Genomic DNA, 552657 nt, shown 5'->3' with positions numbered 1-552657 from the left:
TTTTATCCAGCGCGCGGCCAGTGTTTCGCTAAATTGATTTCGCGGCCTGCTTCTCTGGCTGCGTACAATTTTCACTGGTGGAATTTGTCGAGTTACGCGCGCTTCGATTATTCGCGCGCAATTTTGAATTTTGTGTCTATGTGGAGGAGTCTGATTCGATGGCGACGAAATATTCTTGGCCAAATCGAAAATATTTTGGAATTTTCCTGTGTTTCTCAGTTGCCTTTAGGCTGGGAGTCTCGTAAGGGGTGAAAGCGGAAGGAACTACTTTACTCGACTGTACGCCAGGTGATGGCGATCAAGATCGCTCGCGTGGTACACGCGGTACCGTCGAGTCTCGAGGAGCCGCGCCGTTTGATCGAGCTTCCATCCAATCAGCGCCTCGATTCCGCTCGAGACCACTTCGATAACCGTTCGTAAAGATAGTCAAGCATCATCCTCCCCTCTCTGGTCCCGTCTGAATTTCCGTCGCGTTAATTTGCGAGCCCAACACCGCGTTCCTCACCTTTTAATTTCGCTTGCGGCGAATTTTTCCGCCACCTCTCGCGGCAATCGAGACCAGCCACGTCTGAACGCGCACCTCGCACCCCCGCGAGGCTATCGAGTGAAAAAGAAAATCACTTTCCCTCGCTTTCCCAGCTTGCGACGAATCTAACGCTAAAAGCAGGACCCGAGGGTGTTGTAATCTGAGGCGATAGATTTGACGCTCACGACATCATGCTCGACAGCAATTGCGTTAGCTGAGGAAGGGCTCGAGCGGTGCTTCTCTCTTGTCTGATCAGTGTCTCGAACTCCCGCGTCATCTTCGTCTACGAATTACCACGAAACTTCGCTCGAAATACGAAATCTCTCCGTCTATTATTCACCAACTCCAAAAATGTACACCTATCCACTACCAGCCTATCAAAACCAAAGAGAAGATACCCTGTAAATCTACCTAGAGAAGAAAATCTCAGCAACAGTTCGCGTGATTCACTCCAGTGTACCCTGAAACAGCCATAAATCCGAAACAGTATCCACTTTCCCACAACCCTGGTTCCCCACTGACCCGTTCCGTTAAAGTCCACCCTATATCACCACCTCGAAGGTAAGAATCACGCGACCACCGTGCACGCGTACAACAAAACCGAGGGACACGAGATACCCTCGTCTACCGATAACACCGCCACGAAGACGAAACAAGAGGCCACTGAAACATCGCGACGCTTGCTAGGAGGATCCTCGTTGGCGCGAGAATTCAAATTAGCCAAGAGGAGTGCTCGCGCAAAAGATTCGTGGCTGGAGATTCGCGAGCGTCCGCACAGCGACAGCTGATCACCATTAATCACCCTGGCGAGCAGGTATCCGTATTTATTGTGCGGATCAGTCGGCCGCCGGATGCTGCCACGATTATCAGCCGTCGGAATTACCCGCCATCAGCAGTAAATTGCAGCCAGAGCGGGACGGGCACTCTGTTTGGCCCGGTTGGTTCCTGGTCGCGGTGGCACGACAGCGCGTTACAAGTTACAACAACGCGAGCCAGGGGCGAACGAACGCACGGCCAAATCCTGAGACGAGATATGACTCGATGAAGGTTTAACCTCTCGATCGGGGAATAGTAAATTTCGAGCCAGCGGACGCGTCCGCTCGTGTTGCCAGCCGGACGATCGATCAGGATCGCTGGAGAGGGATTCAGCTCGGTTCTACGTGGAGGTTTTCGGTACGTCGGGCCTTTTAAGGGCGCTTGCTCGTATCTCGTCTTCGTTTTGCAGACAGATGCATCGATTACGACGATTGAACTGGTTTCTGAAACTTTGCTGAATTTTGTGAGCGCTATAAACGATGTTGAGATTGTGTTTCTTGAATTAAGAGATGAGAAGAAGAGAGGGTGGTTGTAGACGTTGAAAAATGGAATATTTTGTTTTGGACGATCCTGTACAGCGTTGCCTTGGCGTCAGCCATTGTAAATCCCGTCGAATTAGCATAATTCGTCGCAGGATCGCTTTGACGCGTCTCGAAACAGGAAAAACACGGTATTTTTTCTTCGCACACAATGCAATTGCCGGTTAAACAAGAGTGGCGGCAATTATGAACGTTTGTCCAAAGCGGCGATTTAAACGATCGCTCGCGCAAAGGAAACAGCGTTCTGTATATAAAGCGCGTACAATCTGGACGCAAAATATTGATGTTTCGCCGGGGTTTTGCGCGATTCATCTTTAAACGCCGCTCTAATCGGTCGATGGTTATCGAACGGCACGGGACTTCGACGTGGTTTCGCGCTGGATAGCAAACAAGACCCCAGTGTATAAATTACTGTTCGCAGTCGACGCGTTTCAATGCTCCAATCCATTTTGGAACGCTTTAAGTCGCAATGTTTCTCACTCTTCTCGTCTTTAAAAAAAAAAACGTTCACTCGATCTTACAGTTTTCTTAAAAATTCCCTAACTCATTTCTTGAAACTATTCTGTTATATTTTATACCTCATCAGCGCTCGAATCCATTTGGAACGCGTTAAGTCGCAATGTTTCTCATTCTTCTCGTCTTTAAAAAAAAAAAAAAAAAGACACATACTCGATTCTACAATTTCCTTGAAAATTCTCTGACCCACTCCTTGCAACTATTCTGTTACATTTTATACCTCGTCAGCGTGAAAACTAAGTTCACTCCAATTTAAATGAACGCCAACGTTACAAGAGGATGAAAAGGTTCGTTGGTGAACAGAACTCGATAAACCGCGTGCTGGCGTTCCTTGTGTCGCGACTGAGCGAACGATTTAACGTTATTCACCGATTTCGCGTATTATAAACCAGCACGTAGCCCGCCATTAATGCGCAATTAAACGTGGTCGCGTGCACCGTGGAAAAGGCGCGAGGGTGTATAAAGCGGTGCTGCGAGACGCTCGCGTCGCGCGTTTATTTCGTCACGTAGCCGACGGGAAACGAGCCACGGATTTCCCCCGATCCGTCTGCTCGCATGCGGCGCGAGCCGCGTCTTTTGTCGCCGCGGAGAGCAGCCGCGTTTCACCGAGATTGAATCGTAATAAACCGGAACGTGACGAAATTTTATGAAAGGGACGCGCGCGCCCCCGCAACGAGCCGAGCGCGCGAACGCGTTCAAAGGAATCCCCGACGAGCAATTAAGTCTTCGACGTGGTTAACGATGCGCCCACGCCTCGCGAAAAAAGACCGCTCCTCCTCGCTCGCGACGATTCTCTTCGTTCATCGATCGCCACCGACAATTCTCTCCACATCCCGTTCACCAAAGTCGAGCACTCTTTTTCCGTTTCCTTCGCAAACACTCTTTAAAACTCGATTTTTCCAACAACGCCCGCGTCTGTCGCGACTGCTGCCGCTTATGAAAGCGCTCTTGAACCAAACCTTCTCGCGCGAGGAAAGAAAAAATGAAGAAGCTTCTTGGCAAGGTCGACGGTGTCCATTTAAACGCATATGTACTCTCGAATACGTTCATCCGGCCTCGTCAGCATTCCCTTCGAACAAACAGGTTACTGTGCCCGTCCGTGGACCGCGTCACCTCCTTCTGCCTCCCCAACGAGCGGAACGATTCCGAAAAACAAATAGCCAGCGTTGGCCCCGTTTGATTTACTCCCGTCAATTTGTCCCCGGCCTTATTAAACACGTGCACCGACGCGGCGTCCTCTGGGAACGGGGCTGAAAAACCGGCCACTGAAACGGCCTGGCGAATGGTCCACATGCAACCCAGGAAGCAACCAGCAGCAGAGGGTTCAGGGACGGGAAGGCACCAGCGTCGGACAGGATCCACGGGACGCTTTGATCGTGCCGCGAAACAGACGCTGCCATCCTCGACGTTAATCGAACGAATCAGCGTCGCTGACAGGACCACGCCGCTGATCCCACTCGGCTCGCGGACAGAACATTTAACATGCGAGTAACCAGCTGACGGTCGCCAGAAATAAACGAGCGCTCGACGCGGAGGATCTCTGTCGACGGTGGATGGCGTCCTCGCAATTAAATCGCTGCGCGTTTCTAATGCGGATTTCGAACGCATCTGAGGAAGATCGTCGACGAACCACTGCGAAATCCCTATTTGGAGGATTTTTTATTTGGTTACCAGATACCTTACTGTCTTGTTTCTACTATTTTCGCTAGTTGAGGACCCAGTAAAGTCTAATTAACGAGAAAAATGCTCTAGAGTTTTGTTAGAGCATGAAAGATCGCGACTATTACCTTCTTAATTGGTTACCAGATACGTTACTGTCTTGTTTCTACTATTTTCGCAAGTTAAGAACCCAATGGTGTGTACGCGAGAAATGCTCTAGAGTTTTGTTAGAGCATTAAAGATCGCGACTGTTACCAACTGTCGCTGGTCCGTGGTGTTTTGTTCGGTTAAGACCTGCTGGCTTAAATCGCCAGCGAATCGAAGCGAAAGCAAGCGAGGGGAAGCCACGGAGAACGGGGTAAGACGCATTAGCGGGGAAACACTGACGGCGCTCGATCGTCTGGCGCAGTTAAATAAACCCCCGAGAAAATGCATTTCTCCGCGTGTCTCGGATAGCACCGGATGCGGCTGTCATCCCTGCGAGCTCGTGCATCATCTCCCAGAGACACTGGACCAGGTCTCCTCCTCTCCACGTCGTCCGTGTCGTCCCACAGACACATTCTACACCCCTCTCGCCCTTGCACTCCTTAGATTTTCTTCCTTTTGCGCCCGCTCTTCTTCCGGTTCAACGACAGTATTATTAATCCTCTTTTTTCATGCCAGATATTTTCGTTCTCCCCACGCGACGTCAATTAATTTGTTTTAACAAACAACCACCACGTTTCACCCCCTTGCGTTTACTTATCGTCGAGTCTGCTCGCGTTTAACGCTCAATTGGCTTCGAATACGTTTCTCCACGGATATTTCGTACGATTCGCGTTTTCATTGGATTTGGATTTCTGAAGTCCTTTGAAAGACGTTCGCAGGGCGTATTTTGGGAATATTTTTAAATCGAGGAAAAAGAAGGGGTGGATGTTGCAACGCGTGTCTAGCTGGCCCGCTCGCTACACGGACGACTTTATCTACGCGCGACATTTATTAATAGCCTTTCTATCTTTAAAAGGAAAGATGACACGTCGCCGTGTCAACCTCGACGCGCGAACTAACGAGACTAAAAGCTCGTAATTGATTCTCTTCCGGTGCGCCCCGTTCGCGAGACCCGTCCACGGCCCCGCGACACGGCCACGGCAAAAAAGAAACTACCTATTAGCGACGTTCATCGGCTGCCATTAAATTACGGCCCGCCACTGTCCGGATAACGATGGCGCCGCTTCAAAGCCGACGCGTAATTTTTTTTTTTTTTCACCACCACCTGTCCGCCTATTTTCTTGCTCGCCCTTTCTCGCTTTCAGTTAACCACCCTCCTCGTCCCTATGCACGAAAAAACTTGCCAGCAACCAGAGGAAGCTCATACAATTTATACAAATTCCTATACAATTACCGCAGTCTTAACATTTACTAGAAATACAATTAAGTTCTGTCTTTGAAATCAGATATCTTCTATCAAGAAAGATCCTCGTAGCAGTTAAAGCCGTACAAAATTACCAGCGCTATAATAACGAACTCTAACCAAGAACTATACGTGGAGATCACGACTAATGAGGTTATCAACACCCCTCCAGAAAGAATTCTTCTCTCTACATGTACGATTATTCCCCTCTTCTTCCTGTCAAAGTCAAAACTCCGCATCCAACGATGACGACGATTAATTCCATCCGTCCTGAACTTCCTCGCGTCATCGATTTCGCGTTATGGGTACCCGTCGCGTTTCCCGTAGACCCGCTTCCGGGCCAGCGGGAGGAAGTTGGCGCGCGTCGCGTACGCGTCTCCGTGATTAAATCTCATTCAATGAGAGAAACTCCGCGTGGAACTTGGCGAAAGTTTCGTGTACCACCGCGAGAGATCCCCGCGGATGGTTCCGCAGGAGGCGTCGAGGGCGATCTCGCAGCGTCGACGCCGTGGCGGTGGTTCCCTGGCTCTCCTGGGACGTTGATGTCATCTCCATAATCACCGTAGAGCCGAGTGACAGGAACGTGACGCGGAAGCTCGAAAGCCGCTCGTTCGGCCCAGCCATTACTAGTCGCGCCATCAATTCCTGCGATTAGGCTAATAATTTCTCCCTGGCCCTTCCACCTGGAGGACGCGTCCCGTTTGCGGGCCAGCGGCGCTAACCACGGAAAGGACACGGTGAATTATAACGCGTCCGTGTCCCAATCGTGTTCGATCCTCCATCGAATTACCTGCGTATTAACCCTTTGCGCTTGTTGGCGACTTTTTCCATCGGGTGGCTCTGCAACTCGAGACGATTTCGCGTGTAAATTAATTTATACAAGAATTAACATACGAAAGTGTTATATTTTGATATATTATCTATGTTTGCGGGCCAGTTTGCGTCCCGTTTGCGGACCAGACCGCGATGCTAACCACGGAAAGGACACGGTGAATTATAACGCGTCCGTGTCCCATTCGTGTTCGATCCTCCATCGAATTACCTGCGTATTAACCCTTTGCGATCGATGATTCTTTCCATCGGGTGGCGCTGCAACTCGAGACAATTTTGAGTGTAAATTAATTTATACAAGAATTAACATATAAAAGTGTTATATTTTGATATATTATCTGTGTTTACATTTTGAAATAGATAATTATCGAAGTTTAAGTTCTGTAGTGGTGTTTGGTATTGTAGAAAACACTTACCAGGACATTCTGAGTTGTCAGGATCTTGTGGGCCATCGCTGCTACTTCTTCACTGATTCACTGTCTATCACATTAACTTTTCTATCTCTCACACTCGACACGTGACTACTGGTTTACTCTTGCTCTGCCACCAATTTAATCATGATTAATTCAAAATCAAACTCGCGTTGAAACTTTAAAACGAGTGGTGCAAAATTTCGCGATACGTGTGCTCGCTACGACCGTCGAAACTGTACTAAAGCTAGACACATCGTATTCAGGGTTACAGTCTGTAGAAGAATTTGACGTCACAATGTCACTTTCCAACTGAAAATATAAACAGCTTAAGAAACCTATCCACGAACCAATACTTCGCGTCTATCAACTGGAGATAACGAAACTCAACATAAATACAGCCGCTCGAGTTGCCACGTGAAACATCGTGGCGAGTGAGAGTCGTCGTTCGAGCAAAGGGTTAAGTCCACTTAACTGGCAATTCCACGAGAGAATTTGGTCTTTACGCTACCTTGAATTTTTTCAAGGAGAACTCTTACTCTTTGAGGCAAGAAATGCGTTGATTTCGCTCGAACGAACTCGTTCCTGGAAGATCTATGGATTTTTACAGGAAACGAAAGACACACGGCGTCTAATTAGAAGGAGATCGGGAGGAGCGTGGACTAATAGCGCGGTTAGTGTTCGCGAGAGTCGTTAGCCATCAGGTCGGATGGATTCCAGGATTTATCTCCAGGCTGGACGCAATTTCTCATTAAAGATAATGCCTGTTCGACCGACAATCGCGCTCGCACGAAGACGTAAGAACAGATTGCGCTACTGGCATTCCTCTTAATTAGGATCGCTGCTGATTGTCCTTGTACCGCGACGCGCGGTGAGATACAGCTCTAGCTGGACTGGTCTGTTAAACAATCGACCAGCTGGTCGCGATGTCGCTCAAGGCCATCGCGACTCGCGCGCCGTTCTCCGCCATCTTACTTTCGTTCTCGTTCACCGCGAGATCGCGAATGATCCCTGCAAAATAAAATTACTTCACGCGTCTGATACGATCGAAGAAGGAACGCAAAAAACAGGAGAAACAATGGGAATTGAAACAAAGCGAGTATAAGGTATTCTTATGGAATGAAATTGTCTTTGTGAATCCTCTCGCGATGGCGGAGCGATGGATTCGAGGGGGAATTTTCGCAAATTCCCCGCAGCGGAATCCTCGCTGCGAGGCAGGGATTTATTTATTGATTTATCGTGCCGCGCGGTGCACTCGGGCGAAAGTAGCTCGAGCCTCGCTCGAAACAGTCGAGCGGATGTTCTTCGACTCCCCCGTATCCATCTACTCTCCGCAGCTCTCGAGAGTGTCGACCGAGATTGGATGGCTATCGTTGCCATTTGCAAGCTCGACTGCACCGGTCATTTGGGAAGTCGAACGGCCCGTCCGATGGGGGCCGTCGAACGCTCGGATGGGACGTTCGATCGACGCTTTCGCGAGCTTACCGCCAACATTTCTGCATATTTCAGTATCGCCGCGCGTTCGTGTCCTTCCTTGGAGCTTTATGAATAATCGACGACAGTGTCGCTCGTGAAAATTGCGCGAATCTGCTCGACGTACCTCCAGCGCTGTACAGGCATCGTAAAATCGTTCAAAAAATAATTAAAGCCTTCTTCACACGTCCAAATACGCGTCTTCGGTTATGTATACAGCCGAAATATCGAGGCGAGCACTCTAATAGCGCCTTTTCTCTTTACGAGGCCTGGCGACAAAAGAAATCGACCGGTCAAACGAATGTAGGTCGACGAGGAGCGAAAAGGAGTCGTTTTCCAACAGCCTCGAATACCTTACCCTCGCGGCATCGATCGAGAGCGCTTCAGCTATTCACGGAAACGTTTTCCCAGCTAGGTTTCGAGGCCTGCCTCGTCTCGACTCTTCCGCGCGATTGCCTTCTGCGAAACGCTCGAGCTCGATCGCGGTCGGACACACCTGGCCCCGTGGATCGCTAGAACGAACCGGTAACGCCACTCGTTAGCGGATGCCAGCCGATCTCTGGACCAGCCACGTTTTGCCCCCGCATTTTCCACTCTTGTTCCCGCCGTCGTAGACGATCTGTCGACAAGGATGCACCGCGATGTCCTCGCGAACCTGTCCTCTGGTATTTCGCATGACATTCGCCGTTTTTTTTTGCGATTTCGCGATTAACCAGCACGATAACTCGCGACACTCTGCAATTGTTAAGAAAAACTCTTCGATCTTTCGATGTATCTAGGTTTGTTTAATGAGTAAACTGAACAGATGTGTTAGTATAAAAATTCTAACGTCAATTACTCTGGATTATTGAAAAATCGAAACTTTTCGGGGGGATTGGATCACGTTTTTTGCGAAAAAAAGAAAGACAGCAGAAAGAATGATTCGCGAACAAATCTGAACCAGAAGCAAACGACCGTAACGATTTACCATCCAGCGAGGACACCTGCGTGCAGTTAAATCCACCTGGTGTCCGTCTCCTGACGAAGTACCAACGAACCACGGCCGTTAGTATCAGCGTTGTCGACGGTGGTGTAGCGACAACAACAACAACCAACGACGACGACGACGACGATGATGACGGGAACGGGGGCACGGCGACACGTAACCAGGCGGCCGCGGAAACCCGGATGGCCACCAGCGGAATGCTAACGTCCGCATTAATACAAACTCCGCGTAATTAGCAGCAGGCTGGCTGGCTACGGGGGACATTGTTCTAATGCGGCCACCAGTCACGCTCGCGAGTGCCATCGTGACGCCTCGCGTCGTTTACTTTCGACACCCTGGCTCGCTACGTCCTGGATAATCCGTTTTCCCTTCGACGATACTCTTTGCTCGTAATCATGCGCGCGACTGATGGAAATTATTCGAGGCGAAGAATAAGAAACTCTCGTCGAGCTTTATAATCGACGGTGGTAAGATTGCGAAGGGTTGGATTAGAGGTTAATTAAAAAAAAAGAAGTCGCTGAGAGGACGAGGATCGCGGCAAGAGTCGAGGTCTCCCTCAAAGGGCTTACTTCTTCACGTTCTTCGACGACTGTGATGTAACGAGAAGAAACGGGTGGACTGGTAACAACGAGGAGAAGGTTTCGCACGAGTTCGAGGCGGAAGTTTTGATTGAAAGACAGGGGACTGGGTCACCGTGGGGACGTCTGAGGGCCTCGACTCTGTCGACGGGTATCCCGGAAAATTGCGCGCGGGTCGTAAAAAAAAATAACTTCTCCAACTGCATCTTTCGAACACGATGTCCTCGTTGCTCTCCGCCCATCTGTCTGTCATACGATCCGTGATTCCGAGGAAACAGAAAGCTCGTCTGGCGCAAGCTGAAAAGAATCGTCAAAAAACAAGAACCAGCGAATCCTCCCTCTTGATTCCACGAGTCTCGCGTTCTTGCGCTAGATGGCCGTTCTCCGTCCTCGAAGAACGCCACGGGGCTCCACCGCGCGTTCTTTCTTTGGCTGTGGAATAAATGAACGATATGCGAGACGATTACGAGCAGCGAGATACTTAAACGCTCGAGTCGCGTGGCGATTGACCGCGATTGACTCGTCTGGTACAATTTTTCTGCCAGAGCATCGCGATCTATGTTGAATATTTAAGCGATCGAACGGTTCGAAAGAGCTGAGTGATTCAAAGAGGTACGAAACGATTGTTCGAAGCGGTTGGAGCTCTCTGACGAGAGGCATGGAAACGTTGATCCCAACGGAAGCAATTTCCGGAGGCGAGAAGCATTAATACGTCGCGGATAAGATTGGCAATTCCTTGGATCTTGGTGGCGGCACATTCCGCCAGACGCGATATCATAAAACAGAAGCGATTTTCAATAACGAGCAGCGATAATATTGGCACGTAACGAGTCTCAGCCAGTTACCATTTCACCAACCCTCCTCTCGCCTCTTCCGTTTTTGTTTCTCCCATTCTACGACTAATTTTCAGCAGCCTCCTCTGGCGATCAGATATCGTCGCCTTCTCTCGTGTAAATGCAAATATTTTGCACGTTGAATCGACGCCAATAAAGAAATGCAATCGTTTTCTCTTCTAATATTTCGTCGTCCATCGATTCGTTGATGTCACTGTCTATGAAAGCCCTCTCTCTGTTGGTTGCGACCTTGGGACAAGCCTGCTGCTGCGTAATTAGGAAAGATCGATCGAGGGACCACTCGAAAATTTAATCTGGACGGGTTGATCAACGCCTGGACGGCGTTAAAAGAACTTACTAATTATGCCGCGTATAAAGCCTGGCTGGCTCCCCTACAACCAGAGATAAATGAAGATTTAGGGTAGAAAGGGCGGGCGAAAACAAACTGGCAACGACCCGACCCTACCTCGTTACAAATTGAGCGCCATTTGACGGATTTAGGGGCAGAGAGTCGCGATCCCTGGTTAAGATTTCTTTGAAGTTGCAGGTGGAGCACAAATTTTCGGTCCTTTCAAGCGTATCCGCTGAGAAAATACATTCTGCGCACGAAAAAGGTTTGGAAAATCGTCGGAAACGATAAACAAAGAACACGGAAAATAATATTAAATAAGAAGATATTGCAATAAAAAAAAAACAGACGAGAACAAGCAGGAAGAACGGAGCAAAGTGAACGGTTAACGGCGCAGAATGCTGGAGAAAAAGAAGAAACCGGTGGCGAAAATTCAACCACGATCAATGGTGAACGCATGAATTCACTGGGTAACGGCGCGAGCGATATATATTTCGCGGCAACAACGGTGCGCGGCGTGAAATCGTGAAAATAAATACCAATTTGATAATGCGCGGGAACGGGGTGGCGGAGGGAAAAAGTGCTTCTGCTTTGCAGCGTATCCGCGCGGCTGTTTCGGCTGCGCAAGCTTCGAGACACGCGTGGAGAACGGGTGAAAAGGGAGACGAGAGAAACGCTCGTCGGATGAACCAGCGGAAAAAAACCGCGTACCTTATCTGGCAGCCGTTGCGTTTCGAGCATTGTTCCAATGTTGGAGAAAGACAGAGGGGCTCTGATAGCGCGAAAGCACAGTCAGTGGCGCGTGTGTGTTTGTGTGCGCGCGCGCTTTTAACGAGCAAACTTTCGTCCAAATAAATTTCGCAAATCAGCGAGCCGCTCGACTTCCGAGGAGGAACCGATTCGTTGCCGCGCGCCCAGGGGCGGCAGCGAAACTTCGTATCTCTCAGCACCCTTTAATCTGGCCGAATAAAGCGAGCGAACCGTTGCGGAAGACTGAACGAGCCGTGTGTACATCGATACGTGCCACGATCACGAGCGTCTACTTTTAACCGAATGAACAGCACGCGCGTTTCCCTGTGGAATGTTGCTCGAATCGATCGAGGGGGTTGAAAACGGCGGGGGCTAATCCTGTTGGCTGGCGCGCGCGGCTGTTCGAGCTGTTGCTAACAATTTTTTAACCTTATCGATAGAGAAAGGCCGTTTCTTGATAGAGCGTTAACCGCGAGTCGAACAATTTTCTATACCCTTCGCGTGGAAGAACGAACTTCGTTAAACCCGCGGAACGGTCACTTGGGCGCTAGGAAATTCGACGGAAGTTCTTGGTTAACTGGAACAAATCAAAAGCTCCTGTTTGGAGATTAGCTCGATAAATGGTACTCGAGCGGGTAGTTCTCTTCTCGCCCAGGGAAAAGTTCCATCCGCGTAATTGGCGCTATCGAGTTTTAAGTGTCGCTCATTGTTTCGAGAGCGGTGAAAAGGCACGGTTCGCCGCTCGTAACCTATTTCCAAATTAGGGGTTGAACGGTGCGGGACAGGCTGTGGCGGTGGTTCAATTAACGGAACAGCACATCCGCGTGAAATAAATGCTAACGATTCGTGCCGTTCTCTACGTCTCCCTAAAATCTGTTTTCAGTTCTCTTTTCTAGGTCTAGGTTGGCGACTTTCGTACTCGAGCAACTTTCTCTCCTCGATTCTTCTTCTCTTCTCTTCTCTCAGTCTTCTCAACTCGCGGGAGAAAGTTTCCTTCGTCCAAGCTTGACATTTCGGTAACCATTTTATCGGACGCTCCTTAACGCCCTATTAATTAGAGAACTTCCGAACAATGGCTTTATTCGACCTTCGACCCTGCCCGCCTGGTCGCGGCGTTTCCATTAACTTTAAAAGCGACGGACGTCGACTAATTCGTTGCCTAAACGATAGATTCGCGTGGATCAGAGGGAACACCGTGGCCGCGCGTTAATTATCCTGTTCTCGAGGAGCGGAGGTCGCCTCGTTCGACGGAATTTCACCCCCTCCGGGATTTATTTGCTCCTCTTTATTTCCACGATGTCGCGAGCGGCTTAAAAACTAATAAGTAACTTCCACCCTCTCTTTACCCGTCTCTGTCGTTGCGTTCTACCTTCTCGCTCTGTTCGAAAGCGCGCGACGCGAGCCTGAATCGACCTTCGATGGTCGATTTTCTGCTGAGATCCCTGACAGAGAAATATCCGTGTTTTCTCAGAAAGCCATCCCATACAAAATTCTCGGTATTTCCTTACTTTTCGCCATGAAACATTGGAGGTGGTGCGCTCTTTTTTCTTCAATCTCTTAGAGAGACAGACGCGGATTTATCAAAATGAACCACACGATAGAGGAACATTAATTCGTACGACGAGAAAGTCTCGCCAGACCGGGGCCAAGATAAATAGCACGCATTTACCAAAGATTTGGCCGACGGTTTTAGAAACACCCAGTACATCACCGACGTACAGACGGACGCGGAGGCAGGGTTGGCTAATTGCTGGGAATGTGTCTTCTCCTGGTCACAAAGCTCGCTGGCGGTCGACAAAATGGCTCGACAAAGTTAATCCCTACGCGGAGCACCGACCCACCCCCTTTTCCACGCGCGCTGCCCGAAATCTCATAAATTCGGCGAAGCTCTCGATCCGCTCCAAGATTTAGCTGAAAAAGGAGCGGAGCGCTGGGACGGCAGATCTTTCTTCGCCCTCGTTACGCCGTCCTCTCTAAACCACCCCCACCCATCGAAGCTGGATTATCCAGCAGAATTAACTTTCATCTTGGAAAACTCTGTACCCGTGGACTCCACGGAAATCCTTACCCCAGAGCCGCGTTCACCCTCGACTAATTCCGAAAAATTTCCCAACGATTCATCCGTAGCTACTATATATCCGTGCTTCTTAACGTTCCACCCTCTATTTGCACTATTTCAAACAGTACAGCTTCGATTCTTCCCAGTAGATATACATCTTTACTCGAGAAGATGGATAGTTAATTCCCTTTTTATCTATTTATTTATATTTATTCTCGATGTGTCGATATCTACGTGCTCGATTCTACGTTCGATAGGGGTGGGTTCCCCATTTGGGCCGCGATGACCGCAGAATACGCGAGTGCGGAGGGTCGCGGATAAATCGAGGGACAGAATTGTCCCGCTCGGTGCACCAGGAGGAAGGGACTCGCATTAGTTTTTATTCGGTGTTTGTTATACACTGAGAAGGCGCAAAGGGTTGGACGGGGGTGCTGGTAACCGGTAGTCAGGCTCGCCCACCTACAGGCCCTGGCAATAAAACGGATTTATCGATGCCGCAAAACGGCGGCTCCTTGCCCGCTCTCCATCCTCGCTCGTACTTCATTTTGCCGATATTAAATGCTGTAAATTCACCCGGCCGCCACTTTCCCTCTCTTTCGCCCGCCACCCGTTTTCGTTTCGCCCCGCGTACATTTTTTCGCCCACGCTGGAAAACCAGAAAAATGAATGAGGGCGGACCGTGAAACGCGACAGACGGCTCGTGGGGGGGTGGAAAATTCGGAGAAACTTCGCGGCTGCCTTTAATTCGTGTCTCACCCCTTAGTCGGTGTTAATTCAATCTCGTTGGAAATATAGTACGTTCGAATGAGAAATCTGTGCTGTCTACAGCTGTTACAGAGCATAAAAATTGTTGCCTGTACAAGTAAGCTTATTTAAAATTCGATATCCATTAGAAAAGTACTTCTGCCTGCCATTTAAGGACCTTATATTTTCGCAGTTGAAGAGCGAGAAAAAAGAAGCAATTAAGGCGAAACTAAATTCCCCCTAATCTACCTAAAACATTCCACCAATCAAACTAATGAACTCATCAGCGAGGCCGACAAAAGAGGCTCGCGTCTCTCGCCCTCTGCACCGTTCGCCAACCACCGTGCAATTCCACCGTAGCCAGAGCTCTCCCTCTGGCACAATGTTGCTCCAGTTTTCCCGTTCCCCTTTCTTCCGCGTTCGTGAAAAAGACTGAGCGAAGGCGAAGAAGAAGAAGAAAAGAAAGGACTGGCGGATCTTTCATCGCCGCGCGCGGCCTATTCGCGGGGCCACCCTCTTTCGACGGTGGTTCGCACACGCGTCATAACTCATCCGGAGCAGTCCGATATTAGAAAGGCAGACGTATCGTCACGTATTGTGAGGCGACGTTGAAAGCGCCGCCTCAGAAGCCAGCCCTTTTCAACCGTGCGCCACGAGATCCTCGCGAAGAGTGGTAACGCGTACGCGATATATTATCCGCTCGTGTAACGCGACGAGACCGCCGCGTCGACCTCGTCGTAAAGATACATTAATCCCGTGACAGCCGCGTACCTCATGCAAACGCCTCGCGGAAAACCGCGATCCGCGTGAAATTTATTTCGCCCGCTGGAAACTGCTTTTTTCGCCCCGAAATTGACCCGCGCCAGGGGAAATATTAAGGTTCCCTTCCCCCTGGAAAGGACGCTCCGGGTGAAATAATATTATCGCCAGCGCATCGCGAGCTCTTCCTCGAACCGTTTCGTTGCTCCCCTCCTTCTCTCCTCTTCATCTTGTAAGCGAAACGCGAAAGTGACTTAGGATAAGGAGAAATAATGAGATTGTGTTCCTTAAGGCAAGCGGCGGGTGGAAGGTCAGAGCTTGCAAGCTTGAGAAAAGTGGAGAGTTTTAAGGGGAAGATCGTTAGGCACGGATCTCGAGCGTCGTTTCGCGTTTAAAGTACAACGATCGAGTCGATTCGTACGATTCCAGCTCGGCTACCAGGGATTTATTTCATTCGAATTTATCGTATGACGAGATGCGTATGAATGTTTAATTCTAAATGTATTCGCGCGTCGAATTAAATAACATTTTCGCGGAATAACGAGCGCCTCTCTTTGTGTACTGCTCAACTCCATATTCCGACCCATTAACACAGTGGCAACGTCTCGGTTATGCGCGTTTAAAAGTCATGAATTCTAATTTACGCGCTCTCTCATTTCAAAAGCATGGAATAATTCCCGCGAATGCCGTGCAGTATAGCTGGGAATTCCGACGTTTGTATCTTTTTATCCAGCGCCAACGTCTTCTGGCTTAAAGCGGACGCGTTCGCGCCTCCGTTCGCGCGGTTAAAACGACGGAAAATTCGGAACGAGCGGCTTGAACGTCGTTAAACGCTCGATCGTCTCCTTGGCGAAGGCGCCACGCGGTGATCAAGATCGTTAAACGAGCGGTTTACGATCGGTCGCTTAGGCAAAAACTCGATCATGGCCGCGCGAAGGCGAAAGCGACGCGCAGCCTCGACGTGAAACGCGACGAGAGTGGCGTGCGAGCATGAATTTCGCTTGTTCCCTTTCTTTCCGGCTCTCGCCACCACCCCATGGCGCTTGGTAACGGTAATAAATTTCGCGTGTACACGTTTACACCTCGACGTAACGCGCGTTGCGTACAGGCGCGGCTCTCGAATTTCTACGCCATCGATCCTCTCTCCTTCGGATGCAAATTACGCTTGGGGGGTGGGCGGGGTTGGGACGCTCGTTTGAAACGCGAGCAGCTTGCTTTTTAGAGAAACCTAAAGCTCCAGCCCCGCTAGAGGTGTCTTTATTGGTACGTAGAAACTTCCCTAGGCAATGGGTATAAGCTACGATAATTCGAGCGCGGTTACGGAAATTTATACGAAACGTTCGCCCCGTTTCGTTGGAATTCACGATACGAGCCGGTTCGCTATAACAAATGTATTAAATTAATTCCAATTATTTTTCAAAATATCGAACGGCGGGTAAATGCAGTGGTTCGCGAATGCTAGTCACGTACGTCGTCGGTGTGCATCGATTCTAGCGTGTCCAAAAATCGATTCGAATCCAGTACTAAGTTCGACTCGACGACGTCCGCGTGGTGGGAAGTTCGAATCGAGGGTAGCAGCGTTACGCGCTTTGGGGTAGATTCAGAGTGGACATGTCGCTCGTGCCGAACACGACTCTCTGATAATTCTGATACAACATGTTCTTCAATTGTTCCGCGTGATCCCGGTCCCTGGTCTCGCAGACCACCTTCACGTCCACGCTGAAGATGTCCGACATGATCCAAGCCCGCTCGTGCATGATGTCCTTTATCGAGACTCCGATGTTGGCCAGCTTACGACAGAGCTCCGCGATTCCGCCTGGTCGATCCGACACGGTCACCGTGAACTTCAACAGACGCCCTTCCGCCGCTAGGCCCCGCTCTAAACACCTTCCAAGGATCGTTGTGTCGATATTACCACCGCACAACAGCAACACCACTCTAAAACGGACAATTTTCAACCTCTGCATACCTATTTTCGAGTTTACATTTAAATATAGGCGCGTTAATTGATCGAGTGTTAAATAATATACCTTTTGCCTTTAAGCTCGTCCAGTTGGCCAGCCAAAATGGCGGCCAAACCAGTGGCTCCAGCGCCCTCGACGATACACTTCTCGTTCTCGACCAGTTTTAGAATCGCAATGGCTATCCACTCCTCCTTCACCACGACTAATTTGTCGATCAACGGGTTCGCGGTGGCGAACGCGTTGTATCCCACCATGGGAACAGCGAGACCATCGGCTAATGTCGAGTCTATATTGGAGAGGGTCGGTCGATTCGCCTTTCGCGCCAAGTGGAAGCTTGGACACCTCTCTGATTCGACACCCTGAGGAATATCAACGAAGAAAGTATGTCAGTTTGTAAGAAAACTGGAAGGAAAGACTTCGAAATGGTTGTAATGACTCACGATTATCATTACACCTGGGTGAAGAGTTTTCACGGCTAAAGCTACGCCCGCGATCAAACCACCCCCTCCTATAGGAACAACCACCGCGTCGATGTTGGATACCTGCTCCACGATCTCAAGACCCAGAGTTCCTTGACCCGCCATAATATCTGGATGATCGTATCTAATACATAAACGAACGTACACCTATTAATTTACTTTCAGTAACAAATTTTATAGAAGCTTAAAAGAAAAAAAACAATTAATATTGGATATCTTATCATTTCTTGTGTTCGAGTGGTGAAGAGAAATGGAAAATGTAATTCTGCAAAATGGAATATTGGTACGCTCACCCATTTATGTACGTCAACCCTTTCTCGTTGGCATGTCGAAGCGCGATACGTTTCGCCTCGCGCATGTCGAGGCCCTCGACGATCACGTTGGCGCCATATTGACGACAAGCTGCGATCTTCATGATCGGTGCCACCACTGGCATCACCACCGTCACCGGTATTCCAAGCTTATACCCGTGATAACAGAGAGCGAGGGCATGGTTACCCAACGACGCTGAGATCACGCCAATCTGCTTCTGTTCTTCAGGCAGCATCAACAGAGCGTACCTCGCCCCGCGCTCCTTGAAGCTTCCGGTCGCTTGGAGGAAATCCTTCTTCAGATACAGGTCGATACCCGTCAGGTCTGACAGTCGCGATTTCTTACGAGAAATTAACATTCGTTCTCAACCTTGTTCTCTCTCGAAAGGCCATGGAAATGTTTGAAAATTATTCGACAAACCATACCACGCAAGGAGTATTGATGACCCCGCATTTGATCTTGAAGGCGGCGGACGTGATGTCCTCGAAGGTGATCTTATGAGGACTGTCCTCGACGCAGAACGGATCGACCAGCTCCTCGTCCTTCTGCGAACAGAAATGCGCACGATTCGATACTGGTACTTTATTCTCTCGAGGAAAGCTCGTTCGATTTTCGAACCGTGCAAGAACTATGGAAGACACCGCGAGTATTGCGAACGAATGAGACGCGAAGAGCTTGAGAGACAAATCGAACGCCGTTTCGATTACACTAAGATGGTTCTTTCTCTGGCGTTGCTCGTCGCGATTATCGATTAACGAACGCGGTGACGTGATATAATTACGTCAAAAGTCGACGTATCGAAGTCGTTGCCCTTGCTCCTCGCGATTAAGTCGAGCTCGTGGCCGTTGACGTGCTCCTGGGGATTCGTCTTCAGATTCAGGTCCTTCATGGTCCGGTCGAAAGCGTGCCGGCACGCGCCAAAAGTCGACTGCACGTTCGCCAATCGTTCCTCTTACTTATTCGATCGTGAACGACCGCGATATCGCCCGACGACGCTCGCATTATCGTCGCGCGACCTTCGACCCTCTTTCTCTTCCGACGGGCACCACTGAAAGTCTCGTGATTGCCATACTTCCCTGGCGATTTCCTTTTTCTCTCTTTATTCGTTCCTTTTTTCAGCGTCGATAAAACCGATCACCTAATAATATTCCACTCGCAACGGAGAATGGAGTCGTACGTGTCGCGCGATCGAACATGCGAGAAACGAACGGGTCGAACCAGTGACTCTCTGCACGGATAAATTGACGAACTTTGCTCCACGTGCCAGCGAATAGACGATACGAGACGAACCATGCTTGATCTGCGTTGATACGAATTTAACAGATATCTGGTTCTGACTCTTGTTCAACGGGAATCGCACTCGTGAACTTTTCGTAACCGACTGGTCCTGGTATCTCACGATCGCAGCCACCACTCCCCAGATAACCTCGAGTAAACTGATAAAATTCGTACTTGTAAATAACCGATTGGAAATTGTTTCGTCTTGAAATTCTTGCAAGAGTCGCGATTCCGTTCGTTTCCTGATTTACTTGCGATGCACAGTGTTGCAACGCTTTATCGACTTTTCAAACCGTTTCAGGGATTTTTTTATATCGTTTCATTTTTAATATTCACTAGAAACATACGTAACGAAGAAGGAGAAAAGAATTTGTGTGTCTGTAAAATTGTTACTTAAGAGAAGTACACGCACGGTAATAATCGCTAAAAAGTAGCGATCAGAGTTGTTTTCGCGTAATAAAACGAGTACGAGTAAATGGCAATGATATAATGTTGTTTATTGTGATAAACTTTTCGCGACGATCGTTTTGCACGCTTTATCGAGGCTCGTCACGTGTCAAGACGAACTCGGCTGCACTCGTCGACACGTCACACTATCTGTTCACGCGATTTTAGTTTACTAATATTCGCAAAAGGGAGCAAAGTCTTGTTATTTTCGTCGTTTAACATAACAGAGTTTCATCGGTACCAAGACTCATGAGCTAGCAACTTGGTATCGCTAGAACGCTGCACTGTTTGTAATAATATTTCGATATTAATATTTAGCGACCTAGAAGTTCCCAGATAACGAAGTTGCCACATTCCACTGCGACTTGTCTCCGAATGCTGACTTAAATTAGCTCGAGCTGTTCTAAAATTAATAATCTTGACATCAGTTACCATTTTGGACACGCGAAAATTATCGTAAAGAAAAAATTCAACAAACTCGAGCCAAGTTTTTTCGAAATCTCTTTTTCTACGTTTTCGATTGAGCGTTAAGTTTGCAACCGCCCTCAGCTTTCGCGCGAGAAAGCGGAAGAAATACAGAAACACCAGAAAAACACATCGATGATCGATTCGAGATGACGAGGCGCGATTTCGCGCGTCGCACTTTTCTTCAATGCTGATGCAAGCTTAACTATGCTCGTTTGCGAACATACGGGGTGCGGATATTCCGCGAGAAAGGCACGGTTTCGGCTTAACTGCGCCAAGGAGCCTCGCCGCGCCGTTTCCACTGAGTCCACACTTATTTTATTCGCGTCTCGCAGCCTCGTCAGCGGAAATCGCGTTCTGCGACGATTTCTTATTAAAAGCGCAATTAATACCGCAATTCTTATCGTCGATGGTTGACGCGAAAGGACGCCAGAAATAATAAAGTTGTAACGATAAAAGATGGGCACCGGCAAATTGAGAGGAATGAAAAGCGACGATTCCACGCGGGCAATGGAAACGTGAGGATTTAAAACGAAATTAAAGGTTTAAGTTGAAAACTTTCGTTCACTGTTGCGAAGTTTCCAAATTACGTCTCACCCGTCACTTGTCGCGCGAAGTTTAATGAATCGTCCTCAATAAAAATTTGTAGAATCCGCTGCAGAGAAGAAAAGAAGAAACGCGCAGGCTTAAAGAAAATACTTTAATATTACGAATAGAGGGGCGAATTACACGAGCTTGACAGAGCACTCGAAAGATCGACAAGTTAAAGAATTACGTGGTGATGATCGTTAGAAAAGTCTCGAATCTATTATTTACAGCGAGAGACGTGTCTTGGACGTCGCGACAGAGAGAGAGAGAGAGAGACAGAGAGACAGACGCGTTACAATAGAAAAATATATTATACGAAGGGATGGAGGAGGATCTGTTCAAAAGGCACTCGCGCCACGGCTGCACTCGACGATTCGCCGCCTCTCCCGTAGAAGCTCCAGAAATCTCGCCCTGGGACTTCCGGGATATTTCAATTTGTCCCTGAGATGCACCATTTCGCTCGACGCGCCCTCGACTTCCGACCGATCCCTCGACCACGCGCACACCCTGCCACTTCCGTCCCTGATTCTTCGCGAGCAATCGTCCGTTTCTTGGAACCACCCCCGCGAGTTACCAGTCGACACTCGTGACGGAATATTTCCCTTCGAATTGCACAGCTTCCCTGATGAACCGTAATCGGCAGTCCTTGAATCTATCGCGTCGTATTTCGACAGAGAACCGTAGTTCGTCGAGCTCTCGCGTCCGATGGTCCTCGAAGGCGTCGCAGCGCGATCCGCGTTGGCTGACCATGGAGAACGATGATTGAATCTTCTTAGGGGTAGGAATTCTTCTTCCACGGCGGTGTCCAAGTCATCGTTCGAGTCTTCGATGGACGTAGACCGTCCGACAGAGAGGTTCCCTGTTATTTCGTAGGTAGTGAAGTCTTGGTGATCGTCGTTCCCATCTGAAGTCTCTTCTAAGCTGAAGCTTCCGCAGACACCTCCGCAAAACGGATCTTTCGTCGCGTAATTATGTTTCTCGCGAAATTTCGTGTAACTGCTGGGGGTCTTTGGTACAGAGTCGGATAGATTGGTCACGCGAGTTTGGTATTTGTTAGAATTTCGAAGAGAGATGGAATTGGCGACGTTCATCAGCTGATCGAAGATCTTCTTCTCCAAATCGTCCTCCTTTCTCTGTTCCCTGACAGTGGGACCATTTTCCAGGGAGATTCCCAGAGCCTCGTGCTCGTGACTCGTGATCGGCACGCGAAAATCTGTGCTGGGACTCGCTAGACTCGATCTAGCGCCAGCAGATTCGCAGTTTACGCCGTATTTCTCCCTAAGCAGCTCGTTGTGCGTGTCTACCCTTCGTATGCAGTCCTCCAGCCTTTCGATACCCTTCAGACACCTCGCGTACGACTCCATAGGAACCTCGACGTCAACGTCTTCCGTTGAATTCTGCAATTTCGAATCATCCTCGCGTTTTCGATTCGCCTTTCGACTCGTGTACTCCGAGCAATCGCGATTCCAGGTTGGAGAACAAATTCTTCGATGAGAACCTCGTTTTGCACCTGGTCCATGGCACGGGGATACGAGATACCTTTGAAAAAATTATATTTTATCAATGGATGATTAATTATTAATTTATTTATATTTAATTTTTTATCAGTGGATGGTCACATTTTATCATGATGTGGAATGATTAATTTATTTTGTATATTTTTGATCGTACGCTGTAACAAATAGTTACATCGAGTCGTGCTGTAAAAACAGTGATGCTAATCTAAAAATGAAAATCGATAGACTCGAGGGTGTATACAAAGCATCGTCGGATGCTCTCGAGTGGCCCTCGAGAGCCGGAGGCCGAGAATGTTTCCCTTAAAGATTGTTTCTCACCTATCGAGCGTGCTCGTCCCGTTCACGTACTCGTTGATGGTGTTCAGATTTCGCATGAACGTCACCGCCTCGCTCAGATACTCCTCGAGGACGTTCCTGCTCGTCGAGTCGAAAGGCGCGCCCTCCTCTTCGTCCGCGTCGACGTTCTCGCAGCTGTCCGACTCGCTGCACGCGTTCTCCAATAACTCTTCCATAGGGAATTTCACTTTTCGATCCTGCTTCGAGTCCTCCACGGGCATCGCTAAATCCTGATCTCCTCTGCTTTGCTCAGAGCTAGTGGACCGTGCATTCACCTTCCAATCGTCTTCTGATATCGAACTGACCTTCTCCTCTTGCTGAGAATCGTCTGTCTCGTCGTTTGAAGAATTCATCGGTTCGCACACAGTTTTCTTCTTTTTCTCTTTGATGATGGACTTCAAGGTTAGCTTTGCTAAATCCTGTTTTAGGTCAGTCTGGCTTTGATCAAGTCTTCTTTCAGAGATGTTAGAACTGGAGAAGGACACTTTCTTTTTTACAGAGTTATTCACGCAGTTCGATGGAGCGTCAGACTCGTCGTTAGCCTCTTCGTATTTGTAAAAAGGTGTGCCCATAATGAGAGACTTGTAATCGTGTACTTTAGTATCCATCGATATCGTGGGAGTCTTCTTAGGGAACTCCACCTGGCCATCCTCGAAATCGTTCACAGACTCGATTTTCTCTGGATCCTTTTTCGTATGAGCCACTACATCAGGTGGACACAGATTTTCACGCTCCTCTGTTGCCATCTTCGTCTTAAACAACCCCTTCGATCCACTGTCTACGTTATTTTCATTATAATCCAGGCTATCATCCGAGAAACCGTAATCGTAATCCATAATACTAGTCAACGTGGATGAATTACAGGAAGTAGACTTCATCTCAGACGTTTCATCGCTGCTAACTAAACGAGATTCCACCAGGGACTCCTTGAACACTGGCACGTTCTCCAAAACGCGACTTCTGCGCGATCTACTCTGATTGTCTACCGGAACTTCGTTGATCGTCGGTTGCCAAGAGGACGGGACTGTCTCCAGTCCCTTTCTACAATCTACCCGATGACTCGCGTTCGCCAGAGCAACAGGAACCTGCCAATTCCTCCAAGGATCCTGGTAAACGACCGAACTGGGCGCTTTCCTGAAATTAAAACCGCGTCTACGGCTGATGAACGCCTCTGTGATTAATCCGTCCCTGATAAATCCTTGGGCACGCAGCCCTTTCGGTTGGTGCTCGCCCTCCCTCGCCTGGGACACGTAAGATGTCCCCAGAGAATTCCTTAAAGTAATGGAATTCCTTATACTGGTCCCCTCGGCTCGATCCGTATCCACCCTCGGATTCTTAGCCACGTTGTTGGGGTCCTGAAAGATGTTCTCGATCCGGAACACCCTGCTATCGGTTTGGCTGGGCGTCGATCTCGCCCCCTCCCTCGAACACGGTACGTCATTACGAAGATCGTTCCATTCGTCCGTTTGGACCCCCTCGTCCTTCGCGAGGGGTTTTAAATTCTGTCCAGGGGTGTCGTTGTCCACTATTGCGATCCTGGGCTCCAACGTGCTGGCACTTTCGATGACGATGCTGATGGCGTCTGGTAACGATATAGAGATCACGCTCTTCTCAGGACTTTTCGATGACGAGTGACTCAGCGAGCTTTGGATCGATTTGCAACAGTGTCTAACACAATTTTGCGTTTTGTTCTGCGCCTCGAAACGATCTGTGCTGTCCAATCGCGGTGTCTGCACGGCGAAACTGCGACAGGAAGAGAAGATACTGGTGTTCGTCGAACTTTCAGCGTACGCTCTTCTCTTGTCGATTCCTTGGCAAAAATCGAACGCCTCTGTGCTACTCAGATTACTCTCTGCATAATTTTGAGTGTCATCTGACAGAATCCCAGAATCGTTGCGCGGAGAATGAATTTCGTAATCGTACTCTTCGAGGTCGTTTGCTAGACTAGCCACATCTTTGCATCTAACGATATTCGTTTTAGGTTTCTCTGTAAGGGTAGCAATTTCTTTTACCCTCAACACGGGTGTCCTCTGATTCGCGACGTGCTCGCAGACCTCGTAATGATCCGTCAAAACCCCGACATCCTGATAGATTATCTGTGGTGTGTCCGTCAACGTCGCAATGTCCTTCATACGAATCGTTCTCGAGGAATCCGTCTGAGTGTCCACGCAGACGCGTCTTCGTTTGCCCAACATCTTCCTCGAGATCTCCTGCAGCTTCATCCTCGCCAGTGACTTCGCATCGCCCCCTTCCGGTGGAGAACGCAACCCTGAAGTATCCTCCAGCGGTTTTCTACTCGAATATAACCTTTCCGTGACGGCAGCCACGATTTCAGCTCGTTTCACCTTCTGAATAGGCGTGTGATTCCTCGTAGAAGGTGGTTCCTGTTCGAGTGAACTCTTTCTACGCGCTAGCTTGTCGCGAGCTAGACTCGATATTAGAATCTGCTCGTCCTTCGAGCTGCTCGAGCTGCTATCCTTGCTGGTCTTCCTCTTCAGGTTCTCCAAGCTGGGCTTCCTCGCGTAATTCTTCCCCCTCGATCCTGATTGACTGTTCGACTCCTTCGAGCTCTTATCCGAGTCGTTGCTACCTTTCCGTTGCAGCTGCTCGTGGCTCGCCCTCCAATTACCCCTGCTCGACGCCCTCTGATCATCGATCTCCCGGATGTTATTCAATTTCTTCAATTTATCAGGGACAGCCGTCGTCGAGCGTCTCTCCAAGTTCGTATGCGACCTCTCCAGACAGAACGGCGGGTCCTTCTTCCTCTGGATCGTCTCCACCGACCCGAACTTCTTCGACGTGTGCAAATTCGACAGAACAGAGACCGGCAATACGTCTACCGAGTCCTGCTTGCGAAACTTCGGCTTCTCCTTAGGCTTCAAGACCGATCTCGCCTCTGGGCATTCAGCATTTTTATAAACTTCCGCCTCGTTGTCACCGGAAGCGTGGTACGAGTTCACAGAGCTGCTTCTCTCGTCGTGATCGATGCTGTCCTGTTTCTCCGGTTCGTCGAACGCCTCGTGGCCCCTTTCAATGAACTCGATCGGTTCGTCCGAGCAGATCTCCTCGATCTGAACGGACGATCCCTGCAGGTTATCGTCCGGTTTGATCAGAACCGCGACCAGCGTCGGGATGTCGACGAACACGGACTCGTGGATCTCGTTGATCTCGTCCTCGTCGTCGTTCAGCTCCGTCACCTTCGCGCGGTTGTAGTTGCCCGCGAAACGATCCCTCGCAGTCAAAAATTCCGCAGAGCCGAACTTCTTTACGGGCGAGCCGAGCTCGCACGTGGTCACGCTATCGCTGGAATTGGATCTTCGAAGCGGAACGAGACTCCTCGGCCGTTTTCCCTCTTCCACCCTCGACTCTGGCTGCTCCTCCTGGGATTTCACCGCTGGATTCTGTTCTGCGGATTGTCTAGTTGATTCTCTCTCGGTTTCCTCTTCCGACGATTGATCGCCGGCTTCGATAGGGCCCGGTTCACCCTTCTGGCAACAGCAGAGAGCCTTCGCGTCCGCTCCTGTGCTCTGTGAAACAGAATTTTCCACCATTTTTTTTATCACGCTTTTAAATACACTTTTGGTTTCAGTTTACTCGAAATACTATGTTAGCTTATGAGTCTGACATTGTTACTCGTTGAATTAGACTCCTTTTTGAAATATTTGAAATATTTCTAACGAAAGTGTTAAGATATTCGCAAGCAGAGCTCGAAACGAATTAGTTTACGAGTCTATCGTTGTTACTCGTCGAATTGGACTCTTTCTGAAATATTTGGATATCGTTTTTATGCAAAGCAGAGGTGTTCTAACGAAAGTGTTAAGATAATCGCAAGCAGAGCTCGAAATAAATTAGTTTACGAGTCTATCGTTGTTACTCGTCGAATTGGACTCTTTCTAAAATATCTACATGGTGTTTTTATGCAATTCAGAGGTGTTCTAACGAAAGTGTTAGGATAATCGCAGCAGAGCTCGAAACAAAACGGAAGAACGAATGGCGAACGGGTATAGCGACGATCATAACGGCGCAGCGGATTTCGATGAGGCTAATTAACGATCGATTGCGTAACGCGGAACACGAACGAAGGATATTGTAAAATCCACACCCAGCGGACACGAGGGGTGGAAACGTCGCATGGATCACTCGTTAAACGCGCGCACCTGCCGGCTGTATTTTATCAGCGCTCGTCCGAGCGATCTACGGGAAGGATCGCGCACGCGCGCTCAATGAGTATCAAATAAACGATTCCGTGCATTTCATTTGCGTAACGACGATCAGACGATACGAGTTTATGTCGGATTCGAGCGCTCGATAATAAACCGGCCCGATTTATCCGCGTTTCGCGGCCGTAACCAGCACCCGTTCGCCAGCCAGGGAACGCGGGACGGCCCCGTCGAATCGATCCCGATTTTAAATAAAACCGATTCAACGATTTTCTTCGATAATTGCGAATTTATTTTTCTATTCGCCGCGGCGAATCCTCGTTCGTATTAATATTCATGCTGCGAAAAATACTGTTATTGCCACTTGTTTGCGAGCACGCCTCTGTAATGCGAACGCGGCGCAATTGATTTAATAAAAACATGATTCAATTCCCGGTCCCATTTCGGGAAATTTTGTTTGTCCCGGTGATCGGTGAAAAAGGACCGCTCTTTTTTCATGCGGTTCGCCTTGCGTTGCGCACGCGGCTGGATAGAATAAATAAATTTCAATCAACCGCGAGAGCCAGAAATTTCGAAATAATGGAATATTAATCTACTCTAATCTCGCTTTACTTCCATACTTCCATTTCGTTCTCTTTATCCTTTTCTGGATCAGGTTCGGCAACGACATCGAGCTGCACGGTGTACGAGAGAGAAAAGATTCGATGGATTATGCGATTAGACGTATAAATTGAAATAAATTGTCCAGAGAGATAATTAATAACCTCACCTTTTCCTCTAACAACGATCGCAGCCTGACTACCTCTGCTCTCAGCTCGCGGATGATCCTCGCCACGGGGTCCTCGTTGACCACCGGCCGATTGACCACGCTCTGCGCCCTCTGCGCGAAGCGCAGCGTGTGCGCTGTCTCGTTGTAGCTTCCGCTCGCTGGCGAGATTGCTGGAAACAGGATACGGGCTAGCAGATCTCTCTGTAATCAACGTCTACACTGTTTCAACTGCAGTTACGCGTTCGCTAACCATCGAACATCTACTATCGCGTTACCAATTTTCCGTCCCCCTGGAATCACCCATTTTTCCCTTCTAATTAAGTCGCGGCGATTAGTTGGAAATTGAAATATCGCGTCCTGAATAACGCGCCCCCGCCCACCTCCAAACCGATACACCGTTAAGACCCGTGGCAATAACCCTTGTGCACGGCCCGTAAATTATTAACGTTTAATCATTAACGATCGCGGCAAAGCTTTTGAGTACCCGCGTTGTTGCTGGAGAACCACAGGCTCGTTTTGTACCGCGCGGTCCTAAATCTCATCTCGCCGGATATTACATTATTCAATTACACGCGCACTCGTTCGATCGATAAATTACGCTCGCGTTTTTAAAAACGGGCTGTAACGCGATAAATTTGCTCCCGATAAGGTAAAGAAAAAAGGACGAGTCGCTGCTGCGAGAAAATCAATCGGATGCCCCTGCGTTCTCCACGCGCGAGCCAAGTCTTGCGCGAAATGAAAAACGTCACGATGCGAGTTTTAACTCGATCAGACGTCACGGACGAAGAAAGGGCCACGCGTACGTCCACCGATCCGTGCTCGTCAATCATTAATCCAGACACTGAATATTAAACGTCCCACCCTCTACCGCGCGGGATCGATAATAAGCTCGAATGCCATTAGCAATTCAATTGGACGCCGATGGTCATCGGTTTGTGGAATATTTCGCCGCGCGATTAATTATACGCATCGCGGCTGGGATACGAGCGCGAGCCGTTCTTTTCGAACCGCAGTAATTAGCCGATCGTTTTTGTATCCCGACCCAGGCGATTATTATTCGCCGTTAGACGTACCGCGTGCCCGACCATTCGACCGGAAATAACGAAATAATTTCACCGAGAGGCATTCTCGCAGTCTATTTCACAGACAAATATCCACGTCCGACAAAAAGGCGCGTTACTTTTGCGAGGGACTGATTGAAAATCAGAATGGAACGAGCCGGACAAACGATGAGAGCAGTTTTTTTCCAGACTCAAACGCCGGAGCGGTAGTTATATATATATATATATATATATATATATATATATATATATATATATATATATATATATATATATATGTGTGTGTACAGCAGAGAAAAAAAAAAAGAAATTTCCACCTGTCGATAGACTGGAAATTGCGGAACAAAAACATTTTTCAATTGAACAGAATCGAATCTCGGAATTGTTTGACGAGGTAAAAAGCTGACCGGTGTCCGAAAATACTTGCGCGCTTTTCGTTCGGTCAATAGAATATTTCGTTGGAAAAAAATAAATCAAGTATTTTACGCTCCCCTCCACCAGCTCCGCTGGTAGTGACCAACGAGTGTGTTTCACATTTGAAATCCGCTCCGTCCGCGAGCGATCCGTTTCATCCCCCGAATACGCGAAACACCTTACCAGACGCGCGCTGCAAAAAGTATTTCCCCGCTCCTGTGTACACAGTATTTTCTCTACGTGCCGCGTCTAACTACCGTCAAATTCTACAAGATTTACGAGCGACCTATTTACAAGAGTTACTACCAAACTTCGTTTCTCCAATGAACGAACGGAAATACCGATTTCGTTGCTGCCAGCTTTAAAAATAAGATTTATCGCCGTGGCGGTCTCCGGGACGGAAAATGGATCGAAGCTACGGTGAAAAGCGAGCCGTGATTATATACATTTATATACAAAATATACGTATGTATGTATACGTATATACATATGAACGCAGACACATACAGCTGTACCTATCTACGACACATCTACATCGTTAGAATAGTCGCGTTCCGTTTAACGCCAAGGATGTTGAGAGGGGCAGGCGCGGAACGGCGACTTCGACAAGCTTAAAGGATTTCGTATTTACCGATTCCCGTCGCCACGGTTTTCGCGCCGGTTATCGAATTTTAATCTCCGCGCCTTAGCTCGGCCTGGAAAAGCATTTAAACCAATTACCATCCGGGCCGGTGGCCGGGCTCCGGTATCGCGGGTATAATTTCATGAATCAGAGGCTCGCGATAATAATTCTCCTCTTGCAATTAACTGGAATTTATGGAAAGCTGGAGTTAAGTGGCAACGGAGAGGGAAAGGGCATCGAGCGGACCGGTAAGAGACGAGAAGAGTTAGAGAGACCAGGGGTGGAATAGTGACGGTCAATTTTTCATTTCTTTTCCTCTTTCTTCTTCTATTTTTCTATTTTTTTCTCCCTTTTTTTACAGCGTCCTGGAAGCTGAGTCGTCGTCTCGAATTAAATATCGCGATCTCCTGGAGCGACCGGGAGGACAGAAATGAAATGGAGTAGTAAACTGCGTTTCGAACGGAACGCGGGCGAGTTCTGGAGGAGCGAATCTGGAACGGACGTATAAACGGATTAGCGACGAATCGGAGTGAAAGGGAACGCCGCTCGTTGGACGTGTAAATCATCGTTTAAGTGGATACACCGTGGATACGCGTCTACTAAAAATAAATGCGACGGACCCGGGGGCAGGGAAAAGGGTAAAGGAAGACGGGAAGACGGCGGAGGAGGATAAGAGGGCGATGGAGATCGCGAGGGTGGGAAAAGTGGGAGCAGAAGAAGGGAAGATCAAAGGGAAGACACTTACTGGCGAGCATAATGGTAGTGGCATTTCCGCCAAGTGCGTCCTTCAACAGCCAAGTAAGCGAAGAATCTCTATAAGGGATGAACCTCCTCCCTGGACCACTTCCGGTCGAGCCCCTCTCCGCAAGGGCTGATATTACGTTCCCTAGAGCTACTAGACTCTTGTTTATATTCGCGCCCTCCTGTAAATACACGTGTCACCCACAATTCTTCCTTATTTCCTGCCCTCGCCCAGCCTAACGTCTGCCAGCGTCGCAATTATGCCACCCCTTTGTAACTTCGTTTGCCGCCAAAAATTGAAAACCGGCGATCCCTACCTGCTCCAAAAGGGTTTATCGATCGGCCGGTCCGTTCGAGCCCGTTTGGTATTATTTTTAGAAACTGACTCACTTTCAGTCGATGAACACCGCTGCACGTGGCCGCGCTCTCGCTGCCGGCCAGATCGACCAGTCGCAGTTTGCTGGCACCGCGCTGCAAGATGTCGTTCCTCCTCGCGACAGAAGAACCGCCATTCGCGACGCTCTGCGCGTCCTCCGCGACGGCGATCGTCAGGAGAGCGTGGCTACGGCTGCTGCTCGGGTTCTGCGACGTCGACGCTGTCTTCCGGGCCTTCGAACCCTCCTCCACGTAGGACATCAATGACCCCAGGTTGCGGACCACGTGCTGGGTCAGGCCTGTCGTCGAACGTATCGTGGGAACAATTTAGAGCGTTTGTTAGATGACGATTTCGAATTCGACGAGTGGTAGAAATTTCGAATGTTTATCGACTAGAGAATCTCGACTATGTCCTTTTTTTTGTACTACTGGTTCGATAATCGAAGTCGCAGAGCTTTGAAAACGGGTGAACGTGCGATTGCCCGTACCTTGAACATAAGGGCCGAGTCGAGGATGCTCGCGAACTCTTAATCCGCTCGTGCTCGAGGACGGCTTCAAGAGATCCCTCACTCTTTCGTTGTATATCTCCAAGTAACTGAAACAGAATTCAACCAGCTCCCGTTATATCGATCAAGACGATACATTATCGTCGCTGCTATTATCGTTAATATCATCGTGCTCTATTTTCGCGCATCTCTGAGTACTCGTAAAAATCCATTCATTCTCCGAGACAGTTATCACCGAACGGATAATCCATTAAATTAGAGAGAGGCGAAAATAAAGTTGGCAAAATGGATTTCCGTATTTATATACATCCGACCCGATAGATATCCGTTTTGTATCGTTGACAACGACGGATTACATTAACCGTGGCCGTTCAACAAGTACCAGTAACCGATGTAATCGCTGGTGACCCCGCACGCGACACACGCCGAATATCAAAGAGATAAACGTAACAGTGGCACGATAATACCATTCATGGGGCCCCGTGGACACGTGGGCATTCATCGGTCGTTTAAACAATACGATTTCGCGGCGAATAGGAGAGCCACTGGGCGGCCAAGAGGGGGCTGCGAAATTTATCGGCTGCTAGGCGCACACTTTTCGTCCGACCTGTGCTTGCAGCCGGTCCACCGCAAGCTCCCGGATCCTCTTAACGTCATTATCTGCTCCGTTGTACTCGTGAAACGTCCGCACGTGCGACCGTAAATCCGCTTAACAGCGATCGGAGTTTCGAAAACACTTTCTACTCGAATACCACCCTTTCCTCTTTGTCTCGTCGCGCGTTCTCCGTCACGCTCGCCTGGCCAGCTCATCCGTCCACCTGCGCGGGCCTCTATGCGAGGAACCGTCAAAATTTCAAAGAACCATCGAGGAATTTCGAGAATTTCAATCGAGATGCCACGATCGATCATTCTCTCAGGGAAAAATTCAAACCACCTCGAATTTCCATCCGAAGCACCTTCAACCCCCGTCGCTGGTAGCGAGCGAGGAGATTCTGCGCTTTTTGACGTCACGTATTTCATCCGCAGACCACGAGCAGAGCACGGAATTGGACTCAAAGTAAATAGGGTCGTCGGTGGTCTGGCTTCTGGTTGTTGCGAGTATTCAGCGTTGCTCAGGAGGCTTCTGAACTACCTACGAATGAATGAGGGTGGCCACGAACGCGGCCGCGTTCCCGAACGCGGTTCCGGAAATTAGAGAATCGAACGAACCGCCCGGAATCGCCGCCAACCGTTCGCCATCGTTCTCCTTGACCTCAAAAGACCCACGTGGCTCGTTCCGCCCTGATTTTCGCGTCGCTGATGTTCGCACGCGTGCAAGAAACGCGCGAGAAGCAGCGAGAACGAAAGAGGCTCATCTAAATTTACCGAAATCTTCTCTCGCCTTCGCGGAGATCTCTTTGAACCGGCCTCTGCCTCGTTCATCGACGGCTTCCGTTTCGCCAATGCGCCAGACGTTGCGATCGCGATAACGACGCGTTTTAAATTCCTCGTTTCCGCTTCTCAATTTTAAGCAGATAAGCTAATTTCCCCGCTTGGGAACTTGCTAATTGACCGAAAGAAGTAATATCCAACTTTTCCTATTTCGTAATACCGGCAACAATAATTTGTTCGTAATTTATGATCCAGTTTCTTGACGCGAATGCTTCAGGGGCGGAGGGAGGGGAAACTTTGCAATGCGAAATTGTTGCAACGAAGAAACTAGCGGGAAATTCAATCTCGAGGAACGATCGAACCACCCGGGCTGTGAGTTATTTGCATTTACGATCGCGAAACGCGCTGCAGCCCGTCGATGAGATGAAAATTACCCTCGCCCTTAAAAGACCGACCGGAAGCTTTGTGTACCCGCCGGGTTTTTATCGCCCGCGACGACTGCGAGCCAGCTGAAAAGATTCGCGAGGAAGCTATTTAAAGTTTAACCGAGATAACTGCACCCACCATTGTCCGTTTAACGTTTGACCCGCGTTTTCTTGTACCTCGTTCTCCCGTCAAAGGCTGCTCGCTGTTGGAAAAATTCTGGTCAAACGCGTTGTCGAATAATAAAAATATTTGTCAGACTATCCGAAGTGAAAGAGCGTTCCTCGTACCTTTTTCGTCGCCAAGTTTCGCGTCACATTTTGCCTTCTTCGAAAGGTCAAACGTTTCGAACGATCACGCGCTAGATTTTCAGCCTTAGAATTACGCGGGGATGACTCAGATCTAAGCGTACTAAATTTACTCTTGACGAGAGCGATCTATTCTCCGTTGTGGCGAGAAGTTTAGGATTGGATGAACGGGGGATAGATCGAAACGATATTCGACGATGCTCGACGCCGTTTGCTTCGAAATTAACAACAGCAGATCCCGCGAATGGGAGGAACCGATTGATCGGCGTTAATTAACGTAATCCCAGGCAGAAGCCACCCCAGGGAAATCGTTCGTCAGAAGCTTTAAACTTGTCGAGTGGCTCTCGTTTTCATCGGCGTCGAGCGTAGAGAAAACGAAAGCTCTCGTGCTCGTCGGATATTACGCCTGCGAAACGGTGTCGAAAGAAGAATCGATCCGCCAGTACGGCCATCCGTGCAGCGCAAAGAAAGCTGCAAGATTTTCTGCCCCTGTTCCAAAGATCGATACGCGCGCGAACGAGCGCACACGACTGTTTAATCGTTTGAAAAAAAAAAAAACCTCGATGCCTTTACCTTGACGATTCACGCGAGAGGAAAGAACGGGGAAGGGTGTGAAAGGGTTGCGCGAAGACCAGACGGGGGGAGTTGACTGACCCAGCTTTTAATCTCGCTCGCGCTTCGACCTGTCTCGATCTCTCGACCTCCACGACCCGCTTTAACGAGCTTCTTTTCGAATTTCAGATTCAGAATAATTCTCCGAGGGATCCAAGTCCTGGCGAGGGATAAAGCTCCTCTAATTCGACCAGGCTGATTGCTTCTTCGACCGGCGTTAAAGATTCGTCGTAATCACGCGACGTTTAACGAGTCGTCGACCCACACCACCTACCGAACGAGAGAAGCCCGGTTTCGAACGGAGACACACACACGCGGGGTTCACGCGATCCCACGAAACGTTAGACGATGTTAGACACCCCACGCTGGTAAATATCGACCCTCGATATTACTGGGTCAACCGGGTAGCGCGATCGCGGATCGGCGAGCGAGCGAGGAAATCCGCGGGCTGTTGCAATTTCCCAAATCGTCGCTGCTATATCTGAATAATAATGAATAATCATCTAAATATCGTAGAAAAGGATAGAAATTGATATTCTTACGAATATTATTTTATTATCGACAAAGAGAATAAATTAGATATATTAGATCGAACTGATGTAGCTTCTTAACCCGCAGCTTGATCTATGCGAATTCATGAAAGCTTTATCGTACGAGGATACATCTATGAATATATCATAGAAAAGGATGGAAATTGATATTCTTACGAATATTATTTTATTATCTAGAAAAAGGATAATAATTCAGATAAATTAAAGCGAACAGATGTTATATTACTTTTGACCCACAGCTTGATCTCGAAATAAATTTCTCAAGAATCCTCGATCGATTCGCTCGAATGATTAATTAACCCGCAACAGTTTGTAGTCCGATCGCAAACCATTCGGAACACCTATCGAATCCGGCATAAACAGTCAGCAAAGTGAGCGTAAAACGATGTGACAACAAGCAGCGGATGAACAGGGACCGCGAAACGCGGATGGAATCGAGTTCGCGATCCAACCACCGATCGTGATGACCAAGAATCGGGAGGCGCAGTTAGAAACGGATTGTACGCTTCGATTGTAGGTGCTCGCAGAGGGTGACTGGAAAGTGAGAGAAGGTAAAGGAACGCGCCGCGTGGTAGAGACGGAGAGGAGAGCCAAGAGCGGCGAGGTGGACACAGAGGTGGGAAAGGGGCTCTATCGATCAATCAGCCATAAGTAATGCGGAGCTTTTGATCGGTTACCGTTTCATTGCGGATGGAAAGAGCGGCACGGCATGCTATCGCGTACGAATTCGGCGACTTAATCACGTTAAACGCCGACGCCTAATGACGATGGTTCCTGATCAATTGGCGGCCAACGAATCATCCAGCCACCCCCTCTCGGTTGACGCCGAAACATTTCTGCCACGGCCCTGACCGTATCGCCACGGGGTCCTGCAACGGACACTGTGCAAATTGATTGCACGCCAGCCTGATAATTGGCTGGAATGAAAATTCCCCGTAAATGATGCTGGTGACGCGTGTATTTTGATTTCTGCCCCCCTCCCTGCCACGGCTTTCGAATCGATTCTATGGACTCTGACCGTGCAGCGTGTTTAATGTTTCGTGCCGTTTTAATCTTTTATTCATTTAAATCTCTGGTACTTTGATATTCTCGAATGCGGATAACGGTCGGGATTTTTTTGGAAAAAAACATTGTTAAATATTTCCGTCGTACTTTGAGCCGCCATTAAAAGAAATGAAAGGAAATATTTATCACCTGAAAGAGAAAGGGTGGACGCGCGTCGAGGAAGAAAGAGGGTGGATACTACGGGCAGAGGCGACCGCGCGTCCTCTCATCGTACATTCACCGTGGAACGGGTAAATGGTGCATGAATTTAACGGTTCTGCGTGAAAGTGTGACAATTTTCGCGCGACATTAGCCGGTGCCGCGTTTATTACCGGGACATGTCAATTGTAACGGCGCAGGATCGTTGTTAGATCGTAAATTAAATTATGCCCGGGCTCGGATCGACGCGTTTATTGACGAGAGAGTACGATTCGCTAACACGTATAATTAATTGCACAACAAAACCTGAATATCGATCGGTCGACGGCGCGTGCACCATTGTCCGCGTGGCTGTTGTCGCCACGTTCGCCAGGCGGATCGCGTTAAACCGTCGTGGAAATATCCGCGAGAAAACGGTTAATTAGTCAGCCGTTCTTCGTTGCTCTACAGCCATCGCCAGACTGATAAATGAATGAGCGTTTCGTGCCACCCTCTTCGCGAGAACTGCCAGAAGGCTGCCGCTCCTTAAGCCCGCCATTATCGCCAACTTTCCTCTCGTTACGGGCCAGTTTTTGAACGGCCAATAAGACGAGTGGCTGTTGAGGTGTTTCTTTCGTTTGGTATCGGACGATAAATGTTCACAGCTCGTCCCGCGATTTTCTCTAATTTATGTAATCGGAATATTTCAAATTCGCATACAAAAATACCGCTATTTTCACATCGATTTCCGTTGGTAATTCTGTTACTGCTTTTCTTTGCAGCGACGCCGCACAGACGAGACTGAGAAAATTCCTGCTGCTAATTTCGTTTGCCGCCATTCATGTTTTCCTTTTCTACTATCGACGTTTGTTTTCCTTCCGTCCTGGACTTCCCGTGCTTCGTTTTAATCCCGCGGCTCTCCCGGCTGCCAACAACCTATCTCCCCTTTACCGTTCCCTTCCTTTTTTGCATATATTTTTCTCCCTCCCTGTTTGAATTATCTTTATTTTCTTTTCGTTCATTTCGAACGGTGCTCTGCACCTCCGTGTATCCACTCTTTATTCCTGTTGCCCACCCCTCGATTAATCGAACAATTATCGAGCCATTCGGTGGCCTCGAAAGTATTCGAAGCAGCGAATCGTAATATTTCCATATTACCGTTCTCTTTTGGAAAGTAATTCGTGGCCGTCGTCGCCAGTTATTCCTCGCGTCGCATTTTTACAGCGGCCATTGCGAGAATCCTGGAGGACGGTCCTCCTCGCCAGCAGCCGCAACCCTTGGGTATTCCGTTCCTTTTGTGTTACAGGAACACAAGGAGGAATTAAGAGGGCCGCAGGGAAGCCGTAAATTCGTTTATGCACCGTTCCACGGCGTCCACGATGGTGTTCGCCAACACGCACCGGCCAGCAATCGTAAAAAACACCGTTCTCCAAGCGCCGTCCGCCGTTGAAAATGATTCAACCGGCTGGGGACGTAAGAAGTCAAAGAAAGAGGGAGGAACGAGCGTCCTCCCGGGAGGTACGCCTCGGTTTTCAAGCTTAAAAGCTGCAACATTCTATTATTCGCGTAGTTAAACGCGAGATTGGCTTTAATTGCTTCAGAGGAGCACGCCGTGTAATGGACAGCCGCGACTTCGGAAACGGGGGGACACTTTGATGGAGATCCGAGGTAATTTCATTCTCTTGGGAAAAAAGTGAAGACGAAAAGCGAGGACCTTTACGAGACAAAGTACAGCGACGACCGAGTGCTTCCTATTATTTAATGGCACGTCTATGTAATTAATGAAATCGGACAACGAAGGAATAAAATGCTGAACATTACGTGGAGACGAGAGATGGTGTCTTATCCGACTGAGAGTATGAAAATGATTGCTTGTAGCTGAAATATGATAGAAAAATGACTACGTTCGCCAGGTAGCCAAGTCGCGAAGGGCTGGTAGAAAGTCAGCCACTTATTTATACGCGTTGCATGCGAACGCCTGCTTTCGAGTCTGATGCGCGGATGTATAGAACGCCATCGCGTTTCACCATTCGAGTTCACGAGATTACGACGTCGTGATACCGTCGTTAACATTCAACCATACGAACAATCCCCTCCCTTTACCATCAAATTAAATAATTACCCTATCTTCCATCCGCAGCATAATATCGTACCTATCGGAATTCGACGTAAAAATCCCTCGTAAACATCCTTTAGAAAAGACAAGCTTTTTCGGAGCGCATAAAACGTAACAGCCTAAAGTTATCTCCGCAACCATACGTAAATCCATCGTAATCGTAAAGAACGCTAAAACCACGATACTCGATCAATCGAAATTTTTCCGCCGACCCTCTCTTTTAAAAAAACAAAATAAAAGGAATACATTTTACGATCCGTTCCATTAACAGAAATTATTAACGCTCACGCAGGCAGACAAGCAAGCAAGCTTTCAGATACGTTTTAATTTAAAGGGCGCGCGAAATATTTTTCATGGGGGTTGCCGCCATTAATGGTACCTGCGTAAGCGCGATGAACGAGAATGGCGGCCCTGTAACATTGTCGTTAACGTTCTGAAAAATTCCACCCCCACTCTCTCTCCCTCTCTAAACCTCAAAACGAGAGTGTGCACGACGAGAGGTGGGGTGGATTTTCGGTTCGAACGACTGGCGAGAAGGAAACGTGAATGAACGACGCTGGTGGTTTTATTGTAGCCCAAGTCGAAACAACCGAGCCGTTCGAACGTCGACAGGACGCATATTTTTGCCTAGGCGAGCAACGAATTGCCCTGGCACTTTTAATAACTGCCGGTGATCGTATAAACGCGAATTTATAGTATTCCAAAGGCCGCGGAGGGCGCGGGCGGCGGGTCTGACCGGACGCGCGTAAATCTGTCGTTTCTTTTCCCCGAACGGTCAATACGGAACAAAAGATGATTCACGATCCCAGTTACGGGATGATGAACAGCATAAAGACACTCCGCGACGATAAAAACGTTGTTGCTTTGAAAAGCTTCCGGGGCGGACGGGGACATCAGCTTTTTCTCTTTCAACCCCCGCTGCGCAACGAGGAGCGCGTCGATCCTCGACTTCGATCGGCTCTCGATCTGTCAGAGTGTATTTTATTTATTCGACTCCAGGATCGAACGATAACCGTAGCCGAATGTTTGTTAATTAAACGACAGAGAAATCTAGGACTTTGGACTTTTATGGTCTGACTATGTACAGGTGTTACTACTTGAAGACTCGATTTTTCTTTCTCCCTTTCGTTTCGAAGTTGTTAGTATTTTCTCTGCTTTTTCGAGTTAAATGTACGCAAGAAAGATTCAATTAAACGACAATGCTGTAGTTAACACGAAGAGATTATGTTACAAATATGAAGTTTAGAGTAATTTCAGCTTCAAGTGTGCAACGTATGTAATATTCCCTCTTGCGCTCTGTAATTTCTATTCAGTGACTTCGTGAAAGAACGCCTCGTATCAGCGTCAATCATCACAGTATCTGAATTTAAATAAAGAATGTTACGCGACCTCCCTCATCGTTTGAACAAAGCTAGCTAATGAGAAATCAAAGGGATGAAAATTCAAAGTAATGTAAAAATGGAAATTATTCATTTCGACACACGATATTATCGTGCAGCCCCATTCACGGTTCCAAAAAGGGGCGCACAGGGACGGAACTTTGTTCGTCGACCCACTTAACGATTTTACGTCGCGAACTGACGAGAAGGCGGCCCAAAAGAGGCACACACCGCTCAAGCTGACCGATTCGCTTATCCGGCAATACATCAAGCGAACTTTCTCGCGATTCTCCACGCTCGTGAGCGAAAAAATCCATGCAGAGGAAATAAGGGGAACCAACGTCAAACTGTCGTGAAGCTTCCACGGTACGCTCTATCCTTCCGGAAACTTGATTTCTCGCGAAAATGTCCGGGTCGCGAATGTAGATGCGCTCGAATCCGACATCGTCTTCGAAGGGTGTCGAACAATTGACGACGATTTTGTTTTATTTTCTACAATTTTCAAGAATCCCAAGCCACGGAACTTTGACCCAGATTTCGATTAAACGAGAACCAACGTAGGTTTCTAATTCGCTGGCTGCAGCGTAAATTATTTTTATATTTGGATTGAAACGGGGAGACAAGGTGTCGATGCAGTAATTTACAAAGGCCTGTCGTATCCGAGGCAGCCTGTTCCAGGCGGAAATTTTTATCGCGACGTCACAGCTGCGTTTACGCGCGCGACGAAAAAACGCGAGCAATGGGCCGAGCAATTTTCCCGTCCGGCCTCGTTTCGGTTACACGTACGAATTTCGAAGCGGTGATAAAACTTGCGCGGCGACCGTGCGCTTACCTCCGTTCATCGATGAAACGGCCGAAAAGAGAGAGGATGCCGGAAAAAAGACGAAAAAACGAAGCGAAAACGAAAGAAAAAAAAAAAAAAGGGTAAAAAGTAGGAAAAAAGAGAACGAGGAACGGCGGGAGGGGATCGATATTTCGCGCCAAACGGTAAATACAATTTTTACGAGTGTTCCAACGCGGCGTAGCTCCTCCGTTTTTATTTTTACACCGCGCTCAAGGCAATCCGACGAACGTTTAATATGGGAATAAAAACGGTGTTTACGGAGGAAGAGTGCGAATCGGAGATCGGGGAGGCGGATTGGCGAACGGGGTGCTAAATTTTTTCGCGCAGACCAAGCTTGCTCTTCTCGCGCTCAAAATAAACCCGATAATATAGGTTTTAATAGACAGGGAACCAGTAAACATCTGATGGATAACTAAAACGATGCGAATGGATATTTAAAAGGTGAATTCTCGCTCTCTGAATATCCTGTAGAGCTAGATAAATGTGTAAAAGTGTACTTTAATAGTACGTATTGATTTTTTTGTTTTCCACTGATGGACTGTTATCCGTTTACGATAACCTGCATAAACACTCTGTGCGATTTCTGCGTTCTTCTCGAATGTCTCGCGCAATGTGCCAGACGAAATTCGTACGTAACCACGAGGATAACAACGTCGCGATTTATGGAAGTGCATGTGAATATCGGGACGGTGCTCTGCAAGGGGAAGAACTCTTACCCAAGTAGAGGTTGGTTGCGTCCGTCTAGGATTGCGAGTCACGGGGCACTGAGCTTACAAGACACATCCAGGCCAACACGGCGCTCGCAAAGCTCGCGACTCCTAAACTCGATTTCTACGTCTATCCTCCCCTTCCAACGGCGCCACCCTTAGCCACCCCTAGTCGACACACAATATTTTCACCGGCCAGACGATGCTGTTCGACCGATTAAACGACGATTCTCTCCAGTCGCGAGTCAACTTTCGACCGTTCACCAAAGGCTTTCGAAAAAGATTTCTCTCCCTCTCTCTCTCTCTTTCTCACCCTGATTTGATTTAACAAAATGAAAGGTGTTTTCTCGAGATAATGGAATCGCGGTGAAGTTGTTATTAACAGATATATATATATATATATTGGAAGATGGTAACGGTTAGAGCCCGCCAAAAAGGCGTCGAGAAGGGCCAAAGAGAATCAATTGTACGGTGGAAGCTATTACCTCCAGAACAGATTCTATTAAGAGTTCCTCGAAAGTTAGAACTTACCCCCCTTCGCTGCCTGGTCGCTTCAGGGAAACGATTCTCCCGGCTCGAGATAAAGTCCTGACTAATGTTATTTAAAATCAAACATACTTCCTCCTAATCGCTCCAAGGGAAGCAGCCGCGATTACCATTTTCAATTAACCGCTTCCCCGTTCGCCACTCGCTCCACCGCACCACTTAAGCGTGAGAAGAACGCGCAACAACGGGGACGATAAACTTCTCATCGCCTTAATTCTAGACCAACATTAATCCCGCCAGTCAGCACCGGCTTCGCGAAGCCTTGTAATCGCGCAAGAATGGGAACGGTGCTCGGAACGAACCGGATTACTCTGTCAACGAATCGGAATCGAAACGATCGACGGGCTAAATTGCTACCACGCTCGGAACTGGCGTGGAAAATTGACCTAACGGCTGGACCTTGACCGACAACACCAGCCGATGTCTTGATCGCCTATTGGCATACCGCTCGTCGATGTGCAGCACGTTTCGAGAAAAGACGCCGCCAGTGGCAGGTTTCCCACACTTATCAATCCGGACGCGCATTATCGCCCCTCTGCCTTTGCGTCCACGTTCACCTGGCTTCGAGTAAAATTCACGTGCGAGCTCGTAAGCTTTGTAATTGGATCGTGGGGTATTTAATGTGATACAAGAGCCTGTAAATATCGCTGGAATTCATTTCTTTCTCGCGTTGACTAACGATTTCTCATTTGTAGAAATATTGATATATTGGAAGTAGAATTTTTAATATCCGCGAGTCTGAAAATTAGCCAATTTTTAATTTTGGAACCGAAAAAGGCTCTCAACATCGCAGAACGATTTCTAATGGCTGAATGTCAAATTGTCAGAGTTAGAAAGGTGAATTTCCATCGTCGTTACCTGACGGAAACGCGGTAGCTCCTCTCGTTCTTCCGCTCCTCCTCGATCCTGGCGAACAGACCCTCGCAGAGTCGCGGCGTGAGCCCAGGGTCCTCCTGCGGGCAGAAAAAATGCGAAATACCATTAGTCGATTCCGCTTGGCCCCGAAACGGGCGCGGCAAGTCGCGCGAGAGAATTACACATCGTTAACTATCGGTCATCGGAATGTCCTCGAGCGATCGAACGGCTCCGTTCTCATAATTGAAACCGAACGTGCTCGACGTATAACCGCGAACACGTGCCAGGTTTTTAAAAAAATCCCCGCCGCAACTACGTTGTTCCCATTCGCGGGTACGAAGCCACGGGGCAATTTAATTAAACGTCGACGAGCAAAAACAGTTTCAATCTACCAGTCGAAATTTGCCGAGGGAATAGAGAAGGAGACAGCGCTGCTCAATTAAAGGACCTCGCCTCGTCGACATTGTTATTTCCTGCCGAATTATGCGTATTCGATCTCGATTTCGAGTGATTTTTTCTTCTGTTACTCGTAGATGGAATACCTTGCTACCCATCATGGTGTACGTTTTCCCAGACGCACTCTGCCCATAGGCTACCAAACAAGAATTGTATCCAGAGAACACAGCGTCGAGGACGGTTTCACCGAGTGTCTGGTAGATCCTTCTTTGGTCCGCGAAATTCTCTGCCTCCGGGTCGGACGAGTCGAAACAGTAGTCGAAACCATACTTTCTCGTCCGTTCGCGACTATCACCAGCCTTGCTCGAAGACACCTTCAGGTTCGTCAAGCAGATTTCGTTCGAATCCGTGCGAATTACCACCTCTGACCCCGTTAATTTCAGCTCCCTGTAACGGAGAAAAGAGTTATTCTGTTCTGTTAGAAACGCGAACGAAAAAAAAATGTTAACAAATATCGACGAAACTGGATAAACTGGTAGACGAGTTTTCGAAACAGCAGATATACATTTTTTGCTCTCCTCTTTTCGGTGAAAAAAACCGAGGTTCTTTCATATCCCGGTTTTTCACGCAAGCTTTCTCTCGCGTTGCCTGGATCAGAACCGATTCATCGATCCGTACACCCTGGTGCTCGCGTTTCTTTTTGTAGCCCTCCAAAATTCCGTGAAAATTCTTTCGAATCGAAACTCGTTCGATTCTTTCAACGTGAATCCGCGCGCAGGTGTCCCAAAGACCACAAACTCGTGAATTGTCCACGATGAACGATAAATTTTATAACCTTTTTTTTTCGCATCGACCGCTTTAATCTTGACCAAGAAATAACAATAATCGATCCACTTAAACCGCGGATGACGTTCCAATTCGACGACGCTATTTCGCTATTTCGAACGAATGGAGACACTAATTCGCGAGAGAAAAAGATCGTCGACAACACCGAGTTAACTTCTTCGCGAACTTGGATTCCTCCGGACTGGAGAACGTCCTGAAACTTTCTCGCGGGATTATCGTACGATCAGGTAGGATCTATCACTAAAACGCGACTTTCCTCTCGCTGATTTACCAATCGGCTATTTAGAACGAAGTGGTTCGATCCTCGAATCGTGCGGCACAATATTTTGCGTGACGCGGGACAGGTAAGAGCGGCCATTGCACATCGCGCGGATAGAAAGAGAGTACGCGAAGGTGCTTTAACCCCGCTAGTCGCGTGATCCCACCCTGGCCCTGTTCAATCCTCTCTAATCGCCGTTAAACGATTTCGTGCCCCGTAGCCAGGGTTTTTTGCGCGAATTCATACCCGCCAGTTGTTTCGACAGATCGGGGATGATTTCAGGAACCGCTCGGTCGGAAATCGTCGGTCTAATTGATACAGCGAGGCCATTCAGCGGTGGAAATCGTCGGTAGGAATTTGTAACGTCGATCTAAGTGAATCGCGCGGACGATTCCTACACGCGATACAAGCCTGACAAATAAATCTTCCCCTCCCTGACGAATATTCGAATAAAGTTATACATGCTGGCTTCCGAGCGTTCCATTCAACGGACAATTCCGGGACACTACGCGACCAATTCCATTCGACGCAGCCCATTTCACGCTCGCATCGATCAACAGCATCAATCATCGACTCGCAGGAAGCACGTGACAGAGATCCGACCGCCGATCCATCCGCTCGCGCACAGTCTCTCGACAAGCCAGTCGAGCCCCCCGCTGAATGAAATACAATTGCACGGAAATGGGAGCAAAACTGCGGGCAAGAGACGAGGTTTTTGTAACGAACGAGATCTCGACAAGTTCCCCAATCGACGTAACAGCCAATACGCGTGTAAGAGTCGCTCTTCGATAAACTGGCATCCCCATCGTGCGTTGACGAGACGCGACAGCGTGGCAGCGGGGATCGCAGAGGGTGCAACGAGCGTAAGGGGTGCAACTGCGACGCGTCACCCATTCTGACGTGCAGCGTCGTCGAACACCAGTCGGCTCAGGTCCCAAAAAAGACTCGACGAACGGCAGGAAGTCTTGAATGAATCGTGGCGGCGGCTCGTATACGCGAACAGCAACGCGAATAGCAACACGAGCGGCGTTCGTTATTATCCTGTTGGTCTTCGTCCGTCGCGAGAAGGCGCCGCCCAAATCCACGGACGCAGTCAAGTGTTATTCTAGAACGGATGCGGCCGTCTCGTTATTCCTGTTTCGAGTCGTTAAACTGTCGAGCCGTGTGTCATCGACGCGTCGTGCTGTTCGTAGCGCGTCACTCCGCGGATCGGTCGATCCTTTATCGCGCGAACATCCCCCGGATCGGCAAGGGCTTCGCCAGGAAATTCGCTGCTTTAAATAAACCCATCGGCGACCTCCCTCCCGTCGAGGCTGCTTCTGGCCACTCTTGCTTGCAAGAGTGGATGCTTCGTTAGGGGATTTTATTGGCCCTCGTTTTCGATGACTGAACGTGAGTTTGGCGAGTTATTCTCGAGTGTATCCCCCAAGTATCCTAATAGAAGGTGGTAACAAACACAACGAATTACACGTGCGATCCATTCGTTCTGGTGAGAGGTACATAATCGAAAGTCAATCTTAACTCGTTTCTTCCTACGGATATGGATCGTTGAATCCATCCAGTGGAACAGCCGCGTAAGATTTCTCGTAAATGTTGATGAAACTTACGAGGTCTCATCTTGGAAATGGACCCCATCAATTTTCGATGGCCTTAATATCGTCGTCGACGAACCTTATTACTCCCGTTCGCCGCGCAATTGTTAGTTTGTCTTACTTTCCCGACTTTCCGGCCCCGTCCTTCTAAGTATAGAAACGAGTTCATAAGTGGCGGCTCAAAGGCGCACCGCGCACCCCAATAAATCTGCCTCCAGATTTCTGTCCTCGTTCGTTTCCCGCCACGATCGTCTTCCGAGATAATTATTCCCGAGCCGTGCGCGCGTTGCACGGCAGACACCAGGCCATTACCAGCCGAACCGTCCTCGTAAAACCAGCGTGGAACGGCGGCGCTTCGCAAAAATGAAATTACGGTGAGCGACGTGCCGGTAAACCTTGACCTTACGCTCCCGGGAGCGTGTGCACGCCGCGAACACGGTGAACGGTGGCTCCCGTTGGTTTTTGCGCTTGTTTCTTAAAATACACCGCGACTTACCAGCAGAAAGACGAGTCTTAATGGCAAAACTCGACCACGAACCAACCTAAATTCTTCGGTTATCATAATATTTTGCATTAGTGTCTATCTTCTCGTTTAATTTTTCAATATTCCACATCCTTTCTCTCTCTCTCTCTCTCTCTCTCTCTCTCTCTCTCTCTCTCTCTCTTCATCACCCACACACTTCATTTTCACCAGACTGATAACCTTCGATCGTACTTAAAAATATCTTGTTGATTAAGATGAAAAGATCATCTTTCCTCACGGAAGAGTATCTACAGAAAATTGCTACAAACGCACCAATGTAGATCTCTAAATGAATGTTTACGAGACATAATATATCATCATTATGTTCGCATTAATAATCGTAATATGTTAAATATTGCCACTCACCTGGCAGAAATCGGTCTTACACGAACTGCCACCTTGATGTTGGCCATATTGCCATCGCGTGGACGACGACGATCGGCATCAGCTGGTCCCCATCGTAGCTGGCCGCCCTGTTTCCCAGTCGAACGAAGACAAACCGTCCAGAGATCGTCCGCGTTACATTTTGCCCGTGTGCCAGCACGGCGAACGAACGAACGAGGTTGCACAGAGATCGTAGAAACGGTCGAGCTGCTGTGCGTGCACTGGCTGAGTGCACGTGTAGTACTGTTGCGATGAAAATACCCTCGAGTCGCTCCCAAGACCATTCGCTGATGGTTTACCCCACCCAGCGAGAACTCGGTCGAACTCGTTACATTTTGCCTAAACTCCTGCGGACACTCCAGTAAAGCTTAAGTGATTTCGTTTATCTTTTGCCCGCAGGCTGCTCGAAAGAATAATAATTATCATTCCATGAGCGAATTCCCGTTCCACTCTATCGATCTTGGAATTGTTTGATAACTTAATTGGAATCAACACTGTTCGCGTGTATATTCGGGTGGAATGGTACTTGGGATAATTAAGACCACGCGTGGTTCGAGTAAGTGTAGCTCGCCCCGACACACTCGTGTACAGGCTCATAATAAGCTGAGTGTTTGGTAAATAGACTTAAGCAAGCATCGTGTGAGATTATGAGCCTGACGTGTAGCCACGTCTATGTGTACAGTCTGTTTAATGTGTAAACGGTGTATCGCGTCGTGTGCCCTTAAGAAAAGAAGGAGAACGGATTTCTTTTCTCGACGTACGAGCAAGCAGTGAACGGACAGATAAATTAAGCGCTGCATCGACGTATAATTAATCAAATTTGCGCGTCCAATATTTGAGAAACGTTTTTTTCCAACTGTAATACTATTTTATTTTAGTACTTCGAAACTTCCGCTAGAATCTCTCTGATCTTCCTCGTTTCGAAGCTATTACTTGCAGACAAGAATACATTTATTTTACGTGCCGGTCCCGAGCGTAGTATATCGCACAAACATCTATGTATACGTTCGTTCGATATGGCCATTAGTCCTCTTTGGCGGCTGTGAGGACCGTGAAGTACGAGAAGGACGTGCTCAGAACCTGCGAGACATAAAATTCCACAAGTTCGTAAAAAAGAAAAAAGCAATGAAAAACATTTTTACTCACCGCTGAGAAACTTTCCAACGACATGCTGTAGAATTTCGCTGCGGTTATCTTGCTGGGAGTCCTCGAGCGCATCATCATAATCTGAAGGCTCTGACAGAGTCGGCTACCGATCCATCCGCTGCTGTAAGCGGAGTCGCCCACCGCCTCGCTCTGCGAAATTTTTTTTTTTCTCTTTTTTTTTATTCCAATCTCAAGACGCTTCTCCCTGAACAAAATCAAGATTAGACTTTTCAATCGGAACCTCGTTTATCAGAACGTCCCCGCTGAAGCTGAACATGAACAGCTCGAGGATGGCGGAGTTGAGGAAGGTCGAATATTTCATCAGACGTCCCCTGTCCTCCATCATCTGGAAAGATTACTTTTTATCGGGAACATCTCGATTTACGAGCGCAAGCGACGCGCGCGGACCCACCGAGGTGATCTGGAATCCCGCGAAGCAGATCAAGCCGGTGCTAATGACGAATTGCCCCAAAGCCAGAACATTTATGATCCTCTCCAGTGCATCTGCGTACCTGAAAACAGATTGTTCCACGCGCACAGGCACGAGGAACAGTTCATTAATAAACGTTATCGATTCGAACGGAAAATTTTACTCTACGTCTACTTGTGGCGATTATTAATATTCAGCTTAGTTTCCAGATTACATAAAGCATAGCTTGCAGAAGTATAAACTTTCTCTGGCCACGAACGAACAAAATTCTAGTTGCGAACGGTTGGACCAGTGGACGAGCGACCTGTCGCACTACATCCACCGAAACCATTAGATCTAGTAATAAAATTAGTTTACAGATTGTTATCAAGCGCGAAGCGAGTTTATACAAGCTGCTTGGGCGAGCATCAGGTTGCCTCGCCACTGAATTAAACCGTAAAATACGTGATGGAACGAGAAGGAAGCTCACTCTATAGCTTTCTGGTGACGAATCACGCAGTCCCCAAGGATGGAAGTAGAATTAGGATCCTCGCCGCTCAGGTTCTCCAGCCTTCGCCGCAGCATCGCGAACTTGGCCGAGCCGTGCATTATTACCACCAGGTTGAAGCTGGTAGCACCTGCGATCATGCTTCCGCCAAACCCACCAGCGGCCACGTTAAAGATATAGAGGAACTCGAACACAGGCGACACCGTTTGATTGATAAAAAAGTAGCCACGAAATGGAAGCACTTTGTCGCTGACTCCGATCACGTATATCTGCAATAACAAATATGTTTCTTAGATGTTGATTCGATTTAAGGTTCGTCAATAGTGTATAATAATAGTAATAGCCGTTAATAGTCTCAAAGCTTCAACTCGCTACGACTTCCTATTCCATCCTTGTTCGCATCCTCTCTCTCACTCATTCTCTCTCATTCGTGTCTTAAACACTAGCGAGAAGTCTACTTTGGCCTTTTTTGGACAAGGCCAGACGATCAGGCCCGCGTAGTACGAAATCAGAAAAGTCTCGCGCGTTTCGCGAACTGGAAAGTCAACTGGTAACGATTTCTCGGTCCCACCTCCAAAATCGGGATGCACATGAACATCACAATGGTCACAGCGACGGTGCTGATGAAGTATTTCGCCAGACGGAACGCGAACGTCGTTTTCTCCGCTAGAATTACGCGATCCTCCACGGTCGACGTGATCCAGTCCGCTCTCATCGTGTCCACCACGTAAAGCATGTCCCTCTGGTGGGCCGTGTAGACCAGCAAGCGAACTACGCAGAGGTAAAACGCTGTGCAGATCAACGCGCACTCGGTCGCCTCGTCCAAATCGTCGAGATTGTGGACAACGTCCGCGGTCACCGCTAAGGACATCACCACCACCTGAAAACCGAGCCCTTCGACACGATTCCCTTAATTCTCTGGACGTTCGAAAATTCTCGCCCCGCCACAGAGTCTACGAAATTTAATTAACAGCTTCGTACAAACACGGGACTTACTAGGAAAAACATGCAGAACAGGTGAAATCTTCTGAACAGCATCGCTCCTCTACCGCTATCGTGCGCCAATGGCCAAATGGAAATTATTTTCCCGGTCATCATGATTGGTCTGATCAATTCGTCGTACACCTCGTCGTTGAACAGATTGGTGTTCATTTTTTTTTCCACTGGTAGAGACTCTTAAACGAACTCGTCTCTTTTCTAAATCGAGCAACTTGTGTTGGGACGGATTCGCTGGGATTATTACGACACTCGCGGTCAAGAGATCTGAACGCGTACTCCGCAGGAATCACGAAGAATCGTCCCTACAAACGAATTGAATGGGATATCGATCGGTAACATGAATAACAGTTATTGCATCGTGGTAGGTGGATCGACGATAATTCACGGTCATTGAAACTTTTCTGTACGTAAGTAGTACGTGTAGCGTTTAGAAGTTCTTTCCGCTGGAAATGGCAGAGTAAGTTATGTTAAATCGTAGGAGCGTAACCGTTTTTTCGAGAAAATATCCGGCTGTATCGAAACGACTACTTGCAGTTCTGCTTTATTCTCTTCTTTTTTCGCTTTTTACTTGCGTATACAAATTTTATCGCAGCTGTTCACTTTCGAAGAGAACGAAACCGGAAATGGTACATAAGTACAGCTATAACTGTTAAATATAATAACGAGTAACGTTAAATGTATTTATTATAATTGCTACGTTATACGTATGGATATTTCCAAGTACATAAATTCAAATATTTAAATTTTCGCAGGTTTAAAAGAAGAGGCAGAGCCATCTTACAAATCAGACCCTAAACTTCTATCGATAACGGATTATATAGCGTCCGTCGTTTCTCTTCTTTATACTGTTACTAAAATAATAAAATTGTAAACAAGATACAGAACGAACCAATCATTCAATATATTTCTATTATTTGTTACTCGAGATTTCTAAAATTTCCAGATCATTTTAACGATTAACTCGCAACATTACCGACTCAGCACAGGATGATCGAAACTAAAATTATATGGTGAAGGATCTTAGAGCGGCTACTGACCCGATAATGGTAAAACCAGAAAAGCATTACTGACTGATGGTGATGTCTATCTGCAAGTTGATAAGTTTCAACATGAACGAAATGAAAAACTCTAAAACTAGCACTCTCATCTAAATAAAATTTAAATCAGATTTAATAACGTCGAATAAAATTTTCATTCGTTTACCCTTCTAAACTATGAACGATTAATATAAACTGAAAGCTCTTTCACGAATGTAATCGCCTAGTTTTATTGGTTTTAAAAGTTAGGGTAGGATCAGAGAGATTTTAGATGTAGAGATTAATTATCAATTATCTTCTTGCGTACTAAAATCTAAGCGATGATTATTATCGTCTACGTGGTTGGGTCCCTGCGTAGTCACTTCCTTGTTTGACTACTGTATTACTGTAGACTGAATCCTAAAACTATCAAAGCAACTTTAGGTACAAATAAGTTTATTGAATGATCAAGCAAGAGATGATTATGGATTGTATAATGGTAATGATAAATTAGAACAGTAAGATGTAACAATAATAATAATTCTACAGAACAATTCATAATGCAAATATAACCATTAGTCGCTGATACAATATATCTTTTATAATCAATAGAACCTTGTTCAACAAAACCCTCTTTCCAAATATATCTTTGCACAGTGATAGATCTCCCTTGTTGACAAGGCTTCCTTAACAATTCGAGACATTGGTGGCTATCATATTTTATTATGTTATACCTGTCATATCTCTTAAATTTAAAGCTAGATTAGATAGAAAAATGATACTACAAAAACAACATGTTCGCACAATTATCTACCCAACTATCCACTACTAAAAAAATTTACAAAAAATTACTTCAATAAAACTTACTCTTGTTTAAAGGAGATATAATTTGTTGTTACTTTCTTATATGCAAACATGTAGAAGACGGCTGAAAGATCATATAGTTTTTTTAAATAGAATTAGATACTTTGTTTAATTACTGCAGGCCCGTATTCCCTGAAAAAAAGTATGTAAAAGTTTGTAATTAATTAATATAATGCTAAACTGAGTATTAAATTAGTTTCTCCCAGTAGTCATATATGTAATCACCTTATAAATTTTATCAATTTCTAACATGTTAAGTAATACATAATAAGAAATATTTCTTATTTCCATCACCTTACCAGTATTAATTGTTATTACAAAATATGCTTTGGCAAATTAAGCTGGTGGTACCCAACCACCGAACGCTCTATCCAATTCCTGTGCTACAGCCACGCATAAATGATCATTATAGGGAGCTGCAACAACCTTAAATAAAACAGTGTGAAAATTAGTAAATTAATTAATAAAGAAGTACATTTAAAAACCTTCATCTGTTGTAAAACTTAAATTATTTTTAAATAGAAAGCAATAATCTAATAATTTTCTCTTTACCTGTATTCCAACAGGTAATCCGTTCTTATCTAAACCAAGAGGCACTTGACAAACTGGAAACTTTAATACATTGAAGAGACACCAGTAACCAAAATTGAAGGGTCTTAAATAAGCTATATAATGGTAACTAGCTGGGAAAGGTGAAGATGGATAAAATAGTACCCCATTGTCCTCCAATTTGCTCTAAAGATAAGAATATATTTTTAACTCTAAACTCAAATGACCAGTACTAAATTGACATCATAGATAATTTCAATTGTAACTAGGACTGACTTACCAACAAATAGTTTTTCATGTTTGTAGTAATCTCAGTTGCCCATTCAGAATTCTCTTTAGGCAATAAATCTTCATCGACTAATTTAAGAATTGCAGACAATGTTATTTCTGACTTTCCAGTCAATAGTTTTGACAATTCTGCAACAGCACTCGTGTGGTACTAAAATGAATAGTACTCATATAAATTAATATATTGTTAATATAATAGAAATCTAAAATCTCTATGGATATTATATACCAATATAAGCTGCAGTGTTAAGTGCATTTAACAATAAAACTTAGACCCATCTCTAAGAAAATTTGGGTTCGAACAATCATTTACTCCACGACAGAATAATAATACAAAATACACATCCAAAACCATTAAAATTTTAGTTGTGTAAAAGATAATGCAAAAAATATAGTATATCCTTACCTTTTGCTTACACCAATTATCAATAATTACGCACTTAGTTATCAACTAATGAACTACTAGATACCGTAAATAAATACATGTAGTAAATATATCGAGGAAAAACGTATAAATATATACCTTTCCATTTGTTATACTTAATTTGAAATCAAAATCTTCTTGGGTCATCCAATATCTCCACAATCGAAAACTGTATTCAGAACCAGGTATCTTTATCTATAATAGATAGAAATATGTTTCAGAAATGTACATATCTCACATTTGAAAGAATCATAAAATTCGTAAAAATTTACTTTTGTAGCAGATCCAGTAATCTCTTTGAAATGCTGCACAGCTTTCATAAGAGCAGCTCTCATTTCGCAATTTACTTTACTTGCTCTTATGTCACCCGAACTTTCTTGGTAAAAAATATTAAGAGTTTTTATGTCCACAGTTGTATCGAGCTTAATTAAAGATACCTTTTCCCCAATCATAACTTTCAAAAGAGGTATTAAATCTTCTACTTTCTTACAAATGGGACCTGCTTCTGCCATTGAATCAGGGTAATCATTTTGTCGCAGTCCAATACCTTTTAGCGGAGTTAAACCTAAAAATTTCATTTTTTATTTAATATCAAGAGTTCGTGCAAAGAAATAGTTTTATTTCTAAATCATATGAAGTATTAAAACCTCCAGTTGGTTTGAATCCATAAACTCCATTGAAGAAAGCAGGCATTCTAGTAGAACCACCGATATCACTGGCAACAGAAAATGCAGACCCACAAGCAGCAATAATTGCTGCCTCTCCACCGCTGCTTCCACCAACGTTCCTGGTACTATTATACGGGTTACAAGTTTGACCGTACAAATTATTTCGTGATTCTGTCCATAAGTTTAGTTCAGGGACATTTGTTTTTGCTATTAAAATAGCACCCACATTTTTTACGAAACCTACTACAGTAGCATCTTCTTGGGAGCGAACATCACGTCTGCACACTAAACCCATGGTATGAAGCATACCTAAATAATAAAAAAATTATATAATTAATATAAAATACCATCAAAATAGAAGTACAAATGTAGTCACCTTTTGCCTCGTTACTTTCTTTAGTTGTAAAAGGAACACCCAGAAAGGGTTTCTCCTTCTTTATCGCATCAACATTTTCCATCTTTTCCAGAAGTTTGTCCACTTCCTTTGCTTCTTCCAAAGCATCTGCATATCTGTCTTCTACCACAGCATTTATTATTTTATTCACCTCCTTCGCTCTTTCTATAAACGCTGTTACAACTTCCACAGATGATACCTCCTTCTTTCTAAAAAAATTACTTGTACGTTTCAATCATATACCGTCGAACGATGAATGAAACAATTAAGATAATACCATACCTGATTTTCTCTGCTAATTCAGACGCGCTCATTAGCAACAAGTTATTCTTGATCGGTGGCAACTTTTCAACATTATAATTGTAAAACAATCCAAAAATGATGTCTATCATACAGTCAAACACTGCATGAACCTGAACGAACAAACACTTGAAGACCTGCGCTATAATTCTTGTTAACATTTCGAACATGGTCGGCTCTGCGGCTTGTTCCTGGAATACACAAAGGTCTTCTAACCAGTTTCCTCATTTCGTACAAATAGGAATAATTAGTACATTTACAATGAAACGTGCCATCACAAATAACGTATTTAACGCACACACATCCCATCGAACGTGCAACTTATCGTGTAATCGTAAATAGGATTATTTTTACCTGAGTCCGTGAATTTTTCGCTGAAGTACACATGCTGATAGGGAATGTATAATTACCGCGACTATCTAAACAATTCTGTTGCGCTGTAATTAAAAATATTACTCAGCACCATTTATCTAGGTCCGGTGTTTTCAACGTCACAGCGGAGCAAAACATAAATGGCGGCGCGTGCGATTACGCGACAGAATCGCTCTTGGTGTATACAAAAAATTTTAGGTAGAAATTACGTTGATTTTACGAATTTTATTATGCTAACGTAAAGTGGCCGGATATATCACAATGGAACATGCGAAACGAGTAAAATAAAAATGTTTCATTTTTTATTATCGTGTGTACATATCGTAATGGAACAATGGAACAATAACAGTCGTACATAAAATTAAAATGAACGTAGCAGATGAAGGTATGATCGCTCGTGCTTCTCTGAAATATGAATATTTTCAATAATTCATCGTTTTCTGATGTGTTTCTTACAAAATTTCTTCTAAGTATTGAAGAGATTCCATTTCACTCGCAACATAACCTTCAATGTTTTTAAGCTAGTGTCAACATCAACATTAATTCTGTAAGAAGTCTGAATAATGAATAAACAGAAAGTTTGTTCATCGAAAGGATTAACCCATTCGTTGCACTGGGTGTCAAGATTTATTTTAAAGAAAACATGAAACTTCAAGCTACGAGATATCTTGTAGTCGGCAGTAAATAGATTAAAGATTGTCCGATGTGGAACGCATTGTGGAGACGAGAAAACTAAATATGGAATGTCTGGTCACTTTACGTTAATATAAATGAGGACTTCATAAAATTTGTGAAATTTTGTCTAATTACATACTTTTATAGATATTAATTCATCCACTTTAAATTAACAGGAGATACACTATAATAAATGGTATTCAAGACTATAACGATTGCGTTGAATTGTATGAAGAAATAAGGAAGAGAAATGCAAAAGATTAAACGGAAAAAAGTGGTATGTGACAGTGAGATTTTTCATCGTAATTCTGTATTGTCTAGTGTTAAAGATTAAATTGTTTTCAGAATCAAGCTATAGAAGCGCTGCGAATACATCGACAAGATGAACTGAAGAAACATTCTAAATTGGAAAAAGCAGAAAAATCGGAAAGCATTCACGCTCACTGTAAAGTTGTACACAATTATAAAAGACACGAGCAATATTTCAGAGGTTTATCCAAGCATAGAATCCTGTGCGAAATAAAGTCGCACATCAATAAAAGGAACTGGGATACTGTAAAAAACCTACTGTTATTATTACTTCAGTCCTCCTCGGACATAGAACCATTAATATGGCGTTACATTTTCATACTCACATTGTACAGTAATATCGACAATTTATCTAATATTTTTCAATTTTTCAAAACGTGTGTCGGTAGTCAACATTCAGACACAAATATAATATTAAGAAACATACTGTTGTTACCGCAAAATAAATAATTTTTATATGTTTTGATAATTATATTGTATTTACGGTTTTTATCAACGATTTACTCATTTCCATACAGTAATTATTAATATAAAGCAATAAATCTGAGTTATCAAAATCATGTACACAAACACAAGTGCTTGTCTGGTCGCACATCGTTATCGACCGATAAGTAAAGTATCGAATAAATAGTGGCGTCATCTCTGCGAGAAACATTGAAACTATATCTCAATCAGTTTCAACACTTTCTTCAGAGATGGCGCCACTAGTTTTCCAAAGTTCACTTCGCTGTCGATAACGATGTGCGACCAGTTTGAGCACTCTTCACACAGATGGCGCCACTGGTCCATCGATAAATTAATTAACTGTCGATAACACTGTGCGACCAATTCGAACACTCTTTTTAAAGATTCTGCGACGGATAACATGAATAAAATTTTGCAGGTAGAAAGTAGTACGATGACTAATAATAATACTAATTCCTGTTAACTCTTGCGTGCAAAATTTTGCCTTCAGTGACTCGTCCTGTGGAATGACGGTACAAGGTTCTCAATGATAAAAATAATAACATTCTGATAGTAAACAAACGCATCGACTCAATGTACAGACAGTCTCGTTAATTTTAATATTATCATTCCCTCATTGGTCAGGCTTGTATCAGGCGAACGGGCTGAATCGATGAAGCCGGTGTGTACCAACTTCTCCGTACAATAGATGTCCTACGCAGTCCGCCATGTTAACGCTTCCAGCGCTCCCAGTTATTTCACCAATAATTTGTACATACGTGCCAAGTGTTCGATTGAAAGCGTGTAAGGATCTCGAGATACATTAGAACAATCATAGTTACATACAGAACTGTAAATCGAACATGTAAAATTAAGAGCTATGATACTTATAATTTAATATATATACACGTATATATATATATATATACATCTCTTGCCTTATTGTTACAATGGATTTTGGTACATTATTGAGTGTAGCACAGAAAAATGAGAATAGCAAGCAGGTTGGTCCTTTTTATTTCGTTTTAATTATACTTGGAACTATTATGTAATTTAACAATGGTCCATGTAAATTGTTCGCTCTAACGAGATTATATTTTTGCCCCACAAATAGCCGATCGCCTGCTATCAAACGAAATTCGCACCACCCAAAAAACCGACTAAACAGAGCAAGTCGCTGTCGGAAAATATTAAGAAATTTTTAGCTCGCAAAGAGGAAGAGGAGAGACGGAAAGCTCTAGAAGAGAAAAGAAAAAGAGAGGTAATGGATGATTTAGTTAATTACAGTTCATTCCTTAAATGTCTGACAAAGTACGTGGAATGGTCTTTAGTTCCTTATCGTTGTTCTTTCTCTGTGTTTAGAATTTATTAGCGCTACGCGATCACAAAGCCCAAAGTCGAATAAACAAGCATTTAAAAGTATGTAAGGCTGCGAATAAATCAGTATTGGCAGATGCGGTTGACAATGACAATACGGCCGTTACTATGGCAGGTAAGAAACATTGTTACATAAGTAAACCGATCTCTTAAAATGTATTCTAGGAGATACTCGAGAAATTTTTTTATGATAATGTATCACAAATGTGTTTAGATCCATTTATGTATGTTTTTCATTTTAGTAAAGTTTTAAAGAGAAAGTACAACATATGTATATGATGTACTTGGTAATTATTAAGAGGTATAGGTATTGATTTCCATTCGAATTGCTTATATCGTTGCATTATCGTAGTTTGTTTTTAATGCCACATTACAAGCAACATTTTCATTACACTTGTAGCCCATGTTTTTTTTTTCGCAGGTAAAAGAAATAAAAAATTAGGGTTTCTATATTTTATTTTATAATATATGTACGTCAGTTTTATTTAATATTAATATTATTACAATGTTATATACATATATATGTTTATACCGACTAAATTTCTGTATTGATCTTTATATTCTGTGAAAGTATTCGACAAACAGGATTCTACAACACTGTTTTATCTAGGATTTATCTGGTTTAAGGTATGGTTCGACCGATTATAGAGTTTAGCATAAAAGTTGATAAGATTGACATTGGTGTGGACAATATCTTAATTTATGCATATCTTTCTGTTCTTTTAAATGTATATAAAATCAAAAGCTGTGATTAGATAATTATTTGCGCCTAATAATCTAACTGTATCCAATTTTGTATAATCTAATCGTATTTATTTATAAATTTATATAATTGTTAATTGTGCGCATGTGCCAAAATGGGACACTTGCCGTTAGCATATTCTAAAATTTGCAAACTTTTCTGTCGAATAACTTCTGAACCAGATAATTCTTAGACTCGAAGTAGCATCCCTAAACTTCAATCGTCTAATACTTTTAAGAAGTATAAGGTTCGATAAAAAACTTTGGGTACCCTAAAGAAAATAGACTAATGTAAAAAACACCAACTATGCCTGTACATATACGCACTCATATGTATGTATGTATGATATCCTTAACGTTTCGTTTCCTTTTGTATCGTAATCGTTTCTTCAAAGTAGTAGAAGAGTGCTATTCACGTTGCTACTTCGTCAATTTAATCTAAGTTGGCGTAGGTTAAAGTGTAGGTTCTGAGGAAAAAGTAATACAATCCTGTGTGTGATCATTGATCTACATATTAACGAGTATTTAGCAGTATCAGTCTATATCCATAATGGGCAGTGTTTTTGCCCGCAGGTAATTGAATATGAATATATACAATCAACGCAATGCCTTCTTACTTTTCCACGGTCCGACAGGGCAGTGGGATTTTGTGGATTTACGTGGCAGAGGATACCGAGCAAATTAAGGTCAGAGTAAATATAATTCTAGAATAGTCTAGGGGGCAGACTCTTGGTTGACTATTATCATTATTATTTTATTGTTATTATTATTATTATCATCATCATCATCATCATCATCATCATCATTATCATCATTGATCAAGTTTTTCTTTACATTCAGTACATATAAGGATTAATATTATTGGCCCTTATATATTTATTTCAAATATATATCTTTAAGATAATTAATTATGTACTGTGATTTGAATGAAAATCTAGGAAATAATTATCATGATAATAAGAATAATAATAATGAAAATTTATCAAGTAGTACTGTAGTGTGATAATTTACCAATTGTAAGAACTTCTTTTTTATTTCTTTCAATATTGAAAGCATTTCATGATCAGTGCGATGCAGACAAAATTTGCCTGAAAATTTTGCAAATAAAAAATCTCTGGTGTGAACTGAAATATATTTTTTTTTCTTTTTTGTTGTCACAGCTACGGGGGAAGAGCGAGACTTTGAAACAAATATCTCAAACACGCGATAAGCAGGGGAAAATGTAGCGTGCGTGTAAATATTTAGATAGACGTGTATATCTATTGATAAGTTTTAAATAACTCTCTCGAATTGTGCCACAAAGCGCTACGTTTCTAGGAAGCCACACGCTGATCGAACCAGCTCTAGAATCTTCCTAAGCTCTTCAACGCAATTCTAATGCCTGACCAAGTTCAGAAAGAGGCATTTATATATGTGCAAATTTATCCGTAGGGAATATGGACCTGGAATATACCCGAAAGAAATGTTTTTGCATGATCCTATGTTAAACAAAAGAATAATAGCTAAGAACTAACATTTGAACTGATTTGTTTAAATCTAACAATGAAATATATACAGTGCAATTCGTAAATACTGTATATATATTTGTTTTCTGATTTTATTAATACAATCTTGAGTCTTCCCCCCCTTGTTACATAAATATCATATTGTTTTAACACTCGCACGGGCGTTGCCTGTTCTTTTAATATCCACATTTTATGATTATAATATTTATGTAATTACAATTACATTGTACAACCTTGAGTATTTGTTTCACACATCTCTTAGGACTTATCAGTCACAGAGTGCGTACTAGAGTGGCCTATAAAGCTCCAGTAGTAGTTCGAACAGACAACTTATAGCAATATGTATCAAATTGTGTCGAAGCAATGTTGTGCATATCGTATTGCACAAATTATTCATCATTCATGGTAAATGGAGAAATAAGAGATTCACAAAATATATATTCTTATATTTGTGACATACAGTTTCAGACTGTCTCGTTCGATACTCTTTGTCGTCTCCACATGCTTCGATATGTTTCGATGGGCTTTTCTGAGAGACTTTTACAATATTCCACTATTACATTATATCATAATACTACATAAATGCTAAATTCTGCTACGTGAAATGATTGAACCAATGGAGTTTATTAAGCTCAAGAGTACAATTTAACTTGTAACAGACCTTGAAAATATAAAATATAAGATGAAATTGAGATTTGAGAAAGAAGTTGAGAAGCTTGGAAAGCTTTTAATTATGTTCATGACAACCGGAGATGGTAAGAACGTAATACGATATTGTTCAAATGTCAACAGGGTAATACTCAAGTCTCTGTCATATAGCTCAAGTACAATATTGTCGCTATAAGAAATACAATGGATACTCAAGACAATTGATTTTATCAAGATAATAAGAAATATTTGACATTTGTTAAGAATTAAAAGCAACGATTGCAAATCAATGGAAAGATATCAAAACATAATGAGAAGAACTTGCAAACTGTACGAAGAGTAGAATCTTTCAACTGATTCATTGCAATGGAACACCATCGGATTATTACAAGACATTTTTTATTGTTAAAAGTTATTAAATAAATTGCTTTTTATAAATGTATTGTGTATTACCATTCCTCTTTATGCCAGTGGATAAAGGTTGATTTTTTCTTTTTATGCGAAGGAGATGGAAATTCTCATAGACATTCTATTTTCTGAAAAAAAGAATCGGGGTAGTTCCGGATTCATATTGACTAAAACTCCCTATGCGAGTCTGCCTCCGACACTTGGGGAGGGACTGGGAAATGTAACAAATATGTTTAATAACAATCTAAACACCACAGCCCCTGTCTGAGGCCTCATTTTGGAGAAGAAAGTATAAATGAGACCTCCTTTAGCACCAGGTATTCCTAGGGTTGCCTATCTTAGCTAGTGGGTACCTGATGGCTCTCTTTATGCAAGCTATAAACACCTGGTCAAGTAGGGATGATTCCCTCCTGGCCCTAGGATACCTCGAGGTCACAATTCTTGTATCATAGCTAACAGATAATCTGTTAGCCATGGTCTCAGAATCATTAGCTAAATCTTGGGGGGAGAAGTAATTATTTTGGCATGCCATTCTGGTTACATAGAAAATAAAACTGACTTAAATATAAAGATGAAAGTTATTATTGCGCAAACCATAATTGAACAGATTATGTACAGAGATATAATTTTAAGGCCGCTACTAAATATTTGGATATTTATGTCTGTTTTTAGGTCCTTCTCAGCCTGATGAGGATGACTATGGATACGTCTCGCAGGAAGCGTCTGCATTTTATAATCAGTTAATGAGTAAATATAACAATATGCCTTCACAAAACACAAATTTCAGTGACTGCCGCAGAAAAACAATAAAGGATATTGCGTCCACAAAGGTAAGCAAAATTATTAATTCATGTCCTGTGACTTACAATTAACTGTAACGCATTAATTACAGGATAGAGTGAAACAAGCTTTAAAACAACAGGAAGTAGAAGAAGCTTTAGGTCATCGACGAAAAAGGAAACTTTCTATAAAAGACACAGAACCAGAAGCGACAGAGAAATCAGAGAAAGACAGTAAAAGTGATAAAGATGATAAAAAGGAAAAAGAAGATAAACCTAAAGCCAAGAAAAAACCGATGCCACCGCCAATTGATTTCACGGAATTACTAAAAATTGCTGAAAAAAAACAATATGAACCGATCGTTATTGATGTAAAACCAAAAAATGAAGAACCAGAAAGATTATTAACAAAAAAACAAATGAAAGAATACGCGAAAGAGAAAGAATGGCGGGAACGAAAAGAACAACGAAGTAAACTCGGTAATCAAAACGGTACAGACCGGAAAGTTCCAGTACCTAACAAACCAAATAAAGTACAAGATTCTAGTAATAATACAAATTGTAATAGCAAAACGGTAAAAGTACCCGAGAAATTAACCGCGACTCCTTCAGTTTCGAATAAAATTCCTCTGAAAGTACCAGCACCTCAGCCTGCGGCTTCTAAAAAAATTAGTGAAAAACCTAATCCGAATAAGATCAATATGAATAAGTGCAATATTTCGAAAACGTCTGAGAGAGATAAACTTTTAGAGGAAAGGAAAAAGTTAGAAACAGAGAGAAGAAAATTGGAAGAAATGCGGCAAGTCATTGAAGAAGAAAAAAAGAAGCTGAGGCTAAGCAAAAATCAAATTGAGGATGTAAAAAATACAAAAACTGAAAAGTTAGTACCAAAAACGAAAATTCCAGAAAAACCGCAACTATTAAAAAATACACAAGAATCTCCGGCAACTAGCATAACGAAGTCTCGTCCACCACAGACTTCGAACGACAAAATAAAACAGTTCCCACCAGCAGACTTAAAACCAATTAAATCCAAACAGGTATCCTTGTTGAAGGATCAAAGAAAGCCACAAATTAATCATAAACGTAAGCAGCTTAAAATTTTGTTTTTGTTAAAGTATCTTTCGTACTTTTTTATGGAAGCAGATTTATATTTGTAATTCGAGACCAAGAACGTAATATTTCTTAAAATAACATTTATAATGATACAGGTCGTATAACAGACGAAGCTGGCCTGGAAGATGAATACGATTCTGAGCTTGACGATTTTATTGATGATGGAGTAGAAGAAGAAAATGCAGACTATAGTAAATATATAAGTGAAATATTTGGCTATGATAAAAACAAATATAGATATGCAGATAATGACGACGACGCGGCTATGGAAAGCAGTTTCGCACAGCAACTTAAGGAGGAATATGTATCTACTAAAATAGGTAACATTAATAAACCTTTCACGATAATGCTTTGCAAGTTATTTTATGAATATCTATAGACAGATGAAATAAAATTATGCTTTTAGGGATTATGGAAGATCTAGAAGACATGCGAATGGAAGCTTTGGAGAAAAAGCGAAAAGCTCTCTTAAAAAAGAAGTTAAAAAAGTGATTATAAAGTTGTTTATAAATTTTTATTAAATTCTGTTTAATAAACTATAATATGCTTATATAAAACCGAAACTATTACTTACTAGCTTGAAAATTTTTACATCTTTTTTTGTAACATAGGACTACAGACACTTTTCAGAAAATAGACATGCGCAAGAGCACAAGAACAGCACGCATGCACCACGGCCGCCTACTTCACATAAATATCAGTGTATCAAATTTAGTAACACTTCATTTCTTCCTTTCAAGTCTGGCACTTGAAGTCTCAACACACACCCCAAGTATCAAATTGGTTTTATTCCTTAGTAGCGACTTAATTACAAATTGGCATTCGACATATTTATTATAGTATTCTGCAGTAAATGATCTACAGTACGGGCTTTACGAACCCAAAGTACCCAAGTACAGACGCCTAGTCATTACACACGACCTGGGATGGTATTGTCAGATGTTATATTTACGATATAACAGGGACCTGATGGACCTCACCTCCCCTATGTAAGGAGGCTGCGTCGCCTCGCAGTTCTACAACGTATATACATGATTATTAATAGATATTTAATATATACATTAACACAATACACGTTATGTATGTATCATGCCAATTAATAGAAAGTACGTAAAATGCTGCATATTAGATTTCAGTTAGGTGTTTAGCGTTACTCATACGCTAATTTTAGATGTGCAAAAGCATAAAGGCGTGTATAGACCAGAAGATGACCAGCAATAAGCCAGGCCAAACTGGTAAAAAATGTGGCAACATGAGCGTTGCTTTGAGGCATGCCAAGTGCCTAAGGTTGTACGCCTCGCTGCCTCGAAATGCGGGATTCATTGTTTTAGATCGAATCCAAAACGTTATCAGACGGATAAAAAACATTTATACTCAGTGTAGATGGCGTTCTGACGTATGGCAAATTGCCTCGGACAATGTGCTGTTCTATCACGGGCCAATTGTACCGAATAAATACGTTTGTATTTATCTGGACTGATGTGCGCATTCCATGTCCCGATATATACCGTTCATAAAGTTTTCACCTATATTCAAGGGGCTACGCTAAATTTATTATATTTTTTATACACTTGGATCACATTATTCAATTGAAATTGTCATGTCTCCTTCGACATTAAAATTCTTTAAAAAACCATAATATAATATTTTGCAGATTTGATACACGGATAAAATCTAAAAAAGATATGTAAGTAGTGCTGCCCTTTGAAATCTATTTGGAGACCATTTTTTGTGACTTTAAAAATAACAATCTGTTTCGCTGCTGTATCGCAACTTCATCCTTTTATTTTACGAATTATTAAGAACCAAAAATCCATTTTAAAAAGATCGTCGAAAACGTAAAAAAAAAAAGAAAAGAGCAGCAAAAGTAGTATTTTTGCAATTCTATTACATGTTATGCGGATTATCCACTAAAGTATAACGAAAAATGGCGATAAAGTGGATACGTTTAATACAAAAATGGTGAAAAAAGACAATCAATATTTAAATAATAATAATTGTTAAAAAATCTATAGACTAAAAGCAAACGCTTTCATCGCTTGTAAATAAATTAATAGATTACCACGGGTTACACAAATGAAGAACTCTAAAGGGGAAGGGGTAGAACTCAAAAGGAGTGGGAAATAACGAACGTTGCAATGTCCGAGAGAGTCGTGTCGCTACTTCCGAGGAAATAACATCTTATAGGATACTTTGTAAGTTCAGGTAAAAAAATTTTTCATTTCTATCTCGCTATTTATAAGCTTCTCTGCATTTATACATGCTTGCGTGTTGCATTTTAAAGGATGCATAAATTAGATCGATTTCTTTGGACAATATTTAACGCATTTCACGCGTATCTTCTTTAATAAAGCAGCCACTGCGATTGAAACTTAAACAATGCGCGTACAGAGTCACAATAAGGTAACATTAGGTACTCACGCCGATAGCATTCGTTGCGAGATGAATTTTGAAATACAATAGCAATCCATTAACAAAGTTTACAGCATGGTTTCGGTAAAAGTGTAATTAGTTAAAAGTAACCAAGAAGAATATACGTTAAATCAAAGGTTCCTCTCCTTGCTATTTCAAATGTTTATCTACTATCATTCCGTTTTGATTCTGAGATTCTGTCAATTTTTCATTGCGCTGTGTGCATTTTTTGTTCAACTTGATTAGAAAAATTTTAGAAATCCTTTTTTATTGCGGTTTATTCCCCATTTGTACGGATCTATTATATCTCTCACTCGTCTAAAATTCACTTCGTTATTTCAAACGACTCCATTGCACCGACTGGTTAATTGTTACAGTAATCGAGTGAACGAAAACTGCTCTGTGTATGTAATGCAAATTTCCATGTAAAACGTAAAGATAGCAACTGTTAAAATAGAATGTTCGTCGATGCGCCCGAATTTGTTTAATCTCGATGAAAAGATTTGTATCGAATAATTCAGCCTAACTGTTTTTGAAATCGATATCATCATTCCAAAACTATGCTGCAAGCTAAATTTGGTAGTTCTTATGTAACGTGTTAACGAACGCACTCTGACACTGTGGATACACGCACATAAATACTCATCGTTTTAAATTAAACATCAAATGATTGTTTTCCGATCGCCTAATAAAAATGATCGAATGTAATTTGCGATAATTAATTTAGCCCTTTTCAGATTTACGCGAGTAACAACAAAAATGATAACAATATTATTCAATAACGAATTAATAATAACAACAATAACAATAATAATAATAATAATAAATATTTAAAAAAGACAGTTATCACTTATGTTTTTGACATACTTGCACGGTATTGTCGATATTGTGGCCATTTTTAGATGGCATCAAAAATCTGATACAAGCTTTTAAATACTTTCAGTAGATATTAGATTAAATTGTTCATTGTACGTCAGATTTGCATTACATGAATTGGTAATATTTATACGTTCACTTCAGATTGATTTTATTTATCATATGTACTCACATGAATTGCTAATATTTCCTGCATCTATGGGAATTTCACGTATCCTAAAGGCGACGTATTCATCAAGAGAAAATTATAAGCACATACATTTACATTTGACAAAACAGACAATATTTAACAAATAGTAGCGAAGCGATTAAGTACAATACATCTGAGATCGTAGATAAATGTTTTGAATAATTAGACAACGTTAACTTTTCTGTAGTTTTGTGTGAATTCCTCAAACATTGTTGGACCGAACGTAACTGCTTAGTTATTTATTTATACACCATGCACGTCATCATTCAGGTGAACAGAGAAATGAGGAGAAGACGGTTCTCGTGTAGTTTTCATAAGTTATTGGTATTTCCATTGTTTTTCGAATAAATAAAGTAAGAGAAACGAAGTACTTGGTAAAAAAAAAAAAAAATGAAAGAGAGAGATGTGACGGACGGACAAATAAGTAAAACGGGAAGAAGAAATAAAAGGACGATTCTGAAAAGAGAACAATGATACGAGATGTACTTCGTAATTGGAGGCGGTTATCCGGGACTTGAGACTACTGTGTGCCAGTTCAGTTCACGGACACCAAATTAGACATGGTCTATTTTTGAGCAACTTATAGTTGCTTGTTCCAATTTACTGGTTACTCATACTAGAAACTCTATAGCAAAGTCAAATGGGGGATATTTAGCGCTCCGAATCTTGTATATTTCCTTTGGAATGGATTGATTGGGACAGTGGAGTGCAATAACAAAATGAAAATAGTAAGTGGATGCTTTTCGTTCAAAAAACATTGCTACATTTCCGTTTGATTAATCTCGCTACAACTTTGTTTGTATTTAATCGAACGATACACGCAAGTGGAGATTTTTAATATCGACAATTTTTCATTTACGCAATTTATTATTATCATTACTTTTGTTTCAATTGTTTTCAACGAAAATGAAACAGCATGCAAACACGGTATAATAAATTATGTGAAAGAAACTGAAGCAATTTAATTTGTTCAAACGATTCGCGTACGATTTGATGATTAATTAGATTTCAGCAATTATATGTGAAATTAATCCGAAAGCTGCGCTACATTTCCTTGCATTTTAACAGAGAAATATGGTAATGGTTAGAGAAATATAGAACCACCGTTGACTTCAGTGGCTTCGCGTAGCTTTAATTATTTATTCGATTCTGCTACTTTAACATCTTGTATAAAATATTAATAGAAACATTGCAAGCGTGCGCACCCTTTTTGTGTACGCGCAATTTGTATCATTTACGATATGCATAATTTTGATTAAAATTTACGTGTTGCGTGAAAAAACGTGTGCGGTGATTCGTTTTTGAAGAGAACGACTTCGATATTACAAGCTGATCGTATCGTATATGTAAAATATTCGTCGCACATTACGCGAAGTCGTTTTTTCTCAAAATCGAAACTCTTAACACATACGCGCAATTTTATTATTCTCGATTTCCATTTTATTTTTAAACTATTCTGCATGATCACGCGCGTGATCAACAACGTCTATTTAGTATTTTGGATCACTTTCCCTCCCACACGCAAAAATATAAAACTATAGAACTCGTTTACCTTATTTTTAGGAAAGAAAAGCAATAATTTATCCGTCGCGCGCAAATACGTGTCTTTTTCTCTAAAAATAAGGAAAATGAGTTTTGAAAGAGAAAGAGGTCAAAATATTAGATAAACGATCGTGCAATATATTTTCGAAATGAGATAAGAAATCAAGAGTAATAAAATTGTTCTATCATTATTATATCTACAATCCTTTTCTTTTTTTGTTTATATACTGAAATAATGGAAAACTGAAATCGAAACGTTGATACAATATAATTTCTCTCTATCGTTAGCACTTGAATGATAATTTATGACTTAAAAGAACAAACGATGGACTCACGATTTTGAATCTTTGGTATGATCGCGATCATACGTGACATCTACAGCATTTATTTTATATTCATAAACTATTAACGTACCGACATACTAGTTCATCACCTATCGCAATGCAACATTACGCAGCATTTATTTTAATAACACGTCAATACGTTAATTAAAAACATATCAATATCAAATAAATGTTATAACCACTTCGATGCGTATTATCGTGTGGCTCGTGTCAATGATCTCTCCGCGTGTCTTTCATACAACTCATTCTTCACCGAGCGATTACTGCCTCGCATTTGTTCCAATGCAAGAAGAGATTCAGAATCGTCGACAGACAATCCGTCGGATTCTGGCGCCTTATATGATACTAACACAAGCACAGCTGAGCAATGAAAAATGATACCTCTTCCGATTCGATGGCTCGTGGCTGCGTGCGAATGATTGTATCACACTGGGCGCCAGAGACAGAAGGAACCATCTGTACAGCAGTGAAATATTGCGCCAACGTGAGGTTGCGATCTTGTAGAAACATGACGAGTATGCGACTTGAATATTAACGCGATGCTATAGAGAATGATAAGCGATACGTTATGGGGGAGACGTTTGATTTGTACAAATTGATTACTCGAATGTTCGTACCGTTAGGTGTATGACTAATTGTTGCGATTTCAGGTAGCGAAAGAACAATTCTATCAGGATGTCGAGGCCAATTCTTAGCAGGCCGCGCACACGTGTGTACGGATGCAACTATGACAAAGGGGAGTCGTATTACAAACCGATGGTTGACCACTTAGACCGAAAGTACAGCGGTCGGCCATTATTCTCTGAGCCGAGAAACTCGTTAGCCGACGAAATTGCAGCCAGACGCGGCGACATCGGTAACATCTTCAGTCGTTTTCCAAAATGGTTTTAAGGGGTGAACTTGTCCTACTCCCTCTTCTTTCCCAATTACTACGGACGTAGTAATCAATAACCCTTCTTATTATCAACCGAATTACTTTTCATTATATTGGTAATTAATGAGTGGCATGCTCAAGTCCAAGTCCAACTGTGGAACAAATCAAATGTATTGATTGTTTTATACAACTGCTGTTACAGTCACAATAAATTTCCACCTTGCAAAGAATAGCCATTGAAAAAAAAAAAAAGAGAAAACTTTCGGACTAGCACCGAAATGAAATAAAAACATAACATAAAGCTGCATCGTCTAATGATTTATTATATCCTGTGACACGAATAATGTGAACTTCTACTGTTTGAACGTTACATACATCTTCGTACGACATTGTAGAAGTGAAAGATTTGGTGTTTCAAAGAGAAAGTATTCTTTACCACCGTGTATATACACTGTGGCACACCCACGATGTTCACCTTTTGATTTTCGCTGGTAATAATTGTTGTATTACCTCGCGTATTGAATAAAATGTTTAGTTTTGTACGTATTATTTGTCCCTGTGTTTGTTTAAATTGCTTAGACGTACTTAAAGGACAGGTACCACAATTGAACATTAAATAAACAGAGCTGCGACGATTACTTGATACGCAGTAATACGAACAGCGTACATAAATTTAATACAGTTTTGTTTTAATTTCTGTTGTAGACATGCAATAACATTATTTGCCTTTTAAGGATCTAAATAATACCAGTTTTTGCGCTTATTAGATCCGCATACCGTTGCAATCGTATTGACAAATGCTTGGATCCATTGGCAAGTAAAACAGTAATTAAGCAAAAGCGATACAACAAGATTATTACCATCGATAAGACTACAGAACATCGATTATCTGTTGGGATATAGCTTTTGTGACGTATTTTACAAACAACCACATTAATATTCACACACTCTTAACTTTTTGATTTCACTGTTTGTTCATGTTGATTACGTGTCCGTAATACGAAGAAATTCCACTATTTATTGATTACACATTCGGTTTACACACTACTTACATGTGTATATTATACGCGTATGCAGTATGTGTCCGGCTTGTATCAGACTGCTTAAAGAACAGCCTCGTCTCGCTATAACGATGATGCTTAGGCAACAGTAGTTTCGTTCCAAATGGGCTATATTTAAGATAATTAAATACAATGTGTGTATGTATACGTATAGCTGTGCCCCTAACAGTCTACATATTTTGAGATGTCGGTTTTTACAGGCGCACGTGACCTCTCCAGTCCTCGCAACAGTTCCCTTGGGCGTGACCTTGACCTCGAATTAGATCCCTCCATTCGGACACCCCAATTACCACTACCACTATCCTCTTTGGCTACCGACAACCTGTTTCCCGAAGATGAGGATATTGTCTACGACAGCCGTGGTCAACGTAGTCGACGTCGATTCGCTGAAAATTTTGCCAACAACGTGGCCGCGACAACTCAGCATTTGAAATCAAAGTTGGCCAATATCGGGTTGGACGATGAGGTCGACGCTATATTGGGGAAACCGCGGCTTCTACGGCAGGAGCAGGATCAGCTGAAAAGTTCTCTGAGCTCGGCTAGACAAGAGATGAAGTCGATTAGCGAGGGGACTGAGGCGATGTTCAAAAGGCGTTCAAAGCTATTCGACGAGATCGATCGTATGGAGGAAAAACCGATACTCACGAAATGGTCGAAGCTGATTAACGACGAGGAGAATTTGATACCAAGCGCCGCTGCAACAAGGGCCAAACAGACGAAGGCCCGTTTGGACGATCTCGAGACCGAGATGGAAGAGCTCGCTGAAAGACAAGCGAAAAGGGAACGTAGAGCGGCTGCTCTCAAGGCTTTGATCAACGAGAACATGGCTGACACGGAGAATCTCCAAGCGCAGTCCCTTCTCAGCAAAAAAATCTCCATTCGCGAACGCACCGAGAAACACGCCTTTTAAATGAGGTCGTTACGATCTGAAACGATTTAAAATATTTATAATCGAAGTGTGGTAATAAAAACCAGAGCTTTATTTTATCGGAAGTACAGATATGTAAATATTTATAACGCTCTTTAGCTGAAAAGACATTCAAGGAAATCTCGTTAACGTTACAATCGATTGAATGTTATTTGGTTCCTATTCGTTGTTTACCTTCCAGATGTCATTTGTATATACGTTTGCCATTTAAGTATTCGACCACGTTTCACAAATCAAACACCAATAATTACAGATGTTTGTACAAAACTATTTATGTAATAGAAATACATTAGAGAAGTCACAGTAAATATTTCATAATGTATACACGTAATAAATTCCAATACGTACATAGTTACATGCGCGCTCGTATATCTACACCTGTACACGTACACTTTATATTATCTATTCAAATCGTATACGGAGTACAAAATGCAGTATAGTCCTTTTCAGCGATAGATGATCGATAGAAAGTGAATGTTACGCTCTACTCTACATGTGATACGAGTAGACGGTTTTCTGTCCACAATTCTGTACTTTTACCGTAAACGCAAACCAATTTGGAAATTACATGTGTGAAAGTAGATAACCAATTTACCTTATTTTCACTGTTCCCTTTGTCGTCAAGGATCAAATCACGATAAAGTATACGTTAAGGTTTTTTAAGGGGAAATGATCCAAAGAAAGGTGCCTCGACATCATATATATATATATTCTCCTTTTTCCGTAAGACCTTCTTTTTCAAACATACGATACGTCTGCATGTTCTGCATGTTGTATGTTTAAAAGTGTTCTCTCTCGATGAACTGTGTTCCTCAGTTGTTATGGTAAGAATGCTTTTGTGCATGTATCTAGTTATATAGATATGAGTAGTAGATACAGTCATTTCTCATCGTAGTGAAAATTAGAATTGTTTAATTATAGAATTTTGTTCCTTAATTCTCTGAAATTTAACCAACTTTTATAGAAAGATAATATAGACGTAATACTCTGCACGCTATAACGCGTTACGATATAATCCGTACCAAAACTACCTCTCTCTTACTATCTCTCTTAAACGTGTTTATAGAATTAGTAGCTGCCATTTGTTAACTATAAATTAACTACGAAATGAGTTGCTTCGACTCTTAATATTACTTAAATTTCTATCTAATACTATTATCGACACGTTTTAGGTTCTTACAATTTATCAGGAAATCGTAACGACTTTCTGGACGATTTAGATTACATATATGATAGAGGCATTGAGGACGAATTCGAAGACGACTTCGTACAGTCTCAGCGGCGATACAAAGAACGCGCTTCCGCCGCCTTTGCTGAAGATCTGGCTGACCTGAGGCGTAAAAGAAGAGACATGCAGGTTGTATAAATAAATGACAAGAATTTTAATTAAACAGTAACAAAAGGATGCATAATCATACATTCGTTTCGCTTTGTTGAAACTACGTTTGCAGGATCGTATCTTCGATGTGATCGATTTGAACGCTGAAATCGAGAAAGCAAGGAACACGTTGGAACAGGCGGATATCGCTTTTCAACGGCACGCAACAAAATTCGATAACACGGATAGCTGCGAAGATTTGTCGTCGAAAAAGTTCCTCAACATGGACATTTCGTCAGAAAAACAAGCGCCCAAATCTATAAAATTTATAAAGATTCCTAACGTGGATATAGTGCCGTATCTTCCACAGCCTACGAGAGCACGGCAAGATAGAACCATGTTAATAGACACAAATGATATTTCGGATCCACTGAAAACAGTTGCGTTGCTGCCACTGAAGAGAAAATTCTCGACGAAAAAGAAAACTGTCACATTTTAAACGGTCCCAGTGAATGTTTTAAATTATTACTGTATGATAAAGGAAATATAAATTGTATAAACATTGTTTAATATTGCTATTTCAATAAAACGTATATACAAAGTAAAGTTATTTTACGATATAATTGTACGATTATACGACATAAGCTAGCCTCTGTGATTTAAATTTGAATTACTATCGCACAACGTAACAATCGACAAGACTTCGTCGATATAAATATTACACAAACGCGATCGACCAATGAGAAACGACATCACAAGTAGTGCCACTTTTTACGCGCATGCGTAGTATATTTAGGTTTGGTTAGGTTTTGATACTACAGTCAACCCTGTTTCTACAATTCGCAATTATTATTAAAAGTAAACCTTCCATATATCTTATCACGCCACAGCATATCAATTGTAAGTTATTTGAACGTTTGTTTGTTAAGCGAAATTAAAATCGTATACAATAAGGATAACACAACTTTTGAATTATTATCCGAAAGACTGATCTTACATGTAATGATTTACAGATTACATAAGTTGAGAAACATTTTTTTAAGTATTGACAATTGAAAACAATATATTTAACATTAAGTGATAATTGTACGCTATTGATATAACGTAGTATAAGAAGTATAACATGAAAACAATGTTTGAACATCTTTTTTTGTAATACTTACATTGAAATATTTGATTAGGTAAAAATTTTTTGTAAGAAATGGGTGGACACCGCCCGATACCGTGTAAAATACCCAGTCCTGATATATACAAGGTAGAAAATGTACCACAACTTCTGAAGTGTCAGCAAAAATTAGCTGAGATAGGATTGAAAGATCCTTGGTTAAGAAACATGGTGTGGCATTATCATGAAAAGAGTATGTTTCGCAGAGCTTTAAGACACCTAAGAGGTATCCCAAGTGGAGTTGGTTTCTTTTTAATAACAATAGCTGTAGAAAATTATTTTGGGATTAGTTACGAACCGAGACATGATGAAGATCATTAATATTGTTCAACCAAATTCAATATAAATAGAATTATTAAATTGTATATCATAGATTGTAAAATATATGATAAACAAAAACACAAATAAAACTATGTAGTAATCAGTTATTCTTTTTGCCTTTATTTAATAAATTATTTAAAATTTACAATAATTATTTGGATTGTATTTTCTACTTTTGAGGCAAACGATCCTGACTTTTTTACAAGAACCATATTATTATGACTATTATTTTTATTAATGTTCTCTATATGAAATAATTTTGTCTAATAATATATAATTATTTAAATTCTTTTTGCAATTATGTTTTACTATTATAGTTAAAAGCTTTGATATCGATATTGTAATTACAATAGCTAATATACAATCTTTGCATAGTACAATAATAAAAGCAAATATTGAAACTTCAAATGTAGCTAATAGCCATTCATTACCATATAATAATACTTGATTAAAAGTATAATTATTATCTGAAAAAGTTGCATAAATAACTAGTAAGAAAGAATATATTCCTGTTTAGTTTTTCATTATTAAATATTACTCAGATGTAAAGAATAATTACCAATACAAAAGACAGATTTTTCTTCATTAGAGGAAAATACGATATTAAATAATTTTTCAAAAAAATGTTGTTCCTTAATAGTGTAATCTTCTTTCTTTATGCAGTGATCTACAAATTTGCATAGAAATTGTTTCAGCTTCAGTTGAGTATTAAAACTATGTTCCCAGTTTGTAGCAGGAAAGCAATAATTTCTTATAAAATTATTTTTTTCCTAGAACAAAATAAAGATAATATACAATTAATGGTCAATAGATCTAGAAATATTTTAGTTAAAGTTGAATTATATATACTGTATTTGCTGACTTCAAACAATCATTAAGAATAATTCTGAAAGTCTTTGTTAAATATAATATAAATGTTTGTTGAGTTGTCCCTGGTACAAGACCTCTGTGTGCGCACAAATTTTTATTTTCCATTTGTAAATTATTAATTAGAGTAGGTAAATCTGTATCTGCAAATCCGTGCACTGATCTATTACAAAATAATTAAAATATGTAATTAAGAGTGTTACATTTTATATACATTGTAATGTACATTACCTTCCATGAATATAAAAACCATAATAATTAAATGGTAAAATAAATACACTGATGTTTGCAGTTGAGCATAGACTTATAAATTCTTGCATTTTGTTTGTAGTGCACTGTCCACACAATATAATGAACACCAACCACTGTGTGCAATATATTAATACATATATCAAAATACAAACTGTATAATACAAAATGAAATTATAACCATTTTCAGAAAATTTAGATGTTGATTCTGATATTGCAAGAATCCATGGGCATAGTTCTATGATCTACATAAAATGTATAAATTAAATTTAATGAATTGGTTAATTTTTTCCAATACTTTTCCTTCTAAAATATAATTTTACCTGAAAAATACATAAAACTCCAACTAATTGTATCAGTACATTTACTTTCCTTATTGTTTGGAGCTTTAACCATTGATTTACAATGAAATACGTTCGCCAAATACTAATAGGTAAAACGTTAAATCCATATCCATCCATTATTTTAGTAGAAATCTTTGATATCGAATTAACAGCTGAAGCATGAGCTTTATGTTTTCTAACTGCAGAAGATTTGTTAAAGCATTTAAGATTATTATTCTTATTCAACTTGTACGAGATTCTTTTGCGTATAGCTGTTATTGATTCAGATGACATTTGAAAATATTTGTATTTATTCTTCGAGAGTTCATCAGCATACAATTCATTTATAGATATACACGAGGGATCATATTTAGATTGATTATATACTAATTTTGTTTGTTCCCAATCAATAAAGAATACATCAATATTCCAATGCTGACAAATAAATCCAAATATTTCTACAAGCTAGATTTAAAAAAGATATGAAGTATGTAATTAATATTACTATGATATTTGTTATAATAATTACTTACAAGTACTTACTTTAAAAAAGAATGCTACTATAGTAATTACTTTTATTGCCGTTTCACTGCTGTCTTCAGGAAACAGAATATATGATATCGTTTGCCCTTTATAAAACATGAATAAATACAAGGACAAAGTGATCAAACATAAGATAATTATATTTGCTGCAATACTCGTAACATAAATAAAAAACCAAATATATACAGATGCATTAAAAAAAGAAACATGATGTCGTTTCTTGTAACTCCAGGCTTTTAGTCCAGAAAATATTAGAACTAATCCTAAGAACAACCCAATAACTATCTAAAACATATTTTAATACTTGTTACAGTGTAATAATAATAGTATTAGAAAAATTGATAATTTTATTTTTATTTCGTGTATATTTACCATAAGATATGAATTTATATTACTATCTTTTATAGTAAATGTAATTTTATAGTCTAGTGTAACATCTACTATTTTATCAATTTCTTCATAAGTAAGGTCAGCGTATTCAATAACTAATAAAGGTGGGTATATTTTATTTTTATCTTTTACATTTTGGAGATTAATGCTGTAATAATTAGGGATAAAAAGGATTTATTTTAGTAAATATCAAGTTATTAAAAGTGTGAGATGTACTTACATTACATTTAGAGATTTCATGTAACGTAACAGAGATAATTTACTAACTTTCTGTGTTGTATTAACTGTGTAGTTTGATATTGTGTTAAAACCACTAACATTATCAACAAATAAAAATTTCCGTACTAACTGCCAGTCTGATATTCTTTTATTGTTCTGTGAAATAGTTTAGAAAATTATAATTTTATATATATCCAAGTTTGTAACTACTTTACTATTAAGTTTCTTACCTGATTAATATTTTTAATGAGTATAGGTAATGCAAACATTAAAATTTTGTCATTTTGCATAAATGATAAATAAGGATACATAAATTCCACCTTTGTTTGTATTAAATCTTTAACTAAAAGTTTACATTTTTTTTCAAGATTAATACCAAACCTTACATGTTGTAATAAATTGCAAGGAATATTAAATGCACCAATCGATTTGAAATTACCATCCAATGAAAATGTGGTAATTGTAAAATTTAATGTACTACTCTAAAAATGCATATAACTTATTACTAGTTAATAAGTTGATAATATGATGTTCTTATAATATATTGCTTTACCTATATTACATACATTATCACCTTTTCTAAAGCTGTATTCCTGGGTAATTTTCTCATTATTCAATACAGTCATAATTTCATGTTTATCATAAAACATCCATATAGATGATTTTTGTGTTTGCATAAACAATTTGCATGCAGCATCATTAGCATAAAGGCTTAATACACACAAATTTGATAAATGTTCACATGCTTGTTTATCTTTTTTCTAAAAATGTACTTGGATTATTATTCTCCTATTTGAATGTTGTTTATCTTTTATTGTACCTTACAAAAATATACGGCACTTTCAAGATTATTTCTAAAATAATAACTGTCCAGATTGTGACCATGAAACTTTATTTGAAATACTTCTTTTGAATTTTGTTTACCAAAAGAAATGCTCTTGTTTAAGCAATAATGTTGCATCAGTGTGTAATAGTATTTTGTAAAATACGTATCGTTCTCATAATAACTGTACTCGAATGTTTCACAGGGCAAACACTTAGATCCATAAAAGAATGGATAAGTATTATTAGGACAAGAGAAACAATGCATAGTTTCTAATACTGTACCATTTAAACTTCTGTCTACTGTAATAACATGATCAGTATATAATTAACAATTAATACAATATATTAATATATAGAAGTCTGTAATTTTAAATAATAATTTATGTTATTTTCTTAGCTTTTTTAATTATTACTTTGTACTTCATTTGAAGAGCATGTACATGTTCGATTGTTGCAAGATATACAATCATTCCCATCTGTAGTTACTCTAGCATTAACACCGCAAAATGTGCATACAGGATGACCATTGTTGAAGCCAATTTTTTTACTGAATTCATTGCATATACATCGTAAACCTGAAAAAGAAATAATCTAAGTAATTGTCTGGTATTTAAAAAAAAAACTTCAACTCACGATCGGCGGATGGTATCAGATTTTTAATTGCATCACATTTCATGCAAGAAAGCGATACAGCATCAAAGTATTCATTGTTTTTACATTCTGATGGTTCAAAAAATTCGAACACCTCTTTACTTGCAATACCAAGTTGGATAATATGTGCCCAACTGATTAAGGAGTAGAAAAAGACATTTTTTCCTTTGAAACGGATCATTCTCACTGGATACGTACACGCAAATATATTTGTTTATGCCATTCATTTCTATAGCAACCTGAAACAGCGCTTTGAAGTATGTTATTCTTCTAAATACTTTCGGGTTAAAATTAAACGCGACGTGTCTCAGATAGAGAGTATAATTTGAAATGCATCAAATGTATAAACGGTTGTTCAAATATTTTAATTTTACCGCAATTTACTATCGCCAAATAGAGATTTAAATTGACTACCTCGAATCATCTCTCTTCAAGTAGGGAATGCGTTATCTCTCATTCTATCTACTTTCTAAATGAACATTATATTCTAGACTCTACGAAAAATGGTATTCGTATCTACATATGGTACAGTTCTAGGATACTGATCGCAGCGCCGCGCGTGAACATGGTTACTCTGTAACTAATCAACCGATTTGAATTTCTAATTGCTGATTAAACAAATCCTTTTCAACCTCAGCATTGGTTATCAATGTTAACGTAGTGATTATACCAATGCGAACGTAACATCGCGATAGACACTTGTAATTAATAAATCGTATGAGAGAAGCATGAGAAACAAAGTAAATATTCTTTTTTTCTTTTTTTCGCTCGAACCCAATACCATAGATGGGAATGCCGCTTTTCATAGAGTCTTCGAAGAGGTAGAAATGTCGTTCGCAGGATCTAAATTCAGTGGCGTAGAGGTTAATAAGAGAGAAAAAAAAACACTGTTTTGCCATAACTTCGTAACCACGTCGCTAGATGGGCGTTCGTTCAAGTAGATCATTTTACAGAGACGTTCGACCATCTGTTTTCGAAAGCAACCCTTTGAATTAAGTATTTCGATTGGAGAATCATACAAACCTCTATTTCTGTACCAAAAATTTTCCAAGTTGACGTTGTGTGTGAATAAGCAATTTAATGAGACAGTTCGTTTAATTCCACCAGTACGAGGGATGTTTTTTATGAAAAATGACAATGAACGTGCGATCTACGTGATCTGAAGAAAAACCAGCGTGTACGGTGAATAATTATTATGGTGACTGAATGTGAAAGAATAGCATTAAAAAAATGTTTCATCACGAATACGAGAAACGGCTGTTGAAGTCAAATAGCGAGAGCCATACAGATAATCCAGCGGGCCCTGGACTTTTCTCTTCGGTCTATTTTTCACCGACGAAAATGGTGAACAATAGCTTTGACCGATTTATACCAACACGGTCGGGTAATAATTGGCAGACAACATTCTCAATGATCTCGGAAAATAATCGAAACGGGATCGTGACAAAAAAGACCCGCGAGAGTGGAGAAAGTAATCGTGACGGGATTGCTTACTCTTGCCTTTTAAAAAATGAATTGCTCGGAGCAAGTATAGAGGATGTAAAAGGACAGTGCGAAGAACGAAGAGTATTGTCACCACTAGTTACTAGAAATCTGTTCAAGTACGTTACACCCTCGAAGGATCACACCCTATTGGATCAAAGTTCACCTTACTCTCTATCGCCGTTAAGCGCCAAGAGTCAAAAGCTGCTTAGATCGCCGAGGAAAGCTACCAGAAAGATTTCTAGAATACCTTTTAAAGTACTAGATGCTCCGGAGCTACAAGACGATTTCTATTTGAACCTTGTCGATTGGTCTTCGCAGAATGTCCTCAGCGTCGGCCTCGGTAGCTGTGTTTACTTGTGGTCAGCATGTACCAGCCAGGTGACTAGACTATGTGATTTGTCCAGTGATGGTAACAGTGTGACGTCGGTCGCTTGGAACGAAAGAGGGAACCTAGTTGCGGTTGGTACGCATTTAGGCTATATCCAAGTCTGGGATGTAGCTGTGAGTAAACAAGTAAGCAAATTACAAGGACACAGTGCAAGAGTAGGAGCACTAGCTTGGAACGGTGAAGTTTTATCGTCGGGTAGTAGAGACAGGTTAATATTACAAAGAGATGTTAGAACTCCCTGTGTTGTTAGCGAAAGACGTTTAGGAGCTCACAGACAAGAAGTCTGCGGGTTGAAATGGTCACCAGATAATCAATATTTAGCCTCTGGTGGAAACGATAATCGTCTTTACGTATGGAATTTACATTCCCTTTCACCTATACAAACGTACACTGAACATCTAGCAGCTGTTAAAGCTATCGCATGGTCTCCGCATCATCACGGCCTTTTAGCCTCTGGAGGCGGTACGGCGGACAGATGCATCAGATTTTGGAACACATTAACTGGTCAACCAATGCAATGCGTAGATACAGGTTCTCAAGTTTGTAATCTAGCTTGGAGTAAGCATAGTTCGGAATTAGTCAGTACGCATGGTTATTCTCAGAATCAAATTTTGGTTTGGAAGTATCCCAGTTTGACACAAGTCGCTAAATTGACAGGACATTCGTATAGAGTTTTATATTTGGCTATGTCACCGGATGGCGAAGCCATTGTAACCGGTGCAGGAGATGAAACATTACGTTTTTGGAATGTGTTCAGTAAAGCACGTAGTCAGAAAGAAAATAAGTCTGTATTAAATCTCTTTACAAGTATTCGATAATTTAGTATCTCTATACATATATATATATACATATATATATATATAGTATAGTATACATATATATATGTATATATATGTATACAATGATTTTATGTACAATACATAATATATGCACTAATCTTGTATTCTGGAAAATTATAATGTGTACAACATATATATGTATGTGTAACTATAATAATTTACAAACATTTAGTTACAAGTAAGAATATATTCGAAAGTATATTAAGTATAAGGTTTTATGTGTACAACCTGTATCATCTATCGACTTTTATGTGCAATTAGTTATTAATCATATAAACATGCCCTTACAAGGAAAAGTTAAAATAATATATAATTTTTGTTTTTTTTTCTTTTTTTTTACAAATATTTTTATGAATCACTAAAATTTATATCTCATTAATACAATATTTTTTTTAATGAAGTATATTTTGTGCCTACATTTTATCTTATTATGCAATATTATTTATAGGCAACTCTATGGATCATTTATTTATAGATTCTGTTTATTGTAGTAAAATTCAGTGATGAGAGTTGCAATAATTTACTTTAGACACTTATTGTTTAATACTTATAAAAGCTAATACATACAAAATGATGTTACAATATACAAAATAATATTATATAGGACTGGTAGTAATTTTTAATTGCAGTATTGCATATAGTTTCTTATAAGGGCATATTATTAAATACTTGTAAGTATTTGCAAATATTTATATTTATAGTCTAATTTTCAAAAATATATTTCTTTTTAATACTTACAACCATATCAAAAATTGATCATATATGACATTTATATGAAGATGGTTGTTCCTTAATTACTAATTGTCTTTTCCCCCCGAAGCAACTTATATTAATTTATATTTTGCAACTAGCTAATTGTATAAACAAATTGATATATGATTTATAAAATAAATTCATTTATTTATATTCGATAATGAAAATAATATATTCATATATTTACCTATACATTCTAAAAGGAATTTAGAAAACAATATTAAAAATATTATATACACACACACATTCTAGTAAACTAGGATCTCAAAAGTTTATATTGTATATTTCTTGAATAATATAATGTATAATCTATTTTCCAAAATCTTGAAGAGTATCTGGAAGCATATGTAAAAGGAAATAAATATATTCTGAGTATAAATAATGTGGTTTTTTATGAAAAGAGTTATAAATTACACAATGGCATACATTGTTCTAGATTCCAGTTTTAAAGTATCAGTTGTTACAACATTATAAATTATTTAATTTAGGTAGCATCTAAAGTTAATAAGTATATTTTTTATTATATGTATCGGAATGGCTGACAAAATATTACAATTATACGTGCACTTTATTTAGATAAGTAGATGAATATTAGTATGTGTAGTAAACTCGTTCAATATTGTAATACTCCATAAAGTAAATAGCCAGGGGTCTACGTATAATTTTGTTCTCAATGAACCGATTGTTAGATTATAATCGATATGTAAATACTAATTTAAAAGAAAATTAAAATATAGTCTTATATTGTTCTCCCAAATGGAATTTTTTTATATTTTCTGTAACAAAAGTACTTTTAGTGTTACATTTATGTTGCAATTCTATTTAAGTCTACATTAATATTATTAATTTTCAAAAATTGAAATGCACCAAGTGCGAGCGCAGAATTACTTAAAATGCAATGATCTCTACATGATTACTTGTGTTCGAATTTCGTTCTTAATGTACACAACGCTATCAATATTGCAATGTTCTGTAGCTACGTTCACGTTTTACATTTCATTATACATGTAACGAACGCATGCGCAACACTGGCGTGAAATTTTAATTTCTCTTACACTTATAATTTCTACAATTAATGAATAAAATTGAAATCGTAGCGATTAAATTGTAGCTTGTAGCTTTTACTATATACTCGAGCGTCTAAGTAAAAAAAGTACGTTGCTTGAAATAAAAGTTTCAACTTCGAAAAGCTTATACTTTCTTTTTACTCGTAAATTTATTTCAAGTAGCTCGAATACGGAAACGTTATTCTTTAACTTAAAATTCTTAGGTATTTCGAAAAGATTAGTACAATTGACCTTGGTTTTGGTCCCCAGTGCCGATCATGGTGGCTCCATAGCAGAGCACGATGTTCGTTAGAGAACTAACGTTCAGTAGCTCACGAGCCATCAAAGTGGGAGGAGAGGTTAGGTTTGTTCTCTACATTGTTATTGTGTATTAACACTTAGGATGGAGGCAGGACGACTCTTAATTACAATCTTTCCACTGCTAAGATCCTCTCGTTCTTTCTCTTCGAAACATTAAACGTAATTTTTCCGCTTGAAAATAATCCATGTGTCGTTCTCGTTATTAAAAACTGTACAGTTAAACTCTAATGCTTGATCCATACGAAGAACCACCTCCGGCATCGTTGTACGTGATTTGACATTCAAAATGATGCAGTGCAACGAAACGGAATCGAGCGGAGTGGAAAGTTCCCTAAAAAGGTCGCGGCAATTGAAAATCGCTAAGTCGAGGGGGATTCTGAATGCATGCGAAAACCTTAAACGGTGGATGTGAGAAGCGAGAGACGATATGCATGATCTAATAGGCTGAAGCAAAGAGGTGGTCACGCGAAGGAACGCGATGAAAAATCACCGAGACGTCAACGACAACTAACTTTCAGGCTCATCGCTGCTTCCTTCTTTGTCATGCCACAGCGACGATACGATGAGAAACGGGACGATAACCACGCATGCTGATGTTTACGCGGAAGAAATTCCCTGTACATCTGATAGGTAAATTTTCACAGTTTTCAAAATATCGTATATACCTTAGTTTGTTCTCTTATTTGTTCTCTACAGAAAAGTACAGTATTCCAAATTACGCTACTCCTACGAAAGTAATATCGATGAGAATGTTTTTTGAAATGTATTGTTTATGCTAACGTTTGTGATAAATTACGCTTTTATCTTTACAGTCATTTACATGTTGCCTCATTAGGGTTATGCGACTTTATGTTGAAACTGTTGCGTAGATAATTAGAATGGAATTGTTTTGTACGGATCACTGTTTGACATTCTGTACCTTTATCGAATCTTAATATCTCGTGTCAGACGCTTTGTGGTATCAAGTAACTTCCATGAAGGTAACAGAGAGTAATTTAATCTGTCATCTTTGAAGGTAAAAGAATTAAATGCGTGCAGTATTGTACAAGCATTACGTTTTAAGATGACATTTTAAATTGTAAACGTTTATCTTCAATTGCATCATTTTCGTTCTTATGAAAGTAAAGTACTTTGTGTGTGTATATATATAAACTAGAACTGAAACTTGTAATTGAAAAAAACTAATGTCACGATTCTATTATTCTTTGTAGAGTTACGTATTTGTGCGTATTCGTGTCGTAGAAGTAATAAATTATAACTATTATCTTGATTCGTGTAACAGACTTTTTCGAAAGACATCGGCACGATAGTTTTCGTTTTTTTTTGTACCGTATTCGTCCTGCTTTAAAACCGGTTCTGTGTTGACTGGCTTATACCATATGTATATTAAAGGATAGAATAAGTCAAACTGAAGAGAACGCGTGCTGCGGGGAAATCTAAATACCGGTTTAAAAAAAATTAATGAAATTACCCGTAGTACGCTCCATTAACAAACAGCTGATAAAACCGATGTATCATTATCCCCATGTGCGTTAAACAGCAATCGAAACCAATTATATTTTCATTAGCTTCAAACGCCGTAATCATCTGGTTAATCGATTTTTTATTACTAAAAGTTTAACAAAACTATTACATTTCCCCATACACGCGCATTGCATAATAACTAGTCTCTTAGCATCCCCACATGATTTAATATCCGTGATGACGGATTAATAAAGTAAGTGGATAAAAATAACATTGATATATCTTCGACAGTTATTGCCAGTCAAATGTTAACTTAAATGATTGCAAAGAATGTTGGGGTTATTTAAAAGTTTTTCAAATCTTCTCTCGATACGATAATGATTCTTTGATTGTATTATTATAATTGTACGTTATGCGAGATTGGTTTGTCGAAGCGATATGTCAATTTTTCCATTATTATGACCTTGTTAGCATTAGGTTTAATATAGGACCGCTTGTTCAACCGAACAAGCTTCGGTTCTACCTCACCTGCTCCCCCTCTCGCGTATATTTCGCTTGTCTCTTGCCAGTCTTTCATGTGTCGGCGTGCTCGTCGCTCCGTTTAAATCGAGATGCTGTATCTGTATAATTTCTATCTCGCACACGGCCGTTTCTAAAACGTAAACAGAGATTATCGAGGCTGCTCGTTTAGACGATTATACCACGACGTAATGCGTTTTAAGAATCCGTTGTCACAGCGTGGCTCTTACAAGTAAGTCCTGCAAACCGATTTGGCAAATTTCGAGGTTAAGCATTCTTTTCTCACCCCTATGCTCCCGATGACTTTCTTCAACTCTTTAGTCCTCGTTCCTGCGGTCGTTAACAGTTTCACCGGTTTTCATTGAAACGTTTAAGTTTTGTTACTCTAAATTCGCACGGCGTGCTCTTATTTTTCCTGGTAGTTTTCTTCTGACGCACGACTTTTGGTAACTCGACCGATATGTTACGCGAAATCTGATGCCCCCAAGGGTGACGATTCTGGTCAATGTCGTTGATGTCGTTTGCGAAACGATTTTAATTGAAGATTATAGTATTTAGCATCTGGTTATCATTCAATGAGAAAACTAACGCAGTAAGTGAATCGCCCTCCGCGATAGCAATGAAATAAGTGTCTTCCAATTGCATTTCATGAAAGTTCAAAGGGTTGTAATCAAGTACTTACGTATGCATCTCTATACGATATTCGAGACTAATTGAATACTAAATAGTATATGACTATATTAAATGGAACAGAATGTAATTTGACTTTAAAGTAATTGTTTTTTTTTTTCTTGGTTGAAAGCTATGTTTGTATGTAAACATATATTGCTAGAAAAGACTAATATGGATATGATAACGCTTAGGATCTAAACACGAGTGGTTTCGCAAGATTTCCAGTTTATTCCCTATACTCGTAGTTCTAATAATAGGTTTTTCGCTTATGTAATTTCTGAAAAGTGATACTAATCCCGCCTGCGGTTTTATGAAACTTTCATTCGTCGAACATTCTTTTTGAGTTGTCCCCAATAAGATCCTTTTACTTTACAGATATTGTTGTATCGTATCGTGTGTCAAGTTTTCGCTTCAAGTAGCCGAAGCTACGATTTATTCGATTTTTAACATTAATTTCCTAATTGTATCATTCGTAGTAAGACCAGTGGTTCTCAAACTTTTTCCCGTCGCGGCAAATTGTTGGGCTAAACGAATTTCGCGGCACAGTTATCCTCAAAATGATTGGAGTACTTGAGAAAAAGAAGAAGAAACAGTGCAGATGAATGAAACTGCTCGAATTAATTTTCCATTATTTTCTTTACGTTTATGGGAAGTTTAGTTTACTTTAGAAAATTAAGTATTATTGCTATACTTCTGGCAGCCTTCGCATACGCTCGCGGCACCCAATTTGAGAACCCCTGGTCTAAACATTATCACAATCATTTATCATTAAAGCAATGTTTTATTTCAACATTTTCTGATAGTAATATGTGGATAATCATTGTACGTGTCCATGGATAAATTTGTTTTTTTTCTGTTGACATTATCTCTCAAGAGGTGAGGTAGTCTTCATCGGAAGATACGCTCCTGCGGCCACGTGAAAACAATGCCCGCGGAATGGGAGAGTTTAGAAGTTAGGCAGAGCAGTTCAACGTGGATTCTTGATCGTGGCGGGAGTTGTTCGTACTTCGTAGTAGAGACACGATTTCCATTTGAAAAAAGAATAATATCTTCACTGCAATTGGTTATCATAACTACAGTGCCGTGCGTTACAAACAGTTTACAAAAAGTTTGCAGTAACATTGGTAATATCGTTTATATAAATAGTAAAATGTTTGGTTTTATACTTTATTTGTATAATTGTATATATTCAAATTTTATATTCAGATTAGGCGGATAGTAGCAGAAATTATTTTTTAGATGAATGTTAAATCGAACGTGCACTTTATCCTCAAATAAAAATAAACGGTTTGTTTGCATTCAATTTTACAAGTTTTTACTTCAATAAATTATATAACAGTAACATTTTCAAGTACAAGAAAGTTTAGATTTTTTCTTTATTTATTGTAAATAATTAATCCATAATTCAGCTGAAATTATCGCGTTTACACACGTTGATACTGTTTGAACGAAAAACATGATTTGTAACGTGATTCGATTATCGAACACCAACGGTTTGAATACCAAAGTAACTATCGCTGTTATCGACGTATTGTAAGTAGAATTTATACTCGATGTAACGGTTTTTATCGAACACTGGTTGGCACGATGTACAAGTGCAAGAAGTGATTCACGAAATATCGCGACGGGATTTTTCTCACCTGCGCTAATACAAATATACTCCTGACGTCCATCCATTACGAGTTTTTGTTTCATGACGCAATCTTGCGTACTTTATGCTTGTAAAGCTTCAAGCACGAGCAAATGTTCCATCGAGCATAAAATGAATTAGCTGTATAATTAGACGATGATATTTCCGCTGCACGAGCGATGATCATTTTCTTTTTCCCACGGAAACGTATTTGTTATGTGTCAACGAGTTTTCGGTATTTAAACATTTTTAATAGAACGGTTCACGATTTGTAGACTTTTGACTCTTAAATGCATGCAGTTTGACAGAGATCGTAATATTTCGTATAGTCTCAATTGAGTGTGCATAATTCACGGCTGGATTGGTTTATTATATACATATAAATAGATTTCAATAGACAATGCATGGTACTTTAATCGATAGAAGCTGTCGAGCTGTTATTACTCTTGTATTAGCTGGAAGAATGCGAGTGTTGTTAATTTAACGTCTCTTGTTCGCTCGTGTTGTAGAGGCGTTAATTTCTAAAATAATTGAATGCAACATTTGTCACATACACCTTTCCAAATTAGAGATCGACTTCCAATCTGAACGTACAAAATATATATATTTGTCTCAATCTTTTTCTTTCTACCTGAAATTGATTTTTATTGTCGTGATATTGAGGAATTGCATGTTTAACAGCAAACAAACAGAAAGATTGTACCGAATCGATAGACACGAAATTCGATAATGCAAGGTATGATAATCAGTGAACTTGCGAACCGAATCGGACGTGTGAACTTGGAATAAAACAGGTGGAGAGATGCGGCGCTCTATTCGCGGTCTTGATGGGAAAAGGATAGACGATTCGAAAGACGAATCATCTTGAGGCAGCGCATTTTTCTCTGAGACGGCATGCTTCTAATCGCATGAAATCTGCGATACCCTCGAAATGGCCAAGCACGTATCATTTTATTCCACTCTGACGTCGGAAGAAATGAGTAGAATACAGCCGTGTATGAAAGCTAGGTGGTATGTCTATCTTCTTTACACTTTCTATCAAGTACTTAAAGGGAAGAGAGGGCTGGGGGGAACGCAGTGAGGGAGATAGAGAGAAACGAACGCTTCGTAACGTTCGACTAAAGAATTTCACCGATATGTTTGACAGCCCACGCTTTCTTCGTTATCGAAAACTACTTTGTACAATCCTGAACTCTCTTGTCTCGCCATAAACCAAAAGTCGGTACACCGACTTGGGATTGATCGATGAAAAATCGATGGAAGGGACGAGCGTTCGACGGGTTTGAGTAATTACTTTTTTTTAGGTACATTACAACGAACCACGGGTAAGAACTAACTTGAGTTGAATAGCAAAGAGACCAGGGTCAACTGCGTGACGAGCCTGAATAACAGAGCACTAGTTGATCCGATCAACAAAGCGATGTATAGCTTGAATTTACTTTACAAAAGTTATTATGTATTTTTAAGTTTCCCTATTAGAGTTTCCTACGAGTAGCATAGACCTCCCTGTGTCTTATACTGTACGATAAAGAACTTCTCTTATTCGAGTCGACGAGCTGAATAAAAGTGAAATAATTCAATCAAACGATCGGATGAAAGATACACTAAGAAAGTTTAATAGAATTAAGTGTTTTTAGATAAAAGTAATATTTTTTTTCTAGAGGGAAAGTTTGAAAAGAATTTGACGAGAGTCCCGTTTCTTTTTCAGTGTCATCACGTCCAGTGATTCACCCCCACCGCTACAGACCTCTATACCTCTGGTAGACTACGACATGCCAGATGAAGCGCGTCCTGGTAAAATCACACCGACCGCACCTACTGCTCCGATGACGAGTAAACTATTGAATGCCGACACTGACACCGAGACAATCGAGAATGCAGTACCAATCGTGCAGAGAGTCCTGCCGGCACCCGAGCCTCAGCCAAAAATCGAAAGGAATGGTATCGACTCGGAGAAAAAGAAACCGGTCGCTCAAGCGGAAAACGACTCCTGCGTTGTAGATTGTGTATACTTCACACAGCAATGCTGCGAATGTGTAATACTTTAACAGCCAGAACTCCTCGTACGCGAAGTAACGATTCGTACGCGATGCACGATCCACGGTGCGACCGTGGACGAAATTTAAATTGATAATAAAAATTTGGGAAGTTCAATTCTAAGGAACGAGCTCTGGGCGTTAAACTCTCGGTGGAACGTTATCGAAACGTTAATATTCGCATTATATTTAAGAGATTTATGCGTGGTCTCAATTACTTTTCGAGAGAGAAGTGATCCGAAACGTGTACGTTAGGGATGTATTGCGAAGAACGATGAATTCCTAGTAAGATACTTGAAGCATTCAATATTTTTATAAGATAATTATTTATTGTGAGAAATTTTAGAAGTACATGGAATTGAAAAAAAATCGATATTCTTAAAATTAAGAGGTATACATAAAAATTTGGAGAATTTTTACACTATTTTTGATACGGAACGGACTGGTTATTTTCCAGTTGAAATTTCATACCTTAATCATCGAGACAGGTGATAGAAAATTCGTCATTGTTTGTCTCATTCATTTATAACAATTATAACCATTGACGTTACTTGACTTCATAGACTGCTGAACTCCATTCCAGTTGACAAAGGTTGTATTTCTATTTAATCTTAGTCTTGTAGATCACGAACAAAAATTAGCTGGCTGTAATAATTCTTTACTACTAGTAGCATTGAGTTTAATTTTATAAGAAAATTCTGCATGTGTTAACTTCCCATGCATTCCTATTTTATAGTGATATCACATTAGTTTTTAAGTGCTTGCATACGTTATACCAAACAAAGCATCAAGAGTCATAGTCTATATAAAATTGGTTCTTAAATCATAACGATTTTCTGTTTATTCTTAGTTAAAAATCATGCAATGCCACTAATTCTTTACATATTAAGATATGTACAAGTTTGTTATACATAGGTATATTTATCTTTGTAAAATTAGAAAAGTAAGAAGATATAATGCTAACTATTTTTAAAGACTGCTTGAGTGCCGTAAATTTATTTAAAAATAGTGAAAGCTCATTGTAAAACAAAAATAATTGAATAGAATTATTAAATATTCTTAAAGAGGTAACATTTTACATTTATAAATAATATATAAAGAGTCTTAAAGTGTTACATTTAGAAGTAAATTGTACATAAATGTTACAATCTATATAAATAAGTTACAAATAAATTTGATACATGCTCACATTTGTAACAGCTACATATTGAGAATTATTGTGTAAATGAGATAAAAGTGATCAAATTATTTTGGATACATAAAGCAATAAAAATGATACACTTTGTAAATACGTTTCAAAATGATATTGTGTACAAGTTAAGGGGTACTGCCATAACTTCAAAATCCATGTCAATTAAATAAGATGCTTTACGAAACTTATAGATTTATATATGCCGTCGACAAAGTAAATATTCTTCTTTATATAAGAAAATTTACATTTATATCGTTCGTTTAAAAATTATTCGCATTCAATTCGTCCAAATATAATATCACTGATGACTTGAATATCGTCGATTGTCTTGCAAGTACAACGTAACATTTAAAATAATGAAAAGGTAACACAAAGTGCAATTTAATAATCTGTAGTAGCGTAACGTATTTAACTTAATTGCTTCGTATCACTATTATTATTTATATTTTTAATTGGCATATAATGCTTATCGAAAGACGAAGCAAGTATTAAATTGTACGATGTAATTAAAAGTACAAAATGTAAATGTAAAATTCATGGTATACTTATCGGCGAAACCTTTGAATAAATATTTATCTTTCTGGAGAAGAAATAAATGAAAACTATTTTTTATATTTTCAGTGCAAAAAATTATAAAATTATGTATTGGCATAATTAGTAAACTGTATTGTTGTGCATGGACAAATGTGCAGATCGAAGGATAATCTTTATGAGAGTACCATATTTTATATAACATTCTATATACAATTGAAATGTTAATAAAACCAGTGTAACTTACACAGTATATTGCAAACAAATAATATAACATTTCTGCTATACATATTACTTCGTACTACAAAGCAAAAATTTAAAATTTCTTTTCTTTACTACAGAGTAACTATTCCAAGAATAATTCGTAGTAAAATCGACATTAATATCTTGATTAGATATCGATAGTTCTATATTATCTCGGTAAATAACTATAAGTGGGGTAACTACATATTCTTGTGATATATTTCTACTATATATTGATTGCTTTTCCTGTTTCAATTTATAATAGTCGTGTAAACGTTTTTTTCTTTTTTGTTGCTAATATTTTATACAAAAACGTGCAATAAATAAGAGTTAAATTTTAACGAGAAATAACAAGATAAGTATATTAAAAATTTTCCGCAATGAGATAGAGCTGCATGGCACACATACTACGTATAAGTATGTATGTAGTATACAATATTTTATTGTAGATATTTCTGTAATAAATACAAAAGGCGCTCTTTCGATACTTTCGAAACTACTATACTTTTCGAACTTTCGAAAAAATTGATAACAACTTAGTTCTTATCTTTGAGTTCCATAACTTGCACCAGTAAAATGTAAAGTATTTTATAAGGATAATCTGAGTTAAAAAACAACTAAATATTACAACGTACATAAAAGAAATACGATATCGTATATTCATTAACAAAAGGAAATAATTTGATTTGACTAGGATGTTTGAAAGTGATATAAGTAATTCTCTTCGAAATTGTATCAAATTGCGAACTGTACTCTTATTGTAAATTGTATCAAATTTTTCTGATTTAATAAATAAAACATGCGGGGCATTCGCATCAGTGTAGTTACATAGTTTTGCAATTGTACAAAATGATTTTTATTTGATTTTGAAGAAAAAAAAATTTAGTTTGTCGAATTACAAGTAATAGAGTAATTATTTTTTATTTTTCTCGTTCCCTGTTTTTTCCTAAAATATTGTATTCAACAACTTGATACACTGTTCGTATATATGATCCGAAATGTGTCCTGTTACGTTATGTTATTTTTCACGAAAGGGATTGCAATGTTCAACTTAAAACTATATTTCCGAATTGTAATTTTAATAAAAAAAAAAACAACTGTAAATAGTTATTCACTAGCAAATGCATAATTTCTGAGACTCTTTCGTTATAGATAAACACACGAGAGAGTATCTTTACGAAAATTTTATCATATTGGACAGCTATCGTTAAAAGATCATTAGTATAAAGTGAGGATCCATCTTGTATTTTAAAGTACATTAATGAGACTAATTTCTTATTTGTATATATCGTTTGAATATCTATTCACTGGCCTCAACGGTATTTAAGATTTCTCTAACAAGTGCAAATTTATACATGAAATTGTTTAATGAGATTCGATTATGATTCATATATGGGCAACGGATGTCCTTCGGAATTAAACACCCACCTATCCAGGTCTATCAATTGCCTTGTATCGTCGAATAACAGATACAAGTATTTTAATGTCTCGGCAAACCAGAAACTTTCTGTTATATCTTTTGGCGAAGTACTATGAACGTTTCTCACGTTACCAATGCTGGTGTACCCTTTCTCCACTTTTGTGTAATTTTCAAACGCCTAGTAGGTCATACGTTGTTAAACAAATATCTAGTAATCTTAGATCTATTCTTTCAACTAATTGCTTACCTGAAATATTTGCCATCCCCAGTCTTGGTACGTCTTGTTACCAGTAAAATACCACATATAAAAAAGAGTTTCGAGAAATTCTGGTCTGAGTAAATTATGTGCATCGTTCATCTTTACGTACATATCCATCGATTGGTCACCTTCAACATTCTAAAATTATAATACATTTGCATATAGTCGCGTAACGATTTTTCATTAAATCAAACCTTCAAAATGAAGATAGAAAGTCTCATTATAGTCACGTAGAAGTATAATTATAATGACCTGGATATTAAAGTAAGTTATTTCCGGCGCAAGGAACGTAGGCTGAATCGCGTACGTCTGATAACAAGTCTTAACGATTTCGTTAGCAAAGTCCATGTGATCGGATGGTAGACCATGATGTACACCTAAAGCTAAAGTACCTCCTAAGTAACACGTGAGATGATCCTATAAAATGAACTGTATAAGTACACAATTTTGTATAAGTACGCAAGTGTGGTGAACCCTTGTAGTTCGAAATTTACCATTTTTGGTGTTAATTCTTTGCTTGCTCCAACTAACTCTGCTATGAACAGATACTTATTAATTGCTGTACGTTTTGCTAGATGTTTTCGAGTTCCCGCGATACCTAGCAAATAATCATCTCGTAGGCTGAAAGTATTTACAAATTTAAATAATTAGCATGAATTCATAGAAAGTTATTCTCACCCATAGTAGGAAAACGAGTTTCTGATAATTGAAAAAAAGAAAGTACTATAAAATACTAACTAATTAACAGTCTTCCCAGTTTGAAGCCACTGTTTCAATAAATACTCGTAATAGCTATCGCCACGTGCACCAAGCGTAATCGTCGCATGGTCTCTAAATTGTCCAGTGTTGGCGTTAATGAAAATGGGTACTAAACCATCGTATTTTTCTAACTGATGTACATGTTCCGAGACTTTTGCTGCTGCTTCCTGCAGAATAATAATTACATATTTTCCTATGTATGAAAATATATTCGTGATAGGGTATATAATTGGAATTACCTCGAATTTAGGATCTCCTGTACTACGACTTAAGTCACGAAATTCTAATTGAATCGAAGTAACTTCGCTAGTACTGCTATCGGGACCCCATTTAGGACCATGTGCAGTTTTAGTGCCCAGATTTACATCGGAATAGGGAACACCGGATGAAGTAGAAAATGCTGGCATCATACGTTCCCCCAACGCTGCCTAGAATTTGTAACGAGTATAAGTTTGTACTGTTAAATTTGTTTAATGTGATAATCGAAGGAATAGAAGAATAACTTACTGCTTTATTTAAAAAAATCTTATCACTTGAGAGATGATATGCTGATAATAACCCTCCTAGTACTCTAATAGTAACTTCAAATAAATTAACATCCCTACTTACAGTGAACACTAAATTTTTATCCACCCATGCTTTGGCTTCTAAAAATTCTAAAAAGGACAGACAAGTATTAATAATTTTATCGATTTCTTAATTATGCGAATGAAATGTATAACATATTAAACTGTACCACTATTTAAACCCATTATGTACATAGTGTCAAGAGAATCGACTATAGTAAGACCTAAGCCAAACCATTCGTGATACTTTCTTGATATAGGTTTGACGTTATCGTAGCCCCAAGCATACTCTTTGTAACCGCTCCATGAATGTTTAAATGCTGCAACTATAGCTTTCTGCCTACTGTTCTGTGGACCTGAAAACAAATTTGATAATTAAATTCTGAATATTACAACAAAATATCGCATCCCATACAAAATTACCATTGAATTTGAGCATATTTGGCTTAGGTTGAGGTGGTTCCCCGATTTGATCATCGTCCACCTGGTTTATCTCCGGTTGGAACTCGGGTTCTTCGATCACCTCACCGCCCTCTTTGTGATCTTGATTTACACTATCTACTACAATATCCTCCGCCACCTAAAACACATATTTCTAAAGAAACTGCGCACCATACAGAAATACATTCTTACATGACAATATTATTCAACATTGTTTGCACCTTTTCATATTTCAGAGTATCTTGCACTACCTCTATGTTATTATAGTCATTTTCATCTAAAACTCCGCTCTTATTATCGCCAGGTAGCAAGTAAAATATGACTAATATAATAGTAATGACTAAAAAGTAAAGGATGTTCCTTTGAAACCTCGATAGCTGATTCCATTGCTGAAAAGCCAAAAATCGTTCGATTTGTTGCACACCGATGCAGAGAACAAAATTTGTTTAGAAAATAGAAAGAGAGAAAGAGAGAGAGAGAGAGTGAGAGAGAGAAAGAAAGATAGAACTATTTTACGTATATACAAAAAAGAATATTTTTGCGACTACTTACTCTCCAAAGGCTACGCGATGTTCCGCGCGCGAACGTCGCACTCTCCTGGATATTTAAACTGATATAATCCGACTTCCCCGAGTCCTTCGGCGGAAACATATTTCGTTATAGGTTAAGTTGTTCTGGCGACCGCAAGGATAACAAGAGCCAGAACACTTTAAAAGATGATAATGCCACAGCTGATCATTAATTACCGCAGTCTTCATTTATGCAATTCCCATTAAGCATACTTGTCCGGTATATTCGGTGCGCCTCTCGTAGCTCGCCGTACAATAAACTCAAGCACCGCGAGTGCCACGAATCATCGAATCTATTGATATCAGAAGACCGATATCATAAATGAGAACAAATCGAGCGCATAGCGTTTTTCTTCCTGTTACATAAATCGTGATTCTCCCGATTCGATTAATCTATATACATGCTCGATTTTAATGAACTCCCATCGAATCGTGCACCCGATACGGTTTCGTACGCCGAATAGACTCCCAGAGCCGAGCTGTACAAATACAATTATACTTACTGCTGTATCTACGCTTTTATGAGAGACACATTTAACTTTAGAATTGAAATAATCTACGTTATTACGCGCAGAAAGATATTCGAGCGATACGAGACTTAAAAGTAAAGGGAAACTTTTGATTTTAATCGAAAACCGGCCTTGCACGTATAACTATCATTGGCGAGGTTACTGTACCTGGATGCGTAACTACATAATTGCTATAATTGTATCGTACGGAATTTAAACGTTTCTTGTAATTAAAAAAACTGAAATGATTGATAGAATATAGAGAACGAAAGGGAGAGATATTAATAGAGTGCATTTTAGTTGTAACCTTTTCATCCATATACGTAGTGGTACCAATAGTAGTACATTTTATATTGTATCCGATATCTTTTGAACATTTTCGACGAAAATCATTCCCTCGAAGCAGGATGATAGAATGTCGACAGAAGTGATTGTCTGTTATTTATCTAGAAAAAGAGAGTGTTAAAGACGGAACGAATGAAACGTACCAGCTATGATCATGCTTCTCTATTGGATTCGCTACCTTGGCATTATAAGAACATGGAAACTTGGGCATAAAAGTCCTCCTTGTACACGTAGAAGAAAAGAACGAAGAGAAAATCATATCGAAAGAAAGAATGGATGAATCAACGATGGGTTCAAACGGAATCTTATCGCATTTCCTGCGTGTCCGTACGACGTACGGACTAAATACTCAAAGTGTTAACAGGAGCATAGAATGTCTAAGGAAGCACATACGTGACGTCATAAACAAGGTAAGTACGTAACGTTACGCGCGAAAGATGGATATACCCGCCACTTTACTCCAAAGGCGAAGAGGGTGCGTTTATGTTTGCGTGGTAAAGGACAGCTGTTCGTGCCACCAAATGGAGTGCACCCACCATACACATATAACAAACACTTTCATTAACACTGATACTCGCACCACATATAACACGTGCAAACAATTAGAAATATAATTATAGGAATACTAAATGGAATAAGACTGCAAAGAGAGAAATGAAATAATGTAAGCAAAGATATTATACGGAATGAGTGTGCAATGGGAAAGAAAGAGTAATGTACGTAAAGATATATGTCTGAAGAGTATGAAAAAGTACCGCAACACAGCTTTATTACAGTTAAAGCACTGTGATGTTACTTGCACCGCGTGACATCAGTTCCACAGCCATCCATATTCCCCGCTTTAAAGATAAGAGGGAGAAAGATATATAAAAAGCTATAAGAAAGAGTGAGACAGGATGATACTGACCCCACTCTAGACCCGTGGCGCCATCTCTGCGAAAAGTGCTCAAACTGGTCGCACATCGTTATCGACAGCGAAGTGAACTACTGAAGCACTAGCGCCATCTCTCGGAGAAGCGCTGAAACTAGTCGGTAATTAGTTCAGCACTTTTCGCAGAGATGGCGCCACGGGTTCTAAAGTAGGGTTGGTAACATCTGTCTCACTCTTTCTTATAGCTTTTTTATATATCTTTCTCTCTCTTTTAGGTTTAAAGCGGGAAATATACAATAAATTATAATAAAAATACTAAAATATACAATAAATTACAATAAAACTATTGAGATATAGTTAGATATATGTATGACCCATGAAGATAGATATATTATATATATTAACAATGTGCGCTGTGGATTAGAACACTCTTACAGTATCCTCTGCTTGTCATAGGAAGCGACTAAAAGGAGGAAAATAGGATTAACGAAGATGGAGAGAAGAGTAACGAATTCTACTTAAGAAGAAGAACGATGTATGCAAAGATATTAATATGCGAAAAACGTGCGAAGCGAAGAATATGTACGTAGGGATGCATAGAAAAAAGATCAACTTGTAAAACCAGTAGAAAATAATAAACCGTGAAAGATGGATATACTTTATTACGAGAATTGAATTTTCTGTAACTTGTCTATTCGCATGATTATTTATCTAACATGTACTCAAATCAAGTAAATATAAAATGTTTACGAAGCTGCATTTGTAAAGCAGTCGCAGATGCGCACGCAGCTTGACGTCACGTGTTCGACCTGCGTGACGTCACATCTGTAGCTCGAATACTTTCTCGCTTATTCTATATTCCTGTTAACAGCAGGGGAAAAGTAACAGGATTAGATCTGTCTATGATTTAAAGTTGGTACTCTGAATCTTCCGTCCTTCTCGCACAATTGATGGTCCTTGTCTAATACCTCTACCATCATTCTATATTCCTGTTAACGAAGAAGCGGATTTAACAGGAGAGTAAAATCAGGGTGTCGAATAGGTAATCCTCCGATCTACGTTGATTCACGCTTGGACTCCTGTCTATAAAATACCCTGCACAAGACATTTCTTAAATGAATATTAAGAAAGCAATGAATATATATCAATTGTATATATCTTTTATTCTGTGGAATTAATTATGTTAGCAATTCTTAGCGTTCTTTGTCTTGCAGAGGGTATTTTTTAAATTTCTCGTGTACACTTCTCGTTTTAAATACGGTGTAAAAAGATGAATAGATTTATAAAATTAGTTCGCGATATTTCTGTTTTCAGGGATCAGTAATGAATGGAAACTGATTCAGTCGTTTATTAGTGGAAACCTAGCGGTTAAATAAACCATTTCAAATTGTAGTACATAACGCGGAATTCCCAGGTTAAACGCGATACCAGCAAAATTGAATGAGGAACGTTCACTGGAGGAGCGGACGTATATATTTTAGCAAGTAATAAAAACAGCTATTAATCACGCGAAATAATGAGAGAAATAATAAAAATGAAGAGATTAGAGAGATTTACCGGCCTCGAATGAATTCTGTTATTTAAAATGAATGCAACACGAGAATACACGCGGTAATGAAATGAATAATTCCGAAAGATGTTGACAAATTTGTTGGATAGCGATCTTTTTATTTTTTACGCTCGTTTTTTATCGTAATTTATGAGCTTTAGTTCCTTTATTAGTATTGCATGGAAGATACAGTCAGATCGACGATATCGATAGCATTATAACGATCTCTACATCCTGCGACCTGCAAAATTCTTTGTTCTTAATGTATCCACGTGTTAATTGTCTGCTAAACTATGATTAAGTCATTACAGCATGATGTGTGCGACAGCGAGTCATTAATGGAAAGAAAAGTAGTTTTTGAATAAGATATTTAGTGGCGCTAAAATAATAATGCCGAGTGGCAGGAAAGAATGTTTAACTGTGATGCTAAGAAAGAGTGTTTGGGTCAAGCAAGATGGTAGAAGCAATTGTAAAGAGTGAAAGAAGATTATTTGGACTAGTTGACAGTCTTTTAACCCATTCACTGTTAACTACAAGTTTAGATTGATCGCAGTTGGAATAAGTTTATAACCATTTCAGTTAGGAATTATTAGAAAGGTTGGTCTGTCACTTAATATTTAGATTTCGCGAAATTCCATGCTTTCCTTAAAATCAAATTTTTATACCTAGTGCAACACGCTCTAAATTTGCCTGGCAGTGTACGGGATTAAGGAAACGAAATTGCATGCGTGACAAGAAGAGCATGCGAACGCGTACGTGAATCTGTGAATGTAAATACACATACGAGGTACAGAACGATATTGATAAAGAATTTCTTTATATTTATTATATTAGTCATTTCTCTCTATCCTTTGATACTGTCATCGTTTAATAATATTGCTTGCACAATTTCTAAGCGAATCAGGTAAACGAACCTGGTTTATTCGAATGTTAGGAAACAGATTTTTCACGATGGTAGCTTCAATCGGAATTAACCAGTTTCTGTCAGACATAGCTGGCTCTTGATTGACTTTCACCTGCGGAGATCCCCTTGTCCCTTAAACCGTTGTCGAAGGACGCAGCAGCAGTCAACGATCTCCCTGTTCGCGAATCTCTACGCCTTCACCGCAATTTACCAAGCGTCCACGTCCCTCGACTGGCGATCCTTTGATCGATCGCACGCTTTCCAAAGCGTTTCGCGATCGAACGTGCTTGGTAAAGATCATCGCTCGATGTCGAACGTGCGTGCCAATCGAAAATATTCGAACGATCGCGTTTGGGATGTCCGAGCACAATGGATCGGTTCTCCTGCGATAGCACGCGGATGTTCGGTAGAAAAAAAGAAATGGAAACAGTAGAGTTCCCGCTGGACTTCCCCGTGGTGAACAAGATTCCGCGATTCTTGTTCTCTCTTTTTAATTCACTGAATCATCGACCGGTTTTGCCCCACCGGAGTGCATTTTGTTTGTTTTTTTTTCCATCCACACACTCCCATTTAATGGGCACGTCTGTTCAGCGAGCCAGCCGAGGTTGATCGAACATGATTTTTTGAGTCTGATAGGAATTTGTTTACAGTCGATTCTTGTGTAACGCGGTACTCTTGTGATATTATATGAATTAATGCTTTGTACTCGACTCCTTTTTGGATGTTAATAATAGATAGCTATAATATTACTATTTTAGCAATAGATTCTATTTTCTAATTTTTTTATTACTAAGAAACATTAGCAATAGATATCGAAGAATATTGCTAACGTCTATCAGTAATAGAAATTTTTAGAAATTTTAGCAATAGTTTCTATTGCTAATGTCTTGGAATTGTGCACTTTTGGGAAACCATGGGTGTAACAGTTCCTCTAGTGGCGGGTGTTGCAGGACCGCCACACTTTCGTTAACCCATTTGCATTATAAGTACGTGCACATATACAATAATAATTGCTTGGCAATTGTCCAGAGCGCATTTCACTTAGTCACTCGTCACTAAAGCGTACATTATATCCATGCAGATTGTGCGCGCAGTCAATGAAAAGTGATGATAAGAAACACTTACACCATGCCCATCATTACCCTTAATCGAAACGACTTCATCGAAGAAAGCTCGCAAACGTTCTACACTTTGTTTATCAGAAAAAAACAAAAAAAGGTACATTTTATCAATGCGATAATTCCTATGCGCCATTCCAAGTCTTATCATGTTGTACAAAATAATTAGATTCTATCGACAACAGTGAAACCAAAATTCTTTACTTATACAATATTGTTTTCACTTTCCATATTTTGAAACATTTCCATTTAAATAGAATCAAACAAAATTTTAGCGATAGAAACAAATCTTCTACTTTTCTGTATGATGCAAATGGATTAAATTCCCAACAATCGTAATCCTCTTTCGTCTTCGCTCAATATCGTTTTCCCTTTCCATATTTTGAAACATTTCCATTTAAATAGAATGAAACAAAATTTTAGCGATAGCAACAAATCTTCCACTTTTCTGTATAATGCAAATGGATTAAACTTGCAGCAATCGCAACCCTCTTTCGCCTTCGCGATGATCGCAGCCATCGTTCCTTCCAAATGGAAGAAAAAATAGAAGCACGCTTTGGTCGCATTACAAAGAGGGTTGACTGCGATCGGATCGGATGTACCATTTGGAAAGTATCGGGTGGGACGTCAAGATCAGGGTGAAAAGAGAAGGGGTAGAGACGAAGAGCAGGTTGGAAGCTGAATTCCTCCCTTCCACCACTTGTTCGCCTCCATTCAAGTTTCAGTTCGCGATCCCTACTTCGATTACTTTCGTGACAAGCGTACCGGCAGTTGATTGCAGGTCAGTTGTGGTTCATTCCTCGTGAAGGTAGTACACCTGCCGCGATTCGTGCTATAGATGTCACAGAGCTACGGGCTGAGGATCCATCGCGACTTCGCGTTTCACGTCGACGAGACCCAGCCGCCTGATCGGATATCCGGTGTTACTGCTCGCGCATCCCCTCGCCTTTCGTCGATCGATCGGTTAAGATGAAGAAGGTACGAAAAACCATGGAAGAACCGTGTTTTCGCGTTCGATTTTTTTTTATTTTGCTCGAAAGGACTTAAGGAGTGATCGAGTAGCTCGATCGACTTCAATTTTTGAAGAACGCGGAACTCGAAGGATGCATCGTTTGTATACGTAGAACAATGTTTCTTTTTGTTGGTAGAGATTATAAGAGCTCGAACGATGGGTCGATCGGTTAAGATGAAGAAGAATCTGCGTTCGATTTTTATTTTGTGCGAAAGGATCGAAGGAGTGATCGAGTAGCTCGATCGACTTCAATTTTTGAAGAACGCGGAACTCGAAGGATGCATCGTTTGTATACGTAGAACAATGTTTCTTTTTGTTGGTAGGGATTATAAGAGCTCGAACGATGGGATCGATCGGTTAAAATAAAGAAGGTTCTGCGTTCGATTTTTATTTTATGCGAAAGGATCAAAGGAGTGATCGAGGCATTCGATGTAAGAATCGATTGATTTTAATTTTTGAGGGACGCGAACTCGAAGAATGCGTTGTTTATATCCGTAAAATAGTGTTTTCTATCGTTGGTGTCGATTATAAGAGTTTGAACGACAGAGTCGGATCGTTTCATAATCGTCGCGATTTCAAAAGCCAAAATGTAAGCGAATCCATTTGTCAACAGAGATAAAGAGGACCGATGACGCGATAAAGATTGCGCGGTAATATCTGCCGAAAAATGTGAAAGGCTTTGCGGGATCGCGCGTGTCGAAAGTGAAGATCCATTCTTCAACTCTGAACAAGTTTCGAGCATCGATTCGTTAATCAGAACTGGTCTAATTAAAATGTTGCATCATCTGTTGAGTCAACCCTTGCATAATACGATTAATTCGTGTCGTGTTAGATGAGAACCACTCTATAAAAAACTCGGAAGTACATAAAATATAAAACAAATTGACTCGTTTTGCATTATAGAAAAATTTCATTCTGAGAGCAGCAAGTTATGACGCATAAATATTAAAAAATAAAATTTTATAAATACAAAGTGCAAGATATAATTTAGTGGATATATGAGATTAGGCTATCGGAATTTCAGCTTCGTGTTATATGGAAAATTTGTTGTAAAGGCTATGGTGCTAGAAGAGGGTTGACTGTACGATTATGAGTCAGGGTAGATATAGAAGAGACTAAGGTACCAAGGACCTGTACATTAAGTATTATGATATCTAAGAATACTTTTCCATTGCAGACGATGTTAATAGTCGTCGTTCCTTCGTTTAACGGACAGTTTGACTGCAATAGAAAGTTTCTACGTGTGTTTATTAACCCTTTGGACTCGAGCGTTAGCGATATTGCTAAAATAACAATCTACAATTTTAGCAAACTGTGTCTACCAGCGATAGAAAATTTCCATTTTAGGGAAGCGTGCATCTCTCAAAAAGTTGTGCTAGCACAAGTTCGAGTATCCTCTGTAATTACTAATCAATGTCGATGTCCTCTTAGAGAAGCTACGCTAGACTCGCAATATCCTCGAGTGCAAAGAGTTAACTCTTCGAGGCACAGTATTCGAAAAATTAGAAAAATTAGAGAAAAATTCGCAAATACTTCAATGACTCTGTCGAATTAAAGGAAAGAAGTTTCTTCGAGTTTCTTCTGGTAATCGCGGAGTAATGCAGTGGATGTCGAAGTGAAAAGGACAAATGGTCACGCGACTCCGTTTAAAACATCGACGACATCTCGATACGAAACTTCCACGTGATATTCCGATAGTAACGATGATCATTATCAGATGATCATTATCACACGAAATCGCACGTTCATCCCTTAGTTAACGTGTCTCTCTCGTTAAACAATTCCGTTGTTTACACGATAAATATTGTAAAAGGATTCTACTTGGCTCGATCCCGTTTCACGTATTTCCAAAATGATCTCCTCACTCGCTCGACAATTTTTATCTTCGAATTGATAGAATACAAAAGATCAGAACGTGTTTTAATACAACGTTCACAATGATAACGAAGTTTCATTGCTATTATTCTCTGTGAATCTTCGTCGATTGGTATAAAAACGAAAGCAAGATCGAAGCTAACGCAAAGATCGCTTTGCTGCGTACTTTTTACACCGCCAATTGATCCAATTACGAGATACTTGACCTTCCATTTTGCTTCTGTCGAAAGTTAAAAGACATTATCGAAATCTTATCGATTTTTCTGTAGAGCTGATACGGTTATTTCGGTAATCGAGAACGTCGTAGTTCCCTCGGTTCTCCTCTGTCGTGTAACGAGGAACTTTCGAACGTATGTAGGCTACAAAGACCTTGCACGCACTCTGTATCCGTGGATAATAAAAAAATATACGTTACGCAAGAGAGGTAGAGGCGGAATGGAAATTTTTCCGAAACGGATCGGGAAAGTAAGCGCGATAATCGGCGATATTTCCTCGATTCCAGCGTTCGCGTGCTTCGCGCGATCCAAGGGGAGCAGTTTTTCCTGTTTCGCGATCGATGACGTAGCATTTAGAGCAATTACGAGGAACCAGCGGTTAGCGGCCTCTCGACTCGTCGAAGTTGCTTGCACGACCCACTTCGATCGGTCAAACCAAACGAATCTCTCCAAATCCTGTCCAAATTCGCGAGTCGACGATAAAAGAGACATGGCGAGAGAAGAGAAAATTTCTCTTGGATCTCAGCGCTCTCGTTTATTTTTAGAATAATTTATGGATTCTACGGAGCTTAAAGGTGAGCAAGTTGCAAATGACGGTGTCCTTCGGCTAACCGTAGCGATCGAAAAGAATCGAGCCTCGAGGCGAAGCTGCGTTATCCTTCTTCCTCTCGTCGCCGAGACGAACTCGCGCGTAATTCAATTTCACGTGTAAGTTTCAAAGGGGCGAACGGTTGGTGCAATTGTCGTTGCGAAATAGAAACGTTGAATATAGTGAAAGCGTTGTTTCAAGAGCAAATATTCGTCGCTGTACTATAAACGGCCTTATGTAAAGGAGCGTGTTCGCGCGAGCGTGAAAGTTCAACTAATTTTTCATCAACCCGCGCATAACAGGGTCAACAAACACGACGTGGATAACGCGTACCGTGGGGCTGCCTGTTTTTTAGGCCTTTTCTTACGATAACATCATTTCCCTCGATTACGTAACGCGGTTCACTAAAAAACAATTACATGACGCGAGAAAGTTTCCTCGTTTCCTTTTTTTTTTTTCTCCTCCTCGAGGTAATTTCATCTTCTCTACGAGCTAATGTTTGCTATTTGGGAAAAGAAAAGGAAACGAAGGTGTGACTTAAAACGGTTTGAAAAAAGAGACGTTTAATTTTTTAAAAGTCGAAGAAAATTCGCAGGAGGGGTGGATGTAGAGAAAAAATTCTGAAAATCCGACGAACGCACTCGGCTAATGAAACCAGCGAACGAATGCGATAAAGTAGCGAAGAAAACTGGAAATATTCGAAGGCGTTTTAATGATCCAGCTGCGGAGAGACTCCTGTAATGGGTGCTATTACGTTTGATAGTATGAAATGATTGTAAAACCGTTCGACGGGCCTCTTCTACGCAATACTTGGAATATTTCAATAGTCTCTTGGGAATATTCGTTCTACGTACACGGAGGATGATTCTCATCCTTCATTAGTGAAATTAGTCAGCGAAGCGACGAGATTAGCTAAATTTCCTACTGATTATTATTCACGATTCTCCCTTTCGGCGTTAGTTTCGCAATCGCCTCTGATGCAACCGGTTAGAAATCGGATCGGTTTGTTGTATCGCAACAGATTAGAATCCCCGGCGTTCTATCATAATTCGATACCTGAACACGATGGATACGGTTTTATTTAGCGTGCAACCATGACCGAAATCGCATCCAACGATGGTAAATGCACTCGCATCGATTCCTGCGACGCGTCTGCTCCCTGTTATTTCACGTAGCACCGTGACCGACCGTTTTGAAATACCCATTCGATGGCTCATCGAAACGTTTGGTAACTCGCGTAATTCCACCACCATGATTTAACTATGCGCCGACTTGTTTGAGGTATGCAGCTTCGACACAATCGTGTTTGCCTAGTTCAGCGGTTCTCAGATTTCCCTGTGCCACCCTTCTGGGGCTAAACGAAATCCTTCGAAAGCCGCGAGTTATCCTCAAAGAGGCATTCGACTCGGTGAATTCTTCTCTGAGTACTTCAGAGGAGAATAAAAAAACAGCGTGCAATTAAATGCTGACAATTTAATGCTCGGTTTCTTTAATGCGACGAGGAAAACTGTTTGTTCTACCCTTGGCACGCGGTGACTTCACGGAAGTTGGCAATGGAACCTATTGCTAATGTCTATCTGTAATAGAAAATTCTTGTTTCAATAAAGGACTTTGAGGAAACGTGTATTACTCAGAAAGTTAAGATGGAGTAAGTTTAAACTCCGTAATTGCTAATTAATTCGGATGCCTCTTCAGAGGAGACATCCGATTGGTACGCTAGACTTGCGATGTCCTTTCAGAGAGGACATTTAAGTCGTGTGCTAGACTTGCGATACCCTCTCAGAGAGGACACTTAAGTTGTGTGCTAGACTTGCGATACCCTCTCAGAGAGGACATTTAAGTTGTGTGATAAACTTGCGATATCCCCTCGAAAAGGACATCCAAATTCAAAGGATCAAATATTATAGCCGCGAAATCCAGTTTGAGAGCCTCTGGTCCATTTAATCACACTGCACGGATACGTACGCAATAATAATTATATAGGATAATTGCACGCTACTTCTTACACGATACATTTCGTTGCTTACGATCTTTCTCTGTAAATAAAGTCTTCGAAACAGTGTTAAAAAAAAAGTATACGTGTTATATTATAAAATATTGCAGTTTAATTGGAAGATATTAATGTCGTTTGATTGATGTCTGCGATATTTCGTGCACATTGCACGGCTGTATCGAGACAGGTAATTTACAACCTGTATCGCGTGTAATATTTCAGGCTGTCGAAAGTGTCCTTGCAAACTAAACAGGTATGCCCGCGCAGAGAGTATCGCTCCTGCCGTGCCACGGTTCTTTCGAGCCGCATAACTCCGCGATAGCGCAGAACGTAACGCTGCGCGATCGCACCTTTAAATGAGAGTTAAATCGCCTCGAGTAATGCCATTGTTAAACGATTTCTTTTCGCAGCAAGGGAAACAAAACGCGGCTTTCATCGGGGACGACGGCCACGCGACCACCGATTTCCAACATCCGAGCAAACGCAGCGACGAAAAGGTGACTGAACTGCCTGGCAATTTTTCTGGAACACGGCATTCCGCCCTTTCACTTTTACAAAATACTTGAAATTAATATTCACCGACGATAGCGATGTGACGAGTAATCAGAGAATTCTGTTTTGCTCGCAGTTTCAAAGTAACCAGACGTACAATTTCGATTATGGGATCCAAAACGATAGGAAACTGCCGCTTCCTCTGTCGCTACCGGAAGAAATGGTAAACGCATCGAATTCGTAAAGAACTATCTCTAATTTCTCGACAGGAACGAGTTATGTTAATTTAATATCGCAATCCCTAAAGTCGGTTACAGAGAACGAAGAGGAAAGGGCAACCTGGGGCAACGGATTGGAATTCTTGATGTCCTGTATCGCCATGTCCATAGGCCTTGGGAATGTTTGGAGATTTCCGTTTACGGCCTACGAGAACGGCGGTGGGGTATTCCTGATACCCTACATCATCGTTTTATTCCTCGTTGGTAAACCGTTTTATTATCTGGAGATGATAATGGGACAGTTCTGCAGCAGATCGTCGGTGAAAATGTGGACAGCAGGTACGCGAACGCGATGTAACAAATTGCTGCGACATTAGAACATTGACAGAGCTTATTTCGATATTAGAATAACTGTAGATTTTCACTTGCGAACAGAAACAATCTCAAAGTTCGGAGTAACATTCTGCGAAAATTTGGCCTGATTTTTGAAAGGTGGTCGACCGCGTTTATAAAGCATCCACGCTATCGAAGTTCGAGCAAGAACTGCAACAATTATGGACCGGTTTCGCGAGTCAATATCGAGCAGGACGTCTGGGAAATCCCTGGATTACATACTTCTGTACGCTCGGTGTGATACTTTCGCGTACGGTTAAATCACGTCTGATAAATCACTATTGTTACGACCGACACGAGTTTTATTGTGCCTCGATTAGAATTGAAGGAAAAGTGATCGATCGTCTGTTGGAACCAACGCGATAAGAGAGTTCGACATGTTTAAAGTGGTCCAGAGGCTTTCGTACAAAGTTTGCCAATGTATCGTACAATTAAAGATAGCAATGAGATACGACACGAAAAAAATTCCACGAACATCTGATTAAAAAACGATAGAAAAATATATTTGAAAAATTGGCGAAGTGATTACGCGTGACGACTCGTTATCCATCCGAGGGTTCGTGTAACAACGCCTTTTTAGACCATTCGTATTAGTCTTGAGGACACCCACATGGTCTTTTTTTATATCATGGAGCTTTGAATTTTGGAAGCTCTCAAAGTTGTTGCTCTTGCTTCGTAGCGGAGATTCGAAAACTCTGGCGAACACTTCCGGTTCCCTCGAACGCCATGGCCCACCCAAATTCAGGCCAAGCCTCAAAGAGGGGCGACACAACGTAGAAATGCACGCGGCCCTCTTCGATCGCTTTTGCACTCTGCTATCCGATATTTCTTGCACGTATCCATACGAAACACAGGAACGATCATAACACTGGAAATGAGAATTAATCGTTTGTTTACAGTACCCGCGTTTCGAGGAGTCGCCTGGGCACAAATGTTCTCCACGCTCGCCGTAGGAACTTACTATTGCTCGTTGATGTCGGTGACTCTCCTCTATCTAATTGGAAGCTTCCAATCCCCACTTCCTTGGTCCACGTGTCTGACGGAATGGGGTGATTCCTGCGTCGATTCAGGTGGTGCTTTCAACATCACCAAGCGAAACAATACCAACGTGATCAGCTCTGCCGAGCTCTACTTTAGGTAAAGCTTTATGAATAAATTCCTTTGCTCTTTTATTCAGTGTATTACGAGTTATCCATCAAGTGTTACGTGGTAGGCAAATAAAACAGGGCGACGTAATTGCACGATGTAATTCTCTGTTTCTTGTTTCTTATCAGGAAAACGGTGTTGAAAGAGAAACAGAACATCGACGACGGTATAGGCCTTCCAGACTGGAGGTTGACGATTTGCCTGCTCGTCGCGTGGGGCTGCATATTTGCTGTCTTGGCACGTGGCGTGAAGAGCTCAGGGAAAGCGGCCTATTTCCTCGCGATCTTTCCTTACATCATCATGATAAGCCTGCTGGTCAGAGCGGTAACGTTGGACGGCGCGGTGAACGGGATCATATTCTTCATAAAACCAGATTGGACGAAGCTGTTTGACGCGCACGTCTGGTACGCTGCTGTCACCCAGTGCTTTTTCTCGCTTTCAGTGTGCTTCGGCGGTGTCGTCATGTACTCGTCGTACAACGAGTTCAGGCACAATATATACAGGTTACTTTCTCAATATAAAATAATGGTAAATTAGAAAACGACTAACACAAACCATCGAAAATCGCGCGCACCCCCTCTTCTATTTTTTTATTACTCTTTGCAGTTCTCGTTTTGTAAAACACGTTTTCTTCGATGGAAATTTGAAAGAATTCGTTGCGAAACAATAGAATGAAAAACAATGCAACGTAATTGTAGCCTTGTTTAAAACTCAAGAATTAACAACGCTATAATTTACGATCGCTAAATAGGCAGCAATTACGTAACTAGTTTTATAGTTAGTCCTGGATCCAAATTTGGGATGCTGCCGTGTATAAACTGGAAATTTTGCGTAACTTTGTCTAGACGTGGGGTTCTTCTATCGTTTTTTTCTTTTTCAGAGACGTGATAGTGGTAACAACGTTGGACACATTCACCAGCTTAATGGCTGGCTTCACCATTTTTGGCATCCTTGGTAACTTAGCTCACGAACTGGGCACCGAGGACGTCAGCAACGTTGTCCGGGGGGGAACCGGTCTTGCTTTCGTCTCTTATCCAGATGCCATTGCAAAGTTCACTGTTCTGCCACAGGTAAGATTTCGCCTATCAAACATTCAGGTTGTCAGTAAGTATCAACATCCTTCGAACCTGTTCGCCAAAGAAAATCAAACTTTTTACTACATTCTTGTCTAATCTCTCATTTGATTAATCTTGTATTCATTTTCAGTTATTCTCCGTACTATTCTTCTTAATGTTGTACGTCCTCGGCATTGGAAGCGCCATCGCAATTGCTGGCTCACTAATCGCAATCATCAGTGACCAATTTCCAAATTGGAAGCACATCTACGTAGTACTTGGCACGACCTCTTTTGGATTTTGTATTGGCATTATTTACTGCACACCTGTAAGCGATACCATTGATTTTTATATTAAGCACACTAGATACAGTTTCTAGAGAATGTTTTCAACTGATTATTTACAGGGTGGTCAGTTCATGCTAGAATTAGTCGACTACTATGCAGGATCCTTTGTAGTATTCATTCTGGCTACTCTAGAAATAACTGGCATCTTCTGGGTGTACGGATTGGAGAATTTCGTGGACGACGTGGAGTACATGTTGAACAGAAGACCGTCGGCATATTGGAGGCTTTGCTGGGGCATAGTTATTCCCATTTTACTGGCTGTGATTTTAATTTACACGTTAATCACTCTGAGGCCCCTCACTTACAGCGGTGTTCGCTATCCTGACAGTGCATACGGTTCGTAAATGAAAAATTTACAACGCACCATTTATTAAAATAATGTATTAAGTTATAAGAATCCATTTATGTAACTTACAGCTGCTGGATGGACTGTTTGCGCATTTGGTATCCTCCAAGTACCATTCTGGATGATTTATACTATGGTCTGTAAAAGAGATCTGCATCTGTCCGAGGTACGATCAACTTTATCCTTTCGAATGATAAATTTATATTTTTCTATACATCGGTATGATGAATTTTATAGATAATCAAGTCTTCGTTTGAACCATCCCCGGAGTGGGGACCAAAAAATACCAGAGAGCTGGCCTCCTGGCGCGAGTTTAAAGAGACCAAAAGGAAAATTCGAGAGAAAAGAGACTCTTCGAGGATCAAACAGTTCATTTACGTAATACTGTGCTGGGAGGATAAATTAGTGTGACAAGGATGGAATTTCACTCTGTTGGTCACGATTCACCACGCTTCACTCGACTATTAGAATACGTGTCGCGGAGGAACAATTTCGAAGCTGAACATTATCATTCATCGTCTTTATTCCACTAATTATTCACGTTTTATTTATGAGCTTTCTACACCCTCTGTATCATGTTCTTATAAATTATTAATTATTTATAAAAAAATGCCAAGAGGCACGCAGATATCGTTTCGAGTGCAACTAAGATATCGTTCGATTTCGAGCAATCTCCTCGGATTCAGCTTGCTGGAAACAGTGTGAAACGAAGAAATCTGAGATATTTACTTTCTATCTAAATTTGTTTAGAATACGATTAGACGAAAGTCAGATTGTTTCGAGATCTGCATCTATATATTGTTCACTGCAAAATTATCACACGGATCCCTGAACCGCAAATATAATCCATTTAAGACTTTACGTGAACGACTGGCCTCCAATATGGTATAATAAAATGTATTTTACGATGTAGAAAAGAAAAGTGACGAGTCTCAAGAATGAAATATGATGGGACGAAACGAAGTTAATAGCGAGCGTCTTCGAATGGAAACGGATACTTTTAGTGTCATACAAAACACAGTATTAAATACAGAATGGGACCAAACCAGAGAATTATTATAAACTGCCTTAGAACGCACGTGAAATGAGTTTAAAACGATCGTCCAATTTCATATCATTTTATTCGAGATATTTTTACCTTTATGTAGTCGTTAAGTTATCTAGGAACGCATTGTGCACCTTTAAAAAATGTCTCGATCACAGAATTTCGAATTACTCATCGTTCAAAACGCTCCAATCGTCGACAAATCCCTCCTCCTCCTCTTCCTCATATTCTTCCACCTTAATCGGCACCTCCTCTTTATCATCCTTTTTTCAATATAAGAAGCGTAGTTAACAGTTATTGTTGCACAGATTCAGACAAATGTACAATCTACGATTTTTATAAAAATATAATTATTATTGCACATTGCACTCACTCGTTGTACGACTCTTTCCCTTTCGATCATCAGTTCCAATTCGAATTCCTTTCTCCTCATCTCCCTCTCTTCGCAGATCTGAAATTAAAAAGAACCAATATGTAGATGATAAACGAAAACGTTCGACAACGAGAAGATGAAAAGGTCAATTAACTTTATAATTTAAGAGCCAATGAGCTAGATATTCGACAGGATCGAAAGGCTTTCTCATGACGATCTCTCGAAGAGCTTGTACCAAGGGTTTGCTCAACAGCTTCTTCAAGTACAGCCCATCTAATGATAAATACTCATTAGAAGAAGAGGGCGAAGACGCGGAGGAATCGATCTCGTCGCGACTTTTCATCTCCAAGTCCCACAACTCCTGCAATCTATCCGTATCCTCGCTGGTAAAACCCATTGCGTTTAAAAGCCTAAGGACAAATGATCGTTCTTAAATTAATACATGTATACTTCATTAATTAACGGTCTTAGTTACTAATTCGCTCTTTGCTTAGTCGCTGCTCGCTATTGACTCTTCAATCTTCACTCTATCGCTGCTCGCTAAATACTAACTACTTTCACTCCTCAGATTCACTCTGTTCTCCATGCATTCCTCATGCGTCACTTCCTCAGACGCTCGAGGTCACGTCCACACGACCCTTATCATTCTCAGTCACGCGATCCTGTCGCCAGGTCCTGTCGCTCGATTCCAAATACTCTTCTTTCGCATCTTGGTCTCTTGAACTCAAACGCACGCAGTCACTCCACTTATTTCATTCTAAACACTCTTCTTTCGCATTTCTCGAACCCAATCGCACGTAATTATTCTATTTATCATCTTCTAAACATCCTACCGTCCACGCATATCCATTTGCATACAATCAGAATCGTTCACACTCTACAAATATTAATTGGTTTACCTGCGACATTCTTCAGTGTAACCAACTTTTACAAAAGTACTGATGAAACTTTGGCTTAACGATCTCTCGCGCAAAAACTTTTCGATTTCTTCTCGAGGAGCTAATCTTCCATCCGATGCTGCTCCACTTCTTCCTTCCTTTGCAGTTTAAACGTTTGTTAATTTTATCCTACCTTTCTACTTTGATTCGTTTACAATTAAATCAATTGACGAAGAAAGAGCGCAAGATCTGTTTCGCTTTTAAAAAGAATTTTCAAAACAAACGATGAAGAAATAAAGCGCTATTTAATTGAAGTATACAAAAATGGTATTAGTTTCATCTTCTCGCCTTGAACTTGGAGCTTTCGGTTATCAGCTAAGGCTTTAATCACCCGAATCACCTCATTATGAGAAATATTGCTTTGCGACATTGATTATAATGTACTTGAAAATTCGTTGCCCATTTTTCTCTGAAACCAGAGCTAATAAAAAGATAGTCCAACAAAAAAGTCTGAGACATTAAGTCTTTCTTTGTAATTTCCTACGTAATTATATTAAAACTGTTATTACATATTCAACGCACTATTTCATCCAATTTGAGTTTCCGATTTTCTTCATTAAACTCCATGATTCATCTTTTTTCTCGAGGTTATATCTTCCTTCATCTCTGCTCTTCAGATAGTCGCCCATTAAACATTTTTAACACCAACTTCACATCGTTCTACCCAATAATCATCGTTTGCAAATACTGGTGTGTCGAATAATATCGTGCACAAAATTGAGTTACACAACGGAAGAGAGCAGTAAACGTCGGTATCAATGGTGAACAATACTGGCATTAACTGTCTTATCACGAATAATTGTTCTTAGTACTCTCTAATAATCATCGTTGCGATTCTTAAAGACGAAAAGTTACGATTTCGAAACGAGCAACGTTTCCCTCGATTAAATAAAAGTTCTATAAAAAAATATAATTGTTGCTGCGATTACAAAGATCGTAATTGCCTGCAATTAAAAGTAAAAATTCCATTTACGACGTATTGCAAAATTCATATCGCAAATGAATCGTTCGTTCGATGTAAACCATTCGCAGCTACTTATCACATCGAGAACGAATCAGTGGTATCTATTTTCGATCACAGAACACACTGCTGGAACTCGATGCCTACGACAGAATTAAACAAACTTGAGAATTCTAGAAAAATGCGCGAAAAAAGTAGCAAATCGTACTTCTCTGTCTTCGAATCTGAATAGCGCAAAGAAGATATCCACCGTTATCAAATGAAGTGTACGGAACTGCAATATAATCTAAATTGAGATCACGATCGCTTTATCGTCTAAGGTTTTTTCAGTGTCCGCCGGGGGTGCAGTATCGGCACACGTTTCGTAATATAAGAGGAGAGACGCTCGGTCGATCGACGGAGATCGCGAACGACCAAGTCCGTTTCTGGGTTTTCTTCCGCATACGAGGAACGTTCGTCGTCTTCTGGTTAACGAGTCATCCGCGTCCTGCTGCGACGAATGAACGAAGGAATGGTGAGTGATCGATCGCGTTTCTCTTCCTCTTTTATTGTTCCTTCGTAAAACCGTTTACGTGTCTCGTCGCACGGTGGAATGTGTAACGTTGCAGCAGACGCACGTTCGCCCTCGAAGCTAATTAAGTGTTGTCCATTGCGTGCCACGAATGCAATGAAAAATGTCGAGAACCTCTGTGTTGCAGCGTTATCGATGCAGATCTAGATAAATTGAATTCACGTTGATGTCAGCGTACCTGTTACTCGATGACTCGGTCCAGACGACACTCGACGATTAAATCGATCGAATTAATCGCGACTCGAATCACAGATACGCAATAAAACTGTTTCACGGATTTTGATTTTTTTTATACTTAGTTATAGTCGATGGAGTAGTGATTCTTTAGAAACGTGTGGACGTTGAATCGTTCTTGAATCTGGTAATTATTAACCGAGACACTTGTACACAGAGTGGCCCATTTTTCTCAAGTTTGATCGCTCGTCGTATTTGTCTTGGCTTCGTTCGAGATCCACGGATTACCTCCACGCTCCTCTCCAAAAAACAATAACGTTTCGAGTCCTCTCTTGATTACCAACTGGCAAAAACGCACTCGAACCAGTAGAGGTAACGTCACGGGAATCATTCGATGGAAAACTAGGACAGAATTTTCCCGGAACGATGGAATAGTAAAAGCTTCTCTGATTTACAATTGAGGTCGTCGCGAAAGTTGCGGCGAGCGATAAAACGGCTTTGAAATTGAACCAACCGCGATAGCGAGATTTGACTCACGCGATAAAACGCGTAAAAATTGAATTCGTCGTAATCTAGGACATAAAACCGTCGCTGATGGCGGTTTAATTGCGTGCGAGTGGTAATTTACGGGGGCTTCGTAGGATGATGATGGACGAAACGGTCATCGAAATCTGGCGTTCGCCGTGGACGAGGCGGACGAACGCAAGCCACGCGATGATCCGAGACGATCGATCACGGAATGCTTGGATCCACCAAAGGAAACGAACACGAGAAGCACCTGGAACAACGGATTAGAGTTCTTGATGTCCTGCATAGCGATGTCCATCGGTTTTGGCAACATCTGGAGGTTCCCTTTCACCGCTTACGAGAACGGCGGTGGTGTTTTTTTAATACCTTACATCATCGTCCTGTTCCTCGTTGGAAAACCATTTTATTACATGGAGATGATCATTGGACAGTTCTCTTCGTACTCCTCGTTGAATGTCTGGAGCGTGTCACCCGCGTTCGCTGGTAATTCGATGATTTCTCGTTTAAGGTTGATTATAAAGTGAGAAATGGCGTATTCTCTCCTTTTATTTTTGATACCAGGTATTATAGAAGGCGTTTGGTCCCTTACCAGAGTTTATCGTTTCAGGCGTCGGATGGTCCCAATTCTGCTCGACCGTGGCGTTGATGACTTATTACAGTTCCTTGATGGCCATCACGCTTTTCTTTCTGGTCGCCTCGTTCTCCGCTGAATTACCATGGGCGAGGTGCAGGGAAGAGTGGAGTGATTATTGCATAGATTCTAGTAACAAGATCGATGGTAATAATAGCAACAATATCAGCACGTTCGATGAATTAGTCAAGAGCCAACGAAGAAGTTCGGCGGAACTTTACTTTCTGTAAATCACTTTCTCCTAATAAACTACTTTATCCTCTATCGCGTTTAGAAAAACTGAATTTCTTGTTCTAACTCTGAAGGAATAGTTTTCAAAAAGTAACTCACCGTGGAATACATAACACGGGGGAATATTAAAACAATTATTAACATCATTACCAGATAAACACACGCGAGATGTAAAACGATTGACTGACATTTAATTTTTCAAAAAGTATACGCGTCGTTTAATCTGAGAAATAAATTGATCGTTCGCCTGATAATTTCAGAAAAGTGGTTCTTCAAGAAAAGAACACCATCGACGATGGGATCGGACTGCCAGATTGGAAATTGACCATCTGTCTACTCGTCAGCTGGCTTTCCGTTGTTCTGATCACGTTCAGGGGAGTGAAAAGTTCCGGAAAGGCCTCCTATTTCCTCGCGATCTTTCCATACGTCATCCTTATCAGCCTTTTGATCAGAGCAGTGACATTGGATGGCGCTGGAAATGGTATTCTGTTCTTCGTTACACCGCGATGGTCGAAGCTATTGGAGCCAACCGTTTGGTACGCGGCTGTGACCCAATGTTTCTTCTCTCTTTCCGTCTGCTTTGGCTCCATCATCACGTATTCGTCGCACAACGACTTCAAGCACAATATCTACAGGTAACGTTACCAATATTCGTCTTGTTAATAAATAGACTACAGATCAAGTCTTTGGTGACTCCCTTGTTTCAGAGACGCGATGATCGTGACTAGTCTCGACACTTTGACAAGCTTCATGGCGGGGTGCACAATTTTTGGGATCCTCGGGAATTTGGCCCATGAGATGGGCATAGAGGATATCGACAAAGTGGTGAAATCCGGCGCTAGCCTCGCGTTCATCTCCTATCCTGACGCTATAGCGAAATTCAATGTCCTGCCACAGGTAATCAATTTAATGCTGCGATTTACGTTCATCTGAAAAGTTGCATGCTATGTTTAATCTCTGTAATATTGCATTATATATCGACGAAATTTTGAATAGCAAATTAATTTGGAAATTTTTCGCAATCCTGAGTAGTTATTCGCGGTGCTGTTCTTCGTAATGATGTTCGTTCTGGGCGTGGGCAGCATCGTAGGAATGGTCTCAGGTATAATAAGTTCGTTGAAAGAGAAGCTTCCAAACGTGGAAATCTGGAAAATCGTTGTCACGGTCTGTTTAATGGGATTCGCTGTTAGCATAATCTACGTCACTCCGGTACGTACCTCACAGTTACATCATAATCATTTCTCTTCTGAAATTCGTAGCGATTTCGACGCTTATCTTACTGATTTTCTCGAACGTCGAATATTTTTAATTATTAATTGGAGTATTCGTGACACACAGGGTGGGCAATTTATACTAGCTCTGGTCGATTACTATGGCACGTCCTTCGTGGTATTCATTTTGGCCTTCTTCGAGATCACTGCTTTAACATGGGTCTATGGTTTGTACTTTCTGTTCTTTAATTTCTTCTCTTGCTTTTTTTCAAAGTAGCGTGAATACTTCTTTGTCGACAGGGATAGAAAATTTTCTGGACGATATAGAATTTATGCTGGGCAGGAAAATGAGCAGCTACTGGAGGATCTGTTGGTTCCTCGTGGCGCCACTAATTTTGATCACGATTTTCTTTTATACCGTCGCCACTCTGTCTCCATTGGAATACGGCGGAAGAGAATATCCCACCTCGGCTCACGTGGCAGGAACAATTCTGCTTTGCTTCAGTGTTTCTCAAATACCCTGTTGGATGATCGTGGAAATGCTAAGGAATAGAAATCTACCTGTGTTACAGGTACACACTGTACAATATATAAAACATCATTTACAAATTTAACATTTCTGTCCGTCGAATTGTAATTGTTTGTAGAATTTCAAAAAGTCATTCGCACCCGCACCGCAATGGGGACCCAGAGAAAGTGAATATAGGAAAGCTTGGCTCCGCTTCAAGGAGGAGAAAGAAAAGGAGAGGAGTGTCAGAACCGAGCCAAAGTGGCAGCAATTAATGTACATCTTAATTCGTAAAAACGACGCGAAAGGGGAGTACTAGCTGTTGTATAATAGATAATATCTCCTCGTGCAAAGAAACAATGTTTAAATTTAAGATAAAGAAGATCTCTGCCTCGAGTAATTTGTACTTGTCGCAATTCTTAAGCGTGAATATTATCGGGGCATATGAGACTTTGATTTATTTAATATTTCTGTCTAATGTACAATGTCTTGAGAGGCTGTAACGACTGTGCTATTCCCATTGCAGATCCTCTGAACCCGTGAAAGAAGTCAACGACGATCGATTCTCGTTGAATTTCAATTCAGTTAATTCCACGCAATTCCATTTAATCGTCTCCAATCAAGAATGTAACGAGCCGCGATTTTTTCCTGTTCAACCTGGCTATCCTCTTCGAATCTTTGAACTCTTTCCAATCTTTATACTTCATCGGATCCTTGGGACCCCAATCGGAACTCGACTTGAGAATCTACGAAATATAAATACAAGAATAACGTACAATTAACATTTTTCTACTACCCGTACTTCCATTTCCTTACATCCAAACAAGATTCCTCTTTGTTCTGTCTAAACCTGCCGACCGTCATCCAAATAGGAAGTTGAATCACTCCTAATCCTAAAAGTAGCCAGCCAACGACTGCAATAGGAATTACAGGTTGAAAGGAGACATTATGTAAGACGTTATCTTGTATCTTCCTTGAATAAAAGCATGGAATTTATCGTACCGTAAGCGGAAGTTGGGTAATATTCGCCGTTGTACTTGATAGGCCTCATCTCCGATAGGAAATAGAACAGAATGGAAAAAAGAGTCAACGGGGTTAAGAAACACCAGCAGAATCTCCAATAGCACGAAGGTCTTGTACCGACCATAAATTCCGTATCGTCCAAAAAATTGTCAACGCCTGTATATATAATATAATCATTTGAAACGATGTATTCGCGAACTCGTGCAAAAGATAAATGACAATTTACCGTATACCCAAGAAATAGCGATAACTTCGAAGCACGCTAGGAACACTATGATGAATGTCCCACCGAAATAGTCTACTAGATTCAAGATGTACTGTCCTCCCTAAAAAAGATTGACACAAAATGAAAAGAATTTTTTTTAGAGCTCAATATTGTCTTTAGAACTTTATCGTTATTGTTAACAAGATCAAAATATTCGTGGTAGACTTACTCGTGTGCAATATACAATGCCAACTAAAAAGCCAGCCAAAGAAACAGCACCGGAAACCTGCCAGTCTTGGAACCGGGGGAACTTGTCTTTGATGACGCTGTTAATTACCGCAGTGAAGGCCACAGTGGTACCAATTCCCAGGATGAACAACATCAGGAAGAAGAGCACTGCGAAAAGTTGCGGAACGACGGTGAATTTCGCAAGAGCTTCCGGATACGAGATAAAGGCGAGTCCTGTTCCGGCACGGACCACGGTGCTTATGTCCTCTTTGCCTGATTCATGGGCAAGATTGCCCAGAATTCCAAATATAGTCGTTCCTGCGATCAGACTCGTACCTAGATCCAGAGTGGTTACTAACGTGCAGTCTCTGGAGAAATGCGTTAGTTATCAGAATTTTAATCGATTAACCATTCCAAAGCAGACAAAACTTGCTCGATTACCTCAACACGTTGTGATCGAACCGATTGTAAGACGAGTACATGATAACAGCACCGAAACAAACTCCAAGGGAGAAGAAGGATTGCGTCACGGCCGCGTACCAGACCGAAGGATCAAAGATTTTCTCCCAAGTCGGCTTGAACAGGAATACAATACCGTCGACCGCTCCTTCCAACGTAACCGCTCTTACCAAAAGGCTTATCATGATCACGTATGGGAACAGGGCGAGGAAATACGCAGCCTTACCGCTGCTTTTCACTCCGTTACTGAGTACTATGAAGACGAAGATCCAGCTGGTGAGCAAGGAGAGAACTAGCTTCCAAGATGGTACTCCGAGTCCTTCGTGCATCCCAGCTTCATTAAGGACCACTTTACTAAAAATGGAAAACCAGTAAACTGTCGAGAAAGAGAATACGTAGACATTCGACTACCTACCGAAAGTACAAGTCAGCAGAGCTACTTTTGCTAACGTTCGCTGTTTCGTTATTGCTAGAATTACTATCGAAACAGGTGTCTCCCCATTCGTCCCAGCAGAAAGCCCAAGGGAGGACCGATTGGAAGCTGGCCAGCAGATAATACACCGTCAGTGCCATCAGCGAGCAATAGTACGTCACCACGAGGAAAACGGAAATGGTCACACCGTAACCGATCCCTGCAACAGTCGAAGGATTCGTGCTTTTCGATCTCTCTTCTGCAACGATGTAAAAGCAGAACTGTGGTAACTACCAGTACCTCTGAAAGCAGGGGAAACGGACCAGACTTCAACGCAGGACCTGCTACTGAATTGTCCTAATATCATCTCCATGTAGTAGATTGGTTTACCAACGATGAACAAGACGATGATGTACGGCACCAGAAACGCGCCACCGCCATTTTCGTACGCGGTGTAAGGAAATCGCCAAACGTTACCAAGGCCAACAGAAAACGCCACGCAGGACATTAAAAATTCCGCTTTGCTATCCCATTGTGCTCTACCTGTTTCATCCTCGAGATTAACAGCTGTTGACTTGCAAAATGAATATATATATGTAGATATCGAATTGAAATTTCAAGTGTAGAATAAGTAAAGACTTACCCCGTTCTCCAGCGGCTTCTCGTTCCCGGATATCACGGAAAGCCTGTACGAGCCTTCGATGTCGTCGTTACTCGCAAAATTAACCTGTGAACGGAAAGCAGACGGCTGAAGGATTCGCGATTAAACTCGACGTTAGCGAATTTCTTGGATTCTCGTTTACATAAGAGAGTAACGAGTCTCTCCCCGTTCTGAACTCTACGCAATTAACTTCAGCAATTGCGAACAGATTACAATAGATCTGATGTCGACGGGAATTCGCAAGAGACAATCGTCCAATCTCCGTTTCCACCGGTCGAGACATAAAAAGCGTAACAAACGGAGGAAGCATAAATTACAATTAAGAAAATGATTTTTCCTCTCTGCCTCTTGGAACGCGAAAAATCGTCTCGAATCCATTTCCTAGAGGAAGATAAAGTGTATAAAACAAGACAATAATTTGAGGAATTTTGTAAATATTGTAAAGGCGAGAGATATTTTCAGAAGTAGAGGAAAATACGCTAATTACGTCCAAACAGTGGATAAGTGTGACACGTGTCGAAGTGATTAGCAAAAATAGGTAACGTCGTCATTAAGATAAACGAATCTCGTTTCTAATTCGAGTTTATAGCTGCAATTTAGATTAGCTAGTAGAAAAGGCAGTCAATTTTTCGAACGACCGATCGTTTGCGAATTAATTTTTAAATAAACGTATCGTCGAAACTTAAAATCGAATCCAGAAACACATCCACGTGGAGAATACGTCCAAGTTACAATTTGTTCGAAAGAACTTGCGAACGAAGTAATTATTGCCCTGAAACATCCACCGTTTCGTCGATTCCTCCGGAAAAAATTATCCAAGTAATCGGAAACGTCTCTAATTACCACGAGATTCGCACGATTACGATCGAATGAAGGATACAAACCTTTGCGCAACGCATAATCGCTGGCGCATATACGATTGCACTGTACGAATTGTTCCCCAGTGATCTATGCACGACCTATGCAAGGCAAGAGCGTTTGGAAGACTGATCGACGACTTTGTTCTCTCGCTTCAACGTTGCGCCGTGAGAAATCTTGAAAATAACAGCTAGCATTATTATTATCATCGCTTGAAAAATAATCTTCGCTCTGTTTATACATACATACATCTCCTTTTACGACATACCCTACGATGGATCTTTCTATCTAAGGAAAAGGCAACATTTACGTTCGCCAAACCGACACACGCGCACCCGCTACAATATTTATCGTCCGTGAGAAAAAAGTGAAAGAAATGCTCGCCATTTTGTTAGAACGCAATTCATGATATCTTCGAACAATAGTAATACCACTGTAATAACACGGTATCTATGTAACAAACTTTCAGCGATCTGTTTCGAACACATTCACCGACACGTGCTAAAATAAACACTTTCGTTGATGGAAGTTAGTAATAAAGATTAAGTTACCAACACATCGATGTAAACCACGCGCAATTTTCAACATCGTATCCGAGTATCTATCCCTGCTGTTACCTGTTGATTAGAAAATGAACGTCTGCCTTGAAAATCCCCGGAGGTATCAATCTCGAACTCGAGAAATAATCACGAGCGGTGGAAAAACTGATACAGTGCACCAATTTTACTTTCTACGCTTGGCATTGCGGCTGAGGAATGCGTCTCGACGTTTTCTTCGTACATCGACTCGTTCTAAATGGTAATCGTACGAATCTTTTCAAGCATGACCAACGCCGCAATCGATTATAGATCTCTATTTTTATGCAACGGACGTTCTTTCCATTCCTTTGGAAAATGATCGTGTACCGTTAAGCAATAAACAGGAGGTGTCCTAACAGTTAATTGAACAACTTTCTTAACATGTTCAGTTGGTCACTTCGAATCGAGAGTCCTTGGTTTAGACGTCACAGATTTACTTTTACACGCGTATAAGTATATACATCATTTGAATAGGACGATAGTCTCTTTATCTTCAAACTTTTCCCATTAATTTTCTTCGTCATTGTTACTATACAACATTTGAGATATTTATCTCGTTACGTATATTATGTACACGTCTAAAGAAATCGCATGTCTATTTCAAACTTTATACGAATTCGTTGTATATATTTGCATATTTACAAAAGAAAAAAATTTTGGTAACTTCAATCTAAATCAGTGTGGCTACGACAGTGCAACTAATAAATTCCTTTCTTTCTTTTCTGAAGGAATTTACAGAGGAGAGAGATACAAAGGAGTGTTATTACAATAACTAAATGCTTATACAATAACAATTTCCATTATTTTAATTCTACTTTAGGAACGTCTCGATGAAACCGCCTCGATGCTGGAACTTCTTATCAGCCACGAATTCCTTCCATTCCAAGCGAATTTTGGGGTCTTTGGGTCCCCATTTTTCTTCGCATGGCCTGAACGCTGCTTTGATAGTCTGCATAATTCGAAAAGGATATCGTTATTCGATCCTCGATCGGATTATTACCGTGTTTTATTAAGGAATCACTTACTTCGATTAGAGATGACGATCTTAGATGTATGAGCTTCTGTAAAACATGACCAACGATCAGAAGAATTCCCAAAGAGAATAAAAACCATCCGATACCTATAAAAACGTTAATCGTAAACCAATTATTTTCACAAGAGAGAAACTCAATCAATTATTGAAATTTTATTCGAATGTACCGACCAAGAGCGTATGCAGGAAATGCTGCATTGTCATAAGTAGGCGGCTTGTACGTGGCGATCGTGTAAATTAAAATAACGATCATTAGCATCGGCGTAATCACAGCCCAACAGAATCTCCAGTAAATCGACGGTCTTCCGCCCAGCATGAAGTCCATATCGTTAAGGAAATTCGACAAACCGTAAATCCAAAAAGTTGTTATCATTTCGACGACACCGACGATGATGGACACGAATGTCCCGCCGTAGTAATCAACCAACGTCACAAGCCATTGGCCACCCTTAAATAATCGAAATTCGATTATCCTTATATTTTTCAAATATTTCTTCGAGAATTTTATAATACTCACAGGGGTGATATAAACAAGGCTGACAAAGAATCCGAACACAGTGACTGCGAGCACCAACTTCCAGTGTTTCACTTTTGGAAAATGGTCGCAGAGAATGCTGAAAATTGCGGCACAAAGTGCCACCGAGCTACCAACGCTGAGCACGTACAGCATCACGAAAAACAGAACGGCGAATAGTTGAGGAACTACTCCGAATCTGGACAAAGCCTCAGGATAAGAGATGAACGCCAAACCCGTGCCACCTCGTACTACTTGCGATATGTCCGTGGTGCCCAGCGCGTGGGCTAGATTTCCGAGGATACCAAATATCGTGCATCCTGCCAATAGGCTGGTGAAAGTGTCCAAAGTGGTCACTATCATCACGTCTCTGGAACAAACGGAAGTTACGGTTGTTTACCATCGTTACTCGAATTCATCGACGTCTCACGAAGTCTCACCTGCTAACGTTGTGCCTGAAATTGTTAAACGAAGAGTACGTGATGATAGGACCGAAGCAAACTGATAGAGAGAAGAAGCATTGGGTGATCGCGGCGTACCACACGTTTGGTTGCCAGAGTTTCTCCCAATCTGGTGTAATAAGGAAGAGGATACCATCGATCGCACCCTCAAGGGTCACTGCTCTGATCAACAGCGCAAACATGATAACGTAGGGAAACAACGCGAGAAAGTACACCGCTTTCCCAGTGCTTTGTATGCCACGGTAAAGCACAGCAAAATTGGTCGCCCAGCTTAGAAACAGGCAGATGGTCAGTTGCCAAGAGGGTAGTCCGATTCCATCTTCGATGCTGTCGTACTCGTTCAGCACGATCTTCCTGAAAGGTGATCCAATTGAACGTTTCAGAAGAGACAGTTAAAGATATGCGTAAAAGGAATGTTTGATCTATGTTTCTAGCGTAATCGAGCGAGCAACGAACCTGAAATACAATTCTGCGGAGCTGCGAAGGGTAACATTATAATTTACATCTGAACCGGTTATTTTATTCGTGTCGTTGTCCTTCGACGCAGCATCGACGCATTGATCCTGCCATTCTTCTCGGCAAAAAGACCAAGGCAATTCAGATTGAAAACTTCCTACCAGATAGTAGAGCGTTAAACTCATTAAAGAGCAATAGTAAGAGACAACGCAGAGCGCTGCGAATGCTTGGCCGTATCCTAAACCTGAAACGACACTTGCTGATTGTTATTGCATTCGATTTAATCGTGTTATCTCGTCTTATCTTATTATCCTATTACTTTGTGAAAGTTCGTAAAGAAAAGAGTGATTTTGCCTTGAAACCAGTGAGAAATTTGCCATTTATGTGGCGTTAAAGGAAGGATCGAAAGTAGATTGTTAGTAGATCTTTAATTACCTTTCATTGCTGGCACCATGGCCCACGTTTTCGCGCATGATTTATTGGTGAATTGGCCGAGAAGTGCCTCGAAATAATAGAAAGGTTTCCCGACGAATATCAGGACGATTATATAGGGTATTAAAAATGCACCACCTCCATTTTCATAGGCAGTGAACGGAAACCTCCACACGTTCCCAAGGCCCACCGAAGTGGCGATGCATGCCATTAAAAATTCTAGCTTCCCTCCCCATGCCTCTTTCTATAAAGGAAACACGTAAATGCAGCTGAACATATTTTATCGTTTCGCTGACGCTTCGCGCACGATATCCAACTAAATAATGAATGAGAACTGTAAAATATAAAATAGATAATGTACCGAGGAGTCATTTCCTGCGGTTTTCTGTTGCACCTCGGAATCCCCTTGCGATTTCTCGATATCGCCAACGTTATTCCCTCTTCGTTCGTCGTGGACATCTTCCATTTGAAACGCCTCGTTCGTGTAGTCATTTCGCGTCTGCAAACATTATATTTGTTATCCAAAAGCTTGTCATCGACTTTCGATCTATACACTGAGTTCTGATTTACACCAAAGTATCTCACATAAGTTCCGTTCCCAAATTTCTCCATGTCTATTGAAAAATCCCAGGACAATGTCACTCGAGGAACTTCATTCGTTGCAACACCAAATAATTATTCCAAACCAATGTCACTGTTCGAGATACCAGAAAACTACATCGTCATCAAGACGAACCACTTTTCTCGACGATCCACTTCATCGAATCATATCATCGCGCGCGAGCGAGATGTTTCACCGAGAAGGGAAAAAAAGTCCTCGAGAATCAGTCGCGAAATGATCGAATTGTTAATTGCGCGTTAATCGAGGCATCTCGTGTCCTTATACTATCTATTCAATGTCGACTGTCCACCATCGATGACAAACGCGATACTCGTCCGCAACTTGTCCGAGGATGTTCGATCATCGAGACCACCGTAACGAACGAGACTTAGACGAAAGCTGAGTTTTAACAACACGCGCGCACCGATTAGATACGTAAGGCCTAGACGTTCTCCTCCGTGGCTCGAAATTCATTTCTATGCACGACGCCGATACCAGCACGCGTCGCTAATTGCCGGGAATATATACACGTTCTGGTAAGTCTGCTGAATCTGCGGATAGATAATGGCAAAGATACGAGTACGTCGTTAATAAGAGATTTCCGGCGTTCCACGGGGTGAAACGCGAATTTATTTGGAAAAATTCCTATGTCGTTGTTCGATCCATTTTTTTTCACCCATTCTAATTAGCATTTTTAATTTCCTTTTTCCTTTAACCCTTTTCGCATCGAGCTGAACATTTTTCTTAAATAAAATGCGAGGTAACTTCTCTGAAACGGATGCAGACGAAATTAACGTGTATTGATTTTTACGATCTACCGTTTTCCTTCTATGCGTCAAACATTTCGTTGTTTTCCTTACTCTTTAGTCCCTGCGTTCGTGGAACTGCCATAATCGAAAAGAAACGGATTTTTTAGAGAAAAATTTGTAATTAGAGGACATTATATTTAATTGAAGTCATATTATATATATATCGTTTCTACATCTCGAAGGAAGTCTCGCAAATAATAAAGTATAATCGACGCATGCTTTTATCAATTCAAATGAGAACAGGTCAAAACAATAAAACCATAAAAACTCTCATTGTCAGCATGAGCCGATCTTGAACCGATGCTTTTTTAATTTGCGGCAACTGCAGCTATAAATTTTAACAAAAAACAAACTGTTACACAAGAGAAAAACATCTTATTTGAGAGAGAAAAACTTTTAGTTATAGAGAAAAACACGATTTTATCGGCAAAAATGGTATGTAGAATGTCTCTCTGTTCGCAGAAGATGTGAATCGGCTACAGATAACTACCTTCTGATGTGCAATAAACGTGAATTGACATTTCAGATTAGCGAGAGACAGTGCTACTTTTTACTAACACAAAACTCTGTAACATTTTAAATTTCTTGTCGTTATTCTTATCATTTTATATCTTTAACAACCGTAAATCTCTACTATAAAAACGAGTAACTTTTGTTCTCAACCATTTTCAGTGTTTCGTATCGAAGCAAAGCAGGGTAATTCCTAATTTCGACATAATAATCATACATTTCCGCATGTCATTTCATTTTTCATTATTTTAAGTGACGCACAGGAAACGAAACCGAGTTTTAATCGCAATTTCCCGTACGTCACGCGTTAAATAAACCTGCTTCCTGATTAAAGGATTAACACTGTCGTATCGCGCAGAATTTCTTCCCGGAAGAAACATATAAACTTTATCATTCCATAGAAAAATTCTTATATAGAGAAATCGATAACGAATCCATTGCTCGATGCGCTGAGAGGGTCAATTTCAAAATGATGCATATTTCTTTCGCTAATCACGCGATATTATCAAAGGTACTTATCTCGACGCGTATATCGATTTTTACGACAATTGACAGCGAGGCTTTTGAATCGCGGAGCTTTTGTCAAATTCTGGTCAGCCGACAGAGCGATGTGAGATTTTTCCGGCGAACGATGGTTTTACAAATTTCCACCTGATCCTTCGTAAGAGCAATCGTGAATGATCGATCCGCGTCGACGATGATCAACCACTGGCGATCAATAATGGACAATCTGAGCGACATTTGCTATCTCGTGCGGTTGATTGTCCATCAGATTTCCATCTACTTACGGGTAGGACGCGCGATTAACCTTCTCGTTACGTGACGACGGAAACGAGACGATGATCAATCGGTCCGACAGAGAGAACTATGCGATATTCGACTAAAATTCGTAAGAGAAATCACCAGCGTTCGTTCCTCAGGATCTAATCCTGTACAAATTCTTCTGGATGGCCACGAGCAACGACGATTTCGTTGACCAGGATACGAAGCTCCGTAGCTTAACGTTTAGGAACATAGCTACCGACGTCGTAGCGTTCTCGATCATCTGCGTCGTTCTCTTCGTTCTCGTGGTGCTCACGTCGAAATGTGAGAAGAACGAGGATCGTCTTTACGCGTCTGCGGGCATAGAAACGTTAGTTATGAGATGCACGAGTTGCACGATTCGAAGCTAACGAAATTCTACAAATTTTGTAAATCTTACAGAGTCACCGTGGATCGTCCGCAGCAGGATCGCCCTTTTCGCGTGTCGAGCACAACTTCCGGAGCAACAGGCTACTTTCACGCTTGCGGCGACTCGATCTGCTCGCGAGGAAGAATTCCAAAGCGGAATTACTCGGACGAGGACGTCTCTCGAGTGAGGACGTCCAACGAGAAAAGGGTAACGCAGATCCCGAAAAAATCGATTTTCGGTCTGGGCACGGTGCAACCGCAGAACTCGCAAAGCACTCAAACCACCAACAAAGTATTTGTAAGGAACACGCAGAAATGGTTGATCAGACGGACGAGAAGCGGACACGTCTATGGGAAATACCCGATATAACGTAAAACGGTGTTAATTTCGAGATGTGGTGCTCGTTGAAAATTCGCATTTAAACGGTAGGAAAATTAATCGTAGAGAATCGCAAACGGCTATCCTGCGGGCTTGAGTCGAGCCCGTTGTTTAACATTCCGAACAATTAATAACCGTTGGACGTTATCAAAGGCTCGCAGGTAATGAATCAGTCGATGTGAATTTCCAAGCAAACGATTGTGCGAACTAGCTGTCTGTTAACAATTTCTCGACCTTGTACGTTTGTTAGAAAACATCTCGACCGTTTTCCAGCTCGTTATTTATCTTTCGCATGTCTCCTTAGCGTCCTTTTTCTCTTCTTCGCTATGATTTACGATTTATCTCGAGTGAACGGTGAGTCACTCGGTTCGATGCTGTTTTACAAAGATTTTTTGAACTATTTTATTTTGAGTCAACGTTGATATTGTCCAATAGCGTAAGTTTGTAAAATGTCTTTTATTCATAGGGAATTTTAACACCTTCTTTTCTTTTTGGAGACGAATCATTTTACAAAGGTTCGTCTCCTCTACGCGAAATTTTCTATCGTCTACGTATATTATCGCAATTGCATATTTCTGTGAATAAATACAGTTGATTTTTACGCCCGGACCACGCAGTTTTTTTTATCAACAAGTAATATAAATTATTACTTCTCGTTCGACGCGTTATCGATAAATAAATAAAGGCCTATCGGGTAAAAAACCGGAACATATTGCGTTTCTTAAATCGTGGGTCATAAAAACAGTGTACGATTTTATTACCCAAACATTTGATCCCGTTAACGTATCAACGGTATATAGATTACGAAGCTGAAGTAAATAAATGGAACCTACATTGTTAAACAAACAAATACATGGATTAGAAAAAATTCGATCGACCAATAACAAAATATATTGAAACCTTAGATTTGGCGTAGCATACCACGAAATTGACGAAACGACGCGAAACGACACGTGTCACAAAGTAACAATCCATTCTAAATACTTAAAGGATTATTCCCTTAATTGTTAACTTTATTGCTCGATAACTCGTAAAGATACCGCTCTATTAATACAAGCTGTGTAACTACGTAGTTCATCATGATCCCTTAATTACTCCAGCGCGATGTCTAGTGAATGAGAAAGGTGTACGTCGCGAAATAATGACCGAGCCTGCGCTCATCGATCCACGATGAAACCATAGAAACAACTAACAGACAGGAACCAAAACAAAGTCGTCCATTCGGACTCGTTGTTTTTCCTACGAGCAATTTTCACCCGATTGTTCTGTCGAGGAAACGTCGGGAAATTTTCCACGTGGCAGAAGATCGTCATTTCGAACGATGGACATCAAGGACAGCAGCGACGAAGAGGAGATGCATAACATCTCTGCGTTTACTAAATTCGACGAGAGCATCGAGGTGAGAAATGCTGAAGAAATACAGAGTCCAATGAACCGCAGGCCATCCAGCTCGAGAAGATCTAGGCAACATCCGATGAACGAGAGCGTAAGGAACATGGAAGCGAATTCGCCGCGCGAAAAACTGAATTTCAGACGGTGCGCACAAACTCGAGTGAAATTTAAGTAACGATAGAGTAAAGTATACTTTTCTGTAGAACGGAAATATCACTTTCAGGTATTCTGATAACGATAACAGTTTTGGGAAATCTATGGGCCTCAACAGCGATCCATCAGACAGCGAAGAAAGCGACGACGACGACATCCAAGGAACCAGCAACGTCCAACCCGTAGAAATTTATAATCCTAAGGATTTCGAGGATTTACAAGTGTCCACGGAGGTGAAGGAATTATTTCAGAACATCATGAGGTATCCACTGAGAATTTTCAAAGATCATTTACCTAGTGAACGGCAGATAAATCTTGAAAATCGAAAATTGAAAGATGCAAAACATTTTTGCAGGTATACTCCGCAGAAAATAGAGCTAAATTATAAGCTGATACCGTTTATCCCTGACTACATCCCAGCAGTCGGTGATATAGACGCCTTCATAAAAGTCCCACGACCGGATGGTGTCGATGACAAAATTGGTTTAACAGTTCTAGACGAGCCCTGCACCGATCAGTCCGATCCCGCTGTGCTTCATCTGCAATTACGGAGCCATTTAAGAAGCGCAGGTGCGGCCAGGCAAACGGTGATAAAAAGGATCGAGGACGCTGAGAAAAATGGCAAGTCCATTGATAAGTGGATAGAGGATATAAATCAGCTTCACAGGAGCAAACACCCACCAGCTGTGAACTTAACGAAACCCATGCCAGACATCGATTCGTTGCTTCAACAATGGCCACCGGAAGTCGAGGAAAAACTGAACGAGTCCGAATTAGATTTCACAAGTCTAGACTGCGACCTACCACAGTTCGTTGATCTCATTTGCAATCTCTTAGATATACCATCGGAGGAAGACACGCGACTTGAAGCGCTTCACACACTTTTTACACTTTATCTAGAAGTTCGAAACGTTAGAGCTCAGAAATATTGAGAGTTTTATTCTTGACAGAGATTTCGAAGCGTAAGGAATTTGTCAAGAACTGACGTTTCAAATTAACTGTACTAAGAATTGAGTAGTCTTCTTTTTATAAATAGGTGTACATAAAATGTGTAAAAAGATGGTAATCTTCGTTATTTGTACATATTATTGAAACATAAATTCTATTTTTGTATGATATATGAAGCTAACGATACCGTTAATTGAGGAAATTATGATCGATTATATATATAGCTGCAACTTCAGATAGTGTAATCGGAGACTGTTCATTGCCTGTTTAATTGAGGCAATTACTATTGAACAGAAATGTATCTCGATTACAACAATATATCAATTGTACATAAACTTATGTAATACTAAATCGTAATAATATATTTTTCTCTTGAAAAAATGTTATTTCTTTTTAATTTTGTTTTTAAGAATAGCGCAGACATCCCGGATGCCTGGTTTTCTGATAAGCAATAATCACATACATTTTTTCTTATCGATTTTCTGAAAATGCATAAATAAATGACTCTCAAATATTAATTCTCTCTAGTCGTAAATTTATCCGTGAAACTGTAAAATACAGGAAAAGAAACTAAGCTTTACATATTAATTTTAGTACCCTAACAAACATATGAATGCGTCATTTAAATAAAATTGAACAACTTAGAAATTGAATGGGTGAAAAGTGTGATATTGCAACAGTGAAGATCTATGACAAGTTGAGCACCGCTCCGATTATACATGAATCATAGTATTAATCACGTGACGACCAATGTGTACTTTATTTTTCCTCATGTGCATTCATGTATTCGGTAACAGTTAACTATGTCTGAATAATTTCAATGCGCCGTTGCTGAATCGATAGTTTCAACTGTAAAATGTGTTTAAAGTGACACTGTTTCAAAAATGGATATTCCTACGAACGCAAATGTGATGATAAATACCAATGTCGATGACAGCATCAACGACTCTTTGAACAGTGATGACAGAGACAGATTGTTGAAACCAAGAAACAATTTTGCATCATATTCAAATGATGACATCTACGTTCGATTTCGGGTATTTAATTAAAACTACTTTCTTCTCAGTGTTATTTTCGGAAACTGATATAACCTGTCTGTACACCTGTTGTAAACAAAGTGTAAGTGAAATTTGTTATTGTTGTTAATAATTTATTTTCCTGTTTTTGATAGAACATTACTATCAACCATGGTAATGCATCATCGCAAAGTATTGCGGAGACGCTTTCCAGTAACCCAAGGAGACTAAATACGGAAGAAATGACTCCTGGTGCTACCAATTTCTTATCAACTAATTACGAGGTAATTCCATAGCATTTTCTTTTAAATATTTGTCTTAACGTTTATTTTTAATCATGAGAAACTTAGTATGTCGATCGTCGATGAAACTAATCTCAAAACTAATTAAATTTATATAAATATGTGTTATGTAATTTTATATATTGTTATTACCTCTTAGAGTTTAGATTATGATCCATGCGAGAATCATCTTCTTCAAAATGAAGAAAGGAAAAAAGGATATAAGTTTGTAGTTAAGAAGAATTTTGCCAGATGGTTCATATTCTTATTAATAGGCATTTGCACTGCGCTTATAGCTAGTTTTGTAGATATTTCTATAGATCAATTAACCAACCTGAAATATGGATGTTTAAAGTATTGTATCCTTTTACGTTATAATGTATATGTATAAGAGAAAAAGAATATAAATTCTATTATTATTCCTTAGAGTTAATAATAGATGTTGATCGGTGTGTAAAAACAAGCTGTCTATGGGTACCATATATACTATGGTTGACTCTAAATTTTGCACCTGTTTTAATAGGAGCTGTTCTAGTTTCCTACGTAGAGCCTGTTGCTGCAGGCAGTGGCATTCCACAGGTGAAATGTTATTTAAACGGAATCAAAGTGCCCCGAGTTGTTAGAATAAAAACTTTAGCTGTAAAAATTGTAGGTGTAATCTGTACAGTAGTGGGAGGCCTAGCTGGTGGAAAAGTAAATATTTTTGTCTCCTTTTTGTTATTATTTATCGCTCATAAAAAAATGTTTTCTAATATAGGATGAAAAATTATTCTAGGAAGGACCTATGATACACTCTGGAGCTGTGGTAGCAGCTGGAATATCACAGGGGAAAAGCACTACGTTTAAAAAAGACTTAGGAATATTTAAATATTTTAGAGAAGATCACGAAAAACGGGATTTTGTATCGGGAGGTGCAGCTTCGGGTGTATCCGCTGCTTTTGGTGCACCAATTGGTAAGTACTAGAAAACATATAAATATATATAATATTAATTACTGTAAAATTAATTTAGGGGGAGTATTATTCAGTATCGAAGAAGGGACTAGCTTTTTTAATCAAAGTCTTACATGGAGAACATTTTTCGCTAGTATGATTACTACGTTCACGTTAAATATTATCCTTAGCACTTACCATGGAAGACCTGGCGATCTTTCCTACCCAGGCTTGCTAAATCTTGGAAAATTTGAGACAATACCTTATCAAATTTATGAAATCCCCCTGTTCATGGTAGTGGGAACAGTTGGTGGACTTTTGGGAGCATGTTGGAATTATCTGAATTATAAAATCAGCTGTTTTCGTTTGAAATATATAAAAAAGAAATGGTTGAAAGTAATAGAGGCTCTTGTAGTCGCTGCAATAAGTGCATCAATGGGATTCACAATGATTTACTTTCTAAACGATTGTAAACCATTAGGACGAGATCCCACCAAGTTTCCTATTCAGATGTATTGCAATGAAGGTGAATATAGTGCGGCCGCGGCTTTATGGTTTCAAACACCAGAAAGTAGTGTACGATCTTTATTTCATGATCCTCAGGGTATGCTATAATAATACATTGTATATAGTAAACAACATGGAATGCATACTATAAACCTGCTATTTGTAGGTTCCCATAATGACATAACTTTAGCTGTTTTTGTTGTTCTCTATTTTTTCCTGGCTGTTGCTACATTTGGTCTATCCATGTCCAGTGGACTTTTCATACCATCCCTCCTGATTGGTTCTGCATGGGGTAGATTGATTGGATCAGGCCTTGCAAAACTTTTCCCAAATTGTGTAAGAGAATAGTCATATAAACCATTATGTGCTCCATTGTGTTGCTTATGAACTGTTCTGAATAATTACAGGTGTTCTTAAATCCGGGAAAATATGCTTTATTAGGTGCAGCTGCTCAATTGGGAGGAGTGGTTAGAATGACGATTAGTTTAACTGCTATCCTCATAGAAGCTACGCAAGGAATATCCTTTGGTTTGCCAGTTATCATAGTTCTTATCATGGCTAAATGGGTTGGAGACTTTTTTAATGAGGCATGGAAATACATTGATCTACATTTTCTTTGTTTTGAAGATATTAACGGTTTAATTAAATAATTTTTATCATATCTTATTCTGTAGGGAATTTATGAAATTCATACACAAATGGCTGGAGTTCCCATATTACCATGGGAAGCCCCGCCATTATCAAACAACATATATGCCAGTGAAATAATGAGTCATCCAGTAGTAACATTAAAAACTGTAGAAAATGTAGGGCATATAGTAGAACTTCTCAAATGCGTAACATTTAATGGATTTCCTGTAGTTGATCCCCCTAATAGTGACCAGGTAACAAACATTAGTATTGTGTTACAGTACATAACAAATTTTGTATCATCTTGTTACATCTATTTTTCTATTTATTATTCTAGACTGAAATCCATTCATACGGACGATTCCGAGGATTAATATTACGCTCCCAGTTAATAGTGTTATTACAAAATAAAATTTTCAACGAATACGCAGAATCTTGGGATAAATTGCTGAGTATTAAGTTATTCAGACAGGAATATCCTAGGTATCCAACTATTGACCAAGTGACAATAACTGAAGAAGATAAAACGTGTATGATAGATTTAAGGCCTTTTATGAATCCTTCTCCCTACACATTGCAACATGTTAGTATCCACTAGCATTTTGCTATCTAATTAGTGTAGATTTAAAGGAGCATTTATATCATTAACTTCATTGTCGTTTTCAGTCAGCAACACTGCCACGGACATTTAGACTTTTTAGAGCCTTAGGTCTTCGACATTTACCAGTTATTAATGATACTAATGAGGTATTAATAGCTTTTCTCGACTATTTACTCTGCCCTCTCTGTAACAGATATTGTAAAATTACATTTCTTGTTTAGGTAATTGGAATTATTACAAGGAAAGATGTTGCTAGATTTAGAATATGGAAACACAGAGGAAGAATGGGATTAGATGAACTTTTAATTACTAATAAGATTTAATTTATAATATTTGTATATATACAGAATTTTATATCAATTTATGAGATTAAGTTTATAATGATATTATTATGTGTACTGACTATGCTTTCTTATATACGCATAGAAAGAGAAGATTTTTAACTTCTACTATTTAACTTAAAAAATCAGAGTATTATTAAAAATAAAGGAACAAAATCAACCAAAGATAAAGTACACATAGTATTAATTATTTATAAATAATTGCCAGCCTAGCCACGACCATAATTTAAAAAATAAATATACAGGTAGAGTTATTAATAGTAGAAGAAAGTAATATTCGTATGATGATATATACATGGGAACGGATATCCTTTGTGATTATCCTTAGAATACGTGAAACCTTTATATATATAATCTGGAACAGTAAGAAATATTTCATGAAAACAAATACATTTATTTCTATTTGACATTCGTTCTTCTCACTCGCACAATTAATAAATCTTCTTACGCAGCTCACGCACCTCAAACAATTACTTTACTATGTATATTTCGACACAGTGTCAATGTGATGCAATAAATTTATTACAAAAATCAGACTAAAAATTCTATTACAATAAATATTCATAAAATCCAATTCCTGCATTGAAGGAAATACGAAGAAATACTGCCAATTGATAACAAATTTCTGTTCCAAGAATGAATCATCTTGAGATAGCAGTAACGTATAAAGCAAAAAAAGAACTATCTCCTTCTAGTTACGAATAAACTGGGGCTCTAAGATTGTTTTGCAGTTATACACCAGTAAAAAGAATACTTTAGTCGAAACTTACGTGCAACTACGATGATTGTCTTCACCTTGTTGATAATACAGTAAATACGAGTGTGCCCAAGGGCAATGAATAAATAACAAAATCGTTGAAACTTAATATAGATGTCAACGTGAAATTACCAACGTGCAATTAATTTTCTTATCGAGACACGTGTGATGCGAAAGAGTAATGATACTACCTACAACAGTTCGCCATTTCTATGATTGGATTTCGACCTCGATACATTCGGTGCGTGCGCATACATTAATAAAGAGAGGCATAATTCAAATTATTTTTTGAGCTGTTCTTTTGAAAAAGCATATTCTTTTATGTAATCCTTATTAAAATATATTGTGTATTATTAAAAAAATGAACAATTGCAAATGAAGTAGGAAAAATATACTTTAAAACCGGCTACACGGTTCTATTTAATTAAGAAGCAACAACATATAAATATAGATTGCTGACGATATCTCGCGACACGAAAGAAGAAATTATAATTCAGAAATACCACGATGCTCAAAGAATGGCATAATTCAAAATTAGAATTATTAGTAATCGTCAAGGAATTAGAAAAGGATATAAAATTAACTTATATTGATAGTAGAATATCAGCAGAAAGATTGAAGATGGGTCATTGTAAAAGTTAGTGTTGATAAAAAAATGCTTAAGAGACATGAAAATGAATTTACTACAATAGTCAGCAATTAATGTATACATATATGATCAGCCTATTGAAGTATTAATATAGAAATATTTATTTGAACTCTATAGAGAAAAATATATATTACAAAAGAACATCATCTATTGTATGAACAATTGCATAAGGTGTAAACGATATGTTCATTGATTTGTCATCCATTAGTGGATAATGAAACACAAAAAAAGTTAAATTCACTGCTGAATAGAACATAAGTGCTATACAATATACAAAAAACAGTAATAAAAAGAACTCGTTAATATAATAACAATAATACTCCATATAAGTAATACTGCGAAACGTCTACCTAATAAATACTTTAGACGAGGTAATGTAAATATTACTATGCTTTACAAATGAAATACGTTGTTACTAGTTAACCTATTGTTATACTTGCGAACACGAAACTTTAAAGTCCGAAAAATGTACTAAAATCTTTCGACGCGAACTCTTTTAAAAAACTGATTGGCATCATTATGCATTATCGTGAAATATTTTGTACTGTTTGACACCGAAGTGTTCTTGTATCTCGAAAGCGTATCTTCCTGGCGAATTCACTGTTTAAGTCTCACCTTCCTCTAATCTGAAAGAACCGAAGGAAACTTGTCAAAATTTTCTCTTTCCTTGAAAGAACCGTAAGAAGATTTACCATAAACTCCGAATATTTCTAAGAAAATGATCATGTCAATCGACGTGAAAGGAGTATAAAATGATCATTGAACAGGCACGATAACGTAGACGAACATTCGGAGTATTTTTACGAGTCTTCGACAATGTCATGTATTTTAAGACGCGGTCGGTTCGGTCAATTGTTTTGCGGTCTCTCAGGTCGTACACCTGTCCGTCGTGAAGTTGCAGACGGGAGTAGGAAGGGGTTATGGTCAATAAACGCAACCACGTCACACGCAGCCTATCGGCGACCCCGCTTGGCCCCTTAAAGTGGCTCCGAACGAAAATCTTACATGTCGGCCGATATTGCTTTTGTGCGTTTGTCTACGACGTATCTTAAGAAAAACCAAACTGATTTTTCAACGAACGGCATCGGTGGATGTGTTTCGCCGCGAGGAAGATCCAGATGTAGAATAGGATCGGTCCACGGCACGGATTCGCTCTAGAACGGGTTAATCGTGCGTTTCAGTGAGCTGACCGAATTGCGTCCGCCATTGTTGTGATTGGTGAACGTTCCAGAGAAGACAGCGTTCTTAGATTGCGGCGCATGCGCGTTCCGTCCTACTTGACGACGCTCTTCTTTCGAATTTTGGGAGACACGCACACACAAAGCAACAGCGGCACAGGTAGCTTGCACGCACACGCGCGCAAACATACACGTATTTCGAAAACAGTGTCCGCCGCTCGATTTTTGCGCACGTGCTATGGAATTTTTTTCGATCCTCTACCCGCGACTTTTTCGAGTAACGGAAATCGAATTAATTCTCACGTTCCACGCTTTCTACAGTGAAGAAAATGGTTACAGTGTTTCCTAAGGGTGACCGTCAGGTTGATGTCTTTTTGTTCCGAGCGTGAATACATTTTTTATCGCCTTTATCGATGATCTTATTTAACGAGAATCCACGTATACATGTGCACGCACACATAGCCGCGACATTCTAAAATTCAATCGTGCCTAAGCGAAACAAACGATGACAATAATTAATACAATACCAAATATGTAAATGAACTTTTTTTTTTTTCTTACATCCTCTAAGAGCGTCTAATTAGAATGGTTCTGATCAGTTCTATCGTTTTGTTACAGGTAATTTCTAAAGTGTACAAGTGTAATATAAAAATTGCACTGTATATTTAGGAGTATGTAAAAATAATTAGCCAATGATAGAAAGAGAAGAAAATCACATTTAACCAATAACGCATGCACAAGGTATATTTTATAAAAAATTTGGTACTTGAAATACAGAAAAATGACAAATTATATAGATGACTGTACCTATACCGTGCATAATTGCATGTTATGCCTAAGGCTAAGAAGAAATCTTACCTTAAAAAGGTAAGGGAAATGCGAGAGTACAGACGACAAAAGTTAAGATCAGAAACAGTAGAAGAACGTACTATTAGACTATATTTTGCTGCTGAGAGAATGAAGAACGCTAGAGCAAAAGAAACGGAAGAGCAGGCAGCAATAAGAAGAATGCAGGAAGCTCAGCGTATGGCCAGGCATCGTGCTAAAAAGAAGCGTTGCTTGGATGAAAATTTGGCAAGGGAAATTTCAAAGATCGCCGAACTCTCGAAAATGCCAGACGCAGCAACCATAGCGCAAATGTCAGAAATGAATATGAATAAAATCTCTGCGGAATTAAAGCAAATGATGGAGAGAGGAAAAGTACCAGAACATATAGTTCAAATGGCTCAACTCGCAGAGTTCAGTAAAATGACTGAATTCAATAAAATGTCTCAGGATATGGCTAAAAGATACGAGATGGAGAAAATGGCTGAGTACGCTAAAACTACGGAATACATGAAAATGCAAGAAATTGCGAAGATGTCAGAAATTGCCAAAATGAATGAAATGGTGAAACTTTCGGAAATGGCTAAATATAATGATATTACAAAAATGAATGAGATAGCCAAAATGAACGAAATGATGAAGATGTCACAGATGGCAAAAATTAACGAAGTTCAAAGAATGAACGAAATAGCGAAACTTAATGAAATGGTAAAAATGACCGAAATGGCTAAATATAATAACGATATAACGAAATTAAACGAAATCGCGCAGATAAACGAGATGGCTAAAGAAATAGCAAAAATGAACGAGAAAACAAAAATGAACGAAATGATCAAAATGGCAAATATGCAAAACGATATTACAAAGATGCCTGAGTATTCTAAGATGGCAGAAATGGCAAAATTAACCGAACTGGCTAAACTAAATGAAATTACAATAACAAAATTGAACGACCCGCCGCCGCCAAAAGTACCAGAAATCCCTCGAATACCTGAACCTGTGATTACTGTGCCAAATCCAAGAAATTTGCAAAACGTTCAAACTGTTCAAGTAGCACAGGCGAGCCCATCCAGTACGATAAACTTCCCTACCGTACCGGGTCAAGGGAAATATGCTCAGCTACTGGTAATTATCGAGGAACTCGGAAGGGATATTCGCCTTTCCTACGCTGGCAGTCGCAGCGCGGCTGAACGCCTGAAAATGGGTATCCAGCATGCTAGAATTCTTGTACGGGAATGTTTACTGGAAACGGAACACAATGCACGGCAATGATCTGCCGATATACTTAGCAATTAGATTTTTAGTCGATTATTTTATAAAGTAATGCTATGTACGTTGTATGAAGTACAGCAGTATGTTTTAAAGGGAGTGTCTTAGCATCCACAAAAACGTACACGTTACATTTATTATTTTCTTTCTTCTACAATATCATTAATTGTATGTTCATTTAAAAAGTGCAAGAAGTTAAAGATAATGGAAAGATTGACGAAATTATAACTGTATAATTTAATATCACTTTCCATAACAAACGAAGTTGATTTGAAGTTATGCATTTTTGTGGATGCCTAAAGAAAATTAATTATTCAATAGTGCACACACATACAATATTGAATATAAATGAAATGAAAAAAAAAAATAGTTGTTTCTTTTGTTTTTTTTTGTTTTTTTTTCTCTTTTTGATTAGGGAAGATGTAAAGACAACTATTTTGTATGCATAGAATCGAATTTTAGAGGAGTTGTTTCTTCTTATTAAGTTCTTAATTAGCGAATAGAGAAAGGTAACGTTAGACAGAGACAATTTATACACTGAAGAGTCTTCATTTATATTTTCTAAGGAAGGTATATTGCATTTTTTGGTTGAAACAATGGGTACCTAGTAATTACCTACAGTATACATGCAAGAAAAAAAATTGATCAAACAAAATGTACCTATGGAAAGTATAATCATTGAATATAACTGACTACGAGGTATATCTAAATAAAAAGAAAAACAATTTTGTATAATATTGTCTATTGATTTTATACCCTGAAATCAAACCTATATGTAGCGTGTGTAATCGTTTCAAAATTGGCGCCACATGTTACACGAAGTAAGCGAATAGTTTATAAGTTGACTTAGAAGCGCTGTTTGAATCACTAGTATACGATATTGGTATACAAATACTAGTCTAAAGGAACAGAAGTCAATAGTTTTAAGATTTTATAGAACATTACGCTTAATTTTTATTTATACTTATTTATTGCGTGAAATATATATTCTATCTTTTGCTAGACCACTAAAACAGGTAAGTTTTACAAATTATGATATAAAAATATGTATATTATTTAAGGTTATACTTGTGCTACCTTTGACTTTAATTTTTAATGATTATACCGAATTACTTTCGCATGATGTTCTTCAGCTTTAGAAATTATGTTTTTATTATATGTTCTAGTTTTGGATTTCTATGTAAAATTGATTGTTTACCGAGACCTAGTTGATATATTGCAATATTTAGTTCATTTTAATTTAGATTCTCTTCATACATTATTTGTTAGGATATTTATTTAAAAAAAAAAGAACAGTTAGAAGATGGAAGAAGAACGAGGAAACGTAGAAGTTCCTACAAAGGTCACAGAACCATTACTCAGTGTACCAAATCCGAGAGCCCTCCAACAAACTGTCCCCTCTGTACCTGGCCAATCGAAATACGTACAGCTGCTTAATGTTATAGAAGAACTTGGCCATGAGGTGCGACCTACCTATGCTGGCAGTCGTACTTCTATAGAGAAAATTAAGCGTGGTATTGTACACGCACGTATTCTAGTTAGAGAATGTTTAGTTGAAACCGAGAAAAGTGCTCGCCAATAAGTCAGAAGCTTAAGAAGCTTATACGTATATAATCTGTAACTGACCAACAATTCTAAAGCTACTAAACTATAACATAGAAAAACATATATTTTTGCCAAAAGAAATATTGCACTTGCATTCTAAGGAAATGGAAGAATCGAAATAATATTTTATCTACCTCGAACTTTATACAAACTGATTAATAACTTTTAATCATATATCTACTATAATTTTTATCATTTTTTAAATATTCTTAGAGGAATCATACATCATCGTGTATTTATTTTACAAGATAAGCTATTATTTATTAATTTTTTTCTTTACCAAAGAGTACAATAAAGGTAGTCAATATATATATATGTAGATGCTACAACTTAATAGGCAATTATAATTTGTCTAATTTGACTAATAAGTACAAAATAGTCTACAAAAATTACTATTTTTATGTAACTGACAATTCATTATTAAAATGGCTCAAACAATGTATTTTGTTTGGCTTAAAATCAAGGAGTACACAGGAATTTATTTAATTAAACTACTGATAGTACAAAGCTCTTCCAAGTCATAGAAAGCCAATGTAGTATTAATACTTAATAATATATATTTATAATAAGAAATGTATATTGTGGTGTACTGAAGTAACTACATATTACGAAAATATTTAATGCGAAAAGACAAAAAGTTCCTATAGTACATAAATGATTTTTGCTCAGATTTCTATAAATTTATTACATATGAGAAATAAAACCAATGATCATATCTTGTTCCTAAAAATTAATTATGATATGATCTCGAATGTAACGCTACATTTAAACCAAAAAGTACAAGTTATACATATTTAAATAATATATGTATGTAACAAGTGTTCAATGTGAATGAATGATTCAAACAGAGTTTCCATACATAGTTATCAAAACTTTTTAAGCCTTTACTACTGTGTAATAAAAATCGACCTCATATCAAATATCATCAAACAAACTGTATTTCTTATAAAAAAAAATAACAAAAATATCAAACAAAATTGGAAATATTGATATGTTGATGTAACTGCGTACAAGTAAATGTAAACTTGTAATAATTGAAACACTGTGTATGTCATTTTTATATAATTTTTATTAACTGTAATATTTATAACTGGAATAAAGATTTTTGCGTGTAAATCCCACAATATATACCTCTTCCATAGAATAATTTTTATTTTTCTATTTTGTTAGAACTTTGAAATTTAATTTCATGTTACAGATTATAAAAACAACTATGTTCCGTACTTTGGATACATTCGATACAGAATTTTCCGCCGATTCTGTTGAATGGTGCCCGATACATCCGTTCAAAGATATATTTGTCTGTGGAACGTATCAATTAATGAAAGATGACGAATTAAGATCCAATAACTCGCAGTCAAAACGTTTAGGAAGAATTTATATGTTCCAAGTGATAGAAAATGGGTGTTTATTGTTGTTGCAAAAAATCGAGGTACCTGCTATATTAGACATAAAATGGGCACACGTTACGTGTCGGAATAAAATTTTACTCGGTGTCGTAAATTCCTTCGGATACCTACAAATTTATCAATTAAAAAATTACGATGGGAAAAAAATCCTAGAACTATTAACCGAAAAAAAGGTTGCAGATGAAGATGAAATTCTTGCACTATCTTTAGATTGGTCTACAGGAAGATTGATGAATAACAATGAGTTAAGTTCAAAAATAGTAGTTAGCGATTCTAGAGGTTTCATATCATTATTCGAAATAAATGAAGGCGAACTTGATAAAATTAATTCGTGGGCTGCGCATCAATTCGAAGCATGGATCACGGCTTTTGATTATTGGGACACAAATACGATATATAGTGGTATGGGGAAGTTTTACAAATTTCTATTGAAATAAGTGGATGTTTCGTAATAAAAAAAACATTTAAGGTGGCGATGACTGTAAATTTCAACGTTTCGATATAAGAATAGGAAATTATGCTAGTGCGTCGAATAAAATTCATGGTGCTGGCGTGACGAGCATTCATAGTAATTCACAAAGAGAATTTTTATTATCATCTGGAAGGTGTTGTATCGAGAATATAATTTAATGATAAGTCGTAATTCCTAATAATGCTAACATAACAATTTTAATGTTTCAGTTACGACGAGATATTAAGATTATGGGATACGAGAAACTTGAAGCAACCGATTTCAGAAACAAATCTCGGTGGTGGTGTTTGGCGCTTGAAGTGGGATCCTTTCGTACGAAGATATTTGCTAGCAGCTTGTATGTATGGCGGATTTAGAATAATCGACTGTGAAAAGACAGAGACTCCGTTTATTATTGATGAATACAACGAGCACGAAAGCATAGCATATGGGTGCGATTGGTCTCTTTTAAATAACGAGGAAGTATCGGAACAAATACTTAAAACAACAGTACAGTCCGTCGTTTTGGTCGGCACTTGTTCTTTCTACGATCATGCATTAAGATTATCGGCGCTGTATTTCGAAAATAGCTAAAAGAAGTTTAATAAAAAAAAAAAGGTAAAATATCACATTTACAAATATATTGTTGTTTATACTTAACTCATTCTTATTTCTATATTTTTTTCTTAATTTTGCTAAAACTGATGGAGCGCTAAATTCGAAGAGTACCAAGCATGCGCGAAGAAAATTGCAGATCCTGACGGCGTTTTCCCAATGTAGTATATGGAATAGTTAGTTAAGTCGTTGGAAGATGGCAGCGTAGCAGCGCGAGCTGCATTTCCCCGCGGCCAGTTCGATAAAAATCAGTCGTTCGCAGGGGCTGTTTTGGCGTGGTGTCAGTGCTGTGATTTCTGTGACGAGTTCGCGTGCAGTTTCGCGGTGAATTATCAGTGATTAGTCGCGGTAAGTAAGTTATAATTCCGTTCGAAATTAAGTTCGCCCCGTTCGGTTATTAACCGAAACCCTTGGCATTATGGATTTTTCTGGTTTCGAACGGTAAAGTCAGCTGTGAAACCGTGCAAGTCTTGACTCTGTGGAATGACCTAGAAAAGATTTGGCGCGTATCCTTGCAGATTCTCTGGAACTCATTTTACACCGACAAATGTCAAACCACCTCTCAAATTAAGGTTAGAACGTGTTTATTCGACGTGACATTCTTCTAGACGGGCGAAGAGGACAGCGGCGATTTAATTTCCCTGTCGCAAGGGAAACTACTTTCGGAGTGTCTAATTCAATTTCGAGACTATCGCTATTCCATCGATTCATTAGACAAATTCATCTGTAAAGGGTAGGTGGTCGAGTTTCGGATATTTTCCAGCCAAACAATTTCTAACATTCTAATATCTACCGCACATCACAGCGTAATAGACTCTATAGTTAAATTTCATTAGATTCTATTTGATATCGTTTGCATTTGAATGTAGTTATTTACACGATGATTTAGAAAAAAAGTTCACAGTAACGATTATTTTACGATGCATTGGAATTGTTTTTAAATCGTTGCTATAAAACTGTGCAGAGATGATTCAGAAGGCCATTCGGAATGCGGTTTAATCATATATTTTTGGGTGGGGTGAAATACAAATTGAAATCCGCCGCGGCTGATAAATTAACGTTTTCAATCGGCTGTAATGAGTACCATTTTAATTCGCTTCCCGTTCTTTAGCTCATTTAAGTTTACTTACTTGTAAAGAGAAACGAGACCCGGTATTATAAATTATTTTTATTTTCTAAACGGACAAGTGTCCCGAGCGCTAAACTCATTTAATAACTGCGCTTCTTATTGTAAACGATGAAGGTTACTCTAGAGCCTATTAATTATTCTCTGCAGGTTTTTGATCGTTAATTCAGATGCGATCTAACGGTCCGGTCGTTCTGTAACTCTCTTCTTAGCAATCAATCCGATCAGCTAACGTTCTCTCACTTCTCCTATTGACGATTAATATATAGTTTAACGATTGCTTCGTTGCTTTAAAAAACTTGGAAATTTTTTAGTTACAGTTACAAAAATATTTTTATATAAATCTACAATACAGTTAAGTCGTGGGAATTAAAGTGCCTCGCGTTCCCTTCGATTGATTCGATTAAATATGTTCGAATTGTCCGCGTAAGAAGGTGGCGTGGCAGGATTATCAGAATGTATTTTTTCTTGCCCCGCTATTAGTATGTTTACGGCTTATGAGATCAAGGACATGTCTAGATGTACGTCCATATATACGCATAGATATCGAGAAAATCCTATGTTCCTTAGGATGGATACTGTTCCTCAGTTTTTCATCCGTAGAGAGGAAGGGCGTTGTCTTTCGGAATATTTCGAGGTAATCCGAGTTCGTTGCGAAAGGACGAAAATTCTTTCCACGCTCGCAGGGTAAACATTTTTTATTTCCTTCCGTGGTGACGTGCGTGTCCACCGTGTATATAGGCAGACGCGTGCGTGTGTGTGCGTGCAGTATACTGTTTAATCGATCTCGTGCTGTGCCAACGTTATCACGTGAATACAGAATGGTGTCGAATAGGCGAGGTGACATAGAAACAAAAAAAAGAAAAAAAATATCCCCTATATTATATTACTCAAGGGTGTCATCAATTGCGCGTTATCTATCGTTTTTAACGAACTACGGGAATATTCTATAAATTTCTGTTTCATAAAATTTATCCGAAGTATCTATATATTGTATACAAGTTCATATTAATTGTGTAGATTGTAGCCATTTTGAACATTTTGTCTCTACGTATGGAGTACCGTATCAGTTGTACTTCAGTAGACGTTCGTATCAATCGCACACAAACAAATCGATATCACAAATGTCCTGCGTAAAAGTGACATTTTTCAGTTGGAATATTTAGAAAGCTTTCATTCAAAGTTAATCATTTTTCCTGAATGTTTTTCAGATATGAAAACACGGTTGATGGGAATCATCAGTTTCGCATTAAGTTCACGGACTTTGATATATCGATTCGAATCACAAACTCGCTGTGTTTATTATCAGCTTGGCTAGATTTAATTAGGAAACTTACTCTATGGATCTATTACTGGCTCGAGATGTATGCATTATCGAATCAAAGCATACAAGATTTCCTCCGCCGTGTATGAAATTTTCTATTCGTGGAAAAATGTCGCGATAACATTTATACTTCTTTATTCTCGACGACCTTAAGAAAGATGAAAATAACCCTCTGTGTGTATCTAAAAGAAAATATCGGATAATATTTTCAAGCAAAGGATAAGAAGGTTATATTCGCGTGTTAATTTTTTAATATCCTTCAACGAGTAGGTTCGTTCAAGATATGTAAACTATCTAAGAGCAAAGCAGTGTAACCAAACTTACGAGTATTTCTATTATACAATCGTGACAACTAATCCGGAGAAGAAAAACACCCGCTGAAATTGTTCGTCCGTAGCATCCTGCCTGTTTTACATCCTTCACGCGTCACGGCGATCCGTTTTTTCGCTCTTATGCGTCGTTGCATTCTTGCGGATGATGTCGGCTGCCACGTGTGTACAACGATAGGAACACGTGTGTTCAGTCGAGTCCTTCCCGATGCTGCCTTCCTAAAGATTTTGTACAGATTGGGCTTACTTTAAACATAAAATTCGATCCTATTGGTTTAGAAACTTGGACGATTCAATTTTTAATATTAGAAGATAATAGAGAATATCAAAGTAGCATGTATGGTTTGGAAAAAATCATATAAAATAAGATACGAGATATCGCTTTCCATACCGGTATTAACATTTTTATTGGGCTCACTGTGCACAAAGTTTCCTCGGATTTTCATTCAACTGTTCCTTCGTTCATTATCTTGCGATCGCATTGTCCCCTATTTTTCGTCCGGGATCCAGGTCAGCTACATTCACCCTGCGAGAATATCCCGTAAAAGTTCGCGAAAGGAATAAGAGAGGAAAAATGACTGGGTTCGTCATAAATCCCATGAATTTGGGTCGAAGTCCACGCATTGTCGCCAAGATAGTATCATTCTGTTGCGTAATCTTCAGTCGAAATAGTACTAGCAAATTCTACGAAAGATTTATTTAAGAACGCATTCGAATCGCACGCATCGAACGCATTCGAAGATCATTGCACCCAGTCTCTCTACCCTTCTCTTCGTATCCCTCTCAACATTATCCAAGTTAAATTCTTTGTAATATTTGACATTAATTTCTTTTGCCAGATTCTTTATTCTTCTCGATTTTCGACGAACTTTGGCGGTTCCGGTTGCCTCGGGAAATTTCTCCTACAAAGGCGAAGAACCGTGAAACGCGGACGCTTCGAACGTGTTCCACGGTCCTGGTTTCACCGGGAAAACCGATATTTTCTTCCACCTTTTTTCTTTCTCTCACTCCACCTTCCCGTTCACAACGGGGTCGTCGATTTTCCCGGGAGCAAAAGCAAACCACGTGGTATCCCTCCAAAAAAAAGGAAGTCGCGGGGACGAAAAACTCGTGGAACGAGGCCCTTTCCAACCGTGAATGCTCCTCCACTTCGCCGTTGATCCATCCGTTTCTGTCTGCGCCGATCTCTCGTATTTCCCGAGGAAATTCATCCTCTCTGGAAGACTTGCAAGCAAAATTCTTCGTTCCACGAAGTTTGTACCGTAACACGAAGAATATCGTCGAGATTTTTCGGACGTTCTGCGGATCCTTCTATTCACTTCCCTCTCCGTTGATACCCATCCCCAGCTTTGTCCACTTTTTTTTTTCTTTATCGGTTACCCGGATTACGGAACGTAAGCATTTTCTCATTATTTTGTTCCGATGGTAAAGAAAAAAATTTGCTCGCTACTTCGAGTTCACAAGTGCTTAGTCGACGGCTCTCTTGTCATACCAGAGAGTCGAGTTAATTGCAATCTCTATCCCTCTTTTATACTGTTTCCCTTGGTTCGTGGATTTGTCGTTTTTGCGAACAGATGGAAAATAATTATTATCGCGGTCGAGTGTAGAAGCAGCACATTACATGTGTCCTGTGGACTGAACTTTTTCATGGAGCATTTTTTAGCAGTTTCTACAGGAAAAAAGGAGAAACGAATGGGAGATAAAGAAAAGAGGAAAAACGGTTAAATATTGCTCACCAGAGTTTTTTAATATGAGGATACCAGCCAAGAGAAGTTTGCCAATTTTTTTTTAAGTAGAAACTTCATTCCGTCCCAAAATGGTCTCTCGCAAGTGGCTCGACAATGAAATTCAGCTGTTCAAGCGAACTCGTTGGCTCGGAACTTTTAATATTCGTTTGATCATCGATTGTGTGCGATAGGTTCTTTCGAGAAGCCTAACAATGTTCGATCGGCTATAAGAATCTTTTCAAAGAAGATTTAATCCGTACAGAGACGGGTCCTTGTTATGAGGCAATTCTCTCAACTGGAATTTCTCTGCTATACATATATATATATATATTAGTCGAAATAAGAATAGAGAAAGTAAAAAGGTTCGATGCAAGCTTTCTTTTTATGACTATACTACATAGTACAGTGAACCATTGTACGATGCGTTAAAAATTAGCGCGAAACAAATATCAATCGGATCTGCAACACCCTGTACATACGTATGGGTACTCAGTGAAATGTATTTCACGTGGTCCTAGACGACGTGAAACGTTAGGGTGCATTCTGCATTTTCGAGATTCGCGAGCATGGCGCGCGTAACAATGTTCATTCCCTCAGGGTGCACCCTCGAACGACTGGGGTCGCCATCCACTTTTGAATTACGCTAGATTGTACGGTCTCGGGGAAAGATCAGCTGGGGTCGTGACAATGCTCTCCGTTGCAGCTACAGGATGTTTAACCCTGGTATAGTACCCCGAGCGAATTCTCACCCCAAACGCTAAGGCAAATTTTAGCTACGAGCCAGCATTTCAAACGAATATAGAGTAGGTTTCGCGTATATTTCTCTCTTGAATTCCGTTTTTTTTTTCTAAAATATTCTATGTACATAACGTGCATATATAATGTGTAATATCACCTCACTTATTAAATAATGTTCTACATTTACGAGCAACTAAATCGACTCAACCTCCAGGTACGCACATAAGCTAAATTCTCTTCTGAGATACAACCGTGATCTCGGGGGTTTTAAATAGCTTCGTGTAATATTTTTATTAACACACTTTAATCGATAAAAAGACAAATGACCTATAATAAAATAACCTTGAAACAGAAAACAGTCAACCAACGATTAAAAATCGATCAGCCGTTACATATTGAATACAGAAATGCTTGTTAAAGAATAAAAAACAAAAACGCCAATACCCGATGCAAATTCAAAGCTGATTTTCTCGATAACAAAGCGTCAAATGAAAAATTGTTATTCTATATTTTCGACATATTTTTTCGTCTAGAATCACCCCCTTTTCGGTTGTACCACCAGTTACCAAACACGCTGTATATACGATGCATTATACGTCGCGCACGCGCGGTATCGAAGCTCATTTGTGTAGGCTGGCTGGTATCGATGCGTTCGCATGCAAATCGAACGGAGGACGATACGGCCGCGAAAGGATCGAGTTTATTCAAATTCGATGACGCGCGACCAATATCAGCGTCGAGAGTTGTATTTCCTGGCCAGTGGGTTTTTCGTGTTCGTAACACGATTACGAGGTTCCACGGAAATGCTCGCTTAATTCGGAACGATCCGCCGGAACGCGGAAGGATCGGGTTCATTTAAATTCGTATAGGTTTCAAACCAGCGTGGTTTTTCGCTGCCGCTGGTGCACGTCCGTCGTCTCGCGGAACGAGATATTTTCTAAAGAAACTGAAATCCTTCAAATCTCATATAATTTTATTTCTTCGTTGGAAGTGTAGAAATATAGAATCGTGCACGATGCAACAGGAAATGTAATAGGATATGACTCACCTTTCTTCTCTGGAAATTTTTAAGCAATTTCATTTCATCCTTGGATGTTGGAATATAGACTTAAGATAGATGAAAAATATTTAATTACATTTGTACGAGCTTTTTTCACTTAACTTTATCTCGTATTTAAAACGATTACAATATGGTACAATATAGTTTAACGAATATTACATATAGACGTATATTAAACTCGAATTTTGTCTGGATTGAACCAGAGTCAACGTCGATTCGCACGATTCCCCCACGACCCTCCACGTCCTCTGACGCGTCCCTACTCTCTTCCCCCCTTGAAGCCCAATTAAGAAAGCCAATGTCTAAAACGCTCGTTTGCATCGCGACGAGGTTAAACAGCCACCCACGATATGCCAGTGATTTCGTTGCACGTTACGAAGGAAGAGATCGTATCTCCTTTCTATGTCTTTGCATTCTACCAAATAGGATCAGCGCGCTGGAAACGATACTTAAATCCAGCCTGCTCTTTCATCGCGTTCAACGTGTGCCATTACACGTATATCCTTTTCTCTGTTCAAACGCGCGGACTTCTCTTGGTCCCTCTCAGCCGTGGTTATTTCGCGTTGCCTCCCTCTTCGTCTCGCTCGTTTCCACTGTCGTTCTTGTTAGCTGTGCACACACCATGGTCCCGTTACGTCGTTAAGGGCCCATTATCCAATCTGCCGCGATATATGTACACCAGAACCACTCCCATAGTGTGTCGTCGGCGTTTACGTTCCACACTCTTGGTCTCCAGAAGAAGAACATCCGGTGCCGCGCGCGTTTCACCCGCTCGCCGGCGAACTCTTCTGTCGTTACTCTCTCTCTTTCTCTCTCTACTGGGATTTACACAAACTTTACGTATAAAAGGATATTTTTTTTAATCCAAAGATATTTTAATATGCGTGCGTTAAAACTGTAATAACTTGAATTATGTAAAGGAATACTGTTGTCTAAGAATTTATCAGGAAAGCGTACACGTGCCGCAAAGCGAGGATTCTTGTTTCCCGATGCGTTTGTGTTTAAGAATAAATTACGTGCGCGTAATATTCACGCGTTAGTGTATTCGCTTTGTCCCGCAGAGGGTCATTGTACATTCAAGCATTTTATCTGTTTCGGCTTGTGAAAGAGAAGCCACCGGTGTGTCACATTACACGCGTGACTGGATCCAACGGAGAGTCTTCCTATTTAGTACCGGGGATAACTCGCAAGTCGTATTTAACGTGTATGTAAACTACTCAGGTTCATCGTAATTGTTCAGATCAAAGTGTAAGACCATTCTGTCATCATTCTGTTGGAAACGATTTTCGCATTTATTCCACTCGAGTGGTTTCACGATTTTTAACGTAATTAAATGAGGTAATTGGTGAGTTGTCGATTAAGTATTTTCTTTAATACAAAAGCAGTCTGTAAAAAATTTGTGCTTGTTTAGAAATAACATGAAGCAGAAGCTGCTAGTCTAAAAACCAATTGGCAAACCTTCCATGCGGCGACACGAAGGAAACATTATTCTGTAATGAAAAAATAAATCGATATCCCAACGGAAATCACTTTTTTCTGGTTCGGTTCGATACGGTGGCTGGCTTTTATACCCCCCAGAGATATATTCGAGGGTCGATACGACGGAATCGAGTTTAGGTACGCACACTCAGACACGTTCTAGTGCTTGCTCGAGGAACACCGTACGAACAGGTTTGCAGGACGCTACTCAAGTTTCTAGGCGCATTGCAATTTTTTTCCTGAAAGCTCCAATTGATTGGAACACGATCGCCGTACGTCTGTACTTTTGTACATATTCATTTGAACATTTGCTATTCAATCGTTTACCAGCCTTTCAATCAAACAGCTATCAAATACCATTACACATTAACGATTCCGCAACGTAAATTGTTCTGCAATTTAGATCTATTTCCACGCGCATTTCCATCGTCAACAATACCGCACCCTGTATTCATCACGTTCGATACGGTAAACCGCAGAAAGAGAAAAATAAATCGGCCAAAGAATCCGCGCCGCGAGGTCGCTTATTTTTCTTTCAGCGCCCAGATATCTTTTCACGACTCCGTCTTGTTCTCCTTGAACGTCGAATTACATCATCTTCAATGTTGGAATGAATTGAACTACTTATATCCTTTATTGCCAGCGAGGTTTCCCCGTGTATGGAGAGTAATTTGACCACGTTTTACAAAAAGCTACCAGCCCACGAGAATTAACTTTAAGGTATGAACGTAACTGGTTTTGGCACGTCAGTTCATTATCCCTTGCCTATATAAAATTAATCCAATTTGACGGGGTTACTGTTCGACGTATCAAATGGCATTTGTAATTCAATTTTCATAAGAAAAAAGACAGTGGATATTATTTATATGATAGAAAGATGGTAAAGCAAATTATTCATTTACCAAATTTATTCAACAATTTATGTATTGAAAAATATTGGATTAGATTAGATTTTACCAGAAACCAGAAATACGTCCTCCTTGTCGCTATTCGATCGCAGCTTCAATTTCCATTTCAAGCCCATAACGCGACCATAAGTTACTCGTTCTTAGTGGTTTAATAAAACTGATAACAAGCATCGGCGAGTCTGTTGACGACTGCAAATAGAAGAGACTGCCGGTGGGATCGATCGATCGATCCATCCTTCGTCGTCCCGAGCACACTGCTTCCAATCTGAATTGTAGAAGAATCACGTTACAACGAGTTCGCCCGATCCTAGTCATTCTTGCGTGCTATTCGCCGTTATTAAAAACCCTCTCCAGGATATCTGAATCCTATTCGGTTGCGCGGGGTTGCTTGTTCCTTTGGGCAAACTCGAGTAATCGGCGTCGATAACGAGCCAGCCGATGCTCCAGATAGAACAGAATCGTTATCGGGAATATCCAGGCCTCCTATATCCCCCTACTTTGCATTTCCTCTCGAGTGTATGACCCGTATTTGCGGAAGTGGATCCTCTGCATTCGTTTCACGATTGTTTTGGATCCTTAAAGAGTAAGTCAGCAAGTGGAAGCTCTTCTCTTTTTTTTTCTTTTTCATTTCGAATGCAACTGTGACAAATTAATTGATATACGATCGATAGATTACTAAAGAAAAAAATTTGAGGATGCAATAAGAGACAAGGTTTATGATTGTAGGAGGATCGTGAGAGAGGATGACGAGAATGAAAAGTGAGGATAGAACGATAGAAGAGATCATTTCTATGAGAAATGATGATCAGCGGATTCACATGGCGTAGCGGCTTCCACAAAATCGTTCACCTTTCGCGTAACTGACCTAGATTCGCGAAACAACCGTCTCCTCTCGGCCCAAATTCCTCGCCAGTTCTTCAGTTCCTTTTCATTCGCCGCGTCGTCGGGAATATTTTCAGTAAGGTATTTCTCAAAAAAGCTCCCCGTCGGTAAACTGTCTCCTCAAATTCTTTAGAATTCCCTCTCTGAAACTCTTTAGAAATTCTTTGGAATTTTCTTAATTAGAGTTCCCATGGTACTCCCGGACGTATCTTTAGTATTCTCTTGGAAGGTACAACTGTTTCGTTAAGTACTTGTAAAAATCTGCAGGAACCTTCGAATGGACGGACTTTAAACAGGCAAACTTCCGCCAGCCACTGAATCCGTTGCACAAAAGTAACGCACCACGGCTGCACGGCGAAATGAGACGACCGAAGGAGCTCACAATGGAGTTGCGCGATCCGTACACCCTTTTGTGTACCACCCCTGTGCATGTACAAGCACATGTACACTCGGTTGCGTGGATTTTCTGATGCATGCGCCTACGTGTACCCGCCTGTTACACCTGTGCTTCTTGTAATTTTACGCGGTGTAACGTTGCTCTCTGATTTAATGGAGAACAAAAGAAGTCGCCGGGTACTTGTTCACGTACAAAGGGAATAAATCTAGTTCACCATTCTTTCGCGTTGCACGGCTAAAAAGTTACACGCCGACGAACCAATATTTCACGAGTCCTATCTTTTTTCTCTGCCTAGATTGTCGACTATTGTAACGTATCGCTGCATCGCTAAAAGAGAACAGCTTCCGTTTCTTTTATTTGAAGAGAGTTATGAACAAGCTTGCGAAGATACGAAGAGGAGCAGTGGAGCGATAGAAAATTGAATAGACGATCTGGAATTTGCCAATTCGGTTCACGGTAATTTCTTCTGTTCTCGACTGTTGCAAAGTTATAGCTCGGCCCAGTTGCGTAGGATACCTTGTATAAGTTAAACTCTTAACGAAGATATTACTCTATTAAGTACACGATTTATCTTTTACCGCTGTTACACGAATCATACTCTATCAACCAATATGCTGAAACTAGGTCTCTTGTACATTTTGAACTTGCTGGCTGAGATGCTTATAGATTTGTTCATGTACGTACAGCTTATATTTTTATAATAACGAATATCTCGAGGATTATTTAAGAATCATTTCCACTGAGATGATCACAACTTTCACGGCGCTGATTGTACGCCTTTGAATCTACGAACGAGCTTCGTTCGTTCCATTAACATTATTACTGGCCTGGCTGCTCTTAAATGCAAGCTGCGGTCTTGGATGAAACAGCGTACACCATCGAATTGAAATAATTTGATTTTACATATGAACGAATTGAAAAGAGGTGAAAATCTGTTCTTCGTTTCTCTAGAATTGCCTAAAATTGTTCGTTCATCATCTGAAAATACGTTCTATGTTTTAGACTCTGCTCCAGTTAGCACGGAGCAAAGTTTCCCGTTCAAGAGTCCACGATACACACGCGAAAATCAAGTGGCCTGAAAATAGTCCCCGGCATAGGAACCAATTACGAACCTGAATGAACGCAAACTTCGTTTATTTCTTCGACTCGCTGTCAATGTGATTTATCATCCGCACCCCAATGAGACGATCCTAAATCTACAACGAAAAGCGATCCGAGGCTCTTCGTGGTACATGTCTATAACGATGGGAGATCATCGAGAAGGGGTGTCCAGATTTTATCCTGGCGAATCGCACGCGTTACGCGTATCAGAGCCGTCGCAATCGAGAAACGTGTAGCGTAACATATTAGAGACATAGACTGGGAATAGCAGTGCTGTTTTAACGTTACGAGAGCTTGCAAGCTTCGAAGTGGGTCAAAAGCCAGCGTGCCGGGTACGCTTTGCCAACCTAGTTGGAACGTATTCGAGCGGAGTCGTAAATATTCTTTCGCATCACCTCTTCGCGATGACGAATATCAACACTGTTTAATCCCAAGCAATTGCATTCTGAAAGGTTTGCTTAAACAGAGCTGTGATATCTGTGATCGATTGTACAGCAGATCATTTTACTTCCTTTTATCATTAACAGACCTTAAGAGAAAAGGGGAAGATAACACCAAAATGTTCGTCGATCGTTGTATTTTTATAAGTCTCCTTTCAAAGAGTTCGTCTGTACGTTCTTTTTGAAGATCTTCACGTGTAAAGTAAAAGTAGAGACTCCTTGAGCCGTGGTTTGATGGATTTCCCGGTGAACGTGGGATCGATACGCCATCCGATAGCGATACGGAAGGGAAGATTCAGTGACAGAGGGAAGCAGTAAAATAGCAGAGTCTCCGGTGCATACTCCATTATATTCCTCTTCCTGTACCTCCCCTTCTATTCCATAGCACGCGTTCGCATCGACTGTCTGCGTCGCAAGAGACGTCTGGTAGAATTTAAAATCTTGATATGAAGACAAATCTTCTTGCTCTGTTTTTCGCTACTCTCCGAAAGACGAGAGATTGGAATGTAAAACGAAACCACCAGACTCCGTCGATCTCTCGAGCCGTGAACTTGGAGCATTTAGATAATTAACGCGTCCGCGGTTGCTCTGCGACACCCTTCTCTTCTCTAAACTTTCCTTTCGTTTTTCTTTTTTTTTTTTCTCGTATCTCGTTCTGGGTGTAATTTATTTTACTAAGCCGTAACACGAGAAAAATGCTCGTCTGAATGCGTTGCCTGTATCTACGACAGACTGTCCGTAGGTGTAAAATGTGTTAATTGCTGATGAAAGTGTGGGGTATTTGTTTTAACCGGTGGAAAGGCGCATCTCGTATGTTACGATCTAATAAGTGTAATTAAACAAATGTCTCGGAATGCATTATAGCGGTCAGCTGGTAGAGAGATGTGTAGCACTTAGATAGCCACGGTTCTATTCTCAGTAAAATGTTCAAGTGAAATCAGAGTGGCCTGCGTAAATTATTATCTGTGGATTCGTTATACTTTGTAAACTCGAATCTTTATTATTAGCCTTAGAGAAAGTTTCTGTACGATGATCGCGAGGTGTGAAAATTGCGCTATAAATATTAATAACGATATCATAATTAATTTTGATTCATTCTTACAGTAATCGCGCCTCGTTCATTCATTCACTCCTTTCTCTATTCATTTTCGTGTCCCTCCTACACTCGAGGTCGTTATTAGAGGAGCGCCTATTGAAACGTGATATTGTATCATTTTCTTCTTAATTGTACTAATTGACTACCCTCTATTCGTTTATATTGCTCAGAACAATCATTAGTGCCTGTACTCTGAATCATTAGCACGGAATTCCAATTAATCTAATTGAAATATCTGCTACTCGACCCGAGTAGAAAAAGAAACTGTTGCAATTAAAGCAAACGAAAATTTCTCTTAGAATTAGAAACTTGTTAACAAAAGTAGTGTTGCATATAATCGCTACCAAGGTGGATTAAACGGCGAGACTGAAAAAGTCTCTCATGAGATGAAAGAAAAGAGCCGAATAGAATGTGGTAATAAACACTATTTAACAAGTCCATCATTTAAACATAATACATCATATATTATTAATTAAATAATGGTAATCGCAACGTTTAGTGTCTGTGTCGTGTCAGAATACGAGGAAAAAGCAATTTGAATATCTTGTAAGCCACGCTCGAAGCTGGCTCGATGAATGATTCTAAACAGAAGAGGAAGCAGAGAAGTTTAGATTGTTTCTCCAGGTTTTCGAGGCATCGTGGTTGTCCCGGTGGGAAACGTGAGACGATGTTGGTATTCTGCCAAGATGGAACAGTGTGACTCCCCACGTAAGGATAGAAAAAGCCGAACAGAGCCTCTTCTTGGCACGAAACAATGATACTCCGTGATAATTACCACGTGTAATTACAGAGTGCACTTATTTATCATGCACGCAGCTCGAGGTGGGATAGAACGTTGAATACGGAGAAAGTGGACACGTCCGCATTAAAATCGACTCGATGAGACAGAGAGAGACCCGAATGAAATGAATGAGAAGTATTGATAATAATTATAATAATGAATACTTCCAGAAAATCGTTGATTTCTTGTACAAAGATCGGTACAACACGAACCGTGCCTGTATTCTACGTAAAGATAAACTTTACCCGATGCACATGGTGACCAGGACTCAGCCAAGAACTGGAATGCACAGAATGTTAATCGTTTAATGGAGTATAATCGGTTAATAGGACTATACATTCAGCCAAAGACTTCTCTACACGCAACGAATGGTCACGACCGTCTTTCCCATTCCTTTGTCCATTTTTATTGCGTCAATTAAAATTATACTGGCCTTAGGATATTATTTGAAAAGATAGAAACTATTGTCCCCATATAGATCCACCTAAAATATACATTTAACACGTGCAAGTGCCCAGCCTGTTTTGCTTGCCGGTTCGTTTAAGCCACAGTGGACCATAAAAAACAGTTTAAAAAAAAGGAAAAAACAATTAAGTTACATTAGCTTTTAACTCAAACAAAACGTTTAATCTCACAGTCAGTATGCAAGGACCTACACATATAATGATGTGATGAACCTAAAGTCTAACGTTGGTCAACAAAGACGCTTAACGTGTTAACTAAGTTTAGTATCGAAAGCCAGTGAATTTAAATGGATATAAATTTGTTGTACAGGGCACGTGGAATGATAAATGGTGGCTACCAGCAGCATGGTGTATGAGGAGATCGTTGGGATACGGGGCAGCTGACCCCAGCCGCCGCGCACGCTTTTCACGCGCGAGATGCCCCACAACTTGAACTCCGCTTCCGGCAACACGGGACCGAATCATCAGGCCTACAACCAACAACCGTATCACCGACAGAATGCAGACGGACTGCAGCCCGAGGTATGGATCATTAGAATTTATCATCAAGCGACCAAGCGGATGCTATGAAACACTAACTGACCTTCGAAGAGTTATCTTTAACACTAGACTTACCAAAGGGGTCATTTTGACCTGTCTGAGAAAACGTTAATTTTCTTCAAGAAAATTATTGCCGTACTTTATGAGAATATTTTACTTAGATAAGAGATTAGATTTGCAATTATATTATTCTCAGAGGGGTCAAAGTGACCCCTTGGTAAAGCTTAAAGCTACCCCTTGGTAGCTTTAAAGTCCGTGGCGAAGACCATCTTTGAAACAGCAGTTCGATTTCAGAAAGAGCCAGTGGAATTCGACACCTCGCACCTGCGAGGGGCGCCGTCCGAGGTCGAGACGTTGGTGCACAACATCAAAGAGGTCGCGCAGCAGTTCCTCTATCACTGGAGAACATTCCCAATCGTCCTCCCGCCGCCGTTGTCCACTTGCGCGGAGAACGAGGACACGCTCGCGAGGAAGAAACACCACCTGAGGGACCTGTTCGTCGCTCCCAGCTTCGACGAATTGGACTCAGTCGCCGTGGACAGCAAGGGTGAGCCCAGGAGGTTGACCAAGAAGCAGCTGGAAAGCATCAGTAAAAGAGGGTAGGTCTCCCGTGCCGTAACTAGATATTTATTCAAACATTTATCTCTGTCTTTCTAGGTAGCTGTAGTGTCAGAAATCTTAAGCTCTCACGTTACACGGACCTCCTTAATCCTTAAACAGCCGCCGGTGTTTTACAACGTGGAACAAGTTCTGTTTATTGTAACGCTGTCTTCTTTTCATTTCTTTCTTATAATTCAATTTTTATAAATGCGTTGCCCGATGTTATCAGTTCAAAATATGTGGAACAATTAACGTAGAATATTAGCATAGGGATTTCAAACAGCGATTTCTACCTTCAATGAGTATTAGTAGTAATTTGTTCTGTTTCGTTGTGACTTAGGGATTAAGGACGTTCATCTTTTGAATTAAATATGCTTCGAGACACAATATCGTAGCGATTGTGTTCCTTAGGCCTAGACATTAGCCGTTTCTTTGCACACAGTATACAACAGATCGCGATTACCTACTAACGTTCACGGATATATTTTTGTAAGGCTTGAATGAAGCTCTCATCGGTACCGCTGCTAGTTATACTTCGTAGGACATAGGGGATATATACGAAATAGATAATCTCATGGTGTTTGCGAGCAAAAGTTAGAGAACCTCGTACGATTCGTAACTACGTGTAACATTTAAAGTAAATTCATTCGTGCCGCTTCGTTATCGAAGGGATGAGTAGAACCAAAACCGCCCACACTGTTGTGTCTGATATATTTCTAACGATTTTTGTAAAGCTTTCAGAAGGAGAAGTACGGAAAACCGAAGAAGCTGAATGCCCCCCAATTGGAGAGCATTCGAAGATGCGGGTATGTCATACACCAGCGTCACACAATATTCAAAAGTTGAAACAATGACCGTTACCACCTTGTACAGTGATCTGGAGATCGGAGTCACACATTTATCTAATCACGACCCCCTCTTAACAAAAAGAAAAAGTCTACCGTTAAGTGACAATTGAAAAATCCTGAAAACAGCATGGCACCTTCGTCCGAAAAGTTGATTAATCGATTAATTATCCCATCGGACAAGAATTGAACGTACAAAAGGAGGCACTGTCCAAAAAAAGAATGTTTTGATCGTTTTATGGTAGGGTTTTTGCACAGTCCACGCAGCTTTTAACAGTTAATACCTAAGCAATCACGGCATGAAGTAAATCCTAGCTGGTTAGAGCACAATAGTACATGGTGTAGGTGGCGTCCTTTAATTTTCATTACGTTTAGAGTATGCTTATATTTTAGCGACTAATTCTTGTCAGCGGCGTTAAGATAGATTCACATCACGCCTCACCCCGCTTCGATTTTATTTCTCCTTTATATATTTCATGCAAAGGATAAAGACACGCTCCGGGTTTAATGAAACTCATTTGAGAGATAGGTCTCAAGGAAATATTTTTTTTTATCCATAATTGTCGATTTCGAAGGGATACCTTTTACAATATCCCAGAAAATCAGAGTGTAGGAACGAATTGTTCCTCAGGTTGTTCAGATATTGATTATTTGTTTAAATGATATATCAATGAACGAAGTAGTAACATGAACCTAATTTAGCACCATGAAATACAAGAAATGGATTAATACATTTTCGCGTGAATTAGACACACTACGACGATGTAAAAAATCTCAGACACTTTATTCTAACAACCCTATATATATTTTCCAGGATATTTTTGTTCGTCCTACCTTGTACATGTATTGTTTAAGTGTTTCTTTCTTTTTTATTTTATAATGTGTAGACGTAACATACTGCTTTGGACTTTTTCTTCTAGTCTATTTAAAGGTCGATTATATATTAACCAGAGAATGGTTTTTCAGAGAATTCGAAGTGGACTCGATCAATTTCACCGGACAGACGCACCGGTGGAGATTGAGCGGGCTTCTTCAACGTGGACGGGACAGAAGACGAGACGCTCTGCTCAGCGATCTCGCCTTAGCGACCAGATTCCTCGTAGTTACCGCGAAAGCTAGATTAATCTCCCATTGCTTCAGTGTTTCACAATCCTTGAAAGCGTTATTAACCGGGCTACTGCGGCTTCTTGGTGAGTAACGCCTTAGAAAATTCTTTTTACCTCTGTTAAACACTGCAGAACATTATTACTTGATTGTAATTGTACGTCGCATTGTTTCAGATATAATAATTGGCGTACCGTCGCTTCAAGCACACAATTTAGATGCCAAAATTAGAGAGGAGCGATGTCGTTATTTGGTTGCCGAATTAGTGTGCAGGGTAAATTAGATAATTTCACGAAAGTATCTTTATTCTTGCTGCGTTCGTAACTCCTATTTTTTACGACAAATTTGTGTCAATGAAATTTAATCTAATCTTGAATTGTATTTGAAGACCACGAGGTAGTGATATGACAATTCTGAATCAATTTCATATTACCAATTTTTTTTTTAATAATTAGTAAGAGTATCTACGTATTTTAAAATTATCTAGTAAAGAAACAAATGAATGCTTTTCATAGCACATTGTATTTCAATGATTAATTTATATATATATATTTCAATATAAATTGCAGCCGGAATACGAAGATTCCTTGGAGCTTCTATGCGGTTTCGTTCGGAAACAGCTTCGACGAGCGACCATGGAGAAGTTCGAGGTGGAAAGGGAATTGTCGCAGCTACTACCTATCCCGGTTCCTTTTGTATTCGGGACACCTGCCGGGGCAGTTGTTGACCTTAGATTATTTAGCAGAGACATTATCAGAAAAGCTTTACCGATTCTAGTTGCTATTTTGGAGAGAGAGACACGAGGCTGGTTTCTTCATTTCAGAGAAAGACTGATATCCGAGTTGAGAGCGCGAAAAAAGCCGGACGAGGAAATCGAAAGAGTACGATTTAATAATCGTAGATTGATAACGATTATGATATTGATTTCTATCTAAGCGTGGTTGACTTATCGATTACAGTATAAAAACTTTTGATTGATACAAATGTTGAATGTGTCATATCGATTACGATCATTTTTAGGAAGTGAACGAGGCTGTTATGCGAGAATATCTGCAACGGGTATTCTCTAATATTTTATCACATCCGGATATACTCGACCTCGGTAACGGGATCGCCCAGCTGTTGGTTCAACAAGCACAATCGGTGGTGTTGATGCACCGAGCTGTCGAAACGGTACAGCGCAAGCTGTTGCAGACGAAGGAAGTGCTGAGACGTCATATAGAGGACGAGCATCCTGTCCTATCGCGGATAGAGCCATGGATGCGGGACAGAATGAGAGAAGTCGAAGAAAAGTTCATAGAAGAATGTGAATGGAGTGCCCACGAAGAGGCTCTTACGTTGTGTACACATCAGAATTTACAGCAGACTGTTTATTTTCTTAATCGAGATTTAACTTTCATGAAGGAGGTACATAAACTAATCAACATCGTTGCATAAAACACTTTGATGTTTTATAACAGACACAGAGTAGTACAACCCTCTCTCTTTCTCTCTCTTTCTCTCTCGTTTCTCTTAGCGGGAACCAGTTCTACTAAAAGAGTTGCGCAAAGTTAAAACACCTACGAGAAGCTTCCAATGGCCAACTCAGATATGGCTTCCAAAGAACTGGATTATCAGACGTAATTTTCAGGGCCAGTCTGAAATAATACCGACGGTACTGAGCAACACACCAACATCCATCACGACACCACGTGCAGATCCGAGTCAACCCGTCTTCTTAGTCGAAAGGGAGATCGTACATACAACTACGACTAGGTACATTGCAATATGCTTCCTATCATTTCTGTAACTGCGACGTTCCACTGTAAATTTTCTCAATATTGTTCCTAACGTTGATGAATAGGTGGCCCATGTGGCGTTGGATTAATTATGTTGCAAGGACGTGGTGTTGGACATGGAACGCGATGTTTCTGTTAGGTGTAGCAGTACCGTGGTGTTGTCCAGTCTCCATAAGAGCTTTGCTGCTCATACAACCGTTTACACCCGACCTGGAATTAAGTCAACTTAATGGAACACTGTTCCCCAGGAAGTCGTCTCAAATGCCAACCCTTTGCTCTCGATTAATAGCTCTTTGGAGGCATATTAGCAAAAGTCGGACACATTTCGAAACGGAACCAGACACTGGTAAATCGAAACGGTTAAACATCCTACCGTATGTATTCGTTAATGAATTAAATAATTCTGTATTCTGTTGTAGGATTCATTGGTAAAGGAATGACAAGGCATTTAAACAGATTATGGAATTACGGTGTGAAGGGTCTCTTAGGCACACTTGTCATATTATTTATTTTCCCCGTCGTTTGTATAATCACAAGTTTAGGATCACTCTTTATCGCCCTCACTGCGATTTTATGGTTCGTTCAATATGTTACTGTACATATTAATGTCTCTCGATATTAAAAAACTATTTATATTCGTTAATAATGATTTTGTGATAATCATTTTAGGATGCCTATAATCACTTTAATGTTACATGCATTCATGGCACTCATAATGGATTTAGATAGTCCGGAACCAAGTAGAAATCGATATCTGGTCATTATGGAAGCATTAATTTGGAATATCGGTATACAAGGCTGTCTGCAACCGATTGCAGCGTTAATTGTAGCTCTTATTTTATGCCCCATTGTTTCTTTTGTGATACTTACCGGTACGTCGATACTTTTTTGCCCCCCTCCCAAACAACGGGATTCATTTAATAATTTCATTCATCCATTCAAAGTGCACCGTTTTACTTTGTAGTTGCTGTGATACGTTACTGGATTAGGGTGGTTTGGGACACGACTATGTTCCATTTAGTAATAAAGAACAGGGGTCGTATACCTGCCAGTGATAGTTTCGTGGTTAAAAGAATATCCGGACCAGGGCTAACATCCGATTATTATTATCAAGTAACTATCGACGATTAATACTTATAGCTCATAATTAGTATTAACGAAAGGGTACTTCAGCTTCGTCGCTTCTTATAGATCAGGCCCGAACAAGCATTAGCTGCTTTTGAAGCAAAACTGGAGCTAGATGAACTGCTAGCCTTTCAGCAAGAGACAGAGCGATTGATCACACAACCGCAGAGAGACTTCACTCAGTTCGTAGAAGCCTGTTTCGGTCCATTTGCCGCTAGCCTTGCCAAAACGAAAGATCCGTATAAGTCGTTGGAGAAGGAAGCTAAAGATCTGATCGCCGTACTACATGAGAAGTTAGATAAGCGTAGGAAAAATTTACAGACTGGCCTTGGAATGGTGGTGAAAAGTAAAATAAAACTCACTACGTTCGACTTGAAGGTAAAGGGATACTTGACCGCCGATGATCTCGATTTTTTAATATCTGGCACGTGGTTCAGAATTTTCTTAGCATTCGATCATTTTTGTAGGTAGTGATACAACAAGGAGCGCTTATGTTAGAACGTCTTTATCCTACCCACGTGTTCGCAAGATTGTCAGGAAACGAGGAGGATTTTTGGGAGAACAAAGGTTTAAGTGTCGGGGACTGGGCTGGCTTAGCCGGCTTAATGTACGCGGACATTTTTAGCCTGAACTTCCTTCAACCCCTCGACGACGCGGACACGAAGTTCAGGCTGGAACCTCATCCAGGCGTCGATTTGTCACGTTACACGGACATGGTTCACAGTACTGAAATCGGTGGCACCAATGGACCAGATTTACTCGGCGCTGTTTACGCGCCACGCGGAAATATACAAGTTTACAGCCCGTATTTAGAGGTCTCAGCCTTCAATCCACGGGCCAAGCAAACTAGTAACAGTAGAAAATCTGACAAACGATGGTAACGAACATTTCCTTCTATATTATGACGGGATGTAAAAATTAGTTGCATCGATCCATTCAGGTAGAACAGAAATCTGAAGATAGTTTATTAATTGTAGCGATACCGGGGGGCTTTTAACATCGACAAAAATCAGAAGGCGCACAACGTCGACGAACGGTACAACAGAAGTACGCTGGCAGCCGTGGAAACGGCAAATTCGCCCTTACAGCGCAGAAAAGTTGCTCATTCCGCTTCCTATACCCCATCCGGCTCATATAGCTGTTACCATTCATAATCGCGATTCCGAGAATCCAATTCCGCTCGACTCGGAACTGTGCCAGAACATATTGAAAGCGATCGAGGAATCGCCTGGAGAAATGACGACTGAATACGTCAGCCGTTACAGAGGGGCTGCGGATTCTAGTTTCGATTCGGTAGCGTCGCATTCCTCGGTTTCTATTGAGACTGGCCTGGACAAAGATAACGAAATACAGGAAACAGCGAACGCAGCGAAAGAGAGCGAAACTTATCATTGGACGCTCTCGAATTGGAGCGGAGGTATGACACGGAGAAGAAACAATTCTGGATCTATTAAGGTCGATCTAGCATCTCCAGAAGACGTGACTCTGGACACGGATACCACCAGAGTGATGTTCAGTACATACGGGACAACTGTTTGAACTGAATCTTACCGTTACATCAGGTAAATATATTATATATAATAGGTGCGAGTGTAGGAACCAGTAAACATAACTGTACTGCAGAATTCGATATAACTTTAGGCACAATTTTTCGTTTTTTCTAATTACTTTTCTCGTTCTAAATCTGCGCATTTACTTGTCCGACTGTTTAGTTCCGCGCACACGAAATAGATTAAGGGGAAGCATCAGAATCTAAATTGAAAGTCCATTCATTTGAGAAACGATACAGTAGAAACTAATAATTTTCAACTTTATTATATAGATTCAAAGTATTTTGCAATTATTGAATTAGAGCAATACCGTCACAATACCAACGAGCATCCGTTTCTTAATCACAGCAGATTATCAAAACCGTTTTATCTAAATATTTCTCGGGACAAGATCAAACGTAGAGAGAATAAACGTTCGGTATAAATGTTTAGCGAAGCTTTACATTTAAACAATATATTAATTATTACGCATACTTATGATATATATACTAATACACCACTATAATATTTTAATTGAAACGTAACGTCACCTGTGCATGATCGGACGTCTTATAAATCCATCCTTAAATTAGCACTTAATTAACCGATCAGTGATTACCTATGAAAGATAATTTTTATTAAATAATTACGTGAACCGCCGTGGTCGATCTAATTATAAGTATATAGAATGCTCATCTGCGAAGTCTGGGATGTCATTAACAGATTCATAACTTTTATGTATACAGATTATAAGCAGAGTCGAATAATTAGAAGTTTAGCATTATAGTACGGTCCAGCACTATTAAAGAAAAAGCTCTTCAAATTTGCGTTGAAAAAAATTATACAATATCCTTATTGATATATATTGTATATAAATAGTTAACTGTATAAATAAACTTGTTAATATAATAATAGTTTGAGAATGCACTTTCTTGTTGTTCATACTAAAGGCCATTTAAATAGATACATAAAAGTTTGCTCTCTTTCGATGTGTCTGCATCTAGATCACTTGAGATAATAGTCATAGTTAATTCATTCCAAACCATCTATAAAATTCGATGCTGCCAGTATATCATCATTAATCTGACAGTAAAATAATTCATTCAAACTACTTCCTTTAATAACGTGCAAAGATAATCCAACGAATTTTGCCTTTTTTTAAATTAGATCTATTCAAATTTGTAGATTACTAAAGGAATATTACACATTGTTAATCTGATCTATTTATCTTAAACAAGCAATTTAATGCTATAATAATTTTTTCTTTATATTATCCGACCATTCTTTCATTCTTCTTATTTTATTCTTTATATGTACATAATTATATCATGTATACCAATAAAAATACTAATATAGCATTGAGGATTAAAGAATAATTATTAATGTACAATGGATAACATAATTCTTGTCTTCTATTATATTGATAATGTTGGGACATATGAAAATACAGATTTTTAATGATAAGAGAGAAATGTGTTGCAACAATTTTTGGTATAATTAACTGAAAGGTGTAAATTTGAAATCGCACAATATTAAAATATATGCATAATTATATTGCAATACGTTGCAAGAAATTGTTTATATTTAGATGATAATATTTTAGAATATCTTAATCTCTCGATGCAATTGAATAAAAAAAAGCACAAGATTTTAAATGTTACTATTGTTTTTCTGGTATAGTCAAGCATATTTAAATATCATCTGCATTTTAACGAGAATAAAGTAAATGCATTTCATAAAATGCTCTTAAAATTGAAACTTTAAGAAACATTCACCAAAATCCGATGAAAAATATTTATAATAAATATTTACCTCTAGATGTTATAAAACATAAAAATATTATGTGACTAACGATTATATAATCTTTAGACCAGTCTTTTGTTCGCTGTCAAACTGAATTAAATGATATTGAATAAACTAAGCGCTCCATCTCTAAAGAGGCCCATTTTTACAATTACATCGGAATTTATTATTATAACGTATAAGTCCATCCAAAGAAGAACATCCAATAAAAGTATTGTTATGGTTTTTAACAACTATATACAGTTAATTAATAATTGCATAATATCCATCCAAGGAGTGCTCAAAATTTGTAACAAACTTAAGTATGTCCGATGGCAAACAGAATAATGCAATATGTAAGCGTTAAGGAAGCTATTTTAAAGGAAAAGTATATGAATGTAATTATTATTTGTATTATAAAATCAGCATTAATTGAATTGGTTATGCAAAAGAAATTATTTTACTCTGTATTGATAAAATTAAAGAGCGCAACGATTATACTTAATTCTTTGAAACATAGTTCGTAGAAAAATTTAAAAATAATTTATTTGAACAGATTTGAAATTCTCAGCGGCAATATAAAATTGCATTCAATGTAAACTTTATGAATTGCAATCTATACGTTTCAAAGAATTATTCTCGTTTATTGGAATAATTGATTTCAAAGAGTACGAGTAGCAGCCTAGAAAATAAGAGTATGACACAGTAACAGTACTCGGACATTACTACTTCTTACGAGACAAGTATGTAAAATGCATAAATGAAGGAAACTCGATAGTATGTATTAGAGTAGACCTAAAAAATTGTAGAGATGAGTATCGTATCATGAGTGTAGCGTTAATCAAACATGTGTACGTACAAACCAAATATGTATTATTTTCATATACTGTAAAGGCGTTATATTTTTATCAGCCTGAACGAATGGTTTACGTTTAATTTGTGTCTAGGTATGTTAACGTACTACAAGACTTTATTTAAATATACATAGCGAAGAAGAATGTAATTGTACAAAGTCACATAGGTATAAACGATAAAGTAAAAACATGTATACATTTGCAATATTTTATTGGAACCAATAAGAGAGTATAAAAAGGTAATTATACATTTCTATAGACATTGAAATTGCATGTAGCCGAATTATAGCCCCGAAAACATCCAATATTTATAATCACGGTAATTATCACTTCTCTTTGATATTTTAATTCGTATAACGTCTAGTGAAAGAAATAAAGGGCTGTACATAACTATATGATTGCGTATATTAAGTGTAATTGTATAATGTAACATATTAGCAGTATTTCTTGACAATTCATTAAAACATTTTACTTATGAGAATTCTTGTTCTTCATAGTCGACGATTATTTAAATTAACAGCTAAAAATATCCTCATGATGTACACTATAAACGAAATCATTGTACGCAGGTCTTTTTATTCCTCAAATATGCAATACAATTACTTACAAACTTAAATAATACAATTAAATAGATAAAAATAATGATATATTCGCATTAACCATAGGTTTGCAAAAACAAAACATTAACTATTTGATAATACTAGAAAAATTTATAAAATGTAATTAATGCAATTGACGTTATATTTTCGAGACGTTTGTTCGAAACTGAGAAACGATTGTGAACTAAAAAGTTGTCAGGTATAATTTCTACATTGTCGACATAAAATTTGTTGTGCAGTTCCATTACGATTGGACGAAGTTCAATACTCTCTCTCTTCGCAACTGCGCACGCTCGAAAAAAGTGACACTTCCTCGTGTGCGTACCATTTGAGCTGAAATTAAAAAGCGAGGTGAATTATTGAAAAAAAATACGCGTCTCGCGATACTTTTTTCCAAAGAGGAACAGAGAGACCTTGGTTAATTGTAAAACGCAAAAAATTCCAATTGCGTTCCGTCGAAGCGGTTGTGGTGGGGGGGTCGAAGAGGAAGCTAGATTTCTCGTGCGCGACAAGGTGATGTTAAACGTTGCACGTTACAGTTTACAAATAACGAAACGTGGTCGGGCAAGTTTAGACGATCAAGGAAAAACTAACGAAGCTGACCGTACTCAACACAGGTATCTAAATATGTGTCGAAATCGCTTTAAAAATGTGATAAGCGATGATTCATACACGTAACCTTTTGCGATAACCAGTTACGTTCAAAGCCGAGTAAACACATCTGTGATATGCGAGTAACGTTGCGTTAAGAAAAGTCCAAGTTGTGAAATGCGTAAGATCAGTGACCAAAGAAGTAATATAGTTTAAAATTAGTATGGTGTCGAAGTGAAAGTGAGAGTTGACGTAGCCGGTGTCGTCGGGTCCGTACGAGAATCGGCGTGCCCCCACGATTGATCAAACGCGTAGGCTACATATTTCTCAGCGCGTATCACCGTTCGTGACTTTTTACATCCCTCGACACGATATAAATTAAAACAAACACTTAACCGACAGCTTTCGGTACCGCTTGCGATTTCAAACTTCTCATTGCCGATTGTACATATTTGTAAAGTAATTAGAGATACAAACGCGAATAATATTTCGATAAGAGAGCAAAAACTTGTTACACGAAAGAGGATGGATACGTGAAATTATTCTTAACAATTTATAAGCAGTGTGCATCGGAGATATTTGAATCCAGAGAGCTGAAGGGGAAGAATTTTCATCGTACACGTGGATTCGAAGGAGATACAGAGCGAGAGAAATAAATTTCCAGAGAGGATAAATGCATTTATTGGTGAAAAAAAAGTATAAATCGGAGAAAGCCTGAATTCGCGAAGGCGTGGTTACACGTTGCCGAAAGAAGAGCAGTCAGAAGGTAGCGGAGAATCTGAACTCGATCGAAGTCGACCATCACGGAATCGATTGTTGATATTTTCGATGTCTATTCTTTTTTACCCGCAAGAGGATCTAGAAATTGCAGTGGGCTGTTCAACGGTAAAGGAAGGGTAAAGGAATCGATGAACAACGGGTTCGGACTGATTTTTCTCACCGTGATGCGCCGCGTTCGCACAAGTGTATGTTTATGTATGGACGAATCAAAACATCAATGACCTTGAAAGAAGTGGAGTCACGTGACCGCGAGAGTGCACAAGGATTGGATAGTCGAGACGCATATAATGTGTATTGCGCCGTGCGCGCCCTATGTCCCGCATTCCGTGCCCGATAGATGGTAGAGGTTTAGCGGGGAAAAAGGGGCGAAAGACAGACTACGCGACGGCTACAACGACGACGAGAACGACGAGAAAAGACAAGAGAGAGTGTACCGTCGTTCGCCCGTACGTCCGTCTGTGTGTGCGCGCGCGCGTTACTCGGTTGTCCAAGATGAAGTCCGACTCTAAACCTTTGTTGACAGCTCAGACGGAAAAGGCGAATCATTACACGTAAGTAAGCGCCCGCCGGGCCGGTCGCGTGCTACGTGAGAGAAAAAAAAAAGCGAGAGAGAGAGAGAGAGAGAAAAAAAAAGAAGTGAGGATTAAAAATCGGAGGGCCGAGAGAAAAGTGCGTGATTCAAAAGTGGAGTGCTAACGGAGAGAAATTATAAATATAAATAATAATAATAATAATAATAATAATAATAATAATAATAATAATAATAGAAAGAAGTAAATAATACATGTTGTATCCATGCGGTAAAACTAAATTAATTACTAAGAAAAAAAGAAAAGAAAAAGGAAAAAGAGAGAGAACGGAAAAAGGAGGGAGGGCCGCGCGAGCAGTAGCGCGGCATCGACGCGCGCGTCAAAAAACGCCACGAAATAATGTGTAGCTCTGTGGATTCGCATTCCAGATACTTGAAGGAATTTCGCGTCGAACAATGTCCCCTCTTTATACAGCGCAAATGCACACAACACCGACCCTTCACGTGCTTCAACTGGCACTTTATGAACCAGCGGAGGCGCAGACCGGTGAGAAAGAGGGACCGCACCTTCAACTATAGCGCCGATAATTATTGCAGCAAGTACGATGAGACCACCGGCATATGTCCAGATGGAGACGAGTAAGTTTATCTATCGTAAGCTTCGTACACACGATCTCTCTCTCTCTCTCTCTTTCTTTCTCTTTTTCACACATACACACATACACACGCTCTATCACTCTCTGTCTGTGTGTCTGTCTTTGTCAAACGATACACGTTCGAGGGAAGAGAGTATCCCTGACGGCTGATATCTCTCGTGTCAGATGCATCGATTTGTCGTGCGTAGTCGGCCGATAATATTGAGATTCCCTTCTTGTGTTTAATATCCAACCTTTTTCTGTTCTCGAAAATTGTTTCGTCGATTGTAGCTTCTGCCATTCGGACGAATGCGACGATTATTGTTTTTTTTTCCTTCCGCTTTTCTTTTCTGTTCGACGCATGTCTGTACGTGTACGTACGCACGTATGAGCGGAACGAACAAGTTTGTCCCGACGGGAATGGACAAGTCTGTACTTAAATCGTGAATTGTAAATAAATTTTCCAGCATGAATGAAAACGCTTCGCGAGATCAGCTAGAAAATCGATGCGTGTTCGAGGGAAAAAAACAGTAGCGAGGGTCTATCATATTTCTTTGTGTCGTTGACACGCGCCTGCTGTAACATGTAACACGCATCTGCGTGGTAATGCGTAACAACGTAACATCTCTTCGAGAATAACCTACGTAACGAAGAGGAGGCCAATTTTGGCGTAACTTTCGAGGACACGCGTTCGTGTACATGCATATATATGAACATCCTATTCTGTACACAAAAATTAATGTTTATTAGAGATGCATGTGCAGTGATAATTACATTATAATGATAGTTATTTATTAAATTACCTTGCGTTGTCAAACAAAATTCTAGCGAGAAACAAAGTAGGAAATTAGTACATTTAATTCTTTCAAAAATATTATAATATATTTATAACGAGGTATAAACATTCTAAATGTGTCTCTCTTAGAAAATTTCAGCTCTTGGATAATTACTCGTTATACTTTTCTCTTTACTCGAGGGTAGTATAAAGATTTTAATTCAACTATGCAATTACATCGTTGTACTTCTTCGTCTTATTTTTCACCTCATTTTTCGTTCGTTATCAATATCTACGTTTTCGTTCATTATATCAATGAATGACACTCGATATCATTGTTTGTATTTATTTATTCAAAGATTTAGAGATTATTTTTAGACTTTCTCGATTCGATTGTTTCATAGAGTACACAAATTTCTCACACATGTACAGCCAGAACTTGACCTAAATTCGACGTGAAGAAAGAAATAAAATGAATGATTACAGTGGCCCGGCTATAAGAGATCGGTTTACTTTCGGTTGGGTCAAGCCGTTATTTTCCAACCAGTACTTATTCACCAACTTGTTTTCAAATTAATTCGCTCTAATCAGAACCTGTGGATCAAAACATTGCGATTCGTGTACTTCTTGCGAATGTACGCTTACACGCTTGAAGCCGCCATTGCTGATAGAATATAACCACCATCCACTACTAACCTGTTGTCATCCATTGTAGATAACCCAAACGAGATATGTAGGTAGAAAATTCTCTACGCTTTTAAACGTACAACCTACAATTTCTTCCGTCATAGCCATGTTTTATTCGATGTGATTTCGTTTCCTTCCATTATACCTCGTCTCTTGGTCTCGTAATTATAGCAATATTCGTTCGACTCGTTAAAGCTTATTACAGAGAGATATATGCCATTAAATGTTTCAAATACGCAAAAACTAATCGGCTGCTAAGGAATTCCCCTGTAGAAGAAATGAAAAATGATATTATTGAGGTTATTCGCTGAAATTTATCTCGCCATAAATATCCACGATATGAAAAGGAATTACTTGTTAATAGAAATAGAACGAAACCAGTTTCTTCTTAAAAGCACTCAAGAGAAACCGTTCGCGACGACAGTATAAAAAGAATATCCAATGAAAAGCTCTCCAGAACAACTTCGACAATATTTATAATTCATTTTTATGTCCGCAACTTTCTACGATGTAGGTAGCGTAATTAGATGAATGAAAAAGTTTTTTTCGTGCTTGTTAAATGTGTCACTTTGCGTGTTCACGCATCTCATGCATAAATGTTTCCATCTTTTTTTTTCTTTTTTATCCTATATGTCTATACGTGTACGTTGCATACACGTGCGCGCGTGTGTGTAAGAATGAATCGATTTTAATATTTTATCGTAATTTTACGTAGAAATAGAAATTTCTTCAATGACTGAAAGTAACTGTTAAATTACTGAGAGTAGTTTTTTTTTTAAATATGCAATCTTTCAATTGATAATATATGCAACGATATATTTAACACATTATTCGTTGCGGTAAATGTACGCTAAACATGTGTTGTTTCGTTTAACATTTGACATGCATACTTCACGTTTTAATTTTATTAGTTGCGAATATGACATTTCGATAGATATTGTTGTCGAATCGTTTTCTTCTAAAATTCGAGAATGAATTTTGCACGACGTATGGATGAAAATATGCGCGATCGGTTTTCCCTCCAAAATGTCCAGCGCCTCGAGGTTCCAAACAAAGAAGCCTACTGATATTGATTTTCTCTTACGTAGCATGGTGGCAACAAAGAATTATATGTGGCATTCTTATTGCTATACTGTAGAAAACATCGAAACTATATTAGCGCAATTATCGCAAAGAAACTAAAATTATCAGCTAGGAGTCATGCTTGATTTTTTGTTGGGGGATTGTAAGTGTTTGTCATCATCTTGATTTTTTCCAGATATGGTGATTCTGTTCAAAGTTATCTCTCTATTCTAATCAAAGTTAAATTTTATACTATTGATAACTCGTACACTTACAGTCATAAATTGTCATATTTATTAAGAAAAGTAATTTCTTTTACAGTTTACAAAAATGATAAAACTTTAAGTAATAAAATTCAGTTCATTTCACTCTCATGGTTTAATGACTAATCTGTGTATAAATAATATTATAACGCAGGCCAAGAGACTAACATCATGATTCTTTGTAGATAAATTTATGTATATTCATTCTGGTCTATACACTGTATTTTTATCTTCATGTTCTATTTCTTTTATCATTAAGTCTATATGCAGTCTGATTGTATACTGCAAATAATTCACACAAATTTTATTACCGAACAGGTGTCCATTCCTTCATCGTACTGCTGGTGACACAGAGAGACGTTACCACCTTCGTTACTATAAAACCTGCATGTGTGTCCATGATACGGACACGCGTGGATTCTGTGTCAAAAACGGACCTCACTGTGCCTTTGCACATGGCAATCATGATCTTCGTCCGCCAGTTTATGACATCAAAGAGATACAGGCGCTGGAGAACCCTGATTCTGATCCTAATTCATCTTCTAACGGTCCAAATATACTTGACAAAGAACGGAACCTGATGAACGAAGATCCGAAATGGCAGGATACAAATTATGTACTCAGTAATTATAAGACGGAATCTTGCAAACGTCCACCAAGACTTTGCCGCCAGGGTTATGCTTGTCCACAATATCATAATAGCAAAGATAAAAGACGTAGTCCGCGCAAGTACAAGTACAGGTGAGTAATTTCTACTAATTGATTTGAGAATGTTTTAAAACGGAATTGTCTTTCTAACATAAAATATTATGTGCTTCAGATCAACACCGTGTCCTAACGTAAAACATGGAGAAGAATGGGGTGAGCCGGGTAATTGTGAACAAGGAGATGCTTGTACATATTGTCATACACGCACGGAACAGCAATTCCATCCGGAGATATACAAATCTACAAAGTGCAACGATGTCCAGCAAGCTGGATATTGCCCACGCGGAGTCTTCTGTGCTTTTGCACATGTTGACCGTGAGTGTACCCTCATAAATCGTACGTAAAACAGTTACTACTACTTTAGTAAGTCTGTTAGTTTCTTATTTTGTTTTTTTTTCTTTTTTTTAATTTAAATTTGTTTACTTATTCATTTATTTATTTTTTAATAATTTGATTGGCTTCGCAATATTTCTCAATACTTTATCACTTAATACACAGTTTGTTATAAGCCAATTCTAATAATAAAAAATTAGAATTACTAACATGTATAAAAGTGCTTGCATTGCATCCAAATCAAGGCTGTTCAAACATTTTGTTTGCTTTTGAAAATTGTTTCTCTTTATCTGGTAAATGTAGGCGTTTTGTAAATAAATTAAAAATTTAGTATTCAAAATTGCTTCTCAAAATTGATATATTGGGACGTTGGTATGGTGTGCTGATGGAGCAGTGTTGCCAACAGAAGAAATGAGCCTGGCGAGGGACATGGCGGTACCTATAGATTGTGGCACCAATCTGGCTGATATTCTGAGCAATGCGCTTCCACCTGATAAGCGCACTCACGAGAAAGATAAACCGCTTAGCGATAGTAGTGTAAGTTTAAACTAAGTATTTTCAAAAATGTTATCTTCTACTGCTTCACTAAGTGAATTTAACTAACCGATATTATGAAATGATTTAAATTACAGAATGGAAGTGGCGAAGTATCAGAATCAGCAAGCACTAGTAGCGTTGGTAGCAATAGTTCGCACAGTAAAGCCCCTGGTGCTCAACTTCACAACTCCAATTCCAATAGCACTGTAAACACTTCCAATCAGCAGAAGCTAACAAGTATACTGTATAATCCAAATTCTCTGTTACAAGTTGTAAGTTTTCTTTTTACCATTCTATACTTAAATACATTCGTACGTTCAATGAAAGGACGGTGAATAACTGTGAGAACATTGAACAGGGTGAAATACGAAAACAAATGGTTGCTATAGACAGTGATCCTTTATTAACAAAAGTTGAAAAAGCTCAACAGAAACAAAGCCTATACATTGCTTACAGTTTGAATGGAACCTTAGGCAGTCATTCATTAGCAACTACCGTATCGCCGCTTTCAAGTTCATTTTATCCAAATGACACTGTGGAATCTGTAGTAGGTAAGGTGTACTAATAAAATTAAGAGGAAAGTAGGAGAAAAGATCTTTGATAAATATTCTTAATCGTGGTTATTTGTTTGTTTCAGGAAACGCATTAGATGAATTACATCTAGACGATCCCTTAAATTTAGTAGAATCAATTCATAGAGAAACTAATTCACCAATTAGCAATTCAATATCAGCAGGCCTAGCGAGTTCTGGATTATTAGGAAGCTCAGCTCCAGTTAATATTCCTGGAATGACTGAACGTTCTGTTCTTACAAATTTTTCGCCATCGACATCCAGTCCACTGCAGCACTTACATTCAACTGGTTTCCTTAGTGGGTCCAGATTTTCTCATCAAGATTCAATGGAATCGGTAAATAAGATTTCCTTTTCTCTTTCGTTTCTCTTTTCTTTCCTTTTTTTTTCCAAACTAAATTTATATTGCGAAAGAAAGAATATTTTGGTATTACTTTAATGTTTTATTTTGTTCGGTTGATTTCAGACAATGCCATTTATGAATCAAGTATCAGATCCATTTAGCAATCATATTTCACAACTTAGCAATTCAGCTTCAAAGCTTAGCGGATTTAATAGTAGCTTATTTGATTTTACGAATCAAGGAATGTCTCCATCTCGTACTCAGCCTCTCCCAGCATCTCCATTGGTTAATGCATTTTCCATTAGCCCAAGTAACACAGGATCTTTGTCTGAGGTTAGAATTCTCCCAGTTTTCTTTAATCAAACGCCGCAGCCTACGGAACAAACGTAGAGCTTAAAATAAAAACAAATTCATCTACATTGGTCACTTTGGTAGGTACAGAGGCTTAGGGAGGAATTAACGTCGAGCCGTGCTCAGTTAGCAACGTGGGATGAACGTATTAATCAAGCTCGAGCTGCTTGTGCTGCGTGGCAGTTAGAAAGCGAGGAGGCTAAACGGAAAGCAAGTATTGCCGAACAGCAAAGAGACGAGGCAAATAGTTAATTCAATTATTATATCAGTTATAAATAATACATTACTATGGATGTATACATACCTTGAGTGTACAGTGGAATTTCTCTGAGTCCTATCAAATTATTTTAAGAGAACTAGATTTTTATCTTACGCAAGAAGTTCATTTTTGTTTGTTTTTTTTTTATGCCTTAGGTTTGGAAAGTACAAAATTCTGTCATGCCAAAAACGGGCTTGGAGAAAATTTGTTCTGTACGCGTAGATTTTTGTATATTTTATTTGTTATTACTACTTGCTTTGCTTCTTGTGAACTGTATTCGTAAAAGTAGGAATTATAAAAATTGTCAACAGGCTTTGATGCAAATGAAAGCGTTGAGAGTGGAAAACGAGGTGTCCAGTGGTGGTCCATTTCTTCACACACTGAGAAGAACAAGCGAACTCAGATCATTATCGATAGCTGCATTAAAATCAATTCAATCACAGCTCCGTTCGGATCTCGAAGAAGTTGAAAAGGTAAAACAAAGTTGTCACGCCGGTTTGAACAGCTGGTATATCAAGCGATTTTCGACTAATTATTAGCTTTTATCCTGGAAGAGGATGCGAATTTAATTCTACAGCTTGCTTAGCTTCACGAAATATAAAATCTTTTTCTTCTTAACGATTAAAATACTTCAATTAACAAACGAGATGTATATATGTACATATGTTTCTGGTAGAATCGTAAATTTTAATACTTTGTGACCCAGTTTGATTAATGGAAACACTATAGGTAGCTCAGTCGTTGCCGTTCCAGGTGCTGTACAGAGAAACGGCAACAAAGTGCATGGTTTGCGAGGAACAAAATCGCACTGTTACCCTCTCACCCTGTAACCACTACGTGGTCTGCTCGACGTGCGCTCCAAATCAACGTGAGTGCCCGTACTGCCAGACTCCGGTTGTCTCTACAAGTTAGGCCCGAGTATTTTGTTAGTATGCTCTTTGTTATAATTTTCACAGTTTCTCGATAACATGGACAAATATCTTCAGAATTCAAATGTGAGTAGTACTATAGAATTTCTAATTATGAATTCTCGGTACTTTATGCGATGATATATATTTGAAAGAAAAGAAAGAAAAGAATTGTGCTACACGTACAATCGCAATAGAGAATAAACAGAGAAAAGAACAACCAAAAGCAAATTTATTCGAATATTATACAGTTTGACTATCGCCAAAGTGAATATGGATGTGATAAGACTTCATATACGTAGTCTATTTGTCATACATTTTTTGTGTCAACACTCACGCTATTATATAGCTGTTTGTAAAAATACTGGTATATCACATCCTTTATATTAAGAACAAAATATATAATTGATTTGAAATGGAAAAAAATATTTAATATATAATAACAAGACACACATACACTTACACACACATATAAAATACATAGACACACAGATTTATTAGCAGGGTGCTAGCTGGAATAGTTAGCATTTATAACACGTATATGCGCCAGTTACATGAACAATGTAGCGTGAAGGAAAAGAAAAAAACAATATAATCATAAATGATGGACAAAGATTTGGGACCTCTAAAGTATATATTTGCTTAAAAAAAAAAATTGTAATACTATTAAACGCAACAAAAGATAATGTCCTACAATACAATAATACTTGTGGGATAATTTTCCTCAATTGTTGAGCTGTTAAACGTATGTCACCAGAGATGATATTTCTATTATATTTAATGCTATATATATTTAAATAGGATTTTTCAATTGACTCGTACTGATGGTAATTAATACAAGTATTAACAAATTTTTAATCTTCGGTTGAACAAAGTTAGTATTGACGATACCTCTATATATATATATATGCGTATGTATGTATATGATTTCTAGATTTTTATACAGAATAATAAAATTGCTCATATTTATAACAAGAAACGAATTGAAATTCGTTATGATAAAAGTATGTAAGAATATAATACATTTAACGATTTCACTGTTAAGAGAGAAAGTACATGTATTATCTCTAACTTATGATATTCCTATGATCACTCTCATTGATTTCTTTATATACATATACATATGTATGTATATGTGCGTGTATCTATATGTATATGTATATGTTTTCTCATCTTTTATAATTTCTATAAGACATACTCAAATTAAAAACCATAAAAGAAAATTTTTATACTTTGGATACATCGAAGAATATGATAGTCAGTAGTTTAAATTTTTATATATTCTAAATATGCTTTCTCTTTATTTCATAATAGTTGATAACTCTATATCGAATATAACATAATCTTATACGTTTCTCATGCTTTTTCAATACATGTTAGTATATTAAATTTTAAACTTTAAGTACGCGTAGTATATATAAATAAATAAATAAATATATGTATATGTACATGTACATGTATAGTTACGCTATATACTTACTATTGAAATTAAACACTGAATTAAATAGTGTGTGATAGCAATGAAAAAGAGTGTAATTTCACGATGAGAGTACATTACTAAAATTAATTAATTTAAATTCAACTCAATTCTTGTGTTGTAAGTTCTTACATTCTTAGATATAAGTGTATTATGAATACTTAGGATTTTTCAATTTAATCAAAAAGTGGTGGGAGTAAGTTGTATTTATAATACCAATGCTAAATAATGTGTGGCATACGTATCACAGCTCGATACAATGACATGCGACTAGACGAGCATGTCGATTAGCTTTTTTCAATTGAAAACAGGAATAAAGCATACCGTTTTGTATACCGATTCTATCGAATATTTTCATTTTGAATATGTAGCTGGTAACCACTATTATAAAACGATTATACATTCATAATAAAAATGGAAAAAAGAGAGGTAAAATATTGCCTAAAGGTATAAATGACTAGAATAGATAGGACAACATTATCAAATTTTTTCCTCGTAGACATAAAATGTTATCTTAACCAATTTTAAAAAGACTATTATTTAATATTTACGATATCATTCAAAGGAATTAATTTAAATATTTAATACCCTGCACAAATTATTAACACACTGTCAAAGAACAAGTATATTTTTATTAATTATTAAAGTTCTTTTGTACAAGTGATGAAATCTTATTAACATTAAATTAAACAACAAATTTTTAAACAACAATTAATAAACCAGCAGAGAAACGTACACAGATTTAATTAGGACAAGTAAACAAGAAAGGGTATTATAGCGAACTTTACTTAATTATTTAACAACTCAACAACAAAGCTAATTGTTATTTCCTTTTTCTTCGATTCTCTTCATAGTTTAGTATCAAGAAGTGAGGCCAAAAAAAGAAATAAATGTTTTTATTAGGTCCGTTTTTATTACAGATTATTAATATTAAAAATATAATAGATGTTACTAAAAAGAAATAAAGAAAAATACAATTTTGCGTATCATGGTATAAACGATCCGTCAAATGATAATGTTTGTAAGAGAATGATAGTGATAGAAATAAAATGGGATGAAACGATTTTCTAAGGTGTAACAAAGAGTTTAACAATGATGGCGTCAATGTAAAAATGAATGATGTTGTTACAAAATACCGATTATATAGTATATTCCATCACGTACGGTGATTAAATAAATATTTTAATTTCTCTCGCGATCGTTTATACCATGATATTAATATTCAAAATACTATTTAGAATTTAATCAATTTAGCACTATAATAATGCATTTTCAATTGTGTTTTTTAAATGCATTCTTTGCAAGTACAACTACAGCACGTCTAACAAAAGGAAGAGATAGAATATTTATGATTGCATTCTTCGGATATATTTTTATTCTTAAAAGGTACATCATTCTTGTATCTTAATCCCCTTTTAAATTATCCAATTGTATAAATGATATTATAAATATTATATTATTATTCTTGCATGAATACAAAAAGAGGAAGCAATTTACGACAAGCCACACTACCTTCTGATAGAAATAGTAGAAGATTAACCAATTTTCAGATAATATAATTAATTGTTAACAAAATGTACTTGTAAAGAATGCTTTTTGATTAACTTCTTCGTAATTATAATGTTCACTCTGGTAAAGCAACAATTGTGAGAGTAACTTCCGTGTGGATCATTTTGCACTATGAAATCAAACAAGCATTTATTTACGCAATAAAATGAAACCACATTACCGAAGTTGAGATAAAATATTTGTTCTCTCTTTCTTTCTTTTTTTAACGAGGTACATTATGATTACGACGACCTATATGAAAATTTAGGAAAGATATTCTTGAATGATATAATATTGAATATTATAAACAATTACAATATATATATATACATTATTTTACTTATAATAATTACACAATTAAAATACTAATTACTAAGAATATAAATTATTGTGAAAGCAACAAATTTAGCTACAAAATAGGGTAATAGGAGAATAACAAAATAAATTAATTAGCTAAATACTATGTACTAAAGAAAAAAACATACAGTTGAATATTTATATAGCACTGTCCTAATTGTTGGTTTTAGTGATTGTTTTTCTTTCTTAGTGCAGTTCGCATTTATGGCATATAATGTGTGCGTCTTTATAAATTTAAATATACTACAATTTTTTTTACTTACTTTTTTTTCTACTTCGCTTCAATTTAAATATTATATAATTAATATATATTGAATCTCCTAAATATGAAAAAGATATTTGTATTAATATATGTAACTTTTTGTAAAAAAGCAATTGCTAAGGAAAGTGTATATTAAACAATTTAATTGTAAGATCAGTTCGCAATTTCGTTCCATGCTGCACAAAAAGAAAAACCAACAATCGGGCAGATCAAATTGAACAATATATTTTTGACAAGTTACAATAATACAAAATACAAAATGTTACATGCTCTGCTTTATGCAAATGATTCTTCTCTTGTATCAAGCATTATTAGAGCTAGAAAAACCACTTTGCAGCCACTTTGTTTTTACTCACGTTAAGCGTTACAGAGATTGCCTATCGTTTCATCCTACTCCTATCTCTTACCCCCTTCGCTCTTTTTAAAATATGGAGAAAAATCATGATAAAAAAAAAGAAGAAAGAAAGGCATGATTTTTTAATGTTAAGGAAGAATTATTTGCACATCTCAGAGTGACAAAACATACACATAATCACTAGATTATTGTACAATAATAAATTACGTAAAATAGTAACATGTAATATCTAAAAAAAAACAAATTTGCTGAACATTTATATTACAATTTATAACTAAAGATACTTGCTATAAACCTGTATCACCTTTAATCACTTGTAGTTTTGATATATGATTAATGCATTTGTTATTTAGATAGTAGCGAATTCTGATAAAAAAGAAGAAATGAAAAAGTACTCCAATTAAAGAAACAAATTGATTTTATTAATCGTAGAATGTGTTCTTGTTTGCAACAATAATTGCTATTATTATTCTAAAGATAAAAAGAAAAAAATAATAGTGGATCCTTTGGTTTCTTTTTATTGCCTTCTAATTACTTGTACTACTATCTACTAGTGTATCTTCTTATTTGTCTTTCATTTAATCCTTTTTAAATATGTATATATATTTCACGTTATTTCTTTTTTATATCTTTATATTCAGCAAACGTGGACACATTGTTGATGATAATCCAATTTTTCGTGTCTCATGTTATTACGACTATTGTGTAAAAGTGTATGCTCTTTGAAATATTTGTATTATTATCAGTTATAATGTTGCAAAACTGCTTAGATGTAAAAACTTTTAATTGGCAAGATCTTCCTCTTTAAAAATAGTAGATATCCTCTTTCATTTATCGCGATGATAATTCGCATTACCGATATATATATATATATATATCAGACTGAAATTGAAACACACAAATTAAAAAGTAAAATGAGAAAAAAACAGTGGTCGAGTTCTACGGTACCGATATCTAAGCATTTTTGTATTAAATACGAGGTAGCAAATGGCTGTACAACTGTGATTATGTAATAACAATTTCTCTACTTAGATCTTATCGTTCGGTATGTCGGTATTTATGAAGATATAAATATTTTACATACAAAGAAAGGCTGTAAACTTTTAATTGTGCGATAACTCATCAACTAATCTTCTACGTGCGTTCTTCATGATTGAATTATTAACACCAACGACTAAGAAAAAAGAATACTTGCACATCCGAGCGTAGAAATACGGCAAGCCCATAAAACTTTTGTGAATATCATCTTTTACATTATAAGTGAAAATGAGAAGTTACTTCGTTCACATTATTTTGACATGCTTCTTTCTCTTGCAGTTTACATTTTATCCATTTGAATTATTTGCGGTGCAATCGCTAACATGAGATGATACTTCAATTGTTTGATTGTAGAAGCATCATTGTCATCAATGTATGTAGTACAAATGAAACGGTACACCGCAAAGGTTCGGCTAACTACTTAAAATGATTTTCTAATTATTATCATGTATCCATTCCTTTGACAAAATATGTCAGTCATTTGCATCCTCATATTTTTAATGTTCAATGCCTCGTGTCAAAATAATGTTGTAAAATAAAGTCAAGCATTTTTTTTATTCTTAAGAAATGAAAGAAAACTATTGATTTGATCATTACTTGACAGTTTAATGGTCTGTTAAATTCAGTCTCAATCGAATCCATGTGTTAACAGAAAAGGAAAAAGGAATTATAATGAATAAATAAAAGCAGTAGTAAAGTGCACAAGGTACAATCTGTAAACGGTGCCATTTTTAACAGATTTATGAAAGTAATAAAGTTACGTTCTGCGAGAAACGAATGTGATCTGTTAATGTTTCTAATTTTTATAGATAATTCTGTATTTCTGATGTGACGGGGATTGAAATTCTGACTTTATGTATATCTTTGCAGTTATCTCATAAAAAGAAGGATATCAACTTGTGATATTTATATCCATATGCTTTGTACTCTGGAAGCTATTTTAATTCAACTTGTTTGTATATAATTAGTAATGTTAGAGGCAGTTAAAAAACAACGACAGGAAAGAAATTGAATATTTTAAGCACGGGTTCGTATTTATGTTTGAAATAAACGGAGGCTACATTTTCAATTTCAACTGTGAATATTTCTACTTTAATACTTTAAGTCGATTTTTGTATGGTGGACACGATTGTTGCACATGAAATTAGAATCCAACGTATACTAATAAAAGTTCAATTTCCGCCCCTCAGTTATGCAGAACTACGTGGAAATACGCTCGTTAAAATATTTTAATATTTTTGCAATATTACAACACCGTCTTCCGGTACAATAATATCTGCATAATAGCCTAAAGCGTAATTGTGAACAATTTGGAGTATTGTGAAGGTGAAAATGAGTATTTATTATTAAGCTTGTCATGTATAAACATTGTTCTCATACAGTGCAAAAGAAACACATTTAGAAACATTTAATATAGAGAAAGAGCAAAAAAGTATATTGAATACTATAATGGAGCATGTATATTGCGATAATAAATATTTTACTGATGATGATGTTGTACGAACGAAGAAATATTTTCTAACACTTGAATAAACTATAGGAATTTGGGAAAAATGATAAAAGTGTGTATAACTTTTTAATATAAAGTAAAAATAATCGCTCGTACAACACATATTTTTGCAGGGTGACCACAATGTATCGCGACGTTTAACATAACAGTAAAAATAGCGCGTTCATTGTAAAATTTTTAATCCATAAGAGTGAAATTACAAAATTGAAGCAATATACAAAAATAATGATTGAAGAGAAATAGAAACGTTTTTTACAAACTTCTTGTGTATACGTGATTAAAATTTTTATCTCTGTGTTATATTTTAATCTGATATGATATTATCTTACATTTTACAATGCACATTACAATTGCAATGTTATAGCGTACCAATGTAAAAAGTATGTCATAACAAGAAAATTGCTATTAATTTTATAAAAATTGTACACGCGAAAATTGATTTTTACAAAAATAAGAAATGTATTTTGGTGACCCTACTTAACGTTAGCCTATAAAATATGTACAAAACCTCGTGCACTATTTTCTGTACAATTTTTTGAATAGTACTATTTTTCTTGCGCTACTTATCGTTTGTACACAGTATTTGTTTAAAATGTATAAGAGAACATTTGAAAAATTAAGGTCCCCTTACAATAGAAACATAGGTGGTCACCCTGATGAAATATTAAAACGATTGAAATAATATTTACAAGATAATAATGATAGAGTATAAAAGAATTCACAGATATCTAAGATTGTTCTGGTTGTGGTTACTTCTATATGTGCATTTTATACAATGATTGTGATTCTGTATATGCTGAAGTCATATCATTACTAATTTTTCTATGAATTCGAAGTTTATATACGTGTAGAAAAAGTTATCGCAATTAAAATATGTAAGAATTTACAATGCATTGCAGAGGAGGTAGGGAGGGGGGGGTGTGGGCAAAATTCTATAATAAATAATCTAAATAATGTTTTTTAGAGAAATGTTTAACATGGAAAAATTATTAAGTGTCAAGGATAAGAGAAAAATAGTACTGTTTAAAAATTTATAAATTTGTTTACAATTATACAGTTACCTTGTATTAAAACAATTCTCACTAAATGAAATATCTTGAGAATAATTATTTAAAATGATAAACATTTTATTTGAGAATTGAATAAAGAAAAGGGTGGCATAAAAGTTTTATTAATATATGTGTGTATAGTATGTAATATTCCTAAATAGATAATAGCTGAGTATTTGTTTAATTTTAAATACTTATTTTCATTGAATGTCAAGGAAAGTGTTTAGTAACAAATTTTTGATATAATAAGTAGTATAAATAAAACAATGCATTAAATAATAATTGTAATTGTGATTAGTGCCCGTTTCTTGTGGAATACCAAAATCAGTCACAAAAGTATTGCAATCTCCCAACGGCATTAAATCAATGTTAGTCTCAAAGATACTGTCGATAAAAAACAAAAAAGAAAAGAATAATAGAAGTGTTAGCAACCAGAAGGATATAACTTTAAGCCGATGACTGTGTAGCATTATCGCTTTGTACCAAACAAAACCCAGTACAACAAAATTTTATGTCCAGTGTTTCACATTATAAATAAACTTTTCTATTCTATTTGGATAGCGAAATATCAATCGTTTATTTGTATCACTTTGAAAGCTTAATGATATAAAATGTGAAATTGAACTTGCTTGAAGGAAATCTGAAATATTCAATTCGTTAATAACTGAATGGTACATATATTACACAGTTAAAATAAAATGTTTGGTGTAACAAATCTTATATGTTCATTGTCTGGAGTTGTCGGGCAGTACCTAGTAGATGCTAAATGGCAGTAATTTTGTACATTTGTTAATCACCATTATGCATTCGAATTACATTAATTTGTAAAGCAGTTAATATAAAAGTAAAAAATTGCTGGATCAGTTGTTTATCTCCTTTTATCTTTCTTATGATTAAAAAAAGTAATTCAACGAAAGGAAACAATGAAACAGTTTTGTATGCGTGTGCGTGCGTGCGTGTGCGTGCGTCCATAATTTTTATATACAATTCTAATGTGTTCGAAGTATGATAATATTTTCCTACAAAGATTATATACATACATAGATACATTGCTTAATGTATTTTCAAATAATTTTCTACTTACATTGAAATTCAAGCTTTACAATAACTAACAGTATATTTTAGGAATCCCAGAAAAAATCAATTGATCAAGTTTCAGCTTATAAAATTAATAATAAACGCGTTTCTCATTTATTCGATAATAAATTTTCAAAGTTGATAGAAGTTTCGAATAAGAGAATAGAGCTTGCAATTATTATTTCATTGATAACATTACATTTTTTATATGGCATAAAAAGATAATTTACAAAGTACAAAAGTACTATGGGCTTGCCTTTTTCGTGTTCGCGTCCAACCAACACGCAATTGATCGCGAAACGAATAAAGAAAATAACGAATTCTAAAGTTTGCACGATAGTCGAGTAAAGTTTCATATCTGGTCGCATACCGAAAGAAAAAGACTATATCGAAACGAAACAAGAACATGAAAATGCAGTAAGTTTTCGTTAATTAACGATCGTAGGCGAATTCTAATGAATGTCAGTACAAATTGAATAATAAAGAAAAAAAAAAAAGAAGAAGCATCGTTCGCGTGCTAACGACGAAAAAAAGAAGTTAATATCGACGACTCGTATTTTTGGCAATACAAGTTTAAATAACATGTTTAACTTAGCGTAGTTGTAGCGGAAATGTTAGTAAATAAATTTTGTTCTAATATTTTCTTGATGACTGAAAGTTTATACATATATATATATATATTATGCATATATGTATATGATTAACGATGACGAAGGCACGAGGATAATAATTATGGCGTAATTTGTAGAACGAATGTTTATTATTGCTTCTTATATTACTAGGTAGTGAACTATAAAGAAAAAGATATTGTAAATCAATAAATTGATCATTTGAGAAATAAAATATATAAAACAAAACTTCTTTACTACGCGCGATGTTGCATTGAAATAATTATTAAACTGAACTCGCTACGCGTCTTCGATTTTCAACAAGATATCGTGTATCGATCTTTTAGACAAAGAAACGAGACAGGAATAATTTGTATCATTTAAAAGTCGTACTTTCTATACTTTTTCGTAGAATACATTTCAACAGAATTTAAAAACTGAAGATACAAATATTTGTTTAACCTCGAATGAAGTTACAAAATAACGAAAGAGTATCGCAAGCGTACGCATATAACGAATTCTTAGGTACTACAATAATCGATTAGAATGATATTTTTCGTATAGCTTCAATTTATTATTTGACAAGAGGTGGGAAAAAAAATAAAGTAACTGGTGCATTCCAATCCGTCCCCTTTTTCGCAGCCATCGGGTGAAGCGCGCACAGCGAAAAACGTACGTAACCGGTCGGACTCTCGCGAACGCCACCTCGTTAATCTGTGCATCGTGATCGAACCAACACGCTGGCTACTATTTTTTTTTCCACCTGCCATTTTGCGATCGGTAAAAACAGAGCCGTCTAATCGTAGAGAAATCCTGTACCGCGAAAACAGAGTCGTATGTAAATCGTTCGCGACACGGTGCGTGTCGCTCGACGATCGAACGACGCGGTCTTCCGGTACGGTCTGTTCGTAGCCAGCCGAAGATTCGCTGAAGAACCGTACGCGATACGACGTTTGCCTTTATAGACCTCGGTTCTCCTCTACTTTACCATCCCGACCAGTGACTCATAATTACACGGTAATGACGTTTGCGTCGAACGCGGTGCACCCGCTACGTTTCACTCGCTAAGCGCTTTCTCAAGGTCCCCCGTATTTATGTGCATCTCTAAGGCTACTACTTGGTACCAACCGATGCGGCCACGCATCAACGACGCTCGTATGTTTCCCCAGACGTTGCTGAGATAATCGCATCTCGATACGCCACGGATCGGTTCGACTCGGTGGACGGTTTTTTAATTCACGCTGGACCGTTCCTCGCCTCGCCTCCTAGCCTTGTCCCTCTCTCAACGATACACGTAAGTGTCCCTCCTCGGCACGTCAACTTCGATCTCGTTCCTACTACGCGTAACGCGATTCACGGCTCGCGATTTAATCGCGCTGATCGAACCAACTATTTCACGCGGGATCTTTCGTGCTCTGTGGTCTCGCGGTTGTTGTCGGGTTTGTTTTAGCGGTAGGTTAGATCGACGTCGTATTCGTCGTGTACCGATGCGTAGGTAATCGGGTGTATTTTTTTTTCACGAGCAAAACGGAACTTTCACCGTAATTGTCATCGTAAATCGTGCACGTTAATGAGGAGTTCAGTGTACAGTCGAGACTTACTTTCAACGAGCTTCTACGTTTTTTCTTTTTTTTTTTTTTTTTTTTTGTTTGCACTTCACCTTGAACCGTACAAAGTTCTCTGTGTGTGTGTCTACGTTTGCCTGTTCGAATAACTGCATCTATTTTGTTTATAGGATGCCATTGTATTATTAACGAAGTAGGACAATTTAGGGATACAATTAACTTTTGTGACGATTCGTCGAGAAATTGAACATAGCTTAGGATAGTAGTCAAAATGATGGACATCGATCCGCCACAGTTTGTCTCTAAGGACGATGAGATTCAGTATTGGATGGAACTTGCTCATCAGATACATAGAAGGTGAATTAGTTTTTACCTATGCGACCGTTTTCGGGGAAAGTATACTATCGCTATTAATACGTATTTATTTATGAAGCGAATTGTACTGGAATATTATAGAAAAGAGGACATCGAAAGGGAGTTAGAAGAGTTTCAAGAAAATTCACAGTTGTTAGAGAAAGAGTTGGAGGCGTCTTTGGAACAGGCTGAAAAGACTAACAGAGAACTTCGACAACGAAATACAAGACTAGCCACCGAGGTGGAACAATTAAGGACTAGATTAGACCAACAGACGGCTGATTGCGCGATGTTTCAAGGGAAGGCGCAAGATCTACAAACGCAGCACGATCATCTATTAAAGTATATTAGGGAATTGGAACAGAAAAATGATGACTTAGAGAGAGCCCATAGGTATGCAAAAATGCTATTCGTATATCTGAAAATTGCAGATCAATTTGTATACTGAATCATTTTATCTTTATAGAATAAATAGGGTGACCGAAGAGGAGATTGAAGCTAAACTTAATTCTGCCATTGAAAAGAATGCTTTGTTAGAATCGGAACTTGACGAGAAGGAAGCGCTGAAAGTTATAGTACAGAGATTAATGGATGAAATCAGAGGTGGAACAATTAATTAAGAATCTTAGACGATGAACAAACAAAACGATTTGAACGCCTGTTTTTATTACAGACTTAAAACAAGAAATCCAAGTTCAAGAAAGGCATCAACCGGACAACGATAAATCAGTCGACAGAGTTCGTAACCATGTTGACAGTAATAAACTACAAGTCGAATTGGAAACACACATGCCGCCTAATAATACGATAGTACAACAATCTATACCTGCGAACAATACGACATCTTCACCATTAAAAAGTAAGATACACAATACTTTTCGTAAAACTAAACGCATGTTTTGCTTTGGAGCTAAAAGATGATCCTTAACAATAGTAAAATTAACAATCAGCAAATAAACAACTTCTGTCACTAACAAATCAGAACAATTATGGACAGCAGATGGATAGAAATTTTAATTCAATTGACTTCTTAATGTGACATATATATATGTATATATATTTCTCGTATAATACTTATTTTTTATTTCCGATAAATTAATTTGTTTATTTGTCTATACTTAAGGATGACTGAGAGACAAAGATTGGTCTAACATTTACGCTTCATTAATATACTTTTACGCACTTCAATTAATTTTACCTTTCTGTATATAAATATGATGTTGTTATCAACGAAATAAAAGATTATTTTAACAAACTTGTTCTTTATTTTAGTTTCTAAATATTGTACTTTCAACTGATGCGCATGTAGATTCTTTCTTTCTTTTTTTTTTTTCTAATACTTACATCACTCACGTTTAATTTACACTACCATGTTTACTCTTTATTAACTTGATACATTATTACTGTACATCTGTAGTGTTTGTCATTACCGTTAGTAATGTTTGTCTTTCCCTATTTGCAATTAGTTGGAAACAGAGTTGTAGGAAGCGTAACTGGAAACAACAATAATAACAATAATAATGTCAATCCACCATTGGCGCCGTGTACAAGAATATTAGCCATGAATATGATCGGTGATCTTATGAGGAAAGTTGGTGTAAGTATCAACACTATTTTTGATACGTATTACTATTTTTGTTTTCTTTGTGTTTTTGAAGACAGCCTCGATATATGAAAAATAGCTTGAAGCATGGCTTGTGTATCTTTATATTTTGAGCATTACATTTGATTGCCGTAAATATCAATTTTGGCACTGGCAATTATTTTTGAAACACAATATTCGTATTGAAATACAGTATAAAATATTTTTTATTATACACTGTGATTTGTTTTATACGATATGCATTATATTGGTCGATGAATACTGGTAGTGTGATGTAGCTGGTGTTTTGGTAGCTTGGCAGGTGGGTCTGCATGGACTGTAGGAGGGTAAAGTGCACTTGTCTAAGTGGAAACAAAACAATTTCTACTACACCCACCGATTTACCGTCCGTCCAGGTTCACACACCTGCTCATTGTATACAGCAACAACCTAGATCAACCAAGTGCTGATCAGGCTTTTATGTACAGGTCTTTATTTGATTTCTTTTGCTTTGTACCGCATAGTTCTTTCCTTTCTACGCTTCACGCTTTCGTACCTCATACCCGATCGTCCTATGTGCAACTAGTGTCCCCAATTCCACTGAGTCATTTGTAACATCTCCTCCGAATGTAATAGATATACCAGCAGGTAGCTGTAATATTAAAGAAAAAAAAGAAAAGAGAAGATGGTACTCAATTTAACAGTGATCATTTGATTGCACAGGCGTTGGAGAATAAATTAAACACGTGTCAAAATCCATCTCGAGAGGACCAAGCCGTCCGTGATCTCTACAGGTAACATTAGAGATATATTATAATTTTTAAGTCACGTCTCATTGTTTCTGTATCGTTGTACACTGCGTGTATGTGTAGTAAACGTGAAATATCATGTATCAAAAAATTCTGAGATGTATTAGTTTCAGTTATATTGCTCGCATATAAGGAAAATCCTCCTGATCAATGAAGCTAAGAGCGGGGACAAAATAGATCTTTATTTTTCACAAGAAATTTATATAGGAAATATTTATTTTATCTGCTTTCTCTTTTCTTTCAAATGTTTAATACAGTATAACATATGTAAATACAATTACAGTATAGAAACTGTACAATTTTATCGTATTTTCGAATGGATTTTCCTTGTATGCCCAACGATATGCAATTATTGCTCTAAGAAACGAGTCAATCTTTCTTGTGTAAATAGTTCCTTCAGTGAAGGAAAAAAATTAACAATGAATAATAATATTGTTCAAAATGATACATGATGGTCACACTAAACAAATTGTACTTATTATTTAGTTTTATGTTCGTTCTTAATTATGTAGTGCTTCCTGTGAACAGTAAACTTACGAATTAATAAATAATTAAGGCTTTCACGCGATTCCAGTTTAATAGCTTTCTTTAGTTTAGATACAAAGTTCAAAATATTTAAGAAGACTGTTCGAGTAGCTCGTTTTATCGCTTGCGTTACTAATCGAAAACGGAGCATCTTGTTTACCTTTTTATGTTTGTACGAGTAAATTGTTCCATGTGACTAGCTGTTAGTAATATTCCCAGATAAAACGAACAAAATTAATCAACACGAGACTATTCCCTAATATTACCTAATAGATCTGTCTAGTTCCATAATTGTACCTTCTCGTTAATCGTATGTTAATTAAAATGTATATTTAATATAATAGATGTATAATTATTCGGCTTTTCTTGTGATTCAAAGAGTACAATATATCATTTTTCGTGTTAATTTGTATATCAAGATCTTAATAATTAAAATCTGAAAAAGTTTAAAGCTTTGGTACAATTTTAAATCGTTCAAAAATATTTTGCAATCGATTTAACATAGAAAATTCACTTTCCTCTGATTGTACGTATCATTTACTTCAAATATAAATGAAATCGTGAACGAGTTATTCGTTTTGCAATTATTAAGATCTTTAACAAAGAAAACTAGTGATCATTCTATAATTTTACTTAAGACTAGACGTGTAATGAAACTTTAGTTAATTAATTATTTGTTATTGTACACATACACACGCACGACATAGTTATACCAAAAATAATTTAAAAAAAAAAAGTGCTTACATTTTTAAATTAACTGCATCGCAATAATTCCATAGTCCAGCTTTGTAGATCAAAATGAACATAATTTTCTGTCACGAAGAATAATGCTTTCCACTACATACTATTTAATATATTTTAAGATGAATACAGTTTACATACTTAAATAGCATAAGTACATTTACATACACGATAATTGTATATAGCTGTTACAAGTAGTGATTCGTGCAATGAAAGTAAAATATTTTTATTCATTGAAAAAGCTAATAGGTACATAAACTGTAACATCAATCGCACACTACAGATTTGTGACTCAATATTTGCTATACTTTGATACCGATTCCTTGTGCTCAAATAATATTTTTCAATCGTTAAATTTTCATTGAATTCATGTTTTCTTGTAATAAAAATAAATAGTCACCAAAGGACTTGACATTAATCACATAACACACCGCTCATTTTTGCATTTATAACATATACTCCTGCATGAAATCTACGTGACCTTTTTTTACATTTCTTCTCAGGTAATGTTTGTAAAGTGTAAACTCGAAATGAAATTGTTCAGCATTTGTCGTCTCAAGCTGTTTGAATGCATATTAAACGGTGCACAGTATGAAACGTTATACTTGTACAATGTTGGCTCGTTTTGATCATTCATTAACATTACGCATCTCATGTAAATAAGGTTCACCTTGAAAGACATGAATGTTATGAATTGTAAATCTTGGAGTTACTTCTCATAATGCATGTTTTTACAGTTTACGCACGATTCATAAATATGTACAGCATTTCTCAATCATCTGTTGTGCTCCTATTGTCGTCTGGCTATAAATGATACAATGTAACTTATTGAACAAAGTAAGAAGAAGATAGTAAATTTGAATTGTTGTAATTAAAATAGTGAGACCAAGTGTTATAGAATAAAGGCATCAATTAAAACACGATTGGGAAACGCTGATTCGATGGAACATTGTATATTCATTCAATGTTTAAACAGTGTACATTCTTTGTTGAATATACTTCAAGTGTTCATAAATTATGCTTCTTTCTGAGTGGTATAATGGTGTAACGAAAAAATATTTGAATTTTTTTAATTAGGACTAGACGGCCAGTTCGAGGTTTTGCCTCTGGCAACAGCAACCATATTCGATTATAAACAAGGGCTAATATTACTCCAACAAACGATTCTGAGCGTTGTATATTTCGATGACTGTTAACTTATTACTTCAATTTAAATCTCGTTTGTTAATTTATTACAAGTGTATATTGTAGAATTGAGAATTATTTACTGAAAAGTTATTTATTATTTATCTTCGTTTAATTATTCGATTTCTTCTTTTCTGAATTCGTAAAAAAGAATTCTTGGAAAAAAGAAAAAAAAAAGAGACCATTCGCTGTTCTGTTTGTTTCTCATTATTTGAAATTGCACGTATATTTGGTTACAATTTATGTGAAGGAAAGTTATTATTTAAATGTTTGGAAAATTGTAAGTATAAAGTTAATAACGTGATAATTCTAGATAAGGATTACGATTATATTGTGTAGATATTCTGAAACGATATTAAATGATTTGTGAACTTTTCATTTTCAATGTATAGTTCTAGCGCAACTAAAAAAAAAACTACAGCCGCAATAGAAAAACTATTATAACACTTAGTATAAATCTAGTTTTTATAGCAAGTTATTACGTGTACCATGTATGCGTGTATATGTATACATACATATACATTTATACGTGTCCTATTTTTAATAACAAAAGAATATTCTCCCTCTTGCATCGTAAAGTAATTTGATTTTATACTTCGAAATATATAAAAGCTACTCAATTATGTATCTCATTAGAAACTGTGCGCTTCTGTGGCACTGTGTAATTATGAATAGCTTCGGACTTTGAAAATATACAAAGTAGAACAACCGTACTAACATTACTAATTAAAATTTCAACGTGTCTGATTCTATCATCCGATGGAACAAGGTTTATTAATTGGTAATAGATTTTGCTTAACGCGAACACATGTGCGAAGTAAGAAAATAACAAAATTATACGCTATTGTTTTATGCCAATAATAAACCAATTGTAAGCTGGAATTTCAAGCATAATTGAGATTCGAAATGACAAATGAATTTAACGGCATAGTTGTAATATAAATTTATAACGGTAAATTAAAGTATTTGTAAAATAAAGATATTATAAAGATAGAATGTTTCAATCAATGATTTGTAAAAACCCGTGTAACCACTCGTTGTATTCTACTGATAAATGGTAAGTATTCCTTACAAGGTGGAAAAAGGTACCTTGGTATTATTTTAAAGATTTATTTATGAAATGTTTGTTTTTACACGAACAATGAGTACTTGGCTGATTGAGATACTTCATGTAATTTGAATACAACCAGAGTTCTATTATAATAAACACTACATTGGAAACCTATAAAGAAACTGTCTTAATCTCTAATGCACATTTTACTATGTAATTTTATCGATAATGATAATGATGCGTCACATACAACGACGACAAATATAATAAAACTGTAATGAGAAATTGAACATTTCCGAGCTTATCGAATAGCTTTTAGAAGAATTAACAATTTCATTTGTATTTTACTGGTTTTTCAATTTCTTCTTCTTTTTTTTTTTTTTTTTTTTTTTTTATAAGTATTCTTAATCCGCGAAAGGTGGAACGATGAGAAAATGTAAATTAAATTAGTAAAGGATTAACGTTTATAACTGATAACTTTTGTGGAATAACGTACTTCCTAGTTTTGTATAGTAAAATACCAAAAGATAAAAACACTACTTGCATTCCGAAAACAATTCATAATAGTTTTCGTTATATCTATCCATTAGAATTCGGACTTTTGGATACTTATCATAAAGGATGATCGTATCGTAACTTGTACACTGTTATGGAGTGCAACATAATATGTAGTCTGGAATGAAAACGTTTCATCCATGATTGTTACGAATGATAATAATAGTTGTAGTAAATGGTATGTGCGGGAGTTACATATCGTTTAAGCACGCTCGCCACGGATTCGTCGAGCAAGCTGGATATCCTTGGGCATGATTGTTACACGTTTCGCGTGGATGGCGCACAAGTTTGTGTCTTCGAATAAACCGACCAAGTACGCTTCCGAAGCTTCTTGTAAAGCTCCGATCGCGGCACTTTGGAAACGCAGATCAGTCTTAAAATCTTGGGCGATCTCACGAACCAATCTTTGGAAGGGTAATTTCCTGATCAATAACTCAGTCGATTTCTGGTATCTTCTGATTTCTCGAAGAGCTACTGTACCAGGTCTAAAAAGAAATACGTTTCGATTACATTTCGTTAACATTCAATAACGCCATTCTACCCTTTGTCCTATGATCTAATTTACCCTACGACAACGGGCAAACGTAAACACAAGCGTACAGACATAAAACTCGCCTGTATCTATGCGGTTTTTTCACTCCACCAGTTGACGGTGCGCTCTTACGTGCTGCCTTAGTAGCTAGCTGTTTACGGGGTGCTTTACCACCGGTTGACTTACGAGCCGTCTGCTTGGTACGTGCCATTGTTCACACTAAAACGATACAAGTTACATCAGTAGTGATAAACCATCGAAGAGAGCGAAGAGAAAACTTTTTTAACAGAACTCGAAAATTGACATATATATATATAATATATGCAACGTATACATACACGTATATCAAACATCACAAGAGAACAACAACAAAAATATACATATACATATATATATATATAAAACACTGGAATAAATTGATCGAATTACACCACACGAGTAGAGAACTCCAAAGGAGAGTAGAACTGGGGTTGAGAAACGCGGGAAAAACAATTTCGAAGAATATACCCGAAGTAAACGAACGGTTGTTTGGAAGGTGGGAAAGAAAGGAAATGGTGGGGGGTAGGAATGGTGGGGGAAGGGTCCGTTGCTGTTCGCACGGAGGAACCGCGCACCGAGGAACGCCGCGCATTGCGCAATGCACAAACTTTCGTTCCTCCTGCACCGACGCGGATAAAAGCCATGCTAACCAGAAAAAAAATGTATCAACCCGGGCAGGTAGGAAAAATGGTTGGTCCCGCGATCGCGCTCGTGGGACGAGCGATCGCGTCTACCCGTTGGATAATAACCGAGCGAGTGACACTCGTCCGCGGGAGAAGACGGGAGCGTCGCCCGCCGAGAGAGCAGGCCCGTGAGACACGATTCCCTCCACGAACGTCAATCGCAAAATGGAGGCAACACGACGGTGTGACGCGTTCGTAGACGCGAAAACTCGATTTTTCCCAGCACTTTCCCGCACTCGTCGACGCACTACTCAACCGGCCGCGTACACATCGCGTGCACACGATCGCACGCGACCCTCTCGCTGATGGAATTCCACGAAATTTACATACCTCTCAAAAGAAAAACTCTACGAGACGCGAGAGCTAGCACTATCCGTTTCCTTGTACTTCGATGGCAGTGGACGCTCTCCCGAGTCACGACTCCCTTGTCCCTACCCCCTAGAAATTAAATCGCGAGAGGCACGTAAGCCCGCGGTGCGATGCATCCAATCAGACGTCGGATACCAGCTGAGCCTCGTTACGTGACACACACGATTGGCTCAGCCTCCTACGCCTACCGTACGATACGAGAAGAGCCCTGTCAATTGTAATACGCGATACCACGTCTCGCTTCGAATAATTCCCGTCCCATTGTTATTGGAAATCCTTTTCGTCGATCCGAAACCTTCGCGTACAGATACGTTTACGATCACGCGTCGAAAAGGCGTAACGCATCCAAGAGGATTAGCGTTTCGATCGATGCGCAAGTTTTTCTTTTCCAATTCGTAGCTCGTTCAGGGCGATTTTTCTCACCGCGATTCTATCTGCTGTGAAATCGGTCATTTCATGGAAAGCTCCAGAAAAACGTGTCGAGCCTAGCCTTGTCTTCTAACGCTAACGACGCGTCGTCGTCTTGACAGCGTGCGTGCACTAAGATCGGCATTTTTTATTGCAGATTGAAAGGAGTACGCCTTCGATTTCTGTCCAACGATTACTACTGGGATTAGAGTTTCTAACGTAGTTTCTGTTTGGATAAAGTAGACGCCATTTCCGTCTAAATGTGCGCGAGCAATATTGCATCGAGATCGAGCAGGAGGGTCTAGCGAATTCCGACGCTTTCGTCAATTCTGTCTTAAAGGGAGTGGAAGCACGGTACTTAATTCTAATTCGATCGATGACACAGGTTTTTTTTTACTTCGGACATATTTTAACATGGATTGCGTTTACAAGTCGCTGGATAACTCCGTAAACGCATACGCGTGCATACCGGGTTACCCACTGAAAATGCAACCCGGATTTGCGAGCGCTTCCACGGATTTCTCACTACCACAGTTACACGCGACGATGCCCCCTGTCAGTTGTTGCAAGAAATATCAGATTTAGATAGAGGGCGTAACATACATACGTTTTCTCGTTGGCATGCAATTTGAAAAGTGATGTACATTTACCCCCTTTTACATATTTTAGAGTTTAACCGAGGGTCGCGACCCTAATTGGGACCTGCAGCAAGCGTTTTAAAATATTAATTTTATTATTCTATTATATTTCTTAAGTTTGTTATTTATTAAACGCATTTTTCGCATTGTCTTAAAAATTAAAGTTAATATTTGCCTGCAATGTTTACAGAGTTTCGCGAAAATTTTCATAAATACTACGGGTCCTCACACCATAGTTAAGTTTAAGAAACCTTGGTCCAGAGACACGTGGTTGTGTTTTCTCGATAGATACGTAGGTTTTCAAATTGTACGATAACGAGAACGTGTATTTTCTGCCCTCTGTAAAAATTGCAAATTTCTGGCAACGACTGATAGGGGGCGGTGACGAGTGTTAGTGAGAAATCTGTACATATGCTTGGAAATCCGGGTTCTGTTTTTAACGGATAACCCGGTATATGTACGTGTACGAGCACAGATCGTTATCAAGGATGTATGTTACGTACTTTCGATAATAAGTTTGTTATGCTTATTACTTACATGTGTTTATGTAATATGCATACAAAATGTATATATATGTATACAGATGCTTACATTTCAAGAAATGATGCGATACCCCCGTAATTGCAATTCTTACACTGTTGTATCTGAAATACGCAATTAAGTGAACTTAAAATTCCTGAAATACATATTATTTACGTTGATGATGTAATCCTTCTAATTACTGATCGTAGTGTCATACATCAGATAGTGTTCAATACACTATGACAAAAGAATAATTATTCATAGCTGTTTTTAGAAACCTTCGTTTACATATCGATTTTTCTATACAGAAACAAAGTTAAAATAACTAAGAATCGAGAATGTTCGATTGTTTTCTATTAAAATAATTGATATACGTATGCATATTCGAAGAATGGTAACGGTACGATTTGATAGTTATATCTTGACGGCACGTATATAGTAAGATAATTCAAGTTTATTAAAAAATTTGTAGTAACAGTTTACAGTTTAATGTTTCGTGAATTGTTTTCTTTTCTTTTTTGATTACTATATTATAATTATTAACGTAATAATAAAAATAATTGGTAATGTGTAATGTAATTTTTTTAGTCACAGGTTTTGTTTCTATTTTAGTTAATTTACGAAAACGAAATACATAAATGCGAGTCAATTTAGATAATTTAATAACGTAAATACAACTAACGAAATATAGATAACGGCACTTCAAGTACATAATTCAATAGCATTTTTTAATTTTCTATAAGTTGCTTCCCTTTGTCAAATGCTACATTACTCTATTTGCGTTATCTCATTGTACGTGAGAATTACCTATATTATAAATTTAATCTATTCTAAACTATAACGTTGACAACGATGTAAAAAATTGTATTTAGAAACTATGATAATAATGAATATAACGCTTCCTCCGAAATACTAAGTCTACATCCTATATTGCTTATGCATCATTCATTTTACTTATGATTAGATGTAACAGTGATTAGTCGCCGTGACATTTCTATTTTTTATGAATTACGTACTGTAGTCTGTGCCTTTTGTCTACTCCTACAATTAAATCATAAATGTACTCTACTAATCTATTTGATATGATAGATAGATATACTTTATCTCTGCGTTTTAATAGCTTGTACAGCTTGGCAGTGTTCATCTATAGTAATGACTTATGCGAGTGAAACTCAGCTACAATGAATTTGATTGTAAGAATATCCAAGAATATGATAATAACATGAATTTGAAGAGAGAAAAAAAAAGAATTGAGAAAATCTGAGACGTGAACAGCTTAAGCACGTTCACCGCGAATTCTTCTCGCCAATTGGATATCCTTAGGCATTATTGTGACACGTTTAGCATGAATCGCACACAAGTTTGTGTCTTCAAACAATCCGACCAAGTACGCCTCGGAAGCTTCCTGCAATGCACCGATCGCTGCACTTTGGAAACGCAGGTCGGTCTTGAAATCCTGTGCAATTTCACGAACCAAACGTTGGAATGGTAATTTTCTGATCAGCAGCTCAGTCGACTTCTGGTATCTTCTGATTTCTCTCAGAGCCACCGTACCAGGCCTAAAAAATAATGGTGCGCGTTGTCAAAAATGCAAGAACAATTTATTACCGCGGATAATACAATTTTGAAGGATATTTTTACCTGTAACGATGTGGCTTTTTTACACCACCCGTGGAGGGTGCGCTTTTACGCGCAGCTTTAGTTGCGAGCTGCTTCCTGGGAGCTTTACCTCCCGTGGACTTACGTGCGGTCTGCTTAGTACGCGCCATATCTACTATGGTAAAAATGGATCTCTGTTAATTCAATGAACAAATAAATAGATTCTGAATACAGACAAATTTTTATCTACACAGAGAATAAAATACACAATTTTTTTTTTTTTAAATATCGTACCTTTTTAAATTATTGCACGCGTTATATCGTACTACACAATAAAATCACGTTGGCAACAAGTTATAGTCGATATAAAGTGGGTTATAATTTCCCTCCAAAAGCAAGCATAATAAACAAAATGGCGAATCGTGTGAATGTTACATTAATGTGTACGAGACACTTACGCTACACCAAATCACGAAGCTTGTTCAAATACGAGAAAACGTTATCTAGAAACGATACGAACGAATACGCGGACAAGCGTGTCTTTTGTTCGGTTAGAAATTAATTCAAACGTACCTGCCACCAAATAGTTTCACAACAGAATCGCCAAACAACTCCCTTTCGTCCAGCGCCGTTGAACCGTTGTTGGTTACTGTTTTTTTCAGAAACGTAGCTTGCTTCTGTAAGAGATAGGCAACAGCACCCCGTTCAGATACACATCACACGATTGGCTGCTATTTCGTAACACTGTTTACGATTAGTCAGCTTTCCGCGAATAAACGCATTTGTTGTGGAATTTATCTGTTCATAATTATATTTTAATAGTGTTACTCTTCGACTCGTTTCAATCTTTACAGTAACATCATAATGGATGAATCATATTTAAAAAAAAAATACATATGTACACGCAATATATACATACGTATATACACATATATATATTCTTTATCTCGATTCTCGTATTAAATTGCACATTTTACCAAATGATCGATAGCAACAATAGAAGAATGATTGCATTCACTTTCGCTTAAATTGCGTTAAATAAACAAATAGATTTGTGTACGAAACATATGCGTCCTGTATTTATTTAATGCATATTTCTACGCAAGTGACCGTGTTCGATAAAATTAGATACAATATACGTTGATTCATCTAAACGTATTTATCCAGGCATGATTTTATGCAAGAGAATAAAACAATTTTTTGGTATTGATCGTTCAGCGAAATGTACAATTCAACAGGCAAATGGAATAAAGTATTGCATATTCCCAGAAATAGCAAGAAATTGATGCAATTAGAATAATTTCTAGAAATTCCTAAAGTAAGAATCATATTGAGAAATAGCTTAAAATAAATGTTTACATTACAAATTTGCATAAATTGTAGTTATATAAGCTGTACCGCGGATATAAGTATTATACAGTTTAATATAAGTTTATTATAATAATTATTGCAGCTGAGATTCCTATATAATTCACGATCGATCGAGGTGGTAGTAAATGAATCAACGGTTGAGATAAGTTCTTAATACCAGATCCTACAAAAGATCACCTCTAACGCCATCTCTGAGAAGAACGCTCAAACGGCAAAGTAAACTTTTAAAAGACTGGTGGCGCCATCTCTGCGAAGAATGCTCAAACTGGTCACACATCGTTATCGACAGTGAAGTGAACTACTGTGCTGGTGGCGCCATCTCTGGAAATAGAGTTGAACTTAAGTCCCGAATAGTTTAGATAGTTCTCACAGAGATGGCGCCACCAGCACAGTAGTTCACTTCACTGTCGATAACGATGTGCGACCAGTTTGAGCGGTCTTCACAGAGATGGCGCCACCAGTCCTCAAAAGTTTACGTTGCTGCCGGTAACGATGTACGACCAGTTTGAGCGTTCTTTTAAAAATTATGATACTTATTTCAATAACATAAATTAATGTGAATTAAAGCATGTCATACTAGAAGATGTACTCGGTATAAATGAAAAGTCTATTCGTGTAACATAAAATAAAAATACAATACTTCAATGTTATGCTGATTTACAGTACATGCACAGTCCCAGTATAAAATATTAGATAGAGTATTACATTCTTTAAAATAATAAATATCACACTTTATATTTATTCGCATCCATTCTAATTCAACTTGTAAACGGGTCTATTGATTAATAAAATAATACCCACACATACATACATACATACATACATACATACACACACACACACACACACACACAGTTCATGAAAAAAGTAAATACTAAAGAAAAATTATTTTTCACGATAACAAGACCTTGAAAACAATGACAGATTATTTATGCAACTGTCAGTCGTATGTGCATATTTTGTACATTACAACGTTATCGTGTTATATTAATATATCAAGGTAGAAAATATATGTATATAATCTATATCTTTGTTTTTTATATTTTCTAACTTCCATACTGTCGTATAACACGGTTGTAAGTTCCTGCAGATTTTTTATTTTGCAAAATCTGTTGCATTAGAACCTCGAATCGTTCTTAGATCACGATTATTTGCAGACGCCGACTTTTGCGGTATGTGTATGTAATTTTTATCTAACTGTGACTTATAAAATTCTGCCAGATCGTTAGGCAATGGCTGAAAATCTCTACTCTCTAGATCTATTACGTACAGTAACATTTGTCGAGACGTAGAAGAGATTTTTCCTTCGATCAAGATTTGTCTTGCACTTATTAACAAATTATGCAATTTTTCGTTATTGCATAAATGTTTTCTATGCGCAATGACCTGAAAAAGATAAATCACAAAAATTGCATCAGTTTAGAATATATACACGTATATGTACATTTAATTAAAGTTTGACCTTTTGTTACATACTTGTTCCATAAAAATTTTAATATCATCTTCAGAAGCCGTTTCCAGCAACATTTCCATATAATCCAGAAATGCAGACTGTAATCTAGAAGGTACTGACATTGTGAAACTATTTAAAAAGTCGGAGAACAGGCAAAGAGTATTGTGAAAATGGGTTACATTTTCTTCCTTCAGTTCTTTCCTTCCTGAATGTAAGACATAGTAAATAATTTCATAAGATTCTCATTAAAAGATAAAGAACACGTACTTTCGTAGTCTGCTTGTAAACAATTTACAAAGAGTTTATATAAATTCATATCCTCTTGGAAACGTGCATTTCTTATCGTTCGAGAGTCATACACCATCGATAACTTTTGTCCAAATTCTCTATCGTTTAAAGCACATTTGTAAAGTTTGTCATGTATATTTCTAAAATCAATAAAAACGAAAACAATTGAAATATTTAAAAATACTTATTGTACAGTATATACAATTTCGCAGTCTTACTTTAAACTTTGTTGCTTCAATTCTTCGTTAATCAGTTTCACAAATTCGTCAACCTTCTCCGCTAAATTCTCATTATCAACAAGATTGATGATCTTAATAAAATTCATATAATTCGTATCCTCGGAACACAATGGTCTTCCCGGCTTTGGTAACGAATCTTTCTTGGTTTGAGCCCACCCACGACCGCGAACAACAGACACCATCTTTACGTTAAATAATAAATTTAACCTACGAAATAATAACATTTCACTAATCATAAAAAGAATTACAAACATCTTAACAAATATATCGTATTCCATGTAAATACAAGCTTTGTGGTTCTTATTTGTACTAACATTCTATGGAATACACGTATACGTATTATTATGAACGAACAAATATAACATATGGTAACTATTAAACAGTTACAAGAGTTAATACATATATTTCATAAAAATCGTTTATTCTAAATATTATAATAGTTACCTCTTTTACAATAAATTATGGTAGATACAAGTGTTAGTAAAAGAGTTGTACCTCTTCTTAATTTTGACAATTACTTAATATGTACATGTTACCAATTATCACATGGATTATTTTAATATACCACCAAAATTGCAAAAAACCTAGCGTCGTTCACATAGTTGCAATAGCCATTGAGTTTCACAATCACTCCTGTTAAGAAATATCTCCATCATTTTTAATAAACAAACATTTTGCTTGTCGTACCACTGTTAAACGTACATAAAACATATACTAATCATTCATATAATAATCATTCTAAAGGAAATAATTCATTTCTAAACTTTAAAAGTATCTTGTTAAAAATTTCACTTTTAAATATTAAAAAACTCAAACAGTTTCTCTATCATTAACAATAAAATACTCGTATACATAAACAGTAGTTTCAAACGAAGCGTACAACAAAATTGACTCTCAACGATACTATTTACAAAAAAAACTGACGTTGAATAACAAAAACAATTGAACCGAACGAATCGTACTACTACCATACGATAAATAATAGCAATTAACTATACTAACCTATACGTGCGATTTAAAAGAAAACCGCGTGTCGAGGCACGATCGTTCGCTGGTGGACGCAAAATTGAATCGACGGGAGCTTTCGTTCGATAAAATCGGTGGTTTCGTTGGAGAAAAAGTGAGAAATAAAAACAACCGAGTCAGCCGCAACTTTTCCACGTTCCCAGCGAGAAGTCCCGAAAGCAATTGGCCAGCGAACTCTGCGGCAACGAGGGTGGTGGGGGTCAAACTTCGAGACGGGCTGATCATCGAGCGCGCATGCGCGTTCGCGAAATGTATGATTACCGGACGATCGCCAGTCATCAATCGGTGATCTGTCACTCGATCATTGTACCTCGTTCTGTTTCATTTTTCGACCGTTCGTCATTGATATAAATCGAGTCGTCTCCGTTACGTACCCACCGGCTGGACATACATCGACTCGAGCCGTTCGCGAACCTCTCGCCGACATCAACGAGAACACGATCACGCTGTAGCAAAGGGACCGTGACTAGCTGTCTGTTAAAAGGCTGCGGATCTTGCCATGACGACGGAAGAACAGTTTCAGGCGGCTGTTAATGTGATTAGGAATCTACCAAAGAATGGTAAATTTTTCGACACGATCGATCGCGTTCCTGACAGTGGTTGATTTTTATTTCTCCTACGATGCGATCGCATCGTCGTTTACGTCCTAAGCGACTCCTTCGAAACGCTTTCCGTCTTCTAATATTGACACGACACGACACGACACGACACGACACGTTACGTTACTTTTTCTGTCGCTTTTTTTTTTCTTGTTTTCGTCGGTTTTTTGTCGTTCGCAGAAGACTCGACAGACTAGTTTTTCCTTGTTAAATTAAACAACACCGCGAACGCTTAATATTCACATCATGAACTTGTATCGTGATCGTACTAACTTTGTTTATCCCATTGCAAAATATTTATCTGTATTTTCCATTGGACTGCGATAAGCTCGTACCATTTAGATTAAAGCTTGTTTGCGTATTATTTGCGTATAATATTGCGATGCCATCATTTTTCTGCGAGCTTAATGAAAGTGTAAGTTATATAAAATGAAACGGTAATAATAACACTAGGCACAAATTGATTTGTTTATTTTTACGAAAGTGCGCGTAGTTACGAATGTTTGTTGTACTCGTGCAGATTTTTTTCTGATTATCGTAAAGACGAGGATTTTTTTCTGTATACAGTTTTGCAATATTATATTATTAGTATGGAAGTTCCTTTTTATTCTATCAGTCAAAGACTGTATTTTGATATTGCGTTAGAGACAGGATATTTCTACTGTTATTAAATTCACAAACACGCGTGCATACATATACTTTCCATTTATTATAAGTCATTGTGTGAGTGGTCTCATTTTACTTTCTAACAGAGCTGGAATGGGTGAACTGTAGTTTATGTTTAAAACTGGAACGTTCCTCTTGAGCGACCGCAAGTATACCTATCATTTTTCAAGATTATACCATCGATTATTACCTTCCGCGTCTTTTTATGGATCGTTTGTTTAATTTTATATTGGAAATTAAATTCCCAGGCTTTTGTTTGTCGCTCTTTAATAGCGCTTAAATAAATGTTGTAATTGCTTTGTAATATTTCACGCAAAATGTATCCCAAAATAAAATTTTGTTACATCACGATTTATCCTACAATTCAGAATATTCATCTTGCGCTTTGAAGCGGTACATCGATGTGATTATACGTCTTAACCGTATCAATGTTCGAGTAACGCATGTTTTTAATTCGTAACGCTTAACATTTTCTATATTCTATGTATTAATGATATGAATAGAAGAACATAATGATCATAGATTTTGGTAACATGTTTCAGGAGCATATCAACCTAGCCATGAAATTATGCTACGTTTTTATGCGTATTACAAACAAGCAACGGAAGGACAATGCCTACAACCAAAGCCCGCTTTCTGGGAGGTAGTAAAGAAGGCAAAGTGGGACGCTTGGACACGTTTGGGCAATATGAGCAGAACGGAGGCAATGAACAACTATGTAGAAGAATTAAAGAAGATCGTAGAAACGATGTCTTACACAGACAAAGTGGCCAGTTTTCTAGATAGTTTAGATTCATTTTGTGAAAGTGTTCCACCTCAAGATTTGGAATTACTTCTTGGACCTGTGTTGGAGCGTATGCGTTCGCAACCCGGAATGCCATTATCTGGATCCCCTTTGGGTATGTATTACATGCTCTCTTATCTAATTTCTATCCATAAGAAAAGATGCGAAACAAAATTGAATGTTTTCAATAATTTTCTTCCTGTACAGCATCAAGGGAAACATCGCCACATAGAGTTTGTAATAAGAATCGTCATATTGCAAGTAGTTTAGAAACTAGTCCTGCCAGTAGCCATAGCGCAAGCCCGCCGGATACTGACGGCGAAGAAGAATTTATAGATACCGTCGAAGTAAGCCGCTGGTATTATAGGCAATGCAAAGTATTTGACACGCAGCTACTTTAAATTTATAATACTGAAATTAATTTCATTTATTCACAGTCTGCCCCGGAACGAACGCAGAAAGACGAAATACGAAATACGACGAAAGCTTCCAATGGTACCCAGAAAATTACAAACAGTTTAAGCGTTTCTACCGATAAAATCAATGAACTAGTTACACAAAAGGAGATTCCTTCCGAGTTAACTAATGGATACGTTAGTACAAACGGCTACACGGAGCCAGTAATAGATAATGAGCAAGAAAGGAACAGTAAACGTATTAAAAAGGATGAGAAATCCAATGCCGAATTTCTCAATCAAATAGCCACGACTATGCAGAACTTGCAAAGAGATTTAGACAGAATAACAGCCAGAGTGCGTAGCTTGGAAGGTTACACGTTGCAAGCATTGGCACCACCGATAGTACGTGCATTCTATTTCGTCTTCTACACTCCTTCTTCTCTATATTCCGTTATTGCATTACGTTATGTTTCTTCTAGAAGCAGCCTACCGCGACTTCATACCCACAATGGTGGCCTTTACCAGAGTGTTCACCCCGATTGTTCACTATTTTAATCGTATGGCCGTTCGTAGTACAACTTTTGGTCTCCTTAACCCAACGTTACCGTCAACGGAGTCTGTGATTTAAATACTACTATTATCCTAATTCAAAATATATTCCGCTATCTACTATTAGACAACGTTGAACTCAAGTAATATAAATACTTTTAAGGTTTCTGATCAAAGTAAATTCACGCGGGAGCTAGGAAATACCGGACGATTTTTATTTCGTAGATAGATTGCAATTGGAGCGAGAATAATTAGTCACGTTCAAGTTTTTAAATTTGTTCTATGAATTATTCGTGCACGGTGCAGTGTACAGCGATTGTATAGAGAGATTTATTTATTTTAAACATGAAAGGAATCGGATAATGTTTAATTGGTTTCTGTATGTTTCTATGTTTAAAATCAATGAACTATACCGCTACCTAAGATAACTTATGTGTATTATAAATAGTAATATATACTCGTATATTGTAATATAGAAACAAAAATTATATACAAATTTTATATTGTACATTCAGGTTAAAGGCAAAAAGAAAAAATAGAATTTATTATAATACGTGATTTTTTTTTTTTTTTTTTTAGTAAATTATGATTTACTTAGAATGGTATTGTTATTACCATTAATAGTATTTTCTTTATGTAATTTTAAGTTAAGCATACATATATGCCTCGAAATTGTGTACAAATACTGTGTAAAAATGTGCAATTTCTAACTAAATTTGTAACAATAGCTGTATCGTTTGTAATTAATTTTCGCGGATGTTTTATTATCTATTAGTACAATTTTGAATTGCAATAATATAATTATCATTTTGTAAGTTCATATTTTTCACTTTGTACAATTTCAAAATAAAATATTTCAAAACATTTATCCCCCCGTTTTTTTATTTTCTGCTTAACACAATAATTTATTAAAAACAGAACAGAAATTTAAATCGATCAAGATCTACATACATAATATTTGCGATCGATATTTTTAACTATTTCGCGTTAAAAATTCCCCGACATAATTCATGTAACGCGGATTATTAAGCGTAAGATTAATAAACGCGGTGACCTTTGTAATTACATGAATTCCAATCGTTAAGACCTTATCGCGTGACTTATTGAAATTCTAAATTTAAAGGTAGATAACATTATCAGTAGCATAATTATGCTGTCGTGTAGTATATAAGATAAAACAACATATTGTAAGATAAAATAATATTTTTACGAATAATCTCCGAGATGAGCGTCGCTGTTTAGATAATCTTGTTCGATAGAAATTAAGAATAATTGGGAGCTGATATTAGCAATAAACTTTTAGGACAAATTTCGTTACATTATATAACATTTTTTTTTTAAATGCTTGATTCACATTTTTACGTATTGTAAATATACATGTATATGCATATGTATATGTATATATATGTATACGTTATATGACAGCTAATGAAAATGCACGTACTACGTAACAGATATTAGAATGGCCACAACAGTATTCCACAGGTTGCGGTAATCAACAGATCGATGCCTTATTCAATTTCCATAGGAGGCCTCTAACCAGAGGTACGAAAGTGTAAATCGTACATACATTTGGAAATATGAGCGAAAATCTGTTCGTTATCATTTTGACCATTTTTGTTATGAATCTGTCATACGCTCAGGACACAGATTTGGGAATAATTGTTTTTGCAAATGTTGTAAGTTAAACATTCTTCTTAGTTAAAAAGTTATTTGTTATCGTAGATTGTTTATATTTAATTCTTTTTTTTTTAAATGTCGTGTATATATATATGTATATATAAATAATAATAATAAAGAAAGAATATATATATATATATAGACATATATATATATGTATATATACGATGTAAACGTTTAAAGTATGGTAAATGATAATTATTATTGTTTCTTAAAATTAATCTTGCAATTTATTCGTTAGTTGTACAGGCACGGAGATAGAACACCTGTAAGATCTTACCCCAACGATCCTTATAACAATGAAAGCTTTTGGCCTGTTCCATATGGCCAGTTGACAAACGTATGTACAATTGTCAATTACTCTATTTGTATATTCATTTTACTGGCACTCTATTGCACTCTATAATTTTGCAAAGAGAAAAAAATCTGTTTAATATGTTCTTACAAAATTTCTTATGGTAATTTTGAATTTTCTTGAGCTTTGTATACATCCAAATGTTTACTAATGTTTGTTATATGATACACAGCTTGGAAAATATCAACAGCTATTGCTCGGTCGTTGGCTTCGCAAACGTTATGCGCATCTACTAAGCGACCTGTATACTCCGTATGATATTTATGTACAAAGTACAGACGTAGATCGTACCTTAATGTCAGCGGAATCACATCTTGCTGGTTTATATCCACCAGTCGGTGAGCAAGTATGGGATAGTATTAAATGGATGCCGATTCCTGTGCACACTATTCCCGAAGACAAGGATAATATTTTAGCTGCTAAAAAATATTGTCCTAGATATGATTATGAACTGGAAAATGTTTTGAATTCACCAGAGATGAAAAAGATAGACAAAGAGAATAAAAACTTGTACATGTATCTGACAGAGAAAACTGGAAATAAAATATCATCTCTAAGAACGGCTGAACAAATTTATGATACGCTACTTATTGAGGTATAAACTATATTTCCGTTTTCTATTTCAATTAAATTCGATTTGTAATTAATGTTTTTTTTATAATTAACTTCATGCATCATATATTTGGTAACAGAGTATTTATAATAAAACATTGCCAGAATGGACAAAGTCGGTATTTCCAGATAAGCTTAAATCTATCGCTGCAAAAAGTTTTACAACCAATGCCTACAATAAGATACTTCAAAGATTAAAGTCAGGTACATAATATTGATTTCAATGTACATAGGGAAGTAAATCAAAAGTGATTCTGAAAATTTTATGACAGGATTATTACTCGGAGAAATGATAGATCATATGCAGAGCAAGTCAAAGAATGCTTTGGTGCCAGATAGAAAAGTGTGGATGTACAGTGCTCACGATGAAACTATAGCTAATATGTTAATGACTCTAAATGTTTTTGAACCACATTGCCCACCGTATACTGCTACAATCTTATTAGAATTAAGAGTAAATTTAGAGAATCAATATTTTGTAACAGTAAGTCCTTGCAGTGAGCACATAGGAAAACAATAATATGAAATAATTAATCAAAGTATTTTTTTAGATTTCTTATAAAAATACTAGCGAAGAACCACAACTTCTAACACTTCCTGGTTGCATGAAGTTATGTCCTTTGGATCAATTTATTACATTGACAGAGGACGTTGTACCTGTAAATTGGGAAAAAGAATGTACAATGAATTTGAAACAACTTGGAAATACCATGAACTTAACAGCACTTATTGGTAAATTTTGATTATAATATAAATTTACATCTTATATGTTAAAATTTTTGTGCTATTATAGAAGAGAGATCGAAGCTAAAAGAATTAAGAAAATTCTGTTTGGCTTAACTCATCTTTTGTTTCACTATAAAATTGGAAAAACTAATTTTTCATTTAATACTTTTTTAGCTATACTGACATCGTCCATATTGATGTTGGTTTTACTAGTATTATCTATAGTCGGCTTTATTTATTGGCACTATAAGCGAGAACACAATCAGTATTATCTTCGGTTGACAACAGATCCTATATAATTAGATACGGCATTATGAAAGAATAGCATACTGCTTTTATTGTATTGATCGATGTCTTCGTGACTGGATAATGAATGATATTAATATAAATTACAAATTCGTATTTGTTTTTACACGGATTGAATAAAATACAGATGCGGAAAAGGTCTGACACGTCTTCTCGTAAAATGTTCGAAAATTTTTCATGTATTTTACACTGTTTGTACTTTTTTATTGGTGATGAAATATTTCAGTTTATAATTGAATAAGCTATCAAATGCATTCTTTTAATTATCTCGAAAAATTTTAATCGATATGAAAATAAAGAGAAAGTAGCTGTTAATATACAATAATTTATACGTGCATTTTTACTTAACATTGCTTTTTTTTCACGCGAAGGAAGAGATGATCTGTGATGATCGTAAATAGTTAGAAAATTATTTCTAAAAGTGATTGAAACATATAAAAGATCAGTTATATTAACAATATGCAATGATAAAACGGGATAAACTTCGAATTACATTTGTATTTAGTAACTCAGGGCAGGTATTTATTTACCGTATATTACTAAATTTTGTACCTGAGTTTTCATTTCATACTATATAACTGATTTGGTATATATTTTAAATCTTAGAAGATTTAATGCTCTAACATATAAGAACTATTTGTCTGCGATATTTTAGAAGATATCTAGTCATACTACATTAAGTTATAGCAGTTAAAGAAAAATTACGTCTACTATTTTTGCGCAGGAAAGATATATTTAATTTTTTCATTTTGTTATGTCCTTTCTTAATCTTCAGATACATTCGTGAATAGTTATTTCTAAACAAAAAGAAAATGTAAGATAAATTAGATTTAAAGTAAAAGAGACAATACTTGGTACTCGAATAAAAGAGATTTACCACTTGACTACATTATAATAAAAAAATTTGTACTCCTTAAACTGAATTATTTTACCGCTATAATTTATCGCTTCGTATCGATATAAACAAGTATGAATTGTATCTTATACTTAAAACTTATTTTGTGTGTCATGTTTGGAAACAAATAAAAGTATTATAACAAGGACTATTTATCCAGACTGCGTTCTTAATCAATACTTTTAGTAAATAAGCTTTTAATTGCAACAAGAAATATAATAGTACCTATATAATTGTTTGCAATATTTATCCGTGACAACGACAGTAGATCGACTGATTTTCACATTGATGTTGCGTACATTTTAAGTGGTATGTATACAAAATATGTACATAAATATATGTAAGTGGAACACGCTTATTCACAGCTTCTAACTAATAATATAAACAATATGTAGTAGGCAAGATATTACATATTACACTTAATAAATCATGTAAGTTCATTGGAGTCTTCATACTTCAAATATCATTCCGTGTACTTAAAACTCTCAGAACTTTTTTATAACGTTTTAACTTATTTTATTTTATAATTAAATATATACAAACATCATCTGGTGTCATTTTTTAAAACTTTTACATCTAGTGAGTCATTGATGTAAAATTTAAATGATCGACACGATCTAGCTTCTTATTTTGTACATCCTAAAATCTCGAGTATTGTCAATTATTTATCGTGTTTCTTTTTTTTTTTATCAATTATTCATCAATGATCTGGTATCATAGCAAAGCTTCCAGTACAATTTTCTTGGATGTTAAACGCTGGATTCGTCCTAAAACATTGAACAGATTAATTTTGTATACTTGATAAAGAGGAGTATAACTGTTAAATTATTTAGAATACCCCAGTGAAATAAAGTTAAAATTAATTATCACCACATAAGATACCATTGCAAAAAAATGTAAAAAAAGGCTCTTACCTTTGGACAAGAAATTTTGAGAATCAAGTTAATACCGAAAGCTGACACTTGCGTTGATTAAAAGTATGCATGCAATGAAAGTATTTCTGGTTAATTATTGATATAATTACAATAATAAACACAAAGTAGTTTATAAATGAAGAGCGAATAAGTATGAAATATACTTTATCAACGATTATTTAATTTATTCAATATCGCTTTCCTAACAAAAATATTTTTAATATTGCATACTCAAATCCATAGATACGCGAAAATTAACTTTATTACACACAACGAACTTTATTTTCAAGCTTGTTAATTGTTATTTCTATGATAAAAATTTTCTAAGCTGGATAACAATTATTTAAAAAAGATGTATCATTTATAATACAAGTACATACATACCATGTACCAGGTTGAAGATAAATAATTGCAATTTTTGTTTGTTTATGTAAATATTTTTTTTAACCTGTTTATGCGTGATGGTTTCACGAAGCAAACTTGATTATCTGTTTAATGATGTTTCTGATGTATCGAAGAAACTATGAACGAAAAAAAGGAATAATTCAAGATCATAACTACAATATGTTAGATACTTAAATAATAACAATAAATGTAAGAATATTTATGCTAATACTTAAAAAGATTTCTTTCTCTAGACTTCAATGAATGTAATATTACGGAAAACTGTCTAATGTTTTCGTACTATACATACCCGACAGTGTTTATTATAAAATTTATACAGTATTTAATAAAGTATAATTTTGTGATGTTCGTACAAATACATATTTGTTAGCACTATTCAATCTTGACGTATTACAATTGTTATTAATTACGGAAAAGCTGTTAATTACACGAGATATTGCATGGACATATTTCATAATGGATTTAATATTATTTTAACGACCACATCATTCAATATGCCAGCAATTGATAACACACATGCGGATGACCAATTTGACGTCACTGAGTTTTATACGTGTATAATAAATATTCGAAGGAAATGAAAAATGAATGTCCATGAAGGATGCCCACTTAAGCGTTCAAGGATCATAGTTTATACGTAGCGAATCCTTACACGAGTAAGTAAATGATTCGAGAATGAAATCTGTACAAAGACGAAACAACGTGTGAGTTGTTCTGATAAAGAAATATTATTATTTAATAATTATAATTAAATATTTGAATAAATATGTTTAATTCAACTCTGACCATCGATTATCTCAATCTCGATTTCGTGGAAATAATAGTATCTCTTTATTAAAAATACTAATTAAAGTTAGTCCCAAGTTATTTGCATCCTTCGAATTTTTATTGTAAAATTATTATTCGCGTACTTCAATAATTCGTTATTATTGCTAATTACAATTTCTAGGAAAATAGTTTATTAGTACACGTTGTTATTCATTATACGTCTTCACATAAAATGAGTAATTCCTTTTTCCACGGCTAGGTAATAAATAATGTAAAATGATTAATTAAATTAGCCAACAAATTCGTCTGACGTAAAGGACGTGTACAGTCCTTACCTTGCGTATATTGCAGGATTGGATAACCCAAGTGTTGTATTTACAGGAGTTCCAATGTACTGCCTTACAAACTGTAACCGGAATTAGTAATAAAATGATTAGTTATAGATAATATCGATATTGATATCTCTGTTTAGTACTTACCCGATAGTCACCAAGGAAAGTTGCGCCCATACTCACAGACATGTGAATTACCAAATAAAGACAGAATAGTAAATATAAAATAGAATATATAGAAATTGCAAGTATCACTGCCCAGTGATGTGGTAAGTCCTTTTGAACGGTGTCTATCACAAAATATATATTTATAGTTATAACGAGAGCGGACAATGCCGTTGCAATAATTTTATTCGCTCTGAAATTCAGAAGTATACGTTAATAATCGCACGATCATTAAACGATTAACTACGAAATTAGCGTTTCGAAAACTCACATTCCGTTACGGAATTCACCCATTATTTGAGCGCTGCTCGTGAATGCTATTGTTGGCAGAGTTGCGAAAGGTAACTGAAGAGTCATGATAGCGTTCAGGATATCGTTCATGCCGGTCACATTGTTTATGTCACTGAAGAATGCTACGAGAAAAGTTGGAACAATAGCAATCATTCGTGTGAAGAGGACTCGCTTCCAACGAGGCCACTGAAGGTTCAAGAAACCCTCCATTGCAAATTGTCCTGCGTACGTTCCAGTCATCGTGGAGGATTGACCAGCAGCGAAAATACCGACAGCCCAAATATACATCGCAGCTGCACCAAAGGCGCAACCAAGAAATATACCACCTTTGTTAAGATCTACTGAAATTGTGGCATTATCTTTCTGTAATTAATAATTATGATATAAAATGTAATAAGAGATCTCATAATTTCTGGATAAATATATGCTTCCATTAATCACTCTTTTCTTACTTACTTCAAATGTTTTCATTCCTAGAGTGTAATTATTAGCTTCGCAAATGTTGTACTAAAATGTAAGACAAAATACATTGTGCGAACGTTATAGAATCTTAGTTAAATTTCTTGATCGTTATACTTACAACTTCTAAGTTAGTCTTTTTATAAAGGCCGTCCGCAAACACTGCGACGACGAACACGTTGATTATAAAAGATACCAGAAGTGCTATGCATGCTTCAATGAAGTAATACATATTCGCTTCTCTAACTTTTTTCGGCTCTTTGCGATCGATGTCTCTTGACTAAAAAATACAAAATGTTACAGTGCGCGTTTAATAATTGATGAATATTTAAAACATCGAAATGCCTACATCTTCGATTTCATGAAAAAGATTATTTATATCCTTTGTTCTTTTCTTACTTTAACAAGGGCACTGTGAAGATATAAATTGTGTGGCATTATGACGGCGCCAACAATCCCCACAGCTTGTAATAACATATTCCTGTCATAATCTTTGTACCAAGGTATAAACATTCCACTTATCACTTCACTTTGTGGAGGAGAAGAAACGACGTACTGAAACATAAAGCAACATTGAAACATCTATTTGTAAGTATACATATATTTAATCATTTGTTTGATAAGTGTAATTTACCTCATAACCGAACGTGATAGCCATCACTGTGATAAGAAATCCGAAAAAAAGTTCCAACTTTCTTAAACCGTATTTGTCCAATAATAAAAATGTAAAAGTGTCAATCACTGTGATAAGTACACCACCCCATATAGGAATACTAAATCAAATTACAGAAAACATATATATACATGTACAAAATTCATTAACAATTAAGAGCAAAATTTAAATAAGAGATTATAAATCATTGAGAAGAAAAGAAAATTACATTACTTACGCATTATTTGTTAATAAAGACAGTGCAATAGCGGTTCCTATTACTTCTTGCATATCACTACCAATTATGGCTATTTCTATCATTATCCATAAAATTAATCTTGGTATCTTCTTATACTGTCTATAACACATTTCTGCCAAATGCAAACCTGTTACTACACCGAGTCTTGCACTTAATCTTTGCATAATAAGCCCAAGAATAGTCGAACTTAATAATACCCACAATAACTAACAGAAAGAGAAGGAACAAATTAAAGAACCAAGGGATTAAAGAATCAAGTGATCGAAGAACAAAAACAATGAAGATAATATTGAGATAAGTAAAAAATTTTTTATTTGAAAAAGTACCTTATATTTGGCAGCCACACCGGATTGCAAATCAGATTCTATATTTCCAGGATCTAAGTAAGCTATAGACATCAAAAATCCAGGACCCGTAAAGGCCCATAGTTTTCTCAAACTAAATATACTCTGGAAAAATTAAAATTATCATTACAAAATTTATTTAAATTCTCATTGTAACATTAATATATTTTTGTATTACATTATCTGTTTCAGGTATGTGAACTTTTTCATCTGCGAAATATGTCTGATTATTACGTGTCAAACTGGTGCTTTCACTTGGTTTATCATTATTCTGTGTTTCCGGGCTTGTATGTTGATGAGGCACCGTTGTGACTGTTGAATCATTGTTGAACTCTGCGTTATAATTATTCTGCATGGTGTATCGATACAGTGAGCCTGGAAATGAAATCAATAGTTTGTAGCCCAGCTTTAACGAATCTGATTTACATTGACATTGACCAACGAACATGAATGCTTCAACACTTTCCTGATGGAAATAACAAACCAAGGAACAGATACTATAGACGAAAGGCCAACATCGATACCAGTGTCCAAACCTTACAGTTTAATGAAATATCACGTTGAAAGTAGAAACAATTATCCATTAAAGATAAAACTAAAATTCGTCTACAACTTCAATGTTATTAGTTACACAACACCATTGTTAACCAGCATAAAAGTAAGCAGTAAATGTTCCATGTTTCAATTCAACTTAAGTAAACGGGAGTGAATAACGTTTTACTTTACCAAAAAGTTAAGAATCGAACTCGTGGGATTAAGCGAGACACATAATTGGACGAAAGCACAACATACACCCGACGCCACGATCACCGAGCAACTGAGGCCACCATCCAGCGCGACAAAGCAAATGAGCAAAACTTTGCAACCATCTTTCTCGGACGTTCCCCTCCCTGTACACGAAATACTACCAAATGTAATTGCCGCCGGGGATGTCCAATCTCGTCGTCTGTTTAGAATTCATGGAGGGAATTCATGAATGCCACGTTACGGAAAGGCGCAACTGCGACATCGTCATTGGGGAAGTCCCGCGGAATTGTAATGCAAAAAAAATAGTTCATCACAATGACCCATTCGCGTCTGTTGTCACGAGAAAATAACTCTCGCTACGAATTCGCGTCCGTACGACTGGATTCATTCGAGTCCCGTTTATCTTTCCTTTCCCAAATACACAAAACAAACCAACTGCTTCCGGAAAGCCTGTGGGTAGTAAATTATATCTTTTATCAACGACTCTAATGGGGAGGCATTTAAATCCGGTTTCTGAGTCAGCCAAACGCCATTTAAGCCACAGACGGCTCTGATTCTTCAATCAGTCTTAATACTACCGAGCATCCATTTGCTCGCTGCATTTATTCAGTTACATTAACACGGTGGCTCTTTATTCGTAAAGTAGAATCGAAAGCGTTTCTTAGGAGGAAAGAATTTATTGAACCCTACACTCGTATCGTTTCCCATTTCGGTCAGGAAACGCACGATTTCTGTTTGTCGTTCCATTTATCAGCTAGATAAAATTTCTTGCGTGTCTAAAATCTAACGATCGCCATTCCTATGCGCGAAACATTTCAGCAATTGTTAGCACCGATAATACAACTAAGTAAATACTCTAAAGATCTCAATATAAACACGAATTCCAGATTGTGAGACGTGTTCTTTAACAGTTCTCGGTAAACTTCAATCAATACGTAGCTGTGACGCTACTGTTGATAATAATAACAAGATTGATGCATCTTAACCATTTCTGATAAAGGAAACAATAACGCGATGATAAAATTAGTTTCTTGTAGATAGGCACGTACCGTAAAATCAAAATTCAATTAGGTACGATTAGATAAGCCAGCTTCCTCTTACTAGCTTCGAAGAACGTTCCTTTGTTATGTACTAGGAAATTTTTGGCAACGTTTTTTTCAACTCTTCCTTAATCATCGATATCTACGAGAGCGCGGTATATTAATGTTATAAAAGCATTCCGTATCGCGCGGTAAGCTGTGTTTTGTATCGAGGACAGTCCAGTGTAAATATATTTAACGTGAAAGACCTAGCGAATGTGTCTTCTTTGTATTCGATAACGCCGGTACTCGTTGCTGCGTACACGAATGAGTAACTGTGAAAAAATTATATAATCAATATACGATACGGATTATTTTTTTTTTCTTCTTGCAGGCGAACCTTTGAAGTATTATCAATCCATAATGACATGTCTCGATTGCAAACATTTTTCAATGATCAGTCGAATGAACAGAAATAATCGTTCAGGATGCACAACGCATAGCTCGTAGAAAGCACTTACTCAATGCAGTTTCGAATGTTCCTGTGAATCATCGTGGTAATCCCATCGAACGAGGAAAAACTAAGCACAGTTAGAAAATAAAAGTGCAATCAGATGAACATCCCCTGACCCTAGCCGATTAACTGGAGCCGAATGTTATAAAAAATGATCACCGTATAAATTACATAAGTATACATATCTCTATTTTTACCGAAAATGAATCGTCCAATTAAAATATTACGCTTTTCGACTTACCACGTAAATTAATAATGTTCTGGCGGCTAACGTGGTAGCTATAATTATCCATTAAAATTAAAACCGGCAGTTGACCGTAATCGTTAATTCTGATCGTTCGAAAAGTTTCCTCCTACGTTCGAGGAAAACAGAATTTCCGTATTAATAAAAATAAAGTTAATAAAACTATTACGAACGGGGCAAGCGAATGTTATAAATAAAAGTAATGAGAATTTTAATAAAAATCATGCGTATTAAAGGAAAACAGAAGAAAATTAAGTATGTATAATAACAAGACACTTCGAGATATAATCTAAATTTACATTGCCAATGTAAACAGCCGTTTATCAAGCACTGTTCATCATATTGTATCAATACGTGTGATCGTCAAGAGCTACTGGCCCTGATAAAACGAAGAATATTTTTTCGAAATCGCTCGCCGATTCGATACTGGTAAAATATTATAACGTTTCCTTGACCCGAAATGTAGATAGAAATGGTCTTAACACTGGCGGAGAATACCAAGGAAAATTGTTTGCTTCTGCAAACGAAACGCTATGGCAATTATTTCAACGTTTCGTGATGGAGACCTAAAAAAAAAAAAATTTTTCTAAACAAAGCAGGCTTTACTGTGCGGAAAAACTTATCCCCGACCATGAAATTTGTTATCTCGTAATATGCGCATACTAATAACTCTTTTATAGTTTTCTTGAGCAAAAAGCTATTTATCTCTAGCTAAGAATAACGCGACGGAACGCAAAGAAAAGTATTTTGCGTACGTAATACAAAAGTATATTAAAAATAAACTCGAAATTGCATCATTATTAATGGAACAGCAAGAATTCGCAAATACATTACAGTTAAAGGGAATAATTGGATAAACAGTTTTCTATGAAGCGTATTAAGTAATACGAGCACCGTGTAAACATGAGATCGTTGACTAATGCTTCGGATTCTAATAAGAAAATAATATTCATCACACAGCAGTTTAAGAGGAAAACCATGCATTCAAAAATGGCGGGCGATACCAACCTAGGTAATTCATACTACTTTCTTAACGATTGAAAGAAATCGTTGTATACCAAACAAATAAGATAGTAGGAAAAATAACTTGAACTAGCCCAGATTTATCAAAAAGATAGAATAACTTGTTCAAATTGCGAACGACGAGTCTCTCAATCTAGAAATCACACTATTCTTAGGACACTCGAGTGTTTGGGCTTTGAAAATATCAAACTCTTGAAGTCGAAATTTTATTTCCTCCTAGCTAAATGTGCGCGTCGCGCACATTTATGATAATTACACTCGGCGTACGAATATTCTCGGAATTTAACGAGCTTTGATATGACAACGAGGAGTATCGTGGTAAACGATTTAAGGCGTGGTGTACTTTTTTGAAAATAAAGTTGGTAGTTTAGTCGTGGGGTCTTGTTCAGAAAGTGATAGTCGAGGGAGGAATTATTTGTAGAGAGATTTGCACGTAAAAAAACATTATCAGTCACTGGTCTCTTTTTGAATTGGTGGACGTCCGAAGGGTTAATTAATTGTTGATCGAATGTAGTACCGTAAAAGTGGAAGAGGGCTATGGTCGTGCCCGAAAAGTCATCGTAAAGGAATTTCTAAAGTCATGAGATAAGGGATTTATGAGTCAGCTATTCAGTTGTGTCACAGTTTACCACAGAATATACCCGACGGTAGTTTTCGGACAAGAATTGCCCGATTTCGGATTGAAATAAGCGCACGAAACGAAGGATTTTGGAGAAACGATACGTTTAGTTAACTCACTGGGTAAGTTTGAAGCTCCTTTCAATGGTATCAGCTCCATTTTATATTAGACAGGTGGTACATACATTTAGTTCGCCGATAGAAAATTCAACCGATGATAATTGTTCGTGATAAAATATTTAGCATTACGAATCCTGTTACACAATTCTGTACGCTGTTATACCGCGTATATTTTCAATATCAGTTTCTTCGATTCGTCCTTTGTACCGAGTTTTTACATTTTTTTTTTTACATAATATACAAATGACAGAAATAAGTTGAAGTGTGTTCATACTTGGTTGTAGAAAAATGTCTAATGTTAGTAATTTGGAGCAACAAATTGCAAATTTGCAAATTAACCACGGCGATGGTGTTAAAACTCTCAAGACTGGGAAAAAAGTAGGACCAGCTGTACCTCCGAAGCCAAAAAAATCGCAGCCACAGGTAACAACAGAAATAGTGAAAAATACAAACATTCTGCGGCTAACATTATTTTATGATTCTCTTCCATGACTGTTCCATTATTACATGGAAACATATTCATGGTAAAACTAACGAGATTCGAAATCTTCTTAAATAGTCTTATATATTATAAGAAAATTTAATTACATAAACAATTTTTTAGATACCGCAAAGTTATACTATAAAGGCTGCATCCGTGCCATCATATAGTACAGTACTTAACAATTCTGGACAGCATGAAAAATCGTCTAATTTATATGTGAATTCTCCTTCACCATACGTGCCATTGAGTATAGAAAAAAGTGATTTTTCGCTGTCATCCTCTGCTAATGGGAAAGAAGTTACTAAAAGTTATCAGCCTAACGAGAATTTCTACATACGTCAATCGGATGAAAAATTTGAGCCAAAATATGGATACGACGAAAAGAATTACTATTCCAATATCGGGAATATGCCAGCTCCACAAGTTCCAGTTGAAGATCATTCAAGATCGACACGAAATATTGTATACAGCAATATAGAACCACCGATATCTATGCCAGTAAACAAACCAGCTAAAACTGAGAAAGATATAATTTATAGCAACATTCAATGGAATCCTAAGCCAGAAAATACGTATTGTAATATTTCCTCTGCGCATAATAATGGTAAGGCACATGAAAAAAGTGATTTTTAAAAAATGATTTTCATTAGTGTATTTATTAAATTAAACAATTATGTTATAGACGACTTACCACCACCACCAGAACCTTCGGAATATGTTCCCTGCGTTCCGGGTAGTTCCTTTCCGCCGCCACCGGAAGAATTACCTCCGCCTCCAAGTCCTGTGTCATCCAGTTATAGCGAGTTAAGGCGTGCTACTTATCAAACCGATTTTCCCTCTGATAATTATCCGAATGACATTTATGGACCAAGCTCACAATCCAGTTCTACATATGAATCCATATACGAACCAATTAATCCTAGACCACCATCGCAATTATCTTGTAATTATTCCATGTATTCTGGCTATGGATCCGCTGCATCTACACAGCCTCAGGGAAAAATATCCCCAGTAAAGGAAGTACGTTAAAATCATATTAGCTTTGCTTGTATTTGTTAAATTTACTATTGAAAAAAATAGTTTAACAATTACATTTGCTTTAGGTGGACGTTCTGACTGACCTGTTAGTCCAAGGAATGGAAGATAATTCCGAAGACAGCGATATATATGGAATTTGTGCACAATGCGGTCGTAAGGTTGAAGGCGAAGGTACCGGTTGCTCCGCGATGGATAAGGTGTTCCATATCGACTGCTTCTGTTGTTACGTTTGTAAAGTTAATCTACAGGGAAAACCATTCTATTCGCTGGAAAGCAAACCCTACTGCGAGGAAGATTATTTGAACACTTTAGAAAAATGTTGCGTTTGCACTAGACCAATACTTGATAGAATATTGAGAGCTACAGGAAAACCTTACCATCCGTCCTGCTTCACGTGCGTAGTTTGTGGTCAAAGTTTGGATGGCATACCATTTACGGTAGATGCTACGAATCAAATTCATTGTATTCAATGTTTCCACAAGTAAGTAACATTTTACTCGACGTAACAAAATGATTGATTTCTTCTTACAAGTTCAAATCAATGTGTTCTTTGTGTCGCAGGAAATTCGCGCCACGCTGCTGCGTGTGTAAATTACCAATCATGCCGGAACCAGGACAGGATGAAACAGTGCGCGTCGTAGCACTTGACCGAAGTTTCCATATTCAATGTTACAAATGTGAAGACTGTGGTTTGGTTTTGTCTTCCGATTCCGAAGGGCGCGGCTGCTATCCTTTAGATGACCATGTATTATGCAAGAGCTGCAACGCGACTCGTGTGCAAGCATTAACATCGCATATGACGACTGAATTATAAGTGGCATAAACATAAAACAATTGAAGTCATATATTAGATTGTTACATTTCTAGTTGCCGTTTTACGAAATTTTGATGTTTAGAGATAAGGATATCCTATATGAGAAATCTGGAGTTTTATACGTTTTTAAAGTACTTTCTAATCGAAGTCATTCTGATAATTGAATATAAGTATTTTTTTCTATTATATTTAATACTAAGAAATAAGTTACACCAAATAATATTTCTATACTTTTTGAAAAATTTATATTTCTGACACGATATATCCCGTATGTATATTGACTTAGAGTAAGCAGTTTCAAAAAAAATTTAAGCTTAGTTAACGTTACTGCCCGCACACTGCCCGTGTTTGAAGTTTTCAAATTTGATAATTCAACTGTGGAAATATTTTGCAATAAGGACAGTTATTGAATATGATGATTGATGTGATCTTAGAAGTGTATTGCATATGCTATTAACGCATGGTATACAATTCCTAATGTAAAAGAAAGCTATTTAGGTTTATGTACGACAACATATATCTACGTAACGTCAATAATACGAAATAGACATTGTGCAATTTGTATGCTTTTTTCTATATAATCTAACGTACATACAAAATTATATATATATATATAGTTCGATTATCTAGAACTCGTTATGTATTTAAATTCCCACTTTGCGGTAAATCATGTGATACGATAGAATTAATATAGCGTATTAGTGCAAATATTTTAAATTATATTATCTATTTAGCAGACGAAAAGACTAAATAGCGAATAGGATTTGATAAGAATAATAAATGTATTATTAATAATTAATAAAATGTATTATTGGAACAAATATTGAATCAGATATCTAATATATTTCGAAGAAACACGAATTCTAATTACTTTTCGTACTGTGAAACGAATGAAAAGTAACAGATAAAACTAAATAAGAGAGGTGAATTTACAAGTACAATGTATACATACTGGAGCATCGTATATTTTATATTTTAATGAGACTTTTATTATTATATATTTGCAGGAGAGATTCACACTTATTTTAGTCTAAACCTTTTCTTTGCTATGGCTCTTCCATCTATATATAATGTTCGTGTACAGATGTCTTTATTTTCTCTTTAAATATATGCATCTCTTATACGTAATATATTTTTTATTATCATCGAGTACTTAGATAGTTTTCTGTCGTACAATCTACATATTATTTTATGTTTTTTTTTCCTTTTTTTAATACATCAATTTCTGTGTTTCAGAAGGCATGCTTTATAGATTGCGGAATGTACTTCTATCATTTCCCCGGAAATGAAATTAACAAATGTAAGCACGTAGCATTTTCAAATTACACGAAACTATCGTATTGCGATTTGTCACTGACGGACAATAAATTGTTCATCGATACGTCCTCTCGGACTACGCTTTACACGTACCATTCTTTTAGAAGTACTTAATCGATTATCTATCAATACTGTGCACCATCTGCATGCTTACTAGTTTTACGTTAGCAGTACGTTATCACCAACAGAGATTTTGATAAAGAAATTCAACTAACAGAAAATAAATAGCCGTTTTGGGGAATAACAAAAATTTTTCATCGTGCATTGACAAAACCTGTCCCGCGCAAACACACTCTCTGAACGTACTACAATCCACAATCAGAAAAAGCACACCACTTACACTGGTGTGTGTGTGTGTGTGTGTGTGTGTGTATAATATACATCAATTATACTCCTATATTCAACTACGCGTACCCGCTAATATATATATGTATATAGATATATATGTATATATAGATATATATATATATATATCTCTATCTTAGTTTCTTTTTATATTATAATATACTTTACGAAGTATATATTATATTTTATATCGTAACAGCACCATTCTACGTTGAATTTAGTACGTATAGTATAATAATCGCAATTAAACGACTCATGCCTCTAACAGGTTTTGTTCGCTCATTAGACCGGTACCAAACTGAACATAGAATCGTACTTTCCTTTCGTATTACCTCTCATTATAGATGTATATATACATACATATACATATACGTATATTCGTGTAGGTGTCCTATGCGTACGCGTATGAAATATACGTGTGCACAGTGCAGGTCTGCGGCAAACATTAACGCATTTGCACACGTATACTTACACACGCGTAACCATTTTTAAAACTTGCACGCGACAATCACAGCCACCTATCCAGATACGCGCTCATGCACTCCTAAGTCCGCAACTATCGCACTTGCATTCTATGTGCCTTCGGTATACACTTTGCCTTCGCTCGTTAATATTTATATATGTATGTATATATATATATGTATATTTATGTATCTATACGTGTATATCTATATATGTATATTGCTGAGAATCTTTCAGTGTATTATACATAGAAATAGGTGCCGAAACGAACTGCTCTGTTTCTCTTATCGTTATTATTATTATTCTTTTTTTTAAGTATTTTTCCACTTCGATTACATATGTAATATCGTTTTCAGTTGTACGACCATAATAATGAGAAAAAAAAAAAGAGGTCATGCGACTGGAATGCCGTATGCGATGTTTCCATTTTTTTTTTTTGCACTTATAGCTTACTTCGTATTCTTTCTTTTTTTTTTTTATTTCATCTCTACTCTATCTCCTTAATATATCGTCTCGCTTCTAATTAAATTGCCCTTCTCGAATTCCATTTCCCTAACAGCACATTTTCACACTTTCAAATTCGCTGGGTACTGGGCGCACCGTGTCGGCCCGTAAATCAATAAATAAATAGAGGAACAACATTCTTCAAACATCTTTTTTTTTTCTTATAACAACATTAGAGGCTCTTGGAACGTAACGCAACAAATGTTCAACAATACAATCACGAAAACAAATAGAAGGCACTCTTGCATTTTTTTTCTCAATAAATTAATTTTATTTTTCGTAACGATTCACGGGTAATCTATATCCGTTCTAGGCCTTTGTCGTCTCATCTACGTATCCCTCGAATATATATATTCCGTTCGCTTCTTTTTCTCTCTTTCTCCTCCTTCTACTTTTCCCGATTCTCACCTTAAGCTTTTCTTTCGTTATATATCCTCACTGCGATATCTAAATCACAGCGCTATAAACCTTCGGTTCGGTTTATCGTTTCCCGTTCTCCTCATTTAAATACACAATAATAGCTACAATATGCGAGATATGAGATAACAAATTTCTCGTTTATAGATAAAAGAAATTTATACGTTCATAACAATTAGGTAGAATATTATTTAACCTTTTTATATTATAATAATTTAATTATTGTTATTTGCTTGGAAGCTCACAGCCGACACATTTATTTAATTCATTATTACATACTTCTTTTTTTTTCTTTTTATTCTTTTAAGGTATATATATATCTTTTATCGTGTTCGTTTTTTTTTGGGGGGTATTCGGGGCATCTGTTTTTTTTCTTTTTTTCATTTTTTAGCCTTGTAACGGCCATTTTACAATCTTCCGGTTTTACGTTTTTTTTTCTTTTTGGTTTTAGGTATTTCTTTCTTTTGCGCGTGGATAATTTATAAAGAAAGAAAAAGAACGGACAAATCAATCAATGTGTGTGGTATGTATGTGTGTACGTGTACTTTTCTTTTTGCCCACTAACTATAGTGTCTCGAAACGGGTGAGAATGTGTATTTACGGTTACTCTAATCAAACTATAAGTACTGTTTCACCATGTTTCAGGTAGAAAATCAAAACTGAAAGATGTGGCAGTGCCTTGAGCAACCGTTTTTTCTTTATTCTCTTTTTTCTTTTCTTTTTTTTTTTTATGAAATCAACTCTATTTCTGCCTCCCTATTACCCATCCGCTTCATCGTCGTTATCAACATTGTTTTCTTTTGAACACATAACAAATCGCTCATCTTTGTACGATAATAACACGTTATATTGTTGTCACCATATTTTTTTTTGTTTGTTTTCTTTTGTTCTATCTGTTTTTAATCTCCATCTATCCTACTCTAGCCTTGCTCGTAAGATTCAATGGTTTGTCGAGCCTATCGCGCGTAACGATAAATACTGCATATATAACATATATAGATTTTTAAATAACGTAGCGTATCTGTGTGTATTATCTATTAAGATATCATTTTTTCCCATTTTCAAATCTTGTTAACATTTAAATTTTTTGTTAAAGATGTATATATATATATATGTATATATATATAATAACATAGCTTGACTTTGAGTTTCACTAATTTCCTTTGTTTCGTGGTTTTATTATAATTATATCCATATTCTCTTCGATAGACAAGTACATATACACACATATATATATACTGGAGTATTCATATATGTATAATATATATATATGTATATATTAATCGTGCACCGTTCTTTTTTTCTGTTCTCATAACTAATATAATAATATTTATAAATATCGTATTTTTTAATCTTATGTATATATAATATATTCTTTTATAAATGCTTAACAATTTAGTACGTTTGATAATTTATCGAAGAGTTTTAATTAAAATTTACATATCGACTTTATCTAATTTGCGTGTGTGTATATATATATATATATATTCTTTTTTTCATTCTATCCTCTGCTTCCATTTTTAGTTTTCTGAGGGGATTTGGGACTGAGATCACGAAAGAATAGAGAAATTGCATTTCAAATCGTGTTCGCTCGCGCTCGTGCCTCTCTCGCAGCTCTTCAAAATAACGCGAGTCCATCAGTTCGTCATCGACACGTGTTCACTTTTCTTTTCTTCCTTTATATATATATATTTTTTTCATTTTTTTTTTCATACGGCTTCGAAATCGAGATGCATCTGTCTACCTATTTACCTTATCTAATTGTCTACCTATCTACTTCTAATCTGCAGACGCGCACGTACCACTGTTATTATACGTGTACGCAGACAAGAGGACCGAAAGAGAATTCAGAAGAAAGGGAGGAAAAACGAATTCGAGTTTTGCGTACGGACGCAAGACGTTTCTACATACGTATATCGTGGTTATTACCATCTCGAGAGAGAGAAACGAGTGTTTCAAAGGCTCAGAGCTTGCATCTGATGGCACGTGTCACTCAGTTGGTTCTGGTCACCGGCAGGATGGCCAGGATGCGTCCTAGGTGTTCCAGGCGGTGTTATCTGCATTCTACCAACGCCTGGTGGAGCGTCACCAGCGCCACCCAGACTATCATCGGTCACTTTATTCCCAGTCTGCATGATCCCGTTCACCTTGTACTTGTTCTGCCGTAGCATCGTCGCGGTGCTGGCCTGCGTGCTGGAAGCCGAATACTTCTCCGACGGCTTTCTGCTAGCTGACAATGCAGGCGCGATAGTATAACGGCGTTGAACGTTTGATTGCTGTTGTTGCTGGTGCTGGGACGGGGCTAAGGACGCCTGATAGCGGTTTTGCGCCGGAACATAGAACTGGACCTGGGAGGTGGGTGGTGACAAAGTTGGAAGGGGTCTTGTCATGGGCGAGTACGGTGCTGGCGGTGGGCTCACCGGCTTCTCCGAATTATTATTCTCCGTCCCCTGCATACCTTGCGAATTGCTCGCCTCGTCCTCGATATTAGCCGCGTATTTATCGTTCGATTGATTGTTAGAGCTACCGCTTCCCTCGGTTTGCCCTATCAAACCGCTGTTCCTGTAATTCGCGCCTTTACGATTGGAATATCCGCTCGATTTCGACGCGTTCTCGAAATACTGATCACCGCCGGGGTTGGCCCTACGGCCGTTCGCGTAGTCGAAGCTCATCGCCGACGGACTGAACATTTTCTGCGTGTTCACGGAATTGTACGAGCTCGTGCCGAACGATGACAACTTCTGCGCCGCGTTGTAACCGTCTGAGAATTTTTGTGCAACGAAGCAAGCCGGAGAGCCCACGTTCGAACCAGCCATTTTTTTATTATACTGCACGGAGAACCGCGAACTCATCGCCGGCGATGGGTACTTATTGTATGCCCCGTCTATGTTACTGTGCTTGTACGACTGCGAGTTCCCTATATTTTGCGCCCGAACGAACGGATTATTCTGCTGCGACAAACCGATCCCGTGACTCTGAGACTTGGAGTAATTGCTCTGGCCGTTCACGGTGCCGGATTTCGCGTACTCCCTCGAACTGAAGCACTGACTCTTATTCGAGTCGTATATCTGTTGTGATACAGACGGCGGTGTCGGTAATAGGCTGGTACCACCAGAAGCATTGTGAAATGGGGGTGTATGTGTGTGAGGAATGTAAACGGTTGCCGGGTGATAAACGAACGTCCTGCAATGCATCTGATTGCCGCTGCAATCGTCGGTTTCGTTCAAACACGTCTGGGAACTGTACAAATTAGTGGCGTGTATCGCAATCGGATGATAATTGGTATAACGATCGGACATGGGAAATTTCACGGGCATTAAGGACACCAAGGGTGTGGCTGACCCTGAAGTAGCCTGTGTTTCACCGTGTGCTTGCTCCGAGTGGCTCGATGTTGAACGAGAGTCCTACGATTTATTTTACAATTGCTAGTTTTCTTTCGTTCGGTACGTGTAAATGATTAATTAATTAATGTACATATTTTCGTTCGCTTAACATCGAATCGTGAATGGCTTTCTGTACGTGGCTGACTGTTAGTCTTCGTGTGTTACTTTAGTGTTCAATCGTTAACAAAAAGACTGCAGTTACGTTATAATGAAACCGTAACAAACAAAAATTGAAACTCTCTTAAATCACTGCGCTTCGATCGAATCGATAAGTTGAAGAACAGTACAAGCTTGGAAAACCACAGTTTACACTCTCTTCGGTCTCAATATGTGGTTCCACGTCTTTTGTTTTCCAGCTCACCTATTCAATTTATCTGATCCGTTACGCGAGTGTCTCTACTACGCTACAAAAGAAGAAAGAAAAAAAGAAAGAAAGAGGAAAAAATAACTTACCTCCTGTGGAGCAGTCTGACCATCAGACGAAGACGTTTGTTGGCATGATGCATCGGTTGGATAAAACAATAGCTGCTGATCGGTTAATCCCATTGGTGCGTGCGGAGGAGGTGGTGGATGAGGCCCTGCTGCGATCGAGTAGTAAATGTGGTCCATCTGAGTTGGTGGTGGACCTGCGGGCACCGGTGGATGATGATGTGGTGGCGGAGCGGCAGGAGCGTAAAAATGTGCCGGTGGTGGCGGTGGTAAAGATGGGAAAGGTGCCGGAGGACCGGTCGGTGGGCTGGTCGCACCTGTGCCGCTGTTACCGCTTCCAGAATTGCTGTTACCGCCGCTCGTGTTGTTCTGCGAGTTGTTCGTGGGGTATAAGCACTGAGGAGCTCCGGCAGTAGCCGCCCCTCCATAATACGACTCGTACTGCACAGAACAAGAAGGAGATTTGATTGATTATTCATCCTCCATTGCAAATAGTGATTATACAGTAACATCTCGATTATCGGAACAACGAATAACTGAAGAATATTGCTACATCTTTATTTAAAACGTTTCACTTTCGTATACTATTGATATTTGCCAACTGTTTCAAAATAGACAATATTTTCCAATGTAAGAACAGTTATTCGTGCGCCTGCTATATAAGAAAAAATTCACACGTACAGTCTACTTTTAGAAAAAAACGGAATATACATCAAGTCGTGTACGTTTATCTCGTACTAACATCAATATACATGTTACGAGATGAGTATATATTTGATATGTCGAACGGTGTTTGAGAAAAGACGCTTGAATATCAAATACTTTACCTTAACCACTTTGCACATGCCTATAATGTGATTTGTATACTTCACACTGTTTGTACTACTTTTTCTAACAAGGTACTATCACATATTAGGCAATGAGTAATATAACATATGTTTTGTTTTATATTCTCCGTGTAATATATAAATATGATACAGGATAACAATGCGAAAGAAGTCGAAAGATACATAAATGCACGTGTAAATAAGTGAACGATGAGGGATCATTAATAACAAGAAAAAAAAAGAAAGAAAATAACGTGATTGCGACATTTTATACTATGACAAACTCGTTTTGCAATGCAATGTAAGCATAAGTGCATGTACTTAATAACTAAACGAAAACCGTAAGTCTTGCATTTATTTGTACGCGCGACTCAGCGAAAGATTATTAATATAAATTATAGATTATGAAAGAAAGATAAGTGGTGCATGCATTGGTAGGCCATGCAGAAGTCTGACAAAGAAAAACGCACAAAGATAATGCGCTGCATGCTAGTCATTTAGCATAGACCATGTACCTTTAGACCTCAATACTGTATAGCGTCGAGAAGGACGTAAGTAGGCATTTGTTGAGGGTTGGGTAGAAACGCCGGTGGTATGGCTTCTCCCATCAAACCATTTGTCTGTCAAACCGTAACCGATTTACCGTTTAATATAAATACAAGCTATTCCCGTAAACAATTCATATGATAAGATGTCTATAGGGGACCCAAGATTTAAATAGGAGTATCAGAGAAAGAGGTCAGCGCAGCGGTTCTTTTCTGTTATGTTACCTACCGGCATAGGTGAATATGGATACTGCTGTGGCATATAAAGAGATGGAGCAGGACACGGGTACATCACAGGCGCGAAAGTTTGATGACTTGCAGCTTGTGGTCCTAATCATTGAGGTCGAATCGTTTAATTAACAGAGTTGCTCGCTTCTACAGTGTATTTACTACAATAACTTTCTGAAATTTACCGAACACTCCAGTAGCTTGATAAATAGTCGCTGGATCAGTTGGGGGTGCAATTGGCGTTGTTGGTGTTGGAGCAGTTGTGTTATAAAATGCCATTCCATTCTGGTATGCAAGCCCCATACCTAATAAAAAAAGAACAGATTTATATTATAGAAAATATAAGAACTGCCAGATTTATAAATATGTGGAATCATAAAAATCTAATTGCACTGACCATTTGTATAGTAGTAAGTACTAGTAGGCACAGAGGGTGGCGATCCAGAACCACCATCGAAAGATCTATTACAAGGTTGTTTTTTAATCGCAGGTGCTATATTTAGTTTCCTTTCTCTTAATACAATGCATTCAGACTACAAACAAAATAACTTTATTACTATTGCAATTAAGTATGCAATTAACTGTTTTATTAATATCACAAGTACATATTACGAACCTCTTGCTGAAGTCTTTTAGCCTCTTCCTCTGTTTCAAATGTAACAAATCCATAACCTTTGGAGACACCGGCGCGATCAGCAATTATTTTTGTAGCCTTTACATTGCCATACGAAGAGAAGAGTTGAGTAAGTTCATCTACACTGGTATTAGCTGAAATACCGCCTACAAAGATGCGATTTGGTACCAAGGTACCATATTTTGGTGCAGCCATGGTGAGACTTGTAGCTGAGGCAGGGCTAGAGGCTGGACTAGACCCCTCAGTTCCACCCGTTGATGCCGAACTCTAAATAGCATGACTGATATTAAAACAACGCAGCTAATACATTTGCACAGTACAAATTGTGATGACGATAAAATAACGAAGTAAATATGTATAAAATTTCGAGTACAAACGAATTTTATATTGTGTCTAAGCCTTATTGGAGAATTTTGTCGTTCAATGAATAATTTAACCTTTAAAAATATTTATAGGCATTATTATTTCCCACAAACATATAAATGTAATAAAAGCTAGAAATGAGCAATAAATATAATCAAAATTCTACCACGCAGAGCAGTGAATAACACATAGAAGACATTTACAGCTCTATAATACTGTCCACATCCGTGTGTATCATTCGTCGAAAAATTAAGTTGAAATCGCCGTAATTAAGAAAAACGCGACTCCCGTGTCACAGGTGCGTGGCATCCAAATATCGATACGAAACATATCGTGCTGTCATTAATCGTCAATGATCGTATCATCCAAACAAAAACAACTCGTTCGCCATTCTACACATTACGATCAATTATTTTCTTTTTTTTTTACGCGACGATAAATAAACCTAGGTTATGCTCCGCTGTCAACGTACGGGGATCATTAAAAACCGTGTTTACGATACACGTTCGAGTCGTCGATGCGATCGCTTTAAGTCGAGCGCTACCTAAAAATATTGACAATCGAGAGAGAGCTGTCCGTTTAACAGACAGAGATTAAACGTATCGATAACAACGAAATAAGCAGAGATATTTAACGGGCACGACAACTTTCCGCGTTATCGTCCCGTGACATCGCAACGGTTCGTTGACTAGGAGTAACTCGGGATCAAAGAGAGGTGGATTCTATTAGAGGGTTAGACGAGAATTTTTGCACAAGAATGCTCACCATCTTCGGGAGAGTCGGGCGTGTAAATGTGTTTCTCGGCCGTGAGGTTGTCCTAGCAGCTTGAAGGTACCCTGGCCTCGCACGAGGTCACCTGGGTGCCCAGGGACTGCCAAGGACCGTTGCAACCACTTCAAAAGGACTTCCAGCCTCCGGCGAAGCTGCTGTTCCTTCTCGCTAAACCTCCAAACACTACAGACACTTTTACAAGATGGCGGTCGTACGCGCCGTTCTGGGCGCTAATTTCCCCGTGTTTAAATTCCCGATTCAGTCAGACACGCATTCAGCCTCCTCGATAGACGCTCGTGCTCGGTTCGAAAAGGAAAGATAGCTCTTTAAAATCCCTTACGGCATAGGCCAGTACGCGCGATAAAATTCCATATAAAAACAGTTTCAAACGATACAACGTTATATGCTAGCCTGTTACAGATTGTAGTTGTAAACCTCGATTACGATTAGATCGTTGTTACATTAAATTGTACATACATTTAGCAGAATTATTTTTCTCGTGATAATAGTAGCAACGTACGAATATCAATTCATAGACGTGTAGAGGGATAATTAATTGGAAAATAATTATTACACGAATATTTGTTCATGTCTCGATGTTTATATGGTACTAATAAATCAGATCGGCGCGAGTTTTGGTTAAATTGAATTTTACTACAATGGCGATGGTTGATCGTGGTTACTACGATACGCGGTGCACACCTCTTTTTGCTAACGGAACTTACCTAATTCCGGGTGGAGGAACATTCAAGAAATTGGCTCTTGGCAGCGAACATGATTACCTATCAACTATCTCGCAATGAATAACCGAATAAAAACACTGAAATTGAAACGAGAAACGAGAACGGAGAGAAAAACGAAAATGTCCTTCCTCACAGCATTGTTGACTTCGAAAGACTAAAACATTCGCCGCCGTACTGCTCTCGTCAATGTGGCATCTATAACTTTATCAATATTTCAATCGATTAATTATTTTAGTTGTACAATATTATCATATAAATTAATTTCATAATTCACGCGACGAATATTTCTTTCAAAGCGGACGATCGATATTGAAAAATAATCCGCTCGATTAAATGTAATAACTTTGTTTTGTGATCGGTTGTAATGAAAATTTGACGGCATTTGATGTTCGAATGTTTTGGGAAAAATAACAAATGACCCTCGAAAGTACATATATACGTGCGTTGATAAGAGTTCAGTTTTATGTAAAAAAATCGTTTACTTAACTGTATAATTTCTACTCCATTCGTTCTTCGATGTAACTAGAATAATAAGCGCGAGAGAGCTAAAATGAATGTAATATAAAATTTATTTAAATTTAGTTAGATGTACGCGTGTATATACAAGTAATATACAGTAAAATATTTGTACACAGTAATTTTTATATACATGGCTTAAATTAAAGAATCTGCTAAATCGGTAGGAATGAGGAATACTCCGCTCAGTAATTTGGAATTACTTCTTTGGTAATATTCAGGTTCTGAAAATAGAAAAGATCATTAATTTCTGTACACACATGTAACTCTCGTAGTAAACTAGCTATAAAAAAGGTAAACAATATTGACCCGATTATGGGAAACGAATATTTTCAGTATCAAGATTTGCAGTAACACAATTAAGTCTCAACTGCGATGAATCACTGACTTACATATTTCTTATGCATCGCCAGGCAGAAAGTGCAAACTTGTAGTCTTTTTTGTGAATCGGCCCAATGATTCGTCCCGTAAACACCGTCGCTACCGTCGAGACGTAAACAGGGTTGATCTGTAGGCCCTGCGAGAAGAACAGCACCCAAATGACTGATGTAACTGCTCGCTAATCTCAATGTCTCTATTTTCGATAATTTCCTATCCGCGGGTTCCGTTGGTATTAAGGTTCTCAACGCACTGAAAGCCGTGTTCACACTGTACAGCGAAGATTGGATTTCTTCAGTCTCGCGTTTAGATTCCTTATCCTTGTTAAGAGTATTCGCGAATTTCGGACTACTCAATGTACTCCTGAACCAACAGACGAACATCTCGTTTATACGCTGTTTAAAGTAATTAGAGGCCTCTACCCTTTCTTCCTCTCCCTCTGTGTATTACACCACAATAGAATATATACATTATACAGTCGATATACTGAAAACGAAGTTATCGAAACTTTAATACTCCTCTAATTACTTTGAACAATATATATAAATATATATATACATATTCTGTACTCTTTATGATTCAAAGTTGTGGTTTATTTATCTCTAGAATGTTATAAGCAAATACAGGTACACAATTTGTACGTTCCAGTAATTAACTTGATTATATGCGTATATAATCGTGTTAAAAAAACTTCGTATGATAAAAAAAAAATGATTTTCACCTATGTGTACGATCCCTTTCACGTGCATTCGCTTGGTAACGTTGTTTCGATGATTCCTCTTTCTTTCGTGCAGCCATACTACACCGTGTCGTTATCAATTACTTGTACAAACTACACTAACTCGAAAGAGGCGTTCGGCCACACCGGCAGCTCATTTATGAATGACTAAGCGCTGAACGGCTTCCTCCGTTTCCTCCAGGATTCCCACTTCCCTGATGTGTTGTCTTTAACTCCCCCACCCCACCCCATCCCATCATTCGGGGACACACATGTGAAATGCACGTGTACCCGATTATGGGCGAAAGAACCACTTGCACGATGCTTCGCTAGTAAAAACAAAATGCATTAATAGCAATTTAGAAACATGTATGTGCATAGGAGAATACAAAAATATTAATTGATAAATGTATCTATAACGAAGAGTGTAACAAAACTAGCGAGAGATGTTAAATGACTATACAGTAGATTTTTACTGAATTTCCTCCTCTGAAATTCGAAGCATGCGGTTAATTATTTTTATTACTTCCTTCATGCAAAAAAAAAGGTTACATAACGAAATTAAATTGTAGTTGATTAGTCAGTTAAAGACACGTGGTTCAGACACATTATGTAAAGTAATCGTATTAATTGACAGAATCTTCTATTGGTGCAGAAAAATTCAGATATATTTTTCTTTAAGTTTGATCAAGTATCTGCAGATATTTTCTTTTCTTTACCTTCTCGTTAAAGTTCTCAATTACCATCGAGCATTTTATTGATAACTGTTTTAAATATAAACTAGGAAACCTGGGTTTTTTGTTACTCAGTAAACGGTTTCTAAAATGTCATCGCAACACTTGTTTCCTCTTATTGATATAAAGATACAAGTGTACATGAACGTGATGACTCCCACGTAAAGTGGTCAGTGGCTGGGTTTCACATTACGGTCAATAAAAACAAGCCGACAACCGGTAGAAGAGCAAGGAAAACAAATACCATGTGTAAAACTAATTAGGCTAGTCTGATGGCTGCTGCTGGCTGATTCATAACTGTCCTTTCTACAAATTCGTTTAACCTTACTGCGTTGGATGCGAGCTACGATAAGATGACACGGAAAGATAGTCTTTTATAAGACAGGCATTTATTTCTGTCCAGGGAATCCAGTGACAGGCAAACTGGTAATAAGAAATTATACAATGATTTGATTTTCTGATTACATAAAATTCTTCATTTGGTGCACCCTTTCCACATTTCTCTGGTAACATGTTGAAGAATAAAAAAAAAAGGAATCGAAACGTCTGCTTGAGGTTAAATTATACCCGCGCGGATGTATAATTCTTTTACAGACATCCCCTTCTATGCGTATATGTATATGTAAAATATACTATAGCCTTGTAAGTGCAAGCAGACGAAAACTATAACACATTTAGCGTTTTAACCACATTTTTCACCCTAAACAAACATCATCTTTTACAAGTATGTATGTGGAGATATGAGAGAGAAAAAAAGAAAAACAAATGAAAAGATACGATAAAACTGGACGTTCCTATGAATTACTTTACTTAGTTAAATAACTAGATTACATTGAATTAATTATATAGCAGAAAATGTACATGTTCGAATGGTCGTTAGAATAAAGGATCATTTTTTTTCGATAGCGGTTGCTTTCTTCTTTCATTGAAAAACGTTTGCGCATTAATTTCCAGCGCCTGCACTATACAGGATTATTTCTATTAACTCTTCGGAGCGCACGACCATGGAAGATTATGCGTTAGCAAATATCGTTTTCCTATAAACATTTTTTTTACTTTGGTCACTTCGTTACAAAGTTTTGTTTTTTATCATTTTTTTTTTGTTTGTTTCGCTTCGTTTTTAATCACTAATCAGCCGCTCAATCTAGCTAGTATCAAACGTTCATGGTCTTCGGAGTAAAATCTTAAAAGGATACATATAGAAAATATACAAATTGTCCGACACAGAAATTACAATAATTATTTAAAACTTAAGTTACACCTTACGATACGCTAGAACACGGAAAGTCTGTGAGAAAATTGTCCATGAAACACACAGACAGTTAAACATGTTCAAGAAGTTTACCCTAAAGATTATAAAATTATCGGTTTGTCTCGAGGACACTATTCGTGCTCGTCGGCGTTAATAATAAGTCGAGTGTGTAAAAAGAAACAAATAGAAAACGATTTACTTTCCTGCACGAAAAGAAGATAGGATTAAAAAAAAAAAAAAGAAAAGTGTGAAACACAGTGAACCATTTTTCTTCTGAACACTTTGGTATTGTCACCGCTGTGTGAAATCAAACAGAACTAAACTCGTTTGAGTAAAAAATAATATTGTGGACTCGGTAATAATATATATAAACTTCAATCCTCTATTGGTGCTAGATAAATCTAGCACTATACTTCTAAATCGCGCCATATTTACACTAAAAAGTTACATATCGTAACAATCCGTACGTTTCCTTTTATTCTCATTAATTACTTAGCTGTAAAGGGAGACCGTAAAAATAATTTCTGATCCTAAACGTAAGGTCAGCGATCTTGAGCAGATCCTCTCTCTCTCTCTCTCTCTCTCTCTCTTTTTTCTAGTTTTATCCTTGCACCTTTTTTACGTTTTCTCTGATTTAAAAAAAACACGGCGCCCAGGTTGGAGGCGACCGCGCGACGAATTCTCGTTAATTGTATTTCTCTTATACAACGAGAGCCGTTGTATCCCCTAATTATGAAGGATAATCATTAGAATATATATAAATACAGTTACACTTAAGGGCGTGATCCACGTGCAGCTTCTTCCAGTGCGCGAACTTTAAGCTCACGCTCGCGCTGTTGTCTAAAAAACACCCTTTGTTAGTCCGATACCAATAGTCGTCTAAATCAAGCGTACGTATTGTAAGCTTTCGTTTATGATTTCAAAGGACGAACCTTAGATATTCCTCATGGTGTGCAACGATCGATGCATGAGAAGGGAATCGATCACGTTCCATCATTATATGACGTTGAAATGTCTCGTGGTGCGCCGCCATGTCCGCGTACGGTCTTCCGAGAAGTTCCGCGGGATGAAGGGCCAGTGCCGGGTCACGGGGCATTAAGCCTGGTCGAGGATAATTTGCACCAGCTGCCGCTGTACAGACAGAGAACATTATCGGAACTGTAAAATACACGATCAGGTTTGTCATCGTAGGGTATGTATCAAGCCTTCAGAAATGTTTAAATAGACAGACATGCATGATGAAGCGTAAGATCTGTTCAACGATATTTGCTTTCGTATATGTCGTTGCACTGTAACAAGTTCTTCCGTTTTCTCTAGTCTGTCCAAAATTAATCGGATGCTCCAGGCTATTTCCCCTCTCGCTGCGAACAACTGTTCCACAGTCTTGCATTTACAACTAATTTTGTCAAAGATAAAATTCATTAATAGATATTCCTTGAGAATAGGGTTGAAATTGCTGTAACCTCTTGTTTTATCACGCTTTCTATCTATAAAATAGTAAAAAAAGAATATGATGTACAGTGATAATGTATATGCTATTGGTCAGGATTTATTTCCAGATAGACCCGAGCTGACCAATTGATTTTGGACAGATTATCCAATTAACACGCATACGCATTGGTATGTTACAATAGGATAATATGATAACAAAAACATATAAATATTATGTAGCTATAATGTTGATAAATTATGCTGATAATGTGCAGTTTTCGAGGGAATAGTCAAATTGTAATATGAAGATACTTGTGCAGTAAAGACACGCTATGTGTCGTTCCCATTCACGCACATACCACGCATACAGTAATTGCAGTTTACTTAAACGTAATTCACGCAATTGAAAACTCATAGTATCTCTTTATTGATGGATCGTACCTTCACCCAGAAACTGCGCTCGATGATCGAAAAGCTCTGGTGCCAAGTTAATATAATATGGCATAGCGAGAAAAGCGACAGAAAAATGCAAAAAAAAAGTTTTTGCCGCAGAGAAAAATATCGTTCGTTTCTTTCTTTTTTTTCCTTTTTTTCTTTTGTAAAAATTAGGTAAGCTGTTGGCGGTAATTAGGATGCTCTCCATTTAAGTTAGAATGACTGATATTAAACTGATTAAATGAAAAGCACGTTACAGTACGCTTACACGCAATCGACCGCTTTACCGATCGCAGGCTTGTTACATTGATTAAAATATAATTTAAGAAACGTCGAGTGCCCCGATCAAGACATACATTTAATAGAACTAATCTTTCATACATCTTGTAACGTACAGGTGGTCTTATTAAAACTCACAATGATAAAATAACACAATGTTGTCTTCAAGTTACAAAAAGTACCCAGAATATTCCTATCAAGTATGAATGATTGTTATATCTACATTTGTTTGTTTGTTTTTTTATATCCCCCACCCGTTTCCCAAAAAATTCGCTTTAAAAATGAACTTTGTCAGACCTGAGATTATAGATAGTCGGTGAAAGGAGCGATCATCCTGCGGGAGCGTACTCAAACATCCTGACTTGTAGGACCTACCAGGCAGGGGGAATCCAGCTGCAGCCGCAGCCGCTTCCTGCTGTTGCTGAGCCTGTTGCTGGGCCTGCTGCTGTCCCGGATGTAAGTGTAAGTGCGTATGCGCATGCGTATGCGCGTGAGTATGAGCATGATACTCGGGCGAAATGCCAGCCATCTGCAACCGGACCATCGGGTCAGCAGCTAGAGCCAGTCGCTCGTCCAGCTGGCCGTGGTGATGAGCCGCTACGGGATGGCCAGCCCCTGCACCCGCTGGCCCCCCGCCGGCTGCAGTCGGTATCCCTAAACCCGACAGCGCCTCGATCAAACATACTGTCCCAATCGTACTTTTAATTCTAACCAGCTACATAGTAGTTCTCCCGATAACGAATTTTTCTTTTTTTGCGGCACTCTTCTGTCAGATGTTCAACATTCCCGATTGTTAATTGCACCATATTATCACCTTCTACCCTGATCGATCATAATAGAGGCAACTAACATCCGGAAACGGCAACTGTCTCTCGCTTTATCCACTAGACCAGTATCGTCCACGAACGGAGCCCCGCGTGCGGTATTACAGATAATTGTTTCAGGAAAAGAGCGATCGCGTGTCCTGCGATATCGAGGCGAAGGGAACGCAGACAGTTCCTGTCCTGGACGATGCTGATTTAGATCCTAAACTTGATCGAAACTCGCAAATTCGTTCATTTGAAATCAAAATCATAATCGCTGTTCAAGACTCCCGAGTGTAAACTGTATCCTTTTGAAATACTGTTTTCTCGCTTCTCGTCAACATTATAGCTAACTGCACTGGAAGTTAAATAGTTTGTTCGCTACATTCATTGTGTCTCTGCTCAGTGTTGACAAAGTTAGCTGCAATGCAGCAAAAATATCGGAGCAACGTTCCAAAAAGTTACAGCTTGCATCTGAAATTCTGATCAGCAGCAACCCGGGCCGTGAAAGCCTAAAATCACTCATTCATAATTAATTTTGCGTTCAGTCCAATATGCGAGAAGAAAGATACGCATTTTCAGGGGAACAGTAGGTCTTTTTATTGGTAGTGGGTCAACGTTACCTAGTCTTTCTAAACGTTCTCTGTCCAACTGGCTCGGCCCAGGTGGAGCTCCGTAAAGACCGAACTGGTGTAAAGCTTGAGGCGGTCCTGAAGGTCCTGGTGCGAGTCCTGCGGCAGCGTACCGGCGATGTATCTCCAGCCAATGCGGATCTACGGGCGCTGGCATCGGTCTTGGCGTTCCTTTCAAAAGTTCCTCTTTCAACCGATCGTTTAATTCTCTTTCGCGCAATTCCCGTATCTCTCGTTCCCTCTTCTCACGTTCCAAGTGTTCCAACTGTTCACGATGGGAGGGATACATGTAGTGTAACATTGGATCTGGCGGTGCTGGATGTCTAGCAGGTGAGAACGCAGCGTGTGGCCGAGCATACTCGGACAGTTGTCTCAGTGCAGGAGTATCGGCGTAAGATCCTGGTCTAGCGGCGTACCTATCGTAAGGAGATACGACAGGCTCGAGTGGTCCACGACTAGGCGGTTTGCAGGTTTCCGGTTGCTTCTCCGGAGTGGTCATCTTTCTAGCTTGTTGAGCCGCGGCTCTATCACGTTCCTCCCTTTCCCTTTCCGCCTGCTTCCTCGACCGCTCCTCTCGCTTTCTAGCCAATTTCGAATCTGGGACAGGCTTGAACATCAAATCCGTCCTGGTACAAGAATTGTTCTCGCCTCGGTTCCAATGCCGTAAGAAGATTGCGGATTGTGATCTATGACACTCCGAATCCTCGATTCTGGGCTCCGGGGATGGCCCTCGGGGACTCGGTGGCTCTTCCTGCTCCTGCTCTACCAAATCGGGCTCTATTTTCGGTTCCGAAGCGACCGGTGGTTGAGGCTGCGGAGCTCTGTGATGATGATGAGCTGAACTACTGGACGTCAAACACGTGGCTGAAACTAGCGATGGCTTGCGTTGGGTATTGTGTGAACTATGAGACGAAGAATGACTGTGAGAACTGTGCGAAGAAATGGTCAACAGTTTGTCGTGATGCAATGCGGTGGCCTGATGCATAGTAGAGGAGTGATGATGCGTTGCTATCAGATTCTCCCCCTCTTCTCTGGTTGTCACGCTAGAACTGGTACTCGAATGATGTGCCGTCATCATGGTTGTACTTTCTTGACTTCTCTGAGGTGACGGAGGTGGAATGGCATGGGGAACTGGACCATAAGGGTACGGTGGGAACGAGGGATATGCTCCAACAGGAGCGTAGCCTGGGTAAGCGTGTGGATGATACGGATGCATGGCGGTAAACAATGAGTGATGCATTAAAGGATGGTGTGGGTGGAATGGGTGGGCCATATGAGGACTAGGTTGTTGAGCTGGATGCATCACAGGCTGAGGTATAGACGTAGGTGGGGGTGGAAGAGTTGGCGTTGGAGACGCGGCTACAGATTGTATTTGAGGAACAGGCTGACTGCTCGGTATGGAGTGTTTGCTCGGTGTAGGTGGTTTACTGGTGCTGTCCGGATCCTTTTTAATATTCTCTAAGCTTGGGCCGGGGAAACCGGACTGGAAACCAGGAACTTTGACTTCTTTCAAGCTTTGAAGCGGATCTGGCTCGGGAGGAATAATCTCCTGTTTGATTTTTAAGTTTTGCGGTTCCATTGGCGGTGTCCCAGCCAAGTTGTACATCGAAGACGGCTTTTCCATAGACAACATCCCACTCGGCTGAATAGGTTGAAACAGATTGTTCGGCTCGTTCCTTTCAGGCTCGTTATTTTCCGGACGCTCGGGTATCCTTTCCGGTATCCTGTCGGACATTCTACTATCCCTAATTCTTTCCGGAGGTAGTCTGTCGTCCGAGATTCGTTCGGACATTCTATTTTCAGAAGACATCACGGTTAAACCAAGAGGCTGCGGCGAACTTGGCATCTGAGGCATTTGTGTCATGTTCGTCGGCATGCTTTGCGAAATATTAAGATTCAATGGTGGTCCCGGCATGCTTTGGGGCATATTTTGAGTACTCGACAGATTCTCGCCGTGTGTCCTAAGATTTTGTGTTGGTCCCATATTTTGCGCATTCGACATGTTCTGCGGCATATTTGAAGGTATCTGCATACTTTGCGACAAGTTTTGCGGTACATTTTGAACTGGAGGAACATTGGATGTGTATTGCATATTAAGTGGCAGTCCTTGGTGCGTCGGAGACATAATCTGCGAGTTCTGCATACTTTGCGAACCAGTCGAAGAGCAAATACCACTATTTTGAATTGATTGTGATAAATTTCGTGGCATATTTTGACTCATATCGTTCATGTTCAATGGCTGCGATGTAGTCAAGTTCAATTGCTGTTCAGGCTCCTTCATGTCCTCGTTAGATGGTGACATGGCTGCTTCTATTGGCATAGGTTCCAACTTCAACGGCTGATTCATAGCTAAAGGAACATCTTCTATTTGATCTTTTGTCTCTACCGGATCTTCTAACAATGGTTTCTTCTCCAAGGTATGGATAACAGGAACAGAAATTGGTAAAGTCTGTATAGACGTCGGAACGGGAGTGGAAACTGGCGTTGGCTCAGAAGGCTCTTCCGGTGTGGTTACAGCTGGACTCACAGGCTCTTCGGTTGGCACTGCAACTGGAGTGGGTTGATTTTCGTTTGTATCACCTTCTCCTTCTCTCTCAGGTTCATCCATGAGAGAGTTACTATCAGTCGTAAGAGACTCTGAAGGACTCTCAGGACGTTCACCAGGACGTTTCCGTTTCTGCGACTCTTTGTCTTCATCCACCTCATCTGTTTGAGGTCGTTTCTGCCCTTTTTTCGGCGTTTCTGGTTTGCTAGAAGACTTTTTCTTACTCTTATCCGGTGTCTGTTGTTGCTGCTGTTTTTCTTGGTCTGGAGTATCCGTTCCACCTGTACGTCGCGGTCTTGCAGGTCTAGGTGTCTCCTTGGCCTTATTTCTTGTACGCATTCTCCCTGGGCTATCTGGTGATTCCGCAGGCACAGGTCGGAACAAATACGGAGGTGCAGGTGGCAATTCCCCGGTTTTCTTCAAATGTGTTCTGCATTCCGTACAAAGTAGTAACCTATCCTTGCCAGCTACCTGATAATCCTTCGAGTTAGTTGAAAAGCAATGTTGACACGAATGCGTAGCTCCGTTAGTGTTTGTGTCTCTAGAATCACTATCCTCCTCCGAATTATCGTCCTCTGTCACAGAACTAATTTCCCCACCAGGATTATTGCTGGCTGGTGTTCCAACAGGTACGGTTTCAGGCTCTGAAATTGGCTCCTTCTGATTGACACTAGCTGGCGGAGTATCTTTGGGTGGAGTTGGAACCTCCTCTTTGGGAGTACCAGCGCGCGAATTGCGCGTGTTACGAATCCTTCTAAGCGAGCCTTGCCGCCTTCTTCGATGAGGTCGATTATTATTCGCTCCTGGTGTTTTCTTCCATAAGTAATAGAATTCGACCAATTCCGGCTAAAAATAAAGAAGAACAGTCTGTGCAATCATTTCTACCCTTCCAGTTTCGACATGCTTTTATAAACGTTTGTTACCGTGTCTTTGTGAGGTAAAAGATCCTTTCTGATCCTCGAGAAATTTTTTCCAAATTGCCTAAGTCCTTTGACGAAGCGTTTCTACAAGATAAGGGAGAGGGGGGACCGATCATCAGTTAGTTGTAACTCTTTCCTTTCGAGTTATAAAAAATCGCGGCAAGACTAAATCGACTAATTTTCCGGTTTAATCACTTCTACTTACAGTTTCCTCCTCGGACCATTTTTTATCGATGCCTTTAGGTACGGGACATTTAACCAAAGCCTGTAATGCTCTTCCTGGATCATAGCCAGAGTCGTGTAAGATGTCCAAAGCATTGATAGTCGTATCGTCACGGGAAGCAGCCACACAACCGTCATCTGGGGATCCTCCATCACACATACCAGCAAATGCAGCCATAGATCGAGCTGCCCTTAAGTACATCAGAAGATCCCCGTCCAATGCCATAGCTGGAATCCATCTTAGCTCTTCTCGTTCTTTAGAAAACTCTGGATCAGGAAGCAGCTCTCCAGGAGGTATACCCGGCCGATACTCAGGCAAACGGGCCTGACAAGAAACCAATTCCTGTACCCAAAATTCGGGATTGTGCGCGGTTAGCACCAATGCCAAAGCGAGTTAGTTGTACGCACCTATACTCTGGCTTGCTTTTTGAAACTACACGAGCCAGTATAATTTTTTTCCATTCTGTTCCATTTGTTACAATACTGGTACGAGAAGTAGCGTGAGAACTTTTATATTTTGTGTATAAACTAATGATCATAAATATATATGAAAGCATAAGAAATGTAAAAAAAAATCAAATACAAATAGATGTATGATTATATTATATGTATTAAGAAACTCCTACGCTTGACAACAATTATGCGTGTCTAAATTATATACAATGAAAGCTACAAGTTGTAATGTGCGTTTGAATGAAAAGGCACATTTACTGAACACTTCCGATGAATGGACAAACGCGAATGGAAAAAATTACAACTAATGAATGAAAAACAATTATCTCACAAACAAATAAAATATAATGTCTACGGGATAAGAGAAAAATGTATTTATGGAAAGAGTGATTAGAAGGACTGTCGTAAAAGTCGAAATATGCATAGATTATTTTAAATAAAAAACACTTCTCCATAAATTTCATAACTCTAATGTTTTCTAGATGGTTCAAGTAACCAATGGGTTATTACATAAAAGTACAATAATTTAATAAATTCACCGTGACTGAAAACCACTATAAATATAAAGCTAAATCTTACACTTACACAATATTATCCTATAAATCGTTATCAAAATGCTTCATCATAATAACTTTCATCATACTTAGGGTCTTCCAGCAACAGTAGCAATCTGAGGGATAGTACTTGAGTGTTGAGGCTGTATTGTTAAGCAAGTAAAAAATTATCAGTGTGACTTAAAGAATAACTATCATTGTTATTTGAACCATCGGCATACAACATAGCTATATGAAGAATAGGTAGGTATTCGTGCCATTTAATGTTCAATACTACAATCTTTCTTTTCGATGTGCATAAAAAAAAATTCCGATAAAAACTCCTTCAGAATATAAATTTCAAGCACTAAAAACATCGGGGTTTCAATTATTTTAAATCTGTAACTAAGTACACGCCATGCACTTTTTTAATTCTTGAAGAGAATGTAATAAGTACAATGAACAGTATTGTAAGACAATTAAAATAGTACCCAACTATATCCCACCCACATTTTTTCTTTTTAATAAAGTATATATAAGATTCATCAACTATATATTGAAATATTCATAAAATATATGAGCATGTTTAGGAATTATTGTACGATAGTTAATGTATATAATTAAGCCATCCTAGAAACAAAATTTCAGTGTAAAAAATAAACATTCTCGTAATCTACAGTAACGGATAGCTATTAACTTAAAAATTAATCGTTTATAGCTTATTTAATTAACATATTATAAAAGTAATAGTATGTACATATTGTTACTAATAGTAGCTTTAAATGTCTTTTTTTTTTTTTATTCAAAATTGTTTGTAAAAGTAACTACTTAACAAGTTCACTGTTGATCAAATTTCCATTTGCCTATGTATACAATTATTATGACAGCATTTACAGAATTTTTTAGTTCTTTCATAGTTACACATATATTAAAAAAGGACATGCTGACTCAGGTTTCAGATATACAATGAATATATTAGACAACCTCTGAACAATATACACATACCTAACAACGTTGATAACATAAATAACCTGAATACTTTCCTAATATTTGGTTACATTCAAGGGAAAAGTGAGATACATAAATTAAGAACAATTACCATTGAATATATTAGGTATTGTGAAAAAAATGATGTCACAATTACCCGGTGCTTCAATGATGAAGTCTGCCTTATTGATACATTCAGAATACAAGCCTTGAGTTAGGTACATTGTGCAATATAGCTAAGTAGCAAATAAGGTTTTCAAGGTATATGGCAAACCTGGTGCGAAGTGCCAACCCGAATCTCGCCCTGGGTGCCGGCAGACATCTCCTCCTCCTCCGAAGCTCCACCGTCTTTCTCCAGTGTTTCAAGTGGCTTCTATCTTGGATTTTCAGTAAATTCCTATCATCCACCCCCTGAACTATATATTCATTCTATCAGTATACTTATAATAACTTTTTAAAGAGAAATACTGCTAACATGCTTCCTTTCATTTTCTCTCTTTATTTTCGTATAATGACCCTTTCTTTTTTATTATGATGTCAGTTATTATGGCATTATTTCTTTTTCCTATCGTCAACGGTACCCTCGAAGTATAAATCAATATTTCTGTTACTCGTCAGTTATATCTCTTCGAAGCACCCATTTCTATGTACCTCTTTTTCTGTATACTCTTAATGATTCTATTAATATTTTTACGCAAACACTATTAAAATATTTCTAAGCCAACTATCAAGTATAATTACGAGAAGCATCCTACGAAAGGGATAAAACATAAGTATCGGACGTTTATTTTGAAAACTACATATGTCGGTCCACTTTGACACCTCGACAAAAGGAATCTATACGGTATAAACGAAATTAAGAAAGATATATGTAAATAAATCCTGAAAAATAAATTCTCTCCCATTTATGTAATCATTATAAAAAAAGGGTGTATCTACGATTTCGCATAACTTTTACAATTAAAGAAAGAAACTATATTCTCATACGATAACCCATCTTAGCATCCTAGCAAATACATATTTCAACTTTCTTTAAAGTGGTCTTGAGTCACGGTGAAAGCGGTGGTCGGTATAAATGAGCATTACTTAAAATCGAAATCGCTTTATCGTTATCCTAACGTAATTAAAATGTGAACACCAAGGAGCGATGGACGTGGTAAAAAATTTTCATTGACTCATCGACATGCGATGCGAAGACAGAACGGGGGGAAAAAAGCAGCTATTTACACAATTTCGTCATGTACGCAGGAAACGGGAAAAGAAATGTACGCGTACAGGAGATTTCGAGCGGCAAGACAATTATCGAGTCGCAACGACGTATCACGGCCAGTATCGGTAAAAATCACCCATCGCATCGCGCCTCGTCTTGGCGGAATTCTGGGGAGCAATTAAAATAATGTGGAAAGCCATAAAATTTCAAGGCAAACTCACCCGTGATAAATGTTTCAATGATGTGCTCGCATTGTTCCTCCCGACGCGACTCGCTCCCAGTTATACGTGTCGCACGCACGCCCGTTCACACTGATCGACGAACAACAGAAACTGAATCGGTTACTATGAATTAAACCTCGAGCACCACGGAATATCTTGCACAAATCAGTAGCCACAACACCCAAACGCAGCCATCTTGTACTGCAGTTTGTTTCGTTTTTCTTCTGTGGGGGTGCGTTCCGATTCCGCGTATTCCCTCATTTCTTTTTCATCGACGCTTTTCTGGTGGCGATTTCAACATTTCAAATATAAATAAAATCCTATATTTTATTAATCGTTGCCTGCGATCAATTCGCGCAACGTTCATTATTTTCTTCGAACGTACAATCTAAGATTCGACGTTGACAAAGACGACGTTATATGAATTTTGTTAGAATTATAAATAAAATACAGTTATTTGTTTTTTTTTTATCTATACGTAACTCGACATTTCTTTGATATGCTCAATTTACATTAGATATATATGTATATATTTTTATGCTTGTTATATTTTTATATAATATTTTTAATAAAAATGAAACATTATTCGTCTTACTCTTCGTAAAACAAATTTTTATGCGTACACGTTTGTAGAAATATTTTAACGTAAAGGAAAGTAACTTTTTCTAAACTTCAATTGCGTATTATCTTTTTTACTACTTGTAAAATAAAAAAAAGATATATATATATATACGTAAACGATTATACTGTTTACCTAAAACAATCACATGATTATTGTATTTCAATTGATATCAAAAGCCAACAGCCGATATTCAGTGTGAATTATCATTTCTCTCGATATCGATATCTATGTCAGTGTTGTGCCCTCTTCTTCCACATTTTGCACAGTCGGTCTGCAGAATTCCGACGATCTTCCACGCGAACGTAAAATACATTGCAAGCATGGCGAAAAAGACAGCAATTTTATTGATAGCCGAAGGCACTGAGGAAATGGAGGCTGTAATCACTACGGACGTTTTACGACGAGCTGGAGTACGTTTCTTTTTTTATTACACGTATAACCTTACATTCGTTTCATGAATTAAAAGAAACGTTTATTCGATATTTAAATCTTCTATCAAATGTCAATCAAAAATTAAATTATTTAATGTAAGATCATTGTTCCCCCTGATATATTGATATCAAATATTAATTTACGTTACATCCTCTAGGAGAAAAATTATATGTTAGACTATTATTATAATCTCGTTATTGATATCATCTTTGTAGATTGAAGTTACTGTTACTGGTCTGACGGAAAATACCTGCATCAAGTGCAGTCGAGATGTAAAAATTTGTGTAGACGCAAAACTTCAGGATGCGATCAATCAGAAGTTTGATGTTGTGATATTGCCAGGTGGACTGGGTGGCTCAAAAGCTTTTATATCTGTAAGTAACATTGAGACTTCCATAAAAGAGAGATATACTAATTATCTGCTTTTATATTCTACAGTCTGCGGATGTAGGAAAGTTATTGCAACAGCAAGAGAAAGAAAACAGATTGATTGCTGCTATTTGTGCTGCACCAACTGCACTGAAGGCACATGGTATCGCTAAGGGAAAGAAGATCACGTCTTATCCTGCAATGAAAGACGAATTAAAAGATGACTATAATTATTTGGAAGATAAAGTTGTAATCGATGGTAGGAATCGATTTAAATATTGTGGTTGCGGTCTTACATTATTTACATAATTATGTTGCATTTACATTTTAGGCAACTTGATTACTAGCAGAGGTCCAGCAACTGCATTCGCTTTTGGCCTGGCTATTGTAGAAAAATTGGTTGATAAAGAGACTGCAGACAAGGTGGCAAAGGGAATGTTGTATGCAGAATAAAAATAAAATGAAAAAGTATTCTTAAATAAACGTATATGTTATATACAAATATGTTATTAAGAATGTGTGTTTGAGTTTGTATTGCATACTTAGATTTAATATATTATTATTTTGCATTGTAACCATATTTTATCCTTTCCATTTTCCAACTGTTTCAACAGCAAAATATATCTGAATTCAAAATGCCCGCTTACTTATTTAAATATGTCTACCTATCTGATTTTTTGATACCTTCTCATCTTCGAAACTGTAAAGTCGATGGTTAAAGTATTTGACATATTACAAATATCTACTTGAAAGATGTCTTTATTTATTGCGCTATTGTATATACCAGTAGTATCAATAATTTAAGAAACCGAATGTTATATAAATAAAAGATATACTGAAAGAAAAGTTGAATGTACGAAAAATGTTTGAGAGCGATGATTGGGAACTCGATCAGGTAAATGAAAAATAATTCACATTAAGGTGTACAATAAACGAAATATGTTTTATGAAATAATTCTAGACTGAATATTATTTACATAATAATACACGATAATAATGAAATAATTTCGTAACTAATTTATTCATTATAAACTTTAGGATTTTTTGAATGACGTTGACGATAAAACAATCAAATATTGTTCTCAAGTAGATGATCAGAAAAACGAGGCAAAAAGACGTAAAATAGAAATTAATAACGATCCGATATTTTCACCTAACTGTGATGTAATTTCATGGGAAGAGAAAGTTGTTAATAAGAGTATAGCGAAACAGGATGAAAACAAAGTTTCAAGAAAAAATTTAATTCTTGGAATATTTAACAAATCAGATAAAAATATCTCTCAAGATGCACCAAGTGACCCAAGAAGGCTGTTTGATAATAAGTCTACAAATAAGACTACCAATCATGTACAAAGCTGTGAGAGTACTCAATTAACTAGAAAAAATTTAGTACTTGAGATACTTAAACAGAGTAATGTACAGACTAATGATGTACAAAGTAACAAAACAAATAGAAAACTTGAAAAGAATGGACCAAGAATTATGAGCAATAATTACATTGATGCAAAACAAAAAAGTGTAGTATCAAATGACAAAATAAAATGTAAAGCTTCTAAGGATCATACTAGAATAGAAAATAATTCAAATAATGATAATCTCAGACAAGATGTGTTTGAAAATTCAAGGAACCAATCACCATGTAATATATTGAAACGGCAGTCTATAGAATCTAAGAATGATAGCTCCAAATGTAATTCACCCATGACTAAACCTATGCAAGCGCAGTCCAATAAAAAGATGACCATGACACTGGTTAGGAAGTTTCCTGGACCAGCTGGTTTATTACCAGATGATATAGATTGTAATATTCCTTGTATTCCATATTTAAATAATTTAGAAGAAAGTGAAATGAATGAAAAGGCTGATGCTAATAAATTACCTGAATATTGTTCTCAAAATACAAAAAATCTGTTCACAGAAGGTGCTTGGCAATTAATGTTGGATGACTTGCCACATAATTTCTTGAAAGGCCATGATATTGCTACTATTAAACAAACTGCAACTTTAAATGGCTTCAATAGTATAAAAGTTAAATTTTTGGCAGGGATAATAGAGCATATAGATTATAGCCACGACAATCCTCCAATTATACTTAAAGATTTTACAGATAGTATTCAGGGAATTATACATAGGGATATACCAATCAAATATCCTGGTCTATTAGAATCTAATGTTGTCATATTATTACACGATGTAGGTCTTTTAAGAATTTCTGGAACTTTTGTTTCAAACAAATACCAAGTGTTGATCTCCCCATCTAATTTATTAGCAATTTATACTAACAAAGGTACTGTAGAACATATACGATATATAGAATCAATTGTTGGAAATATTTCAGATGGAAAGAGAAAAATGGAAGAAAGACAGAAAGAAAGTATATTTACAACAGCATTAAAGTCACATTCATCAGAAACAAATTCTCAATTCAGTGAAAAAGAGGATTATATCAATAAGGGATTAACGAAATTCAATAAGAACTTAACAGATGCTAATAAAAAAAATGTAGATAAAATTATGGAAGAATCGATGGATTTTGATTCTGATATATCTTTTTCAGTTTCTCCAACCGGCATTACAGATTCCCAAAATCAGAAGAATTTTAATAATGTAACGCCTATGAATTTAAAATGTATAATACAAGAGAATAAAAAGCAAAGCTTACAGCAGCCTTTAGTTAAGAAAAATGAGATCCTACAAGAGGATGATGACAAAGAAAGGGCTAAAAATTTACTAAAGAATTTAAAAAGATTTTCTTTCGATGCAAATGAGAGAAAATATCCTTCTCATAATTCCACAAGTTTGCAAGCAAATGCCAAGCCTTCAACACCACAATACATCCATTCTAAAGAAGTTGAATCAAAAGTAACGAATGACATATTTTCTAGAAAAATAGATATTGATGAATGTAGTGTAAAGTTGTCTCCAGGGAAGACAAAGCTTTCTAAAGATGTTTTTCGTCCATCTCACCATAATAACGAAAAGAAAAATATGTCTTCTATACGATCTAAACTGCAACAGTTTAAAAGTGCAGATGTATTAACTTCTTTAGAAAATTCTGAATTAGATTTAAAGGAAGAAAGTGAAAGTTTTATAGAGAAAAAATTACCTATAATGTCACGTTGCGTACGCGATAAACTTTGTGACACCGAAAATGATTCAGATGATGAAATGTTATCTCAATTGGATATGGACGTTATTTGTAGTAATCATAATGACAAAAATTAGATATTTTTGGAATTATATTACAAAACAATTACTTAAGGATCACAGATAAAATTCTTGGAGATAAAGTACAAACGTTTACATTCAAAGAATCCGAGAGAAATTTTATATTTGTAGACATTTATATGATATTATCTTGATATTATTTTAGGAATATCAAGATATTTGTTAATATCAATTGTGTATCTTAATTATTGTACATACTAAAAGATAAATATACAAGGTGTTCTGTACTACTCTTTATACCTAACTATTTTCTAAATCAGTTGCTGCTAGGCATATGTTCAGTGAAAATTACTCTGTTCTAAGATAGAGATTTTGTAACGAGCACTATTATATTTTATAAATTAAAACATTATTTAAAAATTAATTTTTATTTTTTATTTCGAACAGTTATTGTCTGCGTGTGGTGGTTTGTCGGGAATATATGTAAAATTATTATACTACCATGAAGTAAGTTAATCGAATTTTATGCATAAAAATTTCAATAATATCTCAATGAATAGAATTACTTCACGAAATAATAAATTAAAAGTAAGACGTTTAAATGGTAAAAAATTATTGGACTAGTGATTGAGTTACTATATTTGTAAGTTACCATTAAATATTCGGTCCATTATTATCTCGTGATCCAAGATTTTCTGTGATGCATTTATCTTTAGATAAGCATCACTGGCAATAAATACGTTTATCCGATACTGTATATTATTGCAATTCCAGTATTGTACATCATTATAATCTTTGATCACAATCAAAAATCATTAATTTGAACATCCAAGAATAATCGTGAAAAAAACCCTCAAGGATGCATTTTGTGACACGTTAAACGGTTGTCATCAGATATGACTATCATTGTAAATCCTAGCTACTGCTTTCTTTTTTAACATTTTTAAACAAATAACTTAAACTATCTCAAAGAGAAGATATGGCGAATAAAATTTGGAAATAGAACAGGCAATTATAATATTTCGAGGGCAACCAACGTTCTCGTACCCGCAGTGATCTCAATTTCGCTGACATTAGCCTGGATATCATCAGCCCTCGTCGATTACAAGCGTAGGATCAATGATTCAGAATCTATTACAGATGAGACGTTTGCGGTACGGTGTGTACGCCAATGGGATTCTATTGGATCAACCTTGATGTACCCTGATTATACGATGGTACATCTAGGCGTACCATCGTGTGATTATGAAGTGCAATTTACACGCATTAGTTACACGAGACTGATATGTGCGTTATAACAAAATCATACAACATACGGGAATATAGATGAGAGTGCGTAAATAAAAATTGACGCGAAATTTTCGGATTCGACAGGTGTTCGATTGAAAAATAACGTAGGAATTCCAACCCCGTCCTTCAATCCTACATACATTGTACACGTGATAAGAAAAAATAAATATTATCGTCATCAACGTGGAAAAGAATATTTTCAGAATTAGTTTTATTCATTGTACTTTGAACTTTAAAGAAATATTATTCTTCTTTTTTTTAAATCATTGATTTTTTGCAAATCATTATCTCGATCTTATGTTTCTGCAGAAAAAGGTTTTTCCACTGGAAAAAAAATTCTATTATTGGATCTGGTCTCAGCAATGGCTTTTAATCAATAGAACTTACAATAATTTACGCTTGTTCCGTGTATCGAAGTATCGGAAATCTCCGATAGACTTCATGTTATATACAAAAAGTTCCGTGCAATTATATAATTGCACAGGATTACAAGCAGAATCACAGAAACTTGAAATTCTTGGAATCTTACTTTCATACTTCAAATACAAGTAACTTATAGGAGCAAGGATGTACAGAAGCAAACTCGTTGTGGCTCTCGAAGTTTAAGACAGCTTCAAAGTAACCATAGTAAAATATTAAAATTCCTCTGTGATTAACTATATAGGTCAATTTGAAGAAAAAGACTGCACATAAAGACTTGATAAATTAGACAAATTAGGATAAAGATGAGATAACAATCTCATGAAAGTGTGCAATGCAAACAATACATAATGCATCTGAAAGTATTTATAGTCTAGTTTAAAATGCAAAAATGCTGATGTACTGTAGCATGCATTATTATTGTATCGAATTAAATACTTTATCCTCTAAATCGCACAATATTATAAGATATATTTAATTATTAAAAATAAGTGTTGTAATATATAAAGTAATACCTTAAAGTAATAATCTATAGGCGGATTACCCAAGGTTTTTATTTGATCTACCGTAAGCTTAAGAATATATTTGGAAGATAGCATCGTTTTAGACGTTATCTTGTTGTTTTATTTGTTGCATCACATCTGTAACATCAATGAAATAACGATGATAATAATAACAACAATAATAATAAATATTGATTGTCCTGTTGTGATTTTCGAAGCTGACCGACTCTCGACTTCGTTTAGATTCCACGGCGTAATGTAATCAGACGAGAGTTGCGAAATAACGTATTGGTAGTTGATAAATGTCCAAATTAATATGGGTAACATTACCGCGAATAACATCGATGCACGTTAGACTCTGTGTCTCGAGATAAGGACTCGTATCGAGAATTCTTTGTTTGACTAGTGTCAAGCCGGATGCATAACAATATTATCGGGCATTTTCTTTCTACACTCTTTTATGCATCTCTTTAATACGAGTACTGATAAACGTAGAGCAGGTTTTTTTTGTTAATTATATGTAATTCTACGGCAGAAAGTGATAGTCGACCACGTACTTTGATCGGTATTCAAGTAAAATTCGACGTTTACATGTAAAGTGAATTCCGAAATAGATTGATATATATACGAAAGGAAGTCGTTTAAACGATACTACATTAAAAGGACATTTTTTCGTCTAGACTACGTTTGCAGAAACATTTTGAATGTCTATTTACGTCAATTTTGGAAATTTCGAAACCACAAACGCGCGTAATGTTATCGTTATTCGAGAATTTTATCTGCACGTGATGCGTGCAGATATAATACAGCATCTTTCTGAGCATTGTTTGCAGCACTTTAATAATCTCCCTTATCATTGTCAAATCGCCATTAATAGCCGAAAAGCCTTAAATACCGATGAAAACAATATATCAGTTGAACGATAATATTTTAGGTACAAGAAGATACTGACAGGGAATATATTTTATAGTTGACAACGAAAAATATAAGAAATATTAAATGAATGAATTGCAACATCGAAGATTGCTGCAAGAAATTATTATGAGTCATAAGTAATCATGCAAAGGAAGTATATGAACATTAAATATTAGACGTGTAGGCAATATTGGTTTGAAAAAGTAATATCCAGAAAAAACGATTTTAGTAATTAAAAGTAATTGTACAGCTTCCATTAAAACGGAATAATTGTTGGTAGATATAGATGTATTTACAATTTAATTGTTTCTAAGCTATCTCAAAGTGCTGAAGTAGCAAACTACAACTATGCGCTATTATCTTTCATTATACTAGACGAATGTTCAGACGCAATTTTTTACAAAAGGAAGAAAGAACATTAAATTTTCTAACAAGTAGTACACTGCAAAAAATATCAATCTTGTCGCATGTGCGGTATTATTAACGAACATACGCTAACTCGTTTCTCCGCGCACTTGCCAAGACATTATTGAAAGAACGTAATTCATTTTCAAAATACAACAGTTACAAAAAATACGAAACTAGAAGATAAGTAGCATAGATCGAACACGAGCTCCACTTCAATCATATACAATCTCTGGCGATTTTTATTTCCTTTAATGAACTATAATTCAGTCCACCTTATGCTTATCCTTAGCCATTCCCTTTCCCAAACGCTTAATCATTCACCTGGAACGTACAACAAGCTGTCTCAATGAAATGAGTATTATAAGAAAAAAATGCTCGTATCGCTGTTACACTTTCGAGCTACGTAAAGTAAAAGACATTCCATTCTCGGGAGCAACAGTGACATGAATGACTGAACGAATTGTTGTAACGCAAGCCAATTGACGTTTGACGCATAATGATATCGCCAAAAAAAAAGAGCGCACGTATACGTGCTCGTATTCTTAATAGATCTAAAATAATCGCGATCGTACCTGCCCGTTCGTGGAATTAGTTCATCGGTCTGACGTAAGTCACGTGTCACCGCGGGGAAAGAAGCTAAATATCGACGGTTACGATCTATCGGTAACTTGTGCCGCAGGAAAAGTGAGCGATTGTCGATAGGCAGTGAGAGAGAGGGGATATATTCGTGCAACAGAGTTCAGGAGAGATACGGAATGGCACAGTACAGCTGGGTGCGCGGCGCGAAACAGGTGATGGTGCATTTGTTGAAATGATAGCTCGTTTCGATTGGCCGATGCTCGTCGCGAATATAACCAGGATATAACCGCGAGAGGGTCCGATTAACATCACCGTTTCAATTTCGGCAGATGTACACTTTCGATTCTCAATTCGATTCCGATCGACGTTGCTCCTTATCCCGCGATTCGAGACACTTCGTTCTCGATTATCAATCCCATCGTCGCCTCTTTCTCTATTTCAAATCGTTCACCTTGAATTGACCATTTATCGATCGATTATCGTAACGATTCTGAAATTCTTCCACGATAATCTCGAATTTCGAAACAAAACAAAGAATTGTAGGAGTGAGGAAACAGTAACGGTCCACGATTGTACGAATAAAAGTTCACTGGGAATGCTCGGATCCGTGCGCATACCTTGGACTACGTCCACGTGAAAATAAAGGGAAAGAGTTGGACCAAGAAAAGGATTGGAAAGAAAAAAAATATCGAGTAAGCGACACTTTTTTTCTAGTACATTATAGAATAGTTAATACCCAAAGACTATATGTTCACATAAACGGTAACTTATATGCTTAGCATTGAAAACATACATAAATAACATTGGTATACTAGCTTCACTGATAAAAGTATATTTTTGTGAAACGAGAACGCAGTACACCAGGTGAAATATACGCAATATTTTGTACAAGTATTCCTGCTACGCTCACGATGCATACTTTTAGAATTTTCTTGTTCCGTGCAATCACTTAATTTTTCGATCGAGATGGAATTTGGAATTGCATGAAACGATGCGCCACGATCCCTTCGTTGAGTTATCCTGGCTGGAAAGGAAACGAGAAACCACTGCCAATGGTGAAAGTAGTTTAAATCAGCATCGAAGAAAGAAAAAAAAAATTGTTTTCAAAATATGACACACCTTTCTAGGAGTTTTGCGCTACCTGATTTTTGCGTCTGTGTTTCTGCCTTGTTCTTTTCTTACTTTCTTCACAGATCACTGATCTTTGCGAAAGAACAAGTTACTAGCGATCCAAAGTACCACCTTACGCAATGACCTATACCTAAAGGTACATATAGAGGTGCGAGTTGCATTTCTAATGATACCATCGTACGCAGAACGACCTGGGAACCTTTCGTGACACACATTTCGCAACAAAATGGACATTACGTGAAACGGACTCCGTTTATGCATAACCCAATGAAGTAAAAGCGACACGTTCATATTAGACACCAGAAGCATTTGTACGTTACTATCATTTTTCCTTTCTTTGTGCTTTGTGTACTTAGTTACGAAAGTTTGCAATTCGAAAAGGAAACACATACGCATAGAACTTTATTTAAAGTTCTATGCACTTGAGAAAAATTGATAAAAAATTTTTTAGCTCTTGGACATACTTTATTTTGCGAACATTGAACATTTTTCAGTATCTTTATTTTGGCATAATTTCTCTCTAATACACAAATAATTCGTAAAAAATTGCATGAAATAAGGTAAGGAATATTATTCATACACTTCGTCACACGGTTTATATTCTACTGACTTTCGGGACTATAAGATAACGGGATAATATCTGATGAAAATAAAACTAATTATACACTAGTAAGAATTGTTTCTGCAGTTGTTAGAATCAATTAAGTATAGTTAATGAAGTATTTTTGATCTTCCAGTGTTCGAAGATGCACGGCATGAACCAATTGATTCGCAAACATTTGTTTGTTGCATCAGGATTTGAATCGCGCGATGAAAAGAAAAAGTGAAACCAGTTTCTTTTATCGCGAGAGATCTCGTTCAAGCGGAAAATGCTGTAGTGATATGCATCGTTTGCGCGATGACCTTTACATTTCTTCTACACAGTGCGTATTTTAACGCGTCATATTCTATGGAACAAGTGGTAAATGAATGGCCCAAATAGTCGCCTTTAATCATCTGGAATTGCATGACTCAATACGATTATTGAAAAATAACTACCAGGTGGTACTTTTATCTTATTTCACAACCAGTTCACATTAGAACGATATCAAAGGGAAAAAAGTGCGTATTCTTGTTGCAGCTTTTGAATTTAACGCAATTTAATTTTTGATACAGCCAGACCTTGAACCAACGTTAAAACAGTTGGGGAAAAACGTGGTATTCTGTTTCTTATATTCTTTGGGAAATAAATTCTAGATACGTGAAGCTTCCGTATAAATTATCCACACATTTACCGTTTCATGGATCGAATGATTAAAATGATACAAATAAAAAATTTTGGATCCAGCCAGACCTTGAACCAACTTTAAAACGGTTGGGGAAAAACGTGGTATTCTGTTTTTTATATTCTTTAGGAAATAAATTCTAGATACGTGAAGCTTCCGTATAAATTATCCACTCGTTTACCTTGTCATTGATCGAATGATTAAAATGATACAAATAAAAAATTTTACAAGGTCTGCAAAAGATCTGCCAGGTAGTAATGAGGAAATGAAAGGTAGCGCGATGAAAAACATTAAGCCGCGTTTACATTAGGCAACTTTCGATCGACCTTTAAGTTCTTCAAACTGTGTCTGCGTAAAATACAGTGTCAACCAAGTTTAAATGACATTCCGTCGTTCAATTTAAGGTAGTCCAGTTGTCTACTTTTTATAGAAAACCTGCTCGTTTCAACTGTAGTTGACCATGAAAAACAATGAATAGTCAATCGACGAGTGACTGCGTACAAGATTAAAAGAATTTCATAAGTTGTATCCAATTTGGTCGGTATTTTCGTTATAATTGTTTTTGAACCTCTATGGAAAATAGCAAGCGAATGAAAATATGATCAAGACTCGGAATATTATAATTCTGGTTACTTTATCGAATACTTTCTTAAATTGACACAACAAATAATCATAATTGGCAACGATAAATGTAAAACCTCTTTGCGTACCGTATCAGCCACCTTTAAACAAAATGTTGTCCAACTAGAGGATAACTAATGTAAACGCGGTTTAACCTGTTAGTTGAAGAACTTGAGGTCAATCAACTCGATCATTCTACCAAAAGTTGCTTAATGTAAACATGACTTGAAAGAGCTGTATCCTACAATGTTCAACGTTGGATCAGATACAAGAAGTTTTCTCGTCCCCTTAAGCAAACGTCATGCCGATCAGAGGAAAATGGCTCGTTAGTATGCGAATCGCTTAGAACACATTGATCATTATTTTCTGTAATTTCATCTTTCAATTGTTCTTCCATCCCGAGTATTTAATTTCACGAGTAATAAGTTGTCTCTGAGTCATTTATGCTTTTCATCTTAGTCAAAAATAACATAATTATTCGTATATAAGTAAGAAATATTTTTCGCATATTCTTTATATACGATACAATCGTAGTTAGCTCTATGTTTCTCGTTTCAAATTACTTCTAAGGAAAATTAATTATTGAGTAATAAATTCTTGTTGATTTTTTATATTCAAATATTCGGGCTGGTTAAGGTGCAGTTAGCGCGATACTCTTCTGAACATTTTCGCTGAAATGTTGTTAATTTCTTGGTAAATATTCAATACAGTTGGGTAATTAGCGTAGACCTGAAACTCTAAAGGAAAGAAATCGGACAGTTGTTTTTTTCACGAGACACACGAATCCGATCGAATTTTCAACGAAATTTTAATATATACAGGTAGCAGCGAACACGTGGCGATAATTAAAAAGGACGATAACAATTCTACCACACTTTAGTATTATTTTGCATTGTTCATTGCCTAATTTACAAACACGTGAAGAAACGATTCATTTAAAAAAAACAATGGTCTGCAATGTGGTTTGGGTACCCATTGTTCTTGCGATTTCTACATCTATAACACCGCAAGTTTGACAAACGCTAAGTTTGTCCTTTACAGCGGACTTGGCTTTACTAATCGCGATCTTAAATGCTGTAGCGTTTCATAATGAATTATCCACGTGTCTATTATACAACTACGACACTATTACAGTTACTTGATAGCGTCGGTTCATGCTAAAATGGTCAACTTTTCGGCTCTCTAAAATGATCAATTTTCTGTAACAGTTTATTATAAACAATACATACGTCAATGATAAAGGTAACTTAATAAAATGAGGATCGGTTTCGCAGAAAGGAAAAGGTATTAACAAACAGGAATGGACAGCGTCTAAAGGGTAAAATGATTTAATTGCTCTTAGAGTACGAGTGGATACCAATTATCTTGTTGTTGGGTTTCCATTTGGCCGTGCCTGATCGAAAACTTGAATAGGACAGCATAGATTAGTCAGTCCACGTGTCCAGGCGTAATTTCGCCGCTTGATTCACCAACAACTTATTGTGTCGACTGTGTAATTCAAGTGCACGGTCGCCGTAATCATGTTCAGTGTCGAACTACCTATTTGACGTCTGTCCTGGCCGTGTCTTCTTTCACGCAGTAGCCCTATTAGTATTCTTTTCTTACGCCGTTTAATTCCTCCAAAGAGAGCTGAACGCGCGTTGCACGTTTACAACAGATTTGTGTACGAATAGCCCACGTCCCAATGTTCGAGTCATTATTTTCATCTAGGGACCGATCTTTGAACGACGAATACATTACTTGTTCGATTAAGAACGATTCGACAAGGGTATCGCTTAATTTTCACAAAAGTTTTATATTCCATTCCAGCACCGGCTTGCGCAAGCGGAAATTCTCATTTGACGTCGTCTCAAGTTCAAGGAAAGAACTTGAGAACTCGAGAGGACCATCGGCAGCAAACGCTTGAAGTTATGACAACATCCAATGGTAAGTTAATCGATAAAAGAAACGCACGAAACTATATTTCTAATTAATTCTGTTCAGGCTACCCATCGATTTATGACCTTCGCTTGTTTAATAGAGTGAGAGGGTTTGAGCTAGTGTCTTAGTTTTAAGAACCAACTCCACGAACGGAACTGATCACGAGTCCGAATAGTAGAGGAACGAAAATTTCTATTCGAGTCAAGAAAATAAACGATAAATAATTTCGTATAATTATTATTGTCGAATCTTTATTATGGCTCATGAGCTAACAGATCGGTAATGGGTTGCACTATGAAATTCGTGAAAAATCAACTGTTTATCGATACACGTGTTCGCTAATCCTTTTGCTAATGATAAAGAGAAATCGTTTTCGCATACTTCACAGTTATCATCGATGTTAAACTTCCACTGAACAAACTTGTACAAATATGTAAGTGTATTTCTTCACTTAAGATGCAATCGCGTCTGATGACCTGATAACAAGCAGGCATTATCGTGGCTTAAATAGATAATATTTGAGAAGGAATTATCACTTGTAACGTGAAAATACCTCCTATCGAACGCTCGCCAGCGGCATTGATTCATTGAACGATAACAGAGGAAATCTTTAATTAAAAGTGCAATCTCGAGTTTAACAGAAGGATTTTAATTGCGGTGGAAAGTGTTCACCGTGATTTAATCGGTGTTGACAAAACAGAATAATCATATCGGAAGAGATTCCAATCGATAAATCGCACAAATCAATCCTCGCTTATTCATACAATGTGTAGGCCGTTTAATGACTCACGTGTGTAATTATTCGAAACAACACGTTCATTGAACTTGTGTACACATCGTATGTTGAAAGAAACCGCTTAAATTGATATTTAACGCTTCAACCGTTCAGTTCGTATACCGTACGGACTCGAATTGCTTACAATTATCAGGCCCACGTCACATAAGGAATTCAGATGCAATGATACATCACAAATTACGAAACTCTACGACTCCCCGCCGCATCCGATGCTTAGAGGCATCGATCAACTTTTTTTTTTACCTATTCCTCGAAATCGTCATTTGCTTGACTCGAGCAAAAGTATTGGCTTCCCTTTAAATTATTGCATTCTGTTCGAACCGGTTGGAATTAATTTAGAAAGTTTGCATCGTTGATATAAACAGTGGATACTCAAGATATTCATAACCGTCCCACAAAGGTTGGATACGTGTATTACTGTGAAGTGTAGATTCCTCATCAGCTGGCACAGAGAGCGGAACTTTCTGAACCGAGTTTTCACTTGTGATTTACTCCTCCAACGTTACGAAATAGAATTCAGTCGGTGGAAGTAGAATTGATTCTGCAATAACTCGAAACGCAAACGCTACTCGTTCGAATGTTTAATAAAAAATTCAGCTCTATAGATTAGACGAGATGCTTGCAAGTTTCGTTTACAAAACACAATGTTTCATATTGTATAGAACTAACGTAACGAGTAACGGGGAGTAATTGTTGCATTTCTATGATTTTCATCGCTTAGGGATAAAAAATGACCAAAAGACGGAAGTGCACTGGCAGAAGATTCACACTGGCCAAGATGAAGACATGGTGAGTGCCTCGAGCGATTTAAATCGTACCGTTTGAAAAATATCATCGACACCTCGATTAAGTTGAATCTACCATTTCTAGCGTATTTATGGATTCGAAAAGAACAAGTTGAAAAGCATTTTGACTTACGTTTCTTATGTGTTGACCATCGGCTGGGTTAGACTGTTCTTCCATTGGTACCCACAGTTGCATCTCTATGCCACCCACAAAAAATGCTCTTTGAGCAATGCCTCGAAGCTGCTAATAACTGTAAGAAGAGCTATACTTGAACATTTTCGTAGCATTAACTATATTTAATTTGTTAATCTGAGAGAGAGAATAATTCGTGAATGTAATTAAGTATGTCGAATAGTGAAACTAACATTGGTCATTTAGACTAATACTCATGAACGTGATTCCGCGTGTAGGACAACTACCAAGGGAAGTATAAATCGTATTTCGTGAAGGATGTAAAGACAATTTCAGTGAAAAACATCAGGTCAGTCTAGCTTGGAATTTTTTAACGATTTTAATCTCTTTGTTGTACCACAAGAAATTCATTTCTCTTATCTTTTGATCAGCGCGCAAGATTTAAAAGCCTTGGGTAGCAACGATAAGGATTTAATCGAGAAGATTAGATGTAAGAAGTTAAAGATCAATTTAGAGAACGGCACGCAATGCGAGGTGTTCGAGTACAAAGCCTTTTGGTGTAAAAAACAATGTTACATCTGGGATATCACGCAGAACACATTCTCCAGATTGGTAGGCCTAGACAAGTACACGCTGTGTTCGGATCTTAATCTCAATAACAATCAAGGACTTTCCAAAGAAGAACAATGCCTTAGGTAATGATAAGATAAAAATCTTGCGAGCTGTGAATTATGTATTCTCCGTCCCGTCTTTCCGAGAATCACAGCTGTTCGAAATAATTGAACAATTAAACATTCAAACGAACCGCGATCGGTCATCGAGTGATTTTTATCTGTGTTATAATTACACGTAATATTCTTATTACGCAACAAGAAACAACAGAGATTGATTCTGCAATTAAAAAGACAAAAAATGTATTTATGTTTCTAGACGCATTGTGTACGGAAGCAATGAAATCGTCGTCCCCGTGCAAAGTATAGGGGTGTTACTACTGCTGGAAGTGTTGAATCCATTTTACATTTTTCAAGTTTTCACCCTTTGCGTATGGTTTGCGGAAGGATACTTATATTATACCGTGGCTATCGTGTGCATGTCATTGTTCGGCATTATAAGTTCCATAATACAAACTCGTAAGGTAAACAATCATTTCATAACTGTTGTATATTTTAGATTCGTCTCTTGTTTAATTGTGCGCAACTTGATGTAGGAAACTAGTAATTGAACAGGGAAAAAAGGCAACTTCCGAGTTATATATATTTGGTTCTATCTAGTTGATCCAAATCAGGACGACACCAAGAAAGGAGCGATTACTCAGATCTGTTCACGAACGGTTAAACGAATTTGTTTCCTGGATTTGTTAACCTCGCTTTATTTTCATTCTATGATTTATACAGGAAAATCGAGCGAGGAGATATTCATTTTCGTGTGTGCTCTCTCCATCGCTGACATTTAAAAAGTTACGACTCGCGAAATCTTTTAATACAACATTTCTTAAACCACTGAATTCTATTAAATTTAATGAGTTCACATTAATAAGACGAATGAATCTTCTCCTAGAAGTCATAGGCCGCAAGAGATTAAGTGGTCTCATGTGGCCGATTCTTAGAAAAATCTTTATCCACGCTAAAACAGGGGACACTTTTGCAGAATCAAATTAATCTCCGCGGCACGGTGACATCTACGGAAACCGTTCGCGTGCACAGGAACTCTAAAGTAGCGGAAAATATACCCAGCAGTGATTTAGTGCCAGGTGACATAATAGAATTACCCAAGCACCAAGCTACTGTTGTATGCGACGCGGTATTGTTAACAGGGCAATGCATTTTAAACGAATCGATGCTAACTGGTACGATTAAGAAACAATCGAAACTATACACACTCGTCCTTCCAAGTTACGCGAGTTGCTTTCTATACGTATCCGTTCTTTTTACACATCGAACGGATTATATTTCTACGATGGCGAAACCTATTGCGCGCCTCTGTTTACTTGAATGTTTCTAATGTCAAGAATAGTAAGTTCAAGTTCCAATTGAAAACAAAAAACTGACAGTGTTGGATACAATATACGAAGCAATATTGAATAATATTTAAATTTGTATTTTTTAACTCCCATTAATATTGCTGTTCATGCAAATATATGACATTTTTGTACACGTAACTTTTTTTATAGCACCTCTCATTTATATACCGAACTCTTGTAGTTCCAAAAAAATAATTCCACGTAAATCGAAGAACGAGTGTGTATTTCTTATTGCATGTTGTATATTTGCATGTTATATATTTGCACGCTATAATTTTTTATTATTTTATCGAAATCTTAGGAGAGTCTGTACCAGTAACAAAAACCCCACTGCCATCGCGTCACGTTTTGTATAGTTCTAAAGAATGCTCTCATCACACAATCTATAGCGGCACCACCATTATTCAAACCAGGTATTCTATGGAGAATTTCATTAGTAATTATCGTATAGATTAAAATGTCTGAACCGTTGTCAATTTCTGGCCGTTGTTAGAAGTTACAGCGACAGCCCAGTACTTGCCCGAGTCATTCGAACAGGATTCCATACAAATAAAGGTTCTCTAGTCGCGGCCATTTTGTATCCACCTCCGGCAGATTTTAAGTTCGATCAAGATTCTTATAGATTCATCGGCATATTATCGCTTATCGCAACATGCGGTTTCATATACACTATTGTAACCAAGGTGCGATTTAAATCGAATTTCTCCTGAATAACCACACGATATCAATAATCATAATCGCAATTACTTTTGTAGGTTTCCAGGGGAATCACTGCCGGGGATATAGCGATAAAAGCCTTAGATATAATAACAATAGTTGTCCCACCGGCATTGCCAGCAGCAATGACAGTGGGAAAGTTATACGCTCAAGCACGATTGAAGGGAGCGCAAATATATTGCATTAACAATAGAGTTATTAACGTATCCGGCAGCATAAATTGCATCTGTTTCGATAAGGTGCGAGGATAGCCTGTTTTTTTAATGTTAACACTTTGAACGCGATGAGATACATTTTTGAAATCAGACCAGCGTTATTTGAATTCATTACATATAGAAATTTTACTTCCATAGACCGGTACTTTAACCGAAGATGGCTTGGACATGTGGGGTATTGTTCCTTGCACAAATGGTGTTCTTGGTGAATCCGAGAGAAGTGTTCCTAAGTTAAACGATCACCCACTTTTCGAGGGGATGTTAGTTTGTCACAGTTTAACGCTGATCGACGGTGAACTCTGTGGAGATCCTTTAGATGTTAAGGTGACCAATCCGCAATTTTGTTCGTGCACTCGGATTAAAAATATTGTTCGAATAATAATTGATTCTTCACCGATTGTTTCAGATGTTCGAAAGTACCGGATGGGTACTAGAAGAATTTAATAAGGAACAGTCAAGTAAATATGATCTCGTAGCACCTACAATTGTAAAACCGCTGAAGAACAATAATTTCACGCAAAATATGAACGAAATATCAGAAATTGGGATAGTCCAGCAGTATCAATTCTCAAGCTCTCTTCAACGAATGTCTGTGATAATACGCGTACTGGGATCAGACACCTTCAAAGCCTACACGAAAGGATCACCTGAAATGATACTTAGTTTGAGCAAGCCTGAAACCATACCGAAAGACATAATGTTCTGTTTGAAACGTTACACGGAACAAGGTTATCGAGTGATAGCTATGGGGCGAACGGAATTGCTCGAAAGTAGTGACAAGGTGCAAAACCGTTACCTTCTTTTTTTCATGACTTTCATTTATGGTGTACGCATAAATATGTGCTCTAATAAAGTTTCCTATTTTATCGCGCAGATTATGAAACTGCCCCGAGACGCAGTTGAACAGAATCTGGAATTCCTAGGTTTAGTTATTATGGAGAACAGGTTGAAGGCACCGACTATACCGGTTATCAAAGAATTGCGAACGGCTGATATACATGTCCTGATGATTACAGGTGATTAACATTTGCAAATCGCCTGCGCGCCAGTTGTTTTATTTGTTCGCTAGAGTAATACTACCGGTTGTAGAACAGCCAGAATATATTCAATTTTCACATTCACAGGGGATAATATACAGACTGCAGTGAGCGTTGCGAAAGAATGTGGTATCTTGTCCCCGCAGGAATCTGTGATAGACGTGACTATAATTACGGAAGAAAATAAATTACAGCCGAGGATTTATTTCAATGCTCAAGAAATGTCGCCAAAACTGGTAACTAGTTATTTTAATTCTGTAGATTACGGAACAGACGTGAAAAATAAAAGGAATGTAGTTCTTGAAACAGTTATATTAATCCATTTTCAGAGTCTTCGTGATAAGAAACTGAAACTTCCGGAATTGAAAGACATAGAACGAAACATTGCAAACATTAATTATCGGTTCGCGTTGACGGGCCAGTCGTGGCAATTATTGCGTGAATATTATCCTGATCTCGTAGCGAAAATTTGCGTACGCGGTGCAATATTTGCCCGAATGACTAGTGATCAGAAGCAACAGTTAGTGTTGGAGCTGATGCAACTCGGTTATTACGTGGGTACGCATCGTTGTCTAACATTTACCGTATTATAATTCCATTATTCCGTAACAGCACTTGCTTGAAATCGTTTCGTAAACATTCTAGCCATGTGTGGAGACGGTGCTAATGACTGCGGCGCTCTGAGAGCTGCACACGCTGGTATATCTTTATCCGAAGCAGAATCTAGGTAATACTTCAACGCTAAATAATTGCATAATTTTTTTACATAACATCCTTCAGCAATTGAATTTTCATTACATGCGACAAGCTTACAATGTATAATTTTAACGTTCATCTTTTTTTAGTACAAGGTAATTCAACAAACCTCTCCTTGATTCGCGTTTTAAACTATCAATTTTCAGAAAAAGGAACGTCACTGCACGTTTAACCCGTTCGCTGCCGACTCAGTGTCTTTTCCAGTCAATTTGTTTCTCATTCGATTACGTATAGAAAGTAAAATAATACCGTAATTTCATACGATTAGTTTTGTAAGCAGAGATCAATGCGATTGGATTACAATGTGGTCTAAGATGGCAGCGAAAGAGTTACAAAAAGGCATCGATTTAAATTAGAACAATTATTCTGAATAATATTCAGATGAATAATATTCTGAAAAATATCCCTTTTCAGCGTCGCAAGCCCTTTCACGTCCAAGATACCAGACATAACCTGTGTCCCGAAGGTGATAAGAGAAGGCCGCGCCGCGTTGGTCACATCATTCGGGATCTTCAAGTTTATGGTCACCTATTCTCTAACTGAATTCTTGTCTGTCATTATTCTTTATTCCATTGATTCAAATTTGACGGATCTAGAATTTCTATTCATTGATATCTGTCTGATCGTTAATTTCGCCACGTTTTTCGGTAAAACTGCTGCATACGAGAAAAAGTTAGTAAAGAAACCTCCTATAACTAGTCTGTTAACCTTCACGTCGATTTTCTCTCTATCTGTACATATGTTGATAATGACGATCTTCCAAGCTGTTGCTTATTACGTGGTTCGCGTATTTCCATGGTTCAAGCCGTTTGTTTATACAGATACAAACGGATACGCGTGTTATGAAAACTATTCCGTTTATTGCGTTTCGATGTTCCAATACATAACGATGGCTGTAATATTTTCCCGCGGTAAACCGTATCGCAAAACGATTTATACGAACGTCGCATTTATATTCTCCATAATTCTATTAACCATCATTTGCATCTATATTACAATATACCCGGCTGACTGGATAGTGAATTTGCTTCAGTTACTGGTTCCACCAGCGTACGACTGGAGGATCATCATTTTAGCGCTCGCATTTGCGAATTTCTTAGTCTGTTTCTTCATCGAGACCTTTGTCATAGAGTATTTAATTGAGAAAAAGTTCAGGTCGAAGTTCTACAGACCAATGAACTCTAAGAAAGAATATTTAAGGGTAGAATACGAATTAAAGAATAATTTAAGTTGGCCGCCACTTAGCAAAGAGTTGCCCGCTTTACCGTTAACACCGAGCGTAGAGAATATCATTAATGTGTATCCAAAGCAGCAGCCTTACGATAACAATATTGAGAAGAACACGAGCGACAAGACAGTTCAACAAATAGTGGAGCCAAATAAGGGCAACGATGGACGATACGCATTTGACAATTACACATTTGTAAACGATGAATTGCCGCGGAACACCAACATGATAACTAGATGTTAAGAAGTGCCTTGAGGATATTTTACTCGATGTTACGAATTTTCGATACCAGTATTTGTACATAATAGATATAAAATATTTTGGAAACTGTTTTTAGAATATCGCTATAATAATATTCAGGATAATATTTATAATTATCGTATGCGTGGTAATGTCTATTTTTAATAATTACCGAAGTATACTTGTAATTTAACGATGATTGACGATTGCATACTACTAAACAATATCTCAAAATTTTCGTAGTGCAAGAATCATATAATTTATTAAAAAAAGAAAAAAACATTACTTGCCTTGTAGAAAACTCTAATAAGGTGTAAAAAATACACGTTTATTCAACAATGTACAATTTTTTTCTCGTTTAATAGAAAATTTGGGTATCCATGAAATAAAATAAATTGCATATCATAAGACGAGATCGCTTTTCATCTTCAGATCCGATGATGTCAATCTTTTTAGCATTTTCTGTAATACGAATAATAAACGTATCATTCATATAAGCGTACAGTACAATTATAAATATAGTATTAATTTAAGCATATTTACCGATAATGCCATCGTAATTTGCCACGAGTTCTTTTTGAATCCAATCTCTATAACGGAGTACGATCTTATTTATTATTTGTATTGTATTTTCATCTATTTTCGGTTTCAACAAAAGCTTTGGTAAAGTTGTAATGAATTCTTTAAATGCGCTGTCTCTGTAATGTTAAAAATTATGTGAAGGGATACGGGACGAATTTTGTAAAAAATAGTGAAGCATTACCTGTGTAATTCATGCAGAGTATGGTCTAACATGATGTCACTGACCACAGAAAATAATTGTAATTGCATTTCTCTCTTTGATTGATTACAACATGCATTTACAACTAACTGCAAAGTTTCATTTAGATCAAGGCGATTTCTATACCAAGTTTTACTTGCTTTTAAAAATAATGTTCTCAAGAGCTTGGTCAATTGTGGTAACACAATATTATTTATGTTAGACCAGTTTTCAAGTTTTTCTATGAAATAAGAAAACAAGAAACTATTGAAATATTATCATCTTAATTTACAATTTCGAGAATAATTGCTATCATACCATTTAAGTAATTAATTATTGATGTACAATACTTTTTACTTAATTTTGACATAAATTTATCATCACTTTGTATCGATGTGAACCATATGTAAATTTGACAAATTCCTAAATTATATCCTAAACAGATATCATACGACTTATCTACAGAAAAGTCTTGTTGGCGTTTTCTATTCTTTATTGAGGTAAGGAAAGTTCCTGCTGCGCTCAATTTATTGTACGGAAATTTCGAAAGTAAATTCTTTGTGTAAGGAATTTCAAAATTACTTTTGAACCAATACTTCATATTTACATCACATTCAGTGTGTAATATATCTATACATTCAATTATTAATTGTATTATTTCTACGATGCTTTTTAATAATTCCAATGCTTCTGTAGAAATTAAAAGCGCAGAATTATCTATGTTCTTCTCATCTGGACAAACTTCAATCCAACTGTCAAATATAAGCGGCATTAATAACTCCACATATTTCATAAGTTCCTCCGCATCTAAAGTTTTCTCACTAATATTCTCTTTCAAATTGTTGGTTTGTTCAAAATCAATTTCACAATTGCGAAAATTTGCATGTACGTAAACTGGAATATATCTGATATCATTATTTATATTTACAACTTTTGCACTTTCATCAGAGGCAACAACCTGTTGAGATTTAAAGAAGGCAACGATAGAATGAAATATAGTGGCCAGTCTTTCCAATACTTTTATCCTCCATTTAACATTGGTGTTTTTGGAATTTAATGTTGTTACTAATTGTCTTCCAGGTTTCATTTCTGTATGTAGTTTAGAAATCATGTCTAAGAAATTTGGTAAAACTTTGTAACTATTTCTTGCCAAAATGTTGCTACAATTTTGAACAAGCACATCCAAGAAAAGTAGAGCATCCTCTTTAATACGAGGGTCTATATGCGTCATGGCACATCTTAAATACGATATTAAAACATCGCAATATGGATTAAGTTGTTCGTTAGAAATTGGTCCAAGAATTAGACTCAAAACCTTCAAAGAGTCGTGTCTTATGTATCTCTCTTTATCCAGAGATAATGCGCAAATTCCTTGTAAAAGAGGTCCGAATTGTGAGCTCAATAAGTCTAAAGAATGTTCGGACAAGATTTCTTTTAATTCCTTCACTGCATCTTGGCGAACAGTTGAGTTGTGATGTTGTAAACGTGACAACAAATCCTAAAAATTTAATTTTCATTTCCAATCACAATCTACCACTATAAATGTAGAATAGTACCTTAACGTTCAGTTTCCTCCTGCTAAGTATTTCCGAGCTATCGTGCTGTTTCAATTGTTCTCGTATCACAATCTTCTTGACTTTAAACGAAGGGTCAGTGACATTTAACCCTTTTGGTAAATGTTTCGCATTTTTTGCTTTCAATTTTACTTTCGCCTTCTCGGATTTTAAACGTTTCAAACGTTTGTGACCCTTGCCCATGTTTAAGTATCATAAAATGAAGAAAACTTACGAGAATTATAGTCTACAAATGGCACTGTTGGTTATAGGTTATCAATATTGTAACATTACAGTCTTAGATAGTTATTTTCTAAAACAGATCGTATTACACAAAAATATATTGTCTATCAGTCGAGATACAGGAGTTCGTATAAAAAGAGAACCTTACATTTCTTATTAGAATAAATGCACACTGTGTTTTGAATAGACATACGAAATGAGGTTATATACTTGTAGGTTATGATCAATTAAAATCATATGTTCGTTTCAAGTGCTTACTACTGTTCACGAAGTGGATTTTCATTGGTCCACTTCTCGCCAGGAGGGACGATATTTGCTCCTGATAAATTTGGACAAAACCTCTTAATCATTTTAAAATTGTGTTGTGAAAATTGTGACAAATATGCATATTTTTATTCAACCTTGTCTATTCCGTCAATAAATTAGTAATTATTTAAGTAAAATATTAAAAGGTATAGTAGCAATTTAAGGGATTTCTTTTTTCAACTCATAGTGTAACATCACGCAATGTTTCTGAAAAATCACGTGGTTTTGTTGTGTTTTACGCTGCAAGGTTGTTGAACAGAGTACACCATGTATATCGCGTTGAAAATGTATATTCATTAATCTGATGTCGATTACAATGCGAATTTTCGTTAATTTCAATTAAATAATTTCGTAAATATATCTAAAAAATTCTTTGACCATACAAAATTGTATTTTCTTGTGATACAACAATAGTATTAATATATTAGTAAATAGTTTGTTGAAGTTCGTGATTATATTAGAGGTTACATTTTATCATAAATATTCGTCGGTGTCTAGTGTTACGAACCGCTAATTCAATTTGGACACATTCGTCATGACGAAGCAAATAGCTTTCAAAAAAGAGGTAAACAGCAGTATTTTTAAATATTTTATGCTGAAATGATAGCTTACGTATTCATTTATTTATTTATTGAAATATTTCGCCGTCAATTTTTCTCGTTACTTATAAATCTTATTTCATAATTTATTTTATACTTACAACGGTTATTGTACCACATAATTTTTCACTTAATATATATTTCGATATTTGTTTATGTTAATTAGTGAAAGTATGTAAAAAGTATGTAGAAAGTATGCTTGATTAAAATTAGTAAAAGTCACTTATCATATAACTATATAATTGTAACTTCTATACTTGTATGTTTCAAACATGCATAGTAATATCTATAATCTTTAAATAAATAATGCAATGCTTAAAGCTTATATAACTTATGATAACATGCTGATATCATAAGATATGTATTTCTGATCGACTGTTAGATTTATATAGGTATAAGTAATATAACACTGTATTATTTAAGGTATTAGATACATAAAAATAAATCGTGTGTAATATCAATTGTAAGTATAATATTTTCAGATGTTTTAATTGTAACTGGATTGAAGATCTATATCTATATCTATATCCTATCTGTTTTTACAATCTGATGGTGTGGAAAAATTAAAATTTAATGAAATCAGAGATGAATGCAACAATGACTTACTGTCCACCGAATATAACTTTCACCGACATTTGGGTGGAACATGGAATGTCCAAGTGTTTCATGGACACTATCAGCGTCGCTTTTATTGCAGCGTATTTATTAATTTTTGGTACAATTCAACTATGGATGTATCGAAAGTATGGCACAGAGACTACTGCAGCTTTGTTGCCTAAAAGCAGGCTATATATTGTACAAAAATGTGTCCTTTATTTCGTTCCTATACTTAGTATAGTGAGAATAATTCTGCAAGGAACTATTTTGGACGATAAGAAGATATATGGTTACATGGTAAAGATCTTGCATAATACATATTTAATTCTAGAGCTTAAATTACTTAAATAATTTTAGATACTTACGACAGTATTAACAGTGATCGTTTATCCATATTCTATATATATATTAAGAGTGGAAAGACACAAATTGTTACCAAGTGTACCACCACGTGGACATGGAGTTGTATTATTAGGTTTTTGGACTTTAGGATTTGTTGCGGAAAATCTTGTATTTGTTAACATTGGAAAACTTGAATGGTGGTTTCATTTAAATACGTGAGTTTTAAATCAATACAATTTATATGTATATATAGATATACTGTTTTTATATTCGCATCATTATTTGAGATTCTGTATCTGTCTGCTACTATATAATGGGATGTTTTTTTTATGTATGTATGTGCTATTTACAGTTTAACAGACCAGATTGAGATGGCATTGTTTGTTCTGCGTTATGTCAGCAACCTTATTATCTTTGCTCTAGGACTAAAAGCTCCAGGTATAACTAGCGATAATGCAACGCCTGTATATGGTACTCTACCTAGTGATTCAACTATGCAATCACGATATTATCAAGGTGTAAGTCGATAAAGTATTATCTTAATATTTAATTTTGTTTCACTGTACTATAACTTTGTCGGTTTTGTTATTTAGAGACCCGATGATAATAGCTCTACTTGGAAGAATGCATGGTATAAAATTAGGATCTTGGCACCATTTTTATGGCCGAAAACTTTTATACTTCAACTCCGGGTTATTTTTTGCTTCGGTTTACTTATATTAGGACGTTTAATAAATTTATATGTCCCAATTTATAATAAAATGATTGTAAACAGTGTTACAGAAACTGTTGGACAATTCAGGTAAATGAAACTTTTATTAGAACATACAAAAGATGTAAATGTTGTAATCCACGAAATACTTCATTTTCACAACAGATGGGACCTTGTATTGATATATGTGGCTTTCAAATTCTTACAAGGTGGTGGTACTGGTGGCATGGGATTGTTAAATAACCTTAGATCATTTCTATGGATTCGTATACAACAGTATACAACTCGAGAGATAGAAATAGAATTATTTAGGTAATTATTGTTTTTCTTTTTTACTTTTATGAAATTTGTTTATATTAAAACTTCATATATGTCTGTATGTTTTGTTTAGACATTTACATAGCTTAAGTTTACGTTGGCATCTCGCAAGAAAGACTGGAGAAGTTTTGAAAGTTATGGATCGTGGAACAGATTCTATAAACAATTTGCTTAATTACATTCTCTTTTCAATTGTCCCAACAATTGTTGATATCTTGATAGCTGTTATATTCTTTATTTCGGCTTTTAATAAATGGTTTGGCTTAATTGTATTTTTGACTATGGTCCTTTACATAGGTAAGTATGTTATATATATTTTCAATTGTTCTGCGTTCGATATAAAAATTTTTTAATTGTTATCAAAATCTCATATTTTATGTGCATTAGCTGCTACTATTTCGGTTACTGAATGGCGAACGAAGTTCCAAAGACGGATGAATTTAGCAGATAACGCTCAAAAAGCACGGAGCGTCGACAGTTTACTTAATTTCGAAACAGTCAAATATTACGGAGCAGAATCATACGAAGTGGATAGCTTTAGAAAAGCAATAATACACTTTCAAGTGGAAGAATGGAAATCCATGATAACGTTAAATATTTTAAACACTTTACAAAATATAATTGTTTGCAGTGGTTTATTAGCTGGATCCTTACTTTGCTTACATATGGTAGGTAAAAGATAGTTCTTTTAATCGTTTCAAATTTAAGCAGGTATTATAAAACTCATTCAATCATTAATTATTGATTGTAGGTTGTAAACAAACAAGGTTTAACTATTGGTGACTATGTTTTATTTGCTAGTTATATCATACAGCTTTATGTACCTTTAAATTGGTTCGGTACATATTATCGGTGAATATTGATTCTTATACTATTATATTAAATTTCAAGACATATCAACTTCAAATAATTGTTTCTTTTTTTTACATTATATCTTATAGTGCAATACAAAAGAATTTCGTTGATATGGAAAATATGTTTGATCTTTTGAGAGAAGAGCAAGAAGTAATTGACGCTCCTGGTGCTGGTCCATTGATAGTAAAACGCGGTCAAGTGGAATTCTCGAACGTGACGTTTAGCTACAATCCTGATAGAATTATATTAAAAAATATCAGCTTTATCGTACAAGCAGGAAAAACTGTTGCACTGGTTGGACCGTCCGGAGCTGGGAAGTCTACTATTGTCCGACTATTATTCAGATTTTACGATGCGGAACAAGGCGAGATTTTAATCGATGGCAAGAACATTAAGACTGTCACTCAGGAGTCTTTGAGACGAGCGATAGGAGTTGTACCTCAAGATACAGTATTGTTTAATAACACTATAAAGTATAACATTCAGTATGGCCGCGTTGAGGCTGTAGATGCGGACGTAATATCGGCAGCAAAAAATGCAGATATTCACGAACGAATTCTTTCATTTCCAAATGGTTATGAAACACAGGTGCGTGCTTAATGATAAAATCAATTAATGATAAAAATTTTATTTTCGTAAATTCTTGTACATGTACAGGTTGGCGAAAGAGGTCTCCGTTTAAGCGGAGGAGAGAAGCAGCGCGTTGCTATCGCCCGAACTATACTAAAAGAACCGGCAATAGTACTTTTGGATGAAGCAACGAGTGCACTGGATACACAGTCAGAACGTAACATTCAAGCAGCATTAGGGAGAGTATGTGCTAACCGAACGACTATCATAATAGCACACAGATTATCTACGGTAATACATGCCGATGAGATCCTTGTTTTAAAAGATGGAGAAATCGTAGAAAGAGGGAAACACGAGGAACTGATCTCTTATAACGGAGTATATCATTCTATGTGGCAAGCACAATTACAAAATGATCAAGAGCCTTCCAAAGCTCCAAATGGTGATGCTGAAGTGAATGAAGAAACAAAGTCTTAATTATATATGATCTTGTTTGTTAATTAACTTAAAAAGAGAATATGTACCTGTTCATGAAAAAAATTTACTTGTGTTAAATTACTTTCGCACGAGTAGATTATTAAAAATTCACATGAGAATGTGAATGACATCTAATTTTATAGACCTATAGGAAATTTATTACAATTAAAGCATGGTAATATAAGTGTGGCTGCTAATATAATCTAATAATAATTGTAAATGAATTATTTTTGCAATAGTCTTATGACTTGAAAGTTCTTTCTTTGAAAATTCAAAAAGGTGATTTCCAGGGCAATCTCAAGCAATTCTTTGTGCGAAAATTTTCATTTCGACTATATTAATGATAGAGCGCACAAAGCGCTATGACCTGTATACTCTATCATGTTTTCCATGAGTAATATTTTCGCAAAGGGAAAAGTAGCTTGAAATTACTACAGAAATCACCCGCTACAAAATCAGTCTAATAACTGAACTGGGCAGCTTAGAAACAATAGGAAATGGAAAAAAATTGTCTTAAAATGGGAACATAAACATTTTTCTATCTCCTATTGTTTTAGAATTGTAACTCAACTTAGTTATTAAACTCGAGTTGTAAGTACATACATCATTCAATCAAGTATTAAATAAAAAATTTTTAAGCAACTGTTCAAAGTTATATTATATTATTTTATTCGATCGAAAGTGAATAATATAGTGGAATTTATAATCGTAACTGTTCTCTATATCAAGTTAATGGAATTAAACTGGTTCTTCCTCCAGTGCAGGAGCTTGATCAAGACGACTCGCGAACGCTCCATCTGGCACCCAACCAGACTCGTCAATCGGGGCTGTTACAGTTACCTCATTTGTACCCCAAAAATAGTAGCTTGTAAAAAATATCCATAGGAGAGCATATACTACCTATAGTACCGAAAATTTGTAAATAAAAACACAACTCTTGACGTTAATCTCTGTGTTGCGTGTACGATAATTTTTTCACGCTGGTTATCCAACAAATACAAATACAATTCTAATCAAGATACGAAAAATTCAATCATTAAAAAACAAATAGTTACTTTGAAAGCTACTTTCGTTTCTTCTCTAACCATATTGCATAATTACTGTCACAATTTTCTCATTTTGGGATTCTCCACTTTTTGTAGGACAAATGGATGACCACAGTTTCGACCCTTTCAGAAGTAATTAAAAAGGCTGTCTAAGAGAGAGGGAGGTTCTGGAAATTTTGTAACAAATGTTAATTTGCAAATTTTGTTCGACTCGAGAAAAAGAGCAATTTAAAAAAAAAGGTGTGTCTTCCAAATTTAGTCGTAAACAGCTGATGCGCGATTGTCCAGCTTATCTGGTTTAAACCGATCGCATCACGCTCGCGAATCGCAAAGGTAATGTGGCTGTATAAATACAAGCATATGTAATCGTGCGTCGGGATGTTTGCACTCTGATAAATAAATAGATCGAGCGTTTGTTTATTCCCCGTTATTATGCACAATTCAGAATGAACAGCCTTGGTTTGAGTTTAATTTTAAAAATGGGCTGTATATGCTCCAAGGAAACGATCACAGTAAATTCAAGAAATTATACTGTTCGTGAACATCTTGGAGAAGGGCAAGTTTTAACAATAAAACTATCTTTCGTAGATTATCATGATATTTCTGATTACGTTCGTTTTCACGGATACGTACCGTTTATTTTTGCGAATCCTTTTCATTTTATTAATTGATTGATAAATTTCCTTACAATATTTGCATAACCTCTAATATAATAGCATAATCTTTATTTTATACATTTGTGTTTTGCAGAAAGTCAATTAATAAAATATGAGCTACACTCATAATTAATTTTCAATTAATTTCATTTATGATGATTTCAGTGGTTTTAGCACCGTACTTTTAGTGGAGGATGCAACGACGCATAAGAAGTATGCCATCAAAAAAATTGTTTGTCATGGACTGGAGGACCAGAGACTGGCAGCGAAAGAAATAGAATACCATAATCTTGTTAAACATCCAAATGTAATAGAATGTATTGATTCCACGTATAAAGGAACAGCAGATCCTATTGTGAATACTACCAGTGAAGTATTAATTGTTTTACCCTACTATCATGTGAGTCATTATATTTTATTATACAATAATACATTTACAGATGCAGAATAAATAGCATATTTACAAATTTCGATAAACCAAGGAAAGTATTAATATTTTCTTTTCTTCCAGAGGGGCACGCTTGCAAATGAATTGGAGATACGTGCTAGAAATAAAGACTACATGAGTGCATTAGATATCCTAAATATTTTTTTACAAATATGCGAAGGTGTAAAAGCATTTCATGAAGCAAAACCAGAGCCTCTTGCTCACAGAGACCTAAAAACTGCAAATATAGTTCTTGGTGATGGAAGTACACCGATTATAATGGATTTAGGTATAGCATTATTTTGTTTTAATGTTAAAGATAGCATCATTAATTCAAGATTTATTCTGGTAGGCTCCGTAGCACCAGCTAGAGTTAAAGTATGTGGCTCACAAGCAGCACAAACTTTACAAGATTTAGCAGCGGAGAGATGCTCAATGCCGTATAAAGCACCAGAACTGTTTAATGTTGAAAGCTATTGTATGGTAGATGAACGAACTGATATTTGGGTAAGGTGAATGTAAGTTTTTATTTCCAATTATACATTATTACTGTACTCATTAAAACCATATATTCCTTTAGTCTTTAGGGTGTATTCTTTATGCACTGTGTTACTTTAAGTCGCCTTTTGATACTGTGTATGAAAGAGGAGACAGTGTTGCTTTAGCTGTAATGAGTGCGAATATTACGTTTCCAGAAGATGCACCATATACAGAGGTATAAATGTGTTTACTTGAAGTTTGGAAACTTTTAATCTTTAATTGTTTTTAATTTTACAGGACATGCAAAATTTGATTTTATCGATGTTAAAAGTAAATCCCATGGAACGTCCTTATATATATAGTGTTATAGAAAGTGTACAGGATGTTATCACTAAATTAGAAAACAGAGTATAATTATGTAAAAAAAATTTTAATATTTATTCGAAAATTTATGTACAGACAATTTTTTATATCTGTATCACATATATCAAAGTGAAATTTTAATTGCCTCGCAAGGAGATAAAAAAGGTGGTACCATAACGCGAATAACGTGAAATGAAAATCTTTTAGAATAAAACACTGGAAATTATTTAAATGCATTTTGAAATATGTATTTCATCTTCTTTGAAATAAGAAGTTTGTAGAAAATACATATTTTCCTGGAAGACATACTTTAGATAAATTTCTACACTGATTTTGTAAATATTAATTGTTTTTAAAATAACATTTTAAGCTTACCACGCATTTATATAATACATATATAGGAATCATAAATGTGATATAAACATTTAACATTCAAAATAGTTTATAAAATAGTGCTTTGAGCATAATTAATTCTTTTACATAGATTGACTTAAATACACGTGATTTAATACATATGTGTAAAGTAAAACTTTTTGTAACATTGCTAAAGGAGATGCATTATTTAAATTCATATACAAATTAACTACTTGCTATGAAACAATAATGCACCATGTAATATATGCGAATCTTTTATATAATAATATATTTTTATATAATGCAGAAATTCGTGTATTTTCACATTAATTATTATTGATATTAAAGAAAAATGTTTTGATATCTCTAAATAAATATTACTAATATTATAAAATTGTCAGAAATTCATTTTTAAATTGACATACTATCTTAAGTGCGCATTAATAGCTTCTTTTAATTAATAAAAATCGCTTAGATGCGCGTTAAAATTCATATATTTTAATTAATGGTAGATTTGTATGCGTTACAATAATCGTACGACATGACGTATGTCCACACGTCATAAGTATGTCAGAGGGGTTAGATAATATTTTAACGTATTTATGTACTATTTTTTAATAATTCAATAGAATTAAGAGCCGTTATTTCTGTTCCTTTTAATTGATCGGAATGATCTGTATAATATTAATCGGGAATCGGGATGATTTAAATTATAGAAGACAAGTCGATAACTTGTAGTCCCACTTCACAGCGGTAACGTCGATAAAGCTAAGAATGTAAAGTAGTTTTTTGTACGAGTCTATGGTTTAAGTAGATATACGGACGTCTCTTTCGTTAGTCTTTTATACAGTGAAGACTTGTTGAAATATTATTGAATAGATTTTCACAGGCAGCAAATCGTAAGTTACATTTCATATTAGCTTTACGAATATCGTAACCGTTTCTCGTTTCGATAAACTAACCTCATCCGTTCCGAAATCTTTGCTACAATTATCTTAAACCTGAGACGAAGTTGTAGCAATTTAATGAATAGTATCGAGATGAAGATAATGATAATTAGTGTTAGCTTTTGTTCGTTCTCTTTATAAGTATATCTTATTCCCGATTTTTAAACACGTCGTTGTAAAGTTTAGCTATGAAATGTTAGAAATGTATAACCTCAAATTTAACTATCTTAGAATTAAGATTCGTTTGTTTAATTGTTCGAAATTATTTACTTTATAATATGGATTATATTTGACGCGAATCGTTCGAATAATTTCGAGCTGTTAATTTTGTCATTTCCGTTTTCTATATTTCTTTAAAATTTCTAACAACGGTAATGCTAGAATACATGCAAATTTTAGTTTATCATGACATAGCAAATGCTAATCGTGTACTCTCTGTTTGAAGAAAATGGCAAAAGTTACTCGTAAAAAAGTAATGCATTATTCATCGTTTCTAGGAGTTAGAATTCTATTACTGTATTGATTTTCATTTCGCATTTGAATAGCGTCACTAGATTTCGTCAAATGTGAATCGTCGTAGAAAATTTGTTATACTGTCGTAAGTTCGTTGATTCGGGTAGATTCGTTAAGAGCGGCTAGAAGTGATTTAGCTTTTCATATCTTGATTATTCAAATAAGGTCAAGGTTTGCACATTGATGCAGAAGATGGTCAGAAGTAGCAAGCTGAACGGGGAAGGGCCTTCGATGAAACTGCTAATAAATACGATCTATTTTTATTCTACGAAAAATTAATTCCTACCATCGTTTTGTTATGTTGTTACGCAGAAATTTCGTAATTTACTGAATAAATAAAAAAACATCTGGACCGGATAAAGAATTGGCCACTTTCGCTGAAGTAGTGCGATTTATCAGTTGATAATTATGAAATCATGTCACAAGAAAATGATAATTTACGAAGTGAAAACGGAATATGATCGCGCATAGAAGAGTAGACAAATTCGTACATTGTAATAACAACCGACATTCTTAAATATTGTCATCAAAGTATATTTGTTTACGATTTTTTACAACATACAATTGAACTTTTAATCAATTTGTTACAATATACAATTTTTACAATATACATTTTGTTTATAAAAACCGTTCTTGAATTTCAGATCGAACAATAGACGAGTCTAGTGCGTTCGTAATTACAAATACTGATCGTTTCGCCAGTAAACTATATAAATTGTATAAATTCATTAGGTACGTTCAATAGTGATTTCTTGGGTAATAAAGTAGCGGGTAAATTACACAATAATAAAAAAAATTTAAAAGCTTCGCTATCTGTCCACGTGGTAAGCACTGATCGCGTTACAAGTCACGTGGTCTATTCTAATATAATTCTCGAAACTCGAACATTTTATACAATCAACGTGGATTTTATCAATAAATCTTTGAACGTCGAGAAATATTCCGTTAGATGGTATCTGCTAAACTTAATTACATCTAATAATCGAGCAAGAAATATGCATCTTCCGTATGCGCATATTTAAATTAATATCTTAGAGCAATTTAAAAGTCACAGGCCTTTCGTTCGATAAAGTCGTGCTAATAGATACCATAAATATCAACACGTTCGACCGAGATACATTATTTTCTTTTCCTCGTCCAAATTATGCTCGAACGAAAAAAGTAAAAGAAAAAGATATACTGTCGTCGAATCGCGGTACTATTGATGTGCAAATAAAAATTATAATTTACAAAACTAGTTTTTGTACATTGTAAAATGGAAACAACTTGCATGGGAATTAAAATGGAAAATTCTACGTACGACAGAGTAAGAAGAGCGAACACTTCGAGCACTTATCGTAACGATTATATAATTTTAGAGAATATTCTTTCTTTTATTTTAATCTTCGAATTGTAAGGGTTATAACGCGTGACATGTGAAAAAAAGATTAATATATCCAATTACGGGAAAAAAACCAAGTAAAGTCTCGCGATATCTTGAGATACGAGAGAGTTATGTGCACAGTGCCGTTTGGAACGTTCAGTTAACCGCCAGCAGCTTCGTGAGGCGGACGTTTGGTGTTATTCTTTGCATCAGATCACGTAGGTTAGAATAATTAGCGTGAGCAGCTTGAGATTTATTCCGTACAAATTGTGTTTATCTATAAACAGAATATTCTAAAGCTTTTTTGTAAACCGGCTGCATTTTTCCTCGTTGCTTTTTACTCCGTTATATGTCCGTTTCTTCTTCTACGATCGCAGATAATTATTCGTCTACATCTGTTCAAAAAATGTTTATTCGAATTTTTTGTTAATCGTTCCGATAGAAAAATATTGTGCGAGATATTTATGTAACATTTCATGCATGTCAACGTTCCGATAAATTAACGTACGTTATAGAGTCGTGTCAAAAATGTAAAAACAAAAAAAAAAAAATTGAATTCAATGACGCGAACGACCACGTAGATACTAACAGCGAGGAGAAAGTTACACTTCAGATTGTTTTCGTATGTTTTCTATATTCTATTAACATTCCTTGCAAGTATGTACGATCTAGTGAACTCGCGTTTCGAGTTAAGCAGCAAATATATTCATAGTCCCATTCATTTATCAGTTCCTTGTTGACATGATTTATGTAAATTTTCCGGATGTGTAATATCCTTCGCATTGAAGTGTTTTTAACTTAGAATTTTTCAAGTCTTTTATGCATCTTTGTTGACATAAAAATTTAACATACAAAGCAAAATATGGCGAAGCAGCATGATTTCTCTAAAAATATAACTGGACGTTAGAGCGTTCATTGGAAGAAGATCTGACAAATTCTCGGAAGAATCTTTATTAAGATCGATGTATACACGTGTCTCGTTGCTTATATATTTTATTCAAGTGTGAAATACAAAATTATGATACATGCGTTCTTATTAGAGTTAAGGAATTTGGGTTTGGGTTTAGTGGAAGCGGATGCGGCCCTGTGCGGCGATGAATGAACCAATAGAAGATCGATCACGTGATCTCTTTCACCGCTGTCGTCGTTTTGTTCCATGTTTTGAATAAACGAAGCCTGTAATATTTAAATACAACGCAAAGTCGTACGATGTTTAGATAGAGATTGATTTTACATCAGCGAAGTTTGCTATGAAACATTTTTATTTGATAAAAATGTTGAATATCGATTGAAAAAATCTTCGTTAAGAGAGTACCGTAGATTCGAGCAATTTCTCTCTTTATTTTCCTTTCCCATACTTTTGCATTAAACAAATGGTTAGCAGGTACTAAAATGGCGACAGTTGTAATATTTCGGCAAGTTTTCTCTGTTCGTTGCTGGAATCCGGTCGGGCAACTTTTACTTAGACCCGCCCGATTTAACGTGAAGAATTTTGAAAGTTAATGTTCTCTATATTTATTTACCGTTTGATACCTAGAACGGTTCACGAAAATGTCTCCCTTTTAAGTGTCGACGATGAAACAACTCTATATTAGGATTATTAGGAAACTATATTTCATTAACTTTTATTTCTCTCGCATATTTACCAGGAAGTAATAATTCTTACCAGAGTTAACCTCTTTGTTTAGGGGTTACCAGAGAAATGTCAGCGAAAGCGATTCGTGAAGCAACCGGAAAGGATCTGATTAATCGCAAGCTACCTTTCGGTACGGATGCGGTGAAATGCCGGTTCGTGACCATCACGGAGGATACGAACTGGGCGCACGTGGCGAGCGAGAATCCATGGCTCAAAACGGAGAAATTAGTCGTGAAGCCTGATCAGTTGATCAAACGGCGTGGGAAACTCGGTCTGATTAAAGTCAATGCGAATTTGGACGCAGTGAAACAATGGGTCGGCGAGAGGATGAACAAGGACCAACAAATTGGCAAAGCAACTGGCAAGTTGAGAACGTTCATCATCGAGCCTTTCGTTCCTCACAAACAGGTATCTATTACCGGTTAGAAATGGACTTGCGCGTGTAAAGATAGAAAATATTAATGGAGATTGTTATTTATAGGAAGAGGAAGCTTACGTTTGCATCTATTCTCATCGAAATGCCGATACTATTTTATTCCATCACGAAGGCGGCGTCGATATCGGCGATGTCGACGCGAAAGCCTTGAAGTTGGACGTCCTTGTAGGACAAGAAGCACCGGATCAATCCACGATAACCGAGAAATTATTGGTGCACGTTGCAGATAATAAAAAAGAGTAAGCATACAATCATTGTATGGTTCACGTTTGTTTTATATTGTATTTCTTGTTAACGACATCGTTTCTTTTTCATTTCAGAACGATTGCTAAGTTTATAGGATCTCTGTATAAGTTATATGTTAACTTATATTTCACGTACTTAGAGATAAATCCATTGGTGGTGACGGATAATGGAATTTATATACTTGATCTTGCCGCGAAGTTAGACACGACCGCGGACTTCATATGCAAACCAGACTGGGGAGAGATCGACTATCCACCGCCCTTCGGAAGGGACGCTTATCCGGAGGAGGCCTACATTGCGGATTTGGACGCTAAGTCCGGGGCTAGCTTGAAATTGACTATATTGAATCCAGCTGGTCGTATATGGACGATGGTTGCTGGCGGTGGTCAGTAGAAGTGCACAGCCTGTATCATTTACACGATTAATCGGGTTCATTCTAATTAAATTGTGATTGTCTAGTCGTTTGTCTCACTTTAAAGTTTCTCGCGTGCTCTGCGCATTTTTCATTTCACGATTGGTCTCTTTTCAGGCGCGTCCGTCATATATTCGGACACGATCTGCGATTTGGGTGGCGCGAACGAATTGGCCAACTACGGCGAGTATTCGGGTGCGCCGAGTGAACAGCAGACGTACGAGTACGCTAAGACTATCTTGAGTTTGATGACGAAGGAAAAACGAAAAGAGGGAAAGATATTGATCATCGGTGGTGGTATTGCTAACTTTACAAATGTAGCCGCGACCTTTAAGGGCATCGTGAAAGCACTGCAGGAATTTCAGCCTAAATTAGTAGAACATAAAGTACAAGTATTTGTAAGAAGAGGAGGGCCTAATTATCAAGAAGGTTTAAGGTATAAATAAGAAATTATGTAACTTTTTGTTGTTATTTAGAATATTTAATTTAATAAATATAATTTGCATTTCGAATTCCAGAATAATGCGTGAAGTTGGTAGAAGACTCGGTGTTCCCGTTTACGTGTTCGGCCCAGAGACACACATGACAGCTATATGCGCAATGGCTTTGGGTAAAAAGAAAATTCCAGACCCGGAAGCTCAGGAGTTTTCAACCGCCAATTTCCTCCTACCTTCGGGACAAGACGTGGGTCCCTCGGCACACTCCAAGAGTTCTTCTTCCTCGCCAACTAAACAATCTCCATCGAAAATGAGCGACGATTCCGTTGATGGATCGACGCATAAACAATTATTCAGTAATAAAACCAGGGCCATCATTTGGGGCATGCAAACCAGAGCCGTTCAAAGCATGTTGGACTTCGATTTCGTTTGTCGCAGATCTGAGCCATCTGTAGCAGCTATGGTATATCCTTTTACCGGTGACCACAAGCAGAAATTTTATTGGGGACATAAGGAGGTACGCTTTAAACGAAATTGCCTTTATTTTATTCGACAATATCTGTTGAAAATTCAATAAATTTTTCTCTTATTTTTATCTTCTCTCTAATAATAATGCAGGTGCTTATTCCCGTGTATAAACATATGAAAGACGCTATGACTAAACACACGGACGCGGACGTTATGGTCACATTCGCGTCTTTGAGATCTGCGTACGAGAGTGCAGTCGAAACGATGCAATTCCCTCAAATTCGTACAATTGCTATTATCGCCGAGGGAATACCGGAGAACATGACAAGAAAATTAATTTTAATGGCCGAACAAAAAGGTGTCACGATCATCGGTCCGGCCACCGTTGGAGGACTTAAGCCTGGTTGTTTCAAGATTGGTAATACCGGTGGAATGATGGATAATATTCTTCATAGTAAACTTTACAGACCTGGCAGGTACAGTTCCTTATGATACACTTTCTCAATGTTTACTGAATAATATGAATTTTGTATATTGAAAGAGTTATTACTTTTAGCATTGCATACGTCTCCCGTTCTGGAGGCATGTCTAACGAATTAAACAACATAATCTCGAAAGCTTCCAATGGAGTGTTAGAAGGCGTTGCCATCGGTGGAGATCGTTATCCAGGGACAACATTTATGGATCACATAATGCGTTACCAAGCTAATCCTGAGGTGAAGCTTATAGTTCTTCTTGGCGAAGTCGGTGGCATAGAAGAGTACGAAGTTTGTGAAGCAATGAAGAGCAAAAAAATTACAAAGCCGCTAATCGCTTGGTGTATCGGTACCTGCGCTAGCATGTTCAGTTCCGAGGTACAATTTGGACATGCTGGATCCATTGCCCATAGTAATTTGGAGACTGCTTCTTCCAAGAACGCTGCACTCAAGGCAGCCGGTGCTTACGTCCCCGATACCTTCGATAATTTAGGTGATTTAATAGAGACTGTTTACGGAAATCTCGTCAAGAGCGGAGCGATAGTGCCTGCACCGGAAGTTCCACCGCCGACTGTTCCCATGGATTACAATTGGGCTCGAGTACGTTTAATCATCGTGTCGTGCAATTATTCGCCGCTAGTTATATATCTTCCGACAAGGTATAATTCCAGTGATTTCATTTTTTAGGAACTCGGTTTAATACGAAAACCGGCTTCGTTCATGACATCGATATCTGATGAACGTGGCCAGGAGTTATTGTACGCTGGAATGCCAGTAACGGAAGTTCTCAAACAGAACGTGGGAATCGGTGGTGTAGTTTCTCTGTTATGGTTCCAACGATGCTTATCACCGATATACTCTAAATTCCTCGAAATGGCTTTAATGCTAACGGCCGATCATGGACCCGCTGTATCAGGGGCGCATAACACTATCGTATGCGCAAGAGCTGGCAAAGATCTGGTCAGCTCCCTCGTGTCGGGTCTATTAACTATTGTAAGTGAAATTAGAATATTTGAACTTTTCACACCGATATTCGTTTAATATATAATTACTTGGTATTAATAAATTAACAGGGCGATCGTTTCGGTGGAGCATTAGACGGCGCAGCTCGTATGTTCTCCGAGGCATACGATGCCGGACTTCATCCGCAACAATTTGTGAATGAAACGCGTAAAAAGGGCAAACTCATCATGGGCATTGGCCATCGTGTCAAGTCCATAAATAATCCAGATATGCGAGTGAAATTGATCAAAGAATACGTAATGGAGAACTTCCCTGCCAGACCATTGGTAGAGTACGCGTTAGAAGTTGAGAAAATAACCACGAGCAAGAAGCCTAATCTGATCTTGAACGTAGATGGTATACTTGCTTGTGCTTTCGTTGATATGCTCAGGAACAGCGGAAGTTTCACGAGAGAAGAGTCACAGGAGTATATCGAAATTGGTGCTATAAATAGTTTATTTGTTCTTGGTAGGAGTATAGGTTTCATTGGTAGGTATTTGTTGTAAGATCGCCTGTGCAAAGATACGTACAAATGTTTAAACGATACGATTATTTTGTTACCGTAGGTCATTACATGGATCAAAAGAGACTGAAGCAAGGCCTATATCGGCATCCCTGGGACGATATTTCTTATGTATTGCCGGAGCAATATAACTGTTAAATTCACCATCCATTTACATCAATTGTCGTAAACGCATAATGAAAGTTACGACTTTATTTATGAAAATTTTACATAGTTTTGATGATCGCGTCATACGTGCTTTCCTCATAGTCGTGAGTAAAATTAACTATATTACGAATCTTCAATTTGATATTAAACGTTAAATTAACGCGTAAATGAAAGTTATCATTTAATTTATTTCTCGAAGCTATGTTCGATAAAAATGTGATTAGAAAAGTTAACAGCAGTTTATTAAAAGAATAAATGTACGAAACAGTAAAAATTGTTCATGCAAATAAACATTCCATGAAGCATTTTCAATTCAAAACGGAAGATGAGGTGTAAATCGGAAATATTTTCCAATTCTAGAGTTATGTGCAGTGTGGTAATATATTAATTTTTATAATTATATGATATATATCTGAGGTAGCACAAAATATATTTTCTTTCCGGTTTACAAGAGTATCGATATTATTTTATTGTATACATGCACATATACATGTACGAACATGAATATGTGCACACTCGTCATTACATATGTATAAATATATAATTGTGTATGTATAAAAATGGGTTTTGCGCACACATTTCATATATGTATACATATTGCACAATTTAGTTTATCACGTACGTACATGTAGGAAGTAATAAACATATATAATATTTAAGTATTACACTTTTTTTTTCAGTTGACCTTGTTATTTCTTTGATATTTAATATCGTATTGATTGTAAATAGAATGTAGAAGATGATCGTCCAAATTAAAACTGTTTGTTAACGAGAGAGTATAGTATTTAAAAAGGGAAGTAATAAAATATTATTAATTGCACTTCAGCAATGGTTTAAATCTCAACTTGTAAACATTGTAAAATAAAGACAACGAAAGTGTTGTAAAGGAATAATTAAATGAATGCTTCCTTACATTAATACGCATTAACACATTTCTTCTGCGGTATTAAAATACATTTAAGTACATAATTATAAAATGCGTTTATTTCGTTCACATAATATTGTTCGCATAGAGTAGCTTTCGATTTGCAGCATTGTTCAAATATCATGCCACAGAATGAATCAATATTTATCAGCGTCCTTACATAAAATTAAATTTGCTTATCGACGGCATTTCAATTTCTATTGAATGTTTAGACGATACTTGTGTACTAATTAGAAATAAAAATACCTCTTTTTATCTAGAAACGGTGGAGATATGCAGCAAGTGCTAATACATTTCTCTAAAAAATATTTATTTTGAGCATAATGAATGTAAATGCTGAATAAATGATTCGAAATATTTGTTGTATTTCAATTAATATTTCGATGGAAGTTTATCCTAGCCTAATTAACTTAATAAATTTGATAATTTCTGTAAATATGATATATAAATAAAATAAGCCAAAAAACATTTTACAGGTTATTAAGATCACAGGCTTTACCGTTCTTTAGAGAAACTATATAACAACTCTTAATACCACAGATTCGTGGATATCCAAGCATAATTAAAGAGATATAATTTTATTGAGTTTCTGGGATATCGTCTGCAGCCGTATTGATAATTCGTTCACGATCATTTGGAGGTGGTCTGTGACGGCCCAAACGATACCTACATTTTCTAATTAACTGTGGAACAATAACGTTGTTATAACAACACATTCCAATGAGTAGAACAATGAACCCAATCAGCTGAAAATTAAAATAAACATGCAATCATTTTTAATTCAATACCGACTCTGAATGATAAATTTTTGTGTTCACAGTAAAATCAAAAACCGTGCAAAGTAATTTTTATATTTACCTGTAAATAATGGAAATCTTGCCATCCGAATGCTAAAGTAAAGACCCATATAACGATTGTTCGAATGCTATCTAAAATCATTCTAGTGGTGGCACCCATTTCTTTGGTAACGCTGATACCGGCGAAATTGAAAAAAGCTATACTGAATGATATACCTGTGCAAACGTAAGTTAGGAAATAAGTTTCCAGGAACAATAAATAAATATCTCTGAATATACTGACCAATTATTGCCATCAATAAATGGCCACTATTTTTAATCTGAATGAATGCGTCTTTAGTGGCTTCAAGAGTTCCTCGAGAATTGTCAGCGAACGGAGGTGACGCGTATATAAAATTAAGGGGAATCATTATTATGCATATAGTAATGAATCCAAACAAACCTATGCGAAAAATATGTCAATTGTAAAAATCATACTGTACATACATACACATGTATACAAAAATATTTGTACCTTCCCAGCCGACTGCTTGTAATGCTGGTATGTTTTGTCCTGCTACAAATTTCTCTTCTACCACCATTTGAACCGCAGTTATAACCTACGATAATAATTAGTACACCAGGAAGTGAAGAAGGATTTTTACAAAATTAAAATTAGACAAATCTAGCCCATAACTATTCTAGTCTCCAAAAATCCTTGCTCCCATTGATTATACCTGTGCACATAAAATGAGCAAATCTCCCGTTAAAATGGAATTTGTGCTAACATCTGAATCTTCCATAATTATATCGCTTATCCCAACAAGGGCTAATCCGATTATAACCATTGCTATACCAGACCATTCTCTACTTCCTAGTTTTCTATTAAGAAAACCCATAGAGAGTATAGCTGTAAATATGATAACAGCACCGCGAAACATTTGAAAGCTGCTCGCATATGTCATGTTCAGCCCGACGTACATAATAGAGGTAGCACAAGTATCGCATAAGGCAGGGATCAATAAAATAAAAGGGTTGAATACAAGTGAGCCTTTAGTCAATGGATTATTATCTACAGATCCATCCTGTAATTAGAAAAATTTTACTCTGAATGTTTTATCATATATAAAAATCAGTGAATTCTTAGTTGAATTGAAACTTACGCCTCTACGAACATAATAATGATAAAGAATTTTGAATACTAGAAAGCACATCATCTCTCCGATAAACATGAAAGAAGATTGCATAAAAGGATGATTGAAATGCCTAGGCTGGCCATCTTCTCCTGGTACAACTTGTTTATCCGCATATCTAAATAGAAAAGAAAAACAACATATGCGTAATTAAATGTATTTCAATGTTCTACATATTTTGATTACTTACTTTACAGATAAAGTATTAAAAGATCCAGTGACGACCATAAGTACAGCTAAAACACATTGGTAATACGTCCATGCCATCTTTAAATGTTTATTAGAATCCTAGAAACGAAATTACATGATTCTTTCCCAATAAACAATTACAGAGTAATATTAACCAATAATGTAAAACATACATAGTATCAAAAGCACATACAACGCTGAACTTGTATCTGAAATTAATAATTTAGCAAGAATGAAACAAAATAGCGTGGTTTCAGATAACATAAGAATCATATTACTCATTCTTGATAATCACATACTCTCTCCGTTAATCTGATCGTTCAACATATGCAAAATTGTTTTCAAAGGTATAACGTTCCAACTGAGATTCGAAACAAGAGGAAATTAATTTAAATATAATAGTACAATCATGCATATTTTAGAAATGTTTAATATCCAAGTTGATCGATAGGCGTTGACACTTTAAGTAACACAACAATTATTACACATTTCCAAGAAAAGAACAAATAACTTTCACTTTGTTGTACGAACAGAATATTTATAAATAATTAACGAATGGCGAACAGACAGATTATGAAGTATGCATAAAACGTGATGGGACAAATATTTTTTAATTATTTTGATAGAAGCGAGAGTAAAAGCAATCGAAGATTCAGAGAAGAAAATTAATAGAAATATCATTCGCGTTAAACAATAATATTTTTTCAGATTCTATTCCGCGATCGATCGTCTCATTTATATAATATATATTACATCTCTGTTAATCTCAGACGGGTGATTTTTTATAGTATAAAATGATAAGTGCATAGAAAGAAAAATCGAAGTTTTTCTCTCAAGTGAAAGTTAGAATTACATAAAGTTTAATTAAATACCTCTGTTACGGTATAATTAATGGGAACTGTGCCAACTATTCATGCTATTATCGTTAGAAACATGTAAATGTACAAATTCTTTTTTTATAACAAATAAGATAACGTATTTAAGTTCATTGTATGAAAATGATAAAAGTCACGATAAGTAAATGTAACTCATAAATACGACCGTCTGTCACTGATGATTAATGCGAAGAGTAGGTTGTATATATCAGTTCAGAAGGTTCTCAACTTGAACAGTGTCTAACACACACCCACGTAAATACGTGTTCTCTCATTTCTCTTTTATGTTTTGGCAAATATTGAATTAAATAGATATATTTGTCATGCAAAATATATTTATTCCAGGCAGGCATCGCTTTTCTCTTAAAACTTCATTCTTTGACATCGTCAATGAATATTGTCAAATTTATAAGTCAAATATCTTCTAACAGATGTTTCCAAACATGGTATTTCTATCTACAATTCGATGGTCTATGCCGCAAACCTTAGCGACAGACGTGTTTTAATACTAATCGATTCATTTAAACTTTTTATTTCAAATTCAATTGAAATTTAGCAAACTTTTCAACGCCGATAATACAAGTATGCGCATAATATTAGAAAAGGTATTTACAAATGGCATCACGGAACGCATTCATTACTTTTACTGGTGTAACAAAAATGTCTAAACATTAAACATTCATTATTTCATAGAATATCGTAGTTTTATGCGAATATAAAATAAAATTACGAGAAGTAATAAAGAGGAGTTATTTTTGACATTTTTATTACACATTCACGAATATTTATTACACCATTGTTTCTTATTAATACCATTTTTGAATTAGCATCGTTATCAGCGTTAAAGTTGATAAAATTATATTAGATTGGAAGTCAGGAATTTAAGTAAGTTTAAAAATGCCGCCACGGCCGCGCATGCGCGTATCGATGTAGTTTGCACCACTGAACATTCGTGTCATAGATGGGAATGTTGTTTTTCAAAACATCCTGTCGGAGATAAAAGGTGAAATATCGCGAATTTTTGGAATCTTATAATATAAAAAGAAAGAAAAACGTTAATTCTGATATTAATAAACTATAGTTTTTGCGCTAATTTAAATCTTTATTAAATGAGCTACAGATTGTACAGTGGAATAAAGAATTAAGTTAGTAACTTGAAAGAACCGCTGAAAATAAGGTTAACAAATCGTTCTAGTTTCATGAGAATTGTACCTTATTCTGGTTTGTACATGTGTTTACATACGAGCACGTCGTGCTTATCTATAAATCGTATAAAGAATGAAATTTTTATTTACACACTCGGTCTATAAGATATAAAACACGAAAATATGTGAGTATCAGAAATAGTCTTGTGTAAAGTGATGAATGCTAAAATCGTGTGCGTAGCGCGAAATTAAATAACGCACACGAGGAGTATGGGAAGAAAATAAAATAAAATAAAAGGTCAACGGTATTCTGTGTCGCGCAAACATTGAAAATTCCGCACGAGAGCACAATGACATCGTTAAAGGATAATCGAAGGTTATCCGAAGTTTTGGAATTGTTTCTATTACCTAATTACAACATCGTGTCCACTACCTACCTTGATCTTCTGCTATCTCACATTTCAGAGAATATTAAAGAATGTAAGAAATTCTTTTGTCTCATATTATAACGTACAGTAAGATTAAGTCGCCGTTTTCATTTTGATTATATTTGTTAACTACCTATATAATTTACACGTCTGGATAATTTCTTTCCTATTACACGTTTGATTGTACAATTTCAGCTAGTACAAATGATTATGCGCACTGTGAATTCTTCCAAAAATGGATAATGAAGGCTCTTAACATTTGGCATAACGAATGCACTCCCTCGCAACCTATATCGATATTTACCTTAAAACTTGTGGGAATTGTCTCACGTAATGAATTACAGTTTCATTATTGGCAGTTCCAAGATGTATACAACAAAATGTGCGATATTTTTAAGTTACATTCACCGGACTTACCAGTGTCCATCAAAATGGCTTATACCACACTGTTATGCAATTTAATTAATCACAGAAGCGGAAGACAATGGATTATAGATTCCGGTGAACAATACAGTTTCTCACATGCGTGTAAATATATTTAAGTGTTGTAAACGATACATATTTTATAGGTATTTGGAAGGATGTTCTAAAGTATGCTCAATTGAATCACACTCTGTATGTTACTCGTGAGAGTCACAAATTTTTGTGGCTTTTGCTCTTACACGAACACCAGAATACTGGTGTTTGTAAGGAAATTATTTCAGTGATCGCAGAGCCATTGACGACTAACAACTTTGAGTCTCAAGTATGTCAAGCATTGGGAGACAATTATTTAGATCAAAATAAGTTATTGTGTACTACGCTAGATTTATTGACCAATATCATTGAGAATACATTGTTCGAAAATTTGGAGAACACAATACCCGAACTGTGTGAAGAGGTGATCAATTTGGAAATGAGGGTGAAAGCCCTGTTCGAAGCGTGCATCAGTACAAAACTGTTACCGCAAATTCACAAGTTGTTACTGCTTTGTTTGTTCATTCCACTTAAACAGTTGTGTAGAGAGAGGAAGAAATTGGCAGATGCTGACGTGTCGTTGAAATTTTGCTGCGATTTGAATTATATATCTCTTATGCTTCTCTCGAAAAAGTATGTAGGGGAAGTAGTGAAAATGAATAAGCTTTTAATGATATATTGGAAAAAATTGCAAGCGTTACATGAAATTAATTTGAATCAACAGCATAAATTTGAGCTCCAAGCTATAACAATAATGGTGAGTAGCTCTCTTTTATCGTTCAGTTATTGTAAATAATTTAATTAGTTTTTCTTTTCTGTATAAATAGATTTTGCCTTTGTTCTCATGCATTAGACATTCATATATCGATCATGATTTTTTTGACATGTTTATTACAAAAATGTTTGATGTAACGTGCACAGCTGTACAAAGATTGGCATACAACATCAGAGACACTATAGTTAAAAATGACTTGCCTATAGTACAAATTGCCAAAGTAACTGTTGATATGCTTTTGGAGATAACAGAAATTATGGACAGGGTATGTACATACTATACAGAGTTATTGCGAATTAATTATTTATAGTTATTTGTATTTAATAGTTTTGTACAATTTCATATTAGGATATTGCAGTTATAACATTTCAAACATTATGTTATGTATTAAAAAATTGTGTACCAGATACATGCAATGAAGTTTTGAATAATACAAGTAACACAGCAAATAACAGTGATTGCGGGTCAAGAAAAGCCGCATATAAATATCCGTTAGATGGAGATCCGATAGTAGAACATCCTGGATTATTATTATCCATTCTAAATGGTTTAGCAGTTATGACAGAGAAATTCAAGCTAAAATGGCAAGAATGTGTGGAAACTATATGTCTGTTGTCACTAGCTCAAGAAATTTTGAATCACCCTGGGATAGTGCCTATGGTATGTTTTAATTGTACAATTAGAGCGCAAATTAATTTATGACTTCCATGTTACATCTTCTGTATGAATCTGTGGTTGTAGATCTGTGTAAAAGCTTTGAAAGTATGTAAATTGGCAATACAGAATTTTATGCCGCCCAATTTGGTACTACTGATCGAAACAGATAGTCACATGAATGAAATTGGACCAACGCTCTTTAGAAGATTACATGATATAAACTGGGAAGTCAGAGACAGTGTATTGGAAGTTTTAAATACCATCGCTACAATTTCAGAAGACAGTACGTAATTATTCGTGAAGAGAGAGTTACCGTAATATGTGAAATATATAAATGTTTACAGAATATCCAGCATTCCAAGAATTTTTATTGGCAAACGATTTTCTGCAACTAGCAATTGAAATTGCCAAGACGGACGCCGAAAGCTACGTCCGAGCGTCTGCTTTAATCTTTATTTCCTCTACTGTTCGGATAAACAAATTGTGGGATGCAAAATTGTCGCAATTTGACCTACCTGTACGTTTCATTGAAAATGTGAAAATTGCTGCTCGAAATGCATAGAAATAAAAATACCTTCTTTCATTTCAGAATATTGCGATAGACTTATTTAATAATGAAAGCGAAGCTATAGTTAGAAAGGAGGCTGTAATTTTAATAAAAGAATTATACGTACATCGTAAATGGCCGTGAGTAAAGTTGCGCAGAACTATTGCTCATCGTGTATCGAATTTTATTGATTGTACATCTCTGTTTAGGAAAAATATTATTGATTTGATGTCACGAGGAATGGCCACAGCTGCTGTATTCGATCTTCATTGGGAAGTAAAGATAAGCGCTCTTGAATACTGGAAACAATTTATAAAATCGCACTTATCTGATCAAGGGGTACTCGATGGTCATTTTCCAAAAGTGACATTTTCAAAAGAGCACAGAAAAATTGTATCGTTAAATGAATCTGAAATAAAACGAAGACTCAACAAGGCTCTGGATGAAATGGCTAAACAAAATTGTTTGGGAGTAAGTTTTATTATGCATTATATATTTCACAAGGAACAGAGAACTTACATATTATGTAATACTTAGGTACTCTTAGTTACTTTAGAAGACGATAGCGATTTTGAAGTCTGCAAAACATCCGCTGCGATAATAATGAAACTAAAAACATTCCTGTTGAAGTATAAACTAAATGAACCTTTACCGATTTTGCCTCTACCTAAAGATAGTGCTACGCTAGATACCTCTTATGTTAAGTACGAATCAGCGGATAGTGTTGAAAGTTCCAATTGCCAAGTGATCAATAAATCTAGCAATGTGATCGAAGAAATAGTAGACGCTGACGATGCGAATCTTCTTGCTTCTATCTATAAAAATTCGATGAAAATGGATAGTGGAGTACAGAAGTCGGAAGAGAAAACGTTTCAGTGTATTTCTTGCGTGACCAGGCAAGCTTTCCTCCAAACAATTTTGAATTCTGATATTAATGCTTATATCGAAGAGAGAAGTCGATGGTTGACTACATATACCACTAGTTTCGAATCAGTTTTGGACGACATATTAACGATGTACAAACAAGGAAATATGAATTCAATGGATTGTTACTGAATACCAATAGTGTGTCTTACAAAATGTGTAAAACAAGAATGTAAATTTCACTCCTACGTGAACATAAGTAAGGTATGAACTTTTTGCTAATATATTATATCTAATGTTAACACGTTACATTGTGAATCACATTGATTTCTTTGGTATTCTTAAAATATATTTATTTAATACATACAGACTTATAATGTACTTTCTTACAGGGATCACACGATAGAAATATAACACAATATTTGTGCATTGTTTGTTATCTAGGTAGTATAGAATGAAGCAACATATAAATACTTATGTATTTAGCATACATAGAAAATAAGTATTGTTATCTGCATTCATTTATATTGTTTTTGTTGACATAAAAGAAAATAAAAATTTTTTTATTCATAGCAATAACACTTTAACTTAATGATATAATCTGACTTTAGAAAAGTGAAAAAAATCTATTTGTACTTTATTCAGTCTTCGTGCTTTCTTACATAGGTGAAACAAAAATTTTCAGTGATAGATTAAATTGTTTCAGAATAGATATTTTCATCGATAGACATTTCCTGTTTGCCAGCGTCGTTTATAGCAGTAACAGAATTCCATGAAAAAGGATTATACAATTGATTATGTATTAAAATGCTTGTATCTCTGTCAGTTTTGGTATCTTCTATCTTTTTTTCAACTTGTGTTAAATCATTGTTAATAGTTGTATTGGTAACTGAATCTTGAGTGTCCCAAAATGAAGTTGTCGGGCTTTGAGAAGAGTTAGAGTTCGACGGTTCCATAATTATATTCTTTACTCCTATAACATTTTCAATATACTGCTTAAAGCTTGCTGCATTTGCATCATCCATATCTGTTCTTTCTTTCTTCTTTCTTCCTCTACGTTTCTTGTTACTTAACTCGTTGCAAAGACTTTCAATGCTGTCAAGAAATTCTTTGTGATCTATCTCTTGTTTTTTGTTCAACTCATGCTCCCAAGCAATGAACTCGCTGCAATTTATTGCGCACATTGTACTATCGTGACCAAATTTTCTTGGTGAACTACTTGCATGCTTGTCCTCGTACACAGTAATATTTTGCAGTTCAGGCTGAATAAAAAAATTGTTATATGAATTTTTATTATTATTGCTATCATCTAGACTTAGTGGTTTTAAATATTTAATTCTGGTAGGTTTTGTTTCATTCCAAGTTTTCAAACCTTGAAGCTTGATAATAGTTTGCGACAATTCTATGGGATTGTGATATTGAACATGATGGCTATGTAAGTCCATAATGGAATTGTTCGCACGCTGGCATATAATGCATTTATAAATTAAAGACATCTTAGTTAAATGTTTTAATTGTATCTTGAAAAAACGACAAATAATGCAAGAAAACGTATATATATGTATTAAAAAATATTATATCTTAAATTCAATTACGATAAAATTGCTGACACACCTACAATAAAAGATAATATTTTAGACATTTCTAAAAATACAACAGTTTTTATAGAAAGAAAAAACTGACAGAATGAAACCTTTATTTTTAAGGAATCGAAATTATGAGGTTATAGAAATATTTAAAAAATACACCAACTGAATTACAGATAATTATAATTTACCGTGCGTGACTGTAACAATTATAGTGCGATACAAGTTTTTATATATTGCATAACAATTAAAAGAATTTAATCAAGTCTACATAACGTATAGATGCGTTCTGTTAGAGACGATATCTATCGACCCACGTGAGAATCTCTGATAGATGAATAAATATTTATCGATAATGATTTATTACGAAGTCAGGTATATGTACAAGCATATATAACATTTATTATGATACATTCAATCTGAAGTGTATGTACATATTTATAGTAAAAATTAAATCGATTCCAGTCCTTTCAAACACACGTTAATTAAAAATATTACAGCAAACAATAAAATAGAATAAAATTTTACACTCATGATCGAAATGGTAAAGAATAAATAAGTTACACTTCTTCAGTGATCAATAGATATTTATTTATTGTTACATAACGCGTACTGTGTAACTTCTATACGAATACAACCACCGATTGTGTTGAAATAAACAAAAGTATTACGTGGAACATTCTGGGGGGGGGGGGCGGCGTATAAATAAAAAAAGAAAAAAATGCAAAGCTTAAATAGCCAGCGATTAAATTTAGATTGCAACAAGCGAAACTATTGCACGTAACGGGGCGACATCGTATAAAATATATGCAGGTACAGTTCGAGATAAATCGGTAACGATCCGTGACGCGCGATTGGCTGGCGATCGAAAGCGGGCCAATAGGCGCGCGTTTCGCGCCGAAAAGGCACGATCGCGCCGCGCGGTCTGCGCGTGCGCGCCCTTTGATTATTCTCGGGGCAATTCGGCGCGAGCTTTCAGTCACGCGCAACAGTTCGTGGGAAGATTGTGTGAGGCTCCGTTTCGCCGCGTACGAAAGAAAGAAACCGCGGTTTTTAGTGTTAAATCTGATACGCGGCTAAACGGGACAAGTGCAACGGTCAGTAACAGCGGATGAAACAGTTGTGCGCGGACATACGCGGAGATGTCTTTCTATTTTCGTGACCGGCCGAAATTCGGCGACAGACTGCGTGGTAAATCTGGCGATGAACTTCTACAGGAGATTAAACAACAATTCGACGAGGACAGCAAGTCTTTCTTCGAACCCAGTAATAGATCAGCTCGAGATCCCTTCGAACGACATTCCGCGTTCTCGAGGGTGAGTTTATCATTCCTTTACGAGGTATTCAATTTGAATTGTGCTAAATAGAGGGATAAGTTCATTAATAAAGAACTTTTCTCAACGATACTTTCCTAATCATCAGTGGTAATGTTTCTCTTCTTAGACTATATACGTTCTTAACGGTATTAGTGTTTTTGCATATGGCGTGAGGTAACATTTTTGTAAATGATATTCTCAGGCTCGTGATTTATTGGAGTTTAAATACGATTAGGATTTGAATCGCTTGGGAAGATCGAAAAATGTATTTGAACAGCGTTGCACGAAAATTCTTTATTTATAGAGTGGCCCAATTTCTACGTCGTTACACCGGCATGTATTCAGTTTTCTCTGCTTGCCGGTTATTCTTGTCGCGATTCCGATATTTTCAGAGAGCAAAGGAACGAAAAAACTGTCCTGTTTGTTGGCAGTCGAAATCCAGCGAAACGCATGTCGTGGCGTGTAAAAATGCGAAAGAAAGCTTGCGTACGGTTCGTAGGAATGTTTCATATATCTCGATAGAATGAGATTTTTTCAAGCGACGGCTATAGTTCACTGTTCAAAGGCTGCGTCGATTATTCTACGAGCTTGACAATATTCTTTACCATTCTGTTGTTCCTCTGCAATTCGAACGTGTCGTTTATTCATTTTGCGTAATACACATTATTCTTCCACGCCTCTGTTTTAACGCCGCGAGAAACGGCTGTACACCGTGCCGAATCACCTGTTCCGCATTGTCAACGAGCCAATTATCATAGTTCATGGCGGTCCCGTGACCGTATCGGTATCGTGAAAACTTTCCAATTATTTTAAACGTGGCTCCCTTGCGCGCATTGAATACCAATTTCGGTTTGGCCGGGATACGTTTGGTAAAAAAGCTTTTTCGTTTAATTGGATAGCTTTAACGATCCGTGCGCCCGTGTTTCTACGTTCCTCATAACATTGCCCGATTCGAGCAGTGACCTTACCTTCGTGTAAACAAATTTAGTCCCTCTGTTTCTATGTTTCGACTATTAGTTCAGACTGTACCGCTGAATGGTACGGGAAAAAATAATAATACAAAGGAATACGATCTCGAGCTTTTATAGCTCGAAGAATAAAATATTCGAATTTTATAATGTACATTAAATTAATATGTAATGCTTTTGATATATTTTTATTCGAATTTTCAGACGCACGATTTCGCAGCATTTTTTTATATACGCAAATAGTGGAATGTTCTCGATCGATATCCGACTATTAAAAATCGTAAACTTATCTACTGTCGATATTAATCGACGCGATAGGAGAAAATCTGTTGAAAATGAAAAAAGTCGAAAAGGAGTTATCATCTGGCGCAGTGTGTTTTTTGTTTTTAACGAACTAAACGCAGCAGTGCATCGTTTGAATGGTACGCATTTTTTGCAAACCATGGAATCCGTTCGTTCGACCGGAAGTGTTTATTTATTTCTCTCTCTTCGAAAGTACGTAAAAATTGTTTATCTATTGAGTAGCAGAGTATTAGTCATTGTTATTTTTCTTGTAGTAAGTAGAGTTTTATCTTGCTTTAATCAGTTTCTTGTACAGAGAGTCGCGTAAAAAAACGTGGGAAACACCCGTGACATTTAATACCACTTTTCAAGTAACGTTATTAAAAATATGAGGTTAGAATTATCTCTCGACACATCGATATCTACATTCACATTGTTTTCTTCCATAGACTTGTGAGTTATATCTTCTTGCTGCATTAATATCATTGATTTAACACGGAATTACTCGTACAAACGGGAAGTAAAACGAAAAAAAGGGGGGAAGGGTGATGTTTCAAATGGAATTGGCCATGGATTTCCTTCCTTTTTCGTGCGACCTCGTTTGCTTCGACCGGCATGTTAGCGCGCAACGAAATCGATAAATCGAACTGTCTTCTCGGAGTAAAATCGGCGACCTCTGAGTACACGTTGATTTACGATACCCATAAAAGGATCTTTATCCAAATCTGAATTATTACGACGATATAATGATGGTTTCCTCCAGGGAGTACGATATTTTCCTTTTATTTAAGATTAAGATACTGAATAGAACTGTAATGAATGTTCCTCTACAGCTTGATACGGCGAGGTGCGTGTGTGTACGGGGACAACGGGCTATTAGAAACCACCCCAATTGCATTAAACGTCCCTTTCGAAGGGAATGAGGGTGGCGATGTGCCGGTTCGCCAGTCGAAACGAGATCAATATAGTCTACGTGCGGTAGGTCTCACGATTCTGTCCTGGAAACCGCTCACTGTACACCGTGATGATATCGTTGGCCTTTTAGAAGCCCAGACACACTCGGCTAAGGACCCAGAAATAACGTGTTTGTTGCCAAATGCCCGCCGGCGAGATGACTTACCACTTTACTCGGCTCTACCGTGGACCCTTCTCTGTTTTCAGTGATAAAACAGTTTCATTGACCGGTTGATAAGATCGTAGTTCCTGATAAAGGAGAACGGATATTTTACTCGTGTTTTCTTTGATTAATATTTATTTATTTAACGATGAAATTATTTTTTAATTCATTGATCAAAGTATTATATTAAATATTTGTTTGTGTTTAGGTTTATGGAGGTAAGCGATTGTTCACCAGTCAGTTCTGGCTTCATATAGAAATTAAAAATTAAAGGGAGAGGTATTTAGTGTTGCTATTTTTTATACTTTAATCGTTTGAATTCGATTTGTAGAGTTTATTAGCACCAAAGAAATGAAACAGATTCTTGTAGGGTCAAGGTACCGCTTAAATAGTTCCTAACTGGATAAACTTCGATTCAACTGTTTTGCACGAAGCATAAGGGACGCGTGGAAATAATCATGGATCGAATCGACAGATTATTCTGGATCGAACGGTTCTCGGTCTGGAATGGCAGGAGGGAATCAATGGCGGCTATTTTGAGAGAGGTCTTCGCGTCGGCAACGTCGTCGTCGAGAACGTTCCTATGTCTCGGAACATGCCGATGGTGTTCAAAGATCGCGACCATTGCTTCGCCATCTGTATTTCATTCCAAAAAAAAAGGAAAAAGGAAAAAAATACGAATACTTGTGTAAAGTATTCCTTCTTAACCCTTTCACGTCTGGTGTACCGTGTGTACAACATTGTATTCTCACTCGTTTAAAACAGTCAGCTGCATCTGTGTCTGGTAAAGTTGTAATTTTAATTTTGAGATTAATCCACCGTTCTTTCTTTATGGGGAACCTAACGGAGACGGCTATCCGTCTGGTTTTTGCATCAATATTTACCTTGCAAAGATTACTACCGGTTGACTTTCCCTCGCCTTTTTTTTGGCAGTTTCATTTCATCTCTCCCTTGTGAATATCGACTTGGAAGACGTTATTGTAGCAGATGTTTGTGGAGGGTGGAAATATAGTGCGAAAATATTTTATCGATTTTTAGGGGAACTCGGGCTACTTTTCTTTCCTCCCTTTTTCTTGTTTAATTCTTATCATTTCTTATTTCTCCTTTTAATAATAATATTATAATGTAAAAGATAGAGTTGGACCATGAAATTCGTTGTTAATCACGTGTAATAAGAACTTCCTTCAGGTTACCCCGTCGATAACCGACTGCAATTTTCATGTGGTGATTCACAGAGTTATTGAGATGCATCGCGCGTGGAAAGGGGCGTCTTGAAAAAGTGCTCTCTTTCTCAATTCCAAGAACCACGTCCCGGACCCTTGATTATCCCTCCCACTTTTCCTAGCGAGCGTCATTCATGAAGCAACATTCCTATCCGCTTTATAGTCTGTTCTGCGAATCGCTGGGAGGGAATGGATGGAGTATACCTTCACGCCATGAATTTTGGTAAATCGACGAATGTGTACAGTTGAAGCTGTACATAAAGTTTGCTTCTCCTTTACAAAAAATCTATTCAGCTATAATCTGCGGTTAATCCTTGATCGCATGGACTGTGCAGACTTCGTTTAACTATTAATACTTGTTAATAGCGAAATTATATACAGAAGAAACGTGATACACAAAGAACAAGTTAATAAAAGTAGAGGCACACGACTGTGTATAGAATATGAATAGCTATGTGCCTTATCTCGATGATCATTTCTGTTCGTACATCGAGCATGATAATGCTAGTAAGTATGTATAATGTTACCGATGATTAATTTCTTGCACACTTTCTGAGAAGGGCGACTATAATTTTAGAACTGGCAGTCTTTGCTAAGAATAGAAGAATAACTTAGTTTTATGAACCTTTCCCTACGTATCGCAATTAAATGTAGATTCTTCAGAAAATCTTGGGAAATTACATGGACTTTCTGTGTAAAGACTGGTGGATCGGTGAATACCTTGACCTAAAAGCTTTTAACGAGCTTTTAGCTTTTATCGCCACGCCTTGTATCAGTTACAATTGCTCGCAGGATTTCAAGAGGATAATATCGATTTTCGTTCGTTAATGAATGTCGATCTTCTCTTCGTTTGTCTAATATATTAGAAATGATTTCGATGTTCATACTATTGGCAAGGTACGCGTACCGTTTTTAAGATTGCAATTACTTTAAAACAAGAATGAGAGATGGTGGCGTTGACCGAGGTAACGGCATCAATGGCGCATCATCGTTGTACGCTCGACTTGTAGTAGGAATCTTCACTTTTCCTTTCACTCGTCGATCGTTCGGTACACGTGCGCGCGGTGCTTCGTCGCGCGTGAAATGCGGTGCAGTTTCGTGCGAAACTGATTATCCGCACCTATGCTTCTCACATTAATAATGTAGCATTTTAAATTTGAGAACTGGATACAAGATTCCTGATCAAATTTCGTTTCAATTTACCGTTACCAATTATAAGTTTATTAATAATTAGTTTCTAATTCCTGCTGATTATGATCAACATTTTAAGATAGAGAAAGCAAACCCGCGAGACCTTTAATTAATCGGATTCGCATGTTTCTCGTCAGCTAAATTCTCAACCGTGCACAGTGGTGTTAGGTTGACGAGATAACTCGATCTGTGCAGGAAATAAAAAATGTGACGAGCGAAGAGAAAAGTGTAACGGTAAAAATGGGCATTGTGGTAATAGTTTTTGTTTCGATTTGGCATAGGTGCAGAAGGAAGCGGACACAGGTCTGATGCGTGCTGAATACACGCTGGTGTAATGTATGCATGTTAGTCAGGCTACGTAGCGGAGAAATGCTGGTGTTTGTAAGAGAAACTGCCCACTTTGATCTCGATGACGTCACGAAACGTTGGATTGCTATATAGCGAGTGGCGAACGATTACTTCTTCGTACCTCATGCGCTCCTGGCATCGCTATCGATCACCATAGATCATCGATCGTCATTTATCGATGATCGTGCGAGTGATCGAGGTGCGTGGACAGAATCGAAGAGCAAGATCGAAGACGGAACCAAAGCGAGCGCTCGCGTCAAACAGTCTGATCAACGATTCGATGAATCGATTCTATCGACGATCATATTTACTTTCGATTCTTTGTTAGAAATTTTGTTTATATCCAGCATTTAAATTGAGCAGAGAACTTTGAAAGAAGTAATTGTGTTGAACTTAACTATTTAATGATGAACAATTGTTGAGCAGTTTTCGTGTCGTATAGTTGTACTATTTATTACATTAAATCGTGCAAAAGCTTTATTTAATATTATCCATGCGCTTGTTGTACCGTTAGATGGTAACACATTTCATATATATATATATATGTATATATACATATATAGTAATTTACCATTTTTTATTGTGATAGGATGAAATTTTATGCTGGATATATTTCTTTAGTATAGATGGAATATTTTTTACTTTTCTTCTTCTTTATTTTCACGTATCCTGCAAAAATAACCTTGGTAACTTGTTATTTATTCTGTTTTCCGTTATAATAATTAAAAAATGAAACGAATTATTGTTTCAGCTATTTAATCATGAGTTATAGAACACTATGAAGTAAGGAAAAAAATGTTTACGTCGCGCACGTGGTGATCTTAGGTCTTTAAGAATCGCTCCTGTTGGAATCTAGGTCAGTCAGTAACTAACCTCAAAACTTGCGTTCCGCTGGGCGCCAATTTTTTCAATCATTCCCTGTGATAAGTGAAAACGGTGATTTCACGATTCGTTTCACGGCTACGTCGAACAAGAGGTATCTGCTTATCATCGCAATGAGGCAAACGTTTATTCTTTGCTAACATTAATTCCATTATCGTTAAGAATACGGGGAAAGGATGATACGATTAGGAAAAAAATAAGATATTTGCTCTACGGATAACATTCAACTTCCTCTGTTTTAGTACTTCGGTCGTGTCATCTATCGCCGAACTGTGAAGTTGAATTATGCCTCTTTCAAGCACATAATTTACTTGTCCTCCAAGATATAGCACAAGCATCGCTGCAATATTCGTAGGTTTATAGAGCAATGCGACAAGTAGTACGTGCAGGTATGCCATTCATGTTCGACTCTAACCGAGCGATGTACGTTTGCATTTTCATAATTGATATTTGATCCACTGTGACAGTGTCGTTCGTTGTTCAAACTGAGAGGTGTACACGATGTTAGAATCAAGACGTTTCCTTAATCATTTTAAGAGGCAAATAATTCGAAACATCTGAAATACAAAACTGAAGATCGTAGTTGATAATACGTGGAAGCGTGAAATATCAGAAGCATATGTAATTCACGCTCGTGATGGTGTCACGTACATATATACGTACACACATTGATCATCGGGGTGCATTTGTACTTGACATTTTATAGAATTCACAGATGGCAGTTTGCTGATGCATTTCCAGGCAATCGATTACATAATCTGTATCTTGTATGCTATGAGTCATCTGTCGTGCCAACTGTGATTGTGTACGCTTGTGCGTGTGCGAATCGACGTGTTCGTCAATGTGTGAGATTCGATTTGTCTTTCCTGCTTATTGTCAAGCGCGGTACAAACATTCGACATTGCTTGAAAGATTCGATCCGGTTCTGTCACGTTTCGAAAATATATAAATTCCCTTGGAGGCTAATTGCAGGACGTATCGACGAAGTTACACGTTCATAATCATAAAAGGAGGGACTATAATTCGATGCTGACTGCAGCACGTGCTCATTTATGGTGCTGGTAGTAAGTCAATTCTATCTTTTTAAAAGCTGTTTCGTTTATTATATTTAGTATTACGTACGAAGGATTTGTATGGTATTAGTATCTAACTTCCACGAAGGGTTTAAATACCTTGATCGCTTAAGCATTGATTTTGAGAGATAGTGATCGTAAGTTATCCGACCCTCGAATTAATCAAACCTTGATTTATTAATTTTTTAGCTTCTTTTTCCATGCTGTACAAATACGAGTGTCTTGCAAGCTTTCGCTTTTACTATGCTGCACTGATACGCTTATCTGTGGTAAAATCGCAATATTTCGAAAACGAAGATGGAGGATATTTGAGAGTTTACATCAATTTTATTTAAATGCAAGGTATCGTTAATAATATTTTGAGTATCGAATAAAACTTGTACGAAGGTGCTAAAATTACGGAAACTTCCGGGGAGCAATTTACAAATCGCGCATTAGATTATGAAACCTTGTATTTAGTGCGCTTGGCCTTTATCCAATCGTCGAGCATCATCTCAAAGGTTTCTACATCTCATTAATTACATCTCGATAGCATAACCGGGCGATAAAAATATATACCATATTATTGTATGACTTACAATCGTCACATCATCGACACTACGCTAAATTCATTATACATCGGTTACTTTTATCGTTTAGAGAATTTGAATCATCAAATTTTATTGCGCGAATCGCCTTCGTAAACAATTCAATGAATTGTATTATATATCACTGTTCCGCTTTATTTACTAGCAAACTCTCCACTTTATAGTACTACAATATTCGTCCAATACTGTGTACTATAAATGTTGAAGACTTATAGAGTTAGAAGTTACGTTATTCGTGTAGAGCTTGTTTACTGTTAGCAATGAATTATCATTAACGAAATTTTGTCATTAGCTGTTAATAAAGTTAGGTCACGACTAGCAAGGTCTCGGTTTATTGTCGCGTCACGACACATCTTGATCGTGAAGTGTCTACGTGATATCTAGCTGCACGACTTGCACGCGTATTTTCACGGCGAGTAGAAGAGTTTTGGAGCGAAGCCAAATTCTACCATCGTATGACTAATGTTTAATGGCGGACCTCTTGATATAACGCGACCAACAATCAGAAAGTTGAATTGACAATAAATTAATTAGTATATCGATACGACGAAGCACTTAACTGAACATATGCGAGTCGTTAAATATCCATTAACTGTAAATTAATTTATACGCATTCGGTTGAACTTTATCACAATTTCTCCGTCGGTCATGATGAAGTCTGCAGTTACCGCTTAAAATTGTTGGTAACTCTTAACGGTCGTGTATATACTAAGGGTACCGTATCAGAGTTTCAAAAGCGATTTTATTTAGAACTTAGAAGACTCTAAAAATAGAACCTCGTTGATACACGAGTTTTATTTGTTAATCGCTCGATTTAGTTCTTATTGGGCACAATATGCGATCTATATACGTATTTTGCGATGAACCAGTACCTTTGAATCAGGCATGGTCTATTTATATGTACGCCTAGCGTGATTCACGGTTAATATTAAATAAAAGAAAGTAAAGTAGGAGGGCAGCACATTTTATGGATGATAAACTAAGACCAAGAGGTGGTAGTTGAAGCAACGACGATTCTTTAATGCAGGGGAATTGTTGGTAACGAGGGAAGGGAATGAATTGGCCAACTTTTCGGATGGAAACATAAACATGTACAGTGGAATTCATGTTTACTATAAAAGGATATAGGTAAACGGGTCCGGAGTACAGCCTTGCTCGGATTGTAAATCAGAAAAAAATGGAGAAGCTCGTTAATGCTGAACGAAAGTTAGCGCGAGAAATAAATCACGTTCAAAGAATATTTTAACTCGGTTTTAACGTGCATAAAAACATATTGTTCCAACATAAAAAAGAAAAAGAACATGTCTTAGACTATGAATATCGCGTATGAAATAATTACATAATTGCAAAATGTTGTTTATTCGTTGCAAATAAAACGCTGGAATCTACAGATTGCACAAATAAACATCGCTGAATTATACAAAATAACGCGCATATGTTATAACGAACAATTCTTCGAAAAAACGTAATGTCATTTCTTGCAAAGTTTATTCATGCATTTTTTTTATAATCAGCGACGGATACGATCGATCGCAGCGTTTAATCGAGTCGTCTGCAAAGACTGTGTAATTTGACTGTTCATTTTTCTCGTTGCGGATATCGCGTGCTGTATGAAGTGCGCCAAAAACAAACGATGTTCTCGAAAGTGCCAAACAGAGACGAACGTTCTAGTAGCCTCTGGCGCGTTCTCTCGGCCGTTTCCGTCGGGACTCGGCCACGTTCGGCTCGGCAGTCACGTGGCTCCCAATACAGCCCACACAATAAATATATTTAAGTTGCTCCGGGAGCATACTGACAGTTTCGCTATTGACCTGGAAGGAGCGTACGGTTGAACGCGTGCGTCTTTGCGACACTTTTTTTTTTCTCGAGAAGGACACTTCCTTCCGACACGGAACGTCTGGTCGCGAGTGTGTGTTACCTAGTGCGAGGAAATAACGACAGTGACACCGACAGTGTGGTCTTCTCTTACGTAACGAAAGAAAGGAGGAAGACAGCGATAAGGTACTAGCGAGGAGATCGAAGGGAAGACTAAGACGACAGACACGTTGCTCTCTCGGTAATTTTGCAAGATCCTTAAAAACACGCAAAAAAAAAAAAAAAAAAAAAAAACGAAAACGAGAGTGCTGCCAGTTGAAACGTTTAATTTTCGTTACGCCTTTTTTGTTAACACGCTGGCACTGTTTAGTGAGCTTCTTGGCTGATCCCTTGAAAACGTATAAAAAAAAAATATCACTTAACCTGCAGAGCAAGCTCTTAACAGCGAAAGAGCACGAACTTAACCTCTTAGTGTGTGAGAAAATAGCCAGCCTATTAAAAAGTCTCGTCCTTCGAGAGAAAGAGAGGATTAAAAAAAAAAGGACACCACGTATTCGAAATCAGGAACGGATCAAAGGGTCCACAAAATGGACTCGCCTGTCATCGTGGACAAAGCATCCGAATTCGGAGAACCGATTGATTTGGATCGTCCGTTCCCTGTAAGTGGTGCCATTTTTTTTCCCCATTCCCGACACAATTATCTGCGCTTACTACAACGGATTGTCTAACGGGCGACGAATAACACTTTTATCGGCCACGGTTACAGGTTACTACATCACTGACCATCCTTTTTTTTAACACGTCGATGTGTATGCTCGCTCGACGATCAGATTCGAGTTCGATCATCAGGAGAGAATAATGCGGGAATTGTATTCGACTGGCGACATTGCGGCAAAGCTCCCTCCGCATTTGAAATCGTGCGACTTAAACCTCAGCGCGTACCAACAACTACTTTCCGGCACGCGTTCCGCGTTTCTTTTTTAACCAGCGTACGAATTCGCGTGAAATATCGCTCGTATGCACCGTGGCTAGCCGACGAGTTTTCCAGATCGTTCGAGAGATGATATATATCTACGTACTTCTAGTTCCTTGCACAATATCTCGGACTTTTTCATTTTCGATATCATTTTGTACATTTATGCGACCGGGTGTTACAACGATTCGCCTCTGTTTCTTATTCATTCGTGTCTTTTACGAACTTTTTTTTAGCAGCGAAGAATTTACCGAACGATGGAAGACGCAATCGATGTTCTAGAGTTGTATGAGAAAATTCGGGCGTAAAGGAGGTGGCGGCGAAGAAGGTTCGCGTGCTTATCTATGTTCTCAACTCTTGCGTGTAACTTCGACTTCGACCTTCTCTGTTGCGTTCCGCGAGATCGCGTGGAAGTTAGAAATAGAAATTTCGTGAGGAGTGACGTGCGTTTTGTTGCCACGAAAACGACGACTTGTCGGCTCCGTGGATCTCTCACTTTCCCTGGACCAACCAGATGAAGGAATGAAATTTTTTTCCTCCCACCGGTTTTGGTGTCACCGTGTAACAGCACATGTGTATAGAAATTTGCTCCATGACTTTGGCGAAGATTAAATACGAAGCGCATACTTCTCTTGCGGTGTTTAATCGACTGGAAGTGTTGATATTGTAGTGAATGTATACAAGTTTAAGAAACCAACTCGAGGATAAAGTATGTAAAAATCTAGGCAGATATCTCGATTTTTTAAAAATTTATAGTAGACTAAAGATGTTATATATCCGTGACAAACGTTAACAAATTCCTGTCAGCGTTATGGGGGTATTCGTGCCTCGCTATTGTCTAGAACTACCATCGAAATAATGGTTATCGGAGTAATTAAAATAGTTGTGTGACTGGAAAAGGGGCTTCTTATCTTTCCAACTTCTTATGTGTTTGAAACATGTTTCTTCTAGAACAAGGTCCATTCGTCCGAAATACAAGCATGTTCACGCTAATAATAAACTAACGGAGACGTTTCTCTTCGGTAACTCTCGAGGACGCAGTTCGGATTCTCCATGGTCAAAAGGAATCAGAGTTAGGTGGAAGGAGAAAAAAGAAAAGAAGGAACAGGAAAACGAAAAAAAAAGAAAAAAAACGAAAAATGTAACATAATCGTGGCTCGTTCGCTGGCTACACGTTTTATTTCTTCTCGTTTGCGCCGACTACTCGGCCGTATTAGGCTCGCCTCGAGATCTTGCGACCCCAAACGGTCTATTCTCTTGAATTCCAACTCTAATTATAGGGATATCTAATTCATAGAATCCAGATAAGGATATTTGTCTCCAAATTGCTAGTTGCTATTACCATTAGCTTCTACTATCGATGACAGTCAAGGACTATCTATGATCGCAGCTGAAAATTATACTCCAATACTTTCATATTCGTTATTACTTTTAGTATCGTTAATCCTTTATATCGTACACTTCTTAGAACCAAACTCGGTATCAAATTCATAGTAATCGCATTAACAATACCTATTTATATCAGTTGACTACCTCAAGCAGTTCACTGTATCGGTTCCACTACCAATTATATCATTTAACGGAGTTAACTAACAGAAAATTGCCTTCTCGATATCGGTAAGAGTACCTAGGCCTCTCAAGACTAAGATGATAGAGGCAGGATATTTTTACCTGTGATCTAATCGGCTACTCCTTTTCGCGCAAAAAAAGAAACTGGTTTCGATAAACATTGCTGTTAATACTATTCACGATGACGCCTTCCCCTGACAGATGTCGCGTGGGTGTTTATCCTATCCATCGGAGAACGGAAGAGGAACAACATCGGAATTCTTACTTCATCCTCGGTCTCTGATCGATTCCGCAACTTATTTCCGGTGCGCACTGAACGACACCCTTCACATTTCTCTGTTCTTTCAAAATATTGCGTCATCAACGCTCCAGTGAACGTTGCAGCTGGAATGTTCTTCAATGTTAGCGTTCGAATTTCCTCAAATTTTCTTTTTATGATTCTGATTACATCCAGAGTGTTAATTTGTACGATTAACAGAAGCGTTATTACTGTTTTCCAGAGTCGCAGCTTCCCCGAAAAGCAGTCCCTTCGAATCGCTCTGTCATCGTTGACTTGGAAATATTTCAATCTCGGCTTAAGACTATTCTTAAAGTGCGATTTATGCGACGAACTCAGGAAATGACTACGAAACCAGCATCTGTCGTGGGCTCGATTCAGGGGACCATGACACAGTTCTTCGTTTATACCAAGCTGGCGCTGACATTCACCCAGTTTATCGTTTTATGGGTAGCCATAGGCCGCGTGAACTTTTCCCTGCCTCCGGTTCCCATTTTGTCCTTACGCACGCGTTTCAGTCGCATGAGACGGGCGTAAAATTAGCGCTCTCGCAGCCCCTGCGAGAGATCATCCTCTCTTGGCCATGGAGATACCTTTCCAGTACAATCGAGAAAGCTTTTTAAACGTACACAATCACATTTTCAATCGACGGCTCGATTATTCGTGTCTTAGAGGTGCATTTCACACTTGAAATTTTGTGTCTGTTTTAATTCTGGGACGTGTTGTCAAATGAAACGTAACTTGCACGCCCACGCGTTCTCTGACGTCACGTGTAACAAGGAAAGACGCGACAATGGGATCACTGAAAGTCTCATAAAAGGCAAGGAACGTGCGGAATGCGGTTCACGGATGAATATTCAATGCACAGCGGTTCAACTGCAATTCCTGGTACTGCATTTCGTAATAATTAACAAGTTTCATAACTCGATGGTCGGAAGTGTAGCATAATCTCTGGGCACCTTCGTCCGCGATCTTCGAATTGTAATTGTTCCCTGATGTAATCCTACATCTGTATCCGTTATACGGACCTTTTATCGAAACAGTTTCGATTTTGCCCTTTATAAAATACAGAAACGTTCATTCGTCAGAAAATATTTTCACGTAAAAATATCTGAGCCTTGTTTTCACTTCTTGTCTCTTATTTCGATTTTCAATTCTTGAATAACCTGTTTACGCGTGGTAATGGAAGAAAAGGGATGAAATCTGGAATGAGCAAACGAAGAATTTCCGTCCTGGTGGGCGTACGAGCATGGTCGATAGTCTAGAAAAAGGCTGTATCAGATGGAGAAACGTTGGAGGGAAAAATAAAAGACTCCAGGTAGACGTAACGTTTAACGAGCGTGTATGATTCATAAGGGGAACCGTGTGCACCTTTAAAAGGTAGCGTGGAACGAGCGAAAGGCTTTCTGTACAATTCCCGACGAACGAGATGTAAAGAATACTAGAAACCGTGCGTTTTGTCTCCTGCTCGTTAATCAAATGATCGTTCGTAATTTTAACGTTTGTAGGTATCACTTTGCGATCGTACACACGGTGTATCAATGGAAGTTACCGTCATCGATGTCTATGGATCTGTGGAAGAATACCAAGAAATACTTTTAATAACTATACCATGTTTCGTCTTCTATAACAATTTATTCGATCGATCTGAAAGCATTAAGTTACATCGCCTGCATTGCTTTCGCTTCTTCTCGTGGAATAATTAATTAGCTGTAGCATTAGCTCTGTGCTAGTTTGCATTGTTATTTAAATTTCGAACGAGTATGAGAGATAGAGTAGTATAATATAGTAAGTTTAACATAGTAGGTAGTACTTACGTTTGTATTTAAGAATCAGAATATATAGGAATAATATTCAGATTAGGACTTACGAGATTAAAATCGCTTAATGCACTAAAGTCATATAGAGAAATAGAAGCTGCTAATATTTAGTATAAGATCTCCTCTGGAATTTTTTCAGACCTGCGAGGTTTCCATGAAGAGACAGAACGTTCAAAAGAATTTGTGTCGACAGAACTATTTTAAAAGCTTAGATTCCATTATGTGTAATAACAAAACTAACAATTAATGAGAAAGACTAACAGAGGCGTAAAAAGGAGCATTTACACGACGAACTTTTTTTTTTATTTCAAGTCTACGCGACGAAGGTTTCGCTGACCGTCCGTTCAATTTCTGTTTTCCAGGCATTTCCGTTCGACGACGACGGTTTTGGTCGACGAAGCGACATCCGGGCCCATCTTGACGACCTAGCAGCCCGCCATCCGGAATTCGCTGATCACTTATTGGGTCCGCCTTGGGGTGACATCCCGTTCCACGGTACGTTTCGCAATCGGAACCGCGATTCCGGTGGAAACGGTGGTCGCAACAGTTATCAACACGGTTATTCCGACGAGGACGCGAGGAGCCAAGCAAGCGGAAGCAGCGCTGCCAGTGGAACCAGCGCCAGCTCCCACGGTGAAGCGGACGCCAACCAGAATCACCAGGAAAAGTCCTCCAATTCTGAACAGACCGATAGAAGAAGCCAAATACCTCAATACGGATTACGTAACACCGTGGACATAGGTCAGCACCACCACAACATGGAGAATCCGGACAGAGGGAATCGTAACCAGCGATCCATGTCTGCGCCGCCAGAGAACAGACAGTCCGTTAACCACCAGCAACAGCCTCAACAGCAGGAACAGCAAACGCAACAGCAGCCACAGGGACAGCAGAGATACGTTTCCAGGATAGACATAACGCCCCAGCACAATCAGCCTCAGCAGCAACAGAAAACGCAGCAACAGCCACAGCCGCAGCAACAGCAACAACAGAAGCCTCAACAGCAGAGTACCGTAAGGCATATTCCAATCTTTGTTGAAGGTAGAGACGAACCTGTTATTCCAAGGAGTTTCGAGGAGTCTCCTCACTTCCGGAGGGAACCTTCGCCCACGCAGTTCCACGCGCCCCCGCACTTCACACAGAGATCGTCGCCATTCGGTCAACACTTCGGTGGGAGGCACCAATGGTCCCCGCACTTTCAGGAACCGTTTTATCCGCCGCCTGGCAGTTTCGAGCATCCTTCTAGGAGGCAGCAACAGAGTCACACCTTCCAACACCCTAGGCAGCAGCAGTTCACCGAAAGACAGCCTCAGAAGGAGCACTACGAGCAACCAAGGCAACAAAGGCCTCAGCAACAACCACAGCAGCAACCGCAACAGCCGCAGCCTCAGCAACAGCAACAGGAGACACCGAAACCTAAGCCCACACTTCCGAAGGATCCTTTGGAAAGGGTGGCTCTTGTACAAAAAGAGGTTGACTCCCTGGCTGAACAGGTCAAGCAGTATAGCGGTAATTCGAGAACAGATAAAGAGTATATCTATCTGGACGAAATGCTAACTAGAGAATTGATTAAACTGGACGATATCGAGACGGAGGGCAGGGATAACGTGCGGCAGGCACGTAAGAACGCGATCAGGACTATACAGGAGACGATTAGCCTGTTGGAGTCGAAAGCGCCACTCCCCTCGCAACAGACGTCGCCAGAGGAACAAGGGAAACAAGAGGATCAGGTATCGAGCAATATCGAGGAAGCTGGACAGCCTGAATCGATGGATGTTGATCAGAAACCAGAAGAGTCGCAGACTAAGGAACCCATCCCTCTACCGCCTGGCCCATCGTCGCCAACGAAGAAGTCGAAAGAGACCAACGAGCCGTCCGCAGAAAATGCGGAGGTTTCTGACAAAGATCGAACAGAGAATGTACAACAGGAGAATAAACAGACTACTGACGAGCCCATGGACGCGACTCCATTGGATAAGCAGGAAGTTGCATCCATGGAAGTTCAGCAGAATTCAGAACAGACGAGTGTAACGGAAGAGAAAAATATGGCGGAGGTTCCTGAGAAAAAGGAGCAAGAAAGTGCCGCGGAAGTGAAGGAAACAGGTGCCGCTGCTGAGAAGGCGGAGGAGAACGTTGAACAGAACAAAGTAGAGAATATCTCTGGGGAGCAGAAAGCTGAAAGCGTTTCCGAAGAAAAGAAGGCAGAAGATACTTCCAATGAAAAGAATAAAGAGAGCGCGTCGAAAGAGAAGAAGGGAGACGAGAAGGAAAACATTTCCAAGGAAAAGGAATCAGAGAAAGCTGATAATAAACAGTCTGGGAAGGAAAAACAGCAGAAACCAGAGAAGATGGAGATAGAGGGCGAGGTGAAACAATCGCCTAAATCGCAAAAGAAAGGGAAGAAGACGAAGAAACAGGCTCCCGTTTCCGACAAACCTATACCATTGCCAGCTCCAGATATCAACGAGACTAATGCAAAGTAGAATTAGAGACTGGGAAAATTATTGAAATGTTACGACTTTCAAATTGCACCAACTGCATCACTATTCGGAGTCGAAAACAATTAGTTCCGGGCTGATTCGAATGGTCAAGAGTACCAAGCCGTTGTTTCTTCTCTACTTTCGATTGTCCTTGGTGCCAGATTGATGGGAAAATGTCGTGGATCGACGTTAACAATCGCATGATCGTCAACACGGAACCAAGTCGAACCGGAAACGTTCTTCTGTTCTGTTTCGTTGCTCTGAACTCGTCCACTGTGGAATTGCGTACAGGATGCGTACTTTTTGGTGCCCTGTGTTCTCCAACCAGGACGAAAAAGGATTTGTACAAACGAGTCCAGCGGTCTGATACAGAAGGATTATTTAATAAACAACGAACGCCTTGTACTTTTGAAGTCGCAAATATGTCGCGTTGTATCTGGACGAGGCTTGTCCTGTTTCTCTATTCTCATTACGACTGTTTCACGAAAATAATTGCGTGGAAAGGAACGTAGAATACTCATGAAATTGTATTATACGTTTCGCGATAGTTTTCAATGCGATCCGATTGCACTTGGAGAAGCTGAATTATCGGTCTCCATTAGGAGTGATTTTTCTTTTATTTTTTATTTTTATTATTACTACCTTTTTCTTTGATTAGTGACGTTATTTATTAGATTTTTTTATTTTCTCTCTTTTATTCACTCATCGACTGGCAAAACGATTGTGCAAGTAGTGGATGAGTGGGTAAAAAGAAGAGAAATTGGTAATGATTGGAAGCAATGATCTCGTTTGAGGAAAGTACGACAACTTTGTTTTACGTTCTGTTCTTTTTTTTTCTTCTTTTTTTTTCGTAGGAACCGATATTTAGTACAGATTCTGAGCCATTGTCAAGAGCGACATTTTGGTCAGTGTTGGTAATAAAGTTTGAAAGGTTTAATACAATTATGTGAATTTTAGTGTATATTGTATAATGATGATGATAATGATGATGATGTTAATTAAAAAAAAAAAAATGCAAACATGTTAGATACGTTGGAGACGAACGTTCATAAACGGAATAGATCCGTTTCGTACGACTAGTATTACAGCGCACGGCCTGAGGCATAATTAAACTAACTTTATTATTATTATTTATAATTTATTGTGCGTCTGCTGAATGATTACGAGTACGATCTTTCGTGCCCCTAATTATAATAGGCTGTTAAGAGATGGTGAGTTAGAAATTCGCAGATTCTCCCATAAGAAGTTAATTGTAAAAAGAGCTAGATCAATTTCAATTAATTGCAAGTCGATTGTTGCTTAAACATCTCTCAGCGAGTAGAGCTTCCTGTCTTCCTCATCTACATCGTTAAGACAAGTTGCGCGATTCAAACGAAACTGAACAGAAGCTTGCTTGTTAATTCTATATTATTTGTAAGATACCAAAACTATTTTTACAAAACTAGATTTTTCACACGCAAGTTGCTTACTGTACGATACGCAGTTTAGTCTGAAACAATCGATTTGGAAAGCGGAAAATTCGCGAATTTCCGAGTCACTTCGTTTAAATACCATGTGCACATCTTTTGGCGACGTTGAAATGTGTGTCGTGATAATACAAACCGTGTACATATTAGGATCGTATCTGTTCGTCTTGTAAAAAATAGTGCATCCTGTTCATCGTTATTCCGAGCGATCACCACCGATGAGAACATTATATGAGATCTCCATGGAGGATAAAAATATTTCAGATGTTCGAGGCTCGTCTTCTGCTTGAAAAGATTTGAGAATGGTAACGAGGTATGGGGTGCATTGTTTTATGGTTCCTTGTTTCAGGGTGATACTCATCATTATTCTTCATCTTTTTGTTTTTTCTTTTCTTTTCTTTTCTTTTCTGTATGATGTTGTTTACTCATCCGTAGAGGTCATGTGCTTTTAGCCAGAAGATTTTGTATTTTCTCTGACGTGTGTGAAACGTGTGTGCAAAAAGCGTGTATAAATGAGAAATTGTATGGAAACGTGGAAAACAGAGAGGGTAAATGAGTGTGTATGAACGAGTGATCTTTTGATAGTGTGGCAAACAAATGAAAACTCTCGGTAGGATATTGTATAAATGTGGCGAAAGTGTAATTATTTTATGAACAAACGCATTCAATTAAAAATACAAAGTCTGGTCTTTTGAATCGTACAGAATGGCCCAAACATTTTGAGTGACATCAAAACGTTCTGATACAATAATGCGTCCATGTACAAGAGAATAAACTGATAGAATTGTATAATTGTTTTGCTAAAACTTCTAGGCAAGAGGCGAGCCGTTATCAAAACCGTAATAGATTTTGGCATCAATCCAGCGTAATAAACCATAGCGAAAATGTCATCAGTTAAAAACATTTATCATTCCTAGAAAGATTTTAGAGAATTATTATTGCGTTTAAAGGTACTCTTGTTAGTAGATGATAGTAAGCGCAAACTTGGTCATTTTTGGATATAACTATAAATTCTAAGGTATCAGATTCGTAACTACAAATTGTAATTTCCTAATTTTTGTCTTTGAAAAGCTTTAGAGATACTGGATTGTTTGAAAGCTCTCTTACGTTGATAAGTAATTGAATCTGGACAAAGATATTAAACAGGACTCGCAAGGTAAAAGGAACATTCAGGAAGAAGCATTTTCCTCGAAGATTGCTGCCTCTGGTGCAACGGAAATTGCGAGTATCAACGACCTGCTAAGAACAACATCCGCTACACGCACGCGCCTTCTTCATTGCCAAATTCCTTTGAATTGTTTGCAGTTGAAAAAGCACGCCATTCTCCTTGAAATACTAAATAACTTTGGTTGAATTTTGAGAACTTATGGGAAGAATCGTACAGTCTGAGAGAAAATCAAGTACACGAAAGAAACATTTGGAAAATAATAAAATTATCCGAAATACAAATTTTTTTAATATCAAAATTAAAAGATAATTACTGCTAGCTTATTTGTAATCAGAATATTGGCAACTACAGAACTTTCTTTACTTGTTTTACTCTTTTTCCTACCTTGTTAGCTTGTTAAATCTGTTCAAGGGTAGGTATAAAGCGAGTATGGAAAAAGATCTTATTTCCTATAAAAGTTCTGATCGATTAATTTTATTTCATTTTAAAAACGATCAATTTAACAATTGATTTCATGTAACAATTTTCAGAGGATCCGTTAGAGCACCAGACCCAGTCTTCTCGTTGTTAAAGTAAAATAAAATTAAAAACAGATTAAATTGACAAACGAATCGAATGAGCAAAAGAAGAAATACTTTAGTCATTGGTAAGAACCGATATACGTGCCCGAAAACTTGGCACGGTAGATGCATACGAGTCATCCAAAAATAGCATGCTAGCTTAGACTTTGAGAAGAGGTTTTTGCGTCGCGACACCGACCACCTCCGGGAAATCCCAGTGAGGATGTCGGTAGATATCTTCGCTGACATCTAGACTGAGTTACTGACTCTCGTTTTGGCACCTAAATTGGCAAAAATAATCCTCGAAGAACAATAAAAGAAGTGTTTAGATATTGTTTCCAAATAACATTTAATTGACGCATCGCAAGCTATTATTCCAATTCGTTAGAAATCCTGCGGATATCGAATTTGATTGAAATATTCACGATTCATTAATTTATTTACTTTGAAATGCGGATAAAAAGCTACAAAATTACATCAAATATCACATACATATTCATTTGTAAATTGAGTCTCCATTTTGCGTGGATAAATTATTGAAAACTTTGCGTAAATCATAGAAATAGACAATTTGTCCTTCAGCTAAAGCGTAAATATCCATTACCAAACGTGTAAAATTAAAAGAAGCGTTACAGAGCTAGTTTCCTATGAAAGTAGGCGTAGGTGGTGTTAGAACAATTTCTGACGATACAACCACATTGATATCATCACAATCTCGACTTTATGTTTGCTTATAACTATAATACGTTTGTTTAATTATGTAATACTTAATCCGAGTGCGTACATACTTTGTGAGGAATGCTTCTATTTAACTGATACCACTAGTAATTCTGATAGAAAAGAAGAAATTACAGGTGACGATGTTATAATGTGAATATTTAAAAAAAAGTACACAGCAAGTGCCTCAGCTGTAATAATTTGCACATAGATGCAGTATAGTATATAAATTGTGGCAAAGCGTTTCTCGACCTCCAATTTCTCTTCCCTCCAATTTATGCTGGCTCCCTTTTGTGCTTTCTCATCTCAAAATCGTCGTGATTATCTTCAAAGCATACGGTGCAATAAAGGTCACCGTGGCAACCGGAACATCGTTGCAAATCTTCCGTTTGATCGCACATTACGCAACTAGGTTTCTCATCCTCATCATCAGTCTGTCTTGCTGCCTGCAATTGTATGTAACACAATGCACATTCATTAATTCTTTTCAAACTACGACCCAGATGTTTTCGATCTGGTTCAAAGTGATTGTTGCCTATAAAATATCAATCTTGCATACCTCCACCTCGATTTCATCTACATCTTCTTTATACTTCTTTTCTAACTCCGCTTCCGCCAACGCTTTCGCAATCAGTGTTTTCGTTACTTGTTTCTCATCGTCGTCGAGATCATTCGTGGAGTGTTGCCTGGGTTTATCGGTGATATCTTGCAACGATCTTAATCGTGCCTGGATTTCGCTAACCGAATCGCTACCCGAGGATAGCTCCAATTGGTCGAAATACTCTTGTATCAAGTCGTCTGCCTTTTGTTGATCTGTTCTGGTATCCACACGATGTATCTACGATTATGTAACCGTGATTATCTACGCTACGTTCGTAGGAAAGAAATTGTACAATATTTTGCTAGCATACTCATTCAGTTTGGTGCGACTGTTATACGTACATTTATTCTCTGCTGGTTAACATCCGGATCTTCGTCTTTCAGCAATGCCAATCTCCTTTTTATCTCATCCACGCTTAAAGTCGTAGACTTGTTGTCTTCCTCCTTTAATTTCTGTAATCTATCAACAATCTCCTGATCGGCTGGCTCCAAGCCCTTCTTAAACTTGTCCCAATGATTGGTGTGCGTGTACATTACGATAGGAGGCTTCGCTGGGTTCTCCAATGAGTCTAATCTACAAAAATTAAACAAAACCATTGAGCTATGCTACGAGAAACCCTTACAATTCAACCGTAACAGTTGCATATCCGAAGAACTACTTTTTCGTGATGTCTACCGGAGCCATGGCCTCTTCTTGCTCGTTAGACATTTTGACGTTGTTATTAGAACTGGAATTGGTCGTAGAAAAATTGTGCTTATTAAAACAACGTCCGCAGACCTTTTTCACACCTCTATCTGGAATGTTACATTTATATTTGAGGCACTTGTTGCAATATGCAAAGCCGCAGCCTGGGCAAGCAACCTAAATAATTTGAAACAAAAATGATGAAATAGCAACGGGAACGGGAATTAAAAATTGCGCCAGCCTGACTATTCTAACACACGCGTGGATCGACGTAGCTGAACGTGCGCGAAATAAATTACAAGGAAGCACCCGCAGCACGGCGACATAACCTAGATCCGATACGGTTCGATCAAGACAAACAGCGACTTACTTCTTTCGTGAAAAAAGAAAACTTCGTCTGACAAATATTGCACGACATAGCGGATTTAGTTTCGCAGCGTAGTTACGATGACATCACAAACACGATCGAATATCGTTCAACATATTCGACTTCGACCAGCTCTTACGTGCACGCGAAATTATTAGGAATCTACTATTCCCGAGCCAAATTCAAAGGTAGGGAAGTACATGTATACATATATATATATATATATATATATATATACTTTCTAATACACCTATGAGTATATAATACTTGTACTTATATGTCTCATTTTAGTTAATAATGCATTACATTCTGAAGAAATTTCAGAGAGAATTGATAAAAAAAGTTTTCGAGAAAGTTTTCGAAATAATGGGGGTGAGAAAAATTTGCATTCGAGAATTTATTTGCTGTTCGTTGTTATTATTTGTATTTATTAAGTTGATGCGTGAGTGCGCAGGTAAGAGTGACTACCTTCAATTGCATATTAAGTATATCTGTGCATATGAGAGATGGTAGTTTATTTAAATCGACAGTACTTTGTATTCATTCTAAGTATATACAGTATGATTTTGCTGAAGGTGTAATTGTATGCACAGGAGATTAGATTATACTACGTAGTCAATCGTGGTACTATTCTCTTTTTATTTTATTTTGTCGCTAGTGGCGCCATCTCCGGGGAAATTACCTCAACTATTTGAAGTATAAGTTCAATTCTGTTTTCAGAGATGGCGCTAGTGCTTCAGTAGTGTGGTTTTTAGTCTTGTCCACGATATTTTCTTCTAATTAACTTTTGCTGAGGATGGCTTTTATGTAACAAGTTTATTTAACAACAAGAAGTCTTTACAATTAAGGTAATCTGAAGTAGAAGTTAAGAAATACAAATCTAGATTTGGCGAAGGCAAATTGTGATGTGTACTCTTTGATGGCGTAGAAATAAGTGAATAATTTGAAAAGCGTAGAAATTTGAAAGACGTCGTAAACGAGAGTCTCTTGTTTATAGATGACGTGAATGTGTCTGCTTATATGAAGAAGTCGGTAAAGTCGGTAACGCCACAGTAGTTGTGGATTTGTCGTTGGCCACGATATTTTCTTCTAATTAACTTTCACGTAGGATGGCTTTTATATAACAATTTTATTTAACAGCAACAAGTCTTTACAATTAAGGTAAACTGAGGTAGAAGCTAAGAAGTACAAATCTAGATTTGGCAGAGGCAAATTGTGATGTGTACTCTTTGATGGAGAAGAAATAAGTGAATAATTAATTTGAAAAGCGTAGAAATTTGAAAGACGTCGCAAACGAGAGTCTCTTGTTTATAGATGGCGTGAATTAATTTTGAAACAATTTCCTAACGAAAATGTACCCTCCGAGGAGCGGAAGTAGATGGCTGTGAATGTGTCTGCTTATACGAGGAAGTCGATAACGTCGGTAACGCCACATAGTTCACTTCGCTGTCGATAACGATGTGCGACCAGTTTGAGCACTTTTCACAGAGATGGCGCCACAGGTTCTAGAGGAGGGTCCGTATCATCTGTCTCGCTCTTTCTTATAGCCTTTTTATATATCATTCTCTCGCTTACTTCTAAAGCGGGAGAAATCAAATAAATTATAATAAAACTATTGAAATATACAAGAAATGGCAATAAAACTAAGGAAATGTACAAGAATCTGCAATAAAACTATTAGAATATACGAGAAATTGCAATAAAATTAATAATATGTGCAATAAATTGCAATATATTAATTTTATTGTAATTTATTGTATATTCCAATAGTTTTATTGTAAGTTCTTGTATATTTCAATAGTTTTATTGCTATTTCTTGTATATTTCAGTAGTTTTAGTGTAATTTCTTTTATATTTACCGTTTTAGATTTCCCAACAATATAAATAAAACATGAATCATAAAATTCTGTTTAATTATGCTGCATATAATGTGTTAATTAGATTACAAAGTTTCTTCTTTCTGTTACAGATTTTTAATACACGGAAGAACAGGAAGACAGCTTCCAGACACCGATGAAGGAATCCGTTTCGTCCACCAACGCTCCAATATTTGTTCATTATATTTTCTAACGTTAATTACCATAGTGTATTTAGTTATAATAGTAGATATAAAATATATTGTATTATTAGCATAAGCGCTATTGTTAGACAGAATTCTATTGTAATTTACTGTATATTTCATTAATTAAATTAAATAAATAAATTGTTTGAAAGATATGAAACAAGTTTCATTATTCTCCCCCAATTCCTTTCGAAGTCTTGATTCGATCCTGATACAAAGTCGAAAAATTGGGTTTTCGATCGAGAAAATTGTAAATGTATCAGGAGAACATAACATGTGAGGAGGTATTCTTGCTATTTCTTGGAAAATGACGTCACTTCCAAGAATCGCCCAAATTCTCGGTATTCTCGATGACGTCATTTCCAAGAAGTGGCGCGTTCGGATACCTCCTATGACGTCATGTTCTCCTGATACATTGTCGATTTTTCGGACAAAATCTTGAAAATCGGACTTTGTATCAGGAGAACATGACGTCACAGGAGGTATCCAAACGCGCCACTTCTTGGAAATGTCGTCATCGTGAATTCTAGGAATTTCGGCGATTCTTGGAAGTGACGTCATTTTCCTGGAAGTGGCGCGAATACCTCCTCGCAATTTATGTTCTCCTAATACGTTTCCAATTTTCACGATCGGGAACCCGATTTTTCGACTTTGTATCAGGAGAACATAACATATGAGGAGGTATCCGAAGGTGCCACTTCTTGGAAATGACGTCATCGAGAATTCTAGGAATTTCGACGATTCCTGGAAGTGACGTCATTTTCCTAGAAGTGGCATGTGTACCTCCTAACAACTTATGTTCTCCTGATACATTTCCAATTTTCTCGATCGAAACCCCGATTTTTCGACTTTGTATCAGGAGAACATAACATATGAGGAGGTATCCGAAGGTGCCACTTCTTGGAAATGACGTCATCGAGAATTCTAGGAATTTCGACGATTCCTGGAAGTGACGTCATTTCCTAAGATTTTGGCAAATTTCGGAATTTTTGAATAGAGACTTCGAAAGGAACTGAGGGAAAATGATAAAACTTGTTTCATATCTCTCAAACAATTTATTTATTTAATTTAATTAATGAAATATACAATAAATTACAATTAAATTCTGTCTAACAATAGCGCTTGTGCTAATAATACAATATATCTTATATCTACTATTATAATTAAATACACTATGGTAATTAACAGTAGAAAATATAAAGAACAAATATTGAAGCCTTAATGGATGAAACAGATTCCTTCATCGGTGCCTGAAAGCTCTCTTCCTGTTCTTCCATGTATTAAAAATCTGCAACAGAAAGAAGAAACTTTGTAATCTAATTGTAATTTATTTGATTTCTCCCGCTTTAGAGGTAAGAGAGAGAATGATATATAAAAAAGCTATAAGAAAGAGTGAGACGGATAATACGGACCCTCCTCTAGGACCCGTGGCGCCATCTCTGTGAAAAGTGCTCAAACTGGTCGCACATCGTTATCGACAGCGAAGTAAACTACTGTGCTGGTCGCGCCATCTCTGGAAAGAGAGTTGAACTTCTTTTTCAAATAGTTTAGATAGTTCTTACAGAGATGGCGCCACCAGTTTCGTAATTTTTTTTACTTCACTGTCGATAATTTAATTTGTCATTTGAAAGGATAAACGAAACATTAAACTAAAAAGTAACATAAGTTGTAGATACAATTTAAATAGTTTACAGCAATTATCTTGAAAGTAAATTAAAATTATGCGATATAATATTAGATATATATAATAGAATATACCAGTCCCTTCCCCCTTCCTTCTTTTCTTGGTCTTTCCATTTCTGTTCCTTTCCTCTTCTTAAATATACAATTTTTAAATCATCCTTGCTACCTCTGCTTTTGTGACACCTGAAATAAAAGGAAGAAACGATTAGCTAATCAATATAACTTAAAGTATTCCTTACATGAAGCATACAATGTTTTAAGATTTACAATATAGTGTTCTTCAAAGTTAATTTAGAACAAATTAAAGATTACTTACACTATAAAGGACTGGTAGTTAATAAATGGTAAAAATGCTTGAACGTAATACGTTACAATTAAAGTAGGGACGATTGTTGGACAGTTTCTGATTTAAAACAATAATTTATTCTGTAAAGAACTATCTTACCGGCTTGCTAAGCCTAATGGACATGTTATTGCATCTGCTTCCTTTAAATAACCATTCTCGCTTACAATACCGATCGAAATTGTTAAAACACGATTAATAATACACCCTAATACGTACTATTCAACGTATTTACAAGCTGCATCTTCGGTACAGACACTTTTCAAATAGTTCCTTCCCCTTTCTCTTTATTCTTAAATCGTCTAATAAGAAATAACGACGCTATTATGTTACAAGTTCGTTCAGGTCGATCGTAGAGTACATTTCAATATACAAAAATTAATGTCAAGCGATATTAACGGTTAACGTAGAGAAGAAAGAGAGAATCTGTGAATAAACACAATGAAACTCAACGCTGTAACTTATTTTAAACATTTAACGCGAGTTAAAGTTATTTATTAATAAAATAGAAGAATCGTTCACGTGTAGCTAAGATAGGATTCGCAGAAAAAAACATTGGAAAAAAATACATATAGAAACTAGAATTGTTCACAATAGAAAGATTTAGGATTGCAAAACGTACTATCTGTGCTGTACAATTAAGTATATACAAAATCGTTTTTGTACATACTTTTTATAGTCACTCAAATAGTAGTTTCGATAGTTATTATAACAAACGTACACGTGAACGATCGACGCCTCAATTACAATTATATAAAAACATTCTTATACAAATGTTTCAACCGATAAAATTGATACGACTAAACAAACGTTACTCTAAAAGTAACTGTTTTCCAATAAAGAAACTTCTGACACCTCGTCAAGATAGAATTATTTGTGATTAATAAATCCTATTTGGAAAATCCTGATATAAACTTCTAACTTAGAAAAAAATCAACTACACAATAGAAACAGTAATTATTACCTTGTAAAATAAATTAACTTTGTTCGTACTCCGTGAGAGAGACAAATTATGAATGAAGTTAACAGAAACACGTGTATGTACAAAATAGTGGTGGCCTTCCCTTAATTCGCACCCCCATCCATGAGTCATAGAAAGAAGTTCGTTCAAGTGAGCGTCTAAAGAAAACATTACAAGCACTGTATGATTTCATTCCCTCCGTAGTATAGACAGTTGAACAGTAAACAGCTCTTGCAACTATGTAACGTTAGTTTACTCTTATTTTAAACGTTAACTATTAAGTGGCGAGCTTATCCGATGGCTCATGGATGGGGAGGGTCTATTCTCGCGGTTCAATCGCAAACTTATCATCTATTAATTAGGAAATGATCACGATTCTATCTTCTCGGGAGCGGTCTCCCCTTCGTGTTCAGTTTTCAGCTTCTTCTCAAGTTCTGGCTGCTTGTCCGACGCGTTATCGTCCTGTTCCACTTGCTCGTCCACGTTGATCTCTTCTTCCTCGTCTGCGATGTCCGGCATCATTTCTTCTTTCACTGTAACTTCGTTCTCGCTGTTCCTCTCCTCCGTGTCCCTTGGTTTCATCTCTGCAGCGTGTTGTCCGTCCGCAGTGGGTGAAGACACGTCGCCAAGACGATGAAACGTTAACATATGGTGGTCCAGTTCTGCTCTGAAGAAGAACTTGAGGGTGCACTTGGAACAGTCGTACGGTCGAGCTCCCAGGCCATGCTCTTGGAGCATATGGTTCTAAAGAGCGATTAATTTCAATTAACAAGAGTATATATTACCAGCTCAATAAATTTTATAGTTTAAAGCGTCTTGCTCTGGATGCCAAGACTTTATTTTACAGGAAACAAGGATCTTATCTAATAATCTCTAACCGAAAGGGCCATAAATTTATTCCTTGAACGATTGCAAACAATTTAAGCTTGTAGAGCAAGCTACGAGGTATCTCGTAGTTGGCAGTGAATGGGTTAACTGTTTCACAAAATATCATTGAGAATTGATTTATTTTGTAGATACCTGAAGCCCAATAGGCGCAGTGAACAGAGACTGGCAGATATAGCAGCTGAGAGCGGCACATCCGGCAAAAGTGTGCTCTATCAAGTGGCTCTGCAATTGTAGAGGACTGCTGGCTTCGAATAGGCACAGATGACATCGTAGAGCCTCGATGGAAGCTTTCCCTGATGCTTCCAAGTGTTCCTTTCTTACATGCTGTTGTATTTTTGCTTCCGTTGGAAAGGACATCTGAAACGAAGAATTCATTATAACACGAATCTGTTACAACTTAAATTATTAAGCAACTTCTCTTACCTGACACTGTATACAAGTGTACGTGTTCGAAGCAGCCCCAGCTTTCTCATGCTCCGCCATCCTATGCTTCTCGACCTCCTCAGCGTCCTCGAACTTCACCCCACAATCCTGACACTTCATACTATCGTTCGCCTCGCTTCGATCCTCCTTGAATCTACTCTGGAACTCCCACCGATCCCTGGAACCGTCCCACTGGCCGTCCTTGCCGCTGGATACCCAAGGACGGTCGCATTTCGACCTGGCAGGCTCGTACGGTGAGTTCAGAATAGGCAGACCTTGTGAATGTCGAATGTAACAAGACTTGCAGACTCTCAGAGACTGTCCACCGCCGCTCACGTGGCTTGGTGGTAGATTGACGAAGTCGTCGGCCGAGTAATCCCTCAAACAGAGACAGCAGCTCGGACCCTGGCTCTGCTGGTTCGGACTCGGACTGGAACCGACGCTGTGGGACCCCGTGGAGGCCCTCAAATGGTGCCTGGCGTGCAGACGACACTCCAGGTCGCTGATCAGTGTCTGTCTGCAGACTACACAGGCAGCTGGGAGGTGAGGGAGGGAACCGTCCAGTCTTTGCTGGGGATCCACGTTCTCTAAGCTGTGCCTTTGCACGTGCTCCAAGAATTGGGACTCTGACGTCAGGTTCCCACGGCAAACGATGCAGGTGTCGCTTAACTGGATCTTACAATGCTTCTGTAACTTGTGCTCGGCCAGCGTCGCTCCAGAGGGGCACACCTCGTCGCAGATGTTGCACTTGTGACGTCCGCCAGGCTCGTTCGAGGCGTGCTGGATCCTCGTGTGGGACTCCAGCTCGGTTCTGGAGCGACACACCTCCCCGCAGTACGCGCAGGTCATGCTTAGGTTCGAGAGAGATTTGTTTTGGAGCTTGGCTGGCGCGTGGGCTAGCTTCTTGTGGGCTTGTAGCTCCGCTTCGTTCGAGAATTCGCCACGTTCGCATAGGTCGCATTGCTGCGCGGATGTGTTCGCGTAATTCGGACGTTTGTTGTTGTTATCCCGTTGATTCAAGGAGTTGTTGTTGCTGGCCGCTGGGGAACGACCTCTTTTCTGGGATTTGCTCTGCGCGAGAAGAACGTGGGATGTGTTAGAAACTGTAATCTATTCGATCACTAGATAGTCTTACAATCTAAGTTGATGAAACGTTGATATTACCTCGTCTTGCAACCTGGCTGGCCTCCCAATCCTTCCATTCTCCCTGGAACTGCTTCTAACAGCACCCTGGTGCTCGCTGGAATGATGCGCCTGAGCGATGTGCCTGTCCAGCAAAAATTCCACCGCGAATCCTTCTCTGCAAACCGGGCACCTGTACAAGCTAGCCGAGTGACTGGCCAAATGGAGCTGCAATTCCAGTTCAGAATTGCAACAGATGCCGCAGAAAACGCATCTGGGCCCAGGGTTGCCGGTTATCCCAGGCGTCGAGGCTGGACTTCTGACCACGGGGCTGTTACTCGACACTGTAGGTGGCGCATGGACGTTTCTGACATGACTCGCCATCTCAGATTCGCTCCTGAAGAAGCTCTTCCCCTCCCCAGGTGCATTTCCCGGCGAATTCTCATTGTTGGACACCGTGCACACGTTGCAGCGGTAGATCCTGCACTCTTGGCTGTGCTTCACAGCGAAATGCACCTGTATGGCCACCCTGGAATCGAAAGTGTCTCTGCACAAGGCACACCTGTAGAGATGGTGAGCGTGGCTGTCGAGCAAGTGCCTCTGAAGAAGATCAGGATGCGGGTAGAGCTTCTTGCAAGCCCCGCAGGCGTACTCTTTGCTGATCTGGCCCAAGTAGTGTTTGGTCAGATGCACGAGCATGCCCTCTCTGTCTTGAAACGTGGCCTCGCACTTCGGACACGGGTGTCTGACGACGTCGTTTCGATGGTCAGCTTGCAGGTGTCTCGCTAGATGTTCTCTGAACGACTCGAAGTCTTTCAAAGCTGCCCCGCACTGGCCGCAGAGCAGGGTCCCGGCAGTGTAGCTGTTTTCAGTGCTGGTGGAATGTTTGCTGGTTAAATCAGCTGGCTCAGACGATGTTTGCTCTCTGCACTTCTGGCTCCTGGTGCTTTTCGACTCGTAACTACCGTTCATCTTGGTGTCTCCGTAGTCCCTGCTCTCGCTGGGGCCCACTCGTCGATTCTCACAGTGCTGCAGAACGTAATGCTCCGCGTAGGCAGCCGCAGAGGCGCAAGGAATACCGCAGAGCGGGCACATCATCAGGCCAGAGCCGAAACCGTCGATCCTGTGGATAGAGACCAAGTGGTCCCTCAATGTACTCAACGTGGAGAACTTCATCGTGCACTGGTTGCACGTGAACGCGTTCTCGTACCGATCCTTCTCTATGGACACCTCGGAACTCCCTTGGTACTTCCTCTCGTGATCCTTGGAGGATCCCTCGGTGCGATCCAGCGTCTTCTCACGTTGGTAAGCCACCTGTTCACTAGTTCTGTTCGACGTTGGCGACACCCCAACTGTCTCGCCACTCAGGATAGCCTGGTGCATCGTGTGCACGTGCATCTGAAGCTGTTGCATGCAGCTGAAGGAGTCCCTGGTGCAGTACATGCAGGCCAGCTTCAACGGAGAGCTCAGGATCGGAGTGGTCGACGCGCTGCCGTGAGAGCTCTTCAATGCTGCTTTCTGGTTCAACGTCAGGTTCAACGAAGGCGATGGGGAACTTGGAACAGGCGGGGACGACGTGCTGTGAGAGGACACGCTTCTTCGTCCGTAGTCGATGTCCTGGAGCTTCCCTGTTCCTTGCGACTGATGGTGCTTCTTGTGGGACTGCATGTGGGACGTCAACGCAGCTGCGGTGTTGTAACCTCGAGAGCAGGCTGTGCATTGGTACGGTTTTTGGGTGTCGTGAGTTTTCATGTGGATCTTCAGGTGGTCGCTGAAAATTAAAGGGTTCACGCGATGGATTATTAAGTACTTTGTATAGTTTATCGATATTATTGAAAGAGATGTTAACGATAATAATTGTAGAAGGATGAGCCTGGTACAGTGAACTGGAGGGTCGACTGTGTCCAGTTCCAGAGTATTATCAGACCATCATCGGTGGTATATATCGTTGATGAGAATAAAGTGACGCGAACGATGGGTCAACAATTTTCCCGCGTGCACGCGTCACCGGGCCAATGAATAATTCATCCATCCGGTGGAAAACTAAATCCGTTATAAGGCGAGGTCACCATTCGGTTGGCCCAACCGGTCACTGTCTCGACTCGGTTCAGAAACGAAGACAGACGGCAAATTCGCTCTTGCACTTTGCGTCTGAATAATTCATACGGCAGGATTATCGACTGGTTACGCTCTGGTCGCCCTATTATCGCTTGTATCGGGGCTCTATGCGCTTTGTCTGGCCGAAAAAAGAGCGTTGAACCGGAGGAACCGCTCTCTGCGGACTCTAATGGACAGAGCGCGGTTTTTCTGCGATGCGACAACGACGATGAACCAATTATTGGACAAGCTGTTGCATTTTAGAAATAGCTAGTTTATTTTTGATTCGTCGAGTTTGAATTCAGTGGCAATAATTATGGTGAAGTATTTTGTGAATAAAAAAGAGTGATTTCCTGTTTTTTCCACTCTTGGATTACCAGCATTCTGATTTAGCATTTTCGTCACGAACGATCTCCAAACTTGGAAATATTAAAAAAAAATCTGGTGGTCCCGTTAGCTATTAGGATAATTTTCACCAAATTAGAAGATCGATTCATTATTCGTTTCCTCTTTTTTTCTACGGCAGACAATCCATGGATAACGATTGGTCGAGCGTGCGTCCGAGCGATCTCGATCGCGTATTCAGATCCCCCGTGGCTTGCGGGATCTATGTGAGAACCACAGGGGTTTTCACCCTTTTGTTGGGTCACCCAAGCCGACTGTCAGGCTGGAAGAACGAATAGAGATGTGGCGTAAAGATCCAGCAATGCGATTGTAATAATGGCTGACAGGCTAAGTCTCTGTTAAGACTTTCTATTCCTCCTGACAATACCTACATCTTCGATATCCTCGGCTATCGTAAATTCGAATAACCGCGCTTCTACTCTCATACCTACCCTACTTTCTCAAACCTCGTTCGCTATTCATTTACTCGCAGAATTCTAAGAAAAATATAGAATATCCAAGAAAACAAACCTTAAATACCAAAAGTGATGTAAACGCGTTACAGTGACTCATAGTTAAAAACCTGAAAAGCTTGAAGTTTGTAGAAGAAAGTAAGACAGAAGGTCGTAACAGCGACGTAAGCTCCACGAAGCGTCGGTGGACGAAGCAGCAACGAGGCACTTGACTAATGTTCTACCTGTTGTCCTGTAACACCTATGCGCCTACCTGTCCACTCACCTGGACGACCAACAGAGAACGCGGGGCCCCTCTGTCCCTGTTGTTCACGTGGGCTCGCGTGCGCGAGCGAACGCGCTCCTCGGCCGACGCGGACACGCTTTAAAGGACGAAAAGGTGCGCGCGCGCCTCGCCACCCTTGCGCTGCCCGCCTGGCTCTCTCTCTGCCAGCTTAGCATTTCAATAACCGCGACGTGAATGCGGGAGAAAAGGGGAGAGCCGAAGATAGGAGAGGAGACGGCTCCGGGTGGAACAGAAAGAGTCACGTAAGAGAGTAAGCTTGACTAATGCCAGCCGGGGCCGCGGTCGTCGCGCGATCATTACTCATTTGTCAAACGACGGATCGGTCCCCCTGAATGTCGGCCTCCGCGAGCCTTTCGTTTAACGCTTTCCGGGTTTCCTTCACCCGTTACAGTGCCAGACGCCGCGATCGAGCTCCGTTCGGTGCTTCGAAGCGCCGGTTAGTCGGTGAGAAGCGCCGAATTGAGTGTAAGCTGGATACTTGTAAGAATGGCACGAGATTTTTTATGAAGAAGTAGCAAAACGGAGCAGTTGAGTCGCTTGGAGCTTGTTTGAGAAATTGAGAAGCGCTGGTGATTCTGTTTATCATCCTTAAGGTCTTTGGAACGTTGAGTCTTGCATGTTTGAGAAATTGAGAATAGCCATTGTATTTGTCTATCATTTCCAAGGCTTCTGGAATTTTGAAAAATTGAAAAGCGCCGTAGAGTCTGCCTATCATCCCCAAGGCCTCTGGAACTTTGAGTCTTGGTAGTTTGAGAAATTGAGAATAGGCATTGTATTTGTCTATCATTTCCAAGGCTTCTGGAATTTTGAGAAATTGAAAAGCGCCGTAGAGTCTGCCTATCATCCCCAAGGCCTCTGGAACTTTGAGTCTTGGTAGTTTGAGAAACTGAGATGCGCCATCGCCTCTGCCTATCATCTCCAAGGGTTCTGGAACTTTGAGTCTTGGAAGTTTGAGAAATTGAGAATAGCCATTGTATTTGTCTATCATTTCGAAGGCTTCTGGAATTTTGAGAAATTGAAAAGCGCCGTAGAGTCTGCCTATCATCCACAAGGCCTCTGGAACTTTGAGTCTTGGTAGTTTGAGAAACTGAGATGCGCCATCGCTTCTGCCTATCATCTCCAAGGGTTCTGGAACTTTGAGTCTTGGAAGTTTGAGAAATGGAGAAGCGTCATCGCGTCTGGCTATCATTTCCAAGGCATCTGGAACTTTGAGTCTTGGAACTTTGAGAAACTAAGAAGCATCATTGTTCTAACTAGCGCTCTTAAACGAAGAACTTCTCTTCGTGGTAATTTTCGATGGGATTCCTCCAAAAGTCCGTGGCATTCAAACGGTTAAGAGGTTTTACTGTTAATCGTGCTAGATTGATAAAAAAAGCAACGAAACCAGCCGATGAATTTTAATTAGAGGAATCTCATCGCTAAACATTATCTTTGTAGCAAAAAGATCACGTTTCATAATTTAAAATGGCGACAGATTAAACGGTTAGTCTAATAATATTAAACACTCAATTTAGGGTAGGTCAGTTAATTAAATTAATAAACGCATGAGGATTAATAAAAAGGGATCAAAATAATACAATAAAATACAAGCCATTTAAAATTCTAATAGAATCTACGAGGTAGGTATCTAAAATAATTGACTCATACCACTTGCGCGTTCGAGCGTGCTCACCCAAGTATAATATTCAACCCAAACGTTTCGAGTTTTATCTAACACTAAGAACGAATCTTCTTTAGCAGGAAACCGTACGAAGTAGCCTTCGGAAGTACTTAACCGACTACCCGTAAACCTGTTTCCAATTAATTAGCTGAATAAGTGACGTAATTTGAAGGATGTGGCAACCGTACGAAGATCGTCGGCCATCCTTTTAAAGAACGATTAGGGAGTTTTATCTCTACGAGCTCGTTTGGGAAACCAGTATGGACTTGTAGGCTTACCTCCTGGAGAAAGCAGCCTCGCAGTGCGTGCATCGATATCTTCGGTCGCCCGTGTGAAGTTTCACGTGTCTATCCCGGCTGCGTTTGTGTTTGAACAATCTGGCACACCAACTGCATCTATACGGCATTTGGTCACCGTGGCTCTGCAACATTCGCATAAACGGCTACGGTTAATAACACGAATGCGTACCATCCAACCGCGCGATTAACAGTTTAATGTACGGTGGCTCCACGTTGGTGGCACGCGAAAACTATTGGGTAAAGTGTCGGTGGCTCCACGTTGGTGCATTCAAAAATTATCGGCTAAGTGCTGATGGCTCCTCGTTGGTGGCATGCAAAAATTATCAGGTAAGTGCCAGTGGCTGTATTATGGTGTTCAAAACTGTAGAACGAAAATTAATATTGCGTGTTCTGTTTAACTAACAGTAAATTATGAAAGTCAGTACCACTGGCGCGACACGAAAAAATCTAGATTAGACGCGCGGACGGCATAGCGTTAATTAAACGTCCTCGAGCATTATCGGTATCGAAGTTACCCCAACGATCGACTGAACAGAGAATTTCCCAAAAACGTTTCTTATCCTTCGTTCTCCTTTTCTACGTCGAGGAACTTCACGTGTATACGTCACGATACAGAGATTGTTCAACAAGGAGGCGATCGCTTCGCCCTTCCGTCCGGATTGTCTCTTCAAAGGAGCCGACCGCGACGGCTCGAAAGTCGTACGTGCCGAGGTTACTTCGTTGGACGAAGACCGACTCGAGCAGCGAAGAGAGCATAAAAAGAGAGCTTGGACAAAGAGAATGACCCGGCCCATTCGCGATCATATCGGTCACACTGATCTACCTGGGTGACAACCACCGGAGTGAATTCCTCGCCGTGGAACTTTCTTGCCCGTCGATTCTTTTGCTCCTCGTACCACCACCGCGGTGTCCCCGTCCTCTCGTTATTTTGCGATTCTCTCCTCGATTCGATCCGCTAAATACTGTTATAGACGACGTTGGAACCCTTGTCGATATTTAAACAAGCAACAGGCAGATTTTGTACGCTAATAAATACGTAAACGAATCATTTTTGACACTCCTTGGCAATAGTCACACTGGAGAGTGTCGTCTGCAAAATATTATCGCGAATATCCGGTGAGTTTAATTTCAATTTAATGATAAAGAGAACGAATAAACGAAAGCACGAAATTTTCTAATTCGTAGGTACTGTACGAAGGGGTGAAGGGAGAAAGGGAGAAGGCGAGAGAAGGTCCAAGGCGATAGAGGAAGATTTCATAGCCCCTGAACGAAATTTATCTCCGTTATCGTGCTCGTATCTGGAAGCGAACCGGGGATTCAGCACGCGTATGTGGAAGCGGCTTTTATCGAGGCTTGAAAAGCGGAGAGGAGAAGCCGAAGCTACGTAGAGCCACCTGGAAGGAACAACCTGACCGGTACAACCTGTTATGAGCCATGGAACAGATTTTGACCCGACGATGACCCGCGTTCGTCGGCTCGGACGCGGAAGAGCCAGCCTCTTCTAATGCCACCGCCATGCAAAACAGAAAAATCGGACGCGGCCACGCGTCTTCCGCGCCTCCGAGACTTATCCGCGATATTCAACTTCTGGACAAGTTCCAGGCTTTGAACCTTAAACCTAGAACTCTTGAGTCACGACGTCGCCGCGCGAGATCTTCTGAAGAATTTATCCCGCTCGAATCACGAGGGAACTTTTTCTATTCACGCTCGAAGACTCGAAGTTATCGCTTCTCAGAGGCGTTACCTTCCAAAATGTTTCTTAGCAACTTCTAACTTGTATCGTAATTAAAGATTCGTTCGAATATCGATTAAGGATCGCAGAATCACGAGGAAACTTCTATTCACGCTCGAAGATTCGAAGTTGTTGCTTCTCAGAGGCGTTACCTTCTAAAACGTATTTTAGCAATTTCTAATTTGTGTCGTAATTAAAGATTCGTTCGAACATGGATTAAGAATCGCAGGATCGCAATTAATAAATTGTAGTTGGAGGGTAAGAGTAGACACGATTAGAGGTACCTGTTCGTGTTTCTTCAGGTAGCTGAGACGCGGAAAGGTGCGGTCGCAGAATTGGCAGGGGTAAGGGGCGGTCGCGTTGTTTCCGTCGGCGTTGACGCCGACGTCGGTGTCGACCTCAGGCTCCGACGGGAAGCTGGCCGACGTCGGCGTCGCGCAAGACGACGGCGTCTCCCCGCCGCGTCGCGAGACCGGCCCGCCATCCTCGCTCTGCCACGACGAACTTCCGGTCCCCAAGGCCTCTGCAATCAGAAGAAAATCCTCAGTCTCGTGGAAAACGATGGAATTCCTTCCACGCGAATGGCCCGCTATTTTTTCATGATTTATTTAAGATGGACGCTGAAGAGAGGAGGACTGAGAGTCTAACAGATATAAATCGTTCCTTGTTTCGCTGTGGGCAAATAGGACCGGCCATTTGTATCAATGCTAGCAGGGGATGGACGAACGCGTCATTCAGAATTTTTATTTCCTTGGTCATGTTAGTAATACCATTTTGGGATCTCTTACGCGTTGCGATTTAACGGGGAACGAGGTTGAAATTGATTTTTTAATTATGTAATAATTGTTCTCACAGGCTGAAAGTTGCCGATCGGTTGGCAACATCGATGTTCCATACGCGGGACAACCAGTGGCAGGATTTTTGAGCGATCCTTCTCGAGGAACAGGTTTATGAATGTCGTAAGACGGACCAGTTTCATAAATGACCTTACGAACTCGAACGCACGTACGAATATTACAAGAGATCTGGCTGACCTCACCTCGCCCGTTACATGTCTCTTCGTATCGTTTTCGTAACGAGTGTACGGTGAAACTGGTACCATTAACCCGTGCGCCTCGTCAAGAAGCTCTGCCGTTCGTCCTCCGGGAGGACTGGTCTTTGTGGACAGAAGAAAAGCGCGCATTCTCTATTCTACACCCTCTCCCGTTTGCCATCGTCCTGTTGTCCAATTTCTGCGAGATATACGCTCGCAGAAATGATATTTCTGGGACGATTTTTCGAAGGATTTCACCAACTATGGGTTCCAACTCAGGAGTGAAACTTTAACCCTTTGCACTCTGGATCTTCTCAGACTTTAGCATATCTATTGCTAACGTCTAACAGCAATAGAAAATTTCTATTTCAATAGAAAACTTCAGGCAAACGCGTTTACCAAAGGAATAATTCCAATGTCTTCTCAGAGGAGATATCCAAGCGATACATTAGAGTTGCGATGTCCTCTCACAGGAGACATCCAAGTGCAAAGGGTTAAGCGATCGTCGTTTGCAAAGGGAAATTTCAGTAAATACGAATATGTTTTTTCAGATCTACGATACGAAACAGAGATACTCATCTGGCATCGAAAGAAAATGAAGATTGGAGGGAATAAACGGGTGAAACGATGCCAGTGAGAGAGTAGATCGAGGGAAAGAAACGCGTCCGTGGTAGAAGAAGAAAACCGGTGGCAAAGGAGACATCCGGACGAGGCGAGTCGAATAATTAATAATTGGCAGGAATGAAGACTCCCACCGGGTCGGATAGAGCAAAGTGGCCCTGGTAAACGGTGGAAATGACTCGGCTAGTTGGCCGTTTCCTCATTTGCCCGGTCCACACGCTGGATCCGACACCCACCAGTGGATTTAAGAGATTTTGCGGAATCCCGCCGCCGTCACTGCCTCGCGAGCTCCTCGAAATACGGACGCGCGAGACCACCACCCAACGAGATCGGATCGCAGACAGTGGATCCGCTTAAATGGGTCGCATCCTCCACCCACGCGTCCGGCTCTCCGGCTTTCCGCGATCGCATAGAAACTAGAGACTGTGGACCTATTTTCTACGCTACTTGCGACATTTTCTTTTCATAGCAGAAAGATTTGAGTCGTAGGTGAAAGTTTGGGGCGAAGAGGCACGAATTGCACTCAAATTTCTGCACTCGCAAATTTACGAATGTTCCTAAATCTTTTATGGTCTTCAAATTCCTACGTTCTCAAATACGAAGGTTGCAGAATGTTATTCAGATTCCTCGCGACGTCCACCTTTCGTTGGCCGCAACCGTGGGAATTTCTGTACTCGCAAATTCGCTAATCTTTCTAGATCTTTTATGGTCTTCAAATTTCTACGTCCTCAAAACGTTCGAAGGTCGCAGAATTGAATTCAGATTCCTTGCGACGTCTACTTTTCGTTGGCAACCGTGGGAATTTCTGTACTCGCAAATTGGAGAATGTTTCCAGATCTTTGTACGTTCTCAAAACGTTCGAAGGTCGCAGAATTGAATTCAGATTCCTCGCGACGTCCACGTTTCGTTGGCCGCAACCGCGGGGCTCGTGGAAATCAGGTGTTCCTGCAATTGTGCAACACGGGTCAGGACGGTGTCGAGGCATTCGCCCAATTGGCATCCCGCATGACTCACGCGCGCCTCTCGCAGAAAAAAAGAGACGCGGCGGATCGGGTGAGCATGCAATAAATATAAACCGAGCTGCCGATCGAGTGTACCAAAGCACCCAGCTGATCCCGTCGTCATCAACAATTCGCGCGCGGCTGCCAAGAAATCAGGATCAAGCCTGTCGTCGGCCCATTCATGGAAGGCCTCGATCGTTCTTAGAAATCTTTTAAAAATCCACCTACCTAGCGGTAAAGCGTTCGCGTTATTCTCAACTAATTTCGAATGTTGGATATCTCCGCTTAATAATAAGCTCTGCTCTTTTCGAACGACGATTTCAATTCGATCTCAAGCTCGACATTTTTTCTTTTTTTTCCAACTAAATTTAATCCAAGGGGTGAGATACCAACGATCGCAACGAGTGATTCTTCTAAATTTGCAAAAGAGTAGAATAACGAGGATCAATAAAAAATCGAGGATCGAACGTAGATCAACCCCCTGGAGAAGGGTGAGAGTAGGGTAAAGAGGCGCAGAGTTGGGACCAAGTTGGACGATTTCTTTGAATCCCCTAAAAAGAGGTAGCAATGGCGTGAAAACGAAGAAAAGACTGGTCGGAGGATTCGAAAGGGGGTTTTATTTAGAGTCTCGATTCCGTCCAATCAGCGGCGATGTGTCATCAACGCGAAAATAGTCGCACTTAACACTGGCAAGCTCTTTTCTGCGACCTGCCGATGCCAGCCGTATTGCATTGTGTTTTTATCTTCTCGAAGTGTGCGTCCCCGTCCATACATCCCTCCGTAGCTCGCATGTGGCCGCGTATAATGTTGTCACCTCGTGCCCGTCGCTATTTATAGGACGCTTCGAACGACGCTTATTAATAGGGGGCCGACTTAACGCCTTCGTTAATTGTGACTTATGTTAGCACGCGAACCTTTGACAGACTCCTCTTACAGTGGTTTGCGCGGATTTTTCGAACCGCATTGGCGTAAGCGTCATCTGCGGATCGAGAGGAATTCATTTCATAATCGATTACTCGTAATTAAACGAAGAATTTGCTATTAACGAACTTGAACAATTCGAATGTTCATTGGCGTTCGACGTTACGATCGATTTTTCGAATGTTGCGAGAATTTCAAGGGCTCGTCGTTCACAACCCCTAATTGATATTGATGTTTCGATTATTATTATAAATATATGCTACTTGAACCTGAGAATTTTTAAATACATATTTCAAATGAATTTATTGTTGGTTAATTAAAATTGATTCTGTAGAATAATAATTATGTATATATTTATTTATTATTTTGATACTTAAATTGCGAATGCGTGATCTAAAGGAGAGGATCAGATTTTTTACAGTCGCGATCTATAACGATCGTTCTGGAAAAAATTGTATCAGAGACTCGATGACGACGTGTCATCGCGAGCGGCTCTTAATAGCGAGGGAGTTAACGATCAATTAGGATCAGATTGATTGAAATTGGAGAGACGAAATATGAAGCGGAGAATAGTTGACGAAAATACATTTCTGTGAAATAACAAGAATAAAGTATCGATCCTGATCTCAATTGGTGAATAAAAAATAGGATAAAATTATCATCACAGAAGAAAGAAATAGCAAATAAAAAAGTATATAAACAGTCATACCTTTCGACTTGTGTTGCTCATCCTGCGAAGGTTCTTTATGAGCCTGGATCTTCCCGATTAACAACTCCAACCTTGAACTGTTCCCCTTGAACAACATTTTGATCCTCTTCGTGTTCAGCTAACCCGTGCGTACTTAATATCACCCAGATTCACCATCACCTTGCTACCAATCATATATACTCTTCTCACCGAGTCTACCAATTATCAAGTAACGCGACGTTCCACAAAACGCGCTATCATACTCGAAATAACTCGCACAAAGTCAACAAAAGTCGAATGCTATATTTGTTCAAGCGTTCACAGTTTTCCCGCCACACAGTTCAGTACTCGACAACCCTACAACTATCCCTGATTATCGTCAATAAAAAAAAAACAAAAACCAAGGTCTCCACCACGCGTGAGATCCAATAACGCTCAGAGTCACCAATGATAAATCGCACTGTCCATCGAGCGATCCGATACAAATTTCGATCTCCTCGAATCGAGTAAAGTCGAGGAAACGACGGTTCTCGAGTGCGCGCGTGGATGGTCGAAATTCGACGGTGGGATCCGGACCAAGATCTCCAACACGCGTGAAACTCAATAACGATCAAAGTCACCAATGATAAATCGCACTGTCCATCGAGCGATCCGATACGATAATTTCGATCTCCTCGAATCGAGTAAAGTCGAGGAAACGACGGTTCTCGAGTGCGCGCGTGGAAGGTCGAAATTCGACGGTGGGATCCGGTCTGGAGTAGGATCTCGATCCGGCCTCGATCGTTCGATCGCAAGGACTGGGGGATCCAGCGACTCTCGGCTCTGTTCGCCGCGAGCCGGTCGGGTGTAGAAACGCGCACTAACCCGTGGAACCCACCGATGACTATTATCGCGCACGATGCAAAAGCGACGCACCAAGTCGTCCTCCTCCTGAAAGCGAAAGAGTGCCCGTCGAGTGGAAGGAGAAGGGACCGCAAAAGCCGTACGCCAGAGAGGCCAGGGAGTCCCTTGGGAAACCAGCGACCGCATTGGACGGTAGGCGGGATCGCACACTAACGAGTACACCCACCTTTCCGGCTACCTCTCTGGCACCTATTTAACCTTTCGTCCACCTTCTACGATCACCTAATACCACCTATGTGCGCCCCCTCGCCTGGCTGGGGTGACCGGGTTGGCCGCCGCTACTTCCTGTTTTCGGCACGCACGGTAGTGGGGACCACGAGGAGATAGAACGAATCGGTTTCGATCGCTTCTGTTGCGAATCGAGGGGATTTGGGTACCTTGGAACCAGTGAACACGCAAGCACTGGTCGAGAAGATCGTTTCATTGAGGTTTAGAATTTTTTTAGTAGATCGAGAAAGGTATTTCTTGTACGAAGGGTGGTAGGAAGAGATGACGTCTTGGTTTGTACAAGATTTTTAAGGACATTAGCAGTGCTATGAGAAATCTAGCTTAACGAGTGGAGTAAGTCTGGCTCGAAGTCGTCGACTTTCCCAAACTGACTAAATGACAGTTAACGAGCTGCCAAGAGAGTGTTCGTCATAGAAAATAACCAGCACGACGCATAGTTTCCGTGAAATCTATTTCCAAGGTTCGCCAGCGGGGTTCCTATCGGGGATCCCGATCGGAGAGTTCGCGTTTGGCTGTGCGTGCACGCGGGACTTCCGAAAACAGCAGAAAAGAAAGAAAGAGGGTGAAGTAGGGGGGGTTGGGAGAAAAAAAAAAGAAATAGAAGAGGCCGCGGGGAAAAAGAGGGCGAAGAAAAGAAAGCGGAATCCGAAGTGGAGAGAGAGACCCCCTGCAACCCCTGTGAAATCGACTGGAATGGATTCTCACACACGGCTGGAGCTCTGTACCACCTTATGGGGGCTACAGAGGAGATCTGGCTCCCTACGGGGACCCACGAGGTGTGTAACCCGTGCACGGGGAGGCGCGAGGCGCCCACCCATCGCGATTATTTATCTCGTTGCGATCGTGGCATTAGGTGGTCTTCGGCCCCGACCACGTCATTCGCACGTATCCCCTTCTGTCGATGCCTCGTTACTTCTTAATCTCGCGTTTACGTCTTTTCGCTCAATCTTATTCAAATTTCCAACAAATCAACTTAACAATCCCTAGCAATTTTTCTTTTATTTTAATATTGGAGCATCTGATCCGCGCGTTAAGCAAACGAATCGCGATTATTTATCTCGTTGCGATCGTGGCATTAGGTGATCTTCGGCCCCGACCACGTCATTCGCACGTATCCCCTTCTGTCGATGCCTCGTTACTTCTTAATCTCGCGTTTACGTCTTTTCGCTCAATTTTATTCAAATTTCCAACAAATCAACTTAACAATCCCTAGCAATTTTTCTTTTATTTTAATATTGGAGCATCTGATTCGCGTGTTAAGCAAACGAATCGCGATTATTTATCTCGTTGCGATCGTGGCATTAGGTGATCTTCGGCCTCGACCACGTCATTCGTACGTATCCCCTTCTGTCGATGCCTCGTTACTTTTTAATCTCACATTTATGTCTTCAAATTTTCAATAGATCAATCTATCGATCTCTCGCCATTTTTCTTACATTTTAATACTGGAACACCTGATACACATGTTAAAACAGAGGAATCGTGATTCTTTAAAGATTATAAAATTATTATCGATTCTTTAATACAGCTATCATTCATCAGAGAAGCGAAAAAAAGAGCGAGAAGCATTATCACTTCCTCTGTCTGGTTGGAAATAATCGGGTATAAATAAAATGTCGATGAAGCGTTTCGCAGGGATGCACGTTTTAATTGGCTCGAATGTTTCCTTCCACTATTAAGTTTTCATCGTGGCTCGTTTTTGCTGGTTTTATCGATCCCGCAACTGGACCGAATCGTGCAGGCGGCTACTTTATTCGACACCGAGCAGGGAAACTGTGCGACTGGCAGCGATGCGAGACAGCCCGGGCAAAAAGACGTTCCTGCCATTAGAGATCGCCTTAGGCACGCACGTCCAACGATCCTCGGTCCCTTTCGACTCTCTAACCACCGCGAAAAATCGTTACATGGCCAAGCACCATTGACTACGTCCTCGAGACCGCTCTATAATACATTTAACTTGCCCTCGATCCTTTTATTTTCATTTACTATCATTTTTTTCTTTTAGCTTGCTTTAAAATATCTTTTACCTCCTTTCGACTTCATTCTTTCTTTCAATTTTTTGTAAACTTCGAAACATCTCTTTACGACGTGAATAAAGATCGATATTTAAGATTGTTGCATTTAGAAATGGGCACTTTTAAGTCCCGCCGCTAAATTCGACTACGCTCTGTAACTCGGCTAAAACTATGCGAAACTTGCTGAGTAAATACTTCGCGGAGTTTCCTGAGACTCTCTAGAACGACGTCTCAAGTTTGATTACACCCGCTACAATCATCATCGAACTTTCTCAAGCGCAAGATGTCTCAACGCGAAAACAAATATCAAGATTTCGTCAAAATATGCCAAATAATCGAACATTCTAAATCTCGTTCAATTAACGAAATTCACAAAGGATCAACCAAGCATCGATGCAGTTGAAAAATTATCGATCGACGCGAGAAGAGAAGACGAGAAACGAATGGAGTTCCTCTCGCGGGAAAAACTGGAGGAATCGAAGGAAAATAGCCAACGTGCCACGGCCGTCGCGGGCCACGTTGTGGGTGGCTCCTTTAATAAGGCGCATGTGCAAGTTTCACTGTTTTCGTCCCGATCGGCTCCGCCTACGCTGCCCCGGCGATGCACGCGTTTTCCCTTCTGGCCCGTTCACACGCGCACACGCGCGACGCTTCCGTCCGCCCCGGAGGTGAATCGCGTCGGATCGCCTGCCACCCACGCTTAGGCCGCGTCCACACGTTCCCTCGCATATCCCCACCGCCTCGCGTACGCAACCCGTGGAAGCGGCACGCGCGATTTCATTCATGCCTTCGCGCGCCTCTACGTGTATACGCGTTTGCACGCGCCTCTTCCAGGCCGCAGAACACGGCGATTCCATTGTTCCACCTAGAGATTTTGCTCGACGCCAGAGTCAACTGAACCCCGCTACAACCCACCCAGTTATTCGCCATTTCTTGCGCACCTTTTTCACTGCGATCTTATTGTAGATGTTGAGATCGAGCTTGAAGCGAAGTGCTTCAGTTTGCTGTAGAATGGAAGAGAAAAGAGGGAAGAACGTTTCGTCCTGGGCCTGCTAGTGGACTCATCAGTAAAGGCCCTGCCTTGGACGTTGGGATATCAGGGACAGGTGAAAAGTTATATGTATTGGAACGGATAGGTAATTGTGTACCATCAGGAAACTGTAACTGGTGCTGTTTCTCTAGTGGAGAGTGTCGAGAGGCCGCCACAGGTTGTACGATAGTAGCGAGATTTACTCCTTGTATCGTTTTATGTCTCTTTTTTTCTTTACTGGGATCGTATCAATTGTATTTCAAGGTTTTTAAGGGAAAAATGAAAATGGTTCTGTATTTACGGAAGCGGATGATGGGAGAAAAACGTTTGCGGGGAGGATGGAACGACAATGGTAGCCTAGTGTACTGATTTGCGGTCGAGAGATCACACGGAAGCGGTAGGAATCGCTTCGATATTCCATGGGAGCCTGTGAGAACGCGGACGACGATCCTTCATGAATTTATTAGATTGAAACGCTCTCACGCGAGCATCCCAACGCCGCGGATACCAATTTCTATCGTTCCGCGGTGCCAATCGGAGACGCTTTCACGATTTCGTCCTATGGTGAAATTCGGACGACTCGCGATCGTTGCTCGCGCGCCTACTAATTTGTTACGTCTTTCTAGAATGAACGGAGTTACGTTCACGAGGTGGCGAACATATTTTAGTTTAAGATCGATTCTTGGTTCTTCGACTCTTCTTGTACGTATACGTAGAAATTAGTACGTTTAAAATCGATCCTTGGTTCCTTGACTCTTGTTGTATGTAAAGTTTAGGGCGTAAGAGTGTAAGTACTTTTTAGAAATTATTTTCTTCGTGTTCTTGTCATTTTGAAAACGTATGTAATAATGTGTATATATACATTTTAGAAATCTCGATGCTTGATCGCTAATTCTAATCAACAATATTTCCAAGAATATTTAATATTTTTAGAATTCCAAGAATTCTAATCAAGAACTGAAGGAATTCCAGGGAGAAAGAAAAATTGTTTGCTACATCTCCATCGAAGGAAGTTGCTTCTCAAATTTCTATCGAAAGCAATTATTGAATCATCCATTGATTTACGGCTGATCTATCTGTTGGCCACTTGTACAGAACGCCCCCCAGCTTTGTTCTACGATAAAGAAAAAGGAGGTTTTTCCGAGAAACTAGCCGTCACGCAGTCTGGAAATTCTGTTGCACTTTGAGCGTGTACAAGTTGTAAATCACGTTATTCACGGCGCGTGTTCATCGTGCAGAACCGAGGCGTCGAATCGGTTGGGGACCAGCCGGTAGTTTGTTCGGCTTGTTTGTCGAGCCATGGCAAACACGGTCAAATCTATGAGTAATCTAGAAAGTCGTGGACGGATGGATCATCTGGTTGATATATGTGTTTACGATCTGCCTTTCCGCGAGATAAGATTCTCAATGAACTTATCTGTTTTTCTATTCACTTAAAAGAAAGATAGTACCCACCAGTTAATAGAAAAACTACTAACTTTACTGTCCATCTTTGTGTACTATCGTGCTTCTAGAAATTTTTCAAGACACTTTCTCGAACTATGAGATATCGAACTATGTATGTATATCATTTCATCGAAGGAGGTCGAGCGCATCGTTTGGATACGAAAAATTGCGAAGATTAACGTTTTGCGATTTTAGAGCTGCGAGCACCCAAAGCAAGAGAAATGTAAATGTAGAAGGAAGCGAAGAGGAGTCTATATATAGCATATTATTTCATCGAACGAAATCGAGCGCATTGTTTTGATGCACAAAAATAATTAAAATTAACGTTTTGCGATTTTAGAGCTGCGAGCATCCAAAGCAAGCGAAATGTAAATGTAGAACGAAGCGAAGAGGAGTCTGTATATAGCATATTATTTCATCGAACGAAATCGAGCGCATCGTTTCGATGCACAGAAATAATTAAAATTAACGTTTTGCGATTTTAGAGCTGCGAGCACTCAAAGCAAGCGAAATGTAAATGTAGAACGAAGCGAAAAGGAGTCTATAAAAGGTGTATTATTTCATCGAACGAGATCAAACGCATCGTTTCGATGCACAAAAATCGCGAAGACTAACATTTTGCGATTTTAGAGCACCCAAAGGAAGCGAAATGTAAATGTAGAACGAAGCGTCGAGGAGTCTTGCAACGAGCAGCGTGGCTTCCGGTCAAGGAACATAAACTCCTCGAGACCGTCTTAAATAACCGCGGGAAACAGCTCAGACCGGTAGCTGTTACTCTCTTAGGTCGCTTCCGACCGTTCTACCCTAATGACACCCATAATAACCCCGTGGAAACATATCATCCCGAAACGAAGTGAATCTAATCGATTCACCCCGCTCTAATCACCCTAAAAACAGTCGTTGGCCTAATAAATTAACGAGGCAGGGAGTGAATGATAAATTAGCTCGAAGAATCCTTTCTGCGAGAAGATTTCTCAGAGAGAGCAAGAATCAGCTCCTCGAGAACGTAAATTTAAACCTGAATGGGTAGGAAAGGGTAACTTCCGGTCCAGTCGGGGGTAAGTGTAGCTTAGGAGTCAGGAAGCGACCTTCTGACCGGAAGAGGCTACCCTCCTAGAGGTTGCACCCTCGACATGGTTTATCTTAGCCGCCATCTTGGGGCTGCAATAGCCTAAGCACCCCTCTGTCTTAAGTCCCTGCGAGGACCATTAGTTCGCGACTTCTCTGGCTAACCTTCTGGAAAATTGATCCTCGAAATGTTTTTATTATCTTCAATAAGAGTGGAGAGGGTCTGTTGTTATTAGCAATGGTCACGAATTTGAATGTCAGAGATGTATTACATATGGCTAAGTGCAGCTGTAATTTCAGAAATAATTAGCGGCGAAAATCTGATAAGTGTAGATGGAGTTTTGTCCCTAATTACGATCACTTGGGTGACGGCAATTAGAAGTTATGTTTCATCCATAATTATATACCTCGGTTGACCGTCCGCGGTATCTTCGATCTCTATTACCGTCTCCTAATGCGATCCTTCTAATGACACTGTAATTACCGTGTAAAACTCCATATACGTTTTCACGATTTAAGGGAAATTCCATGGAAATGATGAAATTTGTTGCGTAAATACTAGATCGAGGAATTTCACGTGCAAGGGACTCGCAGAGAAATAAGTCAATGCTGTTAGTTCTCTACAATTGCAAGGCGTGTACAAAACCTCGACGCGACCAGAAAAGTGTTAATGGAAGCATAAAAATTAGACGGAAAAGTTTTAGGTAAGGTACACGAGTGCGATCGCAGGGAACGACAGCTTTAAAAGTGACTGGCAGCTTTCGAAACTCTCTGGCGTGTCTAACGAGAGAGTTCACGGAGATCTCCGGGGAATCGAATGATTTTGTCAGCGGATAAATTAGTTTTCTAGCCATTTCGTCGAGCCAGAGATCCTCTGGATTCCAGTAGCGATCTTATACTGATCTTTCAACGAAAGAAGAATTTTCGACCACCCTCCGCGTTTTCTACGACAAATTGCGATCATCCAAAGGAGGATACGGGAAGTTTGTGCCCTTCATTTTTTACTAGCGAAACATTTTCTTTTTTCAGAACTCAAAAGCCACAGATTTCTCTTACGCAAAATTTAACGTCGAAATTCTACGTTTATGTCCTTTACTTTTTATCAGCGAAACACTTCCATTTTTTGGGACTCAAAAGCCTGAAATTTCTCTTACGCAACATTAAACACCGAAATTCTACGAACCGCGTATCGAAGAGAGCAAAGTTTCGCTTCGAAAGTGATTCGCGCCAGTGATTTCCTTCGAGCCAGAGAATCCACCCTTAATATAGAGCCTGGGTTCATTTATTTTTCATGCGTTCTCCCTCGCGAGTAACCCGCGCGAAATTTTTTGCTCGTTGAATTCGAGAGCACGCATACTGGCCATGACCACGAGGAGGTCAGCCGGATGAGCCTCAATTCGTTGGGGGCGAAGGTATCAAAGATTACCGACAGGAACGTCCGTAGAACTGAACGAAACCGCCATTAAGGGCCATCGAACCGTTCACTCTCTCTTTTCTTTGGATCACGATCGACGATTCTGCTTCGAGTTAGATCGACGACCATCGTAATCTACCCAAAACTCAATACAAAACAATAAAGCAACTTCTAAGAAGATCGATTTCTACTATAAAGTTTCAGTTCATCGATAAGGGTAATTAATTACTGCATTTAACACGACTGCAAGATTATCTTACGAGAAGTAATGGATAGAGGAATTATTCGATGGCTGGATGAAAAAGTGCCCTCGAAAGCGATGAAGATGGGGAAGGTTCTGGTCTAGCGGAGTTAAATCGAGGCAGCAGGTGCCAGGGCGCGCGCTCAGAACCCGGATCCGCCTTCGTCAGGTGGCTCTTACCTGCAGCAGCTTCTTTATTTTTTTCGACAGAAAGTGTTCGCGCACCGAGACGAGCGACCCCAAGGAGACAGGTGATCAGGGGTTTCGACATACCTCGATGACTCCGAGGCCAGCCGTGACGAAAGGGCACGCGACTTAATCACGAGCCACGGTAATTGGAAACGAGACGTTAATGGGCGGACACGCCACGAGTGCAAGAAATCCTTTTGTCCCGATTTCATTCGATCCAAATTACATTATTTCATGTAATTCTGCTCAGAATAAAAATTTGCTTCACGTATTTCTAAATATGATACCGATGATGATTTGTGTGTAAGAGTTTCGAAATAGACGCTACGCGTGTGCAGAGGAAGTTTCCAAAGGCGTGGCGGGACTTTCACTCAACTCAAGAAAGTGTAAAGTAGCTATCATCATTATCATCCCACTTATTTCATGGACGCTGGCTCGTCTACGAGATTTTCACCGCGACCGCAAAAATTTCCTATTCGACTTAAAGAAACGGATTCGTAGTTCCACGAAATTCGCGGCTGGTATCGGTTCTTCGTCACCGCCTTCAACCTTTCGCGCGAGTTCTTCGAGGATGGTACCGAGGAGATACAGAAAGGTCGGAGGTTAACAAGACTGTTACACCGACTTAAATGTCGCGAGTGTAGCGGCTGGATGCTACTTGTTGCTTCCGAGTGTATACTTATATAGTTCGCATGAATTCTCGCGGAAGTTTCCCTCTTTGGGCCGTGTGCCTTCGCGAACGGATTATCTTGAAACTTCACCACGTCAAATTACATTTTGTCCCTCTAATTAATACTTTTGTTGGATTATTTCCACGTGCCAACAGAGAAACAAAAATGAATCTTGTGTTAGGAAATAGAATCCACTATATAAACAGTGAAATAGATTTATCAGTTCGAGTAGAGTTCCCTACTGCTTATACATAGAGGCTTGAAAGAAAAACACGTGCAGATTTTGCGTCGTCAATTTTCTCTAAGATGGAGAACTCTCACAATTAGTAGAATCTTCAAAGCGTGCAGACGTTCCATTCAAGCTTTACAAATAAAGTTATAGAATATAAAGAGCATTGGACAATTTTTCTAGTGACTTTTCTATGGCTCGAATTAAGATACGCGATTTCAAACAAAAGCATCGACGTCGCGCGTGTCAATTAGTTTCCGCGTGTCCAACTGGGGGATGAATTTAAAAGGCGAGAAGGGGACGAGTCTCGTTAGATGGGACGAAAACGGTGCCCCGTGGGTGCCCACCAGTGGGAACCTAAATCTCAGATTACGATCTCCACGGTGCTAAGATTTAAGGGGCCCAGTACGTACCCTTGGCCCGTGTATACCGTGGGGTACACGCGTGAAACGAGAGAGCAAAGGTGGCTGCAACCGAGGAGGAATACCAAAAAAGAACACTGGCGCGCGTCAAAAGGAAAAGACAAAAGAAATTAAAAGAGCCAACAGGACTGAATACGAATCTGCAGGAATGTTCAAGACCATGTTGGACCAGAGAGGGTGAAATCTTGTAATCCACTAGTTACAGTCTTGTTCCTGTGCCAACAATGTAAATTTCTGTAACTACACCAAAATCTTGGTAAATTTAATAATTAAAAATTTCAACCATTTTTATATAACACGAAACAAGCAATAAAAAGCATTCCTCTTAAAGCTTGCTTCAAATGTCTCACACGTCCCACATTACAATTACGCTTGCCAATGTTCCACGCTGTATTGTTTATAGCGTTCATCGTGAATACACGGCACGAAAAGGAAAGCAGCAGAGATAATGATCGATAAAAGGGAAGAAAGGAGGAAGGAGCGAACGGTGAGGCGAGATGAAAAAGGGATAAAGGAAAACGGGCGATAAATAAGAGGAAGAGCCGGGCAAAGGGATGAAAGATACCGTGGAAGCAGATAAAAGGAACGCAAGGAAAGGGGGGTAGGGGGAATGTAAGAAGAAGAAGGGTGGAAGGTAGAGGCTGGGAGAGATTAAGATGTCACGTGCACACCAAGGGACAAATAGGCTCTGGTAAGGACGTGAACACCCGTGGAACTCGCTCGTGCCACCTTGGACCCGTTCTTCTGGCTTCCCTGCGCGGCTCTCCGTTCGTTCTTTGCTTCAGATCTCGCATTCCTACCTAGGAGGACTCGGACTCGCGGATGAGCTGTTAACTTCCGTGTAACCTCGACTTCCACCTACACGAGTCGATTTTTATGATGACTCGCTTGAATAGTGTTGTTCTCTGTTTCGAACGAGGCTTCAGACATTTTTTTCCACGTCTTTTGGCTTTCCGTGAGATTTTCGAAATATACGCTCGATTGAATAAATGAACTTTTATGTTAAAAAAATTTGTGAAGTGAAAATTATAATTCGATTGAGTTCAGATCTCGCATTTCTACCTATGAGGACTCGACTTCCACCTACACGAGTCGAATTTTATGATGACTCACTTGAATAGTGTTGTTCTCTGTTTCGAATGAGGCTTCAGACATTTTTTTCCACTTCTTTTGGCTTTTCGTGAGATTTGCGAAATATACCCTCGATTGAATAAATGAACTTTTATGTGAAAAGAAATTTGCGAGGAGAAAATTATAATTCGATTGAGTTCAGATCTCGCATTTCTACCTATGAGGACTCGACTTCCACCTACACGAGTCGAATTTTTGCGATGACTCGCTTGAAAAGTGTTGTTCTATGTTTCCAACGAGGCTTTAGAGATTTTCTTCCATTTCTTTTGGCATTTCGTGAGATTTGCGAAATATACGCTCGATTGAATAAATGAACTTTTATGGTAAAAAGAAATTTGCGAGGAGAAAATTATAATTCGATTGAGTTCAGATCTCGCATTTCTACCTATGAGGACTCGACTTCCACCTACACCTGTCGATTTTTGCGATGACTCGCTTGAAAAGTGTTGTTCTATGTTTCGAACAAGGCTTCAAAGATTTTTTCCATTTCTTTTGGCTTTTCGTGAGATTTGCGAGATATACGCTCGATTGAATAAATGAACTTTTGTGTAGAAAAAAATTTGCGAGGAGAAAATTATTATAATTCGATCGAGTGTTTTGTGCGAGGAAGATAGAGATACAGTGATTTTAGATTCCGCGTAGAAAAAAAGGAAGGAACGTTTTTTTAACACCGCGCAAACACGAGGCGCGGGGTTCCTCCTGATAAGATTGAAAAGGCCGAGGAATCAAGGACCGCCTGTCGCGTGACACGGGGAACACTGTCGCCTGGCTGGTGTTTCCCAACACCCACGCGATCCCCGTGGTCCTTTTGCTCGCAAATAAAGCCAAAGCTTCATGAATATGAATAAGACAAGCAATGGTACCGTGGAACCGCTCGAATTTCTTCTTTTAATTTCGGAAGCTTATTAATGGCCATCTCCGTGAGACGCGGTTAAATTAACCGAGACGTTCAAGCACGCGGTGGTGGTGCAGCGCAAGAGTACGCGGTTTATCCGCGTCGATTCTTTATTAACGAACGATGGAGTTAAATTGAATATTACGAGTCGATGCGTCCGCGTAGCCTCGATTTCCATCCGACTCGAACGGAAGGGACGCGCGATGCGTTCTTAAAGCGAGATGCGAGGAAATGATCGAGGAGGACGAGAGGCGCAGGCATCGACGTGGAGTGCCGAGGCGACCAAGTGTTAAAACCACGCGGAGCTTAAAGTCACGTTTTCCGTGGGAGCAGAGCGAATCTTACGGAAGGAGAACGGGGTGACAAGACAAAAGATATAAGAAAAGTTCCGCACGCTGAGGTCGTCCGGCTGAGTGTGGGAATAACTCCTGGCTCTCTCGGCTCTTTAGCCCGATAGACGTCCCGGTTTCTTTCCATTCGTAGAAACCTTTTTACGCGGACGTTGTCGCGCCCGTAAAATCGCTCGTTATCCGCTTTTTATTCAGGCTCAGGCGGGAGGGGAGGAGAAAAAAGTAATCAGGGTACGGGGCTCGATTCAATTTCGTGAAAGAAATTAGTCTGAGATTAGCGTGACCGCTGATTGCGGTCAATCTGACTTCTTATTATGTACTAGCACCACTCTCTCGGGTATTTACCATTCCTTGTTTCCAATCCTTCCATGAAGTTACGGGTCTCTTTTTCGTTCTTGCTAAACTAGCCATCCGCAGCTTCGATATTTTAAGTTCTAAAAACATTCTGCAGTGGTAACTCTATTTCTGGATATAATCATCTATTAACTCTCATCTCTTCTATCTTACTTTTCTAATTAAGAAGCGGATGGATACGTGAATCGATGCGAACCATTCTGGCGCAGTTGAAACTGGTGTGGCAAAAATCGCGAGGACGCGAACAAAATTAATTTTCGTTCGTATTCAAGGGGCTCGAATGTCAGTTTTATCGATGCGAGAGGAGAATCGCGAGAGACCCTGAGAATGGCAGCGGGACATCGAACGACGGGGCGGGACGGAGCGGGGGACGAGGGGGTTGGCGGGGATGGCGCATATCATCTTAAAGTTTAATTGAGTCTCGGTCCCAGAAGAAGTCAACACCGGAGCCAATCTTACTCGACGCGGGCCCTTGGGAACTGGGCTACGTCTCTGCACCCTTCTGCACGCCGTTCCTACTTTCCCCACGTTTCATTCGTCTCCCGTAGGATCGTCCAGATATCTCCTGACACGACCTCTTTTCAGCGATACCTTATTCTGGCCTCGGCTGGTCAACGGGAATAAAAAGTTTCGAATGACCGACCCTCTTTTCTTCCCCTTTTTTTTTATCACTGGATAAGAAGCTCTCAAGAATTGCACGAGTTTATTTATTTCCATCTGAAGGAATTCTAAACCTCTCGTATGATCAATTTCATATTCTCGAGGAAGAGATAAATAAATATAGGATCAATAAGAGTGGAGGTATAAAATATTGAAATATGGAATTGTCACCGTTTATTAAGTGACGATTGTCTGTTCGTTATCCAGGTGAAAAGCTCGCGATCGATATAAATCCGGTTGGAAAAGGAGGCATAAAGCGTCGCGGGGAATTAACGTAAAAGTATCTCGGGTCGAGATGAACTTTTCAAGGATGGTGCCCGGTACGAGGTAGCCGGCGAGAGCCGGCTACGAAGAAGTTTAAACATTTACAAGTAATTCGGCATCTCGACCTTGCTCGCTTCGACTCTCTGTACTCCGGCAGCGGTAACGGTAGCAAGGGGTCGAGGACGAGAAACCTCTTGCGATGAATTACAGGAGGTCCCCGGGGAGGAACAGGGAGAATCAACCCCGTCGTGCTTCGTCTTGCGTTAATTTCGACTCCAGACGCGTATCTTATTCGCCGTTATCCTTGGGCCAAGGTTAACTCCGCCACGAATTTCAGAACCGCTCGCAATTCGAGATACACGTTTCCTGCATAATTACAATTTCTTTCCTCTGATCCTATTATACAATCTTAATAATATTCCAGGTTGAAAACGAAATCGACCGATGTCAAAGAAATTTGACTTCAATTCCAACTAAATGATAGCTAATAAGCTGGACGAGGCCCATTCGCTCTCTATTCCAACGCTCTTGGAATCTCCGCGAGCACCCTTCTTCATCCAGGACCATTTAACAGATATCCGGAAGGTGGCTCGTAATTAGCCTAATTAACCGAGACCGTGGAATACCCTCGTCATCGATGGAGAGCAAAGGGTCCGGGGAATCGATGATTCCGGCGGATGTTCTAAAGTTTCCAGGAAGGGTAGAATCGTACCTCGAATCGGTTGGTCTCGCTCCATTTCGCGTGCTGGTTTCGGTTGGCATTGCCAAGGGGTCCCAGTATCGGATGTCCCATGGGCAAGCGTACGACAATGGGGGCCCTGGCACAGCCATCAGAATCAGCACCGCCCTTTCTTCGTGCCACCCCTTTTTCCCTCGAACGTTCGAACCGACCAGTGGAACCAACCGAGGAGAAAACAAAAACGGAGCCGACGATTTAATATAATATAGAATGGATATCCTGTCCTCGGTCGAGGGCGAACTAGAGAGAGAGAACGAGGGCCACGGGGCCCGCTACGTTCCCCTTTCACGGTGTATTAGGTGGTGCCCTGTAACACGATACCATCGCGGCCGAACGGGGTATAAAACAAACGTTCGACCGAGTTCTAAGGGCGCGTGTTCCTCCTACGAGTCTATTGGACGCGGATCAACCATCGCGATCAAAGAGTATCCGTTGATCGAGATTGTGGGAAAATTCTTCGTTATACACTAACAACGACGTTAATCGTCATTAATTTCTGGACCAGATCGTTTCTCTGTTCGAACGCATTTTCAGGCTGCGCGTAGATTTATTTCTGGGGGTTAAATAAGGTTAATTTCTATGATATCGATCATAGAGAGTGATTATGATAGAATTTTGCGCAGAAGTTTATTTAAAATTCGAAAATTAGCGAATAATTACCGACACAGGTGAACTAGCGGCATTTCTCTCGGATCTCAGTTGTCGCTTGGGTACCGAACACGATCTCCTCCATAGTTGGACGCGATAATTGCCGCAAAAAAGAAATCGACATTATGCCCGATGTTTTTTCGATGTTCGAACCAAGGCGCAGACATATTCACCTGCGAGAACGAAATTAGATACCCCAATCATCTTGTCACGGGTTATAGAAACGTGTACAAAGGGTGGGCCACAATAAACCGCCCCTGCAAGACACCAGGAGGAACCCGCCTCCCTATCCTGAATACCAACGAAGATGGATCTATTCTCACGTGAAAGAGTCGTCTCCGTTTCGTCGAGCTTAAACGTTCGCCCGGAAATCGTGTGACTGTTTTACGTTATTCTCTTACCCACTTTCCTCACCCACGAGGTTCAACAAATTCCAAAAATGTCGATTTACCATCTGCGATGAATGAAAATTATCACACGCTATTGGTTATTATTTCGAGGTTTGCTATACGATTATTGAACAGTTGTAAATTAGACGTGGGAGGCTGCTTACGTAGCACTATGGGTAGACAATTAGTACCAGCTGTTGTCGAGTATTAAGAGAAGAATAAAAGAAATTGTATTCAAACGACGCGATTTAAGTAGCAATTTTAAGTAGCAGGTAACGTCGAGAGTTCTCCGGTTCGTTCTGGTCACTTAATTATTATATTTCGAGGGGGGACGAGCGGGTGTTATTGCACGTCGAGATCTTGGTATTGCGTCCAGGCATGCTGCGGTGTACACGCGTGCTATATCCCGGAAAGGCGGTGTTCCCCGTGGGAGAAATGGAGCACGAAGCACAGGAAGCCCGTTCAATTGGTGTCCAGGGTGCATTTGCGTCTAATTCAATGCATTATACCTCCCTATCCACCCACCAACGCCGCTGGCTAACCACCCTCAGCACTGGTAAACGTTTCCTCCGGCTTCTGTTACGTGCCGGTTCGAATATTTTCCGATTCCATCCGACGAGGATTTCCTGCTGGTGACGCTAATGGCGATCGAGGCTCGCTCGGGTGCTTCCTCGAAGGTCAATCGTGTCAGACGGTACCAAAAGTTTGTGGCAGGATAACAAGTCAAGAACTAGTGTTTTTCAATGCTGCTTCTCAATTCTTCGTCTCTTAATTACGAATTACAACGAACATCACCGGATGAACGAATAAAATAATTTCGAACGAAGTAATTCGCGATACTCGATGCCAGGCTTGATAAGAAGACTGACCCGACGTCGTCCTCGATATAAAGTGATTTACCTTGACCCGATTGTGATTCTGAGCGACATGTCCCTCGAAAAATATTCGTCGCAACCTTTTCCCCCTGGCTACACCTGCTGCGCGGCTATTGCACAATCGTACTCGAAGGAATTGCTCATACCTTCGTCTTGAATCTTTTTACTGTGCCATGAAAATTTTAGAGAAGTTCTGAAGAAGAACTCAGCTGTTCGTCAAAAATCTGCAATCCTTAATCAAATTTTCTCCTCCACGAAACCAATCTCTTTTTTCTCTTTCAAACGGGGACGAATAAGCAGAATAAGAAGAAGAAGAAGAAGAATGATGGGAGTGAAAAAGAAGGGCGCAAGACGTCTTGTCGCTTGCGTTCCCTCTCCCTCTTCCTCCTTTTCTCTCAGAATGCCGTAAGGGCCTGAGGATCGGGCGTGGAGCGATAAGAAGGCACCCGCAGGTGTAATTATGATTACCGCAGTGCAGAGAAAGACGGAGTATTGCGGGGCTCGTATGGCAGCGGTGGGATCGTGGGAAATAGGAATCCTCGAACGGCACTTTCGCGTCTCTGGCTCTTGCTACCAGCCGGCGCCGACCACCAACAATGCTGTTTTCCGATTGTTGGTCCCCTGGCCTTTCGCTGGTGGCTTCCTCCTACCGAACCAGCGGCCTCGAGACGCAACCATACCTTCGCTAATCAAATATTTGCCGAGTTTTGTCATTTCCACGCCGAAAACGGGGTCGACAGTACAGAGTACACCCTTCATCGATTTTACATCGATCCTTTATCGCAATTCGTACGCGTTTGTTCATCTATACCGTTGTATCTGTCGCGCGATGACTTTTGAAAAACTCTCGTCGATCGTGGACGATCAATTTTTATCAATGAGAAAGAAGAACGTAGAGAAAGATAATGAAATTGCTCTGTGATAAATTCGATCGGTCGATTTTCAATCTTTTCTCGATCGAGGGCAAGATAAAGCAGCGCAACGTCGTCAGTAGAATCGTTTCGGTGGGACGGAAAGGTGGGAGAGGAACGAGAAAACACCCTGGTGGCCGTGTCTCCTAAAGAATCGTAGGGAAAAAAGTCCGCTCGGCCGCGGATAATACGCGGCTCGCTGGTTCGAGGCAGTTAACAGGCGAGTTTTTCCAGCATGGACCCCACGGGTGCGCGCCACGGCACCCAGAGGTCTCGTTTCTACCTATGCTTTATATCGTGACTCACCCTCGCATCACCGCGGACTACGAACAATCCCATAACGTGGTTCAACAGCGAAGAACGCTCTTACGAAACGGTTTGACGAATTACCAGAGCTCGAACTATAAATTTCATATCAAATTTTTCCACGTATCGATACAGACTCCAATTAATAATAATTAAATTCGAATCTAATGAACGTGTAGATGCAAACGCAGCGATCGAACAGTACGATTGTTTATCGATGAAACGAATCGATTTAATAATTGTCCAGGCAACGTGTCCAAGTCCCAGCAGAGATGTTCGATAAGTAAATAAGAAAAAATAGCGGTAGCACCTAATCGATCGATCTACATTGGCCAAAAAATGATACTCTCCTCGAGTACAGAGCAACGCGTGACAACTCTGCAACATTGTACAACTTGTTTCGAATCGTCTCTCCAGTGACACGTTTAAGAGCTCGTTCACAATTGGAAATAAAATGTGCGAGTAGGAATACAACAAATTTAACTTAATCATTCATCTTTTCAAGATCTGCACACGTTTGATATTTAAAAAAAAACATTTTTTCTTTTGATATTATCCTAACACATTTTTTAGAATATATTTCTTAAGTTCTTTACTCTAGAAATAAGAAAATTTTTTTAGTTTGATGCTTGAGATGATCTATTTGATACGATGTGTTATCGAAGCTACTATAAGAGACGTACATTCGATATATATATTTTATACTGAAATTGGTGTGAGCAAAGCTTAAGGGACACGCATTTTCTGTTCTCCTTCCACAGTCTTGTTGTTCTTATTTCAACTCGAAGCCCTTATCCATCATCTTCTCCTTCGATTACGATCCACAACATCGAACCGAGAGCCTTTCGAGGGACTGCCACGGACGAGACCACGAACATCAACGGGAGTAAGAGAGGAAAGTAAGAAAAAGAGGAGCACGCTGCGAGGGAAGGGAAAAAGGGGAAGCACGACGAAGAGAAATAAAACGGAAGAAGGAAATACGGGAAAAATGAAAAGGGGTGGCGACGGGTAGCCCGGAAAAAAAAGAGAAATAACAGAACACTCTCCACCCTCTTCCTCTCGCGTATTAAACCATCAAAATAAATCATATCGCGGACGTATTTCAGGAAATTAAAACAGAGGCATTAAAAAAAAATATCGAAAACTTTGTATCGCGAGGCAACGTTTCTCATCGAGAAATTTGTACGTTCAATGAAATTTTTGCAAAATCTGTATACATTTTTGTTTGAGAAGAAATAAACGTGAAAACAGGCAACGAGAAATTTAGAGAATGGAAAGGTGTCGGGGAGAGAGAAAAGGGGGGGGGGGGCAGAAAGAACGTGGCAAACCATACGCATGGAAACTTTTAATAACGCGTACATCCTCTTTTTACTGCTACAAGGTGTCCGTTAGCAGTTTACGAGCGGATAATTATAGGACGATGCGGCAATATCCGCGCGAACTTTTTTCACCCCTCTGGTGCCTCGCTTTTTACCACGATTAAAGGAACTTCACTGCCATTTTAACGAACTAACTGCGAACAATTGCCTTTTTGCGAACTTCTCTTATTCTGAATGATTGAATAAATATAGACAGGAGTTAAATAAATCCTATACACTCAAAAAGTGTATCCATCTATAACAGAGTTTCCTAATTGTATATTGGGGAACCAGAAGTCGTCAAAATTATTTTTATTATCCCACTATATTTTTTAATTTTGTTATTTATTAAAAATTTTCAAATTGTCTTACGTCTTGAAATTAAAAGTTGAAGTTAACAGGATCTCCACGTGAAAAAGTTAAGAAACCCTGATCTATAAAGTTTCCTTTCAACCAAAATCATCGTCTGCTCGAGAAGATCCTGCACGAAGATCGACGCGTCTCTCGCGAGGACTTTATAAACTTTCCATCGTCCTCTAACAGCGGATAGCCCTCGACGTGTTCACTTGGAGAACGAGCAACACGATGCACAAGGTATGTATGCCATAGAGCGAAATGTTCAGTCTGTAACGCGAATTCAATTAAGCGTAAGCGTTTCTCTGCGGTTGACACGTGGGCGTACACGCATTCACGCATATGCGCTTGGCGAGCCTTTTTCTTCGGCCCCTTCTCCTCCACATCTCGTCCGCCGCTCGCGGTGCGACGTCGAAAGGGCAAATTGCTTCGATCCTTGTCTCAACTGGCTTGAAACCGCAATTGCTTAAGACCCGGACAATTAAACGGCGCGAGCCACGACGAGATTCGCTCTCCCCCGGGGGTAGATGCTCGGTCTACTGTTGTAAATCGGCAGTACAACCTCGAGGATCCGGCTGCCACCGCTGGTCGCTTTGATTCGAGCGTCCATCGAATGTTGATCGATCTAATGGTACTCTCTGGTTGCTCGAACGTCTTTCGTACGGCTTCGAACTGAATCGATCAACGAGAACTCTACGTTCGTTTTCGAAAAAATATCACACTGGACGGTCCGTCGAAAATTGAAATTCCAACGACCACTTGGGGAGACGTCCTCGAAATACCGAGGTGCACGCGGAATGCGAGGAGTCAGCGCGCGTAATAGATCGAAGGAGGGCGATCCAGGTCCTCGGTGGGCGCAAAGTGGAAGGTGATCCGTTCTCGTGGACGTCGAACAGAAAGATTTTATCTGGTCCGAGCCGGTGGCCAAATACTAATTGGACACGACTTTATTTATACTCCATGTTACGCTTCGAGTCAGCTCCCACAGTAGCCCACGTGACAAAGGTTACACGTGGCATTCCTGCGTCGCTTCTATCCGTCGTGTCTAGGCACCGGCTTCTCCCTTTGCTGATCGGATAGGTGCCATCGTCATTCCTCGCGGTCTGCTCCAGGCTCGAGCGTTTCGAATTGCTTCATATTTTCAGCTTGAGATCGCGACGAGAGCCTCCGTAGTCGGCTGTTTAAACGAGCATCGCGTACACGCGTGAATTCTGCATCGTTTCGCCACTGGAATCGTGATCTGCTCGTTTCTACCATTCTTCTGACGAATGATCGTATTCGAGATCGATGCTCGAAGCTGTGGGTCGTGAAAGTGGTAAAGGACGAGAAAACGGAAGTGAGCCAGGGAAAGGAGGAGGACGCTGTCCCGCACTGGGCAATTCTCTTCGCGGGCAGAAAGGATCGCCGTTCAGACGAGATTTGCGGTTTCTTTCGCGATAATAGTAAAGATATATATACGTATACCTAAACGTCTCGCGTACACCGCTTGAGAAGTTATATTGCACCTATACGGGCTCGTCCCTTACACCGAGTATTAACTCTGTGGAATTTTAATTTGAACTAGACACTATGAATGTGTCTGCACGCTTGAAATAAACCTGACAATAATGTGCATGCTTTCAATACTCACACACGTAGCATCAAACTCAAATATTTCAAATTCTGCAGCCTAATATTTCCTCTCATAAGTGAACACAAAACTCCGCTTCTATATAAAGAATTAAACACTAAAATCAAAATGAATTAATTATCATTCCAGTTTGATAAATTCAGTCGATGGCCCTGAACAAACAGCAACGATTAAACGCGACTTAAACTAACCTCCAAATCCAAAAGCTTGAACCAATCGGTAGAACCAATTACCAGCGTTCCTAGTTTTAACCCCAGTCGATATCGACGATCCTCGATCGATACTAGAGAATGAAGCGCGTCCACGGTCAGGTTGGTACATCTATTTGCTCCTTAATAAAGAGGACGCGAAGCACGCGAGCCTTGCGTACGTTTCCGCGGCCCTTCTCTGAAGACAGTCGAGGTGTAGGTCGGCAGATTTTATCGCACAGGAGATTCCTGTACCGCGGTACGTCCGTCCGTCTCACCGCGGCTCTTCAGTTTTGTATTTCACTTGCCGCGACATGCGTCGCGCTGTTCGTCGTCGAGCCGACCGCCTTCAATGACGCCACGCACGTTGAAATGAACAATTCTACCGCCTCGTTTCCCCAGCCGAACTATTCGCCCCATACCAAGCCTCAGAATCTGGACGAGAGGGTGAATGCAGGCGCGTAGAAACGAGGTATACAGTCCCATATTGATAATATCGTAGATATCGCGATGAGAAGCGGGGATACATCCAGATGCGACGTCTCTTTCCGCGATCAGAGCAAGAAATTGGAGCAAGGTGGTGCGTTTAGCATGCGTAACGTGTAAGGTCCAAAGAGAAATCGCTCTCACGGTTAGAATAATGCTGTGAAATAGATAGAGAGCGTCCATCTCGTTTTTTCGAGTAATCTCGCAGACAAAACGGAAGCGTCACAGAATAATCTTGCGAGTTACAACGTTGGTAAGTGAAGCTTTCGATTCTCTTCAACCCTCTCGACTTTTTCAATTTCACAGAATTCTTTCAGGTTCTTATTAATTAAAGAGATATTTGATACTAAAAGGAATGGAAGATCGAAGAGTGAGGGGTTCTATAATGATCCCATCCGGGCTACTCTGGCTCGACCATGTGTAACGATTTCGCGAGCAGAATCCCCGAGACTGGGAACGTACGGGGCGGGAAAACAATAATCCCGGGTAATGATGATTACCTAGCACTCAGCCTGGCCGGGATTAATTTAGCCCATTTGCATTCGTAAGCGAGCCGCTGCGTAGATACCATATACTACTTTGTCGCAATCTCCCACGGTCGTGTAAATAACGCGTGCTCCACTGGCGAAAGATGGATCACTCTGTCGTTTAAAATTCTTTGCACTGAACTTCTTTCATGTACCCTCTGCGTGGACATCAGGTATTGATTATCGATTACGTAGATCAAACTTATTCCATCGCAACTTTTTGAGAAACGCATAGTTCTCTCAAGTTTTCTATTAAAATGGAAATTTTATATTGCTGAGAGATGTTAACGATTTTTAAACAATATTTTAGTAACAGTTGCTCTTGCTAACGTTTAGAAAGGAGCCAAGAGCAAAGGGTTAATAGATGCGTCCTTAAAATGCTTGCAAATGATTCGACGACAAAACTTAATCAAGCCAAGCGTCATCAGACACATAGAAATAATGGAATAATTTTTCAGAATGACTGCAGTGCTTAAAAAATCGTTGAAATTGTACGTAACATCGAGTCTCTCTTTAAATTATTTTAATTTATTTTTATATTGTTACGTAGGGGATAAATGTTTATTGTACGTGTTATCGTAGATTGTACTGTGTTGCACAGCCGGTGCAGCAATGTGCATCGGCTATATTTTGACTCGCAACAAAAGAAAGTCGGCTGAGTAATCGGATGTAAACGGGTCAACCAGCTCATGGCGGCACACGCGAGTTCGAAACGGTGTTCATTAAGCGTTTGGGCCGCTTTCCAATTCGAGGTACCATGAGAAAAACCGGCTGTTGTGAGTCAACCGGCTCAAACGACCATCGCGTTCCTTTTTTTCAATCGAAATTGGAACTCTGAACAGATTTGTTATTTTTCATTAAAAAAAAAAGCAACTTTAGGATTACATTTTGATGAAATATTTTAATTTTAATAATATTCCGTGGAAACGTTGAGAACTAAAATTTCTCTGAAGATTAAGGAAGGAAGCTGGGGAGATCGGCGAAGGAACAAGTTTGGGGTTAAATACCGTATCGATTCGATGGTTGGTACGATCGTAATGAAGCACGGGTTTCAACTTCGATTCGCATTAAAATTACTGAGCCAGCAAAATCCAAGCTCATCTTAACGCATCGTCGAACGTATAATGTGTGCTACAAGATTATGAATGACCCGCTACCACGATGAAAAACATTAATGGATCGTGACTAGCGGCTGCCAGCAGGAGTTGCGTGTTCGACCTTTTTGGAATTCTTCCCGGTCTACCCTTCATTTCTGAGCACGCAGAATGCAAAGTGTCTATGTACTCTGTCGATGCTCAAAGTAATACATCGTAATTTAAAAAAGGACGCGGTGAAGCCAGATTAAAATTTCCAAACTAAAGAAGGCACGATGATAATCAAAATTCATTAAAAGAAATCACAAAGGCAAGTAAGTTCAACATTGCACTCTCAACACGCAAAATCAAACCTACGTTGAATGAAAAAGAATTAAAGAACCATTTATCAAATTTCCTTTAAACCTAGAAGAAACTTGCCTTTTAAAAATTGTCAATAATTAAATTACAATTGCAAGAAAAGTTAGCTGTGAGAAGAGTTTTCTATTGCTACCAATTGAAATATTTTTACAAAGCAACCCAACACCCTCTACACGCAAATTTGATACCCCTTCGCGAATCACAAACGTAACTGTCCCCGAAACCAATTACTTCCGAATAAGATCGAAGAGGCGAAGATTAAAATTCCATTATAAGTGGCGTTATTCCCGACTGTTTACAGGTTCCCTCATTCAAACGACGTCGACGGGAGGTGGTGGCGCGTGGGTGGTGTACCACGGCGTCTCGTAGTTGGGAGGGCGTTGTACTCCCCCTCCCAATAGTGGGAGCGATGCTCTTTCATGGCACCCGGGGGATTTTAGGCGAAAACTTTCGCCTGGGCCGGCCCAAGGCGAGAAATTCTTATGGCGCCGGAAAGTTTCCGCTGGCCAGACCTCGTCACGGCGATTTCGCGTTATCGCGTCATCTTTGAGGGCTCTGGTTATCGTTTCACCCGGGGACGAGGACAGTTTACCCCCGCGAGAAGATCGTACTTCAACGGGATTCTTTCAGGAGGCGTCGTTTCGCCAATTTATCCTTATCATTAAAGCATTACGTACGAACGCACGATTTATTTTACAAATCAAACCGTTACAGACCTTAGAAACTCAATTAAGGGTGGTTTTATATTTGTTGTCCCTATAGAACAATCTGTAAACTCAGTTGCATTTCTGTATAGGGTGGTATGAAGCAAAAGTCGCGTTCTTCTAAGGAATCGACTTTGCAACAGGAAAATCGCGATCCAGTTTGGATGAGCCACGACTGTTTCTCAAGGAGCAGAAAGAAAGAGGATAGTGAGTGCGATGGAGATTCTCAGCCAAAACGGCCCTCGTACCACCGAGCATTTTCTACTCGCGCGCGTGTGACGCGTTCCTGTGCGTGTTCTCGCGGCATTCACGTGAGAAAACTCCCTGGAGAAATAACCAGCTTGTATGTAATGTACGCCAAGGCATTGTAAGGGGGTGTAAACTCGACGCTACGGCCCTGACGGTTGGGTGGTTAAGTAAAAAAAAAAAAGAGAGAGAGAGAGAGAGAGAGAGAGGGAAAGAGAAAACCAGGAAGCAGAAAAGGAAGACACCCATCTAACTCGCAGATGCGAAACGCCACCCCACCCACCGACGTGTATTTATTATTTTATTAGCACCACAGGCGGAAGCTGCGAGTTCTTCGAGGTGAACGGAAGTGAACGAAAAAGGGCGTTCATTTGCTGGCTCGAGATTAAAGAATCGAAGTGTTGCCTTTATGATTCTGGTTTCGCGGTATTTTCTTCTTTTAAACAGTTGCGCTGTATAGTTCTGCTTTTTAAAAGAATTTTGTTATATTTACTTTTAGAAGAATAATGATTTTCAGTATAATTTGTTTAATACAGTTTCGTCTCGTTCATCGATGTTTGAACAATTGGAACGTTTAGTTGAAAAATGAAAACTGTTTAAGAAATTGAAGTCTCGTCACCGTTTTGTTCGCCAAGCTTAAAACGCGCCATACGCGTAGGGTAAATTATGATCGGTGGAGCAAAGCGCCACGGAAAATCAGTAAACTACAGACTCTATTACACTGCTGGCCGGTAAATCAGAGAACTACCGGGAGAGCTCTCGCAGAAGCTCATTTATCGCTAGGTAAACAGTGGGAATTTTAAAGCTGCAACTCCGCTGCAAAACGATACTTAAAAAGCAAGTTAATTAAAACGTCACTCATAACCGGTGATAAGAATTATTTATATGCGATTTCTCTATACAGAAAAATTTGTATAAAAACGATAAGAAGAGAGGGACTGAAGGTGTACAACGTATGGCAATTTAACCGACTCTTAAATGGAAAAATGAAATCGAGAATTAAGGGAATATTAAAGTGGTCCGGCTTGATCGAATATCCTCCGACAAAGATGTTGATTAGCCAGGTAAGGCTGGTGACACCGGTCCAGCCGACGCTGTCAGAACTTTATCAAATAATAAGCGAATTAAACAGCAGCAGGACGATGGCTGGCGGACATTTAAAGTGCTCGTCCATGTCCACGTCTGTCCGGCCTAATTACCGTCGACTTCAAGCGCGATCCCGCGTACCAAATTTGATCCCGAACAAAATATTATCCAGTCGACTGCTCCACCCCTCCCAATTTTTCATCATCTCGCCTCTGTCACTTTCCCTTCGACTCTTTTCATTTATATTCCAATTTCGTACACGGTTTCATCGTTTTTTGGTTTTTTTTTATCCTTTCCATATCAACTAAATGGAAACGATGGAACGAATCGATCGAGACGAATCGAAGAGGACTCCGTTTAAAATCATAACGAAAGACGATTGGAAATATGTGTAAATAACTGCGTTTGGACGCGAATATTATGATAGAAGAATTATTTATTTTCAGTAGCTGCGTTAGGGTGGATCATTTCGTCGCTTGGGCGATCCGTGGCAGCAAAGACAGCGTCCATTCGTTGGTAATAATGAATGACCAACTTCAAGGTTTCTCGGTGTCCAAAGACGGACCCCGGAGTTAAATTTTCACCGTGTCCACTGAGACTGTTACGGATTAGTTAATTAGAGAACATAGTTGAGACTAGACTAACAGAATTTTGTGTAATGCATCGCGAGGCTAGAAATATTAACTTTGCCTCATCGGGGACGAGGTCTTATTCAAACCCAAGGAAAATAACTCGTTTGTTTATTTAATTACTCTTCACTCGATTTAGATTAATAGTAACAGAGCAGAGGGGAATGCAAACTAATCTTGGAACCTGTTCTAATTCAATAAAAACGAATTAATTATATCCTCTGTCTAACACTTAAATCGACGTCGAGTTTTCAGATTTCCAGACGCGAATGATATTTTATACAACCGAATCGTTACTGGATAATTTCCGATGGAGTTGAAAGGACAGATCGATCCATCAGCCCCATCAAAACACAATTAGTGTCTGGCAAGATCCCCAATTAGCCTTTGAAAGAAAGAAAAAAAAAAGAAGGAGCGAGGAAGGAGAGGACAAACGATCCGCGTTCACGTAACAACCCTGTCCCGAGCTGCGAACCGAGCAAGACGCAGAGCTCGATTAATCACGAGCAACTAACCCTTTGTTAACCCCTTCGACCGCCTCTGCGCGTCTCTGATACGTTTCGATCCTCGAAACTGTCGGATCGCAGTGTACTCGAGTAAGTTAATCCGTCGATCGCGAGGATAAACATCTGAAATGAATTCGAGGGGGGTGGCTAGCCTAAGGGGTGGGCTAAATTAAGAGCAGAAAGAAGGGAACAGCTTCGAGCAATCTCCGAACCGAGAGAGACGAGCTGAACGCTCGTAATGCGAGCCGCTTAAAGTTGCAATGGGTCTCTGGGGTATAGAAAAAAAAAAGAGGGGGGGAAAGTGGGAGTCGAGGGTTAGATCGAGTGACTGACTGACTGCGGAGCCGAAAAGATGCGGCCTGTCTATGAAATTGAGATACTTGTTAAGTCGAGAGCATTCTACGGGACGTAGATCGATCTTTGTCGCGCACAAGTCCGCTTTGATCGATTACATTGATTCTATTCGATCAACAGACTACTCCTGAACATTTTCAGCTAACAAAACTGTGACTTTCTTGCATCGATAAGTTTACAAGGTTTTAAAAAACTGATAGATGCGATCGAACGATTTACAAGTAACAGCAAAGCAGAAATGTAGCTCAGTATAGATTTTCGTTCGTCATAAACGAAACACGAAGGCAAGGTTCACCATTTTTGATCTGGTAAATCAGAAAAGACTACGGTGAGTGACTTTCTTGCATCGATAAATTTACAAGGTTCTAAAAAACTGATAGATGCGATCGAACGATTTACAAGTAACAGCAAAGCAGAAATGTAGCTCAGTATAGATTTTCGTTCGTCATAAACGAAACACGAAGGCAAGGTTCACCATTTTTGATCTGGTAAATCAGAAAAGACTACGGTGAGTGACTTTCTTGCATCGATAAGTTTACAAGGTTCTAAAAAACTGATAAATGCGATCGAACGATTTACAAGTAACAGAAAAGCAGAAATGTAGCTCAGTATAGATTTTCGTTCGTCATAAACAACACACGAAAGCAAGGTTCACCATTTTTGATCTGGTAAATCGGAAAAGACTACGGTGAGTGACTTTCTTGCATCGATAAATTTACAAGGTTCTAAGAAACTGATAAATGCGATCGAACGATTTACAAGTAACAGAAAAGCAGAAATGTAGCTCAGTATAGATTTTCGATCGTCATAAATGACACACGAAGGTAAGGTTCGCCGTTTTTGGGCTGGTAAATCGGAAAAGACAACGGGTCGACCGTTCACGGCGTGGCTGGACGCGTTTTTAATGACGGGAACCGGGTCGGTGGGGAACGATCGAGTTGTTTGCCGGGCGAGCAAACACGGCGCACTTCTCGAGGGCGTAATCGAAATTGCGGGTTCGACGTCGACGAACGAGTTTCCGCGAAATCGTGATGCGACCGCGGTGATTCGATTACCGTCCAGAGCAACACACAGAGATTCGGCTTTAGTTGCGCCGGTGGAAGAGAAGTTGCCGCCGGGGGATGGAGGTCCCCTGGCCTGTGAATAAGGCCGAGAGGGGTTGGCTTTGGCCGCCGGCAGCTAGCTAACGCACTCCTGGGAAGACATAAATGTGTCCCTTTAGTGGCGGCTCCTGTTATGCGTGCGCTCGCGGAAAGGCTACGATTCCGCCACCCTTTTGCTGCACGTTGCTCGTCGGATACACGCTATCGAGCTAAACTTTCGAATCGCAGCAGAGGTTTTATCCTTTCCGTATCACTTTCAAATTAGCGATAACAATATTTAATAACCGTTTCTCTTATTCTTTTACAGATCGTCTTTTATTTCTGTTCATAAAGAAGCGCAAAGGGTTTATATTCTTGATAAAAGAAGTGGAGGATCGACGTGGCAGACACCCCAAAACTCGAGGGACGCGTTCTCGCTTACAAATCACTGGTCCAGATCAATTGAATGAAATAGTTAATTGTATCTGCGACAATATTCCTACGGCTAGTAATGGACTTGGGAGATTGGTCGAGTAAAACCGAGTCAAACCGTGCTGGGTCCTCTGTTACTATCCGGTAATCGAATTACGCTAGCGTACGTCGAATTGGTGGAAACTCGCGGACGTATAAACTGAATCCGCAGGAAACTGATAAAATCCTCGCGAGCTCCTTTGAGCGAAAGATCATCGCGACACGAGCAAGTAATCAATTCTGCGACGCGAAATTTCGATAAATTCAAAACTATTCCTCTAACCCTAATTTCCCCCAAAACATCCCCCGCGTTCTTTTCCCTCGGATGTCGATGACCGTCTGAAAAATTCAATCCCGTCACTCGAGAACAATGAGAACGGGAAACGGGAAGGGAGACAACCCTCTTTATCGTCGTAGATCCGTTGCTTGTTAGGATCTTCACGGGATATCATCTTCCAAGATTTTTGTGGGTCACTGGACTATCGAACTCTCTACTCTCGCTTCTCTTAAGCCAGTTTGTTTCTTTATCGATCACTGATCGTCCGATTTGTTCAGCAGATCAATTCCTGATGCTTTGGACTATCGTTAAAAGTGAAATTTTCAGACTCACCACTGTCGAGGCTGTTCTGGTTCTCCAAGTCTGGTCCTTGCACCGACGACGATCTCCCCTCTTGTAAATATTCTGCAACAGAGAGTAAGTAACGCTGTAAGTTTCTCAGAAGTTGTACTGAGACGGTTGTACAGTCGTGTCTGTGTCGAGAAACCTCTTATTACGATCTGAAACTTTCACAGCCGAGAATCGTGAAAAATCTTGTCGAGGAACTTGGAATCGGTCAATTTCGTCGGGAATGATCTCACAGTTTGTATCAATCCCAGCGTCGCTGAGATCCAGGCGGCGTAATTTCAGCGAGCAAGGAGCCTAATAGGGGTCCACATTGAAATTTCATGGGATTTCGGGCGATCGAGCAGAACGAACTTAGATACACGGGGCCAGGGTTACCGTGGACGACCCCTTTTGCTACACGGTTGCGTATAATACGAGAAAGGGTGGAAAAGAGCCGTGGCGGCCCCATGGGAGCCATACCCCGGTGATATTGGCTCCCATAGCCCATTCCTGCGCATAGGAGACCGAACCACCTTGGGCCAGCTGGTCGAGGAAAACTGGCCAAAATTCAAATTTCCCACCGGGATATGCGCAACTTTAAACGTAACTTGTGCGAAACAACCACAGCTACCCCCTCTCCCTACCTTCGATCAGTTTTGCTTTTTTTCTATGCGCCTATTTGTTTGTAACACGTGCATCGATCGCGAGATAAGTGTCGTGAAATTTTTCAGAAATTTGTATCGCTTTGCTAAGTTTATCTTTGAATTACTTTAAATTGTATTTGGGATCGTGGATGATGTGAAAAAAAGTTGCGCAGAAAGGAGTGTTGGTCAATAGCATCGTACAGTTGTAATTAATTCGTCCACCAAAATTCCATTAACATCTCAATCTGGGGTACGGAGAGGAAGTTAATTGTTTATCAGAACGGTGGAATAATTCATTGATAAGAGCGAACAAGGGAGAATTACAGGAGTAAGTAGCCAGAAGGAGGCGCGCGGCGCTCAAGCTGGTGGAATTATCATCGCTCATAAGTCATGGCGGCGCGAAACATTGCAGCGGCGCAGTTCGTGGTTTCAGAGAAGAGATAACTCGTATAAATAACCCGGAAGTCCGCGGTGTACAATAGTCTTTTTTTACGAGTATGACTTTTGGGAGTTCCAAGGCCGCGCTTGGGACACTGTTGGTAATCAGTTTGTCGTTGCCACCGAAATATACTACGCGAACGGCCGCAGCGAAGCAAAAAAAAATAACATTTCACTTGGTGGAATTTTAGATTTCCCATTACGTTCTAACGAGATACACGAGCGGTTCGACTGAAAGTGATCAGCGGTGGAAATAATTTCTTTTGTACCCTTTGTATTTTGTATTACTAAAAAGGTCATCGTTTGATAAACGCTCATTTTAATCTGTATACAAATAACGATCCGCCAGTATATGCTTAAACATATTTTTTAAAATTAATTCTGACTCTGTCCATCGATATTCCACCATTCAACCAAGTCAATCACTGCCAGAGATTCTCCCTAAAAAAGTCTACCATTTATCGCGCCCCTAGATCCCATAAACAACCACTTTAAGCGGCTACGAGTGACGAATCAATTTCTTCAACCATGAATTCTGACCCTTCCAAACAACCGGAAACAACCGACCACAAGTATACCATTTCCTCCTAATCCTACAATATATTCTAAATCAAACGACTCTCTGTTTATTTAGCAAATGAAAAATCGATCCGTTTACACCTGCGAAGCGTAATCGTCCACAACCACCGATTGTCCCAGTGACGTTAAAAAAAGAACGCTTGTCCAGCCACGGAAAAGCGAATGTAAACCGCGTAGTCGCGATTGTCTTTCGCGCGCGTGTGTATAAATTTGGGCGACGCTCGAAGCTGTTGGGAACCGGTTTTGGTTTTGTATTAGCATGTAACTCCGGCAGGAGTTGAAGTTGCGATGGCTTGTGGGTGGCTGGGCGAACGTTGGGAGGGTAATTACCTCCTTGGGGAGTCCCCCTCCGCGGCGTAGCCGGGTATAGCCCCAGCACGGGTACAGAGGCTTCCCACTGCTCCCAGTGGTCCCGCGGGAACACGCCAGCGGCTCTCATCCAGCCGGTTCTCATTCGACCCAAATTGGATTTCGTACGCGGCCGCGAGGGCGCCGTGAATTTTCCTTCGCTCCCGTGACAAGCCTTTTAATTATTTTAATTATCGCAATGACGATTCCAATTTTATTATTTCCGTATTATTGTTATTATTACCTGTTCACTTATTGGCTATTTTCATCGAGACGTGTTTAACAACGAATAACCAGTTATGACTCTCTTCTTTTTTCTTTTGTTTATATTGCACGATAAACTCGTGTACTCGATTTGAACAGGATGCGGTTTGTAACATCCCTTGACTGTTTTAACTTGGCTGATTAGAGCTTCGTTAGCTTCGTTCTGAACTCGAATTATTTACCAAGACAAGTCACAGCTCGTTTTATTAATCTTCATGGAAATCTATGATTATTTTGAAATGAGATATTTTATTAACGAGCCCCGATTTGTTGCTCGTAACTGATTGACTTTTCTATGATTAATCGTGAAGCGTGGAATATTTTGCTAAATATTAATTCACCTTCGAATTAATAAGAAATTAATGCGAGCCATCTTCAAACGATGATCCAACGACCAACGGAACCGCCATTTCCCAACAGGAAATTCATCAATCGTTCTCCAGCTGATACGATACCAATTAACGCAATTAGTAACAATTTCGGATATTCGAAGCGTCCAACCACCTGCAGCCTCCTTCGAAACCAGCCATCCTCAATCTCGCATCCCTCCTGTATCTTCTTCTCTCGAAGCCTCCATCACTGTCCCCGTTCGTCCGCGACATAATCGAACACGCGAAACAATCGAAGGAACAGATAAAGCTACGGGGGTCACTCAGAACCGAATGAAATCGTAGTATCCTTCGTAGTGGGTACCAGATTGGCCGGACACTCGGAGAAATCCGGCAATATCCCGTGGACACCCGGTACAGTGGCATCGGCACATGGCACTGTTAAGGGCAGGTTGGTTCCCTCGAGAATGCGGCAAACAATAGCAATAGGCTAGCCAGAGCCACCCTTCAGCGTCCTTAGACGATGTCCTGCGACCTTCCCGTCCTAGCAGCAAGAGAAAAGGAGAGAAAAAGAAGTGGAAGAGAGAGAGAGAGAGAGAGACCAGTCAAGGGAGAACGATGGAGAGGTAGAGAGAGAAAGTATACTCCGGGGAAAAGTTTAATTTCTTTCTAAGAAAGATGGCTGTTCCTTGTACTTCGCCACCGCACAAGGATCGCCCTGTTCGCCGTCTCTGTCTCTTCTCCTCTGAAGACAGAATCGGTAACGGTCTCTGTGTATATTAGAGGGGGCCGTATGTGACACTGTGCGTGTGTGTATTCGCGTCTATATAGATATAGATACAGGTGGCCTTCGTAGGAATTAATTTGGTAGGACGTCCCTGCTGGGACGTCTCTAGCACCGAACCGTTTGCCCGCGACGACTTTCCGAAAAGGAACAACTTCTGACTCCTCGACCGTCAAAAATCGGCTGATCTCGCTCGATCGGATGGAAGTTACATTCTTAGATCGCCTGGTGAGGATTATTTTCAAGTAGACAACTGTATAACAAGAACCATAGCGTAAGTTGCGAGAAGTAGCGTGAACGCTTTACAGTGACGAAGTGTAATATCGAATAACAAAAATTGAAGGATTTACTTGAGGTAAAAGTGATGCTAAATATTCAGTACGAGATTCAGTGAACTGTCTAAATTTCGCGTTCCAATTTCACCGCCTATATCGAATCTTCCACGAGGTTTTCCGCAACCTTGTGAACCTTGACTAAGCCTTAAAACTCGCCTGCTACGTGGACTGTATCGTTTTCGAATGAAATTCCTGGAACAACGGTAAATGTTCGATATTAATCCCTGTGAAATCCAAGAGAAACGATCGTCGATGTTACGCGAAAATTTTTGTCGAAAATACAAGATCAATCCGGCTGGAATTCATGATGGTCGAATGTGTTCCAGGTATCGATCGAGGTCATAGTTCATGAAGCGAGATGAACAATAAAGCGGTACGCACACCTGCGTATCGTAAACATGACGTCACGAGGCTGTAAACTCGCCCCCATTCCACCGTCGACATCAACCTGACGTAGCCAATTAGTCAATGAATTAGCGGGACTATGATCTTGGAATTATTACGCTAATCTGTGTCTTTCGACTAACGAAAGGGTGCTTCGAAGGGTGCGATGGAAATCCTGACACATCTCCTCTCTCTTCCTCCCTCTTTCTCCGTAGATTGCGTTGAACTATGGTGGTTTTTTATGAAATCGAATTGAACTGTGAATCCAATGACACTAGTAGCCATTCAATTGGAAGTGGTTCCATCTACCGCTATTATTTCTCATTAACGCATTCTCGACCGCTGACGTCGTCAATTCACGTCATTTTAAATTCTATTCCTGGTAATCGCTGGCGTGAATTCGCGTCCTGCAATTTTTGTTCCGAATATAGCAGCATCGTCAAATTTTATCATTTTTATTTTCATTGGTACTCAGTATTGGAAACGTAAAAAGTTAAGAAGCCACCATAATGCGTTTGTATATCATGAGTATAATGAAGTGAATAGAGCCAAAATTACTGCTAGCATTCGTACACATTCTCCAATGCGTTAATATGCCCGTAATACTTCTAAGAATATAATAAAAGACACGCACGTATCTCTTGTAAAACGATTACAGAGGAAACAAGTAGTAACAGTCAATAATAAGAACGTCTCGGATATGAAATTCGATAATCGTTTGGTAAAGACATTCGCGTTCATTTACGAATATTCTAATTTGAAAATCGTTGGCAATTTTTGCAGGAGATTGCTCGATCATCCGACTAGGGATGGTAACGTGTGGTAGAGCGAAAAGACTCGGAAGGAGTTCATGCGGCGCGCAGCTCTGGCGGAATGGCGTTACAGCCCAAGGAGAGAAAGATTAGCATAAAGTTAGCAGAGCACCTGATACGTATATGTTCGCGCGAAAGTTAAGTTGGCTCGTGCTGCCGGCCCACCGTTCCCCAGATACTCTATCCTAGCTTCGTCACATTTCGATACCAGCTTAATATCGTATTCTGGAACATCATCGACACCAGAATACAATTCCTTACTCCGTATCCTGACGGACTCTGCCCCTCGCGCTCTCTCATCGACGCTACTCTAAAACGAGGCACGTCGATCATGGATCAACTTATTCATTACATTTTACAATATGAAAGACAGCATAAGTAACATCGTACACGTTGTTACCACTAATTGAGGACCTAAAATTTCGTGTGGGTTTCAAGCTCCCACGCATCCATCCTACGAAACATACCCCTACGCGTCCTTAAATAACTCCTATCCAATTATGAAATCTCTCGAAATCCCAGATCTCAAAACTAATAAATTTCATCCGTTTGAAACTTTGAAACCGTTGAAACAATCGATACTAAAAAGAAAAAAAAGATGAGAGGAGAACCAGCGAGAGCAAATAACAACTTTTATCTAGCAGCGGTTGAAAAAGCTCGCTGACTAGCTCAGAAGACGAGATCGCCGCGGAAAAAAGATGAGACGGCGAGATATATAACCGCGATCTAGGAGGAGGATCGTTAGTATGGCCTCGGGACACTGACTCGCGCTACCTTTATCTCCTCCAGTTGGCAAGTTTTACCGCGGAAACTAAAGCGCCTCGACAACGAGCACCGGTACCCTCGAGTTATTAGCGAGCCACGGAAACATCCTCGACTTTCTCATTCGTTTGCGCCGCGGATAACAGGTGGTGTTCCCGTCTTTCCTTCGTTCTCGAGGATCGACTCGAGTTTCCTTCACATTCTTAACAATTACGCGCGATCGACGTTGATGTCGCGGCAAGTAAACGTTTGCGCGACTTTCACCTGTCGTATTGCAAGGAACATCTCGCAATTTGGGAACGTATGACTTTTATAAGAAGGATGATTCTTGTTTATCCGTTGAAAATCTTTAAAGACCTGGTATCGAAAATGATCTCTAATAAGTGGAGAAGGTACCTGCAGCCGCGGTTGCATCGGAGTTTACTACTGCGAGTACAATCGTATTAGATATGGACGGGGAATAGTAGTGCCGCGAGAGCAAGTTTATAATGACGGAACAGGAAGGTCTAGTCACTCGAGACCGTATCATATTTTCACTGTATAATCACTATACTATAGTGGCCAGTTGTTCCGCGTGGTGTACGATAGTATACGTATCGAAATGCGAATAGACAAAGGGGCGGAGAATGGAGAGATGGAGGAGCCGAAATAGGTTAGAAATCAAAAATCAAACAGTCTTCATTTAACTAAATCTGATTGTTAGTAAAGAATAATAACGTTTGCTGTGTTTTATGTCTCTCGATACGAAGCATCGCTGATGATACGTTCAGCTGCAAATGGAGACTATTTTGGCGTTGATTAATCGTTAAAAAAAGTCGCAAGTTACGGGGAAGCGACTGGAGGAACGGAACGTTCGTTAACGCTGATGAAAGGTGTAATTAGAAAAACGCGATGCGCGGCTGACAATAAAGAAAATAATTACGGCCGCGATACGTAGATTAAAAAACCATGCAATTTTTGCGCCAAGCATTTTTCCCCGGAATTATACACGGGAAAAACTAGCCGAATAACGCGGGAGTTGATTTACAACGCGCGGCTGAATGTTCCTCCGCAACGCGGGCGTATTTTGCGCGCGAGTACGTTGCTTACGTGCGAGATCGTTCGTTGCAAAACGAGCGGGGTAATGCCTCGTCCGCTATTCCTCTATACCGATGCTCCGCAAAATGTGATGGGAAATGAACGTTTCCTGTCAACGAAACTACCAGCTTACTCAGTCTCTCTCCACTTTATAAAAATGCGAGCCAAGGACGCATGAAAATATCGACACGTCCAATCTGTGGAGGTAACAAATGTTATTGTAAACGTGGCAACAATGTAAGAGATCCTCAGATCTAAGTAACTTCCGAACTTACTCCTTTCGCGTAGATATCCTAAGCTCTACCAAATCACACGTTTTTCCCTCTAAATCAATGAGCACGCTAAGCAACATTGTACTACTATGCAGATGCAGTATTGTTCCATAGGTAGACGTAGCTGCAAGTGAAAATTTACGATCATGATTCCAGGCTTGTACGTCCGGACAGATATGATCATGCACGTGCACGAATTTACGTTTGTATAATGTCCTAGATGCAATTTGGGCTGCATACGAGATCACAGATACAGTATCACTTTTGTGTACCCTCCGAACCAGAACTTTGGATGCGTAAGATATTTTCAACCCTTATTCTTACACTTTTACGCAAGCAACATTGTTTCCATGAAGTTATTTGTACTTTTTGTACAGGAAACGGACACTCCACAAATTGCTTCTGTCTACACAGAGATTCTAAAGGCTACGTTTTGATCTTTATTATTAGAGATTCATGGATATAAAGGATCTAAAAACGAACGAAAAGGATATTCAAAGTCGCTTAAAATTAGGACATTTGTCATGAAACTGCAGGCAGAATGTTAATTAGACATTTCGAGTCGTATATAGCTGGATAAAATAAACGTCAAAATTGATGGGAGTTTATGAGGATCATATAAGCGCAAAGTAGCGCACTCTGGCTGCAGTAGAATTGCAAACTCACGGTCAGACCTGACTGCTACACCGGTTGAGCGTAAAAGTAATTCTTTCTCTAGAAAAATTTATCGAACAATAACTCCTTCTCTAATTTAAACGAATGCTCCAGAATTTTAGGTATAATTCAAATAATGCAACCGTGCCAAATCGCTCTTCCTATATTTTAAGGAAATCGGTCACAGGAGTAGATGCGATTGCTCGTTCTATCGCGTAGTCGACGTCTAATTCGTGGAATCTGCGGGATTTTCAAAAATTCACAAACGACGAACAGAGATGATTCGAGGCGTATCGCGGCATTCGGGTGGCACAGGTGCATTCGTATCGCATGTTTAAAACGCGCGTGTATGCCGTACTCCGGGTGTGCGTTTATTCGTGCACGTTTACCGATCCCCTCGGTGCAGGCGTAAGGAAAGGAGGGACGAAGGGGGGTCGAGAGAGCAACAGCAGCTATGGCAGGAGGGAGAGAGAGAGAGAGAGAGAGAAACCTAGAGTTGGTCCCAGGGGATACGTAGAGCTGTGCCACGGCCCGAGGCAGCTCGTCACCTGGGACAGCCTTATATCGGCGAGTACAGTCGCACCGAGAAAGTGCCATTGTACCTAAAGCCGTTTTCCTTGCTCTTGATCAAGAGCCATTCGAGAACAACCGCGGTTCGTGACTCGAAATGTTCCTCTCGCCGTAGGGATCCACGGCTGATAGATAATGTCCTCGAGGAATCAAATGGCAAATTCTATTAATTTCCCGTCGACTTTCTCTTCACGAGGGTACGGTACAGAGAGAGGTGCCTGGCGGTTTTTTTCATCCAGAGCTCGGTGACTAAAAAATTAAGCGAGTTTAATTACTCGAAATGTTGATTTGTAAGTTACTTTAAAATTTAAAGCGCCTCCGGTAATGTACGAGGTATTCAGAAACTAGCCTTGCAGAACAGATGAAGAAATAAAAGATTTCCCCGAAAGTTATTACTGCTGAATTGAACTTCGACCATGTTTGTATTTCGAGTGTAGTAACAATGTCCAAAATGCCAGCAGAAAGTGCAATGCAAAGAAAAAATACAAAGCGCGAACGCGAGAGCAGGACGGAAGAAAACGAAATCGAGATGAAGAGAGAGAGAGAGAAGGAACGGTAAAATACACGAAAGGAGGAAGAAAAGAGAACGCTGCGAGGGAACGGGGTGGTCGAAAAGGGGTGGCGGAGGTGAAGGAGGGTGGAAAGTGCGAAGAGGCAGCGGGGCCAGATCCCACGGGACTCTGTGCTCTCCTCTGGCGCTGCCAGCACTCCGGGAACGCGAAGGAGAGGCCAGGCGGCGGAGGAGGTAGAGGGTAGAGGAGGATAGAAGGGGTAGAGGGAGAACTAATCAGCTCGACGCATGCGCACTGGGCTGCTCTGCTGGTCCCTCGGGATTCCCCTGGCATTCCCTATAATATACCCTCGCCCAACTCCCCTCGCGTGTACCCCTCCAAACCCCTCTTCGTCCCTCCTCTATCCTGTACCTCCTCCCTCAGCGCCCTCTTTACCTCCGTGTCCTGTTCCTCGTGCACCTCTTGGATCCCTTCGTCGTCGTGTGGCTGTGCTGGGTATACAGAAGTTTCCAACCTTCCCACGGGAAAATGGAGAATTCTCTCTCTTTCTCTCCCGTTCACTCCTACCTCCTCCTCGCTCGTTTACACTGGTCCGTTTTTATTTATTTATTACCTCGGTAGCAAATAAATAGCCAGCTGGCATTCGCATCCTGATATCGTTATAATTCATACATAGTAGGACGCCGTTTATCCTTGGGGAGGCAAAATAGCACGAAACGGACGATTCGACCGTTTCTACGCGTATAATAAGAGATTATCGGGATCGTTACCGCTAATTTTATGTTCGAGTAATTGAATGTTGCATCGAGAAAGCTGCGTTACGAAGCGAAGATACGAACGAGAAACCATGCAAGTAGTATTAGTACCGAACAGTCAGCCAAGGGTGTACCCTAAAAATCGTCGAACGGAGAACGTCGTCGTGCCGAATCGTGCTCGTGACGAATTGAAATCTCTGACATTAAGAAAATAGGGGATCTCGACTATCCCAGTGGGAGAAGCTGGAAGGTCCTCCGACCTGATGGTGGGTGACGAAAAGTGAGAGGGCGGCAGGAAGATTATGCGAAAGCTGTTCAGGACGCCGCGCTACGTCTTTCCTCTCTGTTAAGTAATACTGATATATACGGATATATTCTTTCACGGATAAAATCCTGGTTCCGTTCCTTCACTAACATTTCAAGTAATGAATACCATGATCACGCGGATTATTATTGCACTAATTAGAGAAAGATTGAAAGAAAAATAGCTATATTATTTTTCTCGTAATATAATTTAAAAATTAGAGTGGATCGAATGGTTCAAATGATTCAATCTACCGTCATTCAAATTGACATTAAACACTTTGTCATCTTTTACGTCGAATATAATAATCGCATTGTATGTGCTACTATTTGAACTGGAATTTAACACTCTATAATTATTTAAATATTAAATATAATCAAACCGTATCCCCTACCATTGAAATGAAAATTTGATACGGTAATAACATTAATTCTCCGCCGCACGCGGACTTACGCATTGTCGCGTAACACGATTATGGACTCGCACACCGTGACGCGTGCCGACATAGAATTGAAATTAATAATTTGATCGACGAACTCCTCCGCTCGAACGAAGTCGAATCGATATCGTTTTGTTTTTAATACTAAGAGCAACGGCAAATCCATTTTTACCCGCCTCTGAAATCGCTCGCTCGCAGATATGTCTGCCCTCGCATCCGGAAATAAAATCCTCTAAAAGACTCAACACCTATTCAATCCCACCCTTTGTTAACCAATAACGTATGCACATGGTTAATTCCTAATTGGCTGCATCTGGCCTCGCTAAACGAGACTCGAAAGAATGGACGATGGACAAAGGGAAACGGATATGAACGTGTTGTTCGAATGATCGAGACCCAACGGGTTTCATTTGTAACAACAACCCTTTTCCCATGGAAAAAAAAAAGAGAAGCTGGCTGAAAGCACCCTCGGAATTCTTCTGCTGTTGCTGCTCGACCAACAATCTCCAGGATGAAACCGAGCCAATATGTATTCCCAGGGTGATTGTAATACATCGATGATATGCATCTAGACGCGTACGAGCGTCTCCTACGGAATAATTCCCCACTTTTATCGTTAACTCTCTATTCTACATCGAATGACAATCTTGCTGGAAATCGCTGGTATTAAACCAACGAAATATCCAATTTTTCCTATCATTTTCTAGTTAAGCTTAAATAAAGATAGCACGCACCGTAAGAATTCCAAACTCAAAAATGAAATTCTTCCCATTTCAGCGCATCCCAACCGCCATGAACTCGACCGCTCTACCCGTATCCACCAGCTCGAACCTTTTTTTTTTTTCGAGAACAAGAAATTTCATTTAGTTATAGCGATCACTTATATGCAACCCTTTAACAACTCCGTTGGCAAGCTCCGGCGTGAGGATCGCGAAGCCTCGTATAATCTCGCCTAACGATTGCACCGGCAATCTTCGACCCCATAAAATTTCGCAGCCCCGTTGTTACGTAAGCTCGGAAGTACAGCGGGAGAAAGATTCGTTCCCTTTCCTCGTGCCGTAGCGCATCGCCGCTCTCTTCCTCCCTTAGGAGAAGCAAGATCCGACTTTTATCCGTTCCTCCTTGTACCGGCCGATTATTATTTCAGCTTACCTTTCGCCAAGTGTACTTGCGCCCGCTTCATACTCTAAGGTAAAACCGGCTTGGAGAAGCTTGGAACGAGGTTGTATCCCCGAGGAGGCGAGCGACTCCCAAGGGAGATGCCTCGATGGCTCTCCTCTCTCACCGTCTCTCTCTTTCTCTAACTCTCTTTCCCCCTCCCCCTCTAACCGTCTTTCTCTATCTTCGTTTCGCTCTAGAGCACCGGCTGCGCTGCTGCTACCGGTGCTCCAGCGAAAACATCGCGGCTCCTTCGTTTCTTTAATACATGGCCTCTCTCTACGTCGAGGCTGCTCATTACGAACGAATAGAATGACGCAATGCTAGCGGTACGGATTCTCTGGATGCGTTTATTAACTGCAAGTCTGACGACGGATCAGAGATCGCCGTAACAGTGAAGTGGGATGACCACAGATCCGAAGCGAGCGGGGTTGAAGTTCGATGATTCTCGAGTACCAAGTGGAGAGAATATGTTCGCGCTCGACGGTGTTCGGTTTCAGTTTGCGATATTACACGCTGAAACAGCCAACGGTTTCAGTTTATAGATACGCGCGCATTCATTTCGCGGCAGAAAATCGATACGATTCTTATAATTATGATGTATTGTCCAGCATCGACGTTCCACCGTTACACCTGGACAATTTTTCGATCAATATCCGTTTCACCGTCGTCCACGATGGGTTTTCGTAGGTCCTGGACACTTCGTTACAAAAGGAGCGTAGAAAAACGAATAGAAATTACTCGAAGCCTGAAAAATATTTACAAATAGAATGTCTCCGTTCGGACCTATCCACTCTTGAAATCAACGATCTCGCGTGTGTACCAATTTAACAGAATGATGCACGAAGAAACTATTCAGCTCTATATCGTTAAGATACTATTGTTCTCTGGCGGTACTTAGGGCAGGATATATCGACATAATAAGCACGGTTGGATCACCTTTGCCACCTGAGCCCCTATTACCATTCTGAAAGGAATTGCCCCGGCTAGCACTTCTCCTCCGTCCCATATGCGATGCACCACGTGCGTACACCAACTAGAAACATCCCTTGTGCAACACCGCTATACATGGATGCATGCATGCATACTTTGGCCAATTATGAATTTCACAACGAACAGATACTTGCGCATGGATACCTGTAACATCGAATCTCGATCAAATTCAAGGAAAAATAAATCCTGCAATAGCTGCAAATCAATCGCACGCGTGTCGAAGGGAATAGCACAACCGATTGCAACGCGTGCACGGAACTCGCGGGTCCACGATGCACGCGACTACGAAGAGGATCCTTCGGGACAAAGGAATCCCATATTCATAGAGTCTAAGGTGGGTGTACGCTTCTTGAGCGGCTACGAACAATGACGATGTGTCTGAACGCATTGTTGCGTCGCGAGGCAATGTCCCGCGAGAACTGATAAAAGTAATGCACCAGAATGCACCAGAATACACCGACCAAGCCTCCCTCAATTCTTAACCCATTGTTGCATCTGCATAACGATAGTTGTTTTCCAGCCAGTGGTCCATTGTACCGAGAGTATATTCGATGGTATAGTGAGCGGGAACGGATTCTTCCCTCTCGCTGGGTTAAGCACGACCGAGCGGATTTTTCAATTTTATTTTCGGCTCGCCGATTTTCGAGCAGAGATCGCTGCGAAATATTCTGCGCCCGTTAAGTTCGCGATCGTCGTATTTTGCTGGGTGTTGGCTGTAGCCACCGTTTGATAATCAATACATTTTCAGGTGGACGAGTTTCGCTTCTACAGATGTGCGTAAAAAGTTTCTTTTTTTTATAGAAATGCGACAAAGTTGAGAAATGAAGAAAGTAGGACATTTTGTTTCCAATAAAAGTCTAAGACATGTAATGCTATTTAAAAAGAAAAAATTCTTCCTGTTCGATATTGATAAAAAACGCACAAATGCAGGCAATTTCTTGCAAATATTTCCCTTGCAACTAAATCTGTATAGTTTATTTGAACTTCTCTACTCACCCTCAGAATGACGACTGAACGCTCTCTGCAGCTCCTCTTCTTCCTCTTCATCCTCCTCATCCTCTGTAACAATGTCCACAGATTAAAAATCGACGATTAATATCCCCAAAAATGATTCGTCAATCGAGCAGTGAAATAAATGAAAAACTGGCTAACAAACGCCCGTCCAAACAGTCTGGATTTAACGAAAACATTTACTAACGACGAGAAAGTATTTAGCAACACTCACGCTTAATTCCCGTTGTCTCATTATCCTGCTCGGTTACCTCCAGGACATTCTGCTCGTTGCCGTCGTCCCACTCTTCGTCTCCTGTGGAGAGACAAGCAACCATTAATTCCATTTCATTTGCATATCAGCGGCGAAGAATAAAATCTGTATTTGCGAAAAGGAGAGAGCAAAAGAGAGAAGGCAACGACGGGCAACGAAATTGTAATTTCTCTTTCTCCCTCGCCTGAACCGTGTGAACATTGCACTCCACGAGATACACGCTCGTGTATGCGTGCCCGTGCGCGTGTGTCACACGAATACGAATTCCAAGTAACGCGACGAGAAACGATTAATAACACACTTTTTGTAGACCATCGCGGATGGACAAGATTTGTGCGGCGTATGTAACGACACGAATAAATGTTACTTTAACGAACTGCGTTTCATCGTGAAATGCTAAACGAATCGTAAATAGTTCGAAGATATAAATTCGTCGTATGAACGCAACAAGTACGCGAAAGTGACTTTTTAATCGGAGATTTCGAGAACCGCCCTTCGCGAACTTTCACGCGATGACGATCGAGTGTTGGCCAACGAAGAAACTAACAGAGTGTATTAGTAAAAAAAAGAAAAAACCATGCAAGAACACGGAGTATTTAGCAAATGGAATCTAAACGACCACAAGAGGATCGATAGCGAATTCCATCGCGGTGCAAGAGAACAGATCGGCAAGTTACCTCGGCGAGGAACCGTTCGTTGCCTGTATATCATCAAACGCGAAACGACGGGCCGTGTTTTCAGCATGAAATATACGCGCGGACCGCACTGACGTGGCTGCCGTATAGTAGAGCCACCCGTTTGTCACGTGGGACCACAAAATTAAACTTAAAAAATTACATCCCTGTCCACGTGGCCAACAGGTCGTTTGTTACTTTGCATGCGCCCTCCCCTAACTCCCCTACTCCCTCTCACTATCTCTCTCGCGTTCTCTCTTTCACTCGATCGCTGTTGCCTGGATAAACTTGCCACTCCGACCGATTACCACCGTTTTCGAAGGTGTCGAACGCCAATTTTTTCCTCCATTCTCATTTCTCCCTTCAGCTTTCGTAGTTGAACGTTTAACAGGAGGAATAATTAAGAAGTGTATGCGAATACACCGACGAAGAATCGAGTTACTCGATTTATAATAGATTATCACGAGAATCGCGAAACTTTGACGAAGCAGTGGCACGAAAAACCCCTACGATCATCGCAGGTTATTGGAAAGAGCTCGAGCAGAAGAAGACCAGCACGCTCACCCATGGATGGGAGCATTAGCCCGCAGACAAGGAACAACGAGCGCTTCGAAGTAAGGGAGGGAAGATATGGTCTTAAATATTCTACAAGACATCAGCCAAGGCAGCACCATGCCAAGCACCCTTCGATTGAACCTCTGCACCCTCTGCCCTGTCAGCTGTCAAGGCTTCTGTCGAGCAACTCTCGCGTTTCGCGCCACGTAGGATACCACCAGGGTTAATGCTTCATCCATCATCGAGAAACTCCCGTTAGCGAGGACTTTTCCGTCGCGTCGGTTCTACCTTGTCCCGCTAATTGCACCTCGAATTTTACTCCGTCTCTGTTCCTCTGGATATATGGTTATCGTTGCGTGCAATATTACTCCAGCTTTTTTATCTGAAAAAGCGCAATATTGATGGAGACCAATACGAGTTACGTAGATAACTTCCGGTGCCTCTTTAATAGTCTTGATAGAAATTTGATGAATAGTTTAGTGTATATGTAAAATTAGGAGCTGGTCCCACTAATTGCGCCTCGAATTTTACTCCGTCTCTGTTCCTCTGGATATATGGTTATCGTTGCGTGCAATATTACTCCAGCTTTTTTATCTTAAAAAGCTCACTATTGATGGAGACCAATAAGAGTTACGTAGATAACTTCTGGTGCCTCTTTAATAGTCTTGATAGAAATTTGATGAATAGTTTAGTGTATATGTAAAATTAGGAGCTGGTCCCACTAATTGCGCCTCGAATTTTACTCCGTCTCTGTTCCTCTGGATATATGGTTATCGTTGCGTGCAATATTACTCCAGCTTTTTTATCTTAAAAAGCTCACTATTGATGGAGACCAATAAGAGTTACGTAGATAACTTCTGGTGCCTCTTTAATACTCTTGATAGAAATTTGATGAATAGTTTAGTGTATATGTAAAATTAGGAGCTGGTCCCACTAATTGCGCCTCGAATTTTACTCCGTCTCTGTTTCTCTGGATATATGGTTATCGTTGCGTGCAATATTACTCCAGCTTTTTTATCTTAAAAAGCTCACTATTGATGGAGACCAATAAGAGTTACGTAGATAACTTCTGGTGCCTCTTTAATAGTCTTGATAGAAATTTGATGAGTAGTTTAGTGTGTATGTAAAATTAGGAGGGAACCGTGTTGTAAGAGTACCGCGTGTCAAACGCAGCAGAAGGTTAACCGAAAGCTGCAATCTTCCAGCCCCATAGGGTTACCTCGTCCTCGTCGCGAGATGCCCATTGAATACCAAAACGGCTCCGGTAGGCTCCTCCGTATGCGTCCCTCCTACAAATTCGATCTATCGCGAGCACCGTAAACAATTCGGCCGCGTAAACGGTGAAACAGTCCGGTCTGAACAATAATCGTAAAGGTAAGGGGGATTGGGTACCATCCGCGTCTGCAGTCGTTGCGTTTATGTTAGATACGAAGCATAAGAAGCCGCGTAATACGGTCAGCGGCCTGGACGAGGCTGTTCCAAGGACAAAGATGCCGGTGTAAGCTCTCGAAAATACAGCGTGCAATCTCGAACCCCCTTTTCTAGGGGTTCCAACAGGCTGGGTTACGTTAAGCGGATGTATTATTATGACCCACGTAGCTGCCTCGTCCGGAAATAACTGCATATTGCGGCTTAACCCTGTACGTTGTACTTTCGATAACGCCGCTGGATACATTCGTAACGGAGAGGAGCGTAAAACTGGAGAAGGTCAAGATTTCGACGTTGAAGAGATGAAAATTCGAATTATTTTTTTGTCGATACGAAGAACGAGCGTGTCAATACCCAGTGCTAAAGTTTCGTCGACTTTAAACAGAATAGTGTACCGAAGATGATTTGGTGAAGTGAAATTCTGTTTAAAGTAGCTGAAAAATGTTCGCGTTCTCGTTGAATCGAATTTCGTAGCCATTCGATTTTTGCAAAAGTTGAGCACAGAGTGCAAGGAACCGTATCCTGGTTAACATCAAAGAAACGTATTACTATAGACCAATCTGTATGCACGAAGATGATAACTGCATATTGAGACCAAACCCCTCTGCACGTTGGATCTCCCGCAAAAATGTTTTAGGACACGATGTACATGTAATATGCAGAATGCTTCGTACCAGTGCTTTCGAATATAAATCTCGAATTAGATTACCCTGAAAATTCCATTTTTCCTCCCTCCTCGTTATATCCTTCATCTCTTATTTTCCTCTATACAAACTGCAAGTCGATTTTTAATAGTCTCTCGCAAATAAGCCATTAAACGATAGTAAAGTAACGAGTAAACAAAGAGAAACGCACGAAATAACAATAAAACAAGACACGATACATCGTTGCGGAAGCTTGGTAAAGAAAAAAAGCAACGATCGATCGTTTATCACCCACACCGTTCATACAGCGTTTACAGAGGTCCGCCAAGAACGCCAAGAGCGTGAAGAAAAATCGAGAGGCCCGATTACCCTCTGTCGGTTACGATAATCCACCTAACGATATCTCGGGGGGATCGTGGGCTCGCGTCTCGACGTCGATCCCGGAGGCTGGCGAGCGTCGACGCTTACGAAGCCAGCAGGGTTCCCAGTCATTAATCGATATGCCGTGAATAAAGGAGAGACCAGCCTGCGGGTTATCCAGAGCTACCGCTATCTCCGCTCCCCGGTTGCAGCCGTCGTACGTCTTGGACTCGTGACAGCCAGTCAGACAGTCGAGAGAGCAGCAGCTATTGGCAACGACTCTCTGGCCCTGTGCTCTCCTCTGCTCGGTTCTGCTCAGCTCTGCTCGGCTCTGCTCGGCTCTGACCTGCCCTGCTCCTGCTCTGCTGGCTGGATGGGTGGCTGGGTGGCTGGTACAAGGGAAGTCGAGCTGATTCCCAGAGGAGCCTAACCCCGACCAGCTCTGACGCGGGCTCAGACTCCCACGGGAGCGGCGCATCCGCCGACGAACACCCTCTGGCCTCGACACGGTACCTGAAGTACACCGGGATATTACAGGATAACCCTCGTGCCACGATTTGTTAACGTTAAGGATGATAGAATATTTCTTCTTTTGGTGCACAACTTTTGTTTCGTATATACGAAATGCGAGATGTATATCAGGTACAATCGTAAATCGATCTTCCTCGGTTAAATTCAACTTTGCCCGTGAACTTTTCAGAAATTCATCAAGGGCTGCGTAACCCAGGGTTTCGCATAGGAGATGTTAACAATACTTCCGTACAATTCTCCTCTAAATAATTCCATCTCCGCCGTCAGACTTCGCCGGTACGCAACGCTTATCCGCGCTGCCAAAAGGTTCTCTCAAAGCGGCTGACCTTTCCAATTCTCGCGGCGCGAAATTCGGTACAAAGTAAAGGAGAAGAAAGCAACTGGTGCACGGTGCACGTGCTGAAAAGGGAGCAGAACCCTCCAGCCCCACCCCGCGCCCTGTAACGATTGTAATTCCGCGAGCACGCGACGCACAATTCGCCGCAAAAGGGATGGCACAAGTCGACGGACGTGAACGCCTTGCGTGGCCTTGCCTCAAAGGAATACCGCGTGTCCCGTGCATGTCTTCCACCGACGTCTCTTCTCCTTCTGCCGACCGTGGCTTCCGCATGCCGGCCACTTTTGTAACACTGCCGCCTCAAACGTCCCACCGACACACACCGCCCACTTTATACTCCCTGCTATCTCTGCCTATGCACTTTTTACGCGTTCCACCGCCGCTAGCCGCACTTGTGCATGCACAGGTTGAAAAAAAAAAAGATATATGAAGACGGATTGTCTTTTGTTCGGCTACTTCTCAAGCGTTCCGGGTTTCTATGCCCGATGATGAATAGCGCGCAGCGCGCCCTCTATTCCGACCGTCGATCTTCATCGGACGCGTCTGCTTCTCCTTTTAATTCCTCCCTACGATTTGAACGCGACAATCGAAGGATCCGTGTATCCAGCTCGCGGATCTTGATTCGTTCCAACTAAATTGACGATCGCGTTTCAGTTATTAGCCTCGGAAGGGGAAAGTTCTTTTTGTTCTAGCGAATTTAACTAGAATTGGGAATAACGTGAAACAACCGCAGGCACGTGAATGAAAAAGCTTATTTTCGCCCGAATAACGAGGCGGTGCTTGAAACTTTTTAACAGTAGTTACTCTCGCTCTAATACCAAAGTTTGGGATTGCGTTTTGATGAATAATTAAATACGATTATTATTGTTCGCCGGCAACTTTTTAATCGTGTTCGTAGCAGAGAGTTTCTGACCGTTTATCGCGTCTGCAGACGGACACTTCGCGTGCAATAATTTAAACGAAAAGCCGATAAGTTAATCCCGGTTAGAGGCCGCATTATAATCACTATAACCACCGGCGTGGAATTAGTGCTGTCGTTGCAAAAACTAATAGCGGATTACGTTTTAGAGCGACCACGATTAAAGGGATTAAATGGATAAGCTGGAAATTTACATTCCTCCGTTGCATCCCGACTCTCTATTTCGTTAAATAGTTCGCTTGCCTATTATCGATAGCTTCTGAACAGATTTTTCGATAAATTTCGGACGGAAAAAAATAAAGAAACGGAGAAGAATCATTGATGAAATCAAATCGAACGCGTTAATAATTGTTACGGTCGAAGTGTGCGTTAATTAAGTGGTTATTATTATGCATTTACGCGAGAGACACAAATTACAATCACGACCCTGAAGCATAATGCACGGTGATTTGGGTCATTGCGTTCTGATTTTCGATTATAATGTTTACTATTATACGATCACAGACTGGCGAATATTCCTATGTAATAGCGAATATTAAATCGTGACCGTAAATCTCACGATGATCGACCAACAAAGAGTTCCAGATCGAAGTGTCTAATAGTACAAGAAACTCGAAAACAAAAATTGTATCCCACCTTCGTCAATAAAACCAAATATCTTTGAATGTAAAAACAACGAATGCTCTCTTAAATCAAACCACTAAATCAGCCAAGTATCCGATAATATAAAAGATTCCATAAAAAAAACAGAGTCGTGTCAACACTGTCCGCGAATAATCAAAGGCAATACCGTCATTAAATTTCCACGGGAATCCCGTAGGCAAATTTCGAGGGAACGAGCAGACACACAGGGAGGGCAGAGACCGGTTTCTCTCCCGTAGATACGATGATTATTTGCTGGACGAGTGACGAGCATAAGTAGCCCAAAAGCCGACATCGCAAATAGATGGGCCTCCATTAACGCAATTACGGACGGTTCCGATGCACCTACGGATCGTCCACGTTATGACGGGCATTGGAATCCATTAATACAGCTTCGGTTGCGCCCAGGTTCATTATCGTGCATTAATTAGCGACACCCTATATCACCGATGCTCGCAATGCTATCGGCCAGGCTTGCTATTTCGTGGCTAACCGCGTGTTCGTGATGTTCCACCGCGATTCTGCTGGTGGTGGTACCTCTGCTGGCTGATCCGATAGGACGACATCGAATTGCTTTTGCCGGAAACGCGCGATTTCTAGGGTACTTCGGACCTCTCCCCGTTCCTTCGACGCTGACATTTGTATATTTTCATGCGAACCACTGGAATTAAGAGTTACGGGGACGTTTCACGTGTTACGCTTCTTTTTCTAATCTTCAGAGTTTTACTGCTCGTAGATTAACTGCTTCGTCGTAAGATGAGAACGCAGTGTATCGAAAAAAATTCGGGAGCTGCTACATCGTTCTGAAGTAGTGCCTTGTGGCGGCACTTGTTGAGTTGTACTACTGGGTAGCAGCTATGCGTCGAGTTGTACTACTGAATTTTATTTCAGATTCGTTCTGAGCAAACTTTATCCGCTGTTGAATCGATACTGTGTCGATCTGAAATTTGTTCGTATTTTATCTTCACAGAAACTGGCTATTCGTGCAACGATATATATTTTATGACTTCTAAGAAACAGATCATTTATCGTCTTTAGCAATCTTTCGGTTAATCGAAATTATATAAAGTAAAGAAAAGAGAAATATGTTGCTTAATTATTTTAAGAATGACATAGTTTAAACTGAGAGAATTCTAAAGTTTACTCAATCAGTACTGTAAGATGCATAGGTGTGCTGACTACTCTCCTTCTTTAGATGTCTGTCTCGGATCTGTCTGTTTCTACTTACGACCGAGGCAGCATTAAAACGGATACTCTACGATATAAAACGTTTCTCCTACAACAATAGTTCAATCATACTACATCATTACTAACGAATACAAGATATTATCTAATTTAATGTTTAAATAACTCGTGGTTACATTGTCAAATTACATTCGTACCCTGGCATTAATTGCATGGAAAGATGAAATCGATAATGTATTTTCTAGCAAGTATATTTTTGCTATAATACAAACTAAATCAAAACGTGACATTATGTGTACGGTAACCTAATGAAAAATGACAACGAGACTAAAAGAAGAACCGTTGGGGAGAAGAAAAAGAGCAGAAAGCCGGGCGGGAGAAGTGAAAAGCAACGCAAAGCAACCACCCCGGAACATCGTGCAAAAACAGGAGCAAGAACGAGTTCAATCCGGATAGAAAGCGAAAGAGAGGAAAGATGGTGAAAATAAAAAGTGGAAACGACGATGCGCCAAAAAGAGCAACAGAGAGGGGACGATAGAGGAAACGGCGGGACCAAGAGAGATGGTGGGAGTAGTGCGACCAGAATTGGATAGGATAGGAGAACTGGTGATTACAGAGGCCGGGAATTCCATGGGGAGAGGCAGCAGTCCCGCGGGTTTCCACCTAATTCCATCCTGGCTGACTACTGACTCTGTCTCCCTCTTCTATCTCTCTCTTCCCACCCCTCTACTCACCTCTCACTCACTCACTCACTCTCTCTCTCTCTCTCTCTACCAGAGAGGCTCGCCACGTACCACCTACCACCGTTTCCCTCTCTGGCTGATCCTCCTGCCCTCTCTTTCAACCCCCTCACTCTCTCTCCTTTCTTCATCCGCGGTATCTCTCTCCGTTTTACCCTGTTACGTTCGTTTTCCCTGCCTTTCCTCTCTCTTAGCCTGTTATCTATGGTTTTCTCTGTTACACGAAATACGCGCGGCTCCGTCTCCCTCTCGTTATCCCCATTATCCAGGAACACACGTATGCCCGGATCATTCCGGATGAGAGCAAGCTGCTCGTACGCTCTTTCTCCATTGTAACCAGCCTTGTCACCTTCTACATCATTCATCCAATAGGGAAATTCTTCTTCTCTCCTCTCGGTGGCTCTTTCTCCCATCCTCTTTTGCTCGATACGGACACCTGTGCCTCGCTGCGAGCGTTCGCTTGTCGTGGGCGATTTAAAGAAATCAGTCGCTGGTTTTCATTTCAGAAGGAATCGCCAAGTGAATCGTGTGGCTCGATTCGAGGCTTAACTTGTGCTATTTCTCACAAGTATTTTGACGAATCTAACGTAATTACCTAAACTGTTTTACATATACGTATTGTATAACGTGTTTCGAGGGGTTGTGTAAAAACATCTTTAAGAAATATTATATATAAAAGATAAATAACGCTCACGATTCACAGTGACGTAAATTGAACTTATTAAATCAATATTTCATTTGTTGAATAGATTCAGTAGTATGTCAATATTAGGTTTCTAAATGTGATTAAGTGTAACACAACAGCGACATGTATTGAATTTGCTCGATAAATAACTAATCGATCCACAAATCTTAACCTGTATCAACGCGTACTGAAAATATATTCATTGCAAATAACAATGTTTACCATTCAAACGCCATATTTAATTTAAAAGCGTGTCGCAATAACCAATTCTCCCCACTTTTCTCACGATGACACATAGGATCGTTGTCTCGGTTCGTTTCATAATTGACCCCATCTCAAAATCCTCGCCGGAAAACCGCATCCGCGTAGAAAAACATATTCCAGGAAAAATGATCCTCGTACGATCGGGAATTTCTTGTTGCCAAACATACTCAAGGCCGCGATAAACGCACCGCGACTCGCGCGGTCACGTGTCGTAATCGCGTACACGACGAATTCGTAAACACCGCCCAAATAATGGAACAAAGAAGAGAAATGAAGGAAGAGAGAAACGTCCGCGCGACGAGACCGCGACTTTGGACGTTCGCGCACATTATACAAACGCGAGTTTCCAAAGCTGATTCATGAAATTCCTACGTATCTGATAACGAACGAAAAGATTCGAAGTACTCACGTTTCAGAGATCGAGGTTTCGCCTGCTTCCTCCTGGACATAGCAGCGTTACTCCGCTGGCCGGCTAGCAGTAATAGATCAGCAACAACGAATCAGTCACATTTCGCACTCCTCTTAGGAACTCGATCCACCCATGCACTACAAACAACCGACACTATGTTAGTGTTCAAGTAATTTCGTAGATTATTCCGCGATTTCGAACGAGAAAATAAAAAAACGATCCCGGTTAGCCACGCACCGTAACCATGGCGCCACAATGTAACATCTTCGAGAATCGAAAGATCGACTCTCAGAACCGATCGATGAACGATTCGATAATCTTCCGAACGCGGAACCACCAGCGAAATATCGAAAACTTTCTCACTCGAGTACGCGGACTTTTGAAACCGTTCGAGCACCGGAAACCACGTGGTCTCACGTGGTTCGGTATAAGTGTACGTTTAAGTATGGCACAACATCGATACGGAACGAGCGCGGTCGGAAGGCGCGGAACGAATGACAGCGTACCTGATACCGTATCGACGCTGACGCAGAGAACCACTGGACCCCCACCGCGCATGCGTCGTGGGTCGCTGATAGCGGCCTGCGCACAATTCTACCTTTCGACGAAAAAAGAAACAAGTATTTGTCGAAAATAAATGAATACTGAAATTACGCGAAGGCAATGCTGCGTTATTAAACGCATCTAATTCGATAATTACGCATATGTTCTTTTCTATGATTGGAATACATTACTTGATTTTAATTTATTTTATTCTGACCCATTTTATTCTGACCCTTTATCCGTCGTTCGGTTTTAAGAAATTTTATAGTGACTCGATTTTCAAAAAATTATATGTTGAAGCAAATAAAGCAGATAAATGACAATTGATAGGATTATTATTCTTCATGTATCCATGACTTTAATGAAATATATTTAAATGATAATATTTTTTAATTATAATTTTTTGAATTTCTTTTATTTTTCCACGTTGAATTTTATTATAGAAATTTCTCACTCGCTGATACATTACCGCGATAATTTTAATATACTTTTTAGTACCGTATTACGTGTAGAGGAAAGTCTGCATTACCGACGAGGACTCTACATAACAGAGAAATACATAAACTGTGTACTATTACAGCTTGTTGTTTACTTTCACTTTGTTATTGTTTCTGTTTCAGTGATATTGTAAATTTTGGCTGTTTTGAATCATTTACTAATTCTAAATGAAAATTGTTGACATTCGATACGTTTGATGCACTGGATCAATTTTTCTGGATAGGTTAGAATTTAAATGTCCAGTGAAAGATAATAAAGTATTCGATACAAAAATTAAAACAACGTGAAAACGCTTCTTGTACGAGTTTTCTATTACAGATCAATTCGGATATTTGAATTATTAAAGTGGAAACAATATGCTTTCGCTGGAACGTATACCAGATCAAATTGGACATTTGGTTTTGACAGAGGACGGTGCTGTATTAACGGTAACTCTGTTATGTTACAGTTTAATACTATCTATAAAGCTCTATAAAATTATTACTATATAAATTTTGCACGTTTTATTGCAGTCTGGAGGAGAACTGGAGAACGATGAGAGGATTGCAAACATCATTATAGGTTTAGTCACAATGACCAATAAAATTGATCCCAAAGCATTTCCAAACAATGACACTTTCGATAAAATATCAATAACGTATCCGGATCATTGCTACATTATTTGCCTCTCAAATAAGAAAATTCACGTAATAAAGAAAAGATTAGCGTCTTCGACGACTGCAATCATAGAACAACCTCTTATCGATGTATAAATAAGTAATATGTTATTCATTTATACAATGTAAAATTAAAAATATACTAATATGAATTTTGGTTGAAGTGATAACAAATATAACCACAGATATTAAAACTTGCAAGAAAAATGTAAATTAAATAAGCATAAGTCATTGTACGTCAAATTTGTTTTCGTTATATATAAATCATAATGAAGTAATGTAAGTGAATATGTAATATTAATAAATTTGTTATATTATGTCCGAATGTCTTATTTTTACATATAATAATTTACATCATTTTTTAATGCGTACTTTTATAAACAAAACATAACATATATACATATATATACATTTTTATTAGAAATACAAAATGCTATGAATCGTTGTCTGTATCGGAAGTATCATAAGTGACTAACGATGTACTTAATGCATTAGTCGTTTTTGATGATGAAGGTTCTTGACGAGTTATTTGTGGGAGTTTTGGTGGCTGATCCGTTTGTTTCCTAATGCTACTGTTTGATATAGAAGGTGATACATTTTTTAACTTTCCTCTAGATCGGACAACAGAAACTAATCGTTTTAAAGAATTATGACCATTTTTTTTCACGTCTACAATACGTAAAATTAATATATAGTATTTTGTAATTCTGCCTATATTTTTTAGTAACTTACCTCTTTTATTCGTTAATAATTTTGCTAATTTTATATCATCTTCATGTTCGTTGACTAAATCAATATTAAGACCACTTTTTTTTAGTAACATCTGATCCAGACCTTGTTTCTTTTGCAACTCCTTTTTCCTTGTCTATCGCAGTAATTATTGTTTATCAGTGATCAGTATAATCAAAACATTTGCAACATAAAACTAATGAATAATTATATACATCAAACATACTCTGAATGCTGAACGCAATGCACAATTAGAAGTATAATCATCCTTCCATGTAGCATCGTTCAATGCTAGTGCACTTTCTAATGAAGTATCCCGTGATTTTGCTGTCTTTTTATCTTCTATACCATGTTCCAGCTTGTACATGGCATCGTCATATAGTCTACAGGATACTTCCTTTGTTTCTGGTACAACTTGTTCATTTTCTTTAGGATCCCATCGATTTTCTTGACGTCTTGCACCACTCACTATCACATAATCTAAATTCTACAAGCAAAGATTTTTGTTTAGATATAATTCAATATCCTTTCAAAAATAAACATGTAAAACATGCAAAAATAATAAATCTTTGCATTGCAAAGTTTAAAATTTGGCACACTTACTGCAGGATCAGTTTTTATTTCAAAATGATTGTCACACAGATGACATTTCATGCGAAATTGATACAAAGGTGTACTATAATACATTCCAATTTTCTTTTTCTCCGCATTATAACGAACACCCATTCCTATATGATTCCCGCATCCTTCGCACCATATATTATATGGCATTTCAAATCTAATTATAAGAATCCCCATGTGTAATTTACGTGCCCTTTCACGTAAAGCATGAGTGCCGTGAAATTTATTAAGTCCACCAACCCGTGGATCATAGTCGGGTGGGTAATACAGATTCGTTCCTTTACGTTCTCCCATTGTGCTGCAAAATTGAAAGAGCTAATCACTACAGAGTGGCATTACATTATAAAAATTCGTATTAAATGCATTATTTTGCGAACTGTCTTGAAATAACATCCCTTTATCATCGACAATTATTAATGATACAAATGGTATTATATTAACGTATGGACACACCAATATTTATCATCGTTACCTTGATTCTTAATACGTTTCCAGTCAAATCAAAACTTCGATACGTATACTTATTTCTGTTTTCGTTTGACGTACTCTGACGTACTTTTGTTTACTTTCTTGCCTTATGACGAACTCAAGTAGACACTTCTTCTTGACAATGAACTAGATTAAAATGCATTTGTGGTGGTTTCCTGCATTCGCTACTAGAGGGATCGCATAACCGTTTGTAACTAGTACTCACGTAATCACATCCAGTTTCTGTAAATATATATAAATAATTAACCGATAAATATTGATATATATATATATATAATATAAATATATATATATATATAATAATATGTTCAATGCACGCCTCATGTCATAACAAATATAATTAAATTTTGGCCAGAAAAAATTCTCTAGAATGTTGGTATAAGTATACTTAATGTTGTCGAGATTGTCTCTTAAGAGAAGTTCAGAGTATAGCAATTTGAATTTCAAAACGGTTTGCTTCCAACGGTTGATGTGATGTGAATTGTATTTGTTTGTGCAGAAATTGGTATCGTCGACTATGGTGTTCAACAAAAGAGATTTAGCGAAAGCATTTTCACCGAGTAAAGCGAAAAAGACTACGAAGAGACGATTCTCCAGCAATGGAACGAAACCGAGCACATCTTCAGTGAGTCGAACCAACTCTGATTCCCAAACATGTATCAAAGTAATTGTAAGGGTACGACCGCGAAATGAACGCGAACATCAGAGTAATTCCAAAACTGTTATAAAAGTCGTTGATGATAAAATGCTAATCTTCGATCCGAAAGAGGAGGAGAATCCATTTTTTTATCACGGCGTGGCCCAAAAGAGTCGCGATTTGCTTAAAAAGCAAAATAAAGAATTGCAGTTCATTTTCGACAGAATATTTGACATGCCATCGAATAACACTGACGTATTCGAAGGGAGCACTAAAGATTTAATATGTAATCTTCTGGACGGCTATAATTGTTCTGTATTCGCGTATGGAGCTACTGGCGCTGGGAAAACGCACACTATGCTCGGTACCAGCGAAGATCCTGGTATTACGTATAGGACAGTGGCAGAATTATTTTCTGAAATCGAGAAACAAAGCGATCATCGTGAATTCAATTTAGGTGTAACGTACCTGGAGGTTTATAACGAGAATGTGCAAGATCTTTTACAGAAATCTGGACCGTTGCATTTGAGGGACGATGGTAGATGTGGGGTAATTGTTGCTGGCCTCAAAGTAATTGCCATTCAGAACGCCGAAGAGCTATTAACACTTTTAGCGAGGGGTAACAAAAATCGCACTCAACATCCTACCGACGCAAACGAAGAAAGCAGCAGAAGTCATGCTGTTTTTCAAGTTTATATTAACATTGCCAACAAATTGGACGGTCAAGTGCGACAAGTTAAGTTGTCTATGATTGATTTAGCTGGGTCTGAAAGAGCTTCGGCTACAGGTTGCAAAGGACCAAGGTTTAAAGAGGGTGCAAATATTAACAAGTCTCTATTGGCTCTAGGAAATTGTATCAATAATTTGGCAGATGGTGCAAAACATATAACATACAGAGATTCTAAATTGACCCGCCTTTTAAAAGACTCATTAGGTGGAAATTGTCAGACAGTTATGATAGCTAACATTGCACCTTCTAACTTTAGTTATGAAGACACGTATAATACATTAAGATACGCGGATAGAGCCAAAAAGATTAAAACACACATAAAGAAAAATATTATATCATGTGAAATGCATGTAACTGCATATATAAAAATGGTGGAGGAACAAAAGAAGGAAATAAATTATCTGAAGCAGAAATTATTAGCATTTGAAAATGGGTCCAATGAGCCAATATCCCAAGAACCAAAGGACACTGTAAGCACTGATCCAGAGACAGATAAATATGCTTTGAACGTTAGTAGTAAGTTAGTTGACTTACTGCAGAAAAAGAAAAGTTTAAATGAAAAAGTCCTTTCATTGGAAAGTGCAGACAAAATATTATGCTGTAGAATTCAGTATAAAAAAGCAGCAGATGAAAGATTGCACAATCTAACAGCAACTGTTGATGCTCTGACATCTGAAGAGCACAATACGAGTGGAAAATCAAGAGTTAATAAATCTTTGCATTATTTTGAACGACAAAGGGATTCCTTGAAAATACAAATTAAAGCAGCGTGGGAAGACCTTTGCTTAGTAGAGACTGAAATACAAAAGTTAAATGCGGAAATAAAATTGAAGAAACTTAATAAATTGGAAGATATGATTGTACTAACAACTCACGAAATAGAAAAGTCCAGATTACAACAGCAATGCGAACACGCAAAGAAAGTAAGCAGTCTTCAACAATGCGAAATGCATTCTTATTATTCAATGATTAAAATGATGAGTACAACATTACAAAATTATTATAACATGATGAGTGGATATGGAACAATGACAGACACAATGAAAGAAGAATTTAAACAATTAATCAAATTGTTAGAAGGAGTAAGAAATATTAAATGGTCAGACATGGAAACGTTCAGTCATGAGGAATGCTTTCATAGCTTGACTTGTCTCAGTGTAACTCAGTTAATGGATCCTCTCAACAATGCTGTACCTGTATACTCGCTAGATCCCATAGATGATGAAAATCAAGCTAATTGTAATCAAGATGCATTAAATCTAACATTTAATGCATCTTGTCCAGAAACAGATAAAGGATTCGAGACACGAAATATATCCATTACAACGCCTGAAGTTATAAATGTAAATTCTAACAACTGCGTAAAGGATTCTAAAGCTGATGAAAGTAGAGGACAGAAGTTTAAAACTGTAAATTGTACACAAGATAAGCCTAAGAAGCGTACGCTATCTGACAAAAGTAATATAAAACTAATAAAAACTCCTATTAAGCAAGTAAGAAAGATATCTCCCAAACATAAAAATGCTATACTGAGCTCGTTAGTAGCAAAAGGTAAAGAAAATAAACATTTGCCAAAAACACATGTAACATCAATGAGCGCCAAAAGTATAGCTATACTAAATAAATTAAAAGCAGACAATATAAAAAAAAATAATCTCGATATGAATATGTCTGATGCTGCATTAAAAATAGTAAGAGAAAAAGAAAGGAGAGGATTAATGACAACGCATCCATATCAAAAGCCAAATGGAAAAGAAAAGTAAGTGTTAACATGATGACAAGTACATTCTCTTTTTTTCCTAATTCTTTACACTGGTTAACTTCTCCCCATTAAACGAAATTGTTCAAGGACAACGATTAATATTTCGTTTTTATATATATCAAGATCATTCTAATTTCTAAAAGTAATCATTCACTGTTTTTAATTAGAAACAGATAACAACGAAATTGTTGCATTGCTGCAGATCCGAACCAGTATCGGTACCACTTTCAACACGGTCCGCATTGTAACAGCTATGGCGGATATGGTGAACGCAATGGCGACTATGTAACTATTTTAATTAGTAACATAGGTGCAGAAAATACCAGTTATAGACATTTTAATTTGTAACTATAAAAAAATTTTTAGCGTAGAACAATGTTATCATATTTGTGTAATAATGATGTACTGTAATAAGAAAAATATTCGAAAACGTAAAGATAGTATTATTTAAGCATAGTTGAGAAAAATGTGAATATACTTCTTCGTTAAAAGTGATCATTATTCGTACTGTTTCTTAACATATAAGTTTCGATAAATTATTTTATAGACTGATTTCAAAATATACGAAATAAAATAGAATAATATTAATATACATATTATTTTACTTCATATTTAGTACCGTGACGCGATAATCGTAATAACACCCTTAAACAGAAAATTGACCCACGGGACATTGTAACTGCAATTGAATAAAAAGATATAATTACATAGACCAGTACAATTAAAAGCCATTTGATTCTTAGTTTTTATAGTTCTAGCTTGTAATTTGTAAATTCTCAACATAATGTATTTACTGTACTTTTAGATTTGCAATTATCACCAAAAATTGTATCTTAACGTATAAGATGTATTCTCTGTTTATGCAAATTAAGATTACACACTTATTTATGCATGAATTTGGTCACGTTTTTTCCACATTATTTTACCCGTTCCATAAAAATGCGATTTATTTTTACTAAATGTGCCACGGGTAAATTTATTTAAAGTGAATTTATACGATGGCGAAAGAGTCAATTATCCAGTTCTTGTGTAGTAATCAACTTACATAAAATTACGGCAAACTTTCTCCCAAATTTTACCCCCAACTTTCCTTTTCCATCCCTTTTTCCTACATAATCTTATTAATAACTGATGAATCTATAATTAAAAAAAAAAGTAATTATTCTTGTAATATGTTAAAAGAAACGGTCATAATTCAAAGTTTGGCCTTTCTAATCCATACTGCAACAGTACGTTAATAAGCATTCCTATATAAAATCCTATGATTTTGTTTTGCTTCACAAAGTCTCTGCAAAAATATCTTTATGTTGCAAACATAGGATTTTAATAGAAAAAATATATACTTTTTATATACACAGACATTTTCTGTATTTTTTTACATATAAAAATAGTTCCTTTGAATATTTTATAGAAAAGTAACAAATATTTCATGTGAAACTTCACAGGTACAATATAGGACAGTGATTTTTTAATTAATAGTATGCGAGGTACGATTGTGATATTCGTAATTTTTTGGTGGTATTTTAATAGAAACAATATAAAAATATGTAGCAATAACGTCGAAAACTTAAACGTGTAATCTTGGCTTTCTATTCCTATACAATACGTATTTACGTGAGCAACACTTTTATTGCTCGATATCTGGAAATGTGTGATTTATAAATACCAGCAGACCATTATAATAAGAACAATTTAAAAAACATAAAAAAAGAAAAATTGTGGATAAACATAAAAAATCTATTCTTACGTTTTTAAATAATCTCTCACTTTCCAGATAATGAAAAGAAAGGAATGCAAGTAGACTTTTTCCTCGTATAATAACACGATTCAATAGAAAAACAATGATAAAATACTGCTGAAGTAGATTACGTAAGTTATGTATAGCTAAAAAAAAACTGTTTAAATCTTAAAAAAAAAAGCAAAAATGAAATAAATCTTTTCGTAATACAAAAGATTTTAAAAGTATATAAATATACTTCGAAAATATCTTATAATACTTATTAAGTAAGAAGTACACTTATTTACTTATATTTTTACATAAGTAATAGAGTTATTTTTCATAAAAAATAAACTTTTTATATTGTAATAATCTTTGTCTTTCTTTGTATGCTTCATAATAACCTTGTTCATAATAACCTTTGCTCCTCATTTTGTACGGAATGAGGTACCGCTTGTAAAGAATTACAAGAAATATAACAGACTGTCCATCTGTGTACTTGGTGGGCGACGTATGAATTGTGCCACCAAGAAAGCAAGTTTATGAGCGTACTGGCAAGGTGCAGGTACTCTTACGGTTCCGGAAAAATTATAGTACATATGACATAACTTGTATGTCATTCTTTGCATTTGATCCGGTTTCCACCCTGTAGTATCCATAATTACATTGTATGCGCACGGTGATACCGTGCCTTGTCGCACACTTTGAGGTATAATAAAGAAATCGTATCTTAAGGGATTGGTAACCACATCGTCGACTATTGTACCTGGAGGCGGATTATTATTATTAAGGAAGAAACGAGTGTTGATTCGTTTCGTGACTATCAGGAACGCCATTTTGACAGGTGTCGGTCCGTATATATCTGTTAGTTTAGCTTTTAATTGTTCCACTTCGTGATCAAATACGTAAGGTACTTGACCGTCACCTACACCGTCACGATAAATTACAATATGCGACGGCAATATTTTATTTACATGTCTATAGTTCTGTAATGCTTTCGTAAGATTCATAGAAAATTCATTTGACAATTCTTCGCCTGATCTATGTTGGCTTACTGCACTGAAATATCGGGTCAAATTTCTATCCAATGATGCTACCATTGCACCGTAATCACGACTCTTATCATTAGGGTCATGACATACATCAAAACCAACCACCATCAAATTGATCGGTGGCAATTCAATACTCCATGGAGCACCTCCCAATTTGCAGTTTATCTGAATCGCTATCTTAGTAGCTATTGACCATATAGATTTGGCTGTGAGATTTCTGGCGAGCATAACTTGTGAAGGTACTGGCCTGTCGACTATACATTTCTTTTTTATGGCACCATATCGATCGGCTCGATTATTTGATACCACGCAATAGATTAATTCCGGATTAGAAGTACTCATTATTCTTTCAATAGCATCTGAATAAGTATTGGACCGATCGTCATTGAGATTCCAAAGTCTAGGGTTATCAATTCTACAACCCATACCATTTGCTACTTGTTGAAGAATACCAACAAATGACTGAAAAACAATATACATTATGACAATAATTATAACAGTGCTTAGTGAAGAAAGAATTTCACAAATGTTACCTCAATATCGTGTCTTATGCGACCTATAAAGATTAACACCCAATTGCTCAATCGGGCAGGATTGAACGCTGTTTTCTGTTGTAATTCCCTCGTCCAATCAGCAAACTGGCCAGCAGAAACAGTTCGATTACCACCTAGCACAATCTTTTCTGATGGTAGAAGACGTGCAGGTATCTCGATTAATCTATCATCGAGCTTTAAATTCCATTCATTCAGTTCTTGCACTATTGCTTCTTCAGAACGCAATCTGCTGTTGAATGTCATTAATTTATCTATACGCACACTCGGAGACACACGAGTGTGATAGGATAATGCACGCATTAAGTTGAAATTCTCTCTCATATTATCAGTTAGACCTGCACAAAATTGACCGCCGCAAAATGTAACAAAATCAATTCCGAATATATCCAATTATGCAAAGACAGAATTTAGAAGAGGGTACCTGTTGCGCGACACAGTTCGGGAACAAGATACACCAAATCGGTTCGGCCAGCACGACGCTCTTTTGGCTTCACTCTTGTTACAAGCATTGGCTGTGAATCGCAACTAATTCTGATTTGGTATTTATTTTTATAGTAATCTTTATACGATATTCTGTCCCCAGTCCTTAATTGGAAAGTCGAGGTGGGATTTGTATCGAAATCTATATCTGTTATACGATACGTGTGGTTGTTGTAGTCAGTGAGTACAACTAAACCAACAACTTCGCTCTCAAATATTTTCTAAAAATACACAGTATTTTTAACACAAATATTACAATTGAACCTAAATATATATCGTCGATAAAAAAAATTCCAACTTTATAGTCCCGTTTACTTTGCTGGAAACAATCGTTCAGTATATCTAATAAAGTTTGTTGACGCATGACTTTATGTGCAATTTCAGCACACATGAGGATATTATTCTCATGTTGCCTTATAGACGTGAGATATCCAGGCCAAAGTTCCAATCTGAAATCACGAACTTCCACCTGTTTTAATTACGACTGTGTTAAACAAATTATGAGTACATTATACAAAGTAATGAAAGAAACAATATAAATGCACTCACTTTACTACGGGCATCAAAATAATCGCGTCCAACAAGTTGGAGTTTCAAAAGTTCCAGACATTTTCGCATAATTATATTAAAAAATTGAATATAATGTTGATCGCCTCTTTTCATGTCACCGACGAGGCGTATAGTAATTCTAATTTTGGCCTCATCTGATTGTCTTATGGACCAAAGCTCCAGTTGCTGTAATTAAATTTACATTGTTACAAGTTTACGTTCTACACATTAAACTAGAACAATGATGAAGAGACTACAATTTATACAAAATTTCTTACTTCCGGTATGTGTCTACTGCTATACATGACAGTTCCGTCAAACACGTATGCTCCTAGATTCTGTCTATGGAGTTTAAGTAAACCTTTTCGAACCATAGTTCGGTCTTCCTCTGGTGCAAAGTCTACTCGATACTGGTACAAACACCAATCGGTTGTTGTAAGCAGCTTAAAGAAGTTTCCGTGTAACATTACATTATTTCCCGTTACACCTGAAAATGTTCAATTTTATGTGTACAATGTACTGTTTATATGTACAGAACGAAGTACATTTTCATGAAAACAACTTAAACAGAAACATCTTTTTCATATAACGATCATAGTTATACGTCCCATACTTTGTTACTGAAAATACTGTATGTATTAACCTCTCTTGGATACTACATGCGATGGTCTTGTGTGTATTTCTGGACCTATCACACGTCTACCTCGCATAGCTCCTCTTCCCACTATTCCACTTCCAGCATCTCCACCTTCTGTACACACTAGAAATTTAATCACATATGAATAAGTCATATCCTTCACAGTTTTTATAACAAACAGCATATTTCAATAAATAATAATAATAAATATTACCATGTGAAAAAGTATAACTTACCTTCCATCGCTTCAGAGGTACTTTCTTCTTTGTGCCCTGGACCCTCCTCTCCTCTCGGACCTAGCCTTGGAACCCTCCCAGCACCCTGTAATATTAACAGAAATTTATATATTTAATGGTAAAATATTAATTTAAACAGCCTATGCATTAGATGAAACAAAACTAAAATTTATATTAAAAATAATTGAAACACTGGAATTATTTTACCTTACAAAAAATATTTAATAAGGAGAATGATACTAATACTAATCTTCTCAATACCTTTTAGCTTCTGATGAATGGAAGTCTGTACAGGAAAGTCATACTTAGACTTTGCAATTGCTAACTAATTTTTATACTAATTTTTATAATCAAGCACATAATTTAATAATTGCAGTAACTTCAAATAACTCTATTTTACTTAATCCATAAGGAATAATGAACATTCAAATGTATTAAAATGCTTTAAAAATTACTTGTAGTGTATGTGGAACAGTCGGAGGTCTTGAGTACGGCGTTTGTGATGGACCTGGCTGCGACTGAGAAGATGGACCAGCTCTGCGACCCCAAGCACTTGTCTGTGGCTGTGATTCTCTAGGTTGACTAGGTGCTTGAGAGTGCTGCCTTCTTTCATCCTGGCCTCTTCCTGCTCGTCCACGGCCTTTTGCTCTGCCTTGCTGTTCCGCCATTATTTTGAATCAATCCAATGATTGCATACACCTATAAAAATTTTATTATAATTGAAATATAAGCATTTTTATAATAAGAATCTTTCTTTTATCTATACATAGTTGACACTCAACTAGTTTTAATGTTTTGTCTAGAATTATTATTTATTATTTATACAGAATTATTATATTATTATTTATAATTATCTATTATTCATGCTTTGAAACTACCATTAAATATGAAATATTATCAGCGTTTTTATAACATAAAAAAAACCGGGGAAATATCGTATAAATAAAGTGATCTGATCTGCTATTTTCGAATTAACAATAAGAAAAAAATACCATTACTTTTTGACTAAATAAACGTTTATTTTCAAGCAAGAATTATTTCGAATTATTTGCAACAGCTTAAAAGATCTTACGTAAAAAAAGTCGTTATTGTTATTTCGTGTCGGGACGTGTTTATACCTAAAAAGTTGAAGGTTAAAAGAGTTAAATACATAATGTACGTCCTTGAAACAAAGAATTCAGAGAATTTATAAAAATGACGATTCGTAAAGCAGAATTTCTATCTTTTTAAACGATCGTGACGATGAATAATAATCTCGTACGAATTGAACAGACAAAGCAAATTAGGGAATCGGCGGCATGGTCAACAGACCTTCGTAAATATCAGTTTTCAAAATTATAGCTAACACATGTATTAAACTACAACTATTACAAGAAAATACTGAAAATCATTAATAAATAATTCATCTAATAAACCGGCTACAGAAAACTTTTCTTTCAACTTTATTTCTTTATCGATAAGTAAACAAAGGGTAGCTAAATCTTGAATTCAAGTAATTATTTATGTACCTTACCTTTTTATGTTGATTTGGATGAACAAATCGGCTACGTTTAATGATAAAATAATAACAATATTTAAGTTACAGGAGGGAAATGTTAATGAAGAAATAGTTACAACTGAAATTTCGTAATTTCGTAAAAGAATCTGGTTAAAATTACCAATAACTATAAACAATATATGTACATCTTACTTTTAATAAACAATGTAGAAAGATGCTCACCTGTTACACAAAATTATCATACGTTCTTTTCGCCAAAAACCAACCGAAAGTCACAATGGGTACACATTCAAAAGATCCTGGTAGACGCACCAACTTAATCAAGCTAAACCAATTTCACGCGCATGCGTACTGAAATAGGAGAATGTTACTGTATCCTATAAACAATTTTTTTCGCGCCTCTCCGTTTTTTAAAACACACGCTTATATAATATATAAATTTCAGACAATAACGAAGAGAGAACAGTTTTATATTACATAACGCCATTGTTTCGCTATATTTTGGTTGTTTCATAACATTTTCATTAATTATAAAAATTAATACACGGACGCGAGTGTCCAAAGCGCATGCCCCGTAAAATAACCTATAGGATTATGGGTAATTTCTTGCTATTTTTAATTTAACTGTACTGCCAGAAGTCTAAACCTAAAAAAAATGCATGTTTTTGATTCGTGGATGCTTCCGCCATGACTATTGGTTCAACCAATCACAAAAAGGGGAATAGAAAACACTAGAAAGAGATAGGTATAGAAGAAACACGTGTTTTTAAAGTAACAGTCTTTAGGTTAGATCCTGTTGATAATTGTATTTATTGTCAAAAGATGGGGAAACAAAAAAGGGAAAGAAGGAGACCGCATAAGGAAAATCCTACGGGACTTCCATCCGTAAGAGATTTCGAGGCGACTGAAATTGAAAATAGTGCGAATGAAGACAAGGAAAATGCTTTGCACAGAGTATACGAAGATGTTCGTCTCTCACGATAAGAAAATCGTTCATTACTATCAATTGTTTTAAGCTGTTTAAATATTTCAAATTATATTTCATTGTAAATGTCACAGATACAATCTGTCAATGTCGAGGAGAAATTGTCTGGACTACAAACAATAGAATCGATGTCCTGCGATTCGGCTCTTGCTATAAAAATCGCAAACGATGGAATTGCCAAACTGATAGGACCGCTACTTATCGATAAAAATGTACTTGTGAGAGCTTCCAGTGCGACTGCTTTAAGGTTTATCGCAGATAACGGAGGTACGGAAGCTCATGCAAGTTTATTGAAAGACGATATCATGACTCCATTGTGCACTTTGCTAAAACAAGTAAGGTTTAAAACAGTATTCGGTTTTGTTTTTCTTATCATGGTAACAATCAACAATGTATTTATAATTTGTAGTATTATACAGATTGGCAACCAAAAGCTGATCAGGATAAGAAAGGTAGAGCTGATGAGCAGGAAGCGTTCATTCAAGCGGTTACATTATTATGGACATTATGTGAACACAATGAGCAAGCTGTAAAATGTTGCAACGAAGAAGATCTTGTTCCTGTTTTGATTAAATTTTTTGATGTTGCTACATATGGTATAGATATTGTCACAGTTGTCGTGCAATGTTTATTATCTTTATCAGAAGACAATATCGTTGCTATAAAGCATCTTAAAAACTGTGAAGATACACTTATTCAATTCTTATACATGGAAACAAATGATACAAATCTTTCCGAAGTTGTTTGCCTTAAAACTGCTATAAGCGGTCTGTTGATTAATCTGACTGATTGTATAGGAAATAATGCTCTAAATACAGTATGCAAAGTGATAAGTGTACTTTCTGATACTCTTTCTATTGATTGTAAACAAATATTGTCTAGTTTGGTTTCAATTTTGCCTCATGAAAAAAATGCCTTTTCAAGCAGTGCCAAGAAGAAGGTACAAGAGAATAGAAGGATATTAGGTGCACAGCAGCAAGCATTAGAAATTTTAGCTAACTTATGTTCAGAGGATCAAGAAAATGTGAATGAATCTGACTTAGATGACTCGGATATTGAGGCTGAAGTTACAGATGATGTCTGTATGGATGACAAATTATACAAAACTATTTTCTCTTTGCCTTTAGAAATAGTGGAAGTTTTTAACAATTGTAATATTGTAAAGAAAGTATGGGATAAGACTAAAGCTGTTGACAAAGATACAAGAGAGATATTGGAACAAAATGTTGAAGGGAGATCCGTTTTAAAACAAATGCACACCTTGAATTGTAGGGCTTACTTATGTTTAAACAACTTAATGATGAACCTTGAAATTGATGCACTTGGTGGTGTAGAAAACATATATAGGTAACAAATATAGGTTTATAAATTTATGTAATATTGAAATTTCAATACTGTTAGATACTTTTAATCTGCATAATTCATATATTTAGAATGTGGATGGAAATGGGAAAAGTTGTGTTCAAGGATGCAAAATCAAATGATATAGAATTACTAGAATCTGCTACAGCAGCTATGAGAGCAGATATACAAAAGTTATCTGAAGTAAAAGCCAACATTTTCAGTCGATTAACGCTAGTTGACATTTTACCAATGTTAAATGGAGAACGTCAATGCTCAAATGCTAATGTTCAAGTAAATTTAATACGAATGTTAGGGAATTTAGCCTTGATTTTAACGAATAATGATACTCCCGAAGCTCGTGAATTAATCAAGGTAAGATTTATACAGCTTAATTGAGATAATATAATATATAACTTCTTGTATTTCTTTTCAGCATATTTCTTCGTTTTTATTAGACACCAGTACGTCAGAACCGAAAGTTTGGATTATAGCAGAATCTTTAGATGCAATAATGGATATATATGCAGAAGATGATAGCGATGAGCTAGCAAGTGAAATTAAATTATTAGAAAAATTGCGCACCTTAATACCACAATTTAAGAACAAGGTAGGATTAATTTTTCAATTTCGATATTACTTTAAATTTGTAACAATTATTTTTTAACTATAGATAAGACAACAAAAGAAAACCTTGGGAGACAACATTGCAGTAGTATCTACAGTGAACGCAAATATTACAAGATTTATAAAGTATAAAGAAAAACGTATTAAAAATCATTAGAAATTTTATTCTAATCTGTTTTGTATAATATAACAAATATATTAACAAATACGAATAATATTTACAATGTAAATATTGTATTTATATAAAATATTTATATATTCTTTTAATTTGTAACAATAAAAGCTTTGTATATTGAAGTAATTTATAAAATCAAAAAAATGTATATCGGCGCATAAACGTCCTATGTCATTAATTATATACAAATGAACGGATTAATAACAGAACGAGAACATATATATGTAACTCTGTGATTTGTGCCATAGAATTTTATATCATAGATGGGAATACTGTTCTCACAACATTTATTGATAGATAGTACAAAGAAAAAACATTATTTTCAAGACTATGTATACTATCTAATTTCTATAAAAGATAACTTTTCTAATTGAAATGTAATATTTTTATGTTTTCTTGGTTAAAAGAAAGAAAAAGCAATATAAATATATTGTGTTCAAATATACAGTACCGTCGAACATCTACACTATTTAAAACCCTTTTGACATTAGAATATATATATAAGCATGTACATATTATAGGTATGTATATGCGAAACACTTGAATACCTCTAGCTCATTGTTTATTGCATGCAATACGTAATTTGCTTTAATGATTTACATTGTGTGTGTGTGTAAGTACTTTGAAATTTTATTATAATTCCAACAGTCGACTCACATAGGCAATTAATTTATGCAGTGATAGCTGCTACATTAATATTATGGCTACAAATAAAAAAGTTATAGTACTCGCGCCGAACGGTCGTCGACAAAATGTTGCAGTCACTCCAAATACTACAATATTACAGGTAACCGGCAAATGTGTAATTCAATGATTAATTTTCATAAATTTGTTTGTATTCACGTTTCGCACGCTGCTAAATTTACGTGAAATATTTCTTTTCAGATACTGGAAGAGGTTTGTCAGAAACATGGATACGATGCGAATGACTATGACCTAAAGTAAGTGCTAAAATACAAGTCCGATGTAAGATGCGAATGGGAAATGTTTTTATCGAATGTATTTCATTTATAGACATTTCAATCATGTGTTAGATTCCAGTGCTATCTTAAGATTCACTGGATTAGCAAATAATGCGCAAGTAGAAATGGTACCTTGTACAAAGAAACGTTCAATTTCCACTGTTGTAATAGGTATCCAATTAGAGAACGGAGAAAGGTTGATGGGTGAATACATACCTGATGTAACGTTAGCTGAAATTTTACAAAATGTAAAACTTAATGAGGATTTTGAAAAGGTTACCCTTATTTATATGCATCGTGAGGTATAAATACATATATAATGGCTAGAAAAAGTATTGATATATTTTTATATTTACTATTATTATTTGCGTTATATTACTAATTACTATTTTATTATTTTTACAGGTATCTGGAATGGAAGCTTTAAAAAAAACAACCTTAAAATCTTTGGGGCTTAATAATGGTAGAGCCATATTACGGTTGATACATAAAATTTCTCAAGATTTGCAAATTATTACTTCGATACCATCAAAACCAGTAAAAGTGGATGAAGACTCTAAGGAAAACAAAAGAAATTCTGAAAACGAATATTCATCCATAACAGATTCTAGTAAAACACCAAGTTCTACTTTCTCAAAAGAAGAAACACAAGCACCAACAGAGTTAGAAATATGCCCTCAGAATATAGAAAGCAAAATGAAAGAAGAAGAAACTGAAATGATAGTTGATTCAGGACAGTCTTCTAATGAATGTGAAACAGATGATTTATATAATATAGAATTTGTAAGATTTACTTATATAAAAATGTAAATATTTTTATGTATGAAATATACAGCTTCCTTTTGTTGCAGCTGGGTGAAAGAAATGCTTTGGTATTTAATCTAGCAGAAATCCAAGGGACAACAAGAGATGAATTACCAGATGACTTTTATGATTTAACTGTTAACGATGCAAAAATTCTGTTAAGAGATGCCAAGCGTTGCAGAAAAGTGCTAGAAGAAGCGCCTCTTTTAACGAGTGCTCAACGGCAGTTAGATCAAGAAAAGAGAACATTAGATCAATTAAATAAATATCGTTATACGATAATCCGTATACAATTCCCAGATCAGTTTGTTCTCCAGGGTTTATTCCGACCAATGGAAACTGTACAAGCAATAAAAGATTTCATAAAATGTTATTTAATTGATGCTAATAATGATTTTACAATCTGTAAGTAGAAATACTATTAAATAATCTTTTTTTTAATAAGATTAATGCAGGTGTAATAAATGTCAAAAATGTGCTTTTCTCATTTTTGATATATAGTTACTACTCCGCCGAAACACATTTTGAATCCTGCTGCTCATTTAATTGATGAAAACTTAGTTCCTTGTGCCATTATCTATTATTCTGGACCATCCACTCTCAGATTGGATATAAAAGAAAAATATGTAGATCCTAAAAAAGTGGAATTGCAAGTTGCTAGAATTAGGTAAGCAATAATTAATGGTTTGTTACTGATTATTATAATATAACAATTTGATAGTGACTTTTCCATTGTATACTATCTCAGAGCAAAAATACATGGCAGCCATTCGCGTTCAATGGAGTGTGCATGATAACGTGCACAGTAGAATACAAGAAATCGAACATGGAATCGTACCTTGTGCAACGTCAGCTTTAGATTCAAGGAAACATGATACTACGGTCGAGAAAGTTCCGATAGATTTTAATCTTGCAAATATCAAACAAATTCAGATATGAAGTGTACATATATTGAAATTAAAAATATCTCCTAAAGTAATGATTTTTTGGTATAAATATTTTTAATATTTTTTATAGGAAAAATAACATGCTTGAATTAATGCATTAAAAATATATGATTTTAAATTTTAAATATATGAGTTTGCTATATTTATATTAAATTATGCTCCTCCTAAAATCATTGAACTTTTATTGCATTTCTCAATACGCTGAATAATTTTACATATTTATTTAACAAATTAGTCACCATTTAAACAAAATATGTAAGTTAGTTATTCTAAGAACAATAAAGGAATGCGTGTAAATTGTGATATAAAAATGAATGATTGGAACTTAGATTAGCGTAGTAATATCAAATGTTGTACGAAAATGGAAAAAGGTGCTGCAGAAATCAAGTGTTTTTTAGTGGCATAAATGATTTAGAAATGCGATAAGAAAACGAGGAAGATGATCCCTCGTATGTATGTAAGTATTATATAGTTAACGTATAAAAGTAATAAATTTTTTAAATTATACAGGTTTATATTAGATTAAATAATACATTGTTCAAATAAAAAAAAACTGTGTAATTAATATATACCATATCACTTTGTTTGCTTCAGAATGTCAACGACGAATCTAAAGAATTAAAATAAAGATGTGGAAATGAATAAGCCTACAAATAATGTATGCGTACAACTTAATAATGTACTATACAATAAAAATAAATAAAATTTCTAAGTGGTTAAATCTATCGTTTAACTAATTTATTTATTCTTGTTATATTGTTAACAAATTGTTGTAATTTGTTGGAGAGTAGAGTATAATAATATAACATGTATATGCGTTCATGTATTACATTCAGTAATATAATTATGCTTTTACATAATAAAGATTGTGTGTGAAATAGGAATAAAAAAATAATCAAAATCAGTACAAAATATAATATATAAGTCTTGCAAAACATTGAATAAAAAAATATTAAAATTATCAGTTCATAACGTATGCTATATGTACATATAAATTTACTTTTCTCTATCTAGAATAAAGATAGCTGTTGCTTTTAAATCCTTTATTTTTTCAAAATAATAAGCACTCTTAAAAGCTGTAGAACCTTGATTATCAGAACATCGATCAACGGAACGACCACATTTTGTTACATTTTTTGTTGCGTCAAAATGGCGTTATTCGATTTCTAAATAGTTCAAGGTTCTACTGCACTTTGCATAGGACGTTCGATAAGAATTCCAATCTAATAACAATCGTTAATATGATTTAATAAATGTCTATATCCAGATAAAATTAACTTTGTAAATCAGGAGGTACTGTAGTAGGTGATTGTAATTGTAAATGCATAAGTCGTCGAACGGGTCCACCTATTATATTCCCAGTTGGTCCTGAACCACCTGCTTCTTCTGCAATACTTTTTATCAAATTATCCTCTATGGCGTCAGAATTTTTATTTACTTCAGAATTCTCATCTTTGTCCATCTCAGACTGCAATTCTAAATTCAATAGTCGCATATACTTATCCATGTCATTTTTCTTATCTTCGTCATCTTCACCTAAAGACCCCTCAGAACTTCCTTCAAATTCTCCTTCATTTCCTGGAACAACTAAATCCAATATACCACGTAATGTAGAATCAAATATATCTGCATCAAATTCAACTTTTCCATTATCTTCCGAGTCATGCATTACATCCTCTGCTGAATGATCTCTATAAAATGAAGAAATTTATAAATTGTATTCATTGTAATATTATTATTAACATTCTAATAAAATATGTAACATACTCTAAGAACTTTACACCATCAATATCACTATTTTGGTTCAAGAACATTTGTACTTTTTCTTTAAGGCTTAACGATTCTTGTTCCTGTTTCTTGTTTCTAACATGTCCCCACTGTTCACTTAAAAATGTCTCTAACTGTACTGGATCAACATTTAACCAACTATCACTATCCGCAGGACTTAATGTAGCTTCATCTTGAGCTATATAGAAAACATAATATAAAATAATAATTAAATACTAATGAGTCTTAAACAAAACATTAATTTAAAAAGATTACCATGCAATTCAACATCATTAGATTGTATGTTTTCCCATGCTTCTAATACTTTCTCAGCATCACTTTTATTAACATCAGTAATGCAATTACATAGATTAAAATGTTTTAAGTAATAATCTTTCGCCGCATTCAGGAGCTTTTCATACTCTTTGCTGCCTTTTAATAAATTTCTAAAATAGCCACTAACTTCTAAACGAGTTAAATATGCATTTAAAACATCTTCCTTAGCTTTTAATCTCTCTGGATCGTTAATTGATAACTTTTCTCTTTTTCTACGTTCTTCATTTGCACGAGCAACTAACATTTCTAAACCACATGCTACTTTAATACCAAGTGTGTGAGCATTATACTTTGAACAAGTTATCGGTGGTATATTCCAGCCTGTTCTTGGATCTCCTGTGTAACGACAATGATTTGCCATTGCATACAAACATTTAGTCATTTTTACATTAACCATAATGCGTTGTTCAGGAGGAAAATACCTCATTGCACGACAAACCTATAATATATTAAAAAATATTCATAAGACTAAGCTGAACCAAGTCAAATAACGTTAGATTATGAACATATGAAATGTCAATCTGAACATTCGTTATTTCGTTAATGCACTACGTTTAAAAACTTATTGTTTATACTACTATTTGTCTTCTGGGCTCCTCAATTAGAAATACAAGTGTATTTTAACTGCAGAAAACAGACATTTCATATATTATAGTTTAACAGTGTTGAATTTTTACTTTTCTCTCAAGCGGATCAGAGTGACAAATAGTTCGAATAGCTAACGCGACCAATCTTGGTTCTTGTCGAAGTATTGAAACTGCTTTCTCTGGTAAAAAGACTCTAGCCTTATGTTGTCTCTTTTTAATCTCCATAGGATAAATATCAATTCGTTTTCTTATCACATCTTGTACTTTGTCAGAAGCTCTGAAAAGATACGGCCTCTCTCGAACATCGTCCAATAAATCTGCCAACGTTTCGTGCTTTTCCCGAACAATATGCAATTCACCATTATATACAAACACATGATTCTCACATGCTTCAGGCTTAGCCCATGTGGGCAAAACATTCGCAGCCTCGATTAAAAGAAATTCACCATCGGAATCGATAATCTTAGCTATTAATCCGTCGAAAGTTTGTGTAAGTTTAAATATAAGAAAAACCGTAAACCATTCGTCCCCTACATCTTCGTCGAAACATAATCGTACATAAATGTGTGGCAATATGTTATGTTCTAAAAGAAGGAAAATAATAATTAGAACATAGTAGTATTGACATACACGGTTTCAGAACATCTTACCATCTATAGTCACAGAATTTTCAATAAGCTTTTCTAATAACAGCGCTTGTTTTGTTCTAGGATGAAAAGTCAAACTATCGCTATGCCAAATATAATCTCCAACATACGGCGCAATCGCTTCGTTGAATTTTGCAATTTCCTCTGAGAGAATTTCCTCCGTTATGACCTCTGAAGGTTTCGAGTAACAAATTCTTGGATAGATAAAACATTCAAGAACATCATCCTCTTTCACTTTAGTTACTTTTGCCATTGTTTCTCATTAATGCATTAAACGTCCTCAAGATCCAAATCACTCTCAACAGATCTTATTTAATTACAGGTAAAGAAGAACAGATTTTATAGAAATATATCAAGGAATTAAAAATCAAGATCTTATAAGTGTTGATAATAATTGACAAGTAACTTTTAGCGTGAAAAGTATTTGTACAAACTAATTCCTCTGCGTGTAATTACCCGTATAAACAATTTCTGAAAAATTTCCGAATAAATTTACCAAAATGTTCGTGTTTATTAATTGTGCTTTAAAGGAGGTTACACGCATACACTATTGAACACAAACATATGCATTTGTACGCCCCACTCCAGTCTCCTGAGAGACGCTACGAGAAACCGCATTCTCATCTATGACAGAAGACTTTGTGGCGCTGACCCAACCGTAACAGCTGACATTGTTGATATATCAAAGGTCTTAATATTGCTGCATTAGAATTTATTATCCATTGCTTTCGAGTTTACTGACAGCAGTAATTTATTTTAAAATCGTTACAATTAATATCCAGTATCTTTCACTTCGACAGTTTCAATGTAACCTTGTTTTTAACGATGCTCCTTGAATTTTATGTTTAACCAATTTATTGACATAAATTTAGTATGTTTCAGGGGTTTCCAGAATCTTTAGCTCTCTTGTTCACTCAGGATTTACAAATTCGTCGTCCACTGATAACCAGGCATATGTAGTTAATAAAAGAAATTAGTTTTATTGAAAATGTACATAATAAGTATCGGAAGTTTTAATATATAATGGATTTAAGATTGAAAAAGTGTTTCGTTGTAGCTACTTTGATGAGATGCAAAATAATTAACATTTTATCTAAGCCCAATACAAAAGATATAAGTTTGGAACTCTTAACTATATTATAACGAAGTAGGTAATTCATGGTAAATTATAAAATTAGTCTGAATCTTTAAGTAATACGTCTGGAAGCCTTAGGATAGTTTGCAGATCTATTCCACATTTGTAACTCCCTAGTTTATCAGATTTAATACTTTTTTCTGTCGAAGAATAATCTTTCGACACTAGTTTTCATAAATGATAATAGTATTGTATTTCTTAAGTTGGGTTTCATTATTTTTTTTTAAAGATAACAATTTTTTTAATATAAACTATATAATGTCATCTACAATTTTTAGCCAGAATGTTTTTCAAGCACTTTTTAGGAAAATAATGTGGATAAATAGTTAAGCCAAGAGATAATCCAATCATAATAAGTATTAATAATATAAATGAAACCAATGCCAATGGACCAGGTACCAGTATAGTGTAACCAATATTTCCAATATAAGAAAGCAAACTACAATGTGCATTTTCTTTTTTCCATCCATTGTTACTTGTATGCATACATGTATGTGATGCACTTCTTATTGCATTGTCGACATATACCAGACTCATCACATCATTTGTCATATTAATCCTTTATATAAAAGAATATAAGTCAATAATTTAATATTTTATAAGTTGTACAAATGCTCAAACTCTATATAGGGCTTTCTAATAAACAGATAAATAAAAAATATAAATTGAATATTTTTTTATACTAATTAGATTGAAACAATTATTTTTAGGAATCATGTGACTACAAGTTGATTTTATCAATAAACGGTAGCAACCTAAGAAATATGAAAGCCTAATACAACTTGCCCTTAGACCCTAATACGAATAAGTTTAGGTATAACATCAATCAAAATTAATGCTTTGAACTTTTGTAACATGCAGGTTCCTGCACAGATTTGCTGATGCAAGTTTTACAGTGTTATGCCAATGACATAGCCATTCGATCACAGTAAAAAACTTCCTTTTCGACAAACCTAATCGAAATGATAGAAGTAGCATTCACACTCATACAGAAGCAATACCATTCTCAAGTCCTAATGGAAAATTTGGGCAAAATGAGAATTATGATTCTTCATGAGAAAACAGTGTTTTAATTGTTACGATTACTGTACAAAATTTACAATTTCTTGTAACTATCTAGAATTTATTCGAATACAAAAAACCTTGAGCTTTTCAAATGAGAAATTGTAAATAGTACATTCTTACCGTGGTTTGCAATTGCAACATTTACAGTTTCGTTGCCTAGCGTGATTACTCCATCGTCGACGTAGCTCGCTAAAGTTACTTAACCACTTACAACTTGGTTTAGGTGGCGTATAACAATTCCACTCCATTTCTTCCATACATTGACAAGGTTCCAAGTTTACTGTAGCGTTATTAACAGAGCAAAGGGTATTACAGCTAGTAGGAACAAGACATCCTCCATTATATCGACATAAACAAAACGGAGTATCGTCATGGTTCGCTACATTGAAAATTACATTACAACATACATATTAGTCTTTATAGATCGGTATATTATTTTTAAATTACGATAAACAGCAAACAGAGACATTTAATCAAACCTAGAATTACAGTTCTACAAATTAAACTACATATCAACATTAACGTGTTTCACATTAGTCGTACCAATAAGAACAGACATTGATTACTAACAAACTAACCACAGTTATTATTATCAATGTACAGGTTACTTTCTTCCCTTTTGCAACATGACATATTTGGTTCCCGAATCGTGGAGTGAAAATTTCTTGGCTAACGCTGTTGATACTATTTCATTGAAAATATGATTTGATATTACATGTAAAAATTTTGGCTACATTTTTATAGTTTATTTGCATACGAGTGAGATCTTCTGCTGTCTTAAAAAACTATCTACAAACACTTAATATATTATTTAATATAGTCAGTTACAGTGTCAATTAGTTCCGAAATCGCCGTATTTATATGCGGCGCTGTAATCAGAACCATAGAATGCACTCATCATAGATGAGAACGCTGTTTTTGATTGCATCCCTTGAAAAAGAGGAATAGAATAAACAAAATCGCTGAGTAGCGGTACAAAATATCCACAGTAGGGTGCTCTGATTCATTTCGCACAACGTGCAGACGCGTTGTACCGGTTTAATACGAACAATCGTGTATCCCGTAAGAAGGATGCGTCGTTGATACCGACCGCGGTAATAACTAGCGCCATCGAGGAATAACGCGCACAGAACCGACGACGCCATATGTTCGTGTTAGTGCAGAGACAAATCGAAGTAACCTAGTGTATGTTCGTGTCGGTCACATGTGACATAACAATTTTTCTTTCGAAGTAAGTACACGATATCGATAAGATTTAAGTGTACAGAGTTCACCACGCTACGGGACATTCAAATAAACGAATCTATCCTTTTCACTCGTACACGAGAAGGTTTCACTTCGCGTACAGAGGTAGTCGTCCCACGAGTTGGCGGACAATGTAGGTAGCGGCAGATAGCGGAATACCGTACGATATAAAAATAACGTATGTGAAATGTGTCTTGTATTTTATCTTAGATTCGTAATTAACGCGAGGGATACCAGTGGTGATCCGAACCGAGTTCCCATCGTTATTTAATATATTTCTCACGTAAATCCAGTGGCCAGAAGGTGTGGCATTTTGTACAACTCCGTATGCTTCTACACGCGTTTGGAACACGTGCGCTTCTGATGTGTGTGCCATGTCATATATACGTACGCGTGTGGCACAAGCGTGATTCGTAACCTAACAAAGAAGTTCATAATACACGGTTAATATCGAATGATAGTGGGAAAATATCGAAGACGTATTAAAAAATATCATTTTTAATAAGACCTTCCAGTGTGTTAACCAGACGAGTTGCGATTTCACGGCGTATCCGTCTATTTCGTTCACTCGGAGTCCCGTATCGTTTTCACTGGATTGATTCGCCTTTGATACTTGACGACTGTTAACATTTTTACGTTTGCGAAAGGTGATCGTCGTAGATTTCTTAATTTATGTCACTGAATTCGAATAAACGATTATTGGTATTTAATTAACGACGAGCAACATTAGTTTATGCGTTCGTTTCGATGGCTGTACATCAAAATACCAGCCACAGTATCGTCGAATGGGATCTAACCTTAAATAAACGCGTGGTTACTCGATGGTTGCAACGTTCAGTGTTTCACTTATTTGCATTCTTTTACAGTTCGGCGCTGCAGTTTACGGTGTGTTGTTTAAAATTGTGTCATGGAAACAGGATTTTTAAATTTTCACGATGAAGAACACTTCTCTGACTTTTCGCTATCCTTGGAGCAGGTAATTTATCCATATCAGATTTTATTTAATAATAGATGTTTATTTTGCACCACGTTTTGTAAATAAGATTTGTATTTTTTATTTGTACCTTATCGTTAAAAGTTTCTATATAGATTTTGATTAATCGTATTAGAAAATTTTTGTTTTTCTTTATATCTAATCTTCGTATGTATATTTTTGTGTATAAAAGATATGCGAATAGTAATCGAATGTAGATTGTACAATTTTACTTGATAGATGTTCATGTTTGCTAATGTCTTTCAACAGAATTTAATGGAAAAACCTCAGGATTTATTGATGCACATGGTTGAAAATGATTTCGATTATATGGAAACACATCTTGATATTACAAACTCTGATAATTTGTGGAATAACGAGCACAAGTAAGTGAAGCATTGCTATTGTGTAATATCGGGAAATAAAAGTTTAAATAATAAACGTTTCGTATAATTTTTCAGACATGACGATGATGTGGATGAAATGTCAGAAATCCCAACAATTTCTAAAATCGATAGCATTAAAGAGGATTTTGCAAAAGTTCTTACCGATTGGCAGGAACACATCGGTCACTTACAGGTTTTGCATAATTTTTGGTTCGTTATACTTATCGTTTTTAACAGGCAAACTCATTATTCGTGATCTTATTTCAGACATCGGACATGGATGAATATATGGATATCATAGGATTAAGCATGAATACTACGGATAAAAGAAACTTCTGTAGTATAGAAAATATACTTCAAGATGAACAAGCAATGCATAATTTAGAATCCGATTTCCTTACAATAAAACAAGAAGATGCAGGAAAAGAGTCTTTTCACGTTAATCAGAATATATCAGATTCGAAAAGCAGTAACAAAGGCATTCGTTTATTTAATTTTAATTAATATATTTAGCGTTTTTTAACCTAATCAATAATTATTATTATTGTAACGCAAAACCATATTTTGTAGAATGCATAACAAAGGAGAACTCATATCATAAGATAGGTGATTTTGTAAAAGGTAATAAGGATAAGAAGAAAGCGGGGACAGAAACTAAATCACTGTTAATTCAACCAAAACATTCAAGAAACCAAAGTAAATTGAAGAAGAACATACACAAATATGATAGCATAGGAATTGATATGAGTGCAAACTTATTGGCAAAGCAGAAAAAGAAAAAAAGAGGGAAACCTTTGCAGTGCAATAAAGACATACAAAACAATGATCAAGAAGATAATAACAAATCTACAAATCAATTACCAGGTATATTTTAAATAAGAAAGCATGTATAAATTGTTTTAGAATAATTATTCATACTAATGGTTTTGTTTTGATCATAGTTCTGGAAGCTGGAGATGTTAAAAGTTTGCTGGAGCAATTTGAAGCTTCAGAGAGTACTTTGATATCAAATTCCCCGTCTGTAAAAACTAACGCAGAATGTAAGTTGGAATCGCCTATGAAAACTAACGAAATTCAGCAATGCATGAAACAATCTGAGATTTTAAATCTACATAAAAATATTAAAGATGCCTTACCCAAAGAAATGATTGAAAAAATAAAGGTAATTGTATGACTGATTATAAATGAAACACAGAGAATTAATGATTAGAATAAAAGTGAAGACAAGCTTTATTACATTATGTCGTATTATATTAGACGTCTGCACGTAAAAAGGTGATTTCAGTAATACCAGCAATACCTAATATGCAAAATAGTGGTCGCAGCAATGGAACTCGTATGCAAGATGCTGCTGCATCACTTCTTAGAAACAAACTTTTGAAAATAGTTAAGTATCAATAATTTATCCGTCTTTATATTGTTAATGTGTAAAGAAGCACATTTAAACTGTAAATTCGTACTATATTGCATTAGGTGACAAACAATACTAAAAGCAAAACCATTGATGGTGGACTAGTCCAGCTGGATCATGATTATTGTAGTACTAGTTCCTCCATTAACAGTTCGGATAGTAACAGTGAGTATGAAAGACAATTTAGTGACAGTGAAAAAGTGACTTCGTTTAGAAATGATAGTCAGTCACCGTCTTATTGTTATACAGTATATGAGAAACAATCGTTTTCATCGCATTTGAGTAAAAGTCTTATAAAAAGTAAAGAATATTCAACTGAAAGTAACTCGAAGAAAGATAGTGGTTTGGAATCAGGTGAAGTAAGTGATAACAGTGAAGAACAGTCAGGAATTAGTATAGTTAGTGATATTCAAGTGAATAAACCTGTAAAACAATTGCAAAACGAAGCAAAGGATTCTAGAAAGGAAACATCAGCAAACCAAGTGAATTATCAACAAGTTGACATTTCTAATAACAGTGCAAATTGTGCTGTTACCCAAACTCAGAATGTGTCTTCGATCAATTCAATACCTGAAATTAAAATACAATCTGCTCTGGCGACGAGTATTCTTCAATTACGACAAGGCGTCTTAAGCAAAACAAAATTTATACAGACAGGAAATCAGAAGGTAAAACAAATGATTTCGGTATTAAAGAAACCACCTAATGTACAACAGACACCTGTTACAAAGGAAAGTTCCAACGAAAGTGTTGTAACTACTACCAATAGCTCGAATAATACTATCAATAGTTCAAATAATCAAGTACAGAATACCACTGTTCAAGACAGCGAACAAAAATTCACTCAAGAGGAGGAGAAAAAGCCACCACGTAAAAAATTAAATTTGGCAGAATATAGAAGTAGAAGAGAACAGAATCGTAGTGACAATAGTAGAACAAGTTCACCGCTACAACCCATGACACTGATATACGTTCATCATGCTTCCACTACAACTGAGCCCATTAAGGATGATCCTACGAATTTGATTTGGTCGGAGAGAGAAATTGTGTCGGTTTTAAAACCGAAAGCAGACGTAGAAGAGAAAAAAATTCGTCCAAAACCACCTACTCGCGACATAGGAATTCAAACTTACGAAACAGTATTTGAATTTCCCCCAAAGACTTTAACTGACATTGATGAAAGACCAAGGTAAAAGTTTCATGTACAAAAAATAGAAGAGAAGGTCGCTGAAAACTCAACACTTTTCTGCTAGTATTATTTACCAATAACATGTACACATCTTTAAAAAGACTTTCCAATTTTCAGAGATAATAATGCACAAGATGAGAATGAACGATCTTGTAAAAGACACAGAATTAGTTCGAATTCAAGTCGATCTAGATCAAGAAGTAAAAGTAAAAGCAAGAGTAGAAGCAGGAGCAGAAGTAGTAGTAATCGAAGTAAATCTCGTAAACGCAGTAATGCTCGTCATCGAAGAATAAGTCATCGACGTAGTTCTGTCAGCTCGACTAGCAGTTGGTCGTCGCGATCGCGTTCGCATTCGCATTCGCGATCGCGTTCACGTTCACGTTCTCGTTCACGTTCACGTTCAAATACAAGATCCAGTTTCAGTTCAGGATCAAGATATTCTCGATCACGTTCTAGATCATCCAGATCAAGGTCCCGATCGTCTTCTCGATATTCTAGTTGCTCTAGGTAAGGGATACACAGAGAGCTGAAAAATTAGTCTGCTGAAGGAACACTGGTTTGACTGATTAAAGCCAAACTTAGCTTCGAGCTAATGATCATACATTAAAAAAGAGCTGTAAAAATATTTTTACAGGTCTTCATCTCGTTCAAATTTCGGAAGAAGTAAATGGTCAAGAAGAAGAAGACGAGAAAGAAGATATCATAGAAGTTATGATAGGCATAGGCAGCACTCTGCAAGCAATTATAGTTACAGAGATTGGAGAAGGTAAACAGTTAACTAATGCTCTTTCTGAACAAAGTTTGTTTGAAATTGTAAAAGTCATATATCTCAGATCACCAACAAATTCATATCGACGATCCTACGATAATTGGTATGATCGAGAGAAGCAAAGACAAGTGGAAGAGCGGAGAGTGATTTACGTCGGACGATTGGATGAAGGAATTACTAAAGCTGATTTACGTAGAAGATTTGAAACTTTTGGCCCCGTGGTAGACATTAGTATACATTTTCGTGAGCATGGGTAACTTTTTCATCTTTTACAGTCATTCTGTTAGTTAAGATGTTAGACAAGAAATTACATCATTGTTTACAATTTAGAGATAACTACGGTTTCGTAACTTTCGCTTACAAAAATGACGCATACAAAGCTGTTGAACATGGTAACGATGATCCCGCTTTACCTAGATACGATCTATGTTTTGGAGGACGTCGTGCTTTTTGTAAAGTAAAATATGCTGATCTTGGTAAGAGGAAATTGTATCACATATTACATTTACTTATATAATCGAGTTTTATTACGTTTCTTTTCTCCTAGAAAAAACTCTTGTGTGTATATACGGAGTGAGGTATACGAAGCATGACAAGCTTCTAGAAAGGCTGACTTGAAAGAATTTGTTTCTGTTAAAAATGCTTTCGTTATTTATGTTTTTGTCTCAGTATATAAAAATCTGTTCTCTTAACAAGCTAATTGATCTATTATACAAGCAATAAGTTATATTGTTTGATTATAATATATGTTATTTTTGGCAGATGGTATGGCGAGTAATTCACTTAATAGCGGCCACGTGTTACCAGATAACGAAGATAATACATTTGACCTACTGTTAAAAGAAGCAAAAGCGAAATTGCGCAAACGAAAGGTTTGACACATGTACTACTTGTTAGTTGTAAATGTAATTTAAAGAAATTAGCGCAGATGTCGTCGTCAAGATAATATTTGAAACAAAAATAAATGGAGAGATCTATAACTGGTATTTTCCACCAAGACAGAAATATAGTGAAAGTTACATAATTGTTATAGAGTATAAATAAGTGTTGCGATATGGCATCTGTAACAAAAATAACAGTTGTACAACTGTATTTTTTGAATTAATCGGAAATATCAGTGCCCCTTTGAAATATATAGGATAGTCATATAATCTATTATGGTATTTTCAATAGTAATGAAAGTATTACATTTTTTTCTATACGGAAAGTCTGTTTAGTTAAAAATATATAACGACTTTAATAGACTTATTTTATTCATGAATTTTGTAACTAATTTATTCAAGCTATTGCAAAATATTAATTACAAGTTCTCCGGTATAAGAGCATTTAAGTTAAACAAAAATTAATTATAATTGAAGTGTGTTTTAACTTGAAAGATATGAATCATCAACGTAATATATATTATTTGAAAGACACCCCTTTCACGTGGAAAAGTAAATGTATTTTCATCATCTTCAGAAATATACATTAATGGGAAGCATTATGGATCAAACCATATAAGATCACTTTTATTATACCTATTAAAGTATTTGTATGTTTGCATATATACATATAGAAGCATGTAGTAAAAAAAAAAAGTAACTGAGTCTGATAATACATTTACTCTACTTTTAACAGTTACATTTTTTTAGAATGATTTATGGCCCTTTCATTGGACGTGTACGATGCGAAAAATGTGTATATCTAAATTCATTTTTTTGCCCACTTTTCTTATTATTTAATATTAAAGTATGCTAGTGTTTTCATATCTTCAATTTAAAATTCTTTACTTACTCATATATTACTGTACAAATTGTTTAAATGTATTATCACTTTTTACCTTTTAATATCACAAAATTGCGACACTTTTTATTACATAAAATATTTTTATTCCTCTATCTAAAGTAACACGGAATGCGAGAATTTTACTATTTTTCTTTTTTTTTTTTTTTAATGACATTACTTTTATCAGACATTTATTTTCCTGTTTTAATTGTTTCATGAAATTTTTGTTCTCTAATGTTTAATATGGAATATGCATTAAATGTTAGCTAGAGAATGCATATGTTAGAAATTTTAAAGGTAAGAATTGAGAATACATTTATTACGGATTTTAATTAGTTGTACATTATTTTAAGTGCAAATTAAGAATTTCAAATAGTGAATTTAACAATATGTATAGCGGTGAGCTAAAAATCGATAATGAATTGAAAATGTATAGGAACAAAATCGAATATTAATACAGTTCCTATCACATGAAAAAATATAGATATTTGTTTTCCATCTTGAAGAAATGTCGTAACTTTTCTTTATGATGCGAAATAACGATTTTTTTTTTTATACCATTGTACTGATTTTGATTAAACGTTTGATTTATACCCATGCAGATAAAATGTGATTTATTATGATCGATGTCAATTAATTTTATCAATGTAATCATTTACGTTTCACTTAATTATGTTGACAATTTGAAATGGTATAGCAGATAAAAACCGCGATCTTAAAACGATTGAATTTCAATTTTAATAAATGAAATGTACAAAATGAAACGAGATTGTTAAAAATTATTTGAACGATATTGTGAACTGTGAGGACTGTACGTATAAAAGGAATATAGATTATTATTAATATCTTCAATCTTTTAATTAACAATTTAATGAACATTGCTAAATTGATTCTATTAATTACTGAATCTATAAACATCTATAAAAATCTAAAAACAAAATTCATGTTTGGGAGAACTGAAATGCATTCAAATCAATCTAGTTCAGAGTTTCTTGAACTTTTTGATGTGGGGATCCCATAATATTTACGAAAATTTTTAAGACAGTGTGAAAATTTTCAATCAATAACAAACTTAAGAAATTTAATGCAATATAATAAAAATAATTTTTGTTAATTCTAGTTAACCATCCTGATGATTATTATACGTGGCGCCATCTCTGTGGAAAGTGCTCAAACTGGTCGCACATCGTTATCGACTGCGAAGTGAACTTCAGAAAACTAGTGGCGCCATCTCTGCAAAACCTACTGAAACTTAATCCTGATTAGTTTCAGCACTTTTTACAAAGATGGCGCCACGGACATAAAAATAAAATTTATTTAAAGGACAAAGTGTTATATACATGTGTTATTGCTGAATCTCATTGATTTTCGCGCGTTTTTCTCCCGTCTACCGTTCAACAGTTGCATTTTAACTAAAGACGAGAGGCTTGATGCGAAAATAAAATGTTACCAGGTCGTGGTGCACTAATAGTTTTCGAAGGATGCGATAAAGCAGGGAAATCTACTCAAGTAAAAATGTTAATCGAAGCCTTAAATAAACGCAACATCTCCGCAGAATCACGTGCATTTCCAGGTAAACACAGTTTCTTTAATTATTTCCTCGTCACATATTTACTTCTATATGTTCATTATACATTCATCCAGTAATCTCTAACTTTACTTTGTTCGCAGATAGAACAACGTGTATTGGATTATTAATAAATAGTTTTTTAAGCAAGAAACTGGAGATCCCTCCAGAGACGGCACATTTATTATTTTCTGCGAATCGATGGGAATGCAAAGATGATATTTTGAAAACGTTGCATAGTGGTACCACTATTGTCGTCGATAGGTAAGCAAACAGTTGTTTCTTTCGATCACTGTTGAGATACAGTTTAAACTGTATGTTTGTAGATACGCTGGTTCAGGCGCCGCTTACACAGCAGCTACAACTGGCAAACCTTTGAGCTGGTGCAAGGAGCCGGACAGGGGACTACCTTCTCCGGACACAGTTATATTCCTTAAAGTTTCCGATCAGTATCAACAGTTGCGTGGCAATTGGGGGGACGAGCGTTTCGAAAGTATTAAACTTCAACAGCATGTAGCTGCCAATTACCAGAAGCTGATGGACAAAACGTGGTACATTCAGAATGCCGATGAAGATAAATTGTTGATACATTCCCAAATATTAGAGAAAGTGTTAAGTGTTATAGATCGTGTTAAGGATCAGCCTGTAGGGCAATTATACGAGTCCCCTGAAAATAGCTAACAATGATAGATTAAATATTGAACTATTAACGAGAATGTTGTACATTGGGGATTTATTTTTTATGTTAAATTTTTAATTTTCTTATTTCAATTCCTTTTAATGAAACAAGAAAAAAAGTGATGTATCGTATTTTGAGTAAATAAATTCTTTCGCTCGTGTATCGGCTATATATGTAGTACCTATGTAAAAATCAATATTGATCATTATTTTCAAAAAGATTGTTTGAATTTTAAATAAGCACTGCTCGCAGTGATTCGTGGCGGTTGTCCAATGAGAAGTAAATTTTCATAACACGGTTATCCAATGAGAAGTGGCTTTATCTAGTACCGTTATTTCTCATTGGCTATCCTAGATCCCCTACCAAGTAATAGGCAGTCTGTACGTAAGTCCATACGCTTTCAAAATTACTAGCGGGCTAATAATAAATTTAAGTTGGTAGCTCGATTTTCTGCGAAAGTTGTGTGTACTTGTTGGGTTATAGCGAAGGATATTAACCAAAATAAATACTTGAGATCTGCGAAACTTTGCAATTATGTGCGAAAGTTATTCTTAGTACGTAAAAAGACACACGTGTATAATAGCAGTTCATAGTTTTCCAGTTATTTACCAGAAAGGACGCGACTATGGCGGATGCTGCGGCGAGACAACTGCAATACGAATACAAAGCCGTTAGTATATTTCTGAATGAATATTAGAAAGTAGTTCCTCGAAAATCTCGTCACCTATTTAGTCGCAATATAATATTATATTTACGACTGTTGCGAGTCAATTTATCATTTTGTTAGAACGTGACGAACAGGTTAACTCTACGTTCATTTACGAGCGATAAGAATTGTAACTAAGAAATAATTCTGTTATCTGTGTGTTCGTAATTATAAATTAATATATGCTGCTATTTTCAGAACTCCAATCTTGTATTGCAAGCTGATGTACGATTGATAGAAAGACGAAGCAGAGATGAGGCAACTGGGGAGGTTATGTCGCTTGTTGGCAAGCTTGATGGAACGCGAATGGGTGATAGAGCTCAACGTACTAAGCCGGGAAAAGCAGAAGAACGTAAAGTTAAGTAAGTGATACTGTTATTCAATTCGGATGCTGTTAAAACAATCTTTAATGTAACGAAATGTATACTTCACACTTAATTTTCAATTGTAATAGGCGTCAGAAAAGAGACGAAGCACAATACGACTTTGCACGTATGAAAGGTGCAACGTTACTTTCGGAAGGTGTAGACGAAATGGTGGGAATTGTTTATCGCCCCAAAACTCAAGAGACACGACAAACGTACGAGATATTACTGAGTTTCATTCAAGAAGCTTTGGGGGATCAACCCAGGGACATTCTTTGCGGTGCTGCTGATGAAGTCTTAGCTGTTTTAAAGAATGATCGACTTAAAGAGAAAGAGAAGAAAAAGGAAACGGAATTACTGTTGGGTCCACTAGCTGAAGAAAGATTTGCATTATTAGTAAATCTTGGGAAGAAAATAACAGATTTTGGGAGCGATGAGAAAACTACTACAAATGAAGAAAATATTGATGAGACATACGGGATTAATGTACAATTTGAAGAAAGCAGTGAAGAAGACGATGAAGATGTTTATGGAGAAGTCAGAGAAAATGATGAGGAAGGTGATGAAGGTGAAGAAGCCAACGACAATAGAGCCATTCATGCTGAAAATGTGAGTATATAGGATGCAATAAATTTGTATAAAAATTTTAAATTGGACATAAAAGTATTTGCACAAAATATTATTATTAAACAGTTATGTCCACTTTCTAGCTGGGTGGTGCTGAAGAAATGAAAAAAGAGAAGCCATTACATCCTTTAGATATAGATGCATACTGGCTTCAAAGGAGATTAAGCAGGATATATGATGATGCAATGATTTCACAAGCTAGAGCTGCCGAAGTATTAGCAGTCTTAAAGGATGCAGGAGATGATCGTGACTGTGAAAATCAACTTGTACTTTTGTTAGGATACGACTGCTTTGATTTCATTAAACAATTGAAGAAATATAGGCATACAAGTAAGAATTAATCATAAAAGTATGCTTACAACTAAGTACAATATATATCTGTGTAGATATTGTACAATTATTTATGTTTGTTGATTACAGTTGCTTATTGCACTATGCTGGCGTCTTCACAATCTGAATCGGAGCGTCAGAAAATTCGAAATAGAATGAACGATGATCCTATGCTAGCAAAAATTTTGCGACAGTTAGATACGGGTAAAGGTGATGATGATGCTGATGAAACAATGGAAGCAAGGGCACAACGTAAACGAAGAGAAGAAAATGAAGATACCGGCGGTCCTGGAGGTCAAGTTCAGGGTACAAGAAATTTAATAGATCTAGAAGACTTGATATTTGCACAGGGGAGTCATTTTATGGCAAATAAACGTTGTCAATTACCCGATGGAAGTTTTCGAAAACAGCGTAAAGGGTACAATATTTTTAAATATTTTTATGCTCACTCGAAAGTCCTTTTACTTTTCTTATAGCTCTTATATATTCATCTTTTTACAGATACGAAGAAGTCCACGTTCCTGCCTTGAAACCAAAGCCGTTTGCAGATAATGAAAAGCTTTATCCAACTGATCAATTGCCAAAATACGTGCAACCAGCATTTGAAGGTTTCAAGACGTTGAATCGAATTCAGAGTCGTTTGTATCAAGCTGCGTTGGAAAGCGATGAAAACTTATTACTTTGCGCACCAACAGGCGCGGGTAAAACTAATGTTGCTCTTTTATGTATGATGCGTGAAATTGGGAAGCATATAAATGCAGATGGTACAATTAACGCGGATGAGTTCAAGATAATATATGTTGCGCCAATGCGTTCGTTGGTACAAGAAATGGTCGGAAATTTTAGCAAAAGATTATCTACGTACAATTTGATTGTATCGGAGTTAACTGGTGATCATCAGCTTACAAGGGAACAAATAGCTGCAACTCAAGTTATTGTCTGCACTCCTGAAAAGTGGGATATCATTACACGAAAGGGAGGCGAGAAAACTTTCACGTCGTTAGTGCGATTGATTATTATCGATGAAATTCATTTACTACACGACGAGAGAGGACCTGTTCTAGAGGCTTTAGTTGCTAGAACAATCAGAAACATTGAGACAACGCAGGAAGATGTGAGATTAATTGGCCTCTCAGCAACGTTACCAAATTATCAGGATGTCGCCGCCTTCTTACGCATAAAACCGGAAACGGGCTTGTTTTATTTCGATAACAGTTTTAGGCCTGTTGCTTTGGAACAGCAGTACATAGGTGTAACCGAGAAGAAAGCATTGAAACGTTTTCAGGTGATGAATGAAATCGTATACGAAAAAACAATGGAACACGCTGGCAGAAATCAAGTTCTTGTTTTTGTACATTCACGAAAAGAAACTGGGAAAACAGCACGTGCTATCAGAGACATGTGTTTAGAAAAGGACACGTTAGGACAGTTTCTTAGAGAGGGATCTGCGTCTATGGAAGTTTTGAGAACGGAAGCGGAACAAGTTAAAAATCAAGAACTTAAAGACTTACTACCTTATGGTTTTGCCATACATCATGCTGGTATGACAAGAGTGGACAGAACCTTGGTTGAAGATCTCTTTGCTGATAGACACATACAAGTTCTAGTGTCCACTGCAACTTTAGCTTGGGGTGTTAACTTGCCAGCACATACTGTTATTATAAAAGGAACCCAAGTATATAATCCAGAAAAAGGTAGATGGGTTGAATTAGGTGCTCTGGATGTCTTGCAAATGTTAGGCAGAGCTGGTCGCCCGCAGTACGATACAAAAGGTGAAGGTATTCTTATTACAAACCACAGTGAACTGCAGTATTATTTATCTCTGTTAAATCAGCAATTACCTATTGAATCACAATTAATCAGCAAAATGTCAGATATGTTAAATGCAGAAATAGTATTAGGTACCATACAGAATATTAGAGATGCAGTTACATGGCTAGGGTATACTTATTTGTACATTAGAATGCTTCGCTGTCCAAATTTGTACAGTATCAGCCATGACAAATTGAAGGAAGATCCATTACTTGAATTGCACAGAGCAGATCTTATTCATTCTGCTGCTGTGGCGTTGGATCGCAGTGGTTTAATTAAATACGATCGGAAATCTGGCAATTTTCAAGCTACGGAATTGGGTCGAATAGCATCGCATTACTATTGCACTCATGAAACGATGTCCATATATAATCAATTGTTAAAACGTACTCTAAGCGAAATTGAATTGTTCAGAGTATTTTCCTTATCTAGTGAATTTAAACATATAAATGTTAGAGAAGAGGAGAAATTAGAATTGCAGAAATTGATGGAGAGAGTACCAATTCCAGTGAAGGAAAGTATAGAAGAAGCAAGTGCGAAAGTAAATGTGCTTTTGCAGGCATATATCTCTCAATTAAAACTCGAAGGATTTGCTCTTATGTCCGATATGGTATTTGTAACTCAGTCTGCATCACGATTAATGAGAGCTATTTTTGAAATCGTTTTATTCCGCGGATGGGCACAATTGGCGGATAAATGTTTATCGTTATGCAAAATGATTGATCGTAGAATGTGGCAATCAATGTCACCTCTCAGGCAATTCAGGAAGATGCCGGAAGAGATTGTAAAGAAGATAGAGAAAAAGAATTTTCCCTGGGAGAAGTTTTATGATTTGGGACCTAATGAAATTGGCGAATTGATTCGAGTACCTAAATTAGGTAAAACGATTCACAAATATATTCATCAGTTTCCGAAACTGGAATTGTCGACGCATATTCAACCGATTACACGTTCCACTCTGAGAGTAGAATTAACTATAACACCAGACTTTCAATGGGATGAGAAAGTGCACGAGGCCTCTGAGGCATTTTGGATCTTAGTGGAGGATGTAGATTCCGAAGTAATACTTCATCACGAATACTTTTTACTGAAGGCTAAGTATGCGACAGATGAACATCTGATTAAATTTTTTGTACCCGTATTTGAACCTTTGCCACCGCAATACTTCTTACGCGTCGTCTCGGATAGATGGATCGGCGCGGAAACTCAATTACCAGTCAGCTTTCGACATTTAATTTTACCAGAGAAGAATCTACCACCAACTGAACTGCTTGATTTACAGCCGCTTCCAATCACCGCTTTGCGTAATACGAAATTTGAAAATATCTATGCGGACAAGTTCCCACAATTTAATCCAATCCAGACGCAAGTGTTCAATGCTGTCTACAATTCAGATGATAACGTTTTCGTCGGGGCACCAACAGGTTCAGGAAAAACAACTATTGCGGAGTTTGCTGTCTTACGTTTGCTCACACAAAATCCAGAAGGAAGATGCGTATACATGGTTAGCAAGGAAGCTTTGGCAGAGTTGGTTTACAACGATTGGTCAGCAAAATTTAATCAACAACTCGGTAAAAAAGTAGTTCTTCTGACCGGTGAAACGGGAACAGATCTTAAATTACTTGCCAAAGGTCAAATCATAATTACGACTGCTGATAAGTGGGATGTGCTGTCACGAAGATGGAAGCAAAGGAAAAATGTACAAAACATACAACTTTTTATTGTCGATGAACTTCAATTGATTGGTGGTGAAGAAGGACCTGTACTAGAAGTTGCGTGTTCCAGAGCGAGATACATTTCTTCACAATTGGAGAAACCAACCAGAATTATCAGAATTATAGCACTGTCAGCTTCGCTTGCCGATGCAAAAGATGCTGCCCAATGGTTAGGTGCACCTGCTGCTGCAACTTTTAACTTCCACCCGTCCGTTAGACCTGTACCTCTCGAGTTACACGTACAAGGAATAAATATTACACACAATGCATCTAGATTAGCCGCTATGGCAAAACCGGTGTACAATGCAATTCTTAGGTATGCCTCTCATAAACCAGTTATTATCTTCGTACCTACTCGTCGTCAAGCCAGATTAACAGCCATAGATTTGTTAACATTCACTGCAGCCGAAGGGCAACCTTCTCGATTCTTTCACGCAGAAGAAGCGGATATCAAGCCGTTCCTAGATAGAATGACTGACAAAACATTAAAGGAAACACTATCCCAAGGTGTTGCTTATCTTCACGAAGGGTTGTCCGTTGATGATAGACGTCTTGTTGAACAACTTTTCGATAGCGGTGCTATTCAAATAGCAGTTGCCACGAGAGACCTTTGTTGGGGCCTGTCTATCAGTTCTCATCTTGTTGTTGTTATGGACACTCAATGTTACAATGGAAAGACTCATGCCTACGAAGATTATCCTATTACAGATGTTCTACAAATGGTAGCGCGTGCAAATCGTCCGTTAGAAGACGACGATGCCAAGTGCGTTCTTCTTTGTCAGAGTTCGAAGAAAGACTTTTTCAAAAAGTTTTTGAACGAGCCTCTACCTGTCGAGAGTCACCTGGATCACAGGCTGCACGATCATTTCAATGCAGAAATCGTGACTAAAACAATTGAGAATAAACAGGATGCAGTTGACTACCTTACGTGGACATTCTTATACAGACGACTTACACAAAATCCAAATTATTATGGGTTACAAGGCGTTACGCATAGGCATCTGTCAGATCACTTGTCTGAATTGGTCGAGAGTACATTGAGTGACTTGGAACAAGCGAAATGCGTTGCTGTAGAAGATGAAATGGATACTTTACCTCTAAATCTTGGAATGATCGCAGCGTATTATTATATTAATTACGCGACCATCGAATTGTTCAGTCTTTCTTTGAATAATAAGACCAAAATCAGAGGTTTGTTAGAAATAATTTCAGCTGCTGCCGAATACGAAACCGTTCCAGTTCGGCAACGTGAAGAAAATTTGTTGAGAAGTTTAGCAGCACGACTTCCACATGCTCCTCAAGCTACAAGAATGGCCGATCCACACGTAAAAGCGCAGCTTCTACTGCAAGCACACTTATCCAGAATACAACTTGGTCTAGAACTTCAGAAAGATACGGAATTAGTTTTAAGTAAAGCCATAAGATTGATACAAGCTTGCGTTGATGTTCTTAGTTCGTCCGGTTGGTTGGCCCCTGCTGTGGCTGCCATGGAACTGGCGCAAATGGTTACCCAGGCAATGTGGTCGAAAGATTCTTATCTCAAACAATTGCCACATTTCACTGCTGAAACTATTAAACGTTGTACAGACAAAGGAGTAGAAACAGTATTCGATGTAATGGAATTGGAAGACGATGATAGAAATCGACTTTTACAATTATCTGAAGTACAAATGGCTGATGTTGCTAAATTTTGTAATCGTTATCCTAACATAGAGATGTCCTATGAAGTTCAAGATAAGGACAAATTACACAGTGGTGGAACAGTTAATGTTATTGTACAGCTTGAAAGGGAAGATGAAGTCACAGGCCCAGTTGTAGCGCCCTTTTTCCCACAAAAACGAGAAGAAGGGTGGTGGGTTGTTATTGGTGATCCAAAGACCAACTCTTTGCTCTCTATTAAGAGATTAACGCTACAACAGAAGGCAAAGGTCAAACTTGATTTTGTAGCACCCGCTCCTGGTCAACATTCCTATACCTTATATTTTATGAGTGATGCTTACTTAGGTTGTGATCAAGAATACAAATTTACCATCAATGTAGAAGAATATGAATCAGATGTCAGTTCAGGATCAGAATCGGATTAAAAAAATTAATAAATGATTTTTAAATATCACACACTCTCTATAATCATTCATTGTTCATGAATATAATTCATTTAGGATATTAATGCTTCCAGCATTTTAGATTATCATATCCAAAGATAAGAGTGTATCACAAATTTTAATACCTTCTACTGAAATTAAGATATTAGGTATATGAGAAAAATATTTTATTACTTAATTTAAAAATCTAGAATGACCTTATTGCTTAACTGAAAACAAGTTTGTTTCTTAGATTTTTCTATGTTTAATTTAAAGTTTATCTTTGTTTATTTAGACGCATGTATATAACGCATAATACAATCACAATAAAAAGTTAAGAAAATAATACAGATTTTCTTTGAAGAATCGTAAATTTTTAAATTTCTCTTTAGATGTACGTAAAGAGGCAATATATATATTTATATTTTATCAAACAGGTTTTCTTTTGTTAAAAAATATTCAAGCGGATCAGAATAGTTTAATAGCAAATACAAGGACTATAACGCGTATTATTATAGTATTTTCATTGCGGCTTTTACCGAAAGCTTTGCACGTATGCAGTAATTGGCATTCGAATCTTAACTTTAGAGTGAATCAAAGCTTTTTAACGCTGTAAACGTATTAATCATTTTCAATATAGCGTAAATTATCTAGAGTTGATATCAATACATTTCGAAATAAAATTCGTAAAATTATACTTGTCCCTAATATAAAAATAAAATTTCAAATTGTAAAAGAGTAAATAAATTTTTTAATGTTGTTTGTTGTGAGAAAATTGAATTTTAATATATTTCCATACCAATATTTTTCTTATAACATGTATCGTAATTAAAATTTAAGCGTAGCGAAAAGGATAGTTATAATCGTTCATGAATGTTAATTAACATAATTTATTCTATGCTGTCAACAATAGCGTTATCGTCAAGAGTATGAAGCCAGTTAAAAATTATCATATTTCTCTCATATTTAGACAACTGATTTCCACGTTCTCTCTCAACATCTTTAATAGTTAAGGCGTGATTTCGTTCCTTTTGTCCCAATAGTGAGGATCCAGTTATTCCTGTTGTCCCAGGAACCAGCAATGTGGTGCCAGATGTTGTTTGTGCTGCACTTGCTACAGCTTCCAATTGATCTAGATTAAATTCGCTTTGCGAAAGCCGCTCCAATGCGCGATATGTTGTCAATAATCTGTAAATTATTAAAAAAAAACAGGTTCTACCTCTCTTTCTCTTTCTAGTTCGTTTAGAATAAATATTATCTTGAAAAACTTTAGTAAAATGTTACAAGATTATATGAAAGATTATTAAATTATAGTAACCTTCGGCGTATATAATTCTGACGAACTTTCTTATTCACAGATCTAACAAAATCAGCTCCTGTAAATGGTACCGGTGGGAGTGGTGCGGGAGGAGGTTGTTGGGTTGATTGCGAGCTGGATGTTTGCTGTTGTTGTGGCTGTGTCTGTTGTTGTGATTGTGGTTGTTGCTGTTGTTGCTGCTGCTGCTGCTGTGGTTGCTGTTGTTCTTGCGCAGCTCCTCCATGAGGACTAGGAAGTTGTGATGTATTGGCCACTGGCTCACCAACAGCAACCCATGTGCTGCAGGATCTCGAGGCATGATCAAGTCGTGCGTGTTCCAAAAGCAAAGAGTTCTTTTGCGCAGTGTTGAGGGCCAAAGTAGATACAGCTGATCGCAGCCCACTTGGGCCAAGCGCATCTGGACTTGGTAGTTGTGATACGTCACTTGTGCTGAAACTTTTACGGAGACCAAGTGCCGAAGAAAGTACTCCACAACTACGAATTAATTCGTTTTCCTCCTCAAACCATAGAATTTCTGGTATATCTGCTGGCCTAAGGAAACGAAGCAAAACCATTAATTAAACGACCTGTGTTCAGTCAAAAATCCTACATACATTCCTCTGATTTGATAATGCTTTATTTTCAAATTCAAAAATCAACGCACCTGTTACTTTGAACTTGGCGAGAGTCTGGTTTCGGTGATGGACCACGGCCAGCCAGATGTACATCGGTGTATGATTTAAAGGTGACGAGTCTATTAACGCCTCGTAATTCACTTGCTATCGAAGAGACGCTAAAGAGAGACAGATCAGTCGTGACACTCTCGTGACTGGGAGATCGTAACATTCGCGACGTCACTTGGAGTGCTGGACATTGCGTGTCTGTCAAGCTATTACAGCATTGTGTAGAAGTAGCTGACGGTACTGGTGACGCCGGTTTTGCTTTGCTCTCAGACATTTTTGTATCTCTCAGCTCTTAACTGTTAGCACTTTTCCCAAAAAATATAAAACGCGTCACATCATTGTGTCCGAAATTTATTATCGTCATTAAATCAGTGTAATGGTTCTTCATTATCGGTGGATCCTTTCAATTTTCAATTAATATTAATAGAATAGAAATCTTTAGTAATATTAAATTTTAAATTCTCGTGATCAATTTCTTTGCAGATTCATAACATTCGGTGATAATATTCAAACGCTTATATATAACTTATAAGTTATAACGTCGGATAAGTTGGAAAATTATCCCAACTAATATTGTTTTCTGTTTGGACCATTAAATAAGTTAATTTTAGATTAGTTCGAATACTGTACTTTTGAGCTGTAATTAAATTACATGTTATTTTCAGCTTACGAGATAGATTAATATAGAAATTCAAAGGACGGGTGTACAAATATTTCTTAATAGAATCGAGCTTGTTTCGTGCAAGGTATCAACAATCACATTCTTACGTCTACTTTTGCTCATATTTGTTATTATTTTTCCTTAGTTTTCCTTCTGTACAATCAGGAACTTTGTTTCAATTTTAAGTTCATTATTTCTGTCGAGGAAACAATTACAATTAATACGGTAACCCATTACTTGAAGGATGTATAGTTACTCTACAATTCATTAGACAATCGCATTATTCCCGTATTAAAGTTATACTATAACTTGTATATTCTCCTTTTGTCTTCGCCAAACCCCCTGAAATAAAATTAAAATTTCTACATTATCGATACACAATTGCCTTCCTCCTGATACTGAAATTTTGTTTGTAACATTCGTTTTATAGAAAAAATAATCTCTTTAACGAAATAACATAATTATTTCCTTGGTCTTCTTGAATTCATAGAAAATGATAATGGTGAACAAAAAAAATGATGAAACAAAGACTTATCACTATAATGCCGTAAAAAATTAACTACTTTTCTGGTTCAAAAGTGGTTCGTGGCTTTGACTTCACATTTTTTTTTAAATCGAGGTCTCGAGGTAAGTGAAAGGACACGTGACAATGACAAGCCAAAGGGTAGGCACACTAAAAGTTCGGTGGAAACGAGCGAGTGTTTGACACGCGACGATACGTTCGCCTTCTTTTTTCGCCGAAAACGAAACAAGAAAGACACACGACGTAAAATCGCACGTCAAAAACTCGCTCGTCCGCACTAAGCCCACATAAGAGACACTTCGGGCGGCACCTTTGAAGTCACGACTACTTGACCTTGCTCTTCGAACCGGCTGTTCGAGGATATGTTAGAAACGTAGTTGACGTTAAAACATGTCTAAACGCTACTTTTGGTTTCTCGTCTCTGCTCTTTCTTTCGTTTTACTTTTAAAGCAAACAGAATAACTGGACAACGTCACTCGAATACAATTCCTTGCGATCAAACTCGTGTAAAGTAACGCGAAACGAAATGCCTCAGTCAATGCTTTCAAAACAGATCGATCGCTACAAAGAAAAGTAAAATGTTTTACATATCAGAAATAATCGAATACTTATATTTTTACAGAATGCAATAATTAAGTACTTATAGTTGTTGTACCTATCTAAACACGTGGGGCTATTATTCCTCGTTAATCCTTTTATCCCTTCGAGTATAGATAGTTCAACTTTAGACGAATGAAATTTCCATAATTACCTTGGGATGTGTTTTAGCTTTGATTTAGCTATTGCTAGACGGAATCTTGCTACTGTTTTCTGTATCGATACATATTGCGCACACTTTTATTCCTGCTCCTCCGGCCGAATCTTTAATAGACAAAGGTAAACACTATGAATCACGTGAACATCAAGGGAACGAGATAGAAGTTCATAGTCGTATGCACTGGTTTAAAGCGAGAGAGAATCGAACAATGATTACTTTTCCTGGGCTATGGTCGGTGGTCAAGTCGAGGTCGCTCACTGCACAGGCGTCGATCGATAGAAACAAGAAAAGCCGCCCTTGCAGCTTGCGGACGCTACCCAGGAATACAGGACACGTGACATTTTCTTACGTTACATCCTTACGTTTGGCTAATAACTAGATTTTTCATTCATTGACTGAGGTTAAGTGGCACGGAGCGAACGCAAAATATATTTCAATCGCAATTTGCGTTGTTTAAAATTTTCGGCATCGATATGTATCGTGGTTACCAATGCACCACTGCTTGCATCTTGATTATTCTAATCATATTATTCTTCCTTTTGATATGATAACTAGTTTATTAAAATATCGTGTTTTCTCAGGGTACTTACAAGGGTATTGCTCATCGCAAATGCAAATAAACGAAATATATATATTTTACAAGGAAACAATATATTGTAACGGATTTTGTTTTTAGGTTTCGAGTATTTCTTTGGTATTGAGAAGAGCAATGTAATTGAATTTCAAAGGGAGTAAATAGAAAAAGTATTCTGACCCCTTAAGGATTCAAACCAGGCATACACCGCAACATTAAAGAGCTATATATAACAACGTGTATCCATTACGCAGGCGATCTATTTGAACGTACGGCTTACTCTTCAAAGACTTTTAAATAGCAGCGAATAGAAAATATTTTTATTGTCAACTACGTCAGGGATTGTTTAAATGACAACAATTGCAATTTTATAATTTCCTGCAAACTTCTACCAAAATTTGCGAGGTATATCTTATGTACTTTCTTAGAGTGCGAAGAAAAATGTAAAAGAATCAGTTCTTTTATATTTTTTTACAAAAGTTCATAAAAAACAATAGTTGACCAATATTTTCGAACCTAATAATTCTTTTCCAAAACTGTAGCGCATGTAATATTCCATACGAAGTAATATTTATCTGTTTGAAGACATTGATATCTGATTTCTTGTTTCTCATACTTTCAGAATGGTTCGCGCGCTTTCACTTAAAACATATCATAGATAATTAAATCAGTCGTTTAATTAGAAAGGATTTTATTTGTTTCTAAATATAAATATTTTCTTCGCGTATTGTAAAGCAATAACGAGACGCGTGTGTTAAAATTCCAAGCTACAAGCTTGCAACTTGAATTAAGATATGAGAAAGTTAAGAAATTGTTCGAATGTATCTAAAATCTTCGATATTAAACTTCAACTCATAAATTATATTTTAATTTCAGTAATGAGAAGACATTACAGGCTTCGTCGTACTACAAGCTGCGATGCGTGGTATTGTACTGCAAGAAGAAGGAGAAAGAAAGAGAAAGAAACGACGAGAAGAATACCATAGGTCAAGCGCACATTCTAAGCGAATCCTTTTCACTTTCACGCTACCAGCGTCATTGTGTAAAAGTACTAGCATCAGTACCAGCGAATCAGTGACTTTGTAATCTTTAATTTAATAATTTTAATTTCATTACTCGTAAATGATCGCAATGGCACATTCTAAATGGATATTGAAAATTATTTTTCAGTACACGATGTTTATTTTACATACTCAGTGCGAGACTTTTGTAAGTAATTAGAAGTGTTTTATTATAAGTTTACTCGGATTTCTCTGTAAAATGTATAACTTATTTTCAAATTCTAACTCCACTTATTTGTTTGATATTGAAAAATTAAAATTATGGTAAAATTAAGTACGATCATAACAAAAAAAATTATATTAACAATTTGTAAAATAGCTTAATAATACGTATGTTAAAGTAATATATACATTATTTAAATCTAATATATCATATGTTATAACTTATATTTTTGTGTCAATTCCAGAATATTGTACTTCCCGTGAAGACAGGTTTCACATGTTTAAACAGAACCGCTGGTTTTTATGCTGATACCAATGCTAATTGTAAAATATATCATACTTGTGACGAATATGGAAATAAATTTACTTATTATTGTCCAAAGGAAACAGCTTTCCGACAAGATGCTTTGATATGTGATCATGCTCATCTTGTACAGTGCCAAGGAAGTATCTCTTCTAATACAACAGCATACACGGAACAGAAAAGGAACAATTCTTGTTGTGTAGAAAATTCAGCAGCTAGAGATCAATCTTTTGCTCATTCTCTTCATATAACACAACCATTAAGAACAAATAATAAAATGGGATATGGATTTTCTTTCAGTGCGAGGCAGCCTGATAAAAATTTTACCAAGATGGTAACAGGCAAAAGCAACATAACAAACACATTTTATTCGTTAAATTATACTAGCACCACTACAAATACCCCTTTTGGACATTCTGTAAATACTGAAATACAGTATACTTCAGCAATAAACCAACATTATAAAGATGGATATAGAAGAAATGACAATTTTTCCACTCAAAATGAAAATTTTCATGACAAGGCTAAACTCAATGAAAAACCAAAAATGGATCAACATAATGTTTTAAATCAAAAAGTAAGCGACCAACTGTATAATTATCTAAAACAATCATCGAATACACTTTCTGGAAACAATCAAACTCAAGAGAATAATGTAAAAAATTATCAGCCTACAAAAAGTCCTAATAATTTATTGAAACTGTCTTCAATGAATCATAGAAATTATCCGTATTTGGAAACTTTGAAGTCTATACAAAAGAATACAAAAATTCCTTCTACTACTACAGTTAGTGCAACAGTAGCGAATATTGCATTAACTACTACAGAATTACCTGTATATGCCCTGACATTATCCCTGAAACCTTTAATACCAAGTGAACTAGAGTATGACCCATATTATCCAAGATTTTCAACAACAACGGAACCTTATTACACTCCCACACATAATATAAAAGAATTATCTCGTGTTAAGGATTCTACTCAGGCAATATGGTCAACTACTCACTTTGAACTTCCATCTGTTTTACCAGATTTAAATATCTTAGAAGACATTGTTGATCGTAGAAAGTTACTTTACATACCACGTGTTAAATTTAATTAATATAAATAATTTGCTACAAGCATAAAAGTTGAATAAAAATGAAGTAAAATAAATGATTTACAAGATATTAAACTTCAAAGTACATTATATTATTCATGTATTACTTAAAAATATATTTTATACTTTAATATATTGTTATTATGATCTTGTATAATTTCTTTTACTGTTAACATTTATATGTTCCTAATTATTTTCATATCATAGCATATTTGTTACAAAATTACATATACATTAAATTATTTCAAAAAAGAAGTTTCATCTCTGTAAGATGTTGCTTTGCAATTATCAATTGCGCAACAGTTTAGTTGTTAGTGATACCACCAGGGGTTTATATGCTAATGCGCACTATGCAACTAATATGCAATCGCCTATCTCATCAACTAAAAAATCTGTGGTTCGATACAAACTGTTTAATTGCGCAACTTCGTGCGTGTTTAATCGCATCGCAATGCAATCGCAATTATACAGTTGGATGATATTGTGATATTTTTAGCGAGATATGGCTTTATTAATGCGACATGGTAAGATTTATTTCATATTAGAGATTTGTTTGTTACTCTATAAACTGCATTAAATCAGTATCCAATTAGTTATGGGTACTGAAATAAAACTTTTTGTTAGCAATCCCATGTCGAGCAGATCACTTCCATACTCGTTATTTGGGATCTCATTCGAAATGAAATAGAGAGTCTAAGGACAGAAGAGGTTGTTCCTTTCTATCTTCATTTTTATTCTGTATGCAAAAATAAGACAAAAATCTAGAATAAAGCTATTTCGTTTGTGACTTCGTTTTGCAGAAAATCAAGTTTGAAAATTTGATCGCCTCGAGATGATCGTATGCTTCAAGAGAATCAAGCATCTCGAGGTAATCGAGTTTGGGAACTGCTAATTTCGAAAGCTGTTTTGTTTAAACAATTTGAAAATTAAAACTGATGACTCAAATGGTCTATATTTTCAAATAGATTACAATTGTTTACAGATTACGAAGATGACGATTGGATGGAGAAGTTCATTCAAACTATACAGTCAAAGCCACCTATTTACAATTCAGATCTGCCAGAGCATTGCGATCGGAATTTAAATTCTCGACTTTGGAATGAAGTTTGCGAAGCAATGATTTCTACATGGAAAGACATGACTTCAAGTGAAAAAGTCATAAAAGGTAAAGAAATTGCAGGCTCTGCGCGTGTGATACGTGCGATTCGAAAATCGGTTAATAGGAATAGCGACGAACCGATAAACCAACGGAAATTCAAATAGCTAAAATTAGTAATCAAGATATTAACATACAAAATTATAATTTTCTCGTTTTGTTTTGCAGTCAAAGAACTACAGAGCAAGTGGAGAAATCTTAGAACATGTTTTCGAAGAGAAATTAATAAGCAGAGGGAAGAAGCATCAGGTCAAGCTGCTAAAAGACGTCGGAAATATATTTATTTCAATCAGTTATTGTTTTTATTGCCTACTTTGGAACACAAATCAGCAATTAGTAAATGTAGCCCAAAATCTAGTCCAAACATTACTCGGGAAGATGTTTCAGATACGGAAGATGGATGTCAGAATATACAGGCAATGGAAGAGCTACACAGTGATGCCATGAATAACATATCTCAAACTGACACATCCATCCAACAAAAACTTGGTACACCAACATGTAATCAGTCACACGGAAAGACCAAAAGGGCACAAAATTATGAAGAATCTTTGTTAACTATTTTAAAAGAGAAAGAAGATGATGTTATTGACGAAGACAAGTTTTTCCTTCTTTCTTTATTACCTACATTCAAAAAAATGAGTGATGACCAAAAGTTTGAAGCAAAGATGGAGTTTCTGGCCACGTTAAAGAGAATTATTAAACCAAATCAAAGATGTTTCTATAGTGGTCCTTAAGAATATGTAATATTTCAAAAATTAATCATATATTTTTGTATAGTTTTGTATTATAGTCTTGCATATGTGGTTATCTGCTAAAAATTTGATCAAACATGTTAGTTTTATATAGTCGTGTATAATAGTCTTTTGTACTTTTATATAATACTCTCAAATAAAACTAAAAACAGCTATTAGTTTCTTTTGGAGGCTATAGCAAAGTACTGAATACTTATTTATACTTGATACAGTACGGGTCACATTCTAGCTTTTTAAAGTTGTTGAAGAATTGACCTTTACGTACTGTATGCAATGAGTATTTTTAAAGTAATTAGAAAATGATGCAATCTATTTCATTACAATATATTTTTTTATGCATTTTAACATTTTACATTTTTATATTTACCATGAGTAGAGTTTTAACATTGGTCGTCACATTCAACAATATAAGGAGGTGCACACTCGCTGTGTTTGATTCCAAAAGAAAACATAGGACGTGACTTAGGAAGTTTTAAGTAATATTTCGGACCTGGAGAGCGACAAATTTCTTTTCCACCTATTCTACATGCTATATGGTACGTTGGAGATCTTTGCCTAACCAGCTGATCACTATAGAGACGAGGACCTGGCACAGGATCACATTTTAAAGCAGGTAGACGTCGTCCTCTAAAAAGCATATACAAATGTAAAAATGAACGAATAAACCACATTAATTTACAAAAAATTTTAGTAAATAGTAATTTCCATAGGTGAAAAGTAAAAATCTTTTTTTGAGAACTTTGCAATAGAAGATATTATATACACAGGTTATGACAAGAAAGCTAACAAATCTTTAAGCATACTACACATGTTATTAAACCAACAAAGTTATACATCTTGTACATTTATTTATATTTATTATAAAATTATGATGAAAACAAAATTTAAATAAAAAGTATTATTTCCAACATGTACTCCCTTTGATATTAATGAATTTGTTTCTAGGTAAAGCAAGAATGACGAGAAAAGGAAAACACAAAAAAACGTAAATGGATTATTAAAATTAATGGAAAATAAGTGTAAGCGTGTTTAATTAGCACAAAAATATTGTAGTAATTGTTAATGACGTTGCACGTTCATAAGATGTTTCTACATCGCTGTATTAGAAAATAAGGTTCGCGAATAGCGTAAATTTTGATTTTATTCTGAAATTTTATCAGATCACCAGATGCAGACTATTCTATAATACAAAGAAGAAATAGAATACTTACATATAAAAAGCTGGTCCTTGTCTAGGAAATTTTATACTGTAAGGACCTGGAGTGAAACAGGTTTTTCTATATTCAGTTCTGGACTTCAGCGAGAAAGCTGGTGTTTTTGGACTTGGTAAGAAGTATTTTGGGCCAGGACCGCAAGAAGTATCTAATACACAAGAAAAGTTCTAAAATATTTCGTTATTAGTGTTGCCAAGCGTACAATGTTCGCGAATATGCGCAACCGTTTCTTAGAAATGTGCGAAATGTTCGCCAATGTTTATATTAGTTTATGTGCGTTTCGTATCTCTACTGAAGTGAATTTATGTTAGTTCACAACCTATAGCAGTGCATAATGTAACTGAAATACTTGAAGAAAAGAATACCAAATGTTTTTCCAATCAATCCAAACGTGAAACCATCGCGTTTGGCTTCAGCTAACAAATATTTTGGTCCAGGTCCTTCGCATGGTCGCAAAGCAGGATGTCTGTTGCCAAATGTATATGCAGGATTGCGATATTTTGAAAGACAGTGTTCTTGATAACCCACGAGTGTTTTGAGTTTATATTTTGGACCCGGACCTAAAACATGAAATGTGTAAAGTTGCTGCTAAATGAAATTAAATATGGGTTCTTATTAAGGAAGTAATTTATACTATTATATTCTTTTTATGCCAGATGTGACTTAATGAAACAACAGTTTATCTTTTACCTCTAACACCACATGTAAGACTTCCTATTTTCTTATCTGTTTTAGTTTTTGGCTGTGGTTCTGGTTTCGGTGGCATTTTTATACTTGATGATTTACATTTTCTTAAAAGTTCAAACTGATTTTAATTTTGATAGTACTATTTCATTTTGCTCATTTTAGAAGTAAACAGTTGATTAACATTACTGATGAAATTCCTGAACATATCAGTAGTTGTACAAATTGCTTTGTTATGTTTGTACACTTTAACAAAAGACAAAGCACATAATTTTATTATAACATATTTACATGTTTGTTTCCTCATTACACTAAAATTAAAACTGCACAATTTAATGTTTGATTCTTTTGTATATTTATATATAAATTAATATGTATCAAAAACATAATAATCGGAGGAATAATTTATATTTATATTTACACTAACAATGCATTAACCTTCATCCAAGTCTGTGATAGGTAAACCAGCACATTCACTATGTCTTATACCAAAAGAATACATAGGTGAACGTTTTCTAGTATTATATGTAGGATAATATCTTGGTCCTGGGCTTAAATCTAACTCTGACAATGCGGTTCTCCATTTCAAACTAAATGCTGGAGCACTACGTTTTATGAGATCACTTTTTATATTTGTATAAGCTGCTGGACCAGGACCAATGTGATCTTCCCTAAGTTTGTGAATACCAGCTCTGTGATAAATTAAAATATGTCGTAATATTTTTCTAACAGATAGTATTGTATTATGCTAACTGCAAAGTATAAAGGCACGTACATAGAAAAAGCACCTTGAGCTATTTTATCAGGAATCTTAGGTCCTATACAAGTTGGTAAAAAATATGCATTTGGACCAGGTCCTATATCAACCAGTTTTGTTCTACTTCTAGACTTAATACTATAAGCGGGGCCTCTGATATTATGATTCATTGGGGGACATAGCTCTGGGTAATGTGCTCCTGGTCCAGGCCCAAAATCTCTCACTAAAAAAAGTTATACGGATATTACTTATTACTTAGATATCAAGTATAACAGTGTAAATATGGCTACCTTTAAATGGTTCTCGACCAGCAATTGTATAACCGGGAGATCTGTCTACTCCATAATTTGTTAGTTTTGATACATTATACCTTGGTCCAGGTCCAATACTTTCTATACGAATTTGTGTACGAGGTCTTATAGTATATGCTGGACCCCTTTGTCGCGATAAACAATGTCCTTCGTATCCAACTAAAGTCTGTAATTTATATTTGGGAGCAGGACCTACAAACATTTTATTGTGTTGAAATGCAATAAATATTCACTAGCAAAATTTTTCAAATACTTACCTTTTATCATACAACTTAACAGCTTTGGTCTATTTTCCTTGTTTTGCATTTTTTAAAAATGAATAATTCATATAAAGGAAAAGAATAAAAAAGTACAACACAATACAATACAATAGAAAGACAAAAACTACTAATAATCTGAAATCTTGAATGGAAAGGAATTGAAAACCATATTCAGAGTATTTGAAGTTGTCAATTAAATAAAATTTGTATGAACCTTATGTACCTAATATATTAAAAAAAATTTATAATTACAGACAAAAACTTATCTAGAATCAGGAAAATAAATTATACGCTTACTTAACATAACAATTACTGAATTACACACTATTTATTATTAGAAAATTAATAAACTGTTAACATAAATTACAAAAAGTAATATTTTTTTTGTTACTTAAGTCAGTATTGACGCAGAGCGCCACGTCTGAGTGGTGGTTGACGATTTGGTGGTGTTATTGATATATCTAAATAATCACCGATCGTAAATCTGCAATTATTTATAAATAAGTAAAATTCTGTTATCTATTTAAAAACTAACTGATACAAAAAGTATACCTTGCTTGTGCTAATGTTTTGTTATCATCTGCACCCTTCTGCCCTGAACAAGTAACGCCGATTTCACGCATACGGTATCCAGAATTTCTTAATTCTGGAGTCACTAGTGAAAAATCAAAGTACGTTCCTTTATTTCTAGCATCTGGATTTACTTCTTTGACTAATCCCGTAATTTCTCTCAATGTTGCGTCCATCCTAGAAGTATATAAAATAGAAACTATAATTTTTATGAAAAAGCTGCAGCTAGAACAATAGTTATGAAAATACTTTACCATGTATATATTTGTAATTCATTCGAAGGGACATTTCCTCTACTATATTCCATTATATTGTGATGTCGACCTGTATTGCAAAATACCCGTAGTAAAAGTGGACATGTCTGAAATTTATACAAAAGTGTGAAAATATATTTATTATGTACAAGAATGTAGATTACGACTAATTGTGAAGAGATGTACAACTGTTAAGTTTCGATTAAGTTTCTCGAAAGTTTCTATGTACCACTACCTACCTTTTCTCTGTCTATTGGCTTTTCTGGTAGCTGTTTTTCATCTACTACCATAGATTCGATTGCCGATGTCATATTCGTAATTGTTAAAAAACGTGTAGGCACTGGATCACAAACGATAGTACTTATGTTTATGTTATTATAAAAAAATAGACTTCGTTCGAAGTTCAATTTGCACGCTCGCTAAAGTGCATTATTTTCATGGCACGGAACAAGCGGTTTCTATTGAATGTATCTCGTATTAAAATACTCAATGATGGAGATTTTAAACTTTATACCTCTTCTATTTAATTCTGTTATACTCTAAAAAATTACGTTAAAATTAACTATTTTTTTATAAATTACTTTGTGATATGTATGCTATCGAATGCAAAAAATTTTGATAAACATCTTAATACGCTGCTGAAAGTTGTATGAACCTTCTATATATATTACTATTCCATGGTTTTGTCTCATCAATAGAAACAAATAATTTTGTCAATCATTTTATAGGTTATATAGCGTGTACCCCTTATTTTTTAATTGTAAACAAAGGTATGAGCACACAAAAAGGAAATTCCAATCGATCGAGACCACAAAAGTATCGGAATCAAACTGTTTTTAAAAATGATCTGCATGACAAGTCACATAAAACGAAGTTTATTAACAATATCGAGATTCTAAATGTATGCGAGAGATGTAAAAAGATAATTGAATGGAAAATTAAGTATAAAAAATATAAACCGTTAAAATCACCTACCAAATGTATAAAATGTGAACAAAAAACAGTGAAGCATGCTTATCATAATATGTGTGCAATTTGTGTCGCACAGTACAAAGTTTGTGCAAAATGTGGTGAGAAAGATAACATTATCGAAGTAAAACCCAACAAGGAGGGGATCGTCAAATTGGACACAGAATTGCAAAACCTTCTCAAAGAATTGCCCGAAAGGAAACGTAGAACATTTATACGTTACATGAATCGTAATGGTATTTGAATTATAATTACCATGTATAAATTGATTGACGTTACTCTTTAAAAAATGGAAAAAAATATGTATTATTTTTCAGTTGCGAATAAGGGAAAGAAAAGTAAGAAAAAAGAAACAGATGAAAAAACAGAAGAAGAGGAAGAAAATAAAACTATAACAGAGGAAGTATCCAGGACAGATTTATTATTCAAATTAAAATCGTTAATAATCAAAGGGGAAGATGATGATGATAATGATGATTTTGGTACCGATGATGATACCGATGGTATTGATTCAGATTCGTTAGAGGGATGAGTTAGAAATGTAAATTTTTGGAAATTAGAAAAAATATATTTTTTATACAAATTACAGGCAATGAAATATAGCACAATTTGATATAACAGAAAACAAAAATGTACATAATTTTGTTAAGTAATATAATTAATTCTCTATTTATGTTAGGTACATTATCGAGTATAAATAATAAATAGAAGTACTTGGAAATTTGTTTCTTTGGAATGTAAAATTGTCATTAACTGTAAAGACTCATCCATAAATGGAAACAACAAGCATTTACAAAACCTTCAATTAAATTATAAGTATCCTCTATATAACATGGAGCATTAATAACTTCGTCTGATTTACAATAAACCGCATACAGGTCCTAAAAATGGTTAACGAATGTTATTATCTTGCTACAATATCAATTCTTATTTCTTAATTTATTTTAATTTCTAAATTTTTCGATAATTTTATGTTCCCCTTGTTATGTTATATCACGATACATATTTTATATACAAAATAAATAGCTAAGTAAAGCGTTATTGTACAAACCCCTCGTGAAGCGTGTAAATCTATTGTCAACATCATGAATACTTGAAAAAAGCTTGGATGTAATATAAGCAGATGAGTAATGTTTCCATCTGGCGTATTAAATTGCTTATGATGCTCTTGATATTTATTTTGTAAAACTTTCGATAAAGTCTGGTACCAAGAAATAGGCTGATTGATAAATGGTCTTAGCCTTGGGTCCATATTTGACAAAGGTTCGACGTGAGCTAAAGAACAAAGTTCAGAAAATTCTGCATAATTCATTGCGGATTTGCTCTCCAGTAATTTGTTCCACAGGAGATGCGTTCTGCACTGCAATGCTCCGCGATCTATCATGTTCATTATATGGGTACGAGCTGCGTCTGCTTGAGACATTATCGTTTGTTGCATTAGCTGTTCGTGTGACGAATAATAACCTAGATAATTAATCGATTCTTGTTGTATTTGGACCAAGTGCGGAGATGCAGAATTTACTGAAACACTCGGAGGATTAACAGTTTGAGTTAATGGAGAATTTGGTACTGGTGGAGGTATCGGTGCACTTGTGTTGTTGTAATTAGTACCAAAATTGGCATTGTATAGTTTAGAATCGCCTTTTTTGTCAGTTGTGTCTTGCTTACATTCTTGATAATTCGACGATGATTCCTTGAAACTATTCGTAAGAGGCTCAGTATAGGTGCTTGTCGATTTCTCGACACTGTATACCGTACGAAACTTTCCTAATTTATTATTTTCCACTTCTTTCTTCGGATATAATTCTCTTTTGCTCGTCAACATTAAATAGTACTTCAAAGTAATCTCTGTTTTTTCTATTTGCGGAGGTTGCACCAAATGTGATACAATAAGGGCAACATCGAAATCATCAGCGTACTTGGTATCCTGTGCGTCGCAATAACTAATCATAGCAGTACTCTTTAAACTTACTAAAACGTATTCACTATCTTTAGAGTCTTGCTGATCGTTTTTCATCTCGAACACACGCATGTTGTAAATCTTCTCATGAGATAATAAATAAGAATATAATGTCCGACCTGGTATCGCTAAATTGGGAATAGTCACAACATCTAAAATATAAAGATGGGTTTAGTGTAACTAATTTAACTTTTACGTGCTTCTTCGCGTTCACTTACCACTATATATAAGATTCCTCGCATAGTTTGGTGCTTTACTGTAATATTTATTAAAATCGTCGAGAAAATGGATGAGATGGTAGCCTTGCTGCACTAACCAAGGACCAGTGCCAGCTATGTACGAATGGATGCAACGTAAATGAAAATCGTATGTAAACGAATGTAGATGCATATTGATTTTAATTTTGTCACACGCATCCAAGAAACTTAACATGAACTGCAACAAGAAATATATAAATATAGTTTAACATTGAAAAGTACTTGACTAAAAATGTAGAAAGATTTGATAAATTTACTTGATTCATTAGCGCGCTGCTGGCTTTTGTTTGAAGCCGGCTGCATTCAATAATATGTAATTTAGCAATGAAAAATGGTTGCGATAAGTGAATTTCAAACAGTAGTACTCCTCCAAGCATTGATTTTTTAAGATAGTAGGATTCTTGCTGAATTTGTCCTTCGGAACTGCAAAGTATCAGTGAACAATATCATTTTCTGATACATTTAAAAATGTAGAATAATAATTTTTTGTATTTTTTACCTTTTATCCTGCGATTCTATTTGTACTGAACTAAAACCTAGCGAAGCTGAATGAAGGTATTGCTTGTATTCAGATAACATTAAACAGCATATTTCTTGATGCCATTTTACTATTTCCGTTTGCTCGTCTTGGCCTTTTTGCGTTTGTTGTGGTAACTGTTGATATATATTAGCATTTGCGCTTAAAGACGAGTCGACTGTGAGGGAATGATCCCTTGTAGCAGCAGATTGTAAGCGCCACGATGGTAAAAATAACAATGGCGTGTGACAAAAATGTATCAAACGAGAATATTGTTTGAATGTATTTAAAGCAGTTGTTGAAATTGGAATATTTGGTGCAACATTACGGTTTTGCCACAGTGCATACAGCTTATTTAAATCTTCTGAAAATTGACAAATAAAATTAGTAAAGAGAAGCAAACTTGTTTCTCCTTGTATTTACCTTTTAATTTTTTCTCGCGACATCGCAAGTCTTGCAAGTCGCAGACTGCTTTCACCGTTGGGTCTATGTTGTTATGAAAGTAATTATTAGGTTTTGTATCGCGCATTGTGTGGCCAATTACCTCATTCCACGAATACTGATTGTGTTTTATGCTTTGCGTTCTACTGTTTACTCTTGTCCAATCTTTTCCATCGTTATGCGGCATAGCAGAAAATTTCGTGAGACTTTCCATGTCCATAATTTGACAATACTGAGAATTCGAATGTTCCCTCGAAAAGTTTGGTCGGTGATGAAATATTCCTAATTTTTGCATTACTATATTCGTAAAGAAATTTGATCTCGATGAGAGCCATGTACCCAAAATTGTAGTCTGCTTTATCAATTTTTCCGATTTCTCCTTCGACCAATTGTACATGTAGATAGTTATCTATAAAAACAATTATTAAGTTATTTATGTACATTATAAAATACTGGTACATTATAAAATTCATACATTATCACTTCGAACTTCAGTCAGCAGTATTCGTTGCCTCGATACGAAGTTAGATTCCAGAATTAAAGGATTAAATTTTTGCAGAAGTTTTTGATCTGCAACAAATAATTATTTTACAAGATACTAGACAATAGCTCGAAAGTATCACTCTTATATAAATCCGTAGAATATATATTTACCTTTGGGGATAAGTAATTCTGGTTGCACTGTATTGCTGATGGAAGCTTTCCACTGATCGACATTTCTAGCGATTAAAATACATTTGGTATAGGTTCCTTGCGTATCCTTAGTAAAATCATATGGCACGTGAAACGGTAAATCTGAATTTTCCGTATTTCCTGCAGAACAATTATTATTGCTAATAGTCGTCCTAGACGGTTCTTCGTTTAATGTATATTTTTCAATGAAGGGCTGCCTATCCTTTAAGACAAAAGCAGTACTGGAAGTGTCTGGTGCTTGACTCTGTATAAGATTTTCCAATTCTGTAATAATTGTAAGTATAGGATGTCTGTGGTTAAGAACTACTTCGTGCTTTTTCACCGACGGAACGCCAATTTCTAATGCGAATTGAAACCATTGTGACAATGTCACGCAGTAGACACTGTGTAACTTCCCTTCTTCACCTGTCTCGAATCGATCATTTGTTGATTCGTGCACTATTCTTGGCAAAGTCTCTGCTTTCACCGTAGCTTGATTTTCTTTGCTCTCGGTAGCTGTCTCTTGGGTATTTTTAGTAAACGGTTCTGTTAAAGGAGTTGACAAGAATTTGTACTCCGTAACGAGGTCCCAAATAGCATGTTTAACGGCGGAAACCAGTTTCTGCAACAAAGATTCGTGATTAACTCTGCCTTGTTTCCAAATTTTGAATTCAATTAAGGGGGGCGATTCTGTCGAGTTTTTATCGTAAACAGACGTTGACACGATGTTCTTGAAATCCTCTACTTTTATCGTTTCTGGGGAGCTGGTTTTCGGGAATTCGCTTCCCGATAATTTAAACGGCTCTCCATGCTCGCCAGTAATTGCTAAAGCTATACAAGCGATTCCTTTGCTTCCACTAGAGTGGCTCTGATTGTAAAGAAAGATACCAGACTCGGAGATCCTTTTTGTAGACCCTTCAAGCTGCGAATAATCTTGGAAATGGTATTCTGTTCTGTTGTCTGTATACTTTGGTATGTACAAAAACTGGAGTATGTTCTGACGCAGATAAAATTCCAATGCAGTTATGTACGATATACAATGCTTCTGTATATTTAATCGTATTATGGACTCTGGAGGTTTCGGTGGTTGAATGAAATGTACATCAGCTGGTGTCAGTTTGCACATTGGATTCCTCGCTAACATAATAGACAGAACTTCTAGAACCGCGTCGTCCAAGCGATTTTGCAACACCTGTACCAAGTCCCGTTTAACTTCCGGCCCCGCGTCAGAAATCCCATGTACCATCAATATAATCGAGTCTTCAGTTTTGTTTAAAATGTTCGACTCTTTCTCGCTGAAGGAACGCACTCTGGGCCTTGTGTCGTTCGACGTGGAATTGTCGTTTATTTTAACTTGTGATAGCGAAACTACGCTGTTGCTCCGAGACACGACAAGCTGTTCGTCGCTTTCCGATAGTTTGTTCTGCAAAGACTTTCCATCGCTTATTTGTTCGTGCAATCTCAAGTAGAACACGTTCTTATTGTTCTCTTGATATACAAACATGTTACTCCGGTTGCTGACTGCGAATCTAGTAAGCACACCGTGCAGAGCTTTTATACCTCGTGATAGTCCTGATCTACCAGGGCCAGTCTTTAATCGTGGATGTAGCCGAAAGATGAATTTCCAAACGACACGACAACGGAACATTCCGGGGGTAAAGTTTTGTATGCTGCTACCAAAGTCATTCGTGTCCGACTTCCAGTTGTAATCCTCGCAGGAATCTGTCTCTAAAAGCTCCGAGCATTTGCTCGTTTTGTGAAGATTTTGCAGAAGTAAATATTGGTTTACTCGGCGACACGTGCTCTTTATTTGGGATACTAACATTTTTTGCGTGTGCCAGTAACTATTTACTTCTGGAGGTATAATTTCTAAAAATCTGTTAATAACACTAATCTTAGTACTCGATAGGATACATAACTCCGGTGATTGATATTTACATTTTAATGTTAAAATTTCTCGTTCGAGTTTCTTGAACCAAGAGACTATTTAAAACTAATGTTCTTACCTACAGTGAAAGTAGACGTTGACATAATCGTTCTCCACGTTCAGAATTAACCAGAAGTTGGGCAAGGAACTTTTGCGATTATCAAGATCTATTAACCATTGATACTTATTCTCAGACACGGTATTTCCTTTGCATTTATCATCGCCATTTGCTTTATCATCGGTTGTATTAATCACATCGTAATAAGCGTAATTACTTTTTGTGCAATAACTGTTGATTTCTGGCCGCTTTTCTTGTTCCACGTTTTCTATCGCGACATCTGAAACCATCCACTGTTTTAATCGTACAAGAAATGAATAACATCAAATGTTTCACGAATAACGCGTACCATTTTTTGCCTTCAATTCTTTTTTCTCGTTCTTAGAGAGTTCCGGAACAACATCAGACGGCATTTGTTGCAAATTCTTCACGAAATAAAACAGATTACCTTCTTGTCGAATGCAGTACTTGTCGATTTGCAGCTTCTTCAGTTCGCTTATAAATTTTGGCTTACTGTCATCCGATGGGAAAACAAAATATAAAGGTACTTTCTCCACTTTGCAACTAAATTTGTCCGTCGATTCCGAAATGTGATTCGCAACGAACTTCAACACCTCTTCATTTATAAAGGGTTGATCCAGAAACGCAGTTGCAGTTTCGTCTTGCAGGAGCCACTCGATTTCATCTCTTAAACTGCTGATGGCGTTATGTTGGTTTAAAGCTAAGTGAGACATCCTCTCTTGGAACAATTCATTTCTGGCATTATTCTCTAAGCTACTCCCACTTTCTGTTCGCAAACTGCCTATAGGCGAACCACTGCAAAATGATGTTGCTCTTAAACCAGAGTATCGTTCCAAACTTATTTCTAGTACTTCTCTCGAGAGATTCAAGCAAATAATATCCAACGTGATCTTCAAATCAGCCACGCTCAAATTAGCTATGTCCCCCTCCTTGTAATCTTCCATCTTTTGCATGATTTCCATAAAACATGTTGGCAGAGATTTAACGGGAATGCTACTAAGACCAGGTCTAGATTGAAATCGAATGGAACAGCTCAGTTGCAAGAACAACGGTTGCTCTCGCCCGTAAATGCTTTTCCTCTGCAAATCGCTGTTGATAGATTCCGTGGAGACGTGTCTTGAAAGTTTAGAGATATTGTTTACGCTTCGAAGTGGCCACGTTGCATTCCCTAATTCAACAATGACGAGTAACACATTTATTTATTCATGTTGTAAAACGTTCATTTTAATTATTCCCCCAAAAAGGGGGAAGCAACTCACCTTTTCCATTAAAACTGCGCGACGCGTAATCAATATTTACCGAACGAAACATAAGATTCCCTATCTCGTCGTCGCTGTCTGATTTTTGAAGATCTGCAAGATCCTGTTACATGTACGATTCATTAATTTGTATAATTGTCTGTTTAAACAGCTGATGTGCTATAGAAACGAACCATTTCATTGTCCGACCAGGATGGCGAGCAATAATAAAATTCAGGATGCGCGGGTACAGGTCTAAAGGCAACCGTAATAATTTTCTCGAACTTTTCCTTGATTAAATTGTGCAGCGGCTCGACTTCATTGCACGCGGATAGGTGCAGTTGGTTCAGCAAGTCTTTGTCCCCCAACTTACTCAAGTGCCTACACACAGATCGTAAGTAATTTGTTATATTAATTTCGATTAGAGTTTCTTCGCATTGTTCTACCGCAGCTTCCATATCGTCGTAAGTAAGCGGCTGCTGCAAAACCAGTGATTTGTAAACTGCAACGACGAAGCAATGACAGTGAGCCAAACTTAACAGCTTGCAGTGCTCCATGAGACTTCGTTGATCTGTTGGGGACAAGAATTATCAATGGAGAACACGAAGTTCGATTCTAAATAGATGAAACGTGCGTCGACATTCTTATTTACCTACCGTTTGCAGTATTGTCCGAGTCCTCGCTTTTCGATTCCGGTGTCGACGGTTTCGAGTTGTAATCGGATTTCAATTCGACGAAATCTTTACACTCTTGCTGGCCAACTTTGAACGTATGATCTTGATAAATATCCTTGTTGTGCGATATCTTTAATTTATCGATTAACGTGTCGATTAACAAAGCCAGCGAGCAATCGTACACGTAGACTGGAATAATCAGAGACTCCTCGGTGTCCTGAAATTTCCTTTGCGCGTCCGTTTCCGTCTTACTGTTCTCGATATACCGATCGTGTAACTTGGACTCGTCCTCTAACGAGGAGTAATCGGTTACATTAATATCCGGAGAAACTTTCAGGCTCGATTGTTTCTCGCTTAGATCCATATTGAATATAACAGACTCGCAATTCTTTTCAGAGTTATTGGCCGCCAGATATTCCTCCGTCTGCGGAGAGGACATAAACAAACGCACGTCTTTCTCTGAGGCGGGTAGGATCGTGATGATCACATGAGTAGTGCTGATTCCCTTTATGAAACACTTCCAACGCGGAGAAGAATTCGGCTCGACATTGAAGGAGTGTTTTTCTGAAATTAGGATACACAGAATGATCCATACGTAAATCTCTATGGTATCAATTACTCATTGAAGACACTGTACGATTAACAAGACCCTTCGTACCTTTTTGAGAAAAGAATGGTAACGGTGGACCACCGATTCGACGTCTGTCGAGTAGCATTCTAGTGAATCTTTGCGATTCGGCTGACGTTAACAAAAGTTCCTTGTTATGCAACTGTTTTATGTGCTCCAAAAAGTTGTCCATCAGTATCTTGTTCGCGCTTCCTCGTCCTTTATCGTTGCTAGTTGTACCTTAAAACGATCATACAGCTTAATTGTACAGAACAGACCAAAAATGAAGTATTACAAGTCGCGTTTTTCTATACTTCTCCCTCTTGAATCGCAGAGGGCTCGATTCTTTAGATTCTTTCGAAGAGTACTTGGAACTAATGTTATATTCACCATCGGCAAACATAGAGAACAACAATTCGGCTTGTTGGCATTTTGGCAGTATGTTTAACGTGTCGAAGGAGAAGTGCATCATGTGTATTCGTTCGTCGATAGTGGACAAACCATCGCACGATTCTTCGACGATGCAGCTGTTGTTTTTTACATTCTTGCTGTATTTCTTCGGCAGTTTGATATCGTGATGCGGAGCTTGTCCGTAAATGATCTCGCTGCTTTTCTCGTTCGGTATTATTTGGCTTAACAAGCTCAAGTACTCCAAAGTTAATAACGCGTTGATGCATTCCTCGTCCACGCGTGCAATCTGGCAACGAAATACAATATCGTTAGGACAATGGCCTCGAAATAAAAATGGTATTAACGTACATTGAACTGTATCGTGGAATGCATACGTTTGGGAGAAGAGTCTACAAATTACATAATTGCCTCACGTAAAATAATATCCACGCTTTTAACCGATTGTTACGGTTGTATCGCATTAGATCAGTATTTTCTGATATCTTACAGATCCTTTCGATCCTTACAGATCGCTTCATCTCATTTATTTGTCCTGCCATACCGATTGTCAGCAACTAATCGCATTGCATTGCTCTTTGTTAAATTTCTAAATCCATCAGAAGAGGACAGCATAGCTCTCGCATGATTTGGGAAGGAAGAAACAACAAAAATAAGAAACTTGGATACCCATGCGATGAAGCGCGGATACCCATGCGATGTTTGTCCATTGTAACATTATATTTATTCATTAATAACGGACTGAATTTGTTCGCAGGTGCAGAACGTACGTGCATGCGTACGCTAATTTCATTTGAACTAATTAAAATTGTTAAGTAACGCAAACGACTCGTACCATTTATTGCGTCGTTAGAACGAGGTGTACAACAATTGTTACAACAACGATAAGAAGAGACACATTACCAGAAATATTTATTTCACCTAACGCAGTACAATCTATGAAAGTTCGATCGATTTAGACAGGGAGACGAATAAATCAAGGAGACGAGCGGTGTAGGTATTTTATTTTGAACGCATATAAAATAAATTAGGTCTAGGGGAAGAAAACGCGTGGGAAATGTAATTATTCTTAACGCGTTCGCATCAGGAAACGAGAATCCTTGTCTTTTTAACAAACATTGCCGTCGTTGGAAAACAAGAATTCTCAATTGATTGAGAAACTAATTCTAACGCGCGTAATTGAAATATTTTCAGCCCATTGCTAAACCAGCCCGATGCGAATGCGTCGAGGAGGACGTGAACGAAATTCTCCAGCGCAGAAAAATGTGGATAACATTATTGCGATGCAGGTAAAACTGGATCGCGGTGAACAATAAATACGCAGTTAAACGTTTCCGCGATAAGAGCGGTTTTGAAGAGATTTTATCGCTATTGCAACACACGGTTGTCCGGCCAGGTATTAAGGAGCGCCAATGGTGCGATACCGCGAAGGCTTCGACTTATCTCTTCGCTCAACGGGCGCTGATACCGCCACGAATGGAAAGATTTTAGCCAGAGCGAAAAGGGCTGAGAGGGGGACGAAGAACATCAGGGATCAGGAGTAAGTTGGAGGAGTTGAATCTCACTTTAAAATCAAAGCGTAGAGACCACTTCTCCACTTGAACCATGACCACCTTTTTCTCTAACATTGCCCCCGTGGGTGTCCTCAGATTCAATTCGATATCGACGAGGCGTCATCCATCTCTTTTTCGCGAAGACGAGAATCAGCAAGACCTTGAGCTGGAAGAGTTAGATCTGGCAAGTTATCAGAGCGCTACTTGCTCACTGCCTAGATCCTCACTTCCAACTGCAAGTCATGCAGATCGCAGAGCCCCGTACAACGCCCGTGCCAAGTCTCAAACCAAGTGAATCAACTTCTTCGGCTCGACTCGTCTAGAGGCGTTACAAGTTTTGTTAGAAAATATTAACCAGTTACATGTCCATTGGGTTTGTAATCTTTACTGAAAACATATCACCTTTCATATATTGGCCCGACATCATCGTTTTTCTTATCTCAATCAAGTTCTCTTCTTATTTACAGCATCTAGGATACTTACTCTAATAATATAAATTTGCTATATTTATTGTATTTAATTGTTATTAAATCTCCACGTGGTATTCACAAATTTTAGAATTCTCAATTTTTGAACTCTTCTCATTTACAGCCTCTAGGATACTTACTCCAGTGACATAATTTTACTATATTTATTGCAGTTAATTATTACGAAATCTTCACGTGGTTCTCACTAATTTTATCGTTTCTTCTTTGAATACAGTTCTCATGATGCCAGGCCAATATTTCCTTAATTAATACTTGACCACCTCTCGCGGTAAAGCGCTGTAGAATTTTGGTCAAGCGGCAGAAGAAGAATTCTATACGGAAAATCGTCACTTGGCTAATTTCACCGGCACTGAATAGCTTTCCCCGGAAGAATCGATAACAGCTACTTCTCTAGACGTGTATCAAAAAGACTCATCACTGGCGATACGTTCCACTCACATAAAACTGCGAAGACGATTTGTGGTAACTGTACCGATATACGAACGATAGAAAATCGGTTACATAAAAAAAAGTAATCAGTACACTAATAAACAGTCGACTGACGTTGGGCTTTATATATACCTGAGTTAACTGATAGAAAAATCTTGTTCTGAGTACCCTCATCGATATCGAAGCCCCACCTCGGCAATGATAACGACACGTAGTGATAGACAACTTTATTCAGACACATATTCCTTCTTATTTTAACCAGATACTACATTTATACTTCACCGTTCTTTTCTTTTCGTTTTTTTTTTATTTTCTTCCAAATTCAATCTCTAATTCTCTGCCTCAAAGGGTATATTTCGCTGGAAAAAAATTCATGTATCTTCTTATCGTTTATTATAATATGCATGCACGTACGTTCTTCCTATTTATCTCAAGCTTTAATAGTCTCATTTAAATGGTCAAGCATAGAGATTCCTAATTTTGGGGTTCCTCTTCAGCCTTTTTACAAAGGATGATCGAGTACAGGTTTTGAAGAAGAACTAGTGGGTGTGGAACACCTTGTAGATCTATATATATATATATAAATTGCTACATTTTTTCATCATTATCAACGATTATTACCTTGATACAAGATCTTACGTAGCAGGCAAGAAAGTTACCATTCTGTTCAGAAATGTTAAAGGAAGTATAAAATTTCTGTTTTATGTATTTAGATATTTTTAAAGATATTATAGAGCTGATAATAATTATTGTTAATTTATTCAATTGAAAGACAATGCTAAATAATAATTCAAATATTGATTTGTTTGGGACTTGCTTGATATGCAGAGACCAATTTTGAAAATTTTCAACTATTAGCTAATGTTAATTATTTTTCCAGCAATTGTCTCACAGAGTGAACGATAATTGTTGCCAGGTTGTCAACGAATATTTAATTAACAGCTCCAATAAATCAATTAATTGTTTATGATATATCAATAAATGCACCTTGAAGTTTGGCCTTTTAACGATTAGGAATCACTTTCCAGGTAATGAAAACCTAGATAACGTTTATCTCGCACGTCCAGTATATTTCTAAAGTAAAAGAAAAAATCTCACTTTTTAGTTTTATTATAGATAAGACAAGAAATCGAAAAAAATAGAAATAATATTTGAGAATAAATACATGCAATATAAGAGTTATAGATTTTGTTCTCTTTTTATTTATTGCGTATCCCACCTTGTACCTGCTTCCTAGTGAAAATCTAAATATTTAACATTTTTTAATGTCCATTACTACATATATTATAGTACGTATATCAGAGACAAGAGAGCTGTGCAAAAATCAATTTTTATTTGCCTTTGCTCAGTGTGAAGAAACGAATATCGATAGAATTGAAACAAAATTGTATTACACTTTGAATCGAACAGTTTCAAATGGAATCGATAACGCTGCGGTATGGTCATTGGCAGACAGTTAAAATAAAATCTTATCCCGTATATTTTTGAAGAACAACGTTCTAGGTATATCATTTTATGTATTAACATCATAATCAAAGAAAAGATAAGATTAAAGATAAATTAAACCCATTCACGTTCGATATTAAATGCGTTTGATATGGATAGAAATTATTTTGATACAGTTATTTTAAATGTTAACGAATAAAATGTTTCCTTAGAAAGATCTCCTAAGCTTCAAATGAAATTGAAAAGTGGATTCAAATTTTCAATGCAATCATTATCTCAGTAATCTCGATTATTACAAATTCCAATTATATTTTAGTGACTTCTGTTTCATTATAGGGCAACATTAGAATTTATTATGTTCGAACGCAACGACAAGCATTTTAAACAGAATTTCCTGTGAAATAAAGCCAATGATTTGTTAAATCCATTTTACTGATAACATTTCGAAAGGGAAAGATTATCAAGCATTCTTAACGTATCGCTGAGCAAATAATGTTACGAGGACTACATCTTCACAAACGGAAAAGGTTCGACCCATTTCTACCCTAAGCGATGTTTATCTAAATTTTACAATAGAATTGTTGCTCTCAATAAATATTTCACGATCTCGTCTCTTCAAGAATTTTCCTTTCCGAGTGAAATGGAGGAGGAAACGAGAACTAGTGATAAAACAAATGGTGTAGATAACAACGACACGAATGTATACCAATCGTTTTCATCCTGATATTACGACTTCTTACAACAAGTTTACTTTGCGCTCTGAAGTCGCTATTCCTTCTATTCCAAACGAATAAAACGGATTCCCAAACCTATGCATTCTAAATTATAAGTAAGAATGATCTAAAAGTTATCGCCTGTTCTTAAGATAAAAAAAAGAGAGATAAAATATTGCGATCATTTTCATCCGTGATATAAATAAAAAGAAACAAAATATCATGATAATGACAAACGATCAGAAAAATATTAGTAATTTAGCTTAATCGATTATGTTATTTGTATGAAACGTATACCGTACTCACCGCATCTGGAATCTCGTGATATTGCAGAGAGTGCATGTACGTTGCTGTAGATTGTACGGGTAGCTGCGAAAAGCCAGACTGAGGTTCGATCCAAATTTCAGAGATAATCTGAAAATCGCCAGAAGCTTCAACATCTTCCATGCTTACTTCACCATCTGCAGTACCTAATGAATACACGATACAGGTTCAATGGATTTATTAAAACATTTATACCGTTCAAACACGGAGAAACGTTTGAAGAAGAACGAGCTAAACGCGCGATTGTTTCGTCCACAGAATTATTTTTATTATTAACAGCAGTTTTACCTTCGTCAGTATCCTCTTCTGACGCACTATCGCGTTCCAATGTTGTATTCGACATAACATGCGGTGGAAACAATATGTACTGGATAATACACGGGTAAGATGTATCGTTCTCACCAACACCGCGCATTTGTACCTCGAGAACCATGTTCACGATACCCGCCGCTGAGTATGTAAAATTGAAACCCTCAGCTAAACGCATTCTGATACAAATAGATAAAATATATTCCTATGTTATATCGTAATAACGTTCCTAAGTGAAATAGTGGTAATTACTTTGTGATCGTAGAAAGAATCCTAGCGATCGCGGTTATATTCAATCTTGGCAATATAATTCCAGGAATAGTTTGCACGAACGGTCGTTTCACGTGCCAAAGCCATCGGTTGTGATATAAATATCTGGACAGACTAGTCGTCAGAGTTCCTCCTAACATTGGCGTGACTCTTGTCGAAGTCGTTTGAGTTCCATCAGGAAATACAATCGAATTCAAGTCAGCTGGCATCCGCTCGTATCTGATTAGAATTTTTTCCAAAGACTTGTGGATGATAGTACAAGAAGGTGTTTCTTTTTGTTCTGTTGGTCTGTTTGGTAAAGTAAGCTTGGATAACCGATCTAGAAGATCGACCACAACGTTATGCCGAACAACTCCTTCTGTTCCAGCTGCGAATGCAATATTCAGAATTACACAAAGAGCTTTGCAATTGATACGGATTAATGAGAACGAAACAGGTGGTTTGTCTGCTTCCCGATAAATGAATTGTACATATGTATGATTTTCAACAAGTACAAAGGTTGCCCAATTTTTTAACATGGCATAGAGAACGGCGGCAGCTTGACGACTCTGAACACATTGAAAACGACCACTTTGATTTGCTTGATGTAAGTGCCTAGGCAATGGCCTATCATGGGATAAAATTAATGTTACTCTCTGTGTGTGCATCCAACGAGCCCATTGTAACGGATTCAAAGAGACTACAGGCTGCCAGATTTGACCAAATTGTGGGCAAGCTGCGTCACTGGAAATAAATTAATAATCTTAACGTTTACTTACGCAAATTATACTTTGACAGTAACAGATATCCAATTACATCTACGAGCATACCTGAGTTGCACTGTACTAGGTGAAGGATAGGCCGATAAATAAAAGACTGGCATGCCACTCCTAATAGTATCTGGTACACTATACCATGTCCAACCACATTCTGGGAACCAGCTAAAATGTGCAAGCATACTATCACTCTCTGTTAAAGATGTTAAAGTTGCCCAGAAACGATTTACAACGCCCTGCCGATATTGCGACTTCAATGGTTTCTTAGACAAACACGTGATATCGTGTAAAAATTCATAAGGCGCTGCAATAAAATGTTTCTCATTTCCTTTAGACTAACGACTAAATTTTTTAGAAAATGTTAACAAATTTTGCTTCAGCTTACCTTCTATCGTGATTGCGTACTGTATCGTATTTGATGCAGATAATGATTTCGTTGACCAAGGACATGTTACTATGTATTCTAATAGAACACTAGACTTCCACAATAGTACGAAGCAAATTTCAAGCACCTCGTCCCTCACATTGGCACGTTTTATCAAGTATCCCTCTCGAAGGCGACAACATAAAAGACTGCTCAATGTACAAGTAACTTTATCCTCGATCTGTTTCTTCTGTAGCAGTTGAGTTGATTTTTGTTCATAAAATAATACGTTTTTCGAATGCCAATTTGTATAATCTGGTACGTTATTGCAACAGATTTCACGATACAGTTGCCAGCATAAAAAGTTTTTATGATAAATGTTCATTTCTGTTTCATTTAAATGAACCTGTACAAATACAAATTAATTTATAATACACATTTATATAGTGCACGTGTTCATTTGTAATTACTGTAGTATTGGTAGGAGTTTATAACTCATACAGAGCTGGCATATATCCAAACGCGTGCGCACACGACACACACACACGCACGGTGCATTTAAATAAAAGTATATAAACAACGGAATTAAATATTACGTACAGGATATGGAATGAAAGACATATAAGTACCCAATGTAGCTCTTGCAATGAAATGTAATAAATCTTGATATGGAACTAATCCATCAGCGCAGTGTGGATGATACGTACTTCCAACATGCAAAAAACTGCAGGCAATTGTTGTCGCGCGTAATTGTTGTATGACGGTGTCTAAGACGTGAACATCGGTATTCCCTACGATACCATCTGTCACGATTATCATATCTAAAAAAGAAAAATTCCATATTATTTCTTAAACTCTTCATTTTTTATTATCATTGCCTAAGATAATTTTTCTTAAAGAACGTCATAAATATTAAGTACGTTCTATATTCTTAAAGCTTACGTGCACAACTGTGTTCCGGTAGTAAAGCAAGCGCTAGCATTCCATATCGTAACATGTTAGCAAAGCTCGACTCTGGTGAAATTATCGAATTATTAACAACGCAAGTACTATTATTTTTATTTAAACAAGCATTGTTTTCCTCAAAAAGTCCACCGACTAAACGTTCACTTTCGGCTCTTATGTTTTCCAACTGTTGGCTAGCTATAGAAGTAACATTTGCTACCTTCTCTTCCAATATATGAAGTTGGTTCTCTATGAAATTCATAAGTTGATTTACATTGTCCAATGTTACTAGCCAACCTTGTACCAACACTTGTTGCGCGGGACTCGCGAAGAACGGTGTATGAGCTATTACAGTTACATAAATTTCTGGTTGCATTATCCTTTTGCTGCCCGGTACTGTGAACTGCAACAATAATTGATTAATTGTCTGTGTTTATTACTCGTACAGAGTCTGTATATTTCTATTACGACTGTATGCATGTATATAACAAATAATTACTCACAGGTCTGATAATACTTTCCAAGAAACGTTTGGTTGCCATGTACACTTCATCTATGACTATTTCACCATGCTGTATATCCTATATAACGGGAGCTGATATAAGTGAAAAAGTAGCTTGTAATTAATATTGTTACAAGTTGAAAAAATACTTACCACGGTTGCAAGCGAAGGACTCAAATCTAGATTGAACACAATCCTATACTTGTGCGCTAAGAATATAACCGAAGTTGCAGAAGTTACTTTATAAAGATATTGATGACTCGTTTCAGGAGACCAACAGTCTAGTTTACTTTTTGGCAGTACCGATACAATTTCCAGTTCCGCTGCTTCTTTACTCTTAAAACTTGGACACTGAACACTTATCACCGTATCTAAATGCTCCAACATCCATTGAGCCCTTACATTGCGAGATATAGGAAATCCCTTCTTCATTAGCAGAAAGACGGTGTCTGCCTCTAGAATTACTTTCTCCTGTAACGATACAATATTTCAGCATTTTATTTAAAATATATAGAACTACTTTAAGTTCGATATCACTGTGTAAACTTCTCAGGTGAAACTATTCAAACAACATGCAAAATTCTTTATATCGACAATGAGTAATAGAAGAAAATATTATAACATAATCATCGATATAAAGTTTATAATATGATTACCTCAACTTTAGTAGAAGCCATGATGTTCACCTTTATTTATTTATACGTTAACTGTTATTAATAGAAAAAATTCACTTTATCACATATCGCACTGCGGCATAACAGAAAATTCATCTTGACACGTTTAAATAGATGGGCAAATTAATTAGTGGGTATTTTTACACACAACTGTTCAAAGGTTACATTATTAACATTGACTCGAGTGTTCGTTTATATATAAAAACAATAAAAGAACGATATAACCTTAAAAGAGACGAGCGAGACAATATAACCTTAACTAAACTGTATAAACACTAAACGTATCATATTACTTATTCTTTCATTTTCTATTATTGCCCTCATATTAACTGTTAGCATATAATTTATGATTGAAAATTAACTAACTATTTAAATATAAATAGTACAGTGAGAATAAAAGAGACGTAACTATAACTTTAAAAATACGCTACACCATATTGCGATTGTATGGTAATATTAATAAAACATTGGTAAAACTGTTCGCCAACACGAATTCTGCGAATAGTATAGTAATTTGATCGCATATGAAAATTCAACTCCATATATTAAGCGCATGTGTTATTTCATATTTGTTTACCAGAATTATCTACAATTAATGTACAGTAAATATAGTACAGTTACGAATAGTTAAATGGAACATAATTTCGTTTATATTTTGCCGCGAATTTCGAACGGAAGTTGAATAAATCATATATCTACCGAGTGATCCACTCAAGATATGATTGCGCATGCGAAACCTCATAATAATTAATCACTACATAATCACATTGCGTGACAATTATAAAATTTCATCTCAATATTTCGTAGTTTCATTCTTCTACGACTTCCATCTCTGCAGAGTGTGCTCGAACTAATAGCGCAGCGTTATCGACTGCGAAGTAAACACTCGAAGAGCTGGTGGCGCCATCTATGTGAAAAGTGCTCAAACTGGTCGCACATCGTTATCGACCGCGAAGTAAACTTCTGTGGCGTTACCGACGTTACCGACTTCCTCATATAAGCAGACACATTCACAGCCATCTACTTCCGCTCCTCGGAGGGTACATTTTCGTTAGGAAATTGTTTCAAAATTAATTCACGCCATCTATAAAAAAGAGACTCTCGTTTACGACGTCTTTCAAATTTCTACGCTTTTCAAATTAATTACTCACTTATTTCTTCGCCATCAAAGAGTACACATCACAATTTGCCTTTGCTAAATCTAGATTTGTATTTTTAAGCTTCTACTTCAGTTTACCTTAATTGTAAAGACTTGTTGCTGATAAATAAAATTGTTATATAAAAGCCATTCAACGTGAAAGTTAATTAGAAGAAAATATTGTGGACAATGACAAATCCACACTTCAATAACTAGTGGCGCCATCTCTGTAAAAATAGACGAAACTTAATCTTGATTAGTTTCAGCACTTTTTACACAGATGGCGCCACTAGTTTTCTGAAGTTCACTTCGCAGTCGATAACGATGTGCGACCAGTTTGAGCAGTTCTCACAGAGATGGCGCCACCAGTTCTTCGAGTGTTTACTTCGCAGTCGATAACGATATGCGACCAGTTTGAGCACTTTCCACAGAGATGGCGCCACGATTAATAAATAATGATATGCAGTCATATATTCATGTAAACGAATACTAAAAGCTCGTTTTCAATAATATAATTAATTAAACGTATATATTAATTACACATTACTAATAAGTTATTTATTGGTATATAGTTTGCAGAGAAATTATCCCATTTTCCTTAATTTTATATTTTATAATTTTCTGAAACCTAATTTTAACACACGTGCACGCAAGTTAATACTAGCTTACATTTGGATAAATAGGTAGTCATGCGTTGTGACAACAACGGGGACGCTGATTCCGGTAATTGTTAAATAAAAATTTATAATAAGTTATAAATAAACTGGAATCAATGAAAGGTAAAATATGCTCAATAACAGCATATATGTGTAAAAATGAAAACTCTAAATTAAATATCACGAGAGTGTTTGAAGTTTATATTGCCACTCCCTAATATCGTTCTTGTGTCATCGTTACAAATGTTTTTGCTATGTGTTTAAGGATTACTTTGCTTAATTACATTCTTACTAACCCACTATACTAACGCACTTTGAAACAAATGGAGATTAAGTAATTTAAAAATCAATAAAACTATGGAAATTGAATGCAAAGTAAAAATATATTAATTTAGAAGAGAATCACTCAAAAATTTCATAACTATGACTTGCTATGATTCATTATTTTGAAGAGATCTAATCCATTAGCATGTAGTTAACTTAAATATGGCATAAAATATATAATAAATATTTAATGTAATGTAAAGTACATAACTGTTTTTCTTTTATTTCAGATCATAAATAATTTGAGCAAAGAAAACAATTTCCAGGGTGTATTGCAATAACGATGTATCATACGCAGATAATTGTGACTTACATTTTGATTGCGTCTAGTAGTACGTTCGCTCAAAACGTCTTATATCAGGAAGCTTATTACAAGTGCCCGGAACATTGGGTAAAATTTCAGGAATCGTGTTATCGTTTTATAAAGAGTCCTATCAAGGAAAGGGAGGAAGCTAGAAAGAATTGCGAGGCTTATCAGAGCGATCTCCTTGCGATTAATTCCTTGGAAGAACATGGATTTATATTATATCAATTACAGTGGGAAGATCCTCAGCATAGGAAATGGTATACTGGTATAAAGTACCAGAATGGGATTTGGGTAAACGAGCCTGACAATACTCAGTTATCGGATATGGATAACGCATTTTTACCAGAACCTATTGATATGATGGTTGATAAAGATTATTTAGTGTACTCGTATAACAATAATTTACAACGTTGGGGATTGGAGAAAGTAACGGGCAGAGATAGATTATTGTACATCTGCGAAGCTCCGATTTCTAATTTGCACAATTTAGTGGACGACGATCGTACTTATCAATATGGCATTGAAATTGAGAATCCTAATGAAATTCCTAGAGGACCATATTTTATTAAACAACCCGTGGATACAATATTCGATGTAGCGAAAGGGAAGATAATTAATGACGTATCGTTGAGTTGCTTGGCAAGCGGCTACCCCGCACCGACGTACGAGTGGTATAAGGAGGATTATGAGAACGACAGATTGATTGCGACTAGAATAGATCCTTTAAAGAATGCTAGGTTTACAGTTACCGGTGGTACTTTAATCATTTACGAACCAGATCAGGTAAATCTATATTCCCAGAGATATTAGGATTTTGAAATGTAATTTTTGCTGTTATACTTAAAGCATACTGGATCTTTTGCTTTTAGAAAAAGGACAGAGGTTCGTATCATTGCAAAGCGACAAATAAATTTGGCACAATTATATCTGAAAGTGTGCAATTGTCGTTTGGCTATATTCTGGAGTTTAATTTAAAGCGTTCAGAAGAACGCGGAGACCAAAATTGGGGTAAAGTTATATATTGTGATCCGCCGCAACATTTCTCCGGTGTGAAATATTTTTGGGCACGTGATTACTTCCCAAACTTTGTGGAAGAAGATCAACGTGTCTTCGTTTCCCTCGATGGAGCACTTTACTTCTCTGCGCTCGAGTTGATCGATCGTGGCAATTATTCTTGTAACGTTCAAAGTATTGCTTCTGAAACCGGTCGCAACGGACCATTCTTTCCTTTGAGGGTTGATCCGCATTGTAATTATTTTTCTTCCTCTTCAATCTCGTTATTTTATCTTCTACAATATATTTCATACTTTTATTAACACATTTTCACGTTTCAGCTTCTTTTCAACAATTAAAATTCCCGAATAATTTCCCAAAAGCATTTCCAGAAGCTCCGATCGCAGGAGAAGAAGTTAGATTTGAATGTATCGCGTTTGGATAGTAAGTTCAATTGTTCCAGTTATTTTACTTTACTATTTGAGATACGTAAATTGATAAGTTACAAAATTTACGTTTACATTCATCCATAACGTTTGTATTTTTTTTTTTTTAATTCAATACAGTCCTGTTCCGTCATACAATTGGACAAGGAAAGGTGCTCCACTGCCACATAATGCGTACACGACTAATTATAATCGAGTATTGATATTGCCAAAAGTACACGTTGAAGATCAAGGAGAGTATATTTGTAGAGTTTATAACGGCAGATTATCAATTGAAAATTCAGTGAGACTAACTATTCAAGCAGAGCCGAATTTTACTATTCCATTAGTAGACAAACATATGGACAATAGGGGAGATTTAACTTGGACTTGTGAGGCGTTTGGAATACCAGATGTAATATACAATTGGTTTAGAAATGGTGAAATATTAAGCATGGACACTCTCCCGCCTGATGACAGAGATCGATATTCTATACAGGATAATGTTTTAAGTATAAAAAATTTGGATCCAGAACGAGACCAAGCTATGTATCAGTGTCGTGCGAAAAATCAGTTGAAAACCAGATACTCGTCTGGCCAACTTCGAATTTTATGTAAGCTCCTATTGGCCCTAATAACGATCTTATACAGTGACTCTAATAGTTTGCATTGCGTTGATTGCGTTTATTGCATATCGCGAGTATATTTCTTTAAATATATTATCATTGTTATATTTATTTTTTAAATTGCAGCATTAAAACCATCGTTTAAAAAACGGCCTATGGAATCGGAAACCTACGCGGCAGAAAAGAGCAACGTCACAATCATTTGTAACCCTGAAGCTGCACCCAGGCCGAAATTTGTTTGGAAAAAGGATGGAAACGTCATTGGTACTGGTGGTAGGCGTACAATTTTAGAAACTGGCAATCTCATAATTAATCCTGTTTCGAGGGACGACGAGGGCACGTATGTTTGCACCGCGAGCAATCAATATGGAAGTGATGAAACACGTGGACGGTTAATAGTTTTGCGTAAGGAAATATACTTTGCTCTACACGATTATCATTTTGTTACAACTATATTTAAGATGCTGATTTTAATTGAAGGTGGCCCAAAATTTGTGGAGAAGTTACCGCAACGGATAACTACAGCAGTTATGCAGAATCAAACTTTGCGTTGCATGGGAGAAGTGGATGAGATGTTGGATGTGGCCTATATCTGGAAGCATAACGGTTTACGTATCAGGGATGAAGATCTAATAAATAATCCTAGATTGACTATTGACGGAGAAGAACTGAATATAATAAATGCCTCGTTCGCAGAGGCAGGAGAATACGAATGTATAATTAAAAGCGCGGTTGGTGAAATTTCCAGCAAAGCGACAGTTACAATCGAGGGACCGCCAGGACCGCCCGGTGGTGTACAAGTTGTAAATATTGTAAAAACTTCCACGACTCTACGTTGGACCGATGGTGCTTTCAATGGGAAACCTATTACCATGTATACCGTAACTGCGAGAACAAACTGGAACCAGACATGGTTTACAATCATAGAAAGTATGTACAATACGTCTGATTTGTGATTATATAAATTTTCTAGTTGAAATATACGTAATATAAATATTATTTCAGATATCACTGCTATTAAAGTAGACAGATACAACGGTAGAAAAGAAGCTTATCTAGAGAACGTTTTAAATCCTTATACTACTTATGAGTTTTGTGTGTCTGCATTTAACGAACTGGGATACAGTTTACCATCATCACCATCTCCGCAGTACAGTACTCCATCGGATAAACCATCGAAATTCCCATCCAATATAGGCGGGGGAGGAGGAAAAATTGGAGATCTTACGATAACATGGGATCCTTTAGCACCTTCTGAACAAAATGGCCCTGGAATTTACTATAAAATATTTTGGCGTCGAAAACATCACGAAACGGAGTTTCAATCATTGTCCTTAAAGGAATACGGTAATGTTGGGAGAAGTGTTGTTCAAATACCCCAACAATACTATTACACAGAATATGAAGTCAAGGTACAAGCTGCTAACTCGCTGGGCTTTGGACCGGTGTCCAACGAAGTAACGATATTTAGCGCTGAAGACATGCCGCAAGTAGCTCCCCAACAAGTTGTTGCACGCAGTTACAATAGCACCAGTTTAAAAATTAGCTGGTCACCGATCGAGCAAACGCGTGAGAAATTAAGGGGCAAATTGATAGGTCATAGGATAAAATATTGGAAAGAGATTAACGCAGAGGAAGACGCAGTATATTATTTGTCACGTAGTACGAGACCGTGGGCTCTTATCGTTGGTTTGCAACCCGACACTTATTATTACGTTAAAGTAATGGCTTACAATTCTGCCGGCGAGGGGCCCGAGAGTGAACGATTTTTGGAGAGAACTTATCGTAAAGCTCCACAAAAGCCACCATCCTCGGTCAACGTTTACGGAGTGAATCCTTCGACGGTTCGTGTTGTATGGCGTTATGTACAACCGAGTACCGACGAAGAACCATTAATCGGTTACAAGATACGCGTTTGGGAACTAGATCAAGATATGAGCACTGCAAATGATACTATTATACCAGGAGGCTCAAAATTAGAAGCCGATATCACTAATCTCAGCCCTGGTAAGGCATATCACTTGCGTGTACTCGCATTTAGCAACGGCGGAGACGGACGTATGTCTAGTCCCACTCATACATTCCAAATGGGCGACGTAGCTGCTTTTAGAAGCAGCGCTGGTAATAAGATCTTGGATGCTGCTTTAGGTATATCGCTGTTATTATTATTAAGAATTTATGAGTATGTGTAATAATGTGAGTATACTTTTTATATAACATAGATATAAGTAAACCGTCAGTATCATATTTTCGGAAAGTAAATGATATATTGAGTACTTTCATTGAAAAAAACGAAGAGGACAGTATGATTTACTGTTTTACACAGATTAATTTAGGAAGTAATAGGTATCTGGTGCAAGTTACAATGCTATTAGTAACTTCATTTTTTTCTTCCATGAGATCTGATTAATATTTGTTCCGAAATATAAGTATTTTCTTCATTAATCATAAACGTAATCGTCATTCATTTGAAGATATTAATACACTGTTCAACTAGAACAAATTTTTGTATAAATTAATATTAGCTTTTAAGTTACTTAAGAGAATTACAAACGAGACATTTTTATACAAGAAATCATCCATCCGTCCATTAATATTCAAATGAGAAAATGTATGTAAATAATATAATTATGATATTAATATTTTTTAATAAATTTTAAACTATTCTAATGTTATGCTCTTGTATAGACAATAACAAAGTTTCAATAAAAAGAAATTCATGAAATTACATATAAAGCTCTTTGTCAACAGTTTATACATAAAAATCTGTTAATCGATCGTGTAAAAAATTTGTTATTGGTCTGATGGCATTTAAATATTTAACAAATAAAAATCATATATGATGTGAAATACTAAAATTTTGTAACCATAAGTTTATCAATGCGATATCTAGTTTATAAATATAAAACGCATACCTTTTTATACTAATGTATTAACAATAAATAAAATCTTATGTTTTTTTACCAGAGAAACTAGTCTGTCATTCATCTCTTACTATTATATTCTATTCGCTACATATTATGCGTTACAATATTAAAATGTTTAATGTTACTTTGACTTCTTTCGATAATATTAAATTCTTTATTTCTCCCTTCATTATATATACATTATTATTTAGTACAAAAGATTCCACACACATGCGCAGACATACCCATTACTATTCGCACCTAATGTTACAAACTGTATTTGTAGTTCCGAGTCGTCAACTACTAATATAAGTTCAAAATTTTCCCCGTATTACGTTTAAAATTTCTGACTTGGAAGGATAAAAAGTATAAAAATTTAACGATCCAGGGATATTTTGTTCGATTCTTTAGCATCCAATATATATATATATTTTTTTTTAAAGTGATAATTCCTTCGCTTTAGCTATTAGTTTAACGTACGTTTGGTATTATTTACAATGTAACGAGTTAATGGTCTTACTGTGATCGTCTGTGAGTATTTTCTGGAGCTTCTGTACAATTATTATATGCCATTCTGGGATAGTTAAGGTAACACCATCTTTAGCTACATTTCTAGGGGAAGCAGTTTTGAAGATGTTAAATTTTCCTTCAATTTGAACACAATTCGATAACACTACAGCGGAATAGGTTTTTCTTATACAGATAAGAAGAGCTTTAGTATGTACATTAGTGATTAGTTGTCGAATGTAACATTGATGCGATGGGAATTAAATAATGGTACACACTTTCTGCTTATTTTAGCCTTACAACACATTTACAAATAGATCCACTTCCACATATATATTTATGATACTAATCTATCTTGTAAGGAGCTGTCTAAATTAATCTAAATACAATGTTGTTACATAATGTGTTTAAAGGAATAATCGTGTATAAATCAATGAATGTTGATCTCCGAAACGGTCGACGTTTCGAAAGAATAAAATCTTGGATCGATTCGATCGAGGGGTATTATTTTAATTATAAATTCAATCAATTGAATAGAGTTGAACGTCGAGTTAAATGCTCCGGATGGCAGTAGGCAACGCTCCAAATAATAATCACGGACAGATGCCCTTTGGATACGAAAGTTCATTTTGTTAGTATCGTTATTTCTTCACGTATATCTTTGATGATTTTTAAAAATATTATTTTAGTCATTTTAAGAGTTGAATTATTCTTACATATCTATATATATATATATATATTAATCTATTTTATACAACCAAAAAGAGAAGTAAATTACAAAGAAAATGTTAGCATAACGAAGTCTAGATAAAGTTCCTGTAATCACTTTAAGCATAAAAAAAAAGTAATCAATTGTTTAATACGATGTATTTCAATTATTCAGAGTTGAAAAGAATCGAACATTATCCGATCACTTCCATAGGAGTATAGTTGACACTTGATTGGTAAAACATTGACCAATCGCATATAACTTGAGCAGTACCTACTTTTGAAATCCTTATATTTTACAATTTCTTGAGACACGATCTTCTATTTCTTATGGCTAATTTTCATTCACTCTATCCCTCTCGCACCCATACACATTTTATGGCTATACAACATTAGAGTTGGACAATTTCTATTCGAATAACAATCAACGATTCAATAAAATCATTTTCATTAACCAAGCTTTTAATTTTACACATTGATACAGTTAGCATTTGAGTGGCATTTAAAAGAAAAATCAATTTGCAGTAAATATTTCAAACATTATCAGACTTCAATCGATACACATGATTTGGTATATATTAAAATTAATAGATATCTAGTTAATTTTGCTTTAATCCTTTGTTCAGTATTCTGGTACAATTGTTTGTAGTACTTTGCAAAAAAGAAGAAAAATAATTAGACTGCAATTTTATTCGAATAAATTTCATCCATCTAAATAGACTTAAAAATAAATAAAATATCCGGTGCAAGGTTCAGTAAAGTAATTATCTATATATTAATAATACATACAGTAGTACTAATAATAATACAGTAATAGACACAATGGTAATAATAATAATGATAGTACTGATAATAATAATTTATTCGAATAATGTCCAACTCTTTATTAAGAGTGAAATTACAATATGTACGTTTGAAACGTGGCATTCAAGCATTTTTACATGTGCATTAAGAAATATGAAAATGACAGTCTCTGCGGAAAAGCCAAAAGTGTCGAGATTTGTGGGACGTACGCATTCATATATCAACGTAACTTCAAAAAAATTGTTCATATGTTTCATTTCCCATAGAAAATAGAGATTAATGCTAAATTACCTAAATAGTCGTCAAAATATCAGCAGTATCAATACGTATTTGTCTGTACAAATAGGTATTTCAATGCTAAAGACAATAATGTTAGTATTTATTCATAATATAGCATAGATATTTACATGAAATCTGAACTCTATAATTTACTTTCATTTCAAGAGAAATTGTATAAGTTTGTATATTTGTCAATTCTGACAAAATGCAGTGCACAATACAACAGGACTGGTAAGTAACTTTTTGCAAATAAATGTAAACAACAGATTTGTGAAATTTACAGATTTATAATATAAAGCAAGCAAGAGAAATAAATTAGTTCTGTGGTCTAGTACTGATCATATATAAGAATTTTAACACTATGCATAGTATATAAATTATAATGAACTATTCAAATATAAGACACAGTTGATTTTTGTATAATTAAAAAAAAAAAAAAAAAGAAAAGATCTTAAATAATTGAATATAATGGATCTTCCGTAGAGACAATTGGATTCCCTGATGAGATAAAAGGGTACTGTTTATATAAATAATAAATGGTATCCTTATATAAAAGTTAATCGATCAATCAATCAAGCAACCAACCAATCGACCAATCAATCGACCAATCAATGAATTAATTACGTATTTACAGAGAATACAAGATACATCGCATCATCGAAGAGGAGACTAGCTGTCTCGAAGCTCACTCACCGCTCATCGAGCACGACGATCATCTGAACTACAAAACTGAAGGGAATTGAACAGATACCTAGCTGACTCGTGATCAACTCCACAAAATTTTTCTGTAACAAATAAATTAACATTTTTTCCAGTTGTAAATAATACTTATTGCTAAATTAATAAGTAACATGACGAGTAAAAGCATACAAAATAATATTGTTGTACCATTTTTTACAATTTATAGGCAAAATTAAAGAAAAGATAGCACAAGTTTTTAGTGTACGTAATATAATATTCCATACTTATTTAAAAATAACTTTTTACAAGAAAAGGTACACAACTATGATTATTATATTACTTATTTATGTTTACTCACGCTGGTTTAGAGGCCTTCGACGAGGAACTCTCTGTAGTTTTCTTTTTGCTGTTTCTGCACTTTCTTACATAAGCTTCTATTAAATGGGCAATTTTCTTCGGATTAATTTCTCCCGTCTTATTATGACATATCTAGCAAAAATAAATATTATGACAGTACATTTCTCTCTTATTCAGAGACCTGTACTTACAGTTTTTATTATTTAAAAAAATTGCATACCTTAGGTACTGCTTTTCGCATAATATCCTTGTACTCTTCTTTTGTTACATGTTTCTTCGTGTAATGCGGCTTCAAAACTAATTTGACTTCTTCAACCACTCGCTCTTGACGATTTAATTTCTTTAGGAACTAAAAAACAATCGAATATAATATCATTAAAACGTGTACACGATGAAACGGTCACTTATATATATGATACAATAATATCTAAATTCTAGTCCTATAACTGACAATTAATTATAAAACACTCTAATGAAATTCTCTTTACTTTCAAATGTAATTCTGCTTTGTTACTCAATTTTTATCTACTAGTATTTATTGAAATTTGAACAAATATCTCTTTGTGGTCAAACACAGGAATTAGATTATAAAATGAAAGAAATTTGCATGAAACCCAAACCTTATCCTTGACTTGCATTTCAACCGCAGAACTTGGAAGATCATCCAATATTTGAAGCTGGTTTTCGTCCATTCTAACACCGACCTTTGGATTCGTGGACTTTTTTTTCTTTTCCTTTTCAGGCTTTTTACTTCTACTCGATTTACTGACAGTCTTAGTGATCGGTAAAGTGCCGAAAAGGGCATCGAACGCGTCCTTTTTCTCGGTGGCTTTTACCGTTTTTGTATTACTGTTTTTGGTAGGCTGCGGTCCGACAGGCCCAGCTTCGCTTACTGCCCCAGCGCCGGGTGAACTATTGAAATTTGTAGGACTCGGTGGATCGAATATCCCGTCGCTAAGAGTCGATCCAGGCGAGTAAGGGGAAGACATGTCCACGTTGTCCGTCGCTTCCGTCCCGGCATCGTTTCCATTTTGTCCATTGGTCTTCGTCTGTCCGGACTTCGAGCTTCTCGACGATTTTCCCGAGTTCGCAAAGACCGGTGGTGCTTGGGAACGATCGCCAGAACGTTGTTTTTGTTGGTTACTCGGTGAAATTCGATTCGACTGTAACAAGTTACGTTGACTACTATTTGAATTTGTCGCATTATATACTCCGCTTCTCTGTACCGCTGCAGCTACTGTAGCCAATACAGGGTTCATCACCGCGAAAGGATTACTCTGGTTTTGTGCATTTTGTTGACTCTGCTGTACCTCTAGATTCCCAGTAGAGATCGCGGTGTCCTTATTGCTCTCATTTTCGTTAATGTCGTCCCTTTGCGGTGAAGCTCTCTTAATGGTGACCATAGAAATGATCTTGGGCTTCTCCAGTTGCTTCTCTTGGCTCTGTCTCTCCTGGCTTTGCATGTTCTCCTCTTCGAGTATATTCCCATCGATAGAGTCGTGTTTCCTGGGTGATCGTCTTCTCTCGTCGCTGGAATTCGCCTCCTGGCTAGCATCCGGTGTCGGTGACCTGGACTTGGTCGGATCGAACGGATCGTAAGCATCCGGACTAGTTGGCGGAGATGTTGGCGGTTCCGGGGGTGTATTTGGTCCGATTTTCAATCTTAATTCTAATTCCTGTTGCGCTCTCATTTCTAATTCCTCCTCGACCCTTTCGTCCATCTCTTCCTCTTCCTCCTCATCTAAAAGTGGATTCAACATCGATGGTCGTAAGTTACTGGTCTGTTTGGTTATAGAAAATTTTATCTGCGGTTCTGGTGGTGTCTTTGGACCCTGAGAAACGAATTGCTCCCGCGGCGGAGAATTTTGTGACGGTTGGCATTGATCCGGTGTGTTCTGTTGAATTTGCTTATCGTCGTCGTCGCTAAGAACGATCACATCTCTAGGCGACGGCGTCTGTTCTCGGAACGGAGACTGATCTAAATCAATTACCGCGACCGGTTTCTTAGTGGCCGCTATCTCAGCCGCTTTTGATTTCTTCTTTTTGTCCTTTTTAGGCTTCGGAGATTTCGACCGTTTGTCCTTCGACTTTTCTTTCTTCGAGCGTTTCGGTGGATCCGTTTGAAGGGATTCTCTACGACGGCGTTTCAAAGGTGGAATTAAAGGAATTGTCTCTGGAAGCTCTGGAACACCAGCTTGGTTGTTCTCATTGTCTTTATTAAAACACACACTGACCAAAATATTATCTCCGCTAGCAAATACCTCTTTCGACGGTGGCGGTGTCCTATTCCTCTTTCCCTTTCTCTTCTTCTCATCTTTCGTCTTTTTACTTTCCTTCCTACGTTCCTTCTTCTTTTTCTTAATAGCTTCTTTGTTCGTTAGGATTACTGTTAAGTTTTTCGGTGGCACTGAAACGTTATCTAGCATCGGAGACCACTCTCTAGAAGCAATTGGCTCTTGTTGCACGTGTGGTGGCGTTTTCGATCTAGATCTTGACCAAGATGGCGTCCATTGGGCACTCCACGAATCTCTCTCTTCCCTCTCCCTCGAAAATTCTTGTTCCACAATTTTTTCAACTTGCTCCCAATTTCTCGAACAAGATCTACCCTTTGACCTCGATCTGCTTTGAGCTTTTCTCTTCGAATGCTTCCTCTCTCTCGACTTCGAAGACTTTCTAGGTGATTTCGAGCGAGACTTCTTCCTGTTCCTCGATCGGCTACGAGATTTATACTTTTTCTTGTCTTTGCGTCTGTCGCGAGATCTGGACAAAGATCTTCTGGATCTTGACACAGATCTTCTTTGTCTAGACCTCGACAGAGATCTTCTCGACCTTGAGACTGATCTTCTGGATCTCCTTCTTGATAGAGATCTTCGTTTTCGGGACACAGATCTTGACCTTCGCCTGGAAAGTGATCGTTTCCTCGATGAGGATCTTCTTCTAGAAGCTGATCTCCTTTTTGGCGATTTACGTCTTCCGCGAGAAAGGGATCTTCGTCTGGATAACGATTTTGAGTAAGACCTACGATCTCTAGACCAAGATCTTTGTAATCTAGTTCTGGATCTGCTTCTAGATCGAAGCTTGGAGTACGATCGGGAGCGTTTGGACGAATTACAACTTCTAGATCTACTCCTTTGTCTCGATTTTTCTCTAATATCTCTTCCGTATTCATCTTTCCTCGGTCTAGAAGGTCTTTCCGCAACGATTTTCCTAACATCGTATCTGGGCAATTCTTTCCTTTTTTCCTTCTTCTTCACCACTTCTTTCTTTTTCTTCGGTTTCTCTTTCTCCTTAGATTTCGATCTCTTTTCCTTATCTCGATAGGATCTCTCTTTTGTACTTTTCGACAGTTTCTTCCACGCTACCTGATTTTCCGAAGCAATGTTTTCTTTATTCTTTTCTGTTTCCTTGCTCTTTTCTTTCTTCTCTTTTTTCTTTCGTTTCTTTTCCTCCTCCTTTTCCTTCTCAGCTTTCTCGCCTTCCTTTACAATTTTCTCCTCGACAATTTCTCCATCCTCCATTTCTTTCTCCCGCCGTAAGCTCAATAATGTTAGCTCGTCTTCGAAATTCATCGCCTCGTCCGTCTCTGAAATAGCTTCTGTGCCTAAAACATTGTAATCGACTGGAGTTCTGCAGCTATCTAAATCATCAGGTTTGTCTTTCGTTGGTGTGATCGGTTCTAAACCGCTTTCAATAGACGGCAATTGCTCGGAAGATTTCGACTCCTTCAAAGGAAGTTCGTCCTTGCAAGGAGTATAGGCTCCATCCGATTCCCACGGATTTTTATCCACATCTTCTTCAATTACAATCGTTTTATCCATCTTTTCTTTCTCGATAGGAAATCTTTCTTCTTCCTCTTCTTCCTCTTCCTCCTCCTCCTCTTCTTCGTCATCTTCTTCGTCCTCTTCATCGTCACCAAAGCATTGTTCTTTATCGTCTTTTTCATTGCCTGAACCATCATGGCCTTTAACTTTAACTTTATCATGATCTTCCTCAATCTTTGGAATCTCCTTTATTAAATCTCCTTCCTCGACATCGGTCTTTGGTGTCTTATGGTGCAAAGCGAAGGTTTCACTTCCTTCTTCGGACGGACACTCGCTACTTAATTCGTTCTCAAACTTTCTAGGTGACAACTCTATTACTCCCGAACAAGTAACTACATTTGATTCTTTCTCTAGTTCCTCGTTCTTAGATACTTCTATCCACTTTTTCTCCTTTCCTTGTTCACTTGGATCGTTCTCTTTCAAATCCAAAAAATTCGCAGGAGTCGAAGGTTCATCCGAATCTACCCTTTTGCCACCTTTCGACTCAAATTCATCGTCTAATTTGGCTTTTGCAATTCTCTTTCTTTCTTCTTCTCGATCGATAGGAATTTCTTCTTCCTTCGGAGGCTGCAAAATATTGTTTATAATGCTAATATTATGTACAAAATGCAGCGTATTCAGAGCTGGGTAAAATATAAAGAGAAAATATTTCAAATACTTTAAATAATATATCGTTTGTCTATAAACTTTGTATTTTGAACTGTTTGCAAGTATTTTTTCCTATAGTTATACGAATGATTGAAAATCACCTTCGTACTTCATTATTAGAAATAATATTTTACCCAGAGAACGTATCAAATTATAGCTATTATTTACCTCAGCATCTTTTTTCTTTTCTTCGTTACTCTCCTTTTCCTCTTCTTGTAATCCTAGCAGTCTATTATTAATCTTTAATTTAGTACCAATTTTGAACGTAATTTTTCCTCTACTATCGTGAGAAATTTTTTTCGGCGGAATTTTACTTAAAGTTTGTCTCTCTTTTTTTAAAGCCTCGACATATGGATCTGATGGTTCTGGAATATCGGCAAGATCGCAAGCCTGAACGTCGCCGACAATTACATCGTCGTCATCTGGAATCGAAGGAGGAAGAGGAGGTGGTTCAAGAGGACCTATTTGTTGCGACAATTGTTGTTCGGTATGTCGTGCTACATCGATCGTTTGAGAGGAATAAATTGAAAAATTAGGACAGTCGGCTTGAGAATCTTCTTCGTCCTCCTCGTCGTACGGTAACAAACGAACCGATGTATCTGGAGTCTCCGGCTGTATCACACTTGGTACAGGAGGTAGTTTTTCTTCTTTTTTTCCCTCGCCAATTCCTTCGTTTTTCTTTACTTCACTGTCACTATCACTATCCACAGAAAATGGATCGTATTTGTCATTCTTTGGAGTGTCCTCTTTTTGGCTATCATCGATAACCAGTTCTTGATCACTATCCTTATCGCTCCTAGAATTTTCCTCGAAATCCAAGAGTCCTGATGGAGGTTCTGGCGGCGGTAACAATGCCATTGAACCATTTTGTTGATCTTGAAGCTCACCATCAGATTTAGTTTCTATATCGCAATAAATATCACAATCCTCTTCCTGCCTAACAGAGGCATTTTCAGTATCTTGCGATTGCTGGTCTACATTATCATTTCTGGGCGTGTCTTCCGGTAAATTAGGTGGCATATTGTTCTGAGGACGTTCGATGGGAGCTGGCGAGGAACTAGGACGATTGAATCTTTCGGGGAATGAATGATGCTCGGAGAAGCCTTCAGCAAAATTAAATTGTGGCCTTCCTGGGGGCATGAAACGAAATCTGTGAAAATAGAGTTGGAATTATTTAAACATGATTAATAGAAAGATCTTACAAGGAGATATTCCAAAAAGTATTGCAATTTTTTGTTTGAAATTACATTTAGTACCTTTCGTTTCTAAAATGTTGAGGGTTCCGATTTCTAAATGGAGGATTACTTCCAAATATTGGAGGTCCACAGTGTTCAAAATTTGGATTGTAAAACGGAGGTGGTGCAAAGTCTCTCCCAAAATTGCCACCGCTTCCTCCATAACTATGTCTTCCATTCCCACCTAAAGAATCTCTTCCATAATTCTGCCCTCCATGACTATGCCTTGTGTTATCTCTATAACCGCCTCTAAAATTGCCTCTGTTTCCTCCGCCACAAGGATTATTATACATTGGCGCCTGTGTAATTGATTCTGGATTGATCCTAGAAACTTCTAACGGTGTGTCTGTCGTGGAAATTCTATCTTCTACTACTGATTCTGTCTCTTCCATTTTGGATAATCCTTTTTCTTCCGATTTTTCCTTCTTCAAATCGTCCAAGTTTTCCTCCTTTTTAATTAGATGGAGTCCATCAGCTTTTAAAGTCACATTATTATTATTATTCATATTTTTCGAATGCCATATTTCTTGATCGCTTATTATGCTACTCAGAAGATCAGTTTGTGGTTGTCGAGGAGCAATGACGGCTTTTAAACGCAAGTGTCTTCGAGAAGAGATTATAGAATGCCTTTGAATAGTTATAGTAGGGCCAACCGGTGCATGATAATCTTCTGTCTCTGATCTACAAATAAAAAATTTTACGACTTTAATTAACTTTTATTGAGATAATTAGTCTTTTTAGTATATTTTATACATATATTTGAATAAAGTTAACTTTATATCTGTATGTAGTATTCTGTTATGTAAATAATTTAAATAAAAGCGAAATATTTACCCTGGAGGACTGTAATCCAAGTCTAAACGATCTCCCATAAGACTAAGTCTTGAAATTCCAGCATTATATCGAGCAACGGTTAACGCAGACCTTTCTGGTAAGATTGAACGATTTCTAACATTAGGTATTAACAATGGAACCCCTTTAACAGGCTTGCAAATACCCAAAGAAACTGCAAGCTTCTGTTTGGTACTACGTAAAACACTGGATACAGTTCTAGCCCGACGTCTACGAGTTCTCCTCTATAAAAAAGAAAATGTTTTTATTTTCCATTTTCTTTTTTGTTTAATTATCTTTTTTTTTCTATAATTTGGATTTTATGTAATAAATACGATTAAATATTTTGTAGAAAAGAACTTTTATTAAAAAAAAAAGAGAAAAAAAAACAAAGTTTTCAGAAAGCAATATTAAAATACCTTTCTTCTTTTCGTTCTTCTCTTTCTTGATCCAACCGAAGCCACTTTTACGTAAGTTACAATTTCTTCTTCTTCTCCGTCTTCATTACGTTCTGTAATTCTCACTTCCTTCAATACAGTACCCCTACTAGAAGCTTTTTTAGACCTTCCAGATTTTCTTGAATTATTTCTAGTCCCACTTTTTCTCGAACTACCTCCAGACTTTCTGCTACTGGTTCCTTTCCTTCTACTATTACTCGAATTTCCGGAAATACTTTTATCATTAACTCTTCGCTGAGACTTTCTGGAAATACTTTCATCAGTGGAATCGCTGGAACTACTTCTGCATCTCCGTGATTTTCTAGAATGCTTCTTTGAACAATTACGATCCCCCGAACACAAAGAGTTAGAGGCATTACTTGGGGATCGACTGCGACTGTTGTCTCCAAAGTTCTCCAAACCAGACGAAGTAGAGGGTTGATTCGGATCGATCGTCAGTTGACGAGTTAATTGTGTATTATCATCTAGTCTATTTCTTCTATAAGAAACAAATTACATATTGATTAACTTCTAACTTAGTTGTATTCTTTATTTCTTATCGAATTTTATTTAAACAAAAAAGAAATTCAATCTATATTTTTTTATTCTATCGATACCTGCGAATAGTAGCTCTAACACGTTCTGTATGTCTAGTGCGAGGTACGATCCTCGGTTGAAGATCTTGTGGTATATTGGTACGAATTCTTCCATAAGAAACGCCAAGTCTGCGAGCTTCTTCCATCAAATCTGAGATCTCATCCATATCAATTTCCACCTAAGTTTAGATAATTTAATATTTTATTTTACAATGGTCGCGCATAGTTATTAACAATATATTACTAAATATAAAGTGGAATTGCTAAGAATCTCAATGTATAATAAACAGCTTACAGCTTCTGCATCATTTTGACTATTTTGGGAGCACTCTGGGCAAAACCACTCTTCTATAGGTACTTCTGTCAGTGGGGGAGTTAAACATTCCAAATGGTAACCACAATCACAACCATCACAAAGAAGCATATGATCTTCTCTATCACAACGATGGCATACTTCACAAAATGTTAGATCATCTAAACTCTCTTCTACACGAGGAGCAACTTGTACTGGTACACACTTTATAATCTACAAGAAGTTATAAAGGTATCGAAAATTAATTTTAATTCTTTAACTAGAAGTTATTATTTAAATTTATATTTTACTGTGAAACATACTTGACCGCCAAGCTTATCTCTGACATGAATTACTGTAAAAGTTTGTCGATCCACTGGACAAGTATTTATATTTTTACTCCATTCGATTAAACATTCTAAGCAAAAACAATGTTCACAGGAGGAAGGAGTGCCTAACTGTTGCCTTCTAAAGGGAAGTAGACAAATTGGACATTTCTCTACTTGTTCATCGCTATTGTCTGTGTCTGTATCTGATACAATTTTTGGAGGTTTTTTGGTTCTTGGTTTCCCAAGTACTTTTCGTCTAACAGGAGATCTTTTTTCTAATTCTGATGAACTACTCCAGTCTGATTGCCATTCCGAAGTATCACTACTCTCTCCTAACAAATAAGTTCCATAAATTTTATTAGTAATAATTCATAATATCTAAAATTATGGAAGATGTTTCAATAAAATAATGTAGTTAGAATTATAATAAATATTTTTATCAACAAACTAACCAAGTTGTTTATATTTACTGGTATCTGAACTGCTGCTTTGAGTACTTGACTCTTCTTCTGTAATAAGCCTCTAAAAAAAGAAAAAAGAAATACTTTTTTAACAGATACAATAATTTCAAAGAGGTTTGAAGAGACTAAAAAAGCTTAAAAATAATAATATGATTTATTATTTTGCACTTAATACTTAATAAATTGGTACTTTAATACTTTTTTATATTACTAAAAACTTACATGCTTTTGCCTTCGTAGAACAGGTCTTTTAACATCACTGTCATCGTCGGTAGTTTCACCTTCGCTAACGAATTTCTGCAAATATAATGTTAAAAGAATAAAATTTGATCAGACCAAAATATTAAATTTAAAGTTAAGAACATATAATATAGCCACGTATAAATTCAACATACAGATGCCTTTTTCTTTCTACGAGATTGCACTATAGATTCATCACTATCTTCGCTATCAGGTTTGACAAGCTTCTTCCACTTGCCGGATTGTGGAATTTTATTGTTGCCACTAGACATTTTAACTTCCTTGTAAAATCATACCCGCCTGGTCACATGTCCTATGCACAATTACAAACATAGACAAATGTTAACAAATAACATTCATTGACATTTGAAATTATTAAATATACTTAAAATCTATTATGGTATTTAGTATATTATAGCCATCACTTTTTTCTTCTCTCTGTTTGAATCATCATATTATTATTTTTGTACATATACTTATGCATATACTTCATAATTGTTGTTAATATTAATTCTACTCATCATATAAAATTCTTGTATATATTCATATATTATTTTAGGTGATTAGAGTCAAATGAACAATAACTTCAATTGACTACAGATCACTTATTTTAATAACACTCTTACTTTAATAATATTGATTATAAAAATTTGTTTGTTAATTACATGTTAAAGTTACATTTATATTTCATGTAAAATTATACAAAGCTACGATGTAGCAAAGATGTCATTCTTACATAAAATAATAAGTAACGCAATTAAATAAAAATTGATTTTTGAAACGAATTCATCAGGACCGAATCGATGTAAATATTGTGGTAAGATCCAAACAAATGAGAATTGACTAAAAATAGTTTTATTTAGAACTGAATATAAAAACAAAAATAAAAATCATAATAAAGCTACTTTTAATATATAAAATCATCTTATTTCTAATACACATTAAATAGATTAGCCTCTGCTGTACGTTCAAAATCACTGCTCTGCATCACAGGCAAAATAATGGAACTAGTACAGGAATTTTTAAATTCTTAATTTAAGTATGTACCCAAGACTCGTCGAGAACGATACTTTCTGAGTCACTGTATATAACCACATTAACACATCACTAAATTCTTTTCACGTTAAGAAAAATATTTTGAAACGAAAGACTTTCCTCTCCCTAACACAGCTTGGAAATATTTTTCTCAAACAATTATCGTCCCGATGCTATTTGGAAACCTTTGATAATAAATTTTTTACAATTTCGATGAAATGCACTAAGAGAAAGGGACGAAGATCGAGCAATTGGAGGAAGAACCTAGAGAACGTCAATTTACCTTCGAAATTCTGAAGATTCTGTTTTTTCACTGTACCAAGAGAATCTAATATCGATCATACATCATCAACGATTTAATTATTGACTGATTCGATGTTGACTTCGATGGAGATTTACAAATGTTGACAGAGGGTACGCTTAAAGTTGAGAAACTGCCGACATTTTGGCTGCCGACGCCGTTCGCGACGTTGCGTTATTTTCTCGTTGTTCTACTAATCTTCCATCAGATTACGTGTTATACAATTAACTGCATGTAATAAATAACAATTTATTTTTTATGACAAATTTACGTCACCATAAAAATTGTTACAAAACTTTTCAGGAGTGGATAAATGAAACTTTTTCAGATGCTTACTTGATTTCTTGGCTCGCATCCGCCGGAAGCTACAAAGAAGCAGTAAATTTAACTTTTAGGCTCAGCTTTAGCGTAATTATAAATCACGTACCTGACATTTCCTAAACAATCTGCGAATAATACAATAACTTTTATTATTAATTTATACCGTGTACTTATTTACTGTTTGCACGATTATGTTATTTTTATATAATATTAAAGATTTGTTCGCATAATTGCGTTACATTCGTTGTCGTATTAGTCGTAATTATTATTAAAAGTGATCAGTCAACAAAATTTACTATAAAGTAAATGAAATAGTATATTTTTCCATTTAAATATATATTTTAGAATCGCAATATATTGTATTATTACCCTATGATCATTTTTTTATCAATTCTCCCGGCTAAATTTTGAACTAGTTCATAGTTCTGGTGCCTGCTGACGAAAGCAAAGGAGCGCCACCGTCTCTTGTGGTAGAAAACTACGCAAAGATGGGTCGTATGCACGCACCAGGGTAAAGTTAATTAAAATCTAATATAATACGCTGATATTAATTATTTTAAAGAAGTTGTTCATACCATATTTTGCATTTGCCATTACTATTACAATATAAATATCTGAATGTTTTGTATTTTAAGTTGTCAAGACAGCGTCTCTTTGGAGGCCATGTGTTCCTTATTTAGAGTATTAATAATTGTAAATTCTAACATATTTCTTCAATTTCAATATATATTTCTATTGAATTTGGTGTAGTTTTAACTTCAGAATCGTGGAGAGCTTCTTGTTTCGACAAATTTGTTATAAATCTTGTTTGCTCCTGAACACAACCTCAAATTTTCTGTTTCAATTATGTATAAAGATGACATGTATTTATATGTATAGAAAATAAGTTATGTAATATTAGACTCGAAATATTAAATGGAATTTTAATAAGCAGTTTTAATAAAGAAAGTTTATGATATTACAGAAAGGGTATATCCCAATCAGCGTTGCCGTATAGACGCAGCGTTCCGACATGGCTGAAACTCACACCAGAGGACTGTAAAGAATTAATTTACAAGCTAGCTAAGAAGGGACATACTCCATCTCAGATTGGTAACTTTTTCTTTTGAGTTGATCCAATACTTTGAAATGTACTTGTATTTCAAGCAAACTAATTAAGGTTCATTGCTTTATCATTGTTCCTTGATAGTAGTTTGCGATATTAAAAACACATGGTGATTTTTGAAGTGATTATGATATTTTATCTTCTCATCATAGGTATCACCAACACCTGATGCTTCATGTGTGCTTTATTTGGTTAAATTTATTATTATTTGAAATATAACAGACACATGTATACCAGTGATACTTAAAGTAATTGAAAATTTTAGGTGTGATCCTTCGAGATTCGCATGGAGTAGCACAAGTACGTTTCCGGACCGGAAATAAGATTCTCAGGATTGTCAAGAGTATGGGTCTTGCGCCTGATTTGCCAGAAGACCTTTACTACTTAATCAAAAAGGCAGTCGCGATCCGAAAACATTTGGAAAGAAATCGCAAAGACAAAGACAGCAAATTCAGATTAATTCTCGTAGAATCTAGGATTCATCGACTTGCCCGGTATTACAAATCGAAGGGAACTCTTCCAGCAAATTGGAAGTATGAAAGCTCCACTGCTAGTGCTCTTGTTGCTTAATTATTTTCACGTATTTCTTAACAAATAAAAAATTTAAATACAAATGCTTAGTAATGTGTTGATTTAATCCTTTCATTCTACTATGTTTAGTTACAGTTACGCGTTAAGTGATTAATGTTTATTATAAGCGCCCCTTGAATGTATTCGTATCGAATATATCGTTTTTAAAGTGCTGTTAAGCAACAATTTCATTCTCTTTTACATATTAAATGTAGTTCACTTTGTTCGTGTACAAAAGTACTTGAATCCATCGCTTCCGTTGTCCCAATTCTGACGTCAGGCCCGTGTAGTGCGAAAAGGGACTTACGACGGGACCAATACCGCGCATGCGTAGCTTTCGTCCTCGACTTCTCTCGAGGACGGCGCATGCGTTCACCAAGATGGCGGCTAAGTTCTCGCTGTTCAGTGGGCAAGGCTCTTTCAAAGCTGCGCCATATTAAAAAACTTCGAAATACCCTTTCAATTTTTCAGTCCGGCACAAAATTGTAACTTCCCTTGAAAAACTTTCCGTCTGTTTCGTCAATTTCGAACGGAGTGAGATCAAGGGACTACGCGCGTGAATTCGACGGTTTCAGGAAGTGAATTATGGGTAACGGAGAAGACGCGAGTGCCTTTGACGTTTGCGAACCATATTGAAAGGCATTTGGAGAAGTTTCGTTGCCAAAGGAAGGTATGCTGATTAACAAAATGCAAAGACATATCGTAAAAGAGCTTTAAGAGAAACTTTCAGCTTTCTTCTAACTAGCTTTTAAACATCGACGTCCGCTGGCATGTGCTATCGTTCCAGTGATTTAAATGCTGGTCATCCGATGATGTTCCGCTTTTTTTTTTCTTTTTTCAAGTTAACTAACAAAATCACGATTACACGTGAGATCTATTATTAGATCCGACTATTGTCGCGTTCGAAATTAATTAGCGCGATTTGAAATTTTGAAAATTTGAATATAAATGAGTTCAGAAGATTTTAAAATATTTATTAGATACACGAAGATTATATATATAGCATATGGAATTTGTTGGTTGATGCGCGTGGACGTCTTTGTCGTTATAACACTTTTCTTTTAAAAAAACTTGCTTCTTTACTTTGTTAATATAAATAAATGCTTTCATCTTAATATAGTCGGTAAAAGCCGAACATTTTTATCAGTGCTACGCTGACATTTCCTGAAATTACTACTGTTAAACGTAAAAATAAAAAATTATAAGAGGTTATAGTTAAGTAATACCCGTAACACACTGATATATGTAAAACTTAGGATGATTTTAGTATTTTTGAAGTATAATCCAGTAATATTTCTTTCTATTCGAAGGTTTTAGATTATACGGCCATTAACAAAAGTGAAAGTCCGCTAGTATCGGAGAAATATTTTCGTAACAACAATAATACTAATAGTAACAGTAAGCGTCACCGACAAGTCGATAGATAATAATAATAATAATACTAGTAATACGAGGCAGATTAACGCAACAGCAACAAGACAAACTACATACAGCAATTGAAAAGCAAACGTAATCCAACAAACTCAATTCATGTCTATCCCTACAAAAATAATATATTAAGAAAGTCACATAAAATCTCTCAGTGTAGACGTATCGCAGTAAATATCATATACATTTCTGTTTTAAGAAACAAGAAACAGGAAAGGGTGATTTTCATGTTTTCGCAAGCTTCGTACGAGGGATATTCGTGAAGGGAGATTTCAACGACGGCGACACGTTAATAGGCGATGCTGCGGGAGAATATATACGTATTATACGTATGCATATACATATATATCCATATATATGTACACGCACTCTGTTGAAACGTGCATGAAGTTAAAGGAACACGCATCTCGTATTCGATTCATGCACGCCTTAAGGCACGAACGGGCGTTCGCTCCTTTAAGCAGTACGGAAAAACCGACATCGGCCAATACATTCTAAAAATGCTCAAAACCTCTCGCGAGCCGACACGCGACGCGGGTCTAGAGACGTTGCAGCGGCTGCATAGCCGATGCATACCCGGCCGATTGTATACCCGCTTGCAAAACGCAACGCGAATTTATAAATACTTTTATCGGGTATATTCGACGCGTGTCTTTTTTCCTATATACCTCGCGTTCCGCTGCGAGCCACGTAGCGGAATGCCGCGTCACGAAAATGGAACGCGCACTACGCGGAAATATTTACGTTCTTCTTTTTTATGAACGGGCAGCACTGTCCTCTGCCTCATTTTCACTCGCCTCGCGATGGTTTTCATTTATAGTTGGCCTGGCGGAATGCACGTAGACTATCGCGATTAACGGTATGCCTTCGTAGCGGGTACGAAAGTGTATCGACACACTATCGTATTTATTTCATCAGTTGCATACTGATTAGTAGATTGCGGACGTTTATGCAAATTCAGATTTTTATAAACGCAGACGTGCCTTTAGAGAGATTGAATGGAACGGAAAATAATATAGAACGTAATTATTTATTAGTAAAATTAATTTTTTCTTTTAATACTTTCAATTCTTTTTATGATAATTGAAAATAATCTCGAATCGAATGTCCAAGATTCTGCTATTGCTGGTTATTGAATTTCCCTTTTCGTCTTCGCATCGACGACTAGATTAGCCTCGATTTGACATGGAAATTAAGCACACGAACTATCTTCAATTGTCTAGAAGGTTATTCGGTGAATGAAGTGAATTATATCTCTCCCAAGACATTTTCACAGTCTCATTTTGCGTACACGTATCGAGGACAATTCGTGCGGATGAAAAGTTTCCAAGATAATTGCTATGCATTATGCGGCATATAATGAAATTGTTCATAGTTGCAGAAACACGGAAAATTGCTATGCTTGCACAGTCACCAGCATATGGTGATTAAAAGTAACAGAGAGATCCAGTTGTTTGCAATTACAGGATATTTCATTCAATTTTGTTATCGTCAGCTTAATCGAACGATAAGTAGAAAAAAGAATAATATTCCACGCGCTATATTCGCTTTTCATATAAACCGGGGTATTTCGTTTCCCGATACGAATGCGTTAACTGCAAAACTTGGTACCAACTGATTAATTCGTTAGTCATATACACCTAATCGTGTATAATGTTTATGTATACACTAAAGAATTAATTAATTGCATTTAATAATCACGTGCAACGATCGAAGGTGCTAGAATTGTTCCAATATGTTTGCAGTTTTATCTCTTCCACGCGGCTGTCCAAATTAGTAAGCTTCTATAGATATAACTTGGACATACAAGATAATTGATTTTCGAACAAGAAACGTAGAGACGTATTTAAATACCAGTGACCCGCATTCTTTAGCCAGGAGAAGAACAACTTTCATTGGGGAAATACGAACGTATACAAATGAACCGAATGAAATGTGAAAGTGCAAAGAATCTAATACGACCATAGTTTTCCTATGACCAAATACCGCTACGTAATATCTCCTACTTGTTTCACCAGTGTTTTCCTTCGGAAATGCCAGAGTCGAAGGTCATGCTAAAATGTAAATGTTAACGAACTTATTATTGATCTGATAGGATAAAATGTGCGACGAGTTCGTTTAACCATTGAAAAGAAGAAAACCAGTCGGGCGCGTGTCGAAGGTATTCGCCATGGAAAAGGGGTTTCGATCTCGCATAGAATTTCCCTGAAACTCCTTGGCTTTCACTTCTCTCCAAAGAATCCGAAGGCTGAGCGCCGGCAGACTCGTACCAACTGCCCCCTTCACCAGCTGCAATACGTTTAGAAAATTGTTCATATACACCACTCGTGGGCCGTCTTCCACTCCCCACCATCCAGCGGTCCCAAGAAGGTGAAGAGACCTTTGACGCTGCCTTTGCTACCAATTTAATCACGATTACAGTCGAACTTCCCCGCGTTCCTCGAAATCTAATGACTCAGATATGACTAAAAAAACGTACGATTTTTCGCAACGCACGGTGACCCCGTTTACGTGCCGTTTGGACGAATCCGAGCTACGCGAGAAAGTGTAAATTGCTTCTTTTCATCTTGTCGGACGTATCGAGTGGTTCCTGCGAGCTGCAAATTCGGCTTCCTTCTCTCGTCTCTCGGCTTCTGAAACGAAGTTTTACCTGTGTTAAATACGTGTGAATATTTAATCAGCATAGCGGAAGTTAATACGTTACAGAGGATCGAGTTAACGCGTCGAAGCAAATAGAAATAAGAATTTGTTAATGTGACGATACTTAAAAGTAATTTTACTTCGAGTTGGCTGCGCTTAAAATATAGATCGATACTAAGACGGTCAGAAAGTGGTGTAATAAGCTCGCGCGATTATTATCGTTCCGTTCTCTGCCTTAGATGATCGATTAATCAGCAGGATGAACACCGAATTCCTTTAATGACATTTATCGAAAATCAGATGCACGATTGTGCGGTCATCGTGCTCGTTACGTCGCGCGCAACTATTGCATAGTGAAAGTTATCGGTTGCTCGTGCTTACCCTTAAAAATGAAATTATTGCTCGATAGCCATCTTTACGTAACAACCTGATAACTTTCGAATAAAAAGTACGAATCCTCGTTGTGACCTCTTCTCGTCCTCATCGTTAATCGCGCCTACGCCTGAAACAGAAATACCAGTTCGATTATCGCGTGAATTATACGGACCGGTTATACTTGGATGGGACGAGTAAAAATAGAATGAACCTTCTTGCGCAGATCGAGAAAAAGTCTTTCGGTAAAAAATGGTATCGAGACGGAAGATCCTGTCTCGATCGAGGGACAACCTCGTCGAAACACAGTACGAGGATCAAGACGAAGAGGATGTATGGTATAATCTCGATAAACTGTACAAGGTAAAAATCTGATAACGTCAATATACGAAGCGAGGTGAGGTGAAAATTAATTGGTATTTCGTTTCAGGATCACATTCAAGAGGTACTGGATAAATGGAACCAAATCGACGATGAAATTTGGGCCAAGGTAATTGTCTTCGAAAGGAATCGAAGGGTGGCTAAAGCGTACGCCAGAGCACCTGTCCTCACGATAAATGGATCCAACGATGGGTTCGATGGTTTCAGGTAAACGCGCTGCAAAGAATGAGATTTTAGTACTCTTGAGAAGTTTGAACGTTATTAGAATATTTTGTATCGTTCGTGAAATCTAGGATAGGATTGTGCGGTTTCGAAAATCCTATGAGAGACCCGAAAACGGAAGAGGCGAAGAAGCACATAAATCAAGGTGTAAAAATTAAGATGGACGAGCAGGGAAATATACTAATAAAAAGGCTATGTAAAAATAATGTTTACATAAAGCCGACCAGTCAGGAAGACAACGCAATTGGAGCAGAAATTGCACGGAATTCCCAAGGAGCGTTAGAACACGAGAAACCGGGGAAAGTAAGTGTTCTATCAGTTTATTTTACTCTAATTCCTCGGTCGGCCGTTAATCTTTTATTTCATTTCACCTGTGCAAATAATGTACACGTACGATAAACACGATCGGTTCTCTTCCTCGTCTTATAACGTTCATTCTATTACCTTTCTTTTTCTATCGATTATTAGGTGTTTGACATGAACAAATTTCAAACAAATCTTTCTCGAGAAACTCGAAGAGCGTATCCAGACAGAAGAAGACTCGAAATGCAATGCTTGAGCGCGATCGTTTTCGTCAGAACCGAGCCAGATCTTCTTCAATGCCCCGTTTGGGTTCTCATTGTAAATGTTGTCGGTCTGGACATGTTAAAGTCCAAATTACCACCAGGTGCGATACTAAAATATACAATATTTATTATTTATTTATATATATATAAAGGTCGACGATGGTCATAAAATTCTGTTAAAATTGTTTACCGATATACAAGTTATGAATGAATCAGTTCTAGCGTTGCAAAGGCCGGTGGATATTAAAAATCGACCTAGGATACCGATCCCAGATGAAGATCCGTATAGTATAGCAGGAGTCTCGTCTTCGATCGGAGTTTCTGAATCATTTCCACAGGATCGAGATTCCCGAGAACAGATTTATGCTCAATCGACGAGTGGTAGACCAAGAAGAGCTGAAAGACCACCGAAACTGCCACCACGAGAGAATCTTTACGGCCATGACATACCTAAAGTAATTGTATAATTCTATTATTGATTTTTAATTCGAACAGTTACTTGTTAACGTAATTACGTATAAAATGATAATAATATTTAATAACATTTTTATGTTGATTTCAGCCTGATTATGACGACATAGAGGATGACTATGCTAGAAAACCTGTCATAACAAACGAAGACAAGAGAAGTAGAAACGACGACAAAAAGAAATACGGTAACTATTTACGTAATAAGATGTTTAACCATTTGTAGGGTATATTTTTAATAAATTACCTCAATAACTGTGCAGAATAAACATTATGCACCGTTTCTTTCATAGACGATCCGTATTATTGCGGATTGCGAGCTCGTGTTCCTAACTTCGTGAAGATGGCGAAAAATAGTAAAGTTGGAACAAGAGGATACGCCAGACCTCTTCCTAACCAAACACCTACATACGCTGCCACGGGATATGCTAGTAGTCAGTCCTCTCAAATTTATGGCCATTTACCTGGAAATCGACCGCCTATTATGTATCACGCACGAAGCTTCGAAAGTGGACTTGGTATTGCAACATATTTTTGCGAAAATTTGTTAAGACGATCTTAGAGAAAAGATTTTACAACTTGAACGCCACGCGAATGCCTCTATTCTCCCTGTACCATACCGTTAGCCATCTTCTCATCTTTGCATAGTAATAAATTCTAAAAGCCATAAACACATCGTTAGCGAATTCTACCTAAAATGGGCTCTCCTCATTTCTGCCTCTGAGTTTCAATTTAAAGTCGAAAGTTTCACACCCCAATGTGTTAGCATATTAAAAGATAATAAATTACCCCATTGCATTGCAGATTCAGATGGTAGAAACGAGTCACCATATAATCATATATATGGAAGGGTTCCCATACCAACCAGAGGTGTAATTCCTCCTACAGCTAAGGCTATGTATATTGGAGAATGGGATTAAAGATAAATAAAATTAACAAAAAGGAAATTAGCATGTAAACAAGTGAACTGTGTAAGTTTGGCAAGTAAACTAGGGGATATCACCAAATGAAAATATACAACAGAAGATAAGAAGATGTAACGAAACATAAATAATGCTAGTTAAAAAGAAAGTTATGCGTAACAAGAAGAAATGTGCGTCGATTAAGAATAATAAAGACTATGCACAAGAAGAATTAGAAATAAAACGAACTAAGATGAGAGTGAAGAAATAATAATAATTAAGAAAGGAAGAGAACTAATCTTCCGTTTGTACCTATAAACTGTATATTGTTAATGTACTACTTGAAATACTCAAATTTTTATTGCAATAAAAATGTAGAACAACGCGTACTTTTATTTTCAAACCTTTGAGAAATATAAAGTTACCGGTGTAAAATATAGTCTGATTTGTATATCGTTGAAAGATTTGTACATAATATTAAAAAAGATGCTATCTTTGTCTTTCCTAACAAAGCTAATATTAGATATTAATTTAAAAAATTAATTTACTTATAACTTTTCTTAATTATTTTATTTGCTTGGTAGTCCATCCATTACATCGTTAATTTTTTCTCCAGGAATTTTCGACTTCAATAAATTTATTGCATAGTCAATAACAGTCTTTTCGTTTATCCTTAAAATTTTGATAATCTCATCTACTGAAGAAATCTTTGCTACTTCAATCCAATATCCTTCAAGATATTTTAACAATTCTTCCATCGTTTCTTCGGAATCTTCTTCTTCTTCTTTCATTGCTGAAAATATTCACATATGTTTAAAAATGTTTCTTTCAGAAATACGTATTAAGCAATCCGAATACTCGCCTGTGTGAATGCTGTTTATTATTTTTAAAATTGTCGCATCTATATCAGCAGTAGAATCTGCTCTTAAAAGTCCTTTCCATCGGAAGTCGAGAATCATCTCCGCGCATCTATGGACGCAAGAAGCCTTAGTTTCATCTAACGGATAAAGATTCCATGGAACAATAAAACTCGTTAAAATTCTTCGGGGAATTTCTACTGTTCTGGTTAAATTATCTTCTTGCAGAATTTCTTGATGAACTTGATGTCCCTTTCGCAGATTAGAAAATAACTCTAACCAATCCTCAAGATATTTTAAAGTGGAAGGTGAGTAATGATCTTCATCTTGAGGAAGAACTTCTTCAAAGGATTCTAGCATTCCTGTAAGTAATAAAATTTCCTTGTCTACATGCAGTACTAAATATTTATTTTAGAAAAATGAATTGTATAATTTCTTTTGTATATATTGAAACAAATATATGTTGAAACTTGATACCTGGTAAAAAACTAGATGATTCAAACAGTTCATCCAATAATGTTTTTCCAAATGGAAGATCTATTTCCACCGAAGAGCGTAAAAAACTTGTTGTTGCAATCAGAAGTTCCTCTGCAATAATTTGTATATTTCATAGTCAACAACAAACAAAGATTTCGGCTATTATATGATTTGTAATACCTACCATTTGTGGAACTTTTCAAAATGAAAGGGACTACCTCCCTCAAAAAAGTTGAATTCCTTAAATTAATTCTCCATTTTGAGTCTGGATTGGTTTGAATGTTCCAAAGTGCAGAACGTAGAAGTCGAAGTATCTGCACTAATGTGGCAGAATCTTCAGAAGAAAGGTGTCGAAGAATCGTTTCAAGAAGTTCTTCTTTCTCTCCCAATACATCGAGCACAGATGGCACGCAAGCCATATTTCCAATTATCCCCAAAATTATTTCCTATAAATTTTATAGAAGTATTAAGACATTATTAAATAGAAGTTATTAAAATGTAGAGACAATTTTTTAATTATCATTCCATATGAATCGCAAAAGATTTTGTGAAATTTAAAAATAAAGGATTAGAAGCCCTTATAGTCCAAAAATCATGAAACTCAGAAAATATCTTCTGAAATATTTATTGAATTAATAAAATACAGATCCAAGAGATAGAATGATTTTAAAATAAATCGTACCATTAATCTTGGCTCTTCTGAAGAATTCAAAGCGAACTCTGCAATTTGAAAAAAGTCATGGTCCACAAGAAACTGGACAATATCTAACTCTGTGGTCATATCCCATAAAGTGCACAAGTCACTTTCCAGTTTTTCATTCCAGCCATCTTCGTGAACCTTTAGAATATTTAATTTATTTATATTTGTTCATACGTATATATATATATATGTACTGTCATTGAATTATTTCAATCGTGATCATGCATAAACACAACCTAAAAAAGATCTTTTTAACAAAATATGATCTATCAAATACCAAAGAAAAGATCAGATGTTCACGTAAACTTGAAACATATTCAATTTGCAATACTTAAAGCCTTATATTACCTTTGATATTGAAAGTAAAATATTGATTATCCATTTGCTACTGTAAAGTGTATCTCCTATAGTATCCCCTTTCAATTTCTCAATTTCACTTTCGTCCACTTCTTGAGCTTCTAATACCACATTTGGCTCCTCCACTTTGTTACTCTCAGGTTCTTGAATCTCACTCATTCCTTTTGCTCAAAAATTTACTACTTGCTCTAAAGTATCTTTAATAAATTAATACTGATTCTCTAGGTTGTTGTTTTAAGTTGGCAACGATTTAAACAGAGATATGTTTAGAGAAATAACAATTGATCTCAAATTATTCACTAACTTCTGGATTCGAACTTGGCACAGCTGATTATTATAAACGTAGGTAACCTAACCTTTCTCAACATTTGCTGCTACCTCCGCTACAGCATTTTTTCGTTTTGTTACTCGTAGCATGCTTACATTTTTTTTTATTTCTACCAACACCATTTCTTATTTCATTATTTCCAAATAATATATTTTGAGTAATTATGTATAATATTTTTATTATATTTCACAACAGGTTACTGCAAATTTTAACTGTAAATTCAAAAACGCAACAAAGCAATTCGAGATCGAGTTCGATACATATCGATTATTGAGAATAGATATTTCAAATTTCAAATTTAAGTATCGAATTTGAAAAGATAATAAGAAAGGCGACCGTAAATTATACTTTAAAGGATTATTGCAAGAAATGCGTGTAATGCTTTTGATTTCAACGTTCTGTGAATTAAGATATGTCAGAAACTGTTTACATTTCACGAGTTGCATAAAGATTGTTTATTTAAGTATAACTTTAAAAAGTATATACATTTTAATGGTGTTCCTAGTCTTTCTTATCTATTTCTTCACGTATTAACTTTGCTAATGTTGAAAGCGCCTGAAAATTGAAAGTTTACAAGCAAATATATATTGTTTAAGCATAGTAAAATCGTTTTAGGTGAATTGAAGTTGGAGAAGATCCAGACCTTATCGATTTCTTCCGGTGTCGCGTAACTATAGCAAAGTCTGAGATGCACGTCAGGTTTCGAACGATCATAATTAAAAACATGACCAGGAAGAAGGAAAATCTTTTGCGAAATACATTTTTTGCTTGCCAATTCCATTACGTCTTTCATTTTGTTTATACGTATCCAAATAAACATTCCAGCTTTCGGAACGTTCCATTCAGCCAATCCTGTAAAACTCAATTCCTTTTAATCTATAATAATTTCAATAAACAATACCTTAGTTCTCATCAAAAATGACATCTTTGAACCATTAAAGTACCGATAATACCTGTGAGATGTTTTTCAATTAAAGATAACATGATATCTCGCCTTTCACGATAAAAGTTTTGAACATCGTTGAAGTGCTGCTCTATCCTTTCTAAACCCCACCTATCCAAAAATTTGAATAGTAACATCTACAAAAGTGACAAAACAAGTTAATCAGTGACATCATATAAATAACAGCAAGTGTCTAAGAACTGTTGAATTACTTGTGACAAGGAAGAGGCATGCATACTTGTCGTCTCCACGTGTGTAGTTAATCTTCGAATAATTTCCTTGTGGGCTGTAACAACACCCAATCGAAGACCAGCGCTAAGAATTTTACTAAAAGAATCCAAACGTATCACGCGTCCACTGGAATCTAACTCGAGGAACGTCGTTGGTTTCTTATCAACGAAATGAAGGAAGCAATAGGGATCATCCTCGAGGATCAAGAAGTTGTACATTTCAGCTAATTCGTATATTCTTCTTCTTCGAGATTCTGTTAAAACCGTTCCTGTTGGATTCGCACCCGTTGGATTCACGTAGAGCAGCTGGAACGAAACGGAAATAGCATTCGTGTGTAAACAATTTCTTTCGTGACTTACTTTTGGTACCGGTTTACCATCGCGAATTCTTTTCTCGCAAGTTTTCATGATATTTTCTGGAATTATACCATCCTGATCTTGCGCAATATCTATGAATTCTGGTACCAGTGGTGCAAGCTTAAAGATACATTTAAATTAATACTATGTTAACGCAATTTGTATGAAATAGGCATTGAAAACTTTCTAACTGCATTCAAAATTCCTTCGTAGGCTGGTACTTGAACCATTACAGGATCTCCAGATTCTAGAACCATATCGAAAACCTTGCTGCAAGCCTCCATTGAACCAGACGTGATGAGTACGTCCCAGTGACTCTGCATTGGTTTGTGCCAGTATTCTTGAAACTGTCGCATCTTTTCCAATAGCGGCATGTATCTTAATTGAAAATAATGAATCGATTTAGTGTCAAGTTAATTGCATTAATTTATAGCGAACTTTTAAGAATTTAAGGTAATTACCCCTGAGAAGGACCGTACTGAAGAGACCAAGCTAGCTCTTCCCCCGATAATGTGACCTTAGTGCCACCTTTATACGTCACAACGATCTCTTCGAACGGAAACATTTTCGCATTTGGCATTCCAGCCGCTAAACTTATTCCTCCTTTAGTTTTCAAAAATTGCTTTGCTGCGTTGCATGAATAAGTTCAGATTAGCTTAAAAAGTAAACAACACGAGACATCGGTATTTAAGATCACAATTACGATATCCTCTTACCCAAGTCACGAAGCATACTCGGTTTCCGTTTATTTGTAATATTCGTAAAAAATCTGGAGTAGTTCATTATTACTTAACAATCTCTATGTCACTATCTGCTTTTAATTTCGTCGATTATGTTAAACAATAACCAGTTTCCTAAATTTGATCGGTTAAAAATTTAGTAGCCTGGACGTATAGTTATAGTTACGTAGAAATTGCGACGATTAATCCTGTTCAAACTTGATCGTCTATGTATATCCTTAAAATACTTAATTAGAATTTGACGTCACTTCAGTGTATAATCGATTATTGCGACTAAACGCCCGGAAAGCTTTTGAAAGACTGATTTCGCTCGACTACGATTTGAACGTTAATTTCCTTGTTATCGGTATTACGCGGGTTATCACTGTACATATTAAGACATAACATTGCACTGAAGAGCTTATAAACGCCAACATTGTGTACATCATTAAATCATTCTTATTCACTGAATTTTTAAAAAGCTGACTACAAATGATTGGGCAATAGGCAATTCTTTGAAATAAACGCGAATAAATAAATAAGTGCTACATTCTCCTTCTCACGCGTTCTTCTCTTTTCCTTTGGGTGAAGGGAAAACATATTTGATATATTTGGTAACAGCGACGTTGACATAAAATTTATCAGAGAAAAAAAGCATCTTATAAACAATATTCTTATATTTAACATTTTAATACATTCTTATTATATAACGAAGTGCTTATTGGTAATTGGCAGAAGCATAAATGCATAATAGGCGGAATTGCTTTTATCAAGCAATTGTACTTACTCATATGATTTTGGAAATAGTAATACAATTTTCATATTTTCGTTACAATTTTTCTTCTTTCTTCGCCATTTTCACTATTTTAGGACACACAAAATCAAGAAGTTATTTATTTCATTCTAATTCTAAAGTATTCGAAAAATTTAGCTTTGATTTAGACTTACATTTCTATTTCTTCGCGTATCAACTTTGCTAATATCGAGAGGGCCTGAAAATTAAAAGTCACAATGAAATTTATAAAAAAAATATATGTATATAAATGTATGTTACTTACGCATATTTTGCGTAATATGATAAATAGGAATGATAACAATAAAAGATGAAGAATGTATATCGAGGTTGAAACTAAAAATTACTTCAAAATCATAAAATAATATATACGAATTTTGGATAACTTGAATCGGAAGAAAATACAGACCTTGTCGATTTCTTCCGGTGTCGCGTAACTATAACAAAGTCTGAGATGCACGTCGGGCTTTGAGTTGTCATAATTAAACGCATGACCAGGAAGAAGGAAAACTCCTTGTGAAAGGCACTTCTTGTCTGCCAATTGCATCACATCCTTCAGTCCCTTTATATTTAACCAAACAAACATTCCCCCTTTTGGAACATTCCATTCAGCCAATCCTACAAAATTAAATAGCTATCAATCTATAAAAATAGCGACAGAAATTACTTCAATCTTTGTAATATTTTTGAACCACCGAAGCTGAAGATACCTGTAAGGTGTTTTTCAAGTAAAGATAACATGATATCTCGCCTCTCACGATAAAAGTTTTGAACATTGTTGAAGTGCTGCTCTATCCTTTCTACACCCCACGTGTCCAGAAATTTAAATAGTAACATCTACAAAAGTAATAAAGTAGGTGATCATCGATATAGTAAAAATATTTATCTAAGCGAATTCTTACGATATTTGACAAATTCAGCAAATGTATAAAAACTTGTTGCATTACTTGTGATAGGGAAGAGGCGTGCATGCTTGTCGTTTCCATATGCCTAGCTATCTTTTGAATGATTTCCTTGTGCGCCGTAACGACACCTAATCGAAGACCAGGGCTAAGGATTTTACTAAAAGAATCTAACCGAATTACACGACCAGTGTAATCCAATTCAAGGAATGTCATGGGCTTGTTATCAACGAAATGAAGAAAACAGTAGGGATCATCCTCGAGGATCAAGAAGTTGTATATTTCAGACAATTCGTATATTCTTCTTCTTCGAGATTCTGTTAAAACCGTTCCTGTTGGGTTCGCACCCGTTGGATTCACGTAGAGCAGCTGAAGTGAAATGGAAATAGTATATCAAGCATAAAATATGTGTGCAAACAATTTTTTTTGTAACTCACTTTTGGTATCGGTTTGCCACTGCAAATTCTTTCCTCGCAAACATTTTCGATGTTTTCTGGAATTATACCACTCTGATCTTGCGCAATGTCTATGAATTCTGGTAACAGTGGCGCGAGCTTGAAGAAAATACGTTTAAAAGTGTATTTAAATTGAAATCACACTTACTTAATTTGTATGAACGTCTATCGGAAAGTTTCTAACCGCATTCAAAATTCCTTCGTAGGCTGGTACTTGAACCATTACAGGATCCCCAATATCTATGACCATATCGAAAACCTTGCTGCAAGCCTCCATCGATCCAGACGTGAAGAGCACGTCCCAGTGTTTCTGTACTGGTCTGTGCCAGTGTTCTTGAAGCTGTCGCATTTTTTCCAACAGCGGCATGTATCTTAATTTTAAAAAATGAATCAATTTAGCGTCGAGTTGATCGTATTAATGTATAGCGAATTTAAAAGAATTTTACAGAATTACCCTTGAGTAGGACCATATTGAAGAGACCAAGCTAGCTCTTCCCCCGATAATGTAATCTTAGTGCCACCTTTATACGTCACAACGATCTCTTCGAACGGGAACATTTTCGCATTTGGCATTCCGGTCGCTAAACTTATCGCATCTTTAGCTTTCAAAAATTGGCTCGCTGCATTGTACGAATAAATTCAGATTAGTATTATTCACTATGCTCGAAATGTTCAAAGTACACAACATATTGTAAGTATAATTGAAAGAAAATCATGACACAGTAAATATTGAAGATCATTGTTAATTCTTCTTACTGAGGTCGCGGAAAATACTCGGTTTCCGTCTGTTCGCAATGCTCGTTAAAAATCTTGTGTAGTTCATTGTTCTAATGATCCCCAGTCACTTTGAATTTCAATTCGGTTAATAACCCGTTGTTTAAGCTCGACCAATTTGGCAGTCAACAGTTTGTATAATTCTTCATTTATATTCTCAATTGGTCAACTTTGAAACTTCTATGTATAATTGAATTGGCATCTGTATAGTTGATCTGTAAGGTAGTGGACTACGAATGCGCCCTGCTGGTTTTTGAAAGACTGATCTCACTTCAATGCTGTATTGATACATCGAATTGCAATTGAAGCAGTAATTTCCTTGAGTAATGTCACAGGTTATCGTTATATAATGTTTTGCTAATAATAGACACTGATTCTAATTATGAACATTACACCGTATTTCGTATTTTTTCTTCTTTTTCCTCGGAGGAAGAAAATATATTTAATAAACAACAACGATATTAAAAGAAAGGAATTTGTTAGTAAATCTACGCATCGGGTAATGTTTAAAAAATATAAAAAAATGTTCTCACTGTAAAATCCTCCTTAATAGTAATATATATATATATAGACTCTATGGAAGAGTATTTACATTGAATAAAAGATTGCATGGTTTTTGATCGAATGAAATAATTTCCGTTGGAAATTAAAATGGAAATCAGTCCTGTTTTTAAATACATCAATAGTAATTGCGAGGGCAATTTCTGACACCACTGGTAACAGGAAAGAAAATTTACAAAAGGAAGGCGTGATGAGAAAAAGATGATAGTAGGAAACAGTGAAAGTTTTATTGTTCGTACATCAGGAAAGATTTTTGTTCGAAACATTACGAAAGAATGTGATAGAGCTTTTTTCGCGATCATGATCGTTATCCTAATCACTCTTTTCCTTTTCTCTTACGCTCGCTTTCACGTGACCTGCTTTCACGTTTTCTACATTATCTTACAATTACTTTGCTGCATTTGGTTTTTCTTTTTTATTTGTGCTGTCTCGCCTGATCATCATTAAACGCTATCGTTATATAATTATTCTCTGCTAAGCAAATCGTTCCCTCCTTCTTTTATTCATCGCGTTAAATAACTTTGTTCCTGTGTTATAATTACAATGACAAAGATAATCACGATCATGATTACGATTGTCATCACTATAACTATGTTTGCTGAGCCAAAATCATGTCACTTAAACGTTAACCGCTTTTGATTCCTCGTGAGTCTCTTTTCTGCGAAGGTGCGCTATCTAAATGATGATGGAAGAAGATCCGGTGGAAAGGCACCGAGAGAAGTATTCGCGTTGTAATGCAATTGTTGAACGTGTGATCGGGTCCACGTTTTCATCCTTCGCAAATTTACGTATTCAAACGAAATTAATTGTTAGTGTTAAATAGAAACGTCGATAAATAATATTATAATGTAAAACAATAAATTATCAAGGGAAACATGTATTAAATGATGTACGAAAATTGAGTCGAGTGTTTAATACTATGTAATCAGTAGTAACTATTAATAGTCGTGGGAAAACTAAACATCTGTTAAAAGAATCATAATCATTCAACAAGTGAGATTGAAATAGAAACTATCTTGTAGTATGACTTTTAATCGACGGAAATATTGCTCTTTTTACTGAGAAGGTCAGATATAAAATGCGTTTATATTCAGAATTAAGAAACTGGAGATTACAAACGCGTCCCGATTAATGGAGAAGTTTACAACGTTGTAAATATTTGGCTTTGATTTTTCTAGTTCCCTAGACATGGATGCATGCACACGTTCATATATATATACACACACACGCACACACACGGATACAGACACAAAGACATACATTCACATACACACGAAGGATTTCTGCTTCTTAATTGGCAGTCATCAAAGCGTCATTAATTAATCAATTAAGCAAGCACTGTGAAGTGGAATTAAAAATCTTAAAAAAGAAAATGTGAAAACAACAAGAAACTTTTGATTTGAACCAAATGAGAAAAGGCAAGAAGTCATTTGGTGATACGGACCTTCATTTTTTATTAAATTAGTTCCAACCAAATAATCATGTTCTTTGTAACAATTTTATTTCCGTAAAGTGTTCACCCTGAAACCATGTAGCAACAGTACGGCGTAAAAAAATATTTCGTCAACTTCGAAAATAATAAATCGATTCCGATCGCTCCCGTCTGTTTCCCCTTTAACGTTTCAACTCGATTAATTCAACTGTTATCATTAAATTACGCATAGGTATAATACATGCGTATATAGATAAATATTAAAAAACAAAACAAAAAATAATCAACGAGAAGTCATTTAGTACTTTTCATATTTTTTTTTCTGTTTTTACACGCACAACTAGATCAACGTTTTTTTAAAAGTTTTGATTCTGTCCTCTAACGCGATGTAAATATGACGCGTTCTCTTCACTCTTTTTCGAATACGAAAAAAGGAAATCTAGCTCTTTCTTTCGTTTTCTTTCTCTTTTTTTTGGTTTGTTATTTACAATATATATCTATAGTACGCTACCATTTTTTTCTTTTTACAACAGTTCGTTTAACGATTGATTAGTCTGTTAGTTCTATTTCTCTTCCTTTTTTTCTCGTACCTTAAACATTACTATACAAATTTGTTGGTATTTCTCTCATTTTAACTATTCCACATTCTTGTTAACTCGTTATATTCTTTGTCTTTATTTTTCTCCCATAAAAGCTTAATTTAACATGGCTTCTTGTTTGTCTTTTTCGTAAGATTTCGAAGATCTCGAAGACTGGACTTAATTCTTTGCAAATTTTTCTCTGCCTACTTATTTGCTTCATTAATGTTTCAATAGTTGTATTTCTTCTATTGTTTTCTACACCTAGTTACATCTTTAAACTTTTTTGCATCTTCCTTTTTTTTATATGTACAGCTTCTTCTTTACCTATTTCGAGATTCTGCATTTTTTAAATTTTCCACTTTTTCAAGAGTTTATCTTCCATCATACTTTCTTCCCTCCTTTTTCTATTTTTTTCTTTTTCAGACATTCTCACACATATCCAAAATTTGTCATACCGTAATTCAATTTCTATCGCATCGAACCGTATCTTCTTTTACTCTTGCTTTGCTTCATCTTCGTATCGCGCTAAGTTTCTTTCGCCCGAGCGATAGCATCAAGAATTCCAGCCATAATTTTTTCATATTCTATCTATCTTTTTCATATTCTATCTGCTCCAAGTCAACTCCATCAAAAGTCACGTGTCTTCCTCTACTTTATCCTTAGCCTTCCACCAAAAGGATACATTTTGTGCGATTACTGGCCATTCGTGAAAATCTTTTGGCAAGTCTTTGAAACAACTAAAAGAGTGTTTCCTGCGACCAGACTGGTGGGCTCGTTGGTAACGGTGCCGGCGGTGGTCTGTGTCTGAGCTCGATCACTGGTGAACACGGCGGAGAACCGGGACTGCTTTGGCTGCTAGTGCTCGTGGAGACTGCCTGAGGTCTGTTGATACAACCAGAGTAAGAACTTTCCTGGCTAATACCGTAAATAGGAATAACAAAGCACAATATAATAGGAAACACTTCACCTAGAAGTTTCAACAGCTGCGCTGATGCTATGGCAAACTTGACAAGGTTTCCCGCTAGATCGTCGCCTAGGAACACTCCCAGCGCAACCGTCCCATTTCTCGACCGTTTTTCTCTTGTTCGAGGGTACCCGCAGAAATCGTCGACAGCTTGGCCCAGGTGCTTCAGAGTCGGTCGAGAATCCGGACACTTCGTCCTCTGTGTCGAGACACTCTTCTTGCTCGTCGCTTCTCAGGAAGACCGAGTCGGAACCCAGCGATCTGCAATAATTCAAACTAGAAATTTACACGTAACGTCACATCGGTATCGAAACAAAACGATAACAAGGGAGACTAAATTCTTTCTCAAAATCTTGTACAGTATTACGTTATACAGACGCTGACCTAGAGTCTGGTTCCGGAGGATCGACACTACCCATGGAAGCCAATGGTGCTCTCTTACCAGAAGTTTTCGTAATCATCATTTCGTTCACGTAAAGACCTGCTTCGCTTGTGCACGGAGAAAGCTCTGGGGTTGGTTGGATTACCTGTGAATCAATCGCAGAGATTATTTAATCGTATCATTTCCATGTCGTAAGAAGAGAAATGGAGGTAGAAGGGAGAGAGAGAGCAATCTTGATACGAAAGCGAGGGAATCGATTTCTTGAGGGTTCACCTGAATATCAATGGGATAGTAAAGGTCCCAGGGTTCATCGTGGGCAGCATGTTTCGTCGAGAACGTAGGATGAAGTGGCAAACACGGTACTGGCATCGCAGATCCTCTCCTCTCCAAATAACTACTCCCAGTGCTGCTACACGTCACCGAACTGCATCTCCTTTGTTCTTCCGGAAGTGTCAAATTCGGCTGCTTTGTTGGTGGAGTTAACAGAGCCTCGTATCCACCCCCAACCGATGCGAAACGCGGTCCGATTCTTGGCAAATGAGATTGAGTCACCTTTAAACGAGAGTATACGATCGGTATCGACAAAAAGTTAAAGCATGCGTTGTTAAAGCAATAGAAATTATATTTGATCGTAATTCTGTTCGTGAATAGAAGTTAATAGTAATTTCATTTATGGATAGACTGACCTCGACACAAAGAGATCTTCTAGGACCCCGATCCGACCTAGGTGGTAATCTGGCGATGGCTTCGAGGGCGGCTGCGAGTGCTCTTTCCTCGGCTTCCGCTTCAGCTACCGCCGCGGCCGCAGCTGCGGTCAGTCTTGGATCCTCCAACTGTTTGCTCGATTTACACCTATCCCGCATACCCTCCTTTTACTCCTTTTCTCATATTCGCATACCATTTCTAACTACCGTAAAAATAACTTTCTTCGGGTGTTCGAGGACATCGGTTACTTCGAAATCAGAATCAGGACAACTTTTTTTAACTCTGAAAATTGCGCTCCCCGGGCATTGTACTGCAAACAACTTCGAAGCTTTTCAGAAAATCAGGACAAGGTATTCGTGAAAATCTTAATTAAAAACAAACTACGAACCAACTTTTTGAAGAAAACATTTTTTTAAAAAGTTGATAAACACCTTTGAAACTTGAACTCCGATTAAGCACCGCAAATGCTTTCCATATGGCGAGAGCACAGAGAAAGTTTTTCTTCTTTTTTTTACGCGGGAGCAATTTTCAGGAATTTATAAAATAGTCGAACCTCGAGCAACTCGGCGAAAGTTTCAACTCTAAAATTAGGTTTTGCACATAGTAACGTGTAAAGGGTGAAAAGTAAGGCGGAGATGGAACTTGCCTGCTTTTATAAACAAGCAGAAGGATCATGAGACCGAAAAAACCACCTAGAGTAGCTGCGATTCTGACCCCGGTCATAACATCGTAAGTTTTGTAGAATTCAATTTTGAGTTGCTCCCGCTCGCTGAGGGTCGACGTCGCTTCCGGCAGGAACGTCGTCGAGTCTATCCTCCTCGTCGTTACGTTGCTTACGTTTACGTTGCTGCCTACGACACTCCCCATACCTGAGCAAGAAAGAATCGCATCCATCTTTTTCTTCTAAAATTGTTTTATATTTTTCGAGAAGAAACAGTTTGAGAACGTTACTCGTATCGACTAGTTGAGTGAGCCGTTCGCGCTTAGACGAGTTATTCATAATTACATGGACCCATATTAAAGAGTAATAATTATAGAATCATAAAAAAAGTTATTTGTAAACATACAAATGGATTTCATTTAACGACAATTGTGTATTTGTTAATGAAACTCGTACGCTAACGACATTCACGTGGAGACGGATTTGTGGGTGGAAAGAGTATCGCAACGGTTTGACACACTTCTCTACGTATAAAAGGTTGTTGCGAGCATGGTCGTATGAGATGTATGGATATGTTCGCTTGCAAATAAATCGCGGCAGAAAGGGTGAATTGACTGTAAGTTTCAGAGTACTTCGCTCGGTTGCAGACTGTTATATTTTCGCGAGGCATCAAATTGTACGGCCCTGCTGTTCCCAACAAAAGTAACGTCATTCTAGGATACTTTTAGAAACATCTGTATATGCACGCTTGAATCGAGTTTAACGCAATTATTAAAAAAGGTAACAAGTTGTACAGCTGGTTTTTTTTAACAACTAGATGAACTGACGTTTAAAAAAAAAAAAATTTCACGCATTAAACAGTCGTGTGTAATTAGTCAAACTGTTAATTATTTATCGATTAATAAATTCTCGACGTTAAAGCGATCATGCAGTACGATTCCAAAGAGATATGGCAACGATTTCGCGTTTGAAGCAGTGAAAGAGACGGTTGATTTGAATGGCATTCTGGTTAATAATGGCTGAAAATGGATTTCAATCTGTTCGGAATATCTTATTGTCGAATTGGAGCAAAAGTATTGGAAGCCACGTGGTACTGGTTCGGAAAAGTCATAGCACTGCTATCGAATTCCGGTGATAATCAATAGCAGGGAACTTTTAAGGGGTGTCCTATAGAGTGCCACTCAATCGAGAGCTGCTACCTCGAGAATGGAGAACACTTTGAAAACAATGATAAAACGGAAAAGGCTGGCGAAACAATAGAAAATAAAGAGGAAAATACTTTTTTCCCAGAGATTTTAATCCTACGAGTGCTTTTCGGTCATGGATTTATACTAATTGCTTCGCTAATCGACGTTATCGGTCAACAACGATAGCAGAAAGATGTTAGCATTCCATCGTTACAATGTAAGTTATTCTGTTACTCCTAAACATAAGAAAAAACAAAATTATACAAATAATAATGATTTTCGTATTGTCATCACGATAATTGATAAAGTGTCGTGCTCTATTTAAGTTTTCAAAGCAACAACTCTGGTCGAGACAATATTTTCGTACCCGTGCCTAACCGTGGTAGCATTGTACTTATAGCTTCTAGGTTCTGGATATTGATTTCAAGCTAGAGAATCGATGGAGCCTGTCTTACGACGTCTCGATAAGACGTGTCACTGATAACGCTTTTTCGTTCCCCACGGAAATCCATTTTACCTGGCTGACTTTCCACGCGAAACCGAATTTAAAGGCGACGCTACAAACACACGGTTTATTGAAGTATAAAATATGCAGGAAGCTACATATATAAACGTATGAAAACAAAGATGAAGCATCTGGCAAAGATTAGTCCAAAAATACCTCAATAACGTAGAATCATTCGAGAACAACTTCTTATTTATTCCTATCCATAATTCATGCTTCAATAGGTTTTATTATAATGTTCACATCTTCCGTTGGCAATATCTTATTGTATTTTAATGCGGATCGAAATATCTGTCGTAATTGTGCGTCCTTTTTGAAGTCATTTGAAATTGAATAATCATTTCGCAGAACAAGAAAGAGGATAGGCGAACAAAAGAGGCAAAAATCCGACGAGGAGTGCAGTTTAGAGAGCTGAAAAATTCGAGCGATTGAAAGAGAGAGAAGAAATGAATAGACACGTTCTTTAGATGTTCAACGAAACGGAATTCCCGGTGAACTCGGTCGAAATTCCGAGATTTCGCTTAGGAAGCACTGAATAAGGGGGTTAATAGGTCGATTTAAGCGAACGAGGACGACAACCTGTGGCTGTTGTGCGGTAACCCTCAAGGATCCTACCTTACGAAATCCTCCGAGAGCTTTAAACCTATTTGTTGATAACATTGATAACGACGAACGTTCTTTAAAATGATCATCGTCTAACAACTGTATCAGAAAAAGGAACCAATTTTCTATCGATCTTTGATCAACTACTGAAAGCTTGGAACTTTTTTCTTCTAATCAAAAATGAGTCTCACTCGGTCGAAGAAGGGTCATGGAGGTTCGTCGAGGTTCAGTAGGGGCGAAGGATTCGTTCAGTCGCTTCTCATCGCATTCCTTCTCTACTTTAGAGAAAACTCGGCTTTTCCGGTGTCTCTCGTTGAAAAAATCAATATCTATTATCTTCACGTGAATTTCTACATACGATGTCTATCATTTTCGCACGAGCTGCTGCGCGATGAAATCATGTCTCGGCCATTACACTATTGGGTATGACACACCATGTTTCCTTAGTTAGATAGACGGTGAAAGTAATACGATACGATGATAATTATTTTTTTCAAATTCAATCGTCTAAATATATCCGTATGATTTTCTAAATTTAAATAAATCAATAAACGTGACATGCATTAATATGCAGATACGCTCGTTTTACTTCGGTACACGCTTACGTTCCATGCTATCTTCCGCGGTACAGTACTCCACTGTTTCGCAGAAAATAGTATGAGTTGCAGCTATCCAGACTACATAGCTGGATTTATGCGCTGTTATTTTCACTGCTGTAAACATGAGATGTTACACGTATGAAAGTATCATATCCTGTATTGGATGAGCTCATCTTAATGCCTCGTATATAGAAACGGAAATGAATACCGGAAAAGTATTTCAGAGATATTTTTTTTTTTTTTGTTGCCCCATATTGTCCACTTGAAACGTACCAAATTACTATTAACAACTTTACCCGGCTCATCAAGTGAACACTCTGTATAACAGCTATTAAGAGAGAATTATTAATAGCGCTTAAAGCGCTCTATTACGGCGCATAAAATATGACCGGGATGCATCTTGATCAATTAAAACAAGGAAACGTAACGATCGCATAATTGAAACAGTCCCCCCAATCGTTAGAATCAAGTTTATCGCCAGGCATATTCGTTTTATTTCCCCCGACAAATAAGCGGCCGGGGTAAAATAAATTGTCTTCTTGATTAATGAACCTCATCGCCGCGACCAAGTAGGTATCTCGTAAATCAAGCCCACGTATTCGACTACCATATTTCTTTGCTAATGTACGTCGAAACCGTGCAACTTCGACTAAAACAACCATCGACACGCCCAACTTTCCAGCTGCGCATGTATACACAAATGAAATCCGCGTCTATCCAACAGTAGGAGCAAATTGATAACCGACAACACGAGCCCCAAACGATCCGACAAATTCAATTTATGAAATCGAGCTGCCTCGCGAGCGAAACGTGGCCAAGACATAATCGTGGTCGATTTAGATTTGATGGGAGGAATACAGGATGGTTATAGCCATCGGAATAAAAGGTCATACATATTTATGAGCAAGCACTTCAGTCATCGATTCTCATCATTTTGATACACCTAAGCACATCTTTCCTTTTGCGCACGGCTTGGAGAAAGAATTCTAAATAACCGTAACTTATTTAGTTTTAATTGTAATAAATACTTAAAGATAGTTACATCAGTCATAACTTTCACTGATTACATCTTATTAGAGGACACGTCTGAGCAATAATTCAACCTGAGTACCTCACTAATGATATCAACAGACAATTATACATTTATTTCACTAATTTTCCTTGGACGTTCAAAATATTAACTAGAAAAGTTAAACGAAAAATGTACCACTGGTACAATAAAACCGATACGTATGAAAAAGAAAAGAAGGAGCTTTACACGGCCCTTTATTCCGCCATGAGGATCAGTATCATTTATCTAGTAATTCTCCTTAAACGATTAGATTATAACCATCCCATATTCCCCTATGATATATACCAACAATAATACGTCGACCCTAACTGATACCGGGGGTGAGCAATTTGTAAAGCAATCAAGAAAGAAATCGTCCTTTTCTTCGTGATGGACAAAAGGGGTCGTGTCGGATGGGAATCGATATGGGGCAGGTAGGCGGTCGAAGGCATTTCAGCTTGGGGTAGAGAGGGGTAGACGGAGGATTCGTCGGGGTGGCTGAGCTGGCAGGGGAACCAGGTATCGATTCCAGGCTGCAAGAGGAGAAAGAACCCCTCCCGTTGCTCCGTACCCTCTTCCCAGCCCACGCACTACGGGTCACCGGGTCAAAGCTCACGGCCGGCTCACTGTTGCTTCTGCCTTTTCTTGTCACTGTTTTGATAGTACAATGTTCTCTCTTTGCAATTCAAAGGGAATGAAAGGTGCTCGTGACGCGATTTCAGTTAATATCTTATAGGCAACATATTGAATGGTCAGTATTTACATCTACACTTCGGTCACTATCTAAATCGACCTCTGCTCAGTACTTTGTTACCAAAAAGATGAGTATAAAAATAGCGAATGGAATTAATTACTGGCTGTAGTATGTAAATTCGATTGGATACAGTGCACTTGGTACTTCCTCGAACCTTTCTCCATTTTTCTGACCAAAGATCATTCTGGTATGGATGAATGATAATTAACGTTCCAAGTTTTAATGCTTCGATACTGTAACACGTATAGGAAATGTTTATAGTGGAAATACCTGTTGTTAAATCTAATTACTTAATGGATCACCGCTTGGTGTCCTTATTGATAAGTATGTGACCTTATCAGTTGGATGTTGCAGGGTGTGACGAGAACAAATATTCGCCTGTTACTCTAAATGATTAATGCGTAGAACATTGACACCTTTTTGCAATAATTTCTAATCCATTAGCGGAAACACGTTGACGATTCGACTGGTGGGTAGGTAAATGTTCAACGATACCATTCCTATTACGATTTTTATATGAAAACAAATTAATTATTCGTTTCGTGGGTAGTTACTAAACATCTAGAGGATCGAATTTGACCATGATCTCAAAAATCTCAGAAGAATCTGTAATGAAACCAAGTTGGAACCCAGTAATCGCGAATTAGTATAAAACAGTGAAAAGTGATGAGCGAGTGAGAGGCGGAAGAAAATAGGAGTCGTTATGGTTGAGAGAGATATACCGATGGTGCTTGAAAAGCTCATACTTAGGACTGATTGTTCTTCTGGTGATTGCATCCTCCTCGGTATCATTCACGCTCTCCCTCGCTTTCATCGCTCCTCTTCAACCTCATCCTTACTTTTTACATTTCGAATGCTCGATAACTGATATTTCGGGAACGTTTCCAATCTCTCGCAAGTGAGAGAAACAGTGGCCGGCCAGGTCACTAGTTTTTCCTAGGCACCGGCCTTAAAGAGGTCACCATCGAACATGCATAATAACTCTACGGAATAATAACACGATTCTTCCTGGCAATTTTTAGAAATCCTATTTCAACGGACGTCCAACTTTTGATAACGCAGGGGCCTCATTCCAGAGCCTCAATCTAGTTCCAAGTAATACATACGAAATTCTCGTTTCTAATACCAGAGTAACAGAATTCCAGTCATACGCTCGCCGTTTTCATTGTCCTAAGCTTCCCAAGGTATATCTACAATCTCTACCTTGTCGCGTCGAGCTTGGAAAATTCTCATTTATACATTATCATATATTTCATGAAGTTCGCTGCCATTTTCATATTGTGCTACACATTTCCGCAGCTTAGACCCCTGTAGAAAGATGGCTCGAACCGAAGTCACCTGTTAGAGTTTAACAATACGATTATACGGCAATAGGGATGGCTTGACATTACTGAACGCATTGCCACCGAGCAGAGAAACCAGTAAATTACAATCGTCGAGTATTGTAAAGCCTCGTTGTCGGGTGATCCTTGAATATTCGTTATCGTTTCGACAGGAGCCAGGCTCGAGCTCCAGGGACGACCGAACGTTTCTGGAGTGGTGTGCACTCGAGTATAATTAGATGTCCCAGTTTACACGGCATCTCATTATGGAATCCATTCTGCCAGCCACAAAAGCTACGATACGTGCTTACATCGGCTGCCTTCCGTTCTCCACCCACTCGATAATAAGCTCGCCGCCTTATCGAAATTAACCATCTGCCTTGCCCGCGCTCCTCGTACTCTAGACACCGAACAGTGTGATTTAAAACAAGACGATCGCCGTGCAGACTTCTTTTCCCGTTTCCACTCGATTCTTTCCCTCTCTTCGCGTTTCGAAGAAGCCCCAAAACCATCAATGAAACGCGCACCGATTAAGTGTACCTCCGTTCTCACTTCTCAACTCTTGTAATCACCATTTTCATCGACCACGATGAACTTCTACTTGAGCTTAAAATATCGTGACAATCGAAAGAGATGTAGACGTAGCGTGTTCGAATTATGCTAATGAAATCGCCAATGTGTTATCAGATTTAATTCAATTTTAACGGCCCAGCGGTGAAAGCTTTTTACTGAAAAATCGAATACGCTTTAGAAATGTAGAGTGCCTTCGTTCTCCGATAATTATTTGGCCGCGGAAATAGACGAAAAAGGGGTCTATAATACGTTAGGTATCAAGGTATGTAACAAAAAATCGGCTCCGCGATTTGGATGGAATCTGGGTGTAATTAGTAGTTCACACTTGACCCATTAAAAAGCACGTCCATTCGCTTGGTACGAGGGCCATTGTGCGCCAGGGTCATCAAAATAATCAGTTGCAATCAGTCGTGTTCATCGTTGAACTAAATTCGATTCATCAATGGGTCGGCGATCCTAATTGGTATCGTTTACATTTCAAATCTGTCGTTCGTTCGTTACGTAAAACATCTTCCTGCGCCTTTACCCCCTTGCATGAATTATTTTCGATACGTAAATTAAAATTTAACGTACATTTAATTTCACGAAATTCGCAGCATCGCTAATTAATTAATCGCGTTATTAACAGAAGCCCCGATGAAACAGCGAAATGTCACAGTGTGGTTTCAAGGTATGCACTTTCGATAATACAGGGAACAACTGCGTTTCGAGTAAATATTAGGTATTAATTAAATGGTAATTGAAAAATCGCCGTTCGACGGTTGTACGAGCCTATCGGTGGAGATCAAATTGAAAAGAGGAGGACAAGCGTTCATACCCGTAGGGCAAGAGTCAAGCTCGATATAGGTCGACCTATGATACGCACCGCTTTACGAGTGAAGAGTTTCAATGCTTCCTGCATTTTTTCTTACTCGTGAAATAGCCAAATTGAGCCCGGCGTCGCCTTAAAGTAGCTCAAGGTTCACGTTAAGACCGCAGTGTGCCATGTTATAACTGAACAGTTTATGCAAAACAAAAAAAAAAAAAGAAAACCAATTATTTCGACTTGTCCAGGCTGGGACTTGCCCTGGCTAGTTCTAAAAGATTCCTCAAGAATAATAGCCTGGCTAAACTCGCTCCCGTGGACAGAGGAGTAGGAAAGGAAAAGAAAAAAGGGGCATAACAAAAAGGTACTTGGGCGCTTTGCACATACCATAGGATTTATCGTGCTGCTGTTTTCCAAAAGTTTTCATAGGAACGTCTCGAGTACAGAATTTTATTTTCGCAAAGGTAGATGCTCTCGAAATAGGTTCGTCGGAAGATATTGTAATTATCCCGCAGCCGTGAAAGTTTAACGAGAACCAGTTAATAAGCCAATTCTCTTTTTTTCGATTCTCTGTTCCGAAGCGTGGCAAAAGGGAGATGGTTGCAGAGCAACTTCGGTCGGGTTAATTATATACACAACGGAATTCTTCGCTTCGAGGAATTGATTAAAAAATCCGAGACATTTTGAGACCGTGATAATTATCGGGCGCAAGAATTCTGAGGGAGGAGCTTGTCTTGAATAGGCGATCGTTTGTAATGTCAATGATCCAAGGTCGCGTGTAGAATCCATGAGAGGAATAAGAGCTGAAATTCAACAGGACGAATTTAGACTCCGGCCTTCGGCTCGGATTCACCTCAATGTAGCCGTAGAACTTCGATTAGCTGAACGTTCGATTCTTCGAGCTATTATTTTAATCACGTTTTTCGTCCGAACGAAAATCCCAGGCAACTTAACCGGACACGTACTCTGCGTATAACATCAAATTCAATATTTCATTAAATCGGAAATTAAATTATACGAGATTAATTTAATAACACCAGATAAATCTAATTCGATTGTTCTTTTTTAATTTCATACTTCTCACGGTGATTCACGCGTTATTAATTGTTGCTATTATTACCGTTCTCATCGTATCGATATAAAATAAATTCAATTGTCCGAAACGTTTTTTGATAAATGAAACATCTGTATCGCCTGCGGTTAATTTCCATCCGTTTCTTAAAGTGGACGCACGTTTGCATCCTGAAGGATCTGAACAGATGGAAAATTGGAGGTATTTCTTTGCGAAAAATAATTTCTGCGATGAAAGCGACGCAGAGAAACGAGCAACGTTGCGAGAAAACAAGTTTCGTAACGAGAACGTATATTTCACAGCACGTTTCCGAAATTTCTTTGGTGGTCTGGTGAGCATCAAGGTTTCGAGCGTAAACAATTCGATTAGGTCAAGATTTACTAGTCCGATTTTATCCTGCGACAAGAGACATCCTATCTAGGTCCAAAACTCTCTGTACGAATTTCGTGCGGCCTATTTTCCATGCAACTTCCGCTTCTCCATTGCAAACTAAAATTCTACTCGATTCGACGCGCACACGCCCTTTTTAAATACTAATGCGAAGAGACTATTTCGTAATCATGGGTGTGAAGATTGTTGGTTCCTCGACGAACACTTTCAGTGGTACCACAAGTGAAAATAAAAGACTCTTGGAGTTAGGTTTAATAAACATCCTGTACTCTCTCATGAGCAGCTCGTACTCTCAAAGTTTGGCACGGTCCTTTCCGAGATATTTTAAGATGTTCACAGGAAGAAAGGAAGAAAGGCGTCTTCGCGAAGAAACGAGTCAAGTATCGAACATGTGGTCGATCATTAAATAATTGGTGGCTGAGGAATATTTACCTCTATCAATGAACGCAGGGGTCGGCATCGATGCGACGAGAGAGCGGATATCAGTGGCAGTGATATCGTAGACTCGAACGAGCCTCCTTGCTGACTTCCTCCTCCTCTTCCTCCTCTTCTTCTTCCTCTTCTTCCTCGTCCTCCTCGTCTTCGTCTTCAGGACGAGGCACGGATCTAGTGGTCATCTCCGTCTTACCCACGACCGCGAGTTCATCCTTGCTACGCCCGATAACACCTACCCTCTCGAACAAACCCGTAAACAAATGTTCTCAATATACTCATTAAAAGATAAATAGCATGAAAAAAGCAGTGTGATCAATTGTAAAATGATCCAACCGAACGGTATTCGCAGATTCCTAAAAAAACATTCTATTTATAGGGTTCTAATAGCTGCTGGATCGCACCCCAGCTGAATACCAAGATTTACAAAATTTTTCTAGCGCTGGAAATTTGAAAAGCTCCAGACAGTCTCAGTAGTCCAGGGAAACTCTCACTGTCGCGACTTTAAGAAACGTTACGTTAAATTATTCACAGGGTAAGAAGAGTGGAACGTTTTAATTGGTGAGGTAGATCGAACAGAGCACCGATGGCTATCGATATCAAAGAATCATTGAATTTCAGTTAAAATCATAATTGATCGTTAGAATTCGTTGAGTTCTCTTTAAAACTGAAATTGTTCTACGGGAATCTAATCGAAACAAGCGAGTCGTTTGTGTTTGTTAAACGCGATTTAGTTATGCCTTAAATAAATAACTGCGCGTTGGATTTGATTGCCTAGTACACGAAATAGAAGCTAATTGGATGAATTAATTATAAAACACAGAGCGGGTTGGATAATTTTCGTCGAAATTTCACGTTTAATAAAATCAATAGCGCAGAACTCTGAACGTTGTACAATTTATTCGCGTTCGATGAAAATTGGGAGTTGAATTTGATTCTCTTTTTATCCTTTGTAAGAATAAACTTAAAAAAATAAAATGCACTTGACACGATCGGTAAAATTTTAATGTTCCGAAAATTGAATTTCTCTGCAGTTCAGAGGCTCGAATCTTCAATATTTATAATCAGCCGCTCGAACAACTTACTGATAACTGATAAGGTCTTCTTTTTTTTTTTTACCGAACAGAACTCGATCAGTTAACGGATAAAAGGTGTAAAGATAGGGGGTTCCCGTAGTTGTTTGATGAAGAGCTGGAGTGGATAATTGATAATAACCAATCGACAGGTTCCGATATTTATGGAGCACTCTTTGCAAGCTGTACGCACTTCCTGCACTTTTAATACTTATCGTATCACTTGTTATTGTGTTACATTGATGTATATCGGATATTGCCTGCATATGTTCACGAAAAGAGCTCGTTCACTGGGATGAATAACGAAAAACTTCGTTCGGTGCACTCATTAATTGAATTTCTTGTGTAACAGACTCGAATACTTTAATAATTATTCCGTTCCGCTCTCTAGTAACGTAAGAAGACTTCCAATCATTTTCAAATGTTTCTGTTTAACTGAATTTCAATGAAAAAAAATGATACGCTTATACGATTAAATCGATATCGTTGATGGTTACATCCGAAGTTATTTTAATTACATTATGTACTTGAACCCCATTGTTGTACTATAGTTGCATTCAGACTCCCAGTGAATTTGATCGGCAAAATTTATTTCATCTTTGGACGACCAGAACATTATCTGATCGTCACTTCGAATCGAACAGATTTCAACGTGACTTTATATTCCGCTTCATTTCGCATTTAACTGAAATTTTAAACAGCACAAAAAGTGAAGAAATTTTTTCAGCTGAAAAACGTCCGAAGTACACTGTTAACATACTATCTCATCTACCCCAGTCGACTTCCGGCAAATTGGAGCACATTTCCCGGTAAAAACTTGCTCCCAGAATGAAAAATGTCACTTTTTATTTTTAATTCTTCCACAGTATTTTAGAATGTTCGGTCGTGACAAAGACGTAGTTCGCACCAGTGTATCGTTAATAAGGACACCAGTAGTGCGCCCAGAGCTGAATACCTCATGCTCTGCACTCTGCACTCTAGAGCACTCGAGAGGAGGCCAAGAGCCCTGAAAGGTATCACTGCTAATTTCTTTTAAAGAGAAACACGTCCTCGGTTCACCGAGACTCTCTGCAGTCTGATGCTGATAACGTTTTCTGCCCGAATACTTATTTCGGTCTAGGTCTTGGTCTTGGTCTTGGTCTGAGTATTATGGCATACGTTATGTACACTTGCTCGTAACTTGAACATCAAACCCAAGTTATTTTACATCTACATTTAACAATGAAGGCAGTTTGCAGTTATCCGGTTCGAAAATTTAAAGAGACTGGTAACTTGATTTGAAAAATGCAAAACCCAAAGGATATTCAACTTAATAATTGGAAGGCTTTGAAGGCGAAGAGATTACGTTACAAATATAAAGTTTCCGAGTAAACTGAGACACCCTCGAACGTACTCTCTTTTTCTGTTCACTGGGAGAACAAAGTGGAATGAGATTTTTTATAAAAGAGCATCTCACACCAACTCTAGTCATTACAATGACTCAATTTTCAAAAAAAACATCATACTACACCTTTTTATCCGCCTACCAATTTAAAAGTGCCCTGTTCTTGGATTCTCGCGCTAATTTTCTGATCGAAACGTCTAGTTTTGATGCGAAAAAGACTATCGATACTTTCAAAACTCACCTCAAGTTTCACGATTGCTTTTTGTCTTCATCATTGAGGAGGCGACCGTCTCCAGAAGATATTTCTTCTTCGTTTGCAACGTTTCCTTCCTACGAACCTCCTTTAACGAACATTTTCGTGACGTTTTTAAGTGCATATTACTCTTTCCCTGAACTGTGTTGCCGCTTCTCTTCTTTATCACATCTCAATCGTCACTAGTCGAATCACCTGATCAATGCAGCGTTCACTTTATCGCGACAGTTAGTTTCTTCCGCAACATTTCCTTGCCGTACACACGATTCTCATGCGATTCACGTCTTTGTTCTTCATCGTCGTTCACTTATGCGTTCACTTATGCTAAACTTCGACATGGATTAATTGCAACGCAAGCTGCGTTAAATATGATCGGGATAGTTATTCACGTCACAGCTTGTACAAATAACTCCTTCGTGGATATGACGAACGAATGTGCGGTTACAGATGCGTCGTGTTAGCAATAATAACTTGAATTAAGTTAAATTTCTATTAAGGAACATCTTCTAACGATCTGATCAAATTAGTGTTCAAGCATACCGAAAATAATTTGCGACGTTGTTGTAACTTTTATATTACTGTGTCTGGCATATTGGTATTAAAGCTGAAAGAATAACTCGCGCGGAGGAATTAAACGAAAATTATTCAAAGCTTTCAGAGCAGTAATTCTAATATAAGGAGGACGCGCTAACGAATGTAAATTGTCCTAGCCTTTTACCATTATATGAACGAAATACTAGCTCCCAAAAAAACTACCACACGTCCCTTATAATTTTTATCATTATTTCCATTACCTCTGGGAAATGAACAAATGTTTGTTGATGATTACAAAAGCAGCCCGAGTTTAGAAAACGGTATATTTTTTATTTGAAAATATTGCAACTTTCGAATATCTTATTTAATGAGCGACTCAATCCTTCGATTAATGATCTTTAGACACTGTTTAACAATGGCCTCTATACACAATTTTGTAAACTATAATTGTTATAAAAACGTATACCTATTTCACACACAGTTTCACTTCCTAATAACACGATTATTTATCTATAACTATTTAGTTTGCATCACAAATTTGAATAATACGTATTATATGGATATAAATTTAGAAACATTTCACATAATTATACGGACAACACGCAGGCAAACGCACATGCATACACGCATACGTACACAGTCACAAACAGCACTTGAGTAAAATTACTACCGTGAACTAAGAGTTAAAAAAATGTTCACGAAAGCTCTACCTCAATTACAATGTTCACATCGAATTACGTCTGGTAATTTAGACAATTTAATTTTCTTGCCTCTACTTTTCTCCCCTCAACATTGTAACTACCATTAATTAAAGATTAAAAAGTAAACTTAACGATTTAACGTCAGAATTTACAATTGAAAAGTATGCATAAAAAATTGCTTAATTCTTTGAAGCTAGGCGACATGTTATATTACTAATGATGTAACTAATTAATTTAGAATAAAGCAGTAATAACAATTCGGTTATCATGATTAGACGGAACGTAAAATATTTATAACGTATTAAATATTTCAGTAGTGTAGAAGACTGAATTGATTAATAATTATGTATCTATATATAGTGATATGCTGCAGTCTTTTACAAAATGGGTCGCGTAAAGTGTTGCAAACCATTTCCTCCGCAACTATTCAACCGAATTCTTTTCTCATCCTCGCGGGTTCGACGTAACTTCCGCTCGTTTCTTTAAAATAAAATGAGGCCTAAATTCCTTTGGTCACGCTACGATAGTTCTTTTACAAATAAGTAATATTCGCTTCTAAACGAACTAATTAATTATATCATACATATTCATATAAATAATCTTTTTGTTATTATCGTTGCTACTTCTTAATTTATTCTTATAGCAAAAGATAAAAAAAATGTAAATCACGTATTTTTTCTTTTTTGCTATTCTTTATTACAATATATATTACCTTTTTTTATCACTCTACTTTTGGAACTTTAAAAAAAATGTGTCAACTACCAACTGATTCTCGAGGCAAAATTTTTCTGCACTTTCAACAACAAACTTTTCATACTGCATTTTTAAAAGTCATTGCAAGAGAGAAATTCTAAAAAATATCATAAATGCGTGATGACAATCCGTAAGAAAAATATACTTCGTGGAGCGTGAAATAACAAAATATTTTCACCTTCGCATCCTTATATATTTCTATCTCTTTATGCGTTTAGTAACGCAAAAGAAAAGAGAGGACCAGAATTTCTTGAAGCATAATGATTTTTCGGTGATTTAAAATATCATCAGGCAGGAACATTTGGAAAACGATTTCTAGCAGCGCATGGAAATTTCAAAATACCATTAGAACAGCAACTACCTGTATCTTTCAACGCGTCACCATGTACGTGTACATACGTCATAAATTTTATTCCCCTTATGGCCAACACTCGGTACAATCCATATTGCGCTCTGTGCACGCTTTCGCATAAATAAATGACCAAGCCTGTGTCAAACAAGTAAATAAATATATAAGACAATTTCAATGGTAATATCATGCCGTTCCAGCCGGTTCTTATAAAGCATGCAATTTTTCTATCCAACGAGATAAACGCAATATCATTTCGAACAGAGCTAGTGGAATTTCGTGTGTTCAATATGTTAACCAAATTCCCGATTCGAAAATTCAATATAAAGTTGTCTCTTGACGTTTTCCTTGTCCCGCCATGACGATTTAAAGAATGAAAGAAAGAAAAACACGATTTTCCTCTTCCCCTTAAAAGTGTTTGTCGTAACAAAAAGCTTACATGAAATGTACATAAATATGCGTACGTATATCGGTGAAGCAAAAAAAAGGAAAAGGGATAATAGGGAAACGGTGGCGTACAATATCCCAGAAACAGTTTGTTACACGAGTATTCGATAATCAATAACTCTAAAAAATCATAAACGTATGTTCTATGGTGCTGTCGTGAATTAAACGATCTTCGACCTTGACTGATATATAATCCCAATTTTGGCGGTTGCATACTTCTAAAAACACCCTCCTATGTATTGTATTCGTGCGTAGACTCCATATACTCCATATATATTCATGTGTGTATGCCTGTCTATACAGACATCGCGCGCCTATATGTATATGTACCTGTACGTAAATATCTATTGAAACCTATAGGAAGTATATATAAGAATGATTTAAACGATGACCGAAATCGGTTAATTCTGTTCATTCCTTCTTCCTGAGAAAAGAATGAGAACTTAAAAATAGGTCGAATTGGTAATTGTGTTTAATCAATTATTGTGTAACCTGTGAATTTTACTACTCCCATGTTCTGACCTTTACAAAATATTAATTGTAATCGTCTCTATTAAATAAATACACGCCTATCGTAATTTTATTTCCATTGTCAATTTACATAATAATTTTGCTGCGCGCAAACCGTCATCTTACCAATTATATTTTTTTAAATAATCCGTTACTTGTAAAAATATTGTACAAGTATAAATTAAACAAGTAAGTACAATCTGTAACATAAATTAAAGTGAAAAATAGTCTATCACATTTCGTCTAACTAACCCGCGACTCCTAACCTTTTTACCGACAGTTCTCGGATTTCGAATTACAAAATCTTACGGTCGAGCAACAATTTTCCATTTGTGAAAAATACGTTGGCTAGTATGCACAATATATATATATATATACATAACATGTACATATGTTGTCAATTTTACATATATATATACATACCTTCGGTACACATTTATACAGATAGATATTCATTCGCAACGATATATTCGCACAACCATGAATGGAACCACGCACAAGAATATTGCAAGAGAAAAACAGACTGAATGGCACGGAAAAGAGAAAAAGAAGAGGAACAAACCACATTCAAAACAACATATCCACGACACAAGCTCGCGCGGCCTACTGAAACGTCAGAAGACATGCGTTGCCCTGACGGCTGGCTTCCCCCCCCCCCCCCCCCCCTATCGCCAATCCCCCACTAAGGGTAACTCACCCCCACTAGGGTTGTCAGCAGATATATGTATGCCTGAAAGACTAAAAATAGGCTTGAGTGATCTGATTTTGTAGGGATGGAAATCATTGTGTAATAATAAATTTTCAATTACAATAGTACTGGCGATAAAAGTATTACTTATCATACGATTAAAACGAAATTTGTGAACATATATATATATATATATTTATATATGTGATAATTCTAAACATAGTTAACAATAACGATGCAGGTAAAGCGTACATAACAAGTGTACATTTTACAAATACTTTCAAATTTAGTGTACGTTTGGCAAACTAATATATATATTTTATATTGATTTATTTTACATATGTTTGTGTAACTATTTTATCCATATTATTTTCTATTCATGGACCAATTCGTCAACATAAGTATTGTTTAGTCTGTCTCTTTCGAAAGAGGTTATTTGAAAGCTATTTCAAAATGTATTGCTTCCTTGTCGCTTCCATTAGTGAGATCACAAGATCGTTTTTGTTATGATAACATAAATTATGTCATATATATTCATATAAATAATCAACAAAGTAGTAATCAGGAAAACACCTTCCAAAAACACGCATCCAATCAGCAAAGTTATCATTACAAAAGCGTCTCGCAGTCTGGTCACTTCTACTAAAATCAGTGATTTAAAGTACACTTCGAATACAAGCCACTAATAGCGCTGATATCACATTTTTTCACATCTAACGTACACTTTCATAAGAACATATTTTTCTATGACTGTTCGTGAGCTATAGTCAGGGTGTAAATTAAATAAATGATACTATGCGTGTATATGTTACAAAACAATAATAATAACAACAATGATGTCTTATATAATATATATGAACTCATGAAATTATTTAAAAATTCTTATTTACCCATTTCTCAAAAGTAATCGATATGAAACTTAATTGTAAACTGTAAAATGTAAAAATTGTAACATATTCTGTATATTACGATACATTTCATTTGCCTTTTTCTTTTAATGAATAGATTACATTAAAATGAATGCTGATCTACTTAGAAATATAAAAACTAAGTTAAAGTTAGAATATTATTTGATGAATGACGACTGGTTGACAGATTGTGTGGAATTTTACGTGAATCAACATGAAAACGTAACTACCGATTTTTAATAAATTCATAATAAAATTGACATGTACTGTGTTTTAATCTTAATGAATTAAAAGTAGGAATTATATGTTTTATTTTTCAGCCAAGTACAGAAGAAATTTTACAGTTTGTAAAAGTACAATGGCAACTTAGTGATTTGCGTGAAATTAATAATATAAATGGAAGTTTACCTATTAACCTTTCACAGAAAAAGTTTCTTATACTATCTGAAAATTATATTCTACAGGTATATATATTAACTCATGAAATTACATAAAAATTTGCATTAATTTCTTTTCATAATCTAGGTAGAAAAAATGTATGATATTGCAACATCAAAATATAAACAATTAGAAAAGATTAGAAACATTCATATATCAGAAGTTGAATTATCTGAAGCAGAAAAATTTGAAAAATGGGAACCCCCCAAGAAAAGAATGATACAGCTCCTATTAACAGATGGATTACAAGATGTAATCGGAATTGAATATAACTATATACCACGACTAAATGTATGTTAATAGCACCTAGGTTTTTTATATAACAATTATGAAACATTATGTTATCTTTTTGAAGGATATACTACTACCAGGATATAAAGTTATGATAGTGGGACCAGTAAAATGTCGTAGAGGTGTTTTGTTACTAGAAGAAGGAAATTTTAAAGGAATAGGTGGTGAATTAGATAGTTTATTAGTCCCAAATGCTTTGGAAAATGTATTAGCAAGAGCTTTGTGAGTTTAATTTAAGTTATTGTTAAAAATTTAGTAACAAAAACAAGAAAATCAAAAGTAAATTGAAAGTAAATTGGAAAACAAGTCAGTCATGTGTGAATAAACATTATCTACTTTTGTAGAAAACTTCCAGAAAATCCAGATCCATATAATGATAATGAAACAAAATCAAATAATAATAAACAAGAAGAACCGCATGTACCAAATGAAATAGATGCTAGCTTTTTTGAAGAAGACTTTGAAATAAATCTTGAAGATGTTTCAAACATTGAAAATTCACACAGTAAGAGTCAAGAACCAAAGGATGTAATTAAAATAAAAGATGAGCCAGAAATTGAAAATGTTGACACTGTGTTCAGAAAAGATCTAAGTTGTAAAGAAGAACAAATATTGAGTGATGATGAATGTCTCTTAGAAATGGTTACTTTTATATTTTATTAAAATATAAGTTTTATTAAATTATATATTATAATACAAACATATGTTGTATTTTATAGATCGATGAAAGGCAACTTATAGAGCCAAAAATAGAGCAAAAAAATATTATAGCTCCATTTAGAACTTTGCCAAAAGAAGAAAATGATGATATTATTATAATAAACGATGAAGAAGAGATTGCAGATGTAAAATATGATATATTTAAAAACTCTATGCAAAAGAATTTTTCACAGTCAAATTCCACCTTGTTTTCTAGCAAAGCAGAATCATCACCTGCTACTTCTCACTTAAAAGTAGAAAAGAAGCAGCAATCTGTGATAACTGGGGGAAAAAGAACTGTAAATCATTAAATTTTATATGTATATTAAATTTAACAGTAGTACTTTATATAAAAAACAAATTACTTTTTAAATAATTTTAATAATAAAACTTTTAAGGTTCCAATGTCTCCCCCTGAAGTAATATCATCAAAGAAAGGTAAAATAGATAGACAGATTACAGAATTTACAAAAGCATTAAGTGCTACTGAAGAACCGAAAATTTGTGAGTTTATTCATACTATAAAAGATGAAACAATAACAGAAACTACCATTAAAACAATTCGAGGTCATGTTGAAGTTCTTGGAAAATTGACAAAGAAAGATTCATTATGGATTTTGGAAGCTTCAATAGCAGATGGTACCTCAGCAATAAATGTTTCTTTCTCAAATAAGGTATTTAATCATAGTTTATGTAAAACAGAAATTTAGTTAATTTATAATTTGGTACATTTAAAATATGTATGATTTTCAGGTTTTAGAAAATTTATTAGGTTTCTCTGTCCAAGAATTTTCAATAAGAAAGAAATTAATAGCAAAAAATCCGGAAATTGAACAGGAACTTAGAATGGTAAACCAATTAAACGTTTCTATAAATTTATATGGCATCCTAAAAGTACTATAAATATTATGATTTATAAAAAACTATAAAACCAAAAATAAAAAATGAAAATGTTTTAGAGCTTTCGTAATGCAGAGCAGAAGATAAAAACATTAGATGCACTCTTGGAACTAGAATTAAATACAAACAGTAAACCAACAGTAGTTAAAATCATTGATCTAACTGAACAACAAAAGGAAATATTAGATAAAAGATTAAAGAATTTTTTACTTAAAAGTAATGTATGAATTATATGTAATTCACATAGTGTAAGTACAATCCAATGAATTGTTCTATTTAATAGATTATTTAATCCTTGTATAAACAACAATATAGTATAAGAATAATTTGTTATAAACTATGACAATATAATGAAGTTCTATTTTTTATACTTTTTAATACAATTATAGATATACAATGAATTATTTAATTACATTTGAATATGAATCATAATTTAAAACCTGAATGGATAGCTACTATTCCACAACTCAAATTTTCATATGTTACATTCCTGAAACCTGCTTCTTCGATCATTTCCTAAGAATTAAATATACTTCCATTAAGCACGAACAATGTATATGTCAAAATCATTACTATGTTATATAATTTACCTTGAAATCTTCTTGTTTTGGAAATTTCCTAATACTCTCAACAAGATACTGATAGGCGTGCCATTCTCCTGCTATTAATGTACCGAGTACAGGTATTATTTGAAACGAATATTGATCATAGAACCTATAAATTTTATTTTTCTAATCAATTTTTGTTATTTAACTGATTATTACAGTGTCAAGTAATTACCATTTTAAAACACTATTATCTACATGACTGAACTCTAAACACATGAAACGACCACCTGGAGTAAGTACTCTATATGCTTCAGAAAGTACCTGTAAAAAATATTGTTTTACCTTTATCCCAAATTAATTTATAGGTGTCGACACAGTTGTCAATATTAATGTAAATTTAGTCACCTTGTCAATATGTGTTACATTTCTTATTCCAAAAGCTATTGTATAAACAGTATACAAATCATCCTCAAAAGGAAGATTTTCTGCATCGCATTGTTTCCAATCAATGTTAAAACTATCTTGACCAGTCCACCCTAGTTTTTCTGCTCTAACTTTCCCAACTTTTAACATATTCTCATTTATATCACAAACTGTTACAGAACTTTTTAATCCCTGAGGATTCAAAGTATTCTTTAAATAATTTAAATATCGAAAGGTAATATCTCCTGTACCACCAGCTGAATCTAATAATTTACTTCCATGAGTTGGTCCAAGTCTTTGGACGAATATATCTTTCCAAATACGATGAATTCCAAAACTCATAGCATCGTTCATTTGATCATAAGAATTTGCTACTTTCTCGAAAACTGTATGTACTAAAAATAAATTAATTTTCATACTTATAAAAGTATATTGGTATTTGAAGGGAAAAAACTACAAATGCTTTCGAGGTAAAACATTTTATTTAATATGTATAGTAAAAACAGAAAAACTATTTAAATTATATAGCACACCTTCTTTCACCTTTTCGCTTTCTTTTACAGTTTTATATCCAAAGTGTGTTGTTTTTTCATTGTCATTAGTTGCAGTACCTTCTGAGAGATATCTTTCAAATAAAATGATCTTCCTATTTTTTGTTAAATTCAAAAGAAACTTCCCTCTTTTAATCATTTTATGTTATTTTAAGAACAACAATAAACATACATACATAAATTAAAAATAATTTACTGATTACTATTATCAACGCCTTTGAAGGTTATCCTTATAAAGCTCTTTGGTTGTAGTATTGTTAGTAATATCACAAACGAAGAATAGTGTAGATAGAGCTGTGGCCTTATCACAGAGCTGCAATCCTTAGGGTGCATATTTACCCGAGTCTCAATTTTACCACAGTATTCATCTAATACTTGCACTATAATAATATAAAATACAATACAAGTAACATAAAATAATTACAGAAATTTTGTATGTTTTTGTAGTACGTGCATAATATATTTAGTAACTAAAATCAGTTACTGTATTGACTAGAAGTGCGATATATTTAAATACCACATTCCACAATTGCGTAAAATCGATAGTTCGCTTTCCATCGTTGGAGATCCTGCGTAGTACCTGTTGATTTTTCCTCGAAACTTTCTCGTGGAAAGTTTACAGGTAATGTGACTAATTTCATACGCCATGATTAATTAAAAATTATTTTTGCTTCCATTTCTTAATCTCCAATCACAGTATGATTTCGTTATATTTTTCTTGAATTTAATAACGTACTAAAACACACTTTAACGTATCGAGTTTACTCTAGTATAAACTGTCATTAGTGTCAGTAACATAACACTTGTTGAACATTATTTTTGCGAGAACTGTTTTTAAATATTAAATAAGTATTAGCTGAATAAATAATATGTTATTATTGTGTTAAATAAATAAAAGTTATCATGACAGAAAACATATTTTTCACTGTTTAGAACTCCACATATGGTACATAACACAGACAGAAATATTTAATAAAAAAAAGTCAATGCCATTTGTCTGTATGTGAGTCATTGTAATTTAAATGACTAATAGTGATAGTACTACGCCACACTGTTTTTTTTATATATGTGTATATATGTATATATATGTATATAGATATACTGTTGAATATGTCTAAATCTTAAGAACAAAAAAAGTGAAGTGATACCATATGTGAAAAAAGTATGTTTATTTTATTAGATGGAATAAATGAAAATGTAATATATTTTTGAGTCTTAATAAATATAATTTTTCTTGCTTATTGAAATACTGTAGCATTCTTTAATTTGTTAAGAATAAAATATAGAAATATTTTCTAAGTTACTAATAAAGATTAATTAAATGTACAGAGGTTGAGTAAAATTCCATAAAATAAGAAAGTTTTTTGACTTTCGTTAAAGAAACAATTTATTCTTACTTTGAATTATGTCTGTGAATTATCCATATGTATATCAGATATGTTTAGGTAGGTCACAGATTTATTTTAAAAGTTTCACCATTGCCATATTATTATAAAATTGATAAACTCATTTTCAGACATGGAACAAGTCGCAGAACCACGTATCAATCTTGAGGGGTTTAAACCACTCACAATTTTTATGGAAATAGTTGGGGCAGTCCTAATAATTTTAGTCGCAGTATGGTGCGGTAATTACAGAGGTGGATTTGCTTGGAGATCAGATCCAGATTTGGAATTCAATTGGCATCCCTTTTTAATGATTATTGGATTTGTCTTTCTATATGCAAACGGTAAATTTAACAAAGCAAAGTTAACTGAACTGTAATAATCTGTACTTGCCAATGTTTTCCAGGTATGCTAATATACAGAACACAGAGAAATACTCGAAAGCGAAGATTAAAGTTAATTCATGCTACCATAATGTTATCGATTGTTGTATTAGTTATAATTGCTCTTGTGGCTGTATTTGATAATCATAATTTCAAAGGAATTCCAAACATGTATACTCTTCATAGTTGGATTGGACTTACCAGTATAATTTTATTTTGCTGTCAGGTACAAACTTGAAATGACATACAAACATTTAATGAATTATATATTTACTGTGTGTTTTAATATTTCAGTGGCTTGCTGGATTTTTGTCCTTTTTATATCCAGGATTACAAGTTCCATTACGAGCTTCTTACATGCCTATTCATGTATATTTTGGTATCGCAGGATTTGTCGGTGTGATTACTTCTTGTCTTCTAGGGCTTAATGAAAAAGCATTCTTTGTTTTAGGGTAAATACATATTTTCGTTACAACTGTTTTTCTTTCTATTTTCATTATGATCAATGTATATGTATAATTTTTTATATATATGATTTCAGAGATAAATATGCAAAACTTGGAAATGAAGCAGTAATAATTAATGTAATTGGATTATTATTGATCATTTTTGGCGGACTATCGATTTACTTAGTGACACAAGAACGTTACAAACGTATTCCTAAACCAGAAGACGAAGCTTTAGTTAGTGGCAGAGCTCAGTAAATTCTCTTGCTATAGATATGAAATTTACTATAACTTTAATGAAACGCTTCAGGTGCAATTAAGTTTTGTGCAACGTGTAAGCAAAGTATGTATTAGACGTCTTTACATAATACTTACTTACAATTTTCAAGAAGATTATGATACTAATTACCAAAATACATTCGTACTTATTTGTCTTTGATAATTAGAAATGAAAGTATTATCTCCTTTTTTTTTTTCTTTATTGAAAAAATTTTGTCTCAAATTTGTATTCATCTTTATATATCGCTAATGCTTAAAGATCTGTTTTTTATCTTCAATTACAGTTAACTTTTTTACATTGATTATGAATGTGTAAATCACATTATCTTAAAATTTTCTATGTATATTTGACTGATTATAAGTTATCGTATATAATTAATTAAATTTTTAATTGTATGTTATATGTTAATAATCTTACAGAACTTTACATTTTTTTTCATACTTTACATCCTTTGTTTTAAGAGCTGTGATTTATTGTAATCTAATATAGAAACAAAATAAGTTTGTTCTTATTCTAACTCTTTACTGTGTTTACAATGTACCATGTAAATATTAACAGTCATCACACTTTTATGGTACATGCTAAATAATAGCAGAGGAAATAGTGGATTTGTGCTAATTATTTACTATGACTAAACAAAAATTCTTACCAGTGCATCAGTGATATGTAAATGCATTGTCACGTCTATGTATGTAAGAATGCAGAAATTGTATGTATCTGTAAATCTACGTTATAATGTGACCCTTAAAACAAATATGTTTACTCTTCAAATATATATATACCAAAAGAAATATGATCCTCTCAAGCAAAATTATAATCAACGCTTTGTTTCCCTATCATACTCAGAAAAAGAAAAAGATGCAAAAATTATTTTTATTACCATCGTATAAACGTTTAAATTGAATGAGTCATCAGTAGACCTGTTTCGTTTTACGACAAGAAAGGAAAGTTTTAAATGTTCCCGCTTTCCTTGACTGGTAAAACATTATGCGCAAGTAAAGCCCTCCTCCTTGAATTTATATTTCTAGGTTACACACCAATATAGATAAGTAGACGCCAGTGCACATATCGCATCGCATTGGGCGTAGTAATAAAAGACGTAACGTAAGCCACCACGGGGACTAGCGTCCTCAAGTGTCAATTTCAACGAACATTGTACAATCAATGGTTAACCAAATTCCTGTCCCACAGGCGAAATATGAATTATTAACTGACGTTAGACAGTGAGTTGCAATTTTTTTATATTTTTAATTACTCTTTAATTACTACACTTACATGCACACGTATAAGCATGACATAATTAACCATTGTTTCTATACGTGCCATTTGATTTTCATTTGTTTTAAACATTTTTCGAAGTTCTGTGTAATAAACACATATAGTTTATAGAATTACACGGAAACGTGAATATATCTAGTTTAATGTACACGTGTAGATGTAAATAAATCATAGGAATGATAACAATATGTGAATAATAATAAAATCCAATCAGTGGGTGTATTACTATCTCTTGTCATTCTTATCTTTCGCATAACATACAAATGATTTCTTTATTGGTTCAGCTGGACACCTGTTGTGTATTAAAAAAGAAAACCATTTAAACTCTGATCATTGTTTTAAAGATATATAGATTCTTATTTTCTTCCCGAATTTCTTAAACTATGTATCACTCGAGTAATTTGTAAGTATAATTCTCTACGATATTATACAGCAATTTAAGATAATATTAGAACTGTGTCATTCATATCAATTGTTACGTTAGTCTCCACATTTCTGGAAGGCAAACAGAATTTATGTAATACGTGTACAGATATGAAATTATGATTTTCATACTTCCGCAAAGATAAATATTTGTTCTGCGTACAAAAGATATATTCTATATACTTATTCTATTTGGAAGTTTTGTCTTTTACATGTACAAAAATATAAGACAGATTTTGGTTTTTCTTCATTACATATATATTAAATCCTGATTTTGTACTTTTCACTTTTCTAAACACATATTTAATTTTCTTTGATGTCAACTTTTATACCTTCTTCTTTGTGCATTGAACAGTGTGCAGATGTGTGAACATATAAGTATATGTCAAAAGTTACAGGTGTGGTTATTGATTATTCTATATTTACTGTGATACAAAAAGCCTTGATGGACTAAACTGGGTATAAATTCATATAATACAATTTGTAAATTTATGTCTTGTAAAATATCAATTTTATAAAATTTACACGTGCATCTATATTTTAATTTATTGTTAATTAAATATGATCTATATATTTTTTGTTATTTTTATGGTATACAAGAGATAAGCAAGTTGATTAAGAAATTTTATTTCAAACCGAATTTGTAATAAATTTATATACATCTCAATATATTTTTTTTTAGACCTCGTTGGAGAACACAAGTTCTGTGCTTGATATTGGTGTCTTTGGTGCTTGGAGTTCTTTTCGTAACACGTGCGTGGTTAGGAATTGTTATTCTTTGCTCTCCAAGAGCCGAGACATTAGATACGGAGACAGTAGTAGACAATGCCAAGGTTGCTACGTGGTTACGTCGGGCTCGGATGTACGCCGAGTCGACGAAGGAGAACCAGAATGCGGACAGGAACAACAGCATCGGTGCGCTACAACACCTCTACACCAATTTCTCAAGGTAATCATACAAATGATTAGTAAGAATTTAATTGGTTTAACTTTAAAAAATATTTTCTTTTCTTATAGGCAGATCATTGTCTGTTATTACACCATATCGAGCAACCTGAACACGTTCGGGGAGCTCAGTCCGTCGCACATTGACCCTAATCTTTGTACGCATATTATCGTGGGTTTTGCGGGCGTGGTGAACTGCAGTCTCGATGTGGAAGGCAATTCATCAATCTACAAGGAAGTCGTTGCCTTGAAGAAGCTGCAACCTAAATTAAGGGTCATGATCAGTGCTGGCGGTAGTAATGAGCTCCATTTAGGATTCTCAGAAATGATAAAAAGTCACGCAAATAGGAAAAAGTAATTATTTTCCGCTTGGTATATTAATTATTTGCACATATATTGCAATGAAGATGCTATGTTTTTTATAGATTTATAAAGTCAGTGTTAAATGTGACAAAGACATTTGGTTTCGATGGAATAGATTTGGATTGGGAATTTCCTGCATGGATTGGAGCTGATGAAAGGGAAAAAATTCGTTTCGTACAATTATTAGAGGAATTACAAAGAGAATTTTACCGCGCCAAAGAAAAATTGATTCTTTCCGTTGCGGTAGCCGCACCTCAAGCTATTATCGACCAAAGCTACATAGTTGCAGAAATGGCGAAGTAAATAAATGAAGTATTTTGTAATATAGATAATTTTATATAAATGTAATAGCTAGTAATAGCTTTTAAAGTAATAGTAACATTATTTTTACTATTTTTATGCTTTTCGTAAATACTTATACAAAATGTATTAAATTCCTTTATTATTTAGGTATGTAGATTTCGTGAACTTGATGTCATATGATTATCATTTTTATGTTTGGTACTATCCAATTACCGGGCTCAATGCACCACTTTTCCCACGCTCTGCTGAATCTGGCTATCTTTCTACACTAAATGTTAATTTTTCTGCTCAATACTGGCTTTCAAAAGGCATGCCACGAGAGAAATTAATTATTGGTATACCTACTTATGGCCATTCCTACAAGCTGGATAATCCGTTGAATCACGGTTTACTCGCACCAGCAAATGGATTTGGAGAATTAGGAGAAATGGGTTTCGTTCGTTACTCTACAGTTTGTGAGTTCCTACAAAGCGGGGCAAGAAGTGTTTTTGATGATGAGAGCAAAGTTCCCTATGCATATAAAGACAAAGAATGGATCTCTTACGATGATGTTACTAGCGTTCATTATAAGGTATAATATGCATTAAGAGTGTTAAGAAATATAAAATGTTATAATAAGATATACTATATTTTAGGCTGAATGGATACGTGCAAATAATTTCGGAGGAGCAATGATATTGTCCATAAGCGTCGACGATTGGAATAACACATGCAAATTCAATGAAAGTTTTCCTTTAACTCGTACTGTTACCAAAATCCTCAGGTATCAAGAAGAGTAATGCATTTTATGTACCATTTTTTATAGAAATGTACACATTCCAATCGGACTTTCCATTTCTAGAAAGGTATTTAACTGATGGTTATCATTAATTATTAATTAAAATACTTAATTTTAAAATCATTTCTTCCTTACAAAATAAATTTGAAAACACATTGTAGTATCAAGTAATAATTTTATTTATTTTGAACATAAAGTACAAGATAAGTTAGCTTTACATTTGCACATATAATTGTTTGCTGTTTTAAGCTGACTCTTACTATTTTTGTAAGAGAATCTCTTAATTAGATTTACAATTAATTTTACTACAGTATTATATATATATATATATATATACAAAACAGTACAAGTACAATTTTTAATTAAAGCTATTAGCATAAATGTACATATATGTTTTCTTTTTTTGCTGTTAAAATGTGATATAATTTGTCTAGAAATGAATCATATATGTACAGGAGGAATTAAACAACAATGAAAAAATACATTTGAATCAAAAATTGTTTAGACTATATCCAAAAATGGACTAGAAAATTGTTTTATTAATGATGTCTTTACAATTCAAGTAGTTTTAATGAATTTTTTAATGCTATCGTAAGACATGTTCAGAAAGAATATGTAATTTCCTACCCGGTCGTGTACAAATTGTACAAAATTTTACATTAAGTATAATTAATAACTATTATTTTCTTTATTGCATTTTATTCCTTTATTTCCATTTTATTTTTGTTTTAATAATAATAAATTTTAATTCCAAATATAATTATTTATTTCTTCATATATTTATATAAAATCAATTTAAAACATACGTTAAATAAAAAATAAAAAACGGTTAAATGTTAAATACGATGTACAGGAGCAACTAAAAACTATACTATAAACTATTTTATAATACATTTAATTCAATAATTTTGAAAGATTTTCGTGAGTTAATACCCTAATAATTTGAATGATATGCGAAAATTCAGGTATTGAAATTAATAATGTTCATGCATCACATAAAATTAATAAGTTCAACATTACTACCTCGAACATATATTTAGAATTTGTTACATGAAAAGATAATTTTATTATTTTAAAAGAAAGTATTTTTGTTTAGTGAAATACACTAACAATCGTTGGAACATCTGGTTATTATTGTCTTTTTATTTCTGTTATTTTCTTTAAACCTTTTTCACTTAAGAAAACTTTTATTATGGCACACACGTTGACCAAAAAATAATGGTATAGGAATAATAGCCCAACCCATATAGAATTATAAGAAGGATTTTACACTGGCAATTTTCAAGAAGTTCTACTGTTGCATAAAAATCATGCGACAGTTAAACTACCCAGGATTCAATGCTGCAGTGAAAGCTAAATTTAATTTTTTTTAAATTAAATTTGTACAATTTATAGAAAGTAAAACTAATCAGTACGAGTTAATGAACAGCTGATTCAGTTGAAGAAACATGAAAATTTTCAGTGTAAAATCTCTACTATCGAAAACCTTTACTTTTAAGTATTAGAGCAAACGTTTGAAAAATATTTCGCTTTGAAAAGTTAAAAATCTGTATCTCACTTATATCCACAATGGTCAACAGTCTGAAATGACCGAGTTTATTATGCAACTTTCTTCATATGTATAATTACTTCTCATATGTATAATCACTTATAAATGTGACAGATTTATCAAAGGAAGCAGGTTTAATGAAAGTTAATGAAAAATAAATTGATTTAAGTTGAAGCAACATATATGATAGGAAATATTCAAAGTAAAATATATAATTGACTAATTTAAATATTTAAAAATAATTTTTTTATTCAGAAATACTAGAATGTTACCTAGATAAAAGATAACTTAAAATCAAATAGTTTATAATATAAATAAACATATTTGTAATGTTTTTTCTTGTAAGATTATGGTGAAATAATTTTTAAATATTACTTGCAATATAATAATTTGTCTTAAAAATTTCATTATTGAAAAATTTAAGAAAGTAGTTAATGTTTTAGATTAAGCACTGTTGGTTATTTCTCGAGTATGTAGCTGATATCTACATTAGTTAAGTGTTTTCCATTTTTTACTTCTCATTATATAATCGAAACTATCAAAATGTGCCACAATTGCAAATAAAAAAATAGCTTTGAATAAACTGAAAAATATATTTAGCGCAATCAAAACAATGAATTGATTGCAATAAAAAGTTATTTACTGCAATTAAAACCATAGTAATACTACTACAAGATGTATACTGTTAAAAGTTATTGCAATAAAACTAAGAAAGATGAGCTATAATGTACTGAAAATCCGTTTACAAGGGAAAACATAGAAAATCTGAAAATATAAAATATAATGCAACACGTATAATTTAATCACAAAAGGGATAGAACAAGATTATATTAACAAGTAAAATTTATTATATATGTATATATATATATATATGAAAAGAACAAAAAAACAGAAAAACAGGATTCTCTCTTAACTTATTATATCCTCTTAGTTTTACTGCGGTAAATATAAGAAATTTTATGAGATAGTCTAAGCGCCAGAACTTCGTCCAGGTTCAAACAGAATTTCTAACTAATAAATATATGTGATTTTTCATTTCACTTATGCATCTCTTATCCATGTAATGAAATGCTTAATAAAAGTTATTATATTAAATTATACGTATGTACGCTTCGATTATTCCTCACAATTCATGAGAAGGATTTCAATGAGAGTTTTAAAAGGAAATACATTATTTTTATAAGATATTATTTAAACAGTACCATATATATATATATATATTATGAAAGAATAGTCATAAAATCATACGTGCATATTTGTTTATATAAAACTAGAAGGAACTGTTTGTATACACTAGTTCCTTGCACGATACGACTATTAACGCTTGCGCATGTTCGCTCCGAAGGGATAAATCAACAAGTTATACCCTGCTGCACGATGATTCACTCAGTTATTCTGCACAATTTGCGCTGTAAACATCGTTGTTGGTGTCTTCCTATTCTCTCCGTTCTATCTCGATACCCAAAAACTTTTATATTGGCGTATAGTTTGCTTCAGTTACAATTAGTTTATCAGTTAATATTATAAACGTGACTAAATTTGCTGTCTTGTATAATTGAACATTTCTGAATCCCTTAAAAACACTATTGACAGTTTTAATCAACCATGAGTGAGTATCGGTGTAAATTTTCCTCAATTATATTTAAAACACCGTCGACGCTTCACGTCGACTTTCATTTACATCTCTTAGATGCACCACATTCTTTAGCATATATATACATATATATATTTATTTATTTATTTATTTGTATATATGCGTGTGTATAATATGAAATTTAAAAAAGAAAAGTTATAGAATATTTACGATTGCAACCACGAACCAACATTTAAAAATAAAGAAACTGAAAATCCAAATACAAAGAAGAAAGAATATAGGATATAAAATCTGCAAAAATGTTAATAACCATCTGCGTGTATTTAGGCGACTAGAAGAAGGGATAGGGAATAAGAATATGGGATGAAAAGGTCGCTACATGAAATCGTCATAATCGTCATAAACGTAGTCGCCATATTCGCTCAAAAGTGTGTTGTCACCCTCAATTTTCAGTTTCGCTTTTCCTTTGCCCTTGTTCTTTTTCGCCTTTTCTCCTTTCTCGATCTTCTGCTTCTCGATCAACAAATTATCGACCATTGTTTTAACTTTCTTCAAATGCGACGAAGATACTGTAAACGAGATTAATCAAAATCTCATTCCTTTCCCTCTCTTTTTTCATTATGAATAGAAATGTGATTCATTAGAAATGTGTACGTATATATTAAATTATCATCAAAGGCCTTCAAATGTTCCTCATTTTACAAACTTGTTACAGTGATAATTTTATCACAATTACACGACATTTTAGATTAAGTTTTCCCTACTAACTCAACGATCTTTAAAATACATACTCTTGTAATTCTAATGCAATATACTCACGATGGACAGCAATATTTTTTATAAGTTCTTCTCCAAATGGTGGAAATTCAGAATTTTTAGCAAACTGGTTTAGCTTCTGTGTAAGTACACTTCCATACTGCTCAAATTCTTCTTTTGTGGTTGGTACTGAGGTATCCAAGCTCAATGCAGTTTCTTCTGTCACACCTAAAGCAGAAGAAAATATTAAATTATAAGTTTTGATCGTTTTATCGTTAATTAAATATCTACATGGAATTTGTTAATAAAAAGCACATTAAATATATGATAACATATCTATACACAAAACTAATTGCTTGAAATTTAAACTGAATTTTCCATGTAGAATAATATTTTCAAAGAAACATGTTTCCTAGGCAAATATCTTACTCGTAATTTTCATTATATAAAATTTTGATTGATACATTAAACCACATTGATAGATAAAACATACATTCTGTCAATTTGTATTATATAAACATCTAATATTTTATTATTAAATATTTATCAGGAACGGTACGGGAGATCAATGTTAATAAATAAGATACATCCGCTTTATTTTTTCATGAAAAAGAAGTATTTATTTTTTTTATACAATAACAATTTTGTATTTTTCTCAAAAATTATATTAGCTCATTTAAATACATGTTTTACATCTCTGGTACGGTTCCTGACACCAACTTAGTTTTCTCCAATTGAATTAAATTAAAAAAAATTTTTTAATATTCAATAGTCAACAAGCAATTTCCGATAATTGCCAATAGCAGCATAAAAGTATAGCAGAATTTTGTATAAACCCGAAAAATTCTTTTCGCGTTATTACAGTAGTAAAATTTCAAATACAAATAGAATATCTTTGAGTACGTAAAGAAAGTTATTCGGAAATTTTTATAACTATTTCGTTATATTTCTAGTCTATATAAAAAAATACTTTATATTGTCTTTTTAAAAACGAGAAGACTGTTAAAAATTCAATATCATGTATATATAATTACTTTGATAAGTGGAATGTATTTAAAAATTACATAGTAATCATTTCGAATTTTACACCAATAACATTCAATACTGACATGTTCTGTATATTAGTTTATGAAAAATAAAGCTTTAAAAAATAATGAAGCCATTAAAAACTTGCTTTAAGGCTTAAATGTTAAATCAACCCTTTGCGATCCAATCATTATACTTTTAATACATACAAAATTTTCGACTTGCTAAGAATTTATGTAAAAGTATAAAATTTACATCAAATTTCAAATACTGAAAATTAAGAAATTTAAATTTGAATGTAAATTTTTATCTTACAGAATACTGTTAGTTTCTGCAATCTTATGTAGTCGAAACATCCTAATATCAATTGAGTTAAAGCTCGAGATTCGACGATAAAGAATCTTACTACAAAAAAAATCACTCTGATATTTGCAGTCAGAAGTAAAATTACACAAGACTCTGAAACAAGTTGAAATAACAATTATTATACCTAAATTTAAATTCTATCAATATGATATACTTTTCCATGCTAATTATAGAAATCTAAATTAGTAGATCCGTCAATTTCACATAAAATTACAAATTATTAGTAGGCTTGCAGCAGAAGGATCAAATACTTAAAAAATAAATTATTATGTACTTCTTAATCCCTTGTAAGTAAAATACTAATTTCAATAGCTTTAAGAAAATGGCATTACTTTTATCATCTTATAGAACATTAACGAAATGACTACATAGTATCATAAGTTACTTAAAATTCATATTATTAAATAATAGCTAGGAGCGCAAAGAGTTTATGAGTAAAAGTTTTTAGTGAAGTCATTTCTTCTCGGTTTTGTGCGGCTTGCGGTGAGAAAAATCAACAAGGTTGGACAAACCAAAAGTCTCCATAGCAAGACGTAGATCAGCTTCTTCTTGGAGCCTCTGACGTCTTAACTGTTCCGCTCTCCTCTCCTCTGGTGTTAGGGCTTCCTCTTTTTCTTTAGCCTTCCTTTCTGCCTCTTCTCTTGCCTTTTTCTATGATTAAAAAAAAAAGGTAACATACTAATTATTATTAATGCAATATTTGAATTATGCATATTGCAAAATTATTTAAAAGAAATCTAGTAGAGAGAAAGTAATATAAATGAATTTATATAGAAACAGTACAAATTAATGATAAAATAGATAGTTAAATTTTATAGTTACATGTAACAAAACTTGGTACTAATAAGTAATCAAATTGATAAGTTGAATATTTTATTTTGGAAATTTCTTAATGCAATGTTTAAAATATTTCAGTAAAAGTTAAGGATGGTACCTCATGTTCTTCAATTCTTTCTGCCAGAACTTTCTTTCGTTTTGGCTTAGCCTTAGGCACTTCTGCAGGTTTCTCTACATCTTTCTTTTCTTCTTCGACATCTTCCCAACTATCCTGTTAATCAATTTTTTCTTTAAATAATTATACAAACGCAAGGAAAAAATATTTAAATGATCTATCACTCTTCTAGACTGACACAAATTAAAATACAACATTATTCTAAGACAATTTACATTTTATATAGTCCCAAATATCTGTTACAGTTATTCATTTTACATTTAACATTAAATTTCATTCTGCTCGACAAGGTATTAATCCAAAATCCATTTAAACTTAATCAACTCTGTAACATTATACAAAATTCAATTCACTAACTAATATAAAAGTACACTGGTAAAAAATGTAACAAAAATTTCAGTCTCGTGCAACACTTGAAGTTAACGTTGCAATCATTCTTATTAAATGTAAGGTAGATTTCAATTTGAAATGAATTCTGTTCGCAGAAATGAAAATTGACTCGACGTTTAAAATCAGAGTTGAAGACGAACTTCGAATCCGTTAAGTAATCAATTGTCGCGCTATCAGTCTCGTGTTGACTCGCCACACGAAAGGTTAACTATACTTATGGCTCATCATCGTGACGGACGATTTTGAAAATAGTCCGCGTAAAATGAGAACAGAAAGCCCGTGAGAGCGAACCTTGACGTCCTCGTCCTCGTCCTCGCCCTCCCACTTGTTGGACCTGATAGCGAGGTCGAATTTCGCCTCGGCGTTTTCGACATCTGCAAAGTTGAAGGTTAAAACGGTTTCGCGATTTCGCAACGGTGCGCGATCGCGTAACGACCGATCGTCTGAAAATCAATTTATACGCACCCCATTCGTCATCCATGATGTGATCCTGGATTATTTGCGCGCAATTCCGTTCTTAAATGAAAGGAAACCTCCTCGAACTAACGTGGTCGAACAGATCACGATGAGATTCAAACGGGCCATACTGCGCGATGAAAGCGTGTGCCTTTCTTCCAAGATAGTGGTGGTATGACTCAAATCACGTATGTCACAGATTGGATACTCTCTGCTGAAAAGAACATCGTGCGATTCAGTACCAATTATTATCACTACGATTCTCGCTATACGATTTCTCGCTAACCAAATGTTTCGTACAACAATTCAACAATTTATTCTTTATAAAACTGTATACAAAGAAATATAGAAAATCAAATAAACACGGTGAAATAAAGATTCGTTTCTAGAGTAGCATAAGTTATCGATAACAGAGAAGAATCTTTGTAATCTTTAATAAAAAACACATTTATACTTAGATCATTCTTTTTTTATTACAAATCTCGTGTAACGCTTGAACCATGTTGTATGCAGGAACTAAGAAGCGACCCCTACATTGGTACCACAGTATATAGTTGCGCGACTCTCTGTTGGTACCTACATGTTCACCAAAATGGAGTGCTCATGCGCGTCGTCGCAGATTCCGATCCGCAACAAATCGCAGCGTCATTCAAACTTTTGCCTCCTGATTGCTCTTTATTTCTCTACTCTCCTCCTTATTCTCCTTCTCTGACTTATTTTAACATTAAGTTAATCAACATTGAATAAAAACAATAGATACATTACTTCCAATAGACTGAGAAATGAAGAAAGTAGGCAAAAGTCGAAAAGAATTGATTCGTCTGAAACATTTGAAAGAAGTTTAACCTCTTTCACCTTCAGGTTTGGTTGGATATTTAACCGTATCTTTCACCACTGAGAAAGAAAAAGTAAAGAACAAGTAAGATCGAAAAATTAGATGGCGCTGCGAGTGGTTGCGATCGAGATCGCTGATCACGCGCATGCGCGATAAATTTTGAGTAATATTAAATCGGTAAAATTGCGCTACTCTATATTGTATCGATGCTGTGATATCTGACGAGGAGATCTTCTTTGTTCGCACGCAAATTTGAAAAAAGGGACATATCTTCAACGGAAGTTGAAACTTCGCATATATCATTTTCTGCAGTCAGTAGTTTCTATATAAACTTAAAAACAATACACATTACAATTATATATCTGTTTATGTAAGTTGAACGTCCTTTTTTTTTTTTATTGGGACTACATGCGGTGGATTACTGTTTCTGTTAACGATACACGTTTAATGTAATGTAAAAGGAATAAACTAAGAAGCTGTTAATTTAAATTTTGCAGTTTGTAAGAATTGCAAATTGTTACACAATATTCATTCAGAAATTATATTTTACGAGATATTCGAAATAAGGTAGCAAACATTATGTAGTACGTTTTATGTAGGCAGAAATTACCTTAGTATTCAAATATAATAAATTTTGTTATTGATGTATGAATGTATGTTGGTTCTTTATCTAGTGGTGTTATCGATACATCATTGTTTTTTCAGTCAACTGATTTATAATTAGTAATAGTTATTCAGTCTTTTATTTTTAGGAAAATGAACAGTCTCGAGGCTTACATTACTTGTCCGTTTAACAAATCACATAGAATTGTAGCAGCTAGATTTCAATATCATTTAGCCAAATGTCGTAAAAATTATCCAAAAGATATGAAAGTTGTATGCATTTTTGATGCAACGCATATGTTGGATGCACATGAAATAGAGGTAAATTGTAGAACCTTCTTACATAACTTTTGCTATACGCATCAAAATGTTTCTATATTTTTTTATTGCGAAATTAACATGAACGTGTTCTATACTTGATTTAATTGCAATATATCGTAGCATCATCTATCAATCTGCCCGAGTAGTGGAAACATAAAATGTTATGAGAATTCATTCGAAACGGAACGACAATTGGGAACAATTTCTTTGGACGAAGCGTGTAATCTGGAAAGCAAAACAATAACTGAAGACTGGTCTGGAAGTTGCACGTCATACAATCCGATTCTTGAGTCTGAAAATAAAAATGTACTTAGAATGAAAATTGGCTTATCGAAGGCGAAGAAAAAACAATTCAAGCAGAATGAAAGGGACAGAATATCGACTCTTGAAAAGGAAAATAGTAATAATAGTAATGTAGGCATTACAGAGAAAATAATAGACTTTGACACACCATTACGGACTCCTAAAAATGTTTCCAAGGCAGTATCATACATCGAAAACAATTCTACTGACACTGTTACCTCTGCATTAAACAATATTTCTATGAATGAAGCAAGTAATCCTTTAGAGAAACGAAATATCAGTACCCTGAATAGTAATAGCCCAAAGAAAGTTAGTTCTCAGAAAAGTAGTTCGAGAGACAGAACTATCAATATGAGTAATGCATCTTTAACATCAAAAGATACTTCTGACCAAGAAGAAGAAAAAAATGTTTGTTTCAAAGAGAACATTCCTATTGCAATAAATTGTAGTATTCCTACAGCTGGTATCAAAGATTCCAAAGTAAAAGATGAGTTTGAATCGATTGCTTGTGAAGGAGGTAGCCCTAAAATGCAAGGACACTGTAAAGAATCTAAAATCCAAAAGGATAGGGACCAGTCAAATTTGAAGAAAGGATGTAGTATAAAAACTCGGAGTGGTGTGCCTTTAAATTTGCAAATGACAGAAAAATTGTACGGAGCAGTGAAGAAAATTAGTACTGGAAGAGGATTTACTATGGCTCATCAATTATTGAGCTCCAGTTTAGTACAAAGTGAGAATGAAGATCCAAAGAAGCTCGATTCTCTTTCTGACTATGACGACGAATGATCAGTATTCTGATAGTTATAACGTATTACATTAGAATTAGTATACTTAAAAATTTTGCAAATGCTAAATCGTTCTATCAATTAATGATAAAACTAAACGTGTGACTTTCTTTACTTCTAATACTCATAAATTGACATAGTATTTTTATATTATACTATACAGTTATTTCAGAATAAAAACGAATGACATTGCTCAAGAGAAACTTTCATTCATTGCAAATAATAGCAGTAAATTCCAGTAATACAAATATTGGGTCTTTATTTATGAAATATTTTACTTTCGCTCCTTTGAAATTAGCTTCTCTAAATTACTCGTGGCGCCATCTCTGTGAGAAGTCCTCAAACTGGTCGCACATCATTATCGACAGCGTAGTAACCTGCCGACAGACTGGTGGCGCCATCTCTGTGAAAAGTGCTCAAACTGGTCGCACAGCATTATCGACAGCGAAGTAAACTACTCAAGAACTACTAGCGCCACCTCTGCGGAAAGTACTGGAACTAATTATCGATTAGTTTCAGCGTCTCTCCAAAAGATGGCGCTAGTAGGTCTTGCGTAGTTTACTTCGCTGTCGATAACGCTGTGCGATCAGTTTGAGCACTTTTCACAGAGATGGCGCCACCAGTTCTTCAGCCGTTTACTTCACCGTCGATAACGATGTGCGACCAGTTTGAGCGTTCTTCGAAGAGATGGCGCCACAGAAAAAATAAGGTATAGACGTAGTAGTGACTATCTGTGTGAGATATCGCGCGCACAGTCGCGTCCTGAGAATAACCCTTTATACAATATTATATAAATTATTTTCTACTTTCATTACTGTTTATTCTTTATTATTAATATTTATTTAACTACAATACATTTTTAATAAATTTCATTCACGATTTGTCGAATTTATACTTACCCGAGTTAATGTAGAAATTTTGTATGCTTTAGGAACAAACTCGTGTGTTCCGAAATAAAAGCCGACTAATACGAATCACTGTTTGTTGCTGGTGATCATTTTTCAATTTTACGTGACGTTCTGTTATAATTTTTACAGCAAACGTTTTGTATAATGGTAAATATGAACAAGTATTGAATTCTACATTGCTGTTATAATTATCATTAGTTATAACGTTATCCTTTTGTCAAAATCGTGATTTAGAGGTTACGTAAATTGCATTGTCATTCGCTAACAGAATTTACTGAACGTCAAAACAATATAACGTTATCCGGAAATTTATAATTTACTTTCAAATCGAGAAATTTTAGTATTTATTCAGTTTCTCGTATAAATTTTATTATTATCTGTGCGAAAAGATCTGTACAACAATGGTAACAAAGTTTATTTTTATTTACATAGGATTCGAAAGCGTTTAACATAAATATTTTATTGAACTGAACATCGCAAGTGCATATTTTCACTCTCATTGTTCTTCATTGCTGATTTCCAGTAAATGATTTGATAGAAAAGAGATACGTTAATTAAATTGTCTTAACATGTTTGGATTCATGTCTCTAATTTATATTCATTTGCATTCACATTAACAGGCGCGCAGATATGATACTCGTACAACAATTTTTTCGCCGGAGGGTCGATTGTACCAAGTGGAATATGCTATGGAAGCTATAAGCCACGCGGGCACTTGTCTGGGCATTTTGGCGACCGATGGTGTTCTACTTGTGGCTGAGAGACGTAACACCAACAAACTGTTAGATGAAGTTTATTATTCTGAGAAGATTTATAAACTGAACAACGACATTGTCTGCTCCGTTGCTGGAATCACCTCTGATGCTAATGTATTAACAAACGAATTGCGTTTAATTGCGCAACGCTATTTGTTACGGTACGGGGAGCCAATTCCTTGCGAACAGCTTGTTTCTTGGCTTTGCGATGTAAAACAAGCATATACACAATATGGTGGAAAAAGGCCATTTGGTGTTTCCATTTTATACATGGGATGGGACAAGCATTATGGGTACCAATTGTACCAATCAGATCCGAGTGGAAATTACGGTGGCTGGAAGGCGACTTGCATCGGGCATAATTCTGCTGCTGCAGTATCGTCGTTAAAGCAAGAATACGATAATAATAATATTACGCTGAAGGAAGCGAAAGCACTGGCTATAAAGGTGCTTTCCAAGACATTAGATCTCAATAAATTATCTGGGGATAAAGGTAGATACATTTAATGTATTTGGCTAATTAGATATATGTATATCTATGTTCTGACAATTGTTTGTTTTATTCTAGTGGAGATGGTTACTTTAATAAGGGAAAATGGTAAAACTATTACAAGGATTCTTCCTATGAGCGAAGTAGATGCCTTAATCGCCGAGCACGATCGTATAGAAGCGCTTGCTGAACAAGCCAAGAAAGAGAAACAGAAGTTATAGAAGAAAAAATATATATATGTATATCATGCATTTTCTCTTATACTTTCTTGTTCAATCATATTGTCCTGAAATTCTGTCAAGTTTCTTTCACAATTTTTTAAGTCTGCTCTAAAGAATAAATATAGTGACAGGCAGGTATAAGGAAATACTGAATAATAATGTAAAAATAAATAAGGTTTTCTATGTGTTCATGAGTGTATCCCTGTGTTCCTATACACTTCTTATATTTAGTAATATCTTCTCTGTAAATTAGCTTCAATTATTAAATTAGATTTTTATTGATATACAATTAAAATTGAATCATTTTGTGATACAACAAGGTGATTAATAAGAATTCGAAACAATAAATTATTTGAGCAAATGATTGTATTAATAATTTAGTAGAATAGGTAATTGAATAATTAGGTTGAACAATGTTCTTAATCTATGCTAATCAAAATACAGCACATTGGCATAATTTGAATAACAATATAGTGGCTGCAAGTAAATTAATAAACAACAAAAATATAAATAATAGAGAACATAAGACTACTATAGAAAATATCCCAAGTGAAAACACTGATGCGCATCACAGCGACTAAGAATAGAAGCTTCTTTTTATATAAGAACACTATATACGATATATATATTTAAAGACATGACTTTGCGATGTTAAAGAGTTACTTTTATAGTACGCAATATTTCATTATACAATAACCTACATATATAAAAGGGAATAAAGAGATTCTGATAGGTAACACTTGTTGCTTCGCAGTTTGGTAGCCCATGCGATCAGCAATGACAAGTTCTCTACTGTAAAAAATAAAAATAAACAAGTTGAAAAATGTGTAACTTATAAGAAGGTGATCAGAAGAATTTAGGGGAATATTTAAAAATAATAAAAAAAAGTTATGAGTCGAGTCATATTGACCAGGCTGTCACTGCGGTCCCACTCCCGGGCGCGATCCCACTACTGCCCGCCACGGAGACTTTTGGCTGCTGGGTTTCCCCTCTGGTCCGGTTCGCCTCTCCTTAGCCAACCTGGCTATCCCGGACTCCTCCAGGATACCCATATTGATGGCGAGCTTAGCGCGGACGCCCAGTCAACGTGAATCCCGCAACAACAGGAACCCCCGCTCTCAGACCCTCCGTCATAACTAGCCTCCGAGTAGCCGGATTACAGGAGCCGCCGCACTCCCAGCTGAAAGACTTTGTTACTATTCGTCTACTTAACTCACCTCTCCAACATACTTCTTAAAGGAGACTACCTCACGACGAAACAATTTCTAATTCTGATTCACTTACACTTATTCTAACGATTATTTAACTTGTCTTTTGCCGTGGCGAATGTACAGTTCTGTTGAAACAAATATGGCGAATCTTATATATATATATATATGGTGTATGCATATACATATCGAATGTAAGTGCAGCGGTAACCATGCTCCAATAGGGATGATCGCCAGTTGATAATGTAGTTATCTGTGTTGTCTACATTCACCGTCGATAACATACGCTACCTACAGATGAATATAATTTCAAGGAAAAAGGTTTTGTATTTGTATTACAAGAGTATATAAGGTTTATTTAAATAACTAATATAATAATAACGATTATATCAATTACTAGAAATAAACGGTTGTTAAATCGTTGTTCTAACATACGCTGTTTTAAAATCTCTTCTACGTTGTAACGTATATTTAAAGAAACTATAGAGAGATGTTAATATGAAAATAATTTATTATTCTCGCATATTTCCATCCAACAGTTATTGCCCTTTCGTCACACCTGACAGCATATTGTAATTCCGTGTATTCAGGCCAAGCATGTATTCTGCATTAAGGCAAGTAGAAATACACAGAGGGATCATAACACATGCGAAACAGGTTGAGATACGGAGAAGAAAAGCTCAACGGTTAAAAGGAGTAAAACTGGATCTTCTTGCCGTTGAACCACTTTCAACGAATCGAATATGTAATAGACGAGGGAGAAAGAGAAACAAGATGACGGGGTTGTGCGTTAGTATCATCAACCGGTTGAAGCATACATCCTTCTTATGTAAATTTTACCATTCGAAGATAGAATAACTACTAAATTTTGAATTTCATGTGCATTCTCTGTTTTCATTATGTTTCTAGAATCTAGTTTACGAGATTGAAATAACGTGCATCGTACGTTATAGCATAGAACGTGCTCTATTGACATATTAAAGGAAAGAATGAAATGAAATTCCTGAACTTTCCAGATTTAAAAAAGGACATTTCCAATTAAATATATATTATTCACTTAATATATTCTACCATGTTATTAAATAATGTATTGATATTGAAAACCACCATAGAGAGTAGAGAATTTAGTTAAATTTATTTTCAATATAGTCTTATTCTCTCTTCTTTCTTTTCAGTACCAATAAAAAATGATGAATGAAATAATATATAACAGAACATATTACATCCAAAACCAGTAAAGAAGATGTAAGTTTTCAGATAAATTGCATAGAATTGCATAGAATAATTACTTCCTTTCAAACTTTCAAAAAGTTACTAAACACTTGCATGTTGTTATTTTTATAAATTGCTTCTTAAAATTGTAATTAATTTCAATACGAACATCTTCAATTTATACTTATTTAAAAACCGCATAGTTTCATAATCACTTTAAACAATTCAATAAGATGCACGACTACGAATCGTTCCAGAGCAATTCAGACAGAGCAGATTGTATTTGCTCCCTGTAAAGTAGAGCTAATTTAATCTTTTTTTTCGACTATTCCACAGATATCTCGAACTTTCTTTGCCCTGTCCGCGACGTACAATTCTCACGAATCAAAGCCGTGCACCCTACTCTGTGAAACATGAAAA

At 37.5% G+C, this 552657-nt stretch overlaps 83 protein-coding genes and 2 long non-coding RNA genes across 142 annotated transcripts; 47 read left to right on the top strand and 38 right to left on the bottom strand.

The window, feature by feature from the left end:
• Positions 1–16736: 16736 nt before the first annotated feature.
• LOC143425878 (L-threonine ammonia-lyase-like) lies at positions 16737–19247 on the bottom strand. The gene is made up of 6 exons (XM_076898937.1): positions 18754–19247; positions 18398–18517; positions 17954–18312; positions 17622–17784; positions 17248–17540; positions 16737–17155 (listed from the first exon to the last, which is right to left on the bottom strand). Exons 1-6 carry the CDS (start codon positions 18859–18861, stop codon positions 16798–16800), a joined length of 1401 nt encoding a protein of 466 aa, XP_076755052.1. The 5' UTR covers positions 18862–19247; the 3' UTR covers positions 16737–16797.
• Positions 19248–21030: 1783 nt separating this feature from the next.
• On the bottom strand, positions 21031–46236 carry LOC143425915 (uncharacterized). The gene is made up of 9 exons (XM_076898984.1): positions 46128–46236; positions 42688–42988; positions 42149–42243; positions 31234–31340; positions 30761–31044; positions 30375–30552; positions 27533–27702; positions 22586–26130; positions 21031–22289 (listed from the first exon to the last, which is right to left on the bottom strand). Exons 1-9 carry the CDS (start codon positions 46172–46174, stop codon positions 21089–21091), a joined length of 5928 nt encoding a protein of 1975 aa, XP_076755099.1. The 5' UTR covers positions 46175–46236; the 3' UTR covers positions 21031–21088.
• Positions 46237–47055: 819 nt separating this feature from the next.
• On the bottom strand, positions 47056–49278 carry LOC143424135 (odorant receptor 13a). Its single transcript, XM_076896036.1, has 7 exons — positions 49205–49278; positions 48780–49088; positions 48191–48477; positions 47704–47803; positions 47533–47637; positions 47292–47441; positions 47056–47225 (listed from the first exon to the last, which is right to left on the bottom strand). Exons 1-7 carry the CDS (start codon positions 49244–49246, stop codon positions 47169–47171), a joined length of 1050 nt encoding a protein of 349 aa, XP_076752151.1. The 5' UTR covers positions 49247–49278; the 3' UTR covers positions 47056–47168.
• A 1764-nt stretch (positions 49279–51042) lies between these two features.
• Positions 51043–54112, bottom strand: LOC143423891 (fatty-acid amide hydrolase 2). The gene is made up of 10 exons (XM_076895524.1): positions 54065–54112; positions 53693–53901; positions 53393–53619; positions 52996–53325; positions 52621–52913; positions 52448–52543; positions 51917–52075; positions 51640–51822; positions 51387–51513; positions 51043–51219 (listed from the first exon to the last, which is right to left on the bottom strand). The coding sequence occupies exons 1-9, from the start codon at positions 54095–54097 to the stop codon at positions 51424–51426; spliced, it is 1620 nt and encodes a 539-aa protein (XP_076751639.1). The 5' UTR covers positions 54098–54112; the 3' UTR covers positions 51043–51219; positions 51387–51423.
• Positions 54113–54913: 801 nt separating this feature from the next.
• Positions 54914–55527, top strand: LOC143424184 (uncharacterized). The gene is made up of 2 exons (XM_076896094.1): positions 54914–55034; positions 55103–55527. Exons 1-2 carry the CDS (start codon positions 55008–55010, stop codon positions 55514–55516), a joined length of 441 nt encoding a protein of 146 aa, XP_076752209.1. The 5' UTR covers positions 54914–55007; the 3' UTR covers positions 55517–55527.
• A 657-nt stretch (positions 55528–56184) lies between these two features.
• Positions 56185–62641, top strand: LOC143422916 (protein SPT2 homolog). Its single transcript, XM_076893895.1, has 7 exons — positions 56185–56514; positions 56625–56771; positions 56873–57002; positions 60862–61019; positions 61082–62054; positions 62180–62404; positions 62491–62641. Exons 1-7 carry the CDS (start codon positions 56461–56463, stop codon positions 62574–62576), a joined length of 1773 nt encoding a protein of 590 aa, XP_076750010.1. The 5' UTR covers positions 56185–56460; the 3' UTR covers positions 62577–62641.
• A 1488-nt stretch (positions 62642–64129) lies between these two features.
• Positions 64130–70666, top strand: LOC143422899 (uncharacterized). 2 transcript variants are annotated; one of them, XM_076893885.1, is made up of 3 exons: positions 64130–64279; positions 68099–68304; positions 69584–70666. In XM_076893885.1, exons 2-3 carry the CDS (start codon positions 68124–68126, stop codon positions 70291–70293), a joined length of 891 nt encoding a protein of 296 aa, XP_076750000.1. In that variant the 5' UTR covers positions 64130–64279; positions 68099–68123; the 3' UTR covers positions 70294–70666. The 2 variants fall into 2 exon arrangements, with proteins under 2 accessions (XP_076750000.1, XP_076749992.1); XM_076893877.1 differs by having other exon boundaries at positions 64137–64289.
• A 761-nt stretch (positions 70667–71427) lies between these two features.
• LOC143423900 (uncharacterized) lies at positions 71428–72244 on the top strand. Its single transcript, XM_076895536.1, has 2 exons — positions 71428–71668; positions 71763–72244. The coding sequence occupies exons 1-2, from the start codon at positions 71663–71665 to the stop codon at positions 72126–72128; spliced, it is 372 nt and encodes a 123-aa protein (XP_076751651.1). The 5' UTR covers positions 71428–71662; the 3' UTR covers positions 72129–72244.
• A 586-nt stretch (positions 72245–72830) lies between these two features.
• Nd-b12 (NADH dehydrogenase [ubiquinone] 1 beta subcomplex subunit 3) lies at positions 72831–73115 on the top strand. Its single transcript, XM_076902537.1, has one exon. The coding sequence runs from the start codon at positions 72831–72833 to the stop codon at positions 73113–73115; it is 285 nt and encodes a 94-aa protein (XP_076758652.1).
• A 234-nt stretch (positions 73116–73349) lies between these two features.
• LOC143427884 (meckelin) lies at positions 73350–78053 on the bottom strand. The gene is made up of 15 exons (XM_076902414.1): positions 77964–78053; positions 77597–77762; positions 77165–77421; positions 76945–77106; positions 76527–76831; positions 76273–76467; positions 75937–76188; positions 75708–75862; positions 75470–75635; positions 75098–75382; positions 74555–75019; positions 74214–74476; positions 73965–74145; positions 73675–73885; positions 73350–73582 (listed from the first exon to the last, which is right to left on the bottom strand). The coding sequence occupies exons 3-15, from the start codon at positions 77361–77363 to the stop codon at positions 73350–73352; spliced, it is 3072 nt and encodes a 1023-aa protein (XP_076758529.1). The 5' UTR covers positions 77364–77421; positions 77597–77762; positions 77964–78053.
• An 86-nt stretch (positions 78054–78139) lies between these two features.
• On the top strand, positions 78140–79895 carry Fzr (fizzy and cell division cycle 20 related). The gene has a single exon (XM_076893173.1). The coding sequence runs from the start codon at positions 78413–78415 to the stop codon at positions 79871–79873; it is 1461 nt and encodes a 486-aa protein (XP_076749288.1). The 5' UTR covers positions 78140–78412; the 3' UTR covers positions 79874–79895.
• Positions 79896–82021: 2126 nt separating this feature from the next.
• Positions 82022–88416, top strand: LOC143425890 (uncharacterized). 4 transcript variants are annotated; one of them, XM_076898955.1, is made up of 3 exons: positions 84206–84229; positions 87094–87310; positions 88008–88408. In XM_076898955.1, the coding sequence occupies exons 2-3, from the start codon at positions 87231–87233 to the stop codon at positions 88345–88347; spliced, it is 420 nt and encodes a 139-aa protein (XP_076755070.1). In that variant the 5' UTR covers positions 84206–84229; positions 87094–87230; the 3' UTR covers positions 88348–88408. The 4 variants fall into 4 exon arrangements, with proteins under 4 accessions (XP_076755078.1, XP_076755087.1, XP_076755070.1 ...); XM_076898963.1 differs by lacking the exons at positions 84206–84229; positions 87094–87310 and adding an exon at positions 82022–82644 and having other exon boundaries at positions 88008–88411; XM_076898972.1 differs by lacking the exon at positions 87094–87310 and having other exon boundaries at positions 84049–84229; positions 88008–88416.
• A 3000-nt stretch (positions 88417–91416) lies between these two features.
• Alpha-man-ib (alpha-Mannosidase class I b) lies at positions 91417–94547 on the bottom strand. The gene is made up of 11 exons (XM_076898882.1): positions 94299–94547; positions 93968–94135; positions 93729–93885; positions 93476–93661; positions 93247–93395; positions 92979–93167; positions 92719–92906; positions 92475–92601; positions 92233–92397; positions 91969–92118; positions 91417–91899 (listed from the first exon to the last, which is right to left on the bottom strand). Exons 1-11 carry the CDS (start codon positions 94395–94397, stop codon positions 91681–91683), a joined length of 1797 nt encoding a protein of 598 aa, XP_076754997.1. The 5' UTR covers positions 94398–94547; the 3' UTR covers positions 91417–91680.
• Positions 94548–100397: 5850 nt separating this feature from the next.
• Positions 100398–112028, top strand: LOC143426492 (sodium-dependent nutrient amino acid transporter 1). The gene is made up of 12 exons (XM_076900008.1): positions 100398–100589; positions 105706–105792; positions 105924–106010; positions 106095–106344; positions 107298–107535; positions 107673–108047; positions 108425–108614; positions 108751–108927; positions 109006–109282; positions 109364–109458; positions 109530–109721; positions 112017–112028. The coding sequence occupies exons 1-11, from the start codon at positions 100581–100583 to the stop codon at positions 109701–109703; spliced, it is 1959 nt and encodes a 652-aa protein (XP_076756123.1). The 5' UTR covers positions 100398–100580; the 3' UTR covers positions 109704–109721; positions 112017–112028.
• Positions 110430–112277, bottom strand: LOC143427802 (uncharacterized). Its single transcript, XM_076902296.1, has 7 exons — positions 112171–112277; positions 111989–112069; positions 111804–111837; positions 111610–111746; positions 110865–111120; positions 110711–110788; positions 110430–110600 (listed from the first exon to the last, which is right to left on the bottom strand). Exons 1-7 carry the CDS (start codon positions 112275–112277, stop codon positions 110505–110507), a joined length of 789 nt encoding a protein of 262 aa, XP_076758411.1. The 3' UTR covers positions 110430–110504.
• Positions 112278–112842: 565 nt separating this feature from the next.
• On the top strand, positions 112843–116807 carry LOC143426536 (sodium-dependent nutrient amino acid transporter 1). Of its 2 annotated transcripts, XM_076900076.1 has the most exons (9): positions 112843–113123; positions 113996–114365; positions 114490–114739; positions 115005–115379; positions 115452–115641; positions 115777–115953; positions 116083–116182; positions 116256–116527; positions 116603–116807. In XM_076900076.1, the coding sequence occupies exons 1-9, from the start codon at positions 113109–113111 to the stop codon at positions 116780–116782; spliced, it is 1929 nt and encodes a 642-aa protein (XP_076756191.1). In that variant the 5' UTR covers positions 112843–113108; the 3' UTR covers positions 116783–116807. The 2 variants fall into 2 exon arrangements, with proteins under 2 accessions (XP_076756191.1, XP_076756202.1); XM_076900087.1 differs by lacking the exon at positions 112843–113123 and having other exon boundaries at positions 114016–114337.
• Positions 116808–117008: 201 nt separating this feature from the next.
• On the bottom strand, positions 117009–120475 carry LOC143426140 (sodium-dependent nutrient amino acid transporter 1). 2 transcript variants are annotated; one of them, XM_076899346.1, is made up of 10 exons: positions 120336–120475; positions 119434–119517; positions 119091–119364; positions 118794–119010; positions 118361–118732; positions 117921–118287; positions 117713–117812; positions 117466–117642; positions 117280–117377; positions 117009–117209 (listed from the first exon to the last, which is right to left on the bottom strand). In XM_076899346.1, the coding sequence occupies exons 1-10, from the start codon at positions 120348–120350 to the stop codon at positions 117069–117071; spliced, it is 1845 nt and encodes a 614-aa protein (XP_076755461.1). In that variant the 5' UTR covers positions 120351–120475; the 3' UTR covers positions 117009–117068. The 2 variants fall into 2 exon arrangements, with proteins under 2 accessions (XP_076755461.1, XP_076755470.1); XM_076899355.1 differs by having other exon boundaries at positions 119091–119333; positions 120336–120352.
• Positions 120476–121677: 1202 nt separating this feature from the next.
• LOC143426896 (sodium-dependent nutrient amino acid transporter 1) lies at positions 121678–124918 on the bottom strand. 2 transcript variants are annotated; one of them, XM_076901840.1, is made up of 9 exons: positions 124809–124918; positions 124145–124282; positions 123787–124027; positions 123352–123595; positions 122875–123249; positions 122438–122804; positions 122092–122368; positions 121913–122007; positions 121678–121836 (listed from the first exon to the last, which is right to left on the bottom strand). In XM_076901840.1, exons 2-9 carry the CDS (start codon positions 124247–124249, stop codon positions 121699–121701), a joined length of 1842 nt encoding a protein of 613 aa, XP_076757955.1. In that variant the 5' UTR covers positions 124250–124282; positions 124809–124918; the 3' UTR covers positions 121678–121698. The 2 variants fall into 2 exon arrangements, with proteins under 2 accessions (XP_076757955.1, XP_076757146.1); XM_076901031.1 differs by lacking the exon at positions 124809–124918 and adding an exon at positions 124369–124504.
• A 1354-nt stretch (positions 124919–126272) lies between these two features.
• LOC143423197 (uncharacterized) lies at positions 126273–127261 on the top strand. The gene is made up of 3 exons (XM_076894343.1): positions 126273–126493; positions 126624–126835; positions 126907–127261. The coding sequence occupies exons 1-3, from the start codon at positions 126401–126403 to the stop codon at positions 127241–127243; spliced, it is 642 nt and encodes a 213-aa protein (XP_076750458.1). The 5' UTR covers positions 126273–126400; the 3' UTR covers positions 127244–127261.
• Positions 127262–128471: 1210 nt separating this feature from the next.
• Ift46 (intraflagellar transport 46) lies at positions 128472–129736 on the top strand. The gene is made up of 3 exons (XM_076894329.1): positions 128472–128788; positions 128868–129059; positions 129153–129736. The coding sequence occupies exons 1-3, from the start codon at positions 128574–128576 to the stop codon at positions 129727–129729; spliced, it is 984 nt and encodes a 327-aa protein (XP_076750444.1). The 5' UTR covers positions 128472–128573; the 3' UTR covers positions 129730–129736.
• Positions 129737–130614: 878 nt separating this feature from the next.
• Clc-b (chloride channel protein 7) lies at positions 130615–134460 on the top strand. The gene is made up of 12 exons (XM_076894943.1): positions 130615–130782; positions 130917–131045; positions 131203–131401; positions 131482–131735; positions 131818–131995; positions 132054–132578; positions 132648–132817; positions 132889–133068; positions 133156–133365; positions 133449–133694; positions 133778–133858; positions 133934–134460. Exons 1-12 carry the CDS (start codon positions 130630–130632, stop codon positions 134033–134035), a joined length of 2427 nt encoding a protein of 808 aa, XP_076751058.1. The 5' UTR covers positions 130615–130629; the 3' UTR covers positions 134036–134460.
• A 1229-nt stretch (positions 134461–135689) lies between these two features.
• On the top strand, positions 135690–139466 carry LOC143432667 (uncharacterized). Of its 3 annotated transcripts, none has more exons than XM_076909466.1 (2): positions 135690–135830; positions 137256–139466. In XM_076909466.1, exon 2 carries the CDS (start codon positions 137469–137471, stop codon positions 138732–138734), a length of 1266 nt encoding a protein of 421 aa, XP_076765581.1. In that variant the 5' UTR covers positions 135690–135830; positions 137256–137468; the 3' UTR covers positions 138735–139466. The 3 variants fall into 3 exon arrangements, with proteins under 3 accessions (XP_076765581.1, XP_076765579.1, XP_076765580.1); XM_076909464.1 differs by lacking the exon at positions 135690–135830 and adding an exon at positions 136659–136797; XM_076909465.1 differs by lacking the exon at positions 135690–135830 and adding an exon at positions 136959–137171.
• Positions 139467–139639: 173 nt separating this feature from the next.
• Positions 139640–141491, top strand: LOC143432669 (cyclin-dependent kinase 2-associated protein 1). The gene is made up of 2 exons (XM_076909469.1): positions 139640–139751; positions 140001–141491. The coding sequence occupies exon 2, from the start codon at positions 140035–140037 to the stop codon at positions 140311–140313; it is 279 nt and encodes a 92-aa protein (XP_076765584.1). The 5' UTR covers positions 139640–139751; positions 140001–140034; the 3' UTR covers positions 140314–141491.
• LOC143432668 (diphthine methyltransferase) lies at positions 139642–142804 on the top strand. Of its 2 annotated transcripts, none has more exons than XM_076909468.1 (4): positions 139642–139747; positions 141535–142147; positions 142215–142350; positions 142427–142804. In XM_076909468.1, the coding sequence occupies exons 2-4, from the start codon at positions 141550–141552 to the stop codon at positions 142788–142790; spliced, it is 1098 nt and encodes a 365-aa protein (XP_076765583.1). In that variant the 5' UTR covers positions 139642–139747; positions 141535–141549; the 3' UTR covers positions 142791–142804. The 2 variants fall into 2 exon arrangements, with proteins under 2 accessions (XP_076765583.1, XP_076765582.1); XM_076909467.1 differs by lacking the exon at positions 139642–139747 and adding an exon at positions 141335–141349.
• A 204-nt stretch (positions 142805–143008) lies between these two features.
• On the top strand, positions 143009–164358 carry LOC143425638 (uncharacterized). Of its 2 annotated transcripts, XM_076898982.1 has the most exons (16): positions 143009–143159; positions 156974–157185; positions 157498–157802; positions 158538–158609; positions 159615–159838; positions 159929–160026; positions 160322–160633; positions 160773–161159; positions 161269–161507; positions 161596–161876; positions 161950–162106; positions 162200–162402; positions 162495–162643; positions 162722–163033; positions 163123–163532; positions 163633–164358. In XM_076898982.1, the coding sequence occupies exons 2-16, from the start codon at positions 157081–157083 to the stop codon at positions 164192–164194; spliced, it is 3816 nt and encodes a 1271-aa protein (XP_076755097.1). In that variant the 5' UTR covers positions 143009–143159; positions 156974–157080; the 3' UTR covers positions 164195–164358. The 2 variants fall into 2 exon arrangements, with proteins under 2 accessions (XP_076755097.1, XP_076755937.1); XM_076899822.1 differs by lacking the exon at positions 158538–158609.
• A 4590-nt stretch (positions 164359–168948) lies between these two features.
• On the top strand, positions 168949–177630 carry Unk (RING finger protein unk). 12 transcript variants are annotated; one of them, XM_076898847.1, is made up of 12 exons: positions 168949–169341; positions 169749–169958; positions 173060–173482; positions 173562–173764; positions 174192–174319; positions 174415–174591; positions 174678–174870; positions 174957–175228; positions 175358–175567; positions 175670–175825; positions 176156–176317; positions 176574–177630. In XM_076898847.1, the coding sequence occupies exons 1-12, from the start codon at positions 169103–169105 to the stop codon at positions 176754–176756; spliced, it is 2556 nt and encodes an 851-aa protein (XP_076754962.1). In that variant the 5' UTR covers positions 168949–169102; the 3' UTR covers positions 176757–177630. The 12 variants fall into 12 exon arrangements, with proteins under 12 accessions (XP_076754962.1, XP_076754986.1, XP_076754954.1 ...); XM_076898871.1 differs by having other exon boundaries at positions 174189–174319; positions 176598–177630; XM_076898839.1 differs by having other exon boundaries at positions 174189–174319.
• On the top strand, positions 177618–193790 carry Nude (Nuclear distribution protein nudE). Of its 3 annotated transcripts, none has more exons than XR_013102084.1 (9): positions 177618–177630; positions 187857–187955; positions 188055–188345; positions 188419–188555; positions 188626–188811; positions 189419–189549; positions 189849–190022; positions 190258–190328; positions 192687–192752. XR_013102084.1 is itself a non-coding variant. In XM_076898901.1 (8 exons), exons 2-8 carry the CDS (start codon positions 187870–187872, stop codon positions 192742–192744), a joined length of 960 nt encoding a protein of 319 aa, XP_076755016.1. In that variant the 5' UTR covers positions 187188–187327; positions 187769–187869; the 3' UTR covers positions 192745–193790. The 3 variants fall into 3 exon arrangements, 1 of the variants encoding a protein (XP_076755016.1); XR_013102083.1 differs by lacking the exon at positions 177618–177630 and adding an exon at positions 187187–187327 and having other exon boundaries at positions 187769–187955; XM_076898901.1 differs by lacking the exons at positions 177618–177630; positions 189849–190022 and adding an exon at positions 187188–187327 and having other exon boundaries at positions 187769–187955; positions 192687–193790.
• A 98-nt stretch (positions 193791–193888) lies between these two features.
• LOC143425870 (histone H3.3A) lies at positions 193889–196139 on the bottom strand. The gene is made up of 3 exons (XM_076898925.1): positions 195985–196139; positions 195016–195151; positions 193889–194885 (listed from the first exon to the last, which is right to left on the bottom strand). The coding sequence occupies exons 2-3, from the start codon at positions 195141–195143 to the stop codon at positions 194603–194605; spliced, it is 411 nt and encodes a 136-aa protein (XP_076755040.1). The 5' UTR covers positions 195144–195151; positions 195985–196139; the 3' UTR covers positions 193889–194602.
• Positions 196140–198236: 2097 nt separating this feature from the next.
• LOC143424153 (histone H3.3A) lies at positions 198237–199384 on the bottom strand. The gene is made up of 2 exons (XM_076896056.1): positions 199233–199384; positions 198237–199150 (listed from the first exon to the last, which is right to left on the bottom strand). The coding sequence occupies exons 1-2, from the start codon at positions 199358–199360 to the stop codon at positions 198868–198870; spliced, it is 411 nt and encodes a 136-aa protein (XP_076752171.1). The 5' UTR covers positions 199361–199384; the 3' UTR covers positions 198237–198867.
• Positions 199385–201447: 2063 nt separating this feature from the next.
• LOC143425862 (uncharacterized) lies at positions 201448–235173 on the bottom strand. The gene is made up of 5 exons (XM_076898913.1): positions 234931–235173; positions 202521–202748; positions 202282–202442; positions 202038–202219; positions 201448–201947 (listed from the first exon to the last, which is right to left on the bottom strand). Exons 1-5 carry the CDS (start codon positions 235005–235007, stop codon positions 201657–201659), a joined length of 939 nt encoding a protein of 312 aa, XP_076755028.1. The 5' UTR covers positions 235008–235173; the 3' UTR covers positions 201448–201656.
• On the top strand, positions 203972–206742 carry LOC143427072 (acyl-CoA-binding domain-containing protein 4). The gene is made up of 5 exons (XM_076900932.1): positions 203972–204127; positions 205375–205731; positions 205824–205963; positions 206054–206416; positions 206494–206742. Exons 1-5 carry the CDS (start codon positions 204067–204069, stop codon positions 206635–206637), a joined length of 1065 nt encoding a protein of 354 aa, XP_076757047.1. The 5' UTR covers positions 203972–204066; the 3' UTR covers positions 206638–206742.
• Positions 207988–210528, top strand: LOC143426690 (prostatic acid phosphatase). Its single transcript, XM_076900287.1, has 7 exons — positions 207988–208242; positions 208485–208583; positions 208771–209193; positions 209291–209414; positions 209483–209694; positions 209762–209942; positions 210111–210528. Exons 1-7 carry the CDS (start codon positions 208144–208146, stop codon positions 210233–210235), a joined length of 1263 nt encoding a protein of 420 aa, XP_076756402.1. The 5' UTR covers positions 207988–208143; the 3' UTR covers positions 210236–210528.
• Mvl (solute carrier family member malvolio) lies at positions 211701–220088 on the bottom strand. Of its 4 annotated transcripts, XR_013102462.1 has the most exons (13): positions 220012–220088; positions 215905–216101; positions 215709–215831; positions 215362–215588; positions 215106–215244; positions 214871–215026; positions 214593–214751; positions 214469–214519; positions 213993–214375; positions 213704–213914; positions 213560–213630; positions 212436–212572; positions 211715–211904 (listed from the first exon to the last, which is right to left on the bottom strand). XR_013102462.1 is itself a non-coding variant. In XM_076903789.1 (12 exons), the coding sequence occupies exons 1-12, from the start codon at positions 220049–220051 to the stop codon at positions 211838–211840; spliced, it is 1824 nt and encodes a 607-aa protein (XP_076759904.1). In that variant the 5' UTR covers positions 220052–220088; the 3' UTR covers positions 211701–211837. The 4 variants fall into 4 exon arrangements, 3 of the variants coding, with proteins under 3 accessions (XP_076759904.1, XP_076759928.1, XP_076759914.1); XM_076903789.1 differs by lacking the exon at positions 212436–212572 and having other exon boundaries at positions 211701–211904; XM_076903813.1 differs by lacking the exons at positions 212436–212572; positions 220012–220088 and adding an exon at positions 216453–216598 and having other exon boundaries at positions 211701–211904.
• Zyx (lipoma-preferred partner zyxin) lies at positions 219578–223142 on the top strand. Its single transcript, XM_076903826.1, has 6 exons — positions 219578–220014; positions 220296–220434; positions 220616–221099; positions 221178–221515; positions 221599–222014; positions 222095–223142. Exons 2-6 carry the CDS (start codon positions 220300–220302, stop codon positions 222345–222347), a joined length of 1626 nt encoding a protein of 541 aa, XP_076759941.1. The 5' UTR covers positions 219578–220014; positions 220296–220299; the 3' UTR covers positions 222348–223142.
• Positions 227096–232784, bottom strand: LOC143428715 (uncharacterized). 2 transcript variants are annotated; one of them, XM_076903776.1, is made up of 7 exons: positions 232567–232784; positions 231421–231718; positions 231202–231337; positions 230990–231109; positions 230806–230906; positions 229229–229645; positions 227096–228796 (listed from the first exon to the last, which is right to left on the bottom strand). In XM_076903776.1, the coding sequence occupies exons 2-7, from the start codon at positions 231631–231633 to the stop codon at positions 227348–227350; spliced, it is 2436 nt and encodes an 811-aa protein (XP_076759891.1). In that variant the 5' UTR covers positions 231634–231718; positions 232567–232784; the 3' UTR covers positions 227096–227347. The 2 variants fall into 2 exon arrangements, with proteins under 2 accessions (XP_076759891.1, XP_076759882.1); XM_076903767.1 differs by having other exon boundaries at positions 231421–231705.
• A 2330-nt stretch (positions 235174–237503) lies between the features above and the next one.
• Positions 237504–247823, bottom strand: LOC143428633 (uncharacterized). Of its 11 annotated transcripts, none has more exons than XM_076903668.1 (8): positions 247585–247823; positions 246428–246569; positions 244164–244523; positions 243962–244042; positions 240485–243884; positions 239356–239712; positions 237846–238044; positions 237504–237765 (listed from the first exon to the last, which is right to left on the bottom strand). In XM_076903668.1, the coding sequence occupies exons 2-8, from the start codon at positions 246473–246475 to the stop codon at positions 237687–237689; spliced, it is 4524 nt and encodes a 1507-aa protein (XP_076759783.1). In that variant the 5' UTR covers positions 246476–246569; positions 247585–247823; the 3' UTR covers positions 237504–237686. The 11 variants fall into 11 exon arrangements, with proteins under 11 accessions (XP_076759783.1, XP_076759800.1, XP_076759848.1 ...); XM_076903685.1 differs by having other exon boundaries at positions 244164–244505; positions 247585–247822; XM_076903733.1 differs by lacking the exon at positions 246428–246569 and adding an exon at positions 244589–244708 and having other exon boundaries at positions 244164–244505; positions 247585–247822.
• A 557-nt stretch (positions 247824–248380) lies between these two features.
• Positions 248381–249582, top strand: LOC143428709 (protein dj-1beta). The gene is made up of 4 exons (XM_076903753.1): positions 248381–248616; positions 248854–249012; positions 249077–249266; positions 249339–249582. Exons 1-4 carry the CDS (start codon positions 248434–248436, stop codon positions 249458–249460), a joined length of 654 nt encoding a protein of 217 aa, XP_076759868.1. The 5' UTR covers positions 248381–248433; the 3' UTR covers positions 249461–249582.
• A 148-nt stretch (positions 249583–249730) lies between these two features.
• On the top strand, positions 249731–252453 carry LOC143426635 (uncharacterized). Its single transcript, XM_076900222.1, has 2 exons — positions 249731–249902; positions 250046–252453. Exons 1-2 carry the CDS (start codon positions 249870–249872, stop codon positions 252230–252232), a joined length of 2220 nt encoding a protein of 739 aa, XP_076756337.1. The 5' UTR covers positions 249731–249869; the 3' UTR covers positions 252233–252453.
• A 4030-nt stretch (positions 252454–256483) lies between these two features.
• Positions 256484–271825, top strand: LOC143432216 (polyamine-transporting ATPase 13A3). Its single transcript, XM_076908988.1, has 18 exons — positions 256484–256502; positions 261117–261233; positions 262745–262812; positions 262894–263061; positions 263220–263290; positions 263373–263636; positions 263872–264076; positions 264589–264787; positions 265263–265374; positions 265455–265644; positions 265717–265917; positions 266032–266217; positions 266300–266674; positions 266768–266909; positions 267018–267166; positions 267260–267488; positions 267576–267657; positions 268101–271825. Exons 2-18 carry the CDS (start codon positions 261218–261220, stop codon positions 269155–269157), a joined length of 3714 nt encoding a protein of 1237 aa, XP_076765103.1. The 5' UTR covers positions 256484–256502; positions 261117–261217; the 3' UTR covers positions 269158–271825.
• LOC143432223 (testis-expressed protein 10 homolog) lies at positions 269441–271671 on the bottom strand. Its single transcript, XM_076908995.1, has 5 exons — positions 271471–271671; positions 270233–271412; positions 269918–270155; positions 269698–269852; positions 269441–269616 (listed from the first exon to the last, which is right to left on the bottom strand). The coding sequence occupies exons 1-5, from the start codon at positions 271669–271671 to the stop codon at positions 269513–269515; spliced, it is 1878 nt and encodes a 625-aa protein (XP_076765110.1). The 3' UTR covers positions 269441–269512.
• Positions 271826–273166: 1341 nt separating the features above from the next.
• Positions 273167–276599, top strand: Hmt-1 (ABC transporter ATP-binding protein/permease Hmt-1). The gene is made up of 10 exons (XM_076903740.1): positions 273167–273509; positions 273570–273769; positions 273907–274072; positions 274148–274356; positions 274432–274578; positions 274658–274881; positions 274972–275252; positions 275336–275436; positions 275526–276027; positions 276097–276599. Exons 1-10 carry the CDS (start codon positions 273189–273191, stop codon positions 276484–276486), a joined length of 2541 nt encoding a protein of 846 aa, XP_076759855.1. The 5' UTR covers positions 273167–273188; the 3' UTR covers positions 276487–276599.
• A 578-nt stretch (positions 276600–277177) lies between these two features.
• Positions 277178–277628, bottom strand: LOC143427748 (uncharacterized). Its single transcript, XR_013102351.1, has 2 exons — positions 277542–277628; positions 277178–277386 (listed from the first exon to the last, which is right to left on the bottom strand). It is a non-coding gene; the product is annotated as an uncharacterized LOC143427748 (long non-coding RNA).
• Positions 277629–277905: 277 nt separating this feature from the next.
• LOC143433018 (serine/threonine-protein kinase 16) lies at positions 277906–279627 on the top strand. 2 transcript variants are annotated; one of them, XM_076910103.1, is made up of 6 exons: positions 277906–278088; positions 278354–278588; positions 278700–278904; positions 278968–279122; positions 279196–279330; positions 279393–279627. In XM_076910103.1, exons 1-6 carry the CDS (start codon positions 277979–277981, stop codon positions 279507–279509), a joined length of 957 nt encoding a protein of 318 aa, XP_076766218.1. In that variant the 5' UTR covers positions 277906–277978; the 3' UTR covers positions 279510–279627. The 2 variants fall into 2 exon arrangements, with proteins under 2 accessions (XP_076766218.1, XP_076766207.1); XM_076910092.1 differs by having other exon boundaries at positions 277911–278044.
• Positions 279628–280569: 942 nt separating this feature from the next.
• Positions 280570–289290, top strand: Atpcl (ATP-citrate synthase). Of its 4 annotated transcripts, none has more exons than XM_076908918.1 (11): positions 280570–280588; positions 284324–284679; positions 284753–284946; positions 285028–285338; positions 285483–285801; positions 285884–286319; positions 286421–286746; positions 286827–287346; positions 287434–287739; positions 287820–288237; positions 288315–289290. In XM_076908918.1, exons 2-11 carry the CDS (start codon positions 284338–284340, stop codon positions 288407–288409), a joined length of 3267 nt encoding a protein of 1088 aa, XP_076765033.1. In that variant the 5' UTR covers positions 280570–280588; positions 284324–284337; the 3' UTR covers positions 288410–289290. The 4 variants fall into 4 exon arrangements, with proteins under 4 accessions (XP_076765033.1, XP_076765032.1, XP_076765029.1 ...); XM_076908917.1 differs by lacking the exon at positions 280570–280588 and adding an exon at positions 280630–280711; XM_076908914.1 differs by lacking the exon at positions 280570–280588 and adding an exon at positions 282724–282857.
• Positions 289291–289807: 517 nt separating this feature from the next.
• Positions 289808–291793, bottom strand: Tango9 (transport and golgi organization 9). The gene is made up of 8 exons (XM_076908913.1): positions 291675–291793; positions 291503–291600; positions 291283–291430; positions 290857–291204; positions 290655–290739; positions 290424–290582; positions 290202–290356; positions 289808–290089 (listed from the first exon to the last, which is right to left on the bottom strand). Exons 2-8 carry the CDS (start codon positions 291577–291579, stop codon positions 289922–289924), a joined length of 1140 nt encoding a protein of 379 aa, XP_076765028.1. The 5' UTR covers positions 291580–291600; positions 291675–291793; the 3' UTR covers positions 289808–289921.
• A 2034-nt stretch (positions 291794–293827) lies between these two features.
• Positions 293828–297806, top strand: LOC143422131 (integrator complex assembly factor Brat1). Its single transcript, XM_076892573.1, has 11 exons — positions 293828–294001; positions 294145–294450; positions 294519–295162; positions 295233–295445; positions 295529–295840; positions 295922–296120; positions 296182–296354; positions 296427–296524; positions 296594–296855; positions 296922–297512; positions 297641–297806. The coding sequence occupies exons 1-10, from the start codon at positions 293872–293874 to the stop codon at positions 297438–297440; spliced, it is 2856 nt and encodes a 951-aa protein (XP_076748688.1). The 5' UTR covers positions 293828–293871; the 3' UTR covers positions 297441–297512; positions 297641–297806.
• A 103-nt stretch (positions 297807–297909) lies between these two features.
• LOC143422140 (uncharacterized) lies at positions 297910–298787 on the bottom strand. Its single transcript, XM_076892586.1, has one exon. The coding sequence runs from the start codon at positions 298742–298744 to the stop codon at positions 297941–297943; it is 804 nt and encodes a 267-aa protein (XP_076748701.1). The 5' UTR covers positions 298745–298787; the 3' UTR covers positions 297910–297940.
• Positions 298788–299924: 1137 nt separating this feature from the next.
• Stv (BAG domain-containing protein starvin) lies at positions 299925–318917 on the top strand. 3 transcript variants are annotated; one of them, XM_076907631.1, is made up of 3 exons: positions 309684–309877; positions 310007–310295; positions 314638–318917. In XM_076907631.1, the coding sequence occupies exons 2-3, from the start codon at positions 310224–310226 to the stop codon at positions 316756–316758; spliced, it is 2193 nt and encodes a 730-aa protein (XP_076763746.1). In that variant the 5' UTR covers positions 309684–309877; positions 310007–310223; the 3' UTR covers positions 316759–318917. The 3 variants fall into 3 exon arrangements, with proteins under 3 accessions (XP_076763738.1, XP_076763754.1, XP_076763746.1); XM_076907623.1 differs by lacking the exons at positions 309684–309877; positions 310007–310295 and adding an exon at positions 299925–300150; XM_076907639.1 differs by lacking the exons at positions 309684–309877; positions 310007–310295 and adding an exon at positions 307101–307225.
• Positions 318918–320336: 1419 nt separating this feature from the next.
• Positions 320337–322504, bottom strand: LOC143426317 (abscission/NoCut checkpoint regulator). The gene is made up of 5 exons (XM_076899696.1): positions 322322–322504; positions 321926–322128; positions 321609–321840; positions 321226–321504; positions 320337–321112 (listed from the first exon to the last, which is right to left on the bottom strand). Exons 1-5 carry the CDS (start codon positions 322367–322369, stop codon positions 320942–320944), a joined length of 933 nt encoding a protein of 310 aa, XP_076755811.1. The 5' UTR covers positions 322370–322504; the 3' UTR covers positions 320337–320941.
• Positions 322505–327644: 5140 nt separating this feature from the next.
• L (zinc finger protein Lobe) lies at positions 327645–393241 on the bottom strand. Of its 3 annotated transcripts, XM_076899426.1 has the most exons (10): positions 393103–393241; positions 383691–383771; positions 383462–383524; positions 370059–370130; positions 337016–337254; positions 334979–335121; positions 329843–331571; positions 328679–329749; positions 328388–328612; positions 327645–328111 (listed from the first exon to the last, which is right to left on the bottom strand). In XM_076899426.1, the coding sequence occupies exons 1-10, from the start codon at positions 393140–393142 to the stop codon at positions 327737–327739; spliced, it is 4038 nt and encodes a 1345-aa protein (XP_076755541.1). In that variant the 5' UTR covers positions 393143–393241; the 3' UTR covers positions 327645–327736. The 3 variants fall into 3 exon arrangements, with proteins under 3 accessions (XP_076755541.1, XP_076755557.1, XP_076755548.1); XM_076899442.1 differs by lacking the exon at positions 337016–337254; XM_076899433.1 differs by lacking the exons at positions 370059–370130; positions 383462–383524; positions 383691–383771; positions 393103–393241 and adding an exon at positions 341017–341181.
• A 926-nt stretch (positions 393242–394167) lies between these two features.
• Lamtor4 (Late endosomal/lysosomal adaptor, MAPK and MTOR activator 4) lies at positions 394168–395063 on the top strand. 2 transcript variants are annotated; one of them, XM_076899588.1, is made up of 3 exons: positions 394168–394366; positions 394462–394571; positions 394656–395063. In XM_076899588.1, exons 2-3 carry the CDS (start codon positions 394500–394502, stop codon positions 394893–394895), a joined length of 312 nt encoding a protein of 103 aa, XP_076755703.1. In that variant the 5' UTR covers positions 394168–394366; positions 394462–394499; the 3' UTR covers positions 394896–395063. The 2 variants fall into 2 exon arrangements, with proteins under 2 accessions (XP_076755703.1, XP_076755693.1); XM_076899578.1 differs by lacking the exon at positions 394168–394366 and having other exon boundaries at positions 394390–394571; positions 394656–395061.
• A 37-nt stretch (positions 395064–395100) lies between these two features.
• On the bottom strand, positions 395101–396796 carry LOC143426227 (coiled-coil domain-containing protein 130 homolog). The gene is made up of 5 exons (XM_076899502.1): positions 396622–396796; positions 396132–396447; positions 395755–396015; positions 395532–395664; positions 395101–395468 (listed from the first exon to the last, which is right to left on the bottom strand). The coding sequence occupies exons 2-5, from the start codon at positions 396441–396443 to the stop codon at positions 395233–395235; spliced, it is 942 nt and encodes a 313-aa protein (XP_076755617.1). The 5' UTR covers positions 396444–396447; positions 396622–396796; the 3' UTR covers positions 395101–395232.
• Positions 396797–396936: 140 nt separating this feature from the next.
• Positions 396937–400657, top strand: LOC143426201 (kinesin-like protein KIF18A). Of its 2 annotated transcripts, none has more exons than XM_076899456.1 (2): positions 396937–399764; positions 399970–400657. In XM_076899456.1, exons 1-2 carry the CDS (start codon positions 397156–397158, stop codon positions 400013–400015), a joined length of 2655 nt encoding a protein of 884 aa, XP_076755571.1. In that variant the 5' UTR covers positions 396937–397155; the 3' UTR covers positions 400016–400657. The 2 variants fall into 2 exon arrangements, with proteins under 2 accessions (XP_076755571.1, XP_076755580.1); XM_076899465.1 differs by having other exon boundaries at positions 399935–400657.
• A 1242-nt stretch (positions 400658–401899) lies between these two features.
• Positions 401900–404873, bottom strand: Aub (aubergine). The gene is made up of 7 exons (XM_076892988.1): positions 404763–404873; positions 404398–404606; positions 404120–404305; positions 403869–404039; positions 403512–403791; positions 403070–403425; positions 401900–402998 (listed from the first exon to the last, which is right to left on the bottom strand). Exons 1-7 carry the CDS (start codon positions 404827–404829, stop codon positions 401949–401951), a joined length of 2319 nt encoding a protein of 772 aa, XP_076749103.1. The 5' UTR covers positions 404830–404873; the 3' UTR covers positions 401900–401948.
• Positions 404874–407221: 2348 nt separating this feature from the next.
• On the top strand, positions 407222–409701 carry LOC143426211 (HEAT repeat-containing protein 3). The gene is made up of 6 exons (XM_076899478.1): positions 407222–407456; positions 407550–407810; positions 407885–408822; positions 408909–409191; positions 409253–409426; positions 409490–409701. The coding sequence occupies exons 1-6, from the start codon at positions 407313–407315 to the stop codon at positions 409598–409600; spliced, it is 1911 nt and encodes a 636-aa protein (XP_076755593.1). The 5' UTR covers positions 407222–407312; the 3' UTR covers positions 409601–409701.
• A 484-nt stretch (positions 409702–410185) lies between these two features.
• Positions 410186–412362, top strand: LOC143426325 (tether containing UBX domain for GLUT4). Its single transcript, XM_076899708.1, has 7 exons — positions 410186–410405; positions 410504–410559; positions 410633–410882; positions 410986–411363; positions 411432–411789; positions 411886–412051; positions 412133–412362. The coding sequence occupies exons 1-7, from the start codon at positions 410319–410321 to the stop codon at positions 412176–412178; spliced, it is 1341 nt and encodes a 446-aa protein (XP_076755823.1). The 5' UTR covers positions 410186–410318; the 3' UTR covers positions 412179–412362.
• A 1200-nt stretch (positions 412363–413562) lies between these two features.
• Ecd (ecdysoneless cell cycle regulator) lies at positions 413563–416308 on the bottom strand. The gene is made up of 5 exons (XM_076899059.1): positions 415672–416308; positions 415112–415605; positions 414375–414873; positions 414099–414297; positions 413563–414022 (listed from the first exon to the last, which is right to left on the bottom strand). Exons 1-5 carry the CDS (start codon positions 415919–415921, stop codon positions 413605–413607), a joined length of 1860 nt encoding a protein of 619 aa, XP_076755174.1. The 5' UTR covers positions 415922–416308; the 3' UTR covers positions 413563–413604.
• A 535-nt stretch (positions 416309–416843) lies between these two features.
• Positions 416844–418666, bottom strand: LOC143426254 (uncharacterized). The gene is made up of 3 exons (XM_076899549.1): positions 418447–418666; positions 417989–418247; positions 416844–417362 (listed from the first exon to the last, which is right to left on the bottom strand). Exons 1-3 carry the CDS (start codon positions 418499–418501, stop codon positions 417065–417067), a joined length of 612 nt encoding a protein of 203 aa, XP_076755664.1. The 5' UTR covers positions 418502–418666; the 3' UTR covers positions 416844–417064.
• Positions 418667–419910: 1244 nt separating this feature from the next.
• Positions 419911–425737, top strand: LOC143422055 (uncharacterized). Its single transcript, XM_076892414.1, has 14 exons — positions 419911–420089; positions 420357–420472; positions 420548–420665; positions 420740–420950; positions 421043–421336; positions 421414–421634; positions 421730–421858; positions 421946–422048; positions 422133–423072; positions 423190–423579; positions 423707–423838; positions 423906–424094; positions 424172–424317; positions 424604–425737. The coding sequence occupies exons 1-14, from the start codon at positions 420021–420023 to the stop codon at positions 424717–424719; spliced, it is 3174 nt and encodes a 1057-aa protein (XP_076748529.1). The 5' UTR covers positions 419911–420020; the 3' UTR covers positions 424720–425737.
• LOC143433664 (thymidylate kinase) lies at positions 424608–427899 on the top strand. 2 transcript variants are annotated; one of them, XM_076911127.1, is made up of 4 exons: positions 424608–424713; positions 427059–427178; positions 427277–427436; positions 427499–427899. In XM_076911127.1, exons 2-4 carry the CDS (start codon positions 427121–427123, stop codon positions 427851–427853), a joined length of 573 nt encoding a protein of 190 aa, XP_076767242.1. In that variant the 5' UTR covers positions 424608–424713; positions 427059–427120; the 3' UTR covers positions 427854–427899. The 2 variants fall into 2 exon arrangements, with proteins under 2 accessions (XP_076767242.1, XP_076767233.1); XM_076911118.1 differs by lacking the exon at positions 424608–424713 and having other exon boundaries at positions 427019–427178.
• A 403-nt stretch (positions 427900–428302) lies between these two features.
• Positions 428303–435519, top strand: L(3)72ab (U5 small nuclear ribonucleoprotein l(3)72Ab). The gene is made up of 6 exons (XM_076899415.1): positions 428303–428521; positions 428756–428919; positions 429012–429531; positions 429633–429879; positions 429970–430297; positions 430381–435519. The coding sequence occupies exons 1-6, from the start codon at positions 428477–428479 to the stop codon at positions 435488–435490; spliced, it is 6414 nt and encodes a 2137-aa protein (XP_076755530.1). The 5' UTR covers positions 428303–428476; the 3' UTR covers positions 435491–435519.
• An 842-nt stretch (positions 435520–436361) lies between these two features.
• On the bottom strand, positions 436362–437741 carry LOC143426218 (uncharacterized). The gene is made up of 3 exons (XM_076899491.1): positions 437449–437741; positions 436806–437336; positions 436362–436675 (listed from the first exon to the last, which is right to left on the bottom strand). The coding sequence occupies exons 1-3, from the start codon at positions 437739–437741 to the stop codon at positions 436378–436380; spliced, it is 1122 nt and encodes a 373-aa protein (XP_076755606.1). The 3' UTR covers positions 436362–436377.
• Positions 437742–438375: 634 nt separating this feature from the next.
• LOC143426246 (uncharacterized) lies at positions 438376–446572 on the bottom strand. Of its 2 annotated transcripts, XM_076899525.1 has the most exons (5): positions 446424–446572; positions 446099–446293; positions 445731–445881; positions 444887–445146; positions 438376–438470 (listed from the first exon to the last, which is right to left on the bottom strand). In XM_076899525.1, exons 1-4 carry the CDS (start codon positions 446497–446499, stop codon positions 444900–444902), a joined length of 669 nt encoding a protein of 222 aa, XP_076755640.1. In that variant the 5' UTR covers positions 446500–446572; the 3' UTR covers positions 438376–438470; positions 444887–444899. The 2 variants fall into 2 exon arrangements, with proteins under 2 accessions (XP_076755640.1, XP_076755649.1); XM_076899534.1 differs by lacking the exon at positions 438376–438470 and having other exon boundaries at positions 444825–445146.
• Positions 440920–442749, top strand: LOC143427460 (uncharacterized). The gene is made up of 2 exons (XM_076901625.1): positions 440920–441191; positions 441451–442749. The coding sequence occupies exons 1-2, from the start codon at positions 441105–441107 to the stop codon at positions 442609–442611; spliced, it is 1248 nt and encodes a 415-aa protein (XP_076757740.1). The 5' UTR covers positions 440920–441104; the 3' UTR covers positions 442612–442749.
• LOC143427468 (uncharacterized) lies at positions 443039–444581 on the top strand. Of its 2 annotated transcripts, XM_076901637.1 has the most exons (4): positions 443039–443132; positions 443409–443476; positions 443591–443773; positions 443933–444581. In XM_076901637.1, exons 2-4 carry the CDS (start codon positions 443449–443451, stop codon positions 444499–444501), a joined length of 780 nt encoding a protein of 259 aa, XP_076757752.1. In that variant the 5' UTR covers positions 443039–443132; positions 443409–443448; the 3' UTR covers positions 444502–444581. The 2 variants fall into 2 exon arrangements, with proteins under 2 accessions (XP_076757752.1, XP_076757761.1); XM_076901646.1 differs by lacking the exon at positions 443409–443476.
• Positions 446573–446692: 120 nt separating the features above from the next.
• LOC143426239 (ciliary microtubule associated protein 1A) lies at positions 446693–447902 on the bottom strand. Its single transcript, XM_076899513.1, has 4 exons — positions 447743–447902; positions 447465–447677; positions 447193–447397; positions 446693–447109 (listed from the first exon to the last, which is right to left on the bottom strand). The coding sequence occupies exons 1-4, from the start codon at positions 447789–447791 to the stop codon at positions 446851–446853; spliced, it is 726 nt and encodes a 241-aa protein (XP_076755628.1). The 5' UTR covers positions 447792–447902; the 3' UTR covers positions 446693–446850.
• Positions 447903–448042: 140 nt separating this feature from the next.
• Positions 448043–448987, bottom strand: Bin1 (histone deacetylase complex subunit SAP18). Its single transcript, XM_076899564.1, has 4 exons — positions 448809–448987; positions 448570–448676; positions 448298–448492; positions 448043–448229 (listed from the first exon to the last, which is right to left on the bottom strand). Exons 1-4 carry the CDS (start codon positions 448878–448880, stop codon positions 448142–448144), a joined length of 462 nt encoding a protein of 153 aa, XP_076755679.1. The 5' UTR covers positions 448881–448987; the 3' UTR covers positions 448043–448141.
• Positions 448988–449268: 281 nt separating this feature from the next.
• LOC143423108 (uncharacterized) lies at positions 449269–450476 on the top strand. Its single transcript, XM_076894191.1, has 2 exons — positions 449269–449774; positions 449856–450476. The coding sequence occupies exons 1-2, from the start codon at positions 449342–449344 to the stop codon at positions 450068–450070; spliced, it is 648 nt and encodes a 215-aa protein (XP_076750306.1). The 5' UTR covers positions 449269–449341; the 3' UTR covers positions 450071–450476.
• Positions 450281–467382, bottom strand: LOC143422976 (KICSTOR complex protein SZT2). The gene is made up of 25 exons (XM_076893996.1): positions 467073–467382; positions 466570–466887; positions 466418–466495; positions 465912–466317; positions 465570–465790; positions 464991–465375; positions 464660–464909; positions 463833–464573; positions 463560–463759; positions 463254–463417; positions 458301–458607; positions 457962–458150; positions 457286–457867; positions 456824–457200; positions 456651–456753; positions 455720–456559; positions 455392–455650; positions 453368–455262; positions 453189–453283; positions 452696–453122; positions 452255–452636; positions 452013–452178; positions 451717–451933; positions 450590–451650; positions 450281–450419 (listed from the first exon to the last, which is right to left on the bottom strand). The coding sequence occupies exons 1-25, from the start codon at positions 467091–467093 to the stop codon at positions 450288–450290; spliced, it is 9816 nt and encodes a 3271-aa protein (XP_076750111.1). The 5' UTR covers positions 467094–467382; the 3' UTR covers positions 450281–450287.
• A 1511-nt stretch (positions 467383–468893) lies between these two features.
• On the top strand, positions 468894–474172 carry LOC143433036 (contactin-like). The gene is made up of 8 exons (XM_076910143.1): positions 468894–469007; positions 469439–470298; positions 470385–470763; positions 470850–470952; positions 471075–471547; positions 471686–471964; positions 472040–472489; positions 472565–474172. The coding sequence occupies exons 2-8, from the start codon at positions 469492–469494 to the stop codon at positions 473749–473751; spliced, it is 3678 nt and encodes a 1225-aa protein (XP_076766258.1). The 5' UTR covers positions 468894–469007; positions 469439–469491; the 3' UTR covers positions 473752–474172.
• A 3233-nt stretch (positions 474173–477405) lies between these two features.
• Phrf1 (PHD and ring finger domains 1) lies at positions 477406–488166 on the bottom strand. The gene is made up of 15 exons (XM_076894010.1): positions 488010–488166; positions 486847–487004; positions 486674–486748; positions 486443–486512; positions 485985–486322; positions 485665–485895; positions 485391–485548; positions 484756–485272; positions 484340–484581; positions 483527–484186; positions 482439–483420; positions 478422–482189; positions 478022–478150; positions 477803–477933; positions 477406–477548 (listed from the first exon to the last, which is right to left on the bottom strand). The coding sequence occupies exons 2-15, from the start codon at positions 486961–486963 to the stop codon at positions 477530–477532; spliced, it is 7437 nt and encodes a 2478-aa protein (XP_076750125.1). The 5' UTR covers positions 486964–487004; positions 488010–488166; the 3' UTR covers positions 477406–477529.
• A 611-nt stretch (positions 488167–488777) lies between these two features.
• On the top strand, positions 488778–490061 carry Rps13 (ribosomal protein S13). Its single transcript, XM_076899309.1, has 3 exons — positions 488778–488859; positions 489313–489440; positions 489719–490061. The coding sequence occupies exons 1-3, from the start codon at positions 488837–488839 to the stop codon at positions 490021–490023; spliced, it is 456 nt and encodes a 151-aa protein (XP_076755424.1). The 5' UTR covers positions 488778–488836; the 3' UTR covers positions 490024–490061.
• Positions 490062–490399: 338 nt separating this feature from the next.
• Exp (expansion) lies at positions 490400–497385 on the top strand. Its single transcript, XM_076892662.1, has 9 exons — positions 490400–490693; positions 494690–494826; positions 494894–495051; positions 495138–495369; positions 495535–495733; positions 495849–496087; positions 496195–496288; positions 496394–496618; positions 496905–497385. Exons 2-9 carry the CDS (start codon positions 494716–494718, stop codon positions 497018–497020), a joined length of 1374 nt encoding a protein of 457 aa, XP_076748777.1. The 5' UTR covers positions 490400–490693; positions 494690–494715; the 3' UTR covers positions 497021–497385.
• Positions 497386–497557: 172 nt separating this feature from the next.
• On the bottom strand, positions 497558–499948 carry LOC143422200 (protein saal1). The gene is made up of 6 exons (XM_076892674.1): positions 499385–499948; positions 499019–499174; positions 498521–498782; positions 498337–498447; positions 497865–498221; positions 497558–497795 (listed from the first exon to the last, which is right to left on the bottom strand). Exons 1-6 carry the CDS (start codon positions 499550–499552, stop codon positions 497572–497574), a joined length of 1278 nt encoding a protein of 425 aa, XP_076748789.1. The 5' UTR covers positions 499553–499948; the 3' UTR covers positions 497558–497571.
• Positions 499949–500167: 219 nt separating this feature from the next.
• LOC143423031 (kynurenine/alpha-aminoadipate aminotransferase, mitochondrial-like) lies at positions 500168–502076 on the bottom strand. 2 transcript variants are annotated; one of them, XM_076894077.1, is made up of 8 exons: positions 501968–502076; positions 501713–501878; positions 501443–501629; positions 501255–501371; positions 500877–501200; positions 500675–500801; positions 500365–500573; positions 500168–500276 (listed from the first exon to the last, which is right to left on the bottom strand). In XM_076894077.1, exons 1-8 carry the CDS (start codon positions 502032–502034, stop codon positions 500223–500225), a joined length of 1251 nt encoding a protein of 416 aa, XP_076750192.1. In that variant the 5' UTR covers positions 502035–502076; the 3' UTR covers positions 500168–500222. The 2 variants fall into 2 exon arrangements, with proteins under 2 accessions (XP_076750192.1, XP_076750202.1); XM_076894087.1 differs by lacking the exon at positions 500168–500276 and having other exon boundaries at positions 500431–500589.
• Positions 502077–502831: 755 nt separating this feature from the next.
• On the bottom strand, positions 502832–504943 carry LOC143427735 (kynurenine/alpha-aminoadipate aminotransferase, mitochondrial). Its single transcript, XM_076902187.1, has 10 exons — positions 504877–504943; positions 504575–504740; positions 504305–504491; positions 504103–504219; positions 503711–504034; positions 503474–503600; positions 503150–503381; positions 503029–503099; positions 502919–502962; positions 502832–502873 (listed from the first exon to the last, which is right to left on the bottom strand). The coding sequence occupies exons 1-10, from the start codon at positions 504941–504943 to the stop codon at positions 502832–502834; spliced, it is 1377 nt and encodes a 458-aa protein (XP_076758302.1).
• Positions 504944–508081: 3138 nt separating this feature from the next.
• Positions 508082–526095, bottom strand: LOC143423043 (uncharacterized). 4 transcript variants are annotated; one of them, XM_076894114.1, is made up of 9 exons: positions 526040–526095; positions 522172–522512; positions 519474–519708; positions 510166–510388; positions 509501–509666; positions 509088–509366; positions 508817–508959; positions 508436–508693; positions 508082–508350 (listed from the first exon to the last, which is right to left on the bottom strand). In XM_076894114.1, exons 3-9 carry the CDS (start codon positions 519499–519501, stop codon positions 508206–508208), a joined length of 1242 nt encoding a protein of 413 aa, XP_076750229.1. In that variant the 5' UTR covers positions 519502–519708; positions 522172–522512; positions 526040–526095; the 3' UTR covers positions 508082–508205. The 4 variants fall into 4 exon arrangements, with proteins under 4 accessions (XP_076750229.1, XP_076750220.1, XP_076750238.1 ...); XM_076894105.1 differs by having other exon boundaries at positions 522172–522507; positions 526040–526080; XM_076894123.1 differs by lacking the exon at positions 526040–526095 and having other exon boundaries at positions 519474–519715; positions 522172–522540.
• Positions 522556–526100, bottom strand: LOC143423125 (uncharacterized). Its single transcript, XR_013101792.1, has 2 exons — positions 525901–526100; positions 522556–522595 (listed from the first exon to the last, which is right to left on the bottom strand). It is a non-coding gene; the product is annotated as an uncharacterized LOC143423125 (long non-coding RNA).
• Positions 526101–527158: 1058 nt separating this feature from the next.
• LOC143422991 (recQ-mediated genome instability protein 1) lies at positions 527159–545186 on the top strand. 2 transcript variants are annotated; one of them, XM_076894029.1, is made up of 10 exons: positions 527159–527295; positions 527394–527537; positions 527599–527802; positions 527867–528024; positions 528147–528444; positions 528522–528800; positions 528900–529175; positions 529255–529350; positions 529461–529637; positions 545176–545186. In XM_076894029.1, exons 1-9 carry the CDS (start codon positions 527182–527184, stop codon positions 529626–529628), a joined length of 1737 nt encoding a protein of 578 aa, XP_076750144.1. In that variant the 5' UTR covers positions 527159–527181; the 3' UTR covers positions 529629–529637; positions 545176–545186. The 2 variants fall into 2 exon arrangements, with proteins under 2 accessions (XP_076750144.1, XP_076750136.1); XM_076894021.1 differs by lacking the exon at positions 545176–545186 and having other exon boundaries at positions 529461–529784.
• Coq5 (ubiquinone biosynthesis protein COQ3, mitochondrial) lies at positions 529736–531092 on the bottom strand. Its single transcript, XM_076894159.1, has 5 exons — positions 530906–531092; positions 530355–530767; positions 530182–530270; positions 529992–530115; positions 529736–529917 (listed from the first exon to the last, which is right to left on the bottom strand). The coding sequence occupies exons 1-5, from the start codon at positions 531060–531062 to the stop codon at positions 529828–529830; spliced, it is 873 nt and encodes a 290-aa protein (XP_076750274.1). The 5' UTR covers positions 531063–531092; the 3' UTR covers positions 529736–529827.
• LOC143423095 (transmembrane ascorbate-dependent reductase CYB561) lies at positions 531475–533555 on the top strand. Of its 2 annotated transcripts, none has more exons than XM_076894179.1 (5): positions 531475–531545; positions 532440–532652; positions 532715–532917; positions 532986–533143; positions 533233–533555. In XM_076894179.1, exons 2-5 carry the CDS (start codon positions 532442–532444, stop codon positions 533393–533395), a joined length of 735 nt encoding a protein of 244 aa, XP_076750294.1. In that variant the 5' UTR covers positions 531475–531545; positions 532440–532441; the 3' UTR covers positions 533396–533555. The 2 variants fall into 2 exon arrangements, with proteins under 2 accessions (XP_076750294.1, XP_076750286.1); XM_076894171.1 differs by lacking the exon at positions 531475–531545 and adding an exon at positions 532263–532368.
• On the top strand, positions 534455–537663 carry LOC143423022 (chitinase-3-like protein 2). The gene is made up of 6 exons (XM_076894065.1): positions 534455–534640; positions 535801–536067; positions 536136–536417; positions 536489–536725; positions 536877–537300; positions 537365–537663. The coding sequence occupies exons 1-6, from the start codon at positions 534582–534584 to the stop codon at positions 537506–537508; spliced, it is 1413 nt and encodes a 470-aa protein (XP_076750180.1). The 5' UTR covers positions 534455–534581; the 3' UTR covers positions 537509–537663.
• On the bottom strand, positions 540951–544765 carry Eif3j (eukaryotic translation initiation factor 3 subunit J). Its single transcript, XM_076893945.1, has 6 exons — positions 544606–544765; positions 544432–544514; positions 543733–543846; positions 543311–543449; positions 541470–541634; positions 540951–541219 (listed from the first exon to the last, which is right to left on the bottom strand). Exons 1-6 carry the CDS (start codon positions 544619–544621, stop codon positions 541026–541028), a joined length of 711 nt encoding a protein of 236 aa, XP_076750060.1. The 5' UTR covers positions 544622–544765; the 3' UTR covers positions 540951–541025.
• Positions 545187–546187: 1001 nt separating the features above from the next.
• On the top strand, positions 546188–547444 carry LOC143427682 (uncharacterized). The gene is made up of 2 exons (XM_076902049.1): positions 546188–546355; positions 546476–547444. The coding sequence occupies exons 1-2, from the start codon at positions 546188–546190 to the stop codon at positions 547442–547444; spliced, it is 1137 nt and encodes a 378-aa protein (XP_076758164.1).
• Positions 547445–548382: 938 nt separating this feature from the next.
• On the top strand, positions 548383–550001 carry Prosalpha3 (proteasome alpha3 subunit). The gene is made up of 3 exons (XM_076899321.1): positions 548383–548498; positions 548972–549599; positions 549675–550001. The coding sequence occupies exons 1-3, from the start codon at positions 548496–548498 to the stop codon at positions 549815–549817; spliced, it is 774 nt and encodes a 257-aa protein (XP_076755436.1). The 5' UTR covers positions 548383–548495; the 3' UTR covers positions 549818–550001.
• The last annotated feature ends 2656 nt before the right edge of the window (positions 550002–552657 follow it).

The sequence above is a fragment of the Xylocopa sonorina genome, chromosome 1 (genome assembly GCF_050948175.1).
Source record: "Xylocopa sonorina isolate GNS202 chromosome 1, iyXylSono1_principal, whole genome shotgun sequence".
Taxonomy (NCBI): Eukaryota; Metazoa; Arthropoda; class Insecta; order Hymenoptera; family Apidae; genus Xylocopa; species Xylocopa sonorina.
This window is presented reverse-complemented; position numbering and strand designations above follow the sequence as displayed.

What these genes read in the sequence shown, in the direction of transcription:
- LOC143425878 (XM_076898937.1), bottom strand. Translation starts at nt 18,861, where the DNA reads ATGAAGGACCTGAATCTGAAGACGAATCCCCAGGAGCACGTCAACGGC. An exon ending in ACCCAGGTGTAATGATAATC is followed by an intron (nt 17,541 to 17,621) that starts GTGAGTCATTAC and finishes GATATTCCTCAG; the next exon opens with GGTGTCGAATCAGAGAGGTG. An exon ending in GACGAGCTTAAAGGCAAAAG is followed by an intron (nt 17,156 to 17,247) that starts GTATATTATTTA and finishes TGTCCGTTTTAG; the next exon opens with AGTGGTGTTGCTGTTGTGCG.
- LOC143425915 (XM_076898984.1), bottom strand. Translation starts at nt 46,174, where the DNA reads ATGGCCAACATCAAGGTGGCAGTTCGTGTAAGACCGATTTCTGCCAG. An exon ending in ACACCATGATGGGTAGCAAG is followed by an intron (nt 42,244 to 42,687) that starts GTATTCCATCTA and finishes TTCTGCCCGCAG; the next exon opens with GAGGACCCTGGGCTCACGCC. An exon ending in GGGACGAGCACGCTCGATAG is followed by an intron (nt 22,290 to 22,585) that starts GTGAGAAACAAT and finishes ATTTTTTCAAAG; the next exon opens with GTATCTCGTATCCCCGTGCC.
- LOC143424135 (XM_076896036.1), bottom strand. Translation starts at nt 49,246, where the DNA reads ATGCTGTTCAGAAGATTTCACCTGTTCTGCATGTTTTTCCTA. An exon ending in TGTTCTGCATGTTTTTCCTA is followed by an intron (nt 49,089 to 49,204) that starts GTAAGTCCCGTG and finishes CTCGGTTTTCAG; the next exon opens with GTGGTGGTGATGTCCTTAGC. An exon ending in CGTCACCAGAAAGCTATAGA is followed by an intron (nt 47,804 to 48,190) that starts GTGAGCTTCCTT and finishes ATCTGTTTTCAG; the next exon opens with GTACGCAGATGCACTGGAGA.
- LOC143423891 (XM_076895524.1), bottom strand. Translation starts at nt 54,097, where the DNA reads ATGTGTACTTCAGCGAAAAATTCACGGACTCAG. An exon ending in AGAAAGTAACGAGGCAAAAG is followed by an intron (nt 53,326 to 53,392) that starts GTGACTACATTT and finishes TTTATTATTTAG; the next exon opens with GTATGCTTCATACCATGGGT. An exon ending in TAAGTATAACAAATGGAAAG is followed by an intron (nt 52,076 to 52,447) that starts GTATATATTTAT and finishes TATTCATTTTAG; the next exon opens with TACCACACGAGTGCTGTTGC.
- LOC143424184 (XM_076896094.1), top strand. Translation starts at nt 55,008, where the DNA reads ATGCAAAAGATTAAACGGAAAAAAGTG. An exon ending in AGATTAAACGGAAAAAAGTG is followed by an intron (nt 55,035 to 55,102) that starts GTATGTGACAGT and finishes AATTGTTTTCAG; the next exon opens with AATCAAGCTATAGAAGCGCT.
- LOC143422916 (XM_076893895.1), top strand. Translation starts at nt 56,461, where the DNA reads ATGGATTTTGGTACATTATTGAGTGTAGCACAGAAAAATGAGAATAGC. An exon ending in TACGGCCGTTACTATGGCAG is followed by an intron (nt 57,003 to 60,861) that starts GTAAGAAACATT and finishes GTCTGTTTTTAG; the next exon opens with GTCCTTCTCAGCCTGATGAG. An exon ending in ATATGTATCTACTAAAATAG is followed by an intron (nt 62,405 to 62,490) that starts GTAACATTAATA and finishes TTATGCTTTTAG; the next exon opens with GGATTATGGAAGATCTAGAA.
- LOC143422899 (XM_076893885.1), top strand. Translation starts at nt 68,124, where the DNA reads ATGTCGAGGCCAATTCTTAGCAGGCCGCGCACACGTGTGTACGGATGC. An exon ending in AGCCAGACGCGGCGACATCG is followed by an intron (nt 68,305 to 69,583) that starts GTAACATCTTCA and finishes CGGTTTTTACAG; the next exon opens with GCGCACGTGACCTCTCCAGT.
- Nd-b12 (XM_076902537.1), top strand. Translation starts at nt 72,831, where the DNA reads ATGGGTGGACACCGCCCGATACCGTGTAAAATACCCAGTCCTGATATA.
- LOC143427884 (XM_076902414.1), bottom strand. Translation starts at nt 77,363, where the DNA reads ATGATCCGTTTCAAAGGAAAAAATGTCTTTTTCTACTCCTTAATCAGT. An exon ending in TCTGATACCATCCGCCGATC is followed by an intron (nt 77,107 to 77,164) that starts GTGAGTTGAAGT and finishes TTTCTTTTTCAG; the next exon opens with GTTTACGATGTATATGCAAT. An exon ending in ATATAAATTCATATCTTATG is followed by an intron (nt 75,383 to 75,469) that starts GTAAATATACAC and finishes AATATGTTTTAG; the next exon opens with ATAGTTATTGGGTTGTTCTT.
- Fzr (XM_076893173.1), top strand. Translation starts at nt 78,413, where the DNA reads ATGTTTCATCACGAATACGAGAAACGGCTGTTGAAGTCAAATAGCGAG.
- LOC143425890 (XM_076898955.1), top strand. Translation starts at nt 87,231, where the DNA reads ATGGCCAAGCACGTATCATTTTATTCCACTCTGACGTCGGAAGAAATG. An exon ending in CCGTGTATGAAAGCTAGGTG is followed by an intron (nt 87,311 to 88,007) that starts GTATGTCTATCT and finishes TTTCTTTTTCAG; the next exon opens with TGTCATCACGTCCAGTGATT.
- Alpha-man-ib (XM_076898882.1), bottom strand. Translation starts at nt 94,397, where the DNA reads ATGTTTCCGCCGAAGGACTCGGGGAAGTCGGATTATATCAGTTTAAAT. An exon ending in CATAATGGGTTTAAATAGTG is followed by an intron (nt 93,396 to 93,475) that starts GTACAGTTTAAT and finishes TGTCCTTTTTAG; the next exon opens with AATTTTTAGAAGCCAAAGCA. An exon ending in AGATTTTTTTAAATAAAGCA is followed by an intron (nt 93,168 to 93,246) that starts GTAAGTTATTCT and finishes TACAAATTCTAG; the next exon opens with GCAGCGTTGGGGGAACGTAT.
- LOC143426492 (XM_076900008.1), top strand. An exon ending in GCAAACGCAGCGACGAAAAG is followed by an intron (nt 105,793 to 105,923) that starts GTGACTGAACTG and finishes TTTTGCTCGCAG; the next exon opens with TTTCAAAGTAACCAGACGTA. An exon ending in AGTTCACTGTTCTGCCACAG is followed by an intron (nt 108,615 to 108,750) that starts GTAAGATTTCGC and finishes ATTCATTTTCAG; the next exon opens with TTATTCTCCGTACTATTCTT.
- LOC143427802 (XM_076902296.1), bottom strand. Translation starts at nt 112,277, where the DNA reads ATGGGCGACTATCTGAAGAGCAGAGATGAAGGAAGATATAACCTCGAG. An exon ending in AACTCAAATTGGATGAAATA is followed by an intron (nt 112,070 to 112,170) that starts GTGCGTTGAATA and finishes TCTTTTTATTAG; the next exon opens with CTCTGGTTTCAGAGAAAAAT. An exon ending in ATTGGCTCTTAAATTATAAA is followed by an intron (nt 110,789 to 110,864) that starts GTTAATTGACCT and finishes TTTTAATTTCAG; the next exon opens with ATCTGCGAAGAGAGGGAGAT.
- LOC143426536 (XM_076900076.1), top strand. An exon ending in CGTGTCACCCGCGTTCGCTG is followed by an intron (nt 114,366 to 114,489) that starts GTAATTCGATGA and finishes TTATCGTTTCAG; the next exon opens with GCGTCGGATGGTCCCAATTC. An exon ending in GAAATCTACCTGTGTTACAG is followed by an intron (nt 116,528 to 116,602) that starts GTACACACTGTA and finishes AATTGTTTGTAG; the next exon opens with AATTTCAAAAAGTCATTCGC.
- LOC143426140 (XM_076899346.1), bottom strand. An exon ending in TTCGATCACAACGTGTTGAG is followed by an intron (nt 118,288 to 118,360) that starts GTAATCGAGCAA and finishes GCATTTCTCCAG; the next exon opens with AGACTGCACGTTAGTAACCA. An exon ending in GCATTGTATATTGCACACGA is followed by an intron (nt 117,813 to 117,920) that starts GTAAGTCTACCA and finishes AATCTTTTTTAG; the next exon opens with GGAGGACAGTACATCTTGAA.
- LOC143426896 (XM_076901031.1), bottom strand. Translation starts at nt 124,395, where the DNA reads ATGGAGAAATTTGGGAACGGAACTTAT. An exon ending in AATTTGGGAACGGAACTTAT is followed by an intron (nt 124,283 to 124,368) that starts GTGAGATACTTT and finishes TAATGTTTGCAG; the next exon opens with ACGCGAAATGACTACACGAA. An exon ending in TCCGCAGAATTGTATTTCAG is followed by an intron (nt 123,250 to 123,351) that starts GTTCGTTGCTCG and finishes ATCACCTTTCAG; the next exon opens with GAAGATCGTGCTGAACGAGT.
- LOC143423197 (XM_076894343.1), top strand. Translation starts at nt 126,401, where the DNA reads ATGATCAACCACTGGCGATCAATAATGGACAATCTGAGCGACATTTGC. An exon ending in AGATTTCCATCTACTTACGG is followed by an intron (nt 126,494 to 126,623) that starts GTAGGACGCGCG and finishes TTCGTTCCTCAG; the next exon opens with GATCTAATCCTGTACAAATT. An exon ending in GCGTCTGCGGGCATAGAAAC is followed by an intron (nt 126,836 to 126,906) that starts GTTAGTTATGAG and finishes TAAATCTTACAG; the next exon opens with AGTCACCGTGGATCGTCCGC.
- Ift46 (XM_076894329.1), top strand. Translation starts at nt 128,574, where the DNA reads ATGGACATCAAGGACAGCAGCGACGAAGAGGAGATGCATAACATCTCT. An exon ending in GAAAAACTGAATTTCAGACG is followed by an intron (nt 128,789 to 128,867) that starts GTGCGCACAAAC and finishes TATCACTTTCAG; the next exon opens with GTATTCTGATAACGATAACA. An exon ending in TTATTTCAGAACATCATGAG is followed by an intron (nt 129,060 to 129,152) that starts GTATCCACTGAG and finishes ACATTTTTGCAG; the next exon opens with GTATACTCCGCAGAAAATAG.
- Clc-b (XM_076894943.1), top strand. Translation starts at nt 130,630, where the DNA reads ATGGATATTCCTACGAACGCAAATGTGATGATAAATACCAATGTCGAT. An exon ending in TTTATTTCATGATCCTCAGG is followed by an intron (nt 132,579 to 132,647) that starts GTATGCTATAAT and finishes TGCTATTTGTAG; the next exon opens with GTTCCCATAATGACATAACT. An exon ending in CTCCCTACACATTGCAACAT is followed by an intron (nt 133,695 to 133,777) that starts GTTAGTATCCAC and finishes TGTCGTTTTCAG; the next exon opens with TCAGCAACACTGCCACGGAC.
- LOC143432667 (XM_076909466.1), top strand. Translation starts at nt 137,469, where the DNA reads ATGCCTAAGGCTAAGAAGAAATCTTACCTTAAAAAGGTAAGGGAAATG.
- LOC143432669 (XM_076909469.1), top strand. Translation starts at nt 140,035, where the DNA reads ATGGAAGAAGAACGAGGAAACGTAGAAGTTCCTACAAAGGTCACAGAA.
- LOC143432668 (XM_076909468.1), top strand. Translation starts at nt 141,550, where the DNA reads ATGTTCCGTACTTTGGATACATTCGATACAGAATTTTCCGCCGATTCT. An exon ending in CACAAATACGATATATAGTG is followed by an intron (nt 142,148 to 142,214) that starts GTATGGGGAAGT and finishes AAAACATTTAAG; the next exon opens with GTGGCGATGACTGTAAATTT. An exon ending in TTTTTATTATCATCTGGAAG is followed by an intron (nt 142,351 to 142,426) that starts GTGTTGTATCGA and finishes TTAATGTTTCAG; the next exon opens with TTACGACGAGATATTAAGAT.
- LOC143425638 (XM_076898982.1), top strand. Translation starts at nt 157,081, where the DNA reads ATGCCCCACAACTTGAACTCCGCTTCCGGCAACACGGGACCGAATCAT. An exon ending in ATTTAACTTTCATGAAGGAG is followed by an intron (nt 161,160 to 161,268) that starts GTACATAAACTA and finishes CGTTTCTCTTAG; the next exon opens with CGGGAACCAGTTCTACTAAA. An exon ending in CATCCGATTATTATTATCAA is followed by an intron (nt 162,644 to 162,721) that starts GTAACTATCGAC and finishes CGCTTCTTATAG; the next exon opens with ATCAGGCCCGAACAAGCATT.
- Unk (XM_076898778.1), top strand. Translation starts at nt 169,103, where the DNA reads ATGTCCCGCATTCCGTGCCCGATAGATGGTAGAGGTTTAGCGGGGAAA. An exon ending in GAAAAGGCGAATCATTACAC is followed by an intron (nt 169,342 to 169,748) that starts GTAAGTAAGCGC and finishes TTCGCATTCCAG; the next exon opens with ATACTTGAAGGAATTTCGCG. An exon ending in AACCGCTTAGCGATAGTAGT is followed by an intron (nt 174,320 to 174,414) that starts GTAAGTTTAAAC and finishes TTTAAATTACAG; the next exon opens with AATGGAAGTGGCGAAGTATC.
- Nude (XM_076898901.1), top strand. Translation starts at nt 187,870, where the DNA reads ATGATGGACATCGATCCGCCACAGTTTGTCTCTAAGGACGATGAGATT. An exon ending in GACTTAGAGAGAGCCCATAG is followed by an intron (nt 188,346 to 188,418) that starts GTATGCAAAAAT and finishes TTATCTTTATAG; the next exon opens with AATAAATAGGGTGACCGAAG. An exon ending in GCCGTCCGTGATCTCTACAG is followed by an intron (nt 190,329 to 192,686) that starts GTAACATTAGAG and finishes TTTTTTAATTAG; the next exon opens with GACTAGACGGCCAGTTCGAG.
- LOC143425870 (XM_076898925.1), bottom strand. Translation starts at nt 195,143, where the DNA reads ATGGCACGTACCAAGCAGACGGCTCGTAAGTCAACCGGTGGTAAAGCA. An exon ending in AAAAAACCGCATAGATACAG is followed by an intron (nt 194,886 to 195,015) that starts GCGAGTTTTATG and finishes ATTTCTTTTTAG; the next exon opens with ACCTGGTACAGTAGCTCTTC.
- LOC143424153 (XM_076896056.1), bottom strand. Translation starts at nt 199,360, where the DNA reads ATGGCGCGTACTAAGCAGACCGCACGTAAGTCCACGGGAGGTAAAGCT. An exon ending in AAAAAGCCACATCGTTACAG is followed by an intron (nt 199,151 to 199,232) that starts GTAAAAATATCC and finishes ATTATTTTTTAG; the next exon opens with GCCTGGTACGGTGGCTCTGA.
- LOC143427072 (XM_076900932.1), top strand. Translation starts at nt 204,067, where the DNA reads ATGACGACGGAAGAACAGTTTCAGGCGGCTGTTAATGTGATTAGGAAT. An exon ending in TAGGAATCTACCAAAGAATG is followed by an intron (nt 204,128 to 205,374) that starts GTAAATTTTTCG and finishes AACATGTTTCAG; the next exon opens with GAGCATATCAACCTAGCCAT. An exon ending in AATTTATAGATACCGTCGAA is followed by an intron (nt 205,964 to 206,053) that starts GTAAGCCGCTGG and finishes ATTTATTCACAG; the next exon opens with TCTGCCCCGGAACGAACGCA.
- LOC143426690 (XM_076900287.1), top strand. Translation starts at nt 208,144, where the DNA reads ATGAGCGAAAATCTGTTCGTTATCATTTTGACCATTTTTGTTATGAAT. An exon ending in TAATTGTTTTTGCAAATGTT is followed by an intron (nt 208,243 to 208,484) that starts GTAAGTTAAACA and finishes TTTATTCGTTAG; the next exon opens with TTGTACAGGCACGGAGATAG. An exon ending in ACTTCAAAGATTAAAGTCAG is followed by an intron (nt 209,415 to 209,482) that starts GTACATAATATT and finishes ATTTTATGACAG; the next exon opens with GATTATTACTCGGAGAAATG.
- Mvl (XM_076903789.1), bottom strand. Translation starts at nt 220,051, where the DNA reads ATGGAGCTGATACCATTGAAAGGAGCTTCAAACTTACCCA. An exon ending in AGGAGCTTCAAACTTACCCA is followed by an intron (nt 216,102 to 220,011) that starts GTGAGTTAACTA and finishes TTTCATTTCCAG; the next exon opens with GCTCACTGTATCGATACACC. An exon ending in TTCACAGTGCCCTTGTTAAA is followed by an intron (nt 214,752 to 214,870) that starts GTAAGAAAAGAA and finishes TGTATTTTTTAG; the next exon opens with TCAAGAGACATCGATCGCAA.
- Zyx (XM_076903826.1), top strand. Translation starts at nt 220,300, where the DNA reads ATGTCTAATGTTAGTAATTTGGAGCAACAAATTGCAAATTTGCAAATT. An exon ending in CAAAAAAATCGCAGCCACAG is followed by an intron (nt 220,435 to 220,615) that starts GTAACAACAGAA and finishes ACAATTTTTTAG; the next exon opens with ATACCGCAAAGTTATACTAT. An exon ending in TGTATTCAATGTTTCCACAA is followed by an intron (nt 222,015 to 222,094) that starts GTAAGTAACATT and finishes TTTGTGTCGCAG; the next exon opens with GAAATTCGCGCCACGCTGCT.
- LOC143428715 (XM_076903767.1), bottom strand. An exon ending in CTAAAAGACTTCAGCAAGAG is followed by an intron (nt 231,338 to 231,420) that starts GTTCGTAATATG and finishes TTTTGTTTGTAG; the next exon opens with TCTGAATGCATTGTATTAAG. An exon ending in ATCCATATTCACCTATGCCG is followed by an intron (nt 229,646 to 230,805) that starts GTAGGTAACATA and finishes TGTTCTGTGCAG; the next exon opens with TACGAGTCGTATTATGGAGG.
- LOC143425862 (XM_076898913.1), bottom strand. Translation starts at nt 235,007, where the DNA reads ATGGCTGCACGAAAGAAAGAGGAATCATCGAAACAACGTTACCAAGCG. An exon ending in GAAAGGGATCGTACACATAG is followed by an intron (nt 202,749 to 234,930) that starts GTGAAAATCATT and finishes ATTATTTCGTAG; the next exon opens with GTTAAATTTATTATTTAACG. An exon ending in TTAAAATTTTTATGGAACAA is followed by an intron (nt 201,948 to 202,037) that starts GTATGTAACAAA and finishes TATCTTTTTCAG; the next exon opens with GTCATTGCGCATAGAAAACA.
- LOC143428633 (XM_076903668.1), bottom strand. Translation starts at nt 246,475, where the DNA reads ATGTCTGCCGGCACCCAGGGCGAGATTCGGGTTGGCACTTCGCACCAG. An exon ending in GGGTTGGCACTTCGCACCAG is followed by an intron (nt 244,524 to 246,427) that starts GTTTGCCATATA and finishes TTTTGGGTACAG; the next exon opens with GAATTGGTTTCTTGTCAGGC. An exon ending in AATGGTCCGAGGAGGAAACT is followed by an intron (nt 244,043 to 244,163) that starts GTAAGTAGAAGT and finishes CTTATCTTGTAG; the next exon opens with AAACGCTTCGTCAAAGGACT.
- LOC143428709 (XM_076903753.1), top strand. Translation starts at nt 248,434, where the DNA reads ATGTCAGTGTTGTGCCCTCTTCTTCCACATTTTGCACAGTCGGTCTGC. An exon ending in ACGTTTTACGACGAGCTGGA is followed by an intron (nt 248,617 to 248,853) that starts GTACGTTTCTTT and finishes TCATCTTTGTAG; the next exon opens with ATTGAAGTTACTGTTACTGG. An exon ending in AGATAAAGTTGTAATCGATG is followed by an intron (nt 249,267 to 249,338) that starts GTAGGAATCGAT and finishes TTTACATTTTAG; the next exon opens with GCAACTTGATTACTAGCAGA.
- LOC143426635 (XM_076900222.1), top strand. Translation starts at nt 249,870, where the DNA reads ATGTTTGAGAGCGATGATTGGGAACTCGATCAG. An exon ending in ATGATTGGGAACTCGATCAG is followed by an intron (nt 249,903 to 250,045) that starts GTAAATGAAAAA and finishes TATAAACTTTAG; the next exon opens with GATTTTTTGAATGACGTTGA.
- LOC143432216 (XM_076908988.1), top strand. An exon ending in CCTCGAAGCTGCTAATAACT is followed by an intron (nt 263,062 to 263,219) that starts GTAAGAAGAGCT and finishes TTCCGCGTGTAG; the next exon opens with GACAACTACCAAGGGAAGTA. An exon ending in ACATGTCCTGATGATTACAG is followed by an intron (nt 266,910 to 267,017) that starts GTGATTAACATT and finishes TCACATTCACAG; the next exon opens with GGGATAATATACAGACTGCA.
- LOC143432223 (XM_076908995.1), bottom strand. Translation starts at nt 271,671, where the DNA reads ATGGGCAAGGGTCACAAACGTTTGAAACGTTTAAAATCCGAGAAGGCG. An exon ending in GGAGGAAACTGAACGTTAAG is followed by an intron (nt 271,413 to 271,470) that starts GTACTATTCTAC and finishes TTAAATTTTTAG; the next exon opens with GATTTGTTGTCACGTTTACA. An exon ending in ACTCTGCATGAATTACACAG is followed by an intron (nt 269,853 to 269,917) that starts GTAATGCTTCAC and finishes TTAACATTACAG; the next exon opens with AGACAGCGCATTTAAAGAAT.
- Hmt-1 (XM_076903740.1), top strand. Translation starts at nt 273,189, where the DNA reads ATGAAATCAGAGATGAATGCAACAATGACTTACTGTCCACCGAATATA. An exon ending in CCTTACTTTGCTTACATATG is followed by an intron (nt 275,253 to 275,335) that starts GTAGGTAAAAGA and finishes TATTGATTGTAG; the next exon opens with GTTGTAAACAAACAAGGTTT. An exon ending in TGGTTCGGTACATATTATCG is followed by an intron (nt 275,437 to 275,525) that starts GTGAATATTGAT and finishes TATATCTTATAG; the next exon opens with TGCAATACAAAAGAATTTCG.
- LOC143433018 (XM_076910103.1), top strand. Translation starts at nt 277,979, where the DNA reads ATGAACAGCCTTGGTTTGAGTTTAATTTTAAAAATGGGCTGTATATGC. An exon ending in TTGTTTTACCCTACTATCAT is followed by an intron (nt 278,589 to 278,699) that starts GTGAGTCATTAT and finishes CTTTTCTTCCAG; the next exon opens with AGGGGCACGCTTGCAAATGA. An exon ending in AAGATGCACCATATACAGAG is followed by an intron (nt 279,331 to 279,392) that starts GTATAAATGTGT and finishes TTAATTTTACAG; the next exon opens with GACATGCAAAATTTGATTTT.
- Atpcl (XM_076908918.1), top strand. Translation starts at nt 284,338, where the DNA reads ATGTCAGCGAAAGCGATTCGTGAAGCAACCGGAAAGGATCTGATTAAT. An exon ending in GTTGCAGATAATAAAAAAGA is followed by an intron (nt 284,947 to 285,027) that starts GTAAGCATACAA and finishes TTTTCATTTCAG; the next exon opens with AACGATTGCTAAGTTTATAG. An exon ending in TTTATTGGGGACATAAGGAG is followed by an intron (nt 286,320 to 286,420) that starts GTACGCTTTAAA and finishes ATAATAATGCAG; the next exon opens with GTGCTTATTCCCGTGTATAA.
- Tango9 (XM_076908913.1), bottom strand. Translation starts at nt 291,579, where the DNA reads ATGGCATGGACGTATTACCAATGTGTTTTAGCTGTACTTATGGTCGTC. An exon ending in ATTATTATGTTCGTAGAGGC is followed by an intron (nt 291,205 to 291,282) that starts GTAAGTTTCAAT and finishes TTCTAATTACAG; the next exon opens with GATGGATCTGTAGATAATAA. An exon ending in AAGATTTCCATTATTTACAG is followed by an intron (nt 290,090 to 290,201) that starts GTAAATATAAAA and finishes TTTAATTTTCAG; the next exon opens with CTGATTGGGTTCATTGTTCT.
- LOC143422131 (XM_076892573.1), top strand. Translation starts at nt 293,872, where the DNA reads ATGACATCGTTAAAGGATAATCGAAGGTTATCCGAAGTTTTGGAATTG. An exon ending in TAACAGAAATTATGGACAGG is followed by an intron (nt 295,446 to 295,528) that starts GTATGTACATAC and finishes ATTTCATATTAG; the next exon opens with GATATTGCAGTTATAACATT. An exon ending in ACCCTGGGATAGTGCCTATG is followed by an intron (nt 295,841 to 295,921) that starts GTATGTTTTAAT and finishes CTGTGGTTGTAG; the next exon opens with ATCTGTGTAAAAGCTTTGAA.
- LOC143422140 (XM_076892586.1), bottom strand. Translation starts at nt 298,744, where the DNA reads ATGTCTTTAATTTATAAATGCATTATATGCCAGCGTGCGAACAATTCC.
- Stv (XM_076907623.1), top strand. Translation starts at nt 299,977, where the DNA reads ATGTCTTTCTATTTTCGTGACCGGCCGAAATTCGGCGACAGACTGCGT. An exon ending in GACATTCCGCGTTCTCGAGG is followed by an intron (nt 300,151 to 314,637) that starts GTGAGTTTATCA and finishes TCTGTTTTCCAG; the next exon opens with GCATTTCCGTTCGACGACGA.
- LOC143426317 (XM_076899696.1), bottom strand. Translation starts at nt 322,369, where the DNA reads ATGTCGTGCAATATTTGTCAGACGAAGTTTTCTTTTTTCACGAAAGAA. An exon ending in TTAACCAGCAGAGAATAAAT is followed by an intron (nt 321,505 to 321,608) that starts GTACGTATAACA and finishes ACATAATCGTAG; the next exon opens with ATACATCGTGTGGATACCAG. An exon ending in TAGATGAAATCGAGGTGGAG is followed by an intron (nt 321,113 to 321,225) that starts GTATGCAAGATT and finishes ATACAATTGCAG; the next exon opens with GCAGCAAGACAGACTGATGA.
- L (XM_076899426.1), bottom strand. Translation starts at nt 393,142, where the DNA reads ATGTCCAGGAGGAAGCAGGCGAAACCTCGATCTCTGAAAC. An exon ending in ACCTGAAGAAACACGAACAG is followed by an intron (nt 335,122 to 337,015) that starts GTACCTCTAATC and finishes CGAATGTTGCAG; the next exon opens with AGCCACGGTGACCAAATGCC. An exon ending in ACACTTGTATACAGTGTCAG is followed by an intron (nt 328,613 to 328,678) that starts GTAAGAGAAGTT and finishes TCTTCGTTTCAG; the next exon opens with ATGTCCTTTCCAACGGAAGC.
- Lamtor4 (XM_076899588.1), top strand. Translation starts at nt 394,500, where the DNA reads ATGCTTTCGCTGGAACGTATACCAGATCAAATTGGACATTTGGTTTTG. An exon ending in AGGACGGTGCTGTATTAACG is followed by an intron (nt 394,572 to 394,655) that starts GTAACTCTGTTA and finishes GTTTTATTGCAG; the next exon opens with TCTGGAGGAGAACTGGAGAA.
- LOC143426227 (XM_076899502.1), bottom strand. Translation starts at nt 396,443, where the DNA reads ATGGGAGAACGTAAAGGAACGAATCTGTATTACCCACCCGACTATGAT. An exon ending in CATTGCGTTCAGCATTCAGA is followed by an intron (nt 395,665 to 395,754) that starts GTATGTTTGATG and finishes TTACTGCGATAG; the next exon opens with ACAAGGAAAAAGGAGTTGCA. An exon ending in ATTATTAACGAATAAAAGAG is followed by an intron (nt 395,469 to 395,531) that starts GTAAGTTACTAA and finishes TACGTATTGTAG; the next exon opens with ACGTGAAAAAAAATGGTCAT.
- LOC143426201 (XM_076899456.1), top strand. Translation starts at nt 397,156, where the DNA reads ATGGTGTTCAACAAAAGAGATTTAGCGAAAGCATTTTCACCGAGTAAA. An exon ending in AAGCCAAATGGAAAAGAAAA is followed by an intron (nt 399,765 to 399,969) that starts GTAAGTGTTAAC and finishes GCATTGCTGCAG; the next exon opens with ATCCGAACCAGTATCGGTAC.
- Aub (XM_076892988.1), bottom strand. Translation starts at nt 404,829, where the DNA reads ATGCGAGGTAGACGTGTGATAGGTCCAGAAATACACACAAGACCATCG. An exon ending in GCAGTAGACACATACCGGAA is followed by an intron (nt 404,306 to 404,397) that starts GTAAGAAATTTT and finishes ATTTAATTACAG; the next exon opens with CAACTGGAGCTTTGGTCCAT. An exon ending in AAAGTAAACGGGACTATAAA is followed by an intron (nt 403,792 to 403,868) that starts GTTGGAATTTTT and finishes GTGTATTTTTAG; the next exon opens with AAAATATTTGAGAGCGAAGT.
- LOC143426211 (XM_076899478.1), top strand. Translation starts at nt 407,313, where the DNA reads ATGGGGAAACAAAAAAGGGAAAGAAGGAGACCGCATAAGGAAAATCCT. An exon ending in TGCACAGAGTATACGAAGAT is followed by an intron (nt 407,457 to 407,549) that starts GTTCGTCTCTCA and finishes TAAATGTCACAG; the next exon opens with ATACAATCTGTCAATGTCGA. An exon ending in AAGCTCGTGAATTAATCAAG is followed by an intron (nt 409,192 to 409,252) that starts GTAAGATTTATA and finishes ATTTCTTTTCAG; the next exon opens with CATATTTCTTCGTTTTTATT.
- LOC143426325 (XM_076899708.1), top strand. Translation starts at nt 410,319, where the DNA reads ATGGCTACAAATAAAAAAGTTATAGTACTCGCGCCGAACGGTCGTCGA. An exon ending in CAAATACTACAATATTACAG is followed by an intron (nt 410,406 to 410,503) that starts GTAACCGGCAAA and finishes ATTTCTTTTCAG; the next exon opens with ATACTGGAAGAGGTTTGTCA. An exon ending in ATTTATATAATATAGAATTT is followed by an intron (nt 411,364 to 411,431) that starts GTAAGATTTACT and finishes CTTTTGTTGCAG; the next exon opens with CTGGGTGAAAGAAATGCTTT.
- Ecd (XM_076899059.1), bottom strand. Translation starts at nt 415,921, where the DNA reads ATGGCAAAAGTAACTAAAGTGAAAGAGGATGATGTTCTTGAATGTTTT. An exon ending in AAATTCTGTGACTATAGATG is followed by an intron (nt 415,606 to 415,671) that starts GTAAGATGTTCT and finishes TCCTTCTTTTAG; the next exon opens with AACATAACATATTGCCACAC. An exon ending in GATGGTGTAAAGTTCTTAGA is followed by an intron (nt 414,023 to 414,098) that starts GTATGTTACATA and finishes TTCATTTTATAG; the next exon opens with AGATCATTCAGCAGAGGATG.
- LOC143426254 (XM_076899549.1), bottom strand. Translation starts at nt 418,501, where the DNA reads ATGTCATGTTGCAAAAGGGAAGAAAGTAACCTGTACATTGATAATAAT. An exon ending in CATTGATAATAATAACTGTG is followed by an intron (nt 418,248 to 418,446) that starts GTTAGTTTGTTA and finishes TTTTCAATGTAG; the next exon opens with CGAACCATGACGATACTCCG. An exon ending in TGTTGCAATTGCAAACCACG is followed by an intron (nt 417,363 to 417,988) that starts GTAAGAATGTAC and finishes TTTTATATAAAG; the next exon opens with GATTAATATGACAAATGATG.
- LOC143422055 (XM_076892414.1), top strand. Translation starts at nt 420,021, where the DNA reads ATGGAAACAGGATTTTTAAATTTTCACGATGAAGAACACTTCTCTGAC. An exon ending in TTGTGGAATAACGAGCACAA is followed by an intron (nt 420,473 to 420,547) that starts GTAAGTGAAGCA and finishes ATAATTTTTCAG; the next exon opens with ACATGACGATGATGTGGATG. An exon ending in ATACATTTTCGTGAGCATGG is followed by an intron (nt 424,095 to 424,171) that starts GTAACTTTTTCA and finishes TTTACAATTTAG; the next exon opens with AGATAACTACGGTTTCGTAA.
- LOC143433664 (XM_076911118.1), top strand. Translation starts at nt 427,049, where the DNA reads ATGTTACCAGGTCGTGGTGCACTAATAGTTTTCGAAGGATGCGATAAA. An exon ending in AGAATCACGTGCATTTCCAG is followed by an intron (nt 427,179 to 427,276) that starts GTAAACACAGTT and finishes CTTTGTTCGCAG; the next exon opens with ATAGAACAACGTGTATTGGA. An exon ending in ACCACTATTGTCGTCGATAG is followed by an intron (nt 427,437 to 427,498) that starts GTAAGCAAACAG and finishes GTATGTTTGTAG; the next exon opens with ATACGCTGGTTCAGGCGCCG.
- LOC143426218 (XM_076899491.1), bottom strand. Translation starts at nt 437,741, where the DNA reads ATGTCTGAGAGCAAAGCAAAACCGGCGTCACCAGTACCGTCAGCTACT. An exon ending in CGCCAAGTTCAAAGTAACAG is followed by an intron (nt 437,337 to 437,448) that starts GTGCGTTGATTT and finishes TCGTTTCCTTAG; the next exon opens with GCCAGCAGATATACCAGAAA. An exon ending in CAGAATTATATACGCCGAAG is followed by an intron (nt 436,676 to 436,805) that starts GTTACTATAATT and finishes AATAATTTACAG; the next exon opens with ATTATTGACAACATATCGCG.
- LOC143427460 (XM_076901625.1), top strand. Translation starts at nt 441,105, where the DNA reads ATGATCGCAATGGCACATTCTAAATGGATATTGAAAATTATTTTTCAG. An exon ending in ATACTCAGTGCGAGACTTTT is followed by an intron (nt 441,192 to 441,450) that starts GTAAGTAATTAG and finishes TGTCAATTCCAG; the next exon opens with AATATTGTACTTCCCGTGAA.
- LOC143427468 (XM_076901637.1), top strand. Translation starts at nt 443,449, where the DNA reads ATGCTTCAAGAGAATCAAGCATCTCGAG. An exon ending in AGAGAATCAAGCATCTCGAG is followed by an intron (nt 443,477 to 443,590) that starts GTAATCGAGTTT and finishes AATTGTTTACAG; the next exon opens with ATTACGAAGATGACGATTGG. An exon ending in AAGTGAAAAAGTCATAAAAG is followed by an intron (nt 443,774 to 443,932) that starts GTAAAGAAATTG and finishes TTTGTTTTGCAG; the next exon opens with TCAAAGAACTACAGAGCAAG.
- LOC143426246 (XM_076899525.1), bottom strand. Translation starts at nt 446,499, where the DNA reads ATGCCACCGAAACCAGAACCACAGCCAAAAACTAAAACAGATAAGAAA. An exon ending in TCTTACATGTGGTGTTAGAG is followed by an intron (nt 446,294 to 446,423) that starts GTAAAAGATAAA and finishes TTCATGTTTTAG; the next exon opens with GTCCGGGTCCAAAATATAAA. An exon ending in CAAGGACCAGCTTTTTATAT is followed by an intron (nt 445,147 to 445,730) that starts GTAAGTATTCTA and finishes TATGCTTTTTAG; the next exon opens with AGGACGACGTCTACCTGCTT.
- LOC143426239 (XM_076899513.1), bottom strand. Translation starts at nt 447,791, where the DNA reads ATGCAAAACAAGGAAAATAGACCAAAGCTGTTAAGTTGTATGATAAAA. An exon ending in GTTAAGTTGTATGATAAAAG is followed by an intron (nt 447,678 to 447,742) that starts GTAAGTATTTGA and finishes AAATGTTTGTAG; the next exon opens with GTCCTGCTCCCAAATATAAA. An exon ending in TGGTCGAGAACCATTTAAAG is followed by an intron (nt 447,398 to 447,464) that starts GTAGCCATATTT and finishes AACTTTTTTTAG; the next exon opens with TGAGAGATTTTGGGCCTGGA.
- Bin1 (XM_076899564.1), bottom strand. Translation starts at nt 448,880, where the DNA reads ATGACATCGGCAATCGAATCTATGGTAGTAGATGAAAAACAGCTACCA. An exon ending in AGCCAATAGACAGAGAAAAG is followed by an intron (nt 448,677 to 448,808) that starts GTAGGTAGTGGT and finishes TATAAATTTCAG; the next exon opens with ACATGTCCACTTTTACTACG. An exon ending in AAAACATTAGCACAAGCAAG is followed by an intron (nt 448,230 to 448,297) that starts GTATACTTTTTG and finishes AAATAATTGCAG; the next exon opens with ATTTACGATCGGTGATTATT.
- LOC143423108 (XM_076894191.1), top strand. Translation starts at nt 449,342, where the DNA reads ATGAGCACACAAAAAGGAAATTCCAATCGATCGAGACCACAAAAGTAT. An exon ending in ACGTTACATGAATCGTAATG is followed by an intron (nt 449,775 to 449,855) that starts GTATTTGAATTA and finishes ATTATTTTTCAG; the next exon opens with TTGCGAATAAGGGAAAGAAA.
- LOC143422976 (XM_076893996.1), bottom strand. Translation starts at nt 467,093, where the DNA reads ATGGCTTCTACTAAAGTTGAG. An exon ending in AACGTCTACTTTCACTGTAG is followed by an intron (nt 455,263 to 455,391) that starts GTAAGAACATTA and finishes TGTTATTAACAG; the next exon opens with ATTTTTAGAAATTATACCTC. An exon ending in AGAATTACTTATCCCCAAAG is followed by an intron (nt 453,284 to 453,367) that starts GTAAATATATAT and finishes TATTTGTTGCAG; the next exon opens with ATCAAAAACTTCTGCAAAAA.
- LOC143433036 (XM_076910143.1), top strand. Translation starts at nt 469,492, where the DNA reads ATGTATCATACGCAGATAATTGTGACTTACATTTTGATTGCGTCTAGT. An exon ending in TCATTTACGAACCAGATCAG is followed by an intron (nt 470,299 to 470,384) that starts GTAAATCTATAT and finishes TTTTGCTTTTAG; the next exon opens with AAAAAGGACAGAGGTTCGTA. An exon ending in TTTGAGGGTTGATCCGCATT is followed by an intron (nt 470,764 to 470,849) that starts GTAATTATTTTT and finishes TTCACGTTTCAG; the next exon opens with CTTCTTTTCAACAATTAAAA.
- Phrf1 (XM_076894010.1), bottom strand. Translation starts at nt 486,963, where the DNA reads ATGTCTAGTGGCAACAATAAAATTCCACAATCCGGCAAGTGGAAGAAG. An exon ending in TTCTACGAAGGCAAAAGCAT is followed by an intron (nt 486,513 to 486,673) that starts GTAAGTTTTTAG and finishes TTCTTTTTTTAG; the next exon opens with AGGCTTATTACAGAAGAAGA. An exon ending in CAGTAAATATAAACAACTTG is followed by an intron (nt 486,323 to 486,442) that starts GTTAGTTTGTTG and finishes CTTATTTGTTAG; the next exon opens with GAGAGAGTAGTGATACTTCG.
- Rps13 (XM_076899309.1), top strand. Translation starts at nt 488,837, where the DNA reads ATGGGTCGTATGCACGCACCAGG. An exon ending in GGTCGTATGCACGCACCAGG is followed by an intron (nt 488,860 to 489,312) that starts GTAAAGTTAATT and finishes ATGATATTACAG; the next exon opens with AAAGGGTATATCCCAATCAG. An exon ending in ACATACTCCATCTCAGATTG is followed by an intron (nt 489,441 to 489,718) that starts GTAACTTTTTCT and finishes TGAAAATTTTAG; the next exon opens with GTGTGATCCTTCGAGATTCG.
- Exp (XM_076892662.1), top strand. Translation starts at nt 494,716, where the DNA reads ATGGTATCGAGACGGAAGATCCTGTCTCGATCGAGGGACAACCTCGTC. An exon ending in ATCTCGATAAACTGTACAAG is followed by an intron (nt 494,827 to 494,893) that starts GTAAAAATCTGA and finishes ATTTCGTTTCAG; the next exon opens with GATCACATTCAAGAGGTACT. An exon ending in AAAGTCCAAATTACCACCAG is followed by an intron (nt 495,734 to 495,848) that starts GTGCGATACTAA and finishes TGAATGAATCAG; the next exon opens with TTCTAGCGTTGCAAAGGCCG.
- LOC143422200 (XM_076892674.1), bottom strand. Translation starts at nt 499,552, where the DNA reads ATGAGTGAGATTCAAGAACCTGAGAGTAACAAAGTGGAGGAGCCAAAT. An exon ending in TTTTACTTTCAATATCAAAG is followed by an intron (nt 499,175 to 499,384) that starts GTAATATAAGGC and finishes AATATTCTAAAG; the next exon opens with GTTCACGAAGATGGCTGGAA. An exon ending in ATCATCTAGTTTTTTACCAG is followed by an intron (nt 498,222 to 498,336) that starts GTATCAAGTTTC and finishes TATTACTTACAG; the next exon opens with GAATGCTAGAATCCTTTGAA.
- LOC143423031 (XM_076894077.1), bottom strand. Translation starts at nt 502,034, where the DNA reads ATGAACTACTCCAGATTTTTTACGAATATTACAAATAAACGGAAACCG. An exon ending in ATGCCTCTTCCTTGTCACAA is followed by an intron (nt 500,802 to 500,876) that starts GTAATTCAACAG and finishes TCACTTTTGTAG; the next exon opens with ATGTTACTATTCAAATTTTT. An exon ending in AATTGAAAAACATCTCACAG is followed by an intron (nt 500,574 to 500,674) that starts GTATTATCGGTA and finishes TGAGTTTTACAG; the next exon opens with GATTGGCTGAATGGAACGTT.
- LOC143427735 (XM_076902187.1), bottom strand. Translation starts at nt 504,943, where the DNA reads ATGAACTACACAAGATTTTTAACGAGCATTGCGAACAGACGGAAACCG. An exon ending in ACGCCTCTTCCCTATCACAA is followed by an intron (nt 503,601 to 503,710) that starts GTAATGCAACAA and finishes TTACTTTTGTAG; the next exon opens with ATGTTACTATTTAAATTTCT. An exon ending in TGTATTTTCTTCCGATTCAA is followed by an intron (nt 503,100 to 503,149) that starts GTTATCCAAAAT and finishes AGTAATTTTTAG; the next exon opens with TTTCAACCTCGATATACATT.
- LOC143423043 (XM_076894114.1), bottom strand. Translation starts at nt 519,501, where the DNA reads ATGCCGACCCCTGCGTTCATTGATAGAG. An exon ending in CTGCTTGTTTATAAAAGCAG is followed by an intron (nt 509,667 to 510,165) that starts GCAAGTTCCATC and finishes TATGCGGGATAG; the next exon opens with GTGTAAATCGAGCAAACAGT. An exon ending in ACTATCCCATTGATATTCAG is followed by an intron (nt 508,960 to 509,087) that starts GTGAACCCTCAA and finishes ATTGATTCACAG; the next exon opens with GTAATCCAACCAACCCCAGA.
- LOC143422991 (XM_076894029.1), top strand. Translation starts at nt 527,182, where the DNA reads ATGAATGCTGATCTACTTAGAAATATAAAAACTAAGTTAAAGTTAGAA. An exon ending in ACTATATACCACGACTAAAT is followed by an intron (nt 527,803 to 527,866) that starts GTATGTTAATAG and finishes ATCTTTTTGAAG; the next exon opens with GATATACTACTACCAGGATA. An exon ending in TAACTGGGGGAAAAAGAACT is followed by an intron (nt 528,801 to 528,899) that starts GTAAATCATTAA and finishes AAAACTTTTAAG; the next exon opens with GTTCCAATGTCTCCCCCTGA.
- Coq5 (XM_076894159.1), bottom strand. Translation starts at nt 531,062, where the DNA reads ATGATTAAAAGAGGGAAGTTTCTTTTGAATTTAACAAAAAATAGGAAG. An exon ending in ATGTAACACATATTGACAAG is followed by an intron (nt 530,271 to 530,354) that starts GTGACTAAATTT and finishes TATTTTTTACAG; the next exon opens with GTACTTTCTGAAGCATATAG. An exon ending in GATAATAGTGTTTTAAAATG is followed by an intron (nt 530,116 to 530,181) that starts GTAATTACTTGA and finishes TAAAATTTATAG; the next exon opens with GTTCTATGATCAATATTCGT.
- LOC143423095 (XM_076894171.1), top strand. Translation starts at nt 532,329, where the DNA reads ATGTCTGTGAATTATCCATATGTATATCAGATATGTTTAG. An exon ending in TGTCTTTCTATATGCAAACG is followed by an intron (nt 532,653 to 532,714) that starts GTAAATTTAACA and finishes AATGTTTTCCAG; the next exon opens with GTATGCTAATATACAGAACA. An exon ending in TAATTTTATTTTGCTGTCAG is followed by an intron (nt 532,918 to 532,985) that starts GTACAAACTTGA and finishes TTAATATTTCAG; the next exon opens with TGGCTTGCTGGATTTTTGTC.
- LOC143423022 (XM_076894065.1), top strand. Translation starts at nt 534,582, where the DNA reads ATGGTTAACCAAATTCCTGTCCCACAGGCGAAATATGAATTATTAACT. An exon ending in TTATTAACTGACGTTAGACA is followed by an intron (nt 534,641 to 535,800) that starts GTGAGTTGCAAT and finishes ATTTTTTTTTAG; the next exon opens with ACCTCGTTGGAGAACACAAG. An exon ending in AGTCACGCAAATAGGAAAAA is followed by an intron (nt 536,418 to 536,488) that starts GTAATTATTTTC and finishes TGTTTTTTATAG; the next exon opens with ATTTATAAAGTCAGTGTTAA.
- Eif3j (XM_076893945.1), bottom strand. An exon ending in AAAGAATTGAAGAACATGAG is followed by an intron (nt 543,450 to 543,732) that starts GTACCATCCTTA and finishes TTTTAATCATAG; the next exon opens with AAAAAGGCAAGAGAAGAGGC. An exon ending in AAAAAATATTGCTGTCCATC is followed by an intron (nt 541,220 to 541,469) that starts GTGAGTATATTG and finishes TCTCGTTTACAG; the next exon opens with TATCTTCGTCGCATTTGAAG.
- LOC143427682 (XM_076902049.1), top strand. Translation starts at nt 546,188, where the DNA reads ATGAACAGTCTCGAGGCTTACATTACTTGTCCGTTTAACAAATCACAT. An exon ending in TGGATGCACATGAAATAGAG is followed by an intron (nt 546,356 to 546,475) that starts GTAAATTGTAGA and finishes AATATATCGTAG; the next exon opens with CATCATCTATCAATCTGCCC.
- Prosalpha3 (XM_076899321.1), top strand. An exon ending in TAAATTATCTGGGGATAAAG is followed by an intron (nt 549,600 to 549,674) that starts GTAGATACATTT and finishes GTTTTATTCTAG; the next exon opens with TGGAGATGGTTACTTTAATA.